Source organism: Oryzias latipes, chromosome 8 (genome assembly GCF_053564925.1).
Source record: "Oryzias latipes strain Hd-rR chromosome 8, Olatipes_Hd-rR_3.1".
In the NCBI taxonomy this organism is placed as follows: domain Eukaryota; kingdom Metazoa; phylum Chordata; class Actinopteri; order Beloniformes; family Adrianichthyidae; genus Oryzias; species Oryzias latipes.
Genome location: NC_136244.1, coordinates 9,504,665 through 10,081,380, shown reverse-complemented (window position 1 = coordinate 10,081,380; position 576,716 = coordinate 9,504,665). Strand labels below are relative to the sequence as shown.

Sequence of the window (576,716 nt, the reverse complement as noted above, 5' to 3'; positions counted from 1 at the left end):
TTCTTCAACTGCAAATGAGAACTTTGACTTTTGAATGCATGTTGACCACAAAAAACAGTTTTTCATTCATATGTGTCAAAAACGCGTTTTCAGCTCCAAATAGCACTGTTTGGACTTCTCCACTTACTAGATGACAAGAAACAACACGTTCTTCAACTGCAAATGAGAACTTTGACTTTTGAATGCATTTTGGCCACAAAAAACAGTTTTTCATTCATATGTGTCAAAGTAGAGTTTTCAGCTCTAAACAGCACTTTTTGGACTTCTCCAGTTACAAGGTGACAAAATATAACACATTCTTCAACTGCAAATGAGAACTTTGACTTTTGAGTGCATTTTTGCCACAAAAAACAGTTTTTCATTCAAAAGTTGCAAAAACGCGTTTTCAGCTCCAAATAGCACTGTTTAGACTTCTCCAGTTACAAAGTGACAAAAAATAACATTTTCTTCACTTTTAGTGCATTTTGACCACAAAAATCAGTCTTTCATTCATAACTGCCAAAAAAGCGTTTTCGGCTCCAAATAGCACTGTTTGGACTTCTCCACTTACTAGATGACAAGAAACAACACGTTCTTCAACTGCAAATGAGAACTTTGACTTTTGAGTGCATTTTGGCCACAAAAAACAGTTTTTCATTCAAAAGTGTCAAAAAAGCGTTTTCGGCTCCAAATAGCACTGTTTGGACTTCTCCACTTACTAGATGACAAGAAACAACACATTCTTCAACTGCAAATGAGAACTTTGACTTTTGAGTGCATTTGTGCCACAAAAAACAGTTTTTCATTCAAAAGTTGCAAAAACGCGTTTTCAGCTCTAATCAGCACTTTTTGGACTTACAATGTGACAAGAAACAACACGTTCTTCAACTGCAAAGGAAAACTTTGACTTTTGAGTGCATTTTGGCCACAAAAAAACAGTTTTCATTCAAAAGTGTCAAAAAAGCGTTTTCAGCTCCAAATAGCACTGTTTGGACTTCTCCACTTACTAGATGACAAGAAACAACACGTTCTTCAACTGCAAATGAGAACTTTGACTTTTGAATGCATGTTGACCACAAAAAACAGTTTTTCATTCATATGTGTCAAAAACGCGTTTTCAGCTCCAAATAGCACTGTTTGGACTTCTCCACTTACTAGATGACAAGAAACAACACGTTCTTCAACTGCAAATGAGAACTTTGACTTTTGAATGCATTTTGGCCACAAAAAACAGTTTTTCATTCATATGTGTCAAAGTAGAGTTTTCAGCTCTAAACAGCACTTTTTGGACTTCTCCAGTTACAAGGTGACAAAATATAACACATTCTTCAACTGCAAATGAGAACTTTGACTTTTGAGTGCATTTTTGCCACAAAAAACAGTTTTTCATTCAAAAGTTGCAAAAACGCGTTTTCAGCTCCAAATAGCACTGTTTTGGACTTCTTTAGTTACAAGGTGACAAGATATAACACATTCTTCAACTGCAAAGGAAAACTTTGACTTTTGAGTGCATTTTGGCCACAAAAAAACAGTTTTCATTCAAAAGTGTCAAAAAAGCGTTTTCAGCTCCAAATAGCACTGTTTGGACTTCTCCACTTACTAGATGACAAGAAACAACACGTTCTTCAACTGCAAATGAGAACTTTGACTTTTGAATGCATGTTGGCCACAAAAAACAGTTTTTCATTCATATGTGTCAAAAACGCGTTTTCAGCTCCAAATAGCACTGTTTGGACTTCTCCACTTACTAGATGACAAGAAACAACACGTTCTTCAACTGCAAATGAGAACTTTGACTTTTGAATGCATGTTGGCCACAAAAAACAGTTTTTAATTCATATGTGTCAAAAACGCGTTTTCAGCTCCAAATAGCACTGTTTGGACTTTTCAAGTTACAAGGTGACAATAAATAACACTTTCTTAACTTTTGAGTGCATTTTGACCACAAAAATCAGTTTTTCATTCATATGTGTCAAAGTAGAGTTTTCAGCTCTAAACAGCACTTTTTGGACTTCTCCAGTTACAAGGTGACAAGATATAAGACGTTCTTCAACTGCAAATGAGAACTTTGACTTTTGAATGCATTTTGGCCACAAAAAAAAGTTTTTCATTCATATGTGTCAAAGTAGAGTTTTCAGCTCTAAACAGCACTTTTTGGACTTCTCTAGTTACAAAGTGACAAGATATAACACATTCTTCAACTGCAAATGAGAACTTTGACTTTTGAGTGCATTTTGGCCACAAAAAAACAGTTTTCATTCAAAAGTGTCAAAAAAGCGTTTTCAGCTCCAAACAGCACTGTTTGGACTTCTCCACTTACTAGATGACAAGAAACAACACGTTCTTCAACTGCAAATGAGAACTTTGACTTTTGAATGCATTTTGGCCACAAAAAACAGTTTTTCATTCATATGTGTCAAAAACGCGTTTTCAGCTCCAAATAGCACTGTTTGGACTTTTCAAGTTACAAGGTGACAATAAATAACACTTTCTTAACTTTTGAGTGCATTTTGACCACAAAAATCAGTTTTTCATTCATATGTGTCAAAGTAGAGTTTTCAGCTCTAAACAGCACTTTTTGGACTTCTCCAGTTACAAGGTGACAAGATATAACACATTCTTCAACTGCAAATGAGTACTTTGACTTTTGAATGCATTTTGGCCACAAAAAACAGTTTTTCATTCAGAAGTTTCAAAAACGCATTTTCAGCTCAAAACAGCACTTTTTGGACTTCTCCAGTTACAAGGTGACAAGAAACAACACGTTCTTCAACTGCAAATGAGAACTTTGACTTTTGAATGCATTTTGGCCACAAAAAACAGTTTTTCATTCATATGTGTCAAAGTAGAGTTTTCAGCTCTAAACAGCACTTTTTGGACTTCTCCAGTTACAAGGTGACAAGATATAACACATTCTTCAACTGCAAATGAGTACTTTGACTTTTGAATGCATTTTGGCCACAAAAAACAGTTTTTCATTCAGAAGTTTAAAAAACGCATTTTCAGCTCAAAACAGCACTGTTTGAATTTCTCCAGTAACAAGATGACAAGAAACAACACGTTCTTCAACTGCAAAGGAGAACTTTGACTTTTGAGTGCATTTTGGCCACAAAAAACAGTTTTTCATTCAAAAGTGTCAAAAAAGCGTTTTCAGCTCCAAATAGCACTGTTTGGACTTCTCCACTTACTAGATGACAAGAAACAACACGTTCTTCAACTGCCAATGAGAACTTTGACTTTTGAATGCATTTTGGCCACAAAAAACAGTTTTTCATTCATATGTGTCAAAAACGCATTTTCAGCTCTAAACAGCACTGTTTGGACTTCTCCAGTAACAAAGTGACAAGAAACAACACGTTCTTGAACTGCAAAATGAGAACTTTGACTTTTGAATGCATTTTGGCCACAAAAAACAGTTTTTCATTCATATGTGTCAAAAACGCGTTTTCATCTCCAAATAGCACTGTTTAGACTTCTCCAGTTACAAAGTGACAAAAAATAACACTTTCTTCACTTTTAGTGCATTTTGACCACAAAAATCAGTCTTTCATTCATAACTGCCAAAAAAAGGTTTTCGGCTCCAAATAGCACTGTTTGGACTTCTCCACTTACTAGATGACAAGAAACAACACGTTCTTCAACTGCAAATGAGAACTTTGACTTTTGAATGCATGTTGGCCACAAAAAACAGTTTTTCATTCATATGTGTCAAAAACGCATTTTCAGCTCCAAATAGCACTGTTTGGACTTTTCAAGTTACAAGGTGACAATAAATAACACTTTCTTCACTTTTGAGTGCATTTTGACCACAAAAATCAGTTTTTCATTCATATGTGTCAAAGTAGAGTTTTCAGCTCTAAACAGCACTTTTTGGACTTCTCCAGTTACAAGGTGACAAGATATAACACATTCTTCAACTGCAAATGAGTACTTTGACTTTTAAATGCATTTTGGCCACAAAAAAACAGTTTTCATTCAAAAGTGTCAAAAAAGCGTTTTCAGCTCCAAATAGCACTGTTTGGACTTCTCCACTTACTAGATGACAAGAAACAACACGTTCTTCAACTGCAAATGAGAACTTTGACTTTTGAATGCATTTTGGCCACAAAAAACAGTTTTTCATTCATATGTGTCAAAGTAGAGTTTTCAGCTCTAAACAGCACTTTTTGGACTTCTCCAGTTACAAGGTGACAAAATATAACACATTCTTCAACTGCAAATGAGAACTTTGACTTTTGAGTGCATTTTTGCCACAAAAAACAGTTTTTCATTCAAAAGTTGCAAAAACGCGTTTTCAGCTCCAAATAGCACTGTTTTGGACTTCTCTAGTTACAAGGTGACAAGATATAACACATTCTTCAACTGCAAAGGAAAACTTTGACTTTTGAGTGCATTTTGGCCACAAAAAAACAGTTTTCATTCAAAAGTGTCAAAAAAGCGTTTTCAGCTCCAAATAGCACTGTTTGGACTTCTCCACTTACTAGATGACAAGAAACAACACGTTCTTCAACTCCAAATGAGAACTTTGACTTTTGAATGCATGTTGGCCACAAAAAACAGTTTTTCATTCATATGTGTCAAAAACGCGTTTTCAGCTCCAAATAGCACTGTTTGAACTTTTCAAGTTACAAGGTGACAATAAATAACACTTTCTTCACTTTTGAGTGCATTTTGACCACAAAAATCAGTTTTTCATTCATATGTGTCAAAGTAGAGTTTTCAGCTCTAAACAGCACTTTTTGGACTTATCCAGTTACAAGGTGACAAGATATAACACATTCTTCAACTGCAAATGAGTACTTTGACTTTTGAATGCATTTTGGCCACAAAAAAACAGTTTTCATTCAAAAGTGTCAAAAAAGCGTTTTCAGCTCCAAATAGCACTGTTTGGACTTCTCCACATACTAGATGACAAGAAACAACACGTTCTTCAACTACAAAATGAGAACTTTGACTTTTGAATGCATTTTGGCCACAAAAAACAGTTTTTCATTCATATGTGTCAAAAACGCGTTTTCAGCTCCAAATAGCACTGTTTAGACTTCTCCAGTTACAAAGTGACAAAAAATAACATTTTCTTCACTTTTAGTGCATTTTGACCACAAAAATCAGTCTTTCATTCATAACTGCCAAAAAAGCGTTTTCGGCTCCAAATAGCACTGTTTGGACTTCTCCACTTACTAGATGACAAGAAACAACACGTTCTTCAACTGCAAATGAGAACTTTGACTTTTAAATGCATTTTGGCCACAAAAAACAGTTTTCATTCAAAAGTGTCAAAAAAGCGTTTTCAGCTCCAAATAGCACTGTTTGGACTTCTCCACTTACTAGATGACAAGAAACAACACGTTCTTCAACTGCAAATGAGAACTTTGACTTTTGAATGCATTTTGGCCACAAAAAACAGTTTTTCATTCATATGTGTCAAAGTAGAGTTTTCAGCTCTAAACAGCACTTTTTGGACTTCTCCAGTTACAAGGTGACAAAATATAACACATTCTTCAACTGCAAATGAGAACTTTGACTTTTGAGTGCATTTTTGCCACAAAAAACAGTTTTTCATTCAAAAGTTGCAAAAACGCGTTTTCAGCTCCAAATAGCACTGTTTTGGACTTCTCTAGTTACAAGGTGACAAGATATAACACATTCTTCAACTGCAAAGGAAAACTTTGACTTTTGAGTGCATTTTGGCCACAAAAAAACAGTTTTCATTCAAAAGTGTCAAAAACGCGTTTTCAGCTCCAAATAGCACTGTTTGGACTTCTCCACTTACTAGATGACAAGAAACAACACGTTCTTCAACTGCAAATGAGAACTTTGACTTTTGAATGCATGTTGGCCACAAAAAACAGTTTTTAATTCATATGTGTCAAAAACGCGTTTTCAGCTCCAAATAGCACTGTTTGGACTTTTCAAGTTACAAGGTGACAATAAATAACACTTTCTTAACTTTTGAGTGCATTTTGACCACAAAAATCAGTTTTTCATTCATATGTGTCAAAGTAGAGTTTTCAGCTCTAAACAGCACTTTTTGGACTTCTCCAGTTACAAGGTGACAAGATATAACACATTCTTCAACTGCAAATGAGAACTTTGACTTTTGAGTGCATTTTGGCCACAAAAAAACAGTTTTCATTCAAAGTGTCAAAAAAGCGTTTTCAGCTCCAAACAGCACTGTTTGGACTTCTCCACTTACTAGATGACAAGAAACAACACGTTCTTCAACTGCAAATGAGAACTTTGACTTTTGAATGCATTTTGGCCACAAAAAACAGTTTTTCATTCATATGTGTCAAAAACGCGTTTTCAGCTCCAAATAGCACTGTTTGGACTTTTCAAGTTACAAGGTGACAATAAATAACACTTTCTTAACTTTTGAGTGCATTTTGACCACAAAAAAAAGTTTTTCATTCATATGTGTCAAAGTAGAGTTTTCAGCTCTAAACAGCACTTTTTGGACTTCTCTAGTTGCAAAGTGACAAGATATAACACATTCTTCAACTGCAAATGAGAACTTTGACTTTTGAGTGCATTTTGGCCACAAAAAAACAGTTTTCATTCAAAAGTGTCAAAAAAGCGTTTTCAGCTCCAAACAGCACTGTTTGGACTTCTCCACTTACTAGATGACAAGAAACAACACGTTCTTCAACTGCAAATGAGAACTTTGACTTTTGAATGCATTTTGGCCACAAAAAACAGTTTTTCATTCATATGTGTCAAAAACGCGTTTTCAGCTCCAAATAGCACTGTTTGGACTTTTCAAGTTACAAGGTGACAATAAATAACACTTTCTTCACTTTTGAGTGCATTTTGACCACAAAAATCAGTTTTTCATTCATATGTGTCAAAGTAGAGTTTTCAGCTCTAAACAGCACTTTTTGGACTTCTCCAGTTACAAGGTGACAAGATATAACACATTCTTCAACTGCAAATGAGTACTTTGACTTTTGAATGCATTTTGGCCACAAAAAACAGTTTTTCATTCAGAAGTTTCAAAAACGCATTTTCAGCTCAAAACAGCACTTTTTGGACTTCTCCAGTTACAAGGTGACAAGAAACAACACGTTCTTCAACTGCAAATGAGAACTTTGACTTTTGAATGCATTTTGGCCACAAAAAACAGTTTTTCATTCATATGTGTCAAAGTAGAGTTTTCAGCTCTAAACAGCACTTTTTGGACTTCTCCAGTTACAAGGTGACAAGATATAACACATTCTTCAACTGCAAATGAGTACTTTGACTTTTGAATGCATTTTGGCCACAAAAAACAGTTTTTCATTCAGAAGTTTAAAAAACGCATTTTCAGCTCAAAACAGCACTGTTTGAATTTCTCCAGTAACAAGATGACAAGAAACAACACGTTCTTCAACTGCAAAGGAGAACTTTGACTTTTGAGTGCATTTTGGCCACAAAAAAACAGTTTTCATTCAAAAGTGTCAAAAAAGCGTTTTCAGCTCCAAATAGCACTGTTTGGACTTCTCCACTTACTAGATGACAAGAAACAACACGTTCTTCAACTGCCAATGAGAACTTTGACTTTTGAATGCATTTTGGCCACAAAAAAACAGTTTTTCATTCATATGTGTCAAAAACGCATTTTCAGCTCTAAACAGCACTGTTTGGACTTCTCCAGTAACAAAGTGACAAGAAACAACACGTTCTTGAACTGCAAAATGAGAACTTTGACTTTTGAATGCATTTTGGCCACAAAAAACAGTTTTTCATTCATATGTGTCAAAAACGCGTTTTCATCTCCAAATAGCACTGTTTAGACTTCTCCAGTTACAAAGTGACAAAAAATAACACTTTCTTCACTTTTAGTGCATTTTGACCACAAAAATCAGTCTTTCATTCATAACTGCCAAAAAAAGGTTTTCGGCTCCAAATAGCACTGTTTGGACTTCTCCACTTACTAGATGACAAGAAACAACACGTTCTTCAACTGCAAATGAGAACTTTGACTTTTGAATGCATGTTGGCCACAAAAAACAGTTTTTCATTCATATGTGTCAAAAACGCATTTTCAGCTCCAAATAGCACTGTTTGGACTTTTCAAGTTACAAGGTGACAATAAATAACACTTTCTTCACTTTTGAGTGCATTTTGACCACAAAAATCAGTTTTTCATTCATATGTGTCAAAGTAGAGTTTTCAGCTCTAAACAGCACTTTTTGGACTTCTCCAGTTACAAGGTGACAAGATATAACACATTCTTCAACTGCAAATGAGTACTTTGACTTTTAAATGCATTTTGGCCACAAAAAAACAGTTTTCATTCAAAAGTGTCAAAAAAGCGTTTTCAGCTCCAAATAGCACTGTTTGGACTTCTCCACTTACTAGATGACAAGAAACAACACGTTCTTCAACTGCAAATGAGAACTTTGACTTTTGAATGCATTTTGGCCACAAAAAACAGTTTTTCATTCATATGTGTCAAAGTAGAGTTTTCAGCTCTAAACAGCACTTTTTGGACTTCTCCAGTTACAAGGTGACAAAATATAACACATTCTTCAACTGCAAATGAGAACTTTGACTTTTGAGTGCATTTTTGCCACAAAAAACAGTTTTTCATTCAAAAGTTGCAAAAACGCGTTTTCAGCTCCAAATAGCACTGTTTTGGACTTCTCTAGTTACAAGGTGACAAGATATAACACATTCTTCAACTGCAAAGGAAAACTTTGACTTTTGAGTGCATTTTGGCCACAAAAAAACAGTTTTCATTCAAAAGTGTCAAAAACGCGTTTTCAGCTCCAAATAGCACTGTTTGGACTTCTCCACTTACTAGATGACAAGAAACAACACGTTCTTCAACTGCAAATGAGAACTTTGACTTTTGAATGCATTTTGGCCACAAAAAACAGTTTTTCATTCATATGTGTCAAAGTAGAGTTTTCAGCTCTAAACAGCACTTTTTGGACTTCTCCAGTTACAAGGTGACAAAATATAACACATTCTTCAACTGCAAATGAGAACTTTGACTTTTGAGTGCATTTTTGCCACAAAAAACAGTTTTTCATTCAAAAGTTGCAAAAACGCGTTTTCAGCTCCAAATAGCACTGTTTTGGACTTCTCTAGTTACAAGGTGACAAGATATAACACATTCTTCAACTGCAAAGGAAAACTTTGACTTTTGAGTGCATTTTGGCCACAAAAAAACAGTTTTCATTCAAAAGTGTCAAAAAAGCGTTTTCAGCTCCAAATAGCACTGTTTGGACTTCTCCACTTACTAGATGACAAGAAACAACACGTTCTTCAACTGCAAATGAGAACTTTGACTTTTGAATGCATGTTGGCCACAAAAAACAGTTTTTCATTCATATGTGTCAAAAACGCGTTTTCAGCTCCAAATAGCACTGTTTGGACTTCTCCACTTACTAGATGACAAGAAACAACACGTTCTTCAACTGCAAATGAGAACTTTGACTTTTGAATGCATGTTGGCCACAAAAAACAGTTTTTAATTCATATGTGTCAAAAACACGTTTTCAGCTCCAAATAGCACTGTTTGAACTTTTCAAGTTACAAGGTGACAATAAATAACACTTTCTTCACTTTTGAGTGCATTTTGACCACAAAAATCAGTTTTTCATTCATATGTGTCAAAGTAGAGTTTTCAGCTCTAAACAGCACTTTTTGGACTTCTCCAGTTACACGGTGACAAGATATAACACATTCTTCAACTGCAAATGAGTACTATGACTTTTGAATGCATTTTGGCCACAAAAAAACTGTTTTCATTCAAAAGTGTCAAAAAAGCGTTTTCAGCTCCAAATAGCACTGTGTGGACTTCTCCACTTACTAGATGACAAGAAACAACACGTTCTTCAACTGCAAATGAGAACTTTGACTTTTGAATGCATTTTGGCCACAAAAAACAGTTTTTCATTCATATGTGTCAAAGTAGAGTTTTCAGCTCTAAACAGCACTTTTTGGACTTCTCCAGTTACAAGGTGACAAAATATAACACATTCTTCAACTGCAAATGAGTACTTTGACTTTTGAATGCATTTTGGCCACAAAAAACAGTTTTTCATTCATATGTGTCAAAGTAGAGTTTTCAGCTCTAAACAGCACTTTTTGGACTTCTCCAGTTACAAGGTGACAAAATATAACACATTCTTCAACTGCAAATGAGAACTTTGACTTTTGAGTGCATTTTTGCCACAAAAAACAGTTTTTCATTCAAAAGTTGCAAAAACGCGTTTTCAGCTCCAAATAGCACTGTTTTGGACTTCTCTAGTTACAAGGTGACAAGATATAACACATTCTTCAACTGCAAAGGAAAACTTTGACTTTTGAGTGCATTTTGGCCACAAAAAAACAGTTTTCATTCAAAAGTGTCAAAAAAGCGTTTTCAGCTCCAAATAGCACTGTTTGGACTTCTCCACTTACTAGATGACAAGAAACAACACGTTCTTCAACTGCAAATGAGAACTTTGACTTTTGAATGCATGTTGGCCACAAAAAACAGTTTTTCATTCATATGTGTCAAAAACGCGTTTTCAGCTCCAAACAGCACTGTTTGGACTTCTCCACTTACTAGATGACAAGAAACAACACGTTCTTCAACTGCAAATGAGAACTTTGACTTTTGAATGCATGTTGGCCACAAAAAACAGTTTTTAATTCATATGTGTCAAAAACGCGTTTTCAGCTCCAAATAGCACTGTTTGAACTTTTCAAGTTACAAGGTGACAATAAATAACACTTTCTTCACTTTTGAGTGCATTTTGACCACAAAAATCAGTTTTTCATTCATATGTGTCAAAGTAGAGTTTTCAGCTCTAAACAGCACTTTTTGGACTTCTCCAGTTACACGGTGACAAGATATAACACATTCTTCAACTGCAAATGAGTACTATGACTTTTGAATGCATTTTGGCCACAAAAAAACTGTTTTCATTCAAAAGTGTCAAAAAAGCGTTTTCAGCTCCAAATAGCACTGTGTGGACTTCTCCACTTACTAGATGACAAGAAACAACACGTTCTTCAACTGCAAATGAGAACTTTGACTTTTGAATGCATTTTGGCCACAAAAAACAGTTTTTCATTCATATGTGTCAAAGTAGAGTTTTCAGCTCTAAACAGCACTTTTTGGACTTCTCCAGTTACAAGGTGACAAAATATAACACATTCTTCAACTGCAAATGAGTACTTTGACTTTTGAATGCATTTTGGCCACAAAAAACAGTTTTTCATTCATATGTGTCAAAGTAGAGTTTTCAGCTCTAAACAGCACTTTTTGGACTTCTCCAGTTACAAGGTGACAAAATATAACACATTCTTCAACTGCAAATGAGAATTTTGACTTTTGAGTGCATTTTTGCCACAAAAAACAGTTTTTCATTCAAAAGTTGCAAAAACGCGTTTTCAGCTCCAAATAGCACTGTTTTGGACTTCTCTAGTTACAAGGTGACAAGATATAACACATTCTTCAACTGCAAATGAGTACTTTGACTTTTGAGTGCATTTTGGCCACAAAAAAACAGTTTTCATTCAAAAGTGTCAAAAAAGCGTTTTCAGCTCCAAATAGCACTGTTTGGACTTCTCCACTTACTAGATGACAAGAAACAACACGTTCTTCAACTGCAAATGAGAACTTTGACTTTTGAATGCATGTTGGCCACAAAAAACAGTTTTTCATTCATATGTGTCAAAAACGCGTTTTCAGCTCCAAATAGCACTGTTTGAACTTTTCAAGTTACAAGGTGACAATAAATAACACTTTCTTCACTTTTGAGTGCATTTTGACCACAAAAATCAGTTTTTCATTCATATGTGTCAAAGTAGAGTTTTCAGCTCTAAACAGCACTTTTTGGACTTCTCCAGTTACACGGTGACAAGATATAACACATTCTTCAACTGCAAATGAGTACTATGACTTTTGAATGCATTTTGGCCACAAAAAAACAGTTTTCATTCAAAAGTGTCAAAAAAGCGTTTTCAGCTCCAAATAGCACTGTGTGGACTTCTCCACTTACTAGATGACAAGAAACAACACGTTCTTCAACTGCAAATGAGAACTTTGACTTTTGAATGCATTTTGGCCACAAAAAACAGTTTTTCATTCATATGTGTCAAAGTAGAGTTTTCAGCTCTAAACAGCACTTTTTGGACTTCTCCAGTTACAAGGTGACAAAATATAACACATTCTTCAACTGCAAATGAGAACTTTGACTTTTGAGTGCATTTTTGCCACAAAAAACAGTTTTTCATTCAAAAGTTGCAAAAACGCGTTTTCAGCTCCAAATAGCACTGTTTTGGACTTCTCTAGTTACAAGGTGACAAAATATAACACATTCTTCAACTGCAAATGAGTACTTTGACTTTTGAATGCATTTTGGCCACAAAAAACAGTTTTTCATTCATATGTGTCAAAGTAGAGTTTTCAGCTCTAAACAGCACTGTTTGGACTTCTCCAGTAACAAAGTGACAAGAAACAACACGTTCTTCAACTGCAAAATGAGAACTTTGACTTTTGAATGCATTTTGGCCACAAAAAACAGTTTTTCATTCATATGTGTCAAAGTAGAGTTTTCCGCTCTAAACAGCACTTTTTGGACTTCTCCAGTTACAAGGTGACAAGATATAACACATTCTTCAACTGCAAAGGAGAACTTTGACTTTTGAGTGCATTTTGGCCACAAAAAAACAGTTTTTCATTCAAAAGTGTCAAAAAAGCGTTTTCAGCTCCAAATAGCACTGTTTGGACTTCTCCACTTACTAGATGACAAGAAACAACACGTTCTACAACTGCAAATGAGAACTTTGACTTTTGAATGCATTTTGGCCACAAAAAACAGTTTTTCATTCATATGTGTCAAAAACGCGTTTTCAGCTCCAAATAGCACTGTTTGGACTTTTCAAGTTACAAGGTGACAATAAAAAACACTTTCTTCACTTTTGAGTGCATTTTGACCACAAAAATCAGTTTTTCATTCATATGTGTCAAAGTAGAGTTTTCAGCTCTAAACAGCACTTTTTGGACTTCTCCAGTTACAAGGTGACAAGATATAACACATTCTTCAACTGCAAATGAGAACTTTGACTTTTGAATGCATTTTGGCCACAAAAAACAGTTTTTCATTCAGAAGTTTCAAAAACGCATTTTCAGCTCTAAACAGCACTGTTTGGACTTCTCCAGTAACAAAGTGACAAGAAATAACACTTTCTTCACTTTTGAGTGCATTTTGGCCACAAAAAAAAGTTTTTCATTCATATGTGTCAAAAACGCGTTTTCAGCTCCAAATAGCACTGTTTGGACTTTTCAAGTTACAAGGTGACAATAAATAACACTTTCTTCACTTTTGAGTGCATTTTGACCTCAAAAATCAGTTTTTCATTCATATGTGTCAAAGTAGAGTTTTCAGCTCTAGACAGCACTTTTTGGACTTCTCCAGTTACAAGGTGACAAGATATAACACATTCTTCAACTGCAAATGAGTACTATGACTTTTGAATGCATTTTGGCCACAAAAAAACAGTTTTCATTCAAAAGTGTCAAAAAAGCTTTTTCAGCTCCAAATAGCACTGTTTGGACTTCTCCACTTACTAGATGACAAGAAACAACACGTTCTTCAACTGCAAATGAGAACTTTGACTTTTGAATGCATTTTGGCCACAAAAAACAGTTTTTCATTCATATGTGTCAAAGTAGAGTTTTCAGCTCTAAACAGCACTTTTTGGACTTCTCCAGTTACAAGGTGACAAAATATAACACATTCTTCAACTGCAAATGAGAACTTTGACTTTTGAGTGCATTTTTGCCACAAAAAACAGTTTTTCATTCAAAAGTTGCAAAAACGCGTTTTCAGCTCCAAATAGCACTGTTTTGGACTTCTCTAGTTACAAGGTGACAAGATATAACACATTCTTCAACTGCAAATGAGAACTTTGACTTTTGAGTGCATTTTTGCCACAAAAAACAGTTTTTCATTCAAAAGTTGCAAAAAAGCTTTTTCAGCTCCAAATAGCACTGTTTGGACTTCTCCACTTACTAGATGACAAGAAACAACACGTTCTTCAACTGCAAATGAGAACTTTGACTTTTGAATGCATTTTGGCCACAAAAAAACAGTTTTCATTCAAAAGTGTCAAAAAAGCTTTTTCAGCTCCAAATAGCACTGTTTGGACTTCTCCACTTACTAGATGACAAGAAACAACACGTTCTTCAACTGCAAATGAGAACTTTGACTTTTGAATGCATTTTGGCCACAAAAAACAGTTTTTCATTCAGAAGTTTCAAAAACGCATTTTCAGCTCTAAACAGCACTGTTTGGACTTCTCCAGTAACAAAGTGACAAGAAATAACACTTTCTTCACTTTTGAGTGCATTTTGGCCACAAAAAAACAGTTTTTTATTCAAAAGTGTCAAAAAAGCGTTTTCAGCTCCAAATAGCACTGTTTGGACTTCTCCACTTACTAGATGACAAGAAACAACACGTTCTACAACTGCAAATGAGAACTTTGACTTTTGAATGCATTTTGGCCACAAAAAACAGTTTTTTATTCAAAAGTTGCAAAAACGCGTTTTCAGCTCCAAATAGCACTGTTTTGGACTTCTCTAGTTACAAGGTGACAAGATATAACACATTCTTCAACTGCAAATGAGAACTTTGACTTTTGAATGCATGTTGGCCACAAAAAACAGTTTTTCATTCAAAAGTTGCAAAAAAGCTTTTTCAGCTCCAAATAGCACTGTTTGAACTTTTCAAGTTACAAGGTGACAATAAATAACACTTTCTTCACTTTTGAGTGCATTTTGACCACAAAAATCAGTTTTTCATTCATATGTGTCAAAGTAGAGTTTTCAGCTCTAAACAGCACTTTTTGGACTTCTCCAGTTACAAGGTGACAAAATATAACACATTCTTCAACTGCAAATGAGTACTTTGACTTTTGAATGCATTTTGGCCACAAAAAACAGTTTTTCATTCATATGTGTCAAAGTAGAGTTTTCAGCTCTAAACAGCACTGTTTGGACTTCTCCAGTAACAAAGTGACAAGAAACAACACGTTCTTCAACTGCAAAATGAGAACTTTGACTTTTGAATGCATTTTGGCCACAAAAAACAGTTTTTCATTCATATGTGTCAAAGTAGAGTTTTCCGCTCTAAACAGCACTTTTTGGACTTCTCCAGTTACAAGGTGACAAGATATAACACATTCTTTAACTGCAAAGGAGAACTTTGACTTTTGAGTGCATTTTGGCCACAAAAAAACAGTTTTTCATTCAAAAGTGTCAAAAAAGCGTTTTCAGCTCCAAATAGCACTGTTTGGACTTCTCCACTTACTAGATGACAAGAAACAACACGTTCTACAACTGCAAATGAGAACTTTGACTTTTGAATGCATTTTGGCCACAAAAAACAGTTTTTCATTCATATGTGTCAAAAACGCGTTTTCAGCTCCAAATAGCACTGTTTGGACTTTTCAAGTTACAAGGTGACAATAAAAAACACTTTCTTCACTTTTGAGTGCATTTTGACCACAAAAATCAGTTTTTCATTCATATGTGTCAAAGTAGAGTTTTCAGCTCTAAACAGCACTTTTTGGACTTCTCCAGTTACAAGGTGACAAAATATAACACATTCTTCAACTGCAAATGAGAACTTTGACTTTTGAGTGCATTTTTGCCACAAAAAACAGTTTTTCATTCAAAAGTTGCAAAAACGCGTTTTCAGCTCCAAATAGCACTGTTTTGGACTTCTCTAGTTACAAGGTGACAAGATATAACACATTCTTCAACTGCAAAGGAAAACTTTGACTTTTGAGTGCATTTTGGCCACAAAAAAACAGTTTTCATTCAAAAGTGTCAAAAAAGCGTTTTCAGCTCCAAATAGCACTGTTTGGACTTCTCCACTTACTAGATGACAAGAAACAACACGTTCTTCAACTGCAAATGAGAACTTTGACTTTTGAATGCATGTTGGCCACAAAAAACAGTTTTTCATTCATATGTGTCAAAAACGCGTTTTCAGCTCCAAATAGCACTGTTTGGACTTCTCCACTTACTAGATGACAAGAAACAACACGTTCTTCAACTGCAAATGAGAACTTTGACTTTTGAATGCATGTTGGCCACAAAAAACAGTTTTTAATTCATATGTGTCAAAAACGCGTTTTCAGCTCCAAATAGCACTGTTTGAACTTTTCAAGTTACAAGGTGACAATAAATAACACTTTCTTCACTTTTGAGTGCATTTTGACCACAAAAATCAGTTTTTCATTCATATGTGTCAAAGTAGAGTTTTCAGCTCTAAACAGCACTTTTTGGACTTCTCCAGTTACACGGTGACAAGATATAACACATTCTTCAACTGCAAATGAGTACTATGACTTTTGAATGCATTTTGGCCACAAAAAAACTGTTTTCATTCAAAAGTGTCAAAAAAGCGTTTTCAGCTCCAAATAGCACTGTGTGGACTTCTCCACTTACTAGATGACAAGAAACAACACGTTCTTCAACTGCAAATGAGAACTTTGACTTTTGAATGCATTTTGGCCACAAAAAACAGTTTTTCATTCATATGTGTCAAAGTAGAGTTTTCAGCTCTAAACAGCACTTTTTGGACTTCTCCAGTTACAAGGTGACAAAATATAACACATTCTTCAACTGCAAATGAGTACTTTGACTTTTGAATGCATTTTGGCCACAAAAAACAGTTTTTCATTCATATGTGTCAAAGTAGAGTTTTCAGCTCTAAACAGCACTTTTTGGACTTCTCCAGTTACAAGGTGACAAAATATAACACATTCTTCAACTGCAAATGAGAATTTTGACTTTTGAGTGCATTTTTGCCACAAAAAACAGTTTTTCATTCAAAAGTTGCAAAAACGCGTTTTCAGCTCCAAATAGCACTGTTTTGGACTTCTCTAGTTACAAGGTGACAAGATATAACACATTCTTCAACTGCAAATGAGTACTTTGACTTTTGAGTGCATTTTGGCCACAAAAAAACAGTTTTCATTCAAAAGTGTCAAAAAAGCGTTTTCAGCTCCAAATAGCACTGTTTGGACTTCTCCACTTACTAGATGACAAGAAACAACACGTTCTTCAACTGCAAATGAGAACTTTGACTTTTGAATGCATGTTGGCCACAAAAAACAGTTTTTCATTCATATGTGTCAAAAACGCGTTTTCAGCTCCAAATAGCACTGTTTGAACTTTTCAAGTTACAAGGTGACAATAAATAACACTTTCTTCACTTTTGAGTGCATTTTGACCACAAAAATCAGTTTTTCATTCATATGTGTCAAAGTAGAGTTTTCAGCTCTAAACAGCACTTTTTGGACTTCTCCAGTTACACGGTGACAAGATATAACACATTCTTCAACTGCAAATGAGTACTATGACTTTTGAATGCATTTTGGCCACAAAAAAACAGTTTTCATTCAAAAGTGTCAAAAAAGCGTTTTCAGCTCCAAATAGCACTGTGTGGACTTCTCCACTTACTAGATGACAAGAAACAACACGTTCTTCAACTGCAAATGAGAACTTTGACTTTTGAATGCATTTTGGCCACAAAAAACAGTTTTTCATTCAGAAGTTTCAAAAACGCATTTTCAGCTCTAAACAGCACTGTTTGGACTTCTCCAGTAACAAAGTGACAAGAAATAACACTTTCTTCACTTTTGAGTGCATTTTGGCCACAAAAAAACAGTTTTTTATTCAAAAGTGTCAAAAAAGCGTTTTCAGCTCCAAATAGCACTGTTTGGACTTCTCCACTTACTAGATGACAAGAAACAACACGTTCTACAACTGCAAATGAGAACTTTGACTTTTGAATGCATTTTGGCCACAAAAAACAGTTTTTTATTCAAAAGTTGCAAAAACGCGTTTTCAGCTCCAAATAGCACTGTTTTGGACTTCTCTAGTTACAAGGTGACAAGATATAACACATTCTTCAACTGCAAATGAGAACTTTGACTTTTGAATGCATGTTGGCCACAAAAAACAGTTTTTCATTCAAAAGTTGCAAAAAAGCTTTTTCAGCTCCAAATAGCACTGTTTGAACTTTTCAAGTTACAAGGTGACAATAAATAACACTTTCTTCACTTTTGAGTGCATTTTGACCACAAAAATCAGTTTTTCATTCATATGTGTCAAAGTAGAGTTTTCAGCTCTAAACAGCACTGTTTGGACTTCTCCAGTAACAAAGTGACAAGAAACAACACGTTCTTCAACTGCAAAATGAGAACTTTGACTTTTGAATGCATTTTGGCCACAAAAAACAGTTTTTCATTCATATGTGTCAAAGTAGAGTTTTCCGCTCTAAACAGCACTTTTTGGACTTCTCCAGTTACAAGGTGACAAGATATAACACATTCTTTAACTGCAAAGGAGAACTTTGACTTTTGAGTGCATTTTGGCCACAAAAAAACAGTTTTTCATTCAAAAGTGTCAAAAAAGCGTTTTCAGCTCCAAATAGCACTGTTTGGACTTCTCCACTTACTAGATGACAAGAAACAACACGTTCTACAACTGCAAATGAGAACTTTGACTTTTGAATGCATTTTGGCCACAAAAAACAGTTTTTCATTCATATGTGTCAAAAACGCGTTTTCAGCTCCAAATAGCACTGTTTGGACTTTTCAAGTTACAAGGTGACAATAAAAAACACTTTCTTCACTTTTGAGTGCATTTTGACCACAAAAATCAGTTTTTCATTCATATGTGTCAAAGTAGAGTTTTCAGCTCTAAACAGCACTTTTTGGACTTCTCCAGTTACAAGGTGACAAGATATAACACATTCTTCAACTGCAAATGAGAACTTTGACTTTTGAATGCATTTTGGCCACAAAAAACAGTTTTTCATTCAGAAGTTTCAAAAACGCATTTTCAGCTCTAAACAGCACTGTTTGGACTTCTCCAGTAACAAAGTGACAAGAAATAACACTTTCTTCACTTTTGAGTGCATTTTGGCCACAAAAAAAAGTTTTTCATTCATATGTGTCAAAAACGCGTTTTCAGCTCCAAATAGCACTGTTTGGACTTTTCAAGTTACAAGGTGACAATAAATAACACTTTCTTCACTTTTGAGTGCATTTTGACCTCAAAAATCAGTTTTTCATTCATATGTGTCAAAGTAGAGTTTTCAGCTCTAGACAGCACTTTTTGGACTTCTCCAGTTACAAGGTGACAAGATATAACACATTCTTCAACTGCAAATGAGTACTATGACTTTTGAATGCATTTTGGCCACAAAAAAACTGTTTTCATTCAAAAGTGTCAAAAAAGCGTTTTCAGCTCCAAATAGCACTGTGTGGACTTCTCCACTTACTAGATGACAAGAAACAACACGTTCTTCAACTGCAAATGAGAACTTTGACTTTTGAATGCATTTTGGCCACAAAAAACAGTTTTTCATTCATATGTGTCAAAGTAGAGTTTTCAGCTCTAAACAGCACTTTTTGGACTTCTCCAGTTACAAGGTGACAAAATATAACACATTCTTCAACTGCAAATGAGTACTTTGACTTTTGAATGCATTTTGGCCACAAAAAACAGTTTTTCATTCATATGTGTCAAAGTAGAGTTTTCAGCTCTAAACAGCACTTTTTGGACTTCTCCAGTTACAAGGTGACAAAATATAACACATTCTTCAACTGCAAATGAGAACTTTTACTTTTGAGTGCATTTTTGCCACAAAAAACAGTTTTTCATTCAAAAGTTGCAAAAACGCGTTTTCAGCTCCAAATAGCACTGTTTTGGACTTCTCTAGTTACAAGGTGACAAGATATAACACATTCTTCAACTGCAAAGGAAAACTTTGACTTTTGAGTGCATTTTGGCCACAAAAAAACAGTTTTCATTCAAAAGTGTCAAAAAAGCGTTTTCAGCTCCAAATAGCACTGTTTGGACTTCTCCACTTACTAGATGACAAGAAACAACACGTTCTTCAACTGCAAATGAGAACTTTGACTTTTGAATGCATGTTGGCCACAAAAAACAGTTTTTCATTCATATGTGTCAAAAACGCGTTTTCAGCTCCAAATAGCACTGTTTGGACTTCTCCACTTACTAGATGACAAGAAACAACACGTTCTTCAACTGCAAATGAGAACTTTGACTTTTGAATGCATGTTGGCCACAAAAAACAGTTTTTAATTCATATGTGTCAAAAACGCGTTTTCAGCTCCAAATAGCACTGTTTGAACTTTTCAAGTTACAAGGTGACAATAAATAACACTTTCTTCACTTTTGAGTGCATTTTGACCACAAAAATCAGTTTTTCATTCATATGTGTCAAAGTAGAGTTTTCAGCTCTAAACAGCACTTTTTGGACTTCTCCAGTTACACGGTGACAAGATATAACACATTCTTCAACTGCAAATGAGTACTATGACTTTTGAATGCATTTTGGCCACAAAAAAACTGTTTTCATTCAAAAGTGTCAAAAAAGCGTTTTCAGCTCCAAATAGCACTGTGTGGACTTCTCCACTTACTAGATGACAAGAAACAACACGTTCTTCAACTGCAAATGAGAACTTTGACTTTTGAATGCATTTTGGCCACAAAAAACAGTTTTTCATTCATATGTGTCAAAGTAGAGTTTTCAGCTCTAAACAGCACTTTTTGGACTTCTCCAGTTACAAGGTGACAAAATATAACACATTCTTCAACTGCAAATGAGTACTTTGACTTTTGAATGCATTTTGGCCACAAAAAACAGTTTTTCATTCATATGTGTCAAAGTAGAGTTTTCAGCTCTAAACAGCACTTTTTGGACTTCTCCAGTTACAAGGTGACAAAATATAACACATTCTTCAACTGCAAATGAGAATTTTGACTTTTGAGTGCATTTTTGCCACAAAAAACAGTTTTTCATTCAAAAGTTGCAAAAACGCGTTTTCAGCTCCAAATAGCACTGTTTTGGACTTCTCTAGTTACAAGGTGACAAGATATAACACATTCTTCAACTGCAAATGAGTACTTTGACTTTTGAGTGCATTTTGGCCACAAAAAAACAGTTTTCATTCAAAAGTGTCAAAAAAGCGTTTTCAGCTCCAAATAGCACTGTTTGGACTTCTCCACTTACTAGATGACAAGAAACAACACGTTCTTCAACTGCAAATGAGAACTTTGACTTTTGAATGCATGTTGGCCACAAAAAACAGTTTTTCATTCATATGTGTCAAAAACGCGTTTTCAGCTCCAAATAGCACTGTTTGAACTTTTCAAGTTACAAGGTGACAATAAATAACACTTTCTTCACTTTTGAGTGCATTTTGACCACAAAAATCAGTTTTTCATTCATATGTGTCAAAGTAGAGTTTTCAGCTCTAAACAGCACTTTTTGGACTTCTCCAGTTACACGGTGACAAGATATAACACATTCTTCAACTGCAAATGAGTACTATGACTTTTGAATGCATTTTGGCCACAAAAAAACAGTTTTCATTCAAAAGTGTCAAAAAAGCGTTTTCAGCTCCAAATAGCACTGTGTGGACTTCTCCACTTACTAGATGACAAGAAACAACACGTTCTTCAACTGCAAATGAGAACTTTGACTTTTGAATGCATTTTGGCCACAAAAAACAGTTTTTCATTCAGAAGTTTCAAAAACGCATTTTCAGCTCTAAACAGCACTGTTTGGACTTCTCCAGTAACAAAGTGACAAGAAATAACACTTTCTTCACTTTTGAGTGCATTTTGGCCACAAAAAAACAGTTTTTTATTCAAAAGTGTCAAAAAAGCGTTTTCAGCTCCAAATAGCACTGTTTGGACTTCTCCACTTACTAGATGACAAGAAACAACACGTTCTACAACTGCAAATGAGAACTTTGACTTTTGAATGCATTTTGGCCACAAAAAACAGTTTTTTATTCAAAAGTTGCAAAAACGCGTTTTCAGCTCCAAATAGCACTGTTTTGGACTTCTCTAGTTACAAGGTGACAAGATATAACACATTCTTCAACTGCAAATGAGAACTTTGACTTTTGAATGCATGTTGGCCACAAAAAACAGTTTTTCATTCAAAAGTTGCAAAAAAGCTTTTTCAGCTCCAAATAGCACTGTTTGAACTTTTCAAGTTACAAGGTGACAATAAATAACACTTTCTTCACTTTTGAGTGCATTTTGACCACAAAAATCAGTTTTTCATTCATATGTGTCAAAGTAGAGTTTTCAGCTCTAAACAGCACTTTTTGGACTTCTCCAGTTACAAGGTGACAAAATATAACACATTCTTCAACTGCAAATGAGAACTTTGACTTTTGAGTGCATTTTTGCCACAAAAAACAGTTTTTCATTCAAAAGTTGCAAAAACGCGTTTTCAGCTCCAAATAGCACTGTTTTGGACTTCTCTAGTTACAAGGTGACAAAATATAACACATTCTTCAACTGCAAATGAGTACTTTGACTTTTGAATGCATTTTGGCCACAAAAAACAGTTTTTCATTCATATGTGTCAAAGTAGAGTTTTCAGCTCTAAACAGCACTGTTTGGACTTCTCCAGTAACAAAGTGACAAGAAAGAACACGTTCTTCAACTGCAAAATGAGAACTTTGACTTTTGAATGCATTTTGGCCACAAAAAACAGTTTTTCATTCATATGTGTCAAAGTAGAGTTTTCCGCTCTAAACAGCACTTTTTGGACTTCTCCAGTTACAAGGTGACAAGATATAACACATTCTTCAACTGCAAAGGAGAACTTTGACTTTTGAGTGCATTTTGGCCACAAAAAAACAGTTTTTCATTCAAAAGTGTCAAAAAAGCGTTTTCAGCTCCAAATAGCACTGTTTGGACTTCTCCACTTACTAGATGACAAGAAACAACACGTTCTACAACTGCAAATGAGAACTTTGACTTTTGAATGCATTTTGGCCACAAAAAACAGTTTTTCATTCATATGTGTCAAAAACGCGTTTTCAGCTCCAAATAGCACTGTTTGGACTTTTCAAGTTACAAGGTGACAATAAAAAACACTTTCTTCACTTTTGAGTGCATTTTGACCACAAAAATCAGTTTTTCATTCATATGTGTCAAAGTAGAGTTTTCAGCTCTAAACAGCACTTTTTGGACTTCTCCAGTTACAAGGTGACAAGATATAACACATTCTTCAACTGCAAATGAGAACTTTGACTTTTGAATGCATTTTGGCCACAAAAAACAGTTTTTCATTCAGAAGTTTCAAAAACGCATTTTCAGCTCTAAACAGCACTGTTTGGACTTCTCCAGTAACAAAGTGACAAGAAATAACACTTTCTTCACTTTTGAGTGCATTTTGGCCACAAAAAAAAGTTTTTCATTCATATGTGTCAAAAACGCGTTTTCAGCTCCAAATAGCACTGTTTGGACTTTTCAAGTTACAAGGTGACAATAAATAACACTTTCTTCACTTTTGAGTGCATTTTGACCTCAAAAATCAGTTTTTCATTCATATGTGTCAAAGTAGAGTTTTCAGCTCTAGACAGCACTTTTTGGACTTCTCCAGTTACAAGGTGACAAAATATAACACATTCTTCAACTGCAAATGAGTACTTTGACTTTTGAATGCATTTTGGCCACAAAAAACAGTTTTTCATTCATATGTGTCAAAGTAGAGTTTTCAGCTCTAAACAGCACTTTTTGGACTTCTCCAGTTACAAGGTGACAAAATATAACACATTCTTCAACTGCAAATGAGAACTTTGACTTTTGAGTGCATTTTTGCCACAAAAAACAGTTTTTCATTCAAAAGTTGCAAAAACGCGTTTTCAGCTCCAAATAGCACTGTTTTGGACTTCTCTAGTTACAAGGTGACAAGATATAACACATTCTTCAACTGCAAATGAGAACTTTGACTTTTGAGTGCATTTTTGCCACAAAAAACAGTTTTTCATTCAAAAGTTGCAAAAAAGCTTTTTCAGCTCCAAATAGCACTGTTTGGACTTCTCCACTTACTAGATGACAAGAAACAACACGTTCTTCAACTGCAAATGAGAACTTTGACTTTTGAATGCATTTTGGCCACAAAAAACAGTTTTCATTCAAAAGTGTCAAAAAAGCTTTTTCAGCTCCAAATAGCACTGTTTGGACTTCTCCACTTACTAGATGACAAGAAACAACACGTTCTTCAACTGCAAATGAGAACTTTGACTTTTGAATGCATTTTGGCCACAAAAAACAGTTTTTCATTCAGAAGTTTCAAAAACGCATTTTCAGCTCTAAACAGCACTGTTTGGACTTCTCCAGTAACAAAGTGACAATAAATAACACTTTCTTCACTTTTGAGTGCATTTTGACCACAAAAATCAGTTTTTCATTCATATGTGTCAAAGTAGAGTTTTCAGCTCTAAACAGCACTTTTTGGACTTCTCCAGTTACACGGTGACAAGATATAACACATTCTTCAACTGCAAATGAGTACTATGACTTTTGAATGCATTTTGGCCACAAAAAAACTGTTTTCATTCAAAAGTGTCAAAAAAGCGTTTTCAGCTCCAAATAGCACTGTGTGGACTTCTCCACTTACTAGATGACAAGAAACAACACGTTCTTCAACTGCAAATGAGAACTTTGACTTTTGAATGCATTTTGGCCACAAAAAACAGTTTTTCATTCATATGTGTCAAAGTAGAGTTTTCAGCTCTAAACAGCACTTTTTGGACTTCTCCAGTTACAAGGTGACAAAATATAACACATTCTTCAACTGCAAATGAGTACTTTGACTTTTGAATGCATTTTGGCCACAAAAAACAGTTTTTCATTCATATGTGTCAAAGTAGAGTTTTCAGCTCTAAACAGCACTTTTTGGACTTCTCCAGTTACAAGGTGACAAAATATAACACATTCTTCAACTGCAAATGAGAACTTTGACTTTTGAGTGCATTTTTGCCACAAAAAACAGTTTTTCATTCAAAAGTTGCAAAAACGCGTTTTCAGCTCCAAATAGCACTGTTTTGGACTTCTCTAGTTACAAGGTGACAAGATATAACACATTCTTCAACTGCAAATGAGTACTTTGACTTTTGAGTGCATTTTGGCCACAAAAAAACAGTTTTCATTCAAAAGTGTCAAAAAAGCGTTTTCAGCTCCAAATAGCACTGTTTGGACTTCTCCACTTACTAGATGACAAGAAACAACACGTTCTTCAACTGCAAATGAGAACTTTGACTTTTGAATGCATGTTGGCCACAAAAAACAGTTTTTCATTCATATGTGTCAAAAACGCGTTTTCAGCTCCAAATAGCACTGTTTGAACTTTTCAAGTTACAAGGTGACAATAAATAACACTTTCTTCACTTTTGAGTGCATTTTGACCACAAAAATCAGTTTTTCATTCATATGTGTCAAAGTAGAGTTTTCAGCTCTAAACAGCACTTTTTGGACTTCTCCAGTTACACGGTGACAAGATATAACACATTCTTCAACTGCAAATGAGTACTATGACTTTTGAATGCATTTTGGCCACAAAAAAACAGTTTTCATTCAAAAGTGTCAAAAAAGCGTTTTCAGCTCCAAATAGCACTGTGTGGACTTCTCCACTTACTAGATGACAAGAAACAACACGTTCTTCAACTGCAAATGAGAACTTTGACTTTTGAATGCATGTTGGCCACAAAAAACAGTTTTTCATTCATATGTGACAAAAACGCGTTTTCAGCTCCAAATAGCACTGTTTGGACTTCTCCACTTACTAGATGACAAGAAACAACACGTTCTTCAACTGCAAATGAGAACTTTGACTTTTGAATGCATGTTGGCCACAAAAAACAGTTTTTAATTCATATGTGTCAAAAACGCGTTTTCAGCTCCAAATAGCACTGTTTGGACTTTTCAAGTTACAAGGTGACAATAAATAACACTTTCTTAACTTTTGAGTGCATTTTGACCACAAAAATCAGTTTTTCATTCATATGTGTCAAAGTAGAGTTTTCAGCTCTAAACAGCACTTTTTGGACTTCTCCAGTTACAAGGTGACAAGATATAAGACGTTCTTCAACTGCAAATGAGAACTTTGACTTTTGAATGCATTTTGGCCACAAAAAAAAGTTTTTCATTCATATGTGTCAAAGTAGAGTTTTCAGCTCTAAACAGCACTTTTTGGACTTCTCTAGTTACAAAGTGACAAGATATAACACATTCTTCAACTGCAAATGAGTACTTTGACTTTTGAATGCATTTTGGCCACAAAAAACAGTTTTTCATTCAGAAGTTTCAAAAACGCATTTTCAGCTCAAAACAGCACTTTTTGGACTTCTCCAGTTACAAGGTGACAAGAAACAACACGTTCTTCAACTGCAAATGAGAACTTTGACTTTTGAATGCATTTTGGCCACAAAAAACAGTTTTTCATTCATATGTGTCAAAGTAGAGTTTTCAGCTCTAAACAGCACTTTTTGGACTTCTCCAGTTACAAGGTGACAAGATATAACACATTCTTCAACTGCAAATGAGTACTTTGACTTTTGAATGCATTTTGGCCACAAAAAACAGTTTTTCATTCAGAAGTTTAAAAAACGCATTTTCAGCTCAAAACAGCACTGTTTGAATTTCTCCAGTAACAAGATGACAAGAAACAACACGTTCTTCAACTGCAAAGGAGAACTTTGACTTTTGAGTGCATTTTGGCCACAAAAAACAGTTTTTCATTCAAAAGTGTCAAAAAAGCGTTTTCAGCTCCAAATAGCACTGTTTGGACTTCTCCACTTACTAGATGACAAGAAACAACACGTTCTTCAACTGCCAATGAGAACTTTGACTTTTGAATGCATTTTGGCCACAAAAAACAGTTTTTCATTCATATGTGTCAAAAACGCATTTTCAGCTCTAAACAGCACTGTTTGGACTTCTCCAGTAACAAAGTGACAAGAAACAACACGTTCTTGAACTGCAAAATGAGAACTTTGACTTTTGAATGCATTTTGGCCACAAAAAACAGTTTTTCATTCATATGTGTCAAAAACGCGTTTTCATCTCCAAATAGCACTGTTTAGACTTCTCCAGTTACAAAGTGACAAAAAATAACACTTTCTTCACTTTTAGTGCATTTTGACCACAAAAATCAGTCTTTCATTCATAACTGCCAAAAAAAGGTTTTCGGCTCCAAATAGCACTGTTTGGACTTCTCCACTTACTAGATGACAAGAAACAACACGTTCTTCAACTGCAAATGAGAACTTTGACTTTTGAATGCATGTTGGCCACAAAAAACAGTTTTTCATTCATATGTGTCAAAAACGCATTTTCAGCTCCAAATAGCACTGTTTGGACTTTTCAAGTTACAAGGTGACAATAAATAACACTTTCTTCACTTTTGAGTGCATTTTGACCACAAAAATCAGTTTTTCATTCATATGTGTCAAAGTAGAGTTTTCAGCTCTAAACAGCACTTTTTGGACTTCTCCAGTTACACGGTGACAAGATATAACACATTCTTCAACTGCAAATGAGTACTATGACTTTTGAATGCATTTTGGCCACAAAAAAACAGTTTTCATTCAAAAGTGTCAAAAAAGCGTTTTCAGCTCCAAATAGCACTGTGTGGACTTCTCCACTTACTAGATGACAAGAAACAACACGTTCTTCAACTGCAAATGAGAACTTTGACTTTTGAATGCATGTTGGCCACAAAAAACAGTTTTTCATTCATATGTGACAAAAACGCGTTTTCAGCTCCAAATAGCACTGTTTGGACTTCTCCACTTACTAGATGACAAGAAACAACACGTTCTTCAACTGCAAATGAGAACTTTGACTTTTGAATGCATGTTGGCCACAAAAAACAGTTTTTAATTCATATGTGTCAAAAACGCGTTTTCAGCTCCAAATAGCACTGTTTGGACTTTTCAAGTTACAAGGTGACAATAAATAACACTTTCTTAACTTTTGAGTGCATTTTGACCACAAAAATCAGTTTTTCATTCATATGTGTCAAAGTAGAGTTTTCAGCTCTAAACAGCACTTTTTGGACTTCTCCAGTTACAAGGTGACAAGATATAAGACGTTCTTCAACTGCAAATGAGAACTTTGACTTTTGAATGCATTTTGGCCACAAAAAAAAGTTTTTCATTCATATGTGTCAAAGTAGAGTTTTCAGCTCTAAACAGCACTTTTTGGACTTCTCTAGTTACAAAGTGACAAGATATAACACATTCTTCAACTGCAAATGAGTACTTTGACTTTTGAATGCATTTTGGCCACAAAAAACAGTTTTTCATTCAGAAGTTTCAAAAACGCATTTTCAGCTCAAAACAGCACTTTTTGGACTTCTCCAGTTACAAGGTGACAAGAAACAACACGTTCTTCAACTGCAAATGAGAACTTTGACTTTTGAATGCATTTTGGCCACAAAAAACAGTTTTTCATTCATATGTGTCAAAGTAGAGTTTTCAGCTCTAAACAGCACTTTTTGGACTTCTCCAGTTACAAGGTGACAAGATATAACACATTCTTCAACTGCAAATGAGTACTTTGACTTTTGAATGCATTTTGGCCACAAAAAACAGTTTTTCATTCAGAAGTTTAAAAAACGCATTTTCAGCTCAAAACAGCACTGTTTGAATTTCTCCAGTAACAAGATGACAAGAAACAACACGTTCTTCAACTGCAAAGGAGAACTTTGACTTTTGAGTGCATTTTGGCCACAAAAAACAGTTTTTCATTCAAAAGTGTCAAAAAAGCGTTTTCAGCTCCAAATAGCACTGTTTGGACTTCTCCACTTACTAGATGACAAGAAACAACACGTTCTTCAACTGCCAATGAGAACTTTGACTTTTGAATGCATTTTGGCCACAAAAAACAGTTTTTCATTCATATGTGTCAAAAACGCATTTTCAGCTCTAAACAGCACTGTTTGGACTTCTCCAGTAACAAAGTGACAAGAAACAACACGTTCTTGAACTGCAAAATGAGAACTTTGACTTTTGAATGCATTTTGGCCACAAAAAACAGTTTTTCATTCATATGTGTCAAAAACGCGTTTTCATCTCCAAATAGCACTGTTTAGACTTCTCCAGTTACAAAGTGACAAAAAATAACACTTTCTTCACTTTTAGTGCATTTTGACCACAAAAATCAGTCTTTCATTCATAACTGCCAAAAAAAGGTTTTCGGCTCCAAATAGCACTGTTTGGACTTCTCCACTTACTAGATGACAAGAAACAACACGTTCTTCAACTGCAAATGAGAACTTTGACTTTTGAATGCATGTTGGCCACAAAAAACAGTTTTTCATTCATATGTGTCAAAAACGCATTTTCAGCTCCAAATAGCACTGTTTGGACTTTTCAAGTTACAAGGTGACAATAAATAACACTTTCTTCACTTTTGAGTGCATTTTGACCACAAAAATCAGTTTTTCATTCATATGTGTCAAAGTAGAGTTTTCAGCTCTAAGCAGCACTTTTTGGACTTCTCCAGTTACAAGGTGACAAGATATAACACATTCTTCAACTGCAAATGAGTACTTTGACTTTTAAATGCATTTTGGCCACAAAAAAACAGTTTTCATTCAAAAGTGTCAAAAAAGCGTTTTCAGCTCCAAATAGCACTGTTTGGACTTCTCCACTTACTAGATGACAAGAAACAACACGTTCTTCAACTGCAAATGAGAACTTTGACTTTTGAATGCATTTTGGCCACAAAAAACAGTTTTTCATTCATATGTGTCAAAGTAGAGTTTTCAGCTCTAAACAGCACTTTTTGGACTTCTCCAGTTACAAGGTGACAAAATATAACACATTCTTCAACTGCAAATGAGAACTTTGACTTTTGAGTGCATTTTTGCCACAAAAAACAGTTTTTCATTCAAAAGTTGCAAAAACGCGTTTTCAGCTCCAAATAGCACTGTTTTGGACTTCTCTAGTTACAAGGTGACAAGATATAACACATTCTTCAACTGCAAAGGAAAACTTTGACTTTTGAGTGCATTTTGGCCACAAAAAAACAGTTTTCATTCAAAAGTGTCAAAAAAGTGTTTTCAGCTCCAAATAGCACTGTTTGGACTTCTCCACTTACTAGATGACAAGAAACAACACGTTCTTCAACTGCAAATGAGAACTTTGACTTTTGAATGCATGTTGGCCACAAAAAACAGTTTTTCATTCATATGTGTCAAAAACGCGTTTTCAGCTCCAAATAGCACTGTTTGGACTTCTCCACTTACTAGATGACAAGAAACAACACGTTCTTCAACTGCAAATGAGAACTTTGACTTTTGAATGCATGTTGGCCACAAAAAACAGTTTTTAATTCATATGTGTCAAAAACGCGTTTTCTGCTCCAAATAGCACTGTTTGAACTTTTCAAGTTACAAGGTGACAATAAATAACACTTTCTTCACTTTTGAGTGCATTTTGACCACAAAAATCAGTTTTTCATTCATATGTGTCAAAGTAGAGTTTTCAGCTCTAAACAGCACTTTTTGGACTTCTCCAGTTACACGGTGACAAGATATAACACATTCTTCAACTGCAAATGAGTACTATGACTTTTGAATGCATTTTGGCCACAAAAAAACTGTTTTCATTCAAAAGTGTCAAAAAAGCGTTTTCAGCTCCAAATAGCACTGTGTGGACTTCTCCACTTACTAGATGACAAGAAACAACACGTTCTTCAACTGCAAATGAGAACTTTGACTTTTGAATGCATTTTGGCCACAAAAAACAGTTTTTCATTCATATGTGTCAAAGTAGAGTTTTCAGCTCTAAACAGCACTTTTTGGACTTCTCCAGTTACAAGGTGACAAAATATAACACATTCTTCAACTGCAAATGAGTACTTTGACTTTTGAATGCATTTTGGCCACAAAAAACAGTTTTTCATTCATATGTGTCAAAGTAGAGTTTTCAGCTCTAAACAGCACTTTTTGGACTTCTCCAGTTACAAGGTGACAAAATATAACACATTCTTCAACTGCAAATGAGAACTTTGACTTTTGAGTGCATTTTTGCCACAAAAAACAGTTTTTCATTCAAAAGTTGCAAAAACGCGTTTTCAGCTCCAAATAGCACTGTTTTGGACTTCTCTAGTTACAAGGTGACAAGATATAACACATTCTTCAACTGCAAATGAGTACTTTGACTTTTGAGTGCATTTTGGCCACAAAAAAACAGTTTTCATTCAAAAGTGTCAAAAAAGCGTTTTTTAGCTCCAAATAGCACTGTTTGGACTTCTCCACTTACTAGATGACAAGAAACAACACGTTCTTCAACTGCAAATGAGAACTTTGACTTTTGAATGCATGTTGGCCACAAAAAACAGTTTTTCATTCATATGTGTCAAAAACGCGTTTTCAGCTCCAAATAGCACTGTTTGAACTTTTCAAGTTACAAGGTGACAATAAATAACACTTTCTTCACTTTTGAGTGCATTTTGACCACAAAAATCAGTTTTTCATTCATATGTGTCAAAGTAGAGTTTTCAGCTCTAAACAGCACTTTTTGGACTTCTCCAGTTACACGGTGACAAGATATAACACATTCTTCAACTGCAAATGAGTACTATGACTTTTGAATGCATTTTGGCCACAAAAAAACAGTTTTCATTCAAAAGTGTCAAAAAAGCGTTTTCAGCTCCAAATAGCACTGTGTGGACTTCTCCACTTACTAGATGACAAGAAACAACACGTTCTTCAACTGCAAATGAGAACTTTGACTTTTGAATGCATTTTGGCCACAAAAAACAGTTTTTCATTCATATGTGTCAAAGTAGAGTTTTCAGCTCTAAACAGCACTTTTTGGACTTCTCCAGTTACAAGGTGACAAAATATAACACATTCTTCAACTGCAAATGAGAACTTTGACTTTTGAGTGCATTTTTGCCACAAAAAACAGTTTTCATTCAAAAGTTGCAAAAACGCGTTTTCAGCTCCAAATAGCACTGTTTTGGACTTCTCTAGTTACAAGGTGACAAGATATAACACATTCTTCAACTGCAAATGAGTACTTCGACTTTTGAGTGCATTTTGGCCACAAAAAAACAGTTTTCATTCAAAAGTGTCAAAAAAGCGTTTTCAGCTCCAAATAGCACTGTTTGGACTTCTCCACTTACTAGATGACAAGAAACAACACGTTCTTCAACTGCAAATGAGAACTTTGACTTTTGAATGCATTTTGGCCATAAAAAACAGTTTTTCATTCATATGTGTCAAAGTAGAGTTTTCAGCTCTAAACAGCACTGTTTGGACTTCTCCAGTAACAAAGTGACAAGAAACAACACGTTCTTCAACTGCAAAATGAGAACTTTGACTTTTGAATGCATTTTGGCCACAAAAAACAGTTTTTCATTCATATGTGTCAAAGTAGAGTTTTCCGCTCTAAACAGCACTTTTTGGACTTCTCCAGTTACAAGGTGACAAGATATAACACATTCTTCAACTGCAAAGGAGAACTTTGACTTTTGAGTGCATTTTGGCCACAAAAAAACAGTTTTTCATTCAAAAGTGTCAAAAAAGCGTTTTCAGCTCCAAATAGCACTGTTTGGACTTCTCCACTTACTAGATGACAAGAAACAACACGTTCTACAACTGCAAATGAGAACTTTGACTTTTGAATGCATTTTGGCCACAAAAAACAGTTTTTTATTCAAAAGTTGCAAAAACGCGTTTTCAGCTCCAAATAGCACTGTTTTGGACTTCTCTAGTTACAAGGTGACAAGATATAACACATTCTTCAACTGCAAATGAGAACTTTGACTTTTGAATGCATTTTGGCCACAAAAAACAGTTTTTCATTCAAAAGTTGCAAAAAAGCTTTTTCAGCTCCAAATAGCACTGTTTGAACTTTTCAAGTTACAAGGTGACAATAAATAACACTTTCTTCACTTTTGAGTGCATTTTGACCACAAAAATCAGTTTTTCATTCATATGTGTCAAAGTAGAGTTTTCAGCTCTAAACAGCACTTTTTGGACTTCTCCAGTTACACGGTGACAAGATATAACACATTCTTCAACTGCAAATGAGTACTATGACTTTTGAATGCATTTTGGCCACAAAAAAACTGTTTTCATTCAAAAGTGTCAAAAAAGCGTTTTCAGCTCCAAATAGCACTGTGTGGACTTCTCCACTTACTAGATGACAAGAAACAACACGTTCTTCAACTGCAAATGAGAACTTTGACTTTTGAATGCATTTTGGCCACAAAAAACAGTTTTTCATTCATATGTGTCAAAGTAGAGTTTTCAGCTCTAAACAGCACTTTTTGGACTTCTCCAGTTACAAGGTGACAAAATATAACACATTCTTCAACTGCAAATGAGTACTTTGACTTTTGAATGCATTTTGGCCACAAAAAACAGTTTTTCATTCATATGTGTCAAAGTAGAGTTTTCAGCTCTAAACAGCACTTTTTGGACTTCTCCAGTTACAAGGTGACAAAATATAACACATTCTTCAACTGCAAATGAGAACTTTGACTTTTGAGTGCATTTTTGCCACAAAAAACAGTTTTTCATTCAAAAGTTGCAAAAACGCGTTTTCAGCTCCAAATAGCACTGTTTTGGACTTCTCTAGTTACAAGGTGACAAGATATAACACATTCTTCAACTGCAAATGAGTACTTTGACTTTTGAGTGCATTTTGGCCACAAAAAAACAGTTTTCATTCAAAAGTGTCAAAAAAGCGTTTTCAGCTCCAAATAGCACTGTTTGGACTTCTCCACTTACTAGATGACAAGAAACAACACGTTCTTCAACTGCAAAGGAGAACTTTGACTTTTGAATGCATGTTGGCCACAAAAAACAGTTTTTCATTCATATGTGTCAAAAACGCGTTTTCAGCTCCAAATAGCACTGTTTGAACTTTTCAAGTTACAAGGTGACAATAAATAACACTTTCTTCACTTTTGAGTGCATTTTGACCACAAAAATCAGTTTTTCATTCATATGTGTCAAAGTAGAGTTTTCAGCTCTAAACAGCACTTTTTGGACTTCTCCAGTTACACGGTGACAAGATATAACACATTCTTCAACTGCAAATGAGTACTATGACTTTTGAATGCATTTTGGCCACAAAAAAACAGTTTTCATTCAAAAGTGTCAAAAAAGCGTTTTCAGCTCCAAATAGCACTGTGTGGACTTCTCCACTTACTAGATGACAAGAAACAACACGTTCTTCAACTGCAAATGAGAACTTTGACTTTTGAATGCATTTTGGCCACAAAAAACAGTTTTTCATTCATATGTGTCAAAGTAGAGTTTTCAGCTCTAAACAGCACTTTTTGGACTTCTCCAGTTACAAGGTGACAAAATATAACACATTCTTCAACTGCAAATGAGAACTTTGACTTTTGAGTGCATTTTTGCCACAAAAAACAGTTTTTCATTCAAAAGTTGCAAAAACGCGTTTTCAGCTCCAAATAGCACTGTTTTGGACTTCTCTAGTTACAAGGTGACAAGATATAACACATTCTTCAACTGCAAATGAGTACTTCGACTTTTGAGTGCATTTTGGCCACAAAAAAACAGTTTTCATTCAAAAGTGTCAAAAAAGCGTTTTCAGCTCCAAATAGCACTGTTTGGACTTCTCCACTTACTAGATGACAAGAAACAACACGTTCTTCAACTGCAAATGAGAACTTTGACTTTTGAATGCATTTTGGCCATAAAAAACAGTTTTTCATTCATATGTGTCAAAGTAGAGTTTTCAGCTCTAAACAGCACTGTTTGGACTTCTCCAGTAACAAAGTGACAAGAAACAACACGTTCTTCAACTGCAAAATGAGAACTTTGACTTTTGAATGCATTTTGGCCACAAAAAACAGTTTTTCATTCATATGTGTCAAAGTAGAGTTTTCAGCTCTAAACAGCACTTTTTGGACTTCTCCAGTTACAAGGTGACAAGATATAACACATTCTTCAACTGCAAAGGAGAACTTTGACATTTGAGTGCATTTTGGCCACAAAAAAACAGTTTTTCATTCAAAAGTGTCAAAAAAGCGTTTTCAGCTCCAAATAGCACTGTTTGGACTTCTCCACTTACTAGATGACAAGAAACAACACGTTCTACAACTGCAAATGAGAACTTTGACTTTTGAATGCATTTTGGCCATAAAAAACAGTTTTTCATTCATATGTGTCAAAGTAGAGTTTTCAGCTCTAAACAGCACTGTTTGGACTTCTCCAGTAACAAAGTGACAAGAAACAACACGTTCTTCAACTGCAAAATGAGAACTTTGACTTTTGAATGCATTTTGGCCACAAAAAACAGTTTTTCATTCATATGTGTCAAAGTAGAGTTTTCAGCTCTAAACAGCACTTTTTGGACTTCTCCAGTCACAAGGTGACAAAATATAACACATTCTTCAACTGCAAATGAGAACTTTGACTTTTGAGTGCATTTTTGCCACAAAAAACAGTTTTTCATTCAAAAGTTGCAAAAACGCGTTTTCAGCTCCAAATAGCACTGTTTTGGACTTCTCTAGTTACAAGGTGACAAGATATAACACATTCTTCAACTGCAAATGAGTACTTTGACTTTTGAGTGCATTTTGGCCACAAAAAAACAGTTTTCATTCAAAAGTGTCAAAAAAGCGTTTTCAGCTCCAAATAGCACTGTTTGGACTTCTCCACTTACTAGATGACAAGAAACAACACGTTCTTCAACTGCAAATGAGAACTTTGACTTTTGAATGCATGTTGGCCACAAAAAACAGTTTTTCATTCATATGTGTCAAAAACGCCTTTTCAGCTCCAAATAGCACTGTTTGAACTTTTCAAGTTACAAGGTGACAATAAATAACACTTTCTTCACTTTTGAGTGCATTTTGACCACAAAAATCAGTTTTTCATTCATATGTGTCAAAGTAGAGTTTCCAGCTCTAAACAGCACTTTTTGGACTTCTCCAGTTACACGGTGACAAGATATAACACATTCTTCAACTGCAAATGAGTACTATGACTTTTGAATGCATTTTGGCCACAAAAAACAGTTTTCATTCAAAAGTGTCAAAAAAGCGTTTTCAGCTCCAAATAGCACTGTGTGGAATTCTCCACTTACTAGATGACAAGAAACAACACGTTCTTCAACTGCAAATGAGAACTTTGACTTTTGAATGCATTTTGGCCACAAAAAACAGTTTTTCATTCATATGTGTCAAAGTAGAGTTTTCAGCTCTAAACAGCACTTTTTGGACTTCTCCAGTTACAAGGTGACAAAATATAACACATTCTTCAACTGCAAATGAGTACTTTGACTTTTGAATGCATTTTGGCCACAAAAAACAGTTTTTCATTCATATGTGTCAAAGTAGAGTTTTCAGCTCTAAACAGCACTTTTTGGACTTCTCCAGTTACAAGGTGACAAAATATAACACATTCTTCAACTGCAAATGAGAACTTTGACTTTTGAGTGCATTTTTGCCACAAAAAACAGTTTTTCATTCAAAAGTTGCAAAAACGCGTTTTCAGCTCCAAATAGCACTGTTTTGGACTTCTCTAGTTACAAGGTGACAAGATATAACACATTCTTCAACTGCAAAGGAAAACTTTGACTTTTGAGTGCATTTTGGCCACAAAAAAACAGTTTTCATTCAAAAGTGTCAAAAAAGCGTTTTCAGCTCCAAATAGCACTGTTTGGACTTCTCCACTTACTAGATGACAAGAAACAACACGTTCTTCAACTGCAAATGAGAACTTTGACTTTTGAATGCATGTTGGCCACAAAAAACAGTTTTTCATTCATATGTGTCAAAAACGCGTTTTCAGCTCCAAATAGCACTGTTTGGACTTCTCCACTTACTAGATGACAAGAAACAACACGTTCTTCAACTGCAAATGAGAACTTTGACTTTTGAATGCATGTTGGCCACAAAAAACAGTTTTTAATTCATATGTGTCAAAAACGCGTTTTCAGCTCCAAATAGCACTGTTTGAACTTTTCAAGTTACAAGGTGACAATAAATAACACTTTCTTCACTTTTGAGTGCATTTTGACCACAAAAATCAGTTTTTCATTCATATGTGTCAAAGTAGAGTTTTCAGCTCCAAATAGCACTGTTTGGACTTCTCCACTTACTAGATGACAAGAAACAACACATTCTTCAACTGCAAATGAGAACTTTGACTTTTGAGTGCATTTGTGCCACAAAAAACAGTTTTTCATTCAAAAGTTGCAAAAACGCGTTTTCAGCTCTAATCAGCACTTTTTGGACTTACAATGTGACAAGAAACAACACGTTCTTCAACTGCAAAGGAAAACTTTGACTTTTGAGTGCATTTTGGCCACAAAAAAACAGTTTTCATTCAAAAGTGTCAAAAAAGCGTTTTCAGCTCCAAATAGCACTGTTTGGACTTCTCCACTTACTAGATGACAAGAAACAACACGTTCTTCAACTGCAAATGAGAACTTTGACTTTTGAATGCATGTTGACCACAAAAAACAGTTTTTCATTCATATGTGTCAAAAACGCGTTTTCAGCTCCAAATAGCACTGTTTGGACTTCTCCACTTACTAGATGACAAGAAACAACACGTTCTTCAACTGCAAATGAGAACTTTGACTTTTGAATGCATTTTGGCCACAAAAAACAGTTTTTCATTCATATGTGTCAAAGTAGAGTTTTCAGCTCTAAACAGCACTTTTTGGACTTCTCCAGTTACAAGGTGACAAAATATAACACATTCTTCAACTGCAAATGAGAACTTTGACTTTTGAGTGCATTTTTGCCACAAAAAACAGTTTTTCATTCAAAAGTTGCAAAAACGCGTTTTCAGCTCCAAATAGCACTGTTTTGGACTTCTCTAGTTACAAGGTGACAAGATATAACACATTCTTCAACTGCAAATGAGTACTTTGACTTTTGAGTGCATTTTGGCCACAAAAAAACAGTTTTCATTCAAAAGTGTCAAAAAAGCGTTTTCAGCTCCAAATAGCACTGTTTGGACTTCTCCACTTACTAGATGACAAGAAACAACACGTTCTTCAACTGCAAAGGAGAACTTTGACTTTTGAATGCATGTTGGCCACAAAAAACAGTTTTTCATTCATATGTGTCAAAAACGCGTTTTCAGCTCCAAATAGCACTGTTTGAACTTTTCAAGTTACAAGGTGACAATAAATAACACTTTCTTCACTTTTGAGTGCATTTTGACCACAAAAATCAGTTTTTCATTCATATGTGTCAAAGTAGAGTTTTCAGCTCTAAACAGCACTTTTTGGACTTCTCCAGTTACACGGTGACAAGATATAACACATTCTTCAACTGCAAATGAGTACTATGACTTTTGAATGCATTTTGGCCACAAAAAAACAGTTTTCATTCAAAAGTGTCAAAAAAGCGTTTTCAGCTCCAAATAGCACTGTGTGGACTTCTCCACTTACTAGATGACAAGAAACAACACGTTCTTCAACTGCAAATGAGAACTTTGACTTTTGAATGCATTTTGGCCACAAAAAACAGTTTTTCATTCATATGTGTCAAAGTAGAGTTTTCAGCTCTAAACAGCACTTTTTGGACTTCTCCAGTTACAAGGTGACAAAATATAACACATTCTTCAACTGCAAATGAGAACTTTGACTTTTGAGTGCATTTTTGCCACAAAAAACAGTTTTTCATTCAAAAGTTGCAAAAACGCGTTTTCAGCTCCAAATAGCACTGTTTTGGACTTCTCTAGTTACAAGGTGACAAGATATAACACATTCTTCAACTGCAAATGAGTACTTCGACTTTTGAGTGCATTTTGGCCACAAAAAAACAGTTTTCATTCAAAAGTGTCAAAAAAGCGTTTTCAGCTCCAAATAGCACTGTTTGGACTTCTCCACTTACTAGATGACAAGAAACAACACGTTCTTCAACTGCAAATGAGAACTTTGACTTTTGAATGCATTTTGGCCATAAAAAACAGTTTTTCATTCATATGTGTCAAAGTAGAGTTTTCAGCTCTAAACAGCACTGTTTGGACTTCTCCAGTAACAAAGTGACAAGAAACAACACGTTCTTCAACTGCAAAATGAGAACTTTGACTTTTGAATGCATTTTGGCCACAAAAAACAGTTTTTCATTCATATGTGTCAAAGTAGAGTTTTCAGCTCTAAACAGCACTTTTTGGACTTCTCCAGTTACAAGGTGACAAGATATAACACATTCTTCAACTGCAAAGGAGAACTTTGACTTTTGAGTGCATTTTGGCCACAAAAAAACAGTTTTTCATTCAAAAGTGTCAAAAAAGCGTTTTCAGCTCCAAATAGCACTGTTTGGACTTCTCCACTTACTAGATGACAAGAAACAACACGTTCTACAACTGCAAATGAGAACTTTCACTTTTGAATGCATTTTGGCCACAAAAAACAGTTTTTCATTCATATGTGTCAAAAACGCGTTTTCAGCTCCAAATAGCACTGTTTGGACTTTTCAAGTTACAAGGTGACAATAAAAAACACTTTCTTCACTTTTGAGTGCATTTTGACCACAAAAATCAGTTTTTCATTCATATGTGTCAAAGTAGAGTTTTCAGCTCTAAACAGCACTTTTTGGACTTCTCCAGTTACAAGGTGACAAGATATAACACATTCTTCAACTGCAAATGAGAACTTTGACTTTTGAATGCATTTTTGCCACAAAAAACAGTTTTTCATTCAAAAGTTGCAAAAACGCGTTTTCAGCTCCAAATAGCACTGTTTTGGACTTCTCTAGTTACAAGGTGACAAGATATAACACATTCTTCAACTGCAAATGAGTACTTCGACTTTTGAGTGCATTTTGGCCACAAAAAAACAGTTTTCATTCAAAAGTGTCAAAAAAGCGTTTTCAGCTCCAAATAGCACTGTTTGGACTTCTCCACTTACTAGATGACAAGAAACAACACGTTCTTCAACTGCAAATGAGAACTTTGACTTTTGAATGCATTTTGGCCATAAAAAACAGTTTTTCATTCATATGTGTCAAAGTAGAGTTTTCAGCTCTAAACAGCACTGTTTGGACTTCTCCAGTAACAAAGTGACAAGAAACAACACGTTCTTCAACTGCAAAATGAGAACTTTGACTTTTGAATGCATTTTGGCCACAAAAAACAGTTTTTCATTCATATGTGTCAAAGTAGAGTTTTCAGCTCTAAACAGCACTTTTTGGACTTCTCCAGTTACAAGGTGACAAAATATAACACATTCTTCAACTGCAAATGAGAACTTTGACTTTTGAGTGCATTTTTGCCACAAAAAACAGTTTTTCATTCAAAAGTTGCAAAAACGCGTTTTCAGCTCCAAATAGCACTGTTTTGGACTTCTCTAGTTACAAGGTGACAAGATATAACACATTCTTCAACTGCAAATGAGTACTTTGACTTTTGAGTGCATTTTGGCCACAAAAAAACAGTTTTCATTCAAAAGTGTCAAAAAAGCGTTTTCAGCTCCAAATAGCACTGTTTGGACTTCTCCACTTACTAGATGACAAGAAACAACACGTTCTTCAACTGCAAATGAGAACTTTGACTTTTGAATGCATGTTGGCCACAAAAAACAGTTTTTCATTCATATGTGTCAAAAACGCCTTTTCAGCTCCAAATAGCACTGTTTGAACTTTTCAAGTTACAAGGTGACAATAAATAACACTTTCTTCACTTTTGAGTGCATTTTGACCACAAAAATCAGTTTTTCATTCATATGTGTCAAAGTAGAGTTTCCAGCTCTAAACAGCACTTTTTGGACTTCTCCAGTTACACGGTGACAAGATATAACACATTCTTCAACTGCAAATGAGTACTATGACTTTTGAATGCATTTTGGCCACAAAAAACAGTTTTCATTCAAAAGTGTCAAAAAAGCGTTTTCAGCTCCAAATAGCACTGTGTGGAATTCTCCACTTACTAGATGACAAGAAACAACACGTTCTTCAACTGCAAATGAGAACTTTGACTTTTGAATGCATTTTGGCCACAAAAAACAGTTTTTCATTCATATGTGTCAAAGTAGAGTTTTCAGCTCTAAACAGCACTTTTTGGACTTCTCCAGTTACAAGGTGACAAAATATAACACATTCTTCAACTGCAAATGAGAACTTTGACTTTTGAGTGCATTTTTGCCACAAAAAACAGTTTTTCATTCAAAAGTTGCAAAAACGCGTTTTCAGCTCCAAATAGCACTGTTTTGGACTTCTCTAGTTACAAGGTGACAAGATATAACACATTCTTCAACTGCAAATGAGTACTTCGACTTTTGAGTGCATTTTGGCCACAAAAAAACAGTTTTCATTCAAAAGTGTCAAAAAAGCGTTTTCAGCTCCAAATAGCACTGTTTGGACTTCTCCACTTACTAGATGACAAGAAACAACACGTTCTTCAACTGCAAATGAGAACTTTGACTTTTGAATGCATTTTGGCCACAAAAAAACAGTTTTCATTCAAAAGTGTCAAAAAAGCTTTTTCAGCTCCAAATAGCACGGTTTGGACTTCTCCACTTACTAGATGACAAGAAACAACACGTTCTTCAACTGCAAATGAGAACTTTGACTTTTGAATGCATTTTGGCCACAAAAAACAGTTTTTCATTCAGATGTTTCAAAAACGCATTTTCAGCTCTAAACAGCACTGTTTGGACTTCTCCAGTAACAAAGTGACAAGAAATAACACTTTCTTTACTTTTGAGTGCATTTTGGCCACAAAAAACAGTTTTTCATTCATATGTGTCAAAGTAGAGTTTTCAGCTCTTAAACAGCACTGTTTGGACTTCTCCAGTAACAAAGTGACAAGAAACAACACGTTCTTCAACTGCAAAATGAGAACTTTGACTTTTGAATGCATTTTGGCCACAAAAAACAGTTTTTCATTCATATGTGTCAAAGTAGAGTTTTCAGCTCTAAACAGCACTTTTTGGACTTCTCCAGTTACAAGGTGACAAGATATAACACATTCTTCAACTGCAAAGGAGAACTTTGACTTTTGAGTGCATTTTGGCCACAAAAAAACAGTTTTTCATTCAAAAGTGTCAAAAAAGCGTTTTCAGCTCCAAATAGCACTGTTTGGACTTCTCCACTTACTAGATGACAAGAAACAACACGTTCTACAACTGCAAATGAGAACTTTGACTTTTGAATGCATTTTGGCCACAAAAAACAGTTTTTCATTCATATGTGTCAAAAACGCGTTTTCAGCTCCAAATAGCACTGTTTGGACTTTTCAAGTTACAAGGTGACAATAAAAAACACTTTCTTCACTTTTGAGTGCATTTTGACCACAAAAATCAGTTTTTCATTCATATGTGTCAAAGTAGAGTTTTCAGCTCTAAACAGCACTTTTTGGACTTCTCCAGTTACAAGGTGACAAGATATAACACATTCTTCAACTGCAAATGAGAACTTTGACTTTTGAATGCATTTTGGCCACAAAAAACAGTTTTTCATTCAGAAGTTTCAAAAACGCATTTTCAGCTCTAAACAGCACTGTTTTGACTTCTCCAGTAACAAAGTGACAAGAAATAACACTTTCTTCACTTTTGAGTGCATTTTGGCCACAAAAAAAAGTTTTTCATTCATATGTGTCAAAAACGCGTTTTCAGCTCCAAATAGCACTGTTTGGACTTTTCAAGTTACAAGGTGACAATAAATAACACTTTCTTCACTTTTGAGTGCATTTTGACCTCAAAAATCAGTTTTTCATTCATATGTGTCAAAGTAGAGTTTTCAGCTCTAAACAGCACTTTTTGGACTTCTCCAGTTACAAGGTGACAAGATATAACACATTCTTCAACTGCAAATGAGTACTATGACTTTTGAATGCATTTTGGCCACAAAAAAACAGTTTTCATTCAAAAGTGTCAAAAAAGCTTTTTCAGCTCCAAATAGCACTGTTTGGACTTCTCCACTTACTAGATGACAAGAAACAACACGTTCTTCAACTGCAAATGAGAACTTTGACTTTTGAATGCATTTTGGCCACAAAAAACAGTTTTTCATTCATATGTGTCAAAGTAGAGTTTTCAGCTCTAAACAGCACTTTTTGGACTTCTCCAGTTACAAGGTGACAAAATATAACACATTCTTCAACTGCAAATGAGAACTTTGACTTTTGAGTGCATTTTTGCCACAAAAAACAGTTTTTCATTCAAAAGTTGCAAAAACGCGTTTTCAGCTCCAAATAGCACTGTTTTGGACTTCTCTAGTTACAAGGTGACAAGATATAACACATTCTTCAACTGCAAATGAGAACTTTGACTTTTGAGTGCATTTTTGCCACAAAAAACAGTTTTTCATTCAAAAGTTGCAAAAAAGCTTTTTCAGCTCCAAATAGCACTGTTTGGACTTCTCCACTTACTAGATGACAAGAAACAACACGTTCTTCAACTGCAAATGAGAACTTTGACTTTTGAATGCATTTTGGCCACAAAAAACAGTTTTTCATTCAGAAGTTTCAAAAACGCATTTTCAGCTCTAAACAGCACTGTTTTGACTTCTCCAGTAACAAAGTGACAAGATATAACACATTCTTCAACTGCAAATGAGTACTATGACTTTTGAATGCATTTTGGCCACAAAAAAACAGTTTTCATTCAAAAGTGTCAAAAAAGCTTTTTCAGCTCCAAATAGCACTGTTTGGACTTCTCCACTTACTAGATGACAAGAAACAACACGTTCTTCAACTGCAAATGAGAACTTTGACTTTTGAATGCATTTTGGCCACAAAAAACAGTTTTTCATTCATATGTGTCAAAGTAGAGTTTTCAGCTCTAAACAGCACTTTTTGGACTTCTCCAGTTACAAGGTGACAAAATATAACACATTCTTCAACTGCAAATGAGAACTTTGACTTTTGAGTGCATTTTTGCCACAAAAAACAGTTTTTCATTCAAAAGTTGCAAAAACGCGTTTTCAGCTCCAAATAGCACTGTTTTGGACTTCTCTAGTTACAAGGTGACAAGATATAACACATTCTTCAACTGCAAATGAGAACTTTGACTTTTGAGTGCATTTTTGCCACAAAAAACAGTTTTTCATTCAAAAGTTGCAAAAAAGCTTTTTCAGCTCCAAATAGCACTGTTTGGACTTCTCCACTTACTAGATGACAAGAAACAACACGTTCTTCAACTGCAAATGAGAACTTTGACTTTTGAATGCATTTTGGCCACAAAAAAACAGTTTTCATTCAAAAGTGTCAAAAAAGCTTTTTCAGCTCCAAATAGCACTGTTTGGACTTCTCCACTTACTAGATGACAAGAAACAACACGTTCTTCAACTGCAAATGAGAACTTTGACTTTTGAATGCATTTTGGCCACAAAAAACAGTTTTTCATTCAGAAGTTTCAAAAACGCATTTTCAGCTCTAAACAGCACTGTTTTGACTTCTCCAGTAACAAAGTGACAAGAAATAACACTTTCTTCACTTTTGAGTGCATTTTTGCCACAAAAAAAAGTTTTTCATTCATATGTGTCAAAAACGCGTTTTCAGCTCCAAATAGCACTGTTTGGACTTTTCAAGTTACAAGGTGACAATAAATAACACTTTCTTCACTTTTGAGTGCATTTTGACCACAAAAATCAGTTTTTCATTCATATGTGTCAAAGTAGAGTTTTCAGCTCTAAACAGCACTTTTTGGACTTCTCCAGTTACAAGGTGACAAGATATAACACATTCTTCAACTGCAAATGAGTACTATGACTTTTGAATGCATTTTGGCCACAAAAAAACAGTTTTCATTCAAAAGTGTCAAAAAAGCTTTTTCAGCTCCAAATAGCACTGTTTGGACTTCTCCACTTACTAGATGACAAGAAACAACACGTTCTTCAACTGCAAATGAGAACTTTGACTTTTGAATGCATTTTGGCCACAAAAAACAGTTTTTCATTCATATGTGTCAAAGTAGAGTTTTCAGCTCTAAACAGCACTTTTTGGACTTCTCCAGTTACAAGGTGACAAAATATAACACATTCTTCAACTGCAAATGAGAACTTTGACTTTTGAGTGCATTTTTGCCACAAAAAACAGTTTTTCATTCAAAAGTTGCAAAAACGCGTTTTCAGCTCCAAATAGCACTGTTTTGGACTTCTCTAGTTACAAGGTGACAAGATATAACACATTCTTCAACTGCAAATGAGAACTTTGACTTTTGAGTGCATTTTTGCCACAAAAAACAGTTTTTCATTCAAAAGTTGCAAAAAAGCTTTTTCAGCTCCAAATAGCACTGTTTGGACTTCTCCACTTACTAGATGACAAGAAACAACACGTTCTTCAACTGCAAATGAGAACTTTGACTTTTGAATGCATTTTGGCCACAAAAAAACAGTTTTCATTCAAAAGTGTCAAAAAAGCTTTTTCAGCTCCAAATAGCACTGTTTGGACTTCTCCACTTACTAGATGACAAGAAACAACACGTTCTTCAACTGCAAATGAGAACTTTGACTTTTGAATGCATTTTGGCCACAAAAAACAGTTTTTCATTCAGAAGTTTCAAAAACGCATTTTCAGCTCTAAACAGCACTGTTTGGACTTCTCCAGTAACAAAGTGACAAGAAATAACACTTTCTTCACTTTTGAGTGCATTTTGGCCACAAAAAAACAGTTTTTTATTCAAAAGTGTCAAAAAAGCGTTTTCAGCTCCAAATAGCACTGTTTGGACTTCTCCACTTACTAGATGACAAGAAACAAGACGTTCTTCATCTGCAAATGTGAACTTTGACTTTTGAATGCATTTTGGCCACAAAAAAAAGTTTTTCATTCATATGTGTCAAAAACGCGTTTTCAGCTCCAAATAGCACTGTTTGGACTTTTCAAGTTACAAGGTGACAATAAATAACACTTTCTTCACTTTTGAGTGCATTTTGACCTCAAAAATCAGTTTTTCATTCATATGTGTCAAAGTAGAGTTTTCAGCTCTAAACAGCACATTTTGGACTTCTCCAGTTACAAGGTGACAAGATATAACACATTCTTCAACTGCAAATGAGTACTATGACTTTTGAATGCATTTTGGCCACAAAAAAACAGTTTTCATTCAAAAGTGTCAAAAAAGCTTTTTCAGCTCCAAATAGCACTGTTTGGACTTCTCCACTTACTAGATGACAAGAAACAACACGTTCTTCAACTGCAAATGAGAACTTTGACTTTTGAATGCATTTTGGCCACAAAAAACAGTTTTTCATTCATATGTGTCAAAGTAGAGTTTTCAGCTCTAAACAGCACTTTTTGGACTTCTCCAGTTACAAGGTGACAAAATATAACACATTCTTCAACTGCAAATGAGAACTTTGACTTTTGAGTGCATTTTTGCCACAAAAAACAGTTTTTCATTCAAAAGTTGCAAAAACGCGTTTTCAGCTCCAAATAGCACTGTTTTGGACTTCTCTAGTTACAAGGTGACAAGATATAACACATTCTTCAACTGCAAATGAGAACTTTGACTTTTGAGTGCATTTTTGCCACAAAAAACAGTTTTTCATTCAAAAGTTGCAAAAAAGCTTTTTCAGCTCCAAATAGCACTGTTTGGACTTCTCCACTTACTAGATGACAAGAAACAACACGTTCTTCAACTGCAAATGAGAACTTTGACTTTTGAATGCATTTTGGCCACAAAAAAACAGTTTTCATTCAAAAGTGTCAAAAAAGCTTTTTCAGCTCCAAATAGCACGGTTTGGACTTCTCCACTTACTAGATGACAAGAAACAACACGTTCTTCAACTGCAAATGAGAACTTTGACTTTTGAATGCATTTTGGCCACAAAAAACAGTTTTTCATTCAGAAGTTTCAAAAACGCATTTTCAGCTCTAAACAGCACTGTTTGGACTTCTCCAGTAACAAAGTGACAAGAAATAACACTTTCTTCACTTTTGAGTGCATTTTGGCCACAAAAAAACAGTTTTTTATTCAAAAGTGTCAAAAAAGCGTTTTCAGCTCCAAATAGCACTGTTTGGACTTCTCCACTTACTAGATGACAAGAAACAAGACGTTCTTCATCTGCAAATGTGAACTTTGACTTTTGAATGCATTTTGGCCACAAAAAAAAGTTTTTCATTCATATGTGTCAAAAACGCGTTTTCAGCTCCAAATAGCACTGTTTGGACTTTTCAAGTTACAAGGTGACAATAAATAACACTTTCTTCACTTTTGAGTGCATTTTGACCTCAAAAATCAGTTTTTCATTCATATGTGTCAAAGTAGAGTTTTCAGCTCTAAACAGCACATTTTGGACTTCTCCAGTTACAAGGTGACAAGATATAACACATTCTTCAACTGCAAATGAGTACTATGACTTTTGAATGCATTTTGGCCACAAAAAAACAGTTTTCATTCAAAAGTGTCAAAAAAGCTTTTTCAGCTCCAAATAGCACTGTTTGGACTTCTCCACTTACTAGATGACAAGAAACAACACGTTCTTCAACTGCAAATGAGAACTTTGACTTTTGAATGCATTTTGGCCACAAAAAACAGTTTTTCATTCATATGTGTCAAAGTAGAGTTTTCAGCTCTAAACAGCACTTTTTGGACTTCTCCAGTTACAAGGTGACAAAATATAACACATTCTTCAACTGCAAATGAGAACTTTGACTTTTGAGTGCATTTTTGCCACAAAAAACAGTTTTTCATTCAAAAGTTGCAAAAACGCGTTTTCAGCTCCAAATAGCACTGTTTTGGACTTCTCTAGTTACAAGGTGACAAGATATAACACATTCTTCAACTGCAAATGAGAACTTTGACTTTTGAGTGCATTTTTGCCACAAAAAACAGTTTTTCATTCAAAAGTTGCAAAAAAGCTTTTTCAGCTCCAAATAGCACTGTTTGGACTTCTCCACTTACTTAGATGACAAGAAACAACACGTTCTTCAACTGCAAATGAGAACTTTGACTTTTGAATGCATGTTGGCCACAAAAAACAGTTTTTCATTCATATGTGTCAAAAACGCATTTTCAGCTCCAAATAGCACTGTTTGGACTTTTCAAGTTACAAGGTGACAATAAATAACACTTTCTTCACTTTTGAGTGCATTTTGACCACAAAAATCAGTTTTTCATTCATATGTGTCAAAGTAGAGTTTTCAGCTCTAAACAGCACTTTTTGGACTTCTCCAGTTACAAGGTGACAAGATATAACACATTCTTCAACTGCAAATGAGTACTATGACTTTTGAATGCATTTTGGCCACAAAAAAACAGTTTTCATTCAAAAGTGTCAAAAAAGCTTTTTCAGCTCCAAATAGCACTGTTTGGACTTCTCCACTTACTAGATGACAAGAAACAACACGTTCTTCAACTGCAAATGAGAACTTTGACTTTTGAATGCATTTTGGCCACAAAAAACAGTTTTTCATTCATATGTGTCAAAGTAGAGTTTTCAGCTCTAAACAGCACTTTTTGGACTTCTCCAGTTACAAGGTGACAAAATATAACACATTCTTCAACTGCAAATGAGAACTTTGACTTTTGAGTGCATTTTTGCCACAAAAAACAGTTTTTCATTCAAAAGTTGCAAAAACGCGTTTTCAGCTCCAAATAGCACTGTTTTGGACTTCTCTAGTTACAAGGTGACAAGATATAACACATTCTTCAACTGCAAATGAGAACTTTGACTTTTGAGTGCATTTTTGCCACAAAAAACAGTTTTTCATTCAAAAGTTGCAAAAAAGCTTTTTCAGCTCCAAATAGCACTGTTTGGACTTCTCCACTTACTTAGATGACAAGAAACAACACGTTCTTCAACTGCAAATGAGAACTTTGACTTTTGAATGCATGTTGGCCACAAAAAACAGTTTTTCATTCATATGTGTCAAAAACGCATTTTCAGCTCCAAATAGCACTGTTTGGACTTTTCAAGTTACAAGGTGACAATAAATAACACTTTCTTCACTTTTGAGTGCATTTTGACCACAAAAATCAGTTTTTCATTCATATGTGTCAAAGTAGAGTTTTCAGCTCTAAACAGCACTTTTTGGACTTCTCCAGTTACAAGGTGACAAGATATAACACATTCTTCAACTGCAAATGAGTACTATGACTTTTGAATGCATTTTGGCCACAAAAAAACAGTTTTCATTCAAAAGTGTCAAAAAAGCTTTTTCAGCTCCAAATAGCACTGTTTGGACTTCTCCACTTACTAGATGACAAGAAACAACACGTTCTTCAACTGCAAATGAGAACTTTGACTTTTGAATGCATTTTGGCCACAAAAAACAGTTTTTCATTCATATGTGTCAAAGTAGAGTTTTCAGCTCTAAACAGCACTTTTTGGACTTCTCCAGTTACAAGGTGACAAAATATAACACATTCTTCAACTGCAAATGAGAACTTTGACTTTTGAGTGCATTTTTGCCACAAAAAACAGTTTTTCATTCAAAAGTTGCAAAAACGCGTTTTCAGCTCCAAATAGCACTGTTTTGGACTTCTCTAGTTACAAGGTGACAAGATATAACACATTCTTCAACTGCAAATGAGAACTTTGACTTTTGAGTGCATTTTTGCCACAAAAAACAGTTTTTCATTCAAAAGTTGCAAAAAAGCTTTTTCAGCTCCAAATAGCACTGTTTGGACTTCTCCACTTACTAGATGACAAGAAACAACACGTTCTTCAACTGCAAATGAGAACTTTGACTTTTGAATGCATGTTGGCCACAAAAAACAGTTTTTCATTCATATGTGTCAAAAACGCATTTTCAGCTCCAAATAGCACTGTTTGGACTTTTCAAGTTACAAGGTGACAATAAATAACACTTTCTTCACTTTTGAGTGCATTTTGACCACAAAAATCAGTTTTTCATTCATATGTGTCAAAGTAGAGTTTTCAGCTCTAAACAGCACTTTTTGGACTGATCCAGTTACAAGGTGACAAGATATAACACATTCTTCAACTGCAAATGAGAACTTTGACTTTTGAATGCATTTTGGCCACAAAAAACAGTTTTTCATTCATATGTGTCAAAGTAGAGTTTTCAGCTCTAAACAGCACTTTTTGGACTTCTCCAGTTACAAGGTGACAAAATATAACACATTCTTCAACTGCAAATGAGAACTTTGACTTTTGAGTGCATTTTTGCCACAAAAAACAGTTTTTCATTCAAAAGTTGCAAAAACGCGTTTTCAGCTCCAAATAGCACTGTTTTGGACTTCTCTAGTTACAAGGTGACAAGATATAACACATTCTTCAACTGCAAATGAGTACTTTGACTTTTGAATGCATTTTGGCCACAAAAAAACAGTTTTCATTCAAAAGTGTCAAAAAAGCGTTTTCAGCTCCAAATAGCACTGTTTGGACTTCTCCACTTACTAGATGACAAGAAACAACACGTTCTTCAACTACAAAATGAGAACTTTGACTTTTGAATGCATTTTGGCCACAAAAAACAGTTTTTCATTCATATGTGTCAAAAACGCGTTTTCAGCTCCAAATAGCACTGTTTAGACTTCTCCAGTTACAAAGTGACAAAAAATAACACTTTCTTCACTTTTAGTGCATTTTGACCACAAAAATCAGTCTTTCATTCATAACTGCCAAAAAAGCGTTTTCGGCTCCAAATAGCACTGTTTGGATTTCTCCACTTACTAGATGACAAGAAACAACACATTCTTCAACTGCAAATGAGAACTTTGACTTTTGAGTGCATTTGTGCCACAAAAAACAGTTTTTCATTCAAAAGTTGCAAAAACGCGTTTTCAGCTCTAATCAGCACTTTTTGGACTTACAATGTGACAAGAAACAACACGTTCTTCAACTGCAAAGGAAAACTTTGACTTTTGAGTGCATTTTGGCCAAAAAAAAACAGTTTTTCATTCAAAAGTGTCAAAAAAGCGTTTTTGGCTCCAAATAGCACTGTTTGGACTTCTCCACTTACTAGATGACAAGAAACAACACATTCTTCAACTGCAAATGAGAACTTTGACTTTTGAGTGCATTTGTGCCACAAAAAACAGTTTTTCATTCAAAAGTTGCAAAAACGCGTTTTCAGCTCTAATCAGCACTTTTTGGACTTACAATGTGACAAGAAACAACACGTTCTTCAACTGCAAAGGAAAACTTTGACTTTTGAGTGCATTTTGGCCACAAAAAAACAGTTTTCATTCAAAAGTGTCAAAAAAGCGTTTTCAGCTCCAAATAGCACTGTTTGGACTTCTCCACTTACTAGATGACAAGAAACAACACATTCTTCAACTGCAAATGAGAACTTTGACTTTTGAGTGCATTTGTGCCACAAAAAACAGTTTTTCATTCAAAAGTTGCAAAAACGCGTTTTCAGCTCTAATCAGCACTTTTTGGACTTACAATGTGACAAGAAACAACACGTTCTTCAACTGCAAAGGAAAACTTTGACTTTTGAGTGCATTTTGGCCACAAAAAAACAGTTTTCATTCAAAAGTGTCAAAAAAGCGTTTTCAGCTCCAAATAGCACTGTTTTGGACTTCTCTAGTTACAAGGTGACAAGATATAACACATTCTTCAACTGCAAATGAGAACTTTGACTTTTGAGTGCATTTTTGCCACAAAAAACAGTTTTTCATTCAAAAGTTGCAAAAAAGCTTTTTCAGCTCCAAATAGCACTGTTTGGACTTCTCCACTTACTAGATGACAAGAAACAACACGTTCTTCAACTGCAAATGAGAACTTTGACTTTTGAATGCATTTTGGCCACAAAAAAACAGTTTTCATTCAAAAGTGTCAAAAAAGCTTTTTCAGCTCCAAATAGCACGGTTTGGACTTCTCCACTTACTAGATGACAAGAAACAACACGTTCTTCAACTGCAAATGAGAACTTTGACTTTTGAATGCATGTTGACCACAAAAAACAGTTTTTCATTCATATGTGTCAAAAACGCGTTTTCAGCTCCAAATAGCACTGTTTGGACTTTTCAAGTTACAAGGTGACAATAAATAACACTTTCTTCACTTTTGAGTGCATTTTGACCACAAAAATCAGTTTTTCATTCATATGTGTCAAAGTAGAGTTTTCAGCTCTAAACAGCACTTTTTGGACTTCTCCAGTTACAAGGTGACAAGATATAACACATTCTTCAACTGCAAATGAGTACTATGACTTTTGAATGCATTTTGGCCACAAAAAAACAGTTTTCATTCAAAAGTGTCAAAAAAGCTTTTTCAGCTCCAAATAGCACTGTTTGGACTTCTCCACTTACTAGATGACAAGAAACAACACGTTCTTCAACTGCAAATGAGAACTTTGACTTTTGAATGCATTTTGGCCACAAAAAACTGTTTTTCATTCAAAAGTGTCAAAAAAGCGTTTTCAGCTCTAAACAGCACTTTTTGGACTTCTCCAGTTACAAGGTGACAAAATATAACACATTCTTCAACTGCAAATGAGAACTTTGACTTTTGAGTGCATTTTTGCCACAAAAAACAGTTTTTCATTCAAAAGTTGCAAAAACGCGTTTTCAGCTCCAAATAGCACTGTTTTGGACTTCTCTAGTTACAAGGTGACAAGATATAACAAATTCTTCAACTGCAAATGAGAACTTTGACTTTTGAGATCATTTTTGCCACAAAAAACAGTTTTTCATTCAAAAGTTGCAAAAAAGCTTTTTCAGCTCCAAATAGCACTGTTTGGACTTCTCCACTTACTAGATGACAAGAAACAACACGTTCTTCAACTGCAAATGAGAACTTTGACTTTTGAATGCATGTTGGCCACAAAAAACAGTTTTTCATTCATATGTGTCAAAAACGCATTTTCAGCTCCAAATAGCACTGTTTGGACTTTTCAAGTTACAAGGTGACAATAAATAACACTTTCTTCACTTTTGAGTGCATTTTGACCACAAAAAACAGTTTTTCATTCATATGTGTCAAAGTAGAGTTTTCAGCTCTAAACAGCACTTTTTGGACTTCTCCAGTTACAAGGTGACAAGATATAACACATTCTTCAACTGCAAATGAGTACTTTGACTTTTGAATGCATTTTGGCCACAAAAAAACAGTTTTCATTCAAAAGTGTCAAAAAAGCGTTTTCAGCTCCAAATAGCACTGTTTGGACTTCTCCACTTACTAGATGACAAGAAACAACACGTTCTTCAACTACAAAATGAGAACTTTGACTTTTGAATGCATTTTGGCCACAAAAAACAGTTTTTCATTCATATGTGTCAAAAACGCGTTTTCAGCTCCAAATAGCACTGTTTAGACTTCTCCAGTTACAAAGTGACAAAAAATAACACTTTCTTCACTTTTAGTGCATTTTGACCACAAAAATCAGTCTTTCATTCATAACTGCCAAAAAAGCGTTTTCGGCTCCAAATAGCACTGTTTGGATTTCTCCACTTACTAGATGACAAGAAACAACACATTCTTCAACTGCAAATGAGAACTTTGACTTTTGAGTGCATTTGTGCCACAAAAAACAGTTTTTCATTCAAAAGTTGCAAAAACGCGTTTTCAGCTCTAATCAGCACTTTTTGGACTTACAATGTGACAAGAAACAACACGTTCTTCAACTGCAAAGGAAAACTTTGACTTTTGAGTGCATTTTGGCCAAAAAAAAAACAGTTTTTCATTCAAAAGTGTCAAAAAAGCGTTTTCGGCTCCAAACAGCACTGTTTGGACTTCTCCACTTACTAGATGACAAGAAACAACACATTCTTCAACTGCAAATGAGAACTTTGACTTTTGAGTGCATTTGTGCCACAAAAAACAGTTTTTCATTCAAAAGTTGCAAAAACGCGTTTTCAGCTCTAATCAGCACTTTTTGGACTTACAATGTGACAAGAAACAACACGTTCTTCAACTGCAAAGGAAAACTTTGACTTTTGAGTGCATTTTAGCCACAAAAAAACAGTTTTCATTCAAAAGTGTCAAAAAAGCGTTTTCAGCTCCAAATAGCACTGTTTGGACTTCTCCACTTACTAGATGACAAGAAACAACACATTCTTCAACTGCAAATGAGAACTTTGACTTTTGATTGCATTTGTGCCACAAAAAACAGTTTTTCATTCAAAAGTTGCAAAAACGCGTTTTCAGCTCTAATCAGCACTTTTTGGACTTACAATGTGACGAGAAACAACACGTTCTTCAACTGCAAAGGAAAACTTTGACTTTTGAGTGCATTTTGGCCACAAAAAAACAGTTTTCATTCAAAAGTGTCAAAAAAGCGTTTTCAGCTCCAAATAGCACTGTTTGGACTTCTCCACTTACTAGATGACAAGAAACAACACGTTCTTCAACTGCAAATGAGAACTTTGACTTTTGAATGCATGTTGACCACAAAAAACAGTTTTTCATTCATATGTGTCAAAAACGCGTTTTCAGCTCCAAATAGCACTGTTTGGACTTTTCAAGTTACAAGGTGACAATAAATAACACTTTCTTCACTTTTGAGTGCGTTTTGACCACAAAAATCAGTTTTTCATTCATATGTGTCAAAGTAGAGTTTTCAGCTCTAAACAGCACTTTTTGGACTTCTCCAGTTACAAGGTGACAAGATATAACACATTCTTCAACTGCAAATGAGAACTATGACTTTTGAATGCATTTTGGCCACAAAAAAACAGTTTTCATTCAAAAGTGTCAAAAAAGCTTTTTCAGCTCCAAATAGCACTGTTTGGACTTCTCCACTTACTAGATGACAAGAAACAACACGTTCTTCAACTGCAAATGAGAACTTTGACTTTTGAATGCATTTTGGCCACAAAAAACAGTTTTTCATTCATATGTGTCAAAGTAGAGTTTTCAGCTCTAAACAGCACTTTTTGGACTTCTCCAGTTACAAGGTGACAAGATATAACACATTCTTCAACTGCAAATGAGTACTTTGACTTTTGAATGCATTTTGGCCACAAAAAACAGTTTTTCATTCATATGTGTCAAAGTAGAGTTTTCAGCTCTAAACAGCACTTTTTGGACTTCTCCAGTTACAAGGTGACAAAATATAACACATTCTTCAACTGCAAATGAGAACTTTGACTTTTGAGTGCATTTTTGCCACAAAAAACAGTTTTTCATTCAAAAGTTGCAAAAACGCGTTTTCAGCTCCAAATAGCACTGTTTTGGACTTCTCTAGTTACAAGGTGACAAGATATAACAAATTCTTCAACTGCAAATGAGAACTTTGACTTTTGAGATCATTTTTGCCACAAAAAACAGTTTTTCATTCAAAAGTTGCAAAAAAGCTTTTTCAGCTCCAAATAGCACTGTTTGGACTTCTCCACTTACTAGATGACAAGAAACAACACGTTCTTCAACTGCAAATGAGAACTTTGACTTTTGAATGCATGTTGGCCACAAAAAACAGTTTTTCATTCATATGTGTCAAAAACGCATTTTCAGCTCCAAATAGCACTGTTTGGACTTTTCAAGTTACAAGGTGACAATAAATAACACTTTCTTCACTTTTGAGTGCATTTTGACCACAAAAATCAGTTTTTCATTCATATGTGTCAAAGTAGAGTTTTCAGCTCTAAACAGCACTTTTTGGACTTCTCCAGTTACAAGGTGACAAGATATAACACATTCTTCAACTGCAAATGAGTACTTTGACTTTTGAATGCATTTTGGCCACAAAAAAACAGTTTTCATTCAAAAGTGTCAAAAAAGCGTTTTCAGCTCCAAATAGCACTGTTTGGACTTCTCCACTTACTAGATGACAAGAAACAACACGTTCTTCAACTACAAAATGAGAACTTTGACTTTTGAATGCATTTTGGCCACAAAAAACAGTTTTTCATTCATATGTGTCAAAAACGCGTTTTCAGCTCCAAATAGCACTGTTTAGACTTCTCCAGTTACAAAGTGACAAAAAATAACACTTTCTTCACTTTTAGTGCATTTTGACCACAAAAATCAGTCTTTCATTCATAACTGCCAAAAAAGCGTTTTCGGCTCCAAATAGCACTGTTTGGATTTCTCCACTTACTAGATGACAAGAAACAACACATTCTTCAACTGCAAATGAGAACTTTGACTTTTGAGTGCATTTGTGCCACAAAAAACAGTTTTTCATTCAAAAGTTGCAAAAACGCGTTTTCAGCTCTAATCAGCACTTTTTGGACTTACAATGTGACAAGAAACAACACGTTCTTCAACTGCAAAGGAAAACTTTGACTTTTGAGTGCATTTTGGCCAAAAAAAAAACAGTTTTTCATTCAAAAGTGTCAAAAAAGCGTTTTCGGCTCCAAACAGCACTGTTTGGACTTCTCCACTTACTAGATGACAAGAAACAACACATTCTTCAACTGCAAATGAGAACTTTGACTTTTGAGTGCATTTGTGCCACAAAAAACAGTTTTTCATTCAAAAGTTGCAAAAACGCGTTTTCAGCTCTAATCAGCACTTTTTGGACTTACAATGTGACAAGAAACAACACGTTCTTCAACTGCAAAGGAAAACTTTGACTTTTGAGTGCATTTTAGCCACAAAAAAACAGTTTTCATTCAAAAGTGTCAAAAAAGCGTTTTCAGCTCCAAATAGCACTGTTTGGACTTCTCCACTTACTAGATGACAAGAAACAACACATTCTTCAACTGCAAATGAGAACTTTGACTTTTGATTGCATTTGTGCCACAAAAAACAGTTTTTCATTCAAAAGTTGCAAAAACGCGTTTTCAGCTCTAATCAGCACTTTTTGGACTTACAATGTGACGAGAAACAACACGTTCTTCAACTGCAAAGGAAAACTTTGACTTTTGAGTGCATTTTGGCCACAAAAAAACAGTTTTCATTCAAAAGTGTCAAAAAAGCGTTTTCAGCTCCAAATAGCACTGTTTGGACTTCTCCACTTACTAGATGACAAGAAACAACACGTTCTTCAACTGCAAATGAGAACTTTGACTTTTGAATGCATGTTGACCACAAAAAACAGTTTTTCATTCATATGTGTCAAAAACGCGTTTTCAGCTCCAAATAGCACTGTTTGGACTTTTCAAGTTACAAGGTGACAATAAATAACACTTTCTTCACTTTTGAGTGCGTTTTGACCACAAAAATCAGTTTTTCATTCATATGTGTCAAAGTAGAGTTTTCAGCTCTAAACAGCACTTTTTGGACTTCTCCAGTTACAAGGTGACAAGATATAACACATTCTTCAACTGCAAATGAGAACTATGACTTTTGAATGCATTTTGGCCACAAAAAAACAGTTTTCATTCAAAAGTGTCAAAAAAGCTTTTTCAGCTCCAAATAGCACTGTTTGGACTTCTCCACTTACTAGATGACAAGAAACAACACGTTCTTCAACTGCAAATGAGAACTTTGACTTTTGAATGCATTTTGGCCACAAAAAACAGTTTTTCATTCATATGTGTCAAAGTAGAGTTTTCAGCTCTAAACAGCACTTTTTGGACTTCTCCAGTTACAAGGTGACAAGATATAACACATTCTTCAACTGCAAATGAGTACTTTGACTTTTGAATGCATTTTGGCCACAAAAAAACAGTTTTCATTCAAAAGTGTCAAAAAAGCTTTTTCAGCTCCAAATAGCACTGTTTGGACTTCTCCACTTACTAGATGACAAGAAACAACACGTTCTTCAACTGCAAATGAGAACTTTGACTTTTGAATGCATTTTGGCCACAAAAAACAGTTTTTCATTCATATGTGTCAAAAACGCGTTTTCAGCTCCAAATAGCACTGTTTAGACTTCTCTAGTTACAAAGTGACAAAAAAATAACACTTTCTTCACTTTTAGTGCATTTTGACCACAAAAATCAGTCTTTCATTCATAACTGCCAAAAAAGCGTTTTCGGCTCCAAATAGCACTGTTTGGATTTCTCCACTTACTAGATGACAAGAAACAACACATTCTTCAACTGCAAATGAGAACTTTGACTTTTGAGTGCATTTGTGCCACAAAAAACAGTTTTTCATTCAAAAGTTGCAAAAACGCGTTTTCAGCTCTAATCAGCACTTTTTGGACTTACAATGTGACAAGAAACAACACGTTCTTCAACTGCAAAGGAAAACTTTGACTTTTGAGTGCATTTTGGCCAAAAAAAAACAGTTTTTCATTCAAAAGTGTCAAAAAAGCGTTTTCGGCTCCAAATAGCACTGTTTGGACTTCTCCACTTACTAGATGACAAGAAACAACACATTCTTCAACTGCAAATGAGAACTTTGACTTTTGAGTGCATTTGTGCCACAAAAAACAGTTTTTCATTCAAAAGTTGCAAAAACGCGTTTTCAGCTCTAATCAGCACTTTTTGGACTTACAATGTGACAAGAAACAACACGTTCTTAGACTGCAAAGGAAAACTTTGACTTTTGAGTGCATTTTGGCCACAAAAAAACAGTTTTCATTCAAAAGTGTCAAAAAAGCGTTTTCAGCTCCAAATAGCACTGTTTGGACTTCTCCACTTACTAGATGACAAGAAACAACACATTCTTCAACTGCAAATGAGAACTTTGACTTTTGATTGCATTTGTGCCACAAAAAACAGTTTTTCATTCAAAAGTTGCAAAAACGCGTTTTCAGCTCTAATCAGCACTTTTTGGACTTACAATGTGACAAGAAACAACACGTTCTTCAACTGCAAAGGAAAACTTTGACTTTTGAGTGCATTTTGGCCACAAAAAAACAGTTTTCATTCAAAAGTGTCAAAAAAGCGTTTTCAGCTCCAAATAGCACTGTTTGGACTTTTCAAGTTACAAGGTGACAATAAATAACACTTTCTTCACTTGTGAGTGCGTTTTGACCACAAAAATCAGTTTTTCATTCATATGTGTCAAAGTAGAGTTTTCAGCTCTAAACAGCACTTTTTGGACTTCTCCAGTTACAAGGTGACAAGATATAACACATTCTTCAACTGCAAATGAGAACTATGACTTTTGAATGCATTTTGGCCACAAAAAAACAGTTTTCATTCAAAAGTGTCAAAAAAGCTTTTTCAGCTCCAAATAGCACTGTTTGGACTTCTCCACTTACTAGATGACAAGAAACAACACGTTCTTCAACTGCAAATGAGAACTTTGACTTTTGAATGCATTTTGGCCACAAAAAACAGTTTTTCATTCATATGTGTCAAAGTAGAGTTTTCAGCTCTAAACAGCACTTTTTGGACTTCTCCAGTTACAAGGTGACAAGATATAACACATTCTTCAACTGCAAATGAGAACTTTGACTTTTGAATGCATTTTGGCCACAAAAAACAGTTTTTCATTCATATGTGTCAAAGTAGAGTTTTCAGCTCTAAACAGCACTTTTTGGACTTCTCCAGTTACAAGGTGACAAAATATAACACATTCTTCAACTGCAAATGAGAACTTTGACTTTTGAGTGCATTTTTGCCACAAAAAACAGTTTTTCATTCAAAAGTTGCAAAAACGCGTTTTCAGCTCCAAATAGCACTGTTTTGGACTTCTCTAGTTACAAGGTGACAAGATATAACACATTCTTCAACTGCAAATGAGAACTTTGACTTTTGAGTGCATTTTGGCCACAAAAAAACAGTTTTCATTCAAAAGTGTCAAAAAAGCGTTTTCAGCTCCAAATAGCACTGTTTGGACTTCTCCACTTACTAGATGACAAGAAACAACACGTTCTTCAACTGCAAATGAGAACTTTGACTTTTGAATGCATTTTGGCCACAAAAAACAGTTTTTTATTCATATGTGTCAAAAACGCGTTTTCAGCTCCAAATAGCACTGTTTGGACTTTTCAAGTTACAAGGTGACAATAAATAACACTTTCTTCACTTTTGAGTGCATTTTGACCACAAAAATCAGTTTTTCATTCATATGTGTCAAAGTAGAGTTTTCAGCTCTAAACAGCACTTTTTGGACTTCTCCAGTTACAAGGTGACAAGATATAACACATTCTTCAACTGCAAATGAGTACTTTGACTTTTGAATGCATTTTGGCCAAAAAAAAACAGTTTTCATTCAAAAGTGTCAAAAAAGCGTTTTCAGCTCCAAATAGCACTGTTTGGACTTCTCCACTTACTAGATGACAAGAAACAACACGTTCTTCAACTGCAAATGAGAACTTTGACTTTTGAATGCATTTTGGCCAAAAAAAACAGTTTTTCATTCATATGTGTCAAAGTAGAGTTTTCAGCTCTAAACAGCACTTTTTGGACTTATCCAGTTACAAGGTGACAAGATATAACACATTCTTCAACTGCAAATGAGTACTTTGACTTTTGAATGCATTTTGGCCACAAAAAAACAGTTTTCATTCAAAAGTGTCAAAAAAGCGTTTTCAGCTCCAAATAGCACTGTTTGGACTTCTCCACTTACTAGATGACAAGAAACAACACGTTCTTCAACTACAAAATGAGAACTTTGACTTTTGAATGCATTTTGGCCACAAAAAACAGTTTTTCATTCATATGTGTCAAAAACGCGTTTTCAGCTCCAAATAGCACTGTTTAGACTTCTCCAGTTACAAAGTGACAAAAAATAACACTTTCTTCACTTTTAGTGCATTTTGACCACAAAAATCAGTCTTTCATTCATAACTTCCAAAAAAGCGTTTTCGGCTCCAAATAGCACTGTTTGGACTTCTCCACTTACTAGATGACAAGAAACTACACGTTCTTCAACTGCAAAGGAGAACTTTGACTTTTGAGTGCATTTTGGCCACAAAAAACAGTTTTTCATTCAAAAGTGTCAAAAAAGCGTTTTCGGCTCCAAATAGCACTGTTTGGACTTCTCCACTTACTAGATGACAAGAAACAACACATTCTTCAACTGCAAATGAGAACTTTGACTTTTGAGTGCATTTGTGCCACAAAAAACAGTTTTTCATTCAAAAGTTGCAAAAACGCGTTTTCAGCTCTAATCAGCACTTTTTGGACTTACAATGTGACAAGAAACAACACGTTCTTCAACTGCAAAGGAAAACTTTGACTTTTGAGTGCATTTTGGCCACAAAAAAACAGTTTTCATTCAAAAGTTGCAAAAAAGCGTTTTCAGCTCCAAATAGCACTGTTTGGACTTCTCCACTTACTAGATGACAAGAAACAACACGTTCTTCAAGTGCAAATGAGAACTTTGACTTTTGAATGCATGTTGGCCACAAAAAACAGTTTTTCATTCATATGTGTCAAAAACGCATTTTCAGCTCCAAATAGCACTGTTTGGACTTTTCAAGTTACAAGGTGACAATAAATAACACTTTCTTCACTTTTGAGTGCATTTTGACCACAAAAATCAGTTTTTCATTCATATGTGTCAAAGTAGAGTTTTCAGCTCTAAACAGCACTTTTTGGACTTCTCCAGTTACAAGGTGACAAGATATAACACATTCTTCAACTGCAAATGAGTACTTTGACTTTTGAATGCATTTTGGCCACAAAAAAACAGTTTTCATTCAAAAGTGTCAAAAAAGCGTTTTCAGCTCCAAATAGCACTGTTTGGACTTCTCCACTTACTAGATGACAAGAAACAACACGTTCTTCAACTGCAAATGAGAACTTTGACTTTTGAATGCATTTTGGCCACAAAAAACAGTTTTTCATTCATATGTGTCAAAGTAGAGTTTTCAGCTCTAAACAGCACTTTTTGGACTTATCCAGTTACAAGGTGACAAGATATAACACATTCTTCAACTGCAAATGAGTACTTTGACTTTTGAATGCATTTTGGGCACAAAAAAACAGTTTTCATTCAAAAGTGTCAAAAAAGCGTTTTCAGCTCCAAATAGCACTGTTTGGACTTCTCCACTTACTAGATGACAAGAAACAACACGTTCTTCAACTACAAAATGAGAACTTTGACTTTTGAATGCATTTTGGCCACAAAAAACAGTTTTTCATTCATATGTGTCAAAAACGCGTTTTCAGCTCCAAATAGCACTGTTTAGACTTCTCCAGTTACAAAGTGACAAAAAATAACACTTTCTTCACTTTTAGTGCATTTTGACCACAAAAATCAGTCTTTCATTCATAACTGCCAAAAAAGTGTTTTCGGCTCCAAAAAGCACTGTTTGGATTTCTCCACTTACTAGATGACAAGAAACAACACGTTCTTCAACTGCAAATGAGAACTTTGACTTTTGAATGCATGTTGGCCACAAAAAACAGTTTTTCATTCATATGTGTCAAAAACGCATTTTCAGCTCCAAATAGCACTGTTTGGACTTTTCAAGTTACAAGGTGACAATAAATAACACTTTCTTCACTTTTGAGTGCATTTTGACCACAAAAATCAGTTTTTCATTCATATGTGTCAAAGTAGAGTTTTCAGCTCTAAACAGCACTTTTTGGACTTCTCCAGTTACAAGGTGACAAGATATAACACATTCTTCAACTGCAAATTGTCAGGATTAGTTAGCCCTCTGGCTGTCACTTCCTGTTTTATTTTGAAGGCTGTCTTTTCTGTCTTCATTTCCAGTTCCTGCTGTGTGATCTGCTTCCTCCCTAATGTGCTCCACCTGTGCCTCATTGTCTTCCCTATATAAGCAGTGCTCTTTTCTCAAGCCAGTGCCAGATTGTCTTTCTTTCCCTGTGAGCAATCCAGCCTTAATCTCTCCAGAGTTCATAGAGCAATTTGTTCCTGATTCAGTCGTCTTTTGGATGGCCTCCTGGACTTATATTAAAGACTCTGATTCTGCCACTCCCTGACTCCACCATTGTGTCCGCCTGAGCTGCATCTGATAGTACAATCTGGCCAAAACATGGATACATCGGAGTCAGAACGTCTCCTTGCAGCGCTTGGAACACAAGGTCAGAGAATAACCCAGCAGGACCAACAGCTCGCACAGCTTCGCCATGATTTTGCCACTGCCATGTCATCACTCTCAACGCAGCTCTCTGACGTAACCACGGCGCTCCAGAATCGGACCGTTTCGGAGTGTTCTTCCTCTGTGACTCCCTCTGCTCCCTCTGAGACAGCTACTACGCCCCCTGGACCTTCCGAGCCCCGCCCTGTCAGACTATCCAGTCCAGAGCGCTTTTCCGGGGACTCAGGAGACTGTCGCTCTTTTCTCACGCAGTGTGAGCTCCATTTTGAGTTCCAGTCCCACGCTTTTCCTTCAGACAGAGCCAAAATCGCCTACATCGTATCCTACCTGTCCGGACGAGCCAAGGCGTGGGCCACATCGGAATGGAGCCGGCGCAGCGCTGTGTGCAACTCGCTGCCTTTATTCCTAGAGACCTTCAGACAGATTTTCCATTCAGCTGTCCCTGGAAGAGAGGCTGCCAAAGCTCTTGTGAACATAAAACAAGGTAGAAGATCAGTAATGGATTATGCCATTGAGTTCAGAACCCTATCTGCTGATAGTGGATGGAACCAGCCGGCGCTAGTGGATGCCTTCTACACCGGATTGTCGGAGCGTTTAAAGGACCATCTCGCTCCTCTCGACCTCCCCCCAGAGCTGGATGCTCTGGTTTCGCTGGCGTCCAGAATAGATCAACGTTTACAAGAGCGTCAACGTGGGAGATTATCTGCCCCTCTCTCCAGACCTCCAAGTTTGCCCTACGCCCCTGAACTTCAACCATCATGCTCAGGGGCTGTTCCACCTCCTGATGCTGTTGAACCCATGCAAGTGGGTCACACCCGCCTAACTCCAGCAGAACGCCAACGGCGTTTCAGCGAGGGTCGCTGCCTCTACTGTGCTCAGCTGGGACACCTGATCGCCAACTGCCCTATCAGGGGAGCTGTTTCCACCAACACCTCCTCCGTCATGGTGAGTGCAACCCAGTCCAGGATCTCTGTACCCAGACAATTAACGCAGGTCACGCTCACCACTGACACCTCCACATCCGCTCAGGGTGCGCTGCTAGATTCCGGAGCAGACACCAACTTGATGAGCTATGAGCTAGCTTCCAAACTACACATAAAGGAAGTTGAGATGTCAGTACCTCTCACAGCCACTGCACTGGACGGCAGATTGCTTTGCTACATCACGCACAAGACCCCTCCCGTGACTCTGTCATTTCCTGACGGACATTCAGAACTGATAACCTTTCACCTGTTTCGCTCAGCAGCTCATCCTCTGATATTAGGGTTCCCGTGGCTTCTCGGGCACAACCCTCACATAGACTGGTCCATGGGAACTGTGAAGTCCTGGGGGAAAAGCTGCTTTAATGACTGTTTTCCTGTGTCCCCTAACCTAAATCCTGACGACACTCCAGACCTGGAAGGCGTTCCTCGGTGCTACCATGACTTAAAGGATGTGTTTAATAAATGTTATGCCACCTCTTTACCTCCCCACAGAGACGGTGATTGCGCCATTGACCTCCTCCCAGGGGCACCCATTCCTAAAGGCCGGCTGTTCTCCCTGTCAATCCCTGAGCGTCTTGCCATGGAAGAATACATCAAGACCTCGCTACGGGCGGGGCTGATCCGGCCGTCCTCTTCCCCTGCTGGTGCAGGATTCTTTTTTGTTGAGAAAAAGGACAAGACCCTGAGACCTTGTATAGATTACACTCAACTAAATGACATAACCATCAAAAACAGGTACCCTCTTCCCCTTGTCTCCTCTGCCTTTGACATTCTGCAGGGTGCTAAAATATTCACAAAACTTGACCTGCGGAATGCCTATCACCTGATCAGAATACGGGAGGGGGATGAGTGGAAGACGGCCTTCAACACCCCCATCGGACATTATGAGTACCTGGTCATGCCGTTTGGCCTCACAAATGCCCCCGCCGTATTTCAATCTCTAGTGAATGATGTTCTCCGGGATCTGTTGAATAAAAAGGTTTTTGTGTATCTGGACGATATCTTGGTTTTTTCCCCCAGCCTGGACGAACACGTCTCCACAGTAAGAGAAGTCCTCACACGACTACTTGACAACAACCTCTATGTGAAGGCGGAAAAGTGTGAGTTCCATAAGGACCAGGTCAGTTTCTTGGGTTACATCATTTCTCAGGGGTCTCTGACCATGGACCCATCCAAGGTGGATAGTGTGCTGAAGTGGCCCACCCCTACCACCAGGAAAGATCTCCAACGATTCTTGGGCTTTGCAAACTTTTATAGGAAGTTCATCAAGGGTTTTAGCTCGGTGGCTGCTCCCCTTCATGCGCTAACCTCTTCTAAAACTACTTTCCAGTGGTCTGCATCGGCTGACGCCGCCTTCCAACGTTTAAAGTCATCCTTCACTACAGCTCCCGTCCTCACCTTGCCGGACCCAGCTAAACAGTTCATCGTGGAAGTGGATGCCTCCGATATTGGTGTAGGAGCTGTCCTCTCCCAGAGGTCGGGTGAGGACGGAAAAATTCACCCTTGTGCTTTCCTTTCTCGCAAGCTGTCTTCTGCAGAAAGGAACTATGCTGTGGGGGACCGCGAACTCTTGGCAGTCAAAGTCGCACTGGAAGAATGGAGGCACTGGCTAGAGGGCGCAGTCCATCCGGTTCTTATCTGGACCGATCACAAGAATTTGGAATTCATAAGGACAGCTAAACGTCTGAATCCCCGGCAAGCAAGGTGGGCTTTCTTTTTCTCCAGATTCAACTATATACTTTCATACAGACCTGGATCCAAAAACATAAAACCGGATTCTCTGTCGCGGATGTATTCCTCTGCTGACCTGCCTGTGGATGAGTCCGTCATCTTGGCTCCTGAAAGAGTTCTGGGAGCATTCACATGGAGCATTGAATCCAAAGTAAGGTCTGCCAACAGATCCATCGCCAGTCCTGCAGCATTGCCCCCTAATCGGCTGTTTGTTCCTCCGGAGTTGAGAAGTGAAGTACTACAGTGGGGGCACTCCTCCCTGTTATCGTGTCACCCAGGGGTGAAACGGACCTTGTTTCGTGTAACAGAGAGGTTCTGGTGGCCAGATATGAAAAAAGATGTGTCCGAGTTTGTGTCTGCATGTTCTGTCTGTGCCCAACAGAAATCCTCAAATGCCCCTCCAGCTGGACTCCTTCAACCCCTGCCTATTCCTCAGCGTCCCTGGTCAGAGATCTCTGTGGATTTTGTCACCGGATTACCTGAATCTCAAGGTAACACTGTGGTTCTTACAGTGGTTGACAGATTCTCCAAAATGACCAAATTTTTTGCCCTGCCCAAGCTTCCAACTGCCAAACAGACTGCTGAACTCCTCACCACCCATCTGTTTAAAGACTTTGGATTTCCTCAGAGCATTCTGTCTGACCGGGGCCCACAATTTGTTGCCCAATTCTGGAGGGCGTTTTGTGTCCTGATAGGTGCTGAGCCGAACCTGACCTCAGGTTACCACCCCCAAAGCAATGGCCAGACAGAGCGAGTGAATCAGGATCTGGAAACGGGACTGCGATGCTTGTCTGGGCAGAATCCCTCGTCCTGGTCCAGATCTCTTCCCTGGGTGGAATACGCCCACAACACGTTACCCTCTGCCTCCACTGGCCTGACGCCCTTTCAGGTGGTTTTTGGTTACCAACCTCCTCTGTTTCAGAGCTTGGAAAAGGAGGTTGCGGTTCCTTCAGCGGCAGCTATGGTGCGTCGTTGTAAAGGCATGTGGATCAGAGCGAGGGCAGCCCTGTTGAAATCGTCACACTCATACAAAAAGTCTGCAGACCGCCGCCGTCGTCCGGCTCCGGTTTACTCGCCTGGGCAGAAGGTGTGGCTTTCATCCCGGGACCTCCCGCTGAAAGTGCAGTGTCGTAAGCTGGCTCCGAGATTTATTGGACCATTTCCAGTATCGAAGATAATTAATCGCTCTGCTGTCAGACTCCGCTTACCCAGGTCTTCTCGGATTCATCCCACCTTCCATGTTAGCCGCATCAAACCGGTAAAGGAAAGCCCCCTGGTTCCACCCTCTGCACCACCTCCGCCCCCCAGGATACTTGATGGAGGCCCTGTATATACTGTCCGCCGCCTGCTGGCGGTACGGCGTCGGGGCCGAGGTTGCCAGTACTTGGTGGACTGGGAGGGCTATGGGCCTGAGGAACGGTCCTGGGTTCCCTCCCGCCATATCATGGACCCCCGGCTCATCCGGGATTTCCACGCCTCTCACGGGTCTGGGCCGCACGGGGTCGGCCATGGGAGGGGGGGGTACTGTCAGGATTAGTTAGCCCTCTGGCTGTCACTTCCTGTTTTATTTTGAAGGCTGTCTTTTCTGTCTTCATTTCCAGTTCCTGCTGTGTGATCTGCTTCCTCCCTAATGTGCTCCACCTGTGCCTCATTGTCTTCCCTATATAAGCAGTGCTCTTTTCTCAAGCCAGTGCCAGATTGTCTTTCTTTCCCTGTGAGCAATCCAGCCTTAATCTCTCCAGAGTTCATAGAGCAATTTGTTCCTGATTCAGTCGTCTTTTGGATGGCCTCCTGGACTTATATTAAAGACTCTGATTCTGCCACTCCCTGACTCCACCATTGTGTCCGCCTGAGCTGCATCTGATACAAATGAGTACTTTGACTTTTGAATGCATTTTGGCCACAAAAAAACAGTTTTCATTCAAAAGTGTCAAAAAAGCGTTTTCAGCTCCAAATAGCACTGTTTGGACTTCTCCACTTACTAGATGACAAGAAACAACACGTTCTTCAACTGCAAATGAGAACTTTGACTTTTGAATGCATTTTGGCCACAAAAAACAGTTTTTCATTCATATGTGTCAAAGTAGAGTTTTCAGCTCTAAACAGCACTTTTTGGACTTATCCAGTTACAAGGTGACAAGATATAACACATTCTTCAACTGCAAATGAGTACTTTGACTTTTGAATGCATTTTGGGCACAAAAAAACAGTTTTCATTCAAAAGTGTCAAAAAAGCGTTTTCAGCTCCAAATAGCACTGTTTGGACTTCTCCACTTACTAGATGACAAGAAACAACACGTTCTTCAACTACAAAATGAGAACTTTGACTTTTGAATGCATTTTGGCCACAAAAAACAGTTTTTCATTCATATGTGTCAAAAACGCGTTTTCAGCTCCAAATAGCACTGTTTAGACTTCTCCAGTTACAAAGTGACAAAAAATAACACTTTCTTCACTTTTAGTGCATTTTGACCACAAAAATCAGTCTTTCATTCATAACTGCCAAAAAAGTGTTTTCGGCTCCAAATAGCACTGTTTGGATTTCTCCACTTACTAGATGACAAGAAACAACACGTTCTTCAACTGCAAATGAGAACTTTGACTTTTGAATGCATGTTGGCCACAAAAAAGTTTTTCATTCATATGTGTCAAAAACGCATTTTCAGCTCCAAATAGCACTGTTTGGACTTTTCAAGTTACAAGGTGACAATAAATAACACTTTCTTCACTTTTGAGTGCATTTTGACCACAAAAATCAGTTTTTCATTCATATGTGTCAAAGTAGAGTTTTCAGCTCTAAACAGCACTTTTTGGACTTCTCCAGTTACAAGGTGACAAGATATAACACATTCTTCAACTGCAAATGAGTACTTTGACTTTTGAATGCATTTTGGCCACAAAAAAACAGTTTTCATTCAAAAGTGTCAAAAAAGCGTTTTCAGCTCCAAATAGCACTGTTTGGACTTCTCCACTTACTAGATGACAAGAAACAACACGTTCTTCAACTACAAAATGAGAACTTTGACCTTTGAATGCATTTTGGCCACAAAAAACAGTTTTTCATTCATATGTGTCAAAAACGCGTTTTCAGCTCCAAATAGCACTGTTTAGACTTCTCCAGTTACAAAGTGACAGAAAATAACACTTTCTTCACTTTTAGTGCATTTTGACCACAAAAATCAGTCTTTCATTCATAACTTCCAAAAAAGCGTTTTCGGCTCCAAATAGCACTGTTTGGACTTCTCCACTTACTAGATGACAAGAAACTACACGTTCTTCAACTGCAAATGAGAACTTTGACTTTTGAGTGCATTTTGGCCACAAAAAACTGTTTTTCATTCAAAAGTGTCAAAAAAGCGTTTTCGGCTCCAAATAGCACTGTTTGGACTTCTCCACTTACTAGATGACAAGAAACAACACATTCTTCAACTGCAAATGAGAACTTTGACTTTTGAGTGCATTTGTGCCACAAAAAACAGTTTTTCATTCAAAAGTTGCAAAAACGCGTTTTCAGCTCTAATCAGCACTTTTTGGACTTATAATGTGACAAGAAACAACACGTTCTTCAACTGCAAAGGAAAACTTTGACTTTTGAGTGCATTTTGGCCACAAAAAAACAGTTTTCATTCAAAAGTTGCAAAAAAGCGTTTTCAGCTCCAAATAGCACTGTTTGGACTTCTCCACTTACTAGATGACAAGAAACAACACGTTCTTCAAGTGCAAATGAGAACTTTGACTTTTGAATGCATGTTGGCCACAAAAAACAGTTTTTCATTCATATGTGTCAAAAACGCATTTTCAGCTCCAAATAGCACTGTTTGGACTTTTCAAGTTACAAGGTGACAATAAATAACACTTTCTTCACTTTTGAGTGCATTTTGACCACAAAAATCAGTTTTTCATTCATATGTGTCAAAGTAGAGTTTTCAGCTCTAAACAGCACTTTTTGGACTTCTCCAGTTACAAGGTGACAAGATATAACACATTCTTCAACTGCAAATGAGTACTTTGACTTTTGAATGCATTTTGGGCACAAAAAAACAGTTTTCATTCAAAAGTGTCAAAAAAGCGTTTTCAGCTCCAAATAGCACTGTTTGGACTTCTCCACTTACTAGATGACAAGAAACAACACGTTCTTCAACTGCAAATGAGAACTTTGACTTTTGAATGCATTTTGGCCACAAAAAACAGTTTTTCATTCATATGTGTCAAAGTAGAGTTTTCAGCTCTAAACAGCACTTTTTGGACTTATCCAGTTACAAGGTGACAAGATATAACACATTCTTCAACTGCAAATGAGTACTTTGACTTTTGAATGCATTTTGGGCACAAAAAAACAGTTTTCATTCAAAAGTGTCAAAAAAGCGTTTTCAGCTCCAAATAGCACTGTTTGGACTTCTCCACTTACTAGATGACAAGAAACTACACGTTCTTCAACTGCAAATGAGAACTTTGACTTTTGAGTGCATTTTGGCCACAAAAAACTGTTTTTCATTCAAAAGTGTCAAAAAAGCGTTTTCGGCTCCAAATAGCACTGTTTGGACTTCTCCACTTACTAGATGACAAGAAACAACACATTCTTCAACTGCAAATGAGAACTTTGACTTTTGAGTGCATTTGTGCGACAAAAAACAGTTTTTCATTCAAAAGTTGCAAAAACGCGTTTTCAGCTCTAATCAGCACTTTTTGGACTTATAATGTGACAAGAAACAACACGTTCTTCAACTGCAAAGGAAAACTTTGACTTTTGAGTGCATTTTGGCCACAAAAAAACAGTTTTCATTCAAAAGTTGCAAAAAAGCGTTTTCAGCTCCAAATAGCACTGTTTGGACTTCTCCACTTACTAGATGACAAGAAACAACACGTTCTTCAACTACAAAATGAGAACTTTGACTTTTGAATGCATTTTGGCCACAAAAAACAGTTTTTCATTCATATGTGTCAAAAACGCGTTTTCAGCTCCAAATAGCACTGTTTAGACTTCTCCAGTTACAAAGTGACAAAAAATAACACTTTCTTCACTTTTAGTGCATTTTGACCACAAAAATCAGTCTTTTATTCATAACTGCCAAAAAAGTGTTTTCGGCTCCAAATAGCACTGTTTGGATTTCTCCACTTACTAGATGACAAGAAACAACACGTTCTTCAACTGCAAATGAGAACTTTGACTTTTGAATGCATGTTGGCCACAAAAAACAGTTTTTCATTCATATGTGTCAAAAACGCATTTTCAGCTCCAAATAGCACTGTTTGGACTTTTCAAGTTACAAGGTGACAATAAATAACACTTTCTTCACTTTTGAGTGCATTTTGACCACAAAAATCAGTTTTTCATTCATATGTGTCAAAGTAGAGTTTTCAGCTCTAAACAGCACTTTTTGGACTTCTCCAGTTACAAGGTGACAAGATATAACACATTCTTCAACTGCAAATGAGTACTTTGACTTTTGAATGCATTTTGGGCACAAAAAAACAGTTTTCATTCAAAAGTGTCAAAAAAGCGTTATCAGCTCCAAATAGCACTGTTTGGACTTCTCCACTTACTAGATGACAAGAAACAACACGTTCTTCAACTGCAAATGAGAACTTTGACTTTTGAATGCATTTTGGCCACAAAAAACAGTTTTTCATTCATATGTGTCAAAGTAGAGTTTTCAGCTCTAAACAGCACTTTTTGGACTTATCCAGTTACAAGGTGACAAGATATAACACATTCTTCAACTGCAAATGAGTACTTTGACTTTTGAATGCATTTTGGGCACAAAAAAACAGTTTTCATTCAAAAGTGTCAAAAAAGCGTTTTCAGCTCCAAATAGCACTGTTTGGACTTCTCCACTTACTAGATGACAAGAAACAACACGTTCTTCAACTACAAAATGAGAACTTTGACTTTTGAATGCATTTTGACCACAAAAATCAGTTTTTCATTCATATGTGTCAAAGTAGAGTTTTCAGCTCTAAACAGCACTTTTTGGACTTCTCCAGTTACAAGGTGACAAGATATAACACATTCTTCAACTGCAAATGAGTACTTTGACTTTTGAATGCATTTTGGCCACAAAAAAAATTTTTTCATTCATATGTGTGAAAAACGTGTTTTCAGCTCCAAATAGCACTGTTTGGACTTTTCAAGTTACAAGGTGACAATAAATAACACTTTCTTCAACTGCAAATGAGAACTTTGACTTTTGAATGCATTTTTGCCACAAAAAACAGTTTTTCATTCATATGTGTCAAAAACGCGTTTTCAGCTCCAAATAGCACTGTTTTGGACTTCTCCAATTACAAGGTGACAAGATATAACACATTCTTCAACTGCAAATGAGAACTTTGACTTTTGAGTGCATTTTGTGCACAAAAATCAGTTTTTTATTCAAAAGTGTCAAAAATGCGTTTTCAGCTCCAAATAGCACTGTTTGGACTTCTCCACTTTCTAGATGACAAGAAACAACACGTTCTTCAACTGCAAATGAGAACTTTGACTTTTGAATGCATTCTGGCCACAAAATAAAGTTTTTCATTCATATGTGTGAAAAACGTGTTTTCAGCTCCAAATAGCACTGTTTGGACTTTTCAAGTTACAAGGTGACAATAAATAACACTTTCTTCACTTTTGAGTACATTTTGACCACAAAAATCAGATTTTCATTCATATGTGTCAAACTAGAGTTTTCAGCTCTAAACAGCACTTTTTGGACTTCTCCAGTTACAAGGTGACAAGAAACAACACATTCTTCAACTGCAAATGAGAACTTTGACTTTTGAGTGCATTTTTGCCACAAAAAACAGTTTTTCATTCATATGTGTCAAAAACGCGTTTTCAGCTCCAAATAGCACTGTTTGGACTTCTCTAGTTACAAGGTGACAAGATATAACACATTCTTCAACTGCAAATGAGAACTTTGACTTTTGAGTGCATTTTGGCCACAAAAAAACAATTTTCATTCAAAAGTGTCAAAAAAGCGTTTTCAGCTCCAAATAGCACTGTTTGGACTTCTCCATTACTAGATGACAAGAACCAACACGTTCTTCAACTGCAAATGAGAACTTTGACTTTTGAATGCATTTTGGCCACAAAAAACAGTTTTTTATTCATATGTGTCAAAAACGCGTTTTCAGCTCCAAATAGCACTGTTTGGACTTTTCAAGTTACAAGGTGACAATAAATAACACTTTCTTCACTTTTGAGTGCATTTTGACCACAAAAATCAGTTTTTCATTCATATGTGTCAAAGTAGAGTTTTCAGCTCTAAACAGCACTTTTTGGACTTCTCCAGTTACAAGGTGACAAGATATAACACATTCTTCAACTGCAAATGAGAACTTTGACTTTTGAGTGCATTTTTGCCACAAAAAACAGTTTTTCATTCAAAAGTGTCAAAAAAGCGTTTTCAGCTCCAAATAGCACTGTTTGGACTTCTCCACTTACTAGATGACTTGAAACAACACGTTCTTCAACTGCAAATGAGAACTTTGACTTTTGAATGCATTTTGGCCACAAAAAACAGTTTTTCATTCATATGTGTCAAAATAGAGTTTTCAGCTCTAAACAGCACTTTTTGGACTTCTCCAGTTACAAGGTGACAAGATATAACACATTCTTCAACTGCAAATGAGAACTTTGACTTTTGAGTGCATTTTTGCCACAAAAAACAGTTTTTCATTCAAAAGTTGCAAAAACGCGTTTTCAGCTCCAAATAGCACTGTTTTGGACTTCTCTAGTTACAAGGTGACAAGATATAACACATTCTTCAACTGCAAATGAGAACTTTGACTTTTGAGTGCATTTGTGCCACAAAAAACAGTTTTTCATTCAAAAGTTGCAAAAACGCGTTTTCAGCTCTAAACAGCACTGTTTGGACTTATCCACTTATAAGGTGACAACAAATAACACTTTCTTCACTTTAGAGTGCATTTTGTACATATAAATCAGTTATTTATTCAAAAGTGTCAAAAAAGCTTTTTCAGCTCTAATCAGCACTGTTTGGACTTACAATGTGACGAGAAACAACACGTTCTTCAACTGCAAAGGAAAACTTTGACTTTTGAGTGCATTTTGGCCACAAAAAAACAGTTTTCATTCAAAAGTGTCAAAAAAGCGTTTTCAGCTCCAAATAGCACTGTTTGGACTTCTCCACTTACTAAATGACAAGAAACAACACGTTCTTCAACTGCAAATGAGAACTTTGACTTTTGAATGCATTTTGGCCACAAAAAACAGTTTTTCATTCAGAAGTTTCAAAAACGCATTTTAAGCTCAAAACAGCACTGTTTGGACTTCTCCAGTAACAAGGTGACAAGAAATAACACTTTCTTCACTTTTGAGTGCATTTTGACCACAAAAATCAGTCTTTCATTCATAACTGCCCAAAAAGCGTTTTCGGCTCGAAATAGCACTGTTTGGACTTCCCCACTTACTAGATGACAAGAAACAACGAGTTCTTCAACTGCAAGGAGAACTTTGACTTTTGAGTGCATTTTGGCCACAAAAAACAGTTTTTCATTCAAAAGTGTCAAAAAAGCGTTTTCAGCTCCAAATAGCACTGTTTGGACTTCTCCAGTAACAAGGTGACAAGATATAACACATTCTTCAACTGCAAATGAGAACTTTGACTTTTGAGTGCATTTGTGCCACAAAAAACAGTTTTTCATTCAAAAGTTGCAAAAACGCGTTTTCAGCTCTAAACAGCACTGTTTGGACTTCTCCACTTATAAGGTGACAACAAATAACACTTTCTTCACTTTAGAGTGCATTTTGTACATATAAATCAGTTATTTATTCAAAAGTGTCAAAAAAGCTTTTTCAGCTCTAATCAGCACTGTTTGGACTTCTCCACTTACTAGATGACAAGAAACAACACGTTCTTCAACTGCAAATGAGAACTTTGACTTTTGAGTGCATTTTGGCCACAAAAAAACAGTTTTTCTTTCAAAAGTGTCAAAAAAGCGTTTTCGGCTCCAAATAGCACTGTTTGGACTTCTCCACTTACTAGATGACAAGAAACAACACATTCTTCAACTGCAAATGAGAACTTTGACTTTTGAGTGCATTTGTGCCACAAAAAACAGTTTTTCATTCAAAAGTTGCAAAAACGCGTTTTCAGCTCTAAACAGCACTGTTTGGACTTTTCCACTTATAAGGTGACAACAAATAACACTTTCTTCACTTTAGAGTGCATTTTGTACATATAAATCAGTTATTTATTCAAAAGTGTCAAAAAAGCTTTTTCAGCTCTAATCAGCACTGTTTGGACTTACAATGTGACAAGAAACAACACGTTCTTCAACTGCAAAGGAAAACTTTGACTTTTGAGTGCATTTTGGCCACAAAAAAACAGTTTTCATTCAAAAGTGTCAAAAAAGCGTTTTCAGCTCCAAATAGCACTGTTTGGACGTCTCCACTTACTAGATGACAAGAAACAACACGTTCTTCAACTGCAAATGAGAACTTTGACTTTTGAATGCATGTTGGCCACAAAAAAAAGTTTTTCATTCATATGTGTGAAAAACGCGTTTTCAGCTCCAAATAGCACTGTTTGGACTTTTTAAGTTACAAGGTGACAATAAATAACACTTTCTTCAACTGCAAATGAGAACTTTGACTTTTGAATGCATTTTTGCCACAAAAAACAGTTTTTCATTCATATGTGTCAAAAACGCGTTTTCAGCTCCAAATAGCACTGTTTTGGACTTCTCCAATTACAAGGTGACAAGATATAACACATTCTTCAACTGCAAATGAGAACTTTGACTTTTGAGTGCATTTTGTGCACAAAAATCAGTTTTTCATTCAAAAGTGTCAAAAATGCGTTTTCAGCTCCTAATAGCACTGTTTGGACTTCTCCACTTTCTAGATGACAAGAAACAACACATTCTTCAACTGCAAATGAGAACTTTGACTTTTGAATGCATTCTGGCCACAAAAAAAAGTTTTTCATTCATATGTGTGAAAAACGTGTTTTCAGCTCCAAATAGCACTGTTTGGACTTTTCAAGTTACAAGGTGACAATAAATAACACTTTCTTCACTTTTGAGTGCATTTTGACAACAAAAATCAGATTTTCATTCATATGTGTCAAACTAGAGTTTTCAGCTCTAAACAGCACTTTTTGGACTTCTCCAGTTACAAGGTGACAAGACATAACACATTCAACTGCAAATGAGTACTTTAACTTTTGAATGCATTTTGGCCACAAAAAACAGTTTTTCTTTCAAAAGTTGCAAAAACACGTTTTTATCTCCAAATAGCACTGTTTTGGACTTCTCCAGTTACAAGGTGACAAGATATAACACATTCTTCAACTGCAAATGAGAACTTTGACTTTTGAGTGCATTTTTGCCACAAAAAACAGTTTTTCATTCAAAAGTTGCAAAAATGCGTTTTCAGCTCCAAATGGCACTGTTTGGACTTCTCCACTTATAAGGTGACAACAAATAACACTTTCTTCACTTTAGAGTTCATTTTGTACATAAAAATCAGTTTTTCATTCAAAAGTGTCAAAAAAACTTTTTCAGCTCTAATCAACACTTCTTGGACCTACAATGTGGCAAGAAACAACACGTTCTTCAACTTAAATGAGAACTTTGAGTTTTGAGTGCATTTTGGCCACAAAAAACAGTTTTTCATTCAAAAGTGTCAAAAAAGTATTTTCAGCTCCAAATAGCACTGTTTGGACTTCTCCAGTTACAAAGTGACAAGAAATAACACTTTCTTCACTTTTGAGTGCATTTTGACCACAAAAATCAGTCTTTCATTCATAACTGCCCAAAAAGCGTTTTCGGCTCCAAATAGCACTGTTTGGACTTCTCCACTTACTAGATGACAAGAAACAACACGTTCTTCAACTGCAAATGAGAACTTTGACTTTTGAGTGCATTTTGTGCACAAAAATCAGTTTTTTATTCAAAAGTGTCAAAAATGCGTTTTCAGCTCCAAATAGCACTGTTTGGACTTCTCCTCTTACTAGATGACAAGAAACAACACGTTCTTCAACTGCAAATGAGAACTTTGACATTTGAATGCATTTTGGCCACAAAAAAAAGTTTTTCATTCATATGTGTGAAAAACGTGTTTTCAGCTCCACATAGCACTGTTTGGACTTCTCCAGTTACAAAGTGACAAGAAATAACACATTCTTCAACTACAAATGAGAACTTTGACTTTTGAATGCATTCTGGCCACAAAAAACAGTTTTTCATTCAGAAGTTTCAAAAACGCATTTTCAGCTCTAAACAGCACTGTTTGGACTTCTCCAGTAACAAAGTGACAAGAAATAACACTTTCTTCACTTTTGAGTGCATTTTTTACATAAATTTCAGTTTTTCATTCAAAAGTGTCAAACAAGCGTTTTCAGCTCTAGATAGCACTGTTTGGACTTTTCAAGTTACAAGGTGACAGTAAATAACACTTTCTTCACTTTTGAGTGCATTTTGACCACAGAAATCAGTTTTTCATTCATATGTGTCAAAAACGCGTTTTCAGCTCCAAATAGCACTGTTTTGGACTTCTCCAATTACAAGGTGACAAGATATAACACATTCTTCAACTGCAAATGAGAACTTTGACTTTTGAGTGCATTTTGTGCACAAAAATCAGTTTTTTATTCAAAAGTGTCAAAAATGCGTTTTCAGCTCCAAATAGCACTGTTTGGACTTCTCCACTTTCTACATGACAAGAAACAACACGTTCTTCAACTGCAAATGAGAACTTTGACTTTTGAATGCATTCTGGCCACAAAAAAAAGTTTTTCATTCATATGTGTGAAAAACGTGTTTTCAGCTCCAAATAGCACTGTTTGGACTTTTCAAGTTACAAGGTGACAATAAATAACACTTTCTTCACTTTTGAGTGCATTTTGACCACAAAAATCAGATTTTCATTCATATGTGTCAAACTAGAGTTTTCAGCTCTAAACAGCACTTTTTGGACTTCTCCAGTTACAAGGTGACAAGATATAACACATTCTTCAACTGCAAATGAGAACTTTGACTTTTGAGTGCATTTTTGCCACAAAAAACAGTTTTTCATTCAAAAGTTGCAAAAACGCGTTTTCAGCTCCAAATAGCACTGTTTGGACTTCTCCACTTATAAGGTGAAAACAAATAACACTTTCTTCACTTTAGAGTGCATTTTGTACATAAAAATCAGTTTTCATTCAAAAGTGTCAAACTTTTTCAGCTCTAATCAACACTTCTTGGACTTACAATGTGACAAGAAACAACACGTTCTTCAACTTAAATGAGAACTTTGAGTTTTGAGTGCATTTTGACCACAAAAATCAGTTTTTCATTCATAACTGCCAAAAAAGCGTTTTCAGCTCCAAATAGCACTGTTTGGACTTCTCCAGTTACAAAGTGACAAGAAATAACACATTCTTCACTTTTGAGTGCATTTTGACCACAAAAATCAGTTTTTCATTCATATGTGTCAAAGTAGAGTTTTCAGCTCTAAACAGCACTTTTTGGACTTTTCCAGTTACAAGGTGACAAGATATAACACATTCTTCAACTGCAAATGAGTACTTTAACTTTTGAATGCATTTTGGCCACAAAAAACAGTTTTTCTTTCAAAAGTTGCAAAAACAAGTTTTTAGCTCCAAATAGCACTGTTTTGGACTTTTCCAGTTACAAGGTGACAAGATATAACACATTCTTCAACTGCAAATGAGAACTTTGACTTTTGAGTGCATTTTTGCCACAAAAAACAGTTTTTCATTCAAAAGTTGCAAAAACGCGTTTTCAGCTCCAAATAGCACTGTTTGGACTTCTCCAGTTACAAAGTGACAAGAAATAACACTTTCTTCAACTACAAATGAGAACTTTGACTTTTGAATGCATTCTGGCCACAAAAAACAGTTTTTCATTCAGAAGTTTCAAAAACGCATTTTCAGCTCTAAACAGCACTGTTTGGACTTCTCCAGTAACAAAGTGACAAGAAATAACACTTTCTTCACTTTTGAGCGCATTTTGACCACAAAAATCAGTCTTTCATTCATAACTGCCAAAAAAGCGTTTTCGGCTCCAAATAGCACTGTTTGGACTTCTTCAGTTACAAAGTGACAAGAAATAACACTTTCTTCACTTTTGAGTGCATTTTTTACATAAATTTCAGTTTTTCATTCAAAAGTGTCAAACAAGCGTTTTCAGCTCTAGATAGCACTGTTTGGACTTTTCAAGTTACAAGGTGACAATAAATAACACTTTCTTCACTTTTGAGTGCATTTTGACCACAAAAATCAGTTTTTCATTCATATGTGTCAAAGTAGAGTTGTCAGCTCTAAACAGCACTTTTTGGACTTCTCCAGTTACAAGGTGACAAGATATAACACATTCATCAGCTGCAAATGAGTACGTTGACTTTTGAATGCATTTTGGCCACAAAAAACAGTTTTTCATTCAGAAGTTTCAAAAACGCATTTTCAGCTCTAAACAGCACTGTTTGGACTTCTCCAGAAACAAAATGACAAGAAATAACACTTTATTCTTTTTTGAGTGCATTTTGACCACAAAAATCAGTTTTTCATTCATAACTGCCAAAAAAGCGTTTTCAGCTCCAAATAGCACTGTTTGGACTTCTCCACTAACTAGATGACAAGAAACAACACGTTCTTCAACTGCAAATGAGAACTTTGACTTTTGAATGCATTTTGGCCACAAAAAAAAGTTTTTCATTCATATGTGTGAAAAACGTGTTTTCTGCTCCAAATAGCACTGTTTGGACTTTTCAAGTTACAAGGTGACAATAAATAACACTTTCTTCACTTTTGAGTGCATTTTGACCACAAAAATCAGTTTTTCATTCATATGTGTCAAAGTAGAGTTTTCAGCTCTGAACAGCACTTTTTGGACTTCTCCAGTTACAAGGTGACAAGATATAACACATTCTTCAACTGCAAATGAGTACTTTAACTTTTGAATGCATTTTGGCCACAAAAAACAGTTTTTCTTTCAAAAGTTGCAAAAACGCGTTTTCAGCTCTAAATAGCACTGTTTGGACTTCTCCACTTACTAAATGACAAGAAACAACACATTCTTCAACTGCAAATGAGAACTTTGACTTTTGAATGCATTTTGGCCACAAAAAAAAGTTTTTCATTCATATGTGTGAAAAACGTGTTTTCTGCTCCAAATAGCACTGTTTGGACTTTTCAAGTTACAAGGTGACAATAAATAACACTTTCTTCACTTTTGAGTGCATTTTGACCACAAAAATCAGTTTTTCATTCATATGTGTCAAAGTAGAGTTTTCAGCTCTAAACAGCACTTTTTGGACTTTTCCAGTTACAAGGTGACAAGATATAACACATTCTTCAACTGCAAATGAGTACTTTAACTTTTGAATGCATTTTGGCCACAAAAAACAGTTTTTCTTTCAAAAGTTGCAAAAACAAGTTTTTAGCTCCAAATAGCACTGTTTTGGACTTTTCCAGTTACAAGGTGACAAGATATAACACATTCTTCAACTGCAAATGAGAACTTTGACTTTTGAGTGCATTTTTGCCACAAAAAACAGTTTTTCATTCAAAAGTTGCAAAAACGCGTTTTCAGCTCCAAATAGCACTGTTTGGACTTCTCCAGTTACAAAGTGACAAGAAATAACACTTTCTTCAACTACAAATGAGAACTTTGACTTTTGAATGCATTCTGGCCACAAAAAACAGTTTTTCATTCAGAAGTTTCAAAAACGCATTTTCAGCTCTAAACAGCACTGTTTGGACTTCTCCAGTAACAAAGTGACAAGAAATAACACTTTCTTCACTTTTGAGCGCATTTTGACCACAAAAATCAGTCTTTCATTCATAACTGCCAAAAAAGCGTTTTCGGCTCCAAATAGCACTGTTTTGACTTCTCCAGTTACAAAGTGACAAGAAATAACACTTTCTACACTTTTGAGTGCATTTTTTACATAAATTTCAGTTTTTCATTCAAAAGTGTCAAACAAGCGTTTTCAGCTCTAGATAGCACTGTTTGGACTTTTCAAGTTACAAAGTGCCAATAAATAAAACTTTCTTCACATTTGAGCGCATTTTGACCACAAAAATCAGTTTTTCATTCATATGTGTCAAAGTAGAGTTTTCAGCTCTAAACAGCACTTTTTGGACTTCTCCAGTTACAAGGTGACAAGATATAACACATTCTTCAACTGCAAATGAGAACTTTGACTTTTGAGTGCATTTTTGCCACAAAAAACAGTTTTTCATTCAAAAGTTGCAAAAACGCGTTTTCAGCTCCAAATAGCACTGTTTGGACTTCTCCAGTTACAAAGTGACAAGAAATAACACTTTCTTCAACTACAAATGAGAACTTTGACTTTTGAATGCATTCTGGCCACAAAAAACAGTTTTTCATTCATATGTGTCAAAGTAGAGTTTTCAGCTCTAAACAGCACTGTTTGGACTTCTCCAGTAACAAAGTGACAAGAAATAATACTTTCTTCACTTTTGAGTGCATTTTGACCACAAAAATCAGTCTTTCATTCATAACTGCCAAAAAAGCGTTTTCGGCTCCAAATAGCACTGTTTTGACTTCTCCAGTTACAAAGTGACAAGAAATAACACTTTCTACACTTTTGAGTGCATTTTTTACATAAATTTCAGTTTTTCATTCAAAAGTGTCAAACAAGCGTTTTCAGCTCTAGATAGCACTGTTTGGACTTTTCAAGTTACAAAGTGACAAGAAATAACACTTTCTTCACTTTTGAGTGCATTTTGACCACAAAAATCAGTCTTTCATTCATAACTGCCCAAAAAGCGTTTTCGGCTCCAAATAGCACTGTTTGGACTTCTCCACTTACTAGATGACAAGAAACAACACGTTCTTCAACTGCAAATGAGAACTTTGACTTTTGAATGCATTTTGGCCACAAAAAAAAGTTTTTCATTCATATGTGTGAAAAACGTGTTTTCTGCTCCAAATAGCACTGTTTGGACTTTTCAAGTTACAAGGTGACAATAGATAACACTTTCTTCACTTTTGAGTGCATTTTGACCACAAAAATCAGTTTTTCATTCATATGTGTCAAAGTAGAGTTTTCAGCTCTAAACAGCACTTTTTGGACTTTTCCAGTTACAAGGTGACAAGATATAACACATTCTTCAACTGCAAATGAGTACTTTAACTTTTGAATGCATTTTGGCCACAAAAAACAGTTTTTCTTTCAAAAGTTGCAAAAACAAGTTTTTAGCTCCAAATAGCACTGTTTTGGACTTTTCCAGTTACAAGGTGACAAGATATAACACATTCTTCAACTGCAAATGAGAACTTTGACTTTTGAGTGCATTTTTGCCACAAAAAACAGTTTTTCATTCAAAAGTTGCAAAAACGCGTTTTCAGCTCCAAATAGCACTGTTTGGACTTCTCCAGTTACAAAGTGACAAGAAATAACACTTTCTTCAACTACAAATGAGAACTTTGACTTTTGAATGCATTCTGGCCACAAAAAACAGTTTTTCATTCAGAAGTTTCAAAAACGCATTTTCAGCTCTAAACAGCACTGTTTGGACTTCTCCAGTAACAAAGTGACAAGAAATAACACTTTCTTCACTTTTGAGCGCATTTTGACCACAAAAATCAGTCTTTCATTCATAACTGCCAAAAAAGCGTTTTCGGCTCCAAATAGCACTGTTTTGACTTCTCCAGTTACAAAGTGACAAGAAATAACACTTTCTACACTTTTGAGTGCATTTTTTACATAAATTTCAGTTTTTCATTCAAAAGTGTCAAACAAGCGTTTTCAGCTCTAGATAGCACTGTTTGGACTTTTCAAGTTACAAAGTGCCAATAAATAAAACTTTCTTCACATTTGAGCGCATTTTGACCACAAAAAACAGTTTTTCATTCAAAAGTGTCAAACAAGCGTTTTCAGCTCTAGATAGCACTGTTTGGACTTCTCCAGTTACAAGGTGACAAGATATAACACATTCTTCAACTGCAAATGAGAACTTTGACTTTTGAGTGCATTTTTGCCACAAAAAACAGTTTTTCATTCAAAAGTTGCAAAAACGCGTTTTCAGCTCCAAATAGCACTGTTTGGACTTCTCCAGTTACAAAGTGACAAGAAATAACACTTTCTTCAACTACAAATGAGAACTTTGACTTTTGAATGCATTCTGGCCACAAAAAACAGTTTTTCATTCATATGTGTCAAAGTAGAGTTTTCAGCTCTAAACAGCACTGTTTGGACTTCTCCAGTAACAAAGTGACAAGAAATAATACTTTCTTCACTTTTGAGTGCATTTTGACCACAAAAATCAGTCTTTCATTCATAACTGCCAAAAAAGCGTTTTCGGCTCCAAATAGCACTGTTTTGACTTCTCCAGTTACAAAGTGACAAGAAATAACACTTTCTACACTTTTGAGTGCATTTTTTACATAAATTTCAGTTTTTCATTCAAAAGTGTCAAACAAGCGTTTTCAGCTCTAGATAGCACTGTTTGGACTTTTCAAGTTACAAAGTGACAAGAAATAACACTTTCTTCACTTTTGAGTGCATTTTGACCACAAAAATCAGTCTTTCATTCATAACTGCCCAAAAAGCGTTTTCGGCTCCAAATAGCACTGTTTGGACTTCTCCACTTACTAGATGACAAGAAACAACACGTTCTTCAACTGCAAATGAGAACTTTGACTTTTGAATGCATTTTGGCCACAAAAAAAAGTTTTTCATTCATATGTGTGAAAAACGTGTTTTCTGCTCCAAATAGCACTGTTTGGACTTTTCAAGTTACAAGGTGACAATAGATAACACTTTCTTCACTTTTGAGTGCATTTTGACCACAAAAATCAGTTTTTCATTCATATGTGTCAAAGTAGAGTTTTCAGCTCTGAACAGCACTTTTTGGACTTCTCCAGTTACAAGGTGACAAGATATAACACATTCTTCAACTGCAAATGAGTACTTTAACTTTTGAATGCATTTTGGCCACAAAAAACAGTTTTTCTTTCAAAAGTTGCAAAAACACGTTTTTAGCTCCAAATAGCACTGTTTTGGACATCTCCAGTTACAAGGTGACAAAATATAACACATTCTTCAACTGCAAATGAGAACTTTGACTTTTGAGTGCATTTTTGCCACAAAAAACAGTTTTTCATTCAAAAGTTGCAAAAACGCGTTTTCAGCTCCAAATAGCACTGTTTGGACTTTTCAAGTAAAGGGTGCCAATAAATAACACTTTCTTCACTTTTGAGTGCATTTTTACCACAAAAAACAGTTTTTCATTCATATGTGTCAAAGTAGAGTTTTCAGCTCTAAACAGCACTTTTTGGACTTCTCCAGTTACAAGGTGACAAGATATAACACATTCTTCAACTGCAAATGAGTACTTTAACTTTTGAATGCATTTTGGCCACAAAAAACAGTTTTTCTTTCAAAAGTTGCAAAAACACGTTTTTAGCTCCAAATAGCACTGTTTTGGACTTTTCCAGTTACAAGGTGACAAGATATAACACATTCTTCAACTGCAAATGAGAATTTTGACTTTTGAGTGCATTCTGGCCACAAAAAACAGTTTTTCATTCAGAAGTTTCAAAAACGCATTTTCAGCTCTAAACAGCACTGTTTGGACTTCTCCAGTAACAAAGTGACAAGAAATAACACTTTCTTCACTTTTGAGTGCATTTTGACCACAAAAATCAGTCTTTCATTCATAACTGCCAAAAAAGCGTTTTCGGCTCCAAATAGCACTGTTTGGACTTCTCCAGTTACAAAGTGACAAGAAATAACACTTCTTCACTTTTGAGTGCATTTTTTACATAAATTTCAGTTTTTCATTCAAAAGTGTCAAACAAGCGTTTTCAGCTCTAGATAGCACTGTTTGGACTTTTCAAGTTACAAGGTGACAATAAATAACACTTTCTTCACTTTTGAGTGCATTTTGACCACAAAAATCAGTTTTTCATTCATATGTGTCAAAGTAGAGTTGTCAGCTCTAAACAGCACTTTTTGGACTTCTTCAGTTACAAGGTGACAAGATATAAATTATTCTTCAACTGCAAATGAGTACTTTGACTTTTGAATGCATTTTGGCCACAAAAAACAGTTTTTCATTCAGAAGTTTCAAAAACGCATTTTCAGCTCTAAACAGCACTGTTTGGACTTCTCCAGTAACAAAATGACAAGAAATAACACTTTCTTCTTTTTTGAGTGCATTTTGACCACAAAAATCAGTTTTCCATTCATAACTGCCTAAAAGCGTTTTCGGCTCCAAATAGCACTGTTTGGACTTCTCCAGTTACAAAGTGACAAGAAATAACACTTTCTTCACTTTTGAGTGCATTTTTTACATAAATTTCAGTTTTTCATTCAAAAGTGTCAAACAAGCGTTTTCAGCTCTAGATAGCACTGTTTGGACTTTTCAAGTTACAAGGTGACAATAAATAAAACTTTCTTCACTTTTGAGTGCATTTTGACCACAAAAATCAGTTTTTCATTCATATGTGTCAAAGTAGAGTTTTCAGCTCTAGACAGCAGTTTTTGGACTTCTCCAGTTACAAGGTGACAAGATATAACACATTCTTCAACTGCAAATGAGTACTTTGACTTTTGAGTGCATTTTGGCCACAAAAAACAGTTTTTAATTCAAAAGTTGCAAAAACGCGTTTTCAGCTCCAAATAGCACTGTTTGGACTTCTCCAGTTACAAAGTGACAAGATATAACACATTCTTCAACTGCAAATGAAAACTTTGACTTTTGAGTGCATTTTGGCCACAAAAAACAGTTTTTCATTCAAAAGTTGCAAAAACGCGTTTTCAGCTCCAAATAGCACTGTTTGGACTTTTCCTGTTACAAAGTGACAAGAAATAACACTTTCTTCACTTTTGAGTGCATTTTGACCACAAAAATCAGTCTTTCATTCATAACTGCCCAAAAAGCGTTTTCGGCTCCAAGTAGCACTGTTTGGACTTCTCCACTTACTATATGACAAGAAACAACACGTTCTTCAACTGCAAATGAGAACTTTGACTTTTGAATGCATTTTGGCCACAAAAAAAAGTTTTTCATTCATATGTGTGAAAAACGTGTTTTCAGCTCCAAATAGCACTGTTTGGATTTTCAAGTTACAAGGTGACAATAAATAACACTTTCTTCACTTTTTAGTGCATTTTGACCACAAAAATCAGTTTTTCATTCATATGTGTCAAAGTAGAGTTTTCAGCTCTAAACAGCACTTTTTGGACTTCTCCAGTTACAAGGTGACAAGATATAACACATTCTTCAACTGCAAATGAGAACTTTGACTTTTGAGTGCATTTTTGCCACAAAAAACAGTTTTTCTTTCAAAAGTTGCAATAACGCGTTTTCAGCTCCAAATAGCACTGTTTGGACTTCTCCACTTACTAGATGACAAGAAACAACACGTTCTTCAACTGCAAATGAGAACTTTGACTTTTGAATGCATTTTGGCCACAAAAAAAAGTTTTTCATTCATAACTGCCAAAAAAGCGTTTTCGGCTCCAAATAGCACTGTTTGGACTTCTCCAGTTACAAAGTGACAAGAAATAACACTTTCTTCACTTTTGAGTGCATTTTTTACATAAATTTCAGTTTTTCATTCAAAAATGTCAAACAAGCGTTTTCAGCTCTAGATAGCACTGTTTGGACTTTTCAAGTTACAAGGTGACAATAAATAACACTTTCTTCACTTTTGAGTGCATTTTGACCACAGAAATCAGTTTTTCATTCATATGTGTCAAAGTAGAGTTTTCAGCTCTAGACAGCACTTTTTGGACTTCTCCAGTTACAAGGTGACAAGATATAACACATTCTTCAACTGCAAATGAGTACTTTGACTTTTGTATGCATTTTGGCCACAAAAAACAGTTTTTCATTCAAAAGTTAGAAAAAAAGCGTTTTCAGCTCCAAATAGCACTGTTTGGACTTCTCCACTTACTAGATGACAAGAAACAACACGTTCTTCAACTGCAAATGAGAACTTTGACTTTTGAATGCATTTTGGCCACAAAAAACAGTTTTTCATTCATATGTGTGAAAAACGTGTTTTCTGCTCCAAATAGCACTGTTTGGACTTTTCAAGTTAAAGGGTGCCAATAAATAACACTTTCTTCACTTTTGAGTGCATTTTTACCACAAAAAACAGTTTTTCATTCATATGTGTCAAAGTAGAGTTTTCAGCTCTAGACAGCACTTTTTGGACTTCTCCAGTTACAAGGTGACAAGATATAACACATTCTTCAACTGCAAATGAGTACTTTGACTTTTGTATGCATTTTGGCCACAAAAAACAGTTTTTTATTCAAAAGTTAGAAAAACGCGTTTTCAGCTCTAAATAGCACTGTTTGGACTTCTCCACTTACTAGATGACAAGAAACAACACGTTCTTCAACTGCAAATGAGAACTTTGACTTTTGAATGCATTTTGGCCACAAAAAAAAGTTTTTCATTCATATGTGTGAAAAACGTGTTTTCTGCTCCAAATAGCACTGTTTGGACTTTTCAAGTTAAAGGGTGCCAATAAATAACACTTTCTTCACTTTTGAGTGCATTTTTACCACAAAAAACAGTTTTTCATTCATATGTGTCAAAGTAGAGTTTTCAGCTCTAAACAGCACTCTTTGGACTTCTCCAGTTACAAGGTGACAAGATATAACACATTCTTCAACTGCAAATGAGTACTTTAACTTTTGAATGCATTTTGGCCACAAAAAACAGTTTTTCTTTCAAAAGTTGCAAAAACACGTTTTTAGCTCCAAATAGCACTGTTTTGGACTTTTCCAGTTAGAAGGTGACAAGATATAACACATTCTTCAACTGCAAATGAGAACTTTGACTTTTGAGTGCATTCTGGCCACAAAAAACAGTTTTTCATTCAGAAGTTTCAAAAACGCATTTTCAGCTCTAAACAGCACTGTTTGGACTTCTCCAGTAACAAAGTGACAAGAAATAACACTTTCTTCACTTTTGAGTGCATTTTGACCACAAAAATCAGTCTTTCATTCATAACTGCCAAAAAAGCGTTTTCGGCTCCAAATAGCACTGTTTGGACTTCTCCAGTTACAAAGTGACAAGAAATAACACTTTCTTCACTTTTGAGTGCATTTTTTACATAAATTTCAGTTTTTCATTCAAAAGTGTCAAACAAGCGTTTTCAGCTCTAGATAGCACTGTTTGGACTTTTCAAGTTACAAGGTGACAATAAATAACACTTTCTTCACTTTTGAGTGCATTTTGACCACAAAAATCAGTTTTTCATTCATATGTGTCAAAGTAGAGTTGTCAGCTCTAAACAGCACTTTTTGGACTTCTCCAGTTACAAGGTGACAAGATATAAATTATTCTTCAACTGCAAATGAGAACTTTGACTTTTGAGTGCATTTTGGCCACAAAAAACCGTTTTTCATTCAGAAGTTTCAAAAACGCATTTTCAGCTCTAAACAGCACTGTTTGGACTTCTCCAGTAACAAAATGACAAGAAATAACACTTTCTTCTTTTTTGAGTGCATTTTGACCACAAAAATCAGTTTTTCATTCATAACTGCCAAAAAAGCGTTTTCGGCTCCAAATAGCACTGTTTGGACTTCTCCAGTTACAAAGTGACAAGAAATAACCCTTTCTTCACTTTTGAGTGCATTTTTTAAATAAATTTCAGTTTTTCATTCAAAAGTGTCAAACAAGCGTTTTCAGCTCTAGATAGCACTGTTTGGACTTTTCAAGTTACAAGGTGACAATAAATAACACTTTCTTCACTTTTGAGTGCATTTTGACCACAAAAATCAGTTTTTCATTCATATGTGTCAAAGTAGAGTTTTCAGCTCTAGACAGCACTTTTTGGACTTCTCCAGTTACAAGGTGACAAGAAAAAACACCTTTTTCACTTTTGAGTGTATATTGTACATACAATTAAGGTTTTTCATTCAAAAGTGTCAAAAATGCGTTTTCAGCTCCAAATAGCACTGTTTGAACTTTTCCACTTACAAAGTGACAAGGAATAACACTTTCTTCACTTTTGAGTCCTTTTTTTCACATAAAATACAGTTTTTCATTCAAAAGTGTCATAAAGGCGTTTTCAGCTCTAAACAGCACTGTTTGGACTTCTACTCTTACAAGTTAACAACAAATAACACGTTCTTCACTTTTGAGTGCATTTTGACCACAAAAATCAGTTTTTCATTCATAAGTGTCAAAAAAAGCGTTTTCAGCCCTAAACAGCACTGTTTGGACTTCTCCAATTACAAGGTGACAAGAAAAAACACTTTTTTCACTTTTAAGTGCATATTGTACATACAATTAAGGTTTTTCATTCAAAAGTGTCAAAAATGCTTTTTCCGCTCCAAATAGCACTGTTTGAACTTCTCCACTTACAAAGTGACAAGGAATAACACTTTCTTCACTTTTGAGTCCTTTTTTTCACATAAAATACAGTTTTTCATTCAAAAGTGTCATAATTGCGTTTTCAGCTCTAAACAGCACTGTTTGGACTTCTCTTACAAGTTAACAACAAATAACACGTTCTTCACTTTTGAGTGCATTTTGACCACAAAAATCAGTTTTTCATTCAAAAGTGTCAAAAAAGCTTTTTCAGCTCTAATCAGCACTGTTTGGACTTCTCCACTTACAAGGTGACAATAAATAACACTTTTTTCACTTTTGAGTGCATATTGTACATACAATTAAGGTTTTTCATTCAAAAGTGTCAAAAATGCGTTTTCAGCTCCAAATAGCACTGTTTGAACTTTTCCACTTACAAAGTGACAAGGAATAACACTTTCTTCACTTTTGAGTCCTTTTTTTCACATAAAATACAGTTTTTCATTCAAAAGTGTCATAATTGCGTTTTCAGCTCTAAACAGCACTGTTTGGATTTCTCCTCTTACAAGTTAACAACAAATAACACGTTCTTCACTTTTGAGTGCATTTTGACCACAAAAATCAGTTTTTCATTCAAAAGTGTCAAAAAAGCGTTTTCAGCTCCAAATAGCACTGTTTGGACTTCTCCAAATACAAGGTGACAAGAAAAAACACTTTTTTCACTTTTGAGTGTATATTGTACATACAATTAAGGTTTTTCATTCAAAAGTGTCAAAAATGCGTTTTCAGCTCCAAATAGCACTGTTTGAACTTCTCCACTTACAAAGTGACAAGGAATAACACTTTCTTCACTTTTGAGTCTTTTTTTTCACATAAAATACAGTTTTTCATTCAAAAGTGTCATAATTGCGTTTTCAGCTCTAAACAGCACTGTTTGGACTTCTCCTCTTTCCAGTTAACAACAAATAACACGTTCTTCACTTTTGAGTGCATTTTGACCACAAAAATCAGTTTTTCATTCAAAAGTGTCAAGAAAACCTTTTCAGCTCTAATCAGCAATGTTTGGACTTACAATGTGACAAGAAACAAAACGTTCTTCAACTGCGAATGAGAACTTTGAATTTTGAGTGCATTTTGGCCACAAAAAACAGTTTTTTCATTCAAAATTGTCAAACAAGCGTTTTCAGCTCCAAATAGCACTGTTTGGACATCTTTAGTTACAAAGAGACTAGAAATAACACTTTTTTCACTTTTGAGTTCATTTTGACCACAAAAATCAGCTTTTTATTCACAAGTGTCAAAAACGCGTTTTCAGCTCCAAATAGCACTGTTTGGACTTCTCCACTTACAAGGTGACAAGAAAAAACACTTTTTTCACTTTTAAGTGCATATTGTACATACAATTAAGGTTTTTCATTCAAAAGTGTCAAAAATGCGTTTTCCGCTCCAAATAGCACTGTTTGAACTTCTCCACTTACAAAGTGACAAGGAATAACACTTTCTTCACTTTTGAGTCCTTTTTTTCACATAAAATACAGTTTTTCATTCAAAAGTGTCATAATTGCGTTTTCAGCTCTAAACAGCACTGTTTGGACTTCTCTTACAAGTTAACAACAAATAACACGTTCTTCACTTTTGAGTGCATTTTGGCCACAAAAATCAGTTTTTCATTCAAAAGTGTCAAAAAAGCTTTTTCAGCTCTAATCAGCACTGTTTGGACTTCTCCACTTACAAGGTGACAATAAATAACACTTTTTTCACTTTTGAGTGCATATTGTACATACAATTAAGGTTTTTCATTCAAAAGTGTCAAAAATGCGTTTTCAGCTCCAAATAGCACTGTTTGAACTTTTCCACTTACAAAGTGACAAGGAATAACACTTTCTTCACTTTTGAGTCCTTTTTTTCACATAAAATACAGTTTTTCATTCAAAAGTGTCATAATTGCGTTTTCAGCTCTAAACAGCACTGTTTGGATTTCTCCTCTTACAAGTTAACAACAAATAACACGTTCTTCACTTTTGAGTGCATTTTGACCACAAAAATCAGTTTTTCATTCAAAAGTGTCAAAAAAGCGTTTTCAGCTCTAATCAGCAATGTTTGGACTTACAATGTGACAAGAAAAAAAACGTTCTTCAACTGCAAATGAGAACTTTGAATTTTGAGTGCATTTTGGCCACAAAAAACAGTTTTTTCATTCAAAATTGTCAAACAAGCGTTTTCAGCTCCAAATAGCACTGTTTGGACATCTTTAGTTACAAAGAGACTAGAAATAACACTTTTTTCACTTTTGAGTTCATTTTGACCACAAAAATCAGCTTTTTATTCACAAGTGTCAAAAACGCGTTTTCAGCTCCAAATAGCACTGTTTGGACTTCTCCACTTACAAAGTGACAAGGAATAACACTTTCTTCACTTTTGAGTCCTTTTTTTCACATAAAATACAGTTTTCCATTCAAAAGTGTCAAAAAAGCGTTTTCAGCTCCAAATAGCACTTTTTGGACTTCTCCAATTACAAAGTGACAAGAAATAACACTTTCTTCACTTTTGAGTGCATTTTTTACATAAATTTCAGTTTTTCATTCAAAATTGTCAAACAAGGGTTTTCAGCTCTAGATAGCACTGTTTGGACTTTTCAACTTACAAGGTGACAATAAATAACACTTTCTTCACTTTTGAGTGCATTTTGACCACAAAAATCAGTTTTTCATTCATATGTGTCAAAGTAGAGTTTTCAGCTCTAAACAGCACTTTTTGGACTTCTCCAGTTACAAGGTGACAAGATGTAACACATTCTTCAACTGCAAATGAGTACTTTGACTTTTATATGCATTTTGGCCACAGAAAACAGTTTTTCATTGAAAAGTTTCAAAAACGCGTTTTCAGCTCAAGGTAGCACTGTTTGGACTTCTCCAGTTACAAAGTGACAAGAAATAACACTTTCTTCACTTTTGAGTGCATTTTGACCACAAAAATCAGTCTTTCATTCATAAGTGTCAAAGTATAGTTTTCAGCTCTAAACAGCACTGTTTGCACTTCTCCAGTTACAAGGTGACAAGATATAACACATTCTTCAACTGCAAATGAGAACGTTGACTGTTGAGTGCATTTTGGCCACAGAAAACAGTTTTTCATTGAAAAGTTTCAAAAACGCGTTTTGAGCTCCAGGTAGCACTGTTTGGACTTCTCCACTTACAAGGTGACAAGAAATAACACTTTTTTTCACTTTTGAGTGCATATTGTACATAAAATTCAGCTTTTTCATTCAAATATATCAAAAATTCGTTTTCAGCTTCAAATAGCACTGTTTGGACTTACAATGTGACAAGAAACAACACGTTCTTCAACTGCAAATGAGAACTTTGAGTTTTGAGTGCATTTTGGCCACAAAAAACTGTTTTTCTTCAAAAGTGTCAAAAAGCGTTTTCAGCTCTAAACAGCACTGTTTAGACTTCTCCAGTTACAAAGTGACAAAAAATAACACTTTCTTCACTTTTGAGTGCATTTTGACCACAAAAATCAGTCTTTCATTCATAACTGCCAAAAAAGCGTTTTCAGCTCCAAATAGCACTGTTTGGACTTCTCCACTTACAAAGTGACAAGGAATAACACTTTCTTCACTTTTGAGTCCTTTTTTTTACATAAAATACTATTTTTTTTTCAAAAGTGTCAAAAATGCGTTTTGGGCTCCAAAAAGCACTGTTTGGACCTTTCTACTTACTAGGTGACAAGATATAGCACGTTCTTCAACTGCAAATGAGAACTTTGACTTTTTAGTGCATTTTGACCACAAAAATCAGTTTTTCATTCAAAAGTGTCAAAAATGCGTTTTCAGCTCCAATCAGCACTGTTTGGACTTCTCCTGTTAAAAGGTGACAAGTAATAACACTTTCAGTTAGACAACTCTTGCAGTAAGAAATATTTATTTGACATTTTTTCCACATTCTTTAAGTTGGCATTCACATAATTTCGTTTGGCATAAGGCTCCGTTCAATTCCATAAAACTTCCATAAAATTCCATAAAATTTCCATAAAACTTTTCGGGTAACAAAACCCCCCTTTACGGAGCCCACAGGTGGAAGCCGGGGAGGAGGGTGGGGCGAAGAATGAGCGCTGAAGGTAAGACAGAATGAACAACTGCGCACCTGGCTTAAATAGGACGCTGAGCAGGTGAGTTAATTAACTGAACCGCCCTAGAGTATTTACCTGTAAAACACTGCAGCGAGTATCTGCCCGAAATACGATAAATCGTCATTTCTTCAATTTGAGTGCATGTTGACCACAAAAATCAGTTTTTCATTCATAAGTGTCAAAGTAGAGTTTTCAGCTCTAAACAGTACTGTTTGGACTTCTCCAGTTACAAGGTGACACGATATAACACATTCTTCAACTGCAAATGAGAACGTTGACTGTTGAGTGCATTTTGGCCACAGAAAACAGTTTTTCATTGAAAAGTTTCAAAAACGCGTTTTCAGCTCCAGGTAGCACTGTTTGGACTTCTCCAATTAAAAAAGAAAAAACACTTTTTTCACTTTTGAGTGCATATTGTACATAAAATTCAGGTTTTTCATTCAAAAGTCTCAAAAAAGCGTTTTTCAGTACTAAATAGCACTGTTTGGACTTTTCAACTTACAAAGTGACAAGAAAAAACACTTTCTTCGACTGCCAATGAGAACTTTGACTTTTTATTGAATTTTGTGCACAAAAATCAGTTTTTTAATCAAAAGTGTCCAAAAAGCGTTTTCAACTCTAAATTGCACTGTTCGGACTTCTCAGCTTACAAGGTGACAATAAATAACACTTTCTTCAACTGCAAATGAGAACTTTGACTTTTGATTGCATTTTGTGCAAAAAAATCAGATTTTTATTCAAAAGTGTCCAAAAAGCGGTTTTAGTTCTAAATAGCACTGTTTGGATTTCTTAACTTACAACGTGACAAGAAATAACACTTTCTTAAACTGCCAATGAGAACTTTGAGTTTTTATTGCATTTTGTGCACAAAAATCAGTTTTTCATTCAAAAGTGTCAAAAAAGCGTTTTGCAAGCTCTAAATAGCACTGTTTTTACTTCTCAACTCACAAAGTGACAAGATATAACATTTTTTTCAACTGCAAATGAGAAATTTGACTTTTTAGTGCATTTTGTAGGCAAAAATATGTTTTTCATTCAAAAGTGTCAAAAAAGCGTTTTCAGCACTAAATAGCACTGTTTGAACTTCTAAACTTACCACGTGAAAAGAGGTAATACTTTCTTCAACTGCAAATTACAACTTTGACTTTTGAGTGCATTTTGTGCACAAAAATCAGTTTTTCATTCAAAAGTGTCAAAAAAAGCGTTTTGCAAGCTCTAAATAGCACTGTTTTGACTTCTGAACTCACAACGTGACAAGATATAACACTTTTTTCAACTGCAAATGAGAACTTTGACTATGAGTGCATTTTGTAGGCAAAAATATGTTTTTCATTCAAAAGTGTCAAAAAAGCGTTTTCAGTACTAAATAGCACTGTTTGAACTTCTAAACTTACCACGTGAAAAGAAATAATACTTTCTTCAACTGCAAATTACAACTTTGACTTTTGATTGCATTTTGTGCAAAAAAAATCAGTTTTTCATTCAAAAGTGTCAAAAAAACGTTTTCAACTCTAAATAGCACTGTTTGGACTTCTCAACTTACCACGTGACAAGAAATAACACTTTCTTAAACTGCAAATGAGAACTTTGACTTTTGATTGCATTTTGTGCAAAAAAATCAGATTTTTTTTCAAAAGTGTCCGAAAAGCGTTTTTAGTTCTAAATAGCACTGTTTGGACTTCTCAACTTACAACGTGACAAGGAATAACACTTTTTTCAACTGCAAATGAGAATTTTGAGTTTTGAGTGCATTTTGTGCACAAAAATATGTTTTTCATTCAAAAGTGTCCAATTGGCGTTGTCAGCTTTAAATAGCACTGTTTTGACTTCTGAACTCACAACGTGACAAGAAATAACAGTTTTGTCAACTGCAAATGAGAATTTTGACTTTTGAGTGCATTTTGTGCACAAAAATGTGTTTTTCATTCAAAAGTGTCCAAAAGTGTTTTCAGCTCTAAATAGCACTTTTTTGACTTCTCAACTTACAACGTGACAAGAAATAACACTTTTATCAACTGCAAATGAGAACTTTGACTTTTGAGTGCATTTTGTGCACACGAATCAGTTTTTCATTCAAAAGTGTCAAAAAAGCGTTGTCAGCTTTAAATAGCACTGTTTTGACTTCTGAACTTACAACGTGACAAGAAATAACACTTTCTTCAAGTGCAAATGAGAACTTTGACTTTTGAATGCATTTTGTGCACAAAAATATGTTTTTCTTTTAAAAGTACCAAAAAAGCGTTGTGAGCTCTAAATTGCACTGTTTGGACTTCTAAACTTACCACGTGAAAAGAAATAATACTTTCTTCAACTGCAAATGAGAACTTTGACTTTAGAGTGCATTTTGTGCACAAAAATCAGTTTTTCATTCAAAAGTGTCAAAAAAGCGTTGTCAGTTCTAAATAGCACTGTTTGGACTTCTCAACTCACAACGTGACAAGAAATAACACTTTTTTCAAATGCCAATGAGAACTTTGACTTTTTATTGAATTTGGTGCACAAAAATCAGTTTTTCATTCAAAAGTGTCAAAAAAGCGTTTTCAGCTCTAAATTGCACTGTTTGGACTTCTCAACTCACAACGTGACAAGAAATAACACTTTCTTCAACTGCAAATGAGAACTTTGACTTTTGATTGCATTTTTTTTGTAAAAAAAATCAGTTTTTCATTCAAAAGTGTCAAAAAAGCGTTGTCAGCTCTAAATTGCACTGTTTGGACTTCTCAGCTTACAACGTGACAAGAAATAACACTAACTTTGAGTTCTTAGTGGTTTTTGAGCGCAAAAATCCGTTTTACATTCAAAAGTGTCAAAAAAGCGTTGTCAGCTCTAAATAGCACTGTTTTAACTTCTCAACTCACAACGTGACAAGATATAACACTTTTTTCAACTGCAAATGAGAACTTTGACTATTGAGTGCATTTTGTAGGCAAAAATATGTTTTTCATTCAAAAGTGTCATTAAAGCGTTGTCAGCACTAAATATCACTGTTTGAACTTCTAAACTTACCACGTGAAAAGAAATAACAGTTTCTTCAACTGAAAATTACAACTTTGACTTTTGAATGCATTTTGTGCACACGAATCAGTTTTTATTCAAAAGTGTCAAAAAAGCGTTGTCAGCTTTAAATAGCACTGTTTGGACTTCTCAACTTACCACGTGACAAGAAATAACAATTTCTTCAACTGCAAATGAGAACTTTGACTTTAGAGTGCATTTTGTGCACAAAAATCAGTTTTTCATTCAAAAGTGTCAAAAAAGCGTTGTCAGCTCTAAATAGCACTGTTTGGACTTCTCAACTCACAACGTGACAAGAAATAACACTTTTTTCAAATGCCAATGAGAACTTTGACTTTTTATTGAATTTGGTGCACAAAAATCAGTTTTTCATTCAAAAGTGTCAAAAAAGCGTTATCAGCTCTCAATTGCACTGTTTGGACTTCTCAACTCACAACGTGACAAGAAATAACACTTTCTTCAACTGCAAATGAGAACTTTGACTTTTGATTGCATTTTTTTTGTAAAAAAATCAGTTTTTCACTCAAAAGTGTCAAAAAAGCGTTGTCAGCTCTAAATAGCACTGTTTTAACTTCTAAACTTACCACGTGAAAAGAAATAATACTTTCTTCAACTGAAAATTACAACTTTGACTTTTGAATGCATTTTGTGCACACGAATCAGTTTTTATTCAAAAGTGTCAAAAAAGCGTTGTCAGCTTTAAATAGCACTGTTTCTACTTCTGAAGTCACAACATGACAAGAAATAACAGTTTTGTCAACTGCAAATGAGAACTTTGACTATTGAGTGCATTTTGTAGGCAAAAATATGTTTTTCATTCAAAAGTGTCATAAAAGCGTTGTCAGCACTAAATATCACTGTTTGAACTTCTAAACTTACCACGTGAAAAGAAATAATACTTTATTCAACTGAAAATTACAACTTTGACTTTTGAATGCATTTTGTGCACACGAATCAGTTTTTATTCAAAAGTGTCAAAAAAGCGTTGTCAGCTTTAAATAGCACTGTTTTTACTTCTGAAGTCACAACGTAACAAGAAATAACAGTTTCGTCAACTGCAAATGACAACTTTGACTTTTGAGTGCATTTTGTGCACAAAAATATGTTTTTCATTCAAAAGTGTCAAAAAACGTTTTCAGCTCTAATTAGCACTATTTGGACTTCTAAACTTACCATGTGACAAGAAATAACAATTTCGTCAACTGCGACTGGGGAACTTTGACTTTTTAGTGCATTTTGTGCACAAAAATCAGTTTTTCATTCAAAACTGTCAAAAAAGCGTTTTCAGCTCTAAATAGCACTGTTTGGACTTCTCAACTTACAACGTGACAAGAAATAACACTTTCTTAAACTGCCAATGAGAACTTTGAGTTTTTATTGCATTTTGTGCACAAAAATCAGTTTTTCATTCAAAAGTGTCAAAAAAAGCGTTTTGCAAGCTCTAAATAGCACTGTTTTTACTTCTCAACTCACAAAGTGACAAGATATAACATTTTTTTCAACTGCAAATGAGAAATTTGACTTTTTAGTGCATTTTGTAGGCAAAAATATGTTTTTCATTCAAAAGTGTCAAAAAAGCGTTTTCAGCACTAAATAGCACTGTTTGAACTTCTAAACTTACCACGTGAAAAGAGATAATACTTTCTTCAGCTGCAAATTACAACTTTGACTTTTGAGTGCATTTTGGGCACAAGAATATGTTTTTCATTCAATAGTGTCAAAAAAAGCGTTTTGCAAGCTCTAAATAGCACTGTTTTGACTTCTGAACTCACAACGTGACAAGATATAACACTTTTTTCAACTGCAAATGAGAACTTTGACTATGAGTGCATTTTGTAGGCAAAAATATGTTTTTCATTCAAAAGTGTCAAAAAAGCGTTTTCAGTACTAAATAGCACTGTTTGAACTTCTAAACTTACCACGTGAAAAGAAATAATACTTTCTTCAACTGCAAATTACAACTTTGACTTTTGATTGCATTTTGTGCAAAAAAAATCAGTTTTTCATTCAAAAGTGTCAAAAAAACGTTTTCAACTCTAAATAGCACTGTTTGGACTTCTCAACTTACCACGTGACAAGAAATAACACTTTCTTAAACTGCAAATGAGAACTTTGACTTTTGATTGCATTTTGTGCAAAAAAATCAAATTTTTTTTCAAAAGTGTCCGAAAAGCGTTTTTAGTTCTAAATAGCACTGTTTGGACTTCTCAACTTACAACGTGACAAGGAATAACACTTTTTTCAACTGCAAATGAGAATTTTGAGTTTTGAGTGCATTTTGTGCACAAAAATATGTTTTTCATTCGAAATTGTCCAATTGGCGTTGTCAGCTTTAAATAGCACTGTTTTGACTTCTGAATTCACAACGTGACAAGAAATAACAGTTTTGTCAACTGCAAATGAGAATTTTGACTTTTGAGTGCATTTTGTGCACAAAAATGTGTTTTTCATTCAAAAGTGTCCAAAAAGTGTTTTCAGCTCTAAATAGCACTTTTTTGACTTCTCAACTTACAACGTGACAAGAAATAACACTTTTATCAACTGCAAATGAGAACTTTCACTTTTGAGTGCATTTTGTGCACACGAATCAGTTTTTCATTCAAAAGTGTCAAAAAAGCGTTGTCAGCTTTAAATAGCACTGTTTTGACTTCTAAACTTACAACGTGACAAGAAATAACACTTTCTTCAAGTGCAAATGAGAACTTTGACTTTTGAGTGCATTTTGTGCACAAAAATATGTTTTTCTTTTAAAAGTACCAAAAAAGCGTTGTGAGCTCTAAATTGCACTGTTTGGACTTCTAAACTTACCACGTGAAAAGAAATAATACTTTCTTCAACTGCAAATGAGAACTTTGACTTTAGAGTGCATTTTGTGCACAAAAATCAGTTTTTCATTCAAAAGTGTCAAAAAAGCGTTGTCAGCTCTAAATAGCACTGTTTGGACTTCTCAACTCACAACGTGACAAGAAATAACACTTTTTTCAAATGCCAATGAGAACTTTGACTTTTTATTGAATTTGGTGCACAAAAATCAGTTTTTCATTCAAAAGTGTCAAAAAAGCGTTTTCAGCTCTAAATTGCACTGTTTGGACTTCTCAACTCACAACGTGACAAGAAATAACAATTTCTTCAACTGCAAATGAGAACTTTGACTTTTGAGTGCATTTTATGCACAAAAATATGTTTTTCATTCAAAAGTGTCAAAAAAGCGTTGTCAGCTCTAAATAGCACTGTTTTAACTTCTCAACTCACAACGTGACAAGATTTAACACTTTTTTCAACAGCAAATGAGAACTTTGACTATTGAGTGCATTTTGTAGGCAAAAATATGTTTTTCATTCAAAAGTGTCATAAAAGCGTTGTCAGCACTAAATATCACTGTTTGAACTTCTAAACTTACCACGTGAAAAGAAATAATACTTTCTTCAACTGAAAAATACAACTTTGACTTTTGAATGCATTTTGTGCACACGAATCAGTTTTTATTCAAAAGTGTCAAAAAAGCGTTGTCAGCTTTAAATAGCACTGTTTTTACTTCTGAAGTCACAACGTGACAAGAAATAACAGTTTCGTCAACTGCAAATGACAACTTTGACTTTTGAGTGCATTTTGTGCACAAAAATATGTTTTTCATTCAAAAGTGTCAAAAAACGTTTTCAGCTCTAATTAGCACTATTTGGACTTCTAAACTTACCATGTGACAAGAAATAACAATTTCGTCAACTGCGACTGGGGAACTTTGACTTTTTAGTGCATTTTGTGCACAAAAATCAGTTTTTCATTCAAAACTGTCAAAAAAGCGTTTTCAGCTCTAAATAGCACTGTTTGGACTTCTCAACTTACAACGTGACAAGAAATAACACTTTCTTAAACTGCCAATGAGAACTTTGAGTTTTTATTGCATTTTGTGCACAAAAATCAGTTTTTCATTCAAAAGTGTCAAAAAAAGCGTTTTGCAAGCTCTAAATAGCACTGTTTTTACTTCTCAACTCACAAAGTGACAAGATATAACATTTTTTTCAACTGCAAATGAGAAATTTGACTTTTTAGTGCATTTTGTAGGCAAAAATATGTTTTTCATTCAAAAGTGTCAAAAAAGCGTTTTCAGCACTAAATAGCACTGTTTGAACTTCTAAACTTACCACGTGAAAAGAGATAATACTTTCTTCAGCTGCAAATTACAACTTTGACTTTTGAGTGCATTTTGGGCACAAAAATCAGTTTTTCATTCAATAGTGTCAAAAAAAGCGTTTTGCAAGCTCTAAATAGCACTGTTTTGACTTCTGAACTCACAACGTGACAAGATATAACACTTTTTTCAACTGCAAATGAGAACTTTGACTATGAGTGCATTTTGTAGGCAAAAATATGTTTTTCATTCAAAAGTGTCAAAAAAGCGTTTTCAGTACTAAATAGCACTGTTTGAACTTCTAAACTTACCACGTGAAAAGAAATAATACTTTCTTCAACTGCAAATTACAACTTTGACTTTTGATTGCATTTTGTGCAAAAAAAATCAGTTTTTCATTCAAAAGTGTCAAAAAAACGTTTTCAACTCTAAATAGCACGGTTTGGACTTCTCAACTTACCACGTGACAAGAAATAACACTTTCTTAAACTGCAAATGAGAACTTTGACTTTTGATTGCATTTTGTGCAAAAAAAATCAAATTTTTTTTCAAAAGTGTCCGAAAAGCGTTTTTAGTTCTAAATAGCACTGTTTGGACTTCTCAACTTACAACGTGACAAGGAATAACACTTTTTTCAACTGCAAATGAGAATTTTGAGTTTTGAGTGCATTTTGTGCACAAAAATATGTTTTTCATTCAAAATTGTCCAATTGGCGTTGTCAGCTTTAAATAGCACTGTTTTGACTTCTGAACTCACAACGTGACAAGAAATAACAGTTTTGTCAACTGCAAATGAGAATTTTGACTTTTGAGTGCATTTTGTGCACAAAAATGTGTTTTTCATTCAAAAGTGTCCAAAAAGTGTTTTCAGCTCTAAATAGCACTTTTTTGACTTCTCAACTTACAACGTGACAAGAAATAACACTTTTATCAACTGCAAATGAGAACTTTGACTTTTGAGTGCATTTTGTGCACACGAATCAGTTTTTCATTCAAAAGTGTCAAAAAAGCGTTGTCAGCTTTAAATAGCACTGTTTTGACTTCTGAACTTACAACGTGACAGGAAATAACACTTTCTTCAAGTGCAAATGAGAACTTTGACTTTTGAGTGCATTTTGTGCACAAAAATATGTTTTTCTTTTAAAAGTACCAAAAAAGCGTTGTGAGCTCTAAATTGCACTGTTTGGACTTCTAAACTTACCACGTGAAAAGAAATAATACTTTCTTCAACTGCAAATGAGAACTTTGACTTTAGAGTGCATTTTGTGCACAAAAATCAGTTTTTCATTCAAAAGTGTCAAAAAAGCGTTGTCAGCTCTAAATAGCACTGTTTGGACTTCTCAACTCACAACGTGACAAGAAATAACACTTTTTTCAAATGCCAATGAGAACTTTGACTTTTTATTGAATTTGGTGCACAAAAATCAGTTTTTCATTCAAAAGTGTCAAAAAAACGTTTTCAGCTCTAAATTGCACTGTTTGGACTTCTCAACTCACAACGTGACAAGAAATAACAATTTCTTCAACTGCAAATGAGAACTTTGACTTTTGATTGCATTTTTTTTGTAAAAAAATCAGTTTTTCATTCAAAAGTGTCAAAAAAGCGTTGTCCGCTCTAAATTGCACTGTTTGGACTTCTCAGCTTACAACGTGTCAAGAAATAACACTAACTTTGACTTTTGAGTGCATTTTATGCACAAAAATATGTTTTTCATTCAAAAGTGTCAAAAAAGCGCTGTCAGCTCTAAATAGCACTGTTTTAACTTCTCAACTCACAACGTGACAAGATGTAACACTTTTTTCAACTGCAAATGAGAACTTTGACTATTGAGTGCATTTTGTAGGCAAAAATATGTTTTTCATTCAAAAGTGTCATAAAAGCGTTGTCAGCACTAAATATCACTGTTTGAACTTCTAAACTTACCACGTGAAAAGAAATAATACTTTCTTCAACTGAAAAATACAACTTTGACTTTTGAATGCATTTTGTGCACACGAATCAGTTTTTATTCAAAAGTGTCAAAAAAGCGTTGTCAGCTTTAAATAGCACTGTTTTTACTTCTGAAGTCACAACGTGACAAGAAATAACAGTTTCGTCAACTGCAAATGACAACTTTGACTTTTGAGTGCATTTTGTGCACAAAAATATGTTTTTCATTCAAAAGTGTCAAAAAAGGTTTTCAGCTCTTATTAGCACTATTTGGACTTCTAAACTTACCATGTGACAAGAAATAACAATTTCGTCAACTGCCACTGGGGAACTTTGACTTTTTAGTGCATTTTGTGCACAAAAATCAGTTTTTCATTCAAAACTGTCAAAAAAGCGTTTTCAGCCCTAAATAGCACTGTTTGGACTTCTCAACTTACAACGTGACAAGAAATAACACTTTCTTAAACTGCCAATGAGAACTTTGAGTTTTTATTGCATTTTGTGCACAAAAATCAGTTTTTCATTCAAAAGTGTCAAAAAAAGCGTTTTGCAAGCTCTAAATAGCACTGTTTTTACTTCTCAACTCACAAAGTGACAAGATATAACATTTTTTTCAACTGCAAATGAGAAATTTGACTTTTTAGTGCATTTTGTAGGCAAAAATATGTTTTTCATTCAAAGGTGTCAAAAAAGCGTTTTCAGCACTAAATAGCACTGTTTGAACTTCTAAACTTACCACGTGAAAAGAGATAATACTTTCTTCAACTGCAAATTACAACTTTGACTTTTGAGTGCATTTTGTGCACAAAAATCAGTTTTTCATTCAAAAGTGTCAAAAAAAGCGTTTTGCAAGCTCTAAATAGCACTGTTTTGACTTCTGAACTCACAACGTGACAAGATATAACACTTTTTTCAACTGCAAATGAGAACTTTGACTATGAGTGCATTTTGTAGGCAAAAATATGTTTTTCATTCAAAAGTGTCAAAAAAGCGTTTTCAGTACTAAATAGCACTGTTTGAACTTCTAAACTTACCACGTGAAAAGAAATAATACTTTCTTCAACTGCAAATTACAACTTTGACTTTTGATTGCATTTTGTGCAAAAAAAAATCAGTTTTTCATTCAAAAGTGTCAAAAAAAGTTTTCAACTCTAAATAGCACTGTTTGGACTTCTCAACTTACCACGTGACAAGAAATAACACTTTCTTAAACTGCAAATGAGAACTTTGACTTTTGATTGCATTTTGTGCAAAAAAATCAGATTTTTTTTCAAAAGTGTCCGAAAAGCGTTTTTAGTTCTAAATAGCACTGTTTGGACTTCTCAACTTACAACGTGACAAGGAATAACACTTTTTTCAACTGCAAATGAGAATTTTGAGTTTTGAGTGCATTTTGTGCACAAAAATATGTTTTTCATTCAAAATTGTCCAATTGGCGTTTCAGCTTTAAATAGCACTGTTTTGACTTCTGAACTCACAACGTGACAAGAAATAACAGTTTTGTCAACTGCAAATGAGAATTTTGACTTTTGAGTGCATTTTGTGCACAAAAATGTGTTTTTCATTCAAAAGTGTCCAAAAAGTGTTTTCAGCTCTAAATAGCACTTTTTTGACTTCTCAACTTACAACGTGACAAGAAATAACACTTTTATCAACTGTAAATGAGAACTTTGACTTTTGAGTGCATTTTGTGCACACGAATCAGTTTTTCATTCAAAAGTGTCAAAAAAGCGTTGTCAGCTCTAAATAGCACTGTTTGGACTTCTCAACTTACAACGTGACAAGAAATAACACTTTCTTAAACTGCCAATGAGAACCTTGAGTTTTTATTGCATTTTGTGCACAAAAATCAGTTTTTCATTCAAAAGTGTCAAAAAAAGCGTTTTGCAAGCTCTAAATAGCACTGTTTTTACTTCTCAACTCACAAAGTGACAAGATATAACATTTTTTTCAACTGCAAATGAGAAATTTGACTTTTTTGTGCATTTTGTAGGCAAAAATATGTTTTTCATTCAAAAGTGTCAAAAAAGCGTTTTCAGCACTAAATAGCAGTTTGAACTTCTAAACTTACCACGTGAAAAGAGATAATACTTTCTTCAACTGCAAATTACAACTTTGACTTTTGATTGCATTTTGTGCACAAAAATCAGTTTTTTATTCAAAAGTGTCAAAAAAAACGTTTTGCAAGCTCTAAATAGCACTGTTTTGACTTCTGAACTCACAACGTGACAAGATATAACACTTTTTTCAACTGCAAATGAGAACTTTGACTATGAGTGCATTTTGTAGGCAAAAATATGTTTTTCATTCAAAAGTGTCAAAAAAGCGTTTTCAGTACTAAATAGCACTGTTTGAACTTCTAAACTTACCACGTGAAAAGAAATAATACTTTCTTCAACTGCAAATTACAACTTTAACTTTTGATTGCATTTTGTGCAAAAAAAATCAGTTTTTCATTCAAAAGTGTCAAAAAAACGTTTTCAACTCTAAATAGCACTGTTTGGACTTCTCAACTTACCACGTGACAAGAAATAACACTTTCTTAAACTGCAAATGAGAACTTTGACTTTTGTTTGCATTTTGTGCAAAACAATCAGATTTTTTTTCAAAAGTGTCCGAAAAGCGTTTTCAGTTCTAAATAGCACTGTTTGGACTTCTCAACTTACAACGTGACAAGGAATAACACTTTTTTCAACTGCAAATGAGAATTTTGAGTTTTGAGTGCATTTTGTGCACAAAAATATGTTTTTCATTCAAAATTGTCCAATTGGCGTTGTCAGCTTTAAATAGCACTGTTTTGACTTCTGAACTCACAACGTGACAAGAAATAACAGTTTTGTCAACTGCAAATGAGAATTTTGACTTTTGAGTGCATTTTGTGCACAAAAATGTGTTTTTCATTCAAAAGTGTCCAAAAAGTGTTTTCAGCTCTAAATAGCACTTTTTTGACTTCTCAACTTACAACGTGACAAGAAATAACACTTTTATCAACTGCAAATGAGAACTTTGACTTTTGAGTGCATTTTGTGCACACGAATCAGTTTTTCATTCAAAAGTGTCAAAAAAGCGTTGTCAGCTTTAAATAGCACTGTTTTGACTTCTGAACTTACAACGTGACAAGAAATAACACTTTCTTCAAATGCAAATGAGAACTTTGACTTTTGAGTGCATTTTGTGCACAAAAATATGTTTTTCTTTTAAAAGTACCAAAAAAGCGTTGTGAGCTCTAAATTGCACTGTTTGGACTTCTAAACTTACCACGTGAAAAGAAATAATACTTTCTTCAACTGCAAATGAGAACTTTGACTTTAGAGTGCATTTTGTGCACAAAAATCAGTTTTTCATTCAAAAGTGTCAAAAAAGCGTTGTCAGCTCTAAATAGCACTGTTTGGACTTCTCAACTCACAACGTGACAAGAAATAACACTTTTTTCAAATGCCAATGAGAACTTTGACTTTTTATTGAATTTGGTGCACAAAAATCAGTTTTTCATTCAAAAGTGTCAAAAAAGCGTTTTCAGCTCTAAATTGCACTGTTTGGACTTCTCAACTCACAACGTGACAAGAAATAACAATTTCTTCAACTGCAAATGAGAACTTTGACTTTTGATTGCATTTTTTTTGTAAAAAAATCAGTTTTTCATTCAAAAGTGTCAAAAAAGCGTTGTCCGCTCTAAATTGCACTGTTTGGACTTCTCAGCTTACAACGTGACAAGAAATAACACTAACTTTGACTTTTGAGTGCATTTTATGCACAAAAATATGTTTTTCATTCAAAAGTGTCAAAAAAGCGTTGTCAGCTCTAAATAGCACTGTTTTAACTTCTCAACTCACAACGTGACAAGATGTAACACTTTTTTCAACTGCAAATGAGAACTTTGACTATTGAGTGCATTTTGTAGGCAAAAATATGTTTTTCATTCAAAAGTGTCATAAAAGCGTTGTCAGCACTAAATATCACTGTTTGAACTTCTAAACTTACCACGTGAAAAGAAATAATACTTTCTTCAACTGAAAAATACAACTTTGACTTTTGAATGCATTTTGTGCACACGAATCAGTTTTTATTCAAAAGTGTCAAAAAAACGTTGTCAGCTTTAAATAGCACTGTTTTTACTTCTGAAGTCACAACGTGACAAGAAATAACAGTTTCGTCAACTGCAAATGACAACTTTGACTTTTGAGTGCATTTTGTGCACAAAAATATGTTTTTCATTCAAAAGTGTCAAAAAAGGTTTTCAGCTCTTATTAGCACTATTTGGACTTCTAAACTTACCATGTGACAAGAAATAACAATTTCGTCAACTGCCACTGGGGAACTTTGACTTTTTAGTGCATTTTGTGCACAAAAATCAGTTTTTCATTCAAAACTGTCAAAAAAGCGTTTTCAGCTCTAAATAGCACTGTTTGGACTTCTCAACTTACAACGTGACAAGAAATAACACTTTCTTAAACTGCCAATGAGAACTTTGACTTTAGAGTGCATTTTGTGCACAAAAATCAGTTTTTCATTCAAAAGTGTCAAAAAAAGCGTTTTGCAAGCTCTAAATAGCACTGTTTTTACTTCTCAACTCACAAAGTGACAAGATATAACATTTTTTTCAACTGCAAATGAGAACTTTGACTTTTGAATGCATTTTGTGCACACAAATCAGTTTTTATTCAAAAGTGTCAAAAAAGCGTTGTCAGCTTTAAATAGCACTGTTTTGACTTCTGAAGTCACAACGTGACAAGAAATAACAGTTTCGTCAACTGCAAATGACAACTTTGACTTTTGAGTGCATTTTGTGCGCAAAAATATGTTTTTCATTCAAAAGTGTCAAAAAACGTTTTCAGCTCTAATTAGCACTATTTGGACTTCTAAACTTACCAAGTGACAAGAAATAACAATTTCGTCAACTGCCACTGGGGAACTTTGACTTTTTAGTGCATTTTGTGCACAAAAATCAGTTTTTCATTCAAAACTGTCAAAAAAGCGTTTTCAGCCCTAAATAGCACTGTTTGGACTTCTCAACTTACCACGTGACAAGAAATAACATTTTCTTCAACTGCAAATGAGAACTTTGACTTTAGAGTGCATTTTGTAGGCAAAAATATGTTTTTCATTCAAAAGTGTCAAAAAAGCGTTTTCAGCACTAAATAGCACTGTTTGAACTTCTAAACTTACCACGTGAAAAGAGATAATACTTTCTTCAACTGCAAATTACAACTTTGACTTTTGAGTGCATTTTGTGCACAAAAATCAGTTTTTCATTCAAAAGTGTCAAAAAAGCGTTGTCAGCTCTAAATAGAACTGTTTGGACTTCTCAACTCACAACGTGACAAGAAATAACACTTTTTTCAAATGCCAATGAGAACTTTGACTTTTGATTGAATTTGGTGCACAAAAATCAGTTTTTCATTCAAAAGTGTCAAAAAAGCGTTGTCAGCTCTAAATAGAACTGTTTGGACTTCTCAACTCACAACGTGACAAGAAATAACACTTTCTTCAACTGCAAATGAGAACTTTGACTTTTGATTGCATTTTTTTTGTAAAAAAATCAGTTTTTCATTCAAAAGTGTCAAAAAAGCGTTGTCAGCTCTAAATTGCACTGTTTGCAAGCTTACAACGCAAGCAGCTTACAACGTGACAAGAAATAACACTAACTTTGAGTTCTTAGTGGTTTTTGTGCGCAAAAATCCGTTTTACATTCAAAAGTGTCAAAAAAGCGTTGTCAGCTTTAAATAGCACTGTTTTAACTTCTCAACTCACAACGTGACAAGATATAACACTTTTTTCAACTGCAAATGAGAACTTTGACTATTGAGTGCATTTTGTAGGCAAAAATATGTTTTTCATTCAAAAGTGTCATAAAAGCGTTGTCAGCACTAAATATCACTGTTTGAACTTCTAAACTTACCACGTGAAAAGAAATAATACTTTCTTCAACTGAAAATTACAACTTTGACTTTTGAATGCATTTTGTGCACACGAATCAGTTTTTATTCAAAAGTGTCAAAAAAGCGTTGTCAGCTTTAAATAGCACTGTTTTGACTTCTGAAGTCACAACGTGACAAAAAATAACAGTTTCGTCAACTGCAAATGACAACTTTGACTTTTGAGTGCATTTTGTGCACAAAAATATGTTTTTCATTCAAAAGTGTCCAAAAAGCGTTTTCAGCTCTAAATAGCACTGTTTTGACTTCTCAACTTACAACATGACAAGAAATAACACTTTTTTCAACTGCAAATGAGAACTTTGACTTTTGAATGCATTTTGTGCACACGAATCAGTTTTTATTCAAAAGTGTCAAAAAAGCGTTGTCAGCTTTAAATAGCACTGTTTTGACTTCTGAAGTCACAAAGTGACAAGAAATAACAGTTTCGTCAACTGCAAATGACAACTTTGACTTTTGAGTGCATTTTGTGCGCAAAAATATGTTTTTCATTCAAAAGTGTCAAAAAAACGTTTTCAGCTCTAAATAGCACTGTTTTGACTTCTCAACTCACAACGTGACAAGAAATAACACTTTCTTCAACTGCAAATGAGAACTTTGACTTTTGAAGGCATTTTGTTCACAAAAATATGTTTTTCATTCAAAAGTGTCCAAAAAGCGTTTTCAGCTCTAAATAGCACTGTTTTGACTTCTCAACTTACAACGTGACAAGAAATAACACTTTCTTCAACTGCAAAAGAGAACTTTGACTTTTGAGTGCATTTTGTGCACACGAATCAGTTTTTTATTCAAAAGTGTCAAATAAGCGTTGTCAGCTTTAAATACCACTGTTTTGACTTCTCAACTCATCACCTTAACAAGAAATAACAGTTTTGTCAACTGCAAATGATAATTTTGACTTTTGAGTGCATTTTGTGCACAAAAATATGTTTTTCATTCAAAAGTGTCCAAAAAGCGTTTTCAGCTCTAAATAGCACTGTTTTGACTTCTCAACTTACAACATGACAAGAAATAACACTTTTTTCAACTGCAAATGAGAACTTTGACTTTTGAGTGCATTTTGTGCACACGAATCAGTTTTTATTCAAAAGTGTCAAATAAGCGTTGTCAGCTTTAAATAGCACTGTTTTGACTTCTGAAGTCACAACGTGACAAGAAATAACAGTTTCGTCAACTGCAAATGACAACTTTGACTTTTGAGTGCAATTTGTGCGCAAAAATATGTTTTTCATTCAAAAGTGTCAAAAAAAGTTTTCAGCTCTAATTATTTGGACTTCTAAACTTACCATGTGACAAGAAATAACAATTTCGTCAACTGCCACTGGGGAACTTTGACTTTTTAGTGCATTTTGTGCACAAAAATCAGTTTTTCATTCAAAACTGTCAAAAAAGCGTTTTCAGCCCTAAATAGCACTGTTTGGACTTCTCAACTTACAACGTGACAAGAAATAACACTTTCTTCAACTGCAAATGAGAACTTTGACTATAGAGTGCATTTTGTTCACAAAAATCAGTTTTTCATTCAAAAGTGTCAAAAAAGCTTTGTCAGCTCTAAATAGCACTGTTTGGACTTCTAAACTTACCACGTGACAAGAAATAACACTTTCTTCAACTGCAAATGAGAACTTTGACTTTTGATTGAATTTTGTGCACAAAAATCAGTTTTCCATTCAAAGGTGTCAAAAAAGCGTTTTCAGCACTAAATAGCACTGTTTGGACTTTTCAACTCACAACGTGACAAGAAATAACACTTTCTTCAACTGCCAATGAGAACTTTGACTTTTTATTGAATTTTGTGCACAAAAATCAGTTTTTCATTCAAAAGTGTCAAAAAAGCGTTGTCCGCTCTAAATTGCACTGTTTGGACTTCTCAGCTTACAACGTGACAAGAAATAACACTAACTTTGACTTTTGAGTGCATTTTATGCACAAAAATATGTTTTTCATTCAAAAGTGTCAAAAAAGCGTTGTCAGCTCTAAATAGCACTGTTTTAACTTCTCAACTCACAACGTGACAAGATGTAACACTTTTTTCAACTGCAAATGAGAACTTTGACTATTGAGTGCATTTTGTAGGCAAAAATATGTTTTTCATTCAAAAGTGTCATAAAAGCGTTGTCAGCACTAAATATCACTGTTTGAACTTCTAAACTTACCACGTGAAAAGAAATAATACTTTCTTCAACTGAAAAATACAACTTTGACTTTTGAATGCATTTTGTGCACACGAATCAGTTTTTATTCAAAAGTGTCAAAAAAGCGTTGTCAGCTTTAAATAGCACTGTTTTTACTTCTGAAGTCACAACGTGACAAGAAATAACAGTTTCGTCAACTGCAAATGACAACTTTGACTTTTGAGTGCATTTTGTGCACAAAAATATGTTTTTCATTCAAAAGTGTCAAAAAAGGTTTTCAGCTCTTATTAGCACTATTTGGACTTCTAAACTTACCATGTGACAAGAAATAACAATTTCGTCAACTGCCACTGGGGAACTTTGACTTTTTAGTGCATTTTGTGCACAAAAATCAGTTTTTCATTCAAAACTGTCAAAAAAGCGTTTTCAGCTCTAAATAGCACTGTTTGGACTTCTCAACTTACAACGTGACAAGAAATAACACTTTCTTAAACTGCCAATGAGAACTTTGACTTTAGAGTGCATTTTGTGCACAAAAATCAGTTTTTCATTCAAAAGTGTCAAAAAAAGCGTTTTGCAAGCTCTAAATAGCACCGTTTTTACTTCTCAACTCACAAAGTGACAAGATATAACATTTTTTTCAACTGCAAATGAGAACTTTGACTTTTGAATGCATTTTGTGCACACAAATCAGTTTTTATTCAAAAGTGTCAAAAAAGCGTTGTCAGCTTTAAATAGCACTGTTTTGACTTCTGAAGTCACAACGTGACAAGAAATAACAGTTTCGTCAACTGCAAATGACAACTTTGACTTTTGAGTGCATTTTGTGCGCAAAAATATGTTTTTCATTCAAAAGTGTCAAAAAACGTTTTCAGCTCTAATTAGCACTATTTGGACTTCTAAACTTACCAAGTGACAAGAAATAACAATTTCGTCAACTGCCACTGGGGAACTTTGACTTTTTAGTGCATTTTGTGCACAAAAATCAGTTTTTCATTCAAAACTGTCAAAAAAGCGTTTTCAGCCCTAAATAGCACTGTTTGGACTTCTCAACTTACCACGTGACAAGAAATAACATTTTCTTCAACTGCAAATGAGAACTTTGATTTTAGAGTGCATTTTGTAGGCAAAAATATGTTTTTCATTCAAAAGTGTCAAAAAAGCGTTTTCAGCACTAAATAGCACTGTTTGAACTTCTAAACTTACCACGTGAAAAGAGATAATACTTTCTTCAACTGCAAATTACAACTTTGACTTTTGAGTGCATTTTGTGCACAAAAATCAGTTTTTCATTCAAAAGTGTCATAAAAAGCGTTTTGCAAGCTCTAAATAGCACTGTTTTGACTTCTCAACTTACCACGTGACAAGAAATAACATTTTCTTCAACTGCAAATGAGAACTTTGACTTTAGAGTGCATTTTGTGCACAAAAATCAGTTTTTCATTCAAAAGTGTCAAAAAAGCGTTGTCAGCTCTAAATAGAACTGTTTGGACTTCTCAACTCACAACGTGACAAGAAATAACACTTTTTTCAAATGCCAATGAGAACTTTGACTTTTGATTGAATTTGGTGCACAAAAATCAGTTTTTCATTCAAAAGTGTCAAAAAAGCGTTGTCAGCTCTAAATAGAACTGTTTGGACTTCTCAACTCACAACGTGACAAGAAATAACACTTTCTTCAACTGCAAATGAGAACTTTGACTTTTGATTGCATTTTTTTTGTAAAAAAATCAGTTTTTCATTCAAAAGTGTCAAAAAAGCGTTGTCAGCTCTAAATTGCACTGTTTGCAAGCTTACAACGCAAGCAGCTTACAACGTGACAAGAAATAACACTAACTTTGAGTTCTTAGTGGTTTTTGTGCGCAAAAATCCGTTTTACATTCAAAAGTGTCAAAAAAGCGTTGTCAGCTTTAAATAGCACTGTTTTAACTTCTCAACTCACAACGTGACAAGATATAACACTTTTTTCAACTGCAAATGAGAACTTTGACTATTGAGTGCATTTTGTAGGCAAAAATATGTTTTTCATTCAAAAGTGTCATAAAAGCGTTGTCAGCACTAAATATCACTGTTTGAACTTCTAAACTTACCACGTGAAAAGAAATAATACTTTCTTCAACTGAAAATTACAACTTTGACTTTTGAATGCATTTTGTGCACACGAATCAGTTTTTATTCAAAAGTGTCAAAAAAGCGTTGTCAGCTTTAAATAGCACTGTTTTGACTTCTGAAGTCACAACGTGACAAAAAATAATAGTTTCGTCAACTGCAAATGACAACTTTGACTTTTGAGTGCATTTTGTGCACAAAAATATGTTTTTCATTCAAAAGTGTCCAAAAAGCGTTTTCAGCTCTAAATAGCACTGTTTTGACTTCTCAACTTACAACATGACAAGAAATAACACTTTTTTCAACTGCAAATGAGAACTTTGACTTTTGAATGCATTTTGTGCACACGAATCAGTTTTTATTCAAAAGTGTCAAAAAAGCGTTGTCAGCTTTAAATAGCACTGTTTTGACTTCTGAAGTCACAAAGTGACAAGAAATAACAGTTTCGTCAACTGCAAATGACAACTTTGACTTTTGAGTGCATTTTGTGCGCAAAAATATGTTTTTCATTCAAAAGTGTCAAAAAAACGTTTTCAGCTCTAAATAGCACTGTTTTGACTTCTCAACTCACAACGTGACAAGAAATAACACTTTCTTCAACTGCAAATGAGAACTTTGACTTTTGAAGGCATTTTGTTCACAAAAATATGTTTTTCATTCAAAAGTGTCCAAAAAGCGTTTTCAGCTCTAAATAGCACTGTTTTGACTTCTCAACTTACAACGTGACAAGAAATAACACTTTCTTCAACTGCAAAAGAGAACTTTGACTTTTGAGTGCATTTTGTGCACACGAATCAGTTTTTTATTCAAAAGTGTCAAATAAGCGTTGTCAGCTTTAAATACCACTGTTTTGACTTCTCAACTCATCACCTTAACAAGAAATAACAGTTTTGTCAACTGCAAATGATAATTTTGACTTTTGAGTGAATTTTGTGCACAAAAATATGTTTTTCATTCAAAAGTGTCCAAAAAGCGTTTTCAGCTCTAAATAGCACTGTTTTGACTTCTCAACTTACAACATGACAAGAAATAACACTTTTTTCAACTGCAAATGAGAACTTTGACTTTTGAGTGCATTTTGTGCACACGAATCAGTTTTTATTCAAAAGTGTCAAATAAGCGTTGTCAGCTTTAAATAGCACTGTTTTGACTTCTGAAGTCACAACGTGACAAGAAATAACAGTTTCGTCAACTGCAAATGACAACTTTGACTTTTGAGTGCAATTTGTGCGCAAAAATATGTTTTTCATTCAAAAGTGTCAAAAAACGTTTTCAGCTCTAATTATTTGGACTTCTAAACTTACCATGTGACAAGAAATAACAATTTCGTCAACTGCCACTGGGGAACTTTGACTTTTTAGTGCATTTTGTGCACAAAAATCAGTTTTTCATTCAAAACTGTCAAAAAAGCGTTTTCAGCCCTAAATAGCACTGTTTGGACTTCTCAACTTACAACGTGACAAGAAATAACACTTTCTTCAACTGCAAATGAGAACTTTGACTATAGAGTGCATTTTGTTCACAAAAATCAGTTTTTCATTCAAAAGTGTCAAAAAAGCTTTGTCAGCTCTAAATAGCACTGTTTGGACTTCTAAACTTACCACGTGACAAGAAATAACACTTTCTTCAACTGCAAATGAGAACTTTGACTTTTGATTGAATTTTGTGCACAAAAATCAGTTTTCCATTCAAAGGTGTCAAAAAAGCGTTTTCAGCACTAAATAGCACTGTTTGGACTTTTCAACTCACAACGTGACAAGAAATAACACTTTCTTCAACTGCCAATGAGAACTTTGACTTTTTATTGAATTTTGTGCACAAAAATCAGTTTTTCATTCAAAAGTGTCAAAAAAGCGTTTTCAGCTCTAAATTGCACTGTTTGGACTTCTCAACTCACAACGTGACAAGAAATAACACTTTCTTCAACTGCAAATGAGAACTTTGACTTTTGATTGCATTTTTTTTTGTAAAAAAATAAGTTTTTCATTCAAAAGTGTCAAAAAAGCGTTGTCAGCTCTAAATTGCACTGTTTGGACTTCTCAGCTTACAACGTGACAAGAAATAACACTAACTTTGAGTTCTTAGTGGTTTTTGTGCGCAAAAATCCGTTTTACATTCAAAAGTGTCAAAAAAAGCATTGTCAGCTCTAAATAGCACTGTTTTAACTTCTCAACTCACAACGTGACAAGATATAACACTTTTTTCAACTGCAAATGAGAACTTTGACTATTGAGTGCATTTTGTAGGCAAAAATATGTTTTTCATTCAAAAGTGTCAAAAAAGCGTTGTCAGCACTAAATATCACTGTTTGAACTTCTAAACTTACCACGTGAAAAGAAATAATACTTTCTTCAACTACAAATTACAACTTTGATTTTTGAGTGCATTTTGTGCACACGAATCAGTTTTTATTCAAAAGTGTCAAAAAAAGCGTTGTCAGCTTTAAATAGCACTGTTTTGACTTCTCAACTTACAACGTGACAAGAAATAACACTTTCTTCAACTGCAAATGAGAACTTTGACTATAGAGTGCATTTTGTGCACAAAAATCAGTTTTCCATTCAAAGGTGTCAAAAAAGCGTTTTCAGCACTAAATAGCACTGTTTGGACTTTTCAACTCACAACGTGACAAGAAATAACACTTTCTTCAACTGCCAATGAGAACTTTGACTTTTTATTGAATTTTGTGCACAAAAATCAGTTTTTCATTCAAAAGTGTCAAAAAAGCGTTTTCAGCTCTAAATTGCACTGTTTGGACTTCTCAACTCACAACGTGACAAGAAATAACACTTTCTTCAACTGCAAATGAGAACTTTGACTTTTGATTGCATTTTTTTTTTTGTAAAAAAATCAGTTTTTCATTCAAAAGTGTCAAAAAAGCGTTGTCAGCTCTAAATTGCACTGTTTGGAATTCTCAGCTTACAACGTGACAAGAAATAACACTAACTTTGAGTTCTTAGTGGTTTTTGTGCGCAAAAATCCGTTTTACATTCAAAAGTGTCAAAAAAAGCATTGTCAGCTCTAAATAGCACTGTTTTAACTTCTCAACTCACAACGTGACAAGATATAACACTTTTTTCAACTGCAAATGAGAACTTTGACTATTGAGTGCATTTTGTAGGCAAAAATATGTTTTTCATTCAAAAGTGTCAAAAAAGCGTTGTCAGCACTAAATATCACTGTTTGAACTTCTAAACTTACCACGTGAAAAGAAATAATACTTTCTTCAACTGGAAATTACAACTTTGATTTTTGAGTGCATTTTGTGCACACGAATCAGTTTTTATTCAAAAGTTTCAAAAAAAGCGTTGTCAGCTTTAAATAGCACTGTTTTGACTTCTGAAGTCACAACGTGACAAAAAATAACAGTTTCGTCAACTGCAAATGACAACTTTGACTTTTGAGTGCATTTTGTGCACAAAAATATGTTTTTCATTCAAAAGTGTCCAAAAAGCGTTTTCAGCTCTAAATAGCACTGTTTTGACTTCTCAACTTACAACATGACAAGAAATAACACTTTTTTCAACTGCAAAAGAGAACTTTGACTTTTGAGTGCATTTTGTGCACACAAATCAGTTTTTTATTCAAAAGTGTCAAAAAAGCGTTTTGAATAAGTTTACGCAGATGTGTTTTTTGCCCAGAGCAGCACCTGAACCATTCCATGTGACGAGCCCTTTGAAGGAGACCACTGTAGAAATAAATGGTCAAATGTTGAAAGCTCTCATAGACATCGGAAGTACACAAACATTAGTTCAGAGCAGGTATGTCTCACCTCACGCCATCTCTTCCACCAAGGCCCTCTCCATCTGCTGCGTGCATGGAGATGAGAAGCAATATCCAACTGCTAATGTTTACCTTAAAGTGAAGGGACAGATCTATCTGCTGAATGTTGGTATTGCAGACAGTTTGCCTTACCCAGTGGTGTTGGGACATGATCTACCTGTACTACTGGACTTATTGCATGTCACCCCAGGATGTAATGTTGCTGTCACTCGGGCCCAAAAAAGATGAGACCATTAAAATGTTGAACTCAATGCCATTCTATGATGCGGACATAGAAGTTGGGGTGACTAAAGAGCATAAATCACGCAAACAGCGAAGGCAAGAGAAGTTTCTGCATAATGTCGATTCAACTGAAGCATTGCCAGAACCTGACACTTTGCTTGGTTACCAAATCCCTGGTAATATTGGTGAGTTGCAGCACCAGGATGAGACCTTAGCAGAGTGTTTTTAAAAAGCTGAACTGCAGAAGTGCCATGACTGACCACTGCATTGAAAATGGCATCCTCTATCAACAGCACGGAGCAGTGAAACAACTAATGGTTCCTCGTGACGTCAGAGACACCATTTTATCTCTGGGCCATTCAATTCCTTGGGCAGGCCACCTGGGGAAGAACAAAACTTTGGCTCGTATCCAGAGGTGGTTTCGCTGGCCTGGTCTACAGAAAGATGTCACTAACTTCTGTAAAAGTTGCCCGCAGTGCCAGAAGACTTCCGGCAGATACCCACCTAAAGCTCCTCTGCAGCCTTTGCCACTCATCAGCACCCCCTTTGAACACCTTGGAATGGACATTGTGGGCCCAGTGGAGAGAAGCAAGTGTGGTAACCGGTTTATGCTCGTCATTACAGACTACGCAACAAAGTACCCTGAAGTTTTTGCTCTGAAGTCAGTAAAAGCCAAGACGGTTGCTTTTTGCCTGGTTCAGTTTTTTTCAAGGGTTGGTTTTCCAAAGGAAATCCTGACTGACCAGGGGACAAATTTCATGTCTAAACTGCTGAAAGATGTATTTCAGTTACTTGGCATCAAAGGCCTGAGGACTACATCTTACCATCCTCAAACAGATGGGTTAACAGAAAGATTTAATCAAACATTGAAGAAAATGTTACGCAAGTTCATCAATGACACAGGTTCTGACTGGGACCAGTGGCTTCCCTATCTGCTTTTCGCTTATAGGGAAGTTCCACAAGCCTCCACTGGGTTTTCCCCATTTGAGTTGCTGTTTGGACATGAAGTGAGGGGACCTTTAGCGCTGTTGAGGGAAACTAGGGGGGATGGAGAAGGAAGAGAACCAATTAACATTGTGTCTTATGTCATTAAGATGAGAGAAAAGTTGGAGAAGATGTCTGCCCTTGCTCAGGAGCACATGGTGATCTCTCAAACAAACCAGAAAACCTGGTATGACAAAGCTGCTCGCATCAGAAGATTTTGCCCAGGTCATAAAGTGTTGGTGATACTGCCAACAGTGGAGAGCAAGCTACTGGCTAAGTGGCAAGGGCCCTTTGAAGTTATTCAAAAATTGGGTCCCACCACTTACAAAATCTCTGTTCCAGGTCATAGCCACAGCAGTCATGTTCTGCATGTCAATCTGCTGAAGGAGTGGATCCCTGGAGCAGAAGAAAACCACACAGTGACCTTCATAAGGAGCATAGCTGATGAGGAAGTGAAGGAACAATATCTGCCCACTCCATCCGCAACTGCTCTCCAACTAAGCCACCTATCTGAACAACAGCAACTCCAGGTTAGAGCTCTGTGTTCACCAGTTGTGTTCAGTGAGAAACCAGGATGCACCAATGTCACCACTCATGACATCTCTTTGAAAGAGAATGATGTGGTCAAACGCCTAAGTTACAGGATTCCAGAACGGTTACTTGGTCCCCTGCAAAAGGAAATTGACCTGATGCTGTCCCTAGGCATTATTGAAGCTTCTCAGAGTGAGTGGTGCAATCCAATTGTTCTTGTCCCAAAAAAGGATGGAACCATAAGGTTTTGTATAGACTTTCGTTATCTCAACTCTTTTTATAAGTTTGATTCATACCCTACACCACGAATTGATGAACTCATTGACCGCCTTGGTAAGGCAAAATATCTGTCAACAATTGATCTCTCCAAAGGATATTGGCAGGTCCCATTAACAACCAGGTTCAGGGAGCTGACTGCCTTCAGAACACCATGGGGCCTATATCATTTCACTGTCATGCCATTTGGATTACACGGAGCTCCGGCCACATTTCAAAGATTAATGGACAAGGTATTGTGTGGTCTGTCACAGTTTACATCTGCATACCTTGACGACATTGTGGTGTACAGCAACAGCTGGGAAGAACATCTGGAACACCTGAAAATTGTTTTGGAGTGTCTCCACACTGCAGGTTTGACTATTAATCCGGCAAAGTGTGACCTGGTGAGGAAGGAGATCCAGTACCTTGGCTACGTCATTGGGAATGGAGAGGTAAAGCCACAAGTGGAGAAAGGGCAGGCAGTCCTGTCCTTTACCTCAAACTAAGAAACAGTTAAGATCTTTCCTTGGCATGTCTGGCTGGTATCACAAATTCATTCCCAATTTTTCAACTAGAGCAGCTTCACTGACTGACATGACAAGTAAAAAGGGCCCCAGCCTGCTGCAGTGGACAGAGAAATCAGAACTAGCTTTTAGAGACATTCAACAAGCCTTAAGTGGACATCCTGTTCTGAAGTGTCCTGACTTTCAACAACATTTCATACTGCAAACTGATGCTTCAGACAGAGGGCTTGGTGCTGTACTGCTCCAAGGACCTATTAAACATCGCCATCCTGTTGCTCTCATCAGTCGCAAACTGCACCCCAGAGAAACCCGTTATTCTACCATCGAGAAGGAGTGTCTGGCGGTGAAATGGGCCTTGGATTCTTTCAAGTATTACCTTTTGGGAAGGTCCTTCACCACAGAGACAGACCATAAAGCACTGAAATGGCTGGAAAGCATGAAGGACACGAACAGCAGAATCACCCGTTGATACCTGGCGATCCAGCCTTTCAACTTTGAAGTCATCCACATCCCTGGCAAAGAAAACATCGTTGCTGACTATCTTTCCCGCTGCCATCGGGAAAGTCCGGAGGAGGGGGAGTGTGTGGTGGTTCAACCTCAAACCACCAGGTGTTAGTATTTCTTTATTTTTCTTTAAATTCAAAACATTCATTTTTACTTTGTTTACTTAAAATAAATTAACAATGGGTGCACACATTTGATTAATTTGTTTTAAGTGAGAAAAAGTAGTTTATTCACTTTTGTTTGTTTTCTGAGTTTCCATCTCAGGTGAGCCATCCACAGTAATCAGCAGAGGAGATTGGGAAATTCCACTGGGGAACTGCAGGGGTTGCCAACTCTCCTCATGGACTTTATTTTTGCTTATTTAAATGAAATGATTTAGTCCACTTTTTGTTGAAGAATACTTTTGTATCATATGAATTTTGTTTGGTTTCTGTTTCTCTGTTTTGTAATCAGATTAATTAGTTTGAATGTTTAATTAGTTAGTTTCCCCTCCCTCATGTGTCTATGGTTTGTCCCTGTCTATAAAGCTTCCCCAGTGTGTCAGTGTAATGGCCAAGTCTGGTCAGGCCTGTTCAGGGGGGTATTCCAGGAAGCATGTTTAAACTAGCCTGACTTTGACCCTGAACTCTGGCTGAAATCCGCCTGAACTTGCTTACTCTGGGTATGTCGGTTCCAAAAGACCAGATATGAGTTGGCGTAATTACGCTCGACCTGGTAACCCTGGGTTAACGCACGGTACATAAAGACATTCTCAATAGATCGCCGATTTCTGGAGTCACCATGGAAACGCGTGGAGAAAAAAAAAGAGAGCGCGGCACTTGAGACGGAACTGAGATGGAGTCTGAGATTTTAATGACGGCGGATAGAAATTATAAGCCCATCAAAAAAGTAACACGGCTGAAAAATAATTTAAATAATTGAGTTACATTTATTCAAACTCAATAATTGTTTATACAACTCAAATTTACGTATTTATCTAACTAAATGTACTCCATTAATTTTTTTCCATCTTAATTACTTATATTTCTTGAACTTTCATATGTCTAAGTTTGAGCCGGCAGATATGCTCATTTTTATAACAATAAAAAGGGCGGGGGAAAAATGCACGGAGTGCAAAAACTCATTAAAGAATTTTCCGTCACTATCATAATATACTAAAGCGGTAGGGGTGCTATATAAACTCATCATCCTCTCCTTTACTCTCACTCATGGTGCAGAGACGTAAGCACAGTAGGACAAAATAGCTCGGCAAAACACGGTGAAACACAGTAAAACAGCTATACAACTAAACACATTTTAAAAAAAACCTCACACTTAAACCCAAATCCGTCCAGACAGGCAAAGGGAATGATATCCCAGAATCCCTTGAGGTGCCGATTTAACAGCAGCATCAAAGTTACACCTACTTAATTGAATTAATTTGAACAAAAGGAAAATAATTGTCTGAAAACTACATGTTATTTGTAAGGTGACCTAACAGAAAAATGATTTATCTTAACTGAAGCAAATAATTAAGTTAGATCAAAGTAAAAAAGTTTCTTTCCAACATCCATATGTGGTCTTATCACCCTCTCACGGTGGAAAAAGTATTATCTGAGCTTTTTCATCCACTAAATCATCTTCAAATGGACACGCCATGCTGCTTCACCTCTCTGTAAACAAACTAAGCTTCAACTAAACCTGCTCCGGACCAGGTTATGTTCAGAGCATGAGTTGCCATGGTAACTTGACCTACCCTGAAACATACCTCCATTTCTGGAACCGAAAGCTGAGGTTAGCCTCAAACTTATCGTCGGAGCTAGCATAACCTGCTTTCTGGAATACCCCCCAGTTTAGTCCCACTTGTTTTATTTCATTTAGTTATGTTTTCAGTTGGGCTCAAATTACTTTAGTTTTGAAACTATTCTGTTTTTGTACCTTTTTTATCTTCCTTTACAAAGAAAAAAAAACTACAAAAAAAACAATATTAAAAGATCTTGCAAGAAACCCCTATTTTTGTCCATTGACTAATTGTGAACCTTCACAGGGTGCAACAAGCTGCATGAGCGCCCTGAATTCCTCATTTTCGACAAGGGTGAATGGCTGACAGTCTTTAATGATCATGTTGACCACAGCCTCATCCAACGCTTGGTTGTTAGGACCTGAAAGCCAAAAAGAAATATTTTGTTTAAGGCTTGTTAAAGGGCTGCAATTTTACAAATAATATTGCAGAGTTACACAAAGCCTTTTGTGTGTAATAAAGTATTTTTGAAAATTTAAGGTTTGTGAGAATTTCATCATACCTGGGGTACTCACAGCAGGAGTGTCTGCCGACTCTTCATTGCCATGCCGAGCTCTATAATGCCTCAGTATTGATGACGTGCTCTTATTGATGTAAGACAATTCAGTTGAGCAGAGCCGACACTTCACCTACAATAAAACAAAAAGTTTATCTGAAAACAAATCAAGCCTCGTAGTAGAATAGAGTAGAAACACTGAATTAAGAACTAACAATAAACAATGGCCAAAGGAGGAAAAGATTTACCTTATTCGGCGTCAAAAGATCAAAATTATTCCAGACTTGGGAAAATTTCCTAGAGCGGTCCATGAGTAGAAGCAATGCAAAAATTCCAAAAGGCACTATAAACAGTTTACTCTCCATACAACAAACCCACGACATGTTGATGCAGTTCGTTTGCTTATAAACACAATTTGGCACCGGCAAATCCAAATGATACACTTCCTGTATCGGTCACGTGATTTTTGTTAAAGCGATACACGCACCGATACGGGGTTTCACACTTGTGCACTCGGCACAGTGCTGACGCACCAGTGTCGCTCGTCCCATCACTACTGTGGACAATGTCCTTCACAGTGGACCGTGGCATGTCAAAGGCCCTGGCTACCACACTGTAAGATGTGCCACACGCCAGCGAGAACCACCAGATGCTCTATGGTCCTGCAGGTCAACCAAAGATCCGGTCTTGTATCGGACTGACCATCAGCGTAGAGGGCCAGGACAGGCACCTTTATGTTGGCAAAGCAGTAGAGACGTGAAAGACCCTGTAAAATGGAACATTAATCATTTCATTTAGGCAATTAAATCTCCTTTTTGGAATTTTTGTATTTATTTTGATGTCTTACGTTTTAGTGTATAAAGTATTTTTGAGTGCTGGAAAATTTCATGTTGTTTTTTTGGCTGGCTTTTTGGATTGTCATATTAATTTTCCTCCCCCGTGAACCCCCCGTGAACCGCCACCTTAACGTGGTGGGGGAGTTTGAGAGCTCGGATGATCCCAGGAGCTAAGCTGTCTGGGGCTTAAGCCCCTGGTAGGGTCTCCCATGGCAGAGAGATCCTGGGTGACAAGCCAGACAAAGAGCGGTTCGGAAGCCTCTGATGAAACGTAATACCGAGGACCCGATTACGTCGCCCGGATTGGCGTCACCGGGGCCCCGCTCTGGAGCCAGGCCCAGGGTCGGGGCTCGCAGGCGAGCGCCTGGTGGCCGGGGCTCTTCCCACGGGCCCCAGTCGGGCACAGCCCGAAGGAGCGACGTGGGACCACTCTCCCATGGGCCCACCACCCGTAGGAGACCTCAAAAGGGGCGGGTGCAATGTGGTTTGGGTGGCAGTCGAGGGCGGGTGCCTCCGCGGCCCAAACCCCGATCATGGAACCTGGCTTTTGGGACATGGAATGTCACCTCTCTGGGAGGGAAGGAGCCTGAGCTGGTGCGAGAGGTTGAGAGATACCATCTAGATATAGTCGGCCTCACCTCCACACATAGCTTGGGCTTTGAAACTCAGTCCTTAGAGAGGGGTTGGACTCTCTACCACTCTGGAGTTGCCCAAGGTGAGAGGCGGCGGACTGGCGTGGGCTTACTCGTGAGCCCCCAGCTCAGCCGCCAAGTGTTGGAGTTCACCCCGGTGGACGAGAGGGTCATGTCCCTCCGCCTCCGGGTGGGGGACAGGTCTCTAACTGTGGTTTCGACTTACGGGCCGGGAGTACCAGGCCTTCTTGGTGTCTCTCGAAGGGGTACTGGAAAGTGCCCCAACGGGGGACTCCATTGTCTTCCTGGGGGACTTCAATGCCCACGTGGGCAATGACAGTGGCACCTGGAGGGGTGTGATTGGAAGGAACGCCCCCCCGATCTGAACCCGAGTGGTGTTTTGTTATTGGACTTCTGTGCTCGTCATAGTTTGTCCATAACGAACACCATGTTCGAGCACAAGGGTGTCCATCAATACACCTGGATTCAGGACACCCTAGGCAGGAGGTCCATGATCGACTTTGTAGTTGTTTCAGGCGACCTTCGGCCCTGTGTCTTGGACACTCGGGTGAAGAGAGGGGCGGAGCTGTCTACCGATCACTACCTGGTGGTGAGTTGGATTCGCTGGCGGGGAAGGAGGCCGGAAAGACTTGGAAGACCCAAACGTACTGTGAGGGTCTGCTGGGAACGTCTGGCTGAGCCCTCCGTCAGGGAAGTCTTTAACTCCCACATCCGGGAGAACTTCAAACAGGTACCGAGGGAGGTTGGGGACATTGAGTCCGAGTGGACCATGTTTTCCACCTCCATTGTCTCTGCTGCTGCTCGGAGCTGTGGTCGCAAGGTCTCTGGTGCCTGTCGCGGCGGTAACCCCCGAACCCGGTGGTGGACACCGGAAGTAAGGGATGCCGTCAAGCTGAAGAAGGAGTCCTACCAGGCCTGGCTGGCCTGCGGGACTCCAGAGGCAGCTGACAGATACCGGCAGTCTAAGCGAGCTGCGGCCTGGACTGTTGCGGAGGCGAAAACTCGGTCCTAGGAGGAGTTCGGTGAGGCCATGGAGAAGGACTATCGGTTGGCCTCGAAGAAATTCTGGCAAACCATCCGGCGACTCAGGAGGGGAAAGCAGTTCTCCACAGGCACCGTTTTCAGTGCAGGTGGGGAGCTGTTGACTTCGACTGGGGACATTGTCGGGCGGTGGAAGGAATACTTCGAGGATCTCCTCAATCCCACTGACACGCCTTCTTTTGAAGAAGCGGAGAGTGAGGACTTTGGGGTGGGGCTGTCTATTACCCGGGCTGAAGTCACTGAGGTAGTCAACGAGCTCCTCGGTGGCAAGGCCCCGGGGGTGGATGAAGTCCGCCCTGAGCACCTCAAGTCTCTGGATGCTGTGGGAGTGTCTTGGCTGACACGTCTCTGCAGCGTCGCGTGGCGGTCGGGAACCGTACCACTAGACTGGCAGACAGGGGTGGTGGTTAACCTCTTTAAGAAGGGGGACCGGAGGGTGTGTTCCAACCATAGGGGAATTACACTCCTCAGCCTCCCTGGGAAAGTCTATGCCAGGGTACTGGAGAGGAGAGTCCGTCCGATTGTCGAACCTCGGATTCAGGAACAACAGTGCGGTTTCCGTCCTGGTCGTGGAACAGTGGACCAGTTCTACACATCTAGGGTGCTGGAGGGATTGTGGGAGTTCGCTCATCCAGTCCATATGTGTTTTGTGGATTTGGAGAAGGCGTTCAACCGCGTCCCCCGTGGCATCCTGTGGGGGGTGCTCTGGGAGTATGGGGTCCGGGGAGCCTTACTGAGGGCTGTCCGGTCTCTGTATGACCGGAGTAGGAGCTTGGTTCGCATAGCCGGCAGTAAGTCAGACCTGTTCCCGGTCCACGTTGGACTCCGGCAGGGCTGCCCTTTATCACCGGTTCTGTTCATAGTTTTTATGGACAGAATTTCTAGGCGCAGCCAGGGGCCGGAAGGGATCTGGTTTGGGGACCACAGGATTTCCTCTCTGCTTTTTGCAGATGATGTTGTCCTGTTGGCTTCATCGAACCGGGACCTCCAGCGTGCATTGGGGCGGTTTGCGGCCGAGTGTGAAGCAGCTGGGATGAGGGTCAGCACCGCTAAATCTGAGGCCATGGTCCTCGACCGGAGAAAGGTAGTTTGCCATCTCTCGGTGGGTGGAGTGTCCTTGCCCCAGGTGGAGGAGTTTAAATACCTCGGGGTCTTGTTCGCGAGTGAGGGAAGATCGGAGCGTGAGATTGACAGGCGGATCGCAGCGGCGTCCGTAGTTATGCGGTCGCTCTATCGGTCCGTCGTGGTGAAGAGAGAGCTGAGCCGAAAAGCAAAGTTCTCTATTTACCGGTCGATCTACGTTCCAGTACTCACCTATGGTCATGAGCTATGGGTCATGACCGAAAGAACGAGGTCCCGAATACAAGCGGCTGAAATGAGCTTCCTCCGTAGGGTGGCTGGGCGCTCCCTTAGAGATAGGGTGAGAAGCTCGGTCACCCGCGGGGAGCTCGGAGTAGAACCGCTTCTCCTCCACATCGAAAGGAGTCAGCTGAGGTGGCTCGGGCATCTAGTCCGGATGCCCCCTGGACGCCTCCCTGGAGAGGTGTTCCGGGCATGTCCCACTGGGCGGAGGCCCCGGGGAAGACCCAGGACACGCTGGAGAGACTACGTCTCTCGGCTGGCCTGGGAACGCCTCGGGGTCCCCCCAGGGGAGCTGGAGGAAGTGGCTGGGGTGAGGGAAGTCTGGGCATCTCTGCTCAGTCTGCTGCCCCCGCGACCCGGTCCCGGATAAGCGGAGGAAGATGGATGGATGGATGGATGGATGGACATTAATTTTCAAAAATGAAAGTGTTCTGTAAATCTTTTTTCTAAATAAACTGATATAGCACCCTTTGTGTTGAAGGCTGATATGGTTTGACAGAAGAAAAAATGCAAAACTTTTTCTGAACTCACAAGAACATACAACTCATGCTCCACTGTTGAAAAAGGATGTTAAACTCTTGCCCAGCAGATAGTGTAACCCTGAGCACAATTAGTAACAAATGCTTAAGTTTAACATAAAAAAAAAAATAAGTTTAACTCACAAATTGTTCATATATGGCTAGGACAGGGGTCCGGAACCTTTTTGGCTCAGAGCCATAAACACCACATGTTTTTAAATGTAATTTCGTGAGAGCCATACAATAATGTTGCGTTCCTTTCCCACACTGAGGCACTGAGACTTAACCTCTTTTAACATTCTTTACTCTGGTTACTGTAGGCCATAAAAAACGCCGTACAATTTGTTCAGCAACTCCTGAATCTCTCCCACCGAGAGCGCTCTCCCAACTTTTTATTCCCCCGCTCTCGCACAGGCCCTCCTATTTCCCTTATTCGACCCATAGCTGAACCCCTTTGGCCCAAACCCCCCCCAACCGACAGGCTGAGTGACAAAACTGAGGGTCAATCAGCATCTCTGTTTGATGAGTTCAATGAACTCCAGAACTTACAACACGACCCAACAGCCACCCAATGCAACTCAGTCCACTACAACAGCGTTCCCCAACCTTAAGTCCGTCGCGAACCGTTTTGATGTCTGGCAAAATTCTGACGAACCGGCATATTATGTGAGGCGGACTAACACTGTAGTAACGGTACAATAGAGGCAGGGACACATGGTACGACGTACTCTGCACTTTTGATTTCAATGTACATCGCACACGTGTCATCATCTTCTCCCTTTCCCACACTCACAGTGCTAAAAAGAAGTGAATACAACAGGAAGAAATAACTCTGAGGGTGAAACAACATAACTGATGAAAGGACCCATAGGTGAAAAGAAACACCCATGCTCAACCCTATTTTAATCAAAGCAGGCAAAGGGGATTATTTCCCATAATTCCTTGTGCTGCCAGCTCCGAGAGTAACCCCTGCAGCCTGTGGAACTATGACACCAGACCAAACGTGCACGTGACCGACACTACAATACAACAAAGTAATATGATATGACCTGCATGAAAACTGTGGTATTTTCTAAACATAACAATAAACACAAATTATGACATGAGCTCCGTCCTGTCTGCCCACAACACTCTGGTCGGTGTGATAATGTTTAAACATACCTTCAAATAAGAGCATGAAAAATATGACTCACCACAATGCTGAATGGTGCGTGGGAATCTCCTGTTGGGATAAATCCGTATTTTAAGTAGGACTCCTGATACTGTCTTTTAAATGTAGCTTTCTTTTTTTGGGAGTCGAAGGCTCCTCTTCTGTCTCCTGGCTGGGCCTTTTCCCCTTGGCAAACTTTCTAAAGACGTTTGTTTTTTATTCATTTTGCCAGCTCCTGGGATTTATTTTAGCGGTATCCTACCGAGATGAGCACTTTGGCCTGTGTCAAGAGTGACATAGACGGATGTAACAGAGAATCGGGCAATTTTTCAAAGTAAAATATCTTTCAGATTCCCAAATAAATAAAACGGATGTAATGTACCAAATGCGCAACAAAATGTTTAAAACTGAAATTAGAAGTGAATGTGTGCATTTTATGCTATTTCAAGTACAATAGATCTGTGGATTCTTATTAATAACATTGTCATGCTCTTGCTAATAAATGATGAGTGTGTCTTAGCTTTAATGTGACTTCTGGTGCTGCATTGTGGTTTTGCTGATAGTCTTGTTTGGTTGATACGTGGTGAGTTTCAGCATCATGCAGGCGGTGAGACTTCTATCCGTTAAACGTGATCGTAGGTTGGTCTGAATGTTCTTTAGATGTGAGAAAGACTGCTCACATGCACACGTGGAGCCAAACATTGTCAGTACAGCAATACTCACACGCTGCAGTGTGTGGTATGTGACAGCCAGCATGTTCTAATTTTTGAAAACCAATGTGTTTGTAAATTTATTATTTATAAATCAGCCATGGTTTCCATTATCAGAACACAGCAGATTCATAAATAGTATTCGTAAAATGTTCATATTTATTAGGTTTTTGTTTGGAATAAAGGGGTCATAATCTGCGTTAAATAGAAGTAGTTCGCCACCAGACCACGTGGTGGCGGTAATGTGCCATTTTGTTTTCTTGTCAAGCGCAATATGAAAAACACCCGAAAGAGAAAAGAGGTGAGCATGGTGTCCGAATTGCTTTTAAAATCCAGAGAACTATATAGTGCCGCACTAGGGTTTTGGTAGTTGTATTATCGAATTACATAAATGCCAAAAATTGAAAGGGCGTAAAGACAACTAAGCGGGCGTATTTAGAAACTGAGTGAGTGAACCTTAAAACTGTGATGGCGCAATTCTAACCAAGCGACCCCGTATTTTACAACTGAACGGCTGAAATCCTAACTGAGCAGTGATCCTGCTCGGTCAGTTCTCTTTTGCATCCTCACCTGGATTTACGCTCAGTGTTAAGGGGATGTTTTTGTCACTTGGGGGCGGTATTCAGGGGTGTGTTTGTCACTTAGGGGCAGGAACCTTTCTGGTTGATCTGATTGGTTGAAATTTGCATGCCAAGCAGCGGGGCGGGACTTTCATTTTGGGGCTTTAATAGAAATCGAACAGCGGCTGTAACGTGGATTAAAAGCATTAAAACGGTAACAAATGCAGTGAATTTCACATGAGAAAAACTTACAGCACAAAAAAACCCGCTGCACTTTCTTACCTTAGTTTTGGGTCGTTGGTTAATGTTTTAATCCACGTTACATCCGCGTTTTTTCTTCTATGATTGCCTCTAACAGGAGGGAGGACAAACAAGTTTGACACAAAGAGCCGACATCTCTAACTTTGATAGTCAAAGAGCCACACCACACACTGACCTGCCAGACAGACACACAATTAAAGCCATATTATTTCTCATAACCCCCTCCTCTCCTTACAACAGCACTGGATTAAACGGGGCCGTTTCAGTTTAGTGTTTTTTCTGTATTTAACGTTAACACACATACCGGTGAAACGTGCATGCTGGTGTGTGTTTTAAAAAGGCAGCGAGCGCAAAACTGAGTTGGTTGTGATTTATTTTTTCAGTTATCAATCAGCATTTATAATCCATCGAAGTCCTCATCTTCTGTATCTGGAACAGCTGGGCTACATCTCTATCAGACACGCCGGCTTCCCTTTCCTCATCATCAGAGTCCGTCTCTTTGCTATGCGGCTCCAAAGAACAGTGACAGCAGACGCCTCAGGCCAAGTTTAAGTCCTGCAGTCCCAAAGTGTGGCGTAACTCGCCAGCGCTGCGTCCCGGTAAGGGGGGAGGATGGACAGCTTTCACGGTCATCTGCTGGAAGTAGCAGCGCTGAGCCTCGAGTTGATCTTCCAACACAGGCCTTTCCTTTTTCGCGGAAACTCAGCTGCTGCTGCGTCTTCTTGTCTTGTCGGAGTTGGTTTTCCAGCTTCCTCACTTGTGAACCATAGATTTATTATTTTAACTTCTCTGGCAGCTGTTCGATAAGATCTCCACAGATTCAGACTTCCTGCTTCAATAACTCTTCTGATAAACGTTCAAATGTGTCAGCAAGTATCTCAATCCTTTTGTATTAACACAGAGAGTGAACCACAAATGCATTTCTGAAGAAAAAAGATTATTTTTTTTGCCTTTTAATCAGAATTGTTCGCTTTAAGCTGTGAATGCAGACATGCAGCAGCCGGCTGTCAAGGGACCGTCAACAAAGTACAACCTCTGTGAACTGTGAAACACCACTGTGTAAAAATCAATAATCTTACAAAGAAATCATAAAATGATCATAAAGCATATTATTGTTACAATACATATTTTGTAGTAAAGTCCATCTTCATTTTATCTTGTTGCATATACTTTTTCAAATTTTAATAGATATGAATCATGACTTACGTTATCAGTAACTTGACATGACCTTATTGTCATACTAAAATAAAGATTGTCAATAGTTCACTTTGTTTATTTATAGGAATTTTTCACATTTACAAATGGATCAGATTTGGTCAAAAATCCTCAATAGCTCTGAAGATGCCAGAATTTTTTTTTTGCATAATCTTTATTTTAGTAGGAAAATATAATATAATAAAATAAAATAAGGTCATGATTAGTCAGTACAGGAAGTTTTGTGTCAGTAACTACAGCATCTTCAAAGCCATTGAGCATTTTTGACCATATCTGGTCAATATTTAAATATGAAAAATTCCTAACAATAAACAACGTGAATTAGGACATAATCTTTGTTGCAGTAGGACAATAAGGTCATGATTAGTCAATACAGGAGGTTTGGTGACAGAAGCTTTAGTATCTTCAGAGCTATTGAGTATTTATGTTATGATTCATATCTCTATTAATTTTTAAAAACTATAAGCAATAAAATGGAGGTTGACTTTCTAACAAAATTAAGTATAATAAATAATAATGTAGCATGACTATGCTGACGAGTCTTCATTACCAGTTCATATAAATATAGACATTTATTCGCTTTTTAAAAGTTCACTGATTTTTACAGAATGCTGTTTCACAGAGGTTGCACTTTTTTGACGCTCCCTTGGCAGCCGGCTCGCTGCTCTGTCTGCATTCACAGCTTGAAACGAACATTTCTGATTAAAAGGCAATAAAAACGAACTTTTTTCTTTAAAAATGCTTTTGTAGTTCACTCTCTGTGTTAATACAAAATGAGTGAGATACTTGCTGACACATTTGAAGGTTTATCAGAAGAGTTATTGAAGCAGGAAGTCCGAATCTGTGAAGATCTAATTTAACCAAACTGCAGCTGGTCTATTCCCGTGTTCCTCCGCGTAGCTGATAGCTGCAGTTTAAACTATGCCTCATAATCGTGTCTCTTTGCATTTCCAGGGTTTGTTCTGCATTATTCACATATCTGCTCCTTTGTACTATGGGGGGGGGGGGTCTTCTTTCACGGCCTTATGGTTGTGAAAGTACTGAATATAGAAAATATGATAAAAGGCAGAGAGCCGCACGCAGTTCAAGAGCCGCCTGTTAACCCCCCCCCCCCCGCACTGAAAAATGAAGGTCCCGCCCCTCTGCCTCGCCGATAGGCCATGCAAATTTCAGCCGATCAGATCAACCAGAAAGGTTCCTGCCCCAAAAGTGACAAAAACGCCCCCTTAACCCTTAAACTATCCTATGTACTTTATCGTTGGGAGTTGGGTCATCTAGACCCACTAGACAGTGCTCTGAACCTTTTTTTTTCAATGATTTGTGATCTTCACTGGTGTCCATGGATTACATGAAATCTTTCCAACTTTATCCACCTTTGTCATGGTAGGGAGAACACGTCAGTGTAAGGGTGGGGTCATCTAAGATAGCACAAAAAGGAATTGACCGCGCAAGATCACTTCTCAGTTAGAATTGCGCCTGCGCGGTTTTAAGGTTCACTCACTCAGTTCCTAAATACGCCTGCTTAGTTGTCTTTACGCCCTTTCAGTTTATGGCAGATTTGTAATTCCATAGTTGTATCCCCTCTTTGCATTTTCGTTTGAATTATGACACAGAATAAGTGGTTTTTAAGTAGAAAATGAAAAAGCATTTTTAATTATTAATTTTTCATTTTAATTTTGAGTCATTTGATGCTGTTGCACTTTGACAATGAAAAAGCATTTCTGTTAAACAATTTTCATTGTCAAATTAGTCACTCCTAAATGAATTTTACTACACATTTACCAGAGAACTTTTTGAAAATGAAATGTCAAATAACTTTTTCATTATCATTTTAATTAAGTGACAGAATAGGCGTTGTTTTAAGAAGAAAATAAAAAGCATTTTGGCAGATTGCTTTTTTATTTTTAATTTGGGGTAAAAAAAATGCAGCTTCATTTTGAAAATGAAAAAGCATTTCTGGTGAAGTCAAGCGGAGAAAATCTAAGTACATGGTTATGCCACTAGAGGGCGCTTCCTGAATTTTCAATGACCAGTTAAGCAAGGAAGTGGTGAACTCTGAGGAGGGAAAACGGTCAGACCGTTATTTGACAGTTATTTTGATCTGCGGATTCAAGAAGGTTGAAATCTGACATGAAGAGCCGTTAACAGACATTAAGAGGGTTAACAAAAAATAAAAAGGCAAAAAAAGAAGTTGTGTTGACTGTAATAGTTGTAAAAAGTATTCAGTTCTAAGCTATTTGATGAAATTAGTATTTTGATTTGTACAACTGTCTCTGCATTTTACGTGTGATTTATAGCAGTGCTCGACAAAGCTAATGTGGCCGGTGTTCAACTTTGCCGTCATCCCTGTTACAGTTCGGTCCACGGAGCACCTGCTGTAGTTATTTTTGTTACTTTTTTCCTTTAATTTGATCTTTTTCTCTTTTTGTTTTGTTTGCACTTGTTTCTTTCGTGGTATTGGAAGATCGGAAAGTTACTGGCTAAAAGAAAAATCCAGATGACATAATAGATTCACAGTTTGTTTTATTTATTTTTTCCTCCTGATTAACTTTTTTTTAAATCTGAAATCCTGAGTTACATTTTTGTTTTGGAATAAAGTACGGAGCCCGCCGGGTGCCAGTGGTTAAAAATAAAAAAAATCTGATAAACTGTGCTCACGGAATACTAAATTGTGCGCATGGATTAGTAAACCGTGCACACCATTTAGTAAACTGTGCGCACAGATTACTAAAGCGTGCGCACCGATTACTAAATGGTGCGCACGGATTAATCAATTATGCTCCTACTGTTACGCAATCGTGCGCGCATACAAAGTGAGCATAGAAGATAAACTCTTAGCTTCGTGTTTGCAGGGATGTGAGGGTGCTTTGGTACAGTGTGCGCAACGTAGGAAACTTCAGACCACACTCCGTTTCCCTGTTCTGCTGCGCCGACTCCAGAACCGTGTCCCCCGGGAGATTTGTACTATCTCCAGACCGAGGAAGGGCGGAGGAGGCTTTTGGGGGACCAGTCCTGACAAACCGTGAACACAATCATGTGAATTTGTGTTACCATTCAGGTCCAGACAAAATTAAGGCTGATGGTTACACCAGTTTAAGTCGATCCACGGCTAAATCGCTCATTAGCACGTCAAATGTTGTTAGCATGTATGTTGTATTAACCTATTAACTTAATCCTAAACCTTCTTCCGTGTCAGTTCAGCCAAAAAAAGCCCTGGGCGCACGGATTTAAAAAAACTATAAGCGAACATGCACTTAGTAATAATCATAATAATAAAAGCATGTTTAAATGGTCATGTCCCTGTGTCTATCGGAGCTTAGCATTGTTTACATGAAGATTTCTCTTCCTCAATGAACTATCCAGACCAATCACTACCGTAGACGTCATCGGAGAAACGTACAGCCAATCAGATGGTGTGACGTCATCATTAGTCGTAGACCACCGAACACAAGAAGGGACTAATGATGACGGACTGCAGTCGGAAGTCTCCTTCGTTGCGCACACTGTACCAAAGCACCTTCACATCCCTGCAAACATGAAGCTAGGAGTCCATTTGCTCTGCTTAGAGGCATGCACATGCGATGAATGTGCATGCACCACGATTGCGCAACAGTACGAGCATAATTGATTAATCCGTGCGCACCAGTTAGTAAACTGTGCACACAGATTACTAAAGCGTGCGCACGGTTTACTAAATAGTGCTCACGGTTTACTAAATGGTGCTCACGGTTTACTAATCCCTTTAGTAATCCGTGCGCACGCTTTAGTAATCTGTGCGCACAGTTTATCAGATTTTTTCCCCTTTATAACCACTGGCACCCGGCAGGGTCCGTAATAAAGAACCCAAAGACAGTTTTGTCTCCTGTGCGGGCTTCATTTTGCCAGGCTACACTGGTTTTGACTTTTATTTTTAATTATGCTACACAAATGCTTCCATACCTCACCAGCCATCAACCTCACGGCTCACACTGACCCTTTGTAAGGAGTGACTAATGGTGTGTATACATCCAAACGTGTTCCCACATGTATTCACACAGTTATTCGGCAAGTGTTTTTTGACATACACTAACCAAATTTAACAAGTTTTTCCTGCAACTTTGTTTCGTTCTTTTTTTTTCGTTTTCTGCAACTATGTCAGGGTGAAATGTTAACTGGCGTTAAGACGTTTCCTATCAAAGAAAGAGAGACACTAATGAGTTTGAGCGTCTCTCTCTCTCACTAGCCGTCGACGCTTTGAGAAGAAAAGGAGGAAGCAGAGGGAGGGGAGCCAGTGCGACTGCAGCAGCACTTAACTCCGCTTCTGGCCAGCGTAACATCTGAAGTAACACTTAAATAAGAATAATAAATTACAGGAAGAAGACGCACAATTTCCTCCCTTTTTGCTGCAACAACTTGCGGTGATCATCCGTTCGCTTCAAACATTAACTAAGACGCTCGGAGAATGGCAGACTCGGCGGCGGCAAACAGTGACGGGGAAGACGGACCCCGGCAGCCCATGCGGGGCTTCGCTCGGCAGGGAGCGCTCCGCCAGAAGAACGTCCACGAAGTCAAGGACCACAAGTTCATTCCGCGCTTCTTCAAGCAGCCCACCTTCTGCAGCCACTGCACCGACTTCATCTGGTGAGCAGCAGACATGCATGCTGGGAATGTGTTATTTAGTTTTATACAGTGACAAACTGAATACGCATATTAAACAAAGGGATTAGCCCTCACTAAAGCAGCATCAGCTGCTTTTTCATTGACTAGGAAATTGCAAATTGTATTTGCGATAATAAATTCGCCAAATAGACTATCTCGAAAAAACTCGCGTAAAGGCCCGTACACACCGGGACGAATATTCGCCAGGCGTTATTCGCCAGCGTTTTTCGCCACGTTTTTTGTGTTCACACCCAGGCGATTTTCGCTGACGATGAGTGGAGTGAACATGCAATTTCATTCCCTGACATTAGATGGCGCTTAATGTAAAACCGAAATACTCCTGTACACAAGGTGGCGCTGCGCAACTTTACGCTTCTTAAAGTCGCTTTTCACTCAGAAGAAGAGAGCAAGTATTTACACGCTTGTCAGAATCAAACAAAGAAAACATGAATATTTCAAGCACCAGTAGCTCCAACTGGTGCTTGGTTCGGGGATGTTTTAGAATGTCCGTCATTATTGCTTCGCGGCTGTGTAGACGCTACTTGGCGTCTATCTTCTTCGCTGGTATGTGTGCTCAGCAAGGCAGTTTTGTTTGAGCGCCCCCAAGTTGTGTTTTACTGTAACTTCAGACACGTGAGCAAAAGCGCCGTTCTCATTGGTCGAGTAGATTTCGACGCGACGCGTCGAAAAAAAAAAAAAACGAACCCGAGGCGTTTTTTTTTTTTGACGCTTTAACGCCTGGCGTTTTTTCGCGTCGGTGTGCACACTCTCATTGGGGCCCTTTGTTTAGTCACGAGGCGTTAAACGTCGGCGAAAATCGCCGGCGAAATTCGTCCCGGTGTGAACAGGCCTTAAGGAGGTGGTTTTTGAGGCGTACTGAAATTGACATATTTCGTAAAACTGCAATGAAAACACTTTTCAAATTAAATGAGTCACGTGACCAACAACTAGGTGGCAATGAGCTTCTTGGTAGGAGGAACCGGCTGCCTTGGCACTGCACAGCGGGCGCCACAAGAGACCTTACAGCATCACACATCAAAAGTTGAGTGTGTCATGCGGACTTGTTGGATCCACAGCTCCTTTGTAAATTCACCAACCAAAATTTCCAAAAATCCTTTCATCTGTAGCTGCTCACACGTGTAAGGAGCTTGCCAGTGGCGGTTCTACCCTGAATTACTCCCTGGGCGAGACCCTCCCCAGGCGCCCCCCCCCCCCCCCACCCCCCACCCCCATAGTCACAACAGAACTTTGTTTGTCTTTGTCAACTGACATGTTATATTGTCATTGAAATTAAGAAGTGGATACAAAAGATGTCAGAATTCTGAACAGCATTATAATAGTTATCAGAACACAAAAAATAAAAGACCATAAGCAATGCAAAAATACAGTTAGCTAAGAAATATTAAATCAATATTAAATAAATAATATAAAATAAATATTTTAAAAACATTTATGAATTGGAAATTTAAATTGTCATGTTCTATATCGATCTCTACTTCAGAGAAGAAAAATTAGCTCATGTTTTCCGTCTTCAATCCTTTGATTGGAAAATTTTTAGTTATGACCTGTTGAATTATGTTTTGTCCCCATAGATTTGCAGTAAATGGTAAATATTCATTTTTAAAACTACCTACAGATTTATGGAAATTCTATTGGCTAAAAATATAACCCCATATTTGTAAAACAAATAAAAAATAAACTTCATATGCAGGCTCAAAATTAACCCCTAAATCCCCAGTTAAATGTCAAAAAAACATTGGGAAAACGTTTAGGCTGCCACAAACGATTATTAAATTTAAGACCAATCTCAAATTATTTGCCCCATTAGCATCTTTTGGCAGCAGCAGCATGCTGTGTAACCATCACAGCTTTTTTAACATTATGAACTAGTATACAACAGCAAAACACAACACAACCTTTGTGTTACAGCAGAGCAGACAGACACATGAATCATAACTAATGTTACAAGTTAAGGCAGAGCAAATTTTTAAGAATAAAATCTAAAAAAAAAAATGACGCTATTTGCAACATTTGGGCCTACTTCAGTGTTGGTCATCGACCAAAATAAAGTTTTCATCGGCAACGTTGTTGTAGGGCAGGTAGCATTAGAATTTAGAAAAGACATGCATCAAGCTGTGAGGACTTACCCTTTTCTTTATCTCTTTTCTCCTCTTCTTCTTCTTTTCTTTTCTTTCTAAATTGGGCACCAGATGGCTTTGACCTTTTTTTCTCCATATTTTAGATGTTTTTGGCGTTTGTTTGGCATAAATGTCCTCACGTCACGAAGAAGACATCAAGTCCGTCGACTGAACCAACTGTCACCTTAGTGACAGCATTGTTTTGTGTTGCCATTTTTTCATTTGGGCATTTAACACAAAATTAACCCAAAAAAAGCAGAATATATTTTCTATACCTTTATTAAAGTGTAGGTTATAGAATGTCACCTTATGACTGACTTATAAAAAGGTTTTATGAAGTAGATTCAAACCCCCGCCCTTGTCCCCACCTAGCCACTTAATTTGGAAGCGTCCCACAATTGAACTGATTCCCCGCAGCCCCCCCCCCCCTTTTCTTCACACATTTCCAGCAGGAGCGCGTGCAGCTATAGCCAGGGGCGCTGATTCGCTACATGACGGCGCAGTCGCAGTTTTTACTTTTATTTTCTTCATCAAGCCCGCGACCGTCGCCTCCCCTGAAAGATGAGCCCGCCAGGTTTTGGGCATGCGCAAACGCGGTGGCGCTCCGTGCTCCCCCCGCGCCCCCTCCCTTCTTCTTCACACACATTTGTGTCTACTTCTCAAAGACAGGAGAGCGCACAGCTGCGGGGCGAGGGCGGCGGCGCGGCCAGGTTCAGGCTGTTACAAACTCACAAACTGTGACATAAGTAAACCAATAGTGGTGCATATAATATTTTACAAGGGCTGAGCCGCCGGTGCCGCCCCCCTTCAGTTTTCCGCCCCAGGCCACCGCCCGGACGGCCCGTGCCTAGAACCGCTACTGGAGCTTGCACCTGCTTGGCCTGGATAAGACGCCTCCTTTTAGAGACGTGCGCAGGATTTTAGAGGGGGAGGGGCTCAAAGTCGGAAGAGGGCAACAAAATCACTTTTCTTTTTTTGTTTTAAGTGAAACGGATGTCAAGTAAAATTTTAAAATAAACTACTAATAGATAACTACTCAGCTATGAGACCTGTGTAGGTGAAGGTGATACAATTGTCATTTTTCAGATAAAGAGATTATTGTCAGCATGAGTTAATTCACTTCATCATAACAATAAAACACTGGAGGCTATTTATTTAGGCATTGTGCTGTAGGCATAATCAACATGAATCACGTTTAATACAGATGGTAATATTTTAAAGACAGAAATCCTACAACTGTTATCCCTAGAATGATGAAAATATAGATAATATGTCATTATATTATTATCATAGCGTTGCTGTGAGAATTCTGCATTTTAGTTTGGTCTTTCAGTAGTGAGTTTGGTCATATTAAAACCCCTGTCAGTCACTCAAGGTTCATGTTAATTATCCACAGCTGTCTTCATATCTGTCTCGTAGGTGTATTAAAGTGTCCGGTTTTCAGTTTTCTGTTTGTCAGATCATCTGCTTTATCCCCTTTTTGTTTCTCCACAGGTTTTGTCCTGTTTAAGTTTATTCATTAAATGTTTATGTTTCTGCAACCAAGCCCAGTTTCCTGCATTTTGGCTCCTACACCTTTAGTTCCTGACAGTTATGTCCAATGTGACTCTTGGTCTATGTTGGGATTCACAGCTAAATTCTCATTTGCATCTGATCCTCTAGACACAGGATTTTGTTGTGATTAGAAAGATTTAAATACAAAAGGTTGTGAAACTGAATGATACAGAGTTTAAAGAAGGCAATTCTAATCAGAAAATGTTACATTAAACAGATTGATTTAGTTTCAGACCTATAATGAGGAAGCTAAGACTCACCAAAAAAATTCTGTTCTTTTATTTTGAAAATTCCCCCATTGTCTTATTTTGTACTTAGCCAACTTCCTGTCCCTGTAGGATCTGCTCTGTGTTGATTTGATGCACCATGCTCAGACATCTGACAAAAGTAAAGAGTGACCTCTTGACTAATATAGTGTTTTTCTGAAATATTATTAATAAATAAAGCTCGTTGAATCAGTGGACGGCAACTAGTTAGTTAGATCATAACTAACAGGTTCAAGTTGCTTCACTGTCTCATGTCTTCAGTTCTCAGTGGGAGTCTATTTTCTCTCACTGTCCCTGGCTGCCCCTGACTCTCTCAAAGAGAGTGTCAGGGACCTGAGTCCAAGCGGAGCCGCAAAGACAAAAGCGGCAGCTAAAAGAACCCCTGGGTTACAAGAAAATTGGTTCAATAGAATACCGGGGGGGTTTGTAGACACATTTTTTTCTTGTATCTTTAACAGAAAATTAGTGATATAAAAAAAAAAACAACAACAAAAAACAGAGGTCACTAGGGGCACTTTTCATAAGAGGCAAAAAGGGATGGTGCTCAAGCACCCCTAGGGTCCTACATGCCTGTTTCGTTTGATAGATGATGAATGATGATAAGTACTAGTGCCGTGGCAGAAATTTTAATTCATCTGCTGTAAATCAAAGTATTGGTCATATCTGTCTCCATGTTTTTGAATGATTTATCGTCATAGTTGGTTTGTGTTTATTCACATCTATGATTTAATGGAAACAGTATAATTGCAGTGTTATTGCAAATAGTGTTTTTTAACATTTCTTACATTTCAATAAAGTTTTGCACATATGTGTAATTAAAATGCAGTTTATGAGGAGATAAGATTAATGGATTGCAGCAGCCACTGTGTGGGGCAAGTTTGGGTGTGCTAGAAATTTGGGGTGTCATATCCCTCCAAGCCCCTAAAATGAATAGAAAACCATCATATTAGTTCATCTATCCATATATCTTTATTCTCCTTTGAACTCTTTGATGTCATAAGTTTTATGTTAAATGCTCTTCTTGACACTTCCCACTGCATTTACCAGGGTTGGGACAGGCAAAAGCAGGACACTGGCTTGTGCCCTGCTGAGGCTGGATTTTTTTACTTCATATGTTTTCAATCTGTCCGTCCATCCAGACGTTTTTTTTTCTTATTGTATCATATTTATTTATATTTTTGGGGACGTTTAGGTGTGTGTGCGTGTGTGTGCGTGTGTGTGTGTGTGTGTGGGGGGGGGGGATTTTTATTTCTTTAGTTAATTGTAGATTTTTGTGGCCTATTACGGTTGGGGGGCAGTCATGGCATTTAGAGGGAGCACAACCCCCCTCTAGCCCATGCCTATATCCGGCCTGGGTTTTTCCCAAAATAAATATAGATATTTAGTCTTTTTCTGCACTTCCTAGTGCTGTCTGTAAGGCATAGCAAAAGGTGGGCACACCAGTAGAAGCAAGAGCTGCAGACCATTGTTTGATGGTTTTAAGTAGGCAGTGGAATTGAAGAGAGGCTGAGAAAAATGCTGTCCAAACCCAGGATTAAAAGCTGCCAACTAGGAGTCATACAAAAATCAATCAACGACTCATGCAACTTCAGACAGTTCTCCTGCAGTTTAACTTTGCTTGCCCTATTTATTATTAGTTGTGTTAGACGTATGACTTGTGGTCTGTGACAAGCTTTTTTAATTTGTGAATGGCTTCATGATCTGACCTAGTAGGGGGACTAATGGAATGGTCCAACTGGCTGTCGGTTCACATAAAACATCTGATCTATCTGGGTCAGTAAGCAGACTGAAAAAGAACAATGGGACGCTGACAGATTTTACACCTGTAAGAGATAATCTATTTCCAGCTACAATATGAAAATGAGCTGGTCTAAGTGTGTGTGTGTGTGTTGACGCATGCATGTGTGCATATGCGTGTATCCCAATCTTTCTTTCAGCATTTTGACAAGGTGTAGTTGACTGTATTTGGAAACTCAATGAAGCTGTGGAAAACCACCCTTGAAGCCAATGGCAAGGTAATTGCACAAGTGTCCATCAAATGTGGGATATACCAAGGTGATGCACTGCTGTTCTGCAAAGGTCTGAACCCCCTCAGCCAAATAATCAACAAGACTGGCTATGAATACCGACTCAGAAATGGGGCCAACATCAGTCACCTCCTCTGTATGGATGACATAAAGCTATATGCTAAGAGAGAGCGTGACATTGACTCCCTGATCCACACCACCGGGATCTATTGTACTGACATTGGGATGTCAATCGGGCTCGAGAAATGCAGCCGGATGGTGACAAGGAGAGGCAAAGTAGTCCACACAGGAGGGGTCTCACTCCCAGAAGGAACAATAGCAGACATTGAGGACAGTTACAATTACCTTGGAATTCCGCAGGCAAATGGCAACCTGGAGCAGGCAACAAGGAAAGCTGCAACAGCTAAATACCTCCAACGATTAAGGCAAGTCCTGAGAAGCCAGCTCAATGGCAAGGATAAGAACTGGGCAATAAACAGCTACACGCTGCCAGTTATCAGATACCCTGCAGGAATAATAAGATGGCCAAAGGAATAGATACAGACAACGGATGTTAAGACACGAAAGCTCCTCACCATGCATGGAGGGTTCCATCCCAAATCCAGCACCCTGAGACTGTATGCTAGCCACAAGGAAGGAGGCCGAGGACTAGCATAGAAGCCACTATCCAGAATGAAACATCCAAGATGCATGAGTACATTAAGCTCAAGGCCCCAACTGACAGTGTGCTCAGTGAATGTCTCAGAAAATGGAGAGCAGAGGATACAGTAGTGGAGGACAGATCCTCATGAGAGGACAAACCCCTGCATGGGATGTACCACCGGACCATAACTGAAGTGGCTGATATCAAGAAGTCCTACCAATCGCTAGAAAGGGCTGCCCTACAGGACAGCACGGAAGCACTCATCCTGGCAGTTTAGGAACAAGCCTTGACCACCAGAGCGATAGAGGCTCAGATCTACCACACCAGACAAGACCCAAGGTGTAGGCTGTTCAAAGAGGTGCCTGAAACAATCCACCACATAACTGCAGGGTGTAAGATGCTGGCAGGTAAAGCATACATGGAGCGCCACAATCAAGTGGCTGGAATAAGATACAGGAACATGTGTGCAGAATATGGACTGGAAACCCCAAGGTCAAAATGGGAAACATTTCCGAAGGTGGTAGAGAATGAGAGGTCAAATATCCTGTGGGACTTCCAGATCCAGACTGACAGGATGGTAATGGCGAACCAACCAGACAATGTAGTGGTGGACAAAGAACAGAGGAAAGCCGTTGTGGTGGATGTGGCAGTGCCACGCCATGGAAACATCAGGAAGAAGGAACATGAGAAACTGGAGAAATACCATGGACTCAGAGAAGAACTGGAGAAATCCTGGAAAGTGAAGGTGACGGTTGAGCCTTTGGTAATTGGCGCACGGGGCAGTAACCCCCAAGCTGGAGGAATGGCTACAACAGATACCTGGAAAGACTTCAGATCTCTCAGTCCAGAGAAGCGCAGTGCTAGGAACAGCTACGATACTGCCCAGGACCCTCAAGCTCGTAGGTCTCTGGTAGAGGACCCGAGCTTGTACCCCCCCTTCCGCAGATGGTTACTCACTACTCACTACGTCTTGAATCTCATCAAGAGAATGCCAAGAGTGTGCAAAGCAGTAATAGAAGCAAAAGGTGCCTATTTTGAAAAATCTAGAATATGACATATTTTCAGTTGTTTCACACTTTTTTGTTTTGTATATAAATCCACGTGTTTATTCATAGTTTTGATGTCTTCAATGTGAATCTGCAATTTTCATAGTCATGAAAATAAAGAAAATTCTTTGAATGAGAAGGTGTGTCCAAACTTTTGGTCTGTACAACATATATATATATATATATATATACATATATATATATATATATATATATATATATATATATATATATATATATATATATATGTGGGTGTGTGTGTGTTTGGATCTATTGTACATGTGAAAATCCAGACGTTTGTTATTACAAAGCCATACACGAATAACATACATTTCTAGTAGTCTTTGTAGTTTGCAGCCACACTGTGGGTTAATTGTTATTATCTCTGTTTTCTCCACAGGGGTTTTGGCAAGCAGGGCTTCCAGTGTCAAGGTACATCAAATATAAGCACACTCTTACACAAGTTGCTGGTGCGGCATATTATGTATTACCTTTTCTTTCTTGTGAAACCTTCAGTGGCTATTCTTATTGTCTTGTCGTCTCCAGTCTGTTTTTGTCATTTTAACTTTTCATTTTTATCATGAACACAGAACATTGAAAGTTTATAGAAAAATAAAATTTAGAGCAGGGGTGCCCAAATCCAGACCTCGAGGGCTGGCTTCCTCCTAGTTTTCCAGAAACCCTGTCTTATCTGGTGTCAATTACCTGGATCATGTGTGTTTAGCCAATAATGACCATCAATGGCAGGATGATGGGGAAAAAATGTAAGACACTGTGACGGTGTGGGATTTTTGGTGATGAACCAGCAGGGGCCGCGGTGTAACGGTTAAGGACCGGCGGCCGTGTCGCAAATGAATGCAATTACCACGCAGTATTCTTTATTAACAAATAACAGTAACAACTGACTATCTAACAAATGAACTAACTATATAGGTGTTGTAGAACGACTATGTGTATGTGTGTGTTATGATGTTTTGATTAACATATGAAACTTAAGGCCTCAATAGATGTGTTCCTTAGGGTTGGGCGATGTACCTTAAATTGGCAGTTGACGATGTTTGCAGTAAACCATCGGGAGGGGGGGGGCTTAATTTTTCGTTATTATATAATTATTATCCGTTATTTTATTTTATTACTTTTTTATTTTATTTCTCAACTAATGACTCATCCGTGATGATCCAGTATAATCTGAGGGAAGTGAATAGAAAAGAAGTAGTCCGCTCCTGCACTTAATTAGTCAGGTGGAGCGAGCGACCGTGTCTCTAGCAGAGCAGACAGACTTACAGCTGTGTTTGAGGGGAAGGGAGGATGCTTTGTTACGTGTGGGAGACTTAGGATTGTGATCCGTCCCGCAGCTCTACGTGAACGAGCTACCAAAGTGTGTGTCCGGGCAGAGTTCCGACCTCCAGCACACAGCGGCTTTGGGGCGGTGTAAGCTTCAAAGCAGAAATGTCGCTCAGTCCTTAGAAACCGTTCAAGCAATCACATATATTTGTGTTTCCAGTCGTGTTCCGACAAAATAAAGGCTGCTGTTATTCCCACATATTTACGTGCAACCGAGATGCAGGTTGCAGAATTTTCCGCGTGGATTTATGTTCACCCAAAGCTAGTGTTGTTAGCCCGTGTTAGTATACTGCTACGCGGGCTTCTTTCCGGCTCCGTTCTTCAACAGAAAAAGAACTGACCACACGGATAAAAATTCAAATGATGAGCGAACAGGTGCTTCATAATAACCATAACAATAATAAAAGCACGTTTAGAAGATCATCTTGTATATAACCGAGCTGACATATCTATGTATGTAGCCCCTCAGCTGAACTAATTTCTTCTTCCTGTATTTTAAACACTACTGCGGATGTGCGAATGATTTCTTCCGACCGAAAGTGTGACCCATGTGAACGTTTTTTATAATCTAAAAAAGTTTTTCTGGGCCCTTGTACACGGTTGAATTCTAATCCGACCATTGATCCGATCAAGATATTTCGCTATTTCGAGCCTTGGGGGGGGGGTTTAAGCCTTGGGGGGGGGGGTTTACTAGGCAGTGACCCCCCCCCCCCTCCTGTGGTTGCCGTATGGAGTGGGCCCCCCCTCTTTCGGTTTTATTTGCACCTTAGACATGTAGGGCCCTTGGTAGGGGGGGTGCTTGGACATCACTGCCAGCAAGCAGCGGATGTCCTCCTAGCACCCTACCCGCCAATTTTAACCGCACCTTAGACATTTAGGGCCCCTTGGTGGGGAGGGTGAGGGGACGTCACTGTGAGTAATCAGGAGACGTCCCCTTAGTGCCCTACCCGCCAATTTTAACCGCACCCCCCTTAGTACACACACCCCTCCCCCCTCAATATATACATCCCAACATAAACACACACACATGCACACACACACTCTCTCAAACACACATACACGCACACACATTTTGCAAGGAAGGTGGGACCTAGGACCATCTGTCCCCTGCCTCTTCCCTGGTGGGGGGTACGGGCCCCTTTGCAACGGCGGCTGTGTCCCCGGGGTGCTGGCTTCCTGGGCCCGGCGGTGCTCTCTCCGCGCGGTGGGGGGGTTCACATTACATCTGAGCCGGGGGTGTTTGTGTCCCTGGGGGGTGGGTTCTGGTCCTTGCTCCTGAGTGCTGGGCCCCGCCAAATTTCCAACTGTGGCCGAGCCTGGTCGGGCCATATTTACAACACCCCTTGTGGGCCCTCTTTTTTCCCCGGGGTTCCCCCCTCCTGGGCGGGGGCGGCGGGCCCCTGCCTCGCTCCTCCCTGGACCAACCGTTGGCCGGGCGGATGGCTGCCTGGAGTGCGGAGTGGGTCTCCCTTGGGGGGTCCTGGCCCGTACCTGGGGTTGGGGCGGGGGGATGCCCGGAACTCCTGGGTGGTGGTGGGGTGCTCGTCTGGGGCTGTGGGCGTCCTTCTCCGGTGGGGCCCTGCGTTGGGTTCTCCCGGCGCGGCGGGGGGGCTGCTCTCCTGGTTGGGCTGGGGTGGCGCCCTCTTTCCCTCCGTGCCTCCCTGCTCTCTGGCTCTGGGGGCCTTGCGGCGGCCCTGCTGGCCCTGGCCTGGGTGGCGGGCTTGGTCGCCCGGGCGGCGGTTGTTCCCTGCCGGTTCCCGTGTGGTGTTGGGGGGAATCCGGCTGCCGCTGCTGGTGCGGTGGGGGTCTTGGGGTGGGGATGGCTGGGCACTCTCCCTCCTTCTTTTCACGTTCCACCATCCATTTTAGAAGAACATAAACACTCACCTGGGCACAGGTGTCAGCTCAACAGACTGAATGACTGAAATATTTCACACTAGTTGGTTTTAAGGCATAAGTATGCGTGTGAACACTATCTGTTTTGTGTACATGTCGACAGGTGGACATTTTTGCAACTAACAGGTGTGTTTATAACATTTGAGTGTGTGTGTGGACAGGCTCCGCCCTTTTTGTTTTTTTTGTTTATTTTTTACATTTGAACCTTACCATAATGATTAACAACCAGTAAACTTGTTGCTTTATGCTGCTTCATGGTCTTATCCCCCTTCCCCTCCTATTATCACCCCCTACCCCCCCTCTCTCTAACGTCCCTCTTTCTTCTTCCCCTCTTTCCTTTTCCGTCCGGTCCAACACCAAAGATTTTCAGACATGTTTGAAATTAATAAAGTTTGGCCTCAATTACAAAAGGGGTTTATTCAGACATACCTTTGGTTTGTCTGAAGATTAATAACCCCTCTTGTTAAAGTAAAATATGTCCAACCCAAGAGGCCCTCAGCTCTCATCTGTCTGCCTAGCTGTTGGACAGGACAAGTTAAAAAAAAAAAAAAAAAAAAAAAAAAAAACAAGATATTTCGCTCATGTAACGGCGGCTTATGGTGTCGACTCGCAGCGTGGCGGGGACGGGGTATCACGATGGTGTCTCTCCATCGTGAGGTCAGTCACCCATCACGATGGACGATGGTATCGTCCCTCGGCACAACCCTAGTGTTCCTGTAACTGTCAGGCTCAAGTCATTGTGTCAACTGATTGACACTGATCAGACAATGTCAAGACTTTTTGCACTTTTTGTGCTGTACTTGCTCCCACTGCACTCAAAAAATGCCACACTGTTGCAAGAACTTCTTTTTTAAAGGGGGTACTGCCTAATAAAAATACGTATCAAAGTAAAACAAAAAACAAAAAAATAATGAAAAAGTAAACCAGCAAGTCACTTATATATAAAAGGACATTTGTTTACAAACAGACCAGAGTGCAGGGCCCTGTTCCAGAAAGCAGGTTATGTGAGCAGGTTTAGTTGAAGATTAGTTGGTTTCAGAGAAGTGACGAAGCATGGCATGCCCGTTTAAAGTTGATTTAGTGGATGAAGAAGCTCAGATAATACTTTCTTTCCGCTTTGAGAGGGTGATAAGACCACATATCGTTGTTTTGAAGATAAACTTTTTTAATTTGATCTAACTTAATTATTTGCTTCGGTGAAAATAAATCATTTTTTTGAGTCCAGTCAAATTAAAAATAACACATAATTATCAGACATTATTGTTATTGTGCTTTCATTCAAATTAATCCAATTAAGTAGATGTAACTTTAGTGCTGCTGTTATAATGGCACTGCAAGGAATTGTGGGATACCATTTCCTTTGCCTGGACAAATTGAGGTTTAAATGTGGGTTTTTGTCCAAATGTGTTTTGTTGTCTAGCTGTTTTACTCTGTTTTGCTTAGTTATTTTATCCTGTTATGTTTAATTCTTTTTGCACAAAGAGTGCAGAAAGAATTAAACATAACAGGATAATTCTTTCTGCACAATGAGTGAGAGGGTGGGAGAGGATAATCACCAAACCCCTTGTGCTGAATAATGTTGCAAAAGCTGAAGATAAATTCAAAGTCATGATATCTGAATGCAGGCTTCTTAGTTCAAATCCACACTGTGTCATTAATTTTAATATAATAAAAATGAGAATAAATGCGGGCTCGAACTTAGACATATGAGAGTTGAAGAAATACAATAAATTAAGATGGATAAACATTAAATTGAATTGGAGTAATTTGACATTTAGTTAGATAAATATGTACATTTGAGTTGTATAAACAATTGTTAAGTTGAAAAGACATAAGAAATGAGGTTGAATAAACTTAACTCAATTACTTGTTACCAATTGAAGTAATTCATTTCAGTTGGATATACATAATATATTAAGGGTGTAATGTTATGCTAAATTCTCTATACGGTTCGGTTCAGAATTTCATAAGGCTCGGTTCGGTACATTTTGATACGCTACTGCTGTTTAACAAATCTGCCCGATATGAACTGCTATTTTTTGAACTATTATTTTATTGTCATTTATTGTGGGTTTTTGTGTTTGTTTTGCTGCCGAACACCTACATTTCTCCCTTGGGAGATTAATAAAGTTTTTATTTATCTTCTTCTTCTACGTTATTATTATTCTTCCGACAAAAGAGTTGCCTTTTTGAGGCCATTAACATACCCTAAAGCTCACCAAATTTTGCACACGCGTCAGGGGTCGCGAAAAATTTCGTATTTTATGGGAGACCATCATGGGTGCACAAAAACAGCTCGATAGTGCCATCTACAAAGATTGTTTTCGTGAGCCCCATCATATGCTTTAATGTACAAGCTTGATTTTAACAAGGAATGTTCATCAGATGAAAACCTACAAAAAAGTCCCACGGTACCAAGCTGTCACTCGCACAGGAAGTCTGCTACAATTTGTCATTTTTGCTGTATTTTGGTCATTTGCAGGCTTCGTACTGGAACTAACTTTCCCTAAAGATTTGTGAATAATGACTCCAAACTGACCGTGGCGGCGCGTTGAACTTTGAAGTTGTTTCGAATAATAGAAATAATAAGAAAAACAGCCATTACTCAGCCATGCGTAATCTAATCTGATCCAAAATTGATGTGCATGATTGTAGTCTGACTCTGAACACATCTGCAGTGGAAAAATCCGGAACAAGTGTAGCGCCACCTGCTGGCAACAGGAAATGACTTGTTTTACTTGCATCACTGCTCCAAGTGGGATTTTCAACTTTCAACGCGGGGGTGTGGCCGTGACAGAGCGGCAGAGTTGGGCGTCTCGCCATGCACATGTAAGTTGCTCTCACGTGGATATTCTTGTCCGATCTCACTGAAATTAAATAGATTTAACGAAGCTTCCATTCTGAACCCATGGATATGACAATTTTGGACGAGCTCCATAGCGCCACCTAGATATTGAAAAACACAGTTTTTGTCGCATTCTGCCCCATCTTTTCTCTGTGCTTCATCCGATGTGCATAAAATCAAAACTGGAGATACTCAGAAAGGTCTTCTCTCATAATCTGCAGTTTTATGTGTGTGCAACTGACGGTGCCTGCGTAAGCCACTGCCAAAAAGGAAGTGGTTGATTATGTGCACCCAAATTTCATAAAAAATCAGCCGTTTGTCTCAGGAAGCTAGGATTTCAGAAATAGATGCCTCTTATAAACCCTACCTTTGATACGCTGCACTATAGGGCTACGAGATACTTCATCACGTGATTTTGCTTATGAAATTTTGGACTGAACCAATATTTTTATCATAACTTCTGTTTAGGTTATCAGCACCAAACCTTCCCAAGTTATAGGCATTTATGTGCTACTGCTTCCTAAACATTTTCAGAGTTTAAAAAGTTACAAGTGAATTTTGAGTCATTTTTACATCCAAAAAGTCAGAAAAGGTGTTTTTAAGGCAAAACTACGAACACCTATTTTTTTTCATTAATGATCATTCATATATCAACACAAACATTTTAAAAAAAGGGTTAGGGATCTGTGTCCTACTGCCTTCCATATTTTTTTCTGAATTTTAGGTGGAACAGATGAATTTTAAGGATATTTGTACATCACAAAATCTCTGCTGAATCCGTCTGGACTCCAAACAAATATTTGTTATCATAACTTATTTTTCAACTATCGACACCAAACTTCACAAACAGCTGTACGTGTCTGAATGGTCCCAGAATATTTTCACAATTTTAAAACGAACTGGTTAATTTTAAGAATTTTCTTCCTCTTACATGCAAAAGTCTCTCGAAGCCAGGCCTGCTGCAGGGGTCAGGTTGCAAAGGTTTAAAAAATGATGTGTATATATGTAGCACCTTTAAACACCAAACAAATAAAAAATGCTTCCCAATAAAAGCACAATATTCTTGCTATCATACATTAAAAAACCACCCCCTTTATAAATGACATTAAAAGTATATTACCTTACTAGGAGAAACCACGTTGTAATGATCGCAAGCCACAGAACGTTTTTTTACCAGGGGCCATGGTAAAGTGCAATACACTGAGGTTGAATCAGATAGAGGGGAAACAACAGAACTAGTCGGGATTCATTTGTAATTCAATTTATTTATAGAGATTAGTTCGCCCAACTGTTCAAACATAAGTGACATCTGAACCCTGCTTTATTTGTGATCAGCCACGTACGGTGGCGCAGAAGGGTCACAACACAACACATTAACTTTACACACAACACATTAACTTTACACGCAACACATTAACTTTACACACAAAACATTAACTTAACACACCACACATTAACTCACAACACAACACATTAACTCACAACACAACACAATAACTCACAACACAACACATTAACTCACAACACAACACATTAACTCACAACACAATAACTCACAACACAACACATTAACTCACAACACAACACATTAACTCACAACACAACACAATAACTCACAACACAACACATTAACTCACAACACAACACATTAACTCATGGCCCTGAAGGGTCACAACACAACACATTAACTTACCTCACAACACTTTAACTCACAACGGAAGTGCTTTTATTCTGAAATGTCCACTGGGCTGAGCGGCTAACTACTCAACAGAAGGTAATGTCACAGTAAGCTGTGGAGGGAGCACGTTATTGCTACAAGAGAAGCTAGCAGCAGTGTTGCCAGAAACTTTCTCTTTATTAGGATTCTCCTTACACACACAATATGAACGCACACTCCTCACTCCCACCCCTCTCTGTCGCTGCAGGCGCGTTCCTCTCCTTTCTTCCGCTCCCTCCCCTCACACATGCACGTGCGGTCCCCAACACCCGCGCGTGCGCGCGCGCACACACACATGAATGAATGAAAGAAGGCCGGTCCGCTGAAGAAATATTCAATACTGTCCTCCTTTTATTAGTTCAGGAGAAAGAAGAATACACAGCTTTCGTTGAGTTTTTCCCCCTACTGGACTGATTTAGCACCCGATCCGATGATTTTTCAAAATAAAAGATAGTTCAGACTAATAATAAAAGGATTGATAAACACAGACACCGATCCATGTAGTGATCAGACCACCAAACTTTAGCTGGTATCTCCTCCTACACGCAGCCGCAGTGTCAGGCTTTAAAGAACACAATTTCTAAGAGGCGATGCGTTGCACCCCCCTAACAACAGGTTAGATGACAGAGCCCGTTAAGCGTCTCTGCCTGGTGCGTTTACTGAGCTTCAGTATATAGAAGTTCACAGCCACACGGCCTAACGTAGTCCGCTATTATATATTCATGAGGGGGGAAAAAAACCCAGAACCGATCCTAAAACCGCCCAAATCATGAAAACCCGACCAAAAACATTTTTACCCTCAAATTTAGAACCAAAACCGCCCAATCTGGCAACACTGCTGCCATCTTCTCTTGTAGAAAATTCATGCTCCCTCCACAGCTCACTGTAACATTACTTTCTGTTAGGTGGTTAGCCGCTCAGCCCAGTGGACATTTCAGAAAAAAAGCACTTCAATTGCTGCTTTACTTCCGTTGTGAGTTAAAGTGTTGTGAGGTAAGTTAATGTGTTGTGTTGTGAGTTAATGTGTTGTGTTGTGAGTTAATGTGTTGTGTTGTGAGTTATTGTGTTGTGAGTTAATGTGTTGTGTTGTGAGTTAATGTGTTGTGTTGTGAGTTATTGTGTTGTGTTGTGAGTTAATATGTTGTGTTGTGACCCTTCTGGGCCATGAGTTAATGTGTTGTGTTGTGAGTTAATGTGTTGTGTTGTGAGTTAATGTGTTGTGTTGTGAGTTATTGTGTTGTGTTGTGAGTTAATGTGTTGTGTTGTGAGTTAATGTGTTGTGAGTTAATGTGTTGTGTTGTGAGTTATTGTGTTGTGTTGTGAGTTAATGTGTTGTGTTGTGAGTTAATGTGTTGTGTTGTGAGTTAATCTGTTGTGTTGTGAGTTATTGTGTTGTGTTGTGAGTTAATGTGTTGTGTGTTAAGTTAATGTGTTGTGTGTAAAATTAATCTGTTGTGTGTAAAGTTAATGTGTGTGTTAAGTTAATGTGTTGTGTGTTAAGTTAATGTGTTGTGTGTAAAGTTAATGTGTTGTGTTGTGACCCTTCTGGGCCACCGTAGCCACGTGATCTGTTGTAGTTGACATACGCCCCGAAACATTGTGCCGAACCACTCTGCTTGACAACGGTGAAACAAGCACAGAAGCATCCGTGTCAAAAGGGTTATCCCTAGTGAACACCGTGGGCTAAATGTGCGTTCAGCGTGTTCTTGAATGTGCCTCACATGCTTTGGCCAAGGCCTTCACTTCCTGTTTAAGAGTTGGGCGTAAAGTTTTGTTGTTATCCTCCAATTTAACTCTTTAACAGCAGAGATGTTGCTAGTGACACCTAAACCAGCTGATTTACATTGATTGCGTAATCACTTCTCTACTGTTAAGTGTTGCAAAGCTGCTTTTCTGCGCTGCAGAATCCACTGGAATTACATTGACTGCAGACACAGTGTTACTGTAGTTGCATACGAATGTCAAGACTAGAGCTAAACCTCTAGCGTTAAAGGGTTAAACCAAGTAGTTGTTTTTTTGTGAATTACTTGTCAAAACAAAATAAACATGCACAGCCCCTTTGGTGACCATCATTGTTGTCAAAGGAACAATATTTACATGCTGCACGTCTTACATGTCATATATTTTGGCATATCTTTGGCATAACTTAATCTTCCAAAAGGATTAACCTTCCAAAAGGATTAACCTTGAAAACTTATTTTTACCCTATTGGGATAGATTTGCATAAGATTCCTGTGTTTGTTATCCAGCAGTTCAGTTAGTCTAGGATAAAGAAAATCTATTTCTTCAATTTTGTTGAGTTTGTAATGTATTTAGACACTGAAAAACACTGATGTGTTGATTAAAAATTCTCTTAAAAAATTCTTTTGAGGTGACTTGGATGTTTTGGGGTATTTCCCTGCTTCTGAAACAGCCATAAAATCATCGCCTCTCGCAAAAGACATTACATGTGTTGCACTTAAATTAGTGTTGAAAAAGGTACCAATAAGATCAGGCTAAATGCCACTACCACTGATGGGAGATAAGGTTAAAGGTTATAGTTAGCTCATTTCACTTAGGCAATGCCGTCACTTCCTGGAGCAGTGAGGTGCTCTGAGGCTTCTTGTGGTTTCATCTACATAACACACTTCACATGCCTTTCCTATTTTGACTACAATTTACATTTTCTTCTCAGTGTTTCTTCTTTTCTTTTAGACCATCTTTCTTCCTCTTGTTCATTGCAGCGTTCAGCAGCAACAAACTCTACGCACTCCTCCCGCCACAGACAACAATCCGAACACACGAACATGGCAAAAAAGTTTTTTGTTTTTGTATTTTTATTCAATTTGCTTGAAGTCTTTTTTTTAAACTGCTGTATTAATAGCCAGTTGGTTGTTCAAAGATTTTTTTGTCTCTTAGCAACAGGGAAACACTCAAAATCCAACCTTCAATATGCTGTATGAAAAAGGTGCTGTTCCATCAGGGAAGTGGGGGTGGGGGTGCTGGAACAGGTGCAAAAACCACGACAACCTGTCGTGAAGCCGTAGTACCGGCTGTCGTTTACTCAGTCGAGTTGTGGAAGAGGTCCTCCCACATTATCCTGTGCGGTTTTCACCACCCGGGCCAAGTCCATCCTGTCTTGAGTAGTACAACTCCCATACCACACCGTAGCACTCAGACAGAGGATGCTTTCTATGGTGGCTCTGTAGAATTTTCCTAGTAGTCGCGTTGAGAGTCCAGTCCTCTTAAGCTTCCTAAGGAAGAAGATTCTCTGTTGAGCCTTTTTCATCAAGTGGGATGTGTGCAATGACAAGGTGAGGCCATATGAGATGTGGTTCCCCAGGAACTTGATGTGGTCCACCCGCTCCACCTCCTCCCCATGAATGAGGAGAGAGGTATGTATCACCTTCTTAGACCTTCTGAAGTCAACAATAACCTCCTTGGTCTTGGAGGTGTTCAGGACAAGGTTGCTGTCGGCACACCATCCTATTACGTGCTGGATGTCCTCTCTGTAGTGAGTCTCATCATTGTTGGATATGAGACCTACTACGGTTGTGTCATCAGCGAACTTAACAACCATGTTTGTAGGATCAATAGAAAAGCACACACACATCTTTGATTACGAATCGATGGGCAGGTTAACTAATGTCACCATTGGCTAATGAATCTGTCAATCAAACTCATAAGCAAAACAGGCGTGCTCACTTTCAGCCAATTGAATGGCCTCTTAGACATTGCTTTCACACAAGTGACGAAAAAAGCCCCGCCCATCTTTGATTCTGTACCGGTCGGTCGTTAGCATGTTAGCTTTAGCATGGCTCCTGTAGGTTTATTGTCTTCGTTCTTCAAAAATTACTGGCTTGTGCAACTTTCTTGTGGACTTTGAAGCAAGGCAACAGTGGTTGAATGCAGTTGCAGTGAATGCAGAGAATTGTCTCCTGGTGATGGGATTTGCAATGAATGTTTCACTCAGGATAGATGCTAATACTTTATCCTTATTAGCTATGATGCTAGAGTCATCCAACACCAGTATATATGTTTTTAAAAAAAAAAAATTATTTGTCTGAATTAAATTATTATATATCTTTTACAGAACGATTTGTGTATGTTTAGTCTGTTTTAATGTCATAAAGTTCTTTTTTTTTACAATCTTTTTGCTTTGTGGTTGTTTGTGCTAAAAAACGTCCACACTTTAGATGAGGTGCTGCAAAACAATTAATAAACTATTAACAAAGTCAATTAATACATTTGTAAAGCTTATAAGCAGTTTAGTAATATGGATTTAGAAGACAATGGTCTGATGTTAGATGTTAATAAATCTTATTAACACTTTCAGGTATTTGCAAGACATCTATAATGCTAATGCCAAAATGCTAATAAATATCTTACTAGCATCTTACACATTAATAAAGCCTATTAATTTGTTAAGTTAGTTAATAAAACTTATTAAGCCTATGAACACTTAGGCTTGTGTGAGACATCTATAATGCTAATAAATATCTTACTAGAACCCCAAACAATAAAAATACTTCTTAATTTGTTAACAAAGGTTGTTAATAAATCTTATTAAGCTTATTAACACTGACAAATTTGTTAGGCACCTATAATATCAGTAAATGCATCATTAACATCTTGAAAACATCCTAATAATAATGCTTGTAAATGTGTTAACTAAGTAATTTAATAAACCTTATTAGACTTATTGTACTAATAAATGTCTTACTAACACCCTATAAATTCATTTATAATGCTTGTTAATGTGTTAACAAAGTTTGTAAAGGAATCTTAATATAAAGTGTTACCAAAATGTTTTAGTATTCAAGTAAATTGTAAATAAAGTTGAGACAGTAAATATGGCAATAGTACATGACCTACATATAATTTTTGCCACTAAGCAGCATTTACTGATTAAAAACAACACCTGTTTCCATCTCAAGCAGGTGGAAATATTTATTCATGCAACAGTTAATTCCACTACTGTATTTTTATTGTAGTGACTGACAGAACTAATGACCACTACCATGAACTAAAAGAAAAAATGTAAACAAAAACTCAGTGGAATTAGCTTTTGCAATGCAGAAAGTGTGCATTTTGGTCTAATTGTGAAATGCCGTTAAGAAGTTGTTTTTTGTGAACACAGATGAATGTTGCACTCTCCACATTTGAGTTTAGCTCTTTAATCCTAAAAATCTTTAGTATTGGCGCTCATTTACCACCAGTGTCCCTTAGCATCTATGATGTGGACTTCCTGTGCAGGACTTTGGCTGGACCTCAGCGATTCTTCCTCTCAAACTGCCATTCAACAGATAGCTTCAGCACTAGTGGTTTGTAATGTTAATGATGCATCTCATCAGTCTTCATTGATACTGCTCCTATCAAATCAAACTTTATTTATAAAAAAGCACTTCTAATACCGTGTGCAACTCGAAATGCATTGACATTTAAAACAGCAAAAAAAAAACCATACACAATATTACAATAAAAACCCAACCCACTCTTCCCACTCCCCTCCGTCAACACGTAACACATGACCCCACAAACAATGAAAACTTTAAAAAGTTACTTCTAAAATAAATTGAAACTGCTTGGCTCTGCTGTGAGGAAAGAGTATTTGGAAATCTCTTTCATACCAGGAGCCAGCGTGGCCATAGGAACATTGCCACAGTGCCCACCCAGACCAGGACTGCAAGGGGGTCCACTTCACAGCTGTGAAGATGCAACGTTAAACTCCAGCCGCCCCAGCTAGGGCGACAACCGCGGCAACAACCACCAACCAAGTCAGCAAGTCCTGGCAGATTAGATCCCCACAAGAAACACTTGGGCTAAAATCATAAAAATATGCTACAATTAAGTACATAAGTTATATTATATATATAAATATAAATATATATATAATATTATATCTTCTTTCTCTTTCGGCTTTTCCCATCAGGGGTCGCCACAGCGAATCATCGTTTTCCACCTCACTCTATCATGGACATCTTCTACCCTAACATTAGCCAACTTCATGTCCCCTGTTAAGACATCCATATATCTCCTCTTTGGCCGTTCTCTTGCCCTCCTGCCAGGCAGCTCCATCTCCAACATCCTTCTACCAATAGATCCACTATCCCTCCTCTGAACATGTCCAAACCATCTCAGTCTGGCTTCTCTGACTTTGTCGCTAACACAGGCAACATGAGCCGTTCCTCTGATGTACTCGTTCCTTATCCTGTCTAACCTGGTCACTCCTAAGGAGAACCTCAACATCTTCATCTCCGCTACCTCCATCTCAGCCTCTTGTCTCTGTCTCACTGCTACCGTCTCTAACCCATAGACCAGAGCTGGTCTCACCACTGTCTTGTACACCTTTCCTTTGAGTCTTGCTGACACTCTTCTGTCACACAACACTCCTGACACTTTCCTCCAACCGCTCCAACCTGCCTGCACTCGCCTCTTCACCTCTTTTCCACACTCCCCATCACACTGAACTGTTGACCCCAAGTACTTAAACTCCTGCACCTTCTTCACCTCAGCCCCCTGTAACCTAACGTTTCTACCTTGATCCCTCTCGTTCAGACACATGTATTCTGTCTTACTACGACTGACCTTCATGCCTCTTCTTTCCAGAGCAAACCTCCACCTCTCTAGCTGTTCCTCCACCTGCTCTCTACTCTGACTGCACATTACAATGTCATCCGCAAACATCATTGTCCAGGGAGATTCCTGTCTTACCTCGTCTGTCAGCCTGTCCATCAGCATAGCAAACAAAAAGGGCTCAAAGCTGATCCTTGGTGTAGTCCCACCTCCACCTTGAACTCCTCTGTCTGACCTACAGCACATCTCACCACCGTCATACTTCTCTCATACATGTCCTGAACTACTCTGACATACTTCTCTGCCACTCCAGACGACCTCATACAGTACCACAGCTCCTCCCTCGGCACCTTGACATAAGCCTTCTCTAAATCTACGAACACACAATGCAGCTCCTTCTGACCATTTCTGTACTTTTCCATCAACATTCTCAAAGCAAAAATGGCATCAGTGGTGCTCTTACGGGGCATGAAACCATACTGCTGCTCATAAATCTCCACCTTCTTCCTAAGCCTGGCTTCCACTACTCTTTCCCACAGCTTCATTGTGTGGCTCATCAACTTTATTCCTCTATAGTTGCTGCAGTTCTGCGTGTCACCCTTGTTCTTAAAGATCGGGACCAGGACGCTTCTCCTCCATTCCTCAGGCATCTTCTCACTCTCTAGAATCCTATTGAACAACCTCGTTAGAAATTCCACTGCTGTCTCTTCATCCTTTTCAGAGTCTTCCTAACCTCATCCTTTCCAATCTCTGCTACTTCCTGCTTCACAACAACCACATCTTCCTCCCTTCTTTCCCTGTCATTTTCCTCATTCATCAGCTCCTCAAAATACTCCTTCCATCTTTTCTGTACACTCTCCTGGGTTGTTAGCACCTTTCCATCTCTGTCCTTAATCACCCTTATCTGTTGCACATCCTTCCCATCTCTGTCTCTCTGTCTGGCTAGCCTGTACAAGTCCTTCTCTCCTTCCTTTGTGTCTAACCTGTCATATAGCTCATCGTAAGCTTTCTGTTTGGCCTTTGCCACCTCTCTCTTCACTCTACGCTGCGCTTCCTTGTACTCCTGTCTACCTTCCTCAGTCCTTTCTACATCCCACTTCCTTTTAGCCAACCTCTTCCTCTGGATGCATTCCTGTACTTCCTCATTCTTTCTCATTCCACCACCAAGTCTATATATATAATATTATATAAAAACAAAAATTAAGAATAAGAGGAAATGCATAAAAAAATTCTAAACATAAACTAATATGTACTGTAATTTATAATTATAAACCGCTGCTTTTGTCACACGCTTTCAACCCTGCAGCTTGTTCAATGATGCGGCTAATTTATGCATTTTTTCTAACAGCCGCTAGGGGCGCTCGAGCAGAAAAAGTAAGCGTGAGACTGGGTGAATAAGGTATATGTGTGTCACAAGTTTATTTTGAGTTCCCACTCAGTTGGCTGCACTGGGGGGCTTTCCGTGTCCCAAACAACGCACACACGAACAGTTTCAGAGGGGATGAGAACATATTCTCTTTTCCGGCATCAAGCCCATTTGTTTTGACACAACCACAAGCAGCCAAACAGCATGGACCTCACTTATGCTCTTAGGCCCCTCAGTCATGGTGCAACAAAAAGAAACACCCATGCTCAGTCCTATTTTGGCTGCATCCCACAATCCCTTGCTGCCCTACATGCACGTGACCGTGAAAAAATCCACCATCACCAACTGGTTTGGAAAAGCCGGTCTGCTGCGTGACGGAGAGGACAGCGCAAGCTCAGGACTGAATTTGCCTCAGGATGAGAGTGACACTGACAACGACAACGAAGGAGAGACTGAGTGTGTGGCGAAGAATATCTGACGCTATTCGAATCCGACACTGAGGAGGAAGACTTCCATGGTCTCAGTGCACATGAGGAAGATGAGGAAAGCTCTAAGTGAGTTTTTTTAGATCAGCCCTGTTAGCGCTGTGTTATGGTGTGTCACTGTTGTGGAAGAAAACTCCCGTCACTCCCAGCACGCGCTGCGCAGCACTTGCATCTGCGCGCCGATAAGTTACTGCTGGACAACACAGTGACACCACACTCTGATCTAGGCACCGTTTGGAAAGAAAAGCTCAGGTATATCATTGAAACTTTGAAAACTCGTTCTGTGTACTGTCTTTCTTTGTAAATATATCATGTGTTGAACCTTTTCTGTGATTATGTTTTTTCTTTCTGACCGTGCTTGGAAAATGCAAGGGGAGATCCTCTCCGCCGAAGCTGGATCTTCCTTCGGTTGTTCAATTCCCGTTCGGACCCTCAGAGCCTCCAAAGTGGGTTAACAAAGAATCATTCATCTTCTTCTGGGGGAAACCATTTTTTGTTACAGTTCTCTTTCACTCTGTATAACAAACATAAACACAGCTCTTGCTCTCACCTCTCTCCCCTCTCCTACCCTCTCCCTATAACTCCCTCTTGCGCTGCACGTGCGCTCTCCTCCTCCTTCTTACACACTTCAGCACATACACATCCTCAATCTACAACACATGTTTCAATTTGGGCACATGCAGCTTTTAGACAGGTGCGGTGGCCTGGAACTTCTGTTCTGGGTCCTTGGACTAATGTTGACGTCACATTATGTGATTGGCTGTCCGTTGGTCCGATGACGTGTCAGTTAGTTATTGGTCTGGACAAATTACGATACTACCATAGAAGAAGAAATTACTTATTATATAAGTCTGTGGTATACAGAGCTCCGACATAGACCGAGATTATCTTCTAAACGTGCCTTTATTGTTGTTATGATTATTATTGAATGCTTGTTAGATTATAGTTTTTTTAATCCCTGCGCTCAGTGCTTTATTATTGGCAGAACGGACCCGGAAGAACAACATTTAGCCGTGCTAACAACATTTTCAGCCACGGCTGAACTTAAATTGGAATAACAAGCGGATTGTGGCAAAATCTCTTTATAAAAATTACAAAGAATATTGTCAGACACAATATATGAGGGAAAATAACTTTAGGTTACAAAAGGAAACGTGAAATGAAGATTTGTTGAGCCCGAGCAGACTTCGATGTATGTAGTTTGTCCAAGTGGGGTGACCGTAGTGTGACGTTATCTTCAGTCGAAAGGAAGTTCCAGGCCGAGTGGTTATGGTACCTACAGCGGCTTATGTATGTAAAAAAGGATTTATCCTTTAAAAATGTAATGGGTGCGGCTTATAATCTGGTGCGCTCCATAGCCCGGAAATTAAGGTATTAAAACTAGTGGAATAAGCAAGCAGATAAGATCTACTAAAAGCTAAATCAAAAAATGGGTCTTGAGCTCTTCTTAACAACCTCTACGGTCTCTGCTGACCTAAGGTTAAATAAAAGAACCAAAATTATGTTAAAAGAATTTTAAAATCTATTCTGAAATGCACAGGGAGCCAATGTGGCGATTTTAAAATGGGTGTAATGTGTTCTCTTCAGTATAAATTCACCAAATCTCCCAACATCTTGCACGTTCCTGGTAAGTAAGGGGAGAAAATGCGGCGGGAGCGTCAGGTTTCTAAACACACGTTTGGACAAGCGTTGAGCAGTGACTTTAACTCAGTTTGAAGCAAAAGCAAAGGATATGAATTGTGACAAAGGATATGACAACCAAACAATTGATTTAAATAAAGTGCGTGGAGGGAGGAGGGGGGGAAGTCCGTGGCACACGTCTGTGCAAACCCGGGGCTAGTGATCCGTACGGATCACGCATCATCCATGCACCCCTAGTAGCTTCTCCTGGGATTCGGTGTCAGAACATGTAAAAAGTGAATTAAACAAAACGCTCAGAAAGATTACTCTTCCGGCATCAGCACTTCAGCTAAAGCTGTTTTCGGAAAAGTCCCGCCCCTTTTAACTGTTTCCGCCAATCATTCTTGGTGGCTTAATCACACGTCATCAGTCTGACCAATCAGAAGTTCTTAAAGTCTTCAGTTCCTTGTTCCGATTCTGCTCATAAAGTTGCTTAGTTCCAACAAAAAGACCAGCTAAAGCTCATATTTAGTGGTGTAGCTTTCTGCGGGATCCGGTGTCAGACCGTGGAAAAAGTGAACAAAACAATGAAGCTCTGAGACGCTAGTCTGTCTGCGTTACATCTCTTATGATGCATTGGGTTAAAGTGACAGTGTCTCAGTGCACAATGAGTCTCTCCTCTTAAACGTCTTGAAACAACAACAAACACACATCAAACAGTTTTAAAATCTTCTAACTTAACTTTTATTGCATCTATTAGAAAGAACCTGCTGCAACTTCCAGCTTTTTCTGCCACAATTATCACAAAAATGCAAGTGAGATTGTGGAGGGGCTGTAGATCAATACAGACTGAGTTTTTCCTTTTTTTATTTTTTTAAATTTTTGGATGCTGTTGTGCCGCGGGATTTTTGTCAAGCTTAAAGTGTGCTTTGGCTCAAAAAAAGGTTGAAAAACACTGTCCTAGACCAATTTTTATCATGTATTTAACAATTGGATTTGTAGTTTTCTTAGTCAAGTTAAAAATCGTACCTAAGCAAAGGTAATATGGCAATGGTAAATCTAGACCAATAGATTCCATTTCTTTCCACTGGGGGGCCTCAATAGTTTCAAAATAAAATTTTATTGATCTTATTTGTGTAGCCCAATGATACCAAATTATATTTGGACATTTTAACCCACCCTGGTTATATGGCAGTTGCATTAAAGATAATCAAAATCGTGCTTTATCATTTTTCCAAATAAATGCAACAATTTTTTTTTTTTTGAAAAAAAATTATCAGGAGGGGACAGTGGCAAATTTTGAAACACATACAACATTTTGGGAAGAATACTCATTTTTATAACATTGATTCTTCCAATCAAGGACAGCGGTAAGGGCATCCACCTTTCAACAGACACTGTAGTTTCATTTTTCAAAGATTCATAGTTAACCCTAACAACATCATTTAGTTTACGTCGGATTTCTATACCTAAATATGTAAAATGATCCACGAGTTTAAATGATAGAGCCTGCGAGTTAGGATTGCTAGCTTGTTTTTCATCAACTACTAGAATGGAGGACTTTGTTTTGTTGACTGTATAACCAGAGATCTTGCCAAAGTCTTATATCAATTTTAAGACAATTGGAATAGTTTTACTCATGTTTGAGATGAATAGGATAACATCATCTGCATACAATGCAATTTTGTGTTCCTCATGCCAGATAGTTATTCCTGCTATATCATTATTTTATTTAATGGCAATTGCTAAAGGTTCAATTACCAATGTGAAAAGGAGGAGCGACAAAGGGCAACCTTGTCTACATCCTCTCTTTATCGTAATCGGCTGTGAGACATTTTTGTTCATCACCACCTCAGCAGTAGATTTCAAGTACAGCAAACGCATCCATTTTAGGAAGTTTTCGCCATACCCAAATGGTTGTAAAACGTTAAAAAGATAAGGCCATTCAACCTTATCAAAAGCTTTTTTCCAAAGATAAGAAGTCTTTACACTGCAAAAATTGACTGTCTAAATACAAGAAATTTAGACTTATTTTTAGATTATATTGTCTTAAAACAAGTGAAATTATCTGCCAGTGGGGTAAGATAATTTCACTTGATAAGATATCTTAAAATAAGAAAAAATATCTTGGCTTTTAGAAAGAGAGAAACAACTCAAAATTAGTAGTAAAATACTCATTTCAAGCACTATTTTTTAGGTAAAAAAGTCTCAAAACTAGTTTATAAATTCTTCTTTGACAGTTGTTTATTACTCACTTTGAGTAAAAATACCCTAAAACTAGATAACCGTAAGAAGATATGCTTTTAATTCAAGAGTTATTATACTAGAATTAAGACTTATTGCTAGCTGAATTAAAGCTAGTATTGTGTAATTACTAGCTTTTGTAGCTCAAACCAAGACAAGAAAAATACAAGCATACAGGATTAGTATACTTAACAATATTTATTTATATTGCTTTTTTCAAAATTGCTTTGAATACACTGTTAACATAGAATACTTCTGCTTCTACAAATACAAAGAACTGCTTGAAGCATTTCAACATAAAATTTAACATAGGTTTACAGCTAAATCTTAATGAACGCTGATGCAGGCCATACTAGTAAATAATCTGAGGTTAAGAGAAATAAGAAAAAGAGTGTCTCTGGTTAACATCACCAAACAAGGCATTCATTTCTCACCGTGAGAGCTCTACCACTCAGTAAAAACGTTTTACTCTGCCAAAACTTTTTTTATGAACTTGTGGTGTCCCGCTCGTGAATATTGTCCTTCAATATTTCTGTCTGACTGACAAAGTAGGGTTGCCACAAACTTGGGATGGGTAAGATGAAAGGTGTAGTGGTAAGCCAACAGATAAAACAACCTATGGCCAAGATCTTCTTTGGCAAAGGTGGTGATGGGAGTTTCTCCACTTGCCACGAGACAGCAGGACCCATCAAAGAGCAACACCGTGCTGGAGAAAGATCTCTTCTCCAGGTATTTGGCAGGATCATCTGTTGGCTAAAGATAAAAATAATTAGGGTAAAACAGTTTATGTTGTAACTTTTACTAAAAATGTTTTGTTAGTAATAATGAAACATCACTAGGGTCGTATTTGCCATTTTGAAAATTAATATAATTTTTGTAGATGCTTGTATTTAGGCTTTTTAGGTGTCATTAACACCATTTTGCATATCTAGTGGCAGAAAAAAACCCAGAAATAAATGCTGGGATCCTCACATTATTCCTTCCAGTCTCTACCCACAGTTATTACAGACCATCAGAGACAAACAAAAATCAAGCACAAAATCAAAGTTTCAAATGGGAACAAAAACTCACCTCTAGAACATGCAGCAATGCTTCACTAGCATGTGCCAGTTTCTTCAGGGGTGAAGTTGGAGATGGGAAAAGCGTTGGGAGTGCTCTGAAGAGTGCAACGTTGTGTTCAACTAAAATAGAACAATATAATAGAATAACTCAGTTATTAACTTCATTTTCAGCTTAATGTTGAGTTTACATTAAATTGAATATCAGTTTGCATAATAACAACGCAATTCTGACCAACACCTCTGAAAACATTATGCAAAAAAAGACAGTAAAATGAGTTACCTCCACTTAAGTTCATGGGAGGCTTCAACACTTTTTTCCAAACTCTGTAAAACTGCACTAGTGAGCAGAAGTCTTCCCATCTGTCCTGTACTTGACATCTGAATTTGCCGTTTCCCATATCCTGGATCCACCGCAGCTCCTCCATCACCTAAAACACAAGTAACATACAAAAATGCCTCCTTTGTAAAGATGGGCGGTGGGGGGAACAACCAATCAAAAACACAAGTAAATTGCTTACATGATGAAGCTCCTTGAAACATGGATATGCCTCCAGAATCTTTGTAGGTCTATCATCTTCTTTTAGGACATCACTTTCAATGAAGGCTTTTCTTGACTGAAATCCGAGGTCAAGGATCTGGCAGACAGCATCTTGGTTTGGTTTTGGTTCTCTATACATCTATCGAGGCTATCCGTTTCTGCCAAAATGAAAAATAAAAATCAGTGAAGATATCAGACATATTCTGAATTATACAATGGGTTTTAGCCGACATGAACTGTTATACCTCCATTATTTATTAGAGCAACATAAATGAGAAAGCATCTTACACTGCTGTATATAAAAGCTTGTTTACAATGTAAACAACAATAGCTGTAAACAACAATAGCTGTAATGTCTCAATATCAACAATATCAATGTCACAATATCAATATCCAATGGTATAAGGATAATTAAGGTAGGTCAAAAAAATAAGAAAAGGTAAAGCATTTTAAGTGATCACATAGAGGGCATAATTTTATTCCTGAAGGAAACAGCAAAACAACAACATACGGTATTTGCGATCTGAATCAAAGATACGAGTTCTTAGTGTCATAACCTTCTCATAACTTGTCTAATCCAAGTAAGGGAGGTATCATTGCAAAGCTAGTCAGAGAACTACATGAATTAAGGTTGATATCAAATCCATTTTTACTTCATTATCAACAAATAATAAGTAATTACGAATATAACCAAAAAGATTGTACAGTTCAATTAAGCTAAACAGATGCTGTGAGGCAGAGTAAACACTGAAATCTTCTTCATGGCATATATAATGTTTATAAAATGATCCATTTAGCTGACCAAAAAAACCTTTGGAAACAGATATCCTATTTACACTATTTTCCTTTTACATTTTAACTTTTCAAGTTAATAAATAAGAGAGATTCCAGACTCGTTTCCTGGGTTTGAACTATCATGTGGCTCTATGTGTAAAAATACTTTGAAGTACTTTTAAAAGTCATTATTGATTTTTATAAATAAATAAAACAATAATAAAACTGCTGTTTTAATTATTTATTTATTATTTTATACCACAATCCAATAGTATTTCATTAAGCTACGGTTGCTCCTTTATGTTTGTAGACATTGGTTGCAGCCGATCAGTTTACTCAAAACCAGTCACATGACTTCATGTCCCAGCATTCACTTCTTGGACGGAGCCTTGCAAACGGGGGGAACAGCACCTGCTCGCTTTTGATTACTGATTAAATTTCCGGGAGGTGAAGATAACTACAACAAAAAATATTAGCCTGCATGTATAGTACGCACCGATCTAGTGACGCTCATTCATAAAACGGAGAAAACACTGCAGCCTCGCGTTCCTCTAAATGGAAGAAATTCTGGTGGCTAAGCTAGGTCATACGAACATGCCTAGAAGAGACGGAATGCCGCTCTGCTACTGGCTGCCTCGTCACACTTGACGACTAGCTTGGATACCTAGCTGTCATTAGGCTTCGGGGAACAATATTTGTTCACATTGAGTGAAGTAATAATATTTAATAAAATAAAAATAGTCTCAGAAAAACTTACCGAACAGGCTATCAGAAGGGTCTGGTTCAAAGTGGCTGCTGCTTTTCCCTCTCTTTCCAACCGTCAGGACAGGCGCAACCAAATGACTTGAGGGGGGTGGGGGTGAGAGGGTTACTGCAAAACATGTACCTTTGTCCACAAAGTTGTATGATGTAATTAGAAGATATTATACACACTACTTTAAAACTCACCTCTATTATTGTTGTATGGTAATACTAGGGAAAATAAATTTTGTGTTATTTCTGAAACCCTCCCGTCCCCCCATTCCCTTCTTAGCTGGTATTGACCGCAGGAGGAAAAGGAGTACCGTATGTTCATGTTATTTCAGACTTTGAGATAGTCCAGATTGTTTTTGCACCCGTTTTACGAATGCAGAGCGTATTAAGACTTACAAATCTGATTGAACAGCATCTGAAACGATTAAAGCCATTGTTTCCTTAGAAAACTGTAATTCCTAAGCAACACTGCCTTTGCATCTCCCTGTTAAAAGTATTTATCTTGGTTGTTTAGACATATGTGTATTATGTTTGAGTCAAAGCACATTTTTTAAACAATGGTCATCTAAACTAAACTTCAGAAATGTCTGTTAATCACTTGTCAACCATAATCAGCTTTTTGAATGCTGTCAAAATGATATCAGCACAGAGCATCCCATATATTTTTACATGAGAAGGAGTTGGGCCTTGTCTCAGAAATAATTAATTTGGAACACATTACAGGAAAGATTGGAAGGTTTTGTGACAGTGGTGTTCTGTTACTGATTTGCACAAGGGTTATCCCTTTTTCTATCTATCTTAGATGACCCCCCCCCCCCTTCCATTGACATGTTCTCCCTACCATGACAAAGGTGGAAAGATTTCATGTTATCCATGGACACCAGTGAAGATCAAAAATCATTGAAGAAAAAAGGTTCAGAGCACCGTCTAGTTGGTCTAGATGACCCAACTCCTAATGTTAAAGTGCCTAGGATAGCACAAGGGTTACAGAACAGGTATAGCAATATTACTTTTCTTAACAGCTTTGTTGCTGTTGCAGTGTTCAAGTCCACATGTTACTAGGTCTTGAAACAAGTCTTTACAGCTAAAAGTGGTCACAAAATAAAAATTCAAGCCTCTGCGAGTAATTTATCTTGTTGTACATGTAAAATGACTAATTTTAGCCTTTATAAAACTAAGTAAGAAATAAAGGACTAATAATCTTGTAACAAGATTAATAATCTAATGAATTCTTCTCTTGCATAGTAAATTATTCTTAAAACAAATTTTAAATGATTATCGGACTAAATTTAAGATTATAATTCTAGGTTAGAAACTTCATTTTTGCAGTGTATCTGTGGCATTATCTAACCCATAAATAAGATTAAGAATCCTCCTAATGTTATAAGACCCCTGTAGCCCTTAAATGAAGCCATTTTGATCCCTATGGATTACATAGGGTAAAGTTTCTTGTAGCCGTTTGGCCAACATTTTACATAGAATTTTTAAATCAGCATTCATAAGACTTATTGGTCTCATGTTTTCGCAACAGTTGTTTGGGCGGCCAGGTTTGGGTAGTAGTGTTATAGTGGCTGCTGTCAGCGATTTTGGTAAATTTCCACATTGAAATGCTTCTAAAAACATATCCAGAAGAGGTTTAAGTAGTTTAGTTTTGAATTTTTTACAAAAGTGGATTGGAAGTCCATCAGGGCCAGGTGTTTTACCCACCTTCATATCATCAATAGCCTTACTGATATATTTTTCCTTTCAAACTAGCTTTAAGTCTTTCTGTAAATTTGTCTGGGATTTGAGGGATTTCTAAAAAATCTAAAAAGATATTTTGACTATCAGAGTTTTCCCCTGAGTTGTATAATTTCCCATAATATTCTCTGAATTCTTTGTTTATTTCTACTTGATTGGTTATTGTAATACCTTTGCTATTTATGATTGAAGTTATTGCTTTTTTAGTTTCTAATTCTTTAATTTGCCATGCCAACAAAGACCCCACCTTCTCTCTTTGTTCATAGAAGATCTGATTAAGCGTGATAATGTCAGAAATTGCCCTATCTTCAGACATTTTGTTATATTCTGCTTTATGTGTCAACAATTCTTTTTCAGCATTAGCAGTGTTATTGTTGATCACCTGGTTCTGAAGAGTTTTTATTTTAGTCTCAAATTATAATTTCTCTTTATAAATATCTCTAGATTTGGATGAGGTGTAGCTAATTATATATCCTCTCACTACAGCCTTAAATGCCTCCCATTTTATTGCTGCATTTGTATTAACCTTGAAGTCGCCATCTATTACATTTCGAATGTAGTTAAGGAAATTATTGTTTAACAGCCATTTTTGATTTAGACTCCATTTGGGTGGATATCTGACAAGGGCAGCCTCTGTGTAAATAATGCCACATGATCCATGATCTGACGGCAGTATACTATCATAAAAGAAATACTCAATTTTGGATATTAATAAGGCTGAGATTAAAAAATAATCAATGTGAGAGAAAGTTTGGTGTGTTCCAGAATAGCATGAGTAGGTAATGTCATAGGGTTTTAAATGTCTCCAGATGTCTATTAAATTGAATTCCCCCATAAAATGTTTAATAGTTGTCCTGCTTTTATTGTGGCTATTGTCAAATCCAGTAGATCGGTTCTTTGTTGGATCCAATGCACAATTCCAGTCTCCTGCAATTACATAGAGGCCTGGGAGGGTGGAAAGAGTAAAAAATAATTGATAAAATAATTGTCATCATCGACATTCGGGCCATATCAATTCACCAAATTTAATCTGGTTTCAAGTAGTGAGCCTTGCAGAATCAAATATTATCCAGAATATTTGGATCTAAAAGACACTTCTGCAGGAGGGGCCTCACCACTGCTGTTTTACAGGCAGAGGTAAAGACATCTGTCTGAAGAGCTCTGACTCAAAAGACTCAAAGAATCCATATAACGTTTTAAAAAGTGAAGTTGCAATGGAATCTAAATGGCAGATTGTGGTGTTAACTAGGGAAAAACTTATTAGGCCAGAACTGTCTCATAATTCAGAATTGCACACACTCCGAGTCACAAATGCACACACTTCGATTCACAAATGTCATTTTATGCAAACGTGCTAAATAAATTTGGAAATGCACACGTTATGTTTCACAAATGCACACCCTGTGTTTCACAAACACACATTGTGTTTCACACATGCACACTGAATGTTTTACAAATGCACAATAAGTGTTTCTCACAAATGTGCACACTGTGTTTCACAAAAACATTTTAGAAATTCAAAATAAATGTATCAGAAATGCACAGTAGGTGCTTCACAAACAGGATTTTTAGGTACACATGTGATGTGAACTCACAGATCATATGAATTGCAGAATGTGCATTCAAAATCCCGCTCTCGTTTGTGAATCTCCCCACATTTGTGAGAGATTTTTCTACAGTGAATATTGAGACTCCTCTGACGGAGCAGGTCAACTCATGTCACCATTGGCTAGTGAATCTGTCAATCAAACTCATCAGAAAAGCAGGCGGGTTCGCTTTTAGCCAATCGAATGGCCCCTTACACTTTCTCTACGCTTTCGTGCAGGTGGCAAAATCCCCGCCCATATTCTATTCTGTACCAGTCGGTCGTTAGCGTGTTAGCCTTTGCATGGCTTGTCGGTTTATTTCCTTTCGGTTGTCAAAAATTACTGGCTTGCGCAACTTTTCAGTGGACCTGGAAGCAAGGCAACAGTGGTTGAATGCACTTGGCATTGAATCCATCGAACTCTTTATTGGTCATGAGTTTACAATTAACGTTTCACTCAGGATTGTATGTACGTTATTCTTCTCTTAGCTTTGATGCTAGCGTCATTTCAACACTCAGACACGGTTCCCTTCGGTCTTGATAATATGAAGGTGGAGGAGAAAAATCTTCCAACTTCCACAGAAGGTTCTCTGGAGAAACAGGCATCACTTTGCTCCATACCACGCAGTGGGACGTTACCTCAGGCTAATCTCACTGTCAATCACAGATACCCAATACACCTCCCCTGCTCAGCCCGAAGTCTCTTTGCTGGACCTTAATTTTTTAATAACTCAAATGTCATTGATTTTATATTGTAACCATATTTCTGCTAACCTCTTGGCCAGGTCACCCTTGCAAAAAAGATCCTCATCTCTATGGGTTTTATAACTGGTTAAATGCTAAACAACAAAAGATGGTCATAGAACAACAAAGTGCAAACATTCACCCTTTATTGCAGAGTAAAATTCAGTGAAAACATTTTATTTAAACTGGAATTAATTTTCACAACATCCTTACATACAATGAAGTCCCTTGAACAATACAGCAGTAATGATGTGAACTCAGTCTCTCTTCTTCTGTATGTAATTATGTCACCTAAATTAACTTCTAAACAAACGGGACAGTAAAGATATAGGTCCACTCCAAAAACGGTCTGAATTCCACAATGGATTGATGTCGTCTTGCAGTTCCAAAATTTGTGGACCCAAAAGAGGACTGTCCCATTCCAGGACATTGATCCCAGGATGAGGTTCAGCCATGGATCCACTCTCCTCCCATTCAATCTCTGGAACCAGCATACCCTGACAAAAAAAAAAAAAAAGATACTGTTTATGAACAGTGCTGTTTTTTTAAAAATTTTTTAGATTATGTAGGCACAGTGACCAACTAATAATTACTTATATTGTTGCTGGCAGGCAGACCTCATATCTGTACATCTGATAGCTCATAATGCCATGCATTGTGATGCATTTTGAACTTGCAGATGTGCTATTCTTCCTACTTGATTTAAAAAACCAAACAATTTAGGGAAATTGTTTGCGCCACACAACAATAATACTTTTCATTCATTTTCGATGAAAATTCATTGTAGTCATTGTGATTTCATTATACTATTCTTGATACTTTCCACTTTAGTCGAACTGCACACAAATCAGTTGTCCAGTACAGTGAGATTAAATAAAGCATTTACCCGGGGATCAGAAACAGGGTTCTTGGTCAAGCCCAACTGCCACAGCTGATTTGGTGTCATGCTTTGCTCCGTCCTGATTGGATGGCTGTCCCACGCGTCACTAAAGACATCCAAACTGGCCTGAATGCGTGGTAGGAAAATATAGTGGCAGCAGAATATGTGATGTTACTGATATTGAGCAAGTCTTGGTCCTCAGGAGAGTGCAGGATGTTGTAATATAGACTAGTAACAGTCATGAAGACATCACACCAGAGGGGCTCAATCCTGTATTTGGAAAAAAGCAAAAAGAAATATTATATTGTCAGATTTATTTTTAATACATCATTCACTTTTATGTATAAATTAAAGCTTCTAAAAATAGGTTCAACTCACAGTTGATTGTGTACACTTTTCCTGCAATGAAGCTGTGTGTGTCAGTTCTACGTACTGTGAGCATTTACTCGGCTATGCCCACATTTTCTTCTCCATGATCTCCTCTCACCCTGACAATAACATGAAAATCATGTCTCAAACACATAATTACAAATGCATCACCAATACGGTACACATCAATTTAAAATGTAATGTTTTTATGTACGTTGCCAATAAGTAGAATTTCTAGGTTAAATAAATGGCAGGAGTGGGTAACATGTATCACTGGGAAAAAAATTGAGGCGAGAGAGACTGTTAAGGGGGGGTAAAATATTACTCCTGAGGGGAAAGAGTTTTAGAGTTGCCTTTGTTTTCAGAGAGGAGTCTAAAAAAAGTTATTTTATTTTTGTACAAATAACCAAGTACTTATACTGCCTGATATGTGAATAAAATATTTCTTTATAAATAACATGAATACCTCAGAGGAAAGCCATACACGTTCACAGCATCACTGAAGAAGGCCAAGTGGGTGTCTGCCCAGTTGTTGTCTGCTATCTTCAGGTACAAGATCTATGGAATACAAGTACAAATACTTTCAACTGACAGATATTTACAGGGGCAAAAATGCTAAATTCCCAATTGACAGGTAAAACAGCAATACAATAGGATGATAAAATATGAAATAGAATAGAAAGGTATTTAATAATCCCTGAGGAAATTTTTAAAAATGGCCATTTTAAAAAAATCACAAAAACACACATGCATTACAAATAGAAATATCACAAATTAAAAAGATTGATAAAAAAGGTAAATAATTGAAAAATCAGTGGGTAAAATTAATTAAAAGAAATTACTTGTAAAATGCCCTGCCAGAGAGTTATATTGCCTGATGGCACGAGGAACAAAAGATTGCTTCAGTCTTTCTGTGGAGCAGCGCTGGGACAGCAGTCTGTTGCTGAATGTGCAGGCCTTCCACATCAACAGGTTTCCTCTCCAAGGTGCTTGACAGTCGATGATGCAGCCTTTGAAGGATGTCACGCTTCAGTAATTCCTAGAGAATAAATAAAAGCAGGACAAACATGGATTAGATAATTTAGCTGTCTGAGATTAAATTACATAACTTTCAAATATTTGAAAGGGGAATTTTTTTAAAACACTCTTGCTATGATAACTTGAGCTTGTAGTAAAGAACAGCTTTAAAAAAAATTAGAGATAAGACACTGATCACAGGAAGCCTGTGTGTAATACTTACAGTAACTTCTACTCTAATCACTGTTGACAGCTGATTTCTCCCATCCACCCTTTCTGTGACTACTTATCGACTACAAAACAGCCTAAAAACATTATAATGTTTAGGATTCTTGTCATTACGTCATTGGAATTAATGATACGGGGATTTTAGTGGCTGTCACTCTGACACAATCTCACAGGGCTTGTCAGCACAATTACGGGTTCTAACGTTAACTTCTAATGACGCTTCTTTCATTCAACAGTGGATTCACGTCTGTTATATTTAAAAAATGGCGTTTTCATCAATGTCATATGAATTAACTTTGTTGCACATATCCACCCCGTCTTAAAGTCTGGGTTGTGAAAATACTGTGTCTAACTTTAACCCGGATCGAGTTTACATAAAGGCAGCACACGGAACAGCTAACTAGCTAGTTAGCATAGCATAGCATCAGTGTTTAACATCGCCATCTTACTTTTTATTAAACTTTCTTTGCTGCTGTAAATCCGGCATGTTTTTCCCCTTAGTTCCATCTGAATCATGTTAAGAACCTACAGATTGGCTATAGACGCTAGCTTGAACCGACACCGGCTTGAACTTCACTCACACTCACAGTCAGATACAACTTGAGTTGAAAGCCGGCTAGTTTCGAGGCCCCTGGTTGGTTGTAGTTACTCGTGTTGTGTGAAGAGCTGGTATGGCAAGTATAAAACTTGACAAAACCATCATAAATCCTCCCCCGCTTTAAAACCATAAAAAAAATATGACCGCACAGGCTAAGCTAAGCAAAGCTAAGCTCATTTGCGGTGGGGGTACTCTGCAAACGACTCCGCTGAAGTGTTCATAAAGCATTCACACATGTCACTTAGCTAAGGAGAACGCTTCAACTTAGTATTCAATAACATTACAGGACAACGAGAGAATGATCAAATAAATGCATTACTTACGGGCTGAGACTGATCCCGTTCGGAAGACCTCTCCGCCATGTTTGCCACCCACGTACTTTCAACTGCTGTGCTGAACAGCTCCCTCCCTCGTCAGTTTGAAAGTGAGGTGAACGTGTAAGGGGCCATTTGATTGGCTAAAAGCGAACCCGCCTGCTTTGAGGATGAGTTTGATTGACAGGTTCACTAGCCAATGGTGACATTAGTTGACCTGCTCCATCAGAGGAGTCTCAATATTCACCGTAGAAAAATCTCTCACACATGTGGGGAGATTCGCAAACGAGAACGGGATTTTGAATGCACATTCTGCAAATCTTATGATCTGTGATTTCACATCACATGTGTACCTAAAAATCCTGTTTGTGAAGCACCTACTGTGCATTTATGAAACATTTATTGTGAATTTCTAAAATATTTTTGTGAAACACAGTGTGCACATTTGTGAGAAACACTTATTGTGCATTTGTAAAACATTCAGTGTGCATGTGTGAAACACAATGTGTGTGTTTGTGAAACACAGGGTGTGCATTTGTGAAACACAACGTGTCCATTTCCAAATTTATTTAGCACGTTTGCATAAAATGACATTTGTGAATCGAAGTGTGTGCATTTGTGATTCGGAGTGTGTGCAATTCTGTATTATGAGACTGTCCTGGCCTCATAAAAACTCGACCAAGCATATCCGCATCAACCAGAACACCCCCCCCCCCCCCCCGCCCCAGCGTTTCTTCTGGTAAAAACAATGCTGGTGATCTGTTAAAAGTGTATTGCCCATGGCTGGGCACTCTCCCTCCTTCTTGTCTTGTTCCACCATCCATTTTAGAAGAACATAAACACTCACCTTTGCACTAACAGTTTGCATGATTGAATGACTGAAATATTTCACACTAGTTGGTTTTAAGGCATAAGTATGCGTGTGAACACTATCTGTTTTGTGTACATGTCGACAGGTGGACATTTTTGCAGCTAGCAGGTGTGTTTATAACATTTGAGTGTGTGTGTGGATAGGCCCCGCTCTTTTTGTACTACATTTGAACCTTACCATAATGATTAACAACCAGTAAACTTGTTGCTTTATGCTGCTTCATGGTCTTACCCCCCTTCCCCTCCTATTATCACCCTCCTAACCCCCCCTCTCTAACGTCCCTCTCTCTTCTTCCCCTCTTTCCTTTTCCATCCGGTCCAACACCAAAGATTTTCAAACATGATTGAAATTAATAAAGTTTGGCCTCAATTACAAAAGGGGTTTATTCAGACATACCTTTGGTTTGTCTGAAGATTAATAACCCCTCTTGTTAAAGTAAAATATGTCCAACACAAGAAGCCCTCAGCTCTCATCTGTCTGCCTAGCTGTTGGACAGGACAAGTTAAAAAAAAAAAAAGTGTATTGCATAGATGAAATATTAGATCTTGTAGCATTGATTTTCCCCATGAAGTGGTCTGCAAAGTCCTCACATGCAGCATTAGATGACGGCATGGAGGACTTGTTGAAATCGTTGTTTATAAAAAATCTATTGTTTTAAAAAGAAATTGTGAATTGTTGGCTTATTGTAAAATTTGAGTTCTTTCAAAATTTCTTGATGAATTATTAGGGGTGTGACGATAACCACATCGCCGCAGTTTTTTATTTTAAACGTTTTTTTGTTTTTGAAGGTTCTGCATATGGTGCGTGATTGGAACTATAATAAACACATCAAACACAGTCATCTTGGCTGATAATTTGCTCTTTCTGCTAGTCCTGTGTTCAGACTTCAAGGGTTTCTGGGGGAAACCTTTTTCTAATGTTCTCCTTCACTCCCTTCACCGCGCCTCTCACGTCTTGCGCTGCCCCACACACACTGGTGGGGTTTTAGAAGCACACACACATCCTCATACTACAACAAAAATTTCCATCTCGCAGGATATACGACTAATTTACTGCGTTCTAATTATTAATTTACATTGTATTCATTTCCATGATGTCCATCGGAGAATTTTGTGTTGGGGGGGATATTACTGTTCCTTTTCACTCTGTAACACCAAACATCAACGTGCACTGTTAGATTTCGATGAATATCACTACATGTTTTTTTGGGAACTATTTTGTGCAGCGCAAAGTTATGTGTCTGTATAAACAAAGGTAGAGCCTCCTGCCCCGCGTTCTTCATGGGTGTCATGCTTCATGGCTACCTGAAAGGGGATAAAGTGTCTGCAGTCTGTTCATTACTGGGCAATATATAATATTCTGAGAAGATGTCGATACCAGAGAGCACAGGTGAAGGTTCGCTTGCAGCTTGAAAGCGGTCCGCTGCAGAAGAATCAACACGCACCCCCAAAACACTGGTGTGCCCTCTTCCTCCTACTCACGCAGCGTGCAGACACACATACACACAATCATTCTACAACACCTATATAGTTAGTTCATTAGTTAGATAGGTAGTAGTTAGTTGTTACTGTTATTTGTTAATAAAGAATACTGCGTTGTAATTGTATTTATTTGCGAGGCTCCGCCAGAGGATTTTGTGTGGTTTATTTGGGGGGGGGGGGGGGGGTCTGGGGGGCTGCGGTTAACCGCGACCCCTGCTGGTTTATCACCGCGGTGATTAAAAATCCCACATCGTTACAGCTCTATGAATTATTAATTTTGTCTTCCTGTATCTCCCTTTGCAATTCTGTTTCATACGCTTAATGTCATCAGTCTTCCATGGCATTTTAGGAGTGCTTCTTAATGTTCTTGTCTTGAATGGAGCCACTGCATTTATGGAAGACTGAAGTCTGTTATTAAAATGATGAACAATATAATCACAGGATGCAGGTCAAATCTGAGCAGGAGTTTGTTTAAAAATAACAATAAAACTTACAGCCAAAAAACATTTGCATCATGTTGCATCTGAAACATTTAAAGTATGATAGGAAATAAATATTCAAATCTAAACAACCTGCTGATGATTACACATTCCCCTTATGAGCCACAGAGCGTTCATATTTAACAAATATCCTTATTTGATTTATATATTCTTATAGCAATATACATCGTTATAGCCAGATATTAAAAACTATATTGTGATATTAAAAAAAATTCTATATCACCCAGCCCTAGTGTGAAGCTATGAACATAGTTTTTTATAACTAAATTCTACATGGAAATTGATTATAGACGTCCTGGTTTTGATCCTACTGTATGCCTGCAAATTTATACAGAAACTAAACATCTTACTATTTGAATGGTAAATAGTGCATATTTGGGCTGCATGATATGAGTAAAATTGCAATATGCAATATTGGTGATTAGGGATACAACGGATAATCAATCCAGGCTGTGTACAGGTTCATGTGTTGTGACCTGTAGTCTTGAGCAACTGTTGTGTCAACCAGGAGTTGGTGTTTGGCTCTTCTGGAATCTCTACCAATGCCCTTCTGTGCATTGGTTGATCCATGTCCCTTTTGTTTTGGTTGCAATGATGCCTGACATGAGCTTCCATGTTGTGGAGAGACAGGTTTCTAGCCAATAGTTGGATAGGACCTTTGAAGGACCTTTTGGATCAGGATCGTTCGCCTTTCTGTTAGCCATTCGGGGTGAGTCCCATCTCTTAGCATCTGGTTCATTTATGCTGTCAGGCGCTCATGGAGTGCAGTGAGTTTCTTAAGCCAGCATGTGTGTATCATGTCAGGATCCTGTCCGGTTCTTCATATCTGAGACTCTTTCTTGGATGTCTGCCACAGTGATGGTTACTGGATTCTGTTCAGAGAGGTTGCTATGTTCTTTCCTCAGAGAGACCAGCTATTAAGCATTGCTGTTATGTGCTTTTTTTCTTGCATATACGTTTCCAGTACTGTTCAGTTTCCAGCCTTGGTGGATCTGATCTGCTGTTTTGACCCTGCCACTGAGTGCAGACTTTCACAGGTTAAGTTGCAAACAGTCTGTTTATCGATCTGGCTTCCTTGTCTCTTTTGTACCTCTTTAGGCTGCTGCTCAAGGCCAGGAGCCTTTGTTTGGCAGTTTCCAGTGCTTCTTAGGTACTTCATTGCACCTCTTTGGGCCTCTGTCAGCTGACTCACATCCCTCTGAGCTGCCTTGATTTTAGCCTTCAACTGTTTCTTCCATTGTGCGTATTGTTTTCTCCTATGGTTGCTCTCATATCCAAGCATTTCTAGGATCACTGCTGCTGAAGTGTAAACCAGTTCATTAGTTTCTGTGATTGTTGTAGTAGGGAGTTCTCTCAATGCTTCATTCACAGTTTCCAGGATACTTTCTGGTGGTACTTCACTTAACTGTTGTAGTTGGTGTCTAGACTGCCTATTCATTCTAGACATGATCTTGTCTTTCAGGTCAGATGCTACTTTGTTCAGCGTACGGTAGTTAATGGGGCTGTGTTCTCATGTTGTGGTTGGGAGTGTGATATAGCCTCCTCTCTGACCGGGTGTTGTGGCACTCCCTGTGCTGTTGCACTTGTGTTTCAATCTCAAATTGTGATAGGAGTTGGCATTTGTGGATGTTGCAACACTGAGTTACTAGTTGCTTGGCAACAACATAACCTTGTTCTCACATATAGTCCATTTCTGTCTTGTTCCAGTAGCCCACTTTCCATCAGGGTGCTCTGGTTCCCCAACCCCTGACGCAGAACCTTGTTTGGCCCGGTGACATCTGAGGAAAAGGAAACCTGGCAAACCCAAACTCCACTTTGAACAGCCACCCAGACTTTATGATTTTATTTTGTATGTTACAAAATTATGTGGGGTTATGAGCATATGGAAACCTCCTTTATTTATCTGCAAAACTCAGCTTGAAAAGCTGTCAGGTTTTTTAAAGCGACAAATAGAATCTAGGTAAATAATTAAGAAGGATATGAAAATATGACTTCCTTTTTTTCACAAACATGATCAGGTATCTAGATAAACAGGCCAAATGGCTTTGAGGTGTGGGTGTTTTATTTGAAAATCGCTTTTGTCGATATTGTTTTGTCTTATGTCAAAATAACTAAACAATTGGGAAAATTTCATTGAAAACTAGGTTTAGTGTCACAATTGACTTTATATTTAGAAGCCTCAAGTAATCGTTCTTGGTTAGACTGGTTGTCAAGAGAAAGCCATCTAATTTAAAGTACTGTAAGCTGGATAAAGGATAAAGTCCCATTTTAAACAAACAAAAACAAAAAAAATACAGTAAAAATGTTGGGGGAAAAATACCTGATTTATGACTTTTTTTAAATCATCAGATGAATTGTATTAATTTTAAAAGATGGTACATCTTTAGGGGTGGGGATCGTTAAGTTTTAATGGTACTACTACTCTTATTGATACTGCTTATCGATCCAGTATTTTAACGATATTCTTATCGATACTTTTTGAGGACGATAAATAAATAAATAAATGAATTAACAAAAAATTAAGAACATAAAATGATTTATTTTCTCATTATGCAACAACATTGTTATTTTTAACAAAACATTTGATCACTTTATACATGATATTGTTACAATACAAACCTGGACTGCATGTGGATGTGCTAGACCAGGGGTTACTAACCTGTACCACTCAAAGAGCCATTTGGATCAGTTTCCCATTGAGATGAAGGCACAGGGAGCCGCAACACTACATGTGTTAGAAAATTGTGGGACACACAAAAAAGCGAATTCTCCAGTACCGATAGCAGAACGGTTGAGGTCAGATCTTACCGATACTCACTGCGGTCTGGAAGAATGTTGCCCCGGGGCTCGTTCAAAACCGGGGATCTCTACGCATCCCTATACATCTGATTTGGTGCTGGTGTAACAGGATGAGATCTTTTTGTTTTAATTACACAAAATATTGGCTGTCCCTATGTTTCTTTCCCCGCTGTATTCAGTGTTGGGTTGGTAGCCCCTCCTTAATGTGTTCTTCTTCACTGGTTTTCCCTTTATAAGTTTGGCGCTTGCTTTCCCTATCCCCTTTCTGTTTTAATGTCCAGCAGGAGTGGTGGGTGTCCTGTAATGTAAGCCATATGAATTGTCATTTTATGTTAGTTATGTCCAATATACTGTTATTATTTGAAATCTGTTATGAAAATACAAAAACCTCTATAGATGTTGACTGTTTATTTCAGTATAAGAATTTCCTGAGCTCCCTCTACCTTTCACCCTCATGTAGGAGTTAATACGGGATGCTAACACGGTGCTTTCTATTTTCTTTTTGGAAAATTGTCAGGAAATTGTCAGATCCACAATAAACGGAGGTGGTCTCCAAGGGTGCTGCTGTGTCCCAACATCTTTTGACTCCCTAAAACACAACGCAGAAGTGATCTTGTTCCACTGAGTTAATCTTCCTACTTCCCAAATTTCTTTTATTTCCCATTGCCAGGTCACTTTTTCCTTAGATTTACTACTGATCCAATTCAATTTGACACAGAATATATTTTATAAAAAGAAATTCATTCTAAAACATTGGTCTGATTACGAGAAAAAGTATTCCCACAACAGTGGGGTGGAGCAGCGGAGCAGCCACCAGTGTGTGAATGTGTGTGTGACTGGTTGAATGGGTCTGTGACTGTAAAGCGCTTTGTCCTTGTAGGTAGAAAAGCGCTATATAAGTATACACCATTTGCCAATTATGCAGTTTTTAGCCTAAATCAAAAAAATCGGAGGAACCCCGCCCCCTCTTTTCCTGTTTGCTGAGATCAGTATGTTTACATGCTCTCTCACTGGCTTACAGCCCTGCACACCCCCAACCTGACTCTACTGGTGCAACAAAAACGGTGAGCTATATTACAGTATATTACTATATTTTGTATACCGTAATTTCCAGATTATGAGCCGCTACTTTTGTCCTACGCTTTCAACCCTGCGGCTTATTCAATGATGCGCCTAATTTATGCATTTTTTTCTAACGACCGCTAGGGCCGCTTGAGCAGAAAGCATAAGAGTGAGACTGGGGGAATATGGTATATGTGTCGAAGAAGAAGCAAGTTTAATGTAAAATCTTGCTTTGTGAATGACTAGCACGAATAGACCCTCATCATGGAAAATGCAAGAAGAAATGCATATGACGCAGCTTTCAAGTTAAAAGCTATAGTTCAAAGCGGTGTGAAAAAATACACCATCACCAACGAGTTTTGAAAAGCCGGTTTGCTGCTTGACGGAGAGGACACCGCAAGCTCAGGAGTGAATTTGCCTGAGGATGAGAGTGACAAACTGACAGCCACAACAAAGGAGACACTGAGAGAGTGTGAATATCTGACGCTATTCCAATCCGAAACAGGGGGGGGGGGGGGGGTTTCAATGGTTTCAGGGCACAGGAGGAAGATGAAGAGAGCTCTCAGTGACTTTTACGTTTGTGTTTTTAAAAACAGCCCTGTCAGTGCTGTGTTACGGTGTGTCACTGTCACTGGAAGAAAATTACTGGTGTCAAGCCAGCCCTCTCTCGTCGAACAGTTGTCACGTGAGCCCTCTCTTAAAAACGGTGTGCCGCTTTAAGATAAGATAAGATAAGATAAGATATTCCTTTATTCGTCCCACGATGGGGAAATTTCCTTTTTGCGGCAGCAGTACAGGGCAGAGAGAGAGCAATATATAAAAGAAACAAACTATGGAGTCAATATACTCACATATATACACAATATACACATACATTTCCAAAAAAAAAAAATTGCACAGGATGACCATATATCGGTTATTGCACAGGATAAAAGAAATATGACAGAGCCGATGATTTTGGTTAACGTGGTTCACTGGGAGCAGTTAAGGTTGTACAGTCTAACGGCAGCAGGTAGAAACGACCTGCGGTGTCGCTCCTTCAGACACTTAGGATGTCTCAGTCTGATGCTAAAGGAGCTGCACAGAGAGGACACAGACTCATACATGGGGTGGGCGTCGTTCTCCATCATGGATGATAGCTTAGCTACCATCCTCCTCTCTCCCACCTCCTGCATTGAGTCCAAAGGCAGCCCCAGAACGGAGCTGGCCTTCTTCACAAGCTTCTCCAGCCGCTTCCTTTCTGCAGCCGAGATGCTGCTACACCAGCAGACCAATCCATAAAAGATGGCTGATGCCACTACAGAGTCATAAAAAGTCTTTAAGAGTGATCCCTGCACTCCAAAAGACCTCAGTCTCCTCAGCAGATAAAGTCTGCTCTGTCCTTTTTTGTACAGTGCTTCTGAATTGTGTGACCAGTTCAGTTTATTGTTGAGGTGAACACCCAAGTACTTGTATGAATCCACTCTCTCTATGTCCCTTCCTTGGATGTTCACCGGTGCTATTGTAGAGTGAGTGTGCCTGCGAAAGTTTACCACCAGCTCCTTGGTTTTTCCCTGCATTAATCTGGAGGTAGTTCCGCTGGCACCAGTCCACAAAGTTCTGAATCAGTTCTCTATACTCTCTGTCACAGTCAACCATGATTAGTCCGACAACGGCAGAGTCATCCGAGAACTTCTGCAGATGACAAGATGCTGAGCTGGACATGAAGTCTGCGGTGTAGACAGTGAACAGGAACAGAGCCAGAACTGTTCCCTGCGGTGCTCCTGTGTTACAGACGATCATGTCAGACTCACAGTGGCGAGACCTCACGTACTGCAGTCGGTTTGAGAGGTAGTCCAGCATCCATGCAGACAGATGCTGGTCCACGCCCATGTGCACCAACTTGTCCCTCAGCAGCAGCGGTTGAATGGTGTTGAAAGCGCTGGAGAAGTCGAAAAACATGACTCTCACAGAGCTCCCAGTCTGGTCCAGGTGTGACAGAGCTCTGTCCAGGAGGAAGATGACACCATCCTCAACTCCGATGCCGGGCTGGTAGGCGAACTGCAGCGGGTCCATTGACTGGCTGACCATGGGACGAAGATGTGTGAGCACCAGCCTCTCCATCGTCTTCATCAGATGAGAGGTCAGCGCCACCGGTCTGTAGTCCTTGAAGTCAGTCGGCCGGGATGTCTTTGGAACCGGGACCACGCAGGATGTCTTCCACAGCTGTGGCACCTTCCCAGCTTCAGGCTCAGACTGAACATGTACAGCATAACGCTGCACAGTTCATCTGCACATGTCCTGAGGATCCTGGGGCTGATGCCATCTGGGCCCGACGCTTTCCTAGCCTTTGTTCTGCTGAGCTGCTTTCTCACCTGGGCTTTTGTGAGTGGCAGTGTGGGGGTTGGTGAGGGGAGGGGGCTGCGGGCTGAGTCGTCAGAGGTGTCAGGATGAGGCACAATAGGGGTAGGGGTCGTTGAATGCAGAAGGGATGGAGACAGGGTGGGCAACTGGTCGAATCTATTGAAAAACAGATTCAGGTCGTTGACCCACGTCTGGTCCCCCTCAGCCTGAGTGCTGGGCTCATTGTATCCAGTGATAGTCCTCAGCCCTCCCCACACCCCGCTGACGTTGTTTTGCTGCAGCTTCTCCTCCAACTTCCTCTTGTAGCTCGTTTTTCCCTGTCTGATGTTGCGTCTCAGCTCCTGCTGAACAGCCCTCAGCTCCTCTTTGTTGCCTGATTTAAAGGCCCTCTTCTTCTCCTTCAGGAGAGCCTTTATCTCAGGAGTAATCCATGGTTTATTGTTGGAGAAGCAGCGTACTTTCCTGGTGGGTACGGTGTTCTCCACGCAGAAGTTGATGTAGTCCGTTATACAATGTGTTAGACGGTTTCTTACGTGCATTACGGTAACAGCAAAAAGTACTATTTTTTAAAAGTAAAAACATAGTGTAAAAACTGTACATTGATATGTATAAAAAGCACGCCCCCCCATAAAAATATATATCGATACATATATTTAAAAGTCTGAGTCATTTCAAAATAAAACGCAATTAAAATCATGACTTGAAGAGTAGCTATAATATTCACATGTCTAAGAAAAAAAACTGCTAGTTTTCAGAGAGTCATTTCACTTTTCACTGATAGTGACCGGCTTAGTGATGTCACATAATAAGTTTCAGACAGATCTGATGTGGAATTTCAAAATTAAACCCAATTGAAATCTGCTATAAATGTGTTTTTGCCATATGTTTACGTATGTCTAAGAAATAAACTGCTAGTTTTCAGAGAGTCATTTCACATCTCACTGATAGTGTCCCACCTGGTGATGTCACATAATAGGTTTGAGACAGATCTGATGTTGAATTTCAAAATAAAACCCAATTGAAATCTGCTACAAAATTTGTTTTCGTCATCTGTTCAAATATGTCTAAGACAAAAACTGTTAGCTTTCAGTGAGTCATTTCACTTCTCACTGATAGTGTGCCACCTGGTGATGTTACATACTAAGTTTCATACAGATCTGATGTGGAATTTCAAAATAAAACCCAATGGAAATCTGCTAAAAATGTGTTTTTGCCATATGTTCAAATATGTCTAAGAAAATAACTGTTAGTTTTCAGTGAGTCATTTCACTTCTCACTGATAGTGTCTCACCTGGTGATGTCACATACTAAGTTTGAGACAGATCTGATGTGGAATTTCAAAATAAAACCCAATTGAAATCTGCTATAAATGCGTTTTCGCCATATGTTCAAATATGTCTAAGAAAAAAACTGTTAGTTTTCAGTGAGTCATTTCACTTCTCACTGAAAGTGTCCCACCTGGTGATGTCACATACTAAGTTTCAGACAGATCTAATGTGGAATTTCAAAATTAAACCCAATTGAAATCTGCTATAAATGTGTTTTTGCCATATGTTCAAATGTGTCTAAGAAATAAAAAAGGCTAGTTTTCAGAGAGTAATTTCACTTCTCACTGATAGTGTCCCACCTGGTGATGTCAAATAATAAGTTTGAGACAGATCTGATGTGGAATTTCAAAATAAAACCCAATTGAAATCTGCTATAAATGTGTTTTTGCCATATGTTTACATATGTCTAAGAGTAAAACTGCTAGTTTTCAGAGAGTCATTTCACTTCTCACTGATAGTGTTCCACCTGGTGATGTCATTAAATAAGTTTCAGAGAGATCTGATGTGGAATTTCAATATAAAACCCAATTGAAATCTGCTATAAATGTGTTTTTGCCATATGTTTACATATGTCTAAGAGTAAAACTGCTAGTTTTCAGAGTCATTTCACTTCTCACTGATAGTGTCTCACCTGGTGATGTCACATACTAAGTTTGAGACAGATCTGATGTGGAATTTCAAAATAAAACCCAATTGAAATCTGCTATAAATGTGTTTTTGCCATATGTTTACATATGTCTAAGAGTAAAACTGCTAGTTTTCAGAGTCATTTCACTTCTCACTGATAGTGTCTCACCTGGTGATGTCACATACTAAGTTTGAGACAGATCTGATGTGGAATTTCAAAATAAAACCCAATTGAAATCTGCTATAAATGTGTTTTCGCCATCTGTTCAAATATGTCTAAGAAAATAACTGCTAGTTTTCAGAGAGTCATTTCACTTCTAACTGATAGTGTCCCACCTGGTGATGTCACATAAGTTTGAGACAGATTTGATGTGGAATTTCAAAATTAAACCCAATTGAAATCTGCTAAAAATGTGTTTTCACCATCTGTTCAAATATGTCTAAGAAAATGTTTTCAGAGAGTCATTTCACTTCTCACTGATAGTGTTCCACCTGGTGATGTCAAGGAATTTGGCCGTGGTAAACAAAAAACGGTCGCAAAAAAAAGTGCTGACTCGGCTAAAAAAAAAAAATTCGGATTTTTTTTTTTATGAATCGGCTAGCGAAACCCAGATAACTTTGTCGGGTATATCCAAACAAAGTTTTGAAATCATTACGTGATGGCGACACGACCTACGGTTTGGCGGCCATTTTGTGCCAAAATCCGCCATTTGAGTTTTTCGCGTTTTTACACAATATGGAAAAATGAACTTTTTTTCGAGCGATTTTCACGAAATTTGACGCGCATGTCCCTAGTGTAAGTTTACAATCACCTCTGGAGTTTTGTCGACCTTTGACCTCGGGAAAAGGCGGCCATCTTGAATTTTCTATAAAAAACACCTTTACCACCAGATTCAAACGTAAACTTGTCGTTGGAATTTTCATCAATCATCTCGAAACTTTTTGGGCATCAACGGCAAGCTACTGTGGAAAAAATGTTGGAATTAGAAGTTGTAGATTTTAAACGGCGTGCGCGTGGCGAGCTAGCAAAGTGGCGCACTGTTATAACTCCCATGCATTTCAATACAATACAGTGAAAATTGAATGCATGCATTCATGCCTGAAACAGATTACATTGAAAAACACTGGATATGGACATATAAGGAATGTGGGCGTGGTTAGCATAAAACCACTGTTGCTAAGGACGACAAAAAGTTCACTTTTACCGATTTGTCCGAAACTGAAGTCAATCTGTTCATCCTCCCGAGGGGACCAAAACATAAAATGGTTGCTATGGAGATAAAATCAACAGAAAAGCCGCCATTTTGGAAAAAGTGGGTTTTTTAGCAACTTATGACATATAACTCTCACCAATGGAGGAATGTGTTTTTCTGAGTCAGTTGATGATGCTGATCGCTATGCTAGCACTTTTAGCTATGTTAGCATAACTAGCATAGTTAGCATAATTAGCATTTTAGGTAATGTGTTTTTCTGAGTCAGTTGATGATGCTGATCGCTATGCTAGCACTTTCAGCCACATTAGCATAGTTAGCATAGTTAGCATAATTAGCATTTTAGGTAATGTATTTTTCTGAGTCAGTTGATGATGCTGATCGCTATGCTAGCACTTTTAGCCACATTAGCATAGCTAGCATAGTTAGCATAATTAGCATTTTAGGTAATGTGTTTTTCTGAGTCAGTTGATGATGCTTATCGCTATGCTAGCACTTTTAGCCACATTAGCATAGCTAGCATAGTTAGCATAATTAGCATTTTAGGTAATGTGTTTTTCTGAGTCAGTTGATGATGCTGATCGCTATGCTAGCACTATTAGCCACATTAGCATAGTTAGCATAGTTAGCATAATTAGCATTTTAGGTAATGTATTTTTCTGAGTCAGTTGATGATGCTGATCGCTATGCTAGCACTTTTAGCCACATTAGCATAGCTAGCATAGTTAGCATAATTAGCATTTGAGGTAATGTGTTTTTCTGAGTCAGTTGATGATGCTGATCACTATGCTAGCACTTTTAGCCACATTAGCATAGCTAGCATAGTTAGCATAATTAGCATTTTAGGTAATGTGTTTTTCTGAGTCAGTTGATGATGCTGATCGCTATGCTAGCACTTTTAGCCACATTAGCATAGCTAGCATAGTTAGCATAATTAGCATTTTAGGTAATGTGTTTTCCTGAGTCAGTTGATGATGTTGATCGCTATGCTAGCACTTTTAGCCACATTAGCATAGTTAGCATTGTTAGCATAATTAGCAAATCCAGCCTTGACTAGCTTTTAATTTGCAGGGCTGTGAGGGCGGTGAGGTCAGCGGTGGTGCGTAGAGTTGGGCGTGGAAGGCGGGTTGCGTCTGCGGGCCATACAACGCCGCTTGCGGCTTTAATTATGGCCCGCAGCACTCACAGAGTGCAAGGACCATATTGTAACTGGTACGAGGGTCGAACACTCAAAAAGGTCCAAAACGTCAAAAAAACGCGTCAAAACGCCAAAAAATGGGGTCAAAAGTCGCCCAAAGCACAAAACAACACGACAATTGTGTAACGCAACAAAAATACACACACACACGCACAACACCAACGCAAAAACATACAAATTGTAGTCGCAAAAATGACGACAAAAACACAAAAAAGCCCCAAAAAGCCCTCAAAAGACAGGTTTAAAGCCAAAAAGACATGCCCAGCCTATAGTAAAAGACAGGCCGCATTGAAATACATAGGAAATCCTAACCGCAAAAACTTCTATATTGTTTTTCGAATGTTTATTATTATGGCCCGCAGCAGTCATAGACTGCAAGGACCATATTGTAACTGGTACGAGGGTCGAACACTCAAAAAGTCCAGAACGTCAAAAAAACGCGTCAAAACGCCAAAAAATGGGGTCAAAAGTCGCCCATAGCACAAAACGACACGACAATTGTGTAACGCAACAAAAATACACACACACACGCACAACACCATCGCACAAACGTTAGAATTGTAGTCGCAAAAATGACGACAAAAACACAAAAAAGCCCAAAAAAGCCCTCAAAAGACGGGTTTAAAGCCAAAAAGACATGCCCAGCCTATAGTAAAAGACAGGCCGCATTGAAATACATAGGCCACCTGACTGCAAAAACTTCTATATTGTTTCTGCTTTGTTTCATTATTATTTTTACGTTTCTTCTTTCTTACGGATCCGTTGATCGCAAATTTGACCCCCGCCACATACCCGAAAACTCACCAAAATTGCCACACAGCTGGGATAAATTGAAAATGAATTTTCGGCAAAGAGAACGTCACCCCCCCCACGATGATGACATCACAGCGAGCGTTCCCGTAAAAAAAATGAATGGGCCGAAAATCGCTTATGGGGCCAAAAAAAAATATTTTGAAATACAGTTACGAAACCAAAACACGCGTATTGGATATATCCCAGAGAAGTTATGAAATCATTATGGGATGGCCACACGACCTACGGCTTGGCGGCCATTTTGTGGCGAACACAGAGAAATGGCGATTTTCGTGTTTTTTGACAAAATGGGAAAACGACACTTTTGTTTAAGCGATTTTCACGAAATTGCACACATATGCCAAGACCCTGATTCTACAATAACCAAAGAAGTTTCGTTGACCTTTGACCTTGGGAAGGGGCGGCCATCTTGAATTTTCTTAAAAAAGCACCTTTAGTAACGTATACAAACGAAAACTCGTCCTAGGGATTTTTATCGATCTTTTTGAAACTTCTCGGGCATCAATGGCAAGCTACTGTGGACAAAATGTTGGAATTAGAAGTTGTAGAATTTGAAAGGCGTGCGCGTGGCGAATTCGCAACCGTCGCCATTTTAGCTAGCTCGCACATATTTTATCGGAATAGCCTGAAACTGAAATATGCGATACCCTGGCCCAGACTGAACAAAACGATGTCACATACGACAAAATCGAGAAAGGAATGTGGCCGTGGTAAACAAAAAACCGTCGCAAAAAAAAGTGCTGACTGGGCAAAAAAAAAATTTTCGGATTTTATTTTTAAGAATCGGCTAACGAAACCCAGATAACTCTGTCGGGTATATCCAAATAAAGTTTTGAAATCATTACGTGATGGCGACCCAACCTACGGTTTGGCGGCCATTTTGTGCCAAAATCTGCCGTTTTGAGTTTTTCGCGTTTTTACACAATATGGAAAAATGAACTTTTTTTCGAGCGATTTTCACGAAATTTGACGCGCATGTCCGTAGCGTAAGTCTACAATCACCTCTGGAGTTTTGTCGACCTTTGACCTCGGGAAAAGGCGGCCATCTTGAATTTTCTATAAAAAACACCTTTACCACCAGATTCAAACGTAAACTTGTCGTTGGAATTTTCATCGATTGTCTCGAAACTTTTTGGGCATCAATGGCAAGCTACTGTGGAAAAAATGTTGGAATTAGAAGTTGTAGATTTTGAACGGCGTGTACGTGGCATGCTAGCAAAGTGGCGCACTGTTATAACTACCATGCATTTCAATACAATACAGTGAAAATTGAATGCATGCATAAATGCCTGAAACTGAATACATTGAAAAACACTAGATATGGACATATAAGGAATGTGGGCGTGGTTAGCATAAAACCCCTGTTGCTAAGGACAACAAAAATTTTACTTTTACCGATTTGTCCGAAACTGACGTCAATCTGTTCGTCCTCTCAAGGGAACCAAAACACAAAATGGTTGCTATGGAGATAAAATCAACAGAAAAGCCGCCATTTTGGAAAAAGTGGGTTTTTTTATCAACTTATGACATATAGCTCTCAGCAATGGAGGAATGTGTTTTTCTGAGTCAGTTGATGATGCTGATCGCTATGCTAGCACTTTCAGCCACATTAGCATAGCTAGCATAGTTAGCATAATTAGCATTTAAGGAAATGTGTTTTTCTGAGTCAGTTGATGATGCTGATCGCTATGCTAGCAATTTTAGCCACGTTAGCATAGCTAGCATTGTTAGCATAAATTAGCATTTTAGGTAATGTGTTTTTCTGAGTCAGTTGATTATGCTAATCGCTATGCTAGGACTTTTAGTCACATTAGCATAGTTAGCATAGTTAGCAGTATTAGCAAATCCAGCCTTAACTAGCTTTTAATTTGTGGGCGGTGAGGGCGGTTAGGGCGGTGGTGCGTAGAGTTGGGCGTGGAAGGCGGGTTGCGTCTGCGGGCCATACAACGCCGCTTGCGGCTTTAATTATTATTATTATTCTTCTTGTCCTCTAACGGCGTCTTTGAGCTTAAATTTGACCCCCGCCACATACCCAAAAACTCACCAAAATTGGCACACACCTGGGATAAATTGAAAATGAATTTTCGGCAAAGAGAACGTCACCCCCCCCCACGATGATGACATCACAGCGAGCGTTCCCGTAAAAAAAATGAATGGGCCGAAAATCGCTTATGGGGCCAAAAAAAAATATTTTGAAATACAGTTACGAAACCAAAACACGCGTGTTGGAGATATCCCAAAGAAGTTATGAAATCATTATGGGATGGCCACACGACCTACGGCTTGGCGGCCATTTTGTGGCGAACTCAGAGAAATGGCGATTTTCGTGTTTTTTCACAATATGGGAAAACGACACTTTTGTTCAAGCGATTTTCACGAAATTGCATACACATGCCAAAAACACGATTCTACAACTACCAAAGAAGTTTCGTTGACCTTTGACCTTGGCAAGGGGCGGCCATCTTGGATTTTCAAAAAAAAGCACCTTTAGTAACAGATACAAACGAAAACTCGTCCTAGGGATTTTTATCGATCTTTTTGAAACTTCTCGGGCATCAATGGCAAGCTACTGTGGACAAAATGTTGGAATTAGAAGTTGTAGAATTTGAAACGCGTGCGCGTGGCGAATTCGCAACCGTCGCCATTTTAGCTAGCTTGCACATATTTTATCGGAATAGCCTGAAACTGAAATATGCGATACCCTAGCCCACACTGAACAAAACGATGTCACATACGACAAAATCGATAAAGGAATGTGGCCGTGGTAAACAAAAAAGGAGCGCAAAAAAAAGTGCTGACTCGGCAAAAAAAGTTTTTTTCGGATTTTATTTTTAAGAATCGGCTAACGAAACCCAGATAACTTTGTCGGGTATATCCAAAGAAAGTTTTGAAATCATTATGTGATGGCGACACGACCTACGGTTTGGCGGCCATTTTGTGCCAAAATCTGCAATTTTGCGTTTTTCGCGTTTTTACACAATATGGAAAAATGAACTTTTTTTCGAGCGATTTTCATGAAATTTGACGCGCATGTCCCTAGCATAAGTCTACAATCACCTCCGGAGTTTCGTCGACCTTTGACCTCGGGAAAAGGCGGCCATCTTGAATTTTCTATAAAAAACACCTTTACCACTGGATTCAAACGTAAACTTGTCGTTGGAATTTTCATCGATCGTCACGAAACCTTTTGGGCATCAATGGCAAGCTACTGTGGAAAAAATGTTGGAATTAGAAGTTGTAGATTTTGAACGGCGTGTGCGTGGCAAGCTAGCAAAGTGGCGCACTGTTATAACTCCCATGCATTTCAATACAATACAGTGAAAATTGAATGCATGCATTAATGCCTGAAACTGAATACATTGAAAAATACTGGATATGGACATATAAGGAATGTGGGCGTGGTTAGCATAAAACCCCTGTTGCTAAGGACAACAAAAAGTTTACTTTTACCGATTTGTCCGAAACTGACGTCAATCTTTTCGTCCTCCCGAGGGGACCAAAACATAAAATGGTTGCTATGGAGATAAAATCAACAGAAAAGCCGCCATTTTGGAAAAAGTGGGTTTTTTTTATCAACTTATGACATTTAGCTCTCACCAATGGAGGAATGTGTTTTTTGGAGTCAGTTGATGATGCTGATCGCTATGCTAGCACTTTTAGCTATGTTAGCATAACTCGCATAGTTAGCATAATTAGCATTTTAGGTAATGTGTTTTTCTGAGTCAGTTGATGATGCTGATCGCTATGCTAGCACTTTTAGCTACATTAGCATAGCTAGCATAGTTAGCATAATTAGCATATGCAGTTTTGACTAACCATCATCAAAAGTGGGCGGTGAGGGGGTTTGAGGGCGGTGAGGGCGGTGAGGGCGGTGAGGTCAGCGGTGGTGCGTAGAGTTGGGCGTGGAAGGCGGGTTGCGTCTGCGGGCCATACAACGCCGCTTGCGGCTTTAATTATGGCCCGCAGCAGTCATAGACTGCAAGGACCATATTGTAACTGGTACGAGGGTCGAACACTCAAAAAGGTCCAAAACGTCAAAAAAACGCGTCAAAACGCCAAAAAATGGGGTCAAAAGTCGCCCAAAGCACACAACGACACGACAATTGTGTAACGCAACAAAAATACACACACACACGCACAACACCAACGCACAAACGTCAAAATTGTAGTCGCAAAAATGACGACAAAAACCCAAAAAAGCCCCAAAAAGCCCTCAAAAGACGGGTTTAAAGCCAAAAAGACATGCCCAGCCTATAATAAAAGACAGGCCTCATTGAAATACATAGGCCACCTGACTGCAAAAACTTCTATATTGTTTTTCGAATGTTTATTATTATGGCCCGCAGCAGCAGTCACTGACTGCAAGGACCATATTGTTTTCGCAGTTGGAACGACGACTTCGCCGCCTTTCAGCGAGAATTTGACCCCCGCCGCATGCTCGAAAAGTCACCAAAACGTGCACACACCTGGGATAAATTGCAAATGAATTTTCCACAAAGTCAACGTCACCCCCCCGAAGACGATGACATCACGGCCATCGATCCCGTCAAAAAAATGAATGGGCCGAAAATCGCGTATGGGGCCGAACAAAATGTACTTCAAAATACAGCCGCGAAACCAAGACACACGTGTCGGGGATATCCCAAAGATGTTCTGAAATCATTATGGGACGGCCACACGACCTACGGCTTGGCGGCCATTCTGTGGCGAACTCTGAGAATTGGCGATTTTCGTGTTTTCCCACAATATGGGGAAAAGACACTTTTGTTTGAACGATTTTCACGCGATTGCACACACTTGCTGCCAGCTCCAGTCTACAAACACCCCAGAAGTCTCGTTGACCTTTGACCTTGGGAAAAGGCCGCCATCTGGAATTTTCTCAAAAAAGCACCTTTAGCACCAGATACAAACGAAAACTCGTCGTTGGAATTTTCATCAATCGTCTCGTAACTTTTCGGGCACCAACGGCCAGCTACTCTGGACAAAATGTAGGAATTAGAAGTTGTAGACTTTGAACGGCGTGCGCGTGGCGAGCTAGCAACCGTTGCCATCTTGGCTAGCTCGCACATTTTTCATCGGAATGTCGTGAAGAGGAAATATGCGATTCCTTGGCCCGCGCTGAACAAAACGATGCTAAGCACGACAAGATCGATAAAGGAATGTGGGCGTGGTAAGCAAAAAACCGTCGCAAAAAAATGTGCCGACTCGGCAAAAACGAAAAAATTCGGAAATTTTTTTTGAGAATCGACTAACGAAACCAGTATACCCTTGTCCGCGATATCCAAAGGACGTTATGAAATCATTACGGGATGGTGACACGACCTACGGTTTGGCGGCCATTTTGTGCCAAAATCTGCCATTTTGCGTTTTTCGCGTTTTTACACAATATGGAAAAATGAACTTTTTTTCGAGCGATTTTCACGAAATTTGACTCACATGTTGCTAGAGCCAGTCCACAACTACCTCTGGAGTTTCGTCCACCTTTGACCTCGGGAAAAGGCCGCCATCTTGAATTCTCTATAAAAAACGCCTTTACCCCTGGATTCAATCGTAAACTTGTCGTTGGAATTTTCCGCGATCGTCTCGAAACTTTTTGGGCATCAACGGCAAGCTACTGTGATAAAAATGTTGCAATTAGAAGTTGTAGATTTTGAACGGCGTCCGCGTGGCGAGCTCGCAAAGTCGCGCACTGCTATAACTACCATGCATTTCAATACAATACAGTGATAATTGAATGCATGCATTCATACCTGAAACAGATTACATTGAAAAACACTGGACATGGACATATAAGGAATGTGGGCGTGGTTAGCATAAAACCACGACAAAAAGTTTACTTTTACCGATTTGTCCGAAACTGACGTCAATCCGTTCGTCCTCCCGAGGGGACCAAAACATAAAATGGTTGCTATGGAGATAAAATCAAAAGAAAAGCCGGCATTTTGGAAAAACTGGGTTTTTTAGCAACTTATGACATATAACTCTCACCAATGGAGGAATGTGTTTTTCTGAATCAGTTGATGATGCTGATCGCTATGCTAGCACTTTTAGCTATGTTAGCATAACTAGCATAGTTAGCATAATTACCATTTTAGGTAATGTGTTTTTCTGAGTCAGTTGATGATGCTGATCGCAATGCTAGCAATTTTAGCCACATTAGCACAGCTAGCATTATTAGAATTTTAAGTAATGTTTTTCTGAGAGAGTTGATGATGCTGATCGCAATGCTAGCACTTTTAGCCACATTAGCATAACTACCATAGTTAGCATAATTAGCAAATGCAGTTTTGACTAGCCCTTAATCTGTGGGCGGTGAGGGCGGTGAGGGCGGTGAGGGCGGTGAAGGCGGCGTTGGTGCGTAGAGTTCGGCGTGGAAGGCGGGTTGCGTCTGCGGGCCATACAACGCCGCTTGCGGCTTTAATTATGGCCCGCAGCACTCACAGAGTGCAAGGACCATATTGTAACTGGTACGAGGGTCGAACACTCAAAAAGGTCCAAAACGTCAAAAAAACGCGTCAAAACGCCAAAAAACGGGGTCAAAAGTCGCCCAAAGCACAAAAGGACACGACAATTGTGTAACGCAACAAAAATATACACACACACGCACAACACCACCGCACAAACGACAAAATTGTAGTCGCAAAAATGACGACAAAGACACGAAAACGCCTCAAAAAGCCCTCAAAGAACGGGTTTAAAGCCAAAAAGACATGCCCAGCCTATAGTAAAAGACAGGCCGCATTGAAATACATAGGCCACCTGACTGCAAAAACTTCTATATTGTTTCTGCTTTGTTTCATTATTATTATTATTATTATTTTTCTTCTACTTTCTTTCTTCCACTTTGAGCTCAAATGTGACCCCCGCCACATACCCGAAAACTCACCAAAATTGGCACAGACATAGGATAAATTGAAAATGAATTTTCGGCAAAGAGAACGTCACCCCCCCCACGATGATGACATCACAGCGAGCGTTCCCGTCAAAAAAATGAATGGGCCGAAAATCGCTTATGGGGCCAAAAAAAAATATTTCGGAATACAGTTACGAAACCAAAACACGCGTGTTGGAGATATCCCCAAGAAGTTTTGAAATCATTATGGGATGGCCACACGACCTATGGCTTGGCAGCCATTTTGTGGCGAACTCTGAGAAATGGCGATTTTTGTGTTTTTTGACAATATGGGAAAACAACACTTTTGTTGAAGCGATTTTCACGAAATCGGACATACATGCCACTAGCACGATTCTACAATAACCAAAGAAGTTTCGTTGACCTTTGACCTTGGGAAGTGGCGGCCATTTTGAATTTTCAAAAAAAAGCACCTTTAGTAAGGTATTCAAACGAAAACTCGTCCTAGGAATTTTCATCGATCTTTTTGAAACTTCTTGGGCATCAATGGCAATCAATTGTGGACAAAATGTTGGAATTAGAAGTTGTAGATTTTGAAACGCGTGCGCATGGCGAATTCGCAACCGTCGCCATTTTAGCTAGCTTGCACATATTTTATCGGAATGTCGTGAAAATGAAATATACGATTCCCTGGCCCACACTGAACAAAACGATGTCACATACGAGAAAATCGATAAAGGAACGTGGCCGTGGCAAACAAAAAACGATCGCAAAAAAAAGTGCTGACTCGGCTAAAAAAAAAAAATTCGGATTTTTTTTTTATGAATCGGCTAGCGAAACCCAGATAACTTTGTCGGGTATATCCAAACAAATTTTTGAAATCATTACGTGATGGCGATACGACCTACGGTTTGGCGGCCATTTTGTGCCAAAATCGGCCATTTTGAGTTTTTCGCGTTTTTACACAATATGGAAAAAGGAACTTTTTTTTGAGCGATTTTCACGAAATTTGACTCGCATGTCCGTAGCATAAGTCTACAATTACCTCTGGAGTTTCGTCGACCTTTGACCTCGGGAAAAGGCAGCCATCTTGAATTTTCTATAAAAAACACCTTTGCCACTGGATTCAAACGTAAACTTGTCTATGGAATTTTTATCGATCGTCTCGAAACTTTTTGGGCATCAATGGCAAGCTACTGTGGAAAAAATGTTGGAATTAGAAGTTGTAGATTTTGAACGGCGTGCGCGTGGCAAGCTAGCAAAGTGGCGCACTGTTATAACTCCCATGCATTTCAATACAATACAGTGAAAATTGAATGCAAGCATTCATGCCTGAAACTGAATACATTGAAAAACACTGGTTCTGGACATATAAGGAATATGGGCGTGGTTAGCATAAAACCACTGTTGCTAAGGACAACAAAAAGTTTACTTTTAACGATTTGTCCGAAACTGACGTCAATCTGTTCGTCTTCTCAAGGGGAACATAACATAAAATGGTTGCTATGGAGATAAAATAAACCAAAAAGCCGCCATTTTGGAAAAAGTGGGTTTTTTATCAACTTATGACATGTAGCTCTCACCAATGGAGGAATGTGTTTTTCTGAGTCAGTTGATGATGCCGATCGCTATGCTAGCACTTTTAGCCACATTAGCATAGCTAGCATAGTTAGCATAATTAGCATTTTAGGCAATGTGTTTTTCTGAGTCAGTTGATGATGCTTATCGCAATGCTATCACTTTTAGCTACATTAGCATAGCTAGCATAGTAAGCATAACTAGCATTTTTAGTAATGTGTTTTTCTGAGTCAGTTGATGATGCTGATCGCAATGCTAGCACTTTTAGCCACATTAGCATAGCTAGCATAGTTAGCATAATTAGCATTTTAGATAATGTGTTTTTCTGAGTCAGTTAATGATGCTGATCGCTATGCTAGCACTTTTAGCCACATTAGCATAGCTAGCATTGTTAGCATAATTAGCATTTTAGGTAATGTGTTTTTCTGAGTCAGTTAATGATGCTGATCGCTATGCTAGCACTTTTAGCCACATTAGCATAGCTAGCATAGTTAGCATAATTAGCATTTTAGGTAATCTGTTTTTCTGAGTCAGTTAATGATGCTGATCGCTATGCTAGCACTTTTAGCCAGATTAGCATAGCTAGCATAGTTAGCTAGCATGTATGAGAGAAGTATGACGGTGGTGAGATGTGCTGTAGGTCAGACAGAGGAGTTCAAGGTGGAGGTGGGACTACACCAAGGATCAGCTTTGAGTCCTTTTTTGTTTGCTATGCTGATGGACAGGCTGACAGACGAGGTAAGACAGGAATCTCCCTGGACAATGATGTTTGCGGATGACATTGTAATTTGCAGTGAGAGTAGAGAGCAGGTGGAGGAACAGCTAGAGAGGTGGAGGTTTGCTCTGGAAAGAAGAGGCATGAAGGTCAGTCGTAGTAAGACAGAATACATGTGTCTGAACGAGAGGGATCAAGGTAGAAGCGTTAGGTTACAGGGGGCTGAGGTGAAGAAGGTGCAGGAGTTTAAGTACTTGGGGTCAACAGTTCAGTGTGATGGAGAGTGTGGAAAAGAGGTGAAGAGGCGAGTGCAGGCAGGTTGGAGCGGGTGGAGGAAAGTGTCAGGAGTGTTGTGTGACAGAAGAGTGTCAGCAAGACTCAAAGGAAAGGTGTACAAGACAGTGGTGAGACCAGCTCTGCTCTATGGGTTAGAGACGGTAGCAGTGAGACAGAGACAAGAAGATGATTTGGAGGTAGCGGAGATGAAGATGTTGAGGTTCTCCTTAGGAGTGACCAGGTTAGACAGGATAAGGAACGAGTACATCAGAGGGACGGCTCATGTTGCCTGTGTTAGCGACAAAGTCAGAGAAGCCAGACTGAGATGGTTTGGACATGTTCAGAGGAGGGATAGTGGATATATTGGTAGAAGGATGTTGGAGATGGAGCTGCCTGGCAGGAGGGCAAGAGGACGGCCAAAGAGGAGATACATGGATGTCTTAACAGAGGACATGAAGTTGGCTAATGTTAGGGTAGAAGATGTCCATGATAGAGTGAGGTGGAAAAGGATGATTCGCTGTGGCGACCCCTGATGGGAAAAGCCGAAAGAGAAAGAAGAGCATAGCTAGCATAGTTAGCATAATTAGCATTTTGGGTAATGTGTTTTTCTGAGTCAGTTGATGATGCTGATCGCTATGCTAGCACTATTAGCCACATTAGCATAGCTAGCATAGTTAGCATAAGTAGCATTTTAGGTAATGTGTTTTTCTGAGTCAGTTGATGATGCTGATCGCTATGCTAGCACTTTTAGCCACATTAGCATAGCTAGCATAGTTAGCATAATTAGCATATGCAGTTTTGACTAGCCTTCATCAAAAGTGGGCAGTGAGGGCGGTGAGGGCGGTGAGGGCGGTGGTGCGTAGAGTTGGGCGTGGAAGGCGTGGAAGGCGGGTAGCGCCTGCGGGCCATACAACGCCGCTTGCGGCTTTAATTATTATTGTTTCTAACGGCGTCTTTGAGCTCAAATTTGACCCCCGCCACATACCCGAAAACTCACCAAAATTGGCACACATCTGGGATAAATTGAAAATGAATTTTCGGCAAAGACAACATCACCCCCCCCACGATGATGACATCACGGCGAGCGTTCCCGTAAAAAAAATGAATGGGCCGAAAATCGCTTATGGGGCCAAAAAAAAATATTTTGAAATACTGTTACGAAACCAAAACACGCGTGTTGGGGATATCCCAAAGAAGTTATGAAATCATTATGGGATGGCCACACGACTTACGGCTTGTCGGCCATTTTGTGGCGAACTCAGAAAAATGGCGAATTTCGTGTTTTTTGACAATATGGGAAAACGAGACTTTTGTTTAAGCGATTTTCACGAAATTGCACACACATGCCAAGACCATGATTCTACAATAACCAAAGAAGTTTCGTTGACCTTTGACCTTGGCAAGGGGCGGCCATCTTGAATTTTCAAAAAAAAGCACCTTTAGTAACGGATACAAACGAAAACTCGTCCTAGGGATTTTTATCGATCTTTTTGAAATTTCTCGGGCATCAATGGCAAGCTACTGTGGACAAAATGTTGGAATTAGAAGTTGTAGAATTTGAAACACGTGCGCGTGGCGAATTCGCAACCGTCGCCATTTTAGCTAGCTCGCACATATTTTATCGAAATAGCCTGAAACTGAAATATGCGATAACCTGGCCCACACTGAACAAAACGATGTCACATACGACAAAATCGATAAAGGAATGTGGCCGTGGTAAACAAAAAACGGTCGCAAAAAAAAGTGCTGACTCGGCTAAAAAAAAAAATTTCGGATTTTTTTTTTTATGAATCGGCTAGCGAAACCCAGATAACTTTGTCGGGTATATCCAAACAAAGTTTTGAAATCATTATGTGATGGCGACACGACCTACGGTTTGGCGGCCATTTTGTGCCAAAATCCGCCATTTTGAGTTTTTCGCGTTTTTACACAATATGGAAAAATGAACTTTTTTTCGAGCGATTTTCACGAAATTTGACGCGCATGTCCCTAGTGTAAGTTTACAATCACCTCTGGAGTTTTGTCGACCTTTGACCTCGGGAAAAGGCGGCCATCTTGAATTTTCTATAAAAAACACCTTTACCACCAGATTCAAACGTAAACTTGTCGTTGGAATTTTCATCGATCGTCTCGAAACTTTTTGGGCATCAACGGCAAGCTACTGTGGAAAAAATGTTGGAATTAGAAGTTGTAGATTTTAAACGGCGTGCGCGTGGCGAGCTAGCAAAGTGGCGCACTGTTATAACTCCCATGCATTTCAATACAATACAGTGAAAATTGAATGCATGCATTCATGCCTGAAACTGAATACATTGAAAAACACTGGATATGGACATATAAGGAATGTGGGCGTGGTTAGCATAAAACCCCTGTTGCTAAGGACGACAAAAAGTTTACTTTTACCGATTTGTCCGAAACTGACGTCAATCTGTTCGTCCTCCCGAGGGGACCAAAACATAAAATGGTTGCTATGGAGATAAAATCAACAGAAAAGCCGCCATTTTGGAAAAAGTGGGCTTTTTAGCAACTTATGACATATAACTCTCACCAATGGAGGAATGTGTTTTTCTGAGTCAGTTGATGATGCTGATCGCTATGCTAGCAATTTTAGCCACATTAGCATAGCTAGCATAGTTAGCATAATTAGCATTTTAGGAAATGTGTTTTTTTGAGTCAGTTGATGATGCTGATCGCTATGCTAGCACTTTTAGCTATGTTAGCATAGCTAGCATAGTTAGCATAATTAGCATTTTAGGTAATGTGTTTTTCTGAGTCAGTTGAAGATGCTGATTGCTATGCTAGCACTTTTAGCCACATTTGCATAGTTAGCATAGTTAGCATAATTAGCATTTTAGGTAATGTGTTTTTTCTGAGTCAGTTGATGATGCTGATCGCTATGCTAGCACTTTTAGTCACATTAGCATAGCTAGCATAGTTAGCATAATTAGCATTTTAGGAAATGTGTTTTTTTGAGTCAGTTGATGATGCTGATCGCAATGCTAGCTCATTTAGGCACATTAGCATAGCTAGCATAGTTAGCATAATTAGCATTTTAGGAAATGTGTTTTTCTGAGAGAGTTGATTATGCTGATCGCTATGCTAAGACTTTTAGTCACATTAGCATAGTTAGCATAGTTAGCATTATGAGCAAATCCAGCCTTGATTAGCTTTTAATTTGTGGGCGGTGAGGGCGGAGAGGGCCGCGGTAGTGCGTAGAGTTGGGCGTGGAAGGCGGGTTGCGTCTGCGGGCCATACAACGCCGCTTGCGGCTTTAATTATTATTATTATTATTATTATTCTTGTCCTATAACGGCGTCTTTGAGCTTAATTTTGACCCCCGCCACATACCCGAAAACTCACCAAAATTGGCACACACCTGGGATAAATTGAAAATGAATTTTTGGCAAAGAGAACGCCACCCCCCCGAAGTCGATGACATCACGGCGAGCGATCCCGTAAAAAAAATGAATGGGCCGAAAATCGCTTATGGGGCCAAAAAAAAATATTTTGAAATACAGTTACGAAACCAAAACACGCGTGTTGGAGATATCCCAAAGAAGTTATGAAATCATTATGGGATGCCCACACGACCTACGGCTTGGCGGCCATTTTGTGGCGAACTCAGAGAAATGGCGATTTTCGTGTTTTTTGACAATATGGGAAAACTACACTTTTGTTAAAGCGATTTTCACGAAATTTCATACACATGCCAAAAACACGATTCTACAACTACCAAAGAAGTTTTGTTGACCTTTGACCTTGGGAAGGGGCGGCCATCTTGAATTTTCATAAAAAAGCACCTTTAGTAACGTATACAAACGAAAACTCGTCCTAGGGATTTTTATCGATCTTTTTGAAACTTCTCAGGCATCAATGGCAAGCTACTGTGGACAAAATGTTGGAATTAGAAGTTGTAGAATTTGAAACGCGTGCGCGTGGCGAATTCGCAACCGTCGCCATTTTAGCTAGCTCGCACATATTTTATCGGAATAGCCTGAAACTGAAATATGCGATACCCTGGCCCACACTGAACAAAACGATGTCACATACGACAAAATCGATAAAGGAATGTGGCCGTGGTAAGCAACAAACCGTCGCAAAAAAAAGTGCTGACTCGGCAAAAAAAATTTTTTTCGGATTTTATTTTTAAGAATCGGCTAACAAAACCCAGATAACTTTGTCGGGTATATCCAAAGAAAGTTTTGAAATCATTACGTGATGGCCACACGACCTACGGTTTGGCGGCCATTTTGTGCCAAAATCTGCCATTTTGAGTTTTTCGCGTTTTTACACAATATGGAAAAATGAACTTTTTTTTGAGCGATTTTCACGAAATTTGACTCGCATGTCCCTAGCGTAAGTCTACAATCACCTTTGGAGTTTCGTCGACCTTTGACCTCGGGAAAAGGCGGCCATCTTGAATTTTCTATAAAAAACACCTTAACCACCAGATTCAAACGTAAACTTGTCGTTGGAATTTTCTTCGATCGTCTCAAAACTTTTTGGGCATCAATGGCAAGCTACTGTGTAAAAAATGTTGGAATTAGAAGTTGTAGATTTTGAACGGCGTGCGCGTGGCAAGCTAGCAAAGTGGCGCACTGTTATAACTCCCATGCATTTCAATACAATACAGTGAAAATTGAATGCATGCATTCATGCCTGAAACTGAATACATTGAAAAACACTGGATATGGACATATAAGGAATGTGGGCGTGGTTAGCATAAAACCACTGTTGCTAAGGACGACAAAAAGTTTACTTTTACCGATTTGTCCGAAACTGACGTCAATCTGTTCGTCCTCCCGAGGGGACCAAAACATAAAATGGTTGCTATGGAGATAAAATCAACAGAAAAGCCGCCATTTTGGAAAAAGTGGGCTTTTTAGCAACTTATGACATATAACTCTCACCAATGGAGGAATGTGTTTTTCTGAGTCAGTTGATGATGCTGATCGCTATGCTAGCAATTTTAGCCACATTAGCATAGCTAGCATAGTTAGCATAATTAGCATTTTAGGAAATGTGTTTTTTTGAGTCAGTTGATGATGCTGATCGCTATGCTAGCACTTTTAGCTATGTTAGCATAGCTAGCATAGTTAGCATAATTAGCATTTTAGTTAATGTGTTTTTCTGAGTCAGTTGAAGATGCTGATTGCTATGCTAGCACTTTTAGCCACATTAGCATAGTTAGCATAGTTAGCATAATTAGCATTTTAGGTAATATGTTTTTCTGAGTCAGTTGATGATGCTGATCGCTATGCTAGCACTTTTAGCCACATTAGCATAGCTAGCATAGTTAGCATAATTAGCATTTTAGGAAATGTGTTTTTTTGAGTCAGTTGATGATGCTAATCGCAATGCTAGCTCATTTAGGCACATTAGCATAGCTAGCATGGTTAGCATAATTAGCATTTTAGGAAATGTGTTTTTCTGAGAGAGTTGATTATGCTGATCGCTATGCTAGGACTTTTAGTCACATTAGCATAGTTAGCATAGTTAGCATTATGAGCAAATCCAGCCTTGATTAGCTTTTAATTTGTGGGCGGTGAGGGCGGAGAGGGCCGCGGTAGTGCGTAGAGTTGGGCGTGGAAGGCGGGTTGCGTCTGCGGGCCATACAACGCCGCTTGCGGCTTTAATTATGGCCCGCAGCAGTCATAGACTGCAAGGACCATATTGTAACTGGTACGAGGGTCGAACACTCAAAAAGTCCAAAACGTCGAAAAAACGCGTCAAAACGCCAAAAAATGGAGTCAAAAGTCGCCCAAAGCACACAACGACACGACAATTGTGTAACGGAACAAAAATAAACACACACACGCACAACACCCCCGCACAAACGACAAAATTGTAGTCGCAAAAATGACGACAAAAACACAAAAAAGCCCCCAAAAGCCCTCAAAAGACGGGTTTAAAGCCAAAAAGACATGCCCAGCCTATAGTAAAAGACAGGCCGCATTGAAATACATAGGCCACCTGACTGCAAAAACTTCTATATTGTTTCTGCTTCGTTTCATTATTATTCTTCTTCTTTCTTTCTTCCACTTTGAGCCAAAATTTGACCCCCACCACATACCCGAAAACTCACCAAAATTGGCACACACCTAGGATAAATTGAAAATGAATTTTCGGCAAAGAAAACGTCACCCCCCCCACGATGATGACATCACGGCGAGCAATCCCGTCAAAAAAATGAATGGGCCGAAAATCGCTTATGGGGCCAAAAAAAAATATTTCAAAATACAGTTACGAAACCAAAACAGGCGTGTTGGAGATATCCCAAAGAAGTTATGAAATTATTATGGGATGGCCACACGACCTGCGGCTTGGCGGCCATTTTGTGGCGAACTCAGAGAAATGGCGATTTTCGTGTTTTTTGACAATATGGGAAAATGACACTTTTGTTTAAGCGATTGTCACGAAATTGCACACACATGCCAAGACCCTGATTCTACAATAACCAAAGAAGTTTCGTTGACCTTTGACCTTGGGAAGGGGCGGCCATGTTGAAGTTTCTTAAAAAAGCACCTTTAGTAACGTATACAAACGAAAACTCGTCCTAGGGATTTTTATCGATCTTTTTGAAACTTCTCGGGCATCAATGGCAAGCTACTGTGGACAAAATGTTGGAATTAGAAGTTGTAGAATTTGAAACGCGTGCGCGTGGCGAATTCGCAACCGTCGCCATTTTAGCTAGCTCGCACATATTTTATCGGAATGGCCTGAAACTGAAATATGCGATACCCTGGCCCACACTGAACAAAACGATGTCACATACGACAAAATCGATAAAGGAATGTGGCCGTGGTAAACAAAAAACCGTCGCAAAAAAAAAAGCTGACTCGGCAAAAAAAATTTTTTTCGGATTTTATTTTTAAGAATCGGCTAACGAAACCCAGATAACTTTGTCGGGTATATCCAAAGAAAGTTTTGGAATCATTACGTGATGGCGACACGACCTACGGTTTGGCGGCCATTTTGTGCCAAAATATGCCATTTTGCATTTTTCGCGTTTTTACACGATATGGAAAAATGAACTTTTTTTCGAGCGATTTTCATGAAATTTGACGCACATGTCCTTAGCGTAAGTCTACAATCACCTCTGGAGTTTCGTCGACCTTTGACCTCGGGAAAAGGCGGCCATCTTGAATTTTCTATAAAAAACACCTTTGCCATCGGATTCAAACGTAAACTTGTCGTTGGAATTTTTATCGATCGTCTCGAAACTTTTTGGGCATCAATGGCAAGCTACTGTGGAAAGAATGTTGGAATTAGAAGTTGTAGATTTTGAACGGCGTGCGTGTGGCAAGCTAGCAAAGTGGCGCACTGTTATAACTCCCATGCATTTCAATACAATACAGTGAAAATTGAATGCATGCATTCATGCCTGAAACTGAATACATTGAAAAACACTGGATATGGACATATAAGGAAAGTGGGCGTGGTTAGCATAAAACCACTGTTGCTAAGGACGACAAAAACTTTACTTTTACCGATTTGTCCGAAACTGACGTCAATCTGTTCGTCTTCTCAAGGGGACCAAAACATAAAATGGTTGCTATGGAGAAAAAATAAACAAAAAAGCCGCCATTTTGGAAAAAGTGTTTTTTTTTATCAACTTATGGCATATAGCTCTCACCAATGGAGGAATGTGTTTTTCTGAGTCAGTTGATGATGCTGATCGCAATGCTAGCACTTTTAGCTATGTTAGCATATTTAGCATAGTTAGCATAATTAGCATTTTAGGTAATGTGTTTTTCTGAGTCAGTTGATGATGCTGATCGCTATGCTAGCACTTTTAGCCACATTAGCATAGCTAGCATAGTTAGCATAATTAGCATTTTAGGTAATATGTTTTTCTGAGTCAGTTGATGATGCTGATTGCTATGCTAGAACTTTTAGCTACATTAGCATAGCTAGCATAGTTAGCATAATTAGCATTTTAGGTAATGTGTTTTTCTGAGTCAGTTGATGATGCTGATCGCTATGCTAGCACTTTTAGCCACATTAGCATAGCTAGCATAGTTAGCATTATTAGCATTTTAGATAATGTGTTTTTATGAGTCAGTTAAAGATGCTGATCGCAATGCTAGCACTTTTAGCCACATTAGCATAGCTAGCATAGTTAGCATAATTAGCATTTTAGGTAATGTGTTTTTCTGAGTCAGTTGATGATGCTGATCGCTATGCTAGCACTTTTAGCCACATTAGCATAGCTAGCATAGCTAGCATAGTTAGCATAATTAGCATATGCAGTTTTGACTAGCCTTCATCAAAAGTGTGCGGTGAGGGCGGTGAGGGCGGTGGTGCGTAGAGTTGGGCGTGGAAGGCGGGTTGCGTCTGCGGGCCATACAACGCCGCTTGCGGCTTTAATTATTCTTCTGGTTTCTAACGGACAGTTTGAGCTCAAATTTGACCCCCGCCACATACCCGAAAACTCACCAAAATTGGCACACACCTAGGATAAATGTGAAATGAATTTTCGGCAAAGAGAACGTCACCCCCCCGAAGTTGATGACATCATGGCGAGCGTTCCCGTCAAAAAAATGAATGGGCCGAAAATCGCTTATGGGGCCAAAAAAAAATATTTTGGAATACAGTTACGAACCCAAAACACGCGTGTTGGAGATATCCCAAAGAAGATTTGAAATCATTATGGGATGGCCACACGACCTACAGCTTGGCGGCCATTTTGTGGCGAACTCAGAGAAATGGCGATTTTCGTGTTTTTTGACAATAAGGGAAAACGACACTTTTGTTTATGCGATTGTCACAAAATTGCACACACATGCCAAGACCCTGATTCTACAATAACCAAAGAAGTTTCGTTGACCTTTGACCTTGGGAAGGGGCGGCCATCTTGAATTTTCATAAAAAAGCACCTTTAGTAACGTATACAAACGAAAACTCGTCCTAGGGATTTTTATCGATCTTTTTGAAACTTCTCAGGCATCAATGGCAAGCTACTGTGGACAAAATGTTGGAATTAGAAGTTGTAGAATTTGAAACGCGTGCGCGTGGCGAATTCGCAACCGTCGCCATTTTAGCTAGCTCGCACATATTTTATCGGAATAGCCTGAAACTGAAATATGCGATACCCTGGCCCACACTGAACAAAACGATGTCACATACGACAAAATCGATAAAGGAATGTGGCCGTGGTAAACAAAAAACCGTCGCAAAAAAAAGTGCTGACTCTGCAAAAAAAATTTTTTTCTGATTTTATTTTTAAGAATCGGCTAACGAAACCCAGATAACTTTGTCGGGTATATCCAAAGAAAGTTTTGAAATCATTACGAGATGGCCACACGACCTACGGTTTGGCGGCCATTTTGTGCCAAAATCTGCCATTTTGAGTTTTTCGCGTTTTTACACGATATGGAAAAATGAACTTTTTTTCGAGCGATTTTCACAAAATTTGACTCGCGTGTCCCTAGCGTAAGTCTACAATCACCTTTGGAGTTTCGTCGACCTTTGACCTCGGGAAAAGGCGGCCATCTTGAATTTTCTATAAAAAACACCTTAACCACCAGATTCAAACGTAAACTTGTCGTTGGAATTTTCTTCGATCGTCTCGAAACTTTTTGGGCATCAATGGCAAGCTACTGTGTAAAAAATGTTGGAATTAGAAGTTGTAGATTTTGAACGGCGTGCGCGTGGCAAGCTAGCAAAGTGGCGCACTGTTATAACTCCCATGCATTTCAATACAATACAGTGAAAATTGAATGCATGCATTAATGCCTAAAACTGAATACATTGAAAAACACTGGATATGGACATATAAGGAATGTGGGCGTGGTTAGCATAAAACCACTGTTGCTAAGGATGACAAAAAGTTTACTTTTACCGATTTGTCCGAAACTGACGTCAATCTGTTCGTCCTCCCGAGGGGACCAAAACATAAAATGGTTGCTATGGAGATAAAATCAACAGAAAAGCCGCCATTTTGGAAAAAGTGGGCTTTTTATCAACTTATGACATATAACTCTCACCAATGGAGGAATGTGTTTTTCTGAGTCAGTTGATGATGCTGATGGCTATGCTAGCAATTTTAGCCACATTAGCATAGCTAGCATAGTTAGCATAATTAGCATTTTAGGAAATGTGTTTTTTTGAGTCAGTTGATGATGCTGATCGCTATGCTAGCACTTTTAGCTATGTTAGCATAGCTAGCATAGTTAGCATAATTAGCATTTTAGGTAATGTGTTTTTCTGAGTCAGTTGAAGATGCTGATTGCTATGCTAGCACTTTTAGCCACATTAGCATAGTTAGCATAGTTAGCATAATTAGCATTTTAGGTAATGTGTTTTTCTGAGTCAGTTGATGATGCTGATCGCTATGTTAGCACTTTTAGCCACATGAGCATAGCTAGCATAGTTAGCATAATTAGCATTTTAGGAAATGTGTTTTTTTGAGTCAGTTGATAATGCTAATCGCAATGCTAGCTCATTTAGGCACATTAGCATAGCTAGCATAGTTAGCATAATTAGCATTTTAGGAAATGTGTTTTTCTGAGAGAGTTGATTATTCTGATCGCTATGCTAGGACTTTTAGTCACATTAGCATAGTTAGCATAGTTAGCATTATGAGCAAATCCTGCCTTAATTAGCTTTTAATTTGTGGGCGGTGAGGGCGGAGAGGGCCGCGGTAGTGCGTAGAGTTGGGCGTGGAAGGCGGGTTGCGTCTGCGGGCCATACAACGCCGCTTGCGGCTTTAATTATTATTCCCGTTTCTAACGGATCCGTTGAGCTCAAATTTGACCCCCGCCACATACCCGAAAACTCACCAAAATTGGCACACACCTGGGATAAATTGAAAATGAATTTTCGGCAAAGAGAACGTCACCCCCCCGAAATCGATGACATCACAGCGAGCGTTCCCGTAAAAAAAATGAATGGGCCGAAATCTCTTTATGGGGCCAAAAAAAAATATTTCGAAATAGAGCTATGAAACCAAAACACGCGTGTTGGAAATATCCCAAAGAAGTTTTTAAATCATTATGGGATGGCCACACGACCTACGGCTTGGCGGCCATTTTGTGGCGAACTCAGAGAAATGGCGATTTTCGTGTTTTTTGACAATATGGGAAAACGACACTTTTATTTAAGCGATTTTCACGAAATTGCACACACATGCCAAGACCCTGATTCTACAATAACCAAAGAAGTTTCGTTGACCTTTGACCTTGGGAAGGGGCGGCCATCTTGAATTTTCTTAAAAAAGCACCTTTAGTAACGTATATAAACGAAAACTCGTCCTAGGGATTTTTATCGATCTTTTTTAAACTTCTCGGGCATCAATGGCAAGCTACTGTGGACAAAATGTTGGAATTAGAAGTTGTAGAATTTGAAAGGCGTGCGCGTGGCGAATTCGCAACCGTCGCCATTTTAGCTAGCTCGCACATATTTTATCGGAATAGCCTAAAACTGAAATATGCGATACCCTGGCCCACACTGAACAAAACGATGTCACATACGACAAAATCGAGAAAGGAATGTGGCCGTGGTAAACAAAAAATGATCGCAAAAAAAAGTGCTGACTCGGCAAAAAAAAAATTTTTTCGATTTTATTTTTAAGAAATGGCTAACGAAACCCAGATAACTTTGTAGAGTATATCCAAACAAAGTTTTGAAATTATTACGTGATGGCGAAACGACCTATGGTTTGGCGGCCATTTTGTGCCCAAATCTGCCATTTTGAGTTTTTCGCGTTTTTACACAATATATAAAAAGGAACTTTTTTTCGAGCGATTTTGACGAAATTTGAGTCGCATGTCCCTAGCGTAAGTCTACAATCACCTCTGGAGTTTCGTCGACCTTTGACTTCGGGAAAAGGCGGCCATCTTGAATTTTTTATAAAAAACACATTTACCACCAGATTCAAACGTAAACTTGTCGTTGGAATTTTCATCGATTGTCTCGAAACTTTTTGGGCATCAATGGCAAGCTACTGTGGAAAAAATGTTGGAATTAGAAGTTGTAGATTTTGAACGGCGTGCGCGTGGCAAGCTAGCAAAGTGGCGCACTGTTATAACTCCCATGCCTTTCAATACAATACAGTGAAAATTGAATGCATGCATTCATGCCTGAAACTGAATACATTGAAAAACACTGGTTCTGGACATATAAGGAATGTGGGCGTGGTTAGCATAAAACCACTGTTGCTAAGGACGACAAAAAGTTTACTTTTACCGATTTGTCCGAAACTGACGTCAATCGGTTCGTCTTCTCAAGGGGAACGAAACATAAAATGGTTGCTATGGAGATAAAATAAACAAAAAAGCCGCCATTTTGGAAAAAGTGGTTTTTTTTTATCAACTTATGACATATAGCTCTCACCAATGGAGGAATGTGTTTTTCTGAGTCAGTTGATGACGCTGATCGCTATGCTAGCACTTTTAGCTATGTTAGCATAACTAGCATAGTTAGCATAATTAGCATTTTAGGTAATTTGTTTTTCTGAGTCAGTTGATGATGCTGATCGCTATGCTAGCAATTTTAGCTATGTTAGCATAGTTAGCATAGTTAGCATAATTAGCATTTTAGGTAATGTGTTTTTCTGAGTCAGTTAATGATGCTGATCGCTATGCTAGCACTTTTAGCTATGTTAGCATAACTAGCATAGTTAGCATAATTAGCATTTTAGGTAATGTATTTTTCTGAGTCAGTTGATGATGCTGATCGCTATGCTAGCAATTTTAGCTATGTTAGCATAGTTAGCATAATTAGCATTTTAGGTAATGTGTTTTTCTGAGTCAGTTAATGATGCTGATCGCTATGCTAGCACTTTTAGCTATGTTAGCATTACTAGCATAGTTAGCATAATTAGCATTTTAGGTAATGTTTTTTTCTGAGTAAGTTGAAGATGTTGATCGCAATGCTAGCACTTTTAGCCACATTAGCATAGCTAGCATAGTTAGCATAATTAGCATTTTAGGTATTGTTTTTTTCTGAGAGAGTTGATTATGCTAATCGCTATGCTAGGTCTTTTAGTCACATTAGCATAGTTAGCATTATTAGCAAATCCAGCCTTGACTAGCTTTTAATTTGTGGGCGGTGAGGGCGGAGAGGGCCGCGGTGTTGCGTAGAATTGGGCGTGGAAGGCGGGTTGCGTCTGCGGGCCATACAACGCCGCTTGCGGCTTTAATTCTTCTTCTTCTCGTTTCTAACGGATCCGTTGATCGCAAATTTGACCCCCGCCACATACCCGAAAACTCACCAAAATTGGCACACACCTGGGATAAATTGAAAATGAATTTTCGGCAAAGAGAACGTCACCCCCCCCATGACGATGACATCACGGCGAGCGTTCCCGTAAAAAAAATGAATGGGCCGAAAATCGCTTATGGGGCCAAAAAAAAAATATTTCAAATTAGAGCAACGAAACCAAAACACGCGTGTTGGAGATATCCCAAAGAAGTTCTGAAATCATTATGGGATGGCCACACGACCTACGGCTTGGCGGCCATTTTGTGGCGAACTCAGAGAAATGGCGATTTTCGTGTTTTTTCGCAATATGGGAAAACGACACTTTTGTTCAAGCGATTTTCACGAAATTGCACACACATGCCACAAACACGATTCTACAACTACTAAAGAAGTTTTGTTGACCTTTGACCTTGGCAAGGGGCAGCCATCTTGAATTTTCATAAAAAAGCACCTTTAGTAACGGATACAAACGAAAACTCGTCCTAGGGATTTTTATCAATCTTTTTGAAACTTCTCGGGCATCAATGGCAAGCTACTGTGGACAAAATGTTGGAATTAGAAGTTGTAGAATTTGAAACGCGTGCGCGTGGCGAATTCGCAACCGTCGCCATTTTAGCTAGCTCGCACATATTTTATCGGAATAGCCTGAAACTGAAATATGCGATACCCTGGTCCATACTGAACAAAATGATGTCACATACGACAAAATCCATAAAGGAATGTGGCCGTGGTAAACAAAAAACGATCGCAAAAAAAAGTGCTGACTCGGCAAAAAAATCTTTTTTCGGATTTTATTTTTAAGAATCGGCTAACGAAACCCAGATAACTTTGTCGGGTATATCCAAAGAAAGTTTTGAAATCATTACATGATGGCGACACGACCTACGGTTTGGCGGCCATTTTGTGCCAAAATATGCCATTTTGAGTTTTTCGCGTTTTTACACAATATGGAAAAATGAACTTTTTTCGAGCGATTTTCACGAAATTTGACACGCATGTCCCTAGCGTAAGTCTACAATCACCTCTGGAGTTTCGTCGACCTTTGACCTCGGGAAAAGGCGGCCATCTTGAATTTTCTATAAAAAACACCTTTACCACCAGATTCAAACGTAAACTTGTCGTTGGAATTTTCAGCGATCGTCTCAAAACTTTTTGGGCATCAATGGCAAGCTACTGTGGAAAAAATGTTGGAATTAGAAGTTGTAGATTTTAAACCGCGTGCGCGTGGCGAGCTAGCAAAGTGGCGCACTGTTATTATTCCTATGTTTTTCAATGGACTACTGTGAAATTTGAATGCATGCAATAATGCCTGAAACTGCATACATTGAAAAACACTGGATATGGACATATAAGGAATGTGGGCGTGGTTAGCACAAAACCACTGTTGCTAAGGACGACAAAAAGTTTACTTTTACCGATTTGTCCGAAACTGACGTCAATCTGTTCGTCCTCCCGAGGGGACCAAAACATAAAACGGTTGCTATGGAGATAAAATCAACAAAAAAGCCGCCATTTTGAAAAAAGTTTTTTTTTTTTTACTAACTTATGACGTATAGCTCTCACCAATAGAGGAATGTGTTTTTCTGAGTCAGTTGATGATGCTGCTCGCTATGCTAGCACTTTTAGCCACATTAGCATAGCTAGCATAGTTAGCATAATTGGCATTTAAGGTAATGTGTTTTTCTGAGTCAGTTAATGATGCTGATCGCCATGCTAGCACTTTTAGCCACATTAGCATAGCTAGCATAGTTAGCATAATTGGCATTTAAGGTAATGTGTTTTTCTGAGTCAGTTAATGATGCTGATCGCTATGCTAGCACTTTTAGCCACATTAGCATAGCTAGCATAGTTAGCATAATTAGCATATGCACTTTTGACTGCCCTTTATCAAAAGTGGGCGGTGAGGGCGGTGAGGGCGGTGGTGCGTAGAGTTGGGCGTGGAAGGCGGGTTGCGTCTGCGGGCCATACAACGCCGCTTGCGGCTTTAATTATTATTCTTCTTTCTAACGGATCCGTTGAGCTCAAATTTGACCCCCGCCACATACCCGAAAACTCACCAAAATTGGCACACACCTAGGATAAATTGAAAATGAATTTTCGGCAAAGAGAACATCACCCCCCCCACAATGATGACATCATGGCGTGCGTTCCCGTCAAAAAAATGAATGGGCCGAAATCTGTTTATGGGGCCAAAAAAAAATATTTTGAAATACAGTTACGATACCAAAACACGCGTGTTGGAGATATCCCAAAGAAGTTATGAAATCATTATGGGATGGCCACACGACCTACGGCTTGGCGGCCATTTTGTGGCAAACTCAAAGAAATGGCGATTTTCGTGTTTTTTCACAATATGGGAAAACGACACTTTTGTTCAAGCGATTTTCACGAAATTGCATACACATGCCACAAACACGATTCTACAACTACCAAAGAAGTTTCGTTGACCTTTGACCTTGGCAATGGGCGGCCATCTTGAATTTTCATAAAAAAGCACCTTTAGTAACGGATACAAACGAAAACTCGTCCTAGGGATTTTTATCGATCTTTTTGAAACTTCTCAGGCATCAATGGCAAGCTACATTGGACAAAATGTTGGAATTAGAAGTTGTAGAATTTGAAACGCGTGCGCGTGGCGAATTCGCAACCGTCGCCATTTTAGCTAGCTCGAACATATTTTATCGGAATAGCCTGAAACTGAAATATGCGATACCCTGGCCCACACTGAATAAAATGATGTCACATACGACAAAATCCATAAAGGAATGTGGCCGTGGTAAACAAAAAACGATCGCAAAAAAAAGTGCTGACTCGGCTAAAAAAAATTTTTTTCTGATTTTATTTTTAAGAATCGGCTAACGAAACCCAGATAACTTTGTCGGGTATATCCAAAGACAGTTTTGAAATCATTACATGATGGCGACACGACCTACGGTTTGGCAGCCATTTTGTGCCAAAATATGCCATTTTGAGTTTTTCGCGATTTTACACAATATGAAAAAATGAACTTTTTTTCGAGCGATTTTCACGAAATTTGACGTGTATGTCCCTAGCGTAAGTCTACAATCACCTCTGGAGTTTCGTTGACCTTTGACCTCGGGAAAAGGCGGCCATCTTGAATTTTTTATAAAAAACACCTTTACCACCAGATTCAAACGTAAACTTGTCGTTGGAATTTTCATCGATTGGGTCGAAACTTTTTGGGCATCAATGGCAAGCTACTGTGGAAAAAATGTTGGAATTAGAAGTTGTAGATTTTGAACGGCGTGCGCGTGGCGAGCTAGCAAAGTGGCGCACTGTTATAACTCCCATGCATTTCAATACAATACAGTGAAAATTAAATGCATGCATTAATGCCTGAAACAGAATACATTGAAAAACACTGGATATGGACATATAAGGAATGTGGGCGTGGTTAGCATAAAACCACTGTTGCTAAGGACAACAAAAAGTTTACTTTTACCGATTTGTCCGAAACTGACGTCAATCTGTTCGTCCTCCCGAGGGGACCAAAACATAAAATGGTTGCTATATACCATTGCGCACAGACATGATGAGTCGGTGTGTTTTAACCTCCGTGGCAGAGGCTCCACCGAACCCCTGAGACCGACTCACGAACCCCTAGGGTTCGATCGAACCCAGGTTAAGAACCACTGGTCTAGATGAAACAACTCCCAATGTTAAAGTGCCTAGGATAGCACAAGGGTTAAAGGACCTATACCATGCTGTTCCTAATCCTTTCAAAGTAAAATATATCCATATATATGATAATATATATAAACACACTAAAGAATTTATTTTCACATGAAAAATGTGTTATTTTTGCATCTCATTTTCGTACTCCGAAGTAAGACAACTCGATCTCTAAGGCACTTGGTGGGTGCCGTTCATTTCATGGCAACAACCCAGAGCCGGCCTTAGCAGCGTCTCTGCGTTTAGCCCACAAAAACAAAAAAATTTTAGCTCTGTACTAGAAGAGGCTGTTCCTTACTTATCTACATCACAATGTGAGAACCCACTCATTTTCATGAGGGGCTGGTGCTCAGACAGCAGGTATTCTCAGAAATATGTGAATTGATCAAAATACAGCTTTGGGGATGTTTTTTGTGAGGAATTATCATCAAAAAACACTTAAAAGCTCAAAAAGTGGATGATAGGCACTTTAAGGTAAAAACAAATAAGATATTTTTTGATTTTTTGAAAATGCTTTCATTATTCTTACTATAAATTAGATTGTATCCATGAATTTAATTTTGTTGGTAGTGATGTTGGTTTGGCTTTCATGCTTTGCAATGCTCTGAAACATTCTTGCTAAAGATGTTAAAGCCTGCAGTGTTTCCAGAATTTCTGTAAACAACAAACCCCAGTGCCTCGATGGAAATCTGTTGTTCTGTTGAAGGAGTGTGGGACTTGCAGAGCGCTAGCAGCTTGTATAATATTATGCAATACCACCAAGAAATTAATTGTCTGAGTTGTGCGTGTGCTTTTTGCACACTATGATGGAAGTTTTTGCACGTGCCTTCACTTGATTGAGCTGCTGAGCCCTTGCTTCAGCCGCCTGTGGAAAACCATGTTCTTTCCATGTGCTCAATTCCCAAAACGGGTGCCTCAAAGACGAGTTTTTCGGTTTGCAACATCGTCCTCTGCCTCTTTAATGAGTTAATGGACAAATAATCCCTTCTGAGAGCTCGAGAGAGTTTGGCGAAAAGGCATGGAGTGTGAGAAAAAACCTAAAGTGTAGAATTTGTGTGGAAAATAAATCCGAAGATGCATGAAAAGGGTGTGATATGAAAGGAGTGGAGACCTTTGCCAAGAAAGACGTACTACATTGGTGGGGGTGGATTTTAATGAGGGAAGAGTGAGAGACGAGGGGGACGGTGTGGGTGCGCAGTGGATAGAAAATAACGGGAAATGTTCCTAAAGGTAAAAAAACAACATTTACATCTAATGCAGAAAATCTTCTGTTTTTGCAAATTAGCATTTATTGCAAAATATCGTAACCGGATTAAAAAAAAAAAGATGTTTCTTCTAGTGCTGCTGACAAACTTCAAATTGTGCAACAGTGATTATCATCATGAAAAAAATATGCTTTTATTTTACAGAGGGGTATATTTTTAGATGACTAAGATGAGGTAGAAAAGAGTCGAGAGAAAGTGGAAGAGGAAAGATGAAAGGATGTGGGCGTAAGTAAGCGTTGGCTAAATTAAGACCAGAAGTCTAATGCTTGCAAAAGCTATTAGCACCCTTTAAATTGTCAAAAAAAGTCTCAAAAAGTGTTTTATTAAAGAGCTCTCCTTTGACTCCAGGTGTAAACATTGACTTAATCCTCCAGCTGCAGCTTGAGCACAAAATGTAACTTTTTTTCTGAGTATTTTCCAGGCTTTTCCTGGATCCTGTTCAGTTTTAAATGAGCTGCTGCGTATTTGCAAACGCTTTATGTCTGTTGGCGCTACCGTATGCAGCTCAGGTGCTTCTGCAACCCTGACCCGTGTGGGTGCGATGTTTCCAGATCCAAAACCAGCCTCCTACGCACTCAAAATGCGCGCTGGAAAGCAAACAGGATTTTTTTTTTTTTTAATTCATGACCACATTAGATGCAGAGGGTCCAATGCATATTGTGGAATTTTATGGTGGATAACAGAAAAAGATTAAACCATTTGACTGGTATTCAGTCTTTGGATTTCCTTCTCTGCTTCACCATTCCTTTGACTCACAGGCTTTTCCTTTTTGTCTCTTACTCTTCAGTTTTTAGACCCATCTTTTGTCTATTAGCTACATTAGTTGCTGTCTTTTTAACCTTTCATTTTATTTTCCTTGCTTCTCTTCCTCGGCTTCATTACTTTTTTTTGTTTACTGTGTATTCAGCTCCACTTCTCCCAAAACTATGAGCTTTGATGGTTTTTTTTTTTATAAATAGCTGAAGAGTTCCTCTGAAAGTACGGTACTACCTAATCGGATGGATGAATGGATAGATGGATGGAAAGGGAAGGAAGAGTCTGAGCTGACTGCATAGGTGTACCAAGAGATCAGGGAAAGTTACCAGGAAAAGATGGCAAAGATTTAGTGGTGATCGACGCAAAGAGAATACATGATTAAAACACATAATTACATGAGCTAAGTGAAAAATATTAAATATTTTAATATTCTCTGAGGCTGTCACTTTATTAGGCAAAAAAGTAACCAAAGCCAGATCAATTCGTGAAGGTAGGTAGTTTGTCAAGCTGCTTTCATTCGCTCCAATGTAAAAACTGATATAGAGCTTGCGTTCAATGATGTCATATCCAGCCAAGATGGCTACAACTATAAGGTTATAAACTCGCTCCAAATCAAAACAACGTCTCAGTATAAACTAACTGTACAATTGATGAAGGAACGGTGTGCAGGTTCTTGAAGGCATATTTAGCCCATGGTGTTCACGCGGAGAAGCACTTTTTTTTTCTTTTCTACTGTTTACAAGCGCATGTCCACTATCTACAGTTGAAAGAGGCTTAATGCAAATTGTCGAAGCAGTGCAAATTTCGCAAATATTTCTTTCACAGCTCAATCCCGATATATATGAAAATTTTGGTTTTATATAGTTCCGGCTAGGCAGAAACTGCAATTATTAATTTTTAATTTCTCCCCCTAATGATCTATTTTCAAACGGTTGATACTTACATGAATTAAAGGGCCTATACCATGCTGTTTTTCAGCCTTTTATAGTGAACAATATCCATGTATATGATCAAAACAATTTTTAAAAATTAAATATTAATTATTTTCCTGAGTTATTTTCCAACCTGGAAGTAAGATGACTCGAACTCTGAGGCATCGGCTTTTGCTTCTCGCGGGGAACCAAACTGCATCTAACTCAGACGCAGAAGCTGTATGGTTTCGGTTTTGGCATGCGCAAAGAAATTCTGTTTCACCTGTTTTGCTTTTCCTTTGCTCCCCCTAGTGGCCGAATTGCGCATTTCGGTTATTTCTTTAATAAAACATAACTCGCCACAGGAATGGACAGGGAATGTGCTTTTTTTTTAAAACAATCTTATAATTTTTACTCTTCATGAGTGGGCCAAGTCAAACCATCTGGGCTGTTTGTTTGACACTGCTGTTTTAGAGGAATATTCAGAAATGCGTAAATGGATAAAAATACTGGTTTGGGGTTATTTATAATGAGGAATGAACATTGTAATACACTTAAAAACTAAAAAAATGTATTTTGCATGGTATAGGCCCTTTAAAAGTGGCACAATCCACTCATCACAACTAAATCCTAAGTCCTTGATTTGTCCAAGTTCGACCTAGTTTAACTTTTTTTTTTTTTTTTTTTTAACTTGTCCTGTCCAACAACTGGGCAGTCAGATGAGAGCTGAGGGCCTCTTGGGTTGGACATATTTTACTTTAACAAGAGGGGTTATTAATCTTCAGACAAACCAAAGGTATGCCTGAATAAACCCCTTTTGTAATTGAGGCCAACCTTTATTAATTTCAAACATGTCTGAAAATCTTTGGTGTTGGACCGGACGGAAAAGGAAAGAGGGGAAGAAGAGAGAGGGACGTTAGAGAGAGGGGGGGTAGGGGGTGATAATAGGAGGGGAAGGGGGGTAAGACCATGAAGCAGCATAAAGCAACAAGTTTACTGGTTGTTAATCATTACGGTAAGGTTCAAATGTAGTACAAAAAGGGCGGAGCCTGTCCACACACACACTCAAATGTTATAAACACACCTGTTAGTTGCAAAAATGTCCACCTGTCGACATGTACACAAAACAGATAGTGTTCACACGCATACTTATGCCTTAAATCCAACTAATGTGAAATATTTCAGTCATTCAGTCATGCAAACTGTTAGTACAAAGGTGAGCTAACACCTGTGCCCAGGTGAGTGTTTATGTTCTTCTAAAATGGATGGTGGAACGTGAAAAGAAGGAGGGAGAGTGCCCAGCCATCCCCACCCCAAGACCCCCACCGCACCAGCAGCGGCAGCCGGAATCCCCCCAACGCCACACGGGAACCGACAGGGAACAACCGCCGCCCGGGCGACCAAGCCCGCCACCCAGGCCAGGGCCAGCAGGGCCGCCGCAAGGCCCCCAGAGCCAGAGAGCAGGGAGGCACGGAGGGAAAGAGAGCGCCGCCCCAGCCCGACCAGGAGAGCAGCCCCCCCCGCCGCGCCGGGAGAACCCAACGCAGGGCCCCACCGGAGAAGGACGCCCACAGCCCCAGACGAGCACCCCACCACCACCCAGGAGTTCCGGGCATCCCCCCGCCCCAACCCCAGGTACGAGCCAGGACCCCCCAAGGGAGACCTGCTCCGCACTCCAGGCAGCCATCCGCCCGGCCCACGGTTGGTCCAGGGAAGAGCAAGGCAGGGGCCCGCCGCCCCCGCCCAGGAGGGGGGAACCCCGGGGAAAAAAGAGGGCCCACAAGGGGTGTTGTAAATATGGCCCGACCAGGCTCGGCCACAGTTGGAAATTTGGCGGGGCCCAGCACTCAGGAGCAAGGACCAGAACCCACCCCCCAGGGACACGAACACCCCCGGCTCAGATGTAATGTGAACCCCCCCACCGCGCGGAGAGAGCACCGCCGGGCCCAGGAAGCCGGCACCCCGGGGACACGGCCGCCGTTGCAAAGGGGCCCGTACCCCCCACCAGGGAAGAGGCAGGGGACAGATGGTCCTAGGTCCCACCTTCCTTGCAAAATGTGTGTGCGTGTATGTGTGTTTGAGAGGGTGTGTGTGTGCATGTGTGTGTGTTTATGTTGGGATGTATATATTGAGGGGGGAGGGGTGTATGTACTAAGGGGGGTGCAGTTAAAATTGGCGGGTAGGGCACTAAGGGGACATCTCCTGATTACTCACAGTGACGTCCCCTCACCCTCCCCACCAAGGGGCCCTAAATGTCTAAGGTGCGGTTAAAATTGGCGGGTAGGGTGCTAGGAGGACATCTGCTGCTTGCTGGCAGTGATGTCCAAGCACCCACCTAACAAGGGCCCTACATGTTTAAGGTGCAAATAAAACCGAAAGAGGGGGGGCCCACTCCATACGGCAACCATAGGAGGGGGGCCACTGCCTAGTAAACCCCCCCCCCCAGGCTCAGGCTCATCGCAGGCTAAGCCCCCCACCCCCTCACCCTGTTATGAGGTTATATGAGGAAGGGGGTAAGTTGGGGACAGCTGATAGACTGTCCCCCGGTGGTCAAACAGCTGTCCCCCGCCCCCCCCCCCCCCCCCCAACAAGGGGGCCAGGCCCACCCAGCCCAGGGGCCCCACCCCCGGAGGCGCCGACACCCCAGGCCCAGCACCACCCCCCCCACACAGAGAGAGAGGAGCCAGAAAGCGTTGGCCCCCCCCGGAGCAAGCCCAGGCCCCCACCCCCAAACGCCGGCCCTAGAAGAGCTCTGGTCAGGCCTCGACGGGACCGAGGCAGCCAACCGGCCGGGGAAACCGCCGATGGCCTCAGCGGAGACCCCGACCCGTCAACCCCCCCTGCCCCGTACCAATAGTGCCCCCCCCCCCCTCCCCCAGAATGCCCCCCCCACAGGACAGGGCCGACAAGACCCCCCCCCCCCCCCCCCCCCCAGACCCCGCAGCCGAAGCAGATGACACCCAGAGCGACCGGGGGCCCCGAGAGGGTTGTCCCGTCCCGCCCCAGAGCCAGGGAAGGGCCGATCCCAGCCCCAGGTGTAGATGGGAAGCCCATCCAGCGCCACTGGGCCCCCCCCCGAGCAGCGCCCCCCGCCAACCCCCCCCAGCACAGGCAAAGGGACCACCCCCCCAAGCCAAGCCAGACCACCACCCCACCCCCCCACCACGCACCCCCACACCCAAGCCCAGAGGACCACGCAGCGCCCCAGCCCGCCCCACCCAGGCGCCGGACCCGACCCCCCGACCAACGGAGCCCCCACCACCCCCCGCCAGGCCCCGGAGGCCCCGACCCCCACCCCGGCCTACGGCAGAAGGGCAAGGAGCAGCGACGACCAGGCCCCCCCACCCCCTAAGTCATGGAGTTAGCCATGGGAGACCAGAGAGACTGAATTCTTTCAAAGTTACTTGAACCTTGGGCTGACATTTTTTCCAAGCTGATATGATCAAGCAGCAGATTTCTGTGTTGACTTATATTTATATTTTTCTTGCTTTTCCAATTTATTAAAATAGTTTTTTTAGCAATGCAAAGAGTTATGAAAATGATAGAGCCTAATCCTCCTTCAACATCGATGGCACTCATGTCACCAAGCACACAAAGTGAAGGTGAAGCTGTGATTGAAACCTTAAGCCAGACTGATAGATCGGCACATACCTGCTGCCAGAGAGCCTGGACAGGCGTGCAGAACCACAGTGCATGCATGTAATTATCGGGTAGATTACTGTCACAGTGCTGACAAATGTCTGAGTTGCTGAGACCCATCTTGAACATCCTCTGTCCAGTGTAGTAAATTCTGTGAAGAGTTTTGAAATGGATTAGCTGCAGATTTGGACTTTTTGTCATTTTAAAGGTGTTTAGACAAAGTTCTGACCAAAAGCTTTCATCTGTGCTGATGCTCAAATCTGCATCCCATTTTGTTGTCGGAAGTGAAATATTGTTATCTAAATTACATATAAGTTTGTATATTTTGGAGAGAGTTTTATTCATTGAGAAATTAATCAGAGTGGTAACTACATCTGGTAGCTTTAAATCGTTGTCTCTGTATTTAAACTTTTTAGTAATAATTGATTTAAGTTGCTGATATTCCAAGAAGTTATATATTCCATGTTTGTCTTGAAGTTCCTGGGGAGTTATGAATCTTCTATCAATAATTATGTGCTCTAGTTGTTTTATGCCCCCTGCTTGCCAAGATGGGAAGTGGATAATTTTTTTGTTTATGAGGATGTCTGGGTTCTTCCAGATGGGTGTCATTTTACACGGTTGAATTGATGATTTTGATATTTTGAGAAATTCCCACCAGGCTGTTAAAGTGGCATTTATATTAATACTTTTGAAACAATCCTGTTTTTTAACTATTTGGCTAATAAATGGAAGATCTGACAGGTTGATCTTTCCACATAACGCCTGTTCCAAGTCTAGCCATGAGTTGGTTTCTGGATTAATTTTTAACCATTTTAAGATGTATTCTAATCTATTTGCAAGAAAGTAATTGTGGAAGTTAGGTAATTCTAATCCTCCACAGCTTTTTGCAGATTTTAAAGTTTTTAGACTAATTCTTGCAGGTTTATTGTTCCATCGAAAGCTTGATATGGATGAGTCTAATGTTTTGAACCATTTTAATGGCGGTTGTGTGGGAATCATTGAGAAGAGATAATTAACTTTGGGTAAGATTTTCATTTTTACCGTGGCTACCTTGCCCATAAGGGACAAAGGCAGGTTGGTCCAGCGTGTTAGATCGTCCTGTATGCTTTTCAGTAATGGGGTGTGGTTTAGCTGCACCAGTTCTGATATTTTGGGGGAAAAATAAATACCTAGATATTTTATATTGCCTGATTTAACTGGTATTGTGAGTCCTTGCTCCGCATTACTGTTCAGTGGTAATAAAACAGATTTATTCCAATTAATGGAATAGTCTGATATAGAAGAGAATTCATTAATGATTGTTGCCGTTTCATTTACAGAATGTATATTACTTAAAAACAGTAATATGTCATTTGCATAGAGACTAATTTTATGATGGCTGTGTTTGGTTTTAATTCCTTTAATACTCTCATTCTGTCTTATTGCTGCAGCTAGAGGCTCGATAAATATTGCAAAAAGAGAGGGGGAGAGTGGGCAACCCTGTCTAGTTCCTCTTCCAAGAAAAAACCTATTGGAAGTCTGTTTATTAGTTCTAACTGATGCATTGGGGTTGTGATATAATATTTTGATCCAATTGATGAATGATTCTCCAAACCCAAACTTATGGAGGGCAGCAATGAGGAACTTCCAATTTACTCTATCAAAGGCTTTTTCAGCATCCAATGATAGTATGGTCATTTCCTGGTTTTTGATGGTGGCAAAGTCTATTATGTTAACGAGTCTGCGGACATTGTCATCCGAGTGTCTGCCTTTGATGAATCCAGTTTGGCCAAAGTGAATTATGTGAGGAGTGACTTTTTCTATTCTCTGTGCTAGTGCTTTGCAGATAATTTTTACATCTGCATTAATTAAAGAAATGGGGCGATAGCTTGAAGGACTCGTGGGGTCTTTGTCTGGTTTTAGAAGAAGGATAATGTTGGCAGAGTTCATGTTAGGTGGTAGAGATTGGCTTTCATTGATGAATTTTACCGTTTTATAAAACGTTGGTGCCAGTTGTTCCCAGAATTCCTTATAAAACTCTGCAGGAAAGCCGTCGGGTCCTGGTGCTTTGCTGTTAGGCATAAGTGACAGAGCTTCATGAAGCTCAGACAACGAGAGCGGAGAGTCTAAATTTGTGATTTGATCTTCGTTTAACTTGGGCAGGTTTATATTGTTGAGAAATGAGTTGATGCTTTGTTCTGATGGATTGATCTGTGGAGTGTATAAGTTTTGATAAAAGTCTTTAAACGCATTATTAATTTTTACCGGGTCATGGGTGACATTCCCTGTTTGGTCCATAATAGAAGTGATTGTTGATTTTTCTTTATTAATTTTAAGCTGATTAGCTAGAAATTTGCCAGATTTATTTGAGTTTTTCGACCTAGTTTAACTTTCAATGCATATTCAATTTTCATTGTTTTGTACATACAGCCAGAAAACGGTCATAGGAACTTGTGCAGCTTTGCGGGAACAGAAGAGTTTTGAACGCGGAAGCCCCAAAACCCACAACTGGCAGAGGCGGCTTGAACATGCATTGCAGAGGGTGGTGTGTATATAACACCAACCATGTTAAATGGTTTGAACATACCCCATCAGACCAACTAATTAAAAAAAAAAAAAGACTTGTTGTGATTAATGAAAAGGGTTGTAAACGCATTTGTCAAAGTCATATTGCCTAATTGTTAAAAAAAAACAAAAGAACAACATTCCTGCCCAGAATTCTGAGTTGAATTTTTTAATTAACTACTGCCGCTCTGCAGAAACTATGTTTTAGAAAACAACACAGGTTTTTCTTTATGGCTAAAAACAGCATAATCATCTAGGAACTAGAGCTGGGTGATATGGCCAAATAATTAAATCTCAGATTTTTTTCCTTCCAAATTTGATTTTCAATTTAAATATATATATATATATTTTACCCTGCTTTTTCTTAAACAAAAAATTACAAATGATGGAATATATTTAACAATAACTGTTTTGTCTTTGTCCTTGGGCAAGACACTTCATCCTCCCTGCCTCCAGTGTGGCTCCAATGGTGTGTGAATGCGTATGAATGTCCAAGTGATGGTCAGAGGGGTCATAGGTGCACAAGAAGAGGGGTTTTAGTCAGTCCCCTCTAGTCTGAACCGACTGTAAAGTCAAATTAAAACACGGAAAGATTTACTAAAGGGCGAGCAGATAAACAGAAAAAGCACTTCTTTCCTATTTCTGCCTCTAGTTGATTCATTTTTGCATGAAATCACAACAAAAACAGCCTAAAAACATGATAATGTGTCGGATTCTTGTCCCTAAAACCACATTGCTAAAAGCTATTTTTAGTATAATGCATGATCTATTCAAAAAACAAAACAAAAAAAAAATATATTAAAACTAGGGACTGGTACCCAAAATGATAAATACATAAGCTCCTTTAAACAAGTAAGAACACTGATTTTGTCATCTCTAGGACAACTGCTCTACAAAGATTGCCCTCTGCAATTAGAACTAATCAGTTCTTGTTGAGCAGCTGCTGGAATAAATGAAGATCTGAATAAATTTATTTTGTATTTGACTGCTCTGAATCGTCTGCCTGAAGGTAAAAGCTCAAATTCCGGGAGCAGAAAGTGACCAGGGTCATCTAAAATTTTCTTTGCTTCCCTAAGTATTGTTTCCTCCTCATAGGTGAAATGTAATATTTGATAGTCCCTACAACCACAGATCTTGAGGGCTATGTTGAGTAACTTGTAAAGTTTATTTTTGTCTTTGACACTTAGTGCCCCAAACCATACTGCCATTGCGTATCTCGCTAGGCTTTCCAGTACTGCATTGTAAAAGGTGATCAGTATCTGAGAACTGAGATCAAAGCCTTCTCAAAAGGTAGAGTCTTTGGGTGAGTTTTCCACAAAGATGGTCTATATGAACAGTCAATTTCAGTTGGTTATCAATCCAGACATCCAAATATTTAACAGAGTTTACTACTTCAATCTGACTGCTCCAATTACTAAAGGTTTATATGAAGTGACACATTTTGGATCAAATATGATCTCTTTGGTTTTTGTTATGTTCAAGAGTAAATTATGATCCTCTCACCATTTTTTGAAGTGTTTGACCTCATCAAAGTAAATTGAAGGGTTATTTGCAACAGAATCCTTTCTGACAATAATTGTGTCATTAGAGAACTTTATAATTTTGATTTGGCAATGGCTGCTTTGGCAACTGTTAGTGTAAAGTGTAAAGAGCAATGGTGAACTCACTGCCCCTTGTGGTATCCCTGTGTTACAACATAACAAGCTTTACTTGTCGTGTTCTATCTGTCAGGAGTGAAGAAAACCATTCAACCATGTCTAGATTTACGTTCATTTCCATCAGCTTTTTGACCAGTATCACTGGGTGAACATTATCAAAGGCAGAACTGAAGTCTGCAAATAACACTCTAGCATTAGCACTAATCACAGCATCGACACTGCTGCTGCCCTGTTTGTGTGCAAATTGCAGATTATCCAAAATGGTGACACCTCTTCCTTAAGACAATCAATCATGATTTTTTGAAACACTTCATTGCTATACATGTCAATGTGATGGGTCTAAAATCATTTCCAGACTGTGGACTAACAATTTTTGGATTGGGAATCACAACAGACTTTTTCCATAGTGCAGGAACCTACAGCTCTGTATTGACATTTGAAACACTGAAGCCCAAACAATTCTTCAAAACAGTTCATAAACCGGAATGATGTTAAACCATCTGGACCTGCTGATTTTTTGTTTGGTACTTTGCTAAAAGCATTGATTACCAAGTCACAATTTGTAAGCTTGGTACAGGAACTACATTCACCAGAATTGAGAAAATTAAAGTCAGCCATGTGGCCAGCATTATGTGAATCGAACCGCAAAAATAATTTGTTACATTCATTTGCTTTGTCTGCACTATTCAAAGTTGTTGGTTGTGTTTTGACAGAATTCATGTTTGTCACTTTTTTCATTGTGTCCCATAGGTGTTTAGTGTCTTTCACATTGATAAGACAATGTTTTGTTTCTAGCTTTTGTAACCCTTGTGCTATCCTAGGCACTTTACCGTTGGGAGTTGGGTCATCTAGACCCACTAGACCAGGGTTGGCAAACTACGGCCCGTGGGCTGGATCCGGCCCGCCTCCATGTTTGGTCCGGCCCACTGAACAATCTGGCCACATGATCAAGACGTGACATTTTATTGCCCCCTTCTGCAGTCTGAGTTTCAATCTGAAACCCTCTCAAAATCTCTGTCAAACAGAACAGAAGATAGTCTTTCCTTTTTACGTCGCAGTTTATCTTTCCCAGTTTATCTCATTCTTTCAGAGCGATCATGCTGCCTTTTTTAAACACTGCACCCTGTTCTGTGTCCTGATTGGCTGGAAACCTTGTCAATCAATCTCTTGGTCCGTGCCTGCTGTACAGAAACGTGGAGCTCTTCAGATCAGAAATCTGTGATCGATGATCAGGGGCCTCATTTATAAAACTTTGGGTAGGATTTGCGTCAGAAGTGGCGTATGGATGAAACAAACGCACAGAAATATTCGGATTTATAAAACCGTGCGCACGCACATCCTACGGATTTTTCGCTTAATAAATCACAATCAATTCTAAATGTAGCGCAGCTTTTGCGCCTTCATGTCACGCCCATAGTTGCCCATAAATAGTCCGTGAAACGCCCACAAGTTAATATTCAGTGATTGGGAAATCATGGCAAACACAGAGAGGAAATCAAAAAAACGTAACTTCACTCAATGTGAAGTAGAAGTTATCGTTGGCGAGGTGGAAAAGAGGAGAAAAATGTTGTTTGGAGGGAACAGTGTGGGCATTACTAATGCCAAAAAGGCACTTGAGTGGCAAACGGTGGCAGACGCCGTAAATGCTGTAGCCTCACAACCTCGGGCCGTGGCCGAAATAAAAAAGAAATGGTCGGACATCAAAGTCGAGGCAAAAAGACGTCTAGCGCTTGATCGCCAGAGTGTGTCTGCCACGGGTGGGGGAAAGGGGACACCGGAGCTGACCCCTCTTGATGAGAGACTGGCGGCAATTGTTGGGGAATCCCTATTAAGTGGAGTGGTGACTGAGGCGGAGGTGGACACCGACGAGCCAGATGCACCGGGTGACACTTGGGAAACTATACATAGTTGCAAATTAAGCTTTCTTGTTTACCTGTTCACCCGCTGTGTATGGAAACTTTATGGAATCATGGGACGAAGCTATTATGCCTTTTAACACGTCTGGCATTACCTGGCTAAGGGTCGGCTGAGATATTCCTGACCTGTCAGCCAATTCCCTCTGAAAAGTGCCAGTCGCCAGGAATCCTAGTGTTGTTAAGACTTGAAGTGAGCCTGGCACGGCGTGGTTCCTCCGAGTGTTCCTCTGTAACGTCGGGCCCAAAAGCCCGCAGAGGTCCAACAGGACGCCTCGAGTAAGTCGAAACTGGCTCATAAGCCACTCGTCCTTGTTTGCCAGTAAGTCTTCTTGCTGTCTAAAGATGCGTTCACTCCGAATTCTTCCATTTGCCACATCCTTTAAGAGCGCAAGATCAGCCATCGTGCGTCATTACGCATTGTGATGGGCATTTTATTTCCATCCATTTAATTGCATCTGACAAGCTACAGATGTCGGTAATAATCGACGTGGAAATGGGAAATTGTTCAGCGCAAATATAATTTCTTGTTGCTTTCTGAATGGTTGAGACATACGCCATACATTGTTTTATCAAAAATAAAACAAACGATCATGAATTCTATCAGTGTTTGGATAAAGCCAAGTTTCCTCTGATGAGATGCCACGCAAAAAGAATGATGAGCCTTTTCGGCTAAACATCAGGGCTCCAGACTGCGACCAAATGGTCGCATTTTGCGACCAAGATTTGAGAGTGTGCGACTGAATTTTACATCCAGTCGGAAACGTGGAAGGGGCACGTCAATGATCAATGAAATAAGCAATGAGATGCGAGCGCACATGCACGCAGATGCACACGCACAAACTCGCACACATACTCATGAAACGCGAGCACACACTCGCGTGATGCCTGCCTGTGAGGCGGCCAATGCATGTGAGAAGAATAGGGAAAGCCACTGTGAGTGGCTAAAATGTGTGTAGGGGGAGGGGCCTAGAGATAATCGAGCGCGCGTAAACATCTGTCGGTAGGAAACGGAGATAAATATCATCACAACCTGATATGTGAGTCTGAGCTATGAGCAAGCGAACCATTGATTCATTCTTCCGACCTGCGGCTGGTGTACCAGTGCCAGAGTCTACAGCAGGGGTCTCAAACTCGCGGCCCGCGGGCTATTTGCAGCCTCCAAGATGATATTTTGCGGCCCCCGCCTTATTATGAAAGTTTAATGTTACTGCAGCCCGGCAGTTTTAATGAAAGACACTTTTCATTGTCGTGCGCGGAGCTGACCAACCAATCACAGTGGGGTATATGACTCTTGGGGGCGTGACAATGACAGGGCTTGAAAGCAGGACACCTGACAGCCCCCTCCCTCCCCATACCACATTAAGGAGTTCCTTACTTTCCTTTTTAGAACGTATCTATTCGCTCGTAATTTTCACATACATGCAGTCCGTGCTAAACTTTTCTCTGGGTCACTCAGACCTGGAGGAAGGTTTAGGTTTTGGTTACGGTTACGGCGGCGCATCAAACGATTTATGCACGGATGTCGCAGCAGCACATCGCTCCCGCGGGAGATGGTCAGCTGAGGAGAATAAATGTCCCACACCTACATGCGTGACAGCTAACGGAGCTCTAACATTAAACACGCTCGAGCAACAACATTAGTTTTAGACACACTGAAAATACGCGGGGAAAATGCAACGATAGACGTGTTTGAGATGAACCGGCACCTCGCCTGGATCGTTTGGGACACCGGGGGGGTGGGTGGGGGGCTGTGAAATGAAGGCGAATCTGCAGCAAGACTGAAGGAGAACAGGAATTTGGTGTTGTCCTTAATATTCAATTTAGTTTTAATATTCTTCTCCCCCTTAGTATGATCTGTGTTATTATATATTTTATGATTATTTTAATGTTTTGTAATGTATGTAGCCTTTTTTTAATGAATTCGTATTTGAAATTATTTTAATTAATCCCTCAACTACAAAAACCATCAGGACACATGTCCCATAATGCACTGTTTTGTAGTCTGTAGGGCAGCTTTCTACGGTGGCCCTGAAGTGCAAACCATTCAACAAATCACTCGATACAAAAACATTTTTAAGATCACAGCAACAATTTAAAAAGCGTATTACATTTTAGAAAACAAAACAAAATTTCAGAAACCAAAACATAAAAAAGAAAAAAGAAAAAAAAGAAAAAAAGATTTCAGAAAACAAAATTAATTTCCAGAAAAAAAAAGAAATATTACAAAATGAAAACATTTCAGAAAAAAAATTAATTTCCAGACAACAAAATGAAATAAAAAAAATGAAAACATTTCAGAAAAACAAAATGAAATATTAAAAAATGAAAAACATTTCAGAAAAAAATGAAATATTAAAAAATGAAAAACATTTCAGAACACAGAATGAATTTCCAGAAAACAAAACGAAATCTTCAAAAATGAAAAACATTTCCAAACCGGAAGAAGCAGGTACTATGGGACAACGCTGATTGGATGATGATGTTTGTCAATCATTTGAACTGAAAAGTATTTTAAATGAAGCGATGACGGATTTTATCGTCCAAACAACAATGTACTATAATAATCCACGTATTTCCCATTTACATATTAAATCAAAAATGCAGCACCGTAGCTTTCAGTCACAGTTCAATACTAAATTTTCAGCTGTGTTCGGGTAGGTTTGCCCCTTGCTCCCACCCCTTTCTCGCGATATTTTTGTGATGATTGACAGCTGATGTTGGAGCAAAAACAAAAATATGTCTCACACCAGGTGATCTGTGCAGCTTTTCGTCCACCTGGGTGATCTCAAACACGCTTATTGTGCGTCTTGGCTGCACATATTTGGTGTCAACAAGATAAATTTCCATCCGTTTTTTTTTACTATTTGTACTGTCATGACAGCGATGGTGCTGTCAGTTTACCTTCTTGTTGCATCTTCAAAAGTGCAGAATAAAATGTGACACTGAATTTGAAACAGCACATTGTAATTTCTGCATCCATTATTAAAGTATTTATTAGTAATACAGTGGAAATTAGTAGATTTGGTTTGCATGTTGATTTCCGGTATGCGCCCCTAAATTTTCTGGTTGTGCCCCTAAAATTTCCAGTTGGGGCCACTGTGCTACTAGTGAAAAAAGTTAGTCTGGAGCCCTGAACATCATTTGTCAACCCTCTCCTCTGTATTTCTCTGTTCTTCTCCCGCTTCATCATCAGCCTATCGACTCTCTTTCTCTCTATCTTTATCTTCATCTGAACCTCTCTCCTCATTCTTCTCTTTGTCATACTTGTCATGTATGTCTGAACTTGTTTTTCCCAAAATAAGTGAACAGGTGGTCAGCAGAAGTTTAAACCAGAATGAGCATCTAGGTTTTTGTGACTTTAATAGTTTGATGATTCCTACCTGAAGTCATCACTGCTCTCTTTTATATCAGATGCATCACCAACCTCATGTCTGTCTCCTTCACCTCTTGTCTGTGTTCTTTTCCACTAAATCATATGGCCAAGCAACAACTAGTTCATGTTTTAAAAAAATTAAACATCGTGCTAATGTGTGTGCTTTTTTTATTAAGAATACTATTTAAAAATGACTGACTTGGTATTAACTGGCTTTGCCCTGAACGTCCACCAAATATAAGACCAGCCTGTTTCTTTCCTACATCTGTCCTGATTCTTTTTCTCTCTTCTTTCTTCTTTCTCTCAATCCTCACAGCTGTATGATATAAACTTTGTGTTAGGTAGATTTTAAAGAATAAAGTGACTAAACTACATGTATAAATAGAATAATTTTTTATTTTTTAAATTATATTTGTGTTGGATATCAGTTTGTGGTGTATAAGTAATAATAATAAAAAAATTACTTTATTTATCCCACAATGGGGAAATTCCTTCCCCGCATTTGACCTATCCCCTGGGGGGAGATGTGAGTTGCAGGCTGGCCGCGCTCGGGGGGCAACAGGTGGCTGGGGAGAGCGGGGATCAATCAGCCAACCCCTCGGCTGTTGGATGACCTGCTCTACTGCCTGAGCTAAACTGCCGGCCTAAAATTTAAATAGTAATTGATACTTTATTTACAGTCAGGACCATAAATATTTTGACAGCGACACATTTTTTCTAATTTAGTTTCTGTACATTACCACAGTGAATTTGAAATAAAACAACTCAGATGCCATTGAAGGGCAGACTTTCAGCTTTTATTCCATGGGTTGAACAAAAAGATTGCATAAAAATGTGAATAACTAAAGCATCCCTTCATTTCATGGGCTTGTAAGTAATTGGACAAATGAAATAACTGAAAATAAAATAGGCATTACTAATATTTGGTTGAAAACCCTTTGTTGGCAATGACAGCCTGAAGTATTGAACTCATGGACATCACCAGATGCTGGGTTTTTTCCTTCTGAATGGTCTGCCAGGCCTCTACTGAAGCGGCTTTAAGTTGCTGTTTGTTTGTGGGCCTTTCTGTATGAAGTTTAGTCTTTAACAAGTAAAATGCATGCCAAGTTGGATTAAGATCAGGTGACTGACTTGGCCATTCCACTTCTTTGGTTTAATAAACTCCTGAGTTGCTTTGGGTCGTTGTCTATCTGTATTATGAAACGCCGCCTAATCAGTTTGGCTGCATTCACTTGGATCTGCGCAGACAGTATGTCTCTGAACACCTCAGAATTCATTCGGCTGCTTCTGTCCTGTGTCACATCATCAATAAACACTAGTCGTTCAGTGCCACTAGCAGCCATGCACGCCCAGGCCATCACACTGCCTCCACAGTGTTTTACTGATGATGTAGTGTGCTTTGGATCATGAGCTTCTCCACGCCTTCTCCATACTTTTCTCTTGCCATCATTCTGGTAGAGGTTCCAGAACTGTGCTGGCTTTTTTAGATGCTTTTTAGTAAAGTCCAATCTAGCCTTCCTATTCTTGAGGCTTATTAGTGGCTTGCATCTTGCAGTGTACCCTCTGTATCTACTTTCATGCAGTCTTCTTTTTATGGTAGACTTGGATATTGATATGCCTACCTCCTGGAGAGTGTTGTTCACTTGGTTGGCTGTTGTGAACGGGTTCCTCTTCACCATGGAAATGATTCTGCGATCATCCACCACTGTTGTCTTCCGTGGACGTCCAGATCTTTTTGCGTTGCTGAGTTCACCAGTGCTTTCTTACTTTCTCAGGATGTACCAAACTGTTGATTTTACCACTCCTAATACTGTAGCAATTTTTCGCATGTTTTTTTTTTCTGTTTTCCTAGCTTAATGATGGCTCCTTTCACCTGCATGGAGAGCTCCTTTGACCGCATGTTGTCTGTTAACAGCAAAATCTTCAAAATGCAAGCATGAGTCCTCTAATCAACTCCAGGCCTTTTATCTGCTTTACTCATAAGACATAACAAGGGAATTGCCCTTACCTGCCCATGCATGGACGTCAATTGTCCAATTACCTACGAGCCCATGAAATGAAGGGACTGTATTTAAAAAATGCTTTAGTTTTTCACATTTTTATGCAATCTTTTTGTTCAACCCATGAAATAAAAGCTGAAAGTCTGCACATCAATGGCATCTGAGTTGTTTTATTTCAAATTAACTGTGGTAATGTACAGAAACTAAATTAGAAAAAATGCTTTACCACCACACCAAACATCTCCAGCTTAACATCTCTGCCTATCCTAGGCACTCTAACGTTGGGAGTTGGGTCATCTAGACCCACTAGACAGTGCGCTGAACCTTTTTTTTTTCCAATGATTTGTGATCTTCACTGGTGTCCATGGAATACATGAAATCATTCCGCTTTTATCCACCTTTGTCATGTTAGGGAGAACACGTCAATGTAAGGGTGGGGTCATCTAAGATAGCACAAGGGTTAACAGCAGTGACAAAGCAAAAGAATGGTGGCTCACCAAGGCAGACTCAATGTATTTAGGAAATAAAGCATTTTTAACTTTTATGTTAATTTTCACAGTGTATATATTATTTATTATATTTTAGAACTCGTGAGCGTTTTTCCAAAGTAAAAAAAAAAATTACTCATGAAACATTTTTTTTCTCTTAATATTTATATACATTTATTGATTAAAATAAAACAATAGTTCAGATACAAATCTTAAAAGTGTAACTTCCGGCTGGACGGTGTCGGAACTCGGACATTTTTTCTGCTGCAGACATTTTAAACACGTTGGTCACTACACTGACATAAATAAATACAAAACTCGGTTTGATTTTAGCTGGGGGGTATTCCAGAAAGCATGTTTAAAAAAAACTTAAACTACCCTGACTTTAAGCCTGAACTCTGGCTGAAATCCGCCTGAACTTGCTTACTCTGGGTATGTCCGTTCCAAAAGACCGGATATGAGTAAGCGTAATTATGCTCGACTTTGTAACCCTGGGTTAATGCACATGCACGGCAAGTACAAAAAGACATTCTCAATTGATCGCCGATTTCCGGAGTCACCATGGAAACGTGTGGAGAAAAAAAGAGAGCGCTAAACTAGATGATTTTAATGACGGCGTATGAAGATTATACGTCCATTAAAAAAGAAAAAGGCGGCATCAGCAAAAAAAAGAGTTTCTGCTTGGAGAACGGACAGAAAAAGAACGGACAAAGGAAACGCAGGAGTTTTGATCTAATTTCTATTTTCATTGTGACGCATGTATGTATACATACATACACACGTACGCACGCACGCACGCACATAACTAAATGTCATATTACTCCAACTCAAATGGTTTTTTTTCTTAATTTATTGTACTTCTTGAACTGTCATATGTCTAAGTTTGAGCCTGCAGATATTCTCATTTTTATAACAACGAAATGAATGGACCAAAACGAATCCCCATCATGAAACCATATTAAACCATATCTCTGAAACTATCAATACACCACTACACAGTAGGAATGCTATGGGGTGCTATATAAACTCATCATCATCTACCTCCCTCTCACTCATGGTGCAGAAAGAATTAAATATAACAGGACAAATAACTAGGCAAAACACAGTAAAACAGCTAAACAACTAAATACATTTGGTCAAAAACCCATACTTAAACCCAAATCCGTCAAGACAGGCAAAGGGAATGGTATCCCACAATTCCTTGCGGTGCCGATCTAACAGCATCACCAAAGTTACACCCACTTAATTGAATTAATTTGAATGAAAGTAAACTAACTGTCTGATAACTACGTGTTATTTTTAAGCTAACTTAACTAAAAGTAATTGATTTATCTTAAGTTAGATCAAAGTAAAAAAGTTTATCTTTCCAACATTCATACGTGGTCTAATCACCCTCTCATGGCGGAAACAGTATTACCTGAGCTTCTTCATCCACTAAATCATCTTCAAATGGACACCTCTTGCTCCTTCACCTCTCTGAAAACAAACTCACCTTCAACTAAACCTGCTCCAGACCAGGTTATGTTCAGAGCATGAGTTGCCAGGGGAACTAAGCATACCTTGAAACATACCTCTGTTTTTGGAACCGAAAGCGGTGGTTGTACACTTCTTTAGCCTCAAACTTACCGTAGCTCCCATTTCTGCCTCTTTTTCTAGAGAGCTTTCTGATTACTTGGATATTCTTCTCATAGATCCTTCTTTTATGGTTATTTTTGGACAGATAAAGCCGAACTTAAAAAGTTTTACTGAGAACATTCTTTCTCAGGGCAGGCTTAGACCATTTTTTGCGTTTTTCTTCTTACTTTCAATGGTAATAAAACAAAATGTGACCTTAATTACAAAACAAACACCTAATCAGAATCATAACTGGCTTTGAAGAAATTTTTTTCCCATCCAGAGCTAGGAAGTCAGTCTTCTGACCTCCTCTGAACAGCTTTTCAAGCACTTTATTTGCGGCATTTTGAAGAGTTGGTGTTACACAACACCTCTCTGCAGTCTGCAGCAACTTGCTGCTTCATTGTGTCGCAGCTGTGAAAGTGAGTCTCAGTCCGTCTATAAACAGCGCCAGAAATGTTGCGTTATAATGGCCCATTGATTTCTCTTTGAAATTCCCTGGTGATTTATAAACAAAACTAACCTTGCAACCTCTAACAGCCCTAGCTCTGATGCACTGCAGGAGATATTTTAGTTCAGATCTTTCAGATTTCAGGCTCCCCACCTGATGGCTATATGTGGAGGAATTTCTGATCTAGATGTTTTCTTATTGTTGGTATTTCAAACTCTTAAATATTCACTTGAAATTTCAGCAAAAACTATTTTTTGAGCGGCGGTAAATAAAGGGGAAATAATAATCAAAATAATACATTTAAAAAGGAAAAATTGCAAATTTAATAAACTGCAGTTTATGTTACTAATTTAAACTCAGTTGTGTGTTTTTTTTTTTCTAAACATTGTATGGCAACAGTTTTTTTCATGCCTCGTTCCTCTTTTTTTTTTTCTGTGGTTATGAATTATTTCAAATATGAGTGTGGAGTTGTGTGTGAAGTAGCGAAGATAAAAACAGAAGTTCTCACTTTTTTCTAAATGTTTTTATCCATCTGTATGTTTTGTTGCTCCATTGTCTGCAGCCATAGTGGCAACGTGTATGTGTTTGGTGTGCCACAGGTGTATGTGAAAATCTTAATTTTACTCGCCGCCGAAGACCGACTCTTTTTCTGTCTAATTTACTTTCACACAGGTCTCTGATCGCGAACAATGTGTTTGTGCGTGTGTGGGCTTGCTTGTCCTTGTCACATTTGTAGCAACAGTACACCCGTTGTTACGGTGACACCTCGGCAATGCATTGGGACGGATCAGACAGCCAATGTAAGGTTGCATGTACACACTCGCATTGACAAAAAATAAATAAGATAAGGGTAGAATCGACTTAAATTTAGACCTTCCCTTGAAAGCTAAACTTGAATATGGCCATATTCTCTGTGAACGGGTTGGTGATTTCAGTATTTTGCGCAAACAAAAACAGTTTGAGCTCAGTGAAAAAGCTGATTGTGTTATTGCCAGACAACTCAAAGGTGTTCAGGCTGAAAGGGCAATTCTTGAAACTGACATCCTCTAATGGTGAAAAAGTTACAGATCCACTTAGAATCAACAAAATATTTTATGATTTCTACAAAAACTTGTACACCTCAAAAGCTGGGTCCTCTAAGGAGGAAATGTTTAGTTTTTCTTAACAACCTAGATATTCCTTCTTTAAGTGATACAGCAAAACAACAGTTGGAAGCTGATTTCACGCTAGAAGAAGCCAAGTCTGCCATCCGTTGATTTCCAAACGGCAAGGCTTGCAGACCTGACGGATTTGGGATAGAGTTTTACAAGGTTTATACAGTGGTGAACAAAATTGTTGGTACCCCTCAGTTAAAAAAAGAAAGTCCACAATGCTCACTGAAATGACTTGAAACGTTCAAAAGTAACAATAAATTAAAATTTCTTGAAAAATGAATAATCAAAATCAGCCATTACTTTTGAGTTGTTGATTAACAGAATTATTAAAAAAAACAAACTAAAGAAATAGGGCTGGACAAAAATGATGGTACCCATAGCTTAATATTTTGTTGCACAACATTTGAGGCAATCATTGCAATGAAAAGGTTTCTGTATTTGTCAATGAGCGTTCTGCACCTGTCGACAGGTATTTTGGCCCACTCCTCATGAGCAAACTGCTCCAGTTTTCTCAGGTTTGACGGGTGTCTTCTCTAGATGGCTTGTTTCAGCTCCTTCCACAGATGTTCAATGGGATTCAGATCTGGGCTCATAGAAAGCCACTTCAGAATAGTCCAACGCTTTTCTCTTAGCCATTCTTGGGGGTTTTTGGCTGTGTGTTTTGGATCGTTGTCCTGTTGGAAGATCAATGACCTGCGACTGAGACCAAACTTTCTGACACTAGGCAGCACATTTCTATCCAGAATGCCTTGATAATCTTGAGATTTCATTTTACCTTGCACAACTTCAAGACACCCTGTGCCAGATGCAGCAAAGCAGCCCCAAAACAGAACTGAGCCTCCTCCATGTTTCACAGTAGGGACAGTGTTATTTTGTTGTATGCTTCATTTTTGAGTCAACAAACATAAAGCTGATCTGCCTTACCAAAAAGCTCCAGTTTTGTCTCATCTGTCCAAAGGACATTTTCCCAGAAGCTTTGTGGCTTGTCAACATACATTTTTTGTAAATTTCAGTCTCGTTTTTTATGATTTCCTTTCAACAGTGGTGTCCTCCTTGGTCGTCTCCCATGAAGTCCACTCTGGCTCAAACAACGACCAATGGTGCGATCAGACACTGATGTACCTTGATCTAGGAGTTCACCTTTGTGGGCTCTTTGGATACAGTTCAAACTATCCGTCTCCTCAATTTGTCATCAATTTTCCTCTTCCGGCCACGTCCAGGGAGGTTAGCTACTGTCCTGTGGGTCTTAAACTTCTGAATAATATGTGCCACTGTCGTCACAGGAACTTCAAGCTGCTTAGAGATGGTTTTATAGCCTTTACCTTTACCATGTTTGTCTATAATTGTCAAGTGTTCCTAATATTTTGTGTACTTTTCCCACACTTGAAAAGGGCTGAGCGTCCAATGTTGAAGATTGATTTACTCAGACTGCCACTTGAGATCAATTTCCACACTTTAATTCATTTCCGTTTGATCCGTCAGCAATCAATAGGTAAAAACCTTAAACACACACAATAACAGTAATAAATATATATAAATTCCACATACACATTAACAACAAACATTTATGTAATTTTAAAGTTTCTCAGTTATTAACAACATCCCATTTACTTTAATTACATTCTCATTTAAGTTCATGTATTAAGTCCAAATTATTCAAGAATTGCTTTAAAATCTCATTTAGCAAAATTTCACATTCATGAATAAACTTCCCACTATAAATTTACACAAGTTACAAAGCACACCAACAAAATAAACATCTAAATCCTTAATGCTGAAAATTCTCACTGGTACCTGGAGTACACACAAACATTTGCGAAGCGCACACTCCGGTCCCACAACACACCAAACAAACAAGGAAACAAGTGATCGTGCAATTTTAGCACTCGGATAAAGTCTTTTCTTACCGGCTGCCTCTTCAACAGATGAATATGGACTACTCAATTGCACACAGGTAAGCAAACAAGCTTTACACACGGACTGACAAGGCTTGTGTCTCGCCGGTGCTCTTCCAGAATGAAGTGTGTGCGTAGCCATTAAATAAATGACGCAGCACGCTCAGCTGTTCAGTCCACATCACGTGACTCAGTCAGATGCTTTGCACAACAATAATTTTGTTTCTAATGTCCTGGGACAATTCTCTCCTTGGCTTTCTGTTGTCCATGTTCAGTGTGGTACACACCTTTTCACCAAACAGCAACACGACTATTTGTCTCCCTTTAAATAGGCAGACTGACTGATTATGGATTTGAAAACAGTTGTGATGTCAATTAAAGCAGTGGTCCCCAACCTTTTTGTCACCGCGGACCGGGGGCCTGTTTCAGAAAGGAGGTTAAGTGTAAACTCTGAGTGCGTTAACCCTGAAATCAGGGAAACCCTGTGTTTTCCGTTTCAGAATGGGAGGTTTGTTAAACCAGAGTAAACAGAGTAAGTCAAACCCGTTTCTGAAAGAGAGGTAACTTATACTCGGAGTCAGTGTCCATGGTTACTTATGCTGTGAACCTAACCTGGTCGGGAGCAGGTTTTATTCTCTAAACTCAAGGTTTCTGCCGGTCCCCTCCCCTTTTTAAAGACGAAGCGGTATTTTTCGCTTTAACCTTCATTGCCCAAATTTCCGTCACACAGAGACAAGTGACAAGAATGGCTTGTCCTTTTTTGGAGGACCCAATAGACGAGGATGCTGCATTCATTCGTAGAGAATTACATTTACGTCCTGCGAGGATTTTGAGACCTAGACTCGATTTTTTTGTCATTTCCCCATACGTTTTTGTTTGAGCGTTACCGTTTTTCATTGCAGTCAATTACATATATACAATGAAAACAACATTAGGTATTGCTATGTAGATGTTTCATATGTCAAATATTGTCAACAAAGCCTACATCCATGACATGCTCAAATTTGACCTGATTGAATTATGTTTTTATACTTCATTTTTAGCTGCTGCCATGTTCTTTTAATTCCTGCAGGATTGCATCTACATGAAAATTAAATCAGGGACATTGAATTAGATTAATGTAACAATTACTTTTTGGAAACACAATTTCCTAGTACTGCTTACTTTCTTAATCCCATATAAACCTATACCACTCGATCAATACAAGGGTAGACAAAAGTTCACTTTTAAAAACACAATTCTGTAGCAGCCCATGCAGTGTCTCATGTTCATGCATTTACTACTGCAGTTACGGTAGTGGGACTGTAGGGGGCATGTGTTCTGCTGTGCAAGATTTATAATAAAGAGACATGTGGAGTGAACAGACGTGTGTGTCTGAGCGCCATAATTTCATTCACATCTACCGACACCGAACCCTGTGAGGCCGGCTACAATTGCATGCATTAATATTAAACTGACCAACGTTTGCAAGAGGGGAAGGTTAACAAAAAGTCCTCTTAACATTATCAATGTTAAATGCATTTTTCCCCCAGATTGGTTATGTACACTATGCAGCATTTCATGCAATTACACCAGGAATAACACTTCAAAAGTACACCTAAATATCGCCATTTTTTATTTCACTCCTTACGCTATTTAAAAAGTTATTACAGCTAATATTTATAACAATGATTTAAATGCAAACTTACGCATTAACTTGAGCAGCTATGTTTTCCCACGCTAACTGTCTCTGTTTTGCAGATGCAGCGGTGTTGCTTTTCTTCTGGAATATGTGCTCATATTCACTGTAACTCTGCAGCAGCACGTCAAGTTCAGCTGGCGAAAAATAAGCAGACCTCTTTTTTTCACGGTTGCCATGGTGACTCGTGATATCTGCGCTCCATTGATAATGGCTTCTTATAGTCGCGGTGCGCACGCTTAACTCCGAATCAGTCCACTCAGAGTTGATTGACCTAACTCCAATCAGCTTCTCTGAAACAGAAAACAAAGAGTTGTTAATCTCTTGATTGACCAACTCAGAGTTCAAGTTTAACCTCAGAGTTGGTTGAACCTCCTTTCTGAAACAGGCCCCGGTACAACGCAAGACACGTTTACCGCGGACCGGTGTGTGTGGGGGTGGGGGTGGGGGGTTGAGGTGCAACGCAAGGCACATTCACCGATGCCTGTTAAAGGCAGATTTCCCTTTTTTAGCGGGTGCAGGTTCCTCTTCTGTCCTTTCATTGGACCGTTTCCCCTTGTCAAAGCAACTTTCTAAAGAAGTTTGTTTTTTGCTCATTTTGGTTGTTTGGGTTTAATTTTGGCGGGGTGTATCACATGATGTTTTTTTTTTTAACTTTAAAGTTGTATTTTTTTTTCATACTTTATTGACAAACAACAACAACACAATACAATAACAATGTGAATGTCACAGGGGAAATTGCAATGTGTACATATTACAGAAAATATAAGAAATAAAACAAAAAGTATATAAGTATATACACATACATATACAACATAAGACAAAAAGAATCATTACTTCAAAAATCTTTGGGGTTTAATACATTTTAAATTTTTCAAAAATTAAATTAGTTCTAATTGCTTTTTGGTTTTGCAGATGTTTGACAGTGGTACAATACTGATTTATTTCACTCAAAAACTGCTGGAATTTAGGTTTGGAGTTTGATCATTTGGCTTTATGAATATGAAATTTTGCCAATAATAAAAACAGTTGTGTAATGAAAATACAATCTTTGTCTACTTTGACATTAAGGTAACCCAGAACAATGTCTTTATCTAAAAATGTAACAGTTTGTTTAGTTATATTTCTAATATAGCTTCCAACTTCAATCAAAATCACATGATGTTTGGTGTCGTGACTTTGACGTGCGTTAAGTGTGATGGATGTAACAGAGAGAATCCGGTAAATCTTCAAAATAAAACGTTTTTTCGAAAAAAAAAACAATAAAATGGAAATTATTTTTTCTTTCTGTGCGTCCCGGTGCCAAGTGTACTGCGGCCCGGTACTGGTCCGCGGCCCGGTGGTTGGGGACCACTGAATTAAAGGACATACCTGAGTTCATCATGACCCCCTGGGCAATTAGTTCTCAGTCTTCTATGGAGATACCATCATTTTTTTCAGCCCCATTTCATTAGTTTGTTTTTTTAAATAGTTCTATTAATCATAAACTCAAAAGTAATGGCTGATTTTGATTATTTAATTTCCAATAAATTTTAATTTATTGTTACTTTTAAACATTTCAAGTCATTTCAGTGAGCATTGTGGACTTTCTTTCTTTAACTAAGGAGTACCAACATTTTTGTCCACCACTGTATTAATATTCTTGCACCTCTGTTGCTTCGCATGATAAACTCTAGGTTGCTTCCCAGAAACGTTATTTGATGCTGATATCTGTCTTTAGTTGAAAAAAGTGAGAGATGCTTTATCATATCGTCCATTAAGTCTGTTAAATAGTGATCAGAAAATTATTGCCAAGGTTTTAACAAATAGATTGAATGACCACATTGGCATGCTCATTCATAGCGATCAAACAGGGTTTATTCCAGCACATTATGCATTTTCGAACACTCGACAGCTTCTAAATGTTCTGTACTAAACTATACTGTACTAAAGAATGGAATTATATGCTTTGCGCACTTCAGAAGTTTGGTTTCGGGGACAGATTTATGGGTATGATAAAAATGTTTTATGCTCGTCCCAAATCCTGTGTGATTACTAATAATAATAGGTCTACCCCCTTCCAATTACACTGCAGCACCAGGCAGGGTTGCTATCTCTCTCCAATCCTCTTTGGTCTTGCACTTGAACTGCTCGCAATAGCTATTAGAGCAAACCAGGACATTGCTGGGATAAAGTATGGCACGTCTGAGAGCACAATTGGCCTGTACGCAGATGATGTTGTCCTTACACTGTCCGACATTAAAGAATCTATTCCTCCTCTTTTTGAACTGATCCAAACTTTTGGTCAATTTTCTGGCTTTACCATTAACTGGGAGAAAAGTGTACTCGTGCCTCTGTCTGGTAACTTAAACTTACATTCTCTACATAATGTAAGTTTAAGTTTAAAATAAGTTGCCACTGATCACTTTCAATATTTAGGAATTAATATCCCCATAAATCCCAAGCTTATTTTCAAATTGAATTTTCAATGTCTGATTGATAAAATTAAAAGCTTGATTGATGAGTGGAAATTGCTTCCTATTTCAGTACTTGGCCAAGTAAACATTGTCAAGATGGTTCTACTCACTAAATTTCAATATTTGTTTCAGTGTCTGCCTATCTTTCTCAATTCATTTTTTAATGAATCTATTAATTTTTTAAATTAATAGATTCTATTCTGACTTCCTTTATTTGGGTGGACAAGACTCCCAGAATTTCTAAAACTCATCTACAAAACCCAGCTTCTGAAGGTGGCCTCTACTGACACATTATTACTGGGCTTGTAATGCTAGAGCTTGGGTTTTTTGGAAGGAATGTAGTGATAAATTCAAGCAATCACCATGCTGGCCTGTGATGGAAATCACAGAGTTAAATCTCTGACTGGGGGCTCTCTATCCGCTTTGCTGTTCAGCAAAGTGGATATCCCTATTAAAAAAAAAGATTATTTTTTTTTAGGACAATTCGTATAGAATTATAAAGCAATAGAATTAGATATAGAATTATAAAGTAAATTATAAAGCAAATTCGGAGGTTACTCAGTCTGCCGGCCTTATCTATCCACACTCCCATTTGCCTGAATCCAGCTTTTCAAGCAGGTCTGTCAGACCATGCGTTTACACTCTGGGATAAAAAGGCCTCTCATCCATTAAGGATCTTTACATTTGCAATCATTTTGCATCCTTTACCCAACTGCAAAAAAAGTTTTCTCTCCCATCGGGTCATTTTTTCAGGTACTTGCAAATCAGACACTTTATTAAACAATCTATTACTCAGTTTCAACAACTGCCAACGCAACCTAAATTTTACAAAGTTTTGATTATAGCGTTGACACCAACCTGTAACCGTTGTCAAACTGGTATAGGTTCTTTATCTCATTTATTTTACTCAAGCCCTATGCTAAGACATTTTGGTCTGATAATTTTAAGTTGTTTAGTTCAGTTTACAATGTACAAATAACTCCCAATGTTCTGATCGCAATATTTGGTTGTTCAGAGCAAACTCAGAATCTACCACACTCAACTGCTTGTTGAAGCAGTCATGTTTGGAATGATTATTGCTAAGAGGATTATTCTGAAGAAGTGGAAGGTTTTTACTTCCCCTAGTTTCTGTAAATGGCTAAACGACATGGCGAGCTTTTTATACCATGAGCAGGGCCGGCCCTGGTCTTCCGGGGGCCCTAAGCGAAATTTAATTTGTGGACCCTCTAACTGATCAGCAGCACCAACAAAACGCAACTGTTGTTGTAATATGAATGAGACATTTTGTGAATGTATTATTGTTGCTACTGAAGAATTGAATAAGTTTATTGCTTGCATGTTGGATGCACATTAAGTGGTGCCAAACTAATTTTAAAAGTGAAAAGAAAAAAATATGAATGACAAATGTAAATTATATATATAAAAAAATATTTAAAAAAAATATGTATATATATATATATATATTTTTTTTTTTTATGTAACATTAGGCACTCAACAAATGACATTCACAAAACTCCAACTTATTAAAAACAGCAACTTAATAGAAAATCAAAAAACGATAAAACAATCCAAAATAAAGAATAACAGCTCAATGAGGGGGATTTTGGAATGTCAGAGTCTTTATCAGTCTGAAAAGGACCTCTTTGCACCAAATCCATTTTTACTGGATCAGAGAGTGTGGTTGGTCATTCAGCTGGATCAATTGGATTTGGTTACACGTGGTCTGCGGTTGTGAAGCCGGATGGATGTGCTGCCAAATTCTCGGAAACACCTTTGGAGACGGCTTATGGTGGAGAAATGGACATTCAACTCCCTAACAACAGCTCTGGTGGACATTCCTGCTATCAACATGCTAATTGCACGCTCCCTCAAATTTGCAACATCTGTTGCATTGTACTGTGTGATACAACTGAAGTGGCATTTTCATGTGGCCAGTCTAAGGCACACCTGTGCAATAATCATGCTGTCTAATCAGCATCTTGATATGGCACACCTGTGAGGTGGGATGGATTGTCTTGGTAAAGGAGAAGTGCTCACTATGACATATTTAAACAGATTTGTGAACAATATTTCAGAGAACTGGTTATTTTGTGTATGTGGAAAATGTTTCACATCTTTGAGTTCATACCATAAAAAATGGGAGCAATAACAAAAGTGTTGCGTTTATATTTTTGGTCAGTGTATATATGCTTATCCATACTTCTGTCCACCTAATTGTCTACCCAACGTCAACACCAGGGGTGTCAAACATTCATGTGTGGTTTAGTCTGGCCCACACATGAAGAGTAAAAATCATAAGCATGTTTAAAAAGCAAGTTTCTAGTCCATTCCTGTGGCAAATTATGATTTTTTAAAAGAAATAACCGAAATGCGCAATTCCACCACTAGGAGGAGCAAAGGAAAAGCTTAACAGGTGAAACAACATAACTCTGCATGTGCCAAAAACAAAACCTAACAGCTGTCTGGGTAGGCAGTAGTTTGGTTCCCTGTGAGCTTCATCACTGAAGGATGATCAGTAGTGACACCCTAATGACCAAAATGTTGTCAAAAAGAAAAAAACTGGTTGAAGTGAAGTCCTGAGCTTTCCAGGGAAAGGGAAAGCATTTTATTTGTTCACGGAGCTGAATGCAAACCAGCAAGCTTGGTTTGTCATCAACAGGTTCTCCAAGAATATATCATTCAGCACCACTATGAGACTCTCCACAAAGAAAAGTTTCACCATTTGCAGTTAAGAAAAAAAAAGATTTAGCAACTATTAGCTGGACCGATAAATAACCATCTGGATTTACTGCAGCCGTGACGTCAGTGATGGAGCAGTGAAAGCTAGCTACCTTATTGCAAACAAGTTGGAGCAAAAATCCAATCCATTTTCTGATGGTGAACTTATTGAAAAATGCTGAAGGCTGCAGAAGTCTTGTGCCCCAAGAAGCAGTCAACCTTAAACATGACTGTCAACAATTATGGCTCCAGATCCAACATCTCTAAGGAAACATGGGCAGCCATATGAAGGAATCCAGTCATTTATTGTATTTTCAGTCACTATTGATGAAAGCACCAACATCACAGATATGTACAGCTGTGCATATTTATTAAAGGTGTTGAAAAGACAGTCACAGTGGAGTTTCTGGAGTTGATGGACACAACAACAACTGATGACATAGTCAGCTCTCTAGTTACTGTGCTGGACAATGTTGGAGTGAGCTGGTCACATTAAGTAATTTTGGTCACTGATGGCGCTCCATCAAAGGTCAGGAAGAAGGCAGGTGTTGCCACAAAATGCAGGCAGAAACCAGGAAAAGATTCTTATAATAATGAATGATAATAATAATGGACATTTCATTGTGTTTTGCACACTTGAATGACAGTAAATGTGTTTCTGCATAGGATTTGAATCCTGATATCTATGGACGGGTGAAGTTTCAGGAGAGAAAGGAGGTTAACTCCAAACTCTTAAGTTCACAAATGTTTGCAAGTTTAATTTTGTGTAAAGTTGTCATCGTTTGGACGTTTACATTTTAGGAAGATGTTTCATTTTTTTCTGTAGCCCCTCTTGAATTTATTATCAGGATTGATTCAGTGTCAGATTTAAAATATTAAATCTGTATAAAATTGAACAAACCAATATTTTTTAAAGTGAAATTAATTTTATTTAAGATCCATTGGCCTCTGTGAATTAATGTGTAATAAGAAATGATAAGGCTACCATGTTGGTTGAGGCATGTTTTCCAATTGGGTAAAAAAACAAGAATAAAGCTTTATTTTGCCTTTACGCTACTGGTTCGGCCCACTTGAGATCAGATGGGTTGAATGTGGCCCCCGAACCAAAATTAGTTTGACACCCCTGGTCAACACTCTACTTCATTGCCACCTCCTTCACATCTGACATGTTTGCACACAATTCTGTATGCAATTTTGCACACAAATCTTGGACATTCTATATTACAGTTTATATTTGCACACTTGTATATGTTGTACATACTGATTTATTTTATATTATATTTCGTTATTTTGTCATTCTTGCACTGAAATGGTGATGCTTCAATTTCTTTTTACAATGGAGAATGACAAGAAAAGCAAACCTATTAATCTATCTTACCGGCAAAGTAAAGGTGAGCATGGGTTCACTCACTGGTTATGCAGAGTGTTGTGGGTGGCGAATGGGACAGGTGTTGCAAACGTGGCCAGGTTGACCACAGTAGAGGCAGAAATGGGTGTAGCCGAGTTGCATGGGCTCTTGATCAGAGCCAGCGACCCTGGGGAGAAACGGTGAGACAGGCGTGACGTTTGCTGAGGCAGGATTGCGTGGCCGCTGGGTCCTCAGTAAGTTATCCAGTTTGATGGTGAGAGCTATGAGTTGATCCAAGGATAATCCTTGTTGCGGTTCCCGCTGCAGCTCTGCAGTGAGTCCCTAACGAAAAGCTCTCGTCAACAAGCTGAGCCAGAGTCCGGAATCACAGCGAGTAGGAGTCTGCAGTCTGTCGACCCTGCTTGATCCCGTATAACTGTTCACCGGGGTCTTTGCCGTGGTTAAACACCTCCCGAAGCTGCTGTATGAGTGCAGCATTTGAGTGGGAATGGTAAAACTCCTCCAGTCCAGAGCACAGCTATCCAATATCACGCTTTTGTGGTCAGGAGGGAGCACACCAGCGACACTAAAGCATCATCTGTGGGATAGAGGCTCGATTTTTGGGCGCAGAAACAGATCACACTGCATGAGGAAACCCACACATTGCTCAGGGTTTCCGTTGAAAGCGCCATTCTCGGTCCTGTTGCATGAACGAGTGATGCTCCAAGCGTGCCACCTCCTGCGGCTGCTGATGACTGAGCGACCGGAGGAGTCGCGGCAGATGTCTCGCTGATAGGTGGGTTGTTTTGCAGCCGTGACATGATGGCTTTAGTTGTGGAGGTTAGACATTGGCGACTGTGCTTCAGCAAAAAAATAGCTACCTAGGAACTCCTGCTGCTGGACCCATGTTTGGCGAAGTATTCTGTCACAAGAGCAGGGTGACGGCTGTATCCAAATGCAGCAGGTTTATTAGCTCAGCTAAAAGTGCACAAAGCTAAATTGGGGTCAGGAAGGCAAGGGTAAATGACAGGCATGATATCATCAGAGGAGAGACAGGGTGGTCAGAAATGCAGGCAAACCTTGGGGCAGGCGGCAGGCAAAAAGAGTCAGGGTTAGAAGACACAAGATCAGGTCCAGATTTAACACTTGTTAATGAAGGCAGAGTGGCACAAACAATGCTTCACACTGAGCTCAGCTCAGTGGAGTGCTTAAGTATGCTGTGGTTGATTGAGTAAATGAGAGTCAGGTGTGCAGCATCCAGGAAGTGTGGTTAGAACTCTGAAGATGATGATCAGAGCGGGAGACAGAGTCCTGACTTCTGACACCAACAACCGCTACACATTAGCCATGTTAGAGTATTTACAACACCTATAACTCCCAACCTTGTCTGTAGCACATTAAAAAAAATAACAGTCCAACACTTCATATTCATTATAACACCCAGCCAACCAAAATTTTTGACAAAGCACTATGTACCTCTCTAAATCGCTTCAACATCAGTAAACACATCCATAATTGATTCAGATATAAGGCACTCTGGATTATAAGGCGTACGGTTGTTAAAAAAAAGGACTATTAGGTGTGCCTTATAGTGCGGAAAATATGTTAAATACTTCCTCCAGCATGTGTAGGCTTGCTTTTTCTTTTTCCACCTGCGTTCTTGTCTACTCTGAAGTCAGATATCCCCCGAGCTGATTCTTTCTTAAATAATTCACATTCCAAACACTTGGCTCCTTCATTATCGCTGGGACCTCTGCACCGCTTAGCTTTAGTGGTCTGCAGCATAGGTGAACAAATTCAACTCCATCCATTCCAGTCAAGGCATATAGATGTTGACGACGAGATGAGCTAAATGTCTAAAACATGAATCATGGTGAGTAGGTGTGATGACCCACCTGGTTTACTAACTGCTGGGGGAGAGAAGCTGCTGTGTTGCAGTGGTGGGTTTCAAAGTGGTATTTGAAAAGAAGTGAAATTAAGTTCCAACCTGAGAAAACTAAGTTCTAGAAACAAAAGCTTTCCAGCTTCTAGGCTGTGTAATATTTTCCAGCAAGTACATTTTAAGTTTGTTCATTCTTTTTTTTTAATATATGAGATGAGTGTGCTGTCAAATTGCCACAAAAAGATTCCCTATTGAAATTACTGTGGAATATCTTTCACAGTAATTTTGCCTTAAAAATCTAGGTTGTAGACATGTCTTTGTAGGTATTTTTTTCTGTATATTCCTGCCACATTAAGTCTAAGTTTTTTTGTCTATTTTCGATCAGAGAGGAAGTTTGGTAGTTCCAGTGGAAAAATCTAAACAGCGGTCCACACTGTGTTCCAACTTGCTCTATTTTTGTGCCTCATTCAATGTGGTGTATGTGTGTTCTCTGATGGAGACCAGCTAATTATGTCACTGCCTGCTCCTGAGATCCTTTAACCCGTTGGTGTACGGATGGTAACCTAGCAACAGGGGTGCGAGCCGACAGAGTGCAGCAATCTCAGACCTCTTTTCTTTTTTTTTCTGCTTTTGCTTCCATTTTTTCTTGTCTTTGACTTCCTCCTTTTCCTCCCTTTAAATTAGCCATTTTCTCCCTTTCATCAATCGTTTCTTCATTTTTCTTACTCCCCTAAAGTCATCAGCCACTGTCTAATCCTCGTGAACTTCCATTAGCCTTCAAAACCCAGTGAGTTTGTGACTTGATTAAACAATTATTTGTTGTATTAAACTATTAACTACAACAAATATTGTTTGATTTTCTAGTTTACTTTTTGACATTTCATTTTTGCACGAATTGTTTTAAACCAATGCATCACTATAAATTGATTTATTAAACAGTGCAAGCAAAGACACCACTGGCCACTCTTTTGCTTTAAGGCGACTTTCTGACCGAAGGGGAAAACTGGGTGGGTTAACAATGGGTAAGTGATTATGATTGGCAAAGGCCAGTGTCATGGTGAATGACGTATACCTATATTGCGCTTTACTCTCTTCCTTGAAAGCCTGAGACGGTTTCCAGTCACAGTCACATTCACTCACACTTCCAACAACCTACATTCACCAGGGGAAATGTTGGGCTCAATGTCTGTTTTGCAAACAGGCTAACACAGGCACACAAACACCAAACGGGTGATAGAAACTACAAAAATGGCAAATTTGGAGCAGCCTCTAGAAAAGTAATGTAATTACTGCAAGAGCGTTTCATATTGTTGAACTGTTTGCATTTTAAAAAAATGAGTACAGACTCTGCTTTAAAACAGACTCGCTGTGTCACATGAAATGCTTTATGTCTAAGTCACCACTATCCTTATGGCTAGATACAAGCTGTCTGTGGGCGAAATGGGCAAACCTGTACGGCGTATGAAGGTCGCTTACGCTAAATGGTATGGTCGTAGAGTGCTCGGGTAGCCCGGCGGTAATTCTTTGGGCAAGCTGTTAGCAGTAGGTTATAGCGAACACTTATACAATACACAAGAGTAAAGTAAGAGTGATAGTAGGTGAGATGCAGGAATGTCATATTAGGCTGAAATCCTGCAGACTGTGCAAGTGACCCGTAAGTGCTTTTTACATGATAAGTGCGTGTCCTTTCCTTGGCCTGCGGGTCTGCCAATTTTTGGCCATCAGATAGCTTGAGTTTTTGCTGTAAGAGCAGTTGTGACTAATGCTATACCAACGACTTGAGCAGGGGTGGCGAACAAGTTTTGACCAGAGGCCGAATTTTTTCACTGTGAGAGTCAATGAGCCACACCACACACTGACTGACCTGCCAAGACATACACACACTGACACGCAATTTAAGCCGTATTATTTTCCATAAAACACTCCTCTCCCTACAATACAACAGCAAGTATTGTACTTGTATTTATTTCAAGGAAAGTGTCCACCCTCAATACACACATCAAATGCAGCTTAGCCAGAGCTAACACAGCAACTACCCTGGAGGACAGATACCCCCTCCACACACACAGGCACCTCTCTCTCATCTCACACACACACACATACACGCTCTCTCTCTATCTGACTCTTTTCTCTGCCTCTCTCTGACACAACTACTCAGTGACAGGCGGTGAGGTTGATGGCTGGTGAGGCACACTCTAAAAAGAAAAAAAGTTGATCCAACTTAATTGAATCACTTCAATTGGTAACACGTAATTGAATTAAGTTAATTCAACTTAGTTTTTTATGTCTATCCAACTCAATTAAATATGTTGATCTAACTTACATTTTTTTTTAAATTTTGTTTATACAACTTAAATTGACACATTTTTCTAAAGTTTCAACCAATGGCCCTTGTTATTTCCATATCAAAGACATCAGTGACCCAGCAATGTCTTGCATTACAAGGCAGGAGCTCGCACATGTCGTGAACTCTGTCTTTAATAATGGGGAATACGTGTTTTATCACACAAAGGGGTTGGTCGTCACCTTCTCCCAAACTCTAACTCATGGTGCAGACAGAAATAAGCATAACAGTTTAAATTAATAGTTTAAACAGAGTAAAACAGCTGGACAACAAAACACATGGACAAAAACTCACACTTAGACCCCAATCTGCCCAGACAGGCAAAGAAAATGGTATCCCACAATTTCTTGCGCTGCTGTACGTTATGACGTCATGACGCATTGACAGCTTAACACCAAAGTTACATCAACTTAATTGAATTAAGTTGATTGAAAGTAAAATAACTGTCAGACAACTAGGTGTCATTTTTCAGTTGAATGAACTTAAAAAAAATGGTTTATTTTCACCAAACTAAATAATTAAGTTAAATCAATGTAAAAAAGTTAATCTTTCCAACTACAGCCCAAATACTCTTTTTAGAGTGCACTGACTTCTCTGAAGGCAGATTTACGATAATAAAAACTGAATATTTCACCATTTATCCAATAGCATTTAACTGGTAATTCTTTGTATCTCAGCATTCCTCTTTCAGTGACCCTTAAACAAACAAACACACAAACATCTGGACAGAGCAGATTTTAACCTTCATTGAACAATTTTGCTTTTCTAATTTTTTTATTTAAAAAACTTAATGATTGACTTTTTCCATGAAAAGCTGATAATTGATGGAATATTGAAATATTGCAATGACTCAGTTCAGACATAAGTGTGGCAGGCAAACAAGCTATGAGCTGGCGATGAACTAGCTGCATCAGAGAGCTATCCAATAATTCTGACTGCCTTTTAATTTAATCATAGGCAAGTTTGTTATTTTTTAACTGCTGGTTAATGTTGTGTGATTGCATTGACAATTTTTGAGTTGCTCCTGATAATCATATTTACACTTAGTATTTTCACATAAAACATCACAACAGCCTAAGCTTTGCTAATTTAATGCATGCAATCAAATATTTAGAGAGAAATGATATGAGAGCCTGATACAGCATTTTCCGCACTATAAGGCCCACTTTAAAGCTTTGGTTTTTTCATAAAACAACAGTGCGCCTTTTAATCCAGAGCCCCTTTCATGGATTACTTCTGGTTGTGCTCACTAATGTTGAAGCAATGTTGACAGGTACGCGGCACTCTGTCAAATTGTCATTCTCGTGACTAACAACGTTGGGAGTTGGCAAAGTTACAGTATTGTTTATTTAAGTGGTATCAGTCTGTTTTGTCTTGCGTCTTGCCAACAAGGTTAGATGTTATTGAGATAATTATTGTTGTAATACTTCTAACAAGGCTAATCTGTTGCGGTGTCAGACTGTTTTTCTTTTTTATGTGTTTCAAAAAATGTTGGGAACTAGCATATTCACACAGTAACATTTGTTGTAGCGCTATCAGTCTGTTTTTTTTTTTACATGTTGCAAATATGTTTAGATGTTATTGTAAATGCGCTAACGTGGCTATCATTTAGCAGTGCTGGACTGTGTTTTTTACGTGCTACTAAGGTTGCGAGTTAGCTTAGTCACAGTTATGTTTGTTTTAGCAGTATCAGTCTGTTTTTTTTTTAAGTATTGCAAACAAGATTGGTAGTTAAATGCATTGTGAATATGCTATCGAGGCTACACTTCCAACGTGGCTAATGTATAGTGTGTTACAAGTTAAAGAGGTACTGTGAACACAATTAAGGTCTGACTGACTCATGGATTTATCTCTGACTCTCTTGTCTCGGTTAATGCACCTTTTAGTTCATTGTGGCTTAGATATAACAAGTTTGAAAATGGGCCGATCATTGCCCTATAGTGCAGAACATATGATAGATACAGAGGATAAAAAGGTGTCCTGGAGAAATACAGTTTTGTTTACAGCATATCTAGAACCACTCTTTTATTTTTAAATCAAAATAGTTGGACAATAACAATGATTTGTAAATACAATTAGCAGAGGCATCTATGTAGACTGTTCTTTGTTCATTATTTGGTATTCAAAACTTAAATAGGCATTGGCATTGTTGTTAACTGAAGCTCTCTGACGCTCACCTCTCTGTCCTTCCTCCCACTCTTTCTCCGTCATCCTCTTCACAGCACCTCACTCCATCTGAGTTAATGAGTTAATCCCTTGTTAACGCATGACAATGAGGATGATAAGCATTTTTCAGCAGCATAATGCAGAAATCATTTTTTTTTTGTCTGGCCCTCAAAACTGGAGGTTTTCAGTGAAGTTTAGAGACAAATAGAAAGTTGGAGAGAGAGATTAAGGGCAAGAGACGCAGGGAAAGTTGGTATATAGTACAGGAGGTTAGAGGGCGGCTTGTGTGTGCATGTTGACCGGATCAGCTGCGGAGGTAGACAGAGCGCTACAGAGAACATGAAGAACCCTCCAGACACTTGCATGCACACAAACCTGAGCTGGAAAGATTAACTGTGTGCATATCATAATGGTTTTCCAGTTCATACCGCCCCCTTTCCTTTTTAGAACAAATAAGTCTTATAATTTTTTTTCAACTGGAGCTTTGCTACGGTAAAAATATTCAATAAACCTGACTTTAGGTACAACAAATATCCTTTTACTTCGATTCATTGGTTATACACAAACGTTTTTGCAATTAAAATGCAATTACGTTTTAGCCTTTTAGTATTCTTTTGGTTTCTTTCTGTGGATTTCATTTATGACTTGACTCTGAAGGATTCAGAGCAGAGACCTATGCATTTTAGTTATCAAGGTTTCTGCTGGAGTCCCCAGATAGAATTTTTTAGAGATTTCCTGATCATGCCTCTCAGGTGTGCAAAGAAAACCTGTGCCAACTTTCTTTTATTTTTAACATTTCCTGTCCAACAGCTGACAAAAAAAACAGATGAGAGCTGAAGGCCTCTTGTGTTGGACATATTTTACTTTAACAACAGGGGGTTATGAACCTTCTGACAAACCAGAGGTATGTCTGAATAAACCCCTTTTGTAATCTAGGCCAAACTTTATTCATTTTAATCATATTTGAAAATATTTTGTGTTGGACCGGACATAAAAGGCAAGGAGGGAAAGAGAGGGAGGGATGTGTGTGTGTGTGTGTGTGTGTGTGTGTGGGGGGGGGGGTGTAGGAGGGTGATTATAGAAGGGGGGGGGGGGTAAAATCATGATGCAGCATAAAGCAACAAGTTGCTGGATGTTTATAATCATAACGGTCAGGTTCAGATGAAATACAAACCTAGAAGGGGGGGTCTGTCCACACACACACTCAAATGTTATAAACATACCTGTTGGCTCCAAAAATGTTTGCAAGTCAGCATGTAAACAATACAAATAATGTTCTCACACGCATACTTAAGCATTCAAAACAACTGGTGTGAAAAATTTCATTCAATCACGCTAACTCTTTGTGCAAAGGTGAGCTAACACCTGTGCTCGAGTGACTGTTCTTCTAAAGTGGATGATGGAATGTAAAAAGGAGGGAGAGTGCCCAGCCATTCCCACACCAAGACCCCCGCCACAGCAGCAGCGGCAGCCAGAACCCCCCAACACCCGCACAGTAGCAGATGGAAAACAACCGCCCTCCGGGCAATCTCATCCGCCACCCAGGCCAGGGCCAGCAGGACCGCCACAGGGGCCCCCAAAGCCAGAGAACAGGGAGGCATGGGGGGGCAGAGAGTGTAAGCTCCAACCCAACCAAAGGAGCAGCCCCCCTGCCGCGCCGGGAGGGCCCAACTCAGCGCCCCGCCCCAAAAGAGCGCCCGCAGCACCAGATGAGCACCCCACCACCACCCAGGAGTTCTGGGCACCCCCCACCCCAGGCACGAGCCAGGGCTCCCCAAGGGATACCCGCCCAACACTCCAGGCAGCCACCCACCCGGCCCACAGTTGGTCCAGGAGAGAGTGAGACAGGGGCCAGCCACCCCTGCCCAGGAGGAGGACACCCAGGAGAAGTGGGGGTCCACAAGGAATGTTGTAAATATTGCCAGACCAGGCTTGCCCACAGTTTGAACTTTGGCGAGGCCCAGCACTCAAGGGCAAGGACCAGAACCAACACCACAGGGACACAGACACCCCAAGGCTCAGATGTAATGTGATCCCCGGCTCTTGGTCTTGCCAGAGAACTCAGGGATCCCTTTCCCTGCGTGAAGAGAGGGCTGCCGGGCCCAGGAAGCCAGCAACCAAGGGGCACGGCCGCCGTCACAGAGGAGCAGGTCCGAGGTCCCACCTTCCTTGTAAAATGCATGTGTGTGCGTTTGTGAGGGTGTGTGTGTGCATGTATGTGTGTTTGTGTTTGTGATCGAGTGTTTGTGTACGACCAAGGGTTGTACATGTCTAAGGTGCAATTAAAGCCTGGGGGGGGGCATACGACAACCATTGGCGGGAGACCACTGCCAAGTAGCTCCTCCGCAGGCTAGACCCCCTCCCCATCACACTAATAAGTGATCAAATGAGGAAGAGGGTAAGTCGGGGACAGCTGGTGGACTGTCCCTCGGTGGTCAAACAGCCCCCACCCCCAGCATAGGGCCCTGGTCTCCTCAGCCTAGGGGTCCCATCCCCCGAAGCGCCCAACCCACACAGAAAGAGAGGAGCCAGGAAAGGTCCCCACGCCCCCCCCCCCCCCAGCACAGGCAAAAAGACCACCCCCCCAAGTCAAGCCAGACCCCCACTCAACCTCCCTAACCACACACCCCCAGACCCGAGCCTGGAAGGCCGTGCACCACCCCAGCCAGGTACCGGACACAACCCCCAGACTAACGGAGTCCGCACCGCCCCCCACCGTCATTGGAAGGCCTGACCCTCACCCCCAACCATTTCAGACAGACAAGGAGCAGCGACGACTAGGCACCCCACCCCCTAAGTCATGGAATTAGCAATGGGAGACCAGAGAGACTGAATTCTTTCAAAGTTACTTGAACTTTGGGCTGACATGTTTTCCAAGCTAATATGAACAAACATTAGTATTTTTCTTGTTTTTCCAGTTTATTAAAATTTTTTTTTTTTTTTACTTGTCCTGTCCAACAGCTAGGCAGGCAGATGAAAGCTGAGGGCCTCTTGTGTTGGACATATTTTACTTTAACAAGAGGGGTTATTAATCTTCAGACAAACCAAAGGTGTGACTGAACAAACCCCTTTTGTAATTGAGGCCAAAATTTATTCATTTCAACCATGATTGAAAATCTTTGGTGTTGGACCGGACGGAAAAGGAAAGAAGGGAAGAAGAGGGAGGGATGTCAGAGGGGGGGGGTGATAGTGAGAGGGGGGGTAAGACCATGAAACAGCATAGAGCAGACAGGTTTACTGGTTGTTTATCGTTACGGTACAGTTCAAATGTAGTACAAAAAGGGCGGGGCCTGTTCACACACACTCAGATATTATCAACACACCTGCTAGCTGCAAGAAATGTTCACATGTCAACATGCACACAAAACAGATAGTGTTCACACACGCAAAAAAAATTTTAGCAATACAAAGAGTTATGAAAATTATAGATACTAATCCTCCTTCTGGATCGATGGCACTCATGTCACCAAGCACACAAAGTGATGGTGAAGCCATGATTGAAACCTTAAGCCAGACTGATGGATCAGCACATACCTGTTGCCAGAGAGCCTGGAAAGGAGTGCAGAGCCACAGTGCATGCATGTAACTGTCGGGTAGATTACTAACGCAGTGCTCGCAAATGTCTAAGTTACTGAGACTCATCTTGAACATCCTCTGTCCAGTATAGTAAATTCTGTGAAGAGTTCTGAATTGGATTAGCTGCAAGTTTGGACTTTTTCTGACCAGAAGCTTTGATCTGTGCTGATGCTCAAGTCTTTATCCTTTTTTGTTATCGGAAGTGAAATGTGGTGTTGGTCTTCCTCATTACTAAGGTATTGTAGCAGCGCTCTATTTAATTCTCCAGGTCCTCCAGGCTATCAAAAGGCTTTTTAAACTTTTTCAGATGTTGTTAGTTTTACAGCTAATTTTAATGTGGCGGTAAAATGATATAAGACCTAATGTTTGTTTACGCACCGCCAAGTTGAGTTGCCACACTGGTCTTTTTGGGTCACGTGATACTACAGCATCTGGTCTCCCTCCTGTGTCACCTTTTAAAAGACACCAGAATCAAGCCTTTTCTCTATGGCCGCATTTACACTGCATGGTTCAAGTGACCCAATTCCAATTTTTTCCTCTCATGTGGCACAGATTGGATATGACTGGTGAGCGTGTAAGCAGGAAAAAAGCGCATGGATTCCGATTTTCTCAGATCGGATACAGGCCTCACTCATATGTGGAAATAAATCGGATACGAATCGGATACGTGCCTTTGCGTGTGCCATGTGAGGAGACAAATCGGATATTCCCCAGTAAATGCGAGTCGTACATCAGTGACGTCAACTCAGGACACCACAAACTGAGATCACATGACCTATTATAGTTGCTTTTGTACGCTGATTTTACTGTTTGAGGACAGCTGGAGCTCCATCAGCATGTTAACTTTCAGCCTCAGGCTTCAGACCGTAGTCGGAAACCGCTGTTATTCCAGGTCCGGTCCCGGTCGGGACGCAAACGGTAACTAATCAAGCTGGATACCGTTGCTATGGAACAGGCTAGAAGCCGTTTATAAGCGGGGAAGCGGGTCGTCAAAAAAATCGGATATAGTCAGAAAATCGGATATGGGCATCAAGACCTGCAGTGTAAATGCAGCCTATGTGCTTCATGATCAGCTCTCAATTTACTTTGGGTGCATCTCAGACAGAGATTTTTAAGGACATTTTTCCCAGACTAGGGAGGCGTTAAAGGTGAAAGAGAAGAAGGGAGCGGAACGAAAGGAAGACCCACAAGCCTTAACAGAAAATTAAAATGGAAGATAGTGAATGAGAGGCTGGGGGATGGCGAACATGAGATAGGATAAGGGTGGAGGTGTTAGCTGGACCATGTAGAAGCAGCATGTGCCAGAGCTTTCACAGCGCTGGCCAAGAGCTGACACTGATATAGAATGGACCAGCCAACATTTGTGTTTTTCTTTTCTTAAATATAAACCACTGGAAAGATGCATGTATTATTGATTTGTGCTAACACAAAGATAGAGTCTAATATGTTAAGAGGATTTTCTTGGCTTGTTTGTTTTGGCATTTATGCATTTAAACACAAACGAAGTATAATTTTGAAATTGAACTTTGGACAACACTTTTTTATGGCTTCAAATAGCACTCATACAAGGAAGTGGTGAGGTATTAGATGGGTTTTCAGGTTGTTTTTTTATTGTAAAATCAGATTGAAACTGTTTTTCAGATACTTTTATGCCAGCAGAGTAATCTCTGTCACTAATGCTACAGTCACAAATATAACTGCCACCTTGTGATATGGAGGCAACGGTATAATCTTCAAAATTAGCCGCTGTCCGAATTTTTGTTGGCCTCATTGTTGGTGTTGGAAAATATAATCTGTCGCTTTGAGATTACTTTCCTTGTTGCATGTTCAATAAAGTCGAGAAGGAGAAACCACGGAACTCGGCCGGATTAAAGATTAACACATTTATTTTCCTAACAATATTTCTAAAAACAGAGTAAAACAAAATATAACAGATATCCGGTTTCCCAAAGTTTCAGAGCTTGCACAGCGCCAAATTACAAACGTCTTAACGTGTCAGCCTGTTGGGAACAACGAAAGTTCCTCCGTCCAGCTGTTTTAACATCTCGGTTTCAGCCTCCTCCTTCGTAACACAGCATGGTGTCCAGACTCCTCCTCTGGACGCTCGGATTGGCTGGCAGGGAGCCTGCCTGCCTCCGTCTGTCCATATTAGGAGTTACAGCATTTGGTCCTGGCTTCCTGCTTCAAACGTCCAGGGGGATTATTTCAAAGACGGACCACTGTCCGACCACCAACGGTGTCCCCATGGGGGTCCAGCACAGCCGCCCGGATCCCTCTCCGCAGGCAGTCAGTCCCAACCCTTTGTCCTTCTCATGCGAGTTGGCACCTCCAGGTCTTCCCATGATTTAAATTGAATCCTGGAGACAATTTAATTCTGGTCCATGTCAGATCTACAGTTAAGGCTTCCAGATGGTCTTAGAAGATCAAAGACTGTTTTCTCCTGGAGGGGGATGAGTTTGCAGCTGCAGCATGAAAACCTCTTTACATATGCAATTATCAGGAAGTCCCTTTTAATTGAAATGACTGAAACCCACACACAGTAAACCTGAAAGAAAACCTTCAAAGAAATAAAGATAAGATAAAAACCTAGGAGAAATAAGAACCACAAAAAATAAATTCCTTCATTGGCCTCATCATGAATGTAGACAATGGCAGTTAGGCGACTGTTAGCCAGAAAGCACAATGTTTGTCTTCTTTGTTTTCTTCTCAGCATCAACTGCATTTCGTCAAGACAAAGGTCTTGGAATCGCTGTGTTGCCATCAACGCCATGATGAATTCTGTGCATCATCAATTTCATCTCCCCATTTACAGTATATGCAGGACCCACGGTGACTGGGTCATCGCAAGGCCCCCGGGCCCATATCAACAGTCCTAGTCGAATGCCTCCGTTGCTACTGTATAATTTCCAACAATTGGATGGTGGCAATGGGATGGCAGCACGGGGACAGGGGGGTGGCTGGAGGATGGCTGTCTGTAATTGAACAATCAGCTGACAATTTTGTGGACCTTGGAGACCCTCCTATTAGTCAATTATCACGCTGCTGCCTTCCTGCAACCAGCCTGACACTGGTCTCCTACCGCGTGACCTCAAGATGTGCCCGGGCGGCCACTGACCGATGTAAAAAAAAAAAAAAAAAATCATCCGATCGCCATAAAATTGTTACTTTTTCTTTAATCCTCCTTGGCCACTGTGTGGCATGTAAAAATGTTACTGCCTATTACAAATGCCGTTACGCATCCATCTGCCACATTTGCTGGAAGACTTGCATTTGGGTCGCTACATGATGGCATTTTGGGAAATGTGACCGTAGTCTTAGTGTCCTCAAACAACTTCAAACAAATTCCAGTGTTTTTCTGAAGCATCCCTTACCGACCAGACACCACATTGTAGTCCTGGATATCTTTTTATTAACTTTTGCCGTTAAAGTCAGATGCTGTTTTGAAAGTGTATATTAATATTTGCACATGCACAATGACTCATGGAACTTGACATAGCTTTATAAGCAATACACTGGAGCATGGATTTACCATGCACCTTTTAAGTGCCTGAATATAAATATTTTAAAAAATGCCAGGTTTGATAAAGAGCTGAGAAGCCCTTAAGTCATTTGCAAACAATTTCGAAGCTTTTAGCCTGGTGGAGTTTGAATTTGCACTTTTTTCCCCAGTTTTTGCACTTCTTAACTTTTTGCACTGCTTATGTGTTAACCTCTGAGTATTTGACTAGCAGAATTTCAAAGAATAAGCTTAAGACATCTTAAAATCCAATGAAAACTTAATGTGTAACAACATTATTTTAAAGAAGTTCCAGGAAAAATATCTTTCTTCATAATATGTTGTTTTTATTTTATTTATTTATTTATTTATTTATTTTAGCCATTTGAACTGCTATAATAAAAGCACTTTAATAACAGTCAAATACGACTACCTTTATTTCAACATGCTCTCGCTAATCCTAATTGTTTTTATTGGTATTTTTTCTTTAGATGAAGTTATTCAAGTTATTAACTGACCAATCAGATGCCTCAATAAAAGTATGTGGTCTTATGTCGAAAACTTGGTAGAGGTGTGCCCTTCTAACAACATCTCTTCTGAATGGTGAGAGCGGTTGCCATATAAATGATGATTCAGACTGACTTGGACCAATGACTTCTTGCTGATGTCGTCTGTTTTCAACAGACGACAATGGTCAACATTAAATTTCATTCAATGACCATTCATTTCAATGGTCAACATTAAACTTGATTTTTGACCTGTCTCCATCTTTATGAAGTAATCAACTGACAGAAATTAGTTAATAATGTCAAAGAAATGATATTGTGAATCCTGAATTTAAAATCAACTGTCTCTTTGCATTCAACAGTGGTCTTACACAGTTACCAATTTTCCAATTGTGAAAAAAAGGACGGATTGCTGTTTTCCAATGAAGTGGAGTCATTTGTGCATTCCCTGCAAGAAAAAATGTCGACAAAAATGGTGGAGGTGGAGAGTATGATGCATTGATGGAAGGGAAAAAAAGTTAAAGATGAGGACAGATATGGGTGTGCTGACTCACGGTGACCCTTCTTCACCAGCGGCATCAGTAGTATTTATACACTGGCGTAGGCTGTTCTCCCCCTTATATAAGCCCCTACAAAAGCTCAATGGGGGTTAGGGCAGCGGTGTGTTTTGTTCTTATTTCCTTTTAACTTCTCAATAGTTTCTACCATCCTCTTGTTTCTTTGTGTTTACCTTGTGCCAGACTCTTCTTCAAGTCTTCCACCCCACTCATTAGGATGCTTTGTCTTCCCAGACTGTAGGAAGAGTAGAAGTATAAACGGCAACAGGAGTGATACTCACCAGGACCTCTTTTCCTGCCAATTAAACACAATGCCAGGTCTGCCAAGCTGCAGTCAGGGAGAAGACAAAATGCAGGTTCAAGTCGATATACTACGAATATGAAAGTCAATAAACTTGAGTACTGATGCAGTGACGATACGGATGTCAACGAAAGACTACAGGTAGACTAATGTTGGGTTTCTTCCTTTATTTTGTACTTTTAGCTACTAAAAAAACCCCAAAAGAATAAAAACACTTTTGTCAAAATACGTTTTTTACAGCACAAACAGAGAATAAAGGAAACACAAATTGATCCGCTTGAAAACACTAAAAATAAACATGTTTACTAAAAAAACTTTTTATGTAACACTTTTTATTTCTTTAGGAGTCCGCATAAACAGTGCTGGGTGGCTTCTGTATACAATTCACTGACTAAATTTCAAGGAATTACTGTAAAATGTTAACGAATGAACAGTTCTAACAAAGCCAATAAGTAATTTCCTTCCTGTAAGCTCCCAGTTTGTAGTCACAAAGAGCAGTTGATGTGCCATTGGGGAAACTGTAAACAATTGTTTTTTATTTAGATTTTAAAACATGTAAATATAGTCTTACTTTACCAGCAGAGACTGTATCTCATAGTGTCTCCTAACAGTACATTGTATATCTCTAGTAATATCTATTTATGGATCTGTTTAATAGATGTTTTCTAATGGAAATAAATAATTAAGCCCTTTTTTCAATTGATCATTTGGCAAATCAATGTCAAATTCTATTTTTTTTCATTACTTCTGTTTTCACAGAAACTTAAATTTTCTTGTTTTTTTGGCATAATGTGTCATTTGGACCCTTCCCTTTTCAATTTATTGAAAGTCATGACATCTGACGATATATTATTCTGGACCACCTCCTAAAAGTCTAGACCAGGGGTCTGCAACTTGAGTGTCCGGAGCCACATGCATCTCTTTTTTTTTTTTTTTTTTTTTTTTTTTTTTTAACTTGTCCTGTCCAACAGCTAGGCAAACAGATGAGAGCTGAGGGCCTCTTGTGTTGGACATATTTTATTCTAACAAGAGGGGTTATTCATATTCAGACAAACCAAAGGTATGTCTGAATAAACCCCTTTTGTAATTGAGGCCAAACTTTATTAATTTCAATCATGTTTGAAAATCTTTGGTGTTGGACCGGACGGAAAAGGAAAGAGGGGAACAAGAGAGAGGGACGTTAGAGAGAGGGGGGGGTAGGAGGGTGATAATAGGAGGGGAAGGGGGGTAAGACCATGAAGCAGCATAGAGCAGGCAGGTTTACTGGTTGTTTATCGTTACGGTACGGTTCAAATGTAGTACAAAAAGGGCGGGGCCTGTTCACACACACTCAAATATTATCAACACACCTGCTAGCCGCAGAAATGTCCACATGTCAACATGCACACAAAACAGATAGTGTTCACGAACGCATACTTATGCCTTTAAACCAACTAGTGTGAAATCTTTCATTCATTCAATCATGCAAACTATTAGTGCAAAGGTGAGCTAACACCTGTGCTCAGGTGAGTGTTTATGTCAGAGGTGGGCACTGAGGGCCGCATTCCTGCATGTTTTCCAGCATACCCCGCTCTGGCATGTTCTAATTGGCTGGACACACCTGAACCAGGTAATCAGCCATGAGTAGGGCAAGATTATTGGCTGGACACACCTGAACCAGGTAATCAGCCATGAGTAGGGCAAGACTATCTGGAAATCATGCAGACACACCGGCCCTCGAGGCCTGGAATTGCCCACCCCTGGTTTATGTTCTTCTAAAATGGATGGTGGAATGTGAAAAGAAGGAGGAGGAGCGCCCAGCCACCCCCACACCCATACCCCCGCCGCAGCAGCAGCGGCAGCCGGAATTCCCCCAGCGCCACACGGGAACAGGCAGGGAACAACCGCCCCCCGGGCGACCAAGACCGCCACCCAGGCCAGGGCCAGCAGGACCGCCGCGAGGCCCCCAGAGCCAGAGAGCAGGGAGGCGCAGAGGGAAAGAGAGCGCCGCCCCAGCCCAGCCAGGAAAGCAGCCCCCCGCCGCGCCGGAAGAGCCCAACGCAGGGCCCCACCGGAGAGGGACGCCCACAGCCCCAGACGAGCACCCCACCACCACCCAGGAGTTCCGGGCATCCCCCCGCCCCGACCCCAGGTACGAGCCAGGACCCCCCAAGGGAGACCCGCTCCGCACTCCAGGCAGCCACCCACCCGGGCCCACGGTTGGTCCAGGTAGGAGCAAGGCAGGGGCCCGCCGCCCCCGCCCAGGAGGGGGGAACCCCGGGGAAAAAAGGGCGGCCCATAAGGGATGTTATAAATATGGCCCGACCAGGCTCGGCCATGTTGGAAGTTTGGCGGGGCCCAGCGCCCAGGGGCAAGGACCAGGACCCACCCCCCAGGGACAGCCACATGCATCTCTTTTATTCCTCCATTTTCGCTCTTTGGCTTTGAAAAAAAAGAGTATTCAATTTGAATAAATAATTAATTTGTAGTTTTGGTTACTTTATTTTAGTTAATTAAGTTTAGTCATTTATGGTTAGATTTTTAATGTGCCAGATAACCAACTAAAATATTGATAAAATATTTAATTTACTTTCCATCCATTCATAATGATAGAAAATGTCAGACTTGACTTTGCTTTCTTAGCATTTTTATTCAAGTAAATCTGTAGCAAGAGGACACTGGGTGGATTTTATTTTGAAAGAAACTTTGATGTGCTGCTGGCAAAAAAAACAGTATTTTTATATAACAGCTCTCTGAGTTTAGGTTGGTAGAAATTGGTCCCAAATGGGTCTTTTATTGTGAAAGGTTACAGACAACTGAAGTTTTTGGGGAACAAAAAAGGAAAGAATAGAATTAAATTGAGGTAGAGAGAGTCCAGATGACTTAGAAAAAAAAAGAACACCATTCGTGGACTCTATTTATTTTTATTGATTTACGTTTAATCTGAAGGAACAGCGCTTTAGGCCGATAAAAACCTGCTCTGCTAATATGCCACAGTCTACAACCGTCAGTGCTTTTTCAAAAAACACTTGAAGGCAAGTCTGGATGGAGTATTTAGGCTTTTACACACTATTACAATAACTACAAAACTTAAAGAAAATCAAAAGTTGAAGCTGTCTAGCAGTGATCATGCCTCCGTCTTTGAGTAGTCCTGTCTTGTCCTGTCTTTTTTTTGGCAAATTTCAACAAATCAAAACACACAATTTGCTTCATAAAACTCGACTGATGACATTCCATTGCAGCTCCAAGAGCAATGAGCACAAGTTAGCAGAGATCCCTGTCACTCTAGCTGCAGAGTGTAATGGCAAAGAAATCCGGGTCAAATCAGTACAGAATGCTAAAAGGTCTTACATGCACTCACAAACAAGTGCACATGGTCACACCCTGGCAGCTCATTAGAGGAAAAAGCTGTGTACAACATGAGTTTTCTGCCAACATTGCTTCAACAGAAGATACCAGAACATGCAGGAAAAGAAAAGAAATCAAGTTAAGTGAAGAAAGAAAAAGAAAACCAGGTAATCAGAGAGAAAAGTTTAAGTTTTTCACAAATAATTGTAACATCTTGGATCTTTAAAAAAAACAAACAAACTCACCCTAAAAATAAAAATCCAGCCATTTGGCTTTTCTATCCGCAACGTCCAGGGGACAGCCAAGTTGTTGGATTAGTTAAAATTTGCATGCCCAAAGAGCAGCCCTCTACATAGTTTGCACATGAACATGTAACCCTGCTTAAGTTACTTAGTTGTTCTCTTTCATTTAGTGTAATTTTCAGTTTCACCACTGGTGGCAGTCAACATTTTAAATGTTGGTTTTTTGGGATTTGCCAGGGGTGATCATCCTGTCATTGTTTTTATCTTTGACGTCTTTTCAACTTTTATCAAAGCATAGCGTCAGAGGAAAAAAGACTTCAGCGAGTTAGAGTGTACCCAGGAAGAGAAATCTTGTTGAAGAGCGACGTTGGACTTTGTTAATTTTGTGGAAAAATACGTTACCTCGACTGGTTTTTTTCTTGGTGCACATCTAGATCCCAGACCTTCCTTCGTTCAACTCATCTACTCCATCATCATTCCGTCATCTTACCTCCTTGGTTCATCTCATTTCATCTCATCTCATCTACTGGTTGGACATTAAGTGGGTTACCTTTATTTTTTTGAGTGCACTCAAAGGGTTATTTATTTTTATTCTAAAGAAAAGAGAAAGTTGGACTCAGATTTAAGTTTTCTTTTTGAGATCTCAATTTTATTTGAACCTCCTTTTCATGTCAGTGGCCACTTGTTTTTTTGTTGTGAAGTGTTAAATATAAGTAATTCACTCAGTTCTTCAGACTGTTATTTTGTATTATTTTATTGCCTAAACCTAAGTATTCTTTTGTGGTTCAACTATAAATCATACATTTCTATGGGGTGGAATATTCCTGGCTAAATACTGGGATACATGACAGTCAACAATCTCCTCATTGAACCTAGACTTAGAGTAACTCCATTTGAAGGGATTTAGAGCTGTTACACACAGCAGCACCGTTTAGGGGTTACATAAAGTGGCGAGCTAGCTAGGAGATTGTTACAGCATTCATATTTGACACCACCCAAGTTTGATAACTGCTTGTACGTTGTTTACAAAATGGACATTTGTAATCAATTTGATTTGCATGGGCCTAGTTGTCTGTTTGTAACAGGCATAAGTGATGCTTATACTGATACTGACATTGCTGCTTATTTTAAAGTCAATGGGGATATTAAGAAAATAGTAAGAGTCCCTGATGACCCAGATCAGCCCCAAGGCAGAGTTCTTATTGAGTATGCAATGGAGCGGACAGTATCAAGACTTGATCCTGCACAACTGGGCAATCAACCGAGCCCTGATGATCCAGATGTTACATGGTATGTCAAAACCATTCGTGAAGTATGTCAAGAAGAACTGGGAAGAGAGTTGGCCCAGAGGTGTCTGGCTGAATTAAGCTCCCTTGCAGGTACTAGTAAAATTAGCTTTTGGGATGCTTTGCAGCCTGAACGGCAAAAAGCCCAGCCTGATTTTGTCCTTCCTTCAAGTCCAGATACTCACCTTCACTCTCCTGATCAGCTTGCTTCTACCATAAGCAAAGAAGGTGAGGCTCGTGTGCTAGGTGCAGTTCGGTCTAACGCCACCAAGGAAATTCCACAAAATCCAGGCGTTCACAATATTCCATTGAGTGCTGCTACAGATGCTCCCATTTTTGATGAAGCCACTGTGAACCCGCCTTACGTTCAAAAGGTCATTGTGGAGCACTTTATTCGCAATGACTCATCAACCTCCAGCTATAGCCAAAGCCGGATCAGAACTTTCTCTGGGCGGGTGCCAAAACCAAATGGCGAGGTTGATTACGATGCCTGGCGTACCCAGGTGGACTTGCTTCTCAGCGATCTGTCATTGTCTGACTTCCAAAAAGTCAGAAGAATTTTGGAAAGCCTTCTTAGCCCAGCTGCTGACATTGTCAAGCCACTTGGGACAAATGCAGCTCCCCAGACTTATCTCAGTCAGCTTGATTCTGCATTTGGAGTTGTAGAAGATGGTGAAGAGCTGTTTGCTACATTCTTAGGCTCCAACCAAAATTCAGGTGAAAAACCTTCCATCTACTTAAACCGTCTACAAACTCTTCTGACTAAAGCCATATCTAGAGGGGGAGTCTTAGCTACTGAATCAGATAAATATTTGCTTCGGCAATTTTGTAGGGGCTGCTGGGACCAAAGTCTAATAGTTGGCCTCCAGCTTGAGCACAGAAAAGCAAATCCGCCATCATTCCCTGAATTATTGCTACTTTTGAGGACAGAAGAAGATCGAAGAGCAGCCAAAATCGATCGCATGAAGAAGCATCTGGGAAGCGCAAAGGCCGCAACACACATGCATTCAGTCTTAAGCATGCCAGTAATCGAAAATGAACCAGCCACAGCAAAGAAACATGACATTAGTTCAAAACTCGAAAAGGAAGTGGCAGAGCTCCGCAAACAAGTGGAAAAGCTAACACAAGAAGGGAGAAAGGAGCAGAAACCAGAGAGGGTTCAAGTTAACCTCACGAAAGGAGAACTGCCCATCCAAAGTGAACATTTAGTTGCTCATGCTTTAAACAGAAACCCAGTTGCTGAAACACCTACTCCACCTAGGCCTTGGTTCTGTTTTAAGTGTGGAGCAGATGGACACATTGCAGCAAAATGCAGTTTTGAAGCTAATCCTGGCCTTGTCCGACGAAAGAATGCAGAGCTCAGAGACAAGAGAGATCAATTCTGGGCCCAACATGCAGCCCACAGAACATCTTTAAACTGGTAGAGGCTCCTGCCGTGGGACGACCGGGAGCTGAAGACCAAAATCAGATAAGTCCCATAGCAATGACTCTTAGTGAATGTTTCCCAGAACACAACAATGAGCCGAGTTTTAAACTGCCTCCTGGACTTGTAGGTCCCCGCTGTACCTCTAAAGTCACTGTAGGAGACGTAACATGTGAATCCATTCTTGACACCGGCTCCCAAGTAACAACTATTTCAGAAACTTTTCACTCTAGGCACTTGTCAACCCTACCTATACATACACCAGCTTCTCGAGGTTGAAGGTGCTGGAGGACAGTCAGTGCCTTATCTTGGTTATGTCGAAGTCCTTTTAACTTTTCCTGAGAGTGTGACTGGCACTAAAGAGCAGTTATCGGTTCTTGCACTCATTGTTCCAGAATGTCACTTTAACAGCAGAATTCCAGTTTTGGTAGGCACCAATGTCTTGTTACAGCTCTATCAATGTGGGGTTAGTCATGAAAAGTTCCAGTTTCTTAAGAGGTCAGACAGTATTGCTCTTCTGCTCCAGCATGTAGTTCAAGTGCATAAGAGTGAAACTAAAGCCTGTCTTGTAAAGTTACATGGGGAGAAGCCCATTACTATTCCAGCTAGACATAGAATGTGCCTTTTTGGAGATGTCAGAGTGGGAAAAGCAAATCCCCACACTTCTTTTGTCCTTGAACCCCCTGAGCCTTCATCTTTGCCTGGAGGGTTGTTTCTCCAGTGCACACTAATTAACATTAACACTAAAGCCTCAAGCAAGATTCCTGTTGTCTTAAGTAACACCACAGATCACAATGTTACCCTGCCCTCAAAGTGTATCATTGGAAGAGTATCTGCTGTACAGAGTGTAATGCCCTCAACCTCTACGCTGCTCGCTGATTCTCATACATCAGTTGGCAAACATTCATTCAACCTCAGTGAGTCCCCAGTGCCTGAGGAGTGGAAACAACGCATTATAGACAAACTCAACTCGATCCCTGAAGTTTTTGCAGCTGATGATCTTTCTTTTGGCCACACTTCTGCAGTAAAGCATCATATCCGTTTGCAGGATGAGACACCCTTCAAAGAGCGATCGAGGCCTATACATCCCAGTGATCGAGAAGCTGTTAGACAGCATCTCCGAGAACTGCTGGATGCAGGGATTATTAGGGAATCCGAGAGTCCATTTGCATCACCAGTAGTCGTTGTAAAGAAAAAGAATGGGAAAATTAGGCTGTGCATCGACTATAGGAAACTTAACACTCGCACCATTAAAGATGCGTATGCCCTTCCCAACATTGAGGAGACCTTTTCAGCCTTGAACGGAGCTAAATGGTTTTCAGTGATGGACTTGAAGTCTGGTTATTACCAGGTGGAAATGGCAGAGGAAGACAAACCAAAAACCGCATTCACATGCCCATTAGGTTTTTATGAATTCAATCGTATGCCACAGGGCATCACAAATGCACCCAGCACATTTCAACGCCTTATGGAGAAATGTGTTGGTGATTTGCATCTGAGCGAAGTTCTGGTGTTTTTAGATGATCTTATTGTCTTCTCCCAGACACTTGAAGAGCATGAGGCGAGACTCATGAAAGTGTTGAGTCGTCTAAAAAGCTATGGCCTCAAATTGTCTCCAGAGAAATGCCAATTTTTCCGATCCTCTGTGAAGTACCTTGGTCATATTGTAGATGCACAAGGGGTCCACACAGACCCAGATAAAGTTTCTGCCCTGAAGAATTGGCCCCGTCCTGCAAACAGAGAACAATTAAAATGTTTCCTAGGATTTGCAGGATATTATCGGCGATTTGTAGATGGCTTTTCAAAAATTGCCAGGCCTCTAAACATTCTCACTTCTGGGTACTGTCCACCTAAAAAAAGGGGAAAAGTCTACAAAGTGACAAGAACTAAACCTGGCATAAACCCCCGAACACCCCTTGGTGAACAGTGGACACCAGAATGTGAATCTGCTTTCAGAACACTAATCGACAAGCTAACAACAGCCCCTGTTCTTGCGTTTGCAAACCCTGAACTACCTTATGTCTTGCATACTGATGCTTGTTGTGAAGGATTGGGTGCTGCACTTTACCAAGAACAAGATGGAAAGCTTAGGGTGATTGCTTATGCCAGCAGAGGGTTGTCAAAGAGCGAGAGGAACTACCCAACTCATAAACTAGAGTTTCTGGCTTTAAAATGGGCAGTATGTGAAAAATTCTGTGATTACCTTTATGGTTCTTACTTTACTGTCTTAACTGATAACAACCCACTCACTTATGTCCTCACATCTGCTAAGCTTGATGCAGCTGGACATCGCTGGTTAGCTGCTCTCTCAACCTTCAGATTCAACATCAAGTATCGTGCTGGAAATACTAATGGTGATGCGGACGGTCTGTCAAGGCGACCACAGGCAGCCCCTCAAGAGGATCATGAGTATTTGCAGGAAAGGGACAGGATTAACAGCATGGCAAAGCGCATACTGGAGACAGAAATTCCCTCTGATGCAGTTTCTGCAGTGTGCCAGCATCATTCAGTAATGTTGCACTTGCCTGTCTTTGCAGAATCTCTTGCTGTGAATGCATCGTCAGTACCTGATCTGTTTTCTGATCAAAGCCAAACCACCTTGCCTGGCATGACCAAAGAAGATTGGTGTAAAGCACAAAGGGAAGATTTGTCAATTAAGAGAGTGATTGCTTTTCTGGAGAAAGGACAAAAGCCAGATTTGAGAGTTGTTAAAGATGAGCCATTTGAAAGTAAGTTGCTCTTACGGGGATGGGACAGGCTAGAGTTAAAAGACTGTGTTCTTTACAGGAAGTGCTTTGATCGGGGCAGTGAAATCTTTCAGCTCGTGTTGCCAGTAAAATACAGGGACAGAGTCATGCAAGGTCTCCATGATGAAGTTGGTCATTTGGGGGCAGAGCGTGTGTTAAATCTTGCTCGTGCTCGTTGTTACTGGCCAAAGATGAAAGAGTCTATTGATCATAAATGTCAGACATGCGAGCGGTGTTTTAGAAGGAAAGCTCGACAGCAGAGGGCAGCCCCTATGGTGACTATTCAGACGACATACCCACTAGAACTACTTTGCATGGACTACTTGTCCCTTGAACCAGACAGTCGAGACACTAGAAACATATTGGTTATCACAGACCATTTTACCAAGTTTGCCGTAGCTGTGCCTACTAAAGATCAGAAGGCCAAAACAGTTGCGAGAGCTTTGTGGGAGAATTTCTTGGTGCATTATGGGTTCCCTAGTCGTCTTCATAGTGATCAGGGGCGGGACTTTGAATCCAGTGTTATCAAAGAACTGTGTTCCCTGATCGGAGCGGAGAAGGTGCGTACGACACCATACCATCCACAGGGAAATCCAGTGGAGCGGTTTAACAGGACTCTGCTAAGCATGCTTGGAACTCTAGATGAGAAAGATAAACACCACTGGAGAGATTTTGTCAAGCCACTTGTACATGCGTACAACTGTACAAGGAATGATACCACTGGTTACTCTCCATACGAGTTGATGTTTGGCCGGCAGCCTACACTACCTGTTGACCTAATTTTAGGTTTCAACCCTCCTATGGAAAACCACACGACACACTCGGAGTATGTCGAAAACTTGCGTCAGCGACTCCAAGAGAGTTATGCACTGGCAGCAGAGAACTCCAAGAAAATGGCAGCTAGAAATAAGCTCAGATATGATGCAAGTGTCAGAGCTGCTGATTTATCTGCAGGTGATCGTGTCCTGGTGAGGAATGTCAGCATACGTGGCAAGCATAAGTTGGCTGACAAATGGGAAAGGCCCATCCATGTTGTCGTCAAGCAGGTGGCAGGTGGCCCTGTTTATGTTGTGAAGCCAGAGTTTGGAAATGGTCCACATCGCACCCTACACAGAAACTTGCTTTTACCCTGTGGATTTCTGCCAATAGAGATTTCTCCTGAACCACAATCACCAAAAAGAAAGCCATGGAAAAAAATATTAAGAAGCAGTAAAAGAAGTGGACATGAAGTGGAATCTGATGAATCAAATGATGAAGAAAATGAGGATTTCTGTCTCGGAGGACCCCAACCGTTAACCACATGGGGCCCTTATGTGGAGGAGTTTGATACCATCCCAAACCACCCTCTTCAGGTATCCCTAAACCCTAACGCTCCTGAGTTTAAGGCCCAACAACAACAACAGGCAAGAATACCTCAATCTGTCACGCCTCTCCTGTCAGATGATTCTCGTAGGAGTGTAACCCAGTCTCCAGTCGAACAAAGCGATCATGTCATTATTGACATACCAGACAGTGAAATGAGGCAGGAAGAGGAAGTGGATACAGGCACTATTTCAGCTCATGAAGAAGATGCTTTAAATGAGCCTGACCACATTCACCTCTCTAATCTCTCGGAACTACCAAGAAGAGTGCTTCCACTGGAACTCAGACGTTCTCAGAGAGAAAGACATCCTCCCCATAAATTAACCTATGATGAGTTAGGGAAACCTTTGATCCTTGCCCTAAACCAACTTTTTGAGATGCTCAACGTTATTATTCCCAACATCAAGTCTTAGTTGGCTGTAATTTGCATGAAGGGACTCATGCAGTCTAGAGGGGGAGAATGTAACCCTGCTTAAGTTACTTAGTTATTCTCTTTCATTTAGTGTAATTTTCAGTTTCACCACTGGTGGCAGTCAACATTTTAAATGTTGGTTTTTTGGGATTTGCCAGGAGTGATCATCCTGTCATTGTTTTTATCTTTGACGTCTTTTCAACTTTTATCAAAGCATAGCGTCAGAGGAAAAAAGACTTCAGCGAGTTAGAGTGTACCCAGGAAGAGAAATCTTGTTGAAGAGCGACGTTGGACTTTGTTAATTTTGTGGAAAAATACGTTACCTCGACTGGTTTTTTTCTTGGTGCACATCTGGATCCCAGACCTTCCTTCGTTCAACTCATCTACTCCATCATCATTCCGTCATCTTACCTCCTTGGTTCATCTCATTTCATCTCATCTCATCTACTGGTTGGACATTAAGTGGGTTACCTTTATTTTTTTGAGTGCACTTAAAGGGTTATTTATTTTTATTCTAAAGAAAAGAGAAAGTTGGACTCAGATTTAAGTTTTCTTTTTGAGATCTCAATTTTATTTGAACCTCCTTTTCATGTCAGTGGCCACTTGTTTTTTTGTTGTGAAGTGTTAAATATAAGTAATTCACTCAGTTCTTCAGACTGTTATTTTGTATTATTTTATTGCCTAAACCTAAGTATTCTTTTGTGGTTCAACTATAAATCATACATTTCTATGGGGTGGAATATTCCTGGCTAAATACTGGGATACATGACAGTCAACAATCTCCTCATTGAACCTAGACTTAGAGTAACTCCATTTGAAGGGATTTAGAGCTGTTACACACAGCAGCACCGTTTAGGGGTTACAAACAGCACAGCCATTGGGCTGTTCTTTTGGCATGCAAAAAGGACAAGCCAAGTGGCTGCACAAGTTTTTCATTATTTTCCCTCACTTGTGTCACTTTTAGTACGAGGTCACCAGTTTGGTTTTTCGTTTTCGGCTGAGATTTATTGTTCATGCACAAAAGACACTTCTTTACAGACATATTACTGAAATGTACAAGCCTAGAAATCATGTGGACAAAGTGATATCTTCAACCCACTACTTGTCTCCTTTCTGCATTTCTACAGGTATACTTGTAGCAATCAACAAAGCGCACTCTGGCATGATTGTTCTTGCAGTGACCATTCACCTGGCACATTGCCCTTTTCCCTTTGCCAGGTGTGGGAGCTTGTCACCAAACTCGGTTGTCCTTTTTCGCCTTCTCAGCTCCCGCATGTGCCTGTGCAAGCTTTTTTACTGATTCTGGAAGCTCCCGGTGAATCATACTTGGGTTGAAAGATTTCATGCAGTTGGCAACGACAAACCCACAAACATTGGAGATTGCAGGAAACCTGTCAGTCCCAACTCGTTCCATGCGTGTGCCCTATGTTTCACCTGTTTATTTTAAAATTGATTGTTTAGTTGAATTCTAGCTGAAATATATATTCCAAAACACTTGAAATAGGCCTCCTTTGCCCCCCCCCCAAGTTCAAGACACATGCAGTTAAATTTAATGACTCTAAATTTCTCCTAGGTGTGTATGTGAGTTTGCCTGGTTATTTATCTATGTGGCCCTGCAATGGACTGGGACCCATCCAGGGTGTACCCCTCCCCAATTGCCTGTGACTAGCTGGGATGTGCTCCAGCAGACCCCTGTGATCCTGACCAGGATAAGAAGGCACAGAAAGTGAATGGATAGACAACTGCTATAATCAGCAAATGAGAAGAAGATGTTTATGAAATCGTATCAGAAGAAATATCAATCTAAGTCCAGCTGACGGAATATCTCTTCTACCTCAGAGTCAAATTGGTTGACTTGCTCCAGGAACATTTTCAATGTCTGCACAGTGTTGTAAAATTTAGGCATTTTTGTTTTTCAGTTGACAAACTGGGAGTCAAAGTTTGTCAGAGCTTGGAGGCTCTTTTGAAACAGAAAAATCTCCCCCACCCTGATCTGAGCAAAGAATGTGGTTAGCTAGGACACTGTGATGTCTTCATCCAGAAGATCTGCATTTACAAATGAAAGGTGGCTAATTGTAAGCTGTTGAATTAGTCATTTTGAGCCACCCAGCCTTTTGGCTGTGCTCTGGACGCTGCAGGGGGAGTGAAAAATCCTGGACTTTCTAGTGTTAAGTGTATGATAAAGTGCATTCCTTACCATAAACAACCCCAAAGCGGTATTTTGATCTATTCACGCATTTGTGGGTCTTCCTCTAAAAACCTGTGCACGAGCCACTCCCAGTCCACGAAAACAAGCAGGTTCTCACATTTTGACATAGATAATTGTGGAACTGCCCTCTCTAGAAAGAGCCTGCGCTGCCAGCACTGCCCCCAGGCTAACACACACACCCACTTTCTCAGTGGAGCTAAGGGTGATCAGCTAAACTCTTTGATTTTATATGCACATCCACCTTTGCAAATGTTTCAGATGTTTTTCTGTTTTCATGGGCGAAATGCAGACAGGCTGTGGTCCTGCTGAAGCCATCTCTGGGTTTTTTTTTTTTACTTGTCCTGTCCAACAGCTAAGCAAGCAGATCAGAGCTGAGTGCCTCTTGTATTGGACAGATTTTATTGTTACAATCGGGTTTATGGATCTTCAGGCAGACTGAGTGTATATTTGTATGAACCCCATTTGTACTTGAGGCTAAGCTTTTTTTATGAAAATTATATTTGTATGCATTCCTTGTTGGGCCGGACGGAAAAAATAGAGGAGAGAAAGAAACACAGTGGGATTTCAGAGATGGGGGATAAGGGGTTAGAGTGGGGAATAGTCGATATCACAAAGTTAAAACATAAAAGTGTTGGAAGTAAATTACATTACATAATTTAGTTCACACAGCAACAAAAACAAAGCAAAAAAAACACTCTACACACAACTATTTACAGGTTAGAAGTATAATCATGCATCAATGATTAAAGATTTTTCTCCCAAGATTTTTGCACATAGACAGGTACAAACAACAATCAGCATGCATGATTACCCAGCATGCTAGACGAGTAGTCACGTACGGTGGGCCAGAAGGGTCACAGCACAGCCACAGTAGTCACGTGTTACGGCACTGCGCAGAGCTAGGAAGATGACTAGAGATTGCCATGCACGGTGTAGTACTTGGAAAGAGACTATTCAATAAAAAAAGTCTGAATAACACAGCTACAGCACCTCTCTGTGCTTAATTAAAGATAAGCAAGACAACACACTTGTCAAGTGCAACTCTCGATTAAAGAGGCTAAACTGTCCTCACCTAGCTGACTGAACGGGGTGAGCTAAATTAGTTAGCTCAGCTACCTACCAAACGTAACTTTACCTAGTGTTAGACAAAAATTCTTAGATGCAGATGCCACTATGTGGAGAGCTGGGTAAAATTATATTTTTAGACAAACGTATATTTCTAAGAAATTACATTATCTAGTAAGAAAACACCCTAATTTAGAACAAATATCATGTAGCTCTCAGGAGCGCCGAATAGTTTGAAACTTAATTGTTTTTTTTCTGCCGGTAGGAAAAAAAAGTCCTCATTTTCTGTCATTTCCGTTGTGCTGTGGTTTATGCCGTTGTGCTTGGGGTAATGCTGTTGTGCTGCGGTTTATGCCGTTGTGCTTCGGGTAATGCCGTTGTGCTTCGGGTAATGCCGTTGTGCTTCGGGTAATGCCGTTGTGCTTCGGGTAATGCCGTTGTGCTTCGGGTAATGTCGCTGTGCTTCTGGTAATGCCGTTGTGCTTCGGGTAGTGCCGTTGCATTGTTTCTTTTGTATGTAATGTGAGCCCTGTGGGCCACCGTACAAAACAATACAATAAGCATTCATACATTCATTCAAAGACGTGTCAAACTTAGGATAATTAGATGTTAAATCAAAGATGGCTTGAAAGGGTCTGGAAGGAAGAGAATTTATATAATCCCACCCCTGTTTTACCGTAACCATTTTATTACATGAGTTATCATTATCCGGTTCATAACTTTTCAGCTGATATCAATGCCTTACCAACACAGTATCAATAAGTTAGTATCAATACATCACATGACAATGATGAATTACTTCATAATTATGTAAAGTATATATAAATATGCAGATCAGTTATCTAAAATATTTTCAGATTATTTTCATTAGAAAAATCATGTTTATGATTAAAATAACACCATTAGAAAATAAACATAACAAATCATTACTTTTTTGGATCAAGTGAATTAACATAATTAGAAATCAATCATTTTAACCATCTTTAATAATTGATTAAGCTTTTTAAATTTTTTTTAAATAATAATTAAATTATATATTTTTTAAAAAGAAATTTCATGATTTTTTATTTTAGTAAGGTAATGCTGTGAAATAAAAAGGGTCCATATTCTGTTAAATGTCCAAGGTTGGTATTCCTTCTTCTGCTGATTAACAGCCGTTCTTCTGGGTTTAAACAGAGTTTATAGTTCTATTCGCTGTTATGTCTGCAGACATTAGATTAAGTTTCGTATCCTTCTGCGGCTGTTATCAGCGGCACTGAAAGTTGAAATCAAGTTGTCTGCAGGACAGAACTCTGCTGAAAATCAGGGTCACTTCTGACTTTTAGAGAAAGCGATGAATCCAGGCGCCATATTTCCTGAAATTATATTTTGACTCCAAGATTTATTCTTCTCCAAGTCCTTCATTGTGTAAACAGCGAGAACCTTCCGGTGGACCGGTCCAATGTGAAGCTGCACTGTGAAGCTGCACTGAAAAGACAGAATTAGTGTTTGATTATTTATGTTTTTTTCCCCGTTAATTCTTTCTTCCTTCTTTTTTACATATTTTTCTGATTGTTCTTAATATTTGAACTCAAGACGCTTGTTTGAGACTTTTGCATCTGAAGGAGGTGCTGTAGGAATTTCTGAGGATGGGAGCGGCGATGAAGAGCTTGACGGCCTGCAGCTGTTAAAGAATATCTCACAGAGAGCAGGCGCTGTTACGGCGGAGGGTTAAGGAAAGCACCCAGGCGCAGAGAAGGAGAGGAGGCAGGAGGTTGCAGGGGAACGGGGGCTTTAATAAACAAAACTACAAAACCAAAAACCACTGCTTAAGCAGGCTAGAATACTCGAAACTCTGAAAACACAATAAACTCGAAACCAGGGAACAACACAATATGGACCAGCACAGGAGGAAGGGAATGACAAGACTTAAATACATACAAGGGAACAAGACATAGGTGGAAACACTCAGGACTGACGGGGAAAGATAAAACTCGAAACAACAAGAAGCCGAGGAAAATCTTCTTATACGCTGAGGAAGAAAAGGCTCTAAGGCTTGGTGTCCCGCATTAACCAGAGAGGGTATGTGTTTCCGATGGTTACCAAATTGTGCCGCGCTGCTGCCAAACCTTTGCACTGCAACTGTTGCTCAAATCGCACCACAGGACCTCAAATTGTGTCTGGGGCGGCCGTGGTGCAGCGGTAGGGCGGTCAACCCATGATCGTAAGGTTGCAGGTTTGATTCCCATGTGTCGAAGTGTCCCACTGAACCCCACCTTGCCTCTGGTGGGAGGTTGGCGGAGCCGCCATCAGCGTGTGAATGTGTGTGTGCAATGGGACTGTGACTGTAAAGCGCTTTGGGCCTTCGAAAGAGGGTAGAAAGCGCTGTATAAGTATACGCCATTTACCATTGACTGAACATTGGTATTGGGTTTGGTTTGGACGCAGTTTAACCGTAACCTTAACCCTTCTTCTAGGTTCCTGCGGCCAAGAAAACAGGTCAAAACTCGCTGCACATATTTGGAAAATTACGTGAAAATAATTACTTTCTTTGAGAATAGAGACTGTCAGTTGGTGTCCTTTGTGGCCCCCTATTGTGTCAGGCTCTTCATTTGTGCAAGACGCAGCTACTCAGCTCAGCACCAATGGCCACACCTATGTAGGGGAGATTTTAGGAACAGAGGCTTCAGATAAACATTAATATGGCTTTTTAACACATTTAGGATGTGGGATGTTGGTTAATAACTTCTTAATCATGAATAAAACACCACTGGGACTGTTTTTATAAAAAAAATAAATGTCAAATGTCATAGAGGGACTTTAAGACAGATGAGGGAAAAAAAACAAGATAATTAACCTAAAACAAACTAACTACAAACTATCACAACACATTTGTGCAATGATGTGTTTTTTTATTAACTATTAGATAATTTCATAAATAATCTGATCAAACTGTGTTGACATTTTCTTATTATGCTGTAATCCAAAACAATATTGTACAACCTGTTATCAGAGAGGCCCAGAGCTGTAAATTTAAGGAAGTAATAATTAGTGTTTAGTAGTAAAGAGCAGCAGTGAGTAAACAAAAACACATTGTGTGCACATTTAAATTTTTAAAAACTATACTTATATGTCTATAAATACATTATAAATGGAAACAAATAATTATCAAATGGACAGTAAAATCAAACTAGAAGGAGCTGCATTTCCAGAAGAAAATGCAGGGTTGAATGCTGTATTGCTGAAAGAAAGCTTAATGTGTAAAATAAATGGCTGAACTGAGCTGAAAGAGATCAACATTTTAAAAGTAAAATGGTTAAAAAAAGTAAAAACCTGTAAAAGAGGTTAAGCACAAGAATTCCCTATGCATTTTAATGGAGCAAAAATCCTGGAAAATCTTGGAATATCTTGAAAAGTTCAAAGATTTGAAAGACTAAAAGTCGTAGCTGATAGGAATAAGCTGAAAGGGTTGAACATTGTAATAGTAGAAGGATTAAACTACGTGAAAGTTTGAAGAAGTTTAAAATTGCCTCAAATTTTGGCACAAAATGGCCGCCAAACAGTAGGTGGTGTTGCCATCCCATAATAATCTTGAACCTTATGTTGAAGTCCAAAACCTTGTGAACATTTCAATATTTGAACGGTGTCTCTAGCCAAAAGAATGTTAAAGTTACAATTGTTTAAAGAAGCAAAGGTTTGGCCAATGGAGCAAAAACATTGGAAAATCTGGGAATATCCGGGAATATCTGGAAAAGTTCAAGGATTTGAAGGACCAAAAGTCATAGCTGAAAGGAATAAGCTGAAAGGGTTGAACATTGTAATAGTAGAATGGTAAAAATAGGTGAAAGTTTGAAGAAGTTTAAAATTGCCTCACATTTTGGCACAAAATGGCCGCCAAACTGTAGGTGGTGTTGCCATCCCATAATAATTTTGAACCTTATGTTGAAGTCCAAAACCTTGTGAACATTTCAATATTTGAACGGTGTCTCTAGCCAAAAGAATGTTAAAGTTACAATTGTTTAAAGAAGCAAAGGTGTGGCCAATGGAGCAAAAAGATTGGAAAATCCGGGAATATCCGGGAATATCTGGAAAAGTTCACGGATTTGAAGGACAAAATGTCATAGCTAGAATAAGATGAAAGAGCTGAACATTTTTATAGTCAAACGGTTAAAATAGGTGAAAAATTGTAGAAGGAGTTTAGCTGTGAACTTCTGCACGAAAAATTCTCCATGTATTTCAATGGAGCAAAAATTCCCGGAAAACCTGGAATATCTTAAAAAGTAAAAGGATTTGAAAAACCAAAAGTCATAGCACAAATAAGCAGAAAGAGCTGAACATTTTAAAAGTTGAATGGTTACAATCGGTTAAAAATTGTAGAAGGAGTTAAGCGGCGAAAAACGGCGGAAGATAGGCGTAAAGAATAATAAATAAAGAGAAACAGGAAAACAAAGGGTTGAATGCTTTACAGCATTCAACCAATGAATATGTTCTGTGTTCCTATTTTGGATTTTTTGCTGATATTTATGAGAATTGTATTCTATATGTTAATATGGAGCAAAAAGGAATAATTCACACAGATAACATGAGAGCAATGGTTTATGTTATTTATACCCCACGGTCAAATTTCTGAGTAGTGCATAAACCCCTTTTTAGTTGCAGATCTGGGTGTGTGTTTGCGTGTTTTAGTTAAGGATTTGGCAGTATCGGCTTCCAAAAGAGCAATCGCCTTGATGCAATATGTTCCTCCATGCATGCACTCCGTCCCTCCACCTGCTTTCTCTCTGTGTATTCAATCGGCAATATGATTGAAATGAGTGGGCGATCATTGTGCGTTTTGTGTGTGGCACAAAATCATTGCAGTGAGTAGGCAGTGTAACCAGAAAGATTTTGCGTGGGAGTGAAGCACTATTGAAGTGGACATGATGTTCGAGTATGTGTGTTTGTTTGACAGACAAAGGCCTTTTGTGTTAATTATGAGGCCTGTGGTCACCACACGTGATGATTACAAAAAGAAGTAGCATTTCCCGACAGTTCTGCCTGCTTTACAACTGTCCAGGCCATTTAAACAGCAGATTACGCTGTAACCACACAAATTTTCTGTTTTCCTCAACAATTGAGAGCTTCCACCAACTGGATTATAGCACTTAAAAATAAAAGAAACGTTGCCTAAATGCAACACTATATAATCATATATTGATGTCACGACAGATGATGAAATTCTCAACGATGCATCAAAACATCATGGCTGGAGCATGGAGCAAGATTTGCTGGTGGATTTGCACCACTTTGAAATTTTGCATCAAGGCTCTTCCAACTGTAGGTGGCAGATATGTGCTGGTAAACGGTAGAGAAACATAAGAAGAAGAAGCCACTTTCTGCTTGTCTGGTGCTGGTCTTGTGTGAACGCCACGTTCTGAAGTTGTTGTATTTGGGTTTCCAAAACTTGTCGCACCGATTTATCACCATATATTAATACCCACTCCAATAAAAATTGTGTTTTTTGCATTTTTAGGCTTCACAAGTTAAGATAAAACAAAATTGCCAATTTTTCTTGTCAACAAAGTTTTATCCAAGAATATCTATAGCTTTCATTTATAACAAGAACTTGTTCTTTATGCATCTATAAATATTAAAGAGATGAACACAAATTCTTACAATTAGATGCAAAATTTTGCCAACGCTAACTCTTTTAAAACATTTTATCGTTTGACTTGTCTTTTCCCCCATCCAAATCCAATTTCTTCCCCTACCCCCATGGCTTCTCCCTGCACCTACATTTACCCCTCCAAAGTGAGATTTATGGAAACAAATTGTCTTGGAATTCCGATGTTACTCCCACTCAATGATGTCATTAATAGTCAGCTATGTAAGCTGCTAGCGGAAGGTGTTAGCGGGAGGCTAACATAATTTGCTGGTTGCTGATAGACAATTAAAGAGAGAAGATATTTTTATGGTTTAATAAAGTTTGTGTCTTCTTTTCACAGTGTGTTGCTTTGTGGTTCACAAACGTTGCCATGAGTTTGTCGCATTCTCCTGTCCAGGTGCTGACAAAGGACCGGCCTCGGACGTGAGTACAAATATTTATCCTTTAAAATGTATTTCTCCAAGCCACTTCTATGTTGTCTCTGGACTTTTTGTTCACTTTTGAGGCTTGACTAGTTTGACCGATATGGGTTTTTTTTTAGAGTTGATATCGATGATTAGTAGTCAAGAAGGCCAAAAAACGAAATTTGGAGCAGATAATCATTTGCGGTAAAACTGAAAATTTGCATCAAAATTTTGAATAATACAAACACCAACACCAACAACTTTGTTTATTAAAAAGAAAAAAAATGTAAAAAGCAAATAAATAGCTCCTAGAAGTACAGGGAGTAACAGTCTCAGCAGTATTTTTTATTAGTTTCTTTCTCAGTACGGGTGGACAATCATTCATTTTTTTAACATTCAATTAATGGCGTTGAGACATTTGCGTTAATACATTATTAACTTTTTAAAAAGTGACTGCCCTAGTTGCTAGTAGTTTGAAATACAAAGAACTAAGTGAATACTAATCAATCAGATGGCACCAAGGGCGAGACAATGCTGGAGACGAGAAGCAGGGCTGCATTTGAGTCAAAATAAGGAGTCGAATAAAAAAAAAGACGGATATATGTTAAAATAACAATTTTTAGCATTGATTATTGGCCTGGTCGATTTTTTGTCAACCCCTACTCTTGACAGATGTTGTATTTTTGACCTAAAGTTATTTGACTTATTTAATGACACAACTTAAAGAACAGGAACGGGGATTGGATCAGTGTTCAACACCAGAGCTTTAGGTCCAATGTTGTCATTCTTTCAACTACCAATTGTTTACGCAATTAATTAAATTAAATTAAATTTTATTTATTTAGCCCAATATCACAACATAGTTGGCAACAAAAAAACAATTACGAGAATATAGAAGAAACCTCAAGGATTTCCACATGAAGGGGGGATCCTCTCCGAGGACAGATATGAGATATGGCTGTTAAAGAGCTAGCTCAGTGTTCGGCAACCTGCGGCTCTGGTTTTGTCGTGTTAACACTGTCCGGTAGTGCGAGAGAGAAGCGTGAACGCACGGGGAGGATGTGTCTGCGGCTATGAACGCTGACCAGAGTCTGTTATGGGATGGAAAGTTCTTCTAAAGACACTACCTGTTGAATGAGAAGTGAATAAAACCTCATCATGCAGAACCTCTCCGGGTCGTCTGCCGACCAGCTGTTGTATTTTTGTGAGTGGGCAGAACCAGGAGCGGGTCTGAACCAGGTGAGCTCCTCATCCTTGGAGCGGCACCCCTGTGAACCCATATAAAACAAAAACAAACGGACTGAGTATTGGGTTTAAAAAATGTAAATACAGACATTTTCTAAGTAAAGGTCTATGTGACTATCAAGCTGCGTCACCGCCAAGACTCCCGCTGGCGTGTAATCCCAACAATGTTACGACCCAGGTTAAACAACGATGGAGATCTTGAGAAAAATGAAGTTCCGGAAGAAAACAGTACGTTTATTGGCACCTGGGCAGAGTTGTTTGCTTTCAACAACTTTACAAGTATCTATTGTGTAAAAATGAATTAGCAAACATCAAAGTCTCTGAGGGCCACATTAGCATAGTGGTTGTCCTCAAAGGGCCAGATATGACTTATACATTTAACTAAATGTAATAAAAAATAAATGTAACTACTCCTTAATGTTAAATAACTCATTATTTATTTGTTATAACATTTTAAAGTGACAATTGCAGTTGCATAAAAAAAACACACGTTTGCTTGTTACTCAACATAAATCCTTTTAAATTTGATTCTGTCAGGGTAGGTTATATGGACAGTGTTTTGGGAGCCGGTTTAGCTCGTGCTGGTTTGCGGCGCCTTCCGTCCGTGAAACCAGGGTTCGACTCCGGGCTGCTCCCTGTTCCCTTCTCTACCTCTGTGCCGGTTCCAAGCCCGGCTTGAGAAGGTTGCGTCAGGAAGGGCATCCGGTGTAAAACATTGCCAAATTTACCATGCGACTTGTTCGCTGTGGCGACCCCTGATGGGAGGAGCCGAAAGTGGAAGAAGAAGTTTAGGTCCTAATTTATAGTTGCTCAATCCAATATTTCAAGTCCGATTCCCCCTAGATATGAATAAATACACACCAATTTTTGTCCATGGTTCCGTCCATTAAAAACTTTTATGCTCTCGCGGGTCACATAAAAGGACATGGAGGGCCACATTTGGTCCCCAGGCCTTGAGTTTGACATGTGGTGTAACAGATGGGCTTCATTCAAATGTAACTGGGGGCCAGCTAGGGGCGCTAGATGAGCCAGCAGAGTCAAGGTACATGGCCAAGGACAGGAACATGGACGATCCACATGGAATCTGGAATCCAGTCCTGCATTTTGAGCAAAGTGTTTCCTTTTGGTTGGTAAGGCACTATGATATCTTTAATTTAGGATGGAGTTATTCCATTAAAGTCCTTGTAAGTTAGCAGGAGGATTTTGAATTTGATTCTAAATTTAATTGGGAGCCAATGAAGTGAAACTAACTTTTCCAGCACCACTCACAGGTAATACATTTCTGATCTTATTTATATTGTTCAGGTGAAAAAAGTCATTTACACAATCTTTTGATATGTGGGCCTTAAATGATAATCCTAATGAAATAAAAGCCCTAGGTTTCTATCCGTGGAATTGGATGGAATAGATAATGCTGGAGACCATTTACGCCATTCAGAGAGACTATCTGATCAGATAATCTCCTAAGTTTTTAGGACAAAGTATAATGACCTCAGTTTTCTGGGTTTAGGAGGAGGTAATTGTCATCCAAGTCTTGATTTTTACAAAAACAGTCTGTCTGATCCCAAATAGGCCGGACCAGTAACATAAAAGCAAAAATCACCTTTTTTTTTTACTCATTTGGAAAAAATGCCTCAACCAACATGGTACCCTAATCACTTATTATTACATATTCATTCACAGAGGCCAATGGATCTCAAATAAAATGTATTTCACTTAAAAAAATGGTTTACTCAATTTTATGCAGACTTAATATTTTACATCTTGACACTCAAGCAATTCCGATAATAAACTCAAGAGGGGCTACGTAAAAAAAGGAAACGCCTGCCTAAAATTTAAATGTGCAAATCAAAGAAAAATTCAACTAAATTAAACTTGCAAACATTTGTGAACAAGAATTTGGAGACAACCTCCCCTTCTCTCCTGAAACTTCACCAGGCCATCAATATCAGGATTCAAATCCTGTTCAGAAACACATTTAATATCATTCAAGTGTGCAAAACACAATGAAATGTCCAAAAGTCTTTTCCTGGTTTGCTGCCCGAATTTTGTGGCAACACCTGCCTTATTCCTTATCTTTTATGGGGTGCCAATAGTGTCCAGACTGATATCACGTGACCAGTTCACTTCAACATAGTCTGGCACAGTAACAAGAGAGCTGACTATGTCAACAGCTGTTGTGTCCATCAACTAAAGAAACTCCGCTGTGATGGTCTCTTTAAAGGGTCAACTGCTTTCTTCATGACTGGGTCAGATTGAACCATCTGGTGGGCCAGATGCAGCATGTGGGCCATATGTTTGACACCCCTGCTCTACGTGAAGATGAGAGTGTATTGCCATTTAATGCCAAGTGGTCAATCTGATCAGGTGTATTTGATAAATACAACTGCGTATCATCCACATAACAGTGAAAATAACGCTAAGGGTAGCATATAAAGCACAACCATGGGTCCTAGAACTGAGCCTTGTGATAATCTAGCTAACTTAAGTGCAATGACAGGATTGTCCTTTTACCTTAACAAACTGCTACCTATCAGGTAAATAGGATTCAAATCATTGGAGGGCAGATCCTCTGATCTCTTTGTTATGCTCTAGGCTCTGGAGTAAAATGCTGTGGTTGATAGTGTCAAAGGCTGCACTGAGGTCTAGAATAGAGAACAGTCCCTTTTCTAAGGCCAATAACAAGTCAATAGAGAGGTGTGTATTGGCAAGAGTCTGGTGATTCGATACGTATCCCGATATTTTACCGAAACATATTTTCTTTCTTTTTTTTTTTAAATATGACTTTGAAAAAACTCTACCTGAATTTCATTGTCTTCCACTGTAATAAAATGGTCAAATTCAAATTACTTATTTAATGATCACAATGTTAAGCATTGCAACTGTATTTTATATATAAGTTGCGTTTACCAAAGCAAATTCATAGTGCTTAAGTTAAAATTTAGAAAGAGAACAGTCAACATTGTCTGATTTCCACAACAAAATAAAAAAGGCTTTTTATTTTCAACATTGCTTAATGTAGATTCTCCAGTACTTTGAAACGGTTCAGGAGCCTGAATGGTGCTTCAAAAATAAGGGGGGGGGGGGGGGGGGGGTACACACTGATTCTTTCCAGAAACAAAAAAGTGTAATAATGAGGCAGCATGACAGAACTAAGGAAAGTTGATTTAATGTGGCAAAGGTACTTTGTTTACATATCAGTCTGTTCTGCTGCACCTTTGCAGCCACACTTCTCACACGCAGAAGTAAACTAGTAACGCTCATCGCCACGATGTCGGACTTTTTCCAAAGCGTTGTACACATCACTGTGGTCCATCAGGTCGCTAAACTAGAATCTATTGCTGGGAGGTTCTGCAGAACTTTACCCCGCTTTGCCGATAGCATTTTAGCCGATGCTAAGCGCATTACCCTATTAGCCGCTGCCGTGCTTCACCCGTATTTATCTGAGCTGCTAAAAAGCACCACAATCAACCAAGTTTTCTTTCTGATGGAATGAGCCGACTCTCTGAGGAAAATAAGAAGATCAAAGAGTCCATTCTGGATCTTCAATCAAGATCCATGAGAGATAAGCTGTTGGTCATGGAAATACCAGAAACGCAGAAGAAAAACGCCGAGGAAAAAATTTAAAACTTTATTCAAACCCAGAGAAAGCTTCCAGAGGAAAAAGTTAAATCCATAAACTTTCACCGTGTGCATCGCATGGGAGCAGCGAGACCTGGGAATCGCAGGCCCAGACCCGTGGCCAAGTTCGTGCTGCACAAAGAGAAGGAAGAGGTGAGGCGCCGTGGCAGGGAGCTCCGGGGGACCAACTTCAGGATGGATGATCAGTTCCCCAAAAAAATCATGGAGCGTCGTAGGATCCTGTTCCCCATCAGAAAGAAGTTTCTGAGTGAAAGGGCCCGCGCTGTCATCTCTGTAGACCGACTCTATGTGAACGGATGGCTCCACCGCGACCCAAAAGTCACTCCCTGGCTCTACTAAATCAGATATGTATCCACACTCTTTACACTCTCTGCACAGGTGTCAGTTTATGCCTATATGTGACACACTGGGCATAACTCAAGGGGCATAAAGGTTCTCCACTTTAGGTAATATCACCACCAGTCTCCTCAGCAGCTTGCGTTATCGACTTCTTTGCTAAAGAATGGTCCTCATATCTTCAAAATAATGACCACCCAGGTATTTCTTCATGCCTTTTATGGAAGCCGGGAAAGCAGTCATGAGAGGCAAAATAATCACCTTCTCATCCCACAAAAAAAGAAAAGAAAACTCTAAACTAGTGGATTTAGAGCAAAAAATCAGACTGTTAGAGGAAACATACAGCAACTCTCCGGATGAAGAAACTCTACAACAAATAAGGAAAGTTAGAATCGAATTAAATGATATAACTAATCAAAGAACACAGTTTTTATTACAGAGACTACATTTGGAGAGGTTTGATCACAGTAATAAATCTGGGAAATTTTTGGCAAATCAACTCAAAATAAACAAAGAGAAGACAACAATTTCATCAGTCATAGACCTAACAGGAAACGCAACACATGATCCAGCCGCAATAAATTATTTTTCTTTAAACTTTTTCTAATCCCTCTACTCATCCCAAATTGATCCTTCTGACAATAACATCAATAGTTTTCTCAATGGCATAGATTTGCCTAGACCAACAGAGGAACAAATTACAGCCCTGGAGTCCCCTCTTACTGAAGAAGAGCTACATAAAACATTAACCAACATGCCTAATAAAAAAGCCCAAGGACCAGACGGCTTCCCAGCAGAATTTTATAAAGAGTTTTGGCAAATTTTGGCTCCCATTTTACTCAGAATGACAATAGAAATTAAGGATAACAATTATCTACCTCCAAATATGAACTCTGCTAATATTATCTCACTTCTGAAACCTGGGAAAGATCCCACATCACCATCCAGCTATCGACCCTTATCGCTCATTAATGCAGATCTTAAAATAATCTGCTTTGCTTTGGCAGGAAGGCTGGAGAAGGTAGTTCCTTCTCTAATACATCCTGACCAAACCGGCTTTATAAAGGGTAGACATTCATGTACCAACATGTGCAGATTAATCAACCTCATAGATTATACAACTATTAACAACCGAGAAGCAGCTATTTTGCAGAAAAGGCATTTGATCGGGTCAACTGGAAATTTTTAATACCCACCCTGAACAAATTTGGCTTTGGAAAATCGTTTATTAACTGGATTAAAATATTATATGCCTCTCCTAATGCTCGTGTCATAACCAATGATCAAACATCTCCAAGCTTCAATTTACAAAGAGGAACCAGACAAGGCTGTCCACTATCTCCGTCTATATTTGCACTATTTATTGAACCTCTAGCTGCTGCAATTAGGCAAAGTCGAGACATTGAAGGCATTCAAACCAAAAATCTAGAACACAAAATAAGTCTATATGCAGATGATGTTTTACTATTTACTCCAAATTCACAATCTTCTATCTGCCAAATCAGCTCCCCAATTAATAGATTTTCCTCAGTTTCAGAATACTCCATAAACTGGTCTAAAAGCACAATTCTACCAATTAATTGCAATTATCTAAATCCGTTATATATTAAACTACAAACAGGCAACATAAAGTACTTAAGTGTAAATATTTCCTCTAGGCTTTCTGATTTATTCAAGCTAAACCACACCCAACTCCTTAAAACAACCGAGGCTGATCTACTAGATGGAAAACTCTACCCATTTCTCTAATAGGGAGAGTTGCAACCATAAAAATGACGATTCTCCCCAAAATGAACTACCTGTTTTCAATGATTCCTTCTAAACCTCCAACTACTTGGTTCAGCTCATCTCTAACAGCCTGGTGGGATTTTCTTAAAAAAAAAAACACCCCTCGTGGGCCCCCCTTTTCCCCGGGGTACCCCCCTCCTGGCTGGCCCCTGCCTTGCTCCTTTCTGGACCAACCGTGGGCCGGGTGGGTGGCTGCCTGGAGCGCGGAGCGGGTCTCCCTTGGGGGGGTCCTGGCTTGTACCTGGGGTTGGGGGATGCCCAGAACTCCTGGGGGGGTGATGGGGTGCTCGTCTGGGGCTGTGGGCTTCCCCTTTCGGGTGGGGACCTGCGTTGGGCCCTCCCGCCGTGGCGGGGGGGGGCTGCTCTCCTGGTTGGGCTGGGGCGGCGCTCTCTTTCCCCCCATGCCTCCCTGCTCTCCGGCTCTGAGGGCCTCACGGCGGTCCTGCTGGCCCTGGCCTGGGTGGTGGATGTGATCGCCCGGTGGACGTTTGTTCTCTGCCTGCTGCCGTGTGGTGTTTGGGGGTTCTGGCTATCGCAGCTGCTGCGGCGGTGGTCTTGGTGTGGGGATGGCTGGACACTCTCCCTCCTTCTTTTCACATTCCACCATCCATTTTAGAAGAACATAAACACTCAATTGAGCACAGGCTCACCTTTGCACTAATAGTTTGCGTGATTGAATGAATGAAATATTTCACACTAGTTGGTTTGAAAGCATAAGTATACAAGTGTGAACACTATCTGTTTTGTGTACATGTTGACGTGGACATTAGCAGGTGTGTTTATAACATTTGTGTGTGTGTGTGAACAGGCCCTGCCCTTCGAGATTTGTAATACATCTGAACCTTACCGTAATGATAAACATCCAGCAACTTGTTGCTTTATGCTGCTTCATGGTTTTACCCCCCCTCCTATTATCACCCCTCCTATCCCCCACCCCTCTCTAACATCCCTCTCTCTTCTTCCCTCCTCTCCTTTTCCGTCCGGTCATACACAAAAGATTTTCAAATATGATTGAAATGAATAAAGTTTGGCCTCAATTACAAAAGGGGTTTATTCAGACATACCTCTAGTCTGTCCGAAGATTTATAACCCCTGTTGTTAAAGTAAAATATGTCCAACACAAGAGGCCTTCAGCTCTCATCTGTCTGCCCAGCTGTTGGACAGGACAAGTTAAAAAAATAAATAAAAAAATAAAAATAAAAAAAACAACCTCACATTATTTCCATGTAAACTCACCCCCATTTGGAATAACCCTGACATTTTAATTAAAAAAACATGATTCATTTTGCTTCATGGAAGAAAATAAGGAATCCAGCAGTTCCAGCATATAATTCAGAATAGAACATTTATGTCCCTCTCAACGTTATCCTCAATCCATGGAATTAGTATAAACAACTTTCTAGAATATCAGCAACTTAAATCAGCTATAAGCACTAAATACTGCCTGACCCAAATAGACCTAGACCTTCCCCTTACAGTAACACATTTCATTGACCTTAAAAATCCCAAGCTCACCTCCATAATTTACAAGTTGATATCTGACATAGATGAAACAATTTACTTACCCATGACAAAATGGAAGTCTGAGCTATCATTGAATTCTAGTGATCAATTTTGGCTACAGATCTGTTTGAATGCCTTTAATATGACCAAAAGTCCTAATCTCCAACTTATTCAAGATTCTCCACAGAATTCACTACACCGGACAGAGGTTATTTAAAATGGGTATCAATCGGTCTGCTGTATGCACACAGTGCACAGGTAACAAAAGAGACGACTATTTGCATGCCCTGTGGTCCACCTGTCCAATCATTCTGGCGCAAGGTCTGTGAGGAGTTATCAATCTGGTTTAATCATAAGATTCCTGCATGCCCCAAATCCTGCTTACTAGATGACCTGAATAACATCAACATAGAATCTAACAAGGCTTATATGGTTCTCACCACTGTATGTATCGCAAAGGGGTTCTGGGGCCTGGGGTCGTCTGCCCACGGCCGGTGTTTTGCCCGTGGCCAGTAGTTGGCGCATGGCCTGGCCTCCCAGGGGTCGACGTTGCATTCACAGCAGGGGTTAAGGGGTTCACTTGGGTGGGTTTATTTTATTATTATTATTAATATTATTATTTTTTTTAATTTATTTATAAAAAAAATATTATTATTTTCTTTGAATGTATTTATTTATTTCATTATATTTCTTTTTTTATTATTAGTAGTAGCAGTATTAGTATTATTTATAATTATTTCTTTCTTTATTTATTTTTATTTTTTAATCTATTTTGGGTTCTCCATTTTTATTTTTATTTTTAGGGGGGGGTGCTAGTCCTTAGGGAGGTCAGGGCATGAATGGTGGGGCTGGACCTCCTGCCCCTCCGTTTTGGCACCGGGCCCCTTTCTTGCTGGCTGTCTCTCAGCGCTACGAGGCTCTGGCCTCTATCTGCGGCTGGCTTGCCGCGTCCTGACTGCTTGGCCGCCCTGGGAGGGGGGGCGCCTACCGCGGCCGAGTGGGGGGCCGGTCGCTCGGGGGAGCCCTCTTCCCCCGGTTGTGCCCATCCGCCTGATCTTCCCCGTTCTCACCCAAACAAATGTTGCATACAGGCACATAGGGCTCCGGAAACTGGATGGGTGGGGTATGCTGGCAGGGCTCACTGGGGGTGTCTCTCTCTGGGGTTGCGTCAGCGCCCGCCCTCCATCCGCTTTTACTTGCATACTATACACCCTGATTCATGTAGGGCCTTGTGGGGAGGGTCTGGTGGAGGGGGGCACGGTGAAACATCCGTGCTCATCTTTCACTGGTCCCCCCAACAATTTTAACTTCCACTTTAGACACACACACTGCATGTTACCAGCGCAAACACACCAAATACACACCACTCACAGAGGGCCCCCGGAGTGGGGGGGGCTCTGCGGCTTGGCAGCGGTGGGGCCCCCCACACTGGAGACCTCCTATTTTACCTGCAGCACACATACAGCACACCCACACCTCCATACATGGGTGGGGTCGGGGAGGGGCGGCCGGTCTTCACCCGCCTGGTCCTCTCAGGGCGGCCAGGGTTGTGGTGGAATGATGAGCTTAGATCAGGGGTGTCAAACATACGGCCCGCGGGCCGTATCCGGCCCGCCAGGTGGTTTAGCCCGGCCCACACATGAAGGGTAAAAATCATAGGTATGTTTACAAAAGAAAGCAAGTTTCTAGTCCATTCCTGTGGCGAGTTATGATTTTTTAAAGAAATAACTGAAATGTGCAATTCCGCCACTAGGGGGCGCAAAGAAAAAGCTTAACAGGTGAAACAACATAACTCTGCATGTGCCAAAAACGAAACCTAACAGCTCTGTGTCTGGGTAGGCAGTAGTCTGGTTCCCTGTGAGCTTCATCACTGAAAGATGATCAGTAGTGACACCCTAATGACCAAAATGTTGTCAAAAAGAAAAAAAAGGTTGAAGTGAAGTCCTGAGCTTTCCAGGAAAATGGAAAGCGTTTTATTTGTTCACGGAGCTGAATGCAAACCTGCATGCTTGGTATGTCATCAACAGGTTCTCCAGGAATATAACATTCAGCACCACTATGAGACTCTCCACAAAGAAAAAGTTTCACCATTTGCAGTTAAGAAAAATCAAAGAAAAGCCAAGTCAAGAATTATGATCAGATTCAACATCTCTGAGGAAACATGGGCAGCCATATGAAGTAATCCAGTCATTTATTGTATTTTCAGTCACTATTGATGAAAGCACCAACATCAAAGATATGTACAGCTGTGCATGTTTATTAGAGGTGATGAAGAGACCATCACAGTGGAGTTTCTGGAGTTGATGGACATAGCAACAACTGATGACATAGTCAGCTCCCTAGTTACTGCGCTGGACAATGTTGGAGTGAGCTGGTCACATGAAGTAATTTTGGTCACTGATGGCGCTGCATCAAAGGTCAGGAAGAAGGCAGGTGTTGCTACAAAATTCAGGCAGAAACCAGGAAAAGATTCTTATAGTAATATATGACAATAATAATGGACATTTCATTGTGTTTTGCAGACTTGAACGACAGTAAATGTCTTTCTGCACAGAATTTGAATCCTGATATCTATGGACGGGTGAAGTTTCAGGAGAGAAAGGAAGTTAACTCCAAACTCTTACGTTCACAAATGTTTGCAATTTTAATTTAGTGCAATTTCAACATCGTTTGGACGTTTACATTTTAGGAAGATGTTTCATTTTTTTCTGTAGCCCCTTTTGAATTTATTATCAGGATTGCTTCAGGTTCAGATTTAAAATATTCAGTCTGTATAAAATTGAACAAACCAATATTTTTTAAAGTGAAATTAATTTTATTTAAGATCCATTGGCCTCTGTGAATGAATGTGTAATAAGAATAAGGCTACCATGTTGGTTGAGGCATGTTTTCCAATTGGGTAAAAAAACAAGAATAAAGCTTTATTTTGCCTTTACGCTACTGGTTCGGCAGACTTGAGATCAGATGGGTTGAATGTGGCCCCCGAACCAAAATTAGTTTGACACCCCTGGCTTAGATCTAATGTCAGTAAGGAGGTCTTGAACGAGGAACCCTTTGTCCGCCATGACATCGTCTCCTGGCTCCAGCAAGGGAATTTGGCTCCTAAGTCATGAGTGTAATCCAAAGCCTCATCCAGAGCACCTGTGAAGATAAAGAAATTAAAAACCAGTCTTAACATATTTTTGTTACCTTTCAACACAACACAGTAATCATGTTTCGAAAACGTATTTTAAGTATTTAATTACAGATACATTTCATTTATTTCTGTTAAGGAAAATACAAATGACAAAATACTCAAAAGTAATTAAATACATGTAATTAAAATAGGCGAGAACGTGAAAAGTTTTTATTATAAACATTCATTTGTTCAGGTAGAAATGCATTTATCCAATAACGGTACACATAGTTGACTAACGTTAACCAAACACATTATGAACAATCTTACCTGCAGGTGGGTGTGTCACGTAGTCGTGATCCATCTTTACTGCCTTAGCTTAGCCACCGTGTCGGCATCTTCACAGCATAGCTGCATAGCCTGACGTTTCAGGTTCTGTCATATACTGACTCCCTTCTCAAAGGAGCAGTAAAGTTGTTCCAAGGGAATAGGCTCGGGACAATACCACTCTTCAGGCGACGTACGACGCAGCCGACGCAGACGGTGCTACCTGTATTTACATTAAAACTATGCCCTTCCTTTCTTTGGATCGCCTGTATCCATTTGGGGTTCAGGTTTGGATCCACAGGAAAATAATGAAATGAAAGGTAGGGCTGTTTTTGGTTGGAAGACGAACAGCCTGGAACACGACAGAAATTTGCAACTCTTCGACTCTGCCATTTTTCATATCTGCCGTTATGCTAACAGGAAGTTCTTTTACACTTCATTGACGTATTTTCGGTTGAAAAATGCAGAAGTGTGAAAAAGGTCTGTTGTCTTGTGTGGTGTGGAGCTGCTCAAAGAGGCTCCCTGTGCTCTGCTGCCAACTAGCGGTCGGAGGGTGAAGTGGACAACAAGAGTCAGACACTGAAGGATGCTCAGAAATAATTAAATAAATATCGTCCTGGCAGCATTTTGAATCGATTCAAGTATCGCCAGATGAACTATCGCAATATTTTGCTGAATCGAATTTTTTCTTACACCCCTACTCTAACCAGTGCATTTTCAGTGCTGTGGTGTGGTCTGAATCCTGACTGAAAATCTTCAAAGTGGCTAATGTCCTGTAGGTGGTGGTAAAACTGCTGAACTCCAACTCCTTTCTAGGATTTTTGAAATAAAGGGGAGATTTGATATAGTCGGCTGTAATGCCAGGATCTAAACTGGGAATTTTTCAGAAGTGGTTTAACAACTGCATATTTAATGAAGTATCTTAGCAGTTTCGTAACTTGGTTCCCTGCAATGACATTTTTGATCCAGCAGAAGTCAGTATTAAGTGACACAGTATCAATACACTTTGGGCAATGTGCCAAAACAATTCATGAGGCCTCATCTACCCTTCACTAGGGGCAACAATATCAAGTGTCCTCCTGAAGGGTTTTCATTAACATAAGACAGACTGATCGTTTTTACTAGACTGAAGCTAGGGGAGATAGTCACAGAGTATTTGTTCAGCATGTTATTAAGTATTGGTTGAACTTTGACTTTGAACTTAGACAAGCCGAAGAGGTAGAATCTATGTTAAATGCTAAGCGAAGGCTAGCAGTGTTTAGCTAATGCGAAGCAATTACGTCGAAAGCTTTGAGTAACTTGGAGAGCAGGCGGATAACACATTAGTTTACTCACTAGTATGCTAAAGATGCTACTTAAAGAATTTAAATACTAAACCAGAAAACATTAAGTTAGGTATTATCAATTGGGCAAATCGAATAACAGGAGAAAACGATCAAGCGCTGGTTTATGCTCACCCGGCAATGACGTCTCACCAACACTGCACATAATTCAGATGGAATTATGCTAATTCTATCTGGTTCTGAAGCGGAGAAAACAACCTTCAACTTCACAGTAGAGAAGTGTCAGATAAATGCATCTAGACATTAAAGAAAAACACAATTATAAACAACAAACCACAACAAGAATCAAGTTTCTCATGCACGAGGGAGAGGAGCAAATGTGTTGGAAAAGGTCCACCACGTTTCTCTTCTCAAAGGTCTGCCTCTCCTCGTGCACCTTTTATTAAGAACACAAGAAGGAGGTAACATTTTCAAGACAAAGAGGAAAAGTTCATTAGGGGGTGTCGTATAATGACCCATTTGGTTGGATTCTAACTTCAAACAGTATCCCTTATCAGCTCAGGACAGTGTGTCGTAAACCCCTCATCCTGGGTGGGAGATGAGAAGCAGATGAACAAACACACAACTGTTTTCAGAAGAGGTAAAAAGGTCAATCTGAGTTAACATTTAAAGACACGTTTAAACAAATACATTTAAACAATGATAATAATAAAACAATTTCCTTCACATACTCCCTCCTTTTTATCATTGATAAATATTAAAATCTCACATCCAATATCACATCTCTTTTCAGTTTTCTGTGACATCTTCATTTTCACAACACTTTCAATTTACACTCAGATGAGAAGTTCTTTTTTTTTTTTTTCAAGTCATTTCAGTTTCAAAATCATTACAGTCATCTTGGTCTCCCTTTAATAACAAGTTGTATTCTTGACTCATAAGAACACTTTGTACTCAACCATTCACTGCTCTAGAAATCATAGATTGAATACAAGGAAAAATGCACATAGTGAACACACAACATATGATCAGTACCATAAGAATAGGTGTCACTATTTTTAACAAAAGTTGCTACCAGGAACCAAAAGCAAACCAGGAGAAGAAATCCCAAGATTGGGGTTTCCTGTCATCCTGCATTGCCTGTTGAACCTATTCAAGTTGATGTAATGCTTCAGTGATGCTGTGACCTTCATCTGTGTTGTCAGGAATAAATGTACAACAGGTATCATTTAATATTTTACAAACACATCCCTCCTGAGCAACCAATAAGTCCAAAACCAATCTGTTCTGTAGAACCTTAAGTCTCATGCTTGACATTTCTTCATTATAGACTTTAAATGCTTTAATTCAGCGTTCAAAAATAAACCTAATCAATAATCAATGGTCTCAATTCTGAGAGCGTTTTTAGCATTTCCCACTCAGGGAAACAATGCCATAGTTACCTTTTCCCCAGTATTCCAGTGTTTATGGTCTTCAGGAACATCTGATCCCCAAATGGAATCATGTGGCTTGACATCAATAAGGTTACGTCTTTGGCGCAGGTGAGGCTCATGGACTGCAGAAACTATGAAAGTGTGACCTGTGACCTTTACAGAAGCACAAATCCCACTCCAGTCTCTAGGCAGACTGAGGTAGAGGGCCTGCCCACATAACCAAAACATTTGATGAACCACATAAGTACCATTGTTACCTGGAATTAAATCTGGATTAGATTCAACACAACGTCCTCTGGGGCAGGGAACAGCATAACCATGGAAAACTCTGTCATTGATTATCTGGACTGTGAAGGGAACAAGAAGTTCATGACACATCTTTGTCGGCAAAGTTCCTAAAAACTCTGTGCCATTGTTAGTTACGCAATGTGGAAACACAGTTCCTGGGTCCACACAAGCATATGGAGCTAATGATTTTGTCAATTTCAGTTTTTTAAACTGATACAAACTCTTGCAACTCGGTCTTACAAGAGTACCATTTGAAGTGGTGACGGCTCCAGTACTAATATACCCTCTGGTACTATATTCAATAACACAGTCGCTTTTCCACTCAGAAAATTGCTTTGCCTGCAAATTAGGATGTAGGGATGAAGCTTCAATTACAGAACAAACATAGCAATCCGATCTATTCTTTAGTCAGTCAGTAACATAACATACCTATACCAAGAATTTGTCATATACAGGTGAGTTATGTTCATTTTTGGACTATTCAAAACATCATGTTCATCAATACTCAGCCATCGAGAAATGTTTTTTTCCTTGTTGGTGGTTCTTCTTGCAGGTGGATAATGATTCCAAAAGAACCAAATCCATGTGGTTGCTCCTGTCAGGAATAGCAGGAACAGTAAACAAAATAAACTGTCTCTTAGCCCAGTTGGACACGCCATGGTGGATATGTACCTATCTTCGGGAGGGAGAGGTTACTAGCACATCACCTCCTCAAGTCCTCTAACAGTGTAGGATCCGTGTAGTGCAAAAGAGTTCTGGTGTGCTTTCTTCCCTAAGACTAGGTGGATGTCTCGGCTTCGCTGACGTTGAGACAAGCAGCTTCTATACGGCTGCCTCCCTTTGTAGTCAGACTTCCCCACCTAGCAGTTGGAATTAGCCTCACCCAGATGCTTTTTCTTGCAGTGTGACAGGTGGATCCAAGACGTCCTTTCAGCAATCTTTACAGCTGTTGGTGTAGTCAGCAGGACTTGGAATGGCCCTTCCCCCCGTGGGCTGGACCAACACTTCCTTTTTATGGCCTCCACAAACACCCAGTCACCAACCTGCACTGGTGAAGTGTCCTGTGGAGATAAGAAGGAATCTGGCACTTGATTTGTCCTTTGTACATCTTTAGTGGTAAACATTTTTCTCAAATAATCCACTAAATTTGCATCATCATCTGGAGAATGTTGCTGTGTAGGATCAAGGTCTGGTAACCTATAAGAACGTCCATACAACATTTCAAAAGGCGTTAAAGGTTGACCTGCTGTGCGTGTGATACGCATGCTTAGCTGAACTAAGTCTATGCAGTCAGGCCACTGTCTGTTTGTCTCTTCCATGCATTTCTTTAACTTTGATTTGATAGTGCCATTAGTTCTCTCAACTAATCCTGCACTCTGTGGGTGATAACTACAATGTCTCTTTAAATCAATACAAAGATGTTGAGCCATTTTGTCTATCACTTGATTTACAAAATGTGTACCATTATCACTTCTTATCACTTGTGGTATGCCAAAAGTTGGGATTATTCTTTTACAAATAGCTTTAGCTACTGTAATAGCATCTTGTGTTGCACATGGAAAAATTTCAACCCATTTGGAAAATGCATCAATAATCACTAAACAATATTTCAATCCTTTACTTTTATTCAATTCAATAAAATCCATATGGATTGTATGGAAAGGAAAAGGTGGTTCAGGAAATTTTCCTCTCTTAGGTCTAACATTGCCTTGGGGATTATGATGCATACATGTAACACATTGTTTACAAAAAAATTTTTTTATAGAGTTTATAGAGCATAAATCCACAAGTTGTTTAATATTTCTCTAATAAGTTCATCCTCCCCCCTGTTGAATCATGGCAAAGCCCATGACTCAAAATTGCTACCCATTTGTACATGGATTTTGGTAAAATAGGTTTTCCTTCTGTGCTGATATAAAGACCTTGTTCTAACTTTGCTCCCTTTTTGAAACACAAATCTTTTTCTTGTTGTAGTGCGCTGTGTTGCATTTCTTTTAAAACATCAGCGGTTGCATCTGCAGTCACATCCTCATTTGTGCATTTTTCTACATCTTTTGTTGCAGCTTGCTTTGCTGTTGCATCTGCAAAGGCATTCCCTTTAGAAATATGATCTGTTCTTTGTGTGTGTCCCTCACATTTACATATTGCCACTTTAGATGGTAACATTACAGCAGTCAATAATTCTTTCAGTAAGTCTACATGCGTTACTGGTTTTCCTGTTGATGTTTTAAACCCTCAGTTCTTCCACTGTTGACAAAACCAATGCACTGTAGCAAACGCATATTGGCTATCAGTAGATTGTAACTGGCTTATCTTTAAACAGTTTGCATGCTTCAGTTAAAGCTGTCAACTCTGCTGATTGTGCTGAGTAATTTCCACACAGGGGTCCTACCTTCAGAACCTTGTCTTGAGCTACAACAGCAAAACCCACTTTGTTTCTGCCTGTTTCATCTTTCTTTGCTGACCCATCAACAAAAACTGTTTCTCTTTCAGTGAGATCTAAAAATTCATCACTAATTGGTTGAATTTCTGGTTCTGATTCATCTTTTATCTTGTCATTTCTCTTACCATCTAGTCAATCTGATTTCTTCCTTTCAGGACAATCTCTCAGCCAATGATCTCTCTGTCCACAAATCCAACATCCATCATCAACCTGCTCTGACCCTCTGTTGCTACTTCCTCTAGACCTTCTTCTAAAATTTTCTTTAAAATTTCCTTTTCCACGACCACAATTTCTCCCTCTGTTCACATTCCTTCCAAAAAACACATCACTACTTTCTTCCTGCCAAAATGTATCTACACTTTGATTCCTAAATTTCTTTCTATTCACCATCAATTTTTTCTGCATGAACAGCAAAATTCACAAACTGTTGTAGTGCTCCTGTTGGTAGATCTATGTAAAGTGTCCTTATCTAGTCTGCAATCTCTGGTCTCATAGCTTGCAGTAAAACTTGTTTCAGCTGCTGTCTATAGGGACCATCATCATTATCTCTGAGTCCACAATTAGCTTTAAAACTTCTTCAAATCTGACTCTAAAATCAGACACTAACTCTCCATCTTTTTGTTTAGTTTGACCAATCTTTCCATAATCAGGTCTCATTGGAAAGGCTTCTCTAATTCTTTGTCCTAAAAGTGTAAGACTTTGAATTAACTCTTAGACTGTTATGCGGAAGAGGTCTGGGTGGATTGTCATCATTCATAGGATTCCTTTACTTTTGCCCAGTCTGCTTTCATAGCAGTCATACATGCTTGCTGACATTCAATGCCATTCAGATGGTAAGCTCTCTGAACTTCCATCATTTGCCCGTGAGAGATAACTCCCCTCACTGCCTTCCGTACATCCTCTAATGTCCAGGTGCTAAGCAAAAGAAGTGTAGGCCTCTGGCCATCTTCTCCAGCTCTAGGATTGGACACTTCAATCATTGGGTTCAGATGACTCTCCAGCTTCTTCCAAACCAACCCCCATAGTTTTACTCCATTCAAGTTTTTTTTCCCTTTTCCTCCTAACATTATTTTTCCTTTTTCTGGTTTATTTAAATCAGTCACTGGTGGGTAAAAACCCGTCAACAGAGGAGCATTTGTCCCCTGGTAGGGAGGAGGTGAGAAATCAGCTGGTTTCTGCTCTCCCCCCCTTTCATCCTGCTCCTGCTCGGTCTGCAGCCTGCTGCAGCCAGCTGTTGCAGGGGTCTGAGTCTCACAACTGATTTATCCTCCTTTTTTTAGCAATCAGACATGCTTCTCTAGTTTTACTTTTCTGAATGCCATTCTTTATTTTTCGTTGCTTCATTTAAGCACAGTTTTGCACAAATTTGTTCTTCACTATTTTTTTGTTTCTTTTGTATTTTTTCTTTTGTTTTTAATTTGTAACCTTTGAACTAATTCAGTACAGTCCCCTTAAAATCCTAGTTTTTATCCCATTTTATCAAGAATGTAGTTGAACCTGGATGAACCTCTTTCCATATATTTTTAATCTCATGTTAATTCAACTTTTCTATTTGAATTCCCCCATGTTTTAATTTTTTTGTTTTATTACGTTAGTCACAGAGCGTGATCAGAACCAACAGAGAATTTCTCTCAGGACCGAATTTCACTCCCCGTGCAACAAGCTTCTAGATCAGACCTATTGTCTGATCCGGTCACACGTTTAGGGTCCTCCCAGGAGCAAAACACGTTTTAGACTCTGGGTTCTTTTCACCTAAAGCCTAATGAGATGAAATCTTGTTCTACTCCAACAAGCAGCCTTGTGTTAACACCGCAAGGTTTCCAGCTGCTCACTGCTTCGAACAAGTTCACTCCTTTCACACATGCACACACATTCACACCAAAAAAAAACTTTTTTTATTTTATTTTTGTTGTCATTCTAGGCCTTTTAGGGACTTGAACCCTCTTACGCGTTTTAGGCTGCAGGACTCGAACCTACACCTTTATTTAGAATTCTGGACTTTTCCGGGACTCCAAACCCACACGTGTTTTAGGCAACAGGACTTGAACCTGTCCCTCAGAATTCTGGGCCACTTCGGGGACTTGAACCCCTGAAAAAGCGCTGTACTTGCCTTGTCGTTGTGGTCTGACTGGTTAACGAATAACGTCAATCCGGACCCAGGGATCAGACCAGGCGATTGGCCGGCGTAGAATTCACTACGACGGACTTTCTTCCGGAGACCTAGTCTCACGGGCTGTGCACAGACTTCAATCGGCATGGTCCTCCCCCAAGGACGCAGATATGTTGTCATCCGGCTCGAATGGACCAAAGAATGTCAGATAAATGCATCTAGACATTAAAGAAAAACACAATTATAAACAACAAACCACAACAAGAATCAAGTTTCTCATGCACGAGGGAGAGGAGCAAATGTGTTGGAAAAGGTCCACCACGTTTCTCTTCTCAAAGGTCTGCCTCTCCTCGTGCACCTTTTATTAAGAACACAAGAAGGAGGTAACATTTTCAAGACAAAGAGGAAAAGTTCATTAGGGGGTGTCGTATAATGACCCATTTGGTTGGATTCTAACTTCAAACAGTATCCCTTATCAGCTCAGGACAGTGTGTCGTAAACCCCTCATCCTGGGTGGGAGATGAGAAGCAGATGAACAAACACACAACTGTTTTCAGAAGAGGTAAAAAGGTCAATCTGAGTTAACATTTAAAGACACGTTTAAACAAATACATTTAAACAATGATAATAATAAAACAATTTCCTTCACAAGAAGTTTTTACACAATTAACGTAAATAAATTCTGTCACGGAGAAAAGCATTTTAGTGCCGCTGTCAAACATTTTGCGTTAGTGATGTTTTGCATATCGGGGCAGAGCTGATATATCATTCAGAATCAGCTGATTCACGTTGATTCCGTAAAAAGTCAAAGAGTTACAGTACGTCAAAGAGCTTGTGTTATTTAGCTATGAAAAGTGTCAAAAGAGTAAGCAGTTCACTCACTTTTATGGAACTGTGTTGATTGTTTTTTTTTTTCTTATTTGTGTGTCAGCTTCCTTGCAAACAACAACACTAGTTTATCGTCAAAGAGCAAAAAAACAACAACAAAAGTATTGTTTTCTAATTCTGCGACAGACTGGCGACCTGTTCAGGGTGTCCCCTGCCTACGCCCATAAGTGGCCCGGATAGGCAGCTCTGTGACCCCGAAAGGGAACGAACGGAAGAAAATGAATGAAAGAATAAATGAATGTTTTCTAGTTAATTTCATAAATACTTAGTTGCATCAGAAGACAGAAATTAATTTGTGTTTCAAGAGTTTTGAAAAGTTGTGTCTGTGGCCCCCCATATGGTGAAACAGCATGGTTCTCTGCTTGGCTTCCTCACAGTCATTTTCTACACCTTTCACCCGACTGCTTTGGTTAATCTTGCACTGACGTCACTTAAAAACACGAACAAACTCCTGTTAAAGTCTGTAATCTGTGTTTTTCTTTCTCTTGTATCCAGACATCTTTGCTTTTTTGAACATTTTCAAAGATTTTCTTTTTCTTTTCGTATTAACGCAAAAAAAGTGTTTTTATTTTGTCATTTGCATTTTTTTCTTTCTGCTTCTACTTTTAAATACATGCTCCCAAAAATTGGGTTTGAAGACCCACTGCTATTATCTGTTGAGTTATTTTTAACATGTTCCCAGTAATCTATTAAATAAGATTTTTCCAATTTTAGCTAAAATCAAATAAACCCATAATCGGTAGTAGATGTAAAAATGTCGTTTGAAATAGCTTGTACGTGTGACATAGAAATAGCAATGGGTGGGCAAAGGTCTTTAGGTTTTTAGGCAAAAAAAAACTGTCATTTTCATGGATATACAGAAGCTTCTGCAGAGAGGCAGTAGTTTGTTAGAATTTTGCCTGTTGCTACGTTCATATTGAGCATGACACTTGCATTCTTGGTTGGCATTCATATGTCACTACCAAATCGGAGTCCCTGATTGGTCAAGGGGTAAACAAGGTTAACCTTCCAACGCACATTCAATGGATGAACATTTTATACGTAGAGCCAAAAAACACTCTTAGAAACTTGCATATCGACGCATAAGCACAAGAGTTGTAGACGCAGAAGCCAGAAACTGGCATTTATGTGTGTTTACATGGACTTTTCCTCGAAAGTGCTCGCCTGAATGCATGTCACTGAGGGTGGTGTGAACGTAGCTTGTTAGTTTTAGGTGGGACTGTTGGCACAGAGCAAACCCAACCCCTTTTCCCTCCCTGCTTGTTTTTGTGATGTAACAGTTTTATATTCCAAAAATACACTCGTCATACTGCAATTTTTCGTCTCTGATTCCCAAATATTTGAATCAGGAAATACTCAGAAATACAATTTTAGCTGAATTTTATATTTTTTTAATGAATGTCGTCCATCAACAGAATAATGGTAAGAACACCAAAAAACACAATTTCATTGAAGCGGGTCTTAATCCATCCCTGGAACATCAAACTGTCCCTCAATGTTCTCTATTTAAGTGCTGCTCACTCCAAGGGGCCCCTGCTCTTAATTATGAGGCCTCATCCCTGGGCTTGTTTCATTCTTAATGAGTTCATGGCTTTAAGACCTCAGCTCCTACACAAAAAGGAAAGTAGATTAGCTCTGTTTCAAACATGCTGCCCATTTAAATATAGGAGACAAGAATTTCTTATGATGCAGAGGAGGGGGAGGCTTTTAATTAAACTGACTCATCAGTATACATATTATCATATAATATAGCTTTTTAATTGTCACCCATGACCGGGATTACAGTGATCCCTTGCTATAATGCGGTTTACTTTTCACGGTTTCGCTACTTCACGGATTTGCATCCTGCATTGTGTTCTGCATTCTGATTGGCTAAAAAGTCCCTCTGCTTCTTCTCTACCTGTGCCTCAATAACGCTGCAGTTTAAAATGTACACGTACGTAAAACAGCTTGCCAAATTAACATTACGTACGTGCAAATTCTCTTGCAATTTTGAGTTTCTCTAAAACCCATAGAAAATAGAGCAACAAAAACTGCCTATTACTATGTTCTTCTCCCGAACAAACACACCTGCACCGCGGGCTTCAAAAGAAGAAAACACTGCAGAGTGGAGTCAGGATGCAGCAGCAGTCTGAGGAGCAGTGAAATACACCTGAGTCACTATTTGTCCGACTGTGCTTTATATTTTTTTCATAATAATTTTAAACTTTCTCCCGTTTAATCCAATTACTCGGGTCGCGGGGGGCGGGCTAATCTCCGCAATTTGAAGCCTTTTGTTCACATAGATGAATAAAATTATTATTTGACAGTACAGTACAGAAGTTATTTGTTGAAAAAAAAACGTTTCTGAAGTACTTTTATTTGTGAAACAAATGCTTGAGCCTGTAAAATGGTCTGTTCTTTCTTTTCAATGTATAATAGAGTATTTAATTGTATATTAATTGTAAGAAAAAAATCAAGTTTTCTACTTCACAGATTTTGCCTATCACAGGTTCTTTTTGGAACGTAACCCCCGCGAAAAACAAGGGTTTACTGTACACCTATTTACGGTGTAAATGCACAAATACTATTATTAATAAATTAAATTGTCCGTTCCAAGTTGCCTGATCTGCTTTTCTCCCGTCTTTGTCAGCTATGTATGTTTAAAAGAAGAATTCAATTATAAATATGGGTTAATAGACTGGGCTCCCTGTGGGGGAGTTTGAGGGATGACATCCTCTAATGAAACCTACATCTCAGGCCCCCAGCTTACGAGAGCTCTGGGTGTGTGTGGACCTTGTATATGCACGTGTAGGTGTTTATTCTCATAAGAATAGAAGATAAAGATATATTAAAAATTGTATTGCCATATCAGAGGAATTTGGTTAATTGCAAGATCAAAAAGCTAATACAGTGTTTCATTTATTTTATGTTCTAAAAATAGGGGACTCTGTGAAATAGTGTTACACTTATTTTTAGATTGTACAACCCCTCACTACACACTTCTTTTCCCAGACAGGTATGAACATTTTTACACTTTTCTCTCTGGCTTTCTTTTTCTAACTTCTTAAGGTCTAACCTTTATAGAATAATTAATCCAGTATCATAAAAAGAAAGCCAAGATCTTATCAAAATCAAAAATGCATGCAGATTTGGCAAACTAAACGCATTCTGTGCAGGAGAAACGCCACAGAGGAGGTTGATTGACAAGGTTTACAACCAATCCCCACCCCCCAATCCCCACCCCGTGCACATTCGCACAGACGCTGGGTGTCTCTGTGGTATTGTGAGCCACAGTAGCGATCAGTTAGCAATGGCCAGGAGACGGTTATTGGATTTAAATTTCGTGTGGTGGAATCCACCAAAGAACATTCTGGTGAGGAATATGCACAGCATTTAGGGCTGGATCCTAAACTTTTCTATTAATGGCAAAAGTAGATGGGTGATATTGAGAAGACGGCTGCAGAAAAAGGAGCAAACTAATTTCCTGGTAAAGCTGCAAAGAAGGCGAGCAGCGAATTGTAAGAACTGAATTATAGAGCAAAGGCGAAAAGCTGCACTTGTCTCCAGGAAAATAATCCACATTAAGGCAAAGAGGATTTTTGATACAGAGGTTGATGCTTAAAGGGAACAGAAACATTTGACTAATAATAACATAATACAATGTTGTGTTCATCAAGTGTTCATCTGGTGTTTTTCTCTGCATTTCTTGACCGAATTTGACAGCAAAAGGAACCCATTAGCCATCACCATTCTGTTTGTGATGGAAAAAACAGTGGTTTCCAATAGATGCCTGTCCCTAATGCTGCATTCACACCGGACGCAATTCAGGTGCGTCAGGGGCGTAAAGTTTCAATGTTAAGTCAAGATAGAGACAACGGTAACTCAGCATAGCGAGCAAGCAGAGGAAGAGGATCGAGCAAGCCATGCTTGGGCAGTTGGCTGTCACAGCTACAAGCGATCGCTTCAGCTCCATGGGCTTATGATGTTTATCTTAATTACATCAAGCCAATAACCCACAAGAGACAATGAAACACATGTCATGCTGGTTTGGACGTCGCTTGGCCAAACAAGGTCTGTGTCAGGTGCTGGGGAACCAGAGCAAAAAGTGGGCTACTGGAACAAGACAAAAATGGATTAGATCTGAGAACAAGGTCCTGTTGGAATGCTACTACACAAGTAAACCCTACTCAATCCTACATGCAGAGAATGTGGAGTGAATGGATGCTTCGAAACCCACAATCAAGGCTAACTGCCAACCAACTAGTAGCTCAATGTTCCAACACTCACAAACAGCAACTCCTATCACAACTTGAGATTGAAGCGGTACAACACAAATGCAACACCACGGGAGTGCCAGAACACCAGGTCAAGTACAGTGATCCCTTGATTATCGCGGGGGTTACGTTCCAAATAGAACCCGTGATAAGCAAAACCCGTGAAGTAGAAACCTTTATTTTTTTTACAATTATTATACAATGAAATACACTATTATACATTGAAAAGAAAGAACAAACCATTTAACAGGCTAAATCAATTGTTTTTTTAAAGAATAAAAGTACTTTAGAAACGTTTTTTCAACAAATAACTTCTGTAGTGTGCTGTCAAATAATAATTTCAATCATCGATAAGAACAGAAGGCTTTAAATTGCGGAGATTAGCCCCGCCCACCGCGACCCGAGTGGATTAAACGGAAGAAAATTTAAAATGATTATGAAAAAAATTAAAAAGTACAGTGGGACAGATAGTGACTCCGGTCTTCTTTTTCACTGCTCTTCGTACTGAGCCGCTGCATCCTCTGCAGCGTTTTTTCCTTTTGAAGCCCGCGGTGCAGCTGCAGGTGTGTTTGTTCGGGAGAGGAACATAGTGATAGGCAGTTGTTGTCGCTCTTTTTTCTTCTTTGCTAAAGATTCTTATACACCGACATGCCCCCATCGATTATGTTGGAGAACTGTAATGAACGGCTCATCAAAGGGTCCCATTCTTGAGCTACTCGCTGTGTGACTTTTTAGCCAATCAGAATGCAGAACACAATGCACAATCCAAATCCGTGAAGTAGCGAAACCATGAAAAGTAAACCGTGATATAGCAAGGGATCACTGTATACCACACTCCCAACCTGAACTTGGGAAGCTGACAGAGGGATGTGAGTCAGCTACCAAAAGCCCAAAGATGTGCAATAAAAAAGCAAGTACCTCAGAGATACAACCAGGTACCCATACCTGAAGCACTGGAAACTGCCAAACAAAGGCTCATGGCCTTGAGCAGCCGCCTAAAGAGGTACACATGAGACAATCAAGCTGGACAGATAAACAGGTTTTTCGCAACTCAACCTGTGAAAATTTACGCTCAGTGGCAGGGTCAAAACACCAGAGCAGACCTAGGGTGGAAACTGAACAGGACTGGAAAAGTAATGGGAGAAAAACGCAGCTCATAACAGCAATACTCAATGGCTGGTTTCTCTGAGGAAAGAACAAAGCAACCTCCCTGAACAGAATCCAGTAACAATCACAGTGGCATAAGCAGGCACATGGATCAATACATGAGCAACACACAGAAGGGCATTGGTAGAGATTCCAGAGAAGCCAAACACCAACTTCTGTTTGAATGAACAGTCGCTCATGACTGAAGGTCACAGCACAGGTACAGGTAGCAGCTTTCCAACGTTAGAAAGAATGTGTGCTAAGAATGTGTGAAATTAAACACGCATGTGCAATGACGTGTCAATCAAATGATGTACTTAACCCTAGGGGTATGTATTGGCAAGTCTGGCGATAAAATATGTATACATATCGTGATATTTTACTGAAACACGTTTTTTTTTCCTGAGAGTATGACTCAGAAAAAACTCTCCCTGAATATGGATACGCCTTTCATTGTAATAAAATGGTAAAATTAATTTTATTTTATGATCACTGTGTGAAACACTGCAAATGTATCTCATATATAAGTTACAAAGTTTGGTAATGAAGGCAGAGTGGCACAAACAAACATTTCGCACTGAGCTTCATTTAGTGCAGAGCTTGAGTATGCTGTGGTTGATGAATGAATTAGAGTCAGGTGTGCGGCTTCCAGGAAGTGTGCAGTGGGGGTTGCCTGGAGTTGTAGTATGGCTAAAACTCTGGGGACGGCTCTTGCCGGTGGCCAGAGGAGGAGACAGAGTTCTGACTTCTGACAGAGCCCCCCTCCTGCGATCGGCTCCAGAAACGAGGGGCCCTCCCTCCAGGAGTGTTCCTCTGGGCCGTACCCCTCCCATTCCACCAGATATTGAAGCCAACGCCTTTCGGGCGCCTGGATTCCAGAATCTCCCTGACAACATAGGCCACCTCCCCATCCGCCATCAAGAGGGGCATGCTAACGTTAGCGGGTTCTGACCATGAACCCCCATCCAGGAGTCCACCGGCTGGTTTCAGCAATGAGACGTGGAAGGTGGGTGAGATGCAGTATTCAGGAGGCAACTAAAGATGAAAAGACAGAGGGGTGATTTTTTTTTTTTTTGAACGGCCCCATGTACCTGGGACTGAGTTCCTTGCAGGGGAGCCATATCCACTGGCTTGGCCAGATCAGGACCTTCCTGTCTGCGCCAGTTGGCCTGCTCTTGGGTCCAGCGGACGGCCTGTCGGAGCTGCACATGAGCTGCCTCCCACGTCTCCCCACAGTGGCGGAACCACTCGTCCACAGCTGGTAACTCTGTGCGTTCTCCTGCCCAGGGAAAGAACGGGGGTTGCACCCCCAGCACACACTGAAAAGGAGAGAACCCTATGGACGCCTTCTTAAGGGAGTTGTGGGCGTATTTGGCCCAAACCAAGAATTGGCTCTAATCCTCCTGATGATGACTAAAACACGTGTGGAGGAACCGCATGATTTCCTGGTTCAGGCGCTCTACTTGGCCGTTAGACTGAGGATGGTAGCTGGAGCTGAGACCTACATAAATGCCCTGACCTTTGCCCATCTCGTGCCTAACACATGAGGTGAACTGGGGTCCACAGTCTGACATGATGTCCTCCAGGAGACTATAGTGCCCGAACATGTGGTCTATCAGTCTTTCTGCTGTTTCCAGTGCTGTGGGAAGCTTAGGCAAAGTGGTACCTCTTGAACGGGGTAGATCTGTGATGAAGTCCACAGCAATGTGCAACCAGGGACGTCGTGGTATGGGCAGTTGATGCAGGAGTCCATCTGGAGGCTGTCGAGGCGCCTTAGCCATTTGGCAGGATACACATCGGGTCACGTACTAGACTACATCAGCCTGCAGTGTGGGCCAAAAGAAAGAGTTTGTTGTTAATGCTTGTGTGCTGGCCATACCTTGTTGTCCGGCTGCAAAAAGTCATGCACAAGGTTGAGAACCTGTTGCCGATGGGACGTTCACCTTTTCAGCTGGACAGGATGGAGGTGGAGCCTCAGTTGTGTTTTGTTCCGCCAACTTTGTCATTATGTCCCACTGTACAGGTACCATGATCAGCAATGAAAGCAAGAAGTGTTCAGGTGCGACTGGTTGCTCCTCAGAGGTTTCGTATAGATGAGAAAGCATCTTCTTTTCCGTTCTTGGAGCCTGGGTTATAGGTCATCTAAAGCTGAAAGCGTAAGAAGAATAGAGCCAACATGCTTTTTGTGGGTTCAACCGCTTGGCGGATTTAATATATTCAAGGTTACTTTTTGGTTAGTCAGGAACAAAAAGGGTTGAGCAGACCCTTAAAGCCAACGCCTCCATTCTGAGAAAATGCCTCCTTCAAGGCCAGCAGTTCCCGCTCGCCGACGTCATAGTTCCGTCCTGTGGTGTTAGGTTTCCGGGAGAACTAGGTGCACGGGAACATCTTGGCTGACTGACCATAACGCTGTGAGAGAACGGCTCCGACCCCTGTGTTACAGGCGTCCACCTTCACCATAAATTGGATGGACGCCTGGGTAAAGTGCTGTTTCAGCATCTGGAATGCCTCCGTGGCTGCCAGAGTCCAGAGCAGGTGTTTGGGAGAGCCCTTTAGCATGCTGAAGCCGCTAATTAAACTACGGTAGAAATTTGCAAACCCGAGGAACCGCTGCAGCTCCTTCACTGTGGTCGGCTGAGGCCACTGCAGCACCGCCTCCATCTTGCCCTGGTCAATCGCCACGCCCCCAGCACTGATCACCTAACCAAGAAAAGAAACTGAGGTCTTGTAAAACTCAGCCGCCGGGCATGCGCAACATGTTCCTCCAATGTGCCTGAGTAGATCAGGATGCTGTTGATGTAGACGACTACGAAGTGTTGCAGCAGACATCGTTAACAAACGCCTGGAACACAGAGGGGGCATTACAGAAACCAAAGGGCATGACCAGATTCTTGTAATGTCCTGAGTTGGTTGAAAAGGTGGTCTTCCATTCATTTCATGCTCAAATGTGGATGAGGTTCTAGGCACTCAACAGTCCAGTTTTGGGAAGAAGTGTGCTGTGCGGAGCTGATCCAGAGCTGCAGGAACCAGAGGCAGGAGTTAACGGTATTTAACAGTCACGTCATTAAGGCTGCGGTAGTGGATACACAGCCTCAGACCACCATTTTTCTTCTTGACAAAGAAGAAACCGGCTGAGGCTGGAAAAGTAGATGTTCGGATGAGCCCCTTTGCTAACTCCTATAGGATATAGGCCTGCATGGCATCAGACTCATGTTGAGAAAGTGGGAACACCCGTCATCGGGTGGGGATAAGACCGGTGTGGAGGGAGCTGTTTGGCACACTGCTTATTAAAGGCCTCTCGCAGGTCCTCGTATTGAGCCGGCAACAACTCCACCTCTCCTGTCAAACTGCCTTTCCTGTCACAAGAACAAGGGGATGCCTGGATCCAAATGCAGTAGGTTTATTAGCTCAGCTAAAAGTCCACAAAGGTAAATCAGGGTCAGGCAGTTGATAACAGTATAAGATTATTCGAGGAGAGACAGGGTAGTGAAACTCTGGGCGAGAGTCTGGGCAGGCGGCAGGCAAACAGAGTGAGGTACAGGGTCAGGAAACAGAAGATCAGGTCCAAATACAGTATAACGCTCGATAATGAAGGCAAGGTGGCACAAACAATACTTCGCACTCAGTTTCACTTAGTGCAGAGCTTGAGAATTCTGTGTTCGATGAATGAACGAGAGTCAGGTGTGCGGCTTCCAGGAAGTGTGCGCTAGGGGTTGCTGGGAGTTTTAGTATGGCTGGAACTCTTGGGATGCCCCTGCCGTATACCAGAGGAGGAGACAGAGTTCTGACTTCTAACATTAGGTGAGCAGGGATCTTTATAAACCTTCACCCAACAAATGTTCTATAACAGGAGCTGCGGTTACATGTGCAAAATGTCTTTGATCTGATCAAAGATTGGATTAGAATTGAACTGTGTACATTGGCAGAAAAACGTCGTCAGGTTATAACAAATGTTTGCATATGCCACAGTTTTGATCGGAATAAATCATTTTGACATGGGCAGAACTAGTATCTAAAATACCGGAAACGGTTGTCGAAGAAGAAATATCGAGTTCTATTGTAAACAAACAAAGCTTTCAGCATAGAGCGAGATGATATTTTAAATGTGCTTTCAATATTTTTGCGAATATTATTAAGTGCCTGTTTACTTATAATTTTCTGGCTGGGGGATCTGGAACAAAACACCAATAGCGGACCTTCCTGTGTGAAGTTTGGATGTTCTCTTCATGCATGTGTGGGTTTTCTCGGAGGTCTCCGTGAACATGCTTCAGAGGTTAATTGGTTAATCAAAATTGTCCCTAGGTGTGAATGTGAGTGTGCATGGGTGTGTCATGTGTGGCACTGCAACAGACTGGCGACCTGTCCAGGATGTCCCCTGCCTTTGCCCATGAGTGGCCGGAATAGGCTCCGGCAGCCCTGTGACTCTGAAAGGGACAAAATAGGTTAAGAAGATGAATGAATGGATAAATAAGAATAATTTCTGGAAGTTCAGGAGGCCCAAACAGGCTGCCTCCTGCATGGCACAGTGGCTCTCTGTCTGCCGGCAAACTCGCCTCCCGGTGGCCGCCATTGCTCGCTCCATCCACGTGGGCCCTGCTACCAACTAGAAACCTGTCCAGCAAAGAAGAGAAACCTGCCTTCGCCCAACAGTAGCCAGGACAGGCTCTGGCAACACCCTTGCCCCGAAAGGGATACAGTGGGTTAAAAGAATTGATGGATAGATGGAAGTTCAGGATGAGAACCATCGGATTGATCACATTGACCATTGCATGTGTTCTACCTGCTGATGGAGTCACATGCCCATGGCAAAGTCACTGATTGGTTGATTGGACATTTAAATCGTGCTGCAGTACCACAGATGACATGTACTATTGACTTAACATTTAAACTGGCTGCTCCTGACACGCAAATTGTGTTCAGTGTGAATGCAGCTTAAGGTTGGAGGCAGACACACAATGTCTGTGTTTTCTGGCGTCGAAGACAAATATTTTCAATCCCAGTCGCTCATGAAGAAGCTGGCAGCCCTCATCCCTCTCCCTGCTGCTCGTTATTACTTTTTTTTTTCTCTAAAAAGAACAGAAAAATCCACAATACAAACAGAAATTGTCCTTGAGAAAAGCAAGGAACCACCAGAGTAAAACATGCAAAACAGTTATGCAATACGCACACAGGACTGAAGGGACCTCCGGGAAAGGTGGGTATAATTCCGGCACTAGCAGCCTAATTGGAGCATTATTTTCTAGGACAGGTGTGGAGGAAAGGAAGAAAGTAATCATCTCATTCTCTCAGCTCATGAGATGAGTCGTGAATATCCAGATGTCAAAAATAACTAAAATGGATTACCTCGGTGGAAGCTTTTGTAAGTTGTGCAGCGAGGAGTGCCTGCGCTGCTGCACGCCTGAGGTGGATGTGTGGGCGTGTGCACCCACCTACGCATGAGTAAGCAGCCTCGCAGTGGCCATCAGTGCAACCACAGAGGCAGGTGTGGATTCCCACTGAGATGTGGTTGCAGATGTCATTTACACACACAACTGTCAAAACTCTTTTTTTGTTTTGTTTTTTAGGTTTACTTCTGCTTTCACATGCTGGGTTTTCTGTATCTGAAGAAGAAAAACAATTTTTAGAATTTTCAGTGCTATACTAAGTTCATTTTTACTCCTTAAAATGCTTGAATTTATTGATTAACCCTTGTGCTATCTTAGATGACCCCACCCTTACATTGACGTGTTCTCCCTACCATGACAAAGGTGGATTAAGGTGGAAAGATTTCATGTAATCCATGGACACCAGTGAGGTTCACAAATCATTGAAGAAAAAAGGTTCAGCGCACTGTTTAGTGGGTTTAGATTAGATGTAAGATCTTAATTAGATGTAAGATCTTAAGCCAGAAGCCGAGTCAGAACCCGACCCGAAATTCAGGTCGGGTCGGGCGGGGCTTCTCTTTCGCTGACTTTTTTAATAAATATATTGTAATGACTATTGTAATGCTCTTCTCTTTGGTCTTCCCAACAAAACTCTAAATAAGCCAGGGCTCCAGACTAACTTTTTTCACTAGGAGCACTGTGGCCCCCAACTGAAAATTTTAGGGGCACAACCAGAAAATTTAGGGGCGCATACCTTAAATCAACATGCTAACCAAATCTACTAATTTCCACTGTATTACGAATAAGTACTTTAATATTAGATGCAGAAATTACAATGTGCTGTTTCAAATTTAGTGTCACATTTTATTCTGCCCTTTTGAAGATGCAACAAGAAGGTAAACTGACAGCACCATCGCTGTCATGACAGTACAAATAGTAAACAAAATACCATACATTTAGAATAAAAAAAAGTTTTTAGAAACAAAGTGATTACCGTAGTAACCTTTCGGTCATTTCACAGTTTCAAACAATACTTAAATGTATGTAAACATTAGGGGATGGAAATTCATGTTGACGACACCAAATAGGTGCAGCCAAGATGCACAATAATTTGAGATCACCCAGATGGACGCAACGCTGCACAGATCACCTGGTGTGAGACGTATATTTTTGTTTTCGCTCTAAAATCACCTGTCAATCAAAACAAAAATATCACGAGAAAGGGGTGGGAGCAAGGCACCAACCTGAGCGAACGCAGCTGGAAATTTAGTACTGAACTGACTGAAAGCTGCCCTACAGACTACAAAACAATGCATTATGGGACATGTGTCCTGATGGGTTTTTGTAGTTCAGTGATCCCTTTCCCCACTGTGACATTATGGACCAGCCTTACCAGTACCCAGCAGAGGGGACCTGTCTCCTGGACCTCTGGCTCTTCCCAGGTCTACAGGGACTTCAAGGGGAGTCGCCTGGCCGTAAGGGGGGGTCGACCACGTCACCGCCGCCCTCACCGCAAGCCCTCCCCAAACTCCTGGATGGAGCTGGACATTCTCCAGCCACGGGCCTTCCTGGACCCTCTGGACCAGGACCTGTGGCTGTGGGAGGACCCTTACCTGGAGGAGGTGGGGGTCGAGCCCCAGTGGACTTTGGAGGGTCAGCCCCCAGCCTCCTTCTTCAATGGGAGTCGACTGGCTGTAAGAGGGGGCCGCCGTCATCGCCGCCGCCCTTCTCGACGTCCCGCCCTGGTCCCGGAGGTGAACCCGGAGGCACCCCGTCCCGTTCCGGCTCCTAGGAGGGTCCCGGAGGCACCCCGTCCCGTTCCGGCTCCTAGGAGGGTCCCGGAGGCACCCTGTCCCGTTCCGGCTCCTAGGAGGGTCCCGGATGCACCCCGTCCCGTTCCGGCTCCGAGGACTGTGCTGGGTCCACCACGACCCGTTCCGGCTCCGAGGAGGTTGCCGGACGCACCTCGATCCGTTCCTGCCGCGGACCCCCAACCCGAGCCGCCTGCCGCGGACCCCGAGCCCCAGCCGCCTGCAGCGGACCCTGTCTCCGAGCCGCCTGCAGCGGACCCTGTCTCCGAGCCGCCTGCCGCGGACCCTGACGCCGAGCCGCCTGCCGCGAACCCTGACGCCGAGCCGCCTGCCGCGGACCCCGACGCCGAGCCGCCTGTCGCGGACCCCGACTCCGAGCCGCCTGCCGCGGACCCCGACGCCGAGCCGCCTGCCGCGGACCCCGACGCCGAGCCGCCTGCCGCGGACCCCGACGCCGAGCCGCCTGCCGCGGACCCCGACGCCGAGCCGCCTGCCGCGGACCCCGACGCCGAGCCGCCTGCCGCGGACCCCGACGCCGAGCCGCCTGCCGCGGACCCCGAGCCCGAGCCGCCTGCCGCGGACCCCGAGCCCGAGCCGCCTGCCGCGGACCCCGAGCCCGAGCATCTATTTTGTTTATGTATCCTCGATATGGAGCAGCAAGAAGTCAAGGATAAACTTAAGACAGGGGAACGGAAAAGGCAAACACGCACCGCCGCGGCTGCAGTATTTCTCTGCGTAATTAAGCGAGTGCGCATCAAGATCTCTCACTATCTTTGTCTGGCCACTTCTGTGTTCCAGCGTTATTTCGTTGTGCAAATGCATTTATCATGATCATAAAAATAAGTAGATATTTTAACCTTAAGAAATCTTGCGTTTTTTTCTGCCAAAAATACTATGGGATAAGTTGAAATTTCGGGTTTGCTTCGGGCTTGGGCCTGAAAATGAAAGTAATTGGTCGGGTTCGGGCCAGGTTCGGCTTTAATGCCCGCGGGCCAGTGTCGGGTCGGGTTGGATTTTTTAGGCCCGATCTTCCCTTTAGTTTAGATGACCCAACTCCCAATGTTAAAGTGCCTAGGATAGCACAAGGGTTACACCGGTTGTGAACCCATAAAAAAAGTAAAATAAAATTGCCTGTGGATATGCTTTAACATATCATCCAAATTTAATAAGAAGTATTTAATGGATGCAGTTGCATAGAAATATTAGGACTCTGGTTGGTGTTCTAGCTGAGTCTGAAAAAGACAAAAAACTAAGAGGATGGAAAGGAAATACAGCTTTCTGAGTCGAAGTTCAGTCTGTGGAGATGTTTTTGTGATAGGCGCTGAGGTAAAGTTGAGATTTAACACAGCTGCATTAAAATTTTTGGTATCTTTTTTCCAACATCCTATAATCATCTTGTGTTCCGGTAGAATATGCTCCAATATTGTTCACCATTTTTGTTGCACCGGTAATGTTAAGTTGGGTGTGAGGTGCTGTAAGGTAGCAGGAGAGCATATAACAGATGGATGACAGGAAGTGGGGATATGGTGGCTCAGTGACAATGATCCCACTCACATTTCAAATCTGAGTTTCTAATGTACTATTACTGCTCAGCAGAAACTATGTCCTAGAAAACATGTTTTTTTTTTTATTTGGCTAAAAACAGAATAATCACAATTAAAAGACCACTGCGAACAAAAGATGATCTGAGTGGGAGTCTTAGGTGGAGCTCAGGCTTGCTCGTACAAGTACTCTAAATGTTTATAAACAAAGCACCATAAGTCATTATTTAAAAGAATATTTAAAAATTCCACATTTATTATTTCAAAGAATACCTGACAGTTGACGTATTACAGTAATGCACATGCCTTCTGTGATTATTTAGTTCCAAAATAGAAAGAAAATCAGCTAAATTACTTTTAAAGCAGCAAGGACAATTGAGTGTAATTCCAAAAGTTTACAACTTTGATTATCCTTTTTTTTTGTTTTTTCACAAGATTTCTCAGCTAAGCCTCTTTACCTGCAACAAAACGACAATTTATCATTTTCATATTGTATTGTTGAAATCTTTATCCTGATGGTCTCTAGAGGCCAATAGTTTTATAAAGCAGTGCAAAATTAAATCAACCCTGTGTAACCATACACATTTCTGAGACCCCTATTTCATTTGCATGATCCAGACTTTCTCTAAAAACCCTTTGTACATGATTTGGCCATGTTGTCTGCACTGTAGTCCCTCATTATTCCACTAGGGGCAGTAGAAGGCTTTCCCTGCTCATTTCAGTGGCTGTTTCCATAAAACCGCAAAAACACTTTTGGCAGGAAAAGTTTAGCTAATTTTCTGAAATTTAAAGTAAAAATTACTTGTTTCTTTCTATTAATTTTTTTTAAATGACAACTCACTGTATTGAAAAAATGTAACATTTTTTGATAATTAAATCTCTATAATACAATTACAACACATTGCTTTGTTGTAATTCTTCTCTAAGAGTCCTGGGAGAGGATACCGCCTTCATACGGACATCCCTGAGGTTTCTTCTTTTTTTTCCGGAATCCCTTTTTTTTAGGAGTTTTTGCTAACCGAGAAGGAGGGTCTAAGAGCAGGGATTCTTAATTTAGCTTAGTCTGTTTAGTTTAGTTTAGCCATTTAATTTTTTTCATTATGATTTTATGTTCTTATATAATTACCAGTATGAAGCCCATTGAGACGACTATTGCTGTAATATTAGGCTATGTAAATAAAATTGAATTGCATTGAAAATGTGTGTATCAAATATGATTCAGTGGGTAAATAAAGTGCTTTTTCCAGAACACTGATCTCAATATTGTTGCATCTTAAACTACCGGTAACATTGTTGTGAACAAAACTTACCAAATCACCCAAAGACTCATAACTGACACCATCTAGATCTCATTAAAAAATGATATCGTAAAATTATGTTGTAGACAAGGTATACAAGGGTTTAAAAAGCATAATTCAAAAAATGTAAATTGTTTAGTCAATTTTATAATATAGTGGGCTTTACAGTGTTTAACATAAGTTATGGAGTGAATCATAAAAAATCTGATCAGCCTAATAGCACAATGTTATTTGACAGAAAATGTAATTTGTTTTAAATACTGGTAAAAAATGCAATAATTTATCAAACATGTGAAATTATTGATAAATATAAGATTAATACCTTGTATATACATTGATAGAACTCTGTTTAATCCCTTTTATTGCCTGCAGGATCCAAGGGCAAAGCACAAGTTCAAGATCCACACCTACTCCAGCCCCACCTTCTGTGACCACTGTGGCTCTCTGCTGTATGGCCTCATTCACCAAGGCATGAGATGTGACCGTAAGTGTTGCCTCTTTCCAGATTTTCCTTTTTTGTCGTTTTTAATCATCCCTTTTCATGTTAAATTTCCGGAAATGTCATCAATAAACTTTTTACTGTTTCTACAGACTGCATGATGAACATCCACAAGCGCTGCGTGGCCAATGTGCCCAGCCTGTGTGGAACAGACCACACAGAGAGAAGAGGTCGCATCCAGATCACCGCCGAGGTCAAGACTAATGTTCTCACCGTCACCAGTGAGTCTTCAGGCTATCTCAGAGAGTTGGTCAAAGTTGGCTTTTTGTCTCCCTCTACTGTTGGATACTGAAGCTGAAGGACACTGCTGGAACTCAGGGCTCAGCTTTGGATTTTGCTTGAACCCATGACAACATCTATGGATATAGTCTCTAAATTCAAAAGGAAATTAGCTTAATTTACAAAATAGTTGAGGTGGATAAAGCTTGAACGCCTTTGCAGCATTTTTCAATATGCTTTGGGATTTGAATCACATGCTGTTTCACTTGTTTGACAACATTTTTCAAAGATTAGTTTGATGAAAGGTATGCTATAAACTGTAAAGGGGTTTTATTTTTGAGGGCTGATATAAGACAGCCCTCAATATATATATTTGCTAAAACCTTTATTCTTGATTTACTTAATTAACAAATTTTAAAAGAAGACAGTTTTTAAATCTAATTGTGTCCAATGTCCTTTTTTTGACTTTGACAAAATAAAGCACTGTAGGACGGATGAATGCTATTTTTTGGGGGGAAAAGGAAGCTTTGAAATTTTTCTGGTTTTTTTATGCTGCTTTGTTGCTTTATACATCATAAGGGGGGGATCATTGTAATCTTAATTACATGCACGCAGACAGGAAGAAAGAAAACACCTATTGTATTTTGCATCATTTGCTTGCAGTGATAAAACTGATTTTTTTTTCAAAAACTGCTAGTTCTGATTTTTCCTCAAAGAAGTAAAAATAAAAACAGATGCTTAAAAGATCATGTTTTTAAAATGTGTCAATTATCTCTTTAGGGGCTTTCAAAATAAAACACTGGTTCACACTGTAGGACAGATGAATAAAATTGAGGGAGTTTAATATATATGCTTTAAAGCTATAGATAAGTATTTTTCCGTCTATTTATGTGCGAAAGTGAAGAAAGAAAACACACATTGAAGTTTGCTTTTATGAGAATTATATTAGTTCAGTGTATTTATCATATATTAATAATATTTTTGAACCTACGTTCACATTGAACACGATCCGTGCGGCAGAGTTGGCTAGTTTTAATGTTAAGTCAATGGTGCAGGAGCAAACTGAAGTACAGCAGTGCGATTTGAGTGAAGGGCACAGCGCAAAGATCTGGCAGCAGCGCAATTTCAATGGCGCAATTTGGGTGGCGTGCCGCAGCGGGCCAAAAATCCAAACTCTGGCGAGGTTGCCACATGGCATCAACCAGTCAGCGACTCAACTTTGGGCAGGTGACGTTTTCAGGAACAGCGGTAAAATATGCATCCTGGATCGATTGAACAACAGGGTAACAGGGTTTCTGGAGGCTGTCCTGTCTATTGTTGAGTAAAGGCAGGTACACCCTAGACAGTCGGTCGCACGGCCCATGGGGCTAGAGCGATCACGTTCGCTATGGCGGCTCCCGGGATATGAGGTGGTGTTCCGAAAGAGAACTACTGTGGCGTTGGGGGGCAGCCTGATCAGGCCTCCTGGGCCCTATATTTTTCTTATTTTCATCAAGGGGAAACAGGAGAAGTTACGCTTATCATGTCTTCTACTATGACAGCAGCAAAAGCCCAAATCCCATTGAGCTACATTACAGAAAAAAACTATATATTGTATAAAACCATATATATATTTGCATTTCAGTCAGCTTAGCCTTTCACATCAGCAAATGCAACTCTGAGTTGTGGTTTTGTTCACATTAGTCGTTGTGTTTCTGTTTACGCAGCAATCTGTGGAGTGGTATTTCTGCTACTGCGTTGCAAACAAAAATTTTTAAGTTGCAAATGAAAATTTTAATTATTTGCTATTCAATTTTTTTTTTTTGCTTTCAAAATTTTTTTTTTTCAAAAACTATTTTTGCGCTTGCAGAACACATGTTTTTGCGTGCATTGTGTGTCATTTCACTTTTTTCCTATCTTTGACTTTGCTGACATTAGTTTCAGTTTAGCTGACAACGCTGCCATCAAACAGCCAGCTGATTAGTCCAGATTCTAACCAATAAAATCACGATATTAATCTAACATGGCGTCTGCTACAGAGGCTCGAGAGCTGAACCAGCTCTTTTTACCCTCAATTTTGTCTCTTTGGATGACTACATTTTCATTTTTTTTAATCATTTTAACAATAATTCTTTCTTTCTTTCTTTTTTAGCATTGATTAAATTTTATTAAGTCATTTTTGTGAATGTATGGCTGAGGATCTCCTGAAACTGTCAAACAAAATTTAGTTTAAGTTTAGCTGATGACATTAAATCAACAGGCCCGTGTGTGATCTGTAAATCCTGCAGTGCAAATTATTTCTAAAAAGTTTGATTTCTTTTTTAGATATGTTTGTTAAAACAAAACAATAAAAGATTTAAAGCACATAGTATTTTATGCTGCAGAATCGTTTTGGAATAGATTAATAGCAGTGATAAGCAAAAGAATGATGGCTCACCAAAGCAGACTCAATGTATTTAACAGAAGAAGCATTTTTAACTTTTATGTTAGTTTTCACAGTGTCTTATGTTTTAGAACTCGTGAGCGTTTGTCATGAAAAAATTGCAATTTTCTCTTAATATTTTAACATTTATTGACTCAAATAAAACAATAGTTCATATACAAATCTTAAAAAGTGTTACTTCCTGCTGGATAGAGTTGGAGCTCGGACGTTTCTTTCTGCTGCAGACATTTTAAACACGTTGGTCTCTACACTGACATAAATAAATACAAAACACGGTTTTATCTTAGCTGCTTTGTTGCTCCTTCCTGACTTTACTCTGAGAGAAACGGGTCAGGATGGTTAAAAATGGCAGAATCCCGTTGGAACAGAACTGACTCAAAGTCCAAAGTCCATGTCTGCTTCCAAGCACCGTCAATATGAGACAGAGACACCTGATTGGTTGGAGTCTGGACCAATTAGCAGGCTGTTTGATGGCAGCATTGTCACGCTAAACTGAAACTTATCTCAGCAAAATCAAAGATAGGAAAAAAGTGAGATGACTCACAACGCATGTGAAAACTTTTTGGGCTGTGGCAGTTATATCATGCTAATTCGCGCTCAGAGTAGTCAGCAAAATCAAAGATACGAAAAAAGCAAGATGTGATCCAACACATGCGAAAACATGTGTTTTGCAAATGCAAAAATATTTTTTGAAAACTGAAAAAAAAAACGTTTCTGACACCAAAATAAAAATTGAAAGCAAAAAACAATACATTTGAAAAGGAAATATTTAATTTTTCATTTGCAACTTAGAAAGTTTTGTGTGCAACGTAGTGGCAGAAATATCACTCCATAGCAATCTCCAGCAGGTGACAGGCAGTGGCCGTAACTCTGTATGAGCACAGGGAGGCAGTGTTGGACCGCTCTTTCGCTCTGAGTTGATACAAGCTGCATTTACAGAAGAAGTGGTAGAAACAGCTGATGCTTTTGACCCAATGACACTAATTGTAGGTTTAATCAAAGCAACTGCCTATGGGGGGGAATGACACCTTATTGATATGTTGTATTTACCCTCACCTCCCAGCCTGGGAGATCAGAGGTCAGAGACAATGGCAGAGCAGCAGTCGTGGTCATCAGGAATGCTCTGGCAGGGGAAAATAATGTGAGATGTTAAATCTGGACCTTGACGTGCTTCCCTTTGCGTACTTGACCCAAAATCAGAGAGTTTCAGAATAAAAGTGCTTCATGTCACACCTCAAAGGCTAGTTGTTTTTTTTAGTCTGTGGAAAAAAAGCAAACAAAGGAACTGACTCTCGTAATAGACTGTGCTCAATTTTTGCTGCTGTTTTTCTATTTATTGAAAAACAACAACAAAAAAAGCTGTTTACAGAACTGTTAATGACCTTAACAAAGTGGGCTTAATGCTGACCGATTCTCCTTCTAAATGGGATTGACTTTGACGTGAAATGTCTTTGTCTACAGTTTCTCCACTGTGAGGAATATAGTTTGTTAAAAATATAGTGGGGAAATGGAAGACCACAGGCACAGTTCAAGCAAAGGGCTCAGAAAGGCCTTTGCAGAAATCTCAGCTAGGCATAGGCGAAGACAGGTGAGAACAATCAAACTCAACCCACAGACCAGCTCCAAAGACCTACAACTTGAGGCTGCAGATGGTGTCACTTTGGATCGTACAACCATTCAGCACACTTTGCACAAGGAGATGCTGTATGGAAGTGTAATGCGGAAGAAACCTTTTCTGCGCATATTCCACAAACAGAGTTACTTGAGGTATGCTAAAGCACATTTGGATAAGCCAGCCTCATTTTGGAATAAGGTGCTGTGGACTGATGAAACTAAAATGGAGTTATTTGGAGGTAACAAGGAGCGGTATGCTTGACGAACAAAGAACACAGCATTCCAAGACAAACACTTACTACCCACAGTAAAATGTGGTGGCGGTTCCATCATGCTTTGGAGCTGTGTGGCCAGTGCAGGTACTGGAAATCTTGTCAAAGTTGAAGGTCGCATGGATTCCAGTCAGTACCAGCAGATTCTTACAAACAATGTTCAAGAATCAGTGACAAAGTTGAAGTTGCACTGGGGCTGGATAGACAATGACCCTAAACACTGCTCTAGTAAACCTTGTGCTATCCCAGGCACTTTAACGTTGGGAGTTGGGTCATCTAGACCCACTAGACCAGGGATGCCCAAAGTGGGGCCCGCGGGCAAAATCTGGCCCGCCAAAGGTTTTCTTCTGGCCCGCCGAGTCGTGGCTGCGCAAGCCGCCGTGTTTTTGTAAAACCCCTTAACCTCACATCCATTGTCTATGATGGTGAAAAGTCTATGACTGTAATTTACTTTTGTTCTCCAGATGGCGCTGTTAGCACCTTTGCTGCCCACCGCTGCCACACCCTCTCAACCCCATGCACTGAGTGTCTTCTTTTATGTCCTCACTGCTCTGCATACCGTTCTTGTGCTGTCCTCTCTCACGTCCTCTTTACCGAAGTCTCACAAACACATAAAGCGCACCGCACCATAGGGCAATCCTTACATTTTGGAGAAGATTTACGACTCTAAGACTTTTTCAGTTTGTTAAGATGGAACGACAACGGCAGTGGCACACGGATAAGAGGCATTTTAAACAAAAGTGGGAGGATGATTATTTTTTTGCAGAAATCTCTTCTAAGGCTGTTTGTCTTATTTGCCAGCAATCCGTGGCTGTACTGAAAGAGTACAATATACGTCGCCACTACGAAACTAAACATGCGGTCTTCTCCAGATACAAAGAAAAAATCGAGCGAGATGCTATCGAAACTTCGGTCACAGCAAGCCACCCTCACGAGGCCCTCGACAGCACAAGACTGCGCCACACGGGCCAGCTACGAAATTTCGGCGCTAATTGCAAAGAGTGGGAGATCGTTTTCAACGGGAGATTTTGTTAAGGAGTGCCTGTCCACAGCTGCTTCAATAATGTGCTCTTCCCAAGAAAGAGTTTTTTCCCAAATTAGCCTCTCGCGCAACACAGTGACCCGCCGCGTTGAAGATTTGTCTCGGGACATTAGAGATCAGTTAACAGTAAAGTCAAGAGACTTTGTTGCTTTCTCACTGGCATGTGATGAGAGCACAGACATTTCTGATTCAGCGCAGCTTTTGGTTTTTGTTCGGGGAATTAACGCTGACATGGAAATAACACAGGAGTTGGCGGGACTTGAGACGCTGCGAGGGACGACAAAAGGCGAAGATTTGTTTGCGGCGGTTTCAAGAGTCCTGGACAAATATAACTTGAGTTGGGACAAAATGGTTGGAATAACAACTGATGGTGCACCTGCCATGATTGGGAAAAAAGCTGGCCTCACTGCTCTCATTTCCCAAAAAGTTTCAGAGTGTGGGGGAAAGGTAGCGCAATACCACTGCATCCTGCACCAGGAACAGCTGTGTGCAAAGACGATCGGACTGGCAGACGTCGTGCGCGATGTCGTTAAAATCATTAACTGCATCCGCTCAAAGGCACTCTCACACCGCCAGTTCAGAGCATTTTTGGATGAAGTTGATGCGCAATACAAAGATATTCTTTACCATCAGGAGGTGCGCTGGCTGAGCAGGGGGACTGTGCTCAAAAGATTTTTTGAGTTGCGCCAACTTATCGCGGAGTTTCTGTCGAGTGCGAGCAGGGACACACAAATCCCCACTGATAAAAGATGGATTTTCGACGTGGCCTTTATGGTGGACATCACCGACCTGCTCAACAATCTGAATGTTAAACTTCAAGGCAAAGAACAGATCATAACGGAGCTGTTTGACCACATCAAGGCTTTCCAAATGAAGCTGCAACTACTCTGCCGGCATTTTTCAGCAGGTAAGTCATTAACATGCTGCACACAGACTTTTGGCTGTTTGTTATTTGTGATTGTAACACGTGCTGCTCCATGTGTGTCAGTCGCTGTGATGTGTCGCTGTCCGTGGTGCTTACGCCTGTTTGACAGAAAACGTAACTGTTTGTCTTTGTGGGTTTGCTTTCATTGCTCTGTTGTCTTTTGTGTCCTGTAGCTTATGTACCTCATAGTAGTGCTAATTATACTAATGGACGCATTCTTATTTGACTTTGTCTCTTCAGGAAACTTTGCACACTTCCCCAGCCTGAGAGACGTGAATGTGGAGGTGGACAGGTTGCCAGAATATGGAGAACTTCTCAGCAACTTAAATAAGGAGTTTGATTTGCGCTTTGTGGACTTAAAGAAAACTGCAGGTGACATGGAGCTTTTTTCTCAGCCCTTCAGCGTGAGTCCCGACTCAGTTCCAGAGCATTTGCAGATGGAGTTGATTGAGTTTCAATGTGACACAGAGCTAAGACGCAAATTTGTATCACTACCCTTGAGGGATTTTTATCCACATGTGTCAAAACAAAGATACCCACAGATGAGAAAAAATGCACAAGTGATGCTATCTCTGTTTGGCAGCACCTACATTTGTGAGCAAACATTTAGTCTCATGAACCTGAACAAGATCAAACTCAGGGGGACCCTCACAGACTCACACTTGCAAGACATACTAACACTATCAGTGAGTAAGCTGCAGCCCAACATTCAGTCACTGATTAAGTCAAAAGACCAGCTCCATGTCTCTCATTAAGGATCGCAGTTTGCTGTTTTCATTGGAAAAAAGTTTGTTTTAGTTTGTTTTTGTTTTTTAGTTGAAAATTGCCAATGAGGCCTTGCTGTTATGTTTAATGGTTTGAAAGAATGTTTATTTTTGTGTGTTACCTTGATGAATACAGAATCAAAATAAACACATTAAAGCATATTCTTTGTTTTCTGCTTTTATTTAATGACATACAAAAAACGTGTTGTATTTGGCCCACGGTCCACGATCACATTTAGATTTTGGCCCTTTGAGGAAAAAAGTTTGGGCACCCTTGCACTAGACAGTGCGCTGAACCTTTTGTCTTCAATGATTTGTGATATTCACTGGTGTCCATGGATTATATGAAATCCTCTTCACCTTTATCCACCTTTGTCATGGTAGGGAGAACACGTCAAAGTAAGGGTGGGGTCATCTAAGATAGCACAAGGGATAAGGGTTACACATAGTAGGACAAAATAGCTTGGCAAAACACAGTGAAAGAGCAAGATTACTAAACACATTTGGACAAAAAAAACACACTTAACCCTTGTGCTATCATAGGCACTTTAACATTGGGAGTTGGGTCATCTAGACCAGTGTTTTTCAACCTTTTCTGAGCCACGGCACACTTTAACCTTAAAAAAAATCCCGCGGCACACCAGCATCCAAAAATTAAAAAAAAAGGAGAAACTCATAGTCTGTATTGATCTACAGCCCCTCCACAATCTCACATGCATTTTTGAGATAATTGTTACAGAAAAAGCTGGAAACTGCAGCTGTTTTTTTCTAAAAGATGCAATAAAAGTTAAGTTAGAAGATTTAAAAACAGTTTGTGTGTTCGTTAGTTTCAAGACGTTTAACAACAGATCTCCTTTTGCGCTGTCACTCTCACAACCCAATGCATCATGGGAAATGTAGTGCATAAAACGGCCGAAGATCGGTTTTCGGAGCTTCATTGTTTTGTTCACTTGTTCCACGGTCTGATACCGGATTCTGTGGAAAGCTACACCGCTAAAGACAAGCTTTAGCTGGTATTTCTGTTAGAACTGAGCGACTTTACGAGCTAAATCGGGACAAGGAAGTGAAGACTTTAACCACTTCTGATTGGTCAGACTGATGACATGTGATTAAGCCCCTCAAGAATGATTGGTGGAGACAGTCAAAGGGACGGGACTTTTCCCAAATACAGCCGGAGCTGCAGCTGAATCACGGTACGGTCATTCTTATCAAAATATCTTTAATAAAATAAAATAAACGCAAAGAAAAAGTATTTTACGATCTTTTATATTCCTAACTCCTCAGTGTTTTCTCAGGGCCTGTTTGGATGAACACAGAGCTGAAATCCTGGAGATGGGAAATGTTTTTAGATCAGTTAATGAGGGCAATTTTCCACGGCACACTTGACCATCTCCCACGGCACACACTAGTGTGCCGCGGCACACTGGTTGAAAAACACTGCAATAGACAATGCGCTGAACCTTTTTTCAATGATTTGTGAACCTCACTGGTGTCCATGGATTACATGAAATCTTTCCACCTTTATCCACCTTTGTCATGGTAGGGAGAACATGTCAATGCAAGGATGGGGTCGTCTAAGATAGCACAAGGGTTAAAAACAAATCAGAGCTGTTGGCGTGAATGTGGAGATGTAAATGTAGACCATTCTCGTGTATTTTGGAAGTGTTCTAATGTAACAGGATTTTGGAAGATGGTTTGTGTTTTGTTTTCATGTAACATAAACTAATAACAATAAAGTAAAAAAAAAAAACTGCTTCAGACCAGGTTATGTTCAGAGCATGAGTTGTTATGGCAGCTTGACATCGCCTGAAACATACCTCTATTTTTGGAACCAAAAGTTAAGGTTATCTTCTTCCTTAGCCACAAACGTACCGTAGTAACTCACATAACCTGCTTTTTGGATTACCCCCCAGGTACTATGCAGCACTGTAGTGCAGTTATTAACCTGCTAACACCTTGACAGCAGTTTGTGTACAGACCAAATGCAAGGTTCATTTGGCTTCATACAAGGTTCATACTATATTTACGGCCTATGGTCTCGGCTGAGCCCTGGGAAGTTGGGAGAGGGGGTTGTGCTGAGTGCGCACAGGGGGTCGTTACACGTGCAGCAGCTGTAGTGAACCGAGTATGAGGGAGACAGAGAGAGCACCAGGTGCAAAGACAACAAACTACATAAAAAAAAACAAACGTAAAGTACGTAAAGAAAATGAGTGAGGCTTGAAAAAGAAGCAAAAATCTGGAACCGTTACACTTTTACTTATAATACAAAGAAAGGAAGCCTGTAGAGTCTGCAGGAACATAGTTCCATCTAGAACCGGCTCCACATCCAAAATGCACAGAAAGCTGAGAGAACCTTCTCCAAAACAGGCTAGATCAACACTGACAGATGAAACCCGTTCATTTCCTCAAAGTCACTTTTAAATGCCAACCTTTGCTGTGAATAAATTTTTTTTTTAAATTTGAACCATTTTATTTTGCCCATTTTAATTTGTACTTTATGATGTGATTGCAGTGTTTTGTGTTGTTTTGCCTCAAATTTGTTTAAAAAAGAAAAATCTCAACTCTTTTGTGTACTGTAGTTAAAAGTTGAATTGTGAATAGCTGTTTTTTTTTGTTTGTTTTTTTTTACAATTTATTTTGAACATTTTACCTGTAATGAATAATGTTACATACTTATCATACACTTGAATCAAAGCACATTTTTTACATTGGTTATGCATTTTGTGCATACTGTTATATAGCTGTTGACAATAAAAAAGCAACAAAACAATCTAAAGCAGTATTTTTCATCCTTTTTTGAGCCATGGCACATTTTAACCTTGACAAAAATCCCGCGGCACACCAGCATTAAAAAAATATTTTAAAAAAATAAAATTAAAACAGTCTGTATTGATCCACAGTCCCTCCATGATCTCACATGCATTTTTGTGATAATTGTGGCAGAAAAAGCTGGAAGTTGCAGCTGTTTTTTCTAATAGATGTAATAAAAGCTAAGTTAGAAGATTTAAAAACTTTTTGATTTGTGTTTGCTGTTGTTTCAAGACGTTAAGAGGAGAGACTCGTTGTGCGCCGACACGCTCACGCTGTCACTTTTAACCCAATGCATCATGGGAGATGTAGTTAAATAATCGGCCGAACGCAGAGACTCGCGTCTCTGAGCTTCATTGTTTTGTTCACTTGTTCCACGGTCTGACACCGGATTCTGTGGAAAGTTACACCGCTAAAGACGAGCTTTAGCTTGTATTTTTGTAAGAACTGAGCGACTTTATCAGCAGAATTCAGAGCAAGGAAGTGAAGACTTTAACCACTTCTGATTGGTCAGACTGATGACATGTGATTAAGAATCCAAGAATGATTGGTGGAGACAGTTAAAGGGGCGGGACTTTTCAGAAAACGGCTTTAGTTGCTGCTAAATCGCGGCACTGTCATTCTTATCAAAATGTTTTTAATAGAATCAAATAAACACGAAGAAAAAAGTATTTTATGATCTTTCATATAGCTAATTTCGTAGTGTTTTATCAGGACCTGTTTGGATGAACTAAGAGCTGAAATCCTGGAGATGGAAAATGTTGTTAAATCAGGTAATGAGGACAAGTTCCCACGGCACACTTGACCATCTCCCACGGCACACTAGTGTGCCGCAGCACACTGGTTGAAAAACACTGATCTAAAGAGCCATTTTGGAGCTAAAAGAGCTGTTTCTTTTTTTGCTAGCCAATCCAAAACTGCCAGTTCTCTAAGAAGAGCTGGTATTCCCATCACTACCCCTAATCTCAGATTAGCAGCACATTTGCAGGCAACAGGGATTCAGACAGTTAATCCAAAAACCCTTTAACCCTTGTGCTATTTTAGATGACCCCACCCTTACAATGACGTGTTCTCCCTACCATGACAAAGGTGGTTATAGGTGGAAAGTAGGGTTGGGCGATGTCCCCTAAATTGGCCGTTGACGATGTATGCAGTCAGCCATCGGGATGAACGATGACATCGTCGGAGGGGGGGGGGGCGCTATTTTTACATTTTTCGTTCTTATATATCTGCTATTCGATATTTTACTTTACGTTTTATTTTATTTCCCAACTAATGACTAATCCGCGATGATCCACTATAAACTGAGGGAAGTGACTTTAACAAAAAAAGTAACAAACAAAATAAAAAAGTAGTCCGCTCCCGCACTTGACTAGTGAAGTGGACCGGCGGAGCGCGGATTTACAGCTTTGTGTTTTATGGGAACGGGGGGGGTGCTTTGTTACATGAGCGGTATGTGTGGGAGATTTAAGACTGCGATCCGTCCCGCAGCTCTAGGGGTACAAGCAACCGAACTCAGAACCGGGTCTAAAAGTGTGTGTCTGAGCACAGCTCGGATCGTCAGCACACACACACACAGCGGTTTGAGCTTCAAAGCAGAAATGTCGCTCAGTCCTTAGAAAACATTCAAACAATGACGTGGATTTGTGTTTCCAGCCGTGTCCCGACTAAATAAAGGCTGATGTTATTCACAGCATGCAGCGCCACCCAAAGCTAATGTTGTTAGCCCGTGTTAGCATACTGCTAATCCTGACTACGTTCAGAAAAAGCACTGACCACACGGATTAAAATTCAAATGATGAGCGTACAGGTGTTTCATAATAACCGTAACATTATTAATAGCACGTTTAGAAGATCGTCTCGTATTTTACCGAGCTGACATGTCAATGTATATAGCCGCTCAGCGCTGTTTAACATTGTTTTGTATTGAATTGTTACATTCAATAAAGTTTGGAAAAAAAGCCGCTCGGCGGAAGTTGTATCCCCTTCCGGTTTTCAAACCCAACTGCGCATGTGCGAATGATTAATTCCGACCGAAATTGTGACCTTAGTGAACGTTTTTATATTCTGAAAACATTTTTCTGGGCCCATGTACACGGTTGGATTCTAATCCGACCATTGATCCCATCAAGATATTTTGTACATGTAACCGCGGCTTATGGCGTCGACTCGCAACGTGGCAGGGGCGTGGCATCACGATGGTGTCTCTCCATCGGGATGTCAGTCATCCATCACGATGGACGATGATATCGTCCATCGGCACAACCCTAGTGGAAAGATTTTATGTAATCCATGCACACCAGTGAAGTTCACAAATCATTGAAGAAAAATGGTTCAGCGCACTGTCTAGTGGGTCTAAATGACCCAACTCCCAACGTTAAAATGCCTAAGATAGCACAAGGGTTACAGCTGAAAGCAAAAAAGGGTGCATGACCAACGGCCATTGCTGTATCCTCACAATTATCAGTCCTAGAGGCCTCCCCTACCCCTTTACTCAACCACAAAAACATTCACGTCTTGTTCTGTTCTACAGCAAGTGTCCTCTGAGACTGTTTTGCTAGCTTCTCCCTTTACGGATCTCTTTAGCCAATATTTGATGGTCACTTTAACAGGATACATCTATTATTCATTGGCCGACTCTGCTAAGAGTTTTATACTGGCACTGTGCTGTGGTTAACCTCTCTGAGGATAGACAAAGACTATGGAATTTCTCCTTTTTTAATTATTTGGATGCTGCTGTGCTGCGGGATTTTTGTCAAGGATAAAGTGCGCCTTGGCTCAAAAAAGGTTAAAAAATACTGGGCTAAACGCTTTTATTTTAAATACACAATCTGTACATCCATCTTTGCAAGTTTGGATGTTGTTTGTTTGTGAAATGCAGACATGCTGCAGAGGCCGGTTGACGCCATAAAATGGGCGGCACCCACAAGGACGAAAGCTGGTGCCTCAGAGATTGAGTTGTCTTACTTTCGGGGAAGAACTGTGAAAATAACTAATATCGTGTAAGAAAATCGTTCTGGTGTGCCAAAGGTAATATATTAGCATAAATATGGAAAGGCCTTTAAATTAAAACCCACCCACCAACCAAATGCAGGTCATACTCAATTTGGCGGGTAGAAAAACTATTCAAACTCGCAACCATAACTTTTAAATGTCTGCTCTTTCCCCCACTTGGCTTCCACAAACATCCATCCCAGAGTTGGTTTAAACATTAAATTCAGACTTTATTGTGCAGAATAATTAGCCACATTCACCAGGTGCATTCAGGGGCTGCATGGAATTTCCGCACTTTTGTGGTTTCATTAAGAGCTCACTGTTGCCGCATTCAGGTGCGCTGGTAATTTCTAGCGTTTGCTCACACTGACTTCAGCCAACGCAAACACACTTACCTGTTGCTCCATGTCATTGTAAGTCTTTGAAATAACTAAGACTCACAAGTACAACATACTGATTTGTAAGAACACACAAAATTATGCAAAACACTGCACATATTTCAATATATGCGGTTTTGTCTATGCATGACATTTTTGTGAAACATCAAAATAAATATTGCCATAGTAATGTTTACTCTGACCATCTGACTGGTTCCGATGTGGCAACGTCAGTGTAGCAAAAAACTACCACATCACTAGTCTGGAGCAGGATGTAGGAAGGTGTTTTCTATGGGTGATGTCACACTCACTTGATCCAGTTTTTTCGCTGCAGCAAATATTTACTCAGTAATTTTTCATGACAATAAGAATTATTTAAAGTATTATTCGGTAAAAATATTTTAAAATTACACTTTTTTACCAAGTATTTGCTCACCCATCCAAATGATCAGAATCACGTGTCCTAATCACTTGGCCTGGCCACAGATGCATAAAATCAAGCACTCAGGCATGCAGACTGTTTTCACAAACATTTATGAAAGAATGGGCCACTTTCAGGAGCTCAGTAAATTCCAGTATGGAACTGCAATAGGATGGCACTTGTGCAACAAATCAAGTTGTGAAATTTCCTTGCTCCTAAATATACCGCAGTCAACTGTCAGCTTTATTATAGCGAAATAGATGAGTTTGGGAACAACAGCACAACAGCAACTCAGCCACGAAATATTAGGCCACGTAAAATGATGGAGAAGTGCAGAGTCACCGACTTTCTGCACGGGCAATTGCTACAGAGCTCCAAACTTCATGTGACCTTCAGATTAGCCCACGTATAGTACACAGTGAGGTTCATGAAATGGGTTTCCATGGCCGTGCTGCTGCATCCAAGCCCCACATCACCAAGTGCAACACAAAGCGTCAGATGCAGTGGTATAAACCACGCCGCCAAAGGATTCTAGAGCAGTGGAGACGCGTTCTCTGTAGTGATAAATCACGCTTTTCTGTCTGGCAATCTGATAAACAAGTCTAGATTTGGAGGTTGCCGAGAGACTGGTACATTTTGGACAGCATTTTGCCTAGTGTGAAATTTGGTGGATGAGGAATTATGGTGTGGGGTTGTTTTTCAGGACTTGGGGTTTGCCCCTTAGTTCCAGTGAAAGGAACTCTGAATGATTTAGGATACCAAAACATTTTGGAAAATTCCATTCTCTCAACCTTGTGGACAGCCTTCCCAGAAGAGTTGAAGCTGTAATAGCTGCAAAAGGTGGGTGGCATCACATTATTGGTTAGGAGTGGGATGGCACTTCAGTTCATATGTGAATCAAGGCAGGTGAGCCAATACTTTTTGGTAAACGTGTATGTGCGTAAGAGGATTCGATGGCGTATACATTTCCAAAGTCAATACGATTTTTTTTTTATTGACCTTAAACCTTATTCTTACACACAAAATGGGCCAATCAGGTAGTCAGGTACTCAGTGACATCACAGATCAGTAAAACCAGCCCGTCAATTTTCCAAACATGGCTTTTATTAAGTGAAACTAGAAAGCTTTTCATCGACAATTGTGTTGAACTCAGTGGATTATTAATAAAGTGACACAAACCTGAGGCAGAGATTAGTATCTGGCATGCTGGTTTCAGAGACTTTCAACTATAAAATTATATAAAAATGAAACATGAATGAAACTTCAATGCGATGGAGCTATAAATAAAATATAATTAGAGGCAACAATCTGAAAGGACCCTCTGGTTCACCGTGAAGTAAATGACTGTGGATATGATTTCCACTCACTCTTAAAGACTCACTCTGATGAGAAGGTTTTAGTGTTTTTAACATGTTCTGTAACATTTTTCTGATGATAGAGGGCATGTATACAGGAAATTACGCTCAAAATTGTATTTTCTTTATTCAAATCATTGAGAATCATGAGCAGACAGAAAAATGTTGTTGGAAAAAGATCATATTCATAATATAGAAAATACGGTGGGCAGGCCTCCCTGCTCTGCTCCTGTCTGATGCATGCACTTGTAGATGACTGGATCCATGTAGATCCTTGTTTTCGTTGTCTGAGCTGGCTTCTGGTTCAGTACTGTACAGATGGATAACTCAAGTATTGAGTACTCTCGATTTTTGTTGTTGCACTGGTAATGTTAAGTTGTGGGTAAAAGGGCTGTAAGCTAACAGGAGAGCATGTAAACAGATAGCTAACAAATGGGTCACAGGAAGGGGGTGGGGTTGCCTTTATTTTGTCTTTAACTCATGTTAAAGACAAACACTTCAACATTTCAACAAACCAACATTTCTCAACTATATGTATGCCAAAAGAAAGGACGCGGACTCGAGGAATTCCTTTCATGTGGAGAGCAAAGTAAAAGCTTGTACTCAGACAATGCACTAGTTTGCTCTGAGTTTTGCAAAGATCTGCTCCCACCTTTATTAGAATCTGGGTGTTTCCTAAAATACAAAATGTGACATTTATTTCTAAAAGGTAAGGGGTACAAATATATACACACACACACGGTTTACAAAAGTTAGGAAACTAATCTAAACATTTCTTGACATCGTCAGGAAGCTAATCAAAACATCCCTTGTTCACCGCTGTAGATTAGGTCCATTTATTGCAGATTTAAGGTGAACAGCTGCCGCTGGGTCAATACAAAATCTTTTACTGCATTCCCAGGATCACATTCCTCGCAGAAAAACAATGAACACACTTTATCATATATGATAACAAAACAGTACAAAAGTTCTGAGTAAATATGGGATAACGTATGTACAAATTTATTCTAACAACTCACCACTGTTATGATGTATCAGTGCAACCTTTCACATTTATGCATAGCTTAAGTCCAAACATTCTGCAAAAAGTGTTACAAAAAAATCTGCTTCACTGCATACATCCAATTATTTGCGTGTGGTAATAAAATATTTCATTAGGGAGCTGGTTTAGCTCGTGCTGGGTTACGGTGCCTTCCGTCCGTGAAACCAGGGTTTAAATCCAGGCTGCTCTCTATTCCCTTCTCTACTGCTGTGCCGGTCCCAAGCCCGGCTAAATGGAGAGGGTTGCATTAGGAAGGGCACCCGGCGTACAACATTGCCAAGGTATCCATGCGAATCATCCGCACATACTGGATGTTTCGCTGTGGCGACCCCTGATGGGAAGAGCTGAAAGAGGAAAAAAAAAAAAATATTTCGATAGAAATGAAGAATAAACTATTGAACTTTGTAGTAGCTTATTCCAAATATCTTTTTTGTGCATATTGCAAAAAAATGGACCTCAACTTAACAGCTGTCTGTATTACTTTTGTTTTTGTTATACCTGTGTAATAAATCTGGAATTTCATTATTTTTCTCACGTAAATGGATAGATGAACACATGTACTTTGTTTTAAATGGTTAAAAATGCATTTATTTTACTGGAAAAAAGAGAAAATGTGGTTTCTTTGTTCACGATTCCTTTTTTTTTCCCACACTCATTCTATCTGTTTCAGTCAAAGAGGCTCGTAATCTGGTTCCCATGGATCCCAATGGTCTGTCAGACCCCTATGTGAAGCTGAAACTGATCCCGGATCCTCGAAGTGAGAGCAAACAGAAGACCAAAACTATTAAGTGCTGCCTCAACCCCACCTGGAACGAGACCTTCAAATTGTAAGACTTTTTTCTGCAAAATATTATCTTCTCTTTTATCCCTCTTATCGCTGAGCCTTACTAAGTGTAGGCTTCCAAGACCTAACCCACTGTTCTTGCGAGTGTGTTTAACCATTCAATTAAAAGAAAACATCATCTGGCTTCTTCTCTTTGTAAGATCTGCACTGCAGTGTTCTCTGAGCTTTAGCTGCAGAAAGGAAGATTGAAACATTTAGACCAGTTTAGGGATAAATGCACAACATCTGTAAAAACAGGACAAATTCATGCAGTTCAGAAAAATAAATGCCGAGATTTTTTTTGTGAATTTCCATAGAAAATGAGCAAATGTGTGTGGCCAATGACTTTTTAACCTTTTTTGAGCCAACAATTTGGGCCAAAAGTTTGCATTTTTCTGACACCAGATCCCGTGGGAAGCTACACCGCTAAACACAATCTTTAGCTGTTGTTTTTTTGGTTGGAACTGAGAGACTATATGAGTCATGTCGGCACAACCACATCTGATTGGTTTGATTCATGACATATATGATGAAGCCCCAAAGAATGCTTGGTAGAGAAAGTTTAATGGGGTGGAACTTTTTCTAAAATGAGAGCAATTGGCCAAAGTAGCAGCAAAATCGTGGCACAGTCACTCTTACCAAAGTGTCTTGAATAGAAATCAAATAAGCACAAAGAAAAAAGCCTTTAATGATCTTTCATATCCCTAACTACTCTGTGTGAAACCTGGGACTTTTTAGATGAACGCAGAGCTGATATCCTCGCAAAGATAAATGTATTTTAGACCAATAAGGTCAAACTGAATCGGTTTCCACTGCACATCTGGCCCTCTCTTATGGACACTAGTGTACTGTAGCACACTGATTAAAAACAATATCTTAAGGAATATAGAACATTTAAAGTTAATGTTCCCTAATAAAAGATTGTTGTAAACCTTTGTCTCCTAAATGTCTTTGTGTCTCTCCCAGCCATCTGAAGGAGTACGATAAGGACCGCCGCCTGTCGGTGGAGGTGTGGGACTGGGACCTGACCAGCCGCAATGACTTCATGGGATCACTGTCCTTTGGCATCTCTGAGCTCCAAAAACAAGGAGTGGATGGATGGTAATTTGAAAGGGGCAGGAAGTAAAGTTGGAGGGAAATTGGTAAAACAACAAAACCAGAGAAGGAGGAGGAGTAAAGGTGACCTCGTTTTCCCCCACTCTATAGGAGAAATCTCTTTTTCTTCTGGTTATAGTCTGTGCCAGGGCACCTCTATTCCATCTCTTTATCTTTGCTCCTTCATCTCTACTCTCTCTCATGTGCCTCTATCTCTCCATCTCCTGTTTTTTTTGTTTTTTTTGCTGACTGCCTTGTCAGGGTTTTTTCATGAGATGCCAACATTTTGTGACTTAAAAAGTCTCATTCTTGCTCCCACCACCAGGCATGAGCCAAAACTTGAAAGCTTATGCTTGGGATTCTCATTCAGGTTCTTATTTTGCTTCACATTTTCAGATCTTTTTCACATAATTTATCCTCTTAGGTGTAAGTCTGCACATACATTTTTGATTCCCATAATAATCTGATACAATACGTGTCCAAATGAAAGCATGAACGACTATTTATTGTAAATTACTGCATGTTAATTCTTTTTGCCGAATAAAAGATCTCTCAAAAGAGAAGCAACACTTCCTCTCAACAAAAAGGGGCTTGTATTATTTTCCACACTTTTGTTTTAGTAAATTGTAATTAAATGGTGAACTTGTAAGGTAAAAAGTTTTAAATAATAAATTAAAAAAAATAGTAATTTACCTTTCAAATCTGAGATGTGTGTGGGTTGGAATTTCATATATTTTTGTGTTGTCATGTACAGTCAAACAAGTACTTTTTAAAATTTTAATTTGGGTGTAAAAGTTGCCTGGTTGCTTTGACAACATTATGTTCATTCCTTAAGTGCATCCTTGTGTTTTCAAAAAGTAAGATTATCATTAGAGTATTAGTAAAAATAGCGCACTATGCTACAAATTATACCATTTATAAAATGCACTTTAACCTTAATGTTAAAAAAATAAATCAGAAATATGACAAACACAGAAATAACAAAACTAAAATCATATGCATGAATGTTCTGCACTTGCTAGCAGTTAGACATCCTTATGAACTGTTTTGAGTGCTAATGTCCTTTCTTTTCAGGTTTAAGCTGCTCTCTCAGGAAGAAGGCGAGTACTTCAATGTCCCTGTTGCACCTGAGGGGGAGGAGGCCAGCGAGGAGCTACGGCAGAAATTTGAGGTGTGTGTTGAAAACTTTCTCCTACACGAGTCTGAATGTGTGTATGTGTGTCTGAGTGAGGGCCACTCTGGGAGAGCTGTTGCCAGTTGGCAGGCACACTTATAGGACTGGCACATCCAGTCTGGCACATGGAAGGTCCAGACATGTGATGTGTGTGTGGGCCGACCACTTGCCTATTCATAAACACATTTGGCTTCAGCTGAGATAGCCTGGCTCAAAGAAGGCATCAAGTCGCAGACAATAGAAACTGATTCAGAAATGCCGCTTTTAGAGGCTGCTTAGTTATCCTTTGTGTAATGGAAATGTAATTGTTAACATAAGAAGAATTTGGATTTTTACTCTATAGGGCAAAGAAGGTCACGCTAGATAACTACAATAGAGTATAAGTCATATTTTTGGCTTAGTTTGACTGGGTGTGCAACCTATACCCAAGTGCAACTAAGACTACGGTCACATTATCCAAAATGCCACCCCACGATAAACCTAAGTGAAAGTTTTGCAGCTAAATTGCCAGGTAGCCGCGCAGCGTGTAAAAATGCAACTGCCACCTCCTGATTACAAATGCCACCGCTTGGCGGCTGCCGTGGTTTTAAAAAAACAGTTAAAATTAAACAGTGACTGAACATCTGCTGCCTGGTCACATCTGGAGGTCATTCGGTGGCAGTCCAACGGGTGGCAGGAATGCAGTAGCGCAACAATTGACTGGGAGGGTCTCCAAGGTCCCCAAAATCATATGATAAGCAGCTGATTTCAGACTCCCCCAGTGCGGTCATCCCACTGCCACATTCTGATTCTTAGAAATTGGACTGTAGCAGCAATCGGCCGATGGCAATGGCAATGACAATCTGGCGATTGTCATTGCCATTGCTGCTGCACAAAACTCATCATGGTGTTAATAGCACATCAGGGACTCTAAAACCTGGGTATTGACAAATGGGGGTTGATGGTGAAAAGAATGTGAAGATGTCAGAACATTGAGAGGCATGTTGTCTAAAAATTAGGGGTGTAACTATTCATTTTACCAACAATTCAATTCGATGTTTTTGATTGCCGATTTAATTCATTTTCGATTTTAGTTCATTTTAAACAATCAGATTTAATACTGAACACTGAACTATCCAGGTCGGGGATATATTCAAACAAAAATTCAACCAGTGTAACTCAGATAAATATCTGGGTAATGAGCAGTGAAGGTGAGGTTTTTCAGATTTCTTGTATTTCTAGCTAGATAATCAAGTTTAAATTAATTATGTGTACAAAATAGGGGTGTGACGATAACCGCATCACCGTACTTCTTCTTGTTTAAAGGTTTTTATTTATTTTTATTTTTTTAAAGTTCTGCATATGGTAGGGCGATTGGAACTATAATAAACACATTCATCTTTTCAGATAATTTACTTTTCTGTTAGTCCTGTGTTCAGACTTCAAGGGTTTCTGGGGGAAACCTTTTATTAGTTTTCTCCTTCACTCCCTGCGCCGCGCCTCTCACTCCCTCTTGCGGCGCGGCTCTCACTGCCTCTACGCTGCACGCGGCTCCCTCTACTTACACACACACGCGGTTTCAGAAGCACATACACGTCCTCATTCTACAACAGAAGTTTCTGTCGCGCGAGGAAATACGACAAGTTACTGCGTTCTAATTATTAATTTTCATTGTTTAATTTCCATTACAAGCTGCGTGCGTTCTTGAGTGCGCGACACAGCCGCCCGGTCTTTGTGTTGGGGGGGGGGTTATTACTGTTCTCCTTCACTCTGTAACACCAAACATGAACGCGCACTGTTAGATTTCGATGAATATCACTACATGTTTTGATTCCGAACTATTTTGTGCAGCGCAAAGTTAAGTGTCTGTATAAACAAAGGCATATCCTCCTGCCCCGTGTTCTTCATGGGTGTCAGGCTTCATGGCTAACTGAAAGGTGACAAATTGTCTGCAGTCTCGTTTATTACTGTGCAATATGTAATATTCTGAGAAGATGTCTGTACCAGAGAGCACAGGTAAAGTGTAGCTCTAGAGCAGTCCGCTGCAGAAGAATCAACACACACCCCCAACACACTTGTGTGCGCTCCTTCCTCCTAGTCCTACACACGTAGTGCGCTGACACACACACGCATAGTCATTGTACAACACCTATATAGTTAGTTCATTAGTTAGATAGGTAGTAGTTAGTTGTTACTGTTATTTGTTGATAAAGAATACTCCATTGTAATTGTATTCATTTGCGACGCGGCCACCTGGGATTTTGTGTTTGGGGGGGGTACTTCGACATTGCGCCCCCTGCTGCCTTCATTGCCGCGGTGATCAAAAATCCCACACCGTCACAGCTCTAGTACAAACAAATAGGTAAACAAGAATTCATGTCAAATCCATTCACATTTAAGTTCAGCCCACTATTTTTTTTCCACAGCAAAATAATACAAATGAAACATTATTAGAACATTATACCACACTGTATGGTCTCGTCTTTAGAAAATTCAAAGTGTTATAACACCTTGAACCGAAATGATGGCTTTATCATTTTTTGCTGTCATCACGTGTCTGTTGTGATGGCACTTGGTCATTTTTATGTTATAGTAAAATAAACCAACCGTGTCACCATCTGAATGTTTTTTTCCTATTTTGATTCGATTTTCCATTTATCTCATTTCGAAATTATTTTTTAATGGTATAGGTCAAATCGATTCGATTCGGCCTCAGACAGATCTATTTGGTATTATCACCCCTTTGAAAAATGTGTACATTTGTAAATTGACAAGATTCTTATTTGTGCTCTAAATCTTAGTTGTGCATGACCAGTGCACCAGCCCCTCTCAATCCACGAAAACGACCAGGTTCTCATATTGTAACGTAGATAAGACAAGAACTGCCCCTACCAGGAGGAGCCTGCACAAATGTGTTTATTTTCACAATATGCACATCCATCTTTGCAAAAGTTCGAATGCTGTTTGTGTTCGTGGGTGAAACGCAGTACCTCAGAGATTGAGTCGTCGTAGTTCCGGATAGGAAAACAAGAAGTGAAAATAACAATATTTTATTGGACCAAAAGTATTTTTGTGACTTCGAGGAAGCAGCCATTTTTAAAAAGCCCTTCTATTGCCCCTAAAGTTAAAAGTTAAAGTTAAAACTACATAATGAACTACAGGGCAGACAACGGTGGACCAAGTAATATACAATGAGTTTTTAAGAGAAATGATCAGCTTATTATGCTTCTGGAATGTGGAGAAAAGGATATTTTTGATAGAAGCGTAATTTCAAATGGGTTTTAATTCGATTTCAGATTTTATTGGCAGATCAAGACTGCTATTAAAATGAAAAGTAAATAAAAGTCAAATGAGGAAGACAAATACAAAAATAAATGAAGCAAGACTCAGCAAAATGCTCATTTATAAAGGGATAAACATCTGTTTTATCGTCAAGAAAAAAACATTTTTTTTTTACAGTTAAGTATTTAAAATTAAAAAAACATCTGTTTTGTTTTGTAGCCTAACATGTATACAGTTTTGTGGACCTCCAGCTAGATGGTAGAGGCAGAAGTGACTCCAAAATTCTTTTAAATTGAATTTTTCCATGAAATTATCTCCCTTTTTCTCCAAACTGCTCTAAGAATCAGAGCAAAAAGTTTTCAGACCGCTCTAACATGAAGTGTTGGGGAGAGAAAAGCATCATTCTAAACATAAACATGGCTGTGAAACCATGGCTATAAAATTGTTAGCCTCTAAATTTACTTAAGATTGTGTTTTTTCAACACTTTGAATGAAAGCAAAAAAATGTTTTTAACTTTATACTGTTTTTGTGTTTCTCCATTTAGAGAGCCAAGATTGCTGTAGGAAAGAGCACTGAGGGGAAGTCTTCAAACGCGGCATCCCGGTTTGACTCCAACGGCAACCAAGATCGCATAAGGCTGTCTGACTTTAACTTCCTAATGGTTCTGGGGAAGGGCAGCTTTGGGAAGGTAAGCAGAAAAAAGCCTCTGATTGACTTTTTGTCCTGTCGATTCAATCTGCTCTTTTGCTCATGGTGCTGTACAGTATGAGGTTTACAATCAGGAAGTTTTTTTTATTTAACTTTTTTTATACAGGAAAGCTCCACTTTATAGCCACTTGTGAACATTAATCAAATTGAGTTGAATTTCTTGCCAACACAATGTGTTACTTTTGTTTTTCTTTTAAATAAAGTTCACAACAAGCAAAGGAATTCCCTTTTCAGAATCTCAAGAGTTTCTTGCTTTTTTTTTCTGTTAAGTTGTTTAGTAAACACAGATTTAGTCTGATTTGGGTCTTTTTATTCTCCAGACTGAAATAAAGGATAAAAATGGGAAAAAACAGTTGTTCTAAACTAATTCATGCAAGGCTAAAAGTACAACTTTTGCTCCAAACCTTCTCTTTATTGAGGACTGCATCATTTTTTATTGTGGAAACAGGACAGTAATTGTATCATACAGTTTTGTGCTTGCAGCCGTTTGCCTCCAAAAGAAATTGTTTGATGCACACAGCAGCTATCTTGCATTATGCAAAGGCATGTTTAAATGGATGTGCTGTTGCAAAGTCTCCTGGGAGTTTGACTGAGCTTCATATCTACAACCAAAGATTATAAGAAAGAAAAGAAACTATGGACAGCAGGAAAAGATAAAGAGAAGCCCAGGAAGATGGTGGATGGGTGGAAGGGAAGAGGCACAGAGGATGACATGACAAGTGAAGAGAGTGATGAAAGGAGAGGAAGACAGCAATGAAATTTGCGGTGACAACTTGACATGGATGAATTAAGAGGGAGGTGTGAATGAAATCACGGGGAATGAAAACCTGTGAGGAAGAGGGGGAAACCTCTTCCTCCTCATTCTTGCAGGTGGAGGAGAAAGAGGGGGAAACCTTGGGAAAGGAAGATTATGCCCCAAAATAATGAATCTATGAAAGTCAAGGGAGGATAAAGAGAACGTGGAGGGAAGAGGAATAAAAAAAAAGACTAAGCTAAGGAGTGGAGTGGCAGGGTGAAAGGAGACTGAAAGTGACTTAGAGAGCAAGACAGAAAGAGAAGGGAAAAAAAGATCATGATCTGTGCTTCAAACCTGCGTGCTGGTTCCTGTTTCCATGGCAACGGGCGTTTAAAGCTACAGTGATGCGTCACAGGGCCTGAATGGAGGCTTCGATCACAACGGGAAAATCCAACTCGACAGGTTTTTGAGACATGCATCCCTTTCTTTTTGTTTTTTGAAGGTAGATGTAACATGCACAGACATCAATCCATTGCAGTGCACTTAATTAATGCCCCCCCTCCTCCTCCTCCACTGATGAATAATCCCACAAAGGAGCAGGCGCTCCTGTGACGGTTGTCAGTTTAAAGCTCTCAGAGTTCGCGTGGGAGGCTGGTGTCTTCAAAGCTGCCTCAGTGTCCGAGAACAACATCCCGCTGCTGCTCACATTCCTCTGATGGCATTCCTGCAATATGACAAACACAAGCAGCATTTTTGATCCATGTATTTATTACCTGCATGCCAGGTGGGAACAGGGGTGGTTAAAAATGCACACGGACCTGTTTAAAACCACTAATGCTTTAATCTATTGTCAGTATTTCTCTCAAGAACTGGTGGTGGAGGACCAGGCTTGGTAGCGGAAGCTTAAACATTTAATGAATAAACTTGAACAAGACAAAAATCATGTAAAAACCAAAGAGGTGACGATAGAGCAGAGCAGAGCAGATGACTTGACACCAAACAACTGAAAACTACACACTTAAATACACTGAGGGCAATTTACTAAATTAAGACAGCTGTGGATGATCAACCGGAACATGGTGAGACTAAAAAGGAAAACAGAACAGTTAACAGAACAGTAAAAATTGAAAAATGTTGCTTTTAAATATTGTAACATCCGGCTGGACCTAATGAAAAGTCGGAGACGGCTATTTCTGAAAGTGAAGACTTTAATGTAGCTAAATGGTTGCTGTCGGCCACAACCACGCCAAACACATCACAAAATGGAAGACTTGCCCTGATGCTGTCTCCTCATTTGATTTCTGCGCACACACGCTCTGACGACACTCCCTTGCTCCTTGCTCCTCCACCCCCAACCACACTCTTCCAATCACATTCATCTAAATGACTGGAGCACCAATGTAAACACAGAACACAACAGAATCACTTAATGCTAACTGAGGTAAGCAACAAAGAAGAGATTAACACCGTTTAACGTCAATTGCTGCACTATGTTAAATATTTGTTGTATAAAATGAGTCTTAGTACTTCTGTGTAACACTGCCAAATATCCACTTCACTGGTTCTTAAAGTGATTAATTTTCTACTATGGAATAATTTATTTGATAAAGTTTTTAAGATGAAATAATTTGTTTTTTGACCCGCAGTATACTCACAGAAAAAATGTGTATGAACATTTTTTCTGTGTGGGTTCTGCGGGTTGTCTAAAATCTTGATATTTTGTGCGTTTTTCTAACGTGCCCTTACAGGTTTGTCCATGTTTCGCCCGCAGACAGCCTATATCTGACTGAAAGGGCAGTTGTAACAAAGGATTTAACTGGAACATCCGGAAAAGTACATATCACTCCAGTCCTAAGCTCAATCATTGGATACCATGTCAGCTTTGGAATTTAGTTTTACTTTTTTTTTAAAGCTCGTAATGGTTTTGCCTCAGTTTACTTAACAAACCTTTAACTTGTTACAGCCACTCTAGAGCTTTAAGGTCTGTCAAGCAGTATCTTCTTCATGTGCCTAGGTCATATCAGAAACACTGGGGTGACTTTTCTTTTTTCATCGTCCTCAGTTATGAATGATATTCCTCCAAAGCTGGGCACGACATGAGACCTAAACAGTTTTAAATGTCAACTACCATATTTTCCACAATATGGGACGCACAGGATTAAAGGCGCACCATCAATTGAACTGCTATTTTTAAACTTATGTCATATATAAGATACACTGAACTGTAAGATACATTAAATGAGACAATAGAGTCAGTCAGACTCTGCTTTCACAGTACTGCAAAAGCAGAAAGTTACTTAACTCCAGAACTTGTTTGTAACACACTACATGTTAGCCACATTAGAAGCATTAGTGTTTTCACAACCTGTAACTCCCAGCCTTGTTTACAACATGTAAAAAAAGCGGACCGATACCGCTAAAACAAACATTACCGCATAATATGCACATCCATCTTTGCAAAAGTTTCAATGTTGTTTGTTTATGTGGGCGAAACGCAGACACGCTGCCAAGGCTGATTCTAGGCTGACTCTAGGCTGACATCATGAAATAAGCGGCACCTACAAGGAGCCTGTGCCCTGGCTGCTCGGGGTTGCGCCTTCTTGGGTGGGATGCTTGCCTGCGTCCAGGGGCTGAGACGCTGTTACCTTTGGTCCCATCCTGTTTGGCACACCTGTGCCCCAGGAGCCTCCCGTCAGCTCGGCTGAGGAGGATGGGGAGTGGGGGCGGAATATTCAGCCGCCTGGAAGGGGTGGGGCTGCTTGTGCTTTGTGGAAATTGTCTGATGGGTCTGGGTTTCAGGCGCCTGGGGACCAGGGTTCCCATTGGGGCCTGGTTGCTTAGAGCTGGGACTCAGCTCTGTGACTTTGGGATGGTATCTAGTCTGTCTCCTCCCTGGCTGTGTGGTCTTGGGAGACTGGTGATGGGGCTGGTGCACTCCGCAGCGCCTCTGCCACACTGCACGGCTTGACCCTTGTGCGTCGTACTCGGGTGGGGGTGGGTAGACAGGGTTCCAGCTGTAACAGTCCATGTTGGAGCATGACCACTCTCCCTCTTTAAACCTAACACCTGACCCTGGGAGCTGGTATTTGGGGCAAAACAAACAAACAAATATTTAAAAATAAAATAGATAAATATCTAAAGACACAAATATTAACCTGGAAAGACACGTAGGGGTGAAGCAACCACCAATTTTAATTGTACCCTCTCTTAGCACTACAGACTCAACATCAACACACACAAATAATAATGGATTAGATTTATCTGCGCTTTTCCAGACGCTCAAAGCGCCTACAATGTGTCTATTATTCATTTACTCCTCATTCACACTTGGTGATGACAGAGACGGGTTGGCCAGTTTGTGCCTATGGTCCCTCTGACCATCACCATGACATTCATTCACATTTACACACCCGTGGAGCCACGCTGGAGACAAGGAGGGTGAAGTGTCTTGCCCAAGAAAACGACAGTTGATGGGGGCAGCGGGGTTCGAACCACTGACCTTTCAATCATTGGACGACCTGCTCAACCGCCTAAGCCACTGCCGCCCAAATACACTCATGTAGGGTCCTGTGATGGACACAGTTGGGTGATCAGAATTCGCTGTTGAAGAATGGAGGAATCAGTATCGCCCCGGTCCGCCAAATTTATATTGCATCCCTTTAGAACACACACACCCATACATGCACATACACACACAGAAAGAGGTAGATGGTGACATTGTTCCCTGTAGGGATGGGAATCGAAGCCCCATGAAGCTCTCATGGGGCTTCGTGTAAATGTGCCAGAAAAATGAATGAAGCATTTGGGGCTTCGAAACCACACAGAACAGCAGCATCTGGTGGCAGACAGGACATATATCATCTCCACTAAGTTCCTTGCCCTTGTAACACTTCAGTGTGGAAATAAAACAAAGACAATGTTTGAAGATTTGTGAGAAGTGCTTGTGTTACATTGTGAATGCCATGTATAAAGTGAGAATGAGTGATTGTGAACCAGGGTCTAACATGACTGGGTGGGATACACGTTATAGATTTTTATTTAAAAACAGAATTTTCTCCACTGTGCTGGGCTTCAGCCTGTTTCGTCTTTGGCTGACGATTTCGCCAGCCTTGGAGAAGATCCTCTCACAAGGCACAGATGAAGCTGGTGTGCATAAAAACTTCATTGCCAGCTTGTAGAGATGTGGGTATAAAACCTTGTGGGTAACCCAGTATCTCAGTGGGTCCTGAGTCCTTGGGATGTGAGGTTCCTTTAAGTACCTAGAAGGACATTAATAGCCTATTGTCATGCACCAGTCTAAAATGAGCAGAAGTTATGATGAGGATTCTAATCTTTACTGTACCTCTGAACCTCCACTGTTGCACTGGCAGTTGTGCTGGTCACCTGCTGTTGAACCCCCACATGCCTGTCCAGCAGGGCCCAGAGACCACCATCTTCCTGCTGACTTGAAGGACCTTCTCTAGGTGGCGACTGTGGCTGTGCCTCTGGAAGTAGCGCCTGCATTGTTGCAGCACACTCTTTAGTGAGTCGCTCTATGGCCGTGTGGGCAGAGCCTTGGCTGCAGAACCCCAGCTCTTTAAACCTTGGGTCCAACAAGGTTGCCATTGACAGAGCAGTGACCTTCTCCAGAGCTGAAAACCTCTCATGGAGATTGTTCTTCAAGTTAGTGGCCAGTTTTTCACCAAGTGGGTGTGTGATCTGACCACACCTGCTTGAGATGTAATGTTTCAGCATTTTGACCATGGGAATGACTTTGGATGCTGACACTCGTTTTTCTGTCGAAAGCTCAACTGTGGCCTCTTGAAACGGTGAAAGAATGCTCAAGCAGTGGTGTATGGCCTGGTAGTCCTCTGAGGTGAGTGGAGGAAGGTCTGTATGGAGGGTGGCCAGAGCTACTCTCCGCTCTCGTTGTCTGAGCTTCATGAAGCTCTGTTACTTATGCCTAATGGTAAAGCACCAGGGCCTGACGGCTTTCCTGCAGAGTTTTATAAGGAATTCTGGGAACAACTGGCACCAACGTTTTATAAAACGGTAAAATTTATCAATGAAAGCCAATCTCTACCACCTAACATGAACTCTGCCAACATTATCCTTCTTCTAAAACCAGACAAAGACCCCACGAGTCCTTCAAGCTATCGCCCCATTTCTTTAATTAATGCAGATGTAAAAATTATCTGCAAAGCACTAGCACAGAGAATAGAAAAAGTCACTCCTCACATAATTGACTTTGATCAAACTGGATTCATCAAAGGCAGACACTCGGATGACAATGTCCGCAGACTCGTTAACATAATAGACTTTGCCACCATCAAAAACCAGGAAATGACTATACTATCACTGGATGCTGAAAAAGCCTTTGATAGAGTAAATTGGAAGTTCCTCATTGCTGCCCTCCATAAGTTTGGGTTTGGAGAATCATTCATCAATTGGATCAAAATATTATATCACAACCCCAATGCATCAGTTAGAACTAATAAACAGACTTCCAACAGGTTTTTTCTTGGAAGAGGAACTAGACAGGGTTGCCCACTCTCCCCCTCTCTTTTTGCAATATTTATCGAGCCTCTAGCTGCAGCAATAAGACAGAATGAGAGTATTAAAGGAATTAAAACCAAACACAGCCATCATAAAATTAGTCTCTATGCAGATGACATATTACTGTTTTTAAGTAATATACATTCTGTAAATGAAACGGCAACAATCATTAATGAATTCTCTTCTATATCAGACTATTCCATTAATGGGAATAAATCTGTTTTATTACCACTGAACAGTAATGCGGAGCAAGGACTCACAATACCAGTTAAATCAGGCAATATAAAATATCTAGGTATTTATTTTTCCCCCAAAATATCAGAACTGGTGCAGCTAAACTACACCCCATTACTGAAAAACATACAGGACGATCTAACACGCTGGACCAACCTGCCTTTGTCCCTTATGGGCAAGGTAGCCACGGTTAAAATGAAAATCTTACCCAAAGTTAATTATCTCTTCTCAATGATTCCCACACAACCGCCATTAAAATGGTTCAAAACATTAGACTCATCCATATCAAGCTTTCTATGGAACAATAAACCTGCAAGAATTAGTCTAAAAACTTTAAAATCTGCAAAAAGCTGTGGAGGATTAGAATTACCTAACTTCCACAATTACTTTCTTGCAAATAGATTACAATACATCTTAAAATGGTTAAAAAATAATCCAGAAACCAACTCATGGTTAGACTTGGAACAGGCGTTATGTGGAAAGATCAACCTGTCAGATCTTCCATTTATTAGTCAAATAGTTAAAAAACAGGATTGTTTCAAAAGTATTAATGTAAATGCCATTTTAACAGCCTGGTGGGAATTTCTCAAAATATCAAAATCATCAATTCAACCGTGCAAAATGACACCCATCTGGAACAACCCAGACATCCTCATAAACAAAAAAATTATCCACTTCCCAGCTTGGCAAGCAGGGGGCATAAAACAACTAGAGCACATAATTATTGATAGAAGATTCATAACTCCCCAGGAACTTCAAGACAAACATGGAATATATAACTTCTTGGAATATCAGCAACTTAAATCAATTATTACTAAAAAGTTTAAATACAGAGACAACGATTTAAAGCTACCAGATGTAGTTACCACTCTGATCAATTTCTCAATGAATAAAACTCTCTCCAAAATATACAAACTTTTATGTAATTTAGATAACAATATTTCACTTCCGACAACAAAATGGGATGCGGATTTGAGCATCAGCACAGATGAAAGTTTTTGGTCAGAACTTTGTCTAAACACCTTTAAAATGACAAAAAGTCCAAATCTGCAGCTAATCCATTTCAAAACTCTTCACAGAATTTACTACACTGGACAGAGGATGTTCAAGATGGGTCTCAGTAACTCAGACATTTGTCAGCACTGTGACAGTAATCTACCCGACAATTACATGCATGCACTATGGTTCTGCACGCCTGTCCAGGCTCTCTGGCAGCAGGTGTGCCGATCTATCAGTCTGGCTTAAGGTTTCAATCACAGCTTCACCGTCACTTTGTGTGCTTGGTGACATGAGTGCCTTCGATGTAGAAGGAGGATTAGGCTCTATCATTTTCATAACTCTTTGCATTGCTAAAAAAACTATTTTAATAAATTGGAAAAGCAAAAAAAATATAAATATAAGTCAACACAGAAATCTGCTGCTTGATCATATCAGCTTGGAAAAAATGTCAGCCCAAAGTTCAAGTAACTTTGAAAGAATTCGGTCTCTCTGGTCTCCCATAGCTAACTCCGTGACTTAGGGGGTGGGGGGGGCATGGTCGTCGCTGCTCCTTGCCCTTCTGCCGTGGGCCGGGGTGGGGGTCGGGGCTTCCGGTGCCTGGCCGGGGGTGGTGGGGGCTCCGTTGGTCGGGGGGTCGGGTCCGGCGCCTGGGTGGGGCGGCCTGGGGCGCTGCGTGGTCCTTTGGGTGTGGGGGTGCGTGGTGGGGGGGTGGGGTGGTGGTCTGGCTTGGCTCGGGGGGGTGGTCCCTTTGCCTGTGCTGGGGGGGTTGGCGGGGGGCGCTGCTCGGGGGGGGGGGCCCAGCGGCGCTGGATGGGCTTCCCGTCTACACCTGGGGCTGGGATCGGCCCTTCCCTGGCTCTGGGGCGGGACGGGACAACCCTCTTGGGGCCCCCGGTCGCTCTGGGTGTCATCCCCTTCGGCTGCGGGGTCTGGGGGTGGGGTGGGGTGGGGGTCTTGTCGGCCCTGTCCTGTGGGGGGGGGGGCATTCTGGGGGAGGGGGGGCACTATTGGTACGGGGCAGGGGGGGTTGACGGGTCGGGGTCTCCGCTGAGGCCATCGGCGGTTTCCCCGGCCGGTTGGCTGCCTCGGTCCCGTCGAGGCCTGACCAGAGCTCTTCTAGGGCCGGCGTTTGGGGGTGGGGGCCTGGGCTTGCTCCGGGGGGGGCCGGCGCTTTCTGGCTCCCCTCTCTCTGTGTGGGGGTGGTGGTGCTGGGCCTGGGGTGTCTGCGCCTCCGGGGGTGGGGCCCCGGGGCTGGGTGGGCCTGGCCCCCTTGCTGGGGGGGGGGGGGGGACGGCTGTTTGACCACCAGGGGACAGTCTATCATCTGTCCCCAACTTACCCCCTTCCTCATATAACCTCATAATAGGGTGAGGGGGTGGGGGGCTTAGCCTGCGATGAGCCTTGGGGGGGGGGTTTACTAGGCAGTGGCCCCCCTCCTGTGGTTGCCGTATGGAGTGGGCCCCCCCTCTTTCGGTTTTATTTGCACCTTAGACATGTAGGGCCCTTGGTAGGGGGGGTGCTTGGACATCACTGCCAGCAAGCAGCGGATGTCCTCCTAGCACCCTACCCGCCAATTTTAACCGCACCTTAGACATTTAGGGCCCCTTGGTGGGGAGGGTGAGGGGACGTCACTGTGAGTAATCAGGAGATGTCCCCTTAGTGCCCTACCCGCCAATTTTAACCGCACCCCCCTTAGTACACACACCCCTCCCCCCTCAATATATACATCCCAACATAAACACACACACATGCACACACACACTCTCTCAAACACACATACACGCACACACATTTTGCAAGGAAGGTGGGACCTAGGACCATCTGTCCCCTGCCTCTTCCCTGGTGGGGGGTACGGGCCCCTTTGCAACGGCGGCTGTGTCCCCGGGGTACCGGCTTCCTGGGCCCGGCGGTGCTCTCTCCGCGCGGTGGGGGGGTTCACATTACATCTGAGCCGGGGGTGTTCGTGTCCCTGGGGGGTGGGTTCTGGTCCTTGCTCCTGAGTGCTGGGCCCCGCCAAATTTCCAACTGTGGCCGAGCCTGGTCGGGCCATATTTACAACACCCCTTGTGGGCCCTCTTTTTTCCCCAGGGTTCCCCCCTCCTGGGCGGGGGCGGCGGGCCTCGCTCCTCCCTGGACCAACTGTGGGCCGGGCGGGTGGCTGCCTGGAGTGCGGAGTGGGTCTCCCTTGGGGGGTCCTGGCTCGTACCTGGGGTTGGGGCGGGGGGATGCCCGGAACTCCTGGGTGGTGGTGGGGTGCTCGTCTGGGGCTGTGGGCATCCTTCTCCGGTGGGGCCCTGCGTTGGGTTCTCCCGGCGCGGCGGGGGGGCTGCTCTCCTGGTTGGGCTGGGGTGGCGCCCTCTTTCCCTCCGTGCCTCCCTGCTCTCTGGCTCTGGGGGCCTTGCGGCGGCCCTGGCCTGGGTGGCGGGCTTGGTCGCCCGGGCGGCGGTTGTTCCCTGCCGGTTCCCGTGTGGCGTTGGGGGGATTCCGGCTGCCGCTGCTGGTGCGGTGGGGGTCTTGGGGTGGGGATGGCTGGGCACTCTCCCTCCTTCTTTTCACGTTCCACCATCCATTTTAGAAGAACATAAACACTCACCTGAGCACGGGTGTTAGCTCAACAGACTGAATGACTGAAATATTTCACACTAGTCGGTTTTAAGGCATAAGTATGCGTGTGAACACTATCTGTTTTGTGTACATGTCGACAGGTGGACATTTTTGCAACCAACAGGTGTGTTTATAACATTTGAGTGTGTGTGTGGACAGGCTCCGCCCTTCTTTTTTGTTTTTTTTTTTACATTTAAACCTTACCATAATGATTAACAACCAGTAAACTTGTTGCTTTATGCTGCTTCATGGTCTTATCCCCCTTCCCCTCCTATTATCACCCCCTACCCCCCCTCTCTCTAACGTCCCTCTCTCTTCTTCCCCTCTTTCCTTTTCCGTCCGGTCCAACACCAAAGATTTTCAGACATGTTTGAAATTAATAAAGTTTGGCCTCAATTACAAAAGGGGTTTATTCAGACATACCTTTGGTTTGTCTGAAGATTAATAACCCCTCTTGTTAAAGTAAAATATGTCCAACCCAAGAGGCCCTCAGCTCTCATCTGACTGCCCAGCTGTTGGACAGGACAAGTTAAAAAAAAAAAAAAAAAAAAAAGTTAAAACATAATAAAACAATGACTACAACCAACTAAAAGCTCTCCTAAATAAAAACATCTTGACCTGGGACTTGAAACACTTAACCGAGTCTAACTGACACGGCAATATGTCGTTTCATTGCTGCCATAAATTGAACGAGTGTTAAGACAACTGAGCGGGTGTATTAAAGAACTAAGTGAGCTAACCTAACAACTGCGCAGGCACAATTCTGACCGAGCGACCCCGCATTTTACAACTGTACGCCTGCAATCCTAACTGAGCGGTGGTCCTGCGCGCTCACTTCCCCTTTGCGCGCTCGCCTGGTTTGCGCGCAGTGTTAAGGTGGCGTTTCTGTCACTTGAGGGCCGGTATTCAGGGGGGTGTTTGTCACTAGGTTTTTGACCAAATCTCAAAATGAAAAACTTCTAAACATAAACAAAGTGAATTTATGACATAATCTTTGTTGTAATAGGAACATGCTGCTCTGTTAGCCACCCCGTTCTAAAAAATGAAAGTCCCGCCCTGCTGCCTTGCCGGATTTGGCATGCAAATTTCGGCCCATCAGATCAACCAGAGAAGTTACCGCCCCTAAGCGAGAAAAACGCCCTCTTAACACTGCGCGCAAACCCAGCGAGCGCACAGGGGCAACGTGAACGCGCAGGATCACGGCTTAGTTAGGGTTGCAGGCGTGCGGTTGTAAAATGCGGGGTTGCTCAGTTAGGATTGCGCCTGTGCGGTTGTATTGTTCGCTCACTCAGTTCCTGAATACACCCGCTTAATTGTCTTTGCACTCATTAATGGCAGTGATGAAACAACATAGAAAATACACAGGCTGTCATAGGGTGTCATAAGTTTTTCACATCTGATAGTAATGATAAAAACCTACAGAAACTTGCTGCTTTACCTCCCCCGTTAATCATCCTCCTGTCATGGTTTGGGTTTCTTTTGTATTGGTTTTTCCTTTATATCTTGTTCTGTCATGTTTGAGTTCTGTTTCCTGTTTTATTTTGAAAGGTTTCCTTTTTTTGTCATGTTCTTGAGTTTTACTTCCTCTGTCCCAATCTGCCCTGATCATATTCACCTGTGTCTTGTCATTCCTGTTTGTATTTAAGTCTTGTCTTTGCCTTCCTCTTGTGCTGGTCCATTAACGTCATTAACGTCCTTAACGTCATTATTGTCTCTTCGTCCCTGACTCCCTTCTGCCTTGTTCATGTTCTGCCCACAGTAAATTTAGTTTTGTTTTCCTGCTCTGCAGCGCTTTTTTGTTAAGATTAAATCCCCTTGCCTTTGAACCGTGTCCCTCACGTCTCTGCATTTTGGGTCCTTCACGCTCACCAGCCCCTCCTCACCTGACACCTCCAGCTTCTTTAACCCCACCTTTTTATCCTTTTCTTTTATCCACTTTCTTTTTCACCCCTATCCTTTGTCTGTAACATCCCACTCTTATGTTCTCTTCTTTTCTGTACAGTTCTAGAGAAAAAGGGTACCGGTATACAAGCATAATCAATATTCATAAGGTTTAGCCTCAAATACAAAAAGGTTTTATACAAATATACACCTAGTGTGTCAGAAGATTTATAACCCAAACTATTGTAACAGTAAAATCTATCCAACACAAGAGGCGTTCAGCTCTTATCTGTTTGCTCAGCTGTTGGACAGTAAAACTTAAAAAGTAAAAAAGGAATAACAAAAAAACTCATTGCAATCAATGCCATTCCTTATTTTACTGCACACAACTACAACAAAAAAGTATTCCAGTAGAGCCTGTTCGTGTTCTTAAAAGGCTGTTCAGGGCACTTAGTTTTGAAAATAAAGAAAAAAAAAAAACAAGTACAATTATCAAGCCATTCTCATAAGATATAGATTTAAAAAAAAAGTATTTTCTTTTACTAAAATAATAAAGAAAAATGTTGATATGAATCTAAAGCTAGTTTGAACACATTTCCAAACCCTAATGTTTATATAAAGGTAAACATACTTTATTACTTTAGCTCCTCTATATCATCACATTAAAATCTTCAAAATGTGATGTTTAGAAGGGTTAAGATGGGCAAAAATAACAATAATAATAATAATGGATTGGATTTATCTGCGCTTTTCCAGACGCTCAAAGTGCTTACAGTGTGTCCATTATTTATTCACTCCTCATTCATACTTGGTGGTGGTAACTACTGATGTAGCCACAGCTGCCCTGAGGCAAACTGAAAGAGGCGTGGCTGCCAGTTGGCAGGGGGGAGCGCTGACCCTTCGATTGGACGACCTGCTCATCCGCCTGAGCCACTGCCGCCCTACAGTTTTCTGTCATCAAACATTTTTTTCTGTTGATAAGAGGCAAATACGCAGTGTCTCTATTCCCATCTTACTCTGCAGGTGATGCTGGCGGAGCGTAAGGGAACAGAGGAGCTATATGCCATAAAGATCCTGAAGAAGGACGTTGTCATCCAGGACGATGACGTGGAGTGCACCATGGTGGAGAAGCGAGTGTTAGCTTTGCCCGGAAAGCCGCCATTTTTGACACAGCTGCACTCCACCTTCCAGACCATGGTGAGTTGAACAATAATTTTTCACAGTTTAAATGTTTTTTCAATTTTTTTTGACTTGGAGAGTTGATGTAAAGTTAGTGTGACGCTCATGTAAAACATGGTTCTAAAGCAGAAGTCTGTTCCCTTCAACACTTAAAGAGCTATTTTGGTTTATTTCTTACTAACAACCACCCAGTAGGAGCCAAAAAAAATCTTTGTTCCCCCTTATGAAGATACTGATTTGTATTTGTTTTCGAGCTTGGGGGAGAAACCAGGTGAGGAGGGGGAGGGGGCGATATAAACTCTTCCTCCGCGGGTGGTTTCTCCTCCAAGCTCGGGTCCTCTACCAGAGGCCTTGGAGCAGGGGTCGGGAACCTTTTTGGCCGAGAGAGCCATAAACGCCACATATTTTTAAATGTAATTTTTAAAGAGCCATACAATAATGTAGTGTCCCTTTCCCACACTGAGGCACGGAGACTTAACCTCTTTTAAGGTTCTTTATTCTGGTTACTACAGACCACAACAAACGCCGAACAATTAATTCAGCAACTCCTGAATCTCTCCCGCCGAGACGAGCGCGCTTCTCCCAACTTTATATTCGCTCACTGCCGCTCCAGCCCTCCCATTTCCCTTATTCGGCCCATGGCTGAACCCCATTGGTCCAAACTACCTAACAGGCTGAGCGACAGAACTGAGGGCCAATCAGATCTCTGCTTGATGCGTTTAATGAACTCCAGAACTTTTAACGCGGCCCAACAGCCAAGTTAAACTCAGTCCGCAACAACATGTTTTTGCTTTTTTAATAACATTGTTATGTTGTTGCTGATAAATGATGAGTATTTCTCGTGGTAGTTCTGCTGATGGTCTAGTCTGGTTTACGTGGAGTTTCTGCTCCATGCAGGCGTTGAGACTTTAAACGTGATCTTAGGTTGGTCTGAATGTTCTTTAGATGTGAGACAGACTGATCACATGCAGACGCGGAGCCAAACACACACTCACACGCTGCAGTGAGTGACGGGCAGCGGGATTTACGTTTTTACAATCCCTGCGCGGTTCACCTGCTGCCTGTGCCCACAACCCCCCCCCCCCCCCCCCCGCTTTCTTCCTCTAACATCCCGTCCCCGCTACTGCGCGCTCTTTCTCAGAGACGGGAGCGCAGTTTTAGGCACTGCAATTCACAGGTTTCCAGTTGGTACAAACTCTGTGAAATAATAGATAATAGTAAACTGATAGGGCTGGCGTAGAATTTTTCTCCAAGCACCGCTACTACTGCGCGCCTCTGGCATCGCATCGCGCCCGAGAAGAACTGGTCTAATGAAAAAAAAGTATAATTAAAGATTCGTCTGCGAGCCACATGTGACCATCAAAAGAGCCATATATGGCTCGCGAGCCATAGGTTCCCGACCCCTGCCTTGGAGCTTGAGGGTCCTGCGCAGTATCTTAGCTGTTCCTAGCACTGCGCTTTTCTGGACTGAGAGGTCTGAGGTCTTTCCAGGTATCTGTTGTAGCCACTCCTCCAGCTTGGGGGTTACTGCCCCGAGTGCTCCAATTACCACAGGCACCACTGTCACCTTCACTTTCCATGCTTTCTCCAGTTCTTATCTGAGTCCCTGGTATTTCTCCAGTTTCTGATGTTCCTTCTTCTCTATGTTCCCATCGCTTGGCAGTGCCAACTGTGTACTGCCATCGCTTGGCAGTGCCAAGCGATGGCAGTACACAGTTTTGCATTTTGACCTTGGGGTTTCCAGCTCATATTTTGCACACGTGTTCCTGTGATTGATTGTGGCGCTTCATGTATGCTTTCCCTGCCAGTATCTTACACCCTGCAGTTATGTGCTGGATTCACTAAGCACACTGTCAGTTGGGGCCTTGAGCTTGATGTATTCATGCATCTTTGATGTTTCATCCTGGATAGTGGCTTCCACGCTCACTAGTCCTCGGCCTCCTTCCTTGTGGCTAGCATACAGTCTCAGGGTGCTGGATTTGGGATGGAACCCTCCATGCATGGTGAGGAGCTTTCGTGTCTTAACATTCGTGGTCTGAATCTCTTCCTTTGGCCATCTTATTATTCCTGCAGGGTATCTGATAACTGGCAGTGCGTAGCTGTTTATTGCCCGGGTCTTATTTTTGCCATTGAGCCGTCTTCTCAGGACTTGCCTTACTCGTTGGAGGTATTTAGCTGTTGCAGCTTTCCTTGTTGCCTGCTCCAGGTTGCCATTTGCCTGGGGAATTCCAAGGTACTCGTAACTGTCCGCAATGTCTGCTATTGTTCTTTCTGGGAGTGAGACCCCTCCTGTGTGGACTACCTTGCCTATCTTTGTCACCATCCCGTTGCATTTCTCGAGCCCGAATGACATCCCAATGTCAGTACTGTAGATCCTGGTGGTGCTGATCAGGGAGTCAATGTCACGGTCGCTCTTTGCATATAGCTTGATGTCATCCATGTAGAGGAGGTGACTGATGTTGGCCGCGTTTCTGAGTGGGTATCCATAGCCAGCCTTGTTGATTATTTGGCTAAGGGGGTTCCGAGCTATGCAGAACAGCAGTGGGGACAGAGCATCACCTTGGTATATCGCACATTTGATGGACACTTGTGCAAGTGGCTTCCCATTGGCTTCGATGGTGGTTTTCCACAGCTTCATTGAGTTTCCTATGAAGACTCTTAGAGTCCTGTTGATGTTGTACAGCTCCAAGCATTCAGTGAATCACGTGTGTGGCATTGAGTCATAGGCTTTCTTGTAATCAATCCAGGCTGTGCACAGGTTGGTGTGTCGTGACCTGCAGTCTTGAGCGACTGTTCTGTCAACCAGGAGTTGGTGTTTGGCTCCTGTGGAGTCTCTACCAATGCCCTTCTGTGTGTTGCTCATGTATTGATCCATGTGCCTATTTATCTTGGTTTCAATGATGCCTGACATGAGCTTCCATGTTGTGGACAGATAGGTTGTTGGCCGGTAGTTGGACGGGACTGCACCCTCTGAGGGATCCTTCTGGATTAGGATCGTTCGCCCTTCCGTTAGCCATTCGGGGTGAGTCACATCTCTTAGCAGCTGGTTCATTTGTGCTGCCAGGCCCTCGTGGAGTGCGGTAAGCTTCTTTAGCCAGTAGGCATGTATCATGTCAGGGCCCGGTGCTGTCCAGTTCTTCATACCTGGGACTCTTTCTTGGATGTCTGCCACTGTTATGGTTACTGGATTCAGTTCAGGGAGGTTGCTATGTTCTTTTCTCAGAGAGACCAGCCACTGGGCATTACTTTTATGTGCTGTCTCTTTCTCCCATATACTTTTCCAGTACTGTTCAGTTTCCAGCCTTGGTGGGTCTGCTCGGCTGTTTTGACCCTGCCACTGAACGTACACTTTCGCAAGTTGAGTTGCGAACAGCCTGTTTGATCGTCTGGCTTCATTGTCTCTTGTGTACCTCTTTAGGCGGCTGCTAGGTTCTTCAAAGTAGCCTCATTTTGCTTTGATTACTGCTTTGCACACTCTTGGCATTCTCTTGATAAGCTTCAAAAGGTAGTCACCTGAAATAGTCTTCCAACAGTCTTGAAGGAGTTCCCAGAAATGCTTAGCACTTGTTGGCCCTTTTGCCTTCACTCTGTGACTGTGGAGGCCAAGTCGTCTGGCGCAGCACCCCATCACTCTCCTTCTTGGTCAAATAGCCCTTACAAAGCCTGGAGGTGTTTTTGGGGTCATTCTCCTGTTGAAAAGTAAATGATGGTCCAACTAAACGCAAACTGGATGGAACAGCATGATGCTGTGGTAGCCATGCTGGTTCAGTATGCCTTCAATTTTGAATAAATCACCGACAGTGTCACCAGCAAAGCACCCCACACCATCACACCTCCTCGTCCATGCTTCACGGTGGGAACCACGCATGTAGAGTCCATCCGTTCACCTTTTCTGTGTCGCACAAAGACACAGTGGTTGGAACCAAAAATCTCAAATTTGGACTCATCAGACTAAAGCACAGATTTCCACCAGTCTAATGTCCATTCCTTGTGTTCTTTAGCCCAAACAAGTCTCTTCTGCTTGTTGCCTTTCTTTAGCAGTGGTTTCCTAGCAGATATTCTACCATGAAGACTTGATTCACACAGTCTCCTTTTGAAAGTTTTTGTTGAGATGTGTCTGCTGCGAGAACTCTGTGTGCCATTGACCTGGTCTCTAATCCGAGCTGCTGTTAACCTGCGATTTCTGAGGCTGGTGACTCGGATGAACTTATCCTGACTTCTGTGGTCAAAAGTCAGAGCTCTGTCTCCCCCCTGTTCACCAGCGGGAACCATCTCCAGAGTTCTAACCACACTACATCTCAAAGCAAAACCCAGCGCAAACTTGCTGGATGCCACACACCTGACTCTCATTCACTCAATCAATCACAGCATACTTAAACACTGCCCTGAGCCTCACTCTGTGCAAAGTATTGTTTGTGCCATTCTGCCTGCATTACATCCAGGCCTGATCTTCTGCTTTTCTGACCCTGTTCTGTATTTCACTTCATTTGCCTGCCGCTTGCCCCAAATCTTGCCTGGATCCTGACTTCTCCTGTTTCTCCATTGATGCTCCTGTAGCTCGTTGTTGACCCCTGCCTGACTGATTTAGCTTTGTGGAGTTTTAGCTGAGGTAATTAACCTGCTGCAATTTGTGACTCGTAGAAGGGCTGTTTCAGTGGAGTGGAGCGCTACGAAAACCATACTGAACCTGATCAAAAGACTGCCATGACTGCCAAGAGCAGTTGCAAGTTTTTTGCAACAACCTTTTTCTAAGATTTCAGAAATAAAAGGAATATTAGAGATTGGTCTGTAACTGCTCAAGAGGGAGGGATCAAGCCCTTTTTTGTTACAGTGGTGGTCTCGGATAAACTCCTGCCCATCTCTGTTACGGTGGTGTTCTTGGATCTACCCCAGCCCGTTTCTGTTCCAGTGCACCCCTGCCCGTCTCTGCTCCAGTGGTGGTGCTGGACGAACCCTGGCCCGACCCTTGCCACGCCAGTCCCAAACTCTAAACCTGACCCAACACCGGCTTTGGACTTCCTGCTGGCGCCTGAACCACCGACACAGCCTTACTTTGCCACGACGACCCCAGACTCCGTGCCTGACCCGCCAGCAAACTGCTGGTCTGACCCGCCTACCCTCTCGGCTGATGACTCGGTGGACGCCTCTGTTTCCACCTTGCCTTGGCCAACACCTCGGCCGACTCTGATGACTGGGCCGACCCGCCGGCGCACCCTGACCTTGCCAAGCCAGTTTTGTGTCTGCCTGGACCTGCCTCACCGGACACCGAAGCCTCCCGGGCGTCCTCCAAACCCACATTGCTTGCCTCGCCGGTGTGCTCGGCCTCCCTGCTGCCCTCCACACCCGCCCCGTTTGACTCGCCAGAGAGTAACTATAACTGCTCAAGAGGAAAGGATCAACTCCAGGTTTTTTAAAGAGAGAAAAGATGACAGCTTTTTTAAAGTGCTCGGGGACTTGACCAGAGAGCAGGGACGAGTTATTTATAGCCAGGATGCAAGGACAGATGGACTGAAAGACATCTTTAACGAAAGATGTGTCACAATTAGGGTTCTTTTTTGCTTTAGTTTTTTCCTGTTTTGTTTCGGTCATGATTAGAGTTCTGCTTCCTGTTTTATATTAAAGTTTTCCTATTTATCTTTGTTTTTGAGTTTTACTTCCCTTGTCCCAATCCTCCCTGGTCGTTTTCACCTGTGTCTTGTCAGTCCTGTTTGTATATATATGTATATATCTTGTCTCTGCCTTCCTCTGTGCTGGTCCATATAGTCTTCTTCCCTGTTTGCTTGTTTACCTCAACAATTGTTTTTTTGGTTTCCCTGCTCAGCAGCGCTTTTTGTTATGATATAAAACCCTTTGTACTTGGAACCGCCTGCCTCCCGTCTTAGCATTTTGGGTCCTTCATCAACCCCCCTACATGACAAGATGCTGGCAACAAATTGAGAGAGCACAAGGATGTCTTTATTGTCCCAACTAATCTGACTAGCTCAGAGAGAGATAATGGTGAAAACTAAAATTCAAAATTACAGGCCGAGGAGGACTAAGAACAGAACCAGAATCTCACGGATCCGACATTTTCGATAAATAAACCTTTTACAATCATCATTTGAATGAATGAGAATGGCAGATTGACGAGGCATAACGATATAACAAATGGAGTTAAATAGCACTTTAGGATTACCTCTACTTTTAGAAATGAGATTGGTGAAGTCTGTAGCCCTTGCATCACTAACAGCACTGTTAAAAGAAACTAAAAATTCCATAAGGTAAAGGAGATGAACATGTGGTTATCTTCCATAAGTTAAAGCTTTTTTGCAAGACGGTTTTAAATGGCGAATACTGTCGTTTATCCAAAGAAATGGGACAGACTATATCTAAAATGTAAAGACAATAACAGTTAAAAAGAACTAATAAAGTATTAACATCAATGCACAAAGAGACCAGATGAAAATATTTAGAAAAGGCATCAGCCGAGGAGGAGTTTAGGAGCGACATGATTAAAGAAATACAATGAGGATCAGAAATAAAAATGTCCTCTGAAAAAACAGTCAATTTTTGGCCTGAACAAAAAACGAGTTTGAATGCGCCACTTTAACATGTGTGGACCTAAACACATGTTGAATAAAATTAATAGTCCATGACACGTTTACAACCTCTGGCAAAGAGGTCAGAGTCATCATTAATATGAATGTTAAAATCACTAACTACCATCAGGTTAGACAGCAACATGGTGGAAGATGAAAAGTCGGTAAGCTCCAGGTCCAGATGGACAATAGACAACAGCACAGAATAAAGGATTCTCGTCCCCGGCCTTAATCATCTGTACTTTGAACGATGAGAACTGTCCGACGCTGAGCAGCAGAGGGGACAACTCCGGAAGACTGCGGCGACTCCCCCCTCCACGGCCGGATGTCTGAGGCTGACCTATGAAGGAGTAATCATCCGGGAAGAGATCAATGAGAGAGTAATCTAAGCGAAAAGTTATTCGATTTATTTTTATTTATTTTTTAAGTTATGTTTTAAAAGTTTTAAAAAGTACATTTTTAGTGTGCTCAATAAATGCTTATCCTTTTCAGCCAGCGACCTCAGGTGTATTTTAGATTTTGGCCCCCTGTGCAGTTCAGTTTGACACCCCTGGTGTAAACAGATGGATGACAGGAAGTGGAGGTGGTCCATGTCACCTGTCCCACCCAAAACTCAGAGGCAAATTTCTAATGAACTACTGCCACTGCAGAAACTAATGTCCTTGAAAACAACAGAGGTTTTTGATTTGGGCTAAACTGCATAATCATAATTAAAAGACCACTGGGAACACTTTAAAATAGGTAAAAGATTATCGGAGTGGGACATAAAGGGTAAACATTGGTGTGGATCTCCACTCTGAACTGAAAGTGTGTTGATCCTGCCCCTCTATCCACCACATTTTCTTTCACTGTACTTTGTTGGTATTTTTTTAGGTAACAGATGACAAAATTTATGTTTCTGAGTAATCTTTTAGCAGTATTGGCCGAATACTCATCCTTAAATTTCTCTACCTCTCCTATATATTTTTAATCTCTTGACCTGGATCCTGAACCCCTGAACCTTTAAGGACTTTCTGACTTGTTTTCCTTGTCTCTCCTTTTGTCTCCCGTCAGGACCGCTTGTATTTTGTCATGGAGTACATAAACGGCGGCGATCTCATGTATCAGATCCAGCAGGTTGGCAAGTTCAAGGAGCCCCATGCTGTGTGAGTACGCAAAGGGGCAGCTTCTAATCTCAGCCTCGTGCTGAAACTGTGAGGTATCTTAGTTTTATTATGCAATTCTTTTTTCCTCCTTCGGTGAAAAAGCCATCAGTGGACTGTTTAGTCTCCTAAGTCCCACATGTAAGAAGCAGGTGCACCCGTGTAATATAATAATGGCCCTCCTGTTCGAGCTGCTTCATGAGAGCACAGTGCTCACAAGGAAGCACGCCTACTCTCCATGCAGTAATGGAAGCATGCCCCCCCACCTCATCCCTGCATGAAGTTTTAGAGTCTGAGTAAAAATGATCTCCTGCTCTTCAACCAGCCTTAAATGTATTTTAAACTTTATTTTTTTTGAGGTGATGTTTGTAAAGGAACAGCACCTTGCGAATGTACTAGAAAGGTAACAATCCCGCACTGGTGACACTATTAGTGCTTTAACAAATACTACAACTATCCTAAAAGCTGTATTTCTGGTTTTCAATATGAAAATTGGCTTAATTACGTGAGAACTGGAATTTTTTTAATTTTTAAAAGTATGATGAAAAGTATGAGGAAGAATGAAAGTATTAAAAGGAATAATGCAAATTCACAACCCTGTTGTAGCAAGAAGAGGGCAGAATCCTCAACCCTAGCTTGCAGAGTTTTTTCAATTATTTAGTTAGCACTTAGTTCTTACGCTTTAAGAAAGCTTATGCTGTATTTCCACACTATAGGGTGCACTGTCAATGAATGGTATAATATTGAAATTATGCCATATATAAGGCGCATTAAGTGAAACAAACTAGTCAGAGATAAGTCTGTCTGTCAGACTTTATTAAATGCTTTCACAGTAATTCTAGAACCTTTTTGTAACACACTGCACGTTAACTGCGTTAGAAGTGTTAGCTGCATTAGAATATTCACAATACCTGTAACACCTAATCTTTTTTGTAGCCCATGAAAATCCAGACTGATTTCACTAAAACAAGTCTTACTGTGACGTTACTAACTCCCCACCTTATTGGTAATACCTAAAAAACAACACGGTCTGACACAGCTACATGTCAGCCTTTACAGTGTGTTTCAAATTTGTTATGGAAATTGTATTTAAGTGTCAAAAGAATACAATTCTTTGTTTTTCTATAAATTTAATGGATGACATTGTGTCTCAGGGCTCTTTGGATCACTGATATCAATCTCAGCCACCTGTGATAGGTAGCTTGCCAGGTGAGTTCAGGTAAAGAAAAAAACTACTAAAGAAGGATGTTACACAACCATCCACAAAAGGGTTTATATCATTAGATAAATCCATATCCATGTTTTTATGGAAAAATAAACCACCTAGAATCAGCTTAAAAATTGTGAAAAATGTTAATTCCCTTGGTGGGTTAGAATTCCCTAACTTGTACATTTACTGTCTCGTTAATAGATTACAATATATATGAAAATGTTATAATAATACTGGAAAGAAAAGTCTAACACTACCAGTGTTATTTATATTTATATATATGTATAAGTACTATTGGAAACCAAGTAAAATTGCCAACAAAGAAGTGGGATTCAGACTTGGGTATTATTACAGATGGATTTCTTTTTTATCACAGATCTGCTCAAGCACTTTTAGACTACCCCAAAGTCCTTATCTGCCGTTGATAAAACTTTTGTTATACCATGGTCCGGGTGAATACTCGATTCTGATTGGCTGCTGGGTATGCGTTAAAACCTGATAACCGCACGGTGAAAAAAGAAGTTCCGGTCGGCTAGCTTAAATGATTTGTATCACTGCGCCGGCTTCTGTAAAACAACCTTTTGCTTCATCATCTGGGCAAAAACAAGCGGTAAGCGATTAACTTTCCACACTTTTATGAGAAAAGTGATCCAAATCGGAAAAAAAAACAAGAATTAAGGACTAAAACCTGGTTAATATGTATTGCTTTTGTAAGTGACCATGGTATAAGCGGGTTAATGGCCGACGAAGTGTGCGGTTACTACTTTTTAACGCACGCCGTGGAAGCCTGAACCGTCCGACGCGTTGCTTCCGCGAAGAAAAACTTCTGTATGTAAAAACTTCTGTAAAACAACCTTTTGCTTCATCATCGGGGCAAAAACAAACGGTAAGCGATTAACTTTCCCTCTGAATTGATGCTTTATTCAACCCATGGGGACGATCAGCATATATATATCGCCGAATCTTAACTGCAGCGGTGGTGCTGCGCGACGCGGACTATATGTTACGTGATATATGCTGTAACATATATCACGTTGTAACATATATCACATATATATCATATATCACATATGTAACATATATCACATATATCACATATATATTCAGCATTTAAGCTATATGCTGATAATAATACCCAGAAGTTTTTCCGACAGAAGTCGGAAAAAACTTTCCAACGCACTTCGCGGAAGCAACCGTCCGACGCGAAGCGGAGGACGGTTCAGGCTTCCACGGCGTGCGTTAAAAAGTAGTAACCGCACACTTCGTCGGCCATTAACCCTTACATAAAACTCATAGAGCTCACTACGCAGGAGATAGGTCTAATAGTAAGGATCTCCTGCCTTTGCTGTGTGATCAAGGTATGCTCTAAGAAGCACACATTCATTCAACCCACCTGCTTATTCCTTTCTGCACAACTACGGGCCCACTCCAATAATTTTATTATGCAAGTCCTGCGTGTATCTGTCTGTGTGCATAAGTTAATTTCGGTCGGTGCACCCAGTAAGATAAGTCTTTTATGTGTGAGTGTACTTAGAACTTAGGGGTGTGTATTGGCAAGGGTCTGTATCCCGATACGCGTTCCACGATACGATACAATTCGTAATAATGTATAATAACAATAACGGAACAGGTTTTCTCTTTAAGAGTTTGAATTAGAAAAAACTCTATATTAATATGCCTTTCATGTTACTAAAATCATAAAATTCCTTTTCTTTAATAATTACAATGTTAAGCACTGCAACTGGATTTCATATACAAGTTTCTTTTACCCAAGCAAATTCATAGTGCTTATATGTTGGTAACTTAAAATATAGTTTTTCTTAAAGGGAACAGTCAACACGGCCTGATTTCCACAACAAAATAATTTTCACTATAAGAAAAAAAAGTTGAATAAATGTGCCTTCACCAATAAGGTATACTTGAGGACATAGAGTGCTGTTTATTTTCAACATTGCTTAATGTAGCTTCTTCAGTACTTTTAAACAGTTCAGGAGCTTGACATGACAGTCTGTACTGCAGCACTGCAGCTCCGCTTTCTCACACGCGGAAGTAAACACTCCCAGCTCATCTCCACAACGTTGGCCTTTCTTCAGAGCATTGTACACATCACTCTGATCCGTCAGGTCACTAAACTAGAATCTAATGGTGTGAGGTTCAGCAGAACTTTGGCCTGTTTTGCAGACAGCATTTAGGCTGGTGCTCCATGAATGAGCTGCTGTGCAGCTGCACTGATTCACACATTCTTATCCGAGCAAAGCACCGCAATCCGCGGTTTTATATGATTCTGGCAGCAATATTGCACAGAGTTTTGGTTCGCTACCCATCCCATTGTAAAAACTATACAAATATCGCTAAATGAAATATCATGTTATATCGCCTACTTAGAACCTGTAAATAGTTGTAAGCATACTATTTGTTGGTGTTTATGTGAGAACTAAACGATTCAATATATTTTTGACTCTGTATTATCAATTGCTCCCCCACCCCCAATATCTCCCCCATCTCACCGTTACCTCATCCCACTCTCTCTCCCTGTCTTTATTTTCCCGTCCAGTCTAACAAAGATTGCATATAAACATAATTATTATAAATAAAGGTTAGCCTCAAATACAAAAGGGGTTTATATAGAGATATAATTTATTTGTCTGAAGATCCATAAACCACTAATGGAACAGTAAAATCTGTCCAACACAGGAGGCCTTTAGCTTCAATCTGCTTGATCAGCTGTTGGACAGGACAAGTTTAAAAATAAAAGGATATCTCTGCTGCTGTAAAGAACTAAATAGTTAAATGCCTTGGACATGGTCAGAAAACCTTGGATATTTCCTGAAAACTTAGGCGTGATCATCCTACTTTTAAGAGATTTGTGGCTGATTCTGAGCACACATGGGTTAGTGGAGATAAAGGCAGAATGTAGGAGGTTTCTACTAGACAAATACAGGGGATTAAGAGAGCAGCTGCTAAAATACCATTACAAAGCAGCAAGCACATATAACATCAAGGTGTACAATCCTCCAGAGGCATGCAGTTATATGTAAACCTTCTATTCGGGCTCCCCTGAACAACACTCAGAAGCAAAAATGGCTGCAGTGGACCCAGACATACATAAAGACTCATTTTCAAACAGTCTTGTTCCCTAATGAGTGCTGTGGAACCCTAGATGGTCCAGATGGATGGAGAAGTGGGTGGTTGGTGGATGGCCACCCTGTCCCAACAAGGCTGCAACGTCAGCAAGGAGGTGGCGGAGTCCTGTTTTGGGTTGGAATTATAGGGAGATAGCTGGTCAGCCTCTTTAGGGTCTCTGAATGTGTAGAAATGACCTCTTAAAAGTTTGTGGAGTTTCTGATTGACCATTTTCTTCTGAGGTAAAAATAGAAGAACCTTGCTTTCCATAACAAAATCTTCTTTATGCATTACAATGCACCATCTCATGCTGTAAGGAAAACCTCTGCATCATTGGCTGCTATGGGCATAAAAGTAGATAAACTGATGGTGTGGCCCCCATCCTCCCCTGATCACAATCCAATGGAGAATCTTTAGAGCATCCTCAAGCAAAATATCTATGAGGGTGGGAGGCAGTTCAAATCCAAACACCAACTCTGTGAGGCTATTCTGACATCCTGCAAAATTATCCAAGCAAAAACTCACAAGTTTAATGAATGCAAACATTTTGAAGCAGCTACAAAATAAGGGGTCCTATGTTTAAATTTAACTTGACCTATTAAGATGTTTTTATTGGAATAGCTTTTGATGTGGGTAGATATGACTGTCAAGTTGTTTTGCCCCACTTGAAGGGGAAAGCATCAAATAGAGAGAACACCAGCAAGACTCCACTTATGACTAAAAAACTCCATGTACTTGTCTCTTTTTCTTTTATTATATTTTGGTTTAGAACAGAAAACTTTCTCCATTGAGTTAATGAGCATTCATGTTGAATGAGCTATGAGCAACCAAGCAAGGTGAAAATCCTGTTCAGAAACAATTCTTATGAAAATATATTCTGTTTTATAATTAAATTAAAAATAACTATATTTCCTTTATCCTGTGGGTCTTATTCTTACTCTTCTCTTATGTTTGGGCACCTGATATTTCCTTTGACCTATTGCCCATTTTCCACAACATTGAAGATGGTGTTTGTCTGTCAAACACCCAGACAAACACCACATTGCTCATAGAATAAACCGCTGCTGCTGATAGCGCTAAAACAAATGTTGCTGTAACTACGCCAGCTCAAAACCTTGTTAGTAGCACATTAGCCGTGTTCCGAATTATCAATAGCATCCAACCAAACACTTTCAATGTTATCTCTCAAAATGCTTCAACATCAGTTAGCGCAACCAGAAATAATTCATATATAAGGCACTCAGGATTATAAGGCCCACTGTTGTTGTTTTTATGCACTGATTCACACATTCTTATCCGAGCAAAGCACCGCAATCCGCGGTTTTATATGATTCTGGCAGCAATATTGCACAGAGTTTTGGTTCGCTACCCATCCCATTGTAAAAACTATACAAATATCGCTAAATGAAATATCATGTTATATCGCCTACTTAGAACCTGTAAATAGTTGTTAGCATACTATTTGTTGGTGTTTATGTGAGAACTAAACGATTCAATATATTTTTGACTCTGTATTATCAATTGCTCCCCCCACCCCCAATATCTCCCCCCATCTCACCGTTACCTCATCCCACTCTCTCTCCCTGTCTCCATTGAGTTAATGAGCATTCATGTTGAATGAGCTATGAGCAACCAAGCAAGGTGAAAATCCTGTTCAGAAACAATTCTTATGAAAATATATTCTGTTTTATAATTAAATTAAAAATAACTATATTTCCTTTATCCTGTGGGTCTTATTCTTACTCTTCTCTTATGTTTGGGCACCTGATATTTCCTTTGACCTATTGCCCATTTTCCACAACATTGAAGATGGTGTTTGTCTGTCAAACACCCAGACAAACACCACATTGCTCATAGAATAAACCGCTGCTGCTGATAGCGCTAAAACAAATGTTGCTGTAACTACGCCAACTCAAAACCTTGTTAGTAGCACATTAGCCGTGTTCCGAATTATCAATAGCATCCAACCAAACACTTTCAATGTTATCTCTCAAAATGCTTCAACATCAGTTAGCGCAACCAGAAATAATTCATATATAAGGCACTCAGGATTATAAGGCCCACTGTTGTTGTTTTTTTTTTAAAACAGGCCCTTTAAACCTTGTGCTATCTTAGATGACCCCACCCTTACATTGATGTGTTCTCCCTACCATTGCAAAGGTGGATAAAGGTGGAAAGATTTCATGTAATCCATGGACACCAGTGAAGATCACAAATCATTGAAGAAAAAGGGTTCAGCGCACTGTCTAGTGGGTCTAGATGACCCAACTCCCAATGTTAAAGTGCCTAGGATAGCACAAGGGTTAAGTGCACCCTATAGTGCAGAAAGTACGGTAACATTTATTACCATCAGGCGGACTGTTGATCTTGTCAGATGCTGTCTGATCTTGAGGAGACATGCCTGACCTTTACGCTGGCACACACACACACACAAACCATTTATCCCCTCCTCCCCCTTTCTCTCAACCTTACACTAATTGGTACTTTGGTTTGTGTGTTTCTGCTTTTTCCTTTTTTTTATAGGTTCTATGCTGCGGAGATAGCGATTGGTTTGTTTTTCCTTCATCTAAAAGGCATCATCTACAGGTAATTTGTGGACTGAACCTCACTAACCAAACAAACAGCCAAAGTCCCACTATAACTGTCATCTCTGTTGGTGTGACAGAAAACTAAGATTTTCTCTGGATTTACTAAGAATCCTAAAACTTTTCTGGCAAAAAAAGATGATTATGACATAGAAAACTTTTCGCTACAAAATGGGAACTGCATGCTTTTTGTAGGTTCCCCTTTGGATCTCAGACCAGTTTAGGAGATAGGCTGACTGGCACTGGGACATGAGCAATAGATCAGTTGGGTCCTTTAAGCATCTGTGGTTCAACCATGCTCTGGCAAATTACTTGGATTGTTGACAGGACTGGGCTTCAGGGAGTTTAGAGGCCGAGTTAAGGGCTGTTTAACAAGATGGTCTGCATTATTCACTTCAGAGGTTTCAATATTGTTGGTTTTAATGGCTTGGCAATATGTAGTGCTGGTAACAAATGAACTACAGATCCCATAATGCAGCCCTGCAGCACCAGTGTTGCCAGACTGGGTGATTTCCCACTCAATTGGATGGTTTAGATTCTAAATGTGCAGGCAAAAACTGCTTTGGGCAGGTGGATATAATATGGGCAGGTTTGGGGTCGGTTCAGTGGTACCCTGGTGGCTACCTTTGAACTGGCTTCACTTACATTTGTTTCTAAACCAACTTCAAGAAGAAATTCCAAGGGTTTGCTCTCAGACTGGAGTGAAGCAAGGTAGGATTTAATGTGTACTTCTACTATTCATTTTCTTTTTTTAACTTTTGCATAGGGACCTAAAACTGGATAATGTCATGTTGGACTGTGAAGGCCACATTAAGATCGCAGACTTTGGCATGTGTAAAGAAAATATGAATGATGGAGTCACCACCAAGACCTTCTGTGGAACACCGGACTACATTGCTCCTGAGGTTAAAGATAAAAGTTTGGAGGCGTTTTCCTTTCTTTGTGATGAGTGTAGTTTTTTACACTTTACCTATTATTGTTTTTTCAGATTATAGCTTATCAACCTTATGGGAAATCTGTGGATTGGTGGGCTTTTGGAGTGTTGCTCTATGAGATGTTAGCTGGACAGGTGGGTGTGTTCCATTTTTTGTATACGTTCAAGAAGTCAAATATCATGAATATTGTTAATTTTTCAGAGTCAACAGAAGGTATTATGAAGAGTACATTTTTTATGCATATTGATCTCTTTGGGTGTACATAGAGCAACACAACATAAAATAATTCATCCTTGAAAAAAAACCTCAACTTCAGAAGCTGTTCAGATTACAAAGACAAATTAAATTTGAGTTACTAAAAGATATACCATAATTTCCATAGAGCACACCTAATTACAAGCCGCACCCACCCAATTTAATGAGGATTAACTACTTTACTTACACAAGCTGCATGTGTATACAAGCTGCTTGCCATGGCGACTCAGTTTCTAGTTTCACTGATTACCTTGAATTGATCACTGAGAAACCACGGCAGACTCAGAGAGAAAGGAGTAAGCAGTAGTTTAGTCTATTTATCTGAACAGACCCCCATCTGTCAAACAGCATGGACCTCACTTCAGCTAACAGCTCCCTAAGTTATGGTGTGGAACTTCACACTCAGATTCCCCACTTCCCATGAGTCTTAGAGGTTTAAGGCAGGCCAACCTCTGGTTCGCCACACTGTGTTGTAGATTGAGGATGTATATGTGCTGAAACCGTGTGCATGTTTAAGAAGGAGCAGGGAGCTGCAGCGGAACGCGAGAGCAGCTCTCCCCTCCTTCCGGCTGAGCATGGGTGTTTCTTTTATTGCACCATGACTGTAGTGTCTAAGAGCAGAAGTGAGGTCCATGCTCTTTGGCTGCTTGTGTGTGTATTGAAGCAATCGTGCTTGTTGCTGGACATAGAATTATGCTGACAGTTTCCCCTCTGAGACTGACGGAGCGCTCCTAGCGGTCGTTAAATAAAAACATAAATTAGCCGCATCATTGGATAAGCCAGGGTCAAATGTGCGTGACAAAAGTGGTGACTTATACTGCGGAAAATACGGTAATTTTAAAAATAAAATAAGATTCTGAATTAAGTGGAAATACATTTGTGGGAGAAATTATGTTTTTTTTTTCATGCATGTATGAATGCATGCAGGTTTTGTGAACTTATTTTAAATTAAAGCATTTAGTAATTCAAATTTGCTTTCAAAAAACAACAAATTGTGTTAAAAAAAAATCTTGTAAAAAAACATTTGTATCTCTTGTTTGGTCATTTAATACATTTTAATTGGCCCTAATCCATTTTTTTTTTTTTTTTTATAAAAATATGATTCAACCCTTACTTGACAAGTATAAAAAACGTTTATTTTCAATCAGGAAATATTAACCAGAAGGAGTACAAATGTTATTTTTGCATAGTTTTCTTTCCTGAAATCTTTTTCTTCTGCATGAACTAAACTATTTTTCACTTAAAAACAAGCAATTATTTTTTAAACATGAACTGTCTTATTCTAATTATGCACATTATTATTGTAAGCAATGCTGGCACTGGTAAGCAGTGTAAAATACATCTGTTCATTGTCTCATGAGCAGTTCATTCCACTTATAAATATGTCTATTTCCATCAATTTTTTTATTCCTTGCAAAGCAATTTTTGTTGAATTTTGAGATGTTTGAGACATAATTGCTTGTGATGTTTTCCTCAATGTTTTGCTTCTTTTTCCTTTATAGCCTCCTTTCGATGGCGAGGATGAAGATGAGTTGTTCCAGTCCATCATGGAGCATCACGTCTCCTATCCCAAGTCAATGTCCAAAGAGGCGGTGGCTATCTGTAAAGGAGTACGTGCGCTGTTCTTTTATGAAGCCAATTTTACATCCCAGTAGTTAAGGAGCACCGATTTTAACCATTTATTGATTGCAAAAATCGGAAAGATTTTTGAACAAACTAGTGACTTTTACAAGTTTAGAAAGCCAGAAACTCACCGTCTAAAAATCCTGCACAGGCCAGCAGGCAAATAAACACAGAAATTAACAGGAATGTTCGACACAAAAACATCCCTTTTAATTAAAGCAGTAGTATTAATTTGAAACAAAACGCCATATTTTCTCTTCTCCATCCTTCCTCCATCACCCTCTTCCTCCTCTCTCTGCAGCATTCATGGGTAAGCCATTGTTTTTTTAGCTTTGTATGTCATCTCTGCCTGTCATGACACTCACACCGCATCGCTCTAATAGCTTAAGCCAGTGCGGTTGGCCTTGGAAACTCCTCTCCAGAATAGGCCAGCCAGGAGCAAATAATAGTCTGACACCTCCTGAATGGATTACTCTGGTCGTGTTTGGGGCGGGTGTATATATGAGCTGAATACTGCTGAAATTGAACCTGCTCCTCTTTATAAAAACCTCTGTCTCCTCCCCTAACTCGAGGCTTCACTGACCACCGCACACGCTGATGTCTGTGTGTGCTTAGGCTCATTCTCCAGGCCTATAAAAATGTTTAAAAAAAATCACTCTAACGGAACGGAATTATAAATACAAACACTTGTCTCTATATTGTGTAAATAAAATTAGTTTTTTTTTTAAGGTTTAGGCATCCTGGAGGCACAGAACACACACCCCAACACAGGATGTATGCTATGTATTAGTGATGACTACTGGGTTGTAGTGCTACTACAGACAATCTTCAGTGAAGCATGAAAGCTCTACCCCCACAGTTCCACTGTGCACTGCCAGCTCTGCCCAGGTAAACTAAAAGTGCTAGACAAGCATGTGCTCGCATTAAAACCCCATGTTACGTCCACAAACTTAAAGGTCTAGGACACTCCAGCCCTATCCCTGTCCGCAAACGTACAGGTCTAGGGCTGGAGTGTCCGTAACATAAACACACACAATGTAAGAATGTTAAGGGTTTTATGGAACGAGGAGGAGGGGAGGTAGGGACTAAGGTTGGGCCAAAGGAATGAAATAAATAAAACATAACCTAGCCTGGCTATCAAAGCTATAAAACTAAAACAAGAAAACAAAAGTCTTACTGACTTATCTATAAAGTGGCGGTAAAACATACAAGGGGTGGCACCAACCAACTTACCTAGTGTGTCTAACAGAAAGCAAGCTACATGAGGTGTACAGGGTACCCTGTCTTACCTGTCCACAAACCTCCCACAATCTCCAACAGAAAGAGCTGTTTACTTTCATCTGTTTGTGATCAGAATGAGCTCTCCTTTTAAGTGAGCTAACAGGAGATTATATGCAGGCCTGGTGGCTAGCTCTGGGGCCTGATTGCACAGCTCATCAGGTCTCCTCCAGGGGTCTTCCCTCAGCACTAGAAGCACATGCAGAGAAAGGAAAGAAAAGAAAGACAATGAAAAACCCCTGCATGTAACACCGCCACCCATACAAGACCAAACTCTTTTGGTACGATGCAAGAAGAATGCAAGAAAGAAAGAAAAATAATTGTCATTCCAGGATTGCTCTGGTCAAAGCATCAGCCGTCACGTTTTTGGAGCCCTTTCTATGTTGTATGTCCAAGTTGTAATCTTGACAAATTAGGGATCACCTCATAAGACGCTGGTTGCTATTGTACATTCGGGAGGGAAAGACTAAAGGGTTGTGGTCCGTAAACAACTTTATCGGTTTACAACTAGAGCCTAAATAGAATTTGAAGTGTTGCAAGGCCAATAACAGTGCAAGTGTCTCCTTTTCTATTGTCGAGTAGTGTAGTTGGTGTTTGTTGAACTTGCGGGAGAAGTATGCAACTGGTTGGTCAATGTTGTCCTCATCTTCTTGCAAAAGAACCGCGCCTGCTCCCACAGAACTAGCGTCCACTTCAAGCTTGGAAGGGCTGGAAGAGTTGGGAGCAGACAAGACAGGATTGCAGCACAGGATGCCTTTGAGGTTATTGAAAGCCTGCTGGCATTCGTTAGACCAAACAAAGGGCACAGAAGGACTATTCATTGATGTTAAGGGTGCAGCAACAGAGGAAAAGTTCTTGCAGAACCGGTGATAATAACCAGCCATTCCCATGAAGCAATGAAGTTCTCTCCTGGTGGTAGGTATAGGAAAGTCTTTGATGGCCAGCACCTCATCTGCTGAACAGATTTTCCCTCTGCCAACCTGTTGTCCAAGGTAAAGGACTGTGCCTTTCCCCAAACTCACATTTTGCAAGGTTCAACGTTAATGAGGCCACTGACAAACGCGTGAAGACTTTCCTATGGCTGTTCCAATCTTCCGAGTACACCACAATGTCATCAAGATATGACCTACAGTTTCTAACATCCCCCAGTACTTTACTCACCAGCCTTTGGAATGTCGCAGGTGCGTTGCACATCCTGAAAGACATGACTGTATACTGGAGAAAGTAGTCAGGTGTAACAAAAGCTGAAATATCAGAAGCACGTTTAGTCAGAGGAACCTGCCAATAACCTTTTAGCATTTCCAGCTTGGTCACAAATTTTGCAGGACCAATCTCATATGTGCAGTCATCAGTAAGTGGTAATGGATGGGCATCTGGTAGTGTAATCACGTTCACTTTTCGATAATCGTCACAGAACCGAGGGCTTCCATTTTTTTTAACCTCCAAAAGACAAGGGGAGCTCCAAGGACTACTACTTGGAATGGCTAAACCATGCTGCAAGAGGTAATCCACCTCTTTTCTCATCAGGTCTCTCTTTACCGGGTTTATGCGATACATGTTCTGCTTAATGGGAGAAGCACTGGTTAGAATAATGTCGTGTTCAATATATGTTGTTTGAGAGGGTACATCCCCAAAAAGACATCGGAAGTCCCTAATCAATTCCTCTAGATCTCTAAACTGATTTCTGATAGGTGAGCTAGGTAAAAAGGCAAGTTAGAGATTATGTCACTATTACACAACTTTATACCCCGAGTTTCAGTGTCAGGCAACAAACAGTCATTTTCTCCAGGTGGAGATGCAGTCAAGGCTAAAGCCACTAGCAGAACTTCTGCATTGGCATCTTGAGATTGCTCCTGATTTTTCATGTCACGGGTGTGGTACGGTTTCAGCATGTTCCCATGGCACACTCTTGTAGTGCGACGCCTTTCAGGGGTTCGTATGAGGTAATCCGTTGCAATTAACTTTTTCTCCACAACAAAGGGTCCGGAAAACTTGGTAGACAAGTCTGATCCAGGTTTGGGCAAAATAACCAATACCTTATCACCGCACATGAATGACCTTACAACGGTCTGCCAATCGTAATGTCGCTTCATCTTCCCCTGAGATAAAACTAAGTTGTTCCTTGCCAGAGAACAACTTAGTTTTAGCCTGCTAGAGTCTGGCCCTTAGTTTGGCAACATTTTTAAGTTCTTGCTCTTAGAAACAAGAGTTTCTTTTAACATTTTCAAATGGACCCCTGACGTTATGTCCAAACACCAACTCTGACGGACTGAATCCAAGAGAATCTTGTACAGCCTCACGAGCAGCAAACAAAACAAAGGGAATACTTTCATCCCATGTCTTGTCAGAGTCATAACAGTGCTTCCGTGACATAGCTTTAAGAGTTTGATGAAAGCGCTCCAAAGCTCCCTGACTCTCAGGGTGATATGGGCTGGACGTCACATGTTTGATCCCAAGACACTCTAATGCTCGGACAAAGGTTCTTGACTTAAAGTTTGTTCCCTGATCAGTTTGGATTTCTGTTGGGAGACCAAACACTGTAAAAGATTTCACAAAAGTTTTGGTGGCCTGGAGTGCGGAGTGGGTCTCCCTTGGGGGGGTCCTGGCTCGTACCTGGGGTTGGGGCGGGGGGATGCCCGGAACTCCTGGGTGGTGATGGGGTGCTCGTCTGGGGCTGTGGGTGCCCTTCTCGGTTGGGGCCCTGCGTTGGGCTCTTCCGGCACGGCGGGGGGGCTGCTCTCCTGGTTGGGCTGGGGCGCCGCTCTCTTTCCCCCGTGCTTCCCTGCTCTCTGGCTCTGGGGGCTTCGCGGCAGCCCTGCTGGTCTTGGCCTGGGTGGCGGATTTGGTCGCCCGGGGGGCGGTTGTCCCCTGCCTGCTGCCGTGTGGCGTTGGGGGGTTCCGGCTGCCGCTGCTGCTGCGGCGGGGGTCTGGGTGTGGGGGTGGCTGGGCGCTCCTCCTCCTTCTTTTCACATTCCACCATTCATTTTAGAAGAACATAAACACTCACCTGAGCACAGGTGTTAGCTCACCTTTGCACTAATAGTTTGCATGATTAAATGAATAAAATATTTCACACTAGTTGGTTTAAAGGCATAGGAATGCGTTCGTGAACACTATCTGTTTTGTGTACATGTTGACATGTGGACATTTTTGCAGCTAGCAGGTGTGTTGATAACGTTTCAGTGTGTGTGTGGACAGGCCCCGCCCTTTTTGTACTACATTTGAACCTTACCGTAATGATAAACAACCAGTAAACCTGTCTGCTCTATGCTGCTTCATGGTCTTATCCCCCCCCCTCCCACTATCACCCTCCCCCCACCCCCCTCTCTAACATCCCTCTCTCTTCTTCCCTCCTTTCCTTTTCCGTCCGGTCCAACACCAAAGATTTTCAAACATGATTGAAATTAATAAAGTTTGGCCTCAATTACAAAAGCGGTTTATTCAGACATACATTTGGTTTGTCTGAAGATTAATAACCCCTCTTGTTAAAGTAAAATATGTCCAACACAATAGGCCATCAGCTCTCATCTGTCTGCCCAGCTGTTGGACAGGACAAGTTGAAAAAGAAAAAAAAAGAAAAAAAAAGTTTTGGTGATTACTGGGGCTGTAATCTTTCTCAAAGGGATAGCCTCAGGAAACCTAGTAGCTGCACACATTACGGTTAACAGGAATTGGTTCCCCGTCTTTGTTTTTGGCAATGACCCCCCCAGTGGAGCAGGTCATATCACCTGATTTGGTTTTCCTGCCACTTTACATTCATGACATGTTTCACAAAACCTTACAACCTCTGCCTTGAGGCCAGGCCAAAAGAAATGCCTCAGGATTCTGTTATAGGTCTTGTTAACACCCAAGTGACCAGGGGTGGTCATTGGCCAAGGACACAACCTTTTTACGGTAAACTGCGGGCACCACAACCTGATACAACCTGATTGCACAGCTCGTCAGGTCTCCACCAGGGGTCTTCACTCAGCATTTGAAGCACATGCAGAGGATGGATCATTTGATGGTGGAATCTCCCAAAAAATAAGCTCTCGGTAAAAGAAAAATAATTAAGATTGGGGAAAGCATTGACTGTATAAGAAAACTGGACTGCATGTGACGTCACTCATAAAAAATTGGCTTATTTCTGGCTCCAACAAAATGAAGTCATTTTGTACTAACACCATCATGTTGGAGCTAGATATTGTCAGTAATCAGTGATTGGTCCAAGTTGGTCTGAGTCATTGTTTCAATGTAACCACTTACACCAATCAGGAGTGAGCTTGTAGAAAGGTACCACTTGGAAGAGTTTCGAATATTTGATGTGGGGCAAGCAGGGGGCCACCACAATTTTTATTGAAGCATCTGATTGGTCAGTTTAATACTTGAATAACTTATAAAAAGAAATAATATGGGGAAAAAAGGTTTAACAAAAACACATTTAGAAAAAAGGTAGCAGAACAAAATGGTTATTCTGACATATGTAATTACTGATAGCCGTCTATTTAAGTCTATGGAATTTTGGCCTCTTGGAACCAGCGGGTACTTGCTATCTGATTTGATTGACCTTTTTTATGTAGTCTGTACATGTGCTGCACTTTGGAGTTAAAGAACAAATTTATATTAAATGTTTTCAGATAATACTAAACTTTTCTGTCTTCCGCCACCAAATGATTGTATTCCCTCCAAATCAGTATACCACAGTGTAGAACTATGATTTCCTCCTTGTTATCCAAAAGAAATACCAAGACAAAAATTATAGCATTTGGAAACATTAAAAATGAATGTTTGGTGATCCTAGCTTTATAGACTCAAAACTAAAGTTAACCATAAGATTTTCTGGCTGTTTTGTTTTAAACGTTCCACCATTAAGGTTGACATTTTTGTTCTCTGGCTCTGATAGTTACCAATTTGGTTAGATTTTCTTTTTATTGTTGCCAATGCATGTTGTAAAAGGTGCAACACAAAAAGATGTTTTTTTTTTGTGTTTGATTTGTTTTCATGTGCTTCTACATTTCATCACACATTTACCATTCTCTCTTTTTTCAAACTTTCGTAACCCTTGTGCTATCCTAGGCACTTTACCATTAGGAGTTGGGTCATCTAGACCCACTAGACATTGCTCTGAACCTTTTTTCTTCAATGATTTGTGATCTTCATTCGTGTCCATGGATTACATGAAAACTTTCCACCTTTATCCACCTTTGTCATTGTAGGAATAACACGTCAAAGTAAAGGTGGGGTCATCTAAGATAGCACAAGGGTTAAAACAAAATGTTTTCTCAGAAATCTATAACAACTTTGATGGTAGTTCACATTTGTCAAAAGTTCGTTATAAATCTAACAGACAGAAATGTTTACCAAAATAATTGATTCACCTCCATATCATTGTGGTGGAAATGCTTTGAAATATGCCGGGGGGAAAAGCAAATGCAGCTGCACCACCTGATTTGCATGATTGCAAAAGGTCAGAATTAATATCCTGGGATCTAAAAACAAAAAACATATTGTGACTAAAAATACATAGGTTTGTGGGTCCACAATAGGCTCAGATGGTGGATGAAATTGTGCAATGATGAGCACTAGAAAATACTGCCAGTAATCAAGAGCTCATCTGAGTTCTGTCCTTTCTGAATTTTCTAGTGTTTTTGAGACGGTTACTGCCTGCATATCGTGATATTGTGCAACAAAAAAAGGTGATAAAAGCAAGAGGAGACAATAAAATGCTGTGTATGAGGAAAGGATAATCATATGCAGTTATTATGACCATTTGGATGTTTTTGTTTTAAACTCTTTTGAATTAACCACTGACATTTGATTCAAGGGGGTGTGGGTAAAAGAAGGAGATGAATGGAGCATTCGTGTGGGCACAAGTGTTTGTGGTGCGGGGTCGACTGACCTTGGAAAAAAAATTGTCCTAGCCATAATGTAATTTGACTGCTGCTCCTGAGGAAGGCACACCCCACCTACACACACTGACGGTCTCCAATGTCACCCCGCCCCAAGGTTTCACATGGACAGACATTTTAAACGTTCAATTAACAGCTTAGATTTGATCCCCGGGAAGAGGCCTCTGACAAAAAGTATTTACTAAATTTAGATCAATAGATTAAAATTAAGAAAGACATTTTCCAAAAACAGACAACTTGGGAATAATTACCACAGATATGTGGACAAGGTATATGGTTTGATCACTAAAAGAAGGACACTGAAAAAAATGAAAGTGTAATAATGCAGAGGTTAGATTTAGGACTTTGCATTTTACACTGTTGGGTGTTGATCTAACTAAAACCACTTTAGCTTTCCTCCTGCCGTTTAATTTGTATAACTGTTACCAGTCAAGACATCTCACTATTAACTCTATAGTAGAGTCCAACTGGTAGTTTAGACCTATCAAAGGCATGTTAGCATCGCGGTATATGTTGTCCAATAGGCAAAAATGAACCCAAAACATTTACTGTTTTTGGTTCATTCTCATTGTCATTGTCTAGGGCAGGGGTCGGGAACCTATGGCTCGCGAGCCATATATGGCTCTTTTGATGGTCACATGTGGCTCGCAGACAAATCTTTAATTATACTTTTTTTTCTTTCATTTGACCAGTCCTTCTCGGGCGTGATGCGATGCCAGAGGCGCACAGTAGTAGCGGTGCTTAGAGAGAAAAATCTGCGCCAGCACTATCAGTTTACTATTATCTATTATTTCACAGAGTTTGTACCACCTGGAAACTTGTGAATTGTCGTGCCTAAAACTGCGCGCTCCAGTCTCTGAGAAAGAGCGCGCAGATGCGGGGACAGGATGTGTGAGGGAGAAAGCAGAGGGTTGGGCTGAGGTGTTGTGGGGACGGGCAGCAGGTGAATCGCGCAGGGATTTAAAAAAATACGTAAAACCCGCTGCTCGTCACTCACTGCAGCGTGTGAGTGTGTGTTTGGCTCCGTATCTGCATGTGAGCAGTCTTTCTCACATCTACAGAACTTTCAGACCTACGATCACGTTTAAAGTATCAACGCCTGCATGAAACAGAAACTCACCACGTATCAACCAGACTAGACCATCAGCAGAACTACCACGAGAAATACTCATCATTTATCAGCAACAGCATAACGATGTTATTAAGAAGAATCCACAGACTTATTGTACTTTAAAAATGTTGAAATTATATCAAATGCACACATTCACTTGTATATTTAGTTTTAAACATATTGTTTCGGACTGAGTTTAACTTGGCTGTTGGGCCGCGTTAAAAGTTCTGGAGTTCATTGATCGCATCAAGCAGAGATCTGATTGGCCCCTCAGTTCTGTCGCTCAGCCTGTTGTTAGGGAGTTTGGACCAATGGTGTTCAGCTATGGGAAATGGGAGGGATGGAGCAGGGGAATATAAAGTTGGGAGAATCGCTCTTGTCTCGGCGGGAGAGATTCAGGAGTTGCTGAATTAATTGTACGGCGTTTGTTGCGGTCTGCAGTAACCAGAATAAAAACCTTAAAAGAGGTTAAGTCTCCGTGCCTCAGTGTGGGAAAGGGACACTACATTATTGTATGCCTCTTTCGAAATTACATTTCAAAATATGTGGCGTTTATGGCTCTCTTGGCCAAAAAGGTTCCCGACCCCTGGTCTAGGGGGTGTGTCTGCAGCTGTGAACACGGTACAGAGTCTGTTATTTAGGCGGCGGCCGTGGTGCAGCTGTAGGGTGGTCAACCCATGATCGTAAGATTGCAGGTTCAACTCCCGCCTTGCCTCTGGTGGTAGGCAGGCGCCCGAATTTGGCAGCAGAGCAGCTACCAGTGTAAGAATGTGTGTGTGACTGGGTAAATGGGTCTGTGACTTTGTGCGCTTCGTCCTTGTGGGTAGAAAAGCGCTATATAAGTATACGCCATTTACGCCATGTTATGGGATAGAAAGCTCTTCTAAAAAGACAGTCAGTGGCAATCTCATATGGGGCACATGAGCGCCAAAAAGAAAGCCTTTTTTTTCACACTTGCGTAAGGGCGCCCTTCTACTATCCTGTCAACTTGCTGCGATGATGACTGTATGTTGCGCTGTGTAAAACATGCTGTAGGGAGGGGGAGGGGGAGGGGGAGGTGTTGCACTTGGGAGAAAACAACTTGGAGCTGTATAGGATTTGAACAGGTAGAGAGGCGGGGAAGGGGCTGAGACTCACCGCTTATGATTTCGGACCCGTCATCTATAATATTAATAAACTTTATTAGGTTAACTGGATTTAAAGAAAAAAATAGAAAGAAGTTTACATCAAAGTGAATTTGTTTCCATCATCTCACTCATCTTAACTCTGTGTTTGACAGATGGAAAAGTCTATTCAAGGTTGTGAAAAATGGACAAAAGATCAAAAGAAAACTCACACGCTCATAAATAATTAAAATAAATACCGTAATTTCCAGACTATAAGCCGCTGTTTTTTTCCTGCGCTTACAGCCATGCGGCTTATTCAGTGACGCGGCTAATTTATGGATTTAATTGGCAGCCGCCATGTACATACTTTCGAACTCAGTGAATGGTTTGAATTCTCCATCTAACACCAAGCACAAGGTATTTATTTTTTCAACACACCTCTAAGCAGCCAAACAGCATGGACCTCACTTCAGGTCTTAGACACTTCAGCCATGGTTCAACAAAACGAAACACGCATGCCCGGCCGCATCCCAGAATCCTTTGGTGCCATTAGACCCAACGTGCACGTGATCGCCGCTACAATATGATGAAGCTTTCAAGTTAAAAGCAATCGTTAAAAGCAGCGTGAAAAAATCCACCATCACCAACGGGTTTGGAAAAGCCGGTCAGCTGCGTGACGGAGAGAACAGCGCATGCTCCGGAGTGAATTTACCTCTGAGTCATAGTGACTCGGCTGGCTGCACGTAACTATGTGGGAATAACATCAGCCTTTATTTTGTCGGGACACGACTGGAAACACAAATCGACGTGATCGTTTTTACGGTTTCTAAGGACTGAGCGGAATTTTGCTTTGAAAAGCTCACAGCCTCCGTGTGAGCTGGAGCAATCTTCTCCTGCTGCTCTTATAGAGCTACGGGGCTGATGGCAGTCTGATGGCTCCCACACTTAACAACGCATCCGCCCCTCATACACAAAACGTACACTATTAAGTCCGATTGCTCTGCACAGAAACGATTTGCTCCTTCCACCGGCGCAATGGGGACGGAGTGCTCCTCCTTGAAGCCGCCCTGGCCAGAGGTGTCGGAGTTGATAGGAAGGGGAGACAAGGAGCGCGCGGGGCGAGCGCGGAGGCGTCCGCGCAGCAACAGTGTTTGTTGTGGAAGGAAACTTCTGACGCACGCGCCGCACTGAGGTGCGCGAATCGCGCTGAGGCGCGCGCTTTTCAGTCGCCGCTGCTTTATTTTACCATTGTGTTTTTTTAACCAGCCCTGTTACTCCCATAACGCTGCCGCGACACAAGCGGAAGGAGAGCTTTTCCCGTTCACCCCTCCATGCACTGCTGATACTTGCTCATTCTTAAACACGTACAACAGTATGGCGAGCCGGGCGTTGGCCCCGCCTTTAGCCCCTAAGACTCATGGGAAATGGGGAATCGCGGATGTAAATTTCCTCATCATAACTGAGGGATGTAACGTTGATTATATGGTTACTGTTTGTAATTTTATGTATGATACCTAGATTGTCAATAAGTAAAAAAAGGCAAAGCTGACTCCACCCACAGTGTGCTAATGAATCACACTCACTCTGGGATTCAGGACGTGATCTGTCAGGATGACAACGTCGGCTAACACATGCGCGGCTTGTACTCTGACGCGGCTTGTGTATGTATAAAAGTAGTTAAACACGTGAAAACGGGTGGGTGCGGCTTGCAATCGGGTGCGCTTTATAGTCCGGAATTTACGGTAATCTGTCGGCATTTTGAATCAATACTAACTAACTCACTAAATGAACTATCGATTTTGTGTTAGTGTTTGTGTTAGTGTTGCGGCTCCCTGTGCTTTTATTTCTATGGGAAACTGATCCAATTGGCTCTTTGAGTGGTAAAAGTTGCCGACCCCTGGTCTATGTCATGTTAAGGCACACCAAGCTATAATGCTACGTTCACACCAGCCTCATTCAAACATTAGCATTAAGTTAACATCCTTTGAACAAGCTCACAGTTGTGATGTAGAAACTGAAATGGGTGGGCCAAAGCCTCCCGGTTCCGATACATCCACTTTCATAGATTCTTAATGTCTTTGTTTTTCAGTTTTGACCTCCCATTTGGCTCAAAACTTTATGGCTGGATAGCTCAGATGTTGCTCACCATTTTTCTTGCACTGCTAATGTAAGCTTGGTGTCGTGAGGGGCTTTAAACTAGCAGGAGAGAGTGTAAACAAAGGGATGATGGGAAATGACCGCTGGCTTACTCTGTGCCACCAGTCATGCCCACAACTCAGAGGTAGATTTCTGGTGAACTACTGCCCGCTCTCGCAAACTAAAAAAACGACATAGGTTTTGGGATTTTGCCTGATAACTGCATAAGACCACTGGGAGCGATCTTAGAATAGATCAAAATATGATTGGAGTCGGGATTTAAGAGAAACAACGGAGTCATGGATAAGTCTGTCAATCAGACTCTAACAAGTGTATTCACAGAAAGTCTAGAACTTGTTTGTGACAGGCTACACATCACCCATGTTAGAAATGTCAACCGTTGAGTATATTCACATCACCTGTAACTCCAAAACTTGTTTGAAACATTTAAAAAATCAGACTGATAGAGTTAAAAAAAAAAAATCAACGCCACTACTCTAACTCCCAACCTCGTTAATAACATGTAAACAGTTCGACTCTGCTACATGTTAGCTATGTTAGCATATAGACAATAACAACTGAACTTGTTTGGATCTTGTAAAAAAGATTTCATAGAGTTCCGTGTACCTTTCAGAATCACTTTATATATAAAGTGTGTATATATATATATATATATATATATATATATATATATATATATATATATATACACACACAGTATATTCTTTAGGTCAGCCCTTTCTATCCATTGGCAGAACTTTTTGAATATCAGCCACTTCCAGTTATGGTTCGGTGGTACATCCCATAAAGGGGTTTGTCCTCCCATGAGGATTTGTCCTGCCACGAGGATCTGTCCTCCCAGCACTGCATCTTCTGCTCTCCATTGCCTGAAACATTCACTGAGCACACTGTAAGTTGGGGCATTGAGCTTGATTTTTTTCATCATGCATCTTGGATGTTTCATCCTGGATAGTGGCTTCCACGCTCACTGGTCCTCGGCTTCCTTCCTTGCGGCTAGCATACAGTCTCAGGGTGCTGGATTTTGGATGGAACCCTCCATGAGCTTTCGTGTCTTAACATCCGTGGTCTGTATCTCTTCCTTTGGCCATCTTATTGTTCCTGCAGGGTATCTGATAACTGGCAGTGCATAGCTGTTTATTGCCCGGGTCTTGTTCTTGCCATTGAGTTGGCTTCTCACTTGCCTTACCCGTTGGAGGTATTTAGTTGTTGCAGCTTTCCTTGTTGCCTGCTCCTGGTTGCCATTTGCTTGTGGAATTCCAAGGTACTTGTAGCTCTCCTCATTGTCTGCTATTGTTCATTCTGTGAGTGAGACCCCTCTAGTGTGAACCACCTTGGTTCCCTTTGTCACCATCCGGCTACATTTCTCAAACCCGAATGACATCCCAATGTCAGTACTGTAGATCCTGGTGGTGTGAATCAGGGAGTCAATGTGTAGATATCTATATCTATATATATCAGTATATGTGTGTGTGTGTGTGTGTAATTGTCATGAAAAGGCCTGACTTTCTGCTGTGATCTTGCCTGGTGTCCCTCCTCCTTCCTGAGGTCTTCTGCAAGAGTCACAGGTGTTCTGATTTTATGTTAATTATGTTTGGGTCTACTTAAGCTATGGCTGTACTTGATTCTGTGTCACAGCGTCTCCTATTCTATGCTCCAGTTTACGGTTTGATTTTGGCATTAAAGACTTCTCATTTTGGAAACTGGATCCGAGTCGTTTCTTCTACTCTTGGGTTTTCTCTCCTGGCTCCCCCCGTCACAGTAATATATATAATAACCTGGCTGCCACTCCGCTGGACTGAGCTGCAGTTGTACATCTTCATTTGATTTGATTAGGGGAACAACGATAACCACATCAACGCATCTCAACTCCACGGTGATGACCTCATCACCACACTTTTATTTTTTTAACGTTTTTTTTGTTGTTGAAAGTTCTGCATGATTGGAACTATAATAAACACATTAAACACATTCATCTTTGCAGATAATTTACTTTTTCTGCTAGTCCTGTGTTCAGACTTCAAGGGTTTCCGGGGGAAACCTTTTATTAGTGTCCTCCTTCACTCCCTGCATCAGAAGTCAGACGCTGAAATTAGGCGAACCCCTCCAGACATTTTGTTTGTTGTACTACACAATCTTTACTGGACATCATGGGAGTTTCGAGGGGAGGAAAAACAGGAGAGACCAGTGACAGGAAGAAGAAATGAAACTTTAGATGAGGCAGAGGTTAGCACCAATGGCATTCTATTAAACCTCTTCTCTTTTTTTCTTTACAGCTGATGACTAAGCATCCGGCGAAACGCCTGGGCTGTGGTCCAGAAGGGGAAAGAGATATTCGAGACCACAGCTTCTTCCGCTACATGGACTGGGAGAAACTTGAGAACAAGGAGGTGCAGCCACCATTCAAACCCAGAGCTGTAAGTGGGAAGTGCAGATCACATTTGAGTGCAGTGCATGGGGAAAAGCTTTTCCTAGATAATTAAAATGGAGGATCTTTGTTCCCATTATTTGTTCAAATCCTTCTGAAGGCCCCACCTGTAGTGTAACTTTACTCCTTTTTTTGTTTTATCTTTCTAAAACTTCTTTCCCTGTCTCTATTACTCTGCCCATCCTTTCACTCTGACAATACCACCCTCTTTCTTCCTCTTTCTGAATGGGATGCAGGTAGGTTGATGACATTTAAAGATGTGCAAACATGAGCTCAGGGCTGGTCCTGATCGCAAAAATGGTGGTAGAGAAGATGAATATGGTTTAGATTAGGAAGACAAAGTAGGTTTTAAATGATAATATTTACAGCTTTTGCACAGCTGTACTCTGAATGAACTGTTCGATTTCACCTCCGGAGAGAAAGGGGGTCTAGACAAAAAGTGGCCTTTGTGTGTTTGTTTGTTTTTTTTGGTCAGAACTAGAAACATGCCAGTGGACAAAGAGATCAGAAGACGGAGATGGATAATGCTAGGTCACACTCTAAGAGACCATCCAACATTAGGCGATGGAGTAGAATCCCGTGGGGGGGGGGGGGGGGGGGGGACCACAGAACAGAACATGTGGAGAAGGGACCTGGAGGCTGACGTCAAGCAGACCAGACACACCTGGAAAGAGCTAGGATCCCTAAGGACAGAAGACGGTGGAGAAAAGTTGTTGATGGCCTATGCCACCAGGGTTACAAAGGATAACTAAAATTAGATTCAGAGTGATGTCATCTTTGTGCTCGTAAACAGGCAAAATAAGTACACAAGCGCAAAGAGCCACAAGCTACAGAGTGGTTTATCCTCTATATTTTTGGAAGCAGCTTTCTCTGCAGTTTTTTTTTTTTGTGCATGGATGGCACTGCGTGCGTTTGTGCATCTTTGTGCGAAAGGTGTCTTCTGCAGTCTTCTGTTGGGATTACTGAGACATGCTGTCTGATCTCTTCTTCTCTGCATTGTTCTTTGATTCTTTGATGATGTCCTTTAAACGTCTTCTGTTTTTCTGACTTCTTTATTTTTTCCAGATGAGTAAAAATGGATTTTTGAAAAAAAAACAAGACCAGGTTTTAACTTCAGAAAAAGTGTGTTTTTGTATTTGAATGATGAGCCTATATTATCCTCTGCAGCTCTGTGAAAATGGATGCTGTCAGACTCTCTTGGCTTTTGACCAATCAGGCCTTAGCGGCCAGTTCGCATACTGGTACACGTGTTAATGGCAGCTCCCTAACATTTCATTTAACGTCATCACTGTGGATGCCTTAATTTATTTGCATTCATTGAGTTATCAGTCTGTTTCCCCATTACCCCCCCCCCCCCCCCCAAAAAAAAAGTCCCCCATCCATCTGCTAAGCATCAAACCATCTGTCTGCTCATCTGCACATTTTATTTGTTCTCTCTCTTTTCAAACGGTTTTTATTGAGTCTGTCTGTTCATTTGCATGCTCCGGGATGAGGTCTCAAACCTGATTGGGGATCTGCACTACAAAATCCTGCAGGAAACAACTTTTAGTTCAGCCCCAAAACCAACTAGCTTGTTTGATCATCATTCTTTACTCTCACAATTGATTTGTTATCCAAATATTTTTTTGGCATTATTTCTTCTTCTTTTTTGGCCAAATCATACTCTCTATATGGAGGTGACAACAGTAATTAACTCCAGATGCATTATTACCCTGGTGGATTTCTTATTTACCATATTCCACCAGGGTCTTAAACAGTCTTGCTCAGTTTCCGTCAGTTTTCTGAATAACACAGATTTAATAAGTTTGTAGTATTCCTCTGGGTGATGTTGTCACAGAATAATGAATCCTTGTGTGTTAATTAAAGGTTTGTGCTGTGATGGAGGAAAAAAAGAGCTTAGCTCAGCTCAAAAGCCCCTGTAAGGGACATTTTCAGAAAAATTTCATTGTTAGCTTGCTAACTTCCATCCTACTGCACATATCTTTCGTTCAGTGTGTTCACATCTTAAGGATCACTCTATTATGTTCAGAGAGCTGGTAGGAACGTCAGATGTAATCAAATAAATGTATCAGACAAAAATGCAAGGGAGTGGGACAGAAGCGGGATCGTTTTGAACGGGAATGGGAGTCAGATTACCAGGAGTGGGACAGAACTGGATTATTTTTTAAACTTTGGTCGGGGGGTGGGACGGGACAGGATTACTCTCAGTGGGGGGGGTCAGTAGTGAAAATCAAATCCCATGTCATCCTTTAGCCTGGCTCCAACATGGCAGAATCCATATTCCAAAAAGAATGCGCACTAAAATGACTTAATTTTGTTGTAGCCAGAAGTAAGCCATTTTCTATGTGTGATCTTAACAGTTGCTATGTCAAGTTCTCTTATACGGTCAATTTTATCACTGTTTACCTAAAAGCAAAAAATATCCTTGACCAAAATTGTAAACCACCAGAAAAATGTTTTAGTTCCAGCTATAATATTGATACACCAATGTGAACATTTCCCTTCCCCAATTCTTTAGGCACACAAGCATTTTTTTTTGGGTCAAATCTCGGCAAATCTACTACAGTTTTATTAATATTTATCTCTTTCTTCTGAGCCTGCGTTTGGTTGATCATTCAAAAAGTTTAACCCGACTTCAATCAAACACAGTTTTTACTGGAAGAAATTCCCTTTTTCATCTGAAGGGTCTCTGTAGCTGTGTAGTGCACGGCCCCAGGATGTTTGAGACCGTTTGTGCTTGAAATTTGGATTGAATAGGCTTCAAATATTTGAAAAAGAGAGGCGTACATGAGCTGTGCTTTTTTTTTTTTAATTATTGTCTCCTGCTGATTTTGATCTTGGCAGATGGAGCAATAAGTCAAGCGCAGCCAAGTACTTGCACTTGTTCTGATATTTGAAACAACTTTCAAGTTATGTCATCTCACACCTTGGTTCACCCTTCCATTCCCTTCTTTTGTTCTCCTCTCCTTCTACCCCCACCCCACCCCACCCACTCCGCCTATCCATTCCTGTCCATTCCCACTCCTCCTTCCCTTCCCTACTTGTGCTCCATCCCTCCCCTCCCCCCTAACCCCGCCCTCCTCAACAGTGTGGACGGGAAGCGGAGAACTTTGACAGATTTTTCACTCGCCACCCGCCAGTGCTGACCCCTCCAGATGAGGAAGTGATTCAGAATTTGGACCAAGACGAGTTCCAGGGATTCTCTTTTATCAACCCGGAGTTTCCAGGAAGTGCTGCCACCACTACCGCTGCCGAGCAGGCTTGATATCAGGGACACAGACACACACAATGATTTTGGCCTGTAAAATCCCAATGTTTTCCACACAAATCCACAAGCATGTTTCCTTTAAATGTCCTGGAAGTACTTATGTTGTCCCAAGTGACCAAACTCAAAAACCATAGAATCTGTTGAATCTTGGACAATGCGTTGACTCCAAATTGAGAATAAAACAACCTTACTGCTTGTACTGTAGCACTCTGAAAAGCAAAGATAAATCGCTCATTCATTATCTACAGCTTCAGCTCAGTATCAAACAGCATCCAGTTTACCAAGGATTAAGGTAAACTTCTTTTTTCAGAATATTCCTATAACAGTGTGTTGTACAATATTATGCATGATGCAATGAATAATACTGACGAAGAACAAGATGCATGGAAATCTGGTTCCTAGAAGCTTTTAACATTTTTTTGCATTTTTGGGTGACAGCTTGAGTTACTTGTTGTGAGAACAAAAAGTTTGCGAAAACAATGTTTATGCAAAATCACAAGGGTGACTTTAATTTTTTTCAATTTTACCTTTCATTTTATACATTTACTTTGTGAATAGACCTTAAATTATCCAACCACTTTATTTTATGGTATTTGTTTAAATTGGAACATGAACTCGACCCACAGCTGAAAATGTATTTTGACAATGCTTCTTTTGTTTTTTTTGCATGACATGAATTGTTTTTTTTTAGTAGTTTCCCTATAATCTTTTAACAAGAAAATGAAATATCTGACATCCAAAAGAAATATAAACATAAAGGCAAAGAGTACAGGTAAAGCAGGAATTTCACATGAAACACATACACATTTTTGTAACAGATAAAATACTGAAAACACAGATAATAGTTCATGTTTAAAGTTATTTGATTAAAGAAAATGTTTTACATACAGACCTTTAAGGCCACCATAAAACAAAAAAATTAACTTTCGAAAATAAAGTTGTAAAGTAATCAGAAAAAAAGTTTTTATTTTGTGAGAATAGTCGTTATGAGAAAACTCAAATGTGCACAAGAATAAAGTCATGAAATTACAATTAAGAAGTCCATATTTTATTTTTATTTCATAAGTTGAAAAAATTGAGAATTTACAAGATTAAAGTAATAAAGTTATGAAGCAAACACTAAAACATGTCTAAAAAAAACATTACCAAAAAAGAACCAATATCATGTTTCAGATTGAGAGAAATAAAGCACATTGTAAGTGGTTACTTTACCATTGATTTCACAAATTAAGGAAATACTAATACTTTGAGTGAGCCAACATTGTTTTATAATAAATACAAGTGTCACAAATATGGGCAGACTGGATCCAAATGCAGCAGGTTTAGTAGCCCAACCAAAAGTCCACAAAGCTAAATTATGGTGAGGCAGGGGTCAATAACAGGCATCAAATATCAAATATCATCAAAGGGGAGACAGGGGTAGTCAAAATCCAGGCGAGACTCGCCAAACAGGGTCAGGAGATCAGGTCAAGATATAACGCTAGGTAATAATGGCAGAGTGGCACAAACAATGCTTCGCTCTGAACTCAGCTCAGAGCAGTGCTTAAGTATGTGGTTGTGGCTGTGGTTGATTGAGTGAGTCAGGTGTGTGGCATCCAGGAAGCGAGCGCTGGGGTTGCTGGGAGATGAAGTGCCGTCAGTACTCTGGAGACTGCTCCCGCCGGTGACCAGAGGGGGAGACAGAGCTTTGACATCTGACAGAGCCCCCCTCCTGCGAGTGTCTCCTGAAGAGAGGGTCGCTCCGACGCCGAGGTTGACCACAAGGTCTGGGTTCTGGCCAGTGGAAGTCATTGATAACGGAGGGGTCAAGGATGTCAGTGGCGACCCAGGAGCATCCCTTTGGGCCATACCCCTCCCAATCCACCAGATATAGAAGCTGACCCCCCCTGGCGCTGGGAATCAAGATATGCTGCCTCACTTTCCACTATCACAGGTTATTTTTAAAACGCAACTCCTACAATAAACGAGGAAACTGTACTGGTGAAAAGGTAACGCAGATATATGCGTAGCTGCAGCAGAAGACGTAGAAATTTGCTTTTTTCATTATTACTGGATGAGAAACAGACATGCAGGACAAAGCTGCTCAGTTTTAGCACAAACTGTGAGACGTGTAAGTAGCTGCAGCCCTCAAAGTCTCAGCGGGTAAATGTCGGGAGAGGATTCTCTAGTTATTGGTTTTTCTTTTTAATGTATATTTTTTCCTAACTTTGTCTTTGAAAATCAGTTATTTGTTCATTTTTGTATTTCATAAATAGTCTTATTTATGTTATTAAAAGCATCGTGAATTACTAAAACTTTAGTATAGCGCTGTACAATAAAAGAAAGATAAAATAAGTTTAAATTAAAAAAAAGAGTTATTGTGGCCCTCACAAGAAAAAGTTTGGGGAACTGCTCCAGCATCCATGTGGTGTTGGAAGGTTTGTTATTTTTCATTCTTCCTATCATTCAAACACCACATGAACGCAGCATTTCTCCAAGTTTTACACAGGGTACATCAAGCTATTGGTGCAATTGGCTCGAAATTGAGAACAAAAGTTTTAACCTGAAAACTCTAAAATGCTCTGTTTTAAAATATAATTTTCAATCCAAATGTTTTCATCCAGATTTCATCTTATTTCTTTCTCACTCCACGCATCTGCTACTGGTCCGGTCCTTCTATCCAATTTTAGAACTTTATGTGGCCCGCGAGTCAAAATAATTGCACTACGCGGTTATCAAAGCGTAGGGAGATAGGCAGAGTAAAGGTGAGCATGGGTTCACTTACCAGCTCTGCAGAGCGATTTGGGAAAGGTGCTGCGAATATGGCCAGGCTGCCCGCATTAGAAGCAGAGGTTCTCCCAGATACGCCTCGCTCTCTCCCCTGGAGAGAGGTGGGTGAAGCCGAGTTGCATGGGCTCATGTTTAGAGCCAGCCAGCAGCCCCTGGGGCTGGATTGCGTGGCTGCTGGGTTTTGAGCAGAAGTTCCAGTTTGATGTTGAGAGCGATGTGTTTATCCAAGGTTAATCCCTCGTCGCGGCCCTCATGAAAAGCTCTCAGTGAGCCGCTTGTCCAGTCTATGCAAGCAGCCAGAGTCCAAAGTCCAGGCGAGAGTCAGGGCAGGCGGCAGGCAAACAGAGTCAGAAATCAGGTCTAAATATAACGCTAGATAATGAAGGCAGAGTGGTACAAACAATACTTCGCTCTTAGCTCAGCTCGGTGCAGTGCTTAAGTATGCTGTGGTTGATTGGGGGAATGAGAATCAGATGTGTGGCATCCAGGAAGTGAGCACTGGGGTTACTGGGAGATGAAGTGCCTTAACTACTCTCGAAACTGCTCCCACCGATGACCAGAGCTCTGACTTCTGATAACAAGGACAGGTTTAGATGTATAATAAATCTAAAAGGGGCAGGGCCTGTCCAAACACACACAAAAAATGTCACAAACACACCTGGCTCCAAAAATTGTCATGTCAACATGTACACAATACAACTACCATTCACACACGCATTCTTATGCCTTTAGACCAACACATGTGAAACATTTCCTTCCGTCACACAAAATATTTGTGCAAAGGTGAGCCACCAGCAGTGCTCGAGTGAGTGTTTCTGTTCTTCTGGGGTGGATGATGAAATGTAAAAAAAATAGGAAGAGTGCCCAGTCATCCCCTCACAAAGACCCCTAAAATCCTGCATGGTATAGCAGATAGAGGAAAACCGCCCAACGGGCAATCATGTCTGCCTAACAGGCCAGGACCATGCCAGAGAGCAGGGAGGCACAGGGAAACAGAGAGGGCAAGCTCCAGCCCAAATCGGTGCCCCGACCCCGGAGAGCACCCCCAGCCCTAGATGAGAAGCCAACCACCACCCAGGAGTTCTGAGCATCCCCCTACCCCAACCCAAGGCATGAGCCAGGGTCCTTCAAGGGAGACCCGCCCCACACTCCAGGCAGCCACCAAGCCAGCCAACAGTCGGTCCAGGAGAGAGCAAGGCAGGGGCAGCCCACTCCTGCCCAGGAGAAAGACGCCCAAGAGAAGTGGGGGTCCCCAAAGAGCGTTTTAAAGACGGCCTGAGCAGGCCCACGCACTGTTGGAATTTTGGACCAGAGGACCAGAACCCGCACCACAGGGATACGGACAACCCCGGGCTCAGAGGTAATGTGATCCCATGGATCATGGTCTTGCCAGAGAACTCACCCTCTTTCTGGGTGGAGGGCAGCCGGGCCCAGGAAGGCAGCACCCAAGGGACACGGCCACCATTGCAGAGAGCCTGGTTCCCCGCACCAAGGATGGGGTAGGGGACAGAAGACTGACACAGCCCACCCCCATCACCCAAATATGTGATTATATAAGGAAGAGGGTAAGTTCGGGACAGCTGCTTGACTGGCCCCAGGTTGGTGAAACAACTGTCTCCTAGCTCCCCCAGCATTGGGCCCAGGTCTCCCCAGCCTAGGGGTCCCATTGCTCGTAGAGCCGACCCCCCAGGCCCCACACCCCCCATTGCACAAAAAGAGAGATTAAGACCTTATGGCAACGCCATAAATGGCTGCAATGATGGGTTAAGTTGGGAGGTATTGTGGATTCATCCACATTACACAACCAACTGACCTATATTTTCAAAAAAGCATGGCTTTTGCGACTTTTTTCTCAAAAAATGACAACTTGTTTCTCGTTTATGTATGACTTTATTCTTGTAAATTACAACTTTTTTCATATAAATTTACAACTTTATTCTCATAATATTTTTTATGTTTTTATTTTTATGGTGGCTTTAATAGTCCCTCGTATATACATCTTGGAAGAGAACCTTAAAATTAAAATATTATTTGTTGTATTTTCTATGACTGAAAATTTTCAATAACTCAATAAGTTTTAAAATTGTATTTAAACAAATCTGGTAATTTAAGAAATATATTACTCAAAAAAGTCAATCTGACTGAATAAAAAAAGCATTATTTAGGAAAAAAGTTGATCTGAAAATGAAAAAAGAAGAATATATTTCCTTTTTCTTTTTTTACACTACATTATTTTTAAATTTTAAAACTCCAACTGGTTTAAAGTGTTTTGCTGGAGTTGTTTTCTAAAGACTGAATAAGAAATTTGGAATATCTGAAGTAACAAAGCAAATTGACAAAAACAGATTTTAAAAATGTTTTGTTTAATATTTTTTGTGACAGTTGTGATTTTACTTTTTCTTCTATAAACAAGCCCGTCTATAGTTAGGACCCAATACTGAGGTGTGCTGTACAGTATTTATAGAGAATAGTTTTCATGCGTTTTCTCCTTAACTTAGCTAGAACTGGAATGTGTTCCTTGCATGACAATAACAATAGTATCTGTAGATATTTTTCTCCCTACTGGATTTAAGCATTTATTCTACTCAGTATTTGCTTTCTGCAAATACTTTTTCTTTTGTTTTTTTACAGTGTGAATGCACATGTATGTTTTAAATGTATGAGAACTGTGAATGAAAATGCTCTATTGTGTTTTAAATTGTACGTTTGCATCCCTGTGACCTGGCCTTGTGTTTATAGATGCGGTGAAAGTTCCCACTCAGTTGGATTAATCTCTATTCCTTAGCTGTGCAGCTGCCTTCCTGTATGATCTCAGTTGCGTTTGTTGACCCCAACGTTGCATGATATATGTTGAAGGGACTTAAGCCAACTAAATAAAAAATAAAGCATGTCGAGAAAGATAAGGCGCTTGGCTTAGTTGTGCAGTTCACGCAGCTCCTCCACACACAAAAAGAGTGGATTTTTTTATTTAGAAATTTTAGATTATTTGTTCCAGTGGACACAAAACTAAACTGTTTGCTTAAGGTTGTGCATGTCATTAGCCACAGTTTAAAATCTTTGTTGAAAAAAATAGGCCTAAAATACCTAATTCATATAAGGAATGAAAGAAAAAAAAGCAATTGCCATGGTAAAACTGCTTGGAAAAGTAAAGATGGTCTATTGACTACTTGACTGTCTTTACTGTTAAATTGTTTGTTGAAAAAAGTGATTGAAATGTGCATCACAGATGAATGTAAAAAATAAAATATAGGAACACCTTAGAACTGGGAGCTATGGTCAGCAGAATTTTACATTAAAAAACAATAAAAACGTTTTTTTATCAGAGAACAAATCTAAAATATCGTAGCTAGTTATTATCTGGACACTGTGTTGTACTTATTGTTGTCAAGAAAAAATGGTTTATATATATATTTTTTTAATCCATAAAAATAACAAGTACTGTATTTTCCATGTCATATAGCCCACCGGATAAAAAGGAGCACCGTCAATGACTGGTCTATTTCGAACTTATCTCATGTGTAAGGCACACCGAACTACAAGGTGCATTAAGCAAGTCAAAATAGTTAGAGATAGGTCTGTCAGTCAGACTTTATCAACTGCGTTCACAGTAATTCTAGAACTTGCTACATTAGCCATGTCAGTACTATTAGTTCCGATACCCTATTCACAATACCTGTAACTCCCAACTTTCTTTGGAACACATAAAAATCAGATTGATAGCGCTAAAACAAATGTTACTGTAACTACACTAATTCTTAATCTTGTTAGTAACATGAAAAAAAACATACAGATACCACCTAAACAAATGTTACTGTGACTATTCTATCTTAAAATATTACTTTGGCATAATACCCGACGCTAACTCCCAACCTTGTTCGTAACATGTAAGAAAGCCCTCCGACACTGCTACATACTAGCCATGTTGCATATCAGAATCAGAATCCTTTTATTGTCATGCAGATGCACCCTCTGCAGTAGATGGGTTACGAATGGGGGGGGGGGGGGCATTGGTGACAAAAAAAAGTCATATTTCAACACTGTGATACAATGTGTAAATACAAGAGAAAAATAAAACAGTTTAAACATAAAAGCACATATTCATACAAGCAACACGGTACACAAGGTTCAGTGGTGGGAGGGTGGAGTGGGTGGGGGGGTATCCCCTGTGATACACTCTGAGCGCATATTCACATTAACACCCAGCCTAACATTTTGACAGAGCGCAGTCTACCTCTCAAGATCGTTTCAACATCAGTAAGAACAACTAGAATGAATCCATATATAAGGCGCTCTTGATTATAAGGCACACTTTTGCTTTTTGAAAAAAAAAGTTAGTTTTTAGGTTCACCATAGAGTGCGGAAAATATTGTTGGTTTATTTTATTTTTTTTATTAGAATATCCTTATAGCCTAATAACCCAAAATATAGGTAATAATGAATGTTGTCAATCATAGTTTAACCATATTTTTGACCATTTAAGAGAACTAAATTGGTCACAGTATATAGCTGGTTTGATTTCTGCCAGAGGTGAGTACTAACCTTTTGCCCCATTTTCCTCCTGCTGTGAAATGTTAAAATATTCACATTCTGGCCCAATGGCTCACCTTTTAGCTCTTATGATGTTTTTTCTGTTTGGACTTGGTGACACTGGAAATACCACCAATACTATGTTCACACCACTGTGACGGTGTAGCACCGTCGGATTGCCGCTGCGCTCGCACATACACATGCACACGCTCGCACACACACCCACGTGCGCATTGACGCGCACGCACGGACCCGCAAACACGTCATTTCTTGTAACTCACCGTTTTCTCTCCGTCCCTATTCCCCTGCAGGTAGCCCTGGGTGCACACTGGGTTTGCCGACTGTTTATCCTCACGCATACATTTACACACAGCACACATGACGCCATCATTAGCTCCATTTGTTACGCGGAAGTAACCCGAAAGTAATCATCGACACACCGGGTCATGTGACGCATCGGTCAGTGTCTGTATTTTATTTTTAAGGAGGATTTATCTGTACATAACACAGAATGTTTCTTTGAATTAAACTGTTTATTTCTGTATGTTTATTTATGTTTTTGAAGCAATGTAAGACTCTTTTATTTTGTCTTTGGACTGATGGAGAGCAAAACCCAGGAGGAGGGGCTTATCATTTAAAAGAGGACCTGTTACAGGTGTCAGTGTGGAGTAGTTGGAGTAGAGTGTCAGAGTGCACCGTAGAGTGTCAGAGTGGAGAGACATATGTTGATGCAGCCTTTGTGGAGCAGTGGATGTGCTCTGTTCTTGTATTAAAAACAAGAATACATTTCACCTTGGCGCCTCTGCCTTTATTTCCTTGCGGGACCCACGACAAATTGGTGTCAGAAGTGGGATATGCAGAAGGCTGGCCACAAAAAGGTGAGACGCAAAGGTCTGCATTCCCAGAAGAAGGAGATGGATTCAACATCAGACACAGTCCCTCCATCGTCCCATTCATTTACGGAGGAAGAGGAGGTGGATCCTGGTGCCTCTGTTGGTTCTTCAGGCCCGACCAAAGACCCAGAAAGCGTTTGTTTGTTTCTTTGGTCAAACAGAGTTTAATCCCTTTTGGTGGACTTGATTATGGCAGGCAAACAAATGTGTGTGTACATGATGACAAACATTTGTACCCAAAGCGGATGTAACTGTGACCATAAATGAACAATTATATCTTTTGACTGTTGGGGTGGTAGAGAACCTGCCTGTTGATTTGATTAAATGAGGCTACTGAAACATCTAAAGCTAATGCTGAGCTAGCTGTTCATGTCTCAGCACCCATACTTACTAGAGCTCAGGCTAAAGCTGGGATGCAAAGTCTTCCACACATGGATGACAGTTTCTTTGATGGGGGCAAAGAAATGCCAAAAAAGTCCCGTCATCAAAGACGGTTTGAAAAAAACTTAAGTTGCCGTATCCTGAGATCCCAATCACAGCAGAAAATTCAATATACCAGCTGACATTTCAGCTTTACAAAGTGAAGATCAAACTTGACAGAAAGTGAGAAATGTTTGGGAAATCTGCGGTTTATTGTTGTTGATGATGTTCTGTATGCAGCTGATGGTGAACACCTATGGTTAGTTGTTCCAACCACCTGCAGGCCACTCGCCATGCAATTAGCTCACACACTTCCATGGGCGTGTCACCTGGGTCGTCACAAAACATATCTTCGGGTTAGTTCACGTTTCTTCTGGCCAGAAAACTGTCAGACAGAGCATTACTGCACACACTTCCTATCATTTCCACTCCGTTCAGGAGAATAGCCACAGACATTGTTGGACCTTTACCTAAGAGCAGTAGTGGTCACAAGTACATTCTGGTGGTCGGTGATTATGCTACACGGTTCCTAGAAGCTTTTGCCCTGCGGACCATTACAGCTCCTGCAGTCATGAGAGCGTTAATTAAATTTTCTTCAGAGTAGGAATACCTGATGAAATTCTAACGGGCCAGGACTGGCTGCCATTTCTACTGTTTGCTTACAGGGAAGTCCCGCAAGCTTCAACAGGCTTCTCACCATTTGAACTCCTCAATGGCTGGGATGTCCAAGGCCCACTGGATCTCCTCAAGAAGTGCTGGGAGACCAAACCCACTGAGACCTCAGAAAGGGGTGTGATCCAGTTTGTCCTGGAGATGACAGAACGGTTGGCAAGGTACAGGGAAGAGGCAGAAATCAACCAACAAGAAGCCCAAAGGAGCTGGAAGACGTGGTACGACCAGCAGGCCCGTCATCGTGAACTCCAACCAGGTCAGAAGGTTCTGCTGCTTCTCCCTTCTTCTACCAGCAAACTCCTGGCAAAGTGGCAAGGGCCATTAACTATTCTTCGCAGGATGGGGCCTGTCACCTATGAGGTGCACCATCCTGACAAGAAGAAAGACAGGCAAACTTATCACGTGAATCTACTCAAAGAGTGGAAGGAAGGTGCTAACCATCCTACAGAGAAGTCTTTGCTGGTCAGAGCTGTGAAGGCTGAAGAAGACTTGGACTGTGATCTGGAGGCACTGACACACTCAACCCCTTCGTCTTTGTCACATTTACCCCCTGAACAGACTACACAGATATTGGACTTATTTCATAAATTGCCATCTCTTTTTTCTGCACAGCCAGGAAAAACCACACTCATCAGCCATACCATACGGCTCAAGGATGGACAACTAATCCGGCAACGACCTTATCCGGTACCACAGAAGTTGGTGGGAAGGCTGAATGATGAGGTGAAGAAGATGCTGGAGCTAGGGGTCATTGTGCCTTCCAACTCCGAGTGGTGCAGTCTGGTGGTGATCGTTCCCAAGAAAGATGACTCACTGAGGACATGCGTCGACTTCAGGAAACTGAACGGAGTTCGATGCATATCCAATGCCGAGAATTGACGATCTGCTGGAGAAGATTGGGGCTGCCAATTTCATCACCACTCTCGACCTATGCAAGGGTTACTGGCAAGTACCTCTCAGCAACACCTGTCAACCATATACGGCGTTTTAAACACCTGCTGGACTGTTTCAGTTTACAGTGATGTCTTTCGGTCTGCATGGAGCACCAGCCACGTTCCAACGGCTGATGGACAGGGTGCTGCAGGTATGTGACCACTGTAGTGTGGCCTATTTGGACGACGTGGTGATCTACAGTCACACCTGGTAGGAACACCTGAGTCACGTTCTGGGGAAACTACAGAAAGCAGGTCTGGCCTTGAACGTGAGTGGGCCCGGAAGAAAACCCGTTACCTGGGGTACCTGTTGGGAGGTGGTGAAGTGCGTCAGCAGGTAGATTAAGTGGAAGCTATCCGCAACTGCCCTCGACCACGCAGTTGGATTTGTTGCAGATGTAGCTCAAGACTACCTTACTGTCCTTATGAAAGTGAACTGTGTCAAACTTTATGATTTAGGGTTAGGGTTAGCTCATTCTTTGATTTGATTTTTTTTTTATTTGAAATGGTTTATTTCAAGCAATCAAATAGGAATAATACACAAAAACAATACAATCATCAGTTATACATTCATGCAATAACTAATCAAACTTAGAATAATTAGACATAAAATTAAGTATTGCTTGAAAGGGAGTGGAAGGAAGCGAACTTATATAATCCCACCCCTGTTCTACTGTAACCATTTTATTACATGATTTGTCAATATCCGGTTCCTAGAAAGCACATGACAAAGATGAAGTATGGCATGGCAATGAAGTATCCAAAATATATGGAGATTATGTTACTTATAAAAGTCATTGATATGATTAAAAGATAATACTATATCAGTAAAAAAGACAGATCACTCAAACAGACTGGTTTGAGATGGGAGACATGTTTCAGGAATTTTCATAGAAAAATTTGGTCAAGTATCAAAAGTTAATAATATGTGCAAAATTATGTTTCATTAGAAAAAAATCATGAATCAGCTAATCAATTCTTGTCGAGATCAGCTATCTCTACAGCTGAAAAAGCAGCACACAGCTCAAGTCTTGGTATTGTTTGTTCTGACTAAGGAGTTACTCTTGCTTTGCCCATTGTGAACCTGACCTCCACTTTTTCGTTTGGAGAAACTGCTTTTAAGTAGGCTACAGCACTTGTGGCTTTGGTTGATGCATTTTAAAACACACAGAGTTCTTTGCATTTTGCTTAACTGAAAGAGGTGGATGTATTGTGAAACTGGTGGAGTTTTGTAGAATCCAAGCGCAGACACCAAAATAGAGTGGCGAACAGGGTTTTATTCTTATGAGGCAGAGGGGATGAATGGAGGAGAGGAGAACAGGCCAGCAGGGGAGCAGACTGGCAGGTGAGCAGACTGGCGGAGTTTGCTGATAGGCAAGTAAACGGGCTGGTAGGAAGGCACATAAACGGCTGGCAGAAATTCACGAGGCCCAATCTGGCGTTTGCCGAAGGCTCCATCTCAGAATAAATAGTCCCTGTGATGAGCTGCAGGTGACGAGATGAGGTGACGAGATGAGGAGGAGCAGGTGTGGAGTAGTCACTGAGGAGGCACGCCCACGGGACCACAACAGTACCCCTCCCAACGGGAGCCACCGGGCGACTGAAACCGCTCAGGACGACGACGGTGGAGATCACGGATGAGAGAGGCGTCCAGAATAAAGGAGCGGGGCACCCAGGCATGTTCCTCAGGGCCGTAACCCTCCCAGTCAACAAGAAACTGGAGCCCCCGACCATGCCGACGCACATCAGCAGGCGCCGGAAAGAGTAGGCAGGGCAACCCGCCACCAACCGGGCGGGAGGAGAAGGGCCGGCAGGAGGGACCAGATCACTCGAACAGACTGGTTTGAGATGGGAGACATGGAAAACTGGATGGACCTAAATAGCATGAGGCAGCCTTAGCTTAACTGCAGAAGGATTGACCACCACCAGTACCTCAAACGGGCCAAGAAAGCAAGGAGACAACTTCCTGGACTCCGTACGCAGAGGGATGTTGATAGAAAAGAGTCAAACCTTCTGACAAGGATGGTGGAGCGGAGCAGAAGTCCTCTTAGCATCAATTGTGCGACAGCTGCGCTCCTGAGCACGAAGCAGGGCCGAACAGGCCATCCACCAGACCCAACAACATCTCCGGATGTAAGCCTAAACAGCCGGAACTGCAACTTCCTCTTCTTGGGCAGGAAACAGTTGTGGCTGGAACCCTAGGGATCACTCGAAAGTGGACAGACCGGTTGCAGAACTGACCAGTGAATTGTCGGAATACTCCACCCAGTCCAGATGGTCATTCCATGACCAGGATATTGCGTCCGCCACACACCGCAAAGCCCTCTCCAGATCTTGGTTTGCCCTCTCAGCCTGGCCATTGGATGAGGATGAAAACCTGAAGACAAATTCACAGTGGCACCAATGGAGTGGCAGAAAGCTTCCAGACTTGAGAGGTAAACTGCGGCCCTCTGTCAGACACTATGTCTGGGGGAAGCCCATGGAGGAGAAAAACATGGTGGATGAGGAGGTTGGCAGCTCTGTGGCAGAAGGGAGCTGAGGAAGACCAATGTAGTAGACTGCTTTGGAATAACGGTCTACTACTATGAGGATTGTAGTAGACCAGTAACGAAGTCCAGAGCCACATGGGTCCAGGGCCGGGAAGGCACAGGCAGGGGACAGAGAAGACCCGCAGGGGGATAGTGTGAGGCTTTGTTGCGTGTGCAGGTTGGACATGCAGCAACGTACTGTCGTACGTCTTTAGTCATGGTTGGCCACCAGAATCTGCATCTTAACAGGAAAAATGTACGAGCTCCACCAGGATGGCAGGTCCGGCGAGAGCAATGCCCCCACTGGATGACCTGTGAGCGGACAGCTTCAGGTACAAAAGGCGATTAGGAGGAGCTGTACCTGGGTCCGGGTGATGTTGTTTGGCCTCCCGCACTGTGGACTCCACCTCCCACGAGACTGCAGCCAGATCACAGGAAGAAGGGAAGATGGGCTCAGGAGAAGGCATCTCATCCGGAGTGAACTGGCGGGAGAGTCAGGTTTCTGGTTCTTAGAGCCAGGTCTATAAGACACAAGATAAAACTGGAACGGGTGAAAAACAGACACCAGCATGCCTGACGGGGATTTAGTTGTTTAACTTAGTGCAAATCCGATGACAAAAGGTGATTTGGTTCCCTCCAGCCAATGTCTCCAGTGTTCTAATGCATGCTTCACTGCCAACAGCTCCCTATCTCCCACATGGTAGTTATGCTCAGTTGGGCTTAATCGCAGTGAACAGATGGCACAAGGGTGTAACTTCTGTGTGTGGAGAACGTTGTGACAACACAGCAACAATCCCTGTGTCTGAGGCGGCCACCTCCACCATAAATTGGAGATTGGGGTCAGGGTGCCTGAGAACCGGGGCAGAGGTGAAGTTCTTTTAGAGCAGTGTCCAAAGTTTTTTTGGTGAGGGCCAAATACAGAAAAATGAGCAAAGGTCCAATTATTTGAACGGCGTGTGTTGACTCACCGCGATGGGGAAAAAAAACTGTTGTTGAGCTTGCAGGGTAGCTGCCATATTTGCTTGAATTTCTGTGCTCGTTCGGCACCTGTGTACGAAGCGTAGCTGCTCTGATGCTTGGTCTCATAGTGCCGACGGACATTATACTCTTTCATCACGGCAACATCTTCAGTGCAAATCACACAGACACACTTTCCGTTGATTTCCATAAAGAAATATTCATTTTCCCACCGTGTTTTAAATCTTCTACACTCACTTGCTATCTTGTGTTTCTTCGGTGCTGCCATTTCTGGTGACTTGTGGTAAATATTCTTCTTTCCTTAATTTTGTTTAGTGGAGAAACACCTTTCTGTGACCGACTCCATCTAGTGTTGAAACTGAGAAGTGCAACAGAGTTGAGCTCAAGCGCCATGTGCGGGCCATATTCAATTATATTTTCAAAATTTGCTGCGGGCCAATAAAAACAGACCCGCGGGCCGTAGTTTGGACACCCCTGTTTTAGAGTGTTGAAGGCTGTGGCCGCTTCCTCCGACCACTGGAATGGAACAGAAGGAGAGGTTAGTCGGATCAGGGGAGCAGTAATGCGACTGTAATTGCGGATGAAACGGCGGTAAAAGTTTGCAAACCCCAGGAAACGCTGGAGCTGCTTCACAGAGGTAGTGTGTTGGCCATTCCGCTACTGGTTTAACTTTCTCTGGGTCTGCTTTGATTTGTTAGCCCTCAATAATGTAACCGAGGAAGGTACTGGAACCCTTGTGGAACTCACTTTTCTCTGCCTTGACAAACAATCTGTTTTTCCAGAAGTAATTGTAGAACCTCGGACATGTTGTTCATACTCTGTAACTGTAACTTCCAGGTAAACGAACACAAACCGGTTAAGAAAATCCCGTAGAACGTCGTTGACAAGGGTTTGGAAGACTGCAGGGTCATTGCAAAGGCCGAATGGCATGACCAAATATCCGAAATGCCCCAATAGGGTATTGAAGGCCATCTTCCACTCATCCCCCACCCTTATTCTTACAAGATGGTAGGCGTTTTTTAGGTCTAGTTTGGAAAGACTGTAGCCTCCTGAAGGGTTTTAAAAATCAGACTCGATAAGGGGTAGAGGATATTTATTCTTGACTGTGATATTATTCAACCCTCAGTAGTTGCCCTCAGGGACAAAGGGAGCCATCCCTCTTGGGAACGAACAAGAAACCAGCCCCCACCGGGGAGGAAGAAGGTCTAATTATCCCAGCGGCTAAAGACTCTGTTAGATGGCTTCAGTCTCAGGTCTCGACGGATTATAGAGGCGGCCTGTAGGCAAGGGAGCAGCAGGCAGGAGATCGATTGCACAATCATATGGGCGATGCAGCGGAAGTGAGAGAGCCAAGTCCTTTCTGAAAACCTCGGAGGTCATGGTACACCTCTGGAATTGCAGGTCAGGTCAGGTGGAGCAGGAGGGGGAGAAGCTGGAGGTCCTGAGGGAACAGCAGAGCAGAGGCAAGAGGAATGGCAGGGACAACCCCATTTCAGAATGCTTCCAGATGTTCAGTCAATGTGGCGGGTATGCAGAGACAACCACGTATGCCCAAGGATAACTGTAGAATCGGGGGAAGTGACAATTAGAAACTGGAGCTGTTCATGGTGGTTACTGGAGATGCCGAGCTTGACTGGGGCAGAGCATTCAGTAATCCGGTCAGAGCTACAATGGGAAAAGGGAGAGTCTCTAGTGAAAGACCAACCTGGGATGCCATGGCGTAGTCGAGGAAATTTGCCTCTGCTCCTGAGTCCACCAACGCCAACAGGAAAAGTGAACCGGCCGACACACGACATAGCTGTGAGAATGGTTCCAGGGTGGGGGATGTTAGCAGTGGGTGTTGTGGCTGTCAATACTCCCACAGCGACTGATAATTCATTCAATCATTCACTCCTCATTCATACTTGGTGACAGTAAGCTACTGTTGTAGTCACAGCTGCCCTGGGGCAGACTGACAGAGGCGTTGCTGCCAGTTCGTGCCTACGGCCGCTCATTCACAGCGTTAAGGGTCTTTCCCAAGGCCCTGACTGGGTGGTGATAAGTGCTTACCATTGTTATGGTAATTACCCCATTACCATTGCTTGCTCATTCCTGCGTGGCAATCCTTCACCTTACCAACTGAGCTACCCAGTTGGTCTTTTGGCCAGATAGTACAGGAGGCAATGACATGTCCAGGGGTCCCACAGTAGAGACACGCACCGGTGGAGATCCGTCGCTGGTGTTCCTCTGTGGAGAGGCAAGCCGCCCAGTTGCATGGGCTCCTCAGACAGAGACGTAGCACTTAGAGTTAATAGAAGATGATATGGAGGATTTGAAGAGGGCATGGTCGGGGGACTGGGTCCTCGTTCTCGGTCGGTCTCTGAGCCGGTTGTCCAACCTAATGGCTAGGAAGATTAACTCATTCAGAGTTGTGGGTGGATCTCTAATTGCCAGCTCATCCTTTAACTGCCCGTTGATGAACATTGCCTGTAGTGCCTCTCCATTCCGGCCTAGTTCTGCAGCCACAGTCTGGAAGTCCACGGAGTCCTACGCTCCTGGCTCCTTGTCTGATGGTCATAATTTGCCTGACGGGGTCACTTCTTCTCACTGAGTGGACAAATACACGTCTCAATACTTCCACAAAAGCGGTGTAGGAGAGTTGACTGAAGCCATATCGATCAAACGATTACTATGCCCAATGCAACGCCTTTCCGTCGAGGAAACCGATGATATATGATGCTTTGGCTCTAACACTAGCATATGTGAGGGGTTTTTGTTCAAAAATCAAAGAACATTGTAGAAGGAAAACTATGTTTCCCAAATGAGGCCTAGACTGCCCTGCTGTCAGTTACTGAGATAACTGAGGAACTGGAGCTCGTAGTTTGCAGAGTTGACATCAGAGGGCATTGACAGGAACAACCAGCAGACAATGAGAGGTGAAAAGCAAAAACTCAGTCTCTTAGAGGGAAGTGGGGGCAGTGTAGACCTTGAATGAGGAAGTCATTTAAAACCAGGTACTTGAGGTGGCAGATTCTTGGAGAACATCCGAGTTTGAACTTGAAGCGCTCTCAAGGAGAACACGGAGTAAGAGCATTGGCTGATTAGCAGGCTGTGAGCTTAAATTCCTAGAAGATAATTAGCTTGAGTTCATGAACACTACAAGTTAGAGAGGCTGGTAAGTTTGACATCCCGGCGGTGGATGAAGCTGTGTGGCAGTAATTTATACAAAGGTGAACATGTGGAGAGAATCAGCCCCGACAAGCAGCCACTGCGAGGGCGGGGCAGCTACTGTCATGACAGTACCCCCTCTTCAACGACTGGCATCGACGGTTGTTCGAGTTGGTCAGGATGGTCTCTATGAAACTGGGAGATTTAATCAGGGTCAAGGAGAAGCTGAACAGGAACCCAGGAACGTTCCTTAGAACAATGGCCCTCCCAGTTTACCAGGTACTGCAAGCCCCGTCCACCATATGAGTGGGACCCCCATCAATGAACCGAGCCAGAGGTGGAGTTGGCAGGAGGAACTAAAGGGCTGGTCTTGATGGGCTTTACCTTGGAGGTATGGAAGGTGGGGTGTATACGTAGAGTCCTGGGTGTCAGCAGGCGAACAGCAACTAATTAATCACTTAAGAGATGGGAAAGGGACCAACGAACCGTTGAGCCAGTTTCCTGTTCTCAAAACGAAGGGGCAGATTAGTTGTGGACACTCGTCTCTTACCCTGATCGAGACCAGATAATAGGCATTGCGAAGATCTAAATTAGTAAAGATCTTGGCCCCCTGAAGGAGCTAAAAGGCAGAGGACATGGTAAGATAAGCTAAGCTAAGCTAAGATAAGATAAAGATAATTTATTGATCCCAGCTTGGGAAATTGGGTTGTTCAGGGTCAGCGTTGGGCCCAAGATACAGAGAACAGAACAATAAATCAGAAAGAAACATCAGTGAAAAACAGTTGGATTCCATGACAGCTGTGGAGAAAAACAGACAGACCTTAAATGGGTTTAACTATTGCAAATGGATGACAAGTTATGGAGTCCAATGGAGTGAGGTAGGAAAGATCTCCTGTAGCGGTTGTGTGACAGCAAAGCTGCCTGAGCCTATTGGAGAAGGTGCTCCACTGACCGTCAAGAACAGGATGGAGAGGATGCTCCGGATTATCCATGATGGAGATGAGCTTATTTCAAGTCCTCCTCTCTATCACAGCTTCAAACGTGTCCATTTTACATCCGATTACGGAGCCAGCTCTTTTGATCAGTTTGTTCAGTCTATTAGTGTCCCTGGCAGATATGCTGCCCCCCCCGCAGACCACCGAGAAGAACAGAGTGCTGGCCACAACAGACTGGTAGTTTCCTCATGAAGTAGACTTAGTTTCCTCAGGAAGTACACTTAGTTTCTTCAGGAAGTAGAGTCTGGAGCTGGCCTTCTTATTCACAGCAGTGCTGTTGCTCTTCCAGCTCAGTCTGTTGTCGATGGTTACTCCCAAGTACTTGTACTCCTCCATCTCTGCCACATCTCTGACCAGGATGCTGAGAGGCTGGAAAGCTGGTGGTTACTTGCTGAAGTCCACCACCATCTCACTGTTTTTTTCCAGATTGAGCAGCAGGTGGTTTGCTCCAGCCCACCTCATGAAGTTATCCACAAGTTCCCTGTACTCCAGCCAACAACCGCAGAGTTGTCAGAGAATTTCTGAAGATGGCCGGTGTGCGGGTTACACTCAGCTACTAGGAGCAACGAGAGTAGCAGAAAAAGTAACCACACAAGCTTGGAGCAAATAAAATCCATGCTTTTGACTGTGGTGATGTCTGAAGCATGCAAAAGAAAAACAAAAAATGTTTAAGATGCAATTAAAATTGGTGGGTGGGGCACTGAGAAGACATCTCCTGCTTGGTGGCAGTGATGCTCAAGCATCCCCCCCTTACCAAACAACTGTCCCCCAGCCCCCCCAGCATTGGGCGCAGGTCTCCACAGCCCAGGCACCCCACCCAGGCGCCAAACCCGACTCCACTGACTAACAGTCTTCACTGCCCCCGCCGAGCACTGGAAGGCCTCGACCCCAGCCTCTAAACCACAGCAGATAGACAATAAGCGGCAGAGACACTAAATTCTTTATGTTACTTGAACTCTCGGCTGACATTTAATCCAAGCTGATACGATTAAACAGCAGATTCCCGTATTGACTTACATTAATATTTTTCTTGTTTTTCCAATTTAGTAAAGTCGTTTTTGCTATACAAAGAGTTATGAAAATTTTAGATAGTAATCCTACCTCTGTATCGATATTTTTGTATTTTCCCTCTTGGGTTAATTTGGGACAGCAAGCATTCGAACTCGATCACAGGAAACACAGCAGAAGCATCCATCTTTCAGACATAGCAGCGGGAGTGAAGCTCACTGTACTGGAAGAGTTTCTGTATGATCTCATAAACCCGAACATGGAGATGTAATCATTACCAATGTTTTTGTAGAGCTCTTCAAAATAAATAAACCTGATCTCCCAACATAATTTGTCTTTCATGCATTTTAAATGAGACAGAGACCCAGCTCCATGTAGTGATCAGGCTTAAAACCTTAGCTGCTAGCTACTCCCAAATGTGGCTGGGGCTTATGAACACATTTTTGAACAGGCGGTGAGCAGTGAATTCGCCACACGGTGAAAGAGGGGTGGCTGATGCGAATGTGTCATGCGAATCAGTGTGAATGCAGCTTTTAATGAAATGGCCGCATGGTAAATAGTAAACGAGATGTTTCACTTTGGTTTGTCTTCTATGTTTCCCTTTAATGGCTTAACTTCGAGACCAACAGGTTAAATGAAAAGCTTCACCGTCACATTGTGAGGGATGATTTATTGTCTCCTCAATCCAGGATGAAAAATAAATTTAATTATATACATAGAATAGAATAGAATAGAATAGAATAGAATAGAATAGAATAGAATAGAATAGAATAGAATAGAATCTGTCTTTAACCCTTGTGCTATCTTAGATGACCCCACCCTTACTTTGACGTGTTATTCCTACCATGACAAAGGTGGATAAAGGTGGAAAGATTTCATGTAATCCATGGACACCAGTGAGGTTCACAAATCATTGAAGAAAAAAGGTTCAGTGCACTGTCTAGTGGGTCTAGATCAGTGTTTTTCAACCTTTTTTGAGCCACGGCAAACTTTAACCTTGACAAAAATCCCGCGGCACACCAGCATCCAAAAAAAAGAAAAGCAGTAATTCATGGTCTGTATTGATTGACAGCCCCCCCCCCCCCCCTCTCACGTGCATTTTGTGCATTTTGTGATAATTGTGGCCGAAAAAGCAGGAAGTTGCGGCTGTTTTTTCTAAGACATGAAATAAAAGTTAAATTAGAAAATTTAGAAACTGTTTGTTTATTCGTTGAGGTTTCTAGACATTTCACGCGGACGACACGGGGACACTGGCCCTTTAAGCCAATGCATCATGGGAGATGTAGTGTGAAAACTGCCGAAAAAGGGCAGAAAGACTCGCGTCTGTGAGCTTCATTGTTTTGTTCACGGTCTGACACGGTCTGACACCGGACTCTGTGGAAAGCTACACCGCTAAAGACGAGCTTTAGCTGGTATTTTTGTTAGAACTGAGTGACTTTATCACCAGAATTAAGAACAAGAAAGTGAAGACATTAACCACTTCTGATTTGTCAGACTGATGACATGTGATTAAGCCTTCAACAATGATTGGCGGAGACAGTTAAAGGGGCGGGACTTTTCCGCAAACCACTATAGCTGCAGGTAAATCGCGGTACCGTATTCTTATCAAAATGTCTTTAATAGAATCAAATAAACACAAAGAAAAATTAATTTTAAGATCTTTTATATTCCTAACTGCTCAGTGTTTTATCAGGGCCTGTTTGGATGAACAAAGAGCTGATTTCCTGGAGATGGAAAATGTTTTTAGATCAGTTAATGATTAATGAGGGCAATTTCCCACGGCACACTTGACCATCTCCCACGGCACACTAGTGTGCCGCGGCACACTGGTTGAAAAACACTGATTTAGAGGATGAAATGGACGAGGTGAACACAACCCCCCCCCCCACAAAATGGACAGTTGAAAGACTGTCAGACTTCCTGGTTCAAAAAGACAAGAACAGCAACTTTCCATCCACTGATTAGTCCTTATACACCAGCTGCAACAGAGCAAGCTGCAGGTTTGGCAGCTGTTACCATGCCAACACGTCACACAGCGTGTTCAATAGTTCGCTTCTTGTGAAAAACGATTCAAATATTAAGATATGACAATGGTATAAATGGGACAATGCCCTTTGAAGGTCTTTGTAAAAGCAACCATTCTCCGCTTCGCATTCATATTGAACTCTATGGGTTAGGGATGGGATAGCACTTCAGTTTCTATGTGAATCAAGGGAGGTGAGCAAACACCTTTGGTAATATAGTGCAGTGTTTTTCAACCTTTTCTGAGCCACGGCACACTTTAACCTTAAAAAAAATCCCGCGGCACACCAGCATCCAAAAATTAAAAAAAAAAGGAGAAACTCAGTCTGTATTGATCTACAGCCCCTCCCTCCACAGTCTCACATGCATTTTTGAGATAATTGTTGCAGAAAAAGCTGGAAACTGCAGCTGTTTTTTTCTAAAAGATGCAATAAAAGTTAAGTTAGAAGATTTAAAAACAGTTTGAAGTGTGTTCGTTGGTTTCAAGACGTTTAACAACAGATCTTGTGCGTTGTCAATCTCACAACCCAATGCATCATGGGAGATGTAGTGCATTAAACGGCCGAAGATCGGTTTTCGGAGCTTCATTGTTTTGTTCACTTGTTCCACGGTCTGATACCGGACTCTGTGGAAAGCTACACCGCTAAATACGAGCTTTAGCTGGTATTTATGTTAGAACTGAGCAACTTTACGAGCTAAATCGGGACAAGGAAGTGAAGACTTTAACCACTTCTGATTGGTCAGACTGATGACATGTGATTAAGCTCCCCAAGAATGATTGGTGGAGACAGTTAAAGCAACGGGACTTTTCCAAAATACAGCCGGAGCTGCAGCTGAATCGTGGTAACGTCATTCTTATCAAAATGTCTTTAATACAATAAAATAAACGCAAAGAGAGTATTTTACGATCTTTTATATTCCTAACTCCTCAGTGTTTTATCAGGGCCTGTTTGGATGAACAGAGAGCTGAAATCCTGGCTGAAGATGGGAAATGTTGTTAAATCAGTTAATGAGGGCAATCTCCCACGGCACACTTGAACATCTCCCACGGCACACTAGTGTGCCGCGGCACACTGGTTGAAAAACACTGGTCTAGATGACCCAACTGCCAATGTTAAAGTGCCCAGGACAGCACAAGGGTTATTAATCCCTTAGGAAATTTAAAAATGGCTATCTGCTGACATGCATTAAACACACACACACATTAAAAACAACAAAAATAGTCAAAAATAGCACTAGATTAAAAATATTTATGGATAACAAAAATACAATAAATAAAAAAATGCAAGAAACTGCTTTCAAGATGCCCTGCCAGAGAATTGTATTGCCTGATGGCACGAGGAACAAAAGATTGCTTTAGTCTTTCTGTGGAGCAGCGGTAGGACAGCAGTCTGTTGCTGAATGTGGTCCTCCTGCTGGTGAAGGCCTCATGTAGGGGATGTGAGGGATTCCTCATGATAGCCCTGAACCTGGTCAGAGTGTTCTGCTCTGCCACCTCCTCCACAAGATCCAGCTTTAGTCCCACCACACAATACGTTGGTGCCAAATGTTCTCATATTCTTCACGTGATCACGTAAAGGAGTTTTTTCGGTAAAACTACAATTGCAGAAAAGGGAAAAGTAAATGTAAGTATCTGAAACTCTTTTTTTTCTCAATTTCCATCATTTCAATATGTTAGTGTGTATTGTGACAGCAATCCTTTAACAGTGTAATCTAAGATGCTGTTATGTGCAGCGTGTGCAAATTCCAATGAAGAAATGCAGCTTTTAACAGTGTTTTCCTTGTGCTACATATGTTTTTATGAATTTTTGTGTTTTTGAAATGCATGCAGAGTTCAGAAAAAAAACACTAAATAAATTAGATAAAGAGATGCCAAATGGTATTCTATGTTTTACATATTTTATTATTTTAATTGATCCTTTTATAAAATATGTTAATGTAAAATAAAAAACAGGGTACCAATGAAAAAAAGAGATGTAATTTGAGAAAAAAGGGAGACATAGAAAGGAGAAAGGTGAGGCTATGTAGAAGGATGCAGATGACGAGCACAGGCTGTGCATATTTCATGGCTGCCGCTTATAAGAGCCTTGCCATGATACTAAAGTCAGGGTCTGATAACTTCAATGAAAACGCAGAGAGCATGGCCTACATACAACACTACCAAGCAACTCAGCTGCATCTCACCGCCTCTAAAGCTGTTCGGAATTCAATGCTGTTGCTGCGACTGGGTTTACGTTTTGTTTTTTTGTTTTTTTAAACTTGTCCTGTCCAACAGCTAGGCAAACAGATGAGAGCTGAGGGCCTCTTGTGTTGGACATATTTTATTTTAACAAGAGAGGTTATTCAACTTCAGACAAACCAAAGGTATGTCTGAATAAACCCCTTTTGTAATTGAGGCCAAACTTTATTAATTTCAATCATGTTTGAAAATCTTTGGTGTTGGACCGGACGGAAAAGGAAAGAGGGGAAGAAGAGAGAGGGACGTTAGAGAGAGAGGGGGGGTAGGAGGGTGATAATAGGAGGGGAAAGGGGGTAAGACCATGAAGCAGCATAGAGCAGACAGGTTTACTGGTTGTTTATCATTACGGTACGGTTCAAATGTAGTACAAAAAGGGCGGGGCCTGTTCACACACACTCAAATATTATCAACACACCTGCTAGCTGCAAAAATGTCCACATGTCAACATGTACACAAAACAGATAGTGTTCACGAACGCATACCTATGCCTTTAAACCAACTAGTGTGAAATCTTTCATTCATTCAATCATGCAAACTATTAGTGCAAAGGTGAGCTAACACCTGTGCTCAAGTGAGTGTTCATGTTCTTCTAAAATGGATGGTGGAATGTGAAAAGAAGGAGGAGGAGCGCCCAGCCACCCCCACACCCAGACCCCCGCCGCAGCAGCAGCGGCAGCGGCAGCCGGAATTCCCCCAACGCCATACGGGAACAGGCAGGGAACAACCGCCCCCCGGGCGACCAAGACCGCCACCCAGGCCAGGGCCAGCAGGACCGCCGCGAGGCCCCCAGAGCCAGAGAGCAGGGAGGCGCGGAGGGAAAGAGAGCGCCGCCCCAGCCCAGCCAGGAAAGCAGCCCCCCCGCCGGAAGAGCCCAACGCAGGGCCCCACCGGAGAGGGACGCCCACAGCCCCAGACGAGCACCCCACCACCACCCAGGAGTTCCGGGCATCCCCCCGCCCCGACCCCAGGCCAGGACCCCCCAAGGGAGACCCGCTCCGCACTCCAGGCAGCCACCCACCCGGCCCACGGTTGGTCCAGGTAGGAGCAAGGCAGGGGCCCGCCGCCCCCGCCCAGGAGGGGGGAACCCCGGGGAAAAAAGGGCGGCCCACAAGGGGTGTTATAAATATGGCCCGACCAGGCTCGGCCATGTTGGAAGTTTGGCGGGGCCCAGCGCCCAGGGGCAAGGACCAGGACCCACCCCCCAGGGACACGAACACCCCCGGCTCAGGTGTAATATGAACCCCCCCACCGTGCGGAGAGAGCACCGCCGGGCCCAGGGAGCCGGCACCCAAGGGACACATCGCCAAGGGGCCCGCACCCCCCACCAGGGAAGGGGTAGGGGACAGATGGACCCAGGTCCCACCTTCCTTGTAAAATGTGTGTGCGTGTATGGGTGTTTGAGAGGGTGTTTGTGTGCATGTGTGTGTGTTTATGTTTGAATGTATATATTGAAGGGGGAGGGGTGTGTGTACTAAGGGGGGTGCAGTTAAAATTGGCGAGTAGGGCACTAAGGGGACATCTCCTGATTACTTACAGTGATATCCCCTCACCCTCCACACCAAGGGGCCCTAAATGTCTAATGTGCGGTTAAAATTGGCGGGTAGGGTGCCAGGAGGACATCTGCTGCTTGCTTGCAGTGATGTCCAAGCACCCCCCCTACCAAGGACTCTACATGTCTAAGGTGCAAATAAAACCGAAAGAGGGGGGGCCCACTCCATACGGCAACCATAGGAGAGGGGCCACTCCCAAGTAGCCCCCCCCAAGGCGCATCGCAGGCTAGACCCCCCACCCCCTCACCCTAATATGAGGTTATATGAGGAAGGGGGTAAGTTGGGGACAGCTGGTAGACTGTCCCCCGGTGGTCAAACAGCCGTCCCCCAGCAAAGGGGCCAGGGCCACCCAGCCCAGGAGCCCCACCCCCGGAGGCGCCGACACCCCAGAGAGAGAGAGAGGAGCCAGAAAGCGTCGCCCCCCCCCCCCGGAGCAAGCCCAGGCCCCCACCCCCAGACGCCGGCCCTAGAGGAGCTCTGGTCAGGCCTCGACGGGACCGAGGAGGCCAACCGGCCGAGGCAACCACTGATTGCCTCAGTGGAGACCCCGACCCGCTAGCCCCCCCCGACCCGTACCAATAATGGCCCCCCCTCCCCCCCCCCCAGAACGCCCCCCCCACAGGACAGGGCCGACAAGCCCCCCACCCCACCCCACCCCAGACCCCGCAGCCGAAGCGGGTGACACCCAGAGCGACCGGGGGCCCCGAGAGGGCTGTCCCGTCCCGTCCCAGAGCCAGGGAAGGGCCGATCCAAGCCCCAGGTGCAGATGGGCAGCCCATCCGGCGCCGCTGGGCCCCGAGCAGGGCCCCCCGCCAACCCCCCCCCCAGCACAGGCAAGGGGACCACCCCCCCAAGCCAAGCCAGACCACCACCCCACCCCTCCACCACGCACCCCCACACCCAAGCCCAGAGGACCACGCAGCGCCCCAGCCCGCCCCACCCAGGCACCGGACCCGACCCCCCGACCAACGGAGCCCCCCACCGCCCCCGCCAGGCACCGGAAGCCCCGAACCCCACCCCAAACCACGGCAGAAGGGCAAGGAGCAGCGACGACCAAGCCTGGGTTTACGTTTAATAACTGTGTCTTGTACCAATTATTTCCTATAGAACACCCAAGTGTTAACAAGCAGAGACATAAAGTAAATGCAGTGGTTGTGACTGAGTAGTTGCATAACGATGGGGTGACAAAATCTAAAGTACATAAGTAATCTTCAAGGAGAGCTGCTCAAGCACTGGATAAAAAAAACGAGAACCAATTTGAAGAAAAAAAACATGCACTTTATAAAAATTATGTCATCTTGTAGAACCATGACGCTAGTGAGGTAAACCTTTCAATTATTAGTTTGTACAACTAGCCGCAACTAACTGTTGTGTGTTGTTTAAATGTGTTTTAGAAAAACCACATGATTTTTCTCTTTAGATTTCAATTATTTTGTGGGCCAAAGAAAAATTGGCCCACAAATATATATAAAGTATGTGTCATGATCGAACCCTATGGAGACCCAGATGCTGGAACCCGGAAGAAACTCAGGAGACGAGGCAGAGTCAGAAGTTTTAATCTGAGAGGGGATGAGAGTCGTGGACGAAGAGGAACGCCGAGGACGGCGTACACAGCCTGTGACGAGGTGTAGCGCCGAGGACGGCGAGCACAGTCTGGAGCGAGTGGTGGAGCCGAGGACGGAGTAGACAGCCTGTGACGAGGTGAAGCGCCGAGGACGGCGAGCACAGCTTGGAGCGTGAGGTGGAGCCGAGGACGGTGAAACAGGAACAAGACGGGGAACCAGCGTGACTAGTGGTGAGAAGACCTGAAGGCATGAGACAAGGGTAAGTACAAGGCTTCGAATTTGCTAGAGCGAAGTTACTAGACCTGAGGCCAGACGTAAGCACCGGAGTGAGTATAACGGACTGGCGTAGTATGCTGGGATGGATCTCCTTAAGAAGGTCTGCCAGGTGATGAGATGATGCAGGTCAGCTGGTTCCAATGAAGGAGCAGGGAGGGGAGGGGTAGCAGCCGGAGGCACCGTGACAGTATGTATATATAGATATATATATCTATCTATCTATATATATATATATATCTTTATATTTCAGACATTTGTGCTAATGCGCTATGCTAAGTTCACAACTGCTGGGTTGACTTGTAAACACATGTCAGGCCGAATTCTGGACTTCCACGTCCAGAACACTCCCATTTATTCATCGCTATGCAAGTCTGGTCGCGGGTTCCGCGCACGAGCGTTCATTGCGGACTGGAAGTTCAACCAGTGATGCAGCATTCACATCTGCTCTGTGTTGCATTCTAGACTGAGCTATACATGAACCCACATTCAGCTTGTGTTGTTCAGACTGGACATGAAGGGATTATTCTTATTTTGTTTTTTTACTGTATACTGGCGCTTGTCTGCTACCTACAGAGGAATGTAACCTAATGCGAGTTTTGAGAAGGACGCGGCATACACGTCACCATCAAATCCAAGTTCCCAATTGGTCATTTAGCATGAAGAAGTTCAACACGTTGAACTTTCAGCTTGCCATCAATGAACACCCAATGTGTCCAATGACCCAAAAGCCTGCAACTGGACTTAAAAACTTAAGCATTTCAGTGTTCTCGAGTCGCTACACAAGTTTTTATAGTTCGTTTTTTGGGTCTACGTGCACAACGCACAACCACTCAACACGCGCTGAAAGTTAAACCAGTTGCATTTTGACTAGTCAGGGACTATCATTTTGTAGTGACTTATGGGTAGTGTCCTTTTCAAAACCAGTGTTAATTTTGACAGAGAATTTTAATTTAGTTTTTTTCATAGTCTTTTGACTAAAATAAGGTTTAGTTTTAGTTGCAATTTAGTCATGTTGATTCTATTGGTTTTAGTCTAATTTGAGTCAAATTACAATAGGTATTTATTCGACACAATTATAATGTTAAAGGCAAAGCATTTTTATAAAATTTACTTAGTTATAAACATATAAATAACACCCAAAGATTTAACTAATTTGGAAAAAAAACTTTTTTTTCACTTTGCTTTCCAAAGTTGTCATTTCTGCTAATTAAGCATCAGCAACTTAAAAATGATTACGATGAACAGGAACAGACCCAGTGATTGGAATCCAGAGAGATCACGTACAGAGGTATAGATAGAGTCACCAATTTATTGCCGCGGCTGACACAGTAATGAGTAGTAATGACATTATTTTAAAATACGAACCCTCGCGGACCCTGAGGTCCTCTGGCACTGGCCTCTTGGTTGTCCCTAAGGCCAAGACACACGGTGGGGCTTCGTTCTGCCATTACGGCCCTCGCCTGTGGAACGGCCTGCCAGAGAGCCTCAGGGCCGCAGAGACTGTAGAGGTTTTTAAGAAGAGGCTCAAGACCCACCTTTTTGGTCTGGCTTTTACATGACTTTGATCATTTCCTATGTATTTTTATTTTTTATCTATTTATTTATTTATTTATTTACGTATTTATTCATTTATTTATTTGTAAGGACTATTATTATCTCTGTTTTTAATATGCTATTCTTTTTATTGTTATTTTACCAATGATACGCAGGTTATGTTTTAATCAGTTTACGTATTTTATTTTTTAATTACTAAAATTGTTAAATCTTATTTTATTTTTTATCTTTTTTCTATTTTTATTGTTGTTATTTTATGATAATGTTTTATTCTGATGTTTTTAACTCCAGTGTTTCCTCTTGGGGATCCATTTTTCTGGGGCACCACCAGCTTGACCTGTAGGGGGTACTGTTGCTGCAGTGCCCGTTCTCGTTGGGTGGGCTGGGGTCCCACTCTGTGGTCTAATAGCCATGGAGTGGGCCCTGGGCTGCTCTGTGCTGGGCGGGCGCTGTGGTAGTGACCCCTGTGGTCCGGCTGGGCCTTGGAATAAATGGATCCCCATCATATCGTTTCCTCACAGCAGTACCAAGCCAGACCTTCTTTAAGCTGCAGTTCTTTGTTTCTGTTCAGGGTTCTATGGGGGGAACTGGGTAGGTGGGGTCCCATCTTTGTGTGATTGTCCTTTGTTTGCTGTTTTTTTTACAGTTTGGATAGAATCTAAGACTTTTAACCGCGTCTTATGATCGTGAAAATACAGTATATCCTAAACATTTTTTACTCTATACTGGCATAGTTGTAAATATTTATTTTATGGAAATATATTTCAAAGTAGTTCAGACCTTCTGTGATAGTAAATTGCTGCACATAAGCTGTGTAAACTTCGTATTTGACTTTATGTAATAGCCCATGTACCCAGTTCTGCAGCCCTGCTGGAGTCTGTGCGATAATTAATTCGGAATGTTGCAGCCCCCAAATTAAAGCCAGTGGCTTCCTCACAAAGCCGCCTGCTCTTATCAGCCCCAAACAGGTCAGCGTTTGATACCGCTTTTCATTCGCCTTCCTCTCCTCTTCACCTCCCTTTTCCTCATTGCCTCCTGCTCCTTTCACATCCTCAGCTGACATGGGCTTGTCTCCCGCTAATCCTCTCATTTCTGAAAAGAGATAGGTTCAGAAAAAGAGATAGGGAGATGGAGGGGAAAACAGGCAAGCGCGAGAGTAAGAAGCGGATGTTTAAGGAGGCTACAATCAAAGGTCCGGGAGCCATGTTTTTTTTATAGGGACTGCCTGTGGAACACAGTTACGTAAAAAAAAATTGTGTATGTTTCCTCTAAAGCCTTTGTTTATTCTGAGCTTTTTATGTATGATTCTTCACCAGAGGCCACAGATATTTATCTGCTTTATGCTTCATCTCTTCTAGCATATTTTTTCCTCTCTGTCCCACACAGCATTAGCTGCTACTCAAGTAATGGAACACATTATGATCTGGCCTACATGGCAAGCAGCTGGATGCATATGTGGGTTTGTTTGCACTTCTACAGTATGTGCATGCTACAATAACAACATGTGCATGTGCAGCAGTTTTATGCATGTAAACAATGCTTTCCCAAAGTTTTGGGAGAGATTCCAAAGCTAAATGAACAATTTGGAGACAGGAAAGAAGCAACAGGAGGTAACTTTTGTCAAAATAAGGACAATGTATTTGTAGTTTTTTTAGATAAATGCAAATCATAGCATTAAAAACATTCACCGAGTTTTGAAGCAAAAGCTAATTCTATTCATTCATTCAATTGTTTATTTCAAATCAAAACAAAAATTACATAAAAGATAAGTCAATAAAAGACTTTGAAAATTTGATTTGAAAGGGGATTGGAAGAAGCTTATGCTTATAGAAATCCCATCCCCCACTCAACACCACTCATAACCGACAACAACAAAATTAAACATTTAACATTATAATGTTAACACACCACATACACAAGACAAAGACAGACAAACATGCCCAAACACTCCGACCCCACCCACGTAAAAGAGAGGATAAAAAGGGAAGAAAGAAACGGAAAACCTCAGCTGAAAAAGAAAGAACAAACCAAAACATACCAACAACACAAGTAAGCATGCAGATACGTTCAAATGAACGTTCTGGAAGTTATTTGGCGTCTCTCTAGAAAACGTACTATTTGTACAAATTTTTACCGTCACTTTGGAATTTATATACATGCCAAACACATGTTCTTTTGTCTTTTCCTTCTCCTTCATCATCCCCACCTTCCTTCCTTTTTTTTTGTCATGATATCCAGGCGGGGCGAACCCAGACGCTGGAACCCAGAGTAACGACAGGTAAGTTGTAGGTGAATAATGATTTATTGTTTCTCCGTGGAGGGTTGTGGCTTGGCTTAGACGAGGTCCAGACTTGAAGATGGCTGGTGGCGTGGCTGGAGGTGCTAACGCGGTTAGCGACAGAGACAGCGGCTGCAGGTTTTCTGATACTGCTGGGCAGAAGGTCCACACTGGCGTCACTCCTGAAGTGGTTTCCTGAGGCACGAGAACAGTAATTAGTTTCAGTTTGAGAGCATGGCAGAGCTAGACAGAACATGACTGAGCGTGCTGTCCTGGACAGGCTTGATCTGAGAGACGTGGAATGACGGATGGACCTTGAGGGCAGCTGGCAGCCGGAGACGAACACAGGAGGGGTTGATGACCTTCTCGATCGTGTAAGGACCAATGTAACGAGGGGCGAGCTTACGTGACGTGGCTTGAATTGGAATGTTCCGTGAGGACAACCAAACCCTCTGACCTGGCTGGTAAGTAGGCCCCACCACCCTGTGGCGGTTGGCAGAACGGCAGTTGCTCTCCTTGGTGTGGAGGAGAGCAGCCCTGGTTTGGCGCCAGATGTTTTGGCACCGACGAAGATGTTCCTGAACCGAGGGCACTGCCAAGTCCAGTTCATCAGATGGAAACAGTGGTGGCGTGTACCCGAGGGCGGCTTCGAACGGAGACATTCCTGTGGCAGAGGAAGGGTGAGAGTTGTGGGCATATTCGGCCCATACCAGATATTTAGCCCAGTCCGTAGGGTTCTGAGAAGCCAGACAGCGAAGGGAGGTTTCCAGCTCCTGGTTGGCCCTCTCGGCCTGCCCATTAGATTGGGGATGGTATCCAGAGGTGAGACTCAGGGTGGCGCCCAGCGCTGTACAGAAGGCCTTCCAAACTTGTGAAATGAATTGTGGTCCTCGGTCCGAGACAATATCAGTGGGGATGCCATGGTGACGGAAGACTTGCTGGACCAGAATGTTAGCAGTCTCGGAATCTGTGGGTAACTGTGGTAGCAGGATGAAATGGACAAACTTGGAGAAACGATCTATGACGGTAAATACCACAGAGTTGCCTTGGGAGATGGGTAGACCAGTGACGAAGTCCACAGCGATGTGTGACCATGGCCGGCTAGGTGTTGACAGGGGATGGAGTAACCCGGAAGTAGGAGCGCTGGAGGTCTTGGAGCGTGCACAAGTTGGACAGGCGGCAACATACTCCTTGAGGTCCTTACTCATGGACGGCCAGAAGAAGCGTCTGCGGAGGAGGTTGAGGGTTCTGGTGATACCTCCGTGACAAGCAATGTTGGAAGAGTGAGCCCAGGTTATGGCTTCGGATCTGAGGGAGGATGGGACATAAAGAGTGCTGTTAGGAGGATTGGGGTGGTCCGGTTCCTCACCTTGGGCTTGAAGGACTTTTGCTTCGATGTCCCAGGTGAGGTTTCCAATGATGCATGACTGCGGAATGATGGTGGAGTTGGTGCTGTCCTGGTCCTCCGAAGAGTTGAATTTGCGGGAGAGTGCATCTGGCTTGACGTTACGACTGCCTGGCCTGTAGGTTATGGAAAAGTTGAACTGGTCAAAGAACAAACACCACCAGGCTTGACGTGAGTTTAATCTTTTAGCTGAGCGTAGGTATGAGAGATTCTTATGGTCGGTCCAAACGATGAACGGTTGAACTGCTCCCTCCAGCCAATGTCGCCACTCTTCTAAAGCCAACTTGATGGCGAGGAGTTCACGGTTGCCCACATCATAGTTGCGTTCTGCGGGAGTGAGTTTACTGGAAAAGCAGGCATAAGGTTTTAATTTGCCAGACTTTTCCTCCTGTTGCGAGAGTACAGCTCCTACGCCCGAGTCAGAAGCGTCAACCTCGACAACGAATTGTCTGGTGGAATCCGGTTGGATAAGGATGGGGGCAGTGACGAAAAGTCTTTTGAGGGTGTCAAAGGCATCTTGAGCAGCGGGGTTCCACTGGAAAGTTCTGGGGTGGATGTCAGTTGAGTGAGCGGGGCGGCGATGGAGCTATAGTTCCTGATAAACCGTCTATAGAAGTTTGCAAAACCGAGGAATTGCTGAAGTTTTTTTACGGGAAGTGGGGAGGCGACGGCCTCAATCTTGGCGGGATCAGGTCGGATGCTGCCGGCCTCAAAAATGTACCCAAGGAGGGGAATAATGGAGGTGTGAAACTGACATTTCTCTGCCTTAATGAAAAGTTGGTTTTCAGAAAGCCTTTGAAGCACGAGACGGACCCTTTTCTTGATGTTGTGTAAGATCTTTAGAATAGATGAGTGTATCGTCAAGATAGACAAATACAAAACGATTTATAAAGTCCCTAAGAACGTCGGTCACCAAACGCTGGAAAACGGCGGGTGCGTTGGTCAGGCCAAAGGGCATGACCAAATATTCGTAATGACCCAGGGGTATGTTAAAAGCCGTCTTCCATTCATCCCCCTCTTTGACCCGAACGAGATGATAGGCATTACGTAGGTCTAGTTTGGAGAAAATACGAGCCTCCTGAATAGAATAAAAAACGGAGCTTATAAGGGGGAGAGAATACTTGTCTTTTACAGTGATTTGGTTTAGTTCGCGGTAGTCTATACAAGGTCTAAGGGTCTTGTCCTTCTTTTCAACAAAGAAGAACCCGGCACCGACAGGAGAGGACGAGGGACGGATGTTTCCCGAAGAAAGTGCCTCTTGGATGTACTTCTACATAGCTGCTTTCTCGGGACCTGAAAGATTAAACAATCTTCCTTTAGGAAGCGAGGCACCATCAAGCATATTAATAGAACAATCATAGGGTCTGTGTGGTGGAAGGGAGCTAGCTTTGGCTTTACTGAAAACAGTTCTTAAGTCATGATAACAGTCAGGCACGTTAGATAAATCGATCTCTTCATAACTGGGGGAAGAAGAGACATTCACAGGAGGAATAGCGGATTGCAGACAGTTAGCTAAACAAAACTCACTCCAATTAGTGATGCGATGATGAACCCAATCACATTGGGGGTTATGGCGTTGGAGCCAGGAAAAACCTAACACAACCGGATTCTGAGGGGTGTGAGTTACAAAAAACCGGATGAACTCCCTATGATTACCGGAGGTGACTAATAATACAGGCTTGGTGCGGTGAGTTATTAACGAGAGATGTTGTCCTCCTAAACCGGCAGCTTTAACAGGAGCTTCGAGTTTTTTGGTAGGTAGGGAGAGGCGAGAAACCACACTGTGGTCGATAAGACTTTGTTGAGCACCAGAGTCAATGAGTGCTTGAAGTTCAGAAATCTTAGACTGATGGCAGAGCTTGACAGGAACGAAGAGAAACACTTGAGAGGAAGTCGAGTCACCCACCCACGGCCTGTCGTCTAGCGGGGGGTTCTGGAGTTTAAACGAGCCATACATTGGTTGACTTGGTGGCCCTGCTGGCCACAGTAGAAACATGCCCCCTCATCCCGTCGTCGTTGCCGTTCTTCAGCAGATAGTTTAGAGTCTCCGATCTGCATGGGTTCTTCTGGCAACGCACGGGGGGTTTCAGACGAGAAAGTGGGTGAAGGGTGGTGTGTCGTACCTTGAGTGGTCTTTACTGGGCTTTTGCGAGACGGAGCGGGTTTCTCGTGTTGACGTTCACGTAGTCGGGTGTCAGAGCGCAGAGCGGCGGTGAGGAGCTCCTCAAAGGAGTGGGTTTCTGGTTGCGTACATAGGTGGTCCTTGATGGTCTCATTCAATGATTGGTAAAAGACCCCCTTTAAACGCAGGATCCGTCCATCCCGCCTCCACCGCCAGGATCCTGAAAGCGATCACATGATCACTAACGGAACGGTTGCGTTGTCGTAGGGCTAATAGCTTACGGCTGGCTTCTTCTTTTTTCTTAGGATGATCGAACACTAGCTGGAACTCCCCGATGAAGTGGTCGAAGGATAATTGAGAGAAGGGGTTGCTGGCCAGAAAAGCTTGAGCCCATTGTAGAGCCTTGTTACGTAATGAATTAATGATGTGTAATTTTGCTATGATCAGACTGATAGTACCTCGGGGCTTACTGGAACAGTAAACGGCACTGAAGGAGGGAACCGCCGCAGGCATCGACTTCCCCATAGAACGGTTCCGGAGTTTTTCAGGTTCAGGGCGGAAACGGAAGTGGAAGCGCTGCTAGGAGCCGGAAGTGAAGCTGAGGTGGAAGAAGTGGACATTTGACCCGTTAGATCCATTAATGTTTGTGTCAAACCATCTAGGCGTCGAAAAGCTCCTGTTGGGCGGATGAAATCTGGGACAGAGCGTCGGCTTGGCGGCCCAGGGCGATGCCTTGTTGATTTATGGCGAAGCGGAGTCCTTCTGGGTCAGCTGGGTCCGGAGTATGGCCAGTTCGTTCTGTCATGATATCCAGGCGGGGCAAACCCAGACGCTGGAACCCAGAGTAACGACAGGTAAGTTGTGAATAATGATTTATTGTTTCTCCGTGGAGGGTTGTGGCTTGGCTTAGACGAGGTCCAGACTTGAAGATGGCTGTTTGCCTAGCTGGAGGTGCTAACGCGGTTAGCGACAGAGACAGCGGCTGCAGGTTTTCTGATACTGCTGGGCAGAAGGTCCACACTGGCGTCACTCCTGAAGTGATTTCCTGAGGCACGAGAACAGTAATTAGTTTCAGTTTGAGAGCAAGGCAGAGCAAGACAGAGCATGACTGAGACCAGGCGAGTCACCGTTGAAGGGCAACGAACTGGCGTCGGCTTGAAGGTTTGCAGCTCCTTAAGAGGAGGTGAGGTGACGAGGATGAGTGAATGCAGCTGCTGGTAATCAGGAGTGGAGTGGAGCAGAGCTGGAGGGGGAGGAGTCTGACAGGGGCACCATGACATTTTTCCCCCTTTCTCTTTCTTCCTCCTTTATGCATCTTTTTTCTTTTTCTTCCTTTCCCTCTCCCATAACTTATGGATATTCAATAGAGAAAATAAATAAATAAACCCATTAACTTATTGATGTAAAACAGATATCATAGCCCCACTGTATTCCTAAGCCTGTTCATCATTGTTTCATTGCTTCATGGTACTTATTCATTAGGTATCTTTTAAAGAAACATTTAAACTGGACAAGGCTTTTACGTTTTCATATCCTCCGGTAAGTTGTTCCATAGCGTGACACCCTGTCACTGAGATGCACATGGATTTTAGGGTTGTCCTTACTTTTGGTTGATAAAATTTATGGTTCCTCTCAGGTTGATAGATAGATAGATAGATAGATAGATAGATAGATAGATAGATAGATAGATAGATAGATAGATAGATAGATAGATAGATAGATAGATAGATAGATAGATAGATAGATAGATAGATAGATAGATAGATAGATAGATAGACAGACAGATAGATAGATAGATAGATAGATAGATAGATAGATAGATAGATAGATAGATAGATAGATAGATAGATAGATAGATAGATAGATAGATAGATAGATAGATAGATAGATGACTTTATTAATCCCACAATGGGGAAATTTCATTTATCTGTCGCAGCAACACGACATTCAGAAATAATCTATATAATATAACATCAATAAAGGACATCACAAATTACATTTATATTAGATAATTAAAAATATTACTAAAATTATTATGAAAAATTATTATCAAAAATGAGATTCTTATTAAATAAAGAAATAAATATTAAATAAATACAGCTGCAAAAGTGTAAAAAACATGCGGTCTGCAAAACATGTAAACTGTAAAAAAAACATTAAAATTTTTTTCAAAATACAGAAATAACTAATGAAGTTCACACCAAAAAACAAAAACAAACAACTGTTCAGGAACAAAAAACAATTTAAAATTGAAAAGCAACAACTACAACAAAAGTAAATGAATCAATGACTAAACAGAAAAACACCCCTGGGACCGTGGAGTGTCACTTTGACATGGTGTTGTACAGTCTGATGGCTGTGGGGAGGAATGACCTGCGGTAGCGCTCCTTCTTACACTGAGGGTGCAACAGTCTTGTGCTGAAGGAGCTGGTCAGCGCCTCTACAGTTTGGTGTAGGGGGTGGGAGGGGTTATCCATGATGGATGTCAGCTTAGCTAACATCATCCTGTCTGCCACCTCCTCGATGGACTCAAGCGTGCAGCCCAGGACAGAGCCGGCCCTCCTAACCAGTTTGTTAAGCCTCTTCAAGTCTCTGCCTGCACTGCCCCCCGCCCAGCACACAATTCCATAAAGGACCACTGAGGCCACCACAGTGTCGTAAAAGGTCCTCAGCAGCTGTCTGCACACGCCAAAGGACCTCAGTCTCCTCAGCAGGTGAAGGTGACTCTGGCCCCTCCTGTACAGAGCATCCGTGTTGTTGGACCAGTCAAGTCTGTTGTTCAGGTGAACACCCAGATATTTAAATGTGTCCACGACCTCAATGTCTGAACCCTGGATGTTCACCGGTGACTGTGATGGTGAGGACCTCTTGAAGTCCAGTATCAGCTCCTTTGTCTTGCTGGTGTTAAGCAGCAGGTGGTTAACTTCACACCAGCTAACAAAGTCAGTGATGACCCCCCTGTACTCCTGCTCATCCCCCCCTGATACACAGCCCACAATGGCACTGTCATCTGAGAACTTCTGCAGATGACAGTGGTGGGAGTTGTAGGTGAAGTCTGATGTGTACAGGGTAAACAGGAATGGGGAGAGCACAGTCCCTTGAGGTGCCCCCGTGCTGCAGACCACCACATCAGACACACAGTCACGCAGCCTCACAAACTGTGGCCTGTCTGTGAGGTAGTTGATGGTCCAAGCAACCAGATGTTGGTCCACACCTGCAACCTCCAGCTTCCTCCTCAGCAGTGATGGCTGAATTGTGTTGAAAGCACTGGAGAAATCAAAAAACATGACTCTCACAGTGCTCCCAGGGGCCTCCAGGTGAGACAGGGCCCGATGCTGCAGGTAGATGATGGCGTCATCCACCCCGATGCCTGGTCGATATGCAAACTGCAGCGGGTCCAGTGCTGAGCTCACCTGAGTGCGGAGATGGCTGAGGATGATCCTCTCCATAGCGACAGGTCTGAAGTGGTTCGGTTCCGTAGGACGAGGTACCTTTGGAACCGGAACCAGGCAGGAAGTCCTCCAGAGGACTGGTACCTTCTCCAGTCTGAGGCTCATATTAAATATGAACAGCATCACCACACAGAGCTGGTCTGCACACTCCCTGAGGAGCCTGGAGGTGATGCTGTCAGGGCCTGTTGCCTTCCTGGCCTTTGTTCTCCTTAACTCCATCCTAACCTGATTCAGGGTGAGGCAGAGGGGGGTTGGAGGATGGGTGGGCGGTGGCTGGTCTGGTGCTGTGAGTCGTTGGGGGGGTCCCTTTGCTTCTGTTGGAAGAAGGGGAGAGTGGACTGTTTGGTGCCGAGGTGGTAACAGCTGCCCCTGGGAGGAGACGCCTGAGCTGGAAAGGTGTGAAGAGGGGGCCGAGTGGGTGGAGACTGGGGGCTGGGCAGAATCAAATCTCTTAAAGAACAGGTTCAGTTCATTTGCCCAGGCTTGGTCACCTGTGACCTGGCGACCATTTCCAGCCTCAGCATGTCCTGAGATGTGTTTTAGACCCCACATCACTGATGTTGTTCTGTTCCAGGCGCTGCTCCAGCTTCTTCCTGTAGCAGTCCTTGCACTTCCTGATCTTATATTTCAGGTCCCTCTGTACTCTGCGTAGCTCCTCCTTGTCCCCAGAGAGAAAAGCCCTCTTCTTCTCATTTAGGAGGGTCTTCAGCTCAGGAGTGACCCAGGGCTTATTGTTGGAAAAACACTGCACTGATTTTGTTTGCACTGTGTTTTCCACACAAAAATTGACATAGTCCGTGATGCAGTCAGTAAGACTGTCAATGTCCTCCCCGTGTGGACTGCAGAGAACGTCCCAGTCTGTGGTGCTAAAACAGTCCCTTAGTCTCTCTGTTACTTCCTCAGTCCAGATCTTCACCGTTTTAATCTGTGGTTTCTGCTGTTTCACCACTGGAGTGTACGCAGTAGAGAGATGGACCAGGTTGTGATCAGAGCGTCCTAAAGGGGGGAGGGGGGTAGAAGCATATGCATTCTTGATGTTAGCATAGAAAAGGTCCAGAGTTTTTCTGTCCCTCTTATGACAGTTCACATACTGGGTGAAGTTGGACAGGGTGGCGGAGAGGGGGGTGCATGCATGGTTAAAGTCCCCAGAAATCAGGATCAGGGCCTGCGGGTGTTGTGTCTGCAGCTGGGACACGTTGCTGTGCACGCGCTCACAAGCGACAGCAGCGTCAGCCGACGGAGGGAACGTAAACAGTCACCACCAGCACATGGGAGAACTCCCGTGGAAGGTAGTACGGCCGAACGCTGACTGCCACCAGTTCAATGTCCTTGCTGCAGTGCTGTTCTTTCACAGTGATGTGGTTCGGGTTACACCATCTGTCATTCACGAACACCGCCAGACCACCACCTTTCTTCTTTCCGCTCTGCGCCGCGCTCCGGTCCGCCCGCACCAGCGTGAATCCAGTAACTGAGACCACAGAGTTTGTCATGTCCTGGTTGAGCCACGTCTCGGTGAAACACAGCAGGCTGCTCTCACGGTACACCCGCTGCAGACGCATGAGCGCTGTTAGCTCGTCCAGCTTGTTAGAGAGCGCGCGGACGTTTCCCATAGTAACGGATGGTAAACATGGCTTGTACCTCCGTCTTCTCTCCCGGTGTTTAACTCCAGCTCTGCAGCCTCGTCGTTTCCTCCGTATTTCAGCTGGAACATCTGGCTTTCCAGCGAGGAGAATCTCAACTCGTCCAAGAGCTAACAGCTGATCTCGAGTGTAAACAATGGAGCTGCATCCTAACGGATCCCCCGAGGCCGGTTCAAAAAGTTGAGAAAAAATAAAAAAACAAAAAGCAAAAGTAATGATGTTCCTGTCCTTTGACGCAGAACTTTGTAATAGTTGTTGAAAAATACAAAAAACACAAATAAGTTGGAAGAAAATATTAAAAAACGCAAAGTAAGGAACACAAAAAGGTAGAGCTGCCCAGATAAGCTGCCACACACGCGGCGCCATGGTAACAATTGTGTTTGTTTCAAAGCAGAGATGCGGTAAATAAAGTTTAAATATTAGATTCCTAATATTGATAATTTATTGATACTTTATACATGATTTGAGCAGTTTTAAAATCAACCACATCCTGTAATTTTAAATTAAATGTGTTAAGATAAAGTGAATTGGTGTGCTCATTATATTTAACTTTGTGAACTAATCTGATGGCTCGCTTTTTATTAGATATTTCTGATGGGAGAAAACAATGAAATGTTGACCTTTTCCCTTGTGTGAAAGGCAGGGAAGCATTTCTCTGAAGTCAGATTTTTTCAATGTACATTAAGGAATAAGGTTGCTTGGTCCCTTAGATATTGAATGTAAAGAAAACCTTTATCTATAAAAAAAAATCAATGTTCTAAAACAAATAACAACAAAATCATAAGAATCAAAAAGCCAAGCAGACAGATGAGAGCTGAAAGCCTCCTTGTGTTGGACATATTTTACTGTTACAATAGGGGCTATAAAACATTTGACACACAAGGTGTATATTTAAATAAACCCCTTTGTAATTTAGGCTAAACTTTATTCGTCACACTCATGTTCACACACGTACTTATGCATTCAGACCGGAGCGACCCATGTGAAATATTTCATTTAATCACTGAAAATGTTTGTGCAAAGGTGAGACAGCACCTGTGCTCGAGTGGATCTTTATGTTCTTCTCAAGTGGATGACGGAATGTATAAAGATGGAGGGAGAGTACCAAGCCATCCCCACCCCAAAAACCCTGCCACCGCTGCCCCCCCATCCCCCCCCCCCCCCCCCCCCCCCCCCTAACACCCGCACGGCAGCAGATAGAGAACAGCAGCAGATAGAGAACAACCGCCCGCCGGGCAATCACATCTGCCACCCAGGAATCACATCCGCCAGCCAGGCAAGGGCCAGCAGGATTGCCACAGGGGCCCCCAAAGCTGGAGAGCAGAGAGGCACTGGAGGGCAGGGAGTCAAAGCCCCAGCCCACCCAGGAGAGGACCGCCAGCCAAAGACAAGCAACCCACAGCCACCCAGGAGTTCTGAGGATCCCCCTACCATGACCCCGGGCACGGGCCATGCCCCCAAGGGAGACCCGCCCTACAATCCGGACAACTGCCCACCCAGTCCACGGTTGGTCCAGGTGAGAGCAAGGCAAGGGGCAGCCACCCCTGCCCAGGAGGAAGACGCCTCAGAGCGGTGGGGTCCACAAGAAGTGTTTTTACCATGGCCCGACCAGGCTCACCCATAGATTGGAGAAGGCCAGCGCTCGAGAGCAAGGACCAGAACCCATACCACAGGGACAAGGACATCCCCAGGCTCAAATGTGATGAGAACCCAGAGAGCACAGGGATCCCTCTCCCCGCGTGGATAGAAGGCCGCCGGTCTGTGTACATGTACGGTCGCCGTTGCCAAGGGCCTGGCAACGCCTACCAGGGATGGGGTAGGGGACAGATGTTCTGAGGTCCCACCTACCTTGTATAATGTATATGTGTGTGTTTGTAAGCATGTGTGTGTGCGTGCGTGTATGTGTGTTGGAGAGTATATTTTTGTGGGGTAAAGCATACTAAAGGGGTGCAATTAAAATTGGTAGGGCACTGAGAGGACAAATTAATCAATTCAATTTTATTTATATAGCCCAAAATCCCAACAACAGTTGTCTCAATGGGCTTCGTACCAGTAATGTCTTCAAATGTGGACATTAATCAGGATGTCATCAATGTAAATGACAGCAAAAGCACCGCAGCATGTCACAGAAGACCTCATTGACAAAAGTCTGGAACAGAAAGGGGGCTTTAAAGAGACCAAAGGGCATGACCAAGTACTCATACTGTCCTGCGTTGGTTCAAAAGAAACAAATTAATTATAGGAGGCAACAACCTCAGAAGGATGCAACTGGATTAATAAAAGGTACAAGAAACACTTTAAACAATATATAACTTGAAAGTCACTTTTTTGAGGGGTCGAGGGGGCAATTTGGAATTTGCTTTCAAAAAAGAACCCACTTGAATCAGACATAAAAAAAAGTGTAACGTATATGTTAAAACTCAAGACTGATTTGTTTCTAGATGGTGATTGAAGAAATCCAAAAGCAGGTACTTCTGGGGGGGAAAATGAGCTCCTAGTTTTTTGGATTGTCTCACTGGAGCAGGAATGGGGAAACCAGATGAGATCTACATTCCAAAATGTTTGTGCAATTTCCAAACAACAGGAATTTCTTATTTCTGACCATAAAAATACAACATTACTGTTTTTCATCCTGTGGTTTTTAAACAACTGTATCTTTTCTAGAATAAAGAAAAAAATATGACTGATAGATCCAGGTTGGTCCTGGGAGCTCTGCTTCTGCAGTGGTTTGTTCCGGTACACAGTCATCGATAGATCAATGACTTCAGTCATAGCTTGTCCAAAATCCAGCCAGTTCATTTCTGAGGTCAAACTAAGATACCGTATTTTCCGGACTATAAGTCGCACCGGAGTATAAGTCGCACCAGCCCAAAAATGCATTATAAAGTAGAAAAAAAACACAGATAAGTCGCACTGGACTATAAGTCGCACTTTGATGGGAAATTCATTTAAAAAATCTGAGACCAAGAACCTTGAAAGGCAACTTAAAATAACAGGGGGTTTGAGAACAGGCTAAATAACTACATGACGCACAACAAACTGAGTACGTGCCTGCTTTATTAACATAAAACCACTGCGTGAGTGGGACTTGGACTTTAAAGGGCTACTGGTAAGCTCAATGCTGGACTCCTTTTTTTAATATGTCACGTTGTTGTATTGGGTTAAAAGAAAAAAAGAAATTACCGGTAAATGTTCTAAAATGTTATACAAATGTTTGTATTAAAATGATACATATTTGTTAACCTGAAAAAAGATAATTATTAGTAAAATACTACTTAAATTAAAATAAATTGTATTTAAGTGTGGGAGCATGCAGGTCACAAACACACTTGACAGTATGAAAGTACCACTAAGTACCACTCCGAGCCTGGAGCGCCCTCTTGCAGTTGTCAGTGAAAATAACGAACATGTGAAATTATTCAACAATGTAATTTATTTCAAATATAAGTCGCTCCGGAGTATAAGTCGCACCCCTTGCCAAACTATGAAAAAAAGTGCGACTTATAGTCCGGAAAATACGGTAACTTATTTGGGTTATTTTTCTGTTTACATTATTTAAATTTAGTATTTTCCCTACTTTTTCTATATTTTATTTCTCATCTTCAGATCCGAAATTTACGGAGCCCGTGTCCTGACATTAAGATATAAAAATATATCTTGTTCCCACAGATTAATATCTTGTTCCCACAGGTTATTATGTCGTTCGCACGAAATACTATTCCGTTCCCACAAGATACTATTCCGTTCCCTCAAAATACTATTCCGTTCCCTTGAAATGATTAACTCGTGCGAACGCAATAATTATGTCGTTCGAACGCAATAATTAATCCGTTCGAACGCAATAATTATTCACGTCATAACTCATTCACGCGGATATGATCTTGTACGCCGGCAAAAGCCGCTTTCAGCGGTAACTTCCGTGTCTCTGTGACCCATATTCGTTCAAAAAAGGAACATGAAAAACAAAAATGATTACTTTATTACCGTCTCAATGAATATAAGAAAAATATCAAAAGATTTATGATAACTAGGCTGCTTTGTCAAACGATAGCTCCTGCTAGGCTAGCTCCGCCGCAGAGCTCTCTGTCTGATCATGTATGCCGGCATTTGGGCAACTGGCTGGTCTGTTGTCAGACAGCTGATATTGTAGTTTAGGGTCGAATAGGAATAATAATATTCAGGACTTGTCTTTTATTAACTTTAGCAGTCAGTATCTTTACATTCGAAGGCTATTAGGCTACATGCTAACTGACTAGCCGATCATTTCCTGTTATTAATTTACGTCATAGATTTACAGCAGATACCTTCACATTTCTGTCTGTGTGTGTCTCATTACATTGCATTGAAGACACAGAGGATGTTTAGAGAACAGATTTATTTATTTTAAAAAGCACAGAAGCATCCATCGTATTCACGTTCACATGATGATCATCTGGTACGCCCTCAGTCATCTTGCTGCAAAAGCCGCTTCCTGCCGCTACTTCCGTGTCTCTGTGAGCATTCAATAGGGGTAAAAATAAAAGCAAGAATGGTCGATCTGTTATTTTCTCGATGAAAATCTGAAAAATATCATATTAAGCTGGATGCTTCGCCTAAAGCACTTACCTTTAGCTTGTAGCATAACAACAATAGCAGTACGTCCCGTTTCCCAGAGTGCTTTGCTGCCAATCACTAGCCAATCACCGTGTCCCTGTGACCAAGGTCTAACAACAAGACCAATGATTGGCCAGTGATTTGCAGCAAAGCACGCTGGGAAACGGGACGTACTGCTATTGTTGTTATGCTACAAGCCAAAGGTAAGTGCTTTAGGCGAAGCATCCAGCTTAATATGATATTTTTCAGATTTTCATCGAGAAAATAACAGATCGACCATTCTTGCTTTTATTTTTACCCCTATTGAATGCTCACAGAGACACGGAAGTAGCGGCAGGAAGCGGCTTTTGCAGCAAGATGACTGAGGGCGTACCAGATGATGTGAACGTGAATACGATGGATGCTTCTGTGCTTTTTAAAATAAATAAATCTGTTCTCTAAACATCCTCCGTGTCTTCAATGCAATGTAATGAGACACACACAGACAGAAATGTGAAGGTATCTGCTGTAAATCTATGACGTAAATTAATAACAGGAAATGATCGGCTAGTCAGTTAGCATGTAGCCTAATAGCCTTCGAATGTAAAGATACTGACTGCTAAAGTTAATAAAAGACAAGTCCTGAATATTATTATTCCTATTCGACCCTAAACTACAATATCAGCTGTCTGACAACAGACCAGCCAGTTGCCCAAATGCCGGCATACATGATCAGAGAGCTCTGCGGCGGAGCTAGTAGTAGCCTAGCAGGAGCTATCGTATGACAAAGCAGCCTAGTTATCATAAATCTTTTGATATTTTTCTTATATTCATTGAGACAGTAATAAAGTGATCAATTTTGTTTTTCATGTTCCTTTTTTGAACGAATATGGGTCACAGAGACACGGAAGTTACCGCTGAAAGCGGCTTTTGCCGGCGTACAGAGAGCATATCCGCGTGAATGACTTATGACGTGAATAATTATTGCGTTCGAACGGATTAATTATTGCGTTCGAACGACATAATTATTGCTTTCGTACGAGTTAATCATTTCGAGGGAACGGAATAGTATTTTGAGGGAACGCAATAGTATCTTGTGGGAACGGAAAAGTATCTTGTGGGAACGGAATAGTATTTCGTGCGAACGACATAATAACCTGTGGGAACAAGATATTAATCTGTGGGAACAAGATATATTTTTATATCTTAATGTCAGGACACGGGCTCCGTAGAAATTCACAGTAATTTGGGTAAAAATGTTTTTTGATGTATTTGTATTTGATTTTATGTGACTACGTGAAAAGTAATGTGTTTAGGTTGAAGAATGAAGGCAATGAAAGCCGACAGATAAACAAAAATACAGTAATTGTAGTAGGTTTAGGGGATGTCATCTGGACTTGGTTTTAAAGGATTACAGGATTCTCAGCTACAAGACAGAACAAATCTGACACCAGACCACATCTGCGAACTGCTGGAAGTGTGCCTCAACTCCACATATTTCCAATTCAGGGGAAACTTCTACAGGCAGAGACACGGCTGTGCTATGGGCTCTCCAATCTCACCCATTGTGGCCAACTTGTACATGGAAGAAGTTGAGAGAAGAGCCCTGGACTCCTTCCCAGGTACAACTCCAAGCCACTGGTTCAGAGATGTGGACGACACTTGGGTCAAGATCAAAAGCCAGGAAGTGGAGACTTTCACAGATCATATCAACGCAGTAGACTAGAACATCAAGTTCACCAGGGAAGACACAAAGGACAACACCCTAGCCTTTCTAGACTGTGCTGTGATCATTGGAGAGGACAGACAGCTCCAGGTTGAAGTGTACAGAAAGCCTACTCACACAGATCAGTACCTGTTATTTGACTCAAACCACCCTTTACAGCACAAACTAGGCGTCATCAGGACATTACAACACAGAGCCCAGGAGGTCCCCACAAGCTCTGACGGAAAGAAGAAGGAAGAGCAACATATCCACCAAGCCCTCCGAACCTGTGGATATCCCAAGTGGGCATTCACCAGATCCCAACATACAGGAAAACAAGACAAGAAGGAACAAGAGCCGAAACGGAACAGTATTTCAATTCCATATATCTCAGGCCTGTCTGAAAAACTTAAAAGGATTTTCAAACAACATAACATCCCAGTTCATCTCAAACCAGTCAATACCCTCAGACAGAAACTGGTTCATCCAAAGGACAAAATTCCCAGCTACAAACAGAGTAATGTTGTGTACTCTATCCACTGCAAAGAGAACTGCAATGAACAGTATATAGGAGAAACCAAACAACCGCTACACAAGCGGCTTTACCAACATCGCAGAGCCAACCCAAGTGGACCTGAGTCTGCAGTACATCTCCACCTGAAGGCCACAAACCACTCTTTCAAGGACAGTGAAGTCCGAATTCTAGCCAGAGAGAAAGGATGGTTTGAGCGAGGAGTGAAAGAAGCCATCTTTGTCAAGAAGGATAAACCTTCTCTTAATAAGAATGGTGGTCTCAGGTTTATTCTTCCATCCATCTACGGCAGTGTTTTGAAACCTAAACAAACCAAACCAGTTCCACCTGAGTCGTTAACCGCTGAAAGAGACGACCATTTTGGAGAGGGAGTCACTGACTCCCCAACCCCCAGCTGAGGACAAAGGACTATTAACGACCCGAAACCACATAGGCTAAGTGGACTACACCTCCAGTTTCAGGTCTAACTCCTCCCCCATGAGTGCATATATACCAGCTCTTAGACCAGCTATTTCAGAATTGACAAAGCCTCTTGGATAAGAGGTGAAACGTCTTCCAACTTTAAAACCAAGTCCAGATGACATCCCCTAAACCTACTACAATGGAACCAACCTGGATGAATGAGAGTCTTCATAAAAATACAGTAACTTTACTGTGAGTTCAGTGAGTGCTATGACGAGTTGAAATAAGCTTTAAAATAATGGAACCTATGATTCAGGATTTTCTGGGGGGTTCTTTCTCTTCCATTTCAACTTCTTACATCCAGATCTTCTGTCATTTTCTTCTAGAAGGGGGAAGCTAAGAAATTAGCTGAAATAATGCATGACTGGAAGCAGTCTATGATTGGTTTAGCCACCATAAATGCTTGTATAGGAATTGAATAAGATTCAATGTTAGCCATTAAAATTACTATGTGCCTATTTGTGTTTGCTTTCTTTTTTCAAATAAGTAATACCAGTTTTTTTTTTGCATATTTAATTTGACTTAAAAAATCTGATTACTATTGGGCTTTTCCATCATCAACCTTGTACGTTGTCAAAAAATGTTATTGTGATTTGATTGCTGTATTTGAGATTGATTTAAAAGTAACCAGACCCATTTTTCCTAAAACATAAAATTATGTTGGATGTACCACATACCAAGTGACAGCAGAATGCATTTCAGATGTTTTTCAGTTACACGGATGTCATCATAGATTCTTATGATCTAAAAGAAATTACAAAACGCTTGCCGTTTAATGATGAGGTAATAAAATTGTGTCAAATACCTTTTGAAAGGTCCCTTCACATCTTAGCTGTTCAACAAATATATTATCCAGAGGTGTGTGGGTTTTTTTTCAACTTGTCCTGTCCAACAGCTAAGCGGACGGAGAGGAAAAGGAGGAAAGAAGAGAGAGGGATAACAGATAAAGGGGGGAGGGGGTAGAGGGGTGATTATGGTAGCGAGGGTAAGATCATGAAGTGTCAGAAAGCAACAAGTTGCTGGAGCTATATAATCACAACTGACAGATTGAAAAATGGGCGGGGCCTGTCCACACACACTCAAACGTTACAAACACACCTGTTGGGTCCAAAAGGGTTCACACACAATCAAGTCTGCCTGGACATCCTACCACTAACATTCACACACATCTACTTATGCATTCAGACTGACACGTGAAACATTTCATTCAGTCACACAAACTGTTTGAGCAAAGGTGAGATAGCACTTCTGCTCAAGTGCGTGTTTATGTTCTTCTGGGGTGGATGATGGAATGTAAAAAGAGGGAGAGAACCCAGCCGACCCGTGGAGCAACCTCCCCACCGCGCCCAGGGGGCCCAACGAGGGGCCCTGCCACAGGGGTGCCGCAGTCCCAGGCACGAGTCAGGGCCCCCCAGGGAAGACTTGCCCCCACGCTCCAGGGAGCCCCCCCCCAGGCCACGGTTAGTCCAGGAGAGAGCAAGGCAGGGGGCGGCCCCCCCGCCCAGGAGGAGGATGCCCAAGAGGAGCGAGGGTCCCCAAGGGGTGTTATAAATATGGCCCGACCAGGCTCCCCCGCAGTTGGAAAATATGAAGAAGGCCGGCGGCCAGGACCAGAACCCACACCACCGGGACACGGACACCCCCAGGCTCAGATGTGATATGATCACCGGCTCCCGGTCTTGCCAGAGAGCTAAGGAATGCCTCTCCCTAAGTGGAGAGAGGGCCGCCGGGCCCAGGAAGCCAGCACCCCAGGGACAGGGCCGCCGTGACAGAGGGACACGGTTCCCTCCGCCAGGGATGGGTTGGGGGACAGAAGATAAGAAGTCCCTCTTCCTTGTGTGATGTATGTTTGTGAGGGTGTGTGTGTGCGTGTGTGGGTGTGTGTTGGAGTGTGTATTTTTTTATGTAAAGGGGGTGTGTGTACTAAAGGGTTTGGTTAAAATTGGCGGGTAGGGCACTAAGGACATCTACTGCTTGCTTGCCCTGATGTCCAAGCACACCCCTACCAGGACGGGGTGGCTGCATCTTGAACATCCTCTGTCCAGTGTAGTAAATCCTGTGGAGTTTTTTTTTAAATGGATTAGCTGCAAGTCTGGGCTTTTTGTCAGTTTAAATGTGTTTAGACAAATTTCTGACCAGAAGCTTTGATCTGTGCTGCTGTTCAAGTCTGCATCTCATTGTGTCATTGGAACTGAAATGGTTTTATCTAGGTTGCATGAAAGTTTGTATATTTTGGTGAGAGTTTTATTGATTGAAAAATTAATCAAAGAGGTAACTAGTTCTGGTTGCTTTAAGTCATTGTTTTTGTACTTAAACATTTTGGTAATTATATATTTAAGTTGCTGTTATTCCAATAAGTTATTTATCCCTTGTGCTATCTTAGATGACCCCACCTTTCCATTGACGTGTTCTCCCTACCACGACAAAGGTGGATAAAGGTGGAAAGATTTCATGTAATCCATGGATACCAGTGAGGTTCACAAATAATTGAAGAAAAAAGGTTCAGCGCACTGTCTAGTGGGTCTAGATGACCCAACTCCCAAAGTTAAAATGCTTAGGATAGCACAAGGGTTACTCCATGTTTTTCCTGGGGTGTTATGAATCTTGTATCAATAATTAAATTCTCTAGTAGTGTTATGCCCCCTGTTTTTCAAGCTGGGAAGTGTAACATTTTTTTGTTTAGAAGGATGTCTGGGTTGTTCCAGATGGGTGTCATTTTGCTCGGTTGAAGTAAGGATTTTGACACTTTAAGAAATTCCCACCAGGCTGTTAAAGTGGCGTTTATATTAATACTTTGAAAGCAGTCCTGTTTTTGAACTGTTTGGCTAATAAATGGTAGATCTGATAGGTTAATCTTTCTACATAACGCCTGTTCCAAGTCTAACCATGAGTTGGTTTCTGGATAGTTTTTTAACCATTTTAAGATGTACTGTAATCTATTTACCAAATAATAGTAAAAATAATAATAATTCTAAGCCTCCACAGCTTTTTACAGATTTTAAAGTTTTTAGACTGATTCTTGCAGGTTTATTGTTCCACAAGAAGTTTGATATGGATGAGTCTAATGTTTTGAACCATTTTAGTGGGGGTTGTGTGGGAATCACCCAGAAGAGATAACTAACTTTAGGCAAAATTGTCATTTTAATAGTGGCTACCTTGCCCAAGAGGGACAGGGGCAGATTGACCCAGCAGGTTAGATCGTCCTATATGCTTTTTAGTAATAGGGTGTAATTCCCCCAAATCCAAACTTGTGGAGGGCAGCAATGAGGATCTTCCAGTTTACTCTTTCAAATGCTTTTTCAGCATCGAATGAGAGTATGGTCATTTCCTGGTTTTTGATAGTGGCAAAGTCTATTATGTTAACAGGTCTGTGGACATTGTCTGCATTTGATGAATCTGTTTGATCAAGGTAAATTATGTGAGGAGTTATTTTTTCCATTCTCTGTGCTAGGTGTGTGTTTAGTTCTTTGTTATGGCTGCATCCAGAGCAAACCCTCACATTCAGGATATATATATATATATATAACTTTGTTTACATTTTAACAATAAAGAAAAAACAGTAATTTGTCAAAAGGATTTTGAATGCTAAAAAATACAAATAGTCTAGTCTGAGGTATTTAACAGGACTCCTTTCTCTTTCTCCATCCCCCTATCTTTCCCCTTTTATAAACAAAACTCTATTTGCAGAGAACCCGTCGCGACACCTGTAACTTTGACAAGGAGTTTACCAAGATGCCAACAGACCTGACACCAACTGATAAGCTTGTCATCATGAACCTGGACCAGGACGAGTTCCTTGGTTTCTCCTACACTAACCCGGAATACGTGGCTCCAGCTATTTAGCACAGATATCCATCAGAGGAGGAAAACGTTACAGAACAAACTTTAGGTCTAAAAATCACAGTTATTTTGTGTGTGCACTTTGTAAATGTTGATGTTGCATCACATTTCGGTTTGCAGACAGAGGGATCTGAACGCGCGAAACAGGTCCAATTTAGTACAGTTGATTTGACTGCAGGGGTAGGACAAATTGACCTTTATGGAAATAATCCATAAAACAATCATTAATCAAGAAAGCAAAGAACTTTATATATTAGTTTTAGCTTTTATAGCATTACCCATGATGCTGCTGTGGCTCGTCAAAGTTTTAGATATTTTAGTGTCTTTTTAAAAGTGTAAAATTGGCACAGAAGATTCCTCAGTTAGTCAGGTTTCGCAGGCTTTTTCTGAAGCAGAGGCTACACAACGCAAGCAGCCCCAATTACACTTGCGTTTCTTGACAATTGTCATATGCTTCAGCAAGCCGCAATGTTGCAACATTCAGACTGAGCATCTGACCGTGATATGGAAAGTTTACAGTCTATCAAATGTTTGCATCATTTTTTTCCATTTTTCCTCTATTTGACTTTTTCAACCCACATCACAACCATGTCTTTCTGTTTTTTTGTCTTTGTTTTGCCTCATGGATGGCAGTTCTTGTTTTTTTTTTTGGTCACGTTTGCCAGTGCAGCAGCAGAATCGGTTTAACCCATTTTTATATCCATCTTTATTAGAATCCGCCATGCGTTAGGTCATGTGTTAAAGTTAGGTTTGCATCCATACACATTTGCTTAGTGGTATGACTCTCGTCAGTAAGATACAATTATTTATAAGTGAATCAGGCTTCTGACTTCAAGCCACATCAATGATAATGCTGACAAGTCACTGTGATGCACGCACAACTTCACACAAGAATGCTGTCCCATCCATGGCTGAGCATTGGAATTATTAGTTGAAGCATAAGAAGCCATAGATTGACTATAAAATGTTTAAACCAGAAGGCACATGTACCGGTAACTTGTTTTATTGGTCTATTGCACAGACTGGATATTTTACCCCTTTTTTAAATCAAGGCAAAAAAAAATTGTTTTAAGTTTTTGCAATTTTGTAAATTTCAAATGATATTTTTGGTGCATTGCGGGAGCCAGTTTAGCTCGTGCTGGTTTGCGGCACCTTCCATCCGTGAAAAGCAGGGTTCGACTCCGGGCTGCTCCCTGTTCCCTTCTCTACCTCTGTGCCGGTCCCAAGCCCGGTTGCTTTGAGAGGGTTGCGTCAGGAAGGGCATCCGGCGTAAAACATTGCCAAGTTTACCATGCGACTTGTTCGCTGTGGTGACCCCTGATGGGAAAAGCCAAAAGGGAAACAAACAAACAAACATTTTTGGTGCATTGCCTGCTCAGCAGACTTCAAGCTTTATCTCAAGCTGCTGTCATTTCCAACAAAGACTGCTCAACTGTTCTCTGCTTCCCGTTTGGGCATCAGTTTTTGAATGATCAAGCAAATTGCAGGCATACAACTTGGCTACTTGAACTGCTGGTAGATTTTCATTTGAAAAAAGTCTTATGTATCAAATGCATCACTTTATTTAACAGAAAGCAAAAAATATGCACATATACATATTTATGTTAAATATTACAATCTACCTTTCTGAATTATAAGGAACTCTATGCATGCATGTAATAAGCTTTCTTTTGTGTCTTTTGTTCTATATGATATGGATTCTATAGAAAGTGTTCGGCTGTGTTTGATTAATAATTATATACCTAGTAATAAATACAATTTATGTTTGCTCTATTTATGATATGCTACCTGCTAAATATTTGTAAAGCAACTTGTTTTTTCTTTACTTATAGATAAATGAGGATCTGTTTAGTGTCATTTTTCTGCACACGAATTAAGACATGGCAAAGTACATGTATGATAAGCAAAAGGAATTATGAATTTAAGTAATTAATTCTGTACCCCTTAAGTTCTGTAACTGGATTCTGACACAGTTTCCTATCTCCGACCTTTGCTAAGATCACACCTTTCACGCTGTCATCTTTTTCCCTTCTGACCTTTCCCTCTCCTTATTTCCCACCCTTCCTTCCCTCCGAGCTTTCGCAGTGTCTTTCCTCATTTTCCTTCCTTCTGACTTTTTATAATAAATCTTTCCTCGATAGATTTATTTTTTTCCCTTCTAGGCTTAACCTTTTCATCCTGCTCCTCCCTAAGTTGTATCCTCCCTGTCTTAAGTTTATGTTGACCCATATTTCATACCTTTTGACTTTTACCATATTTCATACCTTACTTTTTTGCATTTTGCCAAAAGATGTTAGCCTTGCAAAGGCTGAACAACATCTGATTCCTGCTTTGAGTTTGAACCACCACATATTCATGAATTGAGTATTTAGACGAGTGCAAAGGCACATCAGAGGAGGCATCTGTTCTGTGGTATAGATAATTATGAGAAAAATGTGTTGTGATGTTTTCACTGTAAAATAATAAATCTTCTTGACAAAGCATCATGTTTGTTAAAGCTTCTGTTAAAAAAATGGAAAGAATTTTGCACAACACATGAAATTTCATTTTTCATTTGTTACTTTATTTCTTAAAAAAATACAAGGGATATACAACATATATGTTATTTTTTAAATAACATATATGAGAATTAAATCAAAAATTAACATTAAATGTCGGAATAATTCCATATGATTCTGGCAGAATGTTAGTTATTTTATGAGATGTGAGCATTTTGATGTATAGTCCAGGACTTATTCAAGTTTCCCTGAGCAATCAAAGCTAAAAACTTGATATACTTAGTAGATGACAAACCTGTAATTGAGAATAATGAATTATCTATAACGCAATTATATTGAAGTAGAGCTGTAATATTACAGGGCTGGTATCTTAAAAAGACAGTTAAGGGAAGAAAACCTTTCAATTTTAGGTTTAGATGAGAAGGAATTTACTGTTCCCACTATTTTTGTTTTATTTAGTCCAAAGTAGCTTTAGTCCCAAGTGAGCAGTGGGTGAGGCTGGAGGGTAGGAAGGAATTTGGTTTGCTGTCAAGAGTGCTGGAGGTAGTCTGCCAAACAGAGATAAGGTTCATTTATTTATTGACTTTGTATTTATTTTAAAAAATGCGGTTGAAGTCCAAGACCAGAGCCTTGGGGTACGTCAAATTAACAATGTTTTAAAGGTAGTTGGTAGTAACTTGTTACACATTCAGGACTGATCTTTATTTATTAAAAATGTTAATTCCATAGTGAAATTTCGCTGATTTAACATTGTTTTGCGACAATATCTCCCATTAACATTCCTTCTAATCGTCGCTACTGAAACATTTTTTTGTAAAAATGTACCTTAATTCAATTCAATTTTATTTGTATAGCCCAAAATCACAACAACAGTCTTCTCGATGGGCTTCGAAGTAAAACATGAACTCAAAAGGATCATGAATACAAAGAGTTCAATAGGAAAATACTAAAATGAACTAACAAACTGACTAAGCTATACAGGCATCCCTGCCCTTAGACCCCCCTTTGCGGTAAGGAAAAACTCCAAAAAAAACGGATTTCGGAAAAAACGAAGAAACCTCAGGGGTGCCCACATGAAGGAGGGATCCTCCCCCAGGATGGACAGGCGATTTACCAGAACTCTTAGAGAAAAATTAACTTATCTTACGCTACAACTACATATATAAAGTCCAGCAGACGAGCTTCATCCAGCTGTGGTTGGGGGGACAGTCAGGGGCGCGAGTCGAGCCTGAGACAGGAACCACAGCCAGGTGTAGGAGCGGGAGCAGAGACGAGGTACACGGTCAGGAACTGGAGCACTGATGAGCCAACTGGAGTCTGGAAGCACTTCCACTCCCCAGGAGGGGAGAGGGAAAGAGTGACAATACATGAATCGCACTGCACCAAACAGAGGCATGGAGAACTAAATGATAAATGATGATCAGAAATAGAGAAGAGAGGAAGGGTAGAATTTGATGAAAAAGGAGGACAGAACCCCAGAGCACCATAGTTACCCCAGCTTCAACTTCTAGCAGCCTTTTAAAACAAATAATTATTGTTATTAAGTTTAATTTAAACACATTAAAATTAAGTTAAATAATCTCTGAATACTAACTAGTCTGACAATAAGCCTGTCCAAAGAGGACTGTTTTCAGTCTAACTTTGAATGTAGAAACTGACTCGGCCTCTCTTACATGAGCTGGGAGTTTATTCCATAAAACAGGGGCTTGGTGGCTAAATGCTCTACCTCCAACAGTACTTTTACTAATTCTAGGAACCACAAGCAGTCCTGCATTTTGCGAGCTAAGTGTTCTTATTGGATGGTAAGGGACTATGAGGTCCTTGATATAGGACGGGGCTAGTCCATGTAAGGCTTTATAGGTTAACAGGAGGATCTTGAACTTGATTCTAGAATCAACTGGGAGCCAATGGAGCGAAACTAACGCAGGAGTGATGTGATCTCTTCTGCTAGTTCCTACCCTAGAGCAAAAATGTAGAAATTATTTGAACACAGTTCAGACAGAAAGGCCCACAAACTATGGAGTTAATTCAGTCTCAATAATCAGAAATGCACACAACCGGTTTTACAAATACACACGCTCCGATTCACAAATGTCATTTTATCATTCTGCAATTCGAATGATCTGTGAGTTCACATCACATGTGTACCTAAGTCATGTTTGTGAAGCACCTACTGTGCATTTCTGATACATTTATTGTGAATTTCTAAAATGTTTTTCTGAAACACAGTGTGCACATTTGTGAGAAACACTTATTGTGCATTTGTAAAACATTTAGTGTGCATTTGTGAAACACATGGTGTGTATTTCCGAATTTATTTTTCACGTTTGCATAAAATGACATTTGTGAATCGGAGCGTGTGCATATGTAAAACCGGTTGTGTTCATTTCTGATTATTGAGACTGAATTAACTCCATAACAAACAAACAGCAACTGAAAGCTGCTGCAGTAAAGGCCTGGCAGAGCATTCAGAAGGACAAAACCCAGCATCTGGTGATGTCCATGAGTTCAAGACTTCAGGCTGTCATTGCCAACAAAGGGTTTTCAACCAAAAATTACTAACGACCATTTTGCTTTCAGTTATTTCAATTGTCCAATTACTTACGAGCCCATGAAATAAAGGGATTGTGTTTAAAAAGTGCTTTAGTTTTTCACATTTTTATGCAATCTTTTTGTTCAACCCATGGAATAAAAGCTGAAAGTCTGCACTTCAATGGCATCTGAGTTGTTTTATTTAAAATTCACTGTGGTAATGTACAGAAACAAAATTAGAAAGAATGTGTCTCTGTCCAAATATTTATGGACTGTATATTTTTTATCAAGTTTATGAAAAATATATGTACAAATGTGTGTTTTTCACGCAACATTGTCCTTTTTTAGATTTAATAAATCTTCAACTTAGTTTTGACGATAATATTGAAACAGCAGACCTTTAGTATTGAGAATAATAATGTTTTTGGTGATTGTCTGTTTTGTTAAGTATTTTTTTGTCTGCATTTAAAGTTTACATTTGTTCTGACTTTAAAAAAAAGAAAAAAAATATGTATAAGAAACACTGTTATAACTGTAAAATGTAACTAATTTATGTTCAATATTTTGTAAAATAAATAAATGCTAAAACACTAAATGAACACAAAATACGAACAATGCTATTTTTCTAAGCCTGTCTGTCTTTTTATGGCACTTTGATAAAATTGTATCCAATGAACTGAATATAACTTGTTGTTAGACTGTTATTAAGTGATTATCTGAGGGACTGTCATTTTGCCCACCCAAAATAAATAAAGAAAAGAAAAATTAAATTAAATTAAATTGAGTTCCATCTTTAACCACAACACTCCCCAGCTGGCAGGTCAGATAGTGTGTAGATCTCTTCATCTCTCCTCCAGGCTCCCAGTTTATTCTTCCCCCTCCAGAGACAGAAAATAATCTTTTTGATGCTTCAACTAAACTGTGAACTTTGGTTCTTCTTGGATCTGCTGCTCAGCCACACTTTAGTCTGCAGAGACCTCAAAAAGGATGAGGGTAACTGCCATCCAATTCTATTTGTAAAAAAAAACAAACATTTTTTCTGAGTACACCAGATTTTTTTCTACTTCTTTTGGGCATGATCTGTTTTTTTTCAACCAGAGAACTGTAAGTCAGGATGCTTCTTTATCTCTCAGCAGATGAGGGACAACCTGATTTTTGGAATGAAAACAGCAGCTGTTTTAGGAAAGTTGAATGATCAAAATTCCCCACTGAAGTAGGTATTGTGTGATGTCACTCCAGAGTGCTTCACTTTGCCCATCTTTATCCAACAATGCTTACAGAATGTCGTCTGGTTGTATTTACCTTGGATCAATGTTTGACCACTGTCAGAATCTGTTCCAGTGTGAAGATTTTCTTCCAACTTGTGCAAAAAGTGTTGAGGGATTTTTGCACAGCTTTAGCAGAAACGAAATATGAAAATTAAACTACTAATAGTGGGAGTTTCAACCTGATTCATACATCTGACACAGCGATTAAATGTTTTTGTTTTGTTTGTTTTTTAAAATTTTTTGTGAATGAGTACTGTTGCACTGGTAGAAAAGCATGATAACAAGTTTGTTTTTTAAATTAAATCCAGTAGGATAAACCAAAAAAAAAACTTCAGAATAAAATGCAACAACTTGTTTTTTCATTTTGATTTATTTTGAATTAAAAAAATAAAACATGAACATTAAACACGGGAGTACAAAAATGAAAGACAATATGCAAAGTTCAAAAATTGCTTTGGATGAAGATCAACTACCGTAAATTCCGGACTACAAAGTGCACCCGATCACAAGCCGCACCCACCCATTTCACGTGTTTAATTAGTTTTATACATACACAAGCCGCGTCAGAGTACAAGCCGCGCACGTGTTAGGCGATATTGTCATCCTGACAGATCACGGCCAGCATCCCAGAGTGAGTGGAATTCATTAGCACATTGTGGGTGGTGCCAGCTTTGCCTCTGGCTCATGTATTTGAGTGTATCGACATTTGTCAAACAGCATGGACCTTTATTCTGTTCACAAGTTCCTCAGTTATGGTGTTTTTATTTCATTTTTTTTTTTACTTATTGACAATCTAGGTATCATACATAAAATTACAAACAGTAACCATATAATCAACATTACATCCCTCAGTTATGATGAGGAAATTTACATCCGCGATTCCACATTTCCCATGAGTCTTAGGGGCTAAAGGCGGGGCCAATGCCCGGCTCGCCATTCTGTTGTACGTGTTTAAGAATGAGCAAATATCAGCAGTGCATGGAGGGGTGAACGGGTACAGCTCTCCTTCCGCTTGTGTCGCGGCAGCGTTATGGGAGTAACAGGGCTGGTTAAAAAACACACCGGTAAAATACAGCAGCGGCGACTGAAAAGCCCGCGCCTCAGCGTGATACGCGCGCCTCAGTGCGGCGCGTGCGGCAGAATTCAGAAGCCTCTGCACTCCGCGGACGCCTCGCGCTCCGCTCCCGCCCCGCGCGCTCCTTGTCTCCCCTTCCTATCTACTCCGACACCTCTGGCCAGGGCGGCTTCAAGGAGGAGCACTTCGTCCCCGTTGCGCCGGTGGACGGAGCAAATCGTTTCTGTGCAAAGCAATCGGACTTAATACTGTACGTTTTGTGTATGAGGGGCGGGTGCGTTGTTACGTGTGGGAGCCTTCAGACTGCCATCGGCCCCGCAGCTCAATCAGCAGGAGAAGATGTCTCCAGCTCACACGGAGGCTGTGAGCTTTTCAAAGCAAAATTCCGCTTTTACGGTTTCCTTAGAAACCGTAAATGGAGTGTAAATTCACTCCATGCGCTGTTCTCTCCGTCACGCAGCTGACCGGCTTTTCCAAACCCGTTGGTGACGGTGGACTTTTTTACGCTGCTTTTAACGATTGCTTTTAACTTGAAAGCTTCATCATATTGTAACGGCGATCTGGTGCACGTTGGGTCTAATGGCACCAAAGGATTCTGGGATGCGGCCGGGCATGCGTGTTTCATTTTGTTGAACCATGACTGAAGTGTCTAAGACCTGAAGTCAAGTCCATGCTGTTTGGCTGCTTAGAGGTGTGTTGAATATAAATGCCTTGTGCTTGGTGTTAGATAAAGAATTCAAACTATTCACTGAGTTCGAAAGTACGTACATGGCGGCCGCTAATTAAATCCATAAATTAGACGCGTCACTGAATAAGCCGCAGGGCTGTAAGCACAGGAAAAAAGTAGCGGCTTGTAGTCCGGAAATTACGGTACTTATTATCAGCTGATCTTCCTCAAAGTCAGCAAAGTCCCGCCTTGCCTGCCCATGTGTCGAAATGTCTTTGGGCAAGACACTGAACCCTACATTGCCTCTGGTGGATAAAGGATGGCGCCAGTGTTTGTTCTTTATTTGGTTAAGATCAGGTGACTGTGGAGGCAATTTGAGTACAGTGAACTCATTGTCATGTTCAAGAAACCTGTCTGAGATGATTCCGCATACATGACATGGCATGTTATCCTGCTGAAAGTAGCCATGAGAAGATGGTACACTTTGGTCATAAAGGGATGGACATGGTCAGCAACAGTACTAGGTAGGCTGTGCTGTTGTTCTCATGCTCAATTGGTAGTAAGGGGCCCAAAGTTTCCCAAGAAAATATTCCTCACACCATTACATCATCACCACTAGCCTGAACTGTTGATACAGGATGGATTCATTCATTCATTTTCTTCTGTTTGTTCCCTTTCGGGGTCATGGGGCTGTCGGACCCTATCCCGGCAACTTATGGGCGAAGGCAGGGGACACCCTGAACAGGTCGGCAGTCTGTCGCAGGGTGATACAGGATGGATTCATGCTTTAATGTTGTTGATAACAAATTTTGACTCCACCATCCAAATGTTGCAGCAGAAACGCAGGCTCATCGGACCAAGCAATGTCTTTAATATCTTCTATTGTTCAAATTTGGTAAATCGGTGAGAATTGTGGCCTCAGTCTCCTGTTCTTAACAGACAGGAATGGCACCCGGTGTGGTCTTCTGCTGCTGTAGCCCATCTGCCTCAATGTTGGTTGTGTTGTGCGTTCAGAGACGCTCTTCTGGATACCTTGGTTGTAACCATTAGTTCAGGGCTGGGTTGATAAAATCGATTAATTGGTCTGAATCAATCCGTGCTAAATAAATCATCAATCAATCAATAAAAGTAGAGATTAACATTTTATGCCTTTCCTTTTCCGGTGATCTATAATGTAAAACAGCAGGAAGGCCTACGTCCGCTTGATGCTAACATAGAATGGAAGTTCCAATAGGACGGTAATTGCTAACGCTCGCTCGACCTAAACATACATTGCTGACTAAATGAACAGCTTCATATCCTCACAGGCATAAATTTTTTGAACTCTTTAAGGAATTTTTTTTTAAAATAAACATTTCTGGTCTAAAGCAAAGTTTTTTGCTTCCATGAGTTCAAGACTTCAGGTTGTCATTGCCAACAAAGGGTTTTCAACCAAATATTACTAATGAACATTTAGTTTTCAGTTATTTCAGTTGTCCAATTACTTACGAGCCCATGAAATGAAGGGATTGTGTTTAAAAATGCTGTAGTTTTTCACATTTTTATGCAATCTTTTTGTTCAAAGCTGAAAGTCTGCACTTTAATGGTATCTGAGTTGTTTTATTTAAAATTCACTGTTGTAATGCACAGAAACAAAATTAGAAAGAATGTGTCTCTGTCCAAATATTTATGGTCCTGACTGTATTTACTCTTTGTGACCCTGACATTCACTGTTGTCCTCTTTTTTCCTGGTCTCACATTTTTTATATTGTGACTTTATGCCTGGTTTGCTAGTTTTAAGGCAGAGTTATTACCATACGTCTTCACCAAGGAAACAATGGATTTCTAGTGTCACAAACTCAAAAAACAAAAAGATTTGTATATAGGGAAATCTAATTAAGTTGTCTACAAGTAGGTGTTTCTTAAAATATCCGGGAGCTAAAAAGTATTTTAACTGACCTATTATGCTATTTAAGACACAAAGATCTGCTCTGAAAGCGCAACTTTTAATGAGTTGCCTGACAGCAATGATTGGACTGCAGATGCAAACACAACCTTGATCCTCATACGACTGGTATTTAGACATAGATACTGTTCCCATTTCATGGGTAGGAACTACATTCTTAGATGAATATCATATTTTTCTCTTTGGGAAATCCCAAATGTTGAAAGGATAGAAGTTACAATACAGCAAGGACTACAGAAAAGCCAAAGGTGTGGGGTATTTAGGGTGAGGTGTGTAATTAGGTTTCATTTTGTTGTTTCCAGCTCATTGTCTCCTGGGTTTTTATCTTGCAGTTAATTTTCTCTCCCACCTGGCATCTTAATGGCTACACCTGTGTTCACTCATGTCATCAGTCCACCTGTGTGTATATGGTCTGTGTGTTTCCTCCACTCATTGAGAGATTGTTTTGTGTTGCCTCTCGAGTGACACGAGAAATCTGGCCTTGGTTTTCATTCAGTTCAGTGCTGAATTAAAGACTTTGTTTATGCATTTATGCATCCCTGCATCCTGCGTTTGTGTCTGCAACGGGATCCTCACAAAAGGATATCCTATCTATTTCCTTCAGTGCATCTTAAAAACGTTCAAGAAGTGAGTATGACTGAAGAGCTTATTGGATTTTATGTCACCCTGCCTCTCTTTCTTGCCCTCTCCATTTTATCTGTCGGCCTCTGATGCAACTCTGCAGACATTTCCATTAGGCGGACATATTTCAAATCATCGGACATGTGACTTCAACTTTGTATTAATCAGTCTCTCTACACATTTTTCAGCAATTTACACACCAAAGAAGGTGAATTAACATTTAAGGCCGTTAAACATATCATATTTTCCTCACTATAGGGCACACCGGATTATAAGGCGGACTGTCAATAATTGGTCTATTTTCTAACTCTGTCAACATACCACAAGGTGGATTAAGTGAGACAAAAAGATTTAGAAATAAGTTTGTCAGGCAATCAGAATTTATTAACTGTGTTCTCAGTAACTCTAGAACTTTTTGTTAACATGCCAAACATTAACTATGTTTGTCACGTTAGTGTATTAGCGTATTCACTTATAAATCCCAACCTTGTTTGCAACACATAAGAAATCCTATACCACTAAAACATACATTACTGTGACTTTGCTAACTCCCAACTTTGTTGATATGTAAAAACAAACAGTCCGACATCTGCACAAGTTAGCCATGTTAGCATATTCGCAATTCCTTCAACTCCCAATTTTGGTAGAAACACGTAACATGTAACATGTAAAAAATGTGCATTGAGATAGCAAAGCCTGATCAATTCCACATGCTCTGTTTGCAAGCATTTCATAAATCACAGTACTGACACTTTAACATCTTGCTACACATGTGCCACATCCCCATATGTCCGCCTTCTACCCTGAAGTCATTTCCATTTAAAAAACAAACATGTAGGAGGGAACAGAAACAAACACACATACGTCAAAACATCTTCACAAATGCCCAGATGCTTTATTTATTTGCCATTCGTCTTTCGATTATTCTTCCTAATCCTTATTTTAATCTCTTCACTAACTTTACCCCTTCTTCCTTGCTTTCTCTTGTCTTTATTTTTCTTTTCTTCCCTCCTTCCTTCATCTTTCTTTCCTTTCCACCCCCTAGACTGGCCAGAGGCGTGTTCGATTTCAAAGAGCAGAAACCCTACACTCTGCCTCTCCATCCTACAGCTTTTTATTATTTGTTTTTTTAACATTATGTGAAGAGGGAAGAAGAGAAAAAACTGAAACATAGATAAATGGCCAACATTGGCTGCTTTGGTGACTGCAAACTTCATGTCCCATGATGCTTTTCTCCATAGGGGTCTTTGCTGCCTGGCAACAGCAGAGCCTAAAGCCAGTTGGCAATGACTTAGTGAAGGAGTTGATGCTGTGGGTTTCAGAGAAGTGGGAAATGGAAAAATTCCAGGGATTCAGAGAAGAACTGGAGAAAGCATGTAAGGTAAATGTGACAGTGGTGCCAGTGGTAATAGGAGCACTCGGGGCAGTAACCCCCAAGCTGGAGGGGTGGCCAGCAGATCCCTGGAAAGACCTCAGGCATCTCCATCCAGAAAAACACAGTGCTAAGAACAGCTAAGATACTATGCAGGAGCGTCAAGCTCCCAGGCCTCTGGTAGAGGACCCGAGCTTGGGTGAGAAACGACCCGCGGAAGGGTGAGAGGGATGTTTTGTGTGTAGCATCCATGTTGCTTATCTGGTCATAGGAAAGATCTATTGGGGAAAATGCTGATAGAGTTGAAGCCATAGGTAAAATGACTCAGAGGTATATTAATGGCAGTACCGATAAGAAATAGTTTAGCAGTAGATAGGAGAAACAGGTGAAGTCTTTATAGTCTCATTTTGCGTAAGATACATCTTTGTTATCCTTGAAAGGATAATACCTTCCCACAATTCCCTGGAGCAGCAATATTTAAAGCCCGGTTCAGTGGTTTTTCCAAAGTCACATTTGATTTGTGGCATAGGCAGGAAGAATGATATGGGAAGCTATTTGTAAAGTCAGATTTTCTTTTTTTTAACTTGTCCTGTCCAACAGCTGGGCAGACAGATGAAACCTGAAGGCCTCTTGTGTTGGACATATTTTACAACAGGGGTTATAAATCTTCAGACAGACCACAGGCCAAACTTTATCCGTTTCAATTATATTTAAAAATCTTTTGTGTTGGACCGGATGGAAAAGGAAAGGAGGGAAGAAGAGAGAGGGATGTTAGAGAGAGGGAAGGATAGGAGGGTGATAATAGGAGGGGGGGGGGGGGGGTAAAACCATGAAGCAGCATAAAGCAACAAGTTGCTGGATGTTTATCATTACGGTAAGGTTCAGATGTATTACAAATCTCAAAGGGCGGGGCCTGTTCACACACAAATGTTATAAACACACCTGCTAGCTGCAAAAATGTCCACATGTCAACATGTACACAAAACAGATAGTTTTCACACATGCATACTTATGCCTTCAAACCAACTAGTGTGAAATACATTAATTCATTCATTCACGCAAACTATTAGTGCAAAGGTGAGCTAACACCTGTGCTCAATTGAGTGTTTATGTTCTTCTAAAATGGATGGTGGAATGTGAAAAGAAAGAGGGAGAGTGCCCAGCCATCCCCACACCAAGACCACAGCCGCAGCAGCTGCAGCAGCCAGAACCCCCAAACGCCACAAGGCAGCCGGCAGAGAAAAAACGCCCTCACATCCACCACCCAGGCCAGGTCCAGCAGGGCCGCTGCGAGGCCTCAGAACCGGAGAGCAGAGAGGCATCGGGGGAAAGAGAGCGCCGCCCCAGCCCAACCCGGAGAGCAGCCCCCCCACCGCGCCGGGAGAGCCCAACGCAGGGCCCCACCCGAGAGGGAAAGCCCAGAGCCCCAGACGAGCATCCCATCACCACCCAGGAGTTTTGGGCATCCCCCCGGCCCAACTCCAGGTACGGGCCAGGACCCCCCAAGGGATACCCGCTCCCCGCTTCAGGCAGCCACACACCCGGCCCACGGTTGGTCCAGAACGGAGCGAGGCAGGGGCCAGCCGTCCCCACCCAGGAGGAGGGCACCCCAGGGTAAAGGGGGGCCCACGAGGGGTGTTGTAAACATGGCCCGACCAGGCTCGGCCACAGTTGGAAATTTGGCGAGGCCCAGCACTCAGGGAAAGGGCCAGAACCCACCCACAGAGACACGGACACCCCCCGGCGCAGGTGTGATGTGATCCCCGGCTTCTGGCCTTGCCAGAAAGCTCAGGGATCCCTCTCCCTTCGTGGAGAGAGCACCGCCGGGCCCAGGAAACCGGCACCCAGGGGACACGGCCGCCGTTGCCAAGGGTCCAGTACCCCCCATCAGGGATGGGGTAGGAGACAGATGGTCCAAGGTCCCGCCTTCCTTGCAAAATACGTGTGCGTGTGTGCTTGTGAGGGTGTGTGTGTGCATGTGTGTGTGTGTTTATGTTTTAATGTATATTTGGAGGAGTAAAGGGTGTGTGTACTAAGGGGGTGCAGTTAAAATTGGCGGGTAGGGCACTGAGGGGACATGTCCTGATTACTCACAGTGATGTCCTATCACCCTCCCAACCAAAGGGCCCTAAATTTCTAAAGTGCGGTTAAAATTGGCGGGTAGGGCGCTAAGAGGACATCTGCTGCTTGCTGGCAGTGATGTTCAGGCACCCCCCCCCCCCCTACCAAGGGCCCTACATGTCTAAGGTGCAATAAAAAGTCAGATTTTTTTTAAATCTTGGCTAACTCCTTACATAACGTTTTATTTATTAGGTATGATAAAGGACTCATTGAAATTGAAACATTGTCTTTGAGTTTAATAATAATGATAATAATAATAATAATAGTAATACATTTTATTTATAAGGCACCTTTCTGAGCACTCAAGGTCGCCGCACAACATGTATACAGTATAAGAAACACAATAAACATTTAAAACAACAACAGTTTAAATACATACACATTTAAATAAAATGTATTTAAAACAGGGGTGTCAAACTCAAATGCACAGGGGGCCAAAAAATCAAAACACACATAGGTTGTGGGCCGAACAGGATAGACATATATTGAACCAACTAAAACAAAACTTTTTTTGAACGTGAATGTGAATCCAAACAGAGAGTATACAATAGAGGCCTATCATTCCAAAAATAATTAAACTTAAAATATCTTGCTCTCCATTCAAATAGCCTCTCTCCTGTCATTAAAACTGAACATTTGAACATGCTGGAGAGAAATCTGAAAATAAAAATGGTTCTTTTAAGTAAAAGTTAAAATCTTAACAAATCAAAACATTCCATTTTTTTACACTTATGGCAGTTTGTTAGAGTTTGATGCTTGGCATCTTTTCTTGGCAACAAGTTCATTTATGTTTGGGCTTAGGTTCTGTGCTGTGGAGATTCTCAGGATGGACTTCAGGTGTTCATCGGTGAGACGACTCCTGTGTGACGTTTTGTTCATTTTCATCACAGAGAACAGCTGCTCACACATATATTTTTCGAGTTCGAGCTACATGTTGACGGAGCTCGGTCATTGCCTCAGGAATGAAGTGAATGAACTGTGCGGGCCTCACAGTGTCGTACTTTGCCTTTAACGTCGCGTTACACTGCAGCTCTATCAGCTCCATCTGCATCTCTACAGGTGCAGTTTCCACGTCGACAGTGAACGGGTTCCGAAGCAAATCGAAATTACTTTTCTGTGCGTCAAAGTCGCCAAAGCGCCGGACGAACTCAGTGCGAAGTTCGCTCAATTTATCAGCAAAGTGGTCATTTGGGAACACCGTACTAGCGCTAAGCTGCTTCAAGATTACTTGGCAACAGGGAAAGTTGCTGCATTTGTGTCTCCCATAAGCGCAGCTTCACTTGAAATGCCTTAACTGCGTCATACATGTCAGTGATCATGCGCTCCCGTCCCTGCAGCTGAAGGTTTAAGGCGCTGAGATGAGAAGTTATATCAGCCAGAAACACCAACTCACATTTCCACTTTTCGTCCCACAGAACTGTGGAGTCTTTTCCTTTACTGTCCATGAACTGACAGATTTCCTCGCACAGCTCAAAAAGTCAATTGAGAACTTTCCCCCGACTTAGCCACCGCACCCCCGTGTGATGAGGCATGTCGCCAAACTCGGAATCTATTTCACGCAGAAACGACTGAAATTGACGGTGATTCAAACCTTGGGCTCTGATGAAGTTTACAGTTTGCGTCGCAGTGTCCATCACATGATCCATTTTTAGGACTTTATCGCACAGTGCTTCTTGGTGTATGATGCAATGATATGCTGTCAATTCACCAGGACAATTCTCCTCCCGCATCTTTTATCTTTTTTCACCGCACATCGACGGCGCCCCATCTGTTGTAAGCCCGACCAGTTTGCCCCAAGGCAGTTTCATGTCGGTTACACTTTGACATACGTTTTCAAATATGTCTTTTCCTTTTGTTGTCCCGTGCATTGTTTAATGTCCAATATTTCCTCTGTAACGCACAAATTGGAGTCCACTCCACGGATGAAGATGGCCAGCTGTGCAGTGTCAGTCGCGTCAGTACTTTCATCCAGAGCAAGGGAGTATGCAACAAAGTTTTTCCCTCTTTCACTCAGCTGTGTTTTCAAATCAGTGGCCATCTCACAAACCTGATCAGCAACCTTATTTCTGCCAAGGCTTACATTTGCGAACGCCTGCTTTTTATCGGGACACATGACGTCGCACACTTTCATCATGCAGCTCTTCAGAAACTCTCCCTCAGTAAATGGCCGGGCTGATTTGGCAATTTCCTCCGCCACAATAAAACTTGCCTTCACATCAGCCTCACTGGGATTTTGCTTTGGTGAAAAACGTCTGCTGTGATTTCAGATTCCTCTTCAACTCCTCTACCTTCTGTAGCTTCTGCTCTGCATCCAGGTGTTTTAACTGATCCTGATGTTTTGTCTCATATTGCCTTCTTAGGTTATTGTCAGATAAATGCATCTAGACATTAAAGAAAAACACAATTATAAACAACAAACCACAACAAGAATCAAGTTTCTCATGCACGAGGGAGAGGAGCAAATGTGTTGGAAAAGGTCCACCACGTTTCTCTTCTCAAAGGTCTGCCCCTCCCTGTGCTGCTTTTATTAAGAACACAAGAAGGAGGTAACAGTTTCAAAACAAAGAGGAAAAGTTCATTAGGGGGTGTTGTATAATGACCCATTTGGTGGATTCTAACTTCAAACAGTATCCCTTATCAGCTCAGGACAGTGTGTCGTAAACCCCCCTCTCTTCCTTGCTGGGATGAGAAGCAGATGAACAAACACACAACTGTTTTCAGAAGAGGTAAAAAGGTCAATCTAAGTTAACATTTAAACATACATTTAACCAAATACATTTAAGCAATGATAATAATAAAACAAATTCCTTCACATACTCCCTCCTTTTTATCATTGATAAATGTCAAAATCTCACATCCAATATCACATCTCTTTTCAGTTTTCTGTGACATCTTCATTTTCATAACACTTTCAATTTACACTCAGATGAGAAGTTCTTTTTTTTTTTTCCAAGTAATTTCAATTTCAAAATCATTACAGTCATCTTGTTCTCCCTTTAATAACAAGTTGTATTCTTGACTCAGAAGAACACTCTGTACTCCACCATTCACTGCTCTGGAAATCATAGATTGAATACAAGGAAAAATGCACATAGTGAACACACAACATATGATCAGTACCATAAGAATAGGTGTCACTATTTTTAACAAAAGTTGCCACCAGGAACCAAAAGCAAACCAGGAGAAGAAATCCCAAGATTGGGGTTTCCTGTCATCCTGCAATGCCTGCTGAACCTTTTCAAGTTGATGTAATGCTTCAGTGACGCTGTGACCTTCATCTGTGTTGTCAGGAATAAATGTACAACAGGTATCATTTAACATTTTACAAACACCTCCCTCCTGAGCAACCAATAAGTCCAAAACCAATCTGTTCTGTAGAACCATAAGTCTCATGCTTGACATTTCTTCACTATAGCCTTTAAATGCTTTAATTGTAGCGTTCAAAAATAAACCTAATCGATAATCAATGGTCTCAATTCTGAGAGCGTTTTTAGCAGTTCCTACCCAGGGAAACAATGCCATAGTTACCTTTTGCCCCGTATTCCAGAGTTTATGGTCTTCAGGTACATCTGATCCCCAAATGGAATCATGTGGCTTGACATCAATAAGGTTACGTCTGTGGCGGAGGTGAGGCTCATGGACTGCAGAAACTATGAAAGTGTGATCTGTGACCTTTACGGGAGCACAAATCCCACTCCAGTCTCTAGGCAGACTGAGGTAGAGGGCCTGCCCACATAACCAAAACATTTGATCAACCACATAAGTACCATTGTTACCTGGCATCAAATCTGGATTAGATCCAACACAACGTCCTCCAGGGCAGGGAACTGCATAACCATGGGAAACTCTGTCATTGATTATCTGGACTGTGAAGGGAACAAGAAGTTCATGACACATCTTTGTCGGCAAAGTTCCTAAAAACTCTGTGCCATTGTTAGTTACGCAATGTGGAAACACAGTTCCTGGTTCCACACTAGCATATGGAGCTAATGATTTTGTCAATTTCAGTTTTTTAAACTGATACAAACTCTTGCAACTCCGTCTTACAAGAGTACCATTTGAAGTGGTGACGGCTCCAGTACTAATATACCCTCTAGTACTATATTCAATAACACAGTCGCTTTTCCACTCAGAAAATTGCTTTGCCTGCAAATTAGGATGTAGGGATGAAGCTGGAATTACAGAACAAACATAGCAATCAGATCTATTCCTTTCTTTAGCCAGTAACATAACATACCTATACCAAGAATTTGTCATATACAGGTGAGTTATGTTCATTTTTGGACTATTCAAAACATCATGTTCATCAATACTCAGCCATCGTCGAGAAACATTTAGTCTTTCCTCGTTGGTGGTTCTTCTTGCAGGTGGATAATGATTACAAAAGAACCAAATCCATGTGGTGGCTCCTGCTGAGAGTAGCAGGAACAGTAAACAAAATAAACTGTCTCTTAGCCCAGTTGGACACGCCATGGTGGATATGTACCTATCTTCGGGAGGGAGAGGTTACTAGCACATCACCTCCTCAAGTCCTCTAACAGTGTAGGATCCGTGTAGTGCAAAAGAGATCTGGTGTGCTTTCTTCCCTAAGACTAGGTGGATTCCCCTGCTTCGCTGACGTTGAGACAAGCAGCTTCTATACAGCTGCCTCCCTTTGTAGTCAGACTTCCCCACCTAGCAGTTGGAATTAGCCTCACCCAAATGCTTTTTCTTGCAGTGTGACAGGTGGATCCAAAACGTCCTTTCAGCAATCTTTACAGCTGTTGGTGTAGTCAGCAGGACTTGGAATGGCCCTTCCCACCGTGGGCTGGACCAACACTTCCTTTTTATGGCCTTCACAAACACCCAGTCACCAACCTGCACTGGTGAAGTGTCCTGTGGAGATAAAAAGGAATCTGGCACTTGATTTGTCCTTTGCACATCTTTAGTGGTAAACATTTTTCTCAAATAATCCACTAAATTTGCATCATCATCTGGAGAATGTTGCTGTGTAGAATCAGGGTCTGGTAACCTATAAGAACGTCCATACAACATTTCAAAAGGCGTTAAAGGTTGACCTGCTGTGCGTGTGATACGCATACTTAGCTGAACTAAGTCTATGCAGTCAGGCTACTGTCTGTTTGTCTCTTCCATGCATTTCTTTAACTTTGATTTGATAGTGCCATTAGTTCTCTAAACTAATCCTGCACTCTGTGGGTGATAACTACAATGTCTCTTTAAATCAATACAAAGATGTTGAGCCATTTTGTCTATCACTTGATTTACAAAATGTGTACCATTATCACTCCTTATCACTTGTGGTATGCCAAAAGTTGGGATTATTCTTTTACAAATAGCTTTAGCTACTGTAATAGCATCTTGTGTAACACATGGAAAATTTTCAACACATTTGGAAAATGCATTAATAATCACTAAACAATATTTCAATCCCTTGCTTTTATTCAATTCAATAAAATCCATATGGATTGTATGGAAAGGAAAAGGTGGTTCAGGAAACTTTCCTTTCTTAGGTCTAACATTGCCTTGGGGATTATGACGCATACATGTAACACATTGTTTACAAATTTTTTGAATAGAGAATAAATCCATAAGTTGTATAATATTTCTCTAATAAGTTCATCATCCCCCCTGTTGAGACATGGCAAGGCCCATGACTCAAAATTGCTGCCCATTTGTACATGGATTTTGGTAAAATAGGTTTTCCTTCTGTGCTGACATAAAGACCTTGTTCTAACTTTGCTCCTTTTTCAACCAAAATTTTTTTATTGTTTTGGTGCACTGGGTGGCATTTCTTTTTAAAAAAAAAATAAAAAAAATCAGCGGTTGCATCTGGAGTCAAATCCTCATTAGTGCACATTCCTACATCTTTTGTTGCAGGTTGCTTTGCTGTTGCATCTGCAAAGGCATTTCCTTAAGAATTATGATCTGTTCTTCGTGTGTGTCCCTCACATTTACATATTGCCACTTTAGATGGTAACATTACAGCAGTTAATAATTCTTTCAGTTAATCTACATGCGTTACTGGTTTTCCTGTTGACGTTTTAAAACTCTCTGTTCTTCCACTGTTGACAAAACAAAATGCACTGTAGCAAACGCATATTGGCTATCAGTGTAGATTGTAACTGGTTTATCTTTAAACAGTTTGCATGCTTCAGTTAAGGCTGTCAACTCTGCTGATTGTGCTGAGGAATTTCCACACAGGGGTCCTGCCTTCAGAACCTTATCTTGAGTTACAACAGCAAAACCCACTTTGTTTCTGCCTGTTTCATCTTTCTTTGCTGACCCATCAACAAAAACTATTTCTCTTTCAGTGAGATCTAAAAATTCATCACTAATTGGTTGAATTTCTAGTTCAGATTCATCTTTTATCTTGTCATTACTTCTACCATCTAATCAATCTGATTTCTTCCTTTCAGGACCTGTCTACAAATCCAACATCCATCATCAACCTGCTCTGACCCTCTGTTGCTACTTCCTCTAAACCTTCCTCTAAAACTTCCTTTTCCATGACCACGATTTCTTCCTCTCTTCACATTCCTTCCAAAAAACACATCACTACTTTCCTCCTGCCAAAATGTATCTACACTTTGATTCCTAAATTTCTTTCTATTCACCATCACCTTTTCTGCATGAACAGCAAAATTCACAAACTGTTGTAGTGCTCCTGTAGGCAGATCTATGTAAAGTGTCCTTATCTAGTCTGCAATCTCTGGTCTCATAGCTTGCAGTAAAACTTGTTTCAGCTGCTGTCTATAGGGACCATCATCATTATCATTATCCCTGAGTCCACTATTAGCTTTAAAACTTCTTCAAATTTGACTCTAAAATCATACACTAACTCTCCATCTTTTTGGTTATTTTGACCAATCTTTCCCTAATCAGTTCTCATTGGAAAGGCTTCTCTAATTCTTTGTCCTAAAAGTGTAAGACTTTGAATCAACTCTTAGAATGTTATGCGGAAGAGGTCTGGGTGGATCGTCATCATTCATAGGATTCCTTTTTCCCTTTACTTTTGCGCAGTCTGCTTTCATAGCAGTCATACATGCTTGCTGACATTCAATGCCATTCAGATGATAAGCTCTCTGAACTTCCATCATTTACCCGTGAGAGATAACTCCCCTCACTGCCTTCCTAACATCCTCTAATGTCCAGGTCCTAAACACAAGAAGTGTAGGCCTCTGGCCATCTTCTCCAGCTCTGGGATTGGGCACTTCAATGATTGGAAATGTCTCTGCAACTTTAGATGACTCTCCAGCTTCTTCCAAACCAACCCCCAAAGTATTACTCCAAACAAGTTTTTCCCTTTGCCTCCTAACATTACTTTTCCTTTTTCTGGTTTATTTAAATCAGTCACTGGTGGGTAAAAACCCGTCAACAGAGGAGCATTTGTCCCCTGGTAGGGAGGAGGTGAGAAATCAGCTGGTTTCTGCTCTCTCCCCCTTTCATCCCGCCCCTGCTCGGTCTGCAGCCCGCTGCAGCCTGCTGTTGCAGGGGTCTGAGTCTCACAACTGATTTATCCTCTTCTTTTTTAGGAATCAGACATGCTTCTCTAGTTTTACTTTTCTGAATGCCATTCTTTATTTTTCGTTGCTTCATTTAAGCACAGTTTTGCACAAATTAATTCTTCACTATTTTTTTGTTTCTTTTGTATTTTTTATTTTGTTTTTAATTTGTAACCTTTGAACTAATTCAGTACATTCCCCTTAAAATCCTAGTTTTATCCCATTTTACCAAGAATGTAGTTGAACCTGGATGAACCTCTTTCCATATATTTTTAATCTCATGTCAATTCAACTTTTTTATTTGAATTCCCCCATTTTTTAATTTTTCCAATTTTTATTTTATTTACGTTAGTCACAGAGTGTGATTAGAACCAACAGAGAATTTCTCTCAGGACCGAATTTCACTCCCGTGCAACAAGCTTCTAGGTCAGACCTATTGTCTGATCCGGTCACACGTTTAGGGTCCTCCCAGGAGCAAAACCCGTTTTAGACTCTGAGTTCTTTTCACCTAAAGCCTAATGAGATGAAATCTTGTTCTACTCCAACAAGCAGCCTTGTGTTAACACCGCAAGGTTTCCAGCTGCTCACTGCTTCGAACAAGTTCACTCCTTTCACACACGCACACACATTCACACCAAAAAAAAACTTTTTTATTTTATTTTTGTTGTTATTCTAGGCCTTTTAGGGACTTGAACCCTCTTACGCGTTTTAGGCTGCAGGACTCGAACCTACACCTTTATTCAGAATTCTGGACTTTTCCGGGACTCCAAACCCACACGTGTTTCAGGCAACAGGACTTGAACCTGTCCCTCAGAATTCTGGGCCACTTCGGGGACTTGAACCCCTGAAAAAGCGCTTTACTTGCCTTGTCGTTGTGGTCTGACTGGTTAACGAATAACGTCAATCCGGACCCAGGGATCAGACCAGTCGATTGGCCGGCGTAGAATTCACTACGACGGACTTTCCTCCGGAGACCTGGTCTCACGGGCTGTGCACAGACTTTAATCGGCATGGTCCTCCCCCAAGGACGCAGATATGTTGTCATCCGGCTCGAAGGACCAAAGAATGTCAGATAAATGCATCTAGACATTAAAGAAAAACACAATTATAAACAACAAACCACAACAAGAATCAAGTTTCTCATGCACGAGGGAGAGGAGCAAATGTGTTGGAAAAGGTCCACCACGTTTCTCTTCTCAAAGGTCTGCTCCTCCCTGTGCTGCTTTTATTAAGAACACAAGAAGGAGGTAACAGTTTCAAAACAAAGAGGAAAAGTTCATTAGGGGGTGTTGTATAATGACCCATTTGGTGGATTCTAACTTCAAACAGTATCCCTTATCAGCTCAGGACAGTGTGTCGTAAACCCCCCTCTCTTCCTTGCTGGGATGAGAAGCAGATGAACAAACACACAACTGTTTTCAGAAGAGGTAAAAAGGTCAATCTAAGTTAACATTTAAACATACATTTAACCAAATACATTTAAGCAATGATAATAATAAAACAAATTCCTTCACAGTTATATTCTTTAAATACAGCCACATTAACGCCGCAAATGAGACACACGGGTTTACCGGTAATGTCAGTAAACATATACGTATTTTCCCATCAGTTTTGAAAGGCTCTGTTTTCAGAATCAATTTTTCTCTTGGCCATTGTTATGGGCTAGCTTTGATTTTAGTTAATTAGTTAGAGATCAAGTTCATCTGACGTAGCTAATCGAAGCTAGCTCGTTCAATAAAAGTCCCGTAATCCACCGCTATTACGGTGCCCTTACGCGTGCCCTGTTCCACCTGGCAACCAGAGCCCACACCACCCCCCCCTTTCGTTCTCACCCACGCAGCCGCGTGTGACAGGCAGTGGCGGTTTTAGATATGGGCGATGTGGGCGGTCGCCCAGGGCGGCACTTTCATAGGGGGCGGCATTTGCCGTGCCCGATGCGTGCGTTACTCATATTGTGCTACACATTGTGCTACGATATTCAAAGAGGAAGCTTGCAGCTTTTGATTTGAAATTGCTTCATCTGCCGACACTTAGCACTTTTACATTGACACATCAGACTGTTAAGAATGTCTTCATCCTATTTGCTCTTCACACTTATGGTGCAAAAAAAAAAACAAAAAAAAAATTAGATGAAATAACTCAGAGTGAAACAACGTAAAACAGGCACATGAAAAGGAATTGGGCAGAACAAACACCCGTGCTCAACTCAATTTCGACAAAAGCAGGCAATGGGGATTATTTCCCACAATTCTTTGCGCTGACATGGCAGACCCGACACGCACGTGACCACCGCCCTCTGCTGCAAGACGCTTGCGGCCACACCTCTTTGCGGTAGTCTTTGGAACATTAGTCAAAAAACTCGAGAGGGGGGCGCAACTCGCCGGTGGCTGGCTGAATCACACTAACAGGGGATTGGGAGTCTTTTTCTATCTGACAATCAACTCTGGGCCGCAGCTGCACCTCCCGTCATAGAGACGGGAGGTGCAGAGGGAAGGGGAGGGGGAGGGGGGATGAGCGCAGACCATTTTTTATGGATTGAGTTTTTTTGGTGGATTTCTGCTGTTGGTGTTGCACAAATTTAGGGAAATGCCAAATATTTTTGGAGTAATCCCACTGACGAGTTTTATGATTTAGTCTTTAATGTTTTATAAGACCTAAACATATTAATCACAATAAGTTTTTTTTTAGATCTAATCCCTCTATGTTTCACAAAGACACACACAGGGCGTCACACATTAAGAAATTATTGCTAAAAATGAAGCAGGAGTCCGGCTATAAAAAAATGCTCTAAAAAATGATAAAAGAGCAAAAAAAATGGAATTATTTGATTTGTAATTTCTTATTAATATTTCCAGGCTTTCTTTGTTTTGTTCTGCAGCATGTTCATATTTGTATAATTTTGACAGAATATATTTCTATGGGGAGCAAAATATTATTTAAGGTTTAACTTGTGTTCCTGTTTTTATTCATATTTATGTTCAAAAAGTTCAGTTTAAAAGGTTTAAAAGTTTAGCTTTAGTGTGTTCAGTAAATGTTTATCTTCTTCGGCCCAAAACCTTAAGCGTGTTTTTAACTTAGGCCCCCTGTGTGACTGAGTTTGACCCCCCTGTAATACGAGTCTAGAAAAGTCATGCATTTTTTGTGTAAAATAGCTAAATAGAAGATAGGGAACACAACAGGATGTTGTCAAATTTTGTAGGGGTTACTCGCCCAGGGAGTAAGTCAGTGTAGAACCGCCACTGGTGACAGGAGACGGGAGGCGAGCCTGCAGGGACGGAATTTCACTGTTTCAGGCTGTAAACTCTGTGATTTAACAGAGAATAGGAACCGAATAGAGGCGCAGGTTTTTTTCCAAGCACTGAGCCGCTGTCACCGCCGCCCCCACGTTAAATTTGCGCACCAGAAAATTGCCCGGCAGCTGCCGCGGTAATCAGAGTTGCCGTGGCAGCTGCAAAGAGCCTGCTGTCTCTCTTGGCCCTTCATTTCGCCGGGCCATTAAAAAAAGACATATAAAATGATCTTGCGGGCCGTATATAATTGTTGGCCGGGCCGGATGTTGCCCGCGGGCCGCCAGTCTGACACATGTGATTTAAAAACATAAAAAAGTTACTTTTACAGTGAATAGGCCATTTGGAAAAGATGAGTTTTAAGCTTTGATTTGAAATGTGGGACTGTGTTAGTGTTGTGGAGGTTAGGGTAGAGTGAGTTCCACAGCTGGGGAGCAGAGCAACTAAATGCCCTGCTCCCCATGGTGACAAGACAGGCGAAAGGGACAGAAAACTGGATAGAGGAGGAGCGGAGAGAGCGAGCAGGTATGGCGATATGAATGAGGTCAGAGAGATATGGAGATACAAGGTACTGAAAGGCTTTGAATGTGTAAAGCAAGATTTTGGATTAAATGCAGTATGGAATGGGGAGCCAGTGAAGCTGTTGAAGGATGGGCATGATGTGGTTGATGGAGGGATTGCGTGCAATGATACGAGTAGCTGAATTTTGAACCGGTTGAAGTTTATGGAGGGTTGAGTTACAGTAGTCCAGGTGGGAAGTAACAAGGCTGTGTACGAGTCCAACAGTGGACTGAGGGGTGAGGGAGGGCCAGAGACGTTGTAGATGGAAGTAGGCTGAGCGGGTGATGTTGTTTATGTGAGAAGTGAAAGAGAGACTACTGTCCAGGATGACACCCAAACTCTTTACCTGAGGGGAGGGAGAGATGGTGGAGCCCTCAATGGAAAGAGAGGAATGATTGGTCTTGCTCAGTGTGGATTTGGTGCCTATTAGAAGAAGTTCAGTTTTATTGCTATTGAGTTTTAAAACATTTAATGTGAACCAGTATTTGGCTTCATTGATGCAGTCAACCAGCGCTAATGGAGGCAGTGTGGAGTTGGGTTGGCTAGAAAGATAGAGCTGGGTGTCATCGGCATAGCAATGGAAATAGATGTGGTGTTTTTGGAAAATATGACTAAGCGGGAGAAGGTAGATGATAAAGAGTAGTGGACCGAGGACAGAACCCAGAGGAACACCAGTTGTGATAGGGACAGAATGAGAAGTGAAAGATTTCAGTTGAAAATACTGAGTACGGTCAGACAGGTAGGAATGAAACCAGGAGAGGACGGTGCCAGAGTTGCCAATGGAAGAGAGGAGTCTGTTCAGGATGATGGAATGAGACATGGTGTCAAAAGCTGAACTGAGATCAAGCAAAAGGAGGATCGGTAATAAACCATAGTCAGTAGAGAGGAGAGGGTCATTAGTGATTTTTAGAAGAGTGGTTGCAGTACTATGAAGGGGACAGAAACCAGATTGGAATAGTTCATGCAGATTATTGGAGGAAAGATGAGCATGAAGTTGACCAGATCCTATTTTTTCAAGAATTTTTGAAATGAACGGAAGGTTGGAAATATATATATTTCCAACCTTCCATAGATATAAAACTAGATAAATTAAAAGTAAAAATACAAATTGAATATAAAAATTAGAAAAAAACAAAAAAACAGTTCTATGCACCGTTTAGATTAACAGGCATCCTGTCCACGTTCCTGTGAAAGGCAAGATCTCATCATACATTAGGAAAACACAGCCCTGTGGTAGCACAACATCCTGCAGAAGAGACTTCAAACGGTCCTCGGAGCCTGCCTCGGCCCGTCGTCCGTCCCTGTCCCCCGCCCGGACCCTGGCAGGCCTCTGCCCTGGCACGTTTCAAGGGAGAGCAAGCTGCGGGCCCTGTCCCCTGCCGCGCGCCGCAGCTGCTCTCCCGCTCGCTCACTTCAGCTCCTCGGGGCTACCTGGTTTATCCTGCCAGTGGCATATGCTTGTCTCAAAGATTAAGCCATGCAAGTATAAGTACACACGGCCAGGTCAGTGAAACTGCGAATGGCTCATTAAATCAGTTATGGTTCCTTTGATGGCTCAAACGTTGCTTGGATAACTGTGGCAATTCTGGAGCTAATACATGCAAACGGGCGCTGACCCTTGCGGGGATGCATGCATTTATCAGACCCAAAATCCATCGGGGCTGCTCCTCCGGGGGTGCCCCGACCGCTTTGGTCACTCTAGATAACCTGGAGCCGATCGCTGGCCCCCCGTGGCGGCGACGTCTATTTCGAATGTCTGCCCTATCAAGTTTCGATGGTACTTTTTGTGCCTACCATGGTGACAACGGGTAACGGGGAATCAGGGTTCGATTCCGGAGAAGGAGCCTGAGAAACGGCTACAACCCAAGGAAGGAAGCAGGCATGCAAATTACCCACTCCCGACTCGGGGAGGTAGTGATGAAAAAAAACAAATCAAGGCCTCTTTCGAGGCCCTGTAATTGAAATAAAAAGGAATATATATATATTAATTGTCACACCAAAATGTAACATAGAACTCGTTTTTTTCCCCCTTAAACTATGATGTCAGCTCTGTTTTCTGATGCATCATTTCAATTAGTCTATTAACTGGTTTTAGCAATCTTTCAGCCCTTGATCTAACACGACTCATGACTTCTCTTGCCTCTGCAGTGGTCACAATGGTATGGACAGTGGTACGTGCTAAAGCATTTGTAAGAGAAGAAGGGACTGGTTCCTTCTCAGCAACTAAGTTACACACAATGGTGGAGTCCTCAGAAGCATCCACTGAGTTCTGTGGAGTTCGATACCGAGGAACAGTCCAGTCCCTACATCTGCTGTAGGGTCACCCAAGGGGAGGAAGTTCACTGGCATTAGCAAGTTCCGATGCACCACTTTGTCTCGACCCGTGGAGGTATTCTGGATTTTGAAAGTGTGGCTGTCTTCATTTTTCTCAATCACAACATGAATGACACTTTCCTAGCGATCAGCAAGCTTCCTCTCTCCGCGCTCTCCCTTGTTAGCCAGTAACACACGGTTACCTTCTTCCACAGGTGCTCCCCTGACTTTTCTGTTATAAAGGTCAGCGTAATGCCGCAGTTGTTTGGCGGACATATTTTGTGCAATGTCAACGGCTTCCTTCAAGTCCTTCCTTAATGACTGGACATACTGATTGTATTGCGTCACTTCAAGCACTGAACCAAATATGAGGTCAATAGGCAACCTTGGCACCCTCCCAAACATTAGGAGAAAAGCCGCATAACCCGTTGTTTCATGAACTGTGCAGTTGTATGCAAAAGTGAGAGACTCCAAAGCTGCAGGCCAATTGTGCTTAGCACGAATCAAATTCCCCATTGTCCTGTTTATCCTCTCACAAGAGCCATTTCCCATTGGATGGTAGGGTGTCGTGTGGGATTTCTGAACACCAGCCACTACCAACAGCGCAGCAATCAAAACAGTCTCAAAATTGGCCCCTTGGTCTGAATGCAGTCTTTTAGGGGTAAACCATAGACGCAGAAGTAATTATGCCACAGTTGATGTGCAACTGCTTTTGCTGATTGGTTTGGGCACAAAAAGGCTTGAGCCATTTTGGTGAAGTGATCGTGACCACAAGAACATCCAAAGACCTATTAGCTGTCAGGCTCGACGCGTGGATGCAAAAGCAGGAACACAGAGGTACGTTGAATCAAAGTTTTTCTATCTTCCCTTTAATCTCGAAGCAGACACTCGAAGTACAAAGAACGCAAAACAATCCCGTGACAGACACTGGATAGAGGAACTTAAATACACAGCAATGATGAACAACAGGTGTGCGAACAGGTGCAATTCATAAACAGAAGTAAAGGTGGAGACAACACAAACGGGAAAACCCGGAAGTAACCAAAATAAAGGCCCAAAGAACCCGGAAACCCTACAACCAATCTAGAATGCGAAACAAACTAACCCACCCTGGCCCCTGAACCTCACAGTACCCTCCCCTCAAGGGGCGCCTCTGGGCGCACCGCCGGGCAGGTGAGGGTGCCGCTGATGGTACTCCCTGATCATGTCCTTATCCAGGATCCGGGAAGAAGGTTCCCAGGACCGCTCCTCAGGGCCATGACCCCGCCAATCAACCAGATACTGAAAACCTTGTCCCCGCCGTCTGCTGTCCATGATGCGCCGCACGATCCACGCAGGTTTTCCGTCAATGATGCGAAGCGGCGGAGGTGGTGAGGGAGATGGGTGAAGGGGACTCGTGACATGAGGCTTCAGTTGGGAAACGTGGAAGACCGGGTGGACACGCATTGTCCGAGGTAGGCGTAGCCTGACAGCAACGGGGTTGATCACCCTCTCCACCACGAAGGGGCCAATGAACCTGGGGGAGGGCTTCCTAGACTCTGTCCGCAGCTTGATGTTGGTTGTAGAGAGCAGAACCGACTGACCTGGCGCATAGGTAGGAGCCGGACGGCGATGCCGGTCAGCCAGTCTCTTGTTGCCAGCGGACGAGCGTTGAAGCGCGGCCCGTGCCTCCCTCCAGATACGTCTACAGCGGCGGAACAGGTGCTGGACGGACGGAACCGCTGCCATTTCTCTCCTGCTCGGGAAACAAGCGGCAGAAGGCAGTTTCTTGAGGGCCACGAAGTGAGCGGCCTTGGAAAACCTGTCCACCACGTTCATGATCACGGTCTTGCCGGCGGAGAGAGGCAGGCCGGTCACAAAATCTAAGGCGATGTGGGACCAAGGACGACTCGGAACTGGCAGAGGATGTAGGAGCCCAGAAGGCGGTTGGTTACTGACCTTGTTCTGGGCACTGACAGTACAGGCAGCGACAAACTCTTGAGCGTCCCGCGCCAGACTGGGCCACCAGAACCGCCGCCGCAGGAAGGTGATAGTCCTGCAAACACCGGGGTGGCAGGTCAGACGTGTCGCATGGGCCCACTGAAGAACCTGACTCCTACAGGTCCTAGGAACAAAAAGTCTGTTGGGCTCCTGGACCTGGGCCTCCCTGATGTCCTTCTCCAGCCTCCAGGTGAGGGCACCCAGGACACGAGACACAGGAATTACCGTCGTGGGTGTCTGGTCCCCCATGACCGGATCGTGTTGCCGAGAGAGGGCATCTGGCTTGGTGTTCTTGGAGCCAGGGCGGTACGAGACGACAAAATCGAAATGATTAAAGAATAAAGACCACCTTGCCTGTCTTGGGTTCAGCCGTTTAGCGGTCCGGATATATGACAGGTTCTTGTGGTCAGTCCAAACCACAAACGGCTGAACCGCCCCCTCTAACCAGTGCCTCCATTCCTCCAGAGCTAGTTTTATAGCCAGGAGTTCCTTATCCCCCACGTCATACCTGGCCTCAGCTGGTGTAAGCCTTCTGGAAAAAAAAGCGCAGGGATGAAGCTTATTACCTTCACCAGACCGTTGAGACAGCACCGCTCCCACCCCCGTATCAGAAGCATCAACTTCTACCACAAACTGATTGGAAGGATCAGGTTGAGCCAAGACAGGAGCAGTGGTGAACAACCGCTTGAGCTTCTTAAACGCTGAGTCAGCCGCCTCTGTCCAACAAAAGGGCGTGGAGGTGGAGGTTAGACCTGTGAGAGGCTCAGCGACGGAGCTGTAGTTACGGATGAAACGCCGTAGAAAATTGGCAAACCCCAGAAAACGCTGGAGCTGTTTTCTGTTGTTAGGGGCAGGCCAATTAACCACTGCACTCACCTTGGCCGGATCAGGCCGCAACTCCCCCCCTGCGATAACAAACCCCAAAAAGGAAACACAAGGAGAATGAAACATACATTTCTCCGCTTTAACAAATAATCTGTTCTCCAACAACCGCTGGAGGACCAGACGAACATGCCGCCTATGTTCGCTGGGATCCCTGGAAAAAATAAGGATATCATCTAAGTACACAAAAACAAAATGCTGGAGGCAATCCCGGAGTACATCATTGATTAACCCCTGAAATACCGCAGGAGCATTAGCCAAGCCAAAAGGCATGACCAAGTACTCGTAATGTCCTAGCGGCGTGTTGAACGCCGTCTTCCACTCGTCCCCAGCCTTGATGCGCACCAGATGATAAGCGTTCCGCAGGTCCAGCTTGGTGAAGATTCTAGCTTCCTGCAATGACTCAAACGCAGAGTTCATTAGGGGAAGAGGATACCGGTTCTTTACAGTGATGGCGTTCAAACCCCGATAGTCTATACACGGCCGTAAGGAACCATCCTTCTTCCCCACAAAAAAGAAGCCAGCCCCCAAAGGAGACGAGGAGGGTCTAATGAGGCCGGCCCTCAGTGAATCAGCAACGTACTGTTCAATAGCCTCTCCCTCAGACCTAGACAGATTATACAGGTGGCTCTTAGGTAATGGAGCTCCGGGCTGCAAGTTAATGGAACAGTCATAAGGTCTGTGGGGTGGCAGAGAAAGAGCCTGAGACTTTGAAAAGACCTCATGGTACTCCGGTGGCACCGCGGAGAGGTCTGGCAAGGGCGGCTGCCAAACTGAGGCTGCGGGGCCAGGCTCTGGATGTCGAGCTGAGCGCAAACAGGTCTCATGGCAGTGGTTACTCCAACTAGTAATACAACTAGCGGACCAATCAATGACCGGATTATGTTTCAATAACCAGGGGAACCCCAACACCACCGGGTTCTGCGGAGATGAAAACAGAAAAAAACGGGTGTACTCATGATGATTACCAGATAAAATTAGGTGGACGGGGTCAGTCACCTTGGAAATGGTTGCAATGACCTCGCCGTTAAGCGAAACAACCTGTAATGGACGGGGAAGCAACCTGGTTACGAACCCGGCCTGTGTGGCCAGCTCGGCATCCATGAGATTCTGCTCAGAACCTGAGTCTAACAAAGCCCTGATGGTTACCCCCCCTTTCTGAGAAACTAGGTGCCCCTCCAAAAAGCAAGCATTGGAAATAGCTCTAGTGGGCGTCTCTCCGCCGCTCGTCAGTGTGCCCACTCTTAGTGACGAGCGGTGGCTTTTGGGCAGTCCCGGCAGAAATGACCCCACTTCCCGCAGTAAAGGCACTCACCAGCCGTCATCCGTCGTCTGCGTTCGGAGGTGGTGAGGGACCCTCGACCCAATAACATCGGTTCCTCAGTAGAAGGAGCTGGGGTGTCTGTGGAAACAGGATAGTGATGAGGAGATTGTGGTGCTACTCCCCCTGCTGGGAAGAATGAGTCCACGCGTCGCTCTCGCCGGCGATCCTGCAGCCGGTTATCAATTCGGATTGCCAGCGCGATGAGGGCATCTCCAGCGGTGCCAGCTGATCCTTCAGCTCATCTGAAAGACCCTCCAGGAAGGCATCTGTAAGCGCTGCGGGGTTCCATGTGCTCTCTGAAGCGAGAGTCCGGAAGTCGATTGCGTAATCCGCCACTCGGCGTCCTCCCTGACGCAGCCGCATCAGCGCTCGAGCAGCCTCCCGGCCTGGTCTCGTATGCTGGAAGACCTGTGTAAAGGCTTCTAGGAAAACCGGGAGGGAATCACAGATGGCGGCCCCACGTTGCCACTCTGCCGTAGCCCATGCTCCGGCCCTGTCCGTAAGGTGGTAGATGATGAACGCCACCTTGGCGCGATCCGTAGGGTACGTGGCTGCCTGGAGCTCAAAATGCAGTTCGCATTGCGTAATGAATGCCCGACAGTCCCCCGAAGCACCGGAAAACCTTTCAGGTCGGGCCAGCGGAACTGCAGGAGTGAGGAGCGCCGGAGCCAAAGGTATGGACGCCGAGGAAGACGGCTGAGGCGGATGGGATGGCGAAGACGATCGGATCTCTCCTGCCAGCTGATCAAGCCGATCCCCGATCGCAGACAATTGTTGCTCTTGGCGGGCGGACATCTCCAGCATACCCCTCCGAAGGAAGTTTAGCTGTTCCTCTTGCTGGCGGAAGACCCACTCCTGGGCGTTGGAATCAGAAAGCGGACCCTCTGCTCCCGCTGCATCCATGATTGACGGGATCGTTATGTCAGGCTCGACGCGTGGATGCAAAAGCAGGAACACAGAGGTACGTTGAATCAAAGTTTTTCTATCTTCCCTTTAATCTCAAAGCAGACACTCGAAGTACAAAGAATGCAAAACGATCCCGTGACAGACACTGGGTAGAGGAACTTAAATACACAGCAATGATGAACAACAGGTGTGCGAACAGGTGCAATTCATAAACAGAAGTAAAGGTGGAGACAACACAAATGGGAAAACCCGGAAGTAACCAAAATGAAGGCCCAAAGAACCCGGAAACCCCACAACCAATCAAGAATGCGAAACAAACTAACCCACCCTGGCCCCTGAACCTCACATTAGCAGAGTCCTCTGCACTCCAAAGGTCCACACACACCAGCTCAAGAGGCTCAGATGTACTGATGTTTTCCAAGGGTGCCCTAGCTTCAGGTTCTGGGGACTTGCTCACGACACACCTCCTGCAGCATCTCACATTCTCCACAACATCTTTATTGAGGCCCAACCAATGAAATCTTTGTCTAGCCAGATACAAAGTTCGCTGCTGCCCCTGGTGACCTGCCTCATCATGGATACCTTTAAGGAATTTGGTGCGCAAAGAAGATGGAACAACAAAAAGGTAAGACTTTCTTTTAGTTACAACATTCATTGTCACCCGATACAACACACCATCCTTCAAAGCCAACTTATCCCAGTCTTTCAACAGCTAATTGCCTCCTTTGGTTTCTTTTTCTCGCTCCCGTCTTGATGGTCTGTGTCCTCTTTTTACATACAAAATCACTCTGCTGAGTGTAGTGTCAGCACACTGATTTTCAATCAGCACCTCATGAGGAAGCATACTTAATCTGGAGATGAAACAGCTTGGGGAAAATGTGGAAGCAGGAGAGCCTGGGAGGATATTCTGTTTTCATTGAGGTCATGTGCCTGAAATACTGCAGTAATCTCATCTGCTGTCAAAGTCCCAGCCTTCACAGAAGGGGCACAATAGAAACCCATTGACTGATCTCTTTGTGGATCTCTGTCACCTGGATGGGCAGAGCAGCGAAAAGCCTCTTGGATCCCATGTGCACAAACAGCAGCTGCTTCTGCCAGAAGATCCTCATCTGCGATTCTGGTTAAACGCTTAGATGTGCTGCGGTGAATGGTTCGCGACTCATTGCATCAGCAACAACATTTTTAGGTCCTGGTATGTATTTGATGTCAAATCGGAAGGGTGCTAACTTGGCAATCCACCTCTTCACATGCATCAAGGCGAGCTTTAGACAGTATGTACGTTAAAGGGTTGTAGTCAGTCTAAACCGTGAACTTGTGACCCCTCAACCAATGATGGAATTTATCACACACAGCCCATTTCAAAGCAAAGAATTCCAACCGGTGTGCTGGATATCTGGACTGTGCATAGCTGAAGGACTTACTCACAAAAGCTATCGGCCTAGCAATTGACTCACCTTTGGGAACCTGTGACAAGACTGCGCCCAGACCACTGGTGGATGCATCTACTGAAAGTAGAAAGGGTCTGCCAAAATCAGGATGGGCTAGAAGAACTTCATCCAACAGCATTTGCTTTAGCTGACAAAAAGCACCTTTACATTCATCTCTCTAGTCACCAGATTTTAGTTTAACTTGCACTTGTTTCTGTTTCTTTTTCACACCACGAGGACCTTTCTTGCCTGACACAAGCCCAAACAGGGATTTGGCTATGGAAGAACACCCTTCAATGGCATGCTGGTAAAATCCAACCATGCCCAGCAACGATCGTATCTTCCACTGAGAAGGCACCTCCGTGCAATCCTCCAAGAGGTCAGATTCTGTCAGAGATGTAATGGCAGCAATCATTTCTGGGTCAGAACGAATGCCATCTGAATCAATAATGTGCGCTAAAATTTTCACAGATCGCCATAAGAAATGGCATTTCCTTGGTGCTAACTTCAGATCGTTTGCTTTGAGTCGCTGAAACTCCATTTCCAACCGTTCTAGAGCCAAAGATTCTGTGGGGGCAAACACTAGGACATCTTCTAAATAACAAAGAAGGCTGAAGAAATTTTGGTCACCGAACACTCTCAACATCATTCTCATAAATGATGCTGGACTATTGCATAGCCCCTGTGGCATCCTGTTGTATTCATAGAGTCCAAACGGTGATATAAATGCTGTGTACTTCCTATCGTCTTCATGCACTTCAACATTATAATAGCCTGACATGAGGTCCATTGTGGAAAAGAAAGCCAGAGCATCAGATGGATGTGGAAGTGAGAAATCATTGCAGAACTTCAAGTCTCCTGACTTCTTCCAAACCAACACCAAGGGAGATGCAAACTCACTGCTGGATTTTCTTATGATGTCCTTTTCCTCCATCTCATTCAAAACTTTCCGTAATTTGTCATATTGAGTGGGAGGTATGCGCCTGCATGGCAGTCGAAAGGGACTCGCATCCACAACTCTTATTCGATGGAGGCAGCCTAAAGATTTCCCACAGTCCAACTTGTCCCTTGAAAAGATGGACTGGTGCTCAACAATAAGGTTAACAAGTCTCTCTTTAGAAGCCAGCGACACCTCACATGAGTCAATGTCAATGTCTGACGGTCCCAAGTTGTACAGTGGGGGAATGCAGTGGGTCAATCTGACTACTTGACTCTTCAAGCTGCTGATGATCAGGAAGGCTGGACACATCAGTGACCAAACTGCGCGACTTGGCAACAGTTTGATGCTCTTGTTGGTACTTGCACATTCTGCTTGATGACAGACTGAGGGGGATTGATCACTTTGGGCTCACTGAAACGTTCCAATGCGCCACAAGAATATACATCCACTAACTTAGCATTTCTTTTTATAGTGAAAGGTTTTTCAAAAGGATTAATCACTTTGATGGGCAGCCACCCATCATCTCTCAGAAATGCAACAGTTCTGCCCACAATAACTGATCTTGATCTCCATTTGCGCGAGTTTAAATAAATCTCAGGAGGTGGAAGTCACGTGACACATCAGAGTAGCGTTGCGTATCCACGGCAACCGGCATTTCTTCTTCGTGGAACAAAGAACCGCAGCAACATGTGACTATTTTCAAAGCGTATTAGCACATTAAGTTTCTTTTTTTTACAGGACAGGGGTTTTAGAAGTACCGGGAAGTTTGACCGTTGCGCCATAACATACATCAGGGGTCTCAAACTCAGTTTACCTGGGGGCCACTGAAAGCAGGGTCTAGCTGAGGGAGGGCCGCAACTTCAACGCACACACACACGCGCACGCAACTTGTGAGTGTCTGAGAGCCAATACATCTGGAACATGTACTATACTATTACTATACTCTATTATTAACTGTTTTCTGTACAAAATGTACTCATAAAACTCTCATTCAAATAAAATCGCAAATAAAAAAAATCAATAAGTAAATAAATCAGTAACACATTTCTGTTTAATTAGTCTTCTATATCTGTTGAATTATAACTATTAAACACAAAAGAAGACTCCAATTCTACAGTTCTGTAACCTCTATCAATGGGTTGTTCTGAACACGGCTCATCTGGTTTACTTCTCACTGATGGACACTTGGCAGCACTTCCTCCCAAACAGCTGAGACCCTCAGTGTGGATGAAAATGATTGACAGTAAATCTGGACTGGACTTGGACTTATTGAAATTGAAGGTGGAGACGTCAGAGAGGATGTGCTCCCAATTTTGAGTCTGTGTTGAATTTCTTTTTTTAAGTTTACTTTTTAATACACAAATCAGTAAAGGAGAAACAAAATTCAGTAACCATTTTTGGATTTTCTTTCTTATGACTTTTGCACATTTAAACCCAGATCACAAGTTATTGTAGAGCAGCCGGTCACCCACTCCCATATTTTTTATAAAAAACGGATGGAAGTTCATCTTGGTGACACCAAATAAGTGCAGCCAAGATGCACAAAAAGCATGTTTGAGATAACCCAAGTGGATGAAACGCTGCGCAGATCACCTGGTGTGAGACGTATATTTTTGCTTTTGGTCAAACATCACCTGTCAATCATCACAAAAATATCACCAGAAAGGGGCGGGAGCAAGGCGCCAACCTGAGCGAACGCAGCTGGAAATGTAATACTGCACTGACTGCAAGCCGCCAATTGACTACAAAACAATGCATTATGGGACATGTGTCCTGATGGGTTTTTGTAGTTGAGTGATCAATTAAAATAATTAAAAATACCAATTGATTAAAAAAGGCTACATAATTACAAAACATTAAAATAATTAAAATAAATAAAAAAGAAATAATATCACAGATCATACTAAGGGGGAGAGGCAGATTAAAACTAAATTGAATATTAAGGACAACTCTAACTTTCTCTTGTCCTTCAGTCTCGCTGCAGCTTCACCGTCATCTACCCCCCCCCCCCCCCCCCCCCCGGTCTCCCTAACGATCCAGGTGCGGCGCTGCTTCATCTCAAACACGTCTATCGTTGCATTTTCCCCGCGTATTTTCAGTGTGTCTAAGACAAAAGTTAGCTATCACGCATGTAGGTGTGGGACATGCATGTATTTAGAAAATTAGGAGCCAATAAATACGTTCTAAAAAAGAAAGGGTAACGCTTTCTTTTACAGTACAGTACATACAGTGTACTTAAGTGGTATTTACATGGTACTTATTGTGTAATGACTGGGTACTTACAGGGTATTTACGTGGTACTTTTTATGAAATTTACTGGGTACTTACAGGGTGTTTAGATGGTACCTTTTATGGGACTTACGGGGTACTTAAATGGTACTTTTTTGTGTCTACTCTGTACTTACATGGTACTTACGGTGTATTTATGTGGTACTATTTGGTTCATACCTATGTGGTACATACTGGGTCTTTATAATATTCTTACTGGGTATTTACATGTTGTTCATAGGTGTCTTTGGTGGTATTTTCCACATGTATGAACAAGGTAAGTACAAATAAAGTATCTTGAATTTAAGTCTGCACTCGTATGTTTCAAAGTATTTACCATGTATTCACCACAGAAACTACCCTTTAAGTACACTGAAACTCGACTGTAAAAGAAAGTCAGCCCTATTTCGACTCAACTACATGGTACTTTCATTACTAAATACTGGGTATGTTCACTTGAATATTACTTGGTACTTAGCCCTTAGGTACAATGAAACTGTACTGTAAAAGAAAGTCAGCCCTATTTGCACTCTATTACATGGTACTTTCAGTAGTAAATGCTGGGTATGTTCACGTATTACCTTCCCGTACAGTGTACATACACACTTGGTCTTCTGACCTCACCAAATGAGACAATGCTAACTTGTTGGTAAAGGTAAAGTAACTGAATTGTAAAAACATATTCTGGCCTGATTACTTCTTGTAACATGTGGCAAATATAAAGAGAAACAAGACAGCAGTGAAAACAACAATCTTTAATGATACACTTCTGCAGCATACAAAAGTTTCATCACAATGACATTTGTTTTAAGTACAAAACAGTAAAAAGGAGCATTCCAAAGAACAGATTATTTTGTCCGTCAAAATTCCTTCAGCAGAGTTTGGTAACGGTGCAGGACTTCTTTAGGGTTTGTAACTGCAAGAAAAGTCACAATATGAGCTCAAATGTACATAAAACGCATAAAGACTTTTATGAACTACAAAATATATTTTACTTATTTAATCATTTCTGTAATGAGTTTGATACATCTCTGTGAATTCTTTATTGCTTTGACTGTAATGCTTGAAACTAATCAATTATCCTCATTTATGGTCCAGGGAGGGGGCTGTCAGGTTTCCTGCCTTAAATGTTCCCCTGCTTTCAATGTCATGCCCCCAAGAGTCATATACCCCACTGGTTGGTCAGCTCCGCGCATGGAAAAAAAAATGAAAAAGTGTCATTCATACAGACTGGAGGGCCGCATTAACATTATATTTTCACATGAAGGCTGGGATAGCAAAATATCATCTTGGGGGCCGCAAATAGCCTGCGGGCCGTGAGTTTGAGACCCCTGACATACATAGTTCTGCAGAATCAGATGATTGACTCTTTGTAGTCTACTATTTTCTCTCAGCTGCATTTTCATGGTCAGTTCGGATTCACCTGATTAACCACAGTTGTCCAGTTTTAGTGGGCATTTAAATGGGCAACAAGTACATATATGTCAAATGTTTGCACACAGCAAATAAAGAAGCCCCAGTTATTACTTTTTTAATTTCGCTTTTGAAAATATTACTAGACTTTTTTTTTCCTATATGTTTACTGTGACATCAAATTAAACTCATGAAGGAAAGAGAAATCTGTTGCTTTGAGATTTCTTCCATGCGTGTTCTTAAGTCGGGAGAATGACCAGAAAATGCGAACGGAATAAAATTAAGAGTTTTTATTGTCCCTAACAAAGAGCTCTAAACAAAATAAAACAGATCAATCTGGCCGAATCCAATGCCTGCAAAACGTAAGAAGTTACATTTGAATTTACATGCAGCTTGTCTGGGGACAAATAAACTTCCTTGAGTGCAGACTTTTAAACATGTGGTCAGAATCTCTTCCCCCGGAAGCAAGATGGTTGCCGAATCTCCACTTCTGGCCGCTCGGATTGGCTGACAGAGGAGCCCGCCCACTTCCTTCAGTCCATACTTGGAATCACAGCATCTGGTCTCTGCTTCCCATTTGGTCCTCCACAGGTGTCAGGAACTTTCACCGCAGGGAGTCTATCCTAGAGCTTTGTTCTCCACACGTGAACTCACGCCTGGAGAAGTTCCCATAGCTACAATCAGTCCCAGAGATGGTAATTTATGGTACATGTCAGACCTACAGCCCAGCCTTCCAAATGGCCTTAGAAGTGCCCCTGCAGGGGGGTGAGCTTGGAGCTGAAGTCAAAACCTTCTCACATATGCAACTTAAGGAAGCTTCTTCAAAGTTCAAAGGACGTTAAAGTACACACACATGACTAAACTACAATGTAATAAAAAGTAAGACTGAAAACCCTAATGAAATGACCAAAAATATAAATTCCTTCACTCATTAACTACTTTTTAAACTATTTGAGTTTTCTTTTGTGCAGATTGACAGTGAAGTCTGTGCTTTGGAGGATGCAGAATTGGCACTTCACATCCCTTCTAAATGAGTCTGAAACACGTCATTGCAGAAAAGAAGTGTTTGGCTGATTTGTATTACTATCAGATGCTCAGATGACTCTACATTGCCTCTTAGACACTTGTTCTTGTTAATATTTTAAGCACGTTTATGTTCGTTTTTTTTTTTTAATTTATCGGCCGTTTCAAATGGAGCTATGGCAACAAGATAATTTAGCCGTTATGGAATCAATCAAGTTTTATTTCATTCTGTTCCATTTTATACATTTTATTTGACTTTAATTTTTTTTGTCTGTTGCTATCCCTGCTGTTAAGTAATCTTGATTTTTTTTCTCTCTTTTTTCTTATTTATATGTGCGATCGGACGTATTTGAGAATACCTGCAGATAACTAACACCTTTTTCTTTCTAATTTGACTTCATTTCTTCTCATTTTTCATTCATCTTCTAAACCATGTTGTCCCTTTTGTGGTCATGGGGCTGCCGGAACCTATCCCGGTCTCCTATTCCTTCTGTGAAATTTAAAGGAATATAGATAATTAAACACATTTCTTTTTAGGGCCCGAGCACGGAGTGCAAGGACCCTATTGTAATTCGAATGTTTATTAGGGCCCGAGCACGGAGTGCAAGGACCCTATTGTAATTCGAATGTTTATTATTATTAGGGCCCGAGCACGGAGTGCAAGGACCCTATTGTATCTGTAAGAGTTATTATTAGGGCCCGAGCACGGAGTGCAAGGACCCTATTGTATCTGTAAGAGTTATTAGGGCCCGAGCACGGAGTGCAAGGACCCTATTGTATCTGTTAGGTTTATTATTATTATTATTATTTTTCTTCTGCCGGAAGAATCGCATTTTTGAGGCCTTTAACATACCCCAAAACTCACCAAATTTGGCACACACATCAGGGGTCGCGAAAAATTTCGTATTTTATGAGAAATTGGCATGGGTGCGCAAAAATGGCTCGACAGCGCCACCTACACTGACTTTTGTCCCGACGCCCCGCATACGCTTTAACGTACAAGCTTGATTTTTTCAGGGCATGTTCATCAGATGGAGACCTACAAAAAAGTCTGTAGGTACCAAGCTGTCAGTCGCACAGGAAGTCTGCTATATTGATGTCAATATGTCATTTTTGCTCTATTTTGGACATTTGCAGGCCTCCTTCTAGAACGAACTCCTCCTAGAGATTTGTGAATAATGACTCCAAACTTTGGTTTTGTAAACTAGACACATGTCCGATGTTAAATTGCAAAGCTTTTAAGTTTTTACAGAAGTTTGTGACCGTGGCGGCGCGTAGAAATTCGACGTTGTTTCGAAAACACGCCATGAAAAGAAAAATGGCCATTACTCAGCCATGCATAATCCAATCTGATCAAAAATTGATATGCATGATTGTAGTCTGACTCTGAACACATCTGCAGTGAAAGAATCTGGAAAAAGTGTAGCGCCACCTGCTGGCAAGAGGAAATGACATGTTTGACTTGGAGCATCACTGCTCCGAGTAGGATGAGCCGACACACCTGAAAATGACGTCCACCTGTTGAAAAGCCATTGAAGTTTACTCTGACAAAAAACCATAACTTTCAATGCGGGGGTGTGGTCGTGACAGAGCGGCAAAGTTGGGCATCTCGCTATGCACACAAAAGTTGCTCTCACGTGCACATTCCTTGTCCAATCTCACTGAAATTCAATGGATATGATGAAGCTTCTATTCTGAACCCATGGATATGACAATCTTGGACGAGCTCTATAGCGCCACCTAGTTATTGCATTGGGCACATTCTGCCCTGTATTTTCTCTTTGCTTTGTCCGATGTGCATGAAATTAAAACTGGAGATACTCAGAAGGGTCCTCTCTCATCATGTAAAGTTTCATGGGTGTACACCTGACGGTGCCTGCGTAACAGGAAGTGGTCGATTATGTGCACCCAAATAATAGAAATTTATTATAAATCAGCCGTTTGTCTCAGGAAGCTGAGATTTCAGAATTAGATGCCTTTAATAACCTCCAGCTTTGATATGTAACACTATAGGGTCTACGAGAAACTTCATCACTTGATTTTTTTAATGAAATTTTGGACTGAACAAAGATTTTTAGCATAAATTCTGTTTAGGTTATCAGCACCAAGAATTCAACTTTCATAGGCATTTATGTGCTACTGCTTCCTAAAAAAATTCAGAATGATTGAAGTTACAGGTGACATCTTAGAGAGCATTACATCCAAAAAGGTCCGAAAACGTCTTTTTAGGCAAAACTGCAAACACCTATTTTTTTGCATAACTTATCTTTCAAATATCAGCACAAAAAAATTAAAAACGGTAGGGATCTGTGTTTGCTGCCTTCCATATTTTTTTCAGACTTAAAAGTGTAACAGATGATTTATAAAAAATCCTTTTCATCCAAAAACCTGTGTTAAATCTGTCTAGACTCCAAACAAACATTTTTTTATGGTAACTTATGTTTCAACAATCGACACCAATTTTCACAGACCTAAAGCTGAACATGTCCCATAGCTACCTGAATATTTATATAGATATAAAATGAACTGGTCATTCTAACATCTGGCATTCTAACATCTAACATCTTACATGTCAAAGCCTCTCTCAGCCTGGCTCTGCTGAAGGAGTCGTGTTACAACCCCGCCCCCTCCTGCTGGGACCCCTGCTATGTAAATTAGCAAGCAGTGAACAGAGAGATGAGGAGTAAGAATGGTCATTACTCAGGCATGCATAATCCAAAGACAGCCAGTTAAACACTGAAAGACATATTTTTTCGGTGTGTCTTTCATACATCTTTAGTATTAAAAACTCTCCAAGATGAATGTGCCTGACTCCACCTGCAGGTGGATCACAGACTTCCTGACGGACAGACAGCAGTATGTGAGGCTGGGGAAGCTCGTCTCAGATACTCGGACCACAAGCACCGGATCCCCCCAGGGCTGTGTCCTTTCACCCCTGTTACTCTCCCTGTACACAAACAGCTGCACAGCTGGTCACCTGTCTGTCAAACTCCTGAAGTTTGCTGACGACACCACACTCATCGGCCTCATCTCTGACGGAGATGAGTCGGCCTACAGGAGTGAAATAGCCAGGCTGGTGTCATAGTGCAGCGCTAACAACCTGGAGCTTAATGCTCTGAAGACAGTGGAGATGACAGTGGACTTCAGGAAGGCCCCAGCCCCCCTCCCCCCTGTCATCCTCTGTGACTCCCCGGTGACCTCTGTGGAGTCCTTCTGCTTCCTGGGAACCATCATCAGCCAGGACCTCAAGTGGGAGCAGAACATCAGCTCCATCACTAAGAAGGTCCAGCAGAGGATGTACTTCCTGAGGCAGCTGAAGAAGTTTCACCTCCCTGAAAAGATGCTGGTAGACTTTTACACCGCCATCATCGAATCCACCCTCACGTCCTCCATCACAGTCTGGTTCGCTGCGGCCACGGCCAGAGACAAGGCCAAGCTGCAACGCGTCATCCACTCAGCAGAGAAGGTGATCGGCTGCCACCTCCCGTCTCTCCAGGAGCTGCACATCTCCAGGACCTGGAGGCGGGCAGCCAGGATTGTAGCCAACCCCTCTCATCCAGGACATAATCTCTTTCGGCCCCTCCCTTCTGGCAAGAGGCTCCGGTCCATCAGGACCTCGCGCCACAAGAACAGCTTCTTCCCCACTGCAGTCAGCCTGCTGAACAGTACCCCAACTCCCCCAGGTGACCCCCCCTCCCCCCCCCGCCCACCAAAGGACTGTCGGTGCCACTTACAGGCCCCACCATCCCAGCCCATCTGTGCTCCCACTTTAATTCACCTTACTCTACTGTATATAGTGTGTTGTTGTTGTTAACTTAATTTTTAACTTATTCTTAATTGCACTATACACCAAGTCAAATTCCTCGTTTTGTAAAGTGCGCTCTACTGAACCTGGCAATAAAACTTTTTCTGATTTCTGATTCTGATTCTGATTCTATTAATCATTGTTTTTTATTCATTCAAAATGCAATTAAATCAATATTTTATCTTTTTTCTTTTCCTTTTTCTTTTTTTTTTATCTCTTATATCCTTTTTTATAATCAATGTTTGAACTTCTTTTCCTTTCTATTGTCATGGTTTCAGTTTGTTGTCTTTTTTTTCGCTTTAGTTCTTGTTCTGTCTTGTTTGGTTCTGTTTCCTGTTTTATTTTGAAAGGTTTCCTGTCTTGTCATGTTTCTTGAGTTTTACTTCCTTTGGTCCCCATCTGCCCTAATCGTGTTCACCTGTGTCTTGTCTGCCCTGTCTGTATATAAGTCTTGTCTCTGCCTTCCTCCTGTGCTGGTCCATTAACTTCTGCTCATGTTGATCACGTCTTCTTGTCTGGCGTCCATGTCCCTTGCCATGCCACAGTAAGTTTTTGTTTTTAGTTTTGTCATCCTGCTCTGCAGCGCTTTTTGTTAGTTAAATAAACCCACTTGCCCTGAACCCGTTTGCCTCCCGTCTCTGCGCCTGGGTCCTACCTGCTCTCGAGCCTCCCCCCCACACGACATCTATACATCCAATGAAATTAAACTACAAATCAACAAACACAACTGATAACAAATGTCTCTAAAAAATGATGTGTATATTTGCAGAACCTTAAAAACACCAAACAAATAACAAATGCTTCCCAATTAAAGCACAAAAAATGGAACACAAAATGTAAAACCCAAGTTAGAAATTGCAATTTGAAAAAGATACTTTTTTCAGCAGCTTTTCAAAATCAATCACCAATTCTACTCTTCTGTGGATGAAACAAAGAACTCCAGAACAATGAAGCCATTTCTCTAAGTCTCTCTCACCTTCAGTTTTAAACAAGGTCTGTGAAAATCCACCATACATTGGTCACATGAACTCAGAGACCTGCTAAAAGTGCACAATTGTAAAAGCTCTTTTATATAGACAACTGTTTGTTTGCTTAGAGCTCTAAATATAAAAAAAAATGCTTTTCTATCACCTAGACACAGATGGAGAACCATATCAACTGGATTAATAACAGGGTGGCATGTTTAGACAAAATGAAGCTGTCCATCACATTTTTGACCTAAACATGTAAACACATCCTTGGCTCTGCGGTTAGGAAATGGTATTTGGGAATCTCTTTATACCAGGAGCCAGCCTGGCCATTGGAACATCGCCACAGTGCCCATCCAGACTGGGACAGCAACGGGGTCCACTTCAGAGCCGTGAGCTGCTGTGTTTAACTCCAGCTGTCCCAGCAAGGTAGACAACTGCAGCAACATCCACTGACCAAGCTGACAAGCCCTGGCAGAAAAGATCCCCACAAGAAAAACACTGGCTCAGGCAGGCTGGTCAAAAAAAAATAGTTTTGCCATTGTCTTGCAGCTCGCAGATCAAGTGGTTTAGTTTTCCAGTAATGTCAGTCAAGAATGCAAGTTCAGATTCACAATGTTCATATTCACCATATTCAACAGACATCTCCTCCAATAGCACCTTAAAAATCCTGTGCTGTTTAGCTTTGCAGCTGAGGTTGTTTACGATTTTCAGAATAAGAGTCATTATATGTCCAGAGCCAATCACTTCTGCACATAAGGCCTGCTGGTGAATGACGCAGCAGTAATGCAGACATTTTGGAAAGTCTGGGTCAGCTTTACAGTGAGTGATGAAACCTGTTTGTCTATTGATCATAGCAGGAGTCCCATCTGCAGTCACTGCTACCAGCTTTTCTAATTGTACCTTTTTCTGCACAAAAACTCCTTCACCGTGTTATACATTTCAACTCCTCTTGTAATTGTCTGTTAGGGCAGATGTGTCAGGAGTTCTTCTCTTGTGGAAACCAAAAGCTATGCTGTACTGTTGCCGTCCACAGACTCATCACACTGGACGTTAACCACCTGCACTTTGCAAGATCCCGGTCCAGCTAATTGGCCAAGTTATCAGACATAGCTGACACTCATCTAGACATTGTAGTGGAAATTGAATGAGTTCTATTGTTCTCATCCTTAGGGACAGTGATAGCAATTATCATCATTGCTTGAATTTTTTTCATGCTATATGCAAAAGTCTTTGTCCCTTAAGGCAACAGATTACAGCCCCCCCCCCCCCCCCCCCCAGGCTGCTGTCGTATTAACAATAGCTTGGAGCTCCAGAATGGACAAGAAAAAACGACGAGAATGGCTCGAGCAGGGTGTTGCTCACGGGGCGGTCGCTCGTGCCATGCGGTCGCACGTGCTCGGGCCCGCTAAATGCTACTTGTAGCTTTAATTATTATTATTCTTTTTCTTCCGACGGAAGAGTCGCCTTTTTGAGGCCTTTAACATACCCAAAAACTCACCAAATTTGGCACACACATCAGGAGTCGCGAAAAATTTCGTATTTTACAGGAGATTGGCATGGGCGCAAAAAAACGGCTCGACAGCGCCACCTTAAGTGACATTTGTCCCGAGCCCCCGCATATGCTTTGACATACAAGCTTGATCTTTTCAGGACATGTTCATCAGATAGAAACCTACAAAAAAGTCTCTTGGTACCAAGCTGTCAGTCGCACAGGAAGTCTGCTATATTGGTGTCAATATGTCATTTTTGCTCTATTTTGGACATTTGTAGGCCTCCTTCTAGAACGAACTCCTCCTAGAGATTTATGAATAATGACTCCAAACTTTAATTTTGTAAACTAGACCCATGTCCGATGTTAAATTGCGAAGCTTTAAAGGTATTACGGATGTTTGTGACCGTGGCGGCGCGTCGAACTTGGAGGTCATTTTGAAAACACGCCATGAAAAGAAAAATGGCCATTACTCAGCCATGCAAAATCCAATCTGATCCAAAATTGATGTGCATGATTGTAGTCTGACTCTGAACACATCAGCAGTGAAAAAATCTGGAAAAGGTGTAGCGCCACCTGCTGGCAAGAGGAAATGACATGTTTTACTTGGAGCATCACTGCTCCGAGTAGGATGAGCCGACACACCTGAAAATGACGTCCACCTGTTGAAAAGCCATTGAAGTTTACCCTGACAAAAAACCATAACTTTCAATGCGGGGGTGTGGTCGTGACAGAGCGGCAAAGTTGGGCGTCTCGCCATGCACACAAAAGTTGCTCTCACGTGCACATTCCTTGTCCAATCTCACTGAAATTCAATGGATATGATGAGGCTTCTATTCTGAACCCATGGATATGACAATCTTGGACGAGCTCTATAGCGCCACCTAGTTATTGCATTGGGCACATTCTGCCCTGTATTTTCTCTTTGCTTTGTCCGATGTGCATGAAATTAAAACTGGAGATACTCAGAAGGGTCCTCTCTCATAATCTGAAGTTTCATGGGTGTACACCTGACGGTGCCTGCGTAACAGGAAGTGGTCGATTATGTGCACCCAAATAATAGAAATTTATTATAAATCAGCCGTTTGTCTCAGGAAGCTGAGATTTCAGAATTAGATGCCTTTAATAACCTCCAGCTTTGATATGTAACACAATAGGGTCTATGAGAAACTTCATACCTCTTTTTTTCCTATGCAATTTTGGACTGAACAAAGATTTTTAGCATAAATTCTGTTTAGGTTATCAGCACCAAAGACTACACTAGAATAGGCATTTATGTGCTACTGCTTCCTAAAAAAATTCAGAATGATTGAAGTTACAGGTGACATCTTAGAGAGCATTACATCCAAAAAGGTCCGAAAACGTCTTTTTAGGCAAAACTACAAACACCTATTTTTTTTCATAACTTAATCATCATATATCAACACCATTTATTTTTTTAAATGTAGGGATCTGTGTTTGCTGCCTTCCATATTTTTTTCAGAAGTCCAGGTGAAACAGATGATTTAAAAAAAATCCTGATTCATCCCAAAACCTGTGCTTTTTCCGTCTGGACTCCAAACAAGTGTGTTTTAAAATTACTTATGCTTCAAATATCCACACCAAGGTTCACACGCATATAGCTGAACATGTCTAAATACTTCTTGAATATTCTTTACAGATATAAAATGAACTGGTCAACTGTAGGATGTCATTTCCTCTTACATGCATCAGTCTTTTCCTCATGCTGCAGCCTGCTCCTCAATCTGCCCTGTTGCTGGAGTCAAATTTCACCCCCCCCCCCACACACACACACAAACACCAGCTGCCTCTTCATATGCTAACTAACCCAGAAGTGAGGTGACAATAGTTTAGACACAAGAGGGAGGGCAGACTGCTTTTTCATTTGTTTTGTATGTCTTTCATAGATTTTTATGAATAATCATTGCTTTTCTAGTCATGTAAAATGCAATTAACTTAATATTTTATCTTTTTTTTTTTACAAACAAAACATATGAATGTCCTCCAAAACAAAACCCAACTCTCAGTACAGTTCTACAGATGTAACATAAGACTTAGACAGTAAATGTCTCTTTTATCCTTTTTTAATCAATGCTGCTACTTCTTTTCCTTAATATAAATCCAATGAAATTAAACTACAAAACCAAAAAACACAACCTATAGCAAATTTCTCTAAATAAATTATGTGTATATACAATATGTAGCACTTTTAAACAAAATAATAACAAATCCTTCCAATACAAGCACAGAAAAATGGAACACAAAATTTAAAACCCAAATTTGAAATGGCAATTTTAAAAAGATAATTTTTTCAGCCTGCTAAAAGTGCACAATTGTAAAAGCTCTTTTATATAGACAACTGTTTGGTTGCTTAGAGCTCTAAATATAAAAACAATGCCTTTATGGACGTGGCACGGATGGCACGGATGTTCAGCAGGGTAAACCCCAGGAAAGCGGCGGGACCTGATGGAGTTCCCGGAAAGGTTCTGCTGGCCTGCGCCGATCAACTCTCCCAGGTCTTCACAAAAATCTTCAACCTGTCGCTAGCTCAGGCTTTCATCCCTGCTTGCCTGAAGTCATCCACTATCATCCCGATACCCAAAAAGTCCTCATCCACAGCCTTCCTCACGGACTTCCGCCCAGTTGCACTCACTGCTGTCATCACAAAGTGTCTGGAGCGGCTGCTCCTGGGACACATCAAAGACTCCCTCCCTCCAATCTTCGTCCCCCACCAGTTTGCTTACAAAGCAAACAGATCAACGGATGATGCCATTTCCATCACCCTCCACACTGCGCTGAGCCACCTGGAACACAGAGACACCTACGCCAGGATGCTCTTTGTGGACTATAGCTCAGCCTTTAACACAATCATTAGTGACATTCTGGTCAACAAACTGTCTGAACTAGGACTCCACCCACTCACCTGCACGTGGATCAAGGACTTCCTGACAAACAGACCACAGACAGTCAAACTTGACCCCCACCTCTCCTCCACCCGGACGCTGAGCACAGGCTCCACACAGGGATGTGTGCTGAGTCCTCTGCTGTACACACTGTACACAGCAGACTGCAGACCAGCCCACACCAGCAACACCGTGGTGAAGTTTGCAGACGACACTACTGTGGTGGGGCTGATCTCTGGGGACGACGAGACGGCCTACAGAGACGAAGTCCTGAAACTCTCAAGGTGGTGTCAGGCTAATAACCTCATCCTGAACACCACCAAGACCAAGGAGATCATCCTGGACTTCAGAAAAAACAGAACAGATCCACCCCCACTCTACATCGATGGAAACTGTGTGGAGAGGGTCCACAGCTTCACCCTCCTGGGCACCACCATCTCTGCTGACCTCACGTGGTCTAACAACACCATGACTGTCATCAGGAAGGCCCAGCAACGCCTGCACTTCCTGAGAAAACTTAGGAGGAACGACGTCAGCCAGGAGCTGCTGGTAACGTTCTACCGCTCAACCATTGAGAGCATTCTGTCCTATGGCATCACAGTGTGGTTTTCCCACTGCACTGAAGCAGAACGGCAGAGTCTCCAGAGAGTGGTAAAGACAGCGCAGAGGATCATCGGCTGCCCCCTCCCCTCCCTGAAGGACATTTACCAGTCTCGCTGCCTCAGCAGAGTGACTAGCATCACCACTAACTCCACCCATTCTGCTTTCCCTCTGTTTGAACTGCTGCCCTCTGGAAGGAGGTACAGGTCCATCAGAACCAGGACAAACAGACTAAGAAACAGCTTTTTTCCACAGGCAATTATCATACGGAATGCACATACGTCCACCAACCACACCTCACTCTAATTTTACTACAATGCGTGCAATATCCTGACTGTCTAACCGGGTCACTGTGCAATAACTTGATATTTATTAAGCTGTGCTCACAGCAACTCATGTAATTCCATTCTATTTTATTCACAAATATTTAATATTTAACAGTTTCTGTCCATATTGTTCATTTTTTGTTAAGAGTTGTAAATACAGTATTTCTTTTTCTATTCTATTTTTATTTTTATTTTATGTAACTCCTTCACTCCAAGGCTGCTGCAATTTCATTGTATCCCCATGTACAATGACAATAAACGATTCTGATTCTGATTATATCACTTAGACACAGATGGAGAACCATATCAACTGGATTGGTAACAGCAACAACCACCGACCAAGCCGGCAAGCCCTGGCAGAAAAGATCCCCACAAGAAACACTGCAGGCTGTTCCATAAAAAATATAGTTTTACCATTGCCTTGCAGATCACAGTTGAAGTGGTTTAGTTTTCCTAAAAAAATTCAGAATGATTGAAGTTACAGGTGAACTTTTAGACAGCATTTCATCCAAAAAGGTCCGAAAACGTCTTTTTAGGCAAAACTGCAAACACCTATTTTTTTGCATAACTTATCTTTCAAATATCAACACAAAAAAATTAAAAACGGTAGGGATCTGTGTTTGCTGCCTTCCATATTTTTTTCAGACTTAAAAGTGTAACAGATGATTTATAAAAAATCCTTTTTCATCCAAAAACCTGTGTTAAATCTGTCTAGACTCCAAACAAACATTTTTTTATGGTAACTTATGTTTCAACAATCGACACCAATTTTCACAAACCTATAGCTGAACATGTCCCATAGCTCCCTGAATATTTTCATAGATATAAAATGAACTGGTCATTGTAACATCTAGCATTCTAACATCTAACATCTTACATGTCAAAGCCTCTCTCAGCCTGGCTCTGCTGAAGGAGTCGTGTTACAACCCCGCCCCCTCCTGCTGGGACCCCATCTCCTATGTAAATTAGCAAGCAGTGAACAGAGAGATGAGGAGTAAGAATGGCCATTACTCAGGCATGCATAATCCAAAGACAGCCAGTTAAACACTGAAAGACATATTTTTTCGGTATGTCTTTCATACATCTTTAGTATTAAAAACTCTCCCAGATGAATGTGCCTGACTCCACCTGCAGGTGGATCACAGACTTCCTGACGGACAGACAGCAGTATGTGAGGCTGGGGAAGCTCGTCTCAGATACTCGGACCACAAGCACCGGATCCCCCCAGGGCTGTGTCCTTTCACCCCTGTTACTCTCCCTGTACACAAACAGCTGCACAGCTGGTCACCTGTCTGTCAAACTCCTGAAGTTTGCTGACGACACCACACTCATCGGCCTCATCTCTGACGGAGATGAGTCGGCCTACAGGAGTGAAATAGCCAGGCTGGTGTCATAGTGCAGCGCTAACAACCTAGAGCTTAATGCTCTGAAGACAGTGGAGATGACAGTGGACTTCAGGAAGGCCCCAGCCCCCCTCCCCCCTGTCATCCTCTGTGACTCCCCGGTGACCTCTGTGGAGTCCTTCTGCTTCCTGGGAACCATCATCAGCCAGGACCTCAAGTGGGAGCAGAACATCAGCTCCATCACTAAGAAGGTCCAGCAGAGGATGTACTTCCTGAGGCAGCTGAAGAAGTTTCACCTCCCTGAAAAGATGCTGGTAGACTTTTACACCGCCATCATCGAATCCACCCTCACGTCCTCCATCACAGTCTGGTTCGCTGCGGCCACAGCCAGAGACAAGGCCAAGCTGCAACGCGTCATCCACTCAGCAGAGAAGGTGATCGGCTGCCACCTCCCGTCTCTCCAGGAGCTGCACATCTCCAGGACCTGGAGGCGGGCAGCCAGGATTGTAGCCAACCCCTCTCATCCAGGACATAATCTCTTTCGGCCCCTCCCTTCTGGCAAGAGGCTCCGGTCCATCAGGACCAGGACCTCGCGCCACAAGAACAGCTTCTTCCCCACTGCAGTCAGCCTGCTGAACAGTACCCCAACTCCCCCAGCTGACCCTCCCCCCGCCCACCAAAGGACTGTCGGTGCCACTTACAGGCCCCACCATCCCATCTTTTTTCTTTTCCTTTTTCTTTTTTTTTTATCTCTTATATCCTTTTTTATAATCAATGTTCGAACTTCTTTTCCTTTCTATTGTCATGGTTTCAGTTTGTTGTCTTGTTTTTCGCTTTAGTTCTTGTTCTGTCTTGTTTGGTTCTGTTTCCTGTTTTATTTTGAAAGGTTTCCTGTCTTGTCATGTTTCTTGAGTTTTACTTCCTTTGGTCCCCATCTGCCCTAATCGTGTTCACCTGTGTCTTGTCTGCCCTGTCTGTATATAAGTCTTGTCTCTGCCTTCCTCCTGTGCTGGTCCATTAACTTCTGCTCATGTTGATCACGTCTTCTTGTCTGGCGTCCATGTCCCTTGCCATGCCACAGTAAGTTTTTGTTTTTAGTTTTGTCATCCTGCTCTGCAGCGCTTTTTGTTAGTTAAATAAACCCACTTGCCCTGAACCCGTTTGCCTCCCGTCTCTGCGCCTGGGTCCTACCTGCTCTTGAGCCTCCCCCCCACACGACATCTATACATCCAATGAAATTAAACTACAAATCAACAAACACAACTGATAACAAATGTCTCTAAAAAATGATGTGTATATTTGCAGAACCTTAAAAACACCAAACAAATAACAAATGCTTCCCAAATAAAGCACAAAAAATGGAACACAAAATGTAAAACCCAAGTTAGAAATTGCAATTTGAAAAAGATACTTTTTTCAGCAGCTTTTCAAAATCAATCACCAATTCTACTCTTCTGTGGATGAAACAAAGAACTCCAGAACAATGAAGCCATTTCTCTAAGTCTCTCTCACCTTCAGTTTTAAACAAGGTCTGTGAAAATCCACCATACATTGGTCACATGAACTCAGAGACCTGCTAAAAGTGCACAATTGTAAAAGCTCTTTTATATAGACAACTGTTTGTTTGCTTAGAGCTCTAAATATAAAAAAAATGCTTTTCTATCACCTAGACACAGATGGAGAACCATATCAACTGGATTAATAACAGGGTGGCATGTTTAGGTTTAAACTTACATCAATAGACAACATGAAGCTGTCCATCACATTTTTGACCTAAACATGTAAACACATCCTTGGCTCTGCGGTTAGGAAATGGCATTTGGGAATCTCTTTATACCAGGAGCCAGCCTGGCCATTGGAACATCGCCACAGTGCCCATCCAGACTGGGACAGCAACGGGGTCCACTTCAGAGCCGTGAGCTGCTGTGTTTAACTCCAGCTGTCCCAGCAAGGGAGACAACTGCAGCAACATCCACTGACCAAGCTGACAAGCCCTGGCAGAAAAGATCCCCACAAGAAAAACACTGGCTCAGGCAGGCTGGTCAAAAAAAAATAGTTTTGCCATTGTCTTGCAGCTCGCAGATCAAGTGGTTTAGTTTTCCAGTAATGTCAGTCAAGAATGCAAGTTCAGATTCACAATGTTCATATTCACCATATTCAACAGACATCTCCTCCAATAGCACCTTAAAAATCCTGTGCTGTTTTGCTTTGCAGCTGAGGTTGTTTACGATTTTCAGAATAAGAGTCATTATATGTCCAGAGCCAATCACTTCTGCACATAAGGCCTGCTGGTGAATGACGCAGCAGTAATGCAGACATTTTGGAAAGTCTGGGTCAGCTTTACAGTGAGTGATGAAACCTGTTTGTCTATTGATCATAGCAGGAGTCCCATCTGCAGTCACTGCTACCAGCTTTTCTAATTGTACCTTTTTCTGCACAAAAACTCCTTCACCGTGTTATACATTTCAACTCCTCTTGTAGTTGTCTGTTAGGGCAGATGTGTCAGGAGTTCTTCTCTTGTGGAAACCAAAAGCTATGCTGTACTGTTGCCGTCCACAGACTCATCACACTGGACGTTAACCACCTGCACTTTGCAAGATCCCGGTCCAGCTAATTGGCCAAGTTATCAGACATAGCTGACACTCATCTAGACATTGTAGTGGAAATTGAATGAGTTCTATTGTTCTCATCCTTAGGGACAGTGATAGCAATTATCATCATTGCTTGAATTTTTTTCATGCTATATGCAAAAGTCTTTGTCCCTTAAGGCAACAGATTACAGCCCCCCCCCCAGGCTGCTGTCGTATTAACATTAGCTTGGAGCTCCAGAATGGACAAGAAAAAACGACGAGAATGGCTCGAGCAGGGCGTTGCTCAAGGGGCGGTCGCTCGTGCCATGCGGTCGCACGTGCTCGGGCCCGCTAAATGCTACTTGTAGCTTTAATTATTATTATTATTATTATTCTACCGGAAGAGTCGCCTTTTTGAGGCCTTTAACATACCCCAAAACTCACCAAATTTGGCACACACATCAGGAGTCGCGAAAAATTTCGTATTTTATAGGAGATTGGCATGGGCGCAGAAAAATGGCTCGATAGCGCCACCTACAGTGACTTTTGTCCCGACGCCCCGCATACGCTTTAACGTACAAGCTTGATTTTTACAGGGCATGTTCTTCAGATGGAGACCCACAAAAAAGTCTGAAAGGACCCACCTGTCACTCGCACAGGAAGTCTGATATATTGAGGTCAATATGTCATTTTTGCTCCATTTTGGACATTTGCAGGCCTCGCTCTAGAACGAACTCCTCCTAGAGATTTGTGAATAATGACTCCAAACTTTGGTTTTGTAAACTAAACACATGTCCGATGTTAAATTGCGAAGCTTTTAAGTTTTTACGGATGTTTGTGACCGTGGCGGCGCGTCGAAAATGGAGGTCATTTTGAAAACACGCCATGAAAAGAAAAATGGCCATTACTCAGCCATGCAAAATCCAATCTGATCCAAAATTGATATGCATGATTGTAGTCTGACCCTGACCACATCAGAAGTGGAAAAATCCAGAACAGGTGTAGCGCCACCTGCTGGTAAAAGGAAATGACATGTTTTACTTGGAGCATCACTGCTCCAAGTAGGATGAGCCGACACACCTCAAAATGATGTCCACCTGTTGAAAAGCCATTGATGTTTACTCTGATAAAAAGCCATAACTTTCAATGCGGGGGTGTGGTCGTGACAGAGCGGCGAAGTTGGGCGTCTCGCCATGCACACAAAAGTTGCTCTCACGTGCACATTCCTTGTCCAATCTCACTGAAATTCAATAGAGGTGATGAGGCTTCCATTCTGAACCAATGGATATGACAATTTTGGACGAGCTCCATAGCGCCACCTAGATATTAACAAATACATTTTATGTCACATTCTGACCTATCTTTTCTCTGTGCTTTGTCCGACATTCATAAAATTACAACAGGAGATACTCATAAGGGTCTTCTCTCATCGTCTAAAGTTTCATGGGTGTACACCTGACGGTGCCTGCGCAAGCCAGTGCCAAACAGGAAGTGGTTGATTGCGTTGCAGTCAGATAATTAAAAATTCATAAAAAATCAGCCGTTTGTATCACGAGGCTGAGATTTCAGAATGAGAGGCCTCTTACATATCTCCAACTTAGATACACAGCACTTGCAAGGGTGAACAAAAAACGGCTCAATAGCGCCACCTACCATGTTTGTTTTTGAGAGCCCCGGCATGTTCTTTAACATACAAGCTTGATTTTTACAGGACATGTTCATCAGATAGAAACCTACAAAAAAGTCTCTTGGGACCAAGCTGTCAGTCGCACAGGAAGTCTGCTATATTGGTGTCAATATGTCATTTTTGCTGTATTTTGGTCATTTGCAGGCCTCGTTCTAGAACGAACTCCTCCTAGAGATTTTTGAACAATGACTCCAAACTTTGGTTTTGTAAACTAAACACATGTCCGATCTTAAATTGCGAAGCTTTTAAGTTTTTACGGATGTTTGTGACCGTGGCGGCGCGTCAAAATTTGAGGTCGTTTCGAAATCACGCCATGAAAAGAAAAATGGCCATTACTCAGCCATAAATAATCTAATCTGATCCAAATTTGTTGTGCATGATTGTAGTCTGACTTTGAACACATCTGCAGTCGAAAAATCCGAAACAGGTGTAGCGCCACCTGTTGGCAACAGGAAATGACATGTTTTACTTGGAGCATCACTGCTCCAAGTAGGATGAGCAAACACACCTCAAAATGACGTCCACCTGTTGAAAAACCATTGAAGTTTACTCTGATGAAAAACAAATCTTTCAACGCGGGGGTGTGGTCGTGACAGAGCGGCGAAGTTGGGTATCTCGCCATGCACAAATGTTGCTCTCACGTTCACATTCCTTGTCTGATCTCACTGAAATTAAATAGATTTGATGAAACTTCCATTCTGAACCCATGGATATGACAATTTTGGACGAGCTATATATGTTCATAAATGATCATGAAGCATGATCATATAATCAAGCTTCATAGGAAATCAGCCGTTTGTCTCAGGAAGCTGAGATTTCAGAATTAGATGCGTCTTACAAAGCTCCACGTTTGAAAAGCAGCACTATACGTACGAGAAACATTTAACCACCTTAATCCCCCTATTGTGCTGAAAGCAAATTTTTGGACATTTTGACTCAAGCAAATATTTTTATCATAACTTCTGTTTAGTTTATCAGCACCAAAATAAAAAATATTTACATTTATAAAATGAACTGGTCAACTCTAGGATTTTATTTATTCAATCTTACATCCTCAAGCTTTTCATCAGTCTCCCCTGCTGCAGGAGTGGAGTTAGCCCCCCCCCCCCCCCCCCAACCCCCGGCTGTGTGCTCACATGTAAATTAGCCAGGAGTGGCAGACAGAAAGTAGAACAGTTAGAAAGCCTAGTTCAACACTAAATTACAGCAATTTCCTTTGTTTTGTTTGTCTTTTATACATCCTTAGCACTAATCATTGCTTTTTTATTCATCCAAAATACAATTAACTTTATATTTTATCTTTTTTTTTTTTACAAACAAAATATATGAATGTGCTCCAAAACAAAACCCAGCCTCAGTACACTCCTACAGATGTAACATCAGACAGTAAATGTCTCTTTTATGCTTTTTTAATCAATGCTGCAACTTCTTTTCATTTCCTTTCAATACATCCAAAGAAATTAAACTACAACGACAACAAACACAACATATAGCAAATGTCTCTAAGAAGATTGTGTATATACAATATGTACCACCTTTAAACACCAAATAAATAACAAATCTTTCTAATACAATCACAAAAAATGGAACACAAAATGTAAAACCCAAATTAGAAATTGCAATTTTAAAAAGATACATTTTTCAGCAGCTTTTCAAAATCAATCACATATTTTACTCTTCTGTGGATGAAACAAAGAAGTCCAGAGCAATGTAGCCACTTCTCCAAAGTCTCTGTCACCTTCAGTTTTAAACAAAGTCTGTGAAAATCCACCATACATTGGTCACATGTATTCAGAGACCGGCTAAAAGTCCACAATTGTAAAAGCTCTTATATAGACAACTGTTTGTTTGCTTGGAGCTCTAAATATAAAAAAATGCTTTTCTATCACCTAGACACAGATGGAGAACCACATCAACTGGATTAGTAACAGGGAAACATGTTTAGGTTTAAACTTACATCAATAGACAACATGAAGCTGTTCATCACATTTTTGACCTAAACATGTAAACACATCCTTGGCTCTGCGGTTAGGAAATGGTACTTGGGAATCTCTTCATACCAGGAGCCAGCCTGAACATTGGAACATCACCACAGTGCCCATCCAGACTGGGACAGCAACGGGGTCCACTTCACAGCCGTGAGCTGCTGTGTTTAACTCCAGCTGTCCCAGCAAGGGAGACAACTGCAGCAACATCCACTGACCAAGCTGGCAAGCCCTGGCAGAAAAGATCCCCACAAGAAAAACACTGGCTCAGGCAGGCTGGTCAATAAAAAAATATAGTTTTGCCAATGTCTTGCAGCTCGCAGATCAAGTGGTTTAGTTTTCCAGTAATGTCAGTCAAGAATACAAGTTCAGATTCACCATATTCATATTCACCATATTCAGCAGATATCTCCACCAATAGCACCTTAAAAATCCTGTTCTGTTTTGCTTTGCAGCTGAGGTTTTTTATGATTTTCCCAATAGGAGTCATTATATGTCCAGAGCCAATCACTTCTGCACATAAGGCCTACTGGTGAAAGAAGCAGCAGTAATGCAGACATTTTGGAAAGTCTTGGTCAGCTTTACAGTGAGTGATGAAACCTGTTTGTCGGTCAATCATAGCAGGAGCCCCGTCTGCAGGTATGGCTACCAGCTTTTCTAATGGTACCTTTTTCTGCACAAAAACTCCTTCACCGTGTTATACATTTCAACTCCTCTTGTTGTTGTCTGTTAGGGCAGATGTGTCAGGAATTCTTCTCTTGTGGAAACCAAAAGCTATGCTGTACTGTTGCCGTCCACAGACTCATCACACTGGACGTTAAACCACCTGCACTTTGTAAGATCCCGGTCCAGCTAATTGGCCAAGTTATCAGACATAGCTGACACTCATCTAGACATTGTAGTGAAAATTGAATGAGTTCTATTGTTCTCATCCTTAGGGACAGTGATAGCAATTATCATCATTGCTTGTTTCTTAATCTGATAAAAACCTTCTTCTACTTGATGAGAAAATGAGCAGGTCTAAACGAGGCTTAGATTTAAGAATTTTTTTTTAATGCTATATGCATAAGTCTTTGTCCCTTAAGGCAACAGATTATAGTCCCCCCCCCCCCCCCCCCCCCACAGGCTGCTGTCATATTAACATTAGCTTGGAGCTCCAGAATGGACAAGAAAAAACGACGAGAATGGCTCGAGCAGGGCGTTGCTCACGGGGCGGTCGCTCGTGCCAGGCGGTGGCACGTGCTCGGGCCCGCTAAATGCTACTTGTAGCTTTAATTATTATTATTATTATTATTATTATTCTACCGGAAGAGTCGCCTTTTTGAGGCCTTTAACATACCCCAAAACTCACCAAATTTGGCACACACATCAGGAGTCGCGAAAAATTTCGTATTTTATAGGAGATTGGCATGGGCGCACAAAAACGGCTCGATAGCGCCACCTACAGTGACTTTTGTCCCGACGCCCCGCATACGCTTTAACGTACAAGCTTGATTTTTACAGGGCATGTTCTTCAGATGGAGACTTACAAAAAAGTCTGAAAGGACCCACCTGTCACTCGCACAGGAAGTCTGATATATTGAGGTCAATATGTCATTTTTGCTTCATTTTGGACATTTGCAGGCCTCGCTCTAGAACAAACTCCTCCTAGAGATTTTGGAGTAATGACTTCAAACTTTGGTTGTGTAAACTAGACACATGTCCGATGTTAAATTGCGAAGCTTTTAAGTTTTTATGGATGTTTGTGACCATGGCGGCGCGTCAAAATTGGAGGTCGTTTCGAAAACACGCCATGAAAAGAAAAATGGCCATTACTCAGCCATGCAAAATCCAATCTGATCCAAAATTGATATACATGATTGTAGTCTGACTCTGAACACATCTGCAGTGAAAAAAACTGGAAAAAGTGTAGCGCCACCTGCTGGCAAGAGGAAATGACATGTTTTACTTGGAGCATCACTACTCCGAGTAGGATGAGCCGACACACCTGAAAATGACGTCCACCTGTTGAAAAGCCATTGAAGTTTACTCTGACAAAAAACCATAACTTTCAATGCGGGGGTGTGGTCGTGACAGAGCGGCAAAGTTGGGCATCTCGCTATGCACACAAAAGTTGCTCTCACGTGCACATTCCTTGGCCAATCTCACTGAAATTCAATGGATATGATGAAGCTTCTATTCTGAACCCATGGATATGACAATCTTGGACGAGCTCTATAGCGCCACCTAGTTATTGCATGGGGCACATTCTGCCCTGTATTTTCTCTTTGCTTTGTCCGATGTGCATGAAATTAAAACTGGAGATACTCAGAAGGGTCTTCTCTCATCATGTAAAGTTTCATGGGTGTACACCTGACGGTGCCTGCGTAACAGGAAGTGGTCGATTATGTGCACCCAAATAATAGAAATTTATTATAAATCAGCCGTTTGTCTCAGGAAGCTGAGATTTCAGAATTAGATGCCTTTAATAACCTCCAGCTTTGATATGTAACACTATAGGGTCTACGAGAAACTTCATCACTTGATTTTTTTAATGAAATTTTGGACTGAACAAAGATTTTTAGCATAAATTATGTTTAGGTTATCAGCACCAAGAATTCAACTTTCATAGGCATTTATGTTCTACTGCTTCCTAAAAAAATTCAGAATTATTGAAGTTACAGGTGAACTTTTATTCAACATTTCATCCAAAAAGGTCCGAAAACGTCTTTTTAGGCAAAACTGCAAACACCTATTTTTTTGCATAACTTATCTTTCAAATATCAGCACAAAAAAATTAAAAACGGTAGGGATCTGTGTTTGCTGCCTTCCATATTTTTTTCAGACTTAAAAGTGTAACAGATGATTTATAAAAAATCCTTTTTCATCCAAAAACCTGTGTTAAATCTGTCTAGACTCCAAACAAACATTTTTTTATGGTAACTTATGTTTCAACAATCGACACCAATTTTCACAGACCTATAGCTAAACATGTCCCATAGCTACCTGAATATTTTCATAGATATAAAATGAACTGGTCATTCTAACATCTGGCATTCTAACATCTAACATCTTACATGTCAAAGCCTCTCTCAGCCTGGACCCCTGCTATGTAAACCTTTGCAGCTGAGGTTGTTTACGATTTTCAGAATAAGAGTCATTATATGTCCAGAGCCAATCACTTCTGCACATAAGGCCTGCTGGTGAATGACGCAGCAGTAATGCAGACATTTTGGAAAGTCTGGGTCAGCTTTACAGTGAGTGATGAAACCTGTTTGTCTATTGATCATAGCAGGAGTCCCATCTGCAGTCACTGCTACCAGCTTTTCTAATTGTACCTTTTTCTGCACAAAAACTCCTTCACCGTGTTATACATTTCAACTCCTCTTGTAGTTGTCTGTTAGGGCAGATGTGTCAGTAGTTCTTCTCTTGTGGAAACCAAAAGCTATGCTGTACTGTTGCCGTCCACAGACTCATCACGCTGGACGTTAACCACCTGCACTTTGCAAGATCCCGGTCCAGCTAATTGGCCAAGTTATCAGACATAGCTGACACTCATCTAGACATTGTAGTGGAAATTGAATGAGTTCTATTGTTCTCATCCTTAGGGACAGTGATAGCAATTATCATCATTGCTTGAATTTTTTTCATGCTATATGCAAAAGTCTTTGTCCCTTAAGGCAACAGATTACAGCCCCCCCCCCCCCCCCCCCCCCCCCCCCCAGGCTGCTGTCGTATTAACAATAGCTTGGAGCTCCAGAATGGACAAGAAAAAACGACGAGAATTGCTCGAGCAGGGCGTTGCTCACGGGGCGGTCGCTCGTGCCAGGCGGTCGCACGTGCTCGGGCCCGCTAAATGCTACTTGTAGCTTTAATATTATTTAGTTGCTTACTTTTAATTTTCAGTGTTTGCATAAAAAATGCATCAAATGATAGTAACCTAAGATCAAAGGTATTAAATCAACTACATTTTCATTATTTGATTTATTTTTGTATCCTTTTCAAATATTCAGTCACTTGCAATGCATGTGTTAGTTCTTCCCTTGTTTTATTTACAACTCCTGTTTAAACTCACTCATATGGTATAAAAGGTGTTATGGTTGAAATAAATTCATACAAAAACAAAAATAACAAAAAATGTTATTTATAGATTTCTATAGAAACAATTGAGGTTATAATTGATAACATCGCAACCATGTATCATTGTTAATTTATGCATATTAAAATAGGGGTGGGATTAAATACGTTTTTTTTCCCTTAATCTTTTAAGCATTAACTGTTTAGTTTGTAATATGAAACTCTTTCTTTTGATGATGCAGCCATGTTACTTTTTTGATGGACGTGTAATCTTCATACGCCGTCATTAAAATCTCAGACTCCGTCTCACTGAAGTATAGCGTTTTCTTTTTTTTTCACCACGCGTTTCCATGGTGACTCCAGAAATCGGCGATCCATTGAGAATGTCTTTATACTTGCTGTGCACGCCCATTAACCCAGGGTTACCAAGTTGAGCGTAATTACGCCAACTCATATCCGGTCTTTTGGAACCGACATGCCCAGAGTAAGCAAGTTCAGGCGGATTTCAGCCAGAGTTCAGGCTCAAAGTCTGGCTAGTTTAAACATGCTTCCTGGAATACCCCCCAGGTCTACATTAAGTCCATTATCTGATTTATTTTGGAGAACTACCTAATGACATTACATTGAAATTGTCCCTAACTCTCAAAACTACACCTCTCAAAAAAATAAAAACATATTCTCTGTTCTCTGTAAACACATTAGCAGCAGTGACAGACATGGCATTAGCTTTGCAAATGTGGGTGTTTATATGTATTTAAAAAAATCAACACTTGGCTATTTTTTTTCTGTCTGTACTCTCCCAGGAAGAGATGACGGTTGCTTTGGATACGCAGCGCTACTCCCATGTGTCATGTGACTTCCGCGATCTGCTTCTCATTTACACTAATGCAAATGTAAAGGTAGCAAATCTGTGTGGTCTGGTAATAAATTTGATAAAAATAGATAATTTATAAATGGGGCACCGTCATGTGCTGTTTGTTGGCCGATAAGACAATAGTAAGATATAACAAGTGACGTGACAGGAAGCCTGAGAGCTAAATGTTGTAATAAATTCTACATAAGCATCGGTGGCCGTTATTTACAATCACGCGTAGTTAGAAAACAACACAATCTGTCGGATAGAAATAAGTCCAGTAGTATTCCCAGAAGCGTAAACATCTTTAAATCTCCAGAAATGAGATGATCAGGTATATAAATGTAAATGGGCTGCAAGCAAACTGTGCATTTCTACACAGAAAGTGTGTAGAAATGCACAGTTTGAAACTGCGTGAGATTGTTTGTTATTTACAGAAGTTCACCCTGATATTTCAACAGCATAAGTACATTTTAAAAGACGTTTTACGTTTGGTAACAGTTACGAAATGCTAGCATAACTGAAGGGAGTAGCTCACAGGCCTCCGTAGTTTTGAGATTAAAGTCAGAATTCTGAGATTAAAGTCAGAACTCTGAGAAAAAAGTTGGAATTCTGAGAAAAAAGTCAGAATTTTGAGATTAATGTCGGTATTTTTATGCCCTTTTTTTCCCCTTCTTCATGGCCCTAATCCTCTTCTATATTTCCATGATAGGACAAGCTACAAAAATATGTTCCAAGTATGAGTATCAAGTATATTCAGTCTTTTCTGCATGGTCAGCACATCTCTACAACAACTGTTAAAAGGAGACTGTGTGAATCAGACCTTCATGGTTGGATATCGGCTAGGAAACCACTGCTAAAGAAAGGCAACAAGCAGAAGAGACTTTTTTGGGGTAAAGAACACAAAGAATGGACATTTGACCAGTGGAAAACTGTGCTTTGATCTGATGAGTCCAAATTTGAGATTTTTGGTTCCAACCACTGTGTCTTTGTGCAACGCAGAAAAGAAGAACGGATGGACTCTACATGCCTGGTTCCCACCGTAAAGCATGGAGGAGGAGGTGTGAGGTGTGGGAATGCTTTGCTGGTGACTCTTGGGATTTATTCAAAATTGAAGGCATACTGAACCACCATGGCTACCACAGCATCTTGCAGCGGCATGATATTCCATGCGGTTTCCGTTTAATTGTAAGGGCTCTTTGACCAAGAAGGAGAGTGATGGGGTGCTGCGCCAGATGACCCGGCCTCCAAAGTCACTGGACCTGACTCCAATCGAGATGGTTTTGGGGTGAGCTGGACCGCAGAGTGAAGGCAAAAGGGCCAACAAGTGCTAATTATCTCTGGGAACTCCTTCAAGACTGTTGGAAGAGCATTCAAGGTGACTGCCTCTTGAAGCTCATCAAGAGAATGCCAAGAGTGTGCAAAGCAGTAATCAAATCAAAAGATGGCTACTTTGAAGAACCTAGAATATGACATATTTTCAGTTGTTTCACACTTTTTTGTTATGTGTATAATTCCACATGTGTTAATTCATAGTTTTAATGCCTTCAGTGTGAATTTACAATTTTGATAGTCATGAAAATAAAGAAAAATCTTTGAATGAGAAGGTCTGTCCAAACGGTTTGTCTGTACTGCATGTCCCCTACAGCATTTGTTAAAATTAGAAACTTCATATAAATGTTAATTCATCTTCATTTTCAACTCTAAATCTTAAGATGCACTGACTAATGAAAACATTATTTTAAATGCCAACAAATATGGCAAATTATATGCACTAAACTGTAAATGATAAATGTCAGGATTGATGGTGTTATTCCATTACAGACCACTTATACATTCCACACTTTGTAGACAGTCAAACATGTATGTGTCACAAGAACAGGCAGACAGCAGGATCTAAATGAAGCAGGTTTATTTACTCAGCTGAAAGTCCACAAGGCTAAATCAGGGCTAGGTAGGCAGGAGTCGATAAAAGGCATGAGATCATCAGAGGTGAAACAGGTTGGTCAAAATCCAAGCGAGGCTTGAAGCAAGTTAATTTTTATTTTTAACAAAACATTGACATTTTTATCTTCAGAACACAGTGGATTAAGAAAAGATCCTCGCAAAAAGCTCATATCAATTAAATTTTCACTTTGTGAAAACTATGACTTCATTTTCACCGTAAAAAAAAGGGAATGATGTCCAAATTAACCCCAGCTTGGTGCACCATGGCAATGCAGCGGACCCATCCATCATCAACAGGTATATAGCGGGTTGGTATTCTGAGTCTTGTACTCTGATTTTTTTTTCTTTCATAGAGTGCTATTATAACATTGAGAACTCAACCCAGGCTGCCTGCCTAATTCCCCCCATTCTCCCTTTTACAAGTTTCCTCAGATCAGAAAAATCTTCAGCAGATTGGACACTTTATTTGACTGAATCTTCATTCCTGAAAAATGCTAATTTTACCTGCAATCCACTTTTAGGTGTGATGCATAAATAAAGCTAAATTAAATTAAACAACCGTCGTAAAAACTGGTATTTTCCAAATATAATAATGAAGGGGAATCCACCGTTTCTGAGCCTTTATTATCTGTGTTTGCGAAACATTTGAGAATCAGTGAGATTCTTAGTGACATAGTTATATGTGAGAATAACTATCTCAATCTATTGAATAAATCCATAATTTGAGGAAAAGTATTGGTTTAGTCTGTAAAAAGCCGCTTTAAGTTTCTTTGAAGTTGAAGATGCTCATTTATGTTCCTCGCTGCCTCTTTTCTCCCCAAAGAAACTTTTCATTTTGTTTGTTCGTCTTTAGTTTTTTTGCTTTGGGCTACTAACTGAACAACACGAGCAGCTGCTTAAAGTCACATAACGCGTCAAGACAGACGGATTTGGTGAACAGAATCCGGTAGATTTCCAAAATAAAACAGAAAACAAACAAAACTAAAATGATCAAAGTTAGTTTATGCATTTTTTATCCATGGTACCGGACCATGCAGATGGTCACAGGGCTGCCAGAGTCTAACCCAGCCACTGTTGGGAAAGGACGCGGTCTGTCGAATGGCCACAATCACATCTCGGTCAATTTAATTTGCGCCAAACTATCTGGTATTTGAAACTTGTTCTCTGCATTTGACACAATCCATTTGGGGAGCAGTGACCTGCAGACACAGCCGTGTTCGGGGAGACATTTGGTAGTTCAACCCCCCCTATCCAACCCCTTAATGCTGAGTGTCAAACAGGAAGGCATTGGGACCTATTTTTAGATTCTTGTCTGACTCGATCGTGGGTTTTGATTAATGGCCCTCAGGGATGTGGGGCCTGGAGGGTCGGCTCTTCAAGTGGAGGCTGGAGGATGGTTACTTCACCAATCGGGGGTCAGTCTGACAGCTGTCCCCGACCTACCCTTCTTCTTCAGGCCGTTCCCCTCTCAATTTAAATTGCACCTTTGACATGTAGGACCCTTGGTTTGGGCGGGGGTCATTGAACATCACTGCCAGCAAGCAGGAGACGTCCTCTCAGTGCCCTACTCATCAATTTTAACTGCATCTCAGACATTTAGGGCCCCTTGGTGAGAGGGTGCTTGGACATCACTGTAGGCAATCAAGAGATATCCTCTTAGTGCCCTACCGGATCATTTTAACTGCACCCTTTAGTACACACACCCTTTACCCCACAACAATATGCACTCCAACACAACACACACGCACACACATACATCAGACAACGAAGGTGGGATCTGATCTTTTGTCACCTACCCCAGGAACTAGGCCCTCGGCAATGGCGGCCGTGTCCCGTGGCTGCTGGCTTTCTGGGCCCAGTGGCCCTCTCTCTATGCAGGCAGAGGACTCCCTGAGTCCCCTTGAAAGAGCACAAGCTTGAGATCACATCTAAACCTGAGGGTGTCCGTGTCCCTGTGGTCCAGGTTCTGGTCCTTGCTCTTGAGTGCTTGGCCTCTCCAAAATTCCAACAGAGGGTAAGCCTGGTTGGGCCATGTTTATGTAGCCACGCAAAAACTTGGATTTGGATGTGTGCGGAGACAGGACACCCAGGACCACAGTTTGAAAAGGGAGCAAGAAGAATTTATTGTATTGAGCGATGTTAGTAGAGTCTTTGGTCTGTCCGTTTGTTGGAGTCAGGAGCCTCTGTCAAAAAACAGAAATACCCAAGAAGTTCATGAGACTAAAACACCAGGCTCAGTAAAACCACTACAAAACACACAATTCGTAAAATAATAATTACATATGCAATTTTTAGAAAGCAGCTCTGGCAACTACACAAAAATTGTCTCTGGGTTAACCAAAAACAAAGATAAAAACAACAGAGGGGTACTACGCTCGAAGACTGGCAGGTCACAACCACACCTCTCTGGGTTCCAACGTTGCTTCCCCCTCCGACCACTGTCTGACTCCTGACTCAGCTGCTCCTTCAGTGCCGGCCATTGCTCGTTTATTCCGACTTGCAAGGCACCCTTCGTTAAGCAGCTGCTCGCTTGCATTAACTTTTTTTCCATCTTCTGTTGTTGGGTTTTGCACTCTCCGGCCGGCTGCTTAACTGAAAGGGAATACCCTTACCGGAAGTGACACAAAACTTTACCTTGCTAAACATTGCGATAATTTTTATTGTAGTAATACAATAGACAAAATGCTTTTGGACTGTTTCGTGTATTTATAACGTCCACATAAAGAAAACAGTAATAAATAACTTTAAAGACCCATACACAATTGGTTTTACATTACGTCCCTTCTGTTAGAAGCTGTGTCTCTGCTTTCAATTCTGTGCTTCTGGATTTGCTCATTTTTAACGGGGTTGCTTGTTAAAAATGGTATTTGGTCATTCATTCAGATTTGCTTTTGTGTTTCAGGACTCGTAATTTGTTTTGTGATTTGCCGTTGTGTTTCGGGATATGCTGTTGTGTTTCAGGACTCGTAATTTGCTCTGGGATTTGCTGTTGTGTTTCAGTATTTGTTCATTTGTATTGTAATTTGTTGTTAATGTATCTTAAATGTAAACGTGTCTTGCACCTCTAGGCCATAGTTTCTAAACAAGGTTTAACAAAGACTTAAAGACAGAGACCGAACACAAATATTCTTGTAGTTTTGTGTTGTTTTATTGCAAAATGTCATGTCAGTCCAAAAAAAGACAATGTGTTCCTTTTTCTTTATTGGTCAGTTTTTAGATACATACCCCTATATTTACAATTGTCCATCTGTGCGCACTCTTTTTATTGTGGACAGAGTAAGCCATAGACCATAGGCTGAAGTGGAATCATCATAATAAAAGTAGGTCAGTGGCTCTTTAAGCTTCTCGTCTGCTTCTCTCGCGGGCTGGATTCTACACACATGACCCCCCCCCCCCCCCCCCCCAACGCGTGCGCGCCTTACTTATCTGCAGGAGATTCTGGCGCCTCACAGGCGCAGGAGAAAGGAAATGAGAAGGAGCACAGCATTTACACGGCACCAAGGACAGCACTGGATTCAGCACCATGGACAGCTCTGAGCAGGGAAACTAGGCCAAACCAGAGATGTTTGTAGACAGACTGGGATGGGGACTTTAGACTACCTGAAGGAGCCAAGCTTTACTGTGGATTTCATCACATCGTCTTTGCTTTTCATCTTTTGTGATTTCCTGGGGTTTTCAGAAGATTCTCCTCTAAATATATACCAGGAGTTCCTATGATTCCGTGCTTCTCGTCTCTTTGCAGAGTGGGTGGATCCAGATACATTGCACGTTTCTGCCTATAGCCCAGTAGAGCAGCTTGAACGCCCCCCCCCCCCCCCCCTCCCGGTGGAATTTCAGTTTTTTGTCAGTTTGTGTGTGTGCTGTTTGAATGAAGAAAAACCGTGGGAAAACAACCAGAAGCAATGATGCCGTCATTATAAAAAGAAATTATAAAAAGAAATTATAAAAAATTATAAGAAATTTTATAAAAAATAAAAAGAAATTATATCATTTTTCCATTGGTAGAGGCAGAGCAGGTCATCTTTAACTAAAAAGAAATCTCTAATTAATAAGTCGTCAGAATTAAGCAAACAGCTCCTGCCACTGGAGTACCGGTGATCGAAACACGATTTGGAGTCATTTTCTGTAACCCAAAGCAGATTTCGTACGTCGAGGCGGGAGGAAGCAAAAAAATAAAAAATAAAATCAGTGAGTCAACAGCTGGAGCTAAAAACAAACAGACCGCCTTCCTCACAGCAAACCGATGCGTTCCTTGAATAATTCGAATAATAAGAGCTGGCTCTAACATATTTTGGAGCTTTATATTTTATATATAATTTTTTTAGGTGGCTGGCTTTAATTAAACATATTCAGAGAGCCAGCCATTATGGACGTTTTGATGATGGTGTTTCCGCACCCTGGCTGCTAAACATAGAGAATCTTTTTTTAGGAGAAGGAAACACAGCAGGACGTTAGGACCAAAGAAGGGGGGATTAGCGCAGCTGGAACGCAACGTAGCTGTCATTTCAGGGAGACACGAGCGGCTGGAGACGCGCAGAGCTGAGGCGCAATGTGGCACCGCCGTCACCCTGCGCTGACGGAGCGTGGGCAGGAATGGTGAGAACCGATTTTTGATGCGTGAAATAGAAAGTGATCTGCCAGCTTTCCCACCTTGCCGCCCATTGCTTTGAGCCTCAACTAAGCGAACCGCAGATCCCAAAAAATGTTCCCCTTTTTCATAATCACGCAAATAATCTGCATCTAGATTTGTGTTCTATGCGTTTTTTATGCTTGGCTGCTCAACTCCACGATCTCTCCAAGTCTCGCGGGATATTAAGGAAATAAAGGGTGAATCTCAAAAAGCAAAAGAAGAGGCAAAAAGAAAAGAGATTAAGGGACCCAGGAGCCGCCTATATGAAGATGCTGATGTGTGACCGCGGCATCCAGATGCTCGTGACGACGGTGGGTGCGTTCGCCGCCTTCAGCCTCATGACCATCGCCGTCGGCACGGACTATTGGCTGTACTCGCGCGGGGTCTGCCGCGTGAAGAGCAGCGGCGACAATGACACGAGCCGCAAGAACGAAGAGGTGATGACGCACTCCGGCCTCTGGCGAACCTGCTGTCTGGAAGGTACGTGATCAGTCTGACCTGTCTCACTGCCACAGCTGACTGGAGGGAAGCAGATGCGCGCGTGGAAACTCCTTTCTCTGTTCCCCACCCTAGCAAAGGAACCTCTTGTGGTTTTTATTTATTTATTTGTTTGTTTGTTTGTTTGTTTGTTTGTTTGTTTGTTTGTTTGTTTGTTTGTGTGACAACAGATCAATAATCTTCCCTTGAGGTCACCTGACCACATCATTGTGTTAAAACAAGCCAAATTTCGCAAACATCACTGCATAAAACAGAAGCGGATGTTTGCAGGTTTCCTGCAGAGATCATTGCTGTAACAATTACGCATTTGAATGATCCACTGAGGGCCACAAGAGTTTGTTATTCAATCAACACTTGTTGATGCATGTTTACGTGCCTTTTTATCCCAACTCACTGAATTTATGTCCACCTCCAGGAATTCCTTGAAATTTATTTAATTTTTGAGGGCTTTTCAAACTTCTTGCAATTTTTTTCTGCTGCTTGTTCATGCATAAAGGCAGAGGCCATTACAGTGATGAACAAAATTGTCCATCACCTCAGTTAAAGAAAGTCCACAATGCTCACTGAAATGACTTGAAACGTTCAAAAGAAACATTAAATTAAAATTTATTGAAAATATACATCAAAATCAGCCATTACTTTTTTAGTAGTTGATTACTAGAAGTATTTAAAAAAAACTAATGAAATAGGGCTGGACAAAACTGATGGTACCTCCATAAAAGACTGAGAACTAATTGCCCAGGGGGTCATGATGAACTCAGGTATGTCCTTTAATTGACATCACAGCTGTTTTCAAACCCATAATCAGTCAGTCTGCCTATTTAAGGGGAGCTAAATAGTCATGTTGCTGTTTGGTGAAAAGGTGTGTACCACACTGAACATGGACAACAGCAAGCGAAGGAAATAATTGTCCCAGGACATTAGAAACAAAATTATAGACAAACATCGTAAAGGTAAAGACTATAAAACCATCTCTAAGCAGCTTGAAGTTCCTGTGAGGACAGTGGCACATATTATTCACAAGTTAAAGACCCACGGGACAGTAGCCCACCTCCCTGGACGTGGCCGGAAGAGGAAAACTGATGACAAATTGAGGAGACAGATAGTTGGAACTGTATTCAAAGAGCCCAGAACAACCTCCAAAGACATTAAAGGTGAACTCTTAGATCAAGGTACATCAGTGTCAGATCTCATAATTCGTCATTGTTTTCAGCCAGAGTGGACTTCATTGGAGACGACCAAGGAGGACACCACTGTTGAAAGGAAATCATAAAAAAGAGACTGGAATTTGCAAAAATGCATGTTGACAAGCCACAAAGCTTCTGGGAAAATTTCCTTTGGACAGATGAGACAAAACAGGAACTTCTTGGTAAGACACATCAGCTCAAAAAATGAAGCATACAACAAAATAACACTGTCCCTACTGTGAAACATGGAGGAGACTCAGTTCTGTTTTGGGGCTGCTTTGCTGCATCTGGCACAGGGTGTCTTGAAATTGTGCAAAGTTAAATGAAATTTCAAGATTATCAAGGCATTCTAGATAGAAATTTGCTGCCTAGTGTCAGAAAGCTTGGTCTTAGTCGCAGGTCATGGGTCTTCCAACAGGACAACGATCCAAAACACACAGCCAAAAACCCCCAAGAATGACTATAGAGAAAAGCGTTGGACTATTCTGAAGTGGCTTTCTATGAGCCCAGATCTGAATCCCATTGAACATCTGTGGAAGGAGCTGAAACATGCCATTTGGAGAAGACACCCGTCAAACCTGAGACAACTGGAGCAGTTTGCTCATGAGGAGTGGGCCAAAATATCTGTCGACAGGTGCAGAAGGCTCATTGACAAATACAGAAACCATTTAATTGCAGTGATTGCCTCATAAGGTTGTGCAACAAAATATTAAGTTATGGGTACCATCATTTTTGTCCAACCCTATTTCATTAGTTTGTTTTTTTAAATAATTCTGTTAATCAACAACTCAAAAGTAATGGCTGATTTTGATTATTTAATTTTCAATACATTTTAATTTATTACTTTTGAACGTTTCAAGTCATTTCAGTGAGCATTGTGGACTTTCTTTCTTTAACTGAGGGGTACCAACAATTTTGTCCACCACTGTATATCCCTTAACTCCGAGCACAATCTGTGGGTTTAATTATCCTAAGTAATTAATATTTTAGAAAAAAAAAAGAGCTTTTCAACTTCGCCAAAAGTATGGAATTCTTTGTGGACAAACTGAAAGTCTGATTTTGTTCTTTCCTGAGGGACAGACTCCATGGAAACATATGATGATGCCTGTGGTAAACACGTTTTTGAAAATCTATTGCCGTTGCGTGAAAGTTCATAATTCTTGTTGAAAATGGTGTATACTCTTCTAGATCTTTTTTTTACCTGTTCTTCTAAAAGGTGCTGTGGACCTATTGGCCAGGTCAAGTCATGCTGATATAGAAATCTAATACTCAATTACATTTATTTTGAAAGTAAAATAGCTGACGGTTGGAGTCTAATTGCTGTATTTGTTTTATGCCATACAGCATTACGCGTATGTTTAACATCAGTCGCTTTTCAAGCAAAGACTGTACCTTTTATCATCAGTTAAGAAGGTGCAAATTTGTTTTTTTTTTGGAAGAAAATCCACTTTTGGTTTCTTTTTAACATTTGGAAAAACTTGCCTCTTGGTTTAAATGCTGTGACAAACACAATTTTTGGATTTTAGGGTTATCTTTCTAATGCTGATTATCTTTTTTTTTTTTTTTTTTTTTACTAAAATAGAACTTTTTTCCAACTATAACCTTGAAAGTTAATGTTTAGTTTCCTTCCTACTTGGTATTTTTCTTCAATTTGCATCTTGAAGATGTAAACAGTTTTTTTTTTACTTCTATGGGAAACCCCTATTATCTGTATCTTTACTTATCTTCATAAGGTGGTTCTAGTAACCAGTGTGTCTTAGGAACCAAGCTTAAAAATGCCAATATACAATGCTGAATCCCTTCTCTAACTTTCAAAGTGGAAAAAAAAACATGGAAAACCTTTAACAAAATCAAAGCTGCCAGCAGCGTTGTATGGCCTGCAAGTGCTACTCTCCCCAGCATCGGTGTCCCCTTATGATCCGTTCTTATTGTCTTAGTGGCTGCTACACACCCCTTGCTCCATCTATTTGCCCCTGCCAACTCTGGTCAGAGCTGGATGTGACAAATTCATTAAAATGGCAGCTTTTCTATTGGTTTTACCTCCATAGCAACCATTTTATTTTTTGGTCACCATAGGGTTGAAAAAACAGGTCTATGTAACTTTTTAGAAGAATTGGCAAATGTCAATTTTTTTATTTCCTTGGCAACCAAGGTCTTTTGTTATATAGAGATAATTCAGTTTCATAATTAGGAAGTGCACATAAACTGTTTCACAAATACAGACGCTCACACGGTTCACAAATATATATTTATGCAACCATGTGGTATAAATTCATAAATCCACAATAACAGTTTCAGAAATGCGCACGTGTTTCACAAATATAATTTTAGGTACACTTTACGAATCACAGAATATGCATCTGCAAAACGCTTCTTATTTGTGAATCCCTCTATATTTGTGAGAGAAATGCCTGCAGTGAATTGTGAGACTCTTCTAAAGTGCCCGCACGCACATTGCATGTGCCTGTCTCTGAGCAGAGCAGATGGCTCTTGGCTTCATGATTGCGGGGATGTGAGGGTTGTTTGGTAAAGTGTGCACAACCGAGGAGACTTCGGACCGCAGTCCTTGTTCTGCGTGAGCGGGCTGCCGCCCGGACTCAGAAGAACCATGTAGATTTGTATCTCCAGACAGAGAAAAGGCTTTGGGACACAATCGTGCACACAATCATGTGAATTTGTGTTACCAGTCGGGTCCAGACAAAATAAAGGCTGATGGTTATTCCAGTTTAAGTTGATCCACGGCTGTCTGTTATTTAGCACGGCTAATGTTGTTAGCACGTATGTATTAACCTAATCCAAACCCTTCTTCGGTGACAGTTCGGCCAAAAAAAAAAACTGTGCGCACGGATTAAATAAAAAACTATAAGCGAACATGCACTTAGTAATAATCATAACAATAATAAAAGTATGTTTAGAAGATTATCTCCATGTGTCCGACCTTTGTTTGTTTACATAGGAACTTCCAGGTTCTTCCGTTAGGAATCACTGGAATCACTATCATACACGTCATCGGACCAACGGACAGCCAATCAAATAGTGTGACGTCATCATTAGTCGCAGACCACCGAACACAGCCAGCGACTAATGATGACGTCACAGTATTTGATTGGCTGTACGTTGGTCCGATGGCGTGTACGATAGTGATTGGTCTGGATAAATCCATAGAGGAAGAGAAGTCCTGATGTAAACAAACTAAGCTCCGATAGACACAGGGAGATGATCTTCTAAACAAGATTTTATTCTTGTTATGATTATTACTAAGTGCATGTTCGCTTAGAGTTTTTTTAATCCGTGCACACAGTGCTTGTTTTTGGCCGAACTGAAACGCAAGACGGGTTAGGAATAAGTTAATACATACGTGCTAACAACTTTAGCCGTGCTAAAAACACATTTAGCTGTGGATCAACTTAAACTTGAATAACCATCAGCCTTTATTTTGTCTGGACCCGACTGGTAACACAAATTCACATGATTTATTTTTTTTTGCACGGTTTTTCAGGGCTGTTCTTTCAAAAGCTGCCCCCCCTGTCCCAAAGCCCACCCCTAGTCTGGAGAGATACAAATCTCCCAGGAGACACGGTTCTTCTGAGTCCCGCAGCCCGCTCATGCAGAACATGGAAACGGACTGGGTCCGAAGTCTCCTCTGTTGCACACAATGTGATAAAGCATCCTCACATGCATGCAAACACAGAGCTCAAAGTCTATCTGCTCTGCTCAGAGACGTGCACATGCAATGTACGTGCACGCACGATTGCGCAACAGCAAGAGCACAATAATTAATTAATCTGTGCGCACCGTATATAAATGCGTGCTCACGGTTTACTAATCTGTGCACACGGTTTATCAGATTTTTTTTCATTTTAACCACTGGCACCCGGCGGGCTCCATACAATCCTATGAATCTTTGTATCATTCTTTCATCCATTTTTCAAATTAAAACCAATGATAAAAAGCAGCAAAAAAACTGCTTTATTTAATGATTAATTTCTGAACAACAGAAAAAAAATATATATTAATTTTTTTTCAAATTTACGATTTGAAATATTGTGAAAGTTTAACCTAAGTCTTTTGTGTTTTCATCTGAGAAACAAATTTCACCCAGCAGTTGTTTGGTGTTAAGTTTTATTGTGAATGGTTCGCTGCTTGTGTTCGTTTAGTTATCTGTCATAAGGGAATAGATACTTTTTTGTGTTTATTTTGCAACAGTAAAGTGATAACTCTGAGGTCTGAAGATATGACAACTGAAAATACTTCCATCATTTTCCAGGTATGAATCAATTCTAATAATTTTTCAGTCACATGCCTTTGACGATGTTAGATGTTAATTGTGCTACTTTGACCTGATAACCGATGATATCCCAAACTGACGCAGGCAAAAAAAGGATAGTGTCTAATGGATGATCTGATTGGGAATTGAACTGTTTGGACACAATTAACTGTTCCTGTCACGAAGTCTCGGGTGGAAACATGACACAAAAAGCTTGGGCCGCTGCCTCACCGAGGCCGGTCCAAGACCAGAATTTCTGTCCCTGTTGTGGAATAAAGCTGTTTTTTGTCAGAAAGCATTAAAAGCAGATGGATGTTCCCAGTGTTTTTTCCTCTGGGGCTGGTGAGGGTGTATCTTTCATGTTTGTCATTGTTGTTTGCATTTTTTTTTTCACATATTCATCGTTAATTAACAAAGGGAAGGGGGAATGCTCACTGCCACAAATTGTATTATTTAACTACCGTAATTTCCGGACTACAAGCCGCTACTTTTTTTCTGCGCTTACAGCCCTGCGGCTTATTCAGTGACGCGGCTAATTTATGGATTTAATTGGCGGCCGCCATGTACGTACTTTCGAACTCAGTGAATAGTTTGAATTCTCTATCTAACACCAAGCACGAGGCATTTATATTCAACACACCTCTAAGCAGCCAAACAGCATGGACTTGACTTCAGGTCTTAGACACTTCAGTCATGGTTCAACAAAATGAAACACGCATGCCCGGCCGCATCCCAGAATCCTTTGGTGCCATTAGACCCAACGTGCACGTGATCGCCGCTACATTATGATGAAGCTTTCAAATTAAAAGCAATCGTTAAAAGCAGCGTAAAAAAGTCCACCGTCACCAACGGGTTTGGAAAAGCCGGTTTGCAGCGTGACGGAGAGAACAGCGCATGGAGTGAATTTACACTCCATTTACGGTTTCTAAGGAAACCGTAAAAGCGGAATTTTGCTTTGAAAAGCTCACAGCCTCCGTGTGAGCTGGAGACATTTTCTCCTGCTGATTGAGCTGCGGGGCCGATGGCAGTCTGATGGCTCCCACACGTAACAACGCATCCGCCCCTCATACGCAAAACGTACAGTATTAAGTCCGATTGCTTTGCACAGAAACGATTTGCTCCATCCACCGGCCCAACGGGGACGAAGTGCTCCTCCTTGAAGCTGCCCTGGCCAGAGGTGTCGGAGTAGATAGGAAGGGGAGACAAGAAGCGCGGGGCGGGAGCGGAGCGCAGAGGCGTCCGCGGAGTGCAGAGGCTTCTGAATTCTGACGCACGCGCCGCACTGAGGCGCGCGTATCGCGCTGAGGCGCGCGCTTTTCAGTCGCCGCTGCTTTATTTTACCGTTGTGTTTTCTAACCAGTCCTGTTACTCCCATAACGCTGCTGCGACACAAGCGGAAGGAGAGCTTTTCCCGTTTACCCCTCCATGCACTGCTGCTACTTGCTCATTCTTAAACACGTACAACAGAATGGCGAGCCGGGCGTTGGCCCCGCCTTTAGCCCCTAAGACTCATGGGAAATGTGGAATCGCGGATGTAAATTTCCTCATTATAACTGAGGGATGTAATGTTGATTATATGTTACTGTTTGTAATTTTATGTTAGATACCTAGATTGTCAATAAGTAAAAAAAAATGAAATAAAAACACCATAACTGAGGGACTTGTGAACAGAATATAGGTCCATGCTGTTTGACAGATGTCGATACACCCAAATACGTGACCCAGGCAAAACTGGCACCACCCACAATGTGCTAATAAATTGCACTCACTCTGGGATGCTGGGCGTGATCTGTCAGGATGACAATATCGGCTAACACATGCGCGGCTTGTACTCTGACACGGCTTGTGTATGTATAAAAGCAGTCAAACACGTGAAAATGGGTGGGTGCGGCTTGTAATCGGGTGCGCTTTGTAGTCCGGAATTTACAGTACATCTTACGGTGGCCCTGAAGTGCAAACCATTCAACAAATCACTCGATACAAAAACATTTTTAAGATCACAGCAACAATTTAAAAAGCGTATTACATTTTAGAAAACAAAACAAAATTTCAGAAACCAAAACATAAAAAAGAAAAAAGAAAAAAAAGAAAAAAAGATTTCAGAAAACAAAATTAATTTCCAGAAAAAAAAGAAATATTACAAAATGAAAACATTTCAGAAAAACAATTAATTTCCAGAAAACAAAATGAAATAAAAAAAATGAAAACATTTCAGAAAAACAAAATGAAATATTAAAAAATGAAAAACATTTCAGAAAAAAATGAAATATTAAAAAATGAAAAACATTTCAGAACACAGAATGAATTTCCAGAAAACAAAACGAAATCTTCAAAAATGAAAAACATTTCCAAACCGGAAGAAGTAGGTACTATGGGACAACGCTGATTGGATGATGATGTTTGTCAATCATTTGAACTGAAAAGTATTTTAAATGAAGCGATACCGGATTTTATCGTCCAAACAACAATGTACTATAATAATCCACGTATTTCCCATTTACATATTAAATCAAAAATGCAGCAAACAGATAATGAAGGTTTAAATTATTTTTTGAATATTTCGTCTGAAGTAGAACGGTCACCCGGAAGTAGTTTGTGTGGATGACGTCCGTTCTGCAGGTAAACAAAGAAAGGGACGGTAAAACGTTAACATAAACGTTAATCTTTGAATATTTAGCGGATGTGATGACAGAACGCACGCAGAAATATCAACACCAACCAGGTTTACAAATGTTTCAAAATGTCGTGAGAGGATTCTGTCTAAAGCAGCAGCTGTGAAGAAACGGGTGTTAAAGACGGCGCACATCATCAGGAAATGCAGTCCCGCCATCCACAGATAAGGTATGGAGGCACATTTGTTTGATGTAATAAATGTAGCGTTAAACGTGATTTCTAGGTGGGTGTTTACAGACAGATCCAAGATCCTTCAGTCATACGTTAATGACAGGTTACCTCATCAGCTGGAGAGGGGGGGTCACGTGGGCAGGATTCTCAGACAGGTGTACCAGCCGCATAAATCAGCAAAGCTGTCAGGTAAACTGCAGCAGTTTGTGTCTCAGAATAACATTTATGAATGCTTCTTATTCACACTATTAAGATCTCTGACTTTAGAGTGTGTCAGTGCACAGAAACATGACAGTAAATGACTGGATGTGCACATCATCAGACACGTCCAGGTGTGTAACTAAAGGTGGCAAAGTCTGTAGTGTAAAATAAATCTTTAAAAAAAACGTTTTAGTCTTTCAGGCAGAGGAGGAATACCAAATTGTTTTAGAATGTATTTTTTATAAGACTGAAATAATGTATTTTATTCTGAGTTTGGTGTTTTGACCCCTTCCTAATGAATTTCTGGTTTAACCCATTTTCTCCTCATTTTGATGAACTCAACTTTTTCCTGAATGAAAGATGAACGGCAGCCGATGTTTTTCTGTCAGGGATTTTTAATTTATCTCTGTCAGGGATTTCAATGGAGCTGGAGTCCAGTGCAGAGGAAGCTGCAAGCATGTACGAGCAGGAACTGGGGTCCCTTACCTGTGCATCTTCCTCTGGATGTGATGCTGAGCAGCAATGTGGAATAAACTTCCCTGACATGACTCTTTTTGATATAGTTGTTAAGCACAAACAGACTTTCCCAGATGCATTTTTTCCTCTAATAAATGTGACTGACAGGTACGCTGAGTAAATGCTGATTGTAAGCGCAACATTTGATTGACTGCATGAAGAAGCCCATAAAGGAAAATCCACAACTGTTTCTTTGTTTCTGTTACTGAATAACGTATTCATATTAAGTTTTCAATAAATATACTGCATTGCTATGAAACAAATTTGTTTATTTTCATATCCATTATTACCACATCAGCATTCAGTTTTTTCATTGACAAAGAAACATTTCTAAACAACAGCTTTGAAAATCAAACATCATCTTTGTTAATAAAGCTTTAAAACCTAAAATGGTAAACATGGAAAAACTCCTAAATGAAGCAAGTCTAATATGAACATTTTAAACTGGAGTTTTGCTTAAAGGAACATTAAGTTGTTTGGAGTTGTACAAGTGTTTGATGCGATTCCTCATAGATGTGATTTCCAGATCATCAGCCCGACGCTAAAGCCAGGAATTGTGCTTCGTCTTTCACTCCCCACTGCATCATTTACAACTAATCAGGCTTATGCAGCAGGTTAAAGACTTTTTTTTAAAGGACCTGCAATTTAAAAAAAAAAAAAAATAGATATTAAGGTTAAATAATATTTATTGATTACATTTCACATAAATCATGGTGACTTGCCTGTACACTGCACAATGATATCAATGACTTTAGTCTTCTTGTATTCCCATGTAGAGCTGCCATCTGTTCTTCTGCAGCACAAACCTTTCTGGAACTTCGCTTTGAGAAACTTCCCCTGCAGAAATATCACATGTTAATTCAATTAAGTATTTTATAAACTTTAAAGTTCATTTTAAGTTTCAGTATATGTGTATATGCATGGTTCAAAAATATACAATGCACTTAAATATTATTTCCCATAAGAACTTGTTTACTGATTTCAGTCTTAAAGTCGATTTTTAGCAACACTGATGCCATATAATTACTGTAATTACTGTATAAATCACAGAATCAGGCTGGCTCGGAGCTTTTTCTCTCATGTTGTCACCGAAAACGGGAACGGCTATCACGGCTATCAGACGGTTCGTCTCATCGGGTTCCTTTTGCGCATGCGCAAGATAAAAAGAAATTATCTTCTCAAAGCAGCACTTTAACATCCTAAAATTAACATCCTTAGAGACATGTGACTGACAAAAGAAAAGATCACAGAATTGATTCTTACCTAAAGATGATTGACAGCGTGAACCTCGCAGCCGTAGACATTAGCGCACAGCGTTCAAAGTAAAAGTGCTCACAAACTACTTCCGGGTGACCGTGTGTCAGGCGAAATGTTAAAAAAATAATTTTAAAGTTCATTAACAGTTTGCTGCATTTTTTATTTGATATATAAATGGGAAATACGTGGATTATTATAGTACATTGTTGTTTGGACGATAAAATCCGGCATCGCTTCATTTAAAATACTTTTCAGTTCAAATGATTGACAAAAATCATCATCCAATCAGCGTTGTCCCATAGTACCTACTTCTTCCGGTTTGGAAATGTTTTTCATTTTTGAAGATTTCGTTTTGTTTTCTGGAAATTCATTCTGTGTTCTGAAATGTTTTTCATTTTTTAATATTTCATTTTTTTTCTTGAATTTTTTTTTCTTTTCTGAAATGTTTTTCATTTTTTAATATTTCATTTTTTTTCTGGATTTTTTTTCTGAAATATTTTCATTTTTTAATATTTCTTTTTTTTCCTGGAAATTAATTTTGTTTTCTGAAATGTTTTTTTTTTTGTCATTTTTGTTTTTCAAGTTTTGGTTTCTGAAATTTTGTTTTGTTTTCTAAAATGTAATGCTGCTTTTTTAAAAAAAATTTTTTTTTTTTAATTGTTGTGATCTTAAAAATGTTTTTGTATCGAGTGATTTGTTGAATGCTTTGCACTTCAGGGCCACCGTAACATCTAAACAAACACAAGGAAAAGAAAACACAGCACATCATTGTTAAATCATATTTCATTATTATTTGGAGAAATTAAAGGAGTGTGAAAGGATACAGGGAGAAGTTAATGCTTTATGTATAAGAGGACTCCCACAGCTGTCCAGTATTCTGCTCTGTATACAAAGTTGTAGCTACTAAACACAATAGGCTTGTTCAAATACTTTAGAAAATAATTATTAATTGTCCGTTGGCAAATTTTTCCACAACACCAGTTTTATATATATCACAATTTTTAAACGCTAAATTAAACAAATCGCCATGCTTTTCCTTACACAGACTGCTGTCATTGTTAACATTTGTCAGATAAATGCATCTAGACATTAAAGAAAAACACATTTAGAAACAACAGACCACAACAAGAATCAAGTTTCACATGCACAAGGGAGAAGAAGCCAGTGTGTCAGAAAACATCCACCACACTTCTCTTCTCAAAGGTTCTGCATCTCCTCGTGCTGCTTTTATTAAGAATTCAAGTGGGAGGTTACAATTTCAAGACACAGACAAAAGTTCAGTAGGGGGTGTCGTATAATGACCCATTTGGTGTATTCTGAGTTCAAACAGTATTCCTTTACAGTGTGTCGTAAAACCCCCTCATCCTTGCTGGGATGAGAAGCAGATGAACAAACACACAACTGTTTTCTAAAAAGGTAAAAAGGTCAATCTGAGTTAAAATTTAAACATACATTTAAACAAATACATTTAAACAATGATAATAATGAAACAATTTCCTTTACAACATTGAAGATGTGAAAAAACTGCAAACAATAATGACAGACATGAAGTTTAAACCCTTAGTAGCCCTGGAAAAAACACAAGGAACCTCCTTTTTAAGCTTTCTGACACAAACCAGCTATGTCGGCCAGAATTTGTATTCCTACGACAGGAAAACAAATTCTGGCAGGGATAACCACCATGGCACCACCCAGCAGCACACCTGTCAGCGCAGCCTGCATCACAGCCTGAAGCACTATGACCAGAACTTTCGTCAGGTATGTTTTTATCTTTTCATCATGTCATTATGCAGGATTCATATAATTTATTTACCACAGGTTTTGCTGACTTGTCTAAGTTTATAATTTTTATTTTTGTCATCTAGATCTTAATCAGTGAAGTTGGAGACCTACAACCAGTGGCACAAAAAAGTGGCCTCTTTTTTAAATGTGATACATAAGTGTGAACATAATAATCATTTCATCATTTGTTTTTTCTTGGAGGTTAAGAAATGTTTCATTAAAGAAAGCAGTTTGTTTTTGCTGTGTTTTTATTGTTGATTTTAATTTGAAAAACGGATGAAAAAATGATACAGGATTGGCTGAAAGCTATGGAGTCCCAAATTGTTCATAATTTAAAAAAATAAATAAATAATTTTGCAATCACACAATCAACCAATAAACCTCTCATAAATAAAGAAAAAGATCATGAAATTGGGAAAAACCTGCACACAGATTTTAAATTAGCCATTATTTTACTAAACATATTTCATTTTGCTTTAATAACCTGTTCATTATTTTAAAACAGCATTTTAAAATATTTATTTTTTAAAATGCTGTGACTATCGTATTTCATGCTCTGCTGTAAACCGTGCAATGGGGGTAGCATGGCATTTCTAAAGCGCGGCTTGCTCCATGGGAAGCGTGTGCTACAGGAAAACACTGCTGGCCTAGTGGGCTTGGATTCATCAGGTGGGAACTGCGGAGGCACGCAGGACGATTCGGGCCTCAATAAATGTTCGATTGCCCGTTCCGCATATCAGTCAAGTCATGTACTTCTTGTTGGGGATTTTAAAACGCTAATGGATTTTTTAGAAGTATTTTTTTTTGGTTATTTATCTTTGCTGGCCAGCGATCTACCCTTATGTCCTTGAAGATCAACGGTAGATCGCAATTTACGTAATGAGCACCCCTGATTTACAGTAATATAAAATGTGATCACCTGGAGGCAGAATTAGGACATCTAGATTCATTCTGTCATGTTTGAATTTTATTTTACAGTTAGATGACAATAAAGAGATTTTCACACCATTTATAAATTACTTTAATGCAATTTCATTATCAAATCAGGAAAAAAGTTCAAAAAGTAAAATAGCCAAGGTATTTTGTGTGTGAAAATAGTGTTACAATTTGTCTGGTAAAAAATATTTTTGGCTGATAGATTTTTCTTTATCAAACAGCTGACTTGGCTGGTGTCTCAAAAATTAATATCTTTCCCTGTGTGGAGATATTAAAGTTATTTAAAATTCGACAAGTAGCAGCGTAACATGCACTGCTAATTGTGCAAAGGCACGTTCCTTCTAAATAGTTTGGGACGTTGGCCTTCAGAAGCACTCCCATCTGCACTATTAGGATTTATGGACATAAATTAATCTTAGCAGGATAGTAGCAATGCCACAGTGTGTCAGAATTCAATTTAAATAGTTTGAATTATGTACAGACCAGTGACGTGCGGTGAGGTTAATGGCTGGTGAGGCACTGACGTCATCAGTCAGATTTACAAACATATGAACCATACTGAGTAACTTATTTGATTGACAACAATTAATGTGTTTTGTTTAAAATATCATTTCAACATGTTTTTTTCCCTATACAAACTGCAGCATAGAAAAAAGCACAAACGTTATTATCGTCTTACCTTTACTTGTAAATAAAGTCCATACGCCGCTCCTTCTGAAGAAAATGACTTGCCGCTTGCTATCACTTCTTCTAGTATTTTTTAGCGTCATAATCTCAGGGCTCACCGGCGCCCCCTAACATGAGGCACGAGAATGTCTGGCCTCACCCAGCGGCTTTTTCGCCGGCGTTTAGCGCTCAGCACAAGAAACACGTCCCTCACATACAGTTATTTATAAAAACAAACACTGTACATCATATACATCTGCTAAATTATGTAAACTCAGCTCATATAGTACAAGTGATTGAACCGGTGATTGAAAGGTATTGCGCAATCCAAGGTGAGGCTCAGCGGGCTGGTGCCTCATCGCACGTCACTTTTTAGTATCTGAACGGCAAATGCGGAAATTCAGCGATTTTGAAAAGAAAAAACACCCAAAAATGGTACATTTAAATGGGAAATGACTGCAAAGCACAAATTACTGATTAAATATAATAATTGAATTTATTTTTTCTCTTTTCTTCCCATAATGACAGGTGAGGCACAGCCTCACCTGCCTCTCCTGACTGCACGTCACTGGTACAGACGGATCGTCATGCCAGTAGTCTTGTACTGCTTTAGGGTTTAAAGGGGAGAAAAAGCTTATTTAAAGCAAATCGTCTTTTTCCTCCAATGACTGAGGAAACGACTTCAAAGAGTTCAATAATTTAGCCTAGTTGTATATGTGTATCAGGGAATCTAGCCACAGGGGTTGCAAGCCAGTTACTTCTGTGCCGGTCCCAAGCCCGGATAAATAGAGAGGGTTGCGTCAGGAAGGGCATCCGGCGTAAAAAATTGCCAAAATAACCATGCGAATCATCCACAACACTTTAGACATACCGGATCGGTCGAGGCCCGGGTTAACAACGACCGCCACCGATGCTGTTAACCTACAGGGTGTCGGTGGAAATTTGACTACTGTTGGTCGAAGAAAGAGGGGAGGCAGAAGGGTCCGTGGCCAGAGAGAGAAGGGAAAAGGCAGGAACATAGGTTTGAGAATAGGGACTCTTAACGTTGGCACAATGACAGGGAAAGGCAGAGAGCTGGCAGACATGATGGAGAGAAGGAAGGTAGATGTACTGTGTGTGCAGGAGACAAGGTGGAAGGGCAGCAAGGCACGTAGTATTGGAGGAGGATACAAACTGTTCTATCATGGTGTTGATAGGAAGAGAAATGGGGTAGGAGTGATTCTGAAGGGGGAGTTTGTAAACAGTGTTCTAGAGGTGAAAAGAGTCTCAGACAGGATGATGAGCCTAAAGTTAGAAATTGAAGGGGTGATGGTGAATGTAGTCAGTGGGTATGCGCCACAGGTTGGCTGTGAGTTAGAAGTGAAGGAGAGATTCTGGAGTGAGTTGGATGAGGTCATAGAGAGCATCCCCAGAGGAGAGAGAGTTGTTATTGGAGCAGACTTTAATGGGCATGTTGGTGAGGGCAACAGAGGTGATGAGGAGGTGATGGGCAGGTTTGGTGTGAAGGAAAGGAATCTGGAGGGACAGATGGTGGTGGACTTTGCAAAGAGGATGGAAATGGCGGTAGTCAACACTTACTTCCAGAAGAGAGAGGAACATAGAGTGACATACAGAAGTGGAGGTAGGAGTACTCAGGTGGACTAGATCCTATGCAGACGAGGTCATTTGAGAGAGGCTATTGACTGGAAAGTGGTGGTAGGAGAGAGTGTAGCCAGACAGCACCGCATGGTGGTGTGTAAGATGACTCTGGAGGTCAGGAAGAAAAAGAGAGGGAAAACAGAAAAGAAGACCAAGTGGTGGAAGCTACAGAATGAAGAAACTTGTGAGGAATTTAGGCAGAAGTTGAGACAGGTCCTGGGTGGTCAGGATGAGCTTCCAGATGACTGGGAAACTACAGCAGAGATTATAAGGGAAACAGGTAGGAAGGTGCTAGGTGTGTCATCTGGAAAGAGGAAAGATGGTAAAGAGACTTGGTGGTGGAATGAGGAAGTACAGGAATGCGTCCAGAGGAAGAGGTTGGCTAAAAGGAAGTGGGATGTAGAAAGGACTGAGGAAGGTAGACAGGAGTACAAGGAAGCGCAGCGTAGAGTGAAGAGAGAGGTGGCAAAGGCCAAACAGAAAGCTTACGATGAGCTATATGACAGGCTAGACACAAAGGAAGGAGAGAAGGACTTGTACAGGCTAGCCAGACAGAGAGACAGAGATGGGAAGGACGTGCAACAGATAAGGGTGATTAAGGACAGAGATGGAAAGGTGCTAACAACCCAGGAGAGTGTACAGAAAAGATGGAAGGAGTATTTTGAGGAGCTGACGAACGAGGAAAATGACAGGGAAAGAAGGGAGGAAGATGTGGTTGTTGTGGAGCAGGAAGTAGCAGAGATTGGAAAGGATGAGGTTAGAAAGGCTCTGAAAAGGATGAAGAGCGGAAAGGCCGTTGGTCCTGATGACCTACCTGTGGAGGTATGGAAGTGCTTAGGAGAGACAGCAGTGGAATTTCTAACGAGTTTGTTCAATAGGATTCTAGAGAGTGAGAAGATGCCTGAGGAATGGAGGAGAAGCGTTCTGGTCCCGATCTTTAAGAACAAGGGTGACACGCAGAACTGCAGCAACTATAGAGGAATAAAGTTGATGAGCCACACAATGAAGCGGTGGGAAAGAGTAGTGGAAGCCAGGCTTAGGAAAGAGGTGGAGATTTGTGAGCAGCAGTATGGTTTCATGCCCCGTAAGAGCACCACTGATGCCATTTTTGCTTTGAGAATGTTGATGGAAAAGTACAGAGATGGTCAGAAGGAGCTGCATTGTGTGTTCGTAGATTTAGAGAAGGCGTATGACAGGGTGCCGAGGGAGGAGCTGTGGTACTGTATGAGGTCGTCTGGAGTGGCAGAGAAGTATGTCAGAGTAGTTCAGGACATGTATGAGAGAAGTATGACGGTGGTGAGATGTGCTGTAGGTCAGACAGAGGAGTTCAAGGTGGAGGTGGGACTACACCAAGGATCAGCTTTGAGTCCTTTTTTGTTTGCTATGCTGATGGACAGGCTGACAGACGAGGTAAGACAGGAATCTCCCTGGACAATGATGTTTGCGGATGACATCGTAATTTGCAGTGAGAGTAGAGAGCAGGTGGAGGAACAGCTAGAGAGGTGGAGGTTTGCTCTGGAAAGAAGAGGCATGAAGGTCAGTCGTAGTAAGACAGAATACATGTGTCTGAACGAGAGGGATCAAGGTAGAAGCGTTAGGTTACAGGGGGCTGAGGTGAAGAAGGTGCAGGAGTTTAAGTACTTGGGGTCAACAGTTCAGTGTGATGGGGAGTGTGGAAAAGAGGTGAAGAGGCGAGTGCAGGCAGGTTGGAGCGGTTGGAGGAAAGTGTCAGGAGTGTTGTGTGACAGAAGAGTGTCAGCAAGACTCAAAGGAAAGGTGTACAAGACAGTGGTGAGACCAGCTCTGCTCTATGGGTTAGAGACGGTAGCAGTGAGACAGAGACAAGAGGCTGAGATGGAGGTAGCGGAGATGAAGATGTTGAGGTTCTCCTTAGGAGTGACCAGGTTAGACAGGATAAGGAACGAGTACATCAGAGGGACGGCTCATGTTGCCTGTGTTAGGGACAAAGTCAGAGAAGCCAGACTGAGATGGTTTGGACATGTTCAGAGGAGGGACAGTGGATATATTGGTAGAAGGATGTTGGAGATGGAGCTGCCTGGCAGGAGGGCAAGAGGACGGCCAAAGAGGAGATATATGGATGTCTTAACAGAGGACATGAAGTTGGCTAATGTTAGGGTAGAAGATGTCCATGACAGAGTGAGGTGGAAAACGATGATTCGCTGTGGCGACCCCTGATGGGAAAAGCCGAAAGAGAAAGAAGTATATGTGTATCAGGGAGAGTTGGTCTGTTTTTGATATATTTTAATGTTAGTTCAGCAGACACCAATTCCAGATTTGTAATCTTTAGTCTATAGTTCCATAAGAATCTGCCAGAGGTCTGTATGCTGGGATGAAGGATGAAACTTGTAGTTTGAAAACTGGTGACTGTTTGGACAACAACATAATCTCACCTTAATGGGGCTCACAGGTTGAATAATTCAAAATGCATGGTTGTCTTGATTAAAATGGTTTGCTTTTCAATGCAAAATTTGTAGCATCCAATGGAAAGTTTTTGTATTATGTTGAAAGCATTTTAAATTAATTAAGTTGGGATGTATTTATACTTGAAAATTCAATAAATTCGGACTGAGTCCGCATAGTTTGCTCTGGATTTAATCCTGTAATCCTGCACTTGTCACGGTGTTTGGAACGGCCTGAAACCAGTGATTTGGCACCCCCAGTAGCTGCATGTGCTCCTGTCGACCAAGAAAGTGCTGGAAAGGTGTATGAAGAAAAACGGGAGGGGTGGAGGGAATCACTTCAACCTCTCCCAAATTAAGTGACGAATGAACGGGGGAGGAGGGCACCACTAACAGCTGTATGTAACATTAGTGGCAACCCTTAGTATGTCATCACTCATGTATAACTCACTTAGGTTTTATTGTATAATTACTTCATAAATGTTGAATGAGCTGTGGTGGTTATGCAGCATTCCTCTACAATCTACTAATGAGACAAAAAACTTCTGATTAGTCATGACTTTAATAATCATTTGTCTCTACGGAGCCTGTGACCTGACATGGGTAAAAAATAATTAATTTGTTCTCACGTAGTAATATTTGGTTTCCACAAATACATTAACTCGTTCCCACGAAATAATTTACGTGAGAAGTCATTCATAAACACGGATGTGAACAATACTTGGATTTACAGCAGATACCTTCACATTTCTGTCTGTGTATGTCTTATGACAAGACACAGAGGATGCTTAGAAACCAGATTTATTTATTTTAAAAAGCTCTACAAAAGCATCGGTTATCCCGTCTCCATGTGTGGTTTCATTCACAGTCTCTCCCGGTGCACACTACGTCCTGGCGCAAAAGTAGCTTTCCGCCGCTACTTCCGTGTCTTTACATTAATTCAAGAGGGGAAAAATAAAAACAAGAATCAAACTAGGGGATCTATTTATTATTGTCTGATGATATTAAGAAAAATATTATAGGATTCAGGAGGCCCGAGCTGGCTGCTTCCCCATATTCTCTGTCTGCCAACCAGCTACCTGCCCGGATGCTGGCATAACAATCAAACAAGCTCTGCTGCCCGCCATAGTTTGTCCCGCTGCCTGAGATTGCTATGCCGGTCCGGTGGCAGACAGCGGCTCTCTGTCTCCAGCCAATCACTTCAGTATTATCAATGATTGATTGATTGATTGATTGATTGATTGATTGATTGATTTCAAGCATTATAGTCAAAGCGATGAAGAATTTACACTGATTTCTCAAACTCATTACAGAAATGATGAAATGCATAGATAAAAAAACAAAATAAATTAAAAAAAAAATCACATTTGCTTATTTAAATATAGTGATCATTAACTAAAGTCAAGTAGAGCTTGATTTATTGCTTGAAATGGAAGAAGCGAGCTTGTATAATCCCCCCCCCCCCCCCCCCCCCCCCACTGAGTTAATTCATTTAATAGCTTTACATAGTTTTTGTAATAATGTTTTGTGTATCATGTCGGGTAATTAGGCAATGGAATTTTCATAAACTTGTAGGTACATAAATATTTACCATTTACTACAACCAAAAAAACATAATTTAACCAGTCATAGCTAAAAATGTTCCAATCATAGTATTAAAGACAACAAGCATGTGCTGATTTTTCTTCTCTGAAGTAAAGATTAATATGTTTGATTGTTTAAGATGTCTTTTGTATCCACTTCTCAATTTTAATTGCAATTGAACATGGCTGTTTAATTCAGTTCAGTGCAACAAAATTCAGTTGTGACTCTAATGTGGGGGGGGAGGGGTGCCAGGGGAGGGTCTCGCCTGGGGAGTGATTCAGTATTTAATCTCTTTTAAGGTAATGAGGCTGCAGCGGGAGTTAATCAGGTTCAGAAAATGAATGGATGGAAAATCTTTTTATGTTTTAAGTTTTTTCTTACTGATTGTAATGGGGTTTAAAATCCTCCATTATGTCACATTATTTATTCTACAATGGCCATTTAGTTTCTCATTTGAGGCATCATACATTCAATCTATAAAATACAACAATAAACCCTTAACATAAAAACAACAGATTTCTGTTTTTGCATTTAAAGCCTTAGTCACATGGAGGGGGCTTGACCCATATGCACACACCCACATGCAGGTTTTTGGGTTGTCCGGGCTTGTGGAGGGTCATAGAAAGAAGCAGATACATCTTAAGGGGAGTGTAGCTGTGTCTTGAAGTTCCCTTGAGGCTTGTACGACCACCTAAAAGGAAAATTTGAAAATGGAACGCACGATTGTTGTGCATGTGGTAAGTGTATTCTGAAATATTTGATGTATGGGTGACTGTGTGGTACAGCCACACTGTAGTTGTTAGTATGGTGCGAGTGCTGGCCCTTTACTGACCCCGCACAAATGCTGCACAAGGTGTTTAAGTGTCTGTGGGACCCTTGTAGGATGCCCACAAAAACTCAGATTGTCTAATTTCCTAAATTCTAACAGACAGGTTGCACGCAAGGAGGGCATACTTATCATTGAACAGCACTAATAGGCTCCTTGATCCTGGGAGGTGTTGAAAAAAATGAATGATCTCACCTACTTCCACCTTACTTGCATGTTGTGTTTGCTAAAACCTGTTGCATTGCCTGTAGAAAAAATGGCCATGAACATTTGCACCGACGGAGGAGTGGTCTATGACCTAATTATTTCCAGGGGCATTCCATCTGCGTGCTTTGTACAGGTTTGCCTATTATTTCACCTCCAGGCTGCCCATATCCACCAGTTTTGAGTGAGGCCTCAGTGGGATTCAAAGGGATTTACACTGGCTCCTCAGATATTTGGCAGAGAGCTTTTAAAATAAACTAAAATGTATTTATAGAAAAGAACAATAATTTTCACAGATTTCAATTTGACAAAAACTAGTAGCTGGGTTGGATAGATGGCAAAAACTAAACCTCATATGTGTAATGTCTCTGTCCAGACATGTGTCTTCTCACAGCTGAACTGAATTAATGTTTTGTGACGGTATTGGGAAGACCTGGATGGAGAAAAGGAGGTTTAATCAAAACACAGAGATGAAAGTGTGGGAGGACTGGCTTGAAGGGGGGGGGGGGGGGGGGGGGACAAAGAGAAGAGGTGTGCATCCGTGCAGAACCTTCCTCGTTTCCTTTCATCAGGCATCACCGTGGAAACTAGCTCCTTGCTCTCTTTCTCTCCTCCTTTTGCAAAGAGGTAATATGAGAAAGAGGGAAAGACGTGGAGAGAGGAAGTAGCACAGTCCTTCAGACAGAGCTGTCAGAGGTGCTCTGAAGAAACAAGCTCTCCAATTTGCTCTGCTTTTTCAGCTTCCCTTTCTGCTGCCCCTTCACTCTCCCTGCATTTGTTATGCAGAAGGTATAACCATTTTGTTTTAAAATGTTTGACTGCTCATTTATAACCCTAACCCCTTGAACCACACGAAAGTGTTCCTCTTCCCAAATAAGACACCAACAGCAGTTGCTTGTGTTTTCTTTAGCATTAGAAACCAATATGATTGTAGAATAAATCAAATAAGCATGTAGTGACTGAACGCTTGGTAAGCGCCAAAACCCATAAAACACAGTATTAAGTGAATAGCTAACAAAGATTTATTGAAGGTGGCAGTACAGATAAGGCTCAGAAAGGTGGAGCATAGGAAGAGTAATAATTTTTATCGGACTTTAGAACTATGTAGAGTTGTAGTTTCATCACAACGAGTTGAAGTCCAGCAGCAAATGGTGGAGGTACATGGAGATAACGAATACAGGTAGATAGCATAAGACTCACAGCAACTTGATGATGTAAACCAAGCCTACGATAGCTTTTCAACCGTTAACGCAACGTGAATCAGCTAATCCTGAAGTGAGAAAAACTACTTTTTATTTCGGCTTTGCACCATTATGCGTGTTTGAAGTGTTGCATATAAATGCAAGGCTGCTTTTCTTTGCTTTAAAATCTACTGGAATTACATTAGTTGTGTAAATGGTTGAAGAGTAATGGTAGTTAAAAGATTGTAAATACTGGAACTAAAGCTCAGGTGTTATGGTGTTCACAACGGACATGTGATGCTAAATGCACTTTCTGGAAAATTTGCCCCATGATGTTCACAATAGACTGTCACTACTTGATAGTAACACAAGCCGCCATCTACAGTTGGAAAATGCTTGGTGCGAAATGTCAAAGTGGTGAAAATCTTGCGAATATTGCTCTAAGCTTTTTCTTACACAGCTCAATTCAGATAAGTGTAAGACTTGGTGTTGTGCCTTCATAGGAATAGTGCTATATAAATAAAGTTTGATTTAATTTTATATAATTCAGGCTGGCCACAAACCACAATTATTCATTTTGTCTTCTATGATCAAATTTCAAACAGTTGGTACTTTTTATGAATTTAAAGGAAAGCCATCTATACGTCACTACCAAATCTGAGTCCCTGATTGGTCACAGTTCAACCTGGTTTATGTTGTAGAAACTTGCAGTGCTGCACATAAATGCAACACTTGAACAGGAGCAGAGTGTTTGAGCGATTAAGATAAACAAACTTTTTTTTCATATCAGTGCATAGCTGCTTCCCTCTGCTTTTGAATCTATTTAAATTACGCTAATTGGACAAACAGTCGAAAAGTTATGGTAGTTCAAAGAGCATGTGTTATTCCATGTTGCTGGTGAAATCTCTGGTAGTAAAAGGGTTAATTTACAATCTGGTTCCAGAAGTTCGTTTATTCATTTATAATCCATTATAAATGTGATGGTGAATTTCATCTCTTCATTATCTACTTAAGATTTAGGCTGAACAAACAATGTGAATACCCTTTTGATTTCAGCTCTAGAAGGTCCTTACTGGACGTGCTCCAAATGAGTTTTTTCATACCTTATGTTTAGACATTTCAAGAAGAGCAATTCATGACTGCTCTAAAGGCTTCTTCTATGTTTCTACAGTAACTGGTTTTCCTGTTCTTCCTCCTTTATTCTGTTAGGATGATGTCCTGGTGCTTATAGTGTCTATGTGTTTGAAAGTCACGAACGAGGACAAACCTCTCATGGCCCCTCATGAGCCCACAGTGTTGTTTGTGTTTGTTTTTTAAACTTGTTTTGAGGCAACCCCCCCCAGCAGTGTTGTTGTAAGGGAACAACATTCATGCGCCAAACAAAACCAAAAAGGGTTTGTCATGCTTTACGTTCAGAATTATTCAAACATAAGTGACAGAAGTGGCACACAGGACCAAAAAAAAAGAAACATCAACAACAACAAAATGGTAAATCACATGACTCACATGAAGTAGGCCTGCTCACAAAAATACAATGTAACAACAATTTGCATGCTGGACTCTGGCCCCCATTTGCTTCATTCCTCGCTGTGATGGTAACTACAGTTTCCCTCAGGCAATGCTGTCCTTTATGAGGCAAATTACTGCTGATAAATGTTATTTGTGTGTTTAAATGTATGCCTCTCTGTTCTCCTGGTTGGCTCTTTGCTGTAATTCTGTAACCCTTGTGCTGTCCTAGGCACTTTAACATTGGGAGTTGGGTCATCTAGACCCATTAGACGGTGCGCTGAACCTTTTTTCTTCAATGATTTGTGAACCTCACTAGTGTCCATGGATTACATAAAATCTTTCCACCTTTATCCACCTTTGTCATGGTAGGGAGAATACGTCAATGTAAGGGAGGGGTCATCTAAGATAGCACAAGGGTTAAATTAACCTATGAAGCATGTTTTCAGACTGTGGTTTGCGAGAGAAAAATATGATTTCAGGGATATTTCCCTTGAAGATTTTCTAAAAATACTTGATTTCTTACTCAGTTTATACTTTCCCACAGCACTGTACCCATCTAACTTCTACAAAGTTGAATGGATAACTTTTTTGAAGTTAATTTAGTTATTAGACAGGGAAGTTTTTACCTTTTTTTTCAGAGTGTAAGTTGCTTTTTTTTTTTTTTTTGAGGTAAAGCAAAATGTCAGCAGCCAATCAGAATCGAGCATTCGCCCGAATAGAAAAATATTTTTTTAATACATTGTTGACATCTTCTTTTATATGTCCTCACTTTCCATTTAATAGTTAATATATTTCACACTTATCTAACGTTAATTTAGTGTTCAGACCTGACATAAAGCTGTACTGAAAAGCCATGAAGTGAGGAAAACAGTTATTAATTTGTGTATAAAAAAACGATAATTTGTTTAAAAATGTATAAAGGTTTTAGAAGGATTTTTACTGTTGCACAAAGTTAGGAAAACACCAAAATAGTTTCTGGAGTAGTCTCAGATGATATATGATTTAGTTTTGAATGTTTTATCAATAGGCAAAAAAAAAAAAAAATTGGATTCACAAGAACTGTTTTTTTTAAAAACCAACTGATCCTTAATAATGTTACAAGAACAGGCAGATGGCTGGATCCAAATGCAGCAGGTTTATTAGCTCAGCTAAAAGACCACAACGCTAAATCAGGGTCAGGCAGGCATCAGTGGCGAGACGGGGTAGTCAAGATCCAGGCAAGAGTCAGGGCAGGAAACTGAGTCAGAAACAGGGTCAGGAAACAGAAGATCATGTTCAAATACAAAGCTCTGTAATGAAGGCAGAGTCGCTAAAACAATTCTTCATACTGAGCTTCACTCAGTGCATTGCCTAAGTACGCTGTGGTTGATTGAATAAGTGAGAGTCAGGTGTGCGCCATCCAGGAAGGGGTTGCCGGGAGCTGTAGAGTGGCTAGAACTCTGGGGACGGCTCCTGCCTGTGATCAGAGGAAGAGACAGAGCTCTTACTTCTCTATATATTTTATTCTATTTTATTTTTTTGTCCATTTACTTTACATTCTCTGCAACCTGCGAAAGTGTACGCTCAGTGGCAGGGTCAAAATAGCCGAGCAGACCCACCAAGGCTGGAAACTGAACAGTACTGGAAAGGTACATGGGAGAAAGAGACGGCATATAACAGCAATGCCCAGTGCCCGGTCTCTCTGAGAAAAGAACATAGCAACCTCCCTGAACAGAACCCAGTAACCATCACTATGGCAGACATCCAAGAAAGAGTCTCAGATATGAAGGACTGGACAGCACTGGGCCCTGAAATGATACTGGCTACTGGCTAAAGAAACTGTCTGCACTCCACGAGTGCCTGGCAGCACAAGTAAACCAGTTGCTACGAGATGGGACTCACCCATAAAGGTTAATGGAAGGGCGAACAATCCTGAATCCAGAAGGAACCCGCAAAGGGTGCCGTCCCAACCAACTACCAGCCAATAACCTGTCTCGCTACAACATGGAGGCTCATGTCAGGTGTCATTGCAACCAAGATAAATAGGCATTTGGATCAATACATGAGACACGCACAGAAGGGCATTGGTAGAGATTCCAGAGGAGCCAAACACCAACTCCTGGTCGACAGAACAGTCGCTCAAGACTGTAAGTCACGACATACCAACCTGTGCACAGCCTCGATTTACTACAAGAGAGCCTATGACTCAATGCCACACATGAGCCTTAAAGACGTGTAAAACCACTGTTGCAGCCAAGGGCAAGCCACTGGCACAAGTGTCCATCAATTGTGGGATATACCAAGGTGACGCTCTGTCCCCACTGCTGTTAGGTCTGAACCCCTTTAGCCAAATTATTAACAAGACTGGCAATGGATACTGACTCAAAAATGGGGCCAACATCAGTCACCTCCTCTACATGGATGACATCAAGCTTCATGCTAAGAGCGAGTGTGACATTGACTCCCTGATCCTCACCACCAGGATCTACATTACTGATATCGTGATGTCATTCGGGCTTGAGAAATGGAGCCAGATAGTGACAAAGAGAGGCAAGGTAGTCCACACAGGAGGGGTCTCACTCCCAGAATGAACAATAGCAGACATTGAGGACAGTTACAAGTACCTTGGAATTACACAGGCAAATGGCAACCTGGAATAGGCAACAAGGAAAGCTGCAACAGCCAAATACCTCCAACGAGTAAGGCAAGTTCCGAGAAGCCAGCTCAATGGCAAGAACATGACCTAGGCAATAAACAGCTACGCACTGTCAGTTATCAGATACCCTTCAGGAATAATAAGATGGCCAAAGGAAGAGATACAGACCACAGATGTTAAAACACAAAAGCTCCTCACCATACATGGAGGGTTCCATACCAAATCCAGCACCCTGAGACTGTATGCTAGCTGCCAGGAAGGACGCCAAGGACTAGTGAGCGTGGAAGCCACTATACAAGATGAAACATCAAAGATCCATGAACATATCAAGCTCAAGGAGCCTACTGACAGTGTGCTCAGTGAATGTCTCAGGCAGTTGAGAGCAGAAGATATGGTGCTGGAGGACAGATCCTCATGGGAAGTCAAGTCTCTGCATGGGATGTACCACCGGACCATAACTGAAGTGGCTGAAGTCAAGAAGTCCTATCAATAGCTAGAAAGGGCTGGCCTACAGGACAGCACTGAAGCACTCATCCTGGCAGCTCAGGAGCAAGCCCTGAGCACCAGGCCGATAGAGGCTCAGATCTACCACACCAGACAAGACCCAAGGTGTAGGCTGTGCAAAGAGGTCCATGAAACAATCCAGCACTGCAGGGTGTAAGATGCTGGTGTCTCATTAAAGACACCGTGTTTGACATCCTCAACATACTTATTTATTTCAGTCAACAGACTACTGGTCACATCAGGCTGATTTGTCAATGACGCATTTACCTCCATCCTGGATGCAAGAAAGCGATATTTCTGTAGGATAGTCGGAGGGGATCTTGTTGCTGTTTGACTGGCCGTTGCAGTGGCAACATCATCCTGAGAAGCAGTGGGGTTATTCTGAGCAGTAGCCAGTTTTTGCACAAAAGACCGAGCTGCCCTCTCTAGTGGCACTGTGTCTGGTATTTGAAGAACCAGTGAAACGCTTGGATCCATTAGGCAGGCTGCTGCTGGTGTAGCATCAAACTGTGGGGAAAAAGGACTAAGAATGGAAGAAAAACGTTCTCGCAAAGACTTCAGCAGAACTTGTGCTAACTGCTTTCCAGTAGTAGTGGTCATCAGGTGTGCCTCAAGGTTGAGCAGACATGGCACTACTTGTGAGAGTGACTGGCTGTCATTCTGAAGTTGGTCTGTGTGAATGGCAAAGGGCTCAAGTAGCTTGACCAATTTCTCAAGCTTAGTCCAGTCGCTTGTGAGAAGGGTGTCAATGCTCAACTCCTCAAGTACTTGATTTAGTTCAGCTCTAATCTCCAGCAGTCTTCTCAGCATATCAAACGTGCTGTTCCAGCGTGTGCTACAATCCCGGACCAGAGTTTTGCCACACTTTTTGATTGAGGAAATCATCAGTGGCAAATGAAGCATTACAGCACTTACAAGGTGTCTTGCTCTTGTTATGAGTGAATCAGCATTTGGGTGCTTCATGGCATCTTTCAATGCGAGTTGAAGGGTGTGGGCAAAGCATGGCATCCTCTGGAACCTGTTCTCCCCATCATCTGGCAGGTCAAGTTCTTTGCAAAGAAGGATGAGAAAACAAATAATTAGTTAATATAAACATAAATTGTAAAATGTACAAATAGTACAATGTATAGTAAAAAAGTGTAGTACAATGGACGGTCATTTTACAAATCATAGTGATTACTAGGGCTGCACAAGTAATCTTAAAACAAGTTTACAATTACAAGTAAAACTGTCCCTTTGTGCTTATATCTGTGAATTTCGGCAGTTTTTAAGCACTAAAATAATTGGTAAATCAGCCTAATATTGATACATTTGTTAATTATTTTGGATTTTATTTTACCAACAACAATTCACATAATTATTTGTTATTTACTTTATATAATTTAGTTTTGGATGTTTATAATGTATCATAAAGCTTCACAAAAAGTTGTAAAACATTTCACAACTATATATATATATATATATATATATATATATATATATATATATATATATATATATATATATATAAAATCAGCAAACGCAGCATAATGCATGACGCTGATTTGAACTCTAAGAACTATGTGCCGTCATTTGTGTATAGTGTTTGTACTATAATCTTTTACCAAAACAATTTGTATTTATTGTACATTTGTATCCCTTTTGTTGTTTTTGTTATCTGCTGTATACACCCTGGGTCTAAAAGTAACGTAATTTCAATTTCGTAAAAGCTGACTTTGATAATATGCCTCAGCAAATGCATAACTGTTGCTAATAAGCATATATTTTATATTTTTAAAGTTTTTTTTATTTTAACATTTTAACTCATTTTTTTAAGAATACATTTTATTTTATACAACACTTAAGAAACTGCTGACCTACATTGTTCTAAAAATTAAGAGGTGGAGGTTTGCTCTGGAAAGAAGAGGCATGAAGGTCAGTCATAGTAAGACAGAATACATGTGTCTGAACGAGAGGGATCAAGGTAGAAGCGTTAGGTTACAGGGGGCTGAGGTGAAGAAGGTGCAGGAGTTTAAGTACTTGGGGTCAACAGTTCAGTGTGATGGGGAGTGTGGAAAAGAGGTGAAGAGGCAAGTGCAGGCAGGTTGGAGCGGGTGGAGGAAAGTGTCAGGAGTGTTGTGTGACAGAAGAGTGTCAGCAAGACTCAAAGGAAAGGTGTACAAGACAGTGGTGAGACCAGCTCTGCTCTATGGGTTAGAGACGGTAGCAGTGAGACAGAGACAAGAGGCTGAGATGGAGGTAGCGGAGATGAAGATGTTGAGGTTCTCCTTAGGAGTGACCAGGTTAGACAGGATAAGGAACGAGTACATCAGAGGGACGGCTCATGTTGCCTGTGTTAGGGACAAAGTCAGAGAAGCCAGACTGAGATGGTTTGGACATGTTCAGAGGAGGGATAGTGGATATATTGGTAGAAGGATGTTGGAGATGGAGCTGCCTGGCAGGAGGGCAAGAGGACGGCCAAAGAGGAGATACATGGATGTCTTGACAGAGGACATGAAGTTGGCTAATGTTAGGGTAGAAGATGTTCATGATAGAGTGAGGTGGAAAAGGATGATTCGCTGTGGCGACCCCTGATGGGAAAAGCCGAAAGAGAAAGAAGACCAAAGCATCTTCTCGTTTTTGATGTTCATGCGTATTTACTAGCCAGCAGCTATTTGGTCGGCGGTAAAAACAGTCCATTATGGATGCCGTATTAGGTTCCTTTCTCGTGTTAACGTTACCTGCTCTCGCTTCTTTTTCGGGGGAGGGTGGGCAACAGGCTAGCTTGTCTAGGTACTGTTGATTTGCGTTTTTGTGTGGGCTTTTTAAATGTACTTTTAGATTTGTAGGGTTTTTCCCTTTGAGGAGCGTTCCACAAATTTTGTCTCCTGCTTCGACTACAAGGCACTTACTTTTGTTTTCGACGCTGTCATAGTCAAAAAAGTCCCAAATAGGACTCTCCCGCTTTCTCCCAACTTTTAATGCAGCCATCACGCTCATGTAAATGTCTATGACCACGCTAGCCGGCAGTGTCTGACAGACATCATGTGACGTCACAGACAACGTGATGCCGTAGGGATCAAATACACAGTAAAACTAGCAGCGTGAAGTATAGATTTTATTTCAACCCAAAAGACTTATGTATTAACAAAGACGAAAACGAAGGATTTTTTGGGGTTAATATTAGTTAGTTTCAGTTCGTTTTATACACACAACAAACAGTTTTAGTTAGTTTTCGTTTTTTTAAAAACTCTCGTTTTTATTTTTATTTCAGTTAACGAAAATGTTTTTTCAGTTTTAGTTTTAGTTTTTTCGTTCGTTTTCGTTAACTATAATAACCTTGGTTGAAACACAATAAAATGATCACTTTTTGAATCAAAATTTCCCCCCGAAAAGTTGGCAGAATTCTGGAGGCTACCATTTAAGATGAGCTTGATGAAGCTCTCTAATTCTCTCAGGAGTTTAACTCCCAAACCTCTTTCAGCCAGCATTTTCTCCGTCTTGGTTTGCCTCTCTGAGCTCCCCCTCTCTCAATACTGCTCTCTTTCATGGCCCCCATGGTGATGACTAAGTCAGAATGGGACAGAATATTGGGATGGAAGCTTCATTCGGCTTGGTCACACATGCTCATGGCACACAAAACAGGCCATGAAAAGCTTTGAACGCCAGGCACGCCGGGAAATGTGTGTGCGTAAATGAGGATGAGTCACTCTTCATGGCACACAGCATGATCGTAAGAGACTGCATCCTAGTCAATACAAGCGACTACACACATGCATGTTTGAAGATATTCATGTATCATTTGAATAGGCTGGATTCAATTTGAATTTGGGATGCGTGTGGTTAAATGGCTGCCTGTTCTTTCAGCAGCATCTATGTGTTTCACGTTTTCCACATGAAACTTGAATGTTTACAGCCCATCCCTCTCATTCTAGCCTGCACAATATACCACAAATTTATCGTTATCGCGAGATCACGCCTTGCAGTATGCACATCGCAGAAGACAGCAAAAATTGCAATAAATGGTTACCTTAAATCTGTTTGAACAATCTTTTGGAGTATTTAACTAATAAAATAAATCCCTTTATGCATTTGACCAATCGTATGGACCCTTTAACGTTGTTAACCAATCAGATGGAGACCTTTTATGTTCCCCTCCTATGTCAACGAAGGTCATTTGAAGTGAAATTCTTAAACTGTTGCAATGAAATGGGAATTATGTTTTTGATTGTTTTGCTATTTGTTTATATACCGCGAATTATATCATACTCATATCGCATATTGCAAGTTTTCCTCATATCATGCAGCCCTACTCTAGCGGGGATTTTATATGCTGTCATGTTCTCATATATATTAGACATTCTTGTTCAGTGTCCTCATTTCACTATTAAATTTAATGAGGTCACATAATGTACAGATACAAAAACACTCTTGTGCCACACACTCTTGTTTCTTTTTGCTGTTCCTTTAGCTGTGGTTATAGTAATACTGTATTTTCTGAACTACATGGCACACTTGAAAGCCTTAATAAGTTTTTTTTTTTAAAACAGTGCGCTTTAAAATCTGGAAGGAGGATGTCCCAGGCCAGCGAGGGGGCAATAAAACTATGTGTGCTGCCATATCTGAGCGTGGTGTGGCCACTCACATCCCCAGTCTTGGCAATACAATACACAGAAGCTCCTCATCTTCTTAGACCGCCTTCATTTGGATTTCATCCCTGAAACTGAGAGAGATCTCGTAGGGTCTCACCTACCACTATATGTTATTGTATGGGACAATGTGAATTTCCACTGTGGCCCGCTCATCAGGGGCTTGTTCACTACTCATCCAAGAATGTTTATAGGGTTCCTACCACCTTACTCTCCTTTTCTCAATCCTATTGAGGAGTTTTTCTCCGCTTGGAGGTGGAGAGTGTATGAGCATCGGGCTCAAGATCAGAAGTCCCTGCTCCTTGCAATGGATGCTGCGTGTGAGGATATTACAGGAGATCAGTTGATCAGTTGATTCAACCCTCGTTGAATCGCAAGGGAGAATATACGCTGTGATGTGGACGAGAATCTGTGGCCAGACAGACAGCAGCGTGATGGCCAGCAGGGTGAGGACGATGGCCAGGAGAAGGAGGGTGAGGACAGCGACCAGTGAAGAACTCTTAGTTGTGAAACTCAAGCATTATTTACAGCACTGTAGGCTGCAGATAATTTTCATTGTTTTTTGTTTGTGTTTAAATTATAAAGTATATTATGCTGTATACATTTTTTTTTACTCTTATATATGAAAGTTACTTTTTTTGTGTGAATGATAATGGTTAGAATTTCCTTGGCAGTATGAGTGCAATGTGTGCTGTTACTGTAAACCTAAGAGGCAACTCTTACTCTAAAATCTTTTTTCTTTTTTTCAGTTTTATACAAAATTGTATTCTGTTAGCTATAGAAAAACAGTACAGTTACCATTGTCAATGAAGGACTGAGCTAAGACTGAAAGGTGGACATGAGGGATATTTCAATGGTCCTTTGCTATTGTGACAAAACATCTAATCATTTTGACTTGCAGTGCTTACACAATGCCAAAGGGACAAAGTATTTTAGGGGCACTGACTGTTTAAATGAGAAGGAAATTTAGTTTTGACACATGAGTGAATTGTTTTGGGAGAGATATGAGCTTTTGCAGGTGAACCATGGTGTTGTGCCGAACCATCCACATTATTTTGACAAAAGCACCAAGAGTGTTGAGAATGTCCGGTCTGCTTCAACAAATGAGCCAAAGCAATTGAGAAGGATCTTTTCCATTTTGGTGAATGCAATTAAAGTCTGACTAATGAACTTACAGCATCTCTGACCTTTTCGTCTCAATGCACCTTATAGTTCAGTGCGCCTTATAAATGACGTTCAAAGATTGACTTTTTTTTAACTTCAAATTTATGTTTACAATTTGTAAAATTTTGTTTTCTATAACCAAACAACAAAATAAAAATTTAAATGGAAATGAGAGGATATAAACATACATCAAATAAATCGCAAACTTTTAACTGTAAATTGAAACTAATCAGACAGCCCTACTACATGTATATGCTACAAGCTATCGAAATCGTATTTTATTTTCCAAATAGGCTTTTCTAGTTAGATATCTATTAGCATCTTAAACACGATAACTGATTTGAAATTAGTTTTTACTACATTTCTGATTAAAATAATTGTATCCGTGTGTTGCAATGAGCTCAGGTTAGGCATTTTATTTTAATAATTCCCCAGAGGATGTAACCTTCTTGGATCTCCTTTTGGCTGTTCTGCCTTGTTTTGCTTTAATTACATATTAAGACATTATTTAGATATGACAGAGATAAACTAAAATGTTTTGAGAAAAACAGATGCACAAAAAGATTTACATTTGTAAAGCTATTTAAGGTTGAAAAAATGAAAACGTTGGTATAGATTGGAAAGAGACGGTTCCATGAGGAGTTTAGAAAAACAAAATATTAATATAAAAGATATAAAATATTGGATTTAGCAAATATTGGGCTTACCTACGTTTTAACTGTCATACTACGTGGAATTGAGTAAATTTATGCTCAAACTCATGCTGTCAGTGGGCTGACCAGTGAAATCAAAAAGTCGAAATTTTTATAATTTTGTTCCATTATTTTACCAAGGAAAAAAGGGAACAAAATGATAAAAATACTCATCTATTTACATGTAGACTTCATTGCTAAATGTCTATTCAAATGGGTATAGAATTACAATGAATTACAACCTACGAAAAAACAGCAAGTTGCCAAAGAAACCTTTAAGATGAATTTGGTGTAATGGAGAAAGAATGATGGTAACCGACTGATGCTTTTGTTTTGCAGGAACCTTCAGAGGCGTTTGTAAGAAGATTGACCATTTTCCAGAAGATGCCGACTATGAAGCAGATGCCGCAGAGTATCTCCTCCGTAAGTCACTTATCCTTTCGCGTTTTTACTGACTTCTCATGCCAATTTTGCAGCCAAGCAAAAAAATTGTGATTTTTACGACTACATATGATTTTACAGACAAAAATCACAGTATAGCACAATTTATCCATCTAAATATTTCAATATCAGCAAATTAATTTCCCTTGAGTAAAAATTTTTACTTTACAATCTCAGGAAAACTTCTCCATTGTTACAGAATAAAAATCATTGCTGAGTTGAATTGATGTCACATTCTTCAAGGTATTATTAAATAAATATAAAATAATTAAAAAATAATCTGCATCATATGTTGTTATTGTAACATCCCAAAGGTAAAAAAGAAACAAAAAGACTCATTGGTTTAGTCATTTTGGGGCATATTGAAAATTGATATATTACATCTGTCTCTTTCGGCTTTTCCCATCAAGGGGTCGCCACAGCGAAACAACCTCTCCTTTGAGGACGAGTCGCATGGTTAACTTGGCAATGTTTTACGCCGAATACCCTTCCTGACGCAACCCTCTCAATTTATCCGGGCTTGGACCGGCACAGAAGCGGAGAAGGGAAAAAAATTGATATATGACATAAATTTTTTTAATTGGTTTTTCAAGCTAGATTGCGCAGTGGAGTAGTGATTAGGGCTCTTGCCATGTATTGAGAAGGCCCTGGTTAGAAACTCAGCTGGTTCCCTTTTGTGTGGAGATTACATGTCCTTCTTATGAGTGTGTGCATTTTCTCCAGGCACTTCAGTTTTCTCCCACAGCCTGAACGTATTCTTCAGAGATTATTGGGTGACTCTAAATTGCCCATAGGTGTGAATGTTAGTGTGCGAGAGTGTGGCCCTGCAACAAAGCATTTTTAAACTACCCTGACTTTAACCCTGAACTCTGGCTGAAATCCGCCTGAACTTGCGTACTCTGGGTATGTCGGTTCCAAAAGACCGAATATGAGTTAGCCTAATTACACTCGACTTGGCAACCCTGGATTAATGCGCGTGCACAGCAAGTACATAAATATTCTCAATAGATGGCCGATTTGCGGAGTCACCATGGAAACGCGTGGAGATAAAAAGAGAGCGATATACTTCAGTGAGACGGAGTCAGAGATTTTAATGACGGCGTATAAAGATTATACGTCCATCAAATAAGTAATACGGCTGCATCAGCAAAAGAAAGAGTTTCTGCTTGGAGAAAAAGAACGTATTAAGTAAACGCATGTAAACGTTAACAAAGTAAAAGCATGAGTTTCTGATCTTATTTTCATTTTGAAGCATATAAATATAATATAATATAAATATATACATATAAATATAATTATCCAACTTAAATTAATTCAGTTGGTAACAAGTAATTGAGTTAAATTTATTCAACCTAATTTCTTACGTCTATCTAACTCAGGGGTCGGGAACCTTTTTGGCCAAGAGAGCCATAAACGCCACATATTTTTAAATGTAATTTCGAAAGAGCCATACAATAATGTAGCGTCCCTTTCCCACACTGAGGCACTGAGACTTAGCCTCTCTTAAGATTCTTCATTCTGGTTACTGTAGACGAACGCCGTACAATTAATTTAGCAACTCCTGAATCTCTCCCACCGAGACGAGAGCGCTTCTCCCAACTTTATATTCGCTCACTGCCGCTCCAGCCCTCCCATTTCCCTTATTCGGCCCATAGCTGAACCCCATTGGTCCAAACTACCTAACAACCGCCTGAGCGACAGAACTGAGAGCCAATCAGATCTCTGCTTGATGCGTTTAATGAACTCCAGAAATTTTAACGCGGCCCAACCACCCAGTCCAAGTCAGTAAGCAACGATATGTTTAAAACTAAATATACAAATGAATGTTTGCATTTGATGTAATTTCAACATTTTTAAGGTACAATAAGTCTGTGGATTCTTTTTAATAACATTGTTATTCTGTTGCTAATAAATGATGAGTATTTCTCGTGGTGGTTTTGCTGATGGTCTAGTCTGGTTGATACATGGTGAGTTTCTGCTTCATGCAGGCGTTGAGACTTTAAACGTGATCGTGGGTTGGTCTGAATGTTCTGTGGATGTGACAAAGACTGCTCACATGCAGATACGGAGCCAAACACACACTCACACGCTGCAGTGAGTGACGGGCAGCGGGTTTTACATTTTTACAATCCCTGCGTGGTTCACCTTACTGGCCGTGCCCCCCCACCCTCTGCTTTCTTCCTCTAACATCCCGTCCCCGCAACTGCGCGCTCTTTCTCAGAGACGGGAGCGCGCAGTTCTAGGCACGTCAATTCACAGGTTTCCGGCTGGTACAAACTCTGTGAAATAATAGATAATAGTAACTGATAGTGCTGGCGTAGATTTTGTTCTCCAAGAACCAACGCCTCTGGCACTGCATCGCGCCAGACAAGGACTGGTCTAATGAAAAAAAAAAAAGTATAATTAAAGATTTGTCTGCGAGCCACATGTGACCATCAAAAGAGCCATATATGGTTCGCGAGCCATAGGTTCCCGACCCCTGATCTAACAATAATTTTTTTACAACTCAAATTTACATATTTATCTAACTAAATGTAATATTACTCCAATTCAATTAAAGTTTTTCCATCTTAATTTATTTTAATTCTTGAACTCTCATATGTCTAAGTTTGAGCCTGCAGATATAGTCATTTTTATAACAATAAAATGAATGAAACAAAACAGATTTGAGTCAAGTAACCATATACCATATCCCTGAATTTATTATTACACCACCTCACAGTAGGGGTGCTATATAAACTCATCATCCTCTCCCTTCCTCTCACTCATGGTGTAGAAAGATTTAAACATAGTAGGACAAATAACTCGGCAAAACACAGTAAAACATCTAAACAACTAAACACATTTGGTCAAAAACCCACACTTAAACCCAAATCTGTCCATTCTGGCAAAGGGAATGGTATCCCACAATTCCTTGCGGTGCCGATCTAACAGCAGCACCAAAGTTACACCTACTTAATTGAATTAATGTAAATGAAAGTAAAATAAATGTCTGATAACTACGTGTTATTTTTAAGCTGACTTAACTAAAAAGAATTGATTTATCTTAACTAAAGCAAATAATGAAGTTAGATCAAAGTAAAAAGTTTTATCTTTCCAACATCCAAACGTGGTCTTATCACCCTCTCATGGTGGAAAAAGTATTATCTGAGCTTTTTCATCCACTAAATCATCTTCAAATGGACATGCCATGCTCCTTCACCTCTCTGAAAACAAACTAACCTTCAACTAAACCTACTCCAGACCAGGTTATGTTCAGAGCATGAGGTGCAGGGGAACTAAGCATACCCTGAAACATACCTCTGTTTTTGGAACCGAAAAGGGTGGTTGTACACTTCTTTACCCTCAAACTTACCCTGGGAGCTAGCATAACCAGCTTTCTGGAATACCTCCCTGACATGATGATTCAGAAAATGTATCCCTTGCACCGACATGCAGCAACTTGAAGCTGAATCTCAGGAGTCGAAACTAGTAGTGTGTATTGGCAAGAGTCTGGGGATACGATGCTTATCTCGATACGCGTCCCACGATACAATACGTATCCTGATATTGCATAGGAAGATATTTTCTTTTTTTTTTCAAAGTATGACTTACTCATTCATACTGCTTTTACTTTGGTAACTTGAAATATATTGGGAACGGTCAACAATGTCTGATTTCCACAACAAAATAGATTCCAGTATAAGAAAAAAGATGGAATAAATGTGCTTTAACCAATAAGGTTCTAAAAGAATAATTGAGGAAATAAAGGGCTGTTTATTTTCAACATTGCTTAATGTAGCTTCTCCAGTACTTTTAAATGGTTCAGGAACGGTGCTTCAAAAATAAAGGGAAAACAAAACAAAACATTAATTCTTTCCGGAAACAATAAAGTGTGATTATGTGTCAGGTAGGGAGGGCTGGTGAGCATGTAGGACCCAAAAAGCATAGACGGGATGCACGCAGTTCCAGGGCAAGGTGTTTATTAACTAACAAAAAGCAGTGCAGAGCAGGGAAATAAAACTAAACTATCTGTGGGCTAAACAGGAAAACAGGGCAGATGACAGTCAGGGAAGAGATGGTATGGACTAGCACAAGAGGAAGGCAGAGACAAGACTTAAATACAAACAGGACTGACAAGACACACATGTTCATGATCAGGGGAGATTGGGACCAGGGAAGTAAAAATCAAAACCATGACATAACAGGAAACCTTTCAAAATAAAACAGGAAATAGAACTCAAACATGACAGAAACAAAAAGAAGCAAAAACTAAGGCAAAGACACCCAGACAATGACAGTACCCCCCCCCCCCCCCCCCCTTAAGGAACCACACCAAGGTTCCAAAAATCAACCAAGGACGAACTTTGACCGGCAACAGAATCGATGGAGGCCGGGCCGAGCACAGGGGCGCGGCCGAGACAATGAGTCTGGAGGACAGCCGGGAGGCCGCGCTGTCCGGCGAGGCAGGTCGTCCTGACAGCATTTTGAATTGCCAAATGAACTATAGCAATATATTGCTAAAACAATTTTTCCCAACGCTCCTAGTCGAAACAGACAGATACACTCATGCAGGCAGCCCAAGAAAAAGCACTTTAGCAAAAAGAGGGGTGCATTTGTGATTTGGCGGCATTTTGTATTCAAGACATTCGACGTGGAGCAGAAGAAGGCAATATGCAAACAATGCAAGAAGGCAAGTTCTTGATGCTAACAACACAAACCTTTTCTATCACTTAAGAAAAGTCCACAAAAATGATTATATAAGATTACAAAAAATTGCATATAAACAAAGTTGTGGAACAGCAGGGGCAAGTTGTGAAAAGAAAAACTACAATCACTGTGAGAGATCTTATCACTATGTCCTCACTGTGTGTTAACCATTATTATCTTTAGTGAAGATGAGCCAAGATGGGGTGGAGTGTGGGGTGCCGGGCCTCCTGCCTTTGCTGGATCATTCAGTCTGACCTTGCAAGCCTGTTCTCATCTGAAACACACCACATTTAGGCTTGCTAAAATGGGCCAGAACAAAAACAGCAAATACTGGAATCACTTGTAAAGCAGAAGAAAGAAGCTCTTTCTGATTTTGTTCTGTAAAAAAGCAGTAAATATGTAATAGGAGGGGGACAACAACAATGGAGGAAAAGAGAAAATGGATTCAGACTTCGCCTGTGTTGTTGTTGCTCCACTAAGCACAGAGTAACATTCCCCTAAGGCAGCCAGTTAGACCACATGATGGAAGCCATACCAGCCAATGGGGAGCAGGAAACCTAGTGACCGGCATTCCATACAGCCTAGGGATGTTGGACACATGGGGCGGGTCTTGTGTGCAGAGGGGCTCCAGCTAACCGAATAGGCAGAAATATGATTCAGTGAATAAAAGCAAACTCAGTTTCAGCTGATTTCTTTTAATATTTGTAAAAAGCTGAGTAACTTAAGATAAAACTCAGCTGCATGAAAGACTGTCTGCTGGAAAAAACAAGCCTTAGATGTCTTATCACATTATGTAAGCACGTGAGGGCTTTCTGGTCATCTTTGCTCCACATATGTCAGTGTGACTCTCCAACTGTCAGGTTTTTGGACATTTCTCTCTGCATTCGTCTGTTATTTTCTGCAGCAGAAAAGGCTTAAACACGTTCTGAGCCACAGTCAGGTGTGGACTCAAACATGTGTTCCTTTAGCATTTGTACATAGTTTTTTTTTTCATGACTTAAAAAATCTAGCAACGGTACCAGTCCATGCTGGAGCATGACCACTATCCATTTTTACACCTAACATTTCACCAGGAAGCCTGGGAGTTTGGAGTGTGTGTGTGTGTGTGTGTGGGGGGGGGGGGGGGGGGGATTGACATAGAGACACAAATATCAATTGAATAAATAAATAAATAAAACATCAAAATTAAAATTAAAATGAAAAGCAATCCGCCAAACCGCTTTTTTTTTTTCTTCTTCAACACCACTCATTCTGTCACTTAATAAAAATGATAAAGAAAATTACATTTGACATTTCATTTTCAAATGTTCTCTAGTAAATGTAAAGCAGAATTCAATTAGAAATATCTAATTTGACAATTAAAATGGATTAATAGAAATGCTTTTTCATTTTCACAATGTAACTACATGCATCAATTGACTCAAAAATACAATTAAAAATCAATCCTTCAAAATGCTTTTCATTTTCTACTTTAACATTGCACATTCTGTGACATAATTAAAAAAAATGCAAAGAGGGAACTGCATTTTCATTTTCACATACACAGTGAAAAAAGTGTTGCATAATTCAAACCCAGTCAGCATTTCAAGGGGGGATGACGCAGGGCTCACTCTTGTACTGCGTTGTGAGCCCAACCGACAAACAGTGTTGTATCAGGCCGTGTGTGTGAGGAGCTACCAGCTAATGTTTTTAGCCTGATGCTACATGGAGCGGTTTCTGTGTTTTTCTCACTTACAATGCATGGAAGACACGGAGAATGTTGATAGATCAGGTTTATTTATTTTAAAGAGTTCAACATGGTAATGATGTTTCCATTTTTGAGTTAATGAGATCATCCCAGAGAGACTCTCTGTTTCAGCTCCCGCTGTTAAAGCTGCGCCTTGATGACTGTGTAGGTACAAAAACTGTTCGGCGCCTGACACTAATGATGACGTCACACTATGGTAACCCCACTTGGACAAACTACGTAACGTCAAGATCTGCTCGGGCTCTACATATTTTCATTTAACATTTCTTAACTTAAAGTTCTTTTCCTTCTTCTTCTTCTACAATCCCTTCTTTGCATTTTTGCTTAATTATGTTACAGAATAGGCGAACTGAGTTTGTCCTTGTACAAGGACAAACTTGTGCAAGGTGCCAAACAAGTAGACTTTCATTCTATAAACCGACGGTGTTGTGTCCAGGATTTCTTACTCTCACCATAAGAAACGCAGGTAGTCCTGGTCTTCTCCTTTAACATAGAGTTGGTGAAACATTCGCTGGATATCACACATGAATGCAATCGACCCCTTCCAAAAGTGACAGAGAACGCCCACCAATCTATTTGTCAAGTCAGGCCCTGATAACAGTTAGTCGTTAAGGGATGCGTCTTGATACTTGGCTGAACAGTCAAATACCACTCTGATTTTGCCTGGTACCCCGTGATGTGTAATTTACTATGCAGGACTGTTGCCCAACTCTTCTTTAGGGGACCTTTTCTGCATCACCACGAGAGATGATGTCATCCATAAACTGAACGAAGTCACCATAGTATGCTTTGCCCGTTCTTAATCTCTTCTCCGGACCCTTTAAGCCAGGGGCCTCAAACTCGCGGCCAGCGGGCTATTTGCAGCCCCCAAGATGATATTTTGTGGCCCCCGCCTTAATATGAAAGTTTAATGTTTAGGGAAACCTGACAGCCCCCTCCCCGCCCACATTTAGGACTTTCTTACTTTCCTTTTTAGAATGTAATTATTCGCTCGTAAGTTTCTAAATACATGCAGCCCGTGCTGAACTTGTTTCTGGGTCGCACAGACCCGGAGGAAGGTTGAGGTTGAGGTTGAGGTTACGGTTACGGTTACGGTTACGGTTACGCACGGCAGGGTATTAACCCCAAACAAGCGGTTCCCAAGCGCGGCTGTGACTGCAGCCCACCGCTCCCCCAGGAGATGGGTCGCTGCGGAGAATGAATGTCCCACGCCTACATGCGTGACAGCTAACAGGGCTTTAACAGTAAAAACATGCGATCAAAACAAGATTTAGTCTGAGACACACTAAAAATACGTGTGGAAAATGCAAAGATAGACGTGTTTGAGATGAACCAGCGCCACGCCTGGATCGTTGGGGAGACCAGGGGGGCTGCAGGCGGGGGGTTGAGATGAAGGCGGAGCTGCTGCGAGACTGAAGGAGAACAGGAAGTTGGAGTTGTCCTTACCATTCAATTTAGTTGTAATATGCCTGTCCCGCTTAGTATGATCTATGTTATTATGTCTTTTATATTTATTTTAATGTTTGTAATGTATGTAGCCTCTTTTTATCAATAAGTATTTTAAATGATTTTAATTGATCACTCAACTACAAAAACCTTCAGGACACGTTTCCCATTATGCATTGTTTTGTAGTCATCGGGGCAGCTTTCAGTCAGTGCAGTACTAAATTTCCAGCTGCGTTTGCGCAGGTTGGTGCCTTGCTCCCGCCCCTTTCTTGTGATATTTTTGTGATGATCGATAGGTGATGTTGGAGCAAAAACATGTAACACACCAGGTGATCTGCGCAGCATTGCGTCCACCTGGGTGATCTCAAACACGCTTATTGTGCATCTTTGCTACACCTATTTGTTGTCTCAAACATGAATTTCCATCTGTTTTGGAGCCTTTGTCTTATCTCAGGTATCAGTAACAATTGTTCTGATCTCCAGTGAACAACGCCAGTTCTTTTACGAACCACAGTTTGAGCGCAACTATGAAAATATAGGAGTGGGTGACCGGCTGCTCTACAATGACTTGTGACCGCGGTTTAAATGTGCAAAAAGTCATAAGAAAGAAAATCAAAAAATGGTTGCTGAATTTTGTTTCTCCTTTACTTATTTGTGGTTTAAAGAGTAAACTTAAAAACAAAAACATTCAACACAGACTCAAAATTGGGAGCACATACTCTCTCAACTTCTCCACCTTCAATTTCAATAAGTCCAAATACAGTCCAGATTTACTGACAAGCATCTTCAACCACACTAAGGGTCTCAGCTGTATAGGAGGAAGTGCTGCCAAGTGTCCAGCAGTAAGAAGTAGACAAGAAAAGCCGTGTTCAGAAGAACCCATTGATAGAGGTTACAGAACTGTAAAATTGGAGTCTTATTTTGTGTTTAATAGTTATAATTCAACACCGTTAACAGAACTTTGTTAATAAGGACGTTTAAGTCAGAAAACAGTAAATATATAAGACTGAATAAACAGAAATGTATTACTGATTTATGTACTTATTGATTTTTTTATTTACATATTTTATTTTATTTGAATGAGAGTTTTATAAGTAAATTTTGTACAGAAAACAGTTAATAATAGAGTATTTATTGGCTCTCAGACATTCACAAGTTGCGTGGTTCTTTCATCAGGAAATGGCAGTGGCATTTCATAGTGACCATTTTCATTCTGTTGGATGCCTTTCTTTGAGTTTTTTTTTTTTTTTTTTTTTTTTATTTATTTATTTTACTTTCTTTGAGTTTTGAGAGAAACTAGAAATCATCTCGAGACATAGGATTGTCATCAATTTTCCTTTCAGGAAAATCTAACTCCAGTGCTTTAATAATCTCTGAAGAAGTAACATCTATTACTTTGGTTTTGTTTATGAAGTGGACATTGCTCTGAAGACCAGGGGGGTATTCCAGGAAGCAGGTTATGCTTGCTCCCACGATAAGTTTGAGGCTAAGGAAGTTGTTAACCTCAGCTTTCGGTTCCAGAAACAGAGGTATGTTTCAGGGTAGGTCAAGTTGCCATGGCAACTCTTGCTCTGAACATAACCTGGTCCGGAGCAGGTTTAGTTGAAGCTTAGTTTGTTTTCAGTGAAGTGAAGCAGCATGGCGTGTCCATTTAGTGTATGAAGAAGCTCAGATAATACTTTTTCCACCGTGAGAAGGTGATAAGACCACATATGGATGTTGGAAAAATAAACTTTTTTACTTTAACTTAATTATTTGCTTAAGTTAAGATAAATAATTTTTTTTGTTAGGTCACCTTAAAAATAACACGTAGTTTTCAGACAGTTGTTTTCCTTTCATTCAAATTAATTCAATTAAGTAGGTGTAACTTTGGTGCTGCTGTTAGATCGGCACCGCAAGGGATCATTCCCTTTGCCTGTCTGGACGGATTTGGGTTTAAGTGTGGCTTTTTGATAGAATGTGTTTAGTTGTTTAGCTGTTTTAATGTGTTTTGCCGAGTTCTTTTGTCCTACTATGCTTACGTCTCTGCACCATGAGTGAGAGTGAAGGAGAGGATGATGAGTTTATATAGCACCTCTACCAGTTTGTACTATAATGACAATGATGGAAAATTCTTTAATAAATTTTTGCACTCCGTGATCCTTTTTATTTTTATAAAAATGAGCATATTTGCCGGCTCAAACCTAGACATATGAGAGTTCAAGAAATATAAGTAATTAAGATGGAAAATAGATTATTGGAGAAATGTGACATTTAGTTAGATAAATACGTAAATATGAGTTGTATAAACAATTATTGAGTTTTATAGACGTAAGAAATTAGGTTGAATACTTTAAACTAAATTATTTGTATATTTAATTATGCATCACAAGGAAAATGGAAACAAGATCAGAAACTTGTGCGTTTACTTTGTCTGTTGTTTTTCTCCAAGCAGAAACTCTTTTTTTTTTGATGATGCAGCCGTGTTACTTTTTTGATGTACGTATAATCTTTATACGCCGTCATTAAAATCTCAGATTCCGTCTCACTTCCGTCTCAAGTGTCGCGGTTTCTTTTTTTTTCTCCACGCGTTTTCATGGTGACTCCAGAAATCGGCGATCCATTGAGAATGTCTTTACGTACCTGCTGTGCACGTGCGTTAACCCAGGGTTATCAAGTCGAGCGTAATTACACCAACCCATATCCGGTCTTCTGGAACAGACATACCCAGAGTAAGCAAGTTCATGCGGATTTCAGCCAGAGTTCAGGATTAAAGTCAGGCTAGTTTAAACATGCTTCCTGGAATACCCCCCAGGTTTGGGATCTGGAATAACCTTCCCCACGACAATGCGATGACTGACACCAATGTCATCTCCACAATTCTAGCATGGATTGCTTTGGTCAACGATGCTCCAGCCAAGATCAGTACGTTGAGCATAAGGTTTATCTTCTTCACCTGACACAATTTCTCTCTGGAGTAGTGCTTGAGAGCATTTATACCCAATAAACAGACATACTTCACATTCCTGCAAAGGAGCAATTTCTGCTTGATGTTTATGATGTGGCCAAGCCCTTGCCATCTCATTTTTTGGAGTGTGATCTTTGTGAGGAATCATTGCTGCTGTTTTTATGTTGCCTTCTTGACGTTTGTTGTAGCTATTGTTGTCATTTTTTGGGCTTGAGCTGGATTTTTCTGGTTTGGCCTTTAATTACTTGAGTTTGTCTCGTCTTGCGGTGGTCTGTGTTCTTCCTTGCTGTGATCTTCATGTAGGCAAGTAGGAAGCTTTTGCACCTCTTCCAGATGCTTCTGTAGTAACAGCCTTTTGACTAATGGCCGGGCCTAAGGCAACCAAAACACAGCTTTTCTGTTTGAATGAACTTGACTTTGTCTGCAACAGTCTTTTCCAGAAAGCTCCTGCAGTTCTGGAATGTTTGAGTTTCTTGCAAAACATACAAGTTAAAGTTGCTGTAGCCAATGTTTTAGCGCCAATGTTTCTTTGTTTTGTAGTCTTCAATCTTTCTGAACTGCCGGACTCCCTTTGGTTTTGTGACTTGCAACGACATAACAGGATTACAAGCAATCTTTGCTTCTCTTGTTAGGAATGAGACAAACTGGCAAAAAGTTGGAAACTTGCTAGTTTCTTCTTCAATTTCAATTACCTTGCGGTTCCAGCTTGCAGTGAGCCAACCTGGTGACTTGGAAAGGATCTTTCTGTTCTCATTACAGTCCTTGAAGAATCCCAATGCCTTAATATGGACCATGGCTTCTTCACAACTGCGTAGGAATTCGGCATAGTCTCTGAGTTCAATGCTGTCTCTCGATGTAATTTTGGTCCACGCATGAAGCTTGTCTCTATAGGCCTTTGCAATAGTGAATGGGTTCCTGTATCTTTTATCAAATACTTTCCATGCAGCAACATAAGCTGACAACTCCGTGCAAGAAGTATCCATCCAGTGCACTCTTAGCTGGCCGCTTACATATCTACGAAGGTGAAATATCTTCTCTTTATCTGGAATGTTCTTTTGGTCAATAATGTGTGAAAGGAGAGCTTCCGATCACTATATATTAATGGATCTCCACTAAAGATTGGTGGTTCAGAAACAGGTATACAACTAGCATTTAGTGCACCTGCTAACGCTTTTACAAGTTCTGCTGTACCATCATTTGGAGGTGTGGTTGCAACATTTGAGGTAGAATATTTTTGCAATGGTGAAAAACTTAAATGTGTGAAGGCTTTGTCTTGTGTGACTGTCTGTGTTGTGCTCTTCTTCCGTAACACTAATTTGGTCATACAGTTCCATTCTTGCTTGAGCTGCACATAGACCATTCACCTTTTCTAAGTACTGCAACTTTCTTTTCCTTTCCTCGAGTGATCTTTGCAGGGCTATTGTCATGATGTAGACGTAGCAGACCCAGATGCTGAAACCCGGAAGTAACTCGCTACTCGACTGGTCAAAAACCAGTCGAAACTCCCCAATGAAGCATTCGTAGGAAACTTGAAAAACAGGGTTAGCAGTCAGATAAGCCTGGGCCCATTGAAGTGCTTTACCCCTGAGGGAATTGACAATAAGCGTAATTTTACAGTGGTCAGCTTGGTAATACCGCGGGGCCTGATGAAAAATTAATTGGCATTGTAAGAGGAACCCTCTGCATGAGTTAATGTCACCTTGGAATGGTTCAGGTTGTAAACAAATGTTCTCTTGAGTTTCTGAGGTGGTGGTCTGATTAGAACTCCCGGCTCCGGAAGGTGGGGGGTGAGGAGTAGCATTAGCCGGCTGCTGACTGGTTAGCTCAACCAGGGCTTGGGAAATGCTGTTCAGCCGGCAAAGCAGATCTTCTTGAACGGTGGTGACGCGAGAGATGGTACTATACAGGAGTTCTAAAAATAGTCCGTGTTGGTTTACGGCAAAGCGGAGTTCTTCCGGGTCAGCTGGGTCTGGATAATGGCCAGTCCGTTCTGTCATGATGTAGATGTAGCAGACCCAGATGCTGAAACCCGGAAGTTACTCGCTACAGGGAAGTGCTTGACAATGGTTTATTTTACCAAAGTAAAATAAGGTTATTAGTTGAATGTGATAGTCAGTTCCTTCGTGGAGTGATCCAGAAGTCCTTAGAGCTGGTATAGCTGAGGACAGCTGAGCCAGAGAGAGGAGACGCGAGGATGCGTCGGACCGTGGAACCAGAGGCAGCGAGGCGTGGGCGCTGAGGACGGCAGGACCAGCTTGAGGCGCTATGGAGTTATTTCAGTCTCAATAATCAGAAATGCACACAACCGGTTTTACAAATACACACGCTCCGATTCACAAATGTCATTTTATTCAAACGTGAAAAATAAATTCGGAAATACACACCCTGTGTTTCACAAACACACACATTGTGTTTCACAAATGCACACTAAATGTTTTACAAATGCACAATAAGTGTTTCTCACAAATGTGCACACTGTTTTTCACAAAAACATTTTAGGAATTCACAATAAATGTATCAGAAATGCACAGTAAGTGCTTCACAAACGTGATTTTTAGGTACACATGTGATGTGAACTCACAGATCATTCGAATTGCAGAATGTGCATTCAAAATCCTGTTCTCGTTTGTGAATCTCCCCGTGTGTGTGAGAGATTTTTCTACGGTGAATATTGAGACTCATCTGACGGAGCGGGTCGACTAATCTCACCATTGGCTAGTGAATCTGTCAATCAAACTCATCGGCAAAGCAGGCGGGTTTGCTTTTAGCCAATCGAATGGCCCCTTACACTCCTCACTTTCAACTGACGAGGGAGGGAGCTGTTCAGCACAGCAGTTGGGAGGACGCGGGCGGCAAACATGGCGGAGAGGTCTTCCGAACGGGATCAGTCTCAGCCCGTAAGTAATGCACTTAATTGATTATTATTCCCTCGTTGTACGTCCTGTAATGTTATTGAATACTAAGTTGAAGCGGTCTCCTTAGCCAAGTGACATGTGTGAATGCTTTATGAACATTTCAGCCGAGTCGTTTGCAGAGTACCCCCACCGCAAAATTAGCTTAGCTTAGCCTGTTCGGTCATATTTTTTATGAAAGCGGGGGAGGACTTATGATGGTTTTGTCAAGTTTTACACTTGGCATACCAGCTCTTCACACAACACGAGTAACTACAGCCAACCAGGGGCCTCGAAACTAGCCGGCTTTCGACTCAAATTGTGTCTGCCTGCCCTGTGAGTGTGAGGGAAGTTTAAGCTAGCGCGTCGGTTCAAGCTAGATATACAGCCAATCTGTAGGTTCTTGACATGATTCATAAGGAACTGGGGAAAAACATGCCGGATTTACAGCAGCACAGAAAGTTTAATAAAAAGTATTGATTTGGAGACGGGGATTTGTTTAAAAACTGATGCTATGCTAACTAGCTAGTAAGTTAGCTGTTCCGTGTGCTGCCTTTATGTAAACACGATCCATCCGGGTTAAAGTTAGACACAGTCTTTTCACAACCCAGACTTTAAGACGGGGTGGATATGTGCAACAAAGTTAATTCATATGACATTCATGAAAACGGCATTTTTTAAATATAACATACATGAATCCACTGTTGAATGAAAGAAGCCTCATTAAGTTTCTAACGTTAGAACCCGTATTGTGCTGAAAAGCCCTGTGAGATTGTGTCAGAGTGACAGCCACTAAATTCCCCGTATCTTTACTTCCAATGACGAAATGACAAGAATCCCGAACATTATGTTTTTAGGCTGTTTTGTAGTCGATAAGTAGTCACAGAAAGGGCGGACGGGAGAAATCTGCTGTCAACAGTGATTAGAGTAGAAGTTACTGTAAGTATTACACACAGGCTTCCTGTGATCAGAGTCTTGTCTCTGATTTTTTTAAAGCTGTTCTTTACTACAAGCTCAAGTTATCATAGCAAGAGTGTTTTTAAAAATTCCCCTTTCTAATATTTGAAAATTATGTAATTTAATCTCAGACAGCTAAATGAACTAATCCATGTTTGTCGTGTTTTTATTTATTCTCTAGGAATTGCTGAAGCGTGACATCCTAAATACCTTTCTATTCTATTCTATTTCATATTTTATCATCCTATTGTATTACTGTTTTACCTGTCAATTGGGAATTTAGCATTTTTGCCCCTGTAAATATCTGTCAGTTGAAAGTATTTGTACTTGTATTCCATAGATCCTGCACCTGAAGATGGCAGACAACAACTGTGCAGACTTGGCCTTCTTCAGTGACGCTTGTGAACGTTTATGGCTTACCTCTGAGGTATTCATGTTATTCATAAAGAAATCTTTCATTCACATATCAGGCAGTATAAGTACTTGGTTATTTGTACAAAAATAAAATAACTTTTTTTAGACTCCTCTGAAAACAAAGGCAACTCTAAAACTCTTTCCCCTCATGAATAACATTTTACCTCCCCTCAACAGTCTCTCACGCCTCGATTTTTTTCCCCCAGTGATACATGTAACCCACTCCTGCAATTTATCTAACCTAGAAATTCTACTTATTGGCATCATACATAAGAACATTACATTTTAAATTGATGTGTACCATATTGGCGATGCATTTGTAATTATGTGTTTGAGACATGATTTTCATTTTATTGTCAGGGTGAGAGGAGATCACGGAGGAGAACATGCGGGCATAGCCGAGTTAATGCTCACAGAACGTAGAACTGACACAAACAGCTTCATTGCAGCAAAAGTGTACACACAATCAACGGTGAGTTGAACCTAGTTTTAGACGCTTTAATATATACATAAAAGTGAATGATGTATTAAAAATAAATCTGACAATATAATATTTCTTTTTGCTTTTTTCCAAATACAGGATTGAGCCCCTCTGGTGTGATGTCTTCATGACTGTTACTGGTTTATATTACAACATCCTGCACTCTCCTGAGGACCAAGACTTGCTCAATATCAGTAACATCACGTGTTCTGCTGCCACTATATTTTCCTACCACGCATTCAGGCCAGTTTGGATGTCTTTAGTGACGCGTGGGACACCGATCCAATCAGGACGGAGCAAAGCATGACACCAAATCAGCTGTGGCAGTTGGGCTTGACCCAGAACCCTGTTTCTGATCCCCGGGTAAATGCTTTATTTCAGTGTTTTTCAACCTTTGTTCACTTGTTCCACGGTCTGACACTGGAATCTGACACCGGAATTATAACTGAGCGACTTTATCAGCAGAATTAAGAACAAGGAAGTGAAGACTTTAACCACTTCTGATTGGTCAGACTGATGACATGTGATTAAGCCTTCAAGAATGATTGGCGGAGACAGTTAAAGGGGCGGGACTGTTCCTTACAAGGTTATAGCTGCAGCTAAATCACGGTACTGTCAACCTTATCAAAATGTATTTTATAGAATTAAATAAACACAAAGAAAAAGTCATTTTAAGATCTTTCATATTCCTAACTACTCAGTGTTTTATCAGTGCCTGTTTGGATGAACAAAGAGCTGATTTCCTGGAGGTGGGAAATGTTTTTAGATCAGTGAAGTAGGGCAATTCCCCACGGCACACTTGACCATCTCCCACGGCACACTAGTGTGCCGCGGCACACACACTGGTTGAAAAACCCTGCTTTATTTAATCTCACTGTACTGGACAACTGATTTGCGTGCAGTTCGACTAAAGTGGAAAGTATCAAGAACAGTATGATGAAATCACAATGACTACAAGGAATTTTCATCAAAAATGAATGAAAAGTATTGTTGTGTGGTGCAAACTATTTCCCTAAATTGTGTGGTTTTTTAAATCAAGTAGGAAGAATAGCACATCTGCAAGTTCAAAATGCATCACAATGCATGGCATTATGAGCCATCAGCTGTACTAATGTCACTACTTTAAGAGTCACTTATTTGCAAATTAAAAACAGTTATGGAGATATGAGGTCTGCCTGCTAGAAACAATATAAGTCATTATTAGTGGGTCTCTGTTCCTACATAATCTAAAACATTAAAAAAAACAGTGCTGTTCATAAACAGTATCTTTTTTTTTTTTTTGTCAGGGTATGCTGGTTCCAGAGATTGAATGGGAGGAGAGTGGATCCATGGCTGAACCTCATCCTGGGATCAATGTCCCGGTATGGGACAGTCCTCTTTTGGGTCCACAAATGTTGGAACTGCAAGACGACATCAATCCATTGTGGAATTCAGACCGTTTGGGAGTGGACCTACATCTTTACTGTCCCGTTTGTTTAGAACTTAATTTAGGCGACATAATTACATACAGAAGAAGAGAGACTGAGGGGAGGAAGACAAAGTTCAAATCAATACTGCTGTATTGTTCAAGGGACTTCATTGTATGTAAGGAAGTTATGAAAATTAGTTCCAGTTTAAATAAAATTCAAATCAGTAGAGATCCCACATTTGCTTAAATTTTGATGTTTTAATCTGTCCATGTTTTCACTGAATTTTACTCTGCAATAAAGGGTGAATGTTTGCACTTTGTTGTTCTATGACCATCTTTTGTTGTGTAGTATTTAACCAGTTATAAAACCCAGAAAGATGAGGATCTTTTTTGCAAGGGTGACCTGGCCAAGAGGTGTATATGTATATGGTTACAATATAAAATCATTGACATTTGAGTTATTAAAAAAATAAAATTAAGGTCCAGCAAAGTGACTTCGGGCTGAGCAGGGGAGGTGTGTTGGGTATCTGTGATTGACAGTGAGATGAACTTGAGGTAATGTAGTCCCACTGCGTGGTACGGAGCAAAGTGATGCCAGTTTCTCCACAGAACATACTGTAGAAGTTAAAGATTTTTCTCCTCCACCTTCAGATGATCAAGACCGAAGGGAACCGTGTCTGAGTGTTGAAATGAGGCTAGCATGAAAGCTAAGAGAATAACGTACAAACAATCCCGAGTGAAACGTCGATTGTAAATCTCATGACCAGTACGGAGTTGGATGGATTCTGTCAACTGCATTCAACCACTGTTGCCTTGCTCCCAGGTCCACTGAATAGTTGCACAAGCCAGTAATTTTTGACAACCGAAGGCAAATAAACCGACAAGCCATGCTAAGGCTAACACGCTAACGACCGACTGGTACAGAATCAAATATGGGCGGGGCTTTTGCCACCTGCAGAAAGCGTAGAGAAAGTGTAAGGGGCCATTCGATTGGCTAAAAGCGAACCCGCCTGCTTTGCCGATGAGTTTGATTGACAGATTCACTAGCCAATGGTGAGATTAGTCGACCCGCTCCGTCAGATGAGTCTCAATATTCACCGTAGAAAAATCTCTCACACACACGGGGAGATTCACAAACGAGAACGGGATTTTGAATGCACATTCTGCAATTCGAATGATCTGTGAGTTCACATCACATGTGTACCTAAAAATCACGTTTGTGAAGCACTTACTGTGCATTTCTGATACATTTATTGTGAATTTCTAAAATGTTTTTGTGAAAAACAGTGTGCACATTTGTGAGAAACACTTATTGTGCATTTGTAAAACATTTAGTGTGCATTTGTGAAACACAATGTGTGTGTTTGTGAAACACAGGGTGTGTATTTCCGAATTTATTTTTCACGTTTGCATAAAATGACATTTGTGAATCGGAGCGTGTGTATTTGTAAAACCGGTTGTGTGCATTTCTGATTATTGAGACTGAAATAACTCCATACGGCGGGGCGTGGACGCCGAGGACGGCGTAATCTGCGTGGAGCGAGGAACCAGCGTGACCAATGGATGAAACCTGAAGGTGAGTACAAGACGAGGGAAGTAACATGAACTTGGTAACTAGAGCAAAGACTAAAAGGCCAGGCATAACCACCGGAGTGAGTATAACGGACTGGCGCTGGATACTGGTGAGAAGCTCCCTTATGAAGGCTGCCAGGGTGATGAGGAGATGAAGGTCAGCTGGTTTCAATCAGTAGAGCAGGAGAGCTGTGTGAGGGGGAGGTGAACTGACAGGCACCGTGACAGCTATATATTCTTGCTCTTGTTTAGCTATAAGATTGGTTCCACCTTCTTCTCTTTGCATTCTCAGTTTAAGTTCTTCTGCTTCTTTTTCTAAATGAAATCTTCTGACTAAGGCTTCTTGCTCTGCTGCTCTTTTCCTAACTTCAACTTCAAGTCTTTCAATTTCTATTTGTTCAATTTCTCATTCCTACCTAAACCCTTAAAACAGCTTGGTTTGCGGCTGCGTTTGCCAGTGCTTCTTGGTGTTTTACAGATGATTTGCTGGAATGTTAAGAGGTGCGCGACATACTTATAGTTGACTTAAAGAGAGATCCTATATCTGGCCATTCTTGGTCCTCATCTGTGGCCTTTCCTTCCATGTAACTTCCTGCTTTGGATACAATAAACTTAGAGATCTCCACACAAAAATCCACTTTGGGACGTGTTTCTTGATCAGGAGCTGTGAGCTGGCGTGTCATTGTATGCTTGCTGAACATCTGCAGAAAGGCCTGCAGCATTATTTAGCAGTTCTTTAGTTCAGGGTTCTGATTTTGACAGTAACTGCTTAGATGATTTTTGCATGTGTTTTCCATTTTTAAAAAAATGTAGTTGAACTTCTGCTGAAACCTATTAATGCTCTTCTCTGCAAGAGTTTTGACCTCTTTGCTTCTCCGTAATTAAGAAAAAAGTTGGTGTTGGGCTTCAGGATATGTAACTTGTTCTTCATCAGAATTGATCTGAAAGTCGGCACTGGGCTCAGGTTGAACATGGATCAGTCTTTTTTCAGTCATACTAAATGTTGATTAATTAAATTAACTTGTCACTAAAACAGTTGGCTAAATGTCTGCCCTTGATATCTAACAGCCAGACAATTAAATTACATGCAACGTCTATGTTACCTTGTAACGCTCAAAAAAAATTGAATTGTTACATTACCAAAGGACGTTACTCACCATGTCAAAAACCAAACAACAAAAGAAAACATTCATGCAAGAAAATACCACACAACAGTCGATCCCTGCAGGTGAAGCAGAATGCTCTTAGTATTATTTAACTGAAAAAAACAGAATTTCACCTTTGAGAAAGAAAAAGAAAAAAACCTTTCTATTGGTCAGAATGCAATACAACATATTATTCAACCTCGTAAAATTTCCCATTTTCCCAAAATCCGAGTCCCGCAGTCAATAATATTTACAGTCCGCTGATGTCCACAAAAATAGGATTCCGTTCCAAAAAATTAAAATCCAGCAAAAATTAAAGGAAGTCCCAATCTTCACATAGTACCATGACTTTCAAAAATATATACCAAGAAAGAAAAAGAATTAGGGTCGGTCTAACCGCTACCAGGCTTTATGACGATGACGTGTCCTTAGGTGCGCTCCTCGCGTCCTGAACAACCTCTGGGAAATCCTGTCCTTGCTGAAACTGTTCTGACAGGCCGAAGGAAGCAAGCGATGTGTCTCCCACTATCATTCCAAAATTAGGCAGGTGATGAAAGAGATATACAACTGATGCTGCTGTAGACTTTCCGCGTTTGTCGCCAGAACGCCCCTTATCTCTTCTCCAGCTCCTCTCATTCAGCTCCATTCAAAACTTTTTTTGGTCTCCTCCCCATTGCCATGTTACCCAATCACACATACTTTCAATAGTGACGCCATGCATATTCATTTATAGGCAGTGTATTTACAGCATTTCATTTCTTTTTTTTTTCTTTTTTTACACTTTGTTCTCCCCTCGAGCAATTGACTTTTTTTCCTTTGCACATTTCATTCATTCATTTCATTTTATTTCAATGTGGTGATGTCACAACCTTTAACTGTAATAATATTATAAGATGCAACTTAATCAAAAATAAACAATTTACTAGCTTTCAGTAGTAAATCAAAATAGCATTTGCCAAAACTTGAAATTACAAATAAAATGTACCAATATGAAATAAAATGTATTTGCCCTTTCAATCAAATGTTTGAAATTATGCACGTAGGAAAGCTGTCAAGCTTATAAACAGATGAAGCCTCCAACTGTGGCTGAGCCTGGTCGGGCCAAGTTTACAACACCCCTGGTGGGCCCCTTTTTCCCCGGGGTGCTCCCCTCCTGGGCGGGGGCGGCTGGCCCCTGCCTTGCTCCTCCCTGGACCAACCGTGGGCCGGGTGGGTGGCTGCCTGGAGTGCGGAGCGGGTCTTCCTTGGGGGGTCCTGGCTCGTACCTGGGGTTGGGGCGGGGGGATGCCCAGAACTCCTGGGTGGTGATGGGCTGCTCGTCTGGGGCTGTTGGCGCCCTTCTCGGGTGGGGCCCTGCATTGGGCTCTCCCGCCACGGCGGGGGGGGCCGCTCTCCTGGTTGGGCTGGGGCGGCGCTCTCTCACCCCCCGTGCCTCCCTGCTCTCTGGCTCTGGGGGCCTCGCGGCGGTCCTGCTGCCCCTGGCCTGGGTGGCAGATTTGGTCACCCGGGGGGCGGTTGTTCCCTGCCTGCTGCCGTGTGGCGTTGGGGGGTTCCGGCTGCCGCTGCTGCTGCGGCGGGGGTCTTGGGGTGGGGATGGCTGGGCACTCTCCTTCCTTCTTTTCACATTCCACCGTCCATTTTAGGAAAACATAAACACTCACCTGAGCACAGGTGTTAGCTCACCTTTGCATTAATAGTTTGCATGATTGAATGAATGAAATATTTCACACTAGTTGGTTTAAAGGCATAAGTATGCGTGTGTGAACACTATCGGTTTTGTGTACATGTTGACATGTGGGCATTTTTTCAGCCAGCAGGTGTGTTGATAACATTTGAGTGAGTGTGTGGACAGGCCCCGCCCTTTTTGTACTACATTTGAACTGTACCATAACGATAAACAACCAGTAAACCTGCTGCTCAATGCTGCTTCATGGTCTTACCCCCCCCTCTAACATCCCTCTCTCTTCTTCCCTTCTTTCCTTTTCCGTCCGGTCCAACACCAAAGATTTTCAAACATGATTGAAATTAATAAAGTTTGGCCTCAATTACAAAAGCGGTTTATTCAGACATACCTTTGGTTTGTCTGAAGATTAATAACCCCTATTGTTAAAGTAAAATATGTCCAACACAAGAGGCCCTCAGTTCTCATCTGCCTGTCCAGCTGTTGGACAGGACAAGTTAAAAAAATAAATAAATAAACAGATGAAACCATTTGCTACAAGGACCTTTAACAAGGTCCATCAAAAACTGCACTCTTTACGCATGTTTCAAAAGTAGCATGCCAATGAAGCCGGCTTGTGTTGTCCCCAGCCTGGTTTGAAAAGCATTTTATTGCATACAACCATACGTCCAAAACAACGTTCTAGCGCATAAAAACTGCACGTTCGAAGCGCCTTTTTGTTGTGCCACGTTGATAAAAAGCGCACGTAAGCTTGAATAAAACGGCTGATGACATTAGCATATTGTATTTGCCTGCTATAGCCTATGGTTAAAGCAGCTTCATTTAATATCCGGGAGTCAGGTTAGCCACCGGAAGTAGGTTGTAGCTGCGCGAGCCCCTCCACCAAAAGGCGTAATAAGAAAGAAGGATTGTGTAAAAAATATGGCCCTTGCAGTTCAAGACTGCGGCAGACCATAACAAAATCGAAAAGTGGAGATAAAGGACAAAAACACATTTTCCAGCCTGGACTTGCAGAAAGAGAAGCTTGTTAAATCAAAATAAATCTAACGTTTTTAAATCAAAAAGCGTTTGTCATACTTTACGCAGCTCGAAGTGCTTTACAATTGAAAACAAGAACAGAGAGAAATTCAAATAAAACAATCAACACTTTACCCCCCCCCCCCCCCCCCCATCCGTTAACACTTACATACAATAACCCTTCACACAATGAATACTTCTAATAAAAGTAACTTGTAAAAGAGACTTAAAGCTTGGTTCTGCTGTAAAGAAAAAGTATGTTAGGAAACTCTTCATACCAGGAGTCAGCTGGCCATCAGTGCCACAGTGCCCACCCAGGCCAGGACATATCATCTGTGTGTTAATGTGAACTAATCCTTTCACTTTTAGTTTCTCTTTTTAGAATTTAAATTTGGAGATAAAGAGTTAAAATATTGTTTAAGGAAAAATGTCAGCTGCTTCCAAAAATTTCCTAAAAACTGACATGTTGCTTGAACTGAGAAGCAAAACAACACTTAAAATGTGGATTGAAAATGCACTTTTTCTGCTTTTTTTTCCTCCTAAACTAGGTGCGGTGCGTGCCTCCAGCATCTTTCCCATCATGAGTGTGGGCCTGCTCTTTCTGGGGGGGCTCTGTGTGGCTGCCAGTGAGTTTTACAGGAGCAGACACAATGTCATCCTTAGTGCAGGAATCTTCTTTGTATCTGCAGGTTAGTCATTGCTTTGAGTTAATTCTCTTCTCTCTTGAGTCAAGGAACAGCACTGTTGTCTCTCTTTTGCATCAAAAAGTCATTTGTTGGACGATATTTCCCCATGTTTTCTTTTGCGAGCGATCGTTTTGCTTTAATGTCATATATTTAGTGTATTTAAGAAAACAAAATAATTTACTTTCAGAAAGAAAACATACTAAGATATGTCTGATTGTCAGGATTTAATTTAACGTTTATGAGCACACAATGTGTTTTAGATCTATTTGTAGTCTGGTTGAAAACATTTTGGAATAGGAACTCAATAACCTACGAAGCCTGTTTCCTGACATTAAAAAGTTAAAATATATCTTGTTCCCTGCAGATTGATATCTTGTTCCCACAAATTAATATCTTGTTCGCACAAAATACTATTTCCTTCCCACAAGATTATATTCCGTTCCCACAAGCTAATATTGCGTTCCCTCAAAATGATTAACTCGTGCGAAAGAAATATTTAATTCGTGCAAACGCAATAATTATTCACGTCATAAGTCATTCATAAAAACGGATATGGTCTCCGTTCGGCCGCAAAAGCCGCTTTCAGCGGTAACTTCCGTGTCTCTGTGACCCACATTCATTCAAGAAAGGAAAAAGAAAAACAAGAATGATAAATTTATTATTGTCTCAAAGACTATAAGAAAATATCATAAGATTTATGATACCTAGGCTTGCTGCTTTGCCATACGATTCACCGGACATAGCTCCTATAGCTCCTCCTCGGAGCTCTTTTGCTTGTCATGCCGGCATTCAGGCAGCTGACTGGCCGGTAGACACAGCCAGCAGGGTTGAATAGGAATAATAATATTCAGGACTTGTCTTTTATTAACATACTCTTTAGCAGTCATTTTATATTCGAAGGCTAGTAGGCAACATGCTAACTAACTAGCTGATCATTCATCCTGTTATTTACGTCATAGATTTACAGCAGATACCTTCACATTTCTGTCTGTGTGTGTCTTATTACATTGCATTGAAGACATGGAGGATGTTTAGAGATCAGATTTATTTATTTTAAAAAGCAAAAAGCATCGGTAATCACGTCATTCACATCCTGGTACACTCTCCGTCCATCTTGCTGCATCTTGCTTTTTGCCGCTGCTTCCGTGTTTCTGTGAGCATTCAATAGGGGTAAAAATAAAAGCAAGAATGATCGAAGTTACCGCTGAAAGCGGCTTTTGCGGAGACCATATCCGTTTTTATGAATTACTTATGACGTGAATAATAATTGCGTTCGCACAAATTAATTATTTCGTTTGCATGAGTTAATCATTTGAGGGAACGCAATATCATCTTGTGGGAACAGAATAGTATTTCGTGCGAACAAGATATTAATTTGTGTGAACAAGATAATAATCTTTGGAAACGAGATATGTTTTAATTTTTTAATGTCAGGACACGGGCTCCGTAATAACCCTTGTCCTATTCAAGGTACTTTAACATTGGGAGTGGGGTCATCTGGACCCCACAAGATAGTGTGATGAACCTTTTTTCTTCAATGATTTGTGATCTTCACTGGTGTCCATGGGTTACATGAAATCCTCTTCAACTTTATCCACCTTTGTCATGTTCAGGATAACACGTCAATGTGAGGGTGGGGTCATCTGGACTGCATAAGATAGCACAAGGATAAAATAATGAATTCTTCAATAAAAATGCAGTAAATTGACTAGTAAAGACAGTGAGGCTTAGTGCTCGTGCATAATAAATCTCATGAATGCTGACACGAAGGTTACCAACATTATATTATTATAATTGCTAATAACTGAGATGTGACCAAATTGGTAATTGTTTGCCTCAATAATCAGACACTAATTTGTTTTGAAAACGTTTTTTTGTGTGTGAATTCTACCACCCTGCATAACTCCTTATTCTACACCAGGGGTCGGGAACCTATGGCTCGCGAGCCATATATGGCTCTTTTGATGGCCACATGTGGCTTGCAGACAAATCCTTAATTATACTTTTTTTTTTTTTTTCATTAGACCAGTCCTTCCCGGGCGCGATGCGATGCCAGAGGCGCGGAGTAGTAGCGGTGCTTGGAGAGAAAACTATCAGTTTACTATTATCTATTATTTCACAGAGTTTGTACCAGCCGGAAACCTGTGAATTGCCGTGCCTAAAACTGCGCGCTCCCGTCTTTGAGGAAGAGCGCGCAGTTTCGGGGACGGGATGTGTGAGGAAGAAAGCAGAGGGTGGGGGTGGGGGGACAGGCAACAGGTGAATCGCGCAGGGATAGTAAAAAACCCGCTGTCCGTCACTCACTGCAGCGTGTGAGTGTGTGTTTGGTTCCATGTCTGTCTCACATCTAAAGAACATTCCGACCTAAGATCACGTTTAAAGTCTCAACACCTGCGTAAAGCAGAAACTCACCACGTATCAACCAGACTAGACCATCAGCAAAACTACCACGAGAAATACTCATCATTTATTAACAACAGCATAATGATGTTATTAAAAAGAATCCCCAGACTTATTGTACTTTAAAAATGTTGAAATTACATCAAATGCACACATTCACTTGTATATTTAGTTTTAAACATATTGTCGCGGTCTGACTTGGACTGGGTGACTAAGCCGCGTTAAAAGTTCTGGAGTTCATGGAACGCATCAAGCAGAGATCTGATTGGCCATCAGTTCTGTCGCTCAGCCTGTTGTTAGGGAGTTTGGACCAATGGGGTTCAGCTATGGGCCGAATAAGGAAATAGGAGGGCTGATGCGGCAGTGAGAGAATATAAAGTTGGGAGAAGCTCTCTCGTCTCGGCGGGAGAGATTCAGGAGTTGCTGAATTAATTGTACGGCGTTTGTTGCGGTCTGCAGTCACCAGAATAAAGAACCTTAAAAGAGGTTAAGTCTCCGTGCCTCAGTGTGGGAAAGGGACACAACATTATTGTATGGCTCTTTCGAAATTACATTTAAAAATATGTGGCGTTTATGGCTCTCTTGGCCAAAAAGGTTCCCGACCCCTGTTCTACACCAACAATATGGAACAAGCAGCATCAATCTGGTTGACAATGCTGTTCAGCTGCTGTAGTTGTTGACTTGAGACAAACTGGGAAATAGGGATTAAATGCAGTCAAATACATTTGAAAACTTTCTTGAAGTCTTCAAAATAGTGTGCAAAAAAGAAAACATTCAGAAAAATTAACTTCCTATGAACCACGTATGGGAGTTTTCTGTTTGATTTGTTTTCTGCTTCTCTTTTCTAGGCCTTAGCAACATTATTGGAATTATTGTCTACATCTCAGCAAATTCCGGGGATCCAGGTCAAAGTGACAGTAAGAAGTCCTACTCCTATGGCTGGTCTTTCTACTTTGGGGCCCTCTCATTCATTATGGCAGAAATGGTGGGCGTTCTGGCTGTGCACATGTTCATAGAGAAGCACCGCAAACTGCGGGCCAAGTCCCGTACTGAGCTCATCAAGAAGTCTGCCTTTAGCCGCATTCCTTCCTATCGCTACCGCTTCCGGCGCCGCTCCAGTTTCCGCTCCTCTGAGGCCCCCAGCCGAGATGTGTCACCACTGGGCAAAGGGGGCTACACGGGGCCGGCTGCCTCGGAGATGCCAATGTACACGCTGAACCCACGGGAAGCTGGTAACGCAGGCACCAAAGCGTGCATGGGAGGGCTGCTCAACTCTGAGCGGGAGTTCCTTCAGAGCAGCACACTTGCCAAAGACTACAACAAGGACCCCAACCGGAGGACCACACCCGTCTGAGAGGTTCTGGCTGTAGATATCACCCAGTTAGAGTAGCAAAGATGAAGATGAAGGAAAAATCTGTGGGGATGCAATTAAAAATTGGGGCAGGGTTATGGGGTGCGGGAAGACGTCTGACAAACCACAACTGTGAACTTTTAGCCTTTGAACTGTGAATCCTGAGCCCTGTGTGAGTTTAAGTGTGTGTTGCAGGCTTTGCTTTGAAGGAGAAGTTGTTCCCAACTCCACTATCACATATTACTGTAGCTGTAGCCGTAACTCCCTATGTAAGATGGCACATTAGGTGTAAAAATTAATATTTATGACTTTTTCATAAGGAGCAAAAAGACTAACCAAAAAAATAAATTTAAAAAGAGCATATTGTGAGTGGTTTGTCGTTGGGTCAACTTCTTCTAAAAAAGAAAAAAAAAGAAAAAATGTGAGGAGAAGACAAGAGAGACGGCATATTTTGTGTGATTTGTGGTCTTTTGACTTCTCTACTATTGACTTTTTTTTGCTAGCAGCAGAGTTTGATCAATGAAGGTAACAGCCTTAGATCTTCATGCTGACTCTCTGATTACAATACTTTTTAAAAGTGAGGAAGTTAACCACCTTAACATAGGTTAGGAGCCACTATGGTGAGGAATTTATCAAGTTTGGGGCACTAGTTATCATTTTTCCAATATTTGTTGTATATATAGTTGGCTTTCATGCTGATTTTCATCTCTGAACTGAAAATGAAGCTCATTCCTTATAAGATTTTACCTCCACCTGTCAAACCTCAAGCTAGGCTCACATCGCCCTCTGCAACACGCAATCCAACGCCAACTTCCAATGAAAAGTATATGTAAACATGCTTAAACGAGCATTTCAGGCTCAATAGTCTCCTGTTTATGCATAGCTACGCACATTATAATGACTGTTTTCAGGCTCAGTGTACAAAACGCTTGGCCAATGAAAGTTAAACCAGATCAAAAGGTCAAACTTTGACCAATCAGGGATTTAGATTTGGTGGTGAGGTATGGATTTGGTTTACCTGGTGAACGCAGACACACCAACGAGGCTGACGATATCTGTGTTGTTGTTGTTTTTTTCTCAAATAAAGAGGTCATTCTTCTAAAATATTGGTAATCCATATCCACCATTGCAAAGACGCAAGCAATGACCTGAACTGTTTCCATTGAAAGATTTACACCACTTTAACATATCGCTCCGAGCCTCTTTCAGTTATAAGTGGCTGACATGTGGTTGCAAACAGTAGAAAAAGAATAATAAGGCTTTTCCAGCGTGTACACAGTGCGTTCTTGTTCTCGTGTCAAACGGCTGATGTGTATCCCGCTTTAGACTTGACCTGGTGGAGGTTCTGACTTAACATGAGACAAGGCAAAACTGATCAATCACTTTGAGGCAGTAATGTCTGATGCATTGGTGCTTCCTTAAAACTGGGGGGGGGGGGTCTCTTTTTCCAGATTCTGTTACTTTTTATCTGAAACTTGAGAGGATGATCTATATAGCTTTCAGCTTTCACGAATCACCTTTCGCCTTCCACGTCTGTGGCTTCATCTCATCCTGCACCCACCCCCACACCTTCGCTCATCCTTCCACCCCACCCCCCATTGGATAACCAGCCAGATTTAGGTCCTGTCTTCCATTGGTGTCACTTCAAGACCAAGGTTTCCTGAAGGTTTAGGGTATGGAGAAGTGACCGCTAAGCTGTGATGATGGTTTAGGGTACGGAGGAGAGACCGCTTACCTGTGAATACTGTACTGTGAAAGGTGGTGCCAAAAAAAGAAAATACACTCAACAAAATCTAGAAGGTGGACTATTCCTGTTTGCCCACTACCTCTTGATGATTATGTTTTAGATGAATTTAATACAAAGTTGTCTTTGCTTGTCAGAATGACTGTCAAACGTTAGGCTGCAGAAATAAAATGGACAAAAATGCTCACTCCAGTCTAAGAGCACATCTCTGCAACTATCCGTTTGACCTTGTCACACAGTTGAAAGATAAGTGGAAAGTGGAGTGGAAAAATACATTAACAACATTCAAAGCATTTGCTCCACCTATCATCTATACTGTCTCTGCAGAAATATTAACACACATGCAGAGCATGAGCCTGAACAGAAGGTGACACTCAGATAGTTAGGCTCCTATTTGATTGGCTCATGTCGCAGCATCTATTTCTTAAGGTGTTCTATGCAGGTGCAGAGAATTCCTGCAATAATCTTGGCAACGTGCATTTTTTGTGTGGTACACTGGAAAATGTACTATTAAATGGTGCGGAAAATGTAGAATAGTTTCCTTCAGTAGTCATACAGAGCAGTGAGATAAATATGTCATTACATAACTGCTACAACTTTCACAGGATTTTCAAATTTTATTTCACCGCTATGTAAAATTTTGAAAATTAGAAGATGCACAATTAAAGATTATATTTAAAAAAAGGCAAAAATTACTTTTTTTGTTTTTTTTCTTTTTTACCAAAACTGGCTATCGTGCATATAAGTGTGCACAAGTATATGAAGCAGGGCTCTGCAAACTTTAAAGCTAAATTAAGAAATACTGATGAACTCTGACTTATTTGAAAATTTTCCATTTAATTTTTTCGTTAAGTATAATAAAAGATTATAAATTGCAATATTATGAGCAAAAGATGAAAAGTTTTAATTGTAAAAATTGAAAAAGTGAACCTTAGCAGATCAATAATCATCAAATATTTTTTCAAATTTGAACTGAAATAATTTAACATCCACCAACACAAGTTTCAGAAGTCAGAATGCAGTCAATGGCGGGAACCATCTCCAGAGTTCTAAACACACTACATCACCCAGCAACCCCAGGACACAGTTTCTGGATGCCACACACCTGACTTTCATTTGCAATCACTCACAGTATACTTATGCACTGCGATGAGCCTCACTCTGTGCAAAGTACTGTTTGTGCAACTGCCTGGATTACTGAGTGTTATATCCAGAACTAGTGATGGGGCATCATTTCAGCACACCAAGTTAAGAACCTCTGCTGATATACTTATTACATTTCATCTAAACACAATATTTGTCAATGTACTTCCTCATTCCCATGTCTTGCTCTATAATGCCCCAGCATTGAAGAGGTGCTTTTAAGTTTGACAGTTCTGCTGAAAGAATGCGACGTTGAACCTGCAAAACATAAAATGATTAATTTCAAATAAGAGTCAGATTGAAATGGAATTGTTTTCTGCTAGATTAAGCGGGAAACCGAGAGGAATAGGAGAAACAAAAAGCCAAAAACACTATTAAAACTATTAAACAATTCCAGAAACCTCAATAAAAACACCACATTCCACACCTTTGGGAAAGACTCAGTAAAATGAAACGTCAAACAAAGGTGGTGGGGAAAACGGGGCGCACGAGCGCGAGAATCGTTGGACAGCTGGGAGCTGGGCGCGCTTCCGAGGCATAAAACATTTTCTTTTTCCCCCTACACTGTTAAACTCACCGCTGGACTAATTTAGCAACCAAGTGACAGTAATGTAGCCAAGAAGAGCCGTTAATTTTTCAAAATAAAAGATAGCTTAGAGACTCATAATAAAACGGGATAAAACCCACTAAATTGACGCGAAAACCTCCCAAAACAAATTTTCTCATCAAAATAAAAATCAAACCCACTCAATTGGGTGGAAAACCGCATAATCTGGCAACACTGCTGGTAGATGCGCTTCTTTGTTTGGCTCATCTGTGACACACCGACACAGTGGCTGTTTTGGTCATGTGACTTCCCCCGAAGTGATACGCGCACTCACACGGGGTTTCACTTTATGAGCTTGACACGTGAGCCGACGCATCGGTGTTGCCAGACCCATCACTAACCAGACCTGATCTTCTGATTTCCTGACCCTATTTTGTCTCTGACTGTGTTTGCCTGCCACCTGCCCCGAATCTCGCCTGGATATTGACTACACCAGTCCTGTCTCTGATGCTCCCATGCTCATAATTGACCCCTGCTGCCAGACCCTGATTTGGCTTTGTGGACTTTAAGCTGAGCTAATAAACATTCTGCCATTGGAACTAGCTGTCTGCCTGTTTTGTGATAACCAGTAAACCTCTAAGAAAAAAAACTGCAGTGAAAAACACGAAAAAAATAACTAGTCAAAAAAATAAATCAACAATAATTTTTCTTAATTCTTTAGTTTGAATGAAAAACAACCAACTAAGTTGGTTTATTTCGACATAAAAAACAGTGACTTTTTAGGAATTTTATTTTAAAAATGAGAATCCATTGGTTGGAACCACAACAGAAAAAAAAGGTTTGTTTTTTTCCCCAAAATATTGCCAACTGCCCAGTAATTTTCTTTTGCTAAAAACTTTTTCTAAATTGTAAAAAAAAGTTGTGTTTGTCCTTTTAACAGTAAAACATGTTTACATTTCAAATAACAATTGGGAATTTATTTAAAATGTCCTATTCTAGAACAAAAATGTCTCTTCTTCCACTTTCAGCTTCTCCCATCAGGGGTCGCCACAGCGAACGAGTCGCATGGTAGATTTGGCAATGTTTTTTTTTACGCCGGATGCCCTTCCTGACGCAACCTTCTCAAACCGGGCTTGGAACCGGCAGAGGTAGAGAAGGGAACAGGGAGCAGCCCGGAGTCGATCCCTGGTTTCACGGACGGAAGGCGCCGCAAACCAGCACGAGCTAAACCGGCTCCCAATCTAGAACAAAAATGTCTAATTTCTATAAATGTAAAAGGCAATTATTTTAACAAAATAAAAAAGCAGCCTGTTGATATTCAAACATTCATCACATTAAATAAATATATTTTAGTTTCTTTTTTGTTATAAATAATATTTTAATTAAAATCCAATTTAACTTCCTGTTGTTGGAGCTAAATTAACTCAAATTCAAGCTTTTGAAATAAACTGAGATTGTTTTTTGTTTTTCATAGCCCTCATATGAAGGTGGGAGCTGTGATATAATGAGAAAAATCCATGAAAATGCAAAGAAGAGGAGCTGGTTGAAGAACATTACTAGAAAGTTTCACATCATTCTTCCCATAATCGTTTTTCTCGGACATTGAACGAGTGAAACCCAAAGAAGGTGAAGATACTTTTTTGTTTTCTCACAAAGCCACCAGCGAATTCTTTTTGAAAAAAGAAACAAACGTTTAAAAAGAAAAACAATGCCGAGCTGATACCTTCTTGCCTTGTTTTGACATTCATGACTGTTGATAAATAAGAAATGATCTCAGTCTGAGCAAAACTGCTTCTTATAGGATGCTGCTCTTTTAACTCCTGTAGTTTTTCCACCAAAAGCAGGAACCTAAAAGGACAGCTGGTATCTCTATGGACTTGCTTGTGCTGTGTTCAATCTGTAAATATTAACTCTGTAAGCTAACTACTGCATGCGCATCTGTAAAGCTGTGAAGCGAAGCAAGAAGGACGAAAAAGGGGGTGCATTTTCTCTCGCGAGCCAGGGCTTTTAATTTTTAAAGAGCGGGAGCACACAAGGGCTTTTCATGCTCAACACTCCGGCAATGTCGTTAAGAAGGTGTAATGTTGGAGGGAGGGAAGAAACTTTTGCACGGAAACAACTGTTTTATAAAGCCAAGAGCTGAGATGCGAAAGGGATGTGGAAAGGACTAGGAGGTTGACCTAACCTGCGCTCTTCTGTTTGCCTCAGACTAGATCACTTAAATTTAGATTAATTAGATATTTTAAAAAATTGCATTATGTGCAAAGAAAGAGTTATTAAAAAATTAATTATATTGGAAAGGTTAGCTTCCTTATTAAATTGCACATTCACATACTCAAATGTAGGTTTTTCTTCTTTTTTTAGCTACACAGGTCCATTAGGCCCTTAGGGTCAGAACTGCCATCCATGTGCCATGCCAGCTTTAACCATTAAATCCATGCATGCCACATTCATTTGCTTCCAGCAGCTGCAATATATCTCAAATCAGCTCTTAAAAAGCACCCGCATCTCTATGACTCATAGGGACTGGCACATTAAAGACGCCTTACAGGTTTGTTGGGATCCTAAGCCTGAGCTGTTTTGATGTTTACTCTTAAAGAGCAGGGTGCTCTTTAGGGATGTCCACCAATGACCTTTGATACTCAAATATCAACAAATATTGTAGTATTAGTATTCTAAAGGTGCCATTGTGGAGAGACAAACTCTGCCATATTATACTTATGACTGTATTCTTCTGGAATACGGGACTGATCACGAGCAGAGATGAGATGCAGGACTGCTCGTGTTTCCCATTTATGATTCTAGTTTTATCATCTACTTTGATGTAGTTGTTAGGTTGTTTAGATCACACTGGAAGCCTCTGTGCGGAGGAACACATCGCAGAGACAGGGGATCTCTCGTGGAAAAAAAACATCCAACCGGTGCAAGAGGCAGGACAGTCACCGCTAGGAAACACACAATGACACAACAAGGTCGCTGGGAATTTTGATTTGAATTGTGAAATATAGACACGAAAACAATAACAGGGAAGATTATTTTTGCATGAATGGTCAAACATGCATATACAAGCACATGCTCACAACCTCAACGGTGCCCTTTGTTGTGCCAGAAGGAAAGAAATCACTGTGTAAAAAAGACTAAAACATGTCCCGGTTGTTTTGATCCTCATTGGGAAATATCCTGAGCCAGCCAATCATACACGGACGATCAGCAGAAATTGAATTTTAGTCAACCGAGCCGAGACATAAATGGCTACTGTGTGAGGAAGGATACTCGTGCTAGCATGTTTGTGCGTGTTTACATGTCTGTGTGTGGTGTGTACAGCTGGTATCTCCTCACCCATGCCCCTAAGTGCCTGTCCTTCAGACAGTTCCAAGATCAGCCATGAGGCCTCCTGGAAAAATCTCCGCTGCATTCCCACAACCTGAGGCGGTTACATTGGGATAAGTTTTAGAACTAATCGTCTCAACCATTCCCTCAGCAGAAAACAGCCAAACAAAGTTACACAACTCTTTTTCTTTAGCTAGTTTTGCAGAATTTGTTCTTTTATAATGTTTTTAATGTAAAAATGTATGCTCAGCATGTATTTTCCTTCTTTTTTCCAAAACATTTACAGAACTGTTTAAACATATTACCTATTTTCCGCCCTATATGGCACACCGTCAATGAATGGTCTGTTTTAAAACCTATGTCATACATGGTGCACTGAAGTCCAAGACTGCTTTAACCCTTGTGCTATCTTAGATGACCCCACCCTTACATTGATGTGTTCTCCCTACCATGACAAAGGTGGACAGATTTCCTGTAATCCATCGACACCAGTGAAGATCACAAATCATTGAAGAAAAAAGGTTTAGCGCACTGTCTAGCGGGTCTAGATGACCCAACTACCAATGTTAAACTGCCTAGGATAGCACAAGGGTTACAACAATTACAAAATCTCCTAACCTTGTTGGTACTACGTAGAAAAAAACAGCCTGACACTACAACACATTAGCCATTTTAACATATTTACAAAGTCCTAACCTAGATGATAACAAGGAAAAAATGCCCAGCCCCACACCGCCATACATTTGTCGTGTTAGCATATTTACATAAACACCCAAATTTGTTTGAAACTCGTAAGAAAAAGTCAGACATGTTGACAGAGCATTGTGTACCTCTCAGATAACTTCAGAAAAAGATAAACACAATTATATCAAGGCTTTAAAGTGTGCCTTGAGAGTACTTGATATGAGTGTGGCAAAGAAGGTATTTAAAAAAATATTAGTAAAGTAAAATAAAATGAATAAATATTGAATAAAACTTTAAGATACATAAAAACATCTATATATGAACAACTAAAGGTAGCAAGTAATTCTGTAATTATTTCAGCTATGAAATATTGGTTACTTGTATTTCATTCCAAATTCGGTGCTAATTTCTACATTTAAGCTTTTTCTGTGTATATTTTAACATAAACATCAAAAATCCACCAAATGGTGAGATTTGGCAACGTATACCTTGCATAATTTAAAGCATCAGCAGCTGGAATCTTGAAATCTTAAGTGAATCATTTAGAAAAAAGATCGGGTGAAATGTTGTGCATATTTGCATAGAAATCAGAACAAATACAATTTTGGAAAATACATTATTCTGTGTTTTCAGTGAATTATAATTATTTTTCTATGAGTCAATATGAGAAAATATGCATAATTATCCATTGCCATTTATTTAAGTTAAGTTAAGTTTTAAGAAATCCACATATGCATTACAAGTCTAATGATACATTTAAAACTTAAAACCTCTCTGATTAGTCAATGGATTTACCAAAAAAACATCCATTCTATTTATTGTTTGAGGTGAAACCAAAGTAGCTGTTTCATGGTTGAAGAAGAAAGAATAATGGAATACAAAAAGGAAGCTTTGGAGAAATTTCTTTTTACAGATTTAAATCTATCGTACAGAAATGTGTTTCCGAACGGGGTCGAAATGTGTCTTCCTTCATTAACGGGATTCAAAAGTCATCCATCTGGATGGGTAATGTTAATCTTGAAGATCCAATCTTATTGTTTCATCACATTCCAGATGTTTTGGACAATTTATGGCAGTTTGGAGTTGCTGTGCATCAAAGTGGTAAAGACACATTGTTGAATCACCTGATTTAGCAGTAACCTTTGTGGTCGGATGGTCATGTAACTCAACAGGAGGGGCTCCCTGTGAGACACAAAAGGAAATTTGTTGAAAAAATTCAGGAGGAAATCTTAGTACTTTGCTTGCTCCCACGTTGCAGATTTTATCTGTGTCTAAAAACGAACATAAGGTCAGGGCAAGCAACTGAGTACACACTTTCCCGAAGCTGAATTTTCATACCAATTTATCCTAAACTTTCCTGGTCAGATTTCTGGATGAGTGATCACCACATTAAACTTTTTTGTATCTGACCTTGGTGTTCTCACCTATGGACTACATGGAAAATCAGGGCTGCCCTGCGTATGAGAGGCTTAGCCACCTAACAAACATCTCAAGTTTAGTACTTCAGTGGCATACGACTGAAAACTGACTTTGTCCATTCGAATACGATTTGAGGACTGTTAGAAAACAAACAAACTCAGGAGACGAGTCACTTGCATTTGTATTCCTCGGTTGGCCAGTTGTTTGGTGTTTTGCAACAATTTAAAATACTATGAGGTGCGTTGCACATGTAGCATTGGCCTAGTAGCGTTTTTTTCAAGGGAACGTGTCCAGCAGGCATTGTAGCAGTTTCGCTTAAAGATAAAACTCTTCAATGGGAAATGAGACTAACAGGAAACAGACGTTGCTCTGGGTGTCGCCACATTGGGGATTGTGTTGCCCGAGGATTGAAAGTAAAAAACGAGCGCCTCCAGTCTAATATGGACTTTCTTGAACTTTTTTCTTGAGAACCCCCCCCCACAAACACACACACAGACACTTACACGCCCAACCAACCCCCCCAAGTGTGGGTGAAAGAATGCTTCAGTTGAAAGCGTGGTTGACGAGTGGTTGCAGCTTTTACGTCCTCCTCCACCCTCAGTACCATCTCCGAATGCATATGCTTGCATGTAGACATGTCTCTTCTGTCCACGTGAACACCAACTGCACTTCATGCACACAAACACACACAGATAACTGCCAGCCAGTTTCACTGTACACTTTGTGATGTAAAACTCAGAACAACGGCAGTCTGACATGGACAACATGCTGTGAACAAAAGCACACTTTTCCTTACATGGTATGAATATGATGACATTTATGGAGAGTATTATATACAGTATAATAACTAGAAAATAAAGAATCCCCTTTTAAAATCCACTGTGATTAATTTCTTGTGTGCTTCATTGTGCTTTGTGGTTGTGTATGATGTGTTGTGCAAATACAGACTGTTTTTTTTTCAATTAAAATGAATCATTCAACAGACTTTTTCTTTCAATTGAATGTCCCCCCATTAAAATATAAATTGTTCATTTAAAGCAATCCTGTTCCTGTCACATTTAAGCAAGCAGGAGGAAACCCAGCTGCAGGGACAAACCACAAGCACATTAAAGCAAAGTCTGGAAACCACACAAGACAAGCCAACACCAAGGGCTCAAAGAGAGTTTCTTAAATGCAGACAGGGCTGATTTACAAATTGCAGGCAGCTGTGACTACTCCAGGAGTCACCGGGAGAATGGGTGGAGTCAGCCTGCCTTTACAGAAACA

General features: G+C 40.6%; 2 protein-coding genes and 6 long non-coding RNA genes across 11 annotated transcripts; 2 read left to right on the top strand and 6 right to left on the bottom strand.

The window, feature by feature from the left end:
* Positions 1 to 133,153: 133,153 nt before the first annotated feature.
* Positions 133,154 to 439,562, top strand: prkcbb (protein kinase C, beta b). Of its 2 annotated transcripts, none has more exons than XM_023957697.2 (17): positions 133,154 to 133,803; positions 141,896 to 141,927; positions 279,451 to 279,533; positions 315,703 to 315,814; positions 315,922 to 316,050; positions 332,755 to 332,911; positions 333,874 to 334,008; positions 335,077 to 335,173; positions 338,983 to 339,126; positions 352,159 to 352,332; positions 359,946 to 360,037; positions 366,891 to 366,953; positions 367,719 to 367,857; positions 367,941 to 368,021; positions 369,645 to 369,752; positions 383,579 to 383,719; positions 436,929 to 439,562. In XM_023957697.2, the coding sequence occupies exons 1-17, from the start codon at positions 133,625 to 133,627 to the stop codon at positions 437,082 to 437,084; spliced, it is 2,022 nt and encodes a 673-aa protein (XP_023813465.1). In that variant the 5' UTR covers positions 133,154 to 133,624; the 3' UTR covers positions 437,085 to 439,562. The 2 variants fall into 2 exon arrangements, with proteins under 2 accessions (XP_023813465.1, XP_023813464.1); XM_023957696.2 differs by lacking the exon at positions 436,929 to 439,562 and adding an exon at positions 386,819 to 387,935.
* On the bottom strand, positions 161,747 to 164,825 carry LOC111947777 (uncharacterized). 2 transcript variants are annotated; one of them, XR_002873704.2, is made up of 5 exons: positions 164,698 to 164,825; positions 163,147 to 163,324; positions 162,909 to 163,056; positions 162,639 to 162,748; positions 161,747 to 162,495 (listed from the first exon to the last, which is right to left on the bottom strand). It is a non-coding gene; the product is annotated as an uncharacterized LOC111947777 (long non-coding RNA). The 2 variants fall into 2 exon arrangements; XR_013657725.1 differs by having other exon boundaries at positions 161,747 to 162,320.
* On the bottom strand, positions 168,900 to 170,271 carry LOC144994272 (uncharacterized). Its single transcript, XR_013657726.1, has 3 exons — positions 170,021 to 170,271; positions 169,649 to 169,912; positions 168,900 to 169,259 (listed from the first exon to the last, which is right to left on the bottom strand). It is a non-coding gene; the product is annotated as an uncharacterized LOC144994272 (long non-coding RNA).
* LOC144994273 (uncharacterized) lies at positions 170,482 to 172,385 on the bottom strand. Its single transcript, XR_013657727.1, has 3 exons — positions 172,178 to 172,385; positions 170,854 to 171,050; positions 170,482 to 170,569 (listed from the first exon to the last, which is right to left on the bottom strand). It is a non-coding gene; the product is annotated as an uncharacterized LOC144994273 (long non-coding RNA).
* LOC110014724 (uncharacterized) lies at positions 339,435 to 389,894 on the bottom strand. Its single transcript, XR_002289721.3, has 2 exons — positions 389,763 to 389,894; positions 339,435 to 340,606 (listed from the first exon to the last, which is right to left on the bottom strand). It is a non-coding gene; the product is annotated as an uncharacterized LOC110014724 (long non-coding RNA).
* Positions 439,563 to 453,610: 14,048 nt separating the features above from the next.
* Positions 453,611 to 460,421, bottom strand: LOC144994271 (uncharacterized). The gene is made up of 2 exons (XR_013657724.1): positions 454,709 to 460,421; positions 453,611 to 454,458 (listed from the first exon to the last, which is right to left on the bottom strand). It is a non-coding gene; the product is annotated as an uncharacterized LOC144994271 (long non-coding RNA).
* Positions 460,422 to 504,826: 44,405 nt separating this feature from the next.
* Positions 504,827 to 576,432, top strand: cacng3b (calcium channel, voltage-dependent, gamma subunit 3b). 2 transcript variants are annotated; one of them, XM_004071908.5, is made up of 4 exons: positions 504,827 to 506,651; positions 539,650 to 539,733; positions 562,695 to 562,835; positions 566,081 to 576,432. In XM_004071908.5, the coding sequence occupies exons 1-4, from the start codon at positions 506,435 to 506,437 to the stop codon at positions 566,584 to 566,586; spliced, it is 948 nt and encodes a 315-aa protein (XP_004071956.1). In that variant the 5' UTR covers positions 504,827 to 506,434; the 3' UTR covers positions 566,587 to 576,432. The 2 variants fall into 2 exon arrangements, with proteins under 2 accessions (XP_004071956.1, XP_078807558.1); XM_078951432.1 differs by lacking the exon at positions 562,695 to 562,835.
* On the bottom strand, positions 515,937 to 517,034 carry LOC144994270 (uncharacterized). Its single transcript, XR_013657723.1, has 3 exons — positions 516,948 to 517,034; positions 516,407 to 516,521; positions 515,937 to 516,322 (listed from the first exon to the last, which is right to left on the bottom strand). It is a non-coding gene; the product is annotated as an uncharacterized LOC144994270 (long non-coding RNA).
* Positions 576,433 to 576,716: the final 284 nt, after the last annotated feature.

Excerpts from the sequence above, each read along its gene's own strand:
- prkcbb (XM_023957696.2), top strand. The coding sequence starts at position 133,625 with ATGGCAGACTCGGCGGCGGCAAACAGTGACGGGGAAGACGGACCCCGG. Across the intron at positions 315,815-315,921 it reads CCAAGGCATGAGATGTGACC|ACTGCATGATGAACATCCAC; the intron begins GTAAGTGTTGCC and ends CTGTTTCTACAG. Across the intron at positions 369,753-383,578 it reads CGGTGGCTATCTGTAAAGGA|CTGATGACTAAGCATCCGGC; the intron begins GTACGTGCGCTG and ends TTTTCTTTACAG.
- cacng3b (XM_004071908.5), top strand. The coding sequence starts at position 506,435 with ATGAAGATGCTGATGTGTGACCGCGGCATCCAGATGCTCGTGACGACG. Across the intron at positions 539,734-562,694 it reads TGCCGCAGAGTATCTCCTCC|GTGCGGTGCGTGCCTCCAGC; the intron begins GTAAGTCACTTA and ends CTCCTAAACTAG. Across the intron at positions 562,836-566,080 it reads AATCTTCTTTGTATCTGCAG|GCCTTAGCAACATTATTGGA; the intron begins GTTAGTCATTGC and ends TCTCTTTTCTAG.